At 40.7% G+C, this 489,176-nt stretch overlaps 4 protein-coding genes and 1 long non-coding RNA gene across 16 annotated transcripts in view; all 5 read right to left on the bottom strand.

The window, feature by feature from the left end:
- Nucleotides 1-7,434: 7,434 nt before the first annotated feature.
- Nucleotides 7,435-37,899, bottom strand: AKAP12 (A-kinase anchoring protein 12). 3 transcript variants are annotated; one of them, XM_048297386.1, is made up of 5 exons: nt 37,527-37,899; nt 28,087-28,273; nt 13,243-17,033; nt 10,624-12,473; nt 7,435-10,068 (listed from the first exon to the last, which is right to left on the bottom strand). In XM_048297386.1, exons 1-4 carry the CDS (start codon nt 37,662-37,664, stop codon nt 10,626-10,628), a joined length of 5,964 nt encoding a protein of 1,987 aa, XP_048153343.1. In that variant the 5' UTR covers nt 37,665-37,899; the 3' UTR covers nt 7,435-10,068; nt 10,624-10,625. The 3 variants fall into 3 exon arrangements, with proteins under 3 accessions (XP_048153343.1, XP_048153344.1, XP_048153345.1); XM_048297387.1 differs by lacking the exons at nt 28,087-28,273; nt 37,527-37,899 and adding exons at nt 24,590-24,635; nt 24,922-25,147; XM_048297388.1 differs by lacking the exons at nt 28,087-28,273; nt 37,527-37,899 and adding an exon at nt 24,922-25,147.
- A 35,448-nt stretch (nt 37,900-73,347) lies between these two features.
- MTHFD1L (methylenetetrahydrofolate dehydrogenase (NADP+ dependent) 1 like) lies at nt 73,348-222,148 on the bottom strand. 2 transcript variants are annotated; one of them, XM_048298471.1, is made up of 28 exons: nt 222,023-222,148; nt 220,789-220,873; nt 218,087-218,137; nt 217,956-218,009; nt 214,955-215,079; nt 213,734-213,834; nt 212,718-212,842; nt 204,056-204,167; nt 199,596-199,675; nt 198,807-198,904; nt 194,759-194,932; nt 186,875-187,011; nt 185,585-185,631; nt 184,617-184,724; nt 183,639-183,713; nt 182,204-182,306; nt 177,924-178,000; nt 173,578-173,718; nt 166,987-167,055; nt 159,075-159,186; nt 138,877-139,016; nt 137,060-137,101; nt 135,916-136,016; nt 135,321-135,498; nt 123,362-123,469; nt 121,536-121,688; nt 79,900-80,008; nt 73,348-76,304 (listed from the first exon to the last, which is right to left on the bottom strand). In XM_048298471.1, the coding sequence occupies exons 1-27, from the start codon at nt 222,136-222,138 to the stop codon at nt 79,919-79,921; spliced, it is 2,802 nt and encodes a 933-aa protein (XP_048154428.1). In that variant the 5' UTR covers nt 222,139-222,148; the 3' UTR covers nt 73,348-76,304; nt 79,900-79,918. The 2 variants fall into 2 exon arrangements, with proteins under 2 accessions (XP_048154428.1, XP_048154429.1); XM_048298472.1 differs by lacking the exons at nt 186,875-187,011; nt 194,759-194,932; nt 198,807-198,904; ... (7 more) ...; nt 220,789-220,873; nt 222,023-222,148 and adding an exon at nt 186,104-186,196.
- A 238-nt stretch (nt 222,149-222,386) lies between these two features.
- On the bottom strand, nt 222,387-350,209 carry PLEKHG1 (pleckstrin homology and RhoGEF domain containing G1). 8 transcript variants are annotated; one of them, XM_048297729.1, is made up of 20 exons: nt 349,795-350,209; nt 337,940-338,022; nt 312,481-312,555; nt 269,333-269,871; nt 252,280-252,380; nt 247,728-247,797; nt 240,149-240,195; nt 239,507-239,657; nt 238,388-238,519; nt 235,834-236,016; nt 235,650-235,745; nt 235,450-235,536; nt 233,641-233,674; nt 233,074-233,169; nt 231,809-231,847; nt 231,333-231,355; nt 230,229-230,447; nt 228,990-229,097; nt 226,528-228,196; nt 222,387-225,582 (listed from the first exon to the last, which is right to left on the bottom strand). In XM_048297729.1, the coding sequence occupies exons 3-20, from the start codon at nt 312,527-312,529 to the stop codon at nt 224,480-224,482; spliced, it is 4,746 nt and encodes a 1,581-aa protein (XP_048153686.1). In that variant the 5' UTR covers nt 312,530-312,555; nt 337,940-338,022; nt 349,795-350,209; the 3' UTR covers nt 222,387-224,479. The 8 variants fall into 8 exon arrangements, with proteins under 8 accessions (XP_048153686.1, XP_048153685.1, XP_048153693.1 ...); XM_048297728.1 differs by having other exon boundaries at nt 228,990-229,103; nt 349,795-350,206; XM_048297736.1 differs by having other exon boundaries at nt 228,990-229,103; nt 337,956-338,022; nt 349,795-349,880.
- A 63,698-nt stretch (nt 350,210-413,907) lies between these two features.
- On the bottom strand, nt 413,908-436,013 carry IYD (iodotyrosine deiodinase). 2 transcript variants are annotated; one of them, XM_048299917.1, is made up of 6 exons: nt 435,769-436,013; nt 426,358-426,597; nt 419,727-419,921; nt 417,550-417,709; nt 416,182-416,338; nt 413,908-414,482 (listed from the first exon to the last, which is right to left on the bottom strand). In XM_048299917.1, exons 2-6 carry the CDS (start codon nt 426,536-426,538, stop codon nt 414,300-414,302), a joined length of 876 nt encoding a protein of 291 aa, XP_048155874.1. In that variant the 5' UTR covers nt 426,539-426,597; nt 435,769-436,013; the 3' UTR covers nt 413,908-414,299. The 2 variants fall into 2 exon arrangements, with proteins under 2 accessions (XP_048155874.1, XP_048155873.1); XM_048299916.1 differs by lacking the exon at nt 435,769-436,013 and adding an exon at nt 428,481-428,593.
- Nucleotides 436,014-483,699: 47,686 nt separating this feature from the next.
- Nucleotides 483,700-489,176, bottom strand: part of LOC125323675 — a 10,702-nt gene continuing 5,225 nt past the window's right edge. The window contains exon 3 of the long non-coding RNA XR_007202605.1: nt 483,700-485,027. This is a non-coding gene — a long non-coding RNA (uncharacterized LOC125323675). The remainder of the gene's footprint in view (nt 485,028-489,176) is intronic.

The following is a 489,176-nucleotide window of genomic DNA, read 5'->3' as shown; positions in this document are numbered from 1 at the left end:
CACAATAGGAAAAGGGAGTAGGAGGGAGAGGAATCCTTCCTGCCTTCCATGAGGGGAGTGAGTTATCTTCCATGATCCTGGCTCTGTTGTGCAAACCTTGGCATGGAGCACACGTGCAGCTATACTGAGCATTAAAGGCATTGCTTTTTATGACCGTGACAAAAAGGTAATGTCTTCAAAGGGTAACCATCAGCACCCCTGAATCAAGCCTCATGGATAAAGCTCCTGACTCTGCCACAGCCTTGCCACTTGTTCTCTAAGACCGGCATCTGTCCAAAAGGCACATGAATGCTCAGTGTATCCAACAGAAAGAAGAGAATTATGAAAGTTTTATTAACGACAATATACTCTCTCAAGATTATCTTATTTTCCCAAGCAGTTCTTAGAGATGGAGAAAAAAAGGTCTCAGTTAAGCAAACGCATAAAATGGTCTCGGGAGAGGCTACACCTACCATCTTTCCTGATGCAGATTTCACTGACGTGTAAAAGGCTTTCGGAGTGAGGAGATAAACACTCATGCTCTTCGCTTTTCAAAAAGCTTTATTAGAGGGGAAGTGCATTTGCCTTCATGATGACCCTACTGCCCAGCTTCATGACCTTCCTCTAAAGTCATAGTCTCTGGTTTCCTATTCAAAATAATTTTTCTTTTTGTCATTATTTTATAGCAGTCTTATTGTTACATATGACTGCATTCTTACATTCTATTTGGACCCCAAAGTGACTTGATGTTGCATGGGTCCAGGTCTTGCTCTAATCCCCAGAAATATCCCTTCTCTCTCACGTGGATGTGTAGTGAGAGGGGCCACATAGGGCAGATGAATTCCCGTGACTGAAACACATTCATGGTTTTCTTTAATAGATCTAGGGGGTGTCTTATGTTGTGGGTTCATTTCCAGATTGCACTTTTCTTTATGGAGTAGTCAGATTATTATTCTTAATCCTGGAATATGTCCCCTCCAAGATCCTAAAGTCTCTAGCACGGCACATAACTAATTTCTTATTCTGGGGCAGTGATAATCTTTGGATTTCTTGTAGCACCTGTTTTTCTCCCACCTGTCCATCTGACTCCCCAAAAGATGAATTCATGACTGGGCTCTTGTTCCTGTTCTGCTGGTATCTCTACCCCAGCTGACTGTGGCTGTGTTGTCACGAGTGTCCATAGTCTGTACAGGTTTTGTGAAGCAGCCGCCTCTTCCATCACTGATGCACTGCCTCACAGTGACCTCTTGTGGAAATTTTAACATTTCCAGCTCTTCAGGCAATGAGCATGAGCTACACGTATGCTAGGACTACAGTTTAAACTTTGGAATAAAGTAAATGTACAGTGAAGTCCCTGCCAGATGAGAGCAAACCTCATCTGATCTGCCCCCGGTGCTGGGGGTCATGAAAAACATTTCTTTCACGTCGATAGTTGCCATCCATCATTACGAGGACTGACTGTATCAGCCATACTGGGAACAGATGCAGTGAGTGGTTTGGCAGCAGCTGTCGGGCCTCCATAATCTGCTGTTATTTGCTTCTTGCCATGTGGGTGCCTAAGAGACCACATCCTTAAAACCCTCTGCCATGGTCATTACTTTTTTTTGTACTGTGTCACCACCATCCCTGGGTATGGATCCCAGAAGATTATTATGAAGAGAGCAGCTCAGCTAATTGATGTAAAACAGGTGTTGTCTCTACATTTAGCTGACTTAGAGTTTGCTCTTTGTCTAAGTACATTTTCCACAACCGCTTTCCACAAAGCAAAACCCATTTTGCTTTCTCCTTTTCACACAGAGACAGGCTGGCTCTTCTTCTTTTCCATTACCTTTATTTTAGTTGAGGTTGTCCTCTGGTTTTTGCCATTTGTGGTATAAACTGGGTGTATCTGCCCCTGCCAGCCTCGGGACTTGGTGCCTTTGAGTGCTCTGCAGCCTGCTGCGGGACAGGGCTGCCAGAGTCCCTTCTGCCCCGTTCTCTGGCTTTCCAGTGCAGCCCCTGGGTATGGGGATGCTGCCAAGGGGATGCTCTTTGGGGTGCACAGTGGCTGCCCCTGTGGAGTCTTGGCCGTGGCCATATAAATGCTTCTTCTAGCACTTTCCCAGTCTCATGGCACCAAATACAGCAGCGATGTAGAACTGAGCCTGCATTTTCCCTTCAGAGCCCACTAAAGCAGCTCATCGTTTCACACGTCTGTTTTGTGCACATACATCACTAATGCAAGCTAACGCTCTGTTCTGCTTTTTGCTCTTTAACAGCTGCCAGGGCTGGATGGAATTTCAGCTAACCGGGAAGACAACAGCTAGAAGTTACTGCCTTTGCCACATCAATTTCTCCACCTTTGGGGTTATTACATGAAGCAGGAGATACGGTTCTACACACATTTAAGGCGCAGCCTGGGTCGGTTTTTCCTCTTGGTTTCTTTTTGCGAGAAGCCCCACCCAGATGAGCCCTCCGGGCGGTGTGCAGGGACAGCACTAGATGGTGCAGTCACACCAGTGCAAGCACCGGGGCCCTCCGCAAGGACAGCCCCTGCGCACCCCGGAGAGCATCCCGGCAGCACCCTCATACCCCGCGGCTGCCCTGGAAAGCCGAAGGAAGGGCAGAAGGGCAGCCCTGTCCCGCAGCAGAATTGTCCCGGAGAGCAGAGACCTTTGCACGGCGGACTGCGGAGCACTCAAAGGCACCAAGAGCCCAGGCTGGCAGGCGCAGGTACACCAGGGAAAATATGCCGCGAGAGGGTGTTTTGTGTCCCCAACACAGCAGCAGCACTGCCAGGAGAGACCCATGAGCTGATAAGCAGGTGGCAGAGGAATTTCAGCGCGGCGGAAACACCGGCACTTCCCTGCACACCATGTTCCAGCTGCGCCAGGGAAGTGCGAGGCCATGGAGAAGCAATTGTCTGAGCTTCAGTGCAGCTGCTGAAGTTCCCTGTCCCCAGGTCCAGAGAGGGGACAGAGCCTGAGCATGTCCTGCCAGAGGAGGGTGCACGTATGCACCCACATGTGTGTGCACACACGAAGCACACTAATGTCCAGCTGCTCCTCCAGCCCAGAGCGCTGCCTTAGGAAGGGCTGAAAAATACTAATTCTCCAAGCATCAGCAGTACTGCTCCCTCTGTTTAGCCTTCCTCCTCTCTGCTTAAAAACCAGAGTACCTTCTCACTTTAGGGTCACTCTGTTCTCATTGTTTGGTTGCATTTTGAGATCACAACAGAATTAGAAAGAGCTGTACATTTTTCCCGGGAACATTGAAACAGCCTAACCTCAGCACTGCTCTCTTGACAGTCTATTTTAAGGCTCTTCAGGCTGATGAATCATTAATACTTCAGGCTAGCCCATTTAAAATTCAAACATAACCTTCTAAACTTTGGTCTGTGTGCTGTATTTAGAGTAGGAGCTGGTAGAGGGTTTTGGTGTCTCCCTTAAGAAAATAGGTAATGAGCGGGAAAATTGAGCTTTACACTTCAAAGATCATTATTAGTTAACCATACACTTTCATGTTTCTGGTTTTTAGCAAATTTTTAAAAGCTCTCTTACTTGCCTTTCCTCTTGCAGAAAGGAGAGCAGTAGCTTCACACTATCTTTGGTTCACTGTTAAGTGTTATTTTAAAGCTATGAGCTTATCTTTAAAGTGAAGATACTCTTACTTCAAATGTTAATATAAATGTATGAACATATTCTTTAAAGAGCACTTCATCCTTGAGAAGCCACAGTGACCATACTATCTGCATTCCTGCAAACAGGTCACAAATTCACATTCAATAAAAGCACTCATTGCTTTTCAACTCATTTAAATCTTTTTCTGGTTTTGCAGATTGTGGAGCGTCTCTTGATTTTTTTCCTAATGCCAAGTCTGTCATAATGAACATTCTGTTTCCAGTAGCAGCAATCTTGTATCACTTGATGCATGTTGGTATCCACTCCTGCAGTGCTCCAGCTGTGCTCTTCTGCGTCCCTGCTTGTTGGCAGAGCCACCCACTGTCACTCTCCTGCTAATTTTACTTTGCTGCTCAATGGGGAAAATTAATCAATACCTTTCATAGTTTACAATTCAAAATTCAAGTATTATTTTTTCAGTGATATGCCAAGGTTCCTGGTTTCTATGGTATAACGTAGAACTACAGCAGGTTGGTTTTTCATAGCTCATCATCACTGTGCTCCTGTACATTAGTCAAAACTAAAAATAGGATTTTGAGGGGTTTTAGGTAAAATCATCTCTACTGCTTAGATTGTAAGATTTGATGCTACACACGTGATCCAAGCTCTCAATAGGAAAGAGAAAACAAAATGTGATGCCTCTTCTATTGGAAAAATAAGTAACTAATAACAGGAACATCCAGCGCCTTGAGACACATCAAGGAATATTTACAGAAAGAAGTATTGTATCTGTTCTCTTCATGAGCAACTATTGGCTATGAGTGAAAGAAAACAAAATAGGAATTTCAACATAGTCAATATACTGCCATGATTAATATGAGTCCATAATGAATATGAGCCTGCTTCTGCTGACTGGTGCCAATAATGGCTCAAGGGGCTTGTCTGTTTGTTTGGGGTTTTTAATTAAATATGCTTTTGTATGAGGAACTGTTAGCAATATGCCCAGCCTCTGCCACATCATTCATACTGGTGCAGGTTCCCCCCTTGCATCTGCGAGGCATTAACTGGCTCTGCTGTGGGGAAGAGAGAGGATGTATGAGCTGGAATCCAATTGCAGGATCAAGACAGATTATGCAAAAATCCAATAAAAGCATTTTCCCAGTAGGGAGACTTATGCCAAAGAAAATAATGCTATTTTCAAGATTATTCAGCAAATATTCTAGTTTAGAAGAGTTCTGTCAGCTCCAGAATAATGGACAGGTCCTATTTGCCCTTGTAATTCTTAATCATGCTCATGAAATGATAGTGAAAACATCATCTTGGAGATAAAAAAACCCTAATGTAATTGGGCTAAGAAAAGCTTCCTCTGAATAAATAATGTTTCCCCCTTGCCCCATCTTCACCAAGCAGACTTTCCTCAGAGCTGTAAGTAACACCGCAGCCTCCTCTGCATTAGTCAGCCAGTCTTGAAAACTGCTCATTTTTGGCCCTGGGCATGCAGTATCCTAGATACTGGCTGAGCATCACCCCTCTGTGTCTTTTTCTTACCCTCATGGCTACCCCAGAAGGGTGAAAGGGAGACACGTTAGTACAGGCACTTGTGTGCCAGGACTTCTGCTTCATACAGCTGCTTTTATGGGAAATGATAGGCACCACTGACTGTCATGCTGCCCCTGGGACTGTCCGGTGAAAATCTCCCAGAAATTCATTTAGAAGTTCACAAGGAACCTGCTTACAAAGCAGGGAGAGATAGGCAGGGGAGAGGAGGCCATAGTACTGCAAGGCTGAGGGGAAACAGAAGACCCCCCAGGGGAACAGCTGCACTGGGGAGAAGGCAGGGATTGCTCCCAGCCTGCTTCCTGAAGGCTTCCTGGGATGTCTGCCTTCCAGGAGAGCAACTGGCTTGCAAATGCCTAGGAATTTTCAACAATTCCCTCTTGTCTAGCTGCTTAGAGGAAAGGCATCACGTTGGTTATCCTTCCTAGTCTGGTGCCTTTGTAGGAGGGACAGAGGTGTATCTGTAGAACGAATGACGAGGACAGGGTCAAGCTGACACAGAGACCATCACCAGGGCACAGCTCCTGTGGCATATCAGACTTCTGCTTCCCTCATTTCATAATATCATCACTCCTTGTGCTGCCCATTGCAGGGGGTTTGGAACCAGATGATCTTCAAGGTCCCATCCAACCCAAATCATTCTGTGATTATACAAAGCCTTTTCAAGCTCTGGAAGTGGATGTCATTTTCAAGGGGGAATAGGAGATGCCTCCTAAAACTGTTCTTCCTATTTGAAGGAGTTGGTAGTATTTTTTTAAGAGGATGTTGAAGCAGGACTTTACTAGACTCCCGTCTCTAATTCTTACTTTTGTAAAGACTACATGTGGTGCCCAACGAGACATCAGCCCTGTATCAGGTGTTAGCACTGTGGTGGCTGTTTCCACCTTGTTAGGAGTATCTCAAAATGTTCACAGAGCTGTCACCCTCCTTTATCACATCATTCACCCCACCCATGAAATTAGAACTTCAAACCCTATGCTGCCAATTCCCCTGGCCTTCTACTCCACACTGCTCCTCGTTCCAAGCTACATCCTTCCTTGCCAGACCATCAGCCTCCTCAGGCCTACTACTCCCTTCCCATGTGGCAGCTGTGAATGACAAACATCCAGCGTTCAGCATCCAGACATGAACATCTCAGGAATCCTCTCTGCTTTTGGTAAGCCTCCTGCCCATCCCCAAGCACTTGCTGTATCCAAGCTGTGTAGGTTCCTCAATGAGCACAGCTGCCTCCCATATGCTCTGGACTGCACGGGAAAGCCAGACCAGCTTCCATAGCTTGAGCTAACAGGCAGGATACTTGAGCTATTGCCAATGAAACAGCCCTACAAGATGAATCCTCCTTGGGATACAAGAGGTTTGGACTCCAATCCCTAGTTAGATGCCTGTTTAGGGATTTCACTCACCAGTATGAATGCACAAATCTTACAAAAGGGCCACCAGAGGCTGTGTACACCTTGAGCATAAGGTCTGGCAGGAGATGCTGGCTCGATTTGTACCTCCAGATGCCGGAGGTGGACAGTAAGATCAGTCCCTGCAGTGTGAGCCCCTGACACCATGCCAAAGGAGGAAAAGGGACAGGCAACCTGCAGTGTTCCAATATCCCTGCACTTGCTGCAACCCCTACAGCGAAGTATTGGCAGACACTGGATTTAGCATTTTAGTTGAGGATGGGAAGGCACCAATTATTACAAAAGGAGTTCAGGTGTGAATCTATCTCAAGATACAAACACTGTTCATCATCCTCAGCCACAGAACATAAACAGCTGGAAAAATTTCATGTCTGAAGTCCAAGGTCTGCTAACATCAATCAGCAGCACACCCTGATTTTTGGTGCCATGATTATACTCCCCTAAGCAGAAGTGGGGAAGCCTAGAAGATACCAGTTATGGGCCTAAGACCCTTCCTCTACTAATCTATGACAAAGGTTTTGTGGACATTTATGTTGTTGCTTTGTTGGAGTTTTCTATACTTCAGTCACACCAGCAAGGCATATGATTTACTAATTTTTCATTCTGGCTCACTGAATACTGTTATCTATCTTGAATTTAATAAAGGTATTTCAGTCTTCTGGAGAACCTTATTCTTACTACTTCTTCTGAAGTATGCATATTTTATTGAAACTTAGAGCCAAACCATAGTTTAATTCTGTAATTATCTTCTTTAATTCACATCAAAAGCTGAACGTCAGTCAACAACAAATGAATTCTCAGGAGCAAACCTAACTCCCTGACGATGAAGCAACCATCAGAAAATAATTTACACTAAACAAGCTGAAAAAAAACCCACCACAATACACAGGTTAGAACAAATTTGTAGTTGCACTTTATTTATCAATGAAAATCTACCTTAAGAACACAAAATCAAATTTGGTAACCCAATACATTGGATTAGAGAAAGCTTCAAGCCTTTAAGCACAAGCCAGAAGTCACAGTCTCAAAGGAGAGTTTCAGAGGCCAAAGCAATACACTGGAACAAAGTAGTATCTTTTTGTGGAGACATGCTCCCTTGCACCATTAGCATGGTTTTGGGTGCAGCAGGTTTCTTTAGCTGTCAGTTATAAAAAGAAGCTTTTGTATTTGTTTTATAGTTAGGTTTGTTGCATTGCTTACATAGGCCCTGGATTAATGGAGAAAACAGGCAAGTTAAAAGCCCTTGCCTGCTCAGTTACTACCAACAGACAATTTACATTGTGGTAAAGCTAGCTTTATTTAAATGAGGTTCAGACAAGAAGTAACTTTACATATTATTAACAGCTTTGGAGCTACAAACGTAAGAATCAGATTACACAGGTCATGCTTTTGTTATTTTACCTGCTGCAGTTATTGCAATATGGCTTAAGGTACATAGGTATACAGTTTGTACAAATTCAGCCAAGTTTGCACTTGTGAGGTGGTGTTAAGAGCATCATTACCTTGCAAGCCAACCTAAACGTGTGGAAATCAACCTAGGTTTTTGGAATTGCCCAAAGCTATGGGGGAAAGCTGCCGCTAATGGTGGACAGAGACAGACTGGATTGTTTGAAACCACATTGTTTGGCTTTAAATATTTATATCATTCGCTCTGAGGTAAGGAAAAATCTTTTGATGCTTCCACACAGGGCAGCACCAGATGGTGCAATCACACCAGTGCAATCAGTCACATCGCTTGCTGGACATGCAGCCCCGAGGAGAGGCCAGCACCTGCCGTAACAAGAGCATTTGCACACTAAAGTTGACTTTAAAATAAATTACTATACAGGTATGAGCGTGAGCTATTGTTCAACTCGATGGGCATTGGCTTCACAACGTGCGATCTGTAACCTTCACTGCAGAAATCAGAGCTGAAAGTACTGACTTGTACCCCTTGTTTGATTTTAATGTAAACAACAAAGGAGAGGATCAATTCCTGTTGGGGACAGACATCCCAGGACTCTCAGTCTTGGGTCTTCTAAGCATCTTTTTATCACCCTGCTCATTCTAGTCTCAGGGGTTGTCAGTTCAATCCACCTTTCATGAAGGTTTTTAAGACCTCAGTACCCCAAAGATCTCATCAGCTTTTTGCAATTCAAGGCAGAACTCATTACCAAGTCCTCTTCCTCTTTCCTACTCCTGTCTCAGAAAAGACAGGGTTGTCTGGAGTGGGGAGAATTTCAGAGAATGGTGTGGTGGGAAAACAGTTCAGGCAGGGGTTGGAAAAGGAGGAAGTGTGTATGCAGGAAAGATGTCAGACAATGTAGAGCAGGGAAAGGCTTCGGGTTGGATGGGGCAGATGTGACCAGAAATGATCAGAGCTTGGAATGAGAGGGGCGAGGTACAAAGGCAGTGGCACAAGAACAAGGTGACAGTAAAATGGTGTCTGGAGGGTCCTCAGAAACCAGGAAGGGCTGCAAGTAAAAGTGAGCAGTGGGTCAGGTCAGGGCTCTCCTTTGGTCATTGGAAGTATCATTGTTCTACATTAAAATCAGAACTGGGTTTAGGATATACATATAAATATTCAAAGCAAGACAGCCAAATTTTATGAGAGATTTTACAGGGGGGAAAAAACCTGGAACAATAAATAGGAAACTACATGTTACCAATTTCCACTGCAATAGTATCAATTGCCTCTCCAGGCTACTCTACAATATTCATTTAAGGGAATGCCTAAACAGTACAGAAGTATCATTGCTCTACATTAAAATCAGAACTGGGTTTAAGACATACATATAAATATTCAATACATTACAGTCCAGTCCTGAGACCTGAAGTCTGGAACAACAGAGGAAGGGTATTTTCCATCTCCTTTCAAGCCACACTGTAGAAATAATTTCGGACTACATCAGGCCTGCACAAACACAACTGAAAGATGGACAGAGATACCTGAATGGGACTGAAAGGCAGCAAACTTGAGCACCTTGCTCAATAATTTGTGCGTGATCCAGTACCTGCTGTTTGACAGACATATCCAGAAGTCTCATGTGTTCTCATCAGTCAGCCCCTCTCTTCCCCCTCACACACAAGCTGAGTAGCACCTACAGCCACTCACAGGTCAGATCAAGGCAGCTAGAAAAGATGTGAGGGGTATGAGAGACTGCAGAAAGAAGGAAGGGGGGTTCAGGGACGAGTGAAGGGATTCAAGGAGATTGGACAGACAGAACACACATTAAATGAGGGGACAATAATAACTGTGGCAAAAATTCTAGCGGTCTGCCCAGTCACTCCGTGGTGCATCTCCAGTCTTAATGAATTGTTTTGGGCAGAGACAAATGACATTCAAATGGAACACAGATATGGACACAGCCAATATTAAAGGCATTGTTTTTTTAACACAAATGGCAAGGCGAGGTCTTCAAAAGAACAGATGTTAACATCCAAGAATAAAGGGTAGTGAATAAAGCTCCTGGTTCTGTGGCAGGATTGTCAGTTGTTCTCTAGGACTGGCATCTCTCCAAATGCCACACAGATGCTTAGCACATCTGAAAGAAAGATGACAATAAAAAAGATTTAGTAATGACAACTTACTTTCTCAAGAATATCTTTTCCCAAGCAGTTCTCAGAGATAAAGGTCTTATGACTTAGTGAAGAAAGTGCAGTATACACCCTAGGAAAAGATTATACTTAAAATTTCTGATTCAAATTCCTCTGAAGTGCGAAGAGCTTTGTACGTGAGGCACTCCAGGTTTACCATGGAAGGCAATACTCACATCCTTTAGGATTTTAAAAGGACCTTTGTTACAAAGTGTGTTTGCATATTAAATCCCATACATTAAATGTGTCATGTGAGTTCCTACCTAGGAAAACTGGTAAGTACATTTTCTACCTCCCAGAAATATCGCACCAAAATATAGGCCCAGTCCAAGGCCACTGAAGTGAGGGTAGCCCTTCAGCAAAATAATTAAAAACAAGGCAAACCACCACACATTAGAGAGAACAGCTTAGAGATCCTCAGAACTACCTTAGAAAAAGAAATAAATTACTTATAAATAAATAAATAAAATTAAATAAATAAATAAATAAAAAATGCTACTTACATTCAAGGCGTCAGAGCCACCGAGTTCTGACTTTGTCTATCACAAGACGTTCCTTCTTGGCAACTGTCATCCTCCCACATTTGTGTTTTCCCATCTTCCACTGGTGGGTGATACGGTTGTTCTTCACTTTCTCTGCACATTTGCGGTCCTGTATGTTGGTCTGAGATTTCTGTAATGTACCCAACCTCTTTTTCCCTTAATTTTGGTGCATGTATCTCTAGGGTGTCTTTGGTTGAATCTTCTGAAATACTTTGTTCTAGTGCTGGTTTCTGAAGTCTCACACTTCCCCTTGAAATGTCTTCAGGGCTTGTCACAACTGTTGAAGAATTCTGACTTTGTCCATCTTGCAGCATCTCAGAAGTTAAAGGCATGTCCTTTGTTTTTTCCACAGCTGCATGAATTTCTGCAGACTCAGTTAAGGTAGCAGTTTTCACTAGTTCTGGTTGCTTGAGCTCCTGTTCTTTACTTCTTATCTCTTCCTCTTTTACTGGAAGCTGTTGATCTACCTGCATACTTCCCAGAAGTTCAGGTACGATCGTATCTGATGGGCTTTTCCCTATGGAGTTAATGCTCTGCTCTGACTCAAGGGCAGCCAACTCTTCTGTTTCTGCAAGTTTGTGAACAGCTGACTGGATGGCATTCAATACAACTTTGGTACTCTGGGACTCTATAATCACAGACTGAACAACGTGCTTCTGAAATTCCGGATGGCTGGGAGACAGACTGTGACTGGAAGGAATACCATTGTGTTCGGCTTGCCCAGTGCTCTGGGGCATCTCTCCCTCCTCTGACACTCCGTTCATGGAAGCACAAGTTACTCTAGGCTTGGGTGCCTCCACACTACCAAGCTCTGCAGTCTCATAGCCTGAACAGTCAAGAGTAGAAACTGGGACCTCTTCAGAAGCCATTTGCTCTGGTGTGGTTGCCAAGGGCTGTACAGTTTTGGCTGTCATGTCTGCGGGTGTCGCAGTTTCTGCCATGACGTGCTCTCCACCTGCTGCAGCTGCTGGAGCCACAGGTGTTTTCAGAGCCCCCGAGCTTTCAGCCTGTGGGGAGGCTGAGTCAGAGCCTTCCTCTTGCTGGACAGCAGTTGAACATTCATCATGTCTCACAGCTTCCCGTTTTCCATCTTCAAATACTTCTTTGGCTCCTTCCATCAATTGCTCATTTTTCTTATCCTCTTTCTGGAAGCCTTGACAGTTCAAGGTTTCTACAAGTTCTTGTTGTTTTCCCACAGTCTCTTTTCCAGCCAAGTTGCTAAGTGTTTCATATTTCTTAGGATATGTATCAGCAATAACAGCACTTCCATTTTCAACAATCTCTGGGCATGCTGATGCTAAATCAGATGTCCCATCTGCTTCAATCTGCACAGGAGCCTCAGCAAAAGTGGAAGTGCTCTCCAGCCACATTTCAGATTTGAGCACAGCTCCTTCCACTTTGCCACCTTTGATTTCATCACTCTTGGAGCGGGTTTCAGTGCATTGTGGCTCTAGGATGGGCACAGAGTCCACAGCTGCTTCTGAGCCAACTGTTTTTGAAGGAAGGGCAGAGGTTTTTCCCTTGCTCTGCAGTGGAACCTCAGGAACAGTGACTTCTGTGCTTTTTACTCCATTGAGCACAGCATCTTCCTCTCTCAAGGCAGGTGTCCTGCTAGGAACTCCTTCAGTACAAACTGGCTCTTCTGAGTCAGGAACGCCATCTTGTTTTTCATTTTTAGCAGGGACCACAGTGACAACTGCTTCTGCGCACTCTTGTCCCACAGTGAGCATTCTGCCCTCTCCTTCAAGCTGCACAGCCTCTTCAGCTGTAAGCCCCAAGGATGAGATTTCATCCTCTGTCTTGTCCTGAACCTGTGGAGAATTGCAAGAGATCTGTGAAAAAGCATACAAGCAGGGAGTGACCAGCAATGTTCTAGGTGAAAAACCACAACACTCAAAAGGGCAAGAGTTGTAGGAAGAGCACAAGGTGATGTCACAGAGATTAGTGGCTCACCAAGACCCCAGCCTGTGTTGCTTCTGAGGACATGTAGCTCATTAAACACAGGGCAGCCTTAAAATTAATTAAAGGAAGGGACAGCTGGCAGCACGTGAAACAAAGATTAAGCCAGGAAGATGAGGAGGTAGGGAAGAAGGTAGGAATGTGCCAGCCGCAGTAACTGCGGCATTTAGAGCTGGAGGTAGTGGTGTTGTTTCATGTCCTCCCTTTGCAGAGCTACCTCAGCTTCACCTGTATTTCTGCCTACAACTGAAAACAACATCCACTGTGTATGGTGTCACATGGATCACATCTGTATCTTAGGTGCTCAGTGCTTCAGTCACTCTGTGAAGTGCAGGAGCCCTAATGGCAACCTTTTCAGTATCTCTGGATCCATGCACACCATCTCCTACTCCATTTCTGCAAGCATTGCATCCACCCCACCCTGCACACAAGCTTCAGTGCCTGCTGCTTCTAGGTATCTGTGTGTCTCTCACTGGAAATGAACTTCAGTTGTCTCATGCAGCACAAGGAAGGTCCTTGACAGTAATATACCCACAGCCTGGTTCTAAACTAGGTATAGTATCTAACACTTGCTGACTTTTTCTTTGACAAATCAACCTTTGTGTTATATGCAATACTTACTGCAGGTTTTACTTCTGGAGCACATTTATCTCTTGTCTCATCCAGTGTCAATTCTGTTATGGGCAGTTTCTCTTGTTCTGAAGGCTCCTGCTTTGCAAACAGCTCTTCCTTGGGAGTGATGGCTTTGATGCTGTGAAACTCTTTGTCATGTGATAAAGGTTCCTCTATTGTCCTCGGCACTTCATTTATTTCTTTATGGTCTTCTACAACTGCTTTTTCATATGCCTGACACTGGCTTTCATCTCTCAATACCTCTACATTTTCACGTCCTTCTGTGCTTTCTTCCATCGGAGAAGGTATTTCACTTTTCTCTGAGCCTTCAGGTAAAACACTCTCTTCAACTCTGTTTTGGCCCTGAATGGTCCCTGCACTTTGCTGGGGCTGGGGGCCATCCTCTTTGTGTTCTTTTTCCAAGGACTGCTCAAGCAAAACAGTTTCCTGGCCTACAATATTCCCATCTTTAGCATCGCCTTTCACTTCTGACTCCAGTCCCTGTACTGTTGTAATTATAGTTTCTGTCACGGCTCTTTCACTAACCAGCTGTGCTACATCTGATTTTACTCTTTCAGCAACTTCATGAAGAACTTTTTGTGTCTGCTTGTCCAAGTCTTTCAAATTTTGTTCAGTGGCCTCTACTTCTTGAACAGGTGTAGCTTCCTCTGTAGTATCTGGGGTTTCTAACAACTGTGAAACAGCAGAAACCATCTCAGTTGTCTCCTCGGCAAGGGACACTTCCATTGTTTCTTCAGCACAGGAAGCTTCTGCTGTCTCCAGAGCAGTCACTGCTTCTGAGGTTAGCTCCAGCTCACTTGCTGTGGTGTCATCACTTACATCCTTTCTAGTCTCTGGCACTGTCTTAGCAGCTACCACTGCATCCTCCACAGTAACACCCAGTTCAGCCGTTTTTCGAGTTTCTTTCTCTTCCTCTTCTCTTGCTTGCTCAATGCACTCTGTCAGAGCAGCAGATATCCACGACGGTGACCTTTCCTCAATGCTGCTCACTGCCCTTTCCTCTTCCACAACAGAAACAGCAACTGCATGCACCAGCCCTCCAGATCCTTGCTCCATTCTTAGGGTCTCCTCTAACTTTTCTGCTCTCTCTTCCTCTGAGGTGCCTTCTCTCATCGCTTCAGCATCCTTCACACGTTGGGCTTCCATTTTCTCCTGTTCTGCTGCTTCATATTCAGATAAAGGAACAACAGCTGGAATATCAGAATCTTCTTCAGCTGTTTCTGTCATGTCTTCTCTTGCTTGTTTAAGATGAGCTGGTTCTGGCTTTCCATCTGACTTTTTCTTCCTGCGTCCAGGCATCAGTTTTCTAAATGGAACCCACGATTCATCTTTTCCAGGCTCACCATCCGATGTTGAATGCTCCAGGCTAGATCCCACAACAGAGTCTTCGGTCTTCTCTTCCATTCTGGTTTTAGATCTCCGTCTTGGAGTAACTAACCTTTTAAATGATTCCCATGTTGAAATACCTTCACTTTCGGATGGGCTTCCAGCTTGTTCTGGGGAAGAATTCCCCTGTCCTTGATCACTCTCTTGAGAGCTGGTAAGAACTGCATCTGTTGCTGTCTCTTTGCTCTGTCCAGACTCTTCTACTTTTTGGCTTTCCTCATCAGATGATGATGACTTCCTGGCTCTCTTTTTTGAAGAGCCTACACATATAAAAGCTTCCCAGGACACAGAGGTGTCAACCTTTCTTTTAGGCTCTTCCGTAATTTTCTCTGGCTTCTGGTCAATCCCATTTTCTTTTATTTCTTCCTGATTTTCATCAACAACATTTTCAGTTGCAGATACTGCAACACTCTTTGTCTTATCAATTTCTTCTTCTTTATCGCTTTCAGAAGGCCGCCTGACACGTTTCTTGGGAGTCACCATCTTTTTAAATGATGCCCAAGGTGTAACAGTTTCTCTTTTTCGCTCCACATCTGGAATTGTGGCATCTTCATTTTCAGTGACCTGCATTCCATCTGCAGGTTTTTCTAAAGAGGGAATTTCATTCATCTCCTCAGGAGAAGAAGCAGAACTCTCCCCCTTTTGTTCCTCTGGGCTGTCTGGGGAATCTGATAAGTGCTGAATTGGTTCACCCTGTTCCCCTGACTTAGATTCTTCTCTTTTACCTTTCTGCTTCTTTCCAGACAGTTTCTTCAACCCAGTACCTGTAAAGAGTTTCTTTAAAGGGCTGCCTTGTAGTTTAGTCTTTTCTTGAGAAGACAGGAGTTCCGCTTCATTTGTGATACCTTCTGGAGGCCTCTTTTCAGCTGCCTCTTCAGAAGTTATTTCCATGGTTGTTTCATCTGGTTTGTCAGCATCAATTGTATCGGTGCCAGGTATTCCCTGTAGTCCTTCATCAGTGGGTTTAACTGACTGTTGATGATCCTCTGTGTCAACTGAATGTTCAGAAGTAGAAAAGGACTTCAATTCAGGAGCACTCAGAGTTGACTTTGTTTCATGTTCTTTGCTTTCTTTCTTCTCTGTGGTTCTATCCAGAGCTTCTCCCTGTGCAATATCTTCTGCTGTGGGTGACATTTTCAATTCTGCTTCCTCTGTTTTTTCATCCAATGCCTCTTTCCCGAGTAGAGCGGGTTTATTGCCTTCTCTTCCTTCCCATTTTTTAAGCTGTTCACTAGAAACTTCCATTGCCAGAGATCCTGTTTCAAGTGTCTCTTCAGAGGCTATTTCAGTTCTGTCATCTATTTCACACTTTTCCATGGACTCCAGTTTTTCTCCCACAGGCAGGACTTCTGAGGATGTTTTCAATTCTCCATTCACACTGTCAGTGACAAGAGGTACCACTGACTTTGTTTTTAGTGGTTTCTCTGTCACCTCATTTTCTTTCTCTCCTTCTTCAGTTTTTTCTTCCTCTTTACCAAGATCTTCTGAGACTTCCACCAGTTTTCTTTCTTGATCATCTTCATCTTTTTTTCCCTCTGCACTTTCTTTTACAGCCACTGCTGCTAGGTCCTCTTTTTGTCCCTGCTCATCATGCTTGACCACCTCTTCCTTTTCACTTCCTTCTACTCCTATGGCTGCCACAGTCTTTTCTGACTCCTGCATTTCACCTTCAGTTTGCTCCTTCTCCTGTGCTTCAGTAGTTACTGCTGTCACAGTCCTCACTTCATCTTGCTTCTCAGACTCAGGTTTCTCCTCCTTTTCACTGGTTTCAGTTGTTAATGTTGTCCCCTCTTTTTCTTGCTCCTCTTCTTTCACAGGAGACTGTTGTTCATCTTCTTTAGGCTTCCTAAAACTCTTCTTTTTTCTAAATCCAGTCCATCCTTGAGTAAAAAGTTTTCTTAATGGCGATGCAGTTTCAGTGGCTAAGGCAGCTGGCTGAGAACAAATCTCATTTGCTTCTGGTATTTTAGGAGATTCATCTTCTGTTTTTTCATTTTTCAGTGTATCTTTGGTATTGTCTTCTGCAGAGAGTACATCCTCAGGCACTGCTGTTTCTTCTGAGACGACTTCTTTTTGATCATCAGCTCCTTCAGGGGCCTGTGTTTCCTTTTTTACAGTAAGCAGCTGAACTGGTTCCGATTTTCCTGTCTTTTCCTTCTTCACAGTGAACCTGAACCCAACAAATCTAAAAACCTTTTTAAAACCTAAATCATAAGACTGTGGCTCTGACACCTGGTCGTCTGCAGCTTCTTCCAAAGCCGGCAACTGCTTAATTGAATGAGCATCCTCTTTCTCAGCATCTACACCATCCTTGGTGCTTGAGTCAGATGGAACTGTCTCCATAGTTTCAGAGTCTTCCTTCAAAGTTACACTGGAATGTTCTGTTTGTCCAACTGTTTAAACAACAACAAAACCCCAGTTAATTCCTTTCTCAATTTAATGTTATATTATACCTTTATATAACATAATACAAAAAAGATACTAGTACCTTTTTAAGAACTAGGTTTTGTTCTATCATTACTATAATTATTTTCTTTCTTTGTATCACTGTACAATTCTTCCCAACATTTATTTGCAAATGCACCTTTCAAGCTTATATTCTCTTATTCTATTCCCTGATTTTGCAGTTCTTTTTGTGTGGTTTGTTTGCTTTGTGGTTTTTTTTGGTTTTGTTTTTTTTTTTTTTTACTTTAAGGCAAACTTTAAGAAAAAAAAAATATTTCCATCACAGACTACACGGAATAATATATGCAATTATTCCTGAAGCAAAGCTCAATAAACATTTCCATGCAGACAGACACATCTGAGGAAACCCAACGAGCAAAAAAACCCTGCAAATAAACAAAACAAAAAAAAAAGCCTGTTGACCTAAAATGATGACAAAAAGAGACAGTTTATTTTACAGCTCTGTCCCTAAAGAATAATAAGATGTGAAAACGCCCACGGAAAATTACCTGTTTTTCTGAAAACCCCTACAAAACAGTTACACATCTACAGCAAGTCCACGCTGCTTAAAATGAATGAGGTTGTTACTATACAAGAAGGTAAAATCCTCCACTGCTCACATGTCAGTTTGCATTATCTTTCCTTTGAGGACAGTTCCTTCAGGTCACTGGCAATCCCCCTCTCAGTCTTGCTGGGACAATTTAAGTATTACTGCTCCCTCTGGCCATGAACTACTCAAGTTCACAGACTGGCATGTAAATTAAATCTATGGTATATTCAAGACACCAAATGACTCTTGGGCTTGGATGCTGCCAGGATTTCAGTTTAATATTATTCTTGACCCTTGATTTCGTGCAACAGGTTTAAGTGCAAGGCCATGAAGGAACGTACTCTTCTCTCTGACCAACCTTGTTGGAGTGCCAAGATTAAAAAATAAAATTATTTAAAAAGATTCAATGTTGAACAGCAACGCCCTAGAAGAAGGCATGGTCCCTTTCTTTTAAGCTGTATATGTGCTACTTCAATGCCCAGAGGCAGGAGGAGAATGCTTTAAAAAGTATGTGATCATCAAATTCCCTGAAGTGATTTGGTTTTTATTTGAACCACCTTTAAGTTGTCTCTGATTCTGCAGCTCGCGCTGCTTTGCTGGAACACCTGATCTCCAGAGGTCCCTCACAGCCTCTTGCCTGATTCCCCCTTTAGGAAGGGCTGCTTCTTCAGAAGCACACAGACAATGCGGTCTAGGTAAGGCTGGAACTAACTACACAATAAGCAAAACAAAATCTACAAGGATACTGGCTCCTAATTACTATGTAGAGGGCAAATCATGTTTCACTATCAGCAGCCTACTTCTTGTTATTTCTCAGTCAATATAAGCAAAGCTTTTTGTTTTTTCCTTTATCTAACAGTTTAATATTATTTGCCTCAATTGTTAACTCCTAATTCAATTAAAAGCCTGACCCCTGCTAGCATGCTAACTCCCTGAACATTTTAGACCAGAGATGTGTGAACTGAGCCATTTTAAGAGGGAGAATGGTAAGACAAAAGAGACATTTTTCTAAAGAAGCCAGAATTTTTAGTCCATTGGTAATATACCTCTTGCAAACACCAGAACACTCCACAAGCAAAACAACTCTTATCAACCAAACATTACATTTTGTTTATTTAGTTGTATGTTGAGACTGTGCAAGGATAAAGTCAGGGAACCACCTTCTGTATCTGTGTTCATTTATTCCTAGGTCTGGAAATAAAGTCCTTGTCATTTCCATAAAATTATGTAATTTAACAGAAAACTGTCTAAGGCTTAATGGGAATTCACAAAGTTAGAGGCACTTCTTCAAAGACTATCTTCAAAACATCACATATTTTGTAATTATTTAGTAACAGGTACTTTAATATACTCTTCAGCTTGTTTACACTATAAATGATTCTTCTGGCTTAACCAGCTATGAAGCTAAACACTGATCATTTAACATTGAATAAAAATTTGCTCATGAGCCAGGCTTCTTAGCACCTCTGAGGCAAACAAGGTCTCTATAGAGTCTTTCTGTTTGTCTCAGCCCTGCATTAATGCCAATGTGCTTACTCTTGTTAGTCACAGGAAGATCTCCATGAGTTAGATAAAGGTAGACTGAAATACAGGGCTGAGAGCAAGTGGGGAATGCTGGGTATAAGTGGGAAGGAGCAGAAGTGCAGGAAGGCAGAAGGGACTGGAGAAGTCAGAAGGCACTTGGGACTGCTGAGCAGCCAGAGACATAGATTTGTATGGGCTCACCTTTCATCTTGCAAACACTCCCTAGGAATGCATGCCCCTTCATTATCAAAAATCCTGAGTTTTAAAAAAAATTGTAAATAGATGACATGTCTTTTTTTTATTTATTCCTAAATTTGGTGTTTAGTGTAAATTCAGTGTTTAAAGTGAGTTTCAGGTATTAGAGATAAATGGGATTACTGTAAGAGAGGAATGATAAAGAATATTAATAAATGAGGCACTCCATTTCCAAAGAGAGATAAGATGTAAAACTAGTATATAAATGCATCTCTTAATATTTAAGATAGCATTCAAAGGGTTTTTGCTTATTGAGTTTATAAAATGATGTGTTTATAACACCCTAGGATAAAGACTATGTCTCTCTAAAATGTTCTGCAGGTGAAAAGAGCTGTGACTCTGCATGTAGGGGTATGCATTAAGATAGCAAATGCAAACATAAAAATAGAGAACAGAGAGTTTAGATGCAGTGATAAGCTTTCAAAACTATTACATCAAGCTGACAGTAATTAGGTCTTCCTTGTGAGTCCGTCCAGCAGACACCTTACCTTGCAACACTTCACTAAACACAGTGCAAAAGGAAGAACTAACAGAAATATTGACCTACTGACAGACACTAACACCAGTCTGAAGTGGCAGCTATGCTACAACCCATCACACTTCCATCTCTCCCTCATGGTGCACAGAGGATACACTTACAGACCTAGCTCAAGCACTACCCCTTCAATTTCACAAAAGGATTTAACCTGTCCAGAAGGTATTCCATCTGCAAGATAACATTCCAGTGTCACCTGTTAAGTGACCTTCTGCTGTTGTACCCAGTCTCTACTTTGTCTCCTCCTTTAGCATTTTAAAACCCTGGAAGATTCTTTAAAAATGAAATTCTGATGCCCTTCCTCAGCATTTGAGGAGAGAGGTGCCATTCAGGAAATTTGCGTCCATGTTGCCAGGAGTCTGCCACTGTTTTGTGACAAGACTCCAGTGCCACGAATATCCAAGCTGTACTTTTCACAACATATACACCCGGAACTTAATATTTAGCAGTTGGATTCTATATTGAAGTTTTTATTAATGACACTGCAGTGCCCAAACACTGTCAGTGCAATTCTGAACGCAAAGCAAACTGTGAGCAGCTCCACTTGGAAAGGTTTGGAAGTTACTTACACAAGGCATTGTCGGTCAGAGTTCTGTAGCATGTCACTACCACAGGTGTTCTGGCAAGACAACCAGCACTTTCTGAATTAATTCATTGATTTTGAAAGCACCTTTAAGAAACACCAGACAGACTCATCAAAACAGCTACCAGAAATCAAAACAAAACAAATAATAGTAAAATACTGATAGGAATAACATTTCCTTAGGTCTCTCGTGAGCAGGGCTGTACTTTACCAGCCATGTGCTAGCCAAGGAACAGAATACAACAAAAATATACCTAGAGGAGGCGATAAAGATCAGGGGTGATATCATAAAATTGATACACTTTGCTGTTTAAATCCACTGTGGCTAAGGACCAACACTGAAAGTCTATTTTAACTGCTTACACACCAGCTAACCTTTCAAACATTTTTAATTGACTCAAGGTGCTGCCTGTGTTTTAATAACCACAAGTGTTCTGTTTTATTCTGAAAGAAACTTTCAAAACTGACAGTCTAAAGGATTCAAAGGTGCTTGATTTCACAATTTCATAGGTACTTAGTCCATGGTAAGAATTTATTTCTATTTTATCAGGAGCATGCTGATCAGATGTTGGAAAATTAGTATTTTCAGAATGACTGAATTCCTGTCTCATCCCATTAAAAATAAAATGAATAAATAAAACTCTTCTTTTTGCAGTCTGACAGACATTGTTGGCAGTGCAACCTAACTGCTCCCAGCTCTCATCTCTCTTCAAAAGTGAAAATGTGTTTCTCCCCTGGTAGCTGCCAAAGAGTTTTAAAAAAGCACTCTGACTGCAAGAGTTAAATCCACAGCACTTCATGTGCTCGAAGTCAACCATCTCAACATCTGGAGTTGGTTGACTTTTCCCCCTAAGGATTTGCAGCACGGCGCTGGATTTTTTCCATGAATTCCCAACATTCTCAATCTCTCAGATGAATGTGACACACACACCCTGTGCCCACCTCACAAACTCCTCTGGCCGCTGCAAGGCTCCAGAGGACTTTGTGCTGTTTTCATTTATTCAGTGTTTAGGGCCAAATTGTGCTTTTGGTCACATACACAATTCTCTCACTACGTTCACATGAGCAAAAGCAAATGCTGCAGCCATGAGGCTGAAGGTGTATTTTACAAGAATTTGCCTCCATTGTGTCTAGATTTGCTACAAATACAACATACAAAAGAAAAAAAAAAAAACCACAAACAAACAACAAGCCACCAGCTACTGCTCTAAAATTCATATGACACAAAAAGAAGGCAGTTAAAAGAAAATTATCATTAGAAACATTGAATGACAATGTAAAGAAAGGATAAAAACTGATACAGGTGAGTAATTAAAAACCAAAGCACATCTTGAAATTACAGTATGAAAAACCTACTCTGAACAGATTTATTTAGAATGAAGTAGCTGTTTGGAATTACTTGTGAAATTGAGCACTTTAGCATTAAAAAAAAAAAAAAAGAAAACCTATCTGTGCTTTTAAGTTTCCATTGCAGAGTGTATGAACTGGGCATTATACCACAAATTCTGATTCTTTTAATCACAAGTTTCAGAAGGTTTGGTTTAATGAATCAAACACGCTACTCACTTCGCAGTAACAAAATAACACAGAAATATGATTGTGTTATCCTTCCAACAATTTAATTTTTTTTAACTACGACTGTGACATTGCTGCTTCTTAGCAATGTATTTTTCACAAATTCTTCCTTCCTTTCCCTACTATACACCATATTTATTTCCACGTCAATGTACAAACAGTTCTTCCATAGAAAACACATACTATGTCCTTCTCCCTTCTATTCACTGAATTATTTCTAAGGACTGACTTGCCATGTTCATCACAGGGAGCAAGTTCTTTCAGAATAATTAAATAATGGGAGAGGATTTACAGAGATTTTTGCATGCCAAATCTCACCGTGCATCCACACAATTCATGAGCTTTTCAAGCATGATGCTATTTCAAAGCTTTTGAAACAAGAACTATTTAGTCTTCAGTTCTCTGGTACTGCGGTGGCAACTGAAGAGTTATGTTTAAAAATCTCACATACTTTTGTGTTCATTTTTAAAAACGGAAAAAAAGGAAAAAGCTGCAAAATATCTATTATTTTCCATGGCTTAGAGCTCCTTTAGAAAGCAAAAGCAGCATCCCCAGAAAATGACATCATAGAAAAGTAACTGAAACAAACAAACAAACCCAAACGCACAATCATTTCCACTGTGTTGCTGTATCATTCTAATATTCCTCAAAAATCTTTATTCAGAAGATTTTGATTTAGCTGTACTTTTCTGCTCCAACCCAGAGCTTCTCAAATTCCAATTCTGAGCCCCAGCTTCTCAAATTCCAGCAGGAAAAGTTATGTATTTCATCTATTCAAGATTAAGATATTTCTTTTTTCATTTCAGTGTTTCAACAAACAGCACTAAAAATCAGAAAACAGTATAGTTCTTTAAAAACAAACAGAAGACTTTTAAAGACAGAACGGCCATTAGCTATGGCTTGGATACAGTTGCTGTAGTTAAAAATTCTTCATTAAATACGCTCACAATAATAAACTGCTCTCAGACCAGCACAGCTGCTCTGTTTGGGAACCAAACCAGCACGCTACAAATATTTATGAAATTTCATGGTTAGACATGCTGTCCACATCTCACATTCAGTGACTTGGTTCTGCTTCTTAAAATAAAGTTCATTCACCAAGCGTAAGATAGATGCAACCCTAGCACTTGGGTATTTGAGGGGAAAAAAAATTCATTGCTCCATTAGCAACAAGAATGGGATAAGCAATATGGGCCAGTAAAAGCTGGGACATTTTTGAGAACCCCTAATGATTAATGAACAATGAAAAGCAGATTGAAATTTTTTCTTTATCAACACGACCACAAAGGCTAATGTAAACATCACAAACTCACCACAAAGGAGATGAAGCTGCATCTGCACTAATTAGACACATGACAGCTTAATACACTTCTGCATACCAACAAGCAGAGGTACTCTGTCCCTTCCAAGAAATGGTAACATATACTACACGCTAAATGCGGTTCTTGCAAAATGCACTATAGAAGCAGCTGTGCTGCAGTGAAAATCCAAGGTTCTTCCACAGGAATTATTAAATAAGGAAAACCTCAAATGATCAAACTGTGCAAACCTATAAAGACATTGCTTTTGAAAAACAGTTTAACCTTTAATTGCTAAAAATAAAAGGAAATAAAAAAAATAGAGAACCCTTGAGGAAAAAGTCTCAGCATGTGATAAGCTCATTAAACATAGAGTTTAATGAAAACCCTATTGTAAACAGCAGTAGGATATCTCCTCCACTACTCACTGATTCAAATCACGTACAGTCCTCCCCAGAGCCCGCTCCAAATGGAGCCGCACTTCTACAGGCTTTGTTGTCGACATGTATTGTAAAGTTAAAGTATTTTGCATGAATAAACTCCCCCTATTTGTTGAACTCGTTCACTGGCTCTAGCAAACAATATACAAGAGAGTAATTATTAATACAATGACAAAGATTTCCTAGATAGCTAGAGCCATACATCATCTGAGAGAAATTCCGATGCAAATTAGCTATCTTTAGGAGAAAAACACAAAATAAACGGGTTTGTTTGAACTTCATAATGCCACTTTGTCTCCCAGAGAAAGACATACGTTTGTCCAAACCCAGCACTGCACGATAATGTTTTTTTCTTTTAATTCTTTGCTCCTCCAAAACTCATCTTTTCAGAAAGCCCAATTAGTTTACAGTATTAGCTCTCAGCTTCAGTGGCTTGTGTGCTAATTCCTCAAGTAAGATGTGTGGAGTTCAGCACACACAGCATGGAATTTTTGGTACTGCAGGCTGGGAACCCGCTGCTCCCCATACACACAGACACTCCCTTGCCACGGTGCTAATCCCCTCTGAATTTTGCTTCATTAAGATAAAACAGCAATGGAGTAACAGCTTCATTTCTCTCATGCAAGTATTTTTACAACATATAAACGATGCTAGTCCTCCAATTTCACCAAGTTTAGCTCTTAAGGTATTTTACTGCCTTACTGCTTGATTAATGTCAAATAGCATCATCAGTGCGATCACTACTTTTTTTTCTGTTCCTCAATTTCGGATACCAGGTCATAGCCCCGTCCTGCAGAAAAACACCCAGTTAGCACCTCCACATTCATAAAGCCTCGGATCACATCGAACGTCCGACTGAGGCGGTATGAGACTTCCTGAAGTCTCAGCAACCTTCGCTTGGAAGAGGTTCTCACTGAGAGAAAAATACTTAAGCCAGACCTTTTAACTCGTAACGCCCTGCCAGGAAATCCAGAGTCTGTAACCCTGGGGGCTCGGGGCCCCGGAGGCTCTCCGGCAGCGGAGCACCGCCGCAGCCCCGCGATGCTGCTGAGCCCAGAGAGAGCCAACCGCCTTACCCGCCATCGTCACTGTCCCCAGCATGGCTGAAGCCACACTGACACCACGAACCCCCTTCTCCGAGGTTCCTCCCAGGGGCGCGGGGCAGCCCCAGCCGACGGCAGCGAGGGAGGCGGACGGGCGGCAGCGGCGCTTCCACCCCCCGGCACCGGGCTGGCCGGACGAATGGACGGCTGACGGAGAGGCTGCCTGAGGGAACTCTGCCTGTCGGAGGGCTGGCTGGCTCTGCCCCGCGCCCCACGGCCGCTCCCCGCGGCCCGGACAGCCCTGGGCCCCGCCCGGGACCGCCCCCAGCCCGCCCGGCTCGTCCCACCGCTGGCCGGCACAAGCGTGGTGCCTCAAAGGCTCCGTCTCGGAACTGCCGCTTCGAGCCTTTATCTCCCTCTGTCCCGAAGGAAAGAGGCGCCGGCTGCCGCTTTCGAACCAGGCGCCCGCTTCAGTTCCCGCTGTCGTAATGCCTTCCCGATGCAGCTTCCCACAAAGCATCCAGACCCAGCCTCAAAAGATGCTGGTTAAAACCCCAAGGATTTTACCCCTCATAAACAAAACCATACAAAACACTTCAGTTTTTCCACACCGAAATATCTGTGCCTTTGCCTGTTACTGTGGGGTTGGTTTATTTTTTTTTGTTTTGTTTTCATTTGTTTGGAGGGGTTTTTAAATTGGCATTCTCTACAACCTAATTACTTATAAATTGAGTCAAATTCTGCTGTCAAGAGTTTCATAAACGTGTTACTCCAGATACTTGTAGTATATTAATTTAATGCTCCCACTGATAGTAAAAAAGGGATGCAATATGATAAAATGTAAAGGCTCAGTATCTAATACAGGTGTCCTCCTATTATAGCGACACTATTTCTATTTTGATTAGAATTGATTATGTTGAATACCTCCGAAGTTCTGATGATACTTGAGCCTTCATCTCTGACTCTCAGAACCAACTTCCCAGCCAATTTACCAGAATTTCTGGTTAATTTAATCTTACAGTGGCAACTAATAAGTCTAGGTCATCTCTCAAATGGTCTTCTGAATGCAAGATTCAAATAATGATGGTGAGAACCAACCCACCCAAAAACCCTTTAATCATAAATACTCCTTTAGTGTAGGCAAACACTTGTGTTGTTTCAGTGCTTGGTGTCACAATGCTTTACTCCTAAGTTTATAGACTTGCAAGCAAGGTGGAATAAACAATGACTGGAGAACATGAAGTGCAGCACTAAAATGGAACATTTTTCTATGTGGAAAGATTTCTCTGCATGGAGCAACTAAGAGATACCTCTTCTCCACCTTTATTCATCTGCCTAAGGACAGATGAGGTGGGCCAGGCTCTCTAAGGTCCAGACAAGTGGACACAAACAGTTACGAACACCTGAACATAGCCTTTACTTGAAGGACTCTTTTCAGTGCTTGACTGGGCAAGTTTTATTTGCCTCTATAGATGATGTCATTTTCAGCTATCGTTACCAGCAAATACATGCCGCATCACCTCCATTAATGGGTTTTTTACTTCAAGAGCAAACACACAGAACTGTTTTCCCTTTCACATAAATAATGCTACCATGTAGACTTGGCTCCACTGACAAGACTGACAAAATTACACGATTTTGTCTAACAAGACAAGATTACAATAGGAATATCACACAAGCAACATGAGAGATTATTCTCAAAACAAAGCCATGGCTTTTCAGGCTACTCAAATCCAAATTCCTAATGCTGTGTTATGTTCACATCATGCCATGCAACTGGTCACATGTAATTATCTGCACTCAGAGGGAGCTTCTCACCTCTTCATTACATATCCTAGTAATGTGATTTCTGTAACTGAAACTACAACCCAGGATGACAAAAAATAATTACAATCTTTGACTATTAACTTGAAACTCATGCCCTTTTAAAGGCCTTTTTTTTCACTTGATCCAGAAGCTAAATACCAACATGAAATCTTCTGACACTACTTCAAACATCAGGTATTTTCTCTTCCTTTATGACTCTGTTTCGTGAGTATCCTCCTCCCATCCCTGTCCGCTTAAGAGTAAAATTTTAGAGAAGCAGAGTTTCATGAAAGATAAAACAAGCTCCATCCCATTTTTATAATGTCAAAAGCCCCTACTGATATGATTTAAAAAAAAAAAAAAAAAAAAAAAGGCACAATAGCTTAGAATAAAATTGGTAGCCTTCTATTGGGATAATAGCATTATAGCAATTAATCTAAAGACATGAAAAAGAATTGCTTTTACCAGGATTCAAACCCTAGAATATACCAATGGTTACCCTGGAGTACACACATGCCTTAAGCTGCTCTACAGGCTGACACTGAAGATAGTGCCTCATTTACCCTGTCCCCATCCCTTCCCTGCTCTCCAACATTAGATGCCTGCTCTGACTGAAAACTATCCTTCCCTCTTGCCATCCTGCCAAAAAGTCAGCAGGCAGCAGGACTGCCGAAGCAGATCTCTCAACGCACACCTGTGAACAGGAACTGAGGGAAGCAAGAAGAGGCTGATGAGAGCAGGAAAGGTGGGCTGCCAGATCACACAGGAGAAAGAACAGCAGGTCCTGACCATGCAGCAAGGCAAGGGAGACATTCCCAGGAGAGAACACACAGGGATGCCTATGATGAGAAAGGTTTTGTGGTCAAAATGCAAATCCAATGAAAAGCTGTAGGAAGGGAAACTTTAATCAAGGTAAAACCAACAGATTAGCAGCCTGTCCCTTCCTATGCACTCAAAATATTTTATCATTAATATCACTAATGAATTAACATAAAAGGATTTCTGCCTTATGAAGGAACGGACAAGCCTATGCAGCAGGAACTCCTAACACGAGAAGTGGAAACTGAGCTGTTCCTACAGGTGGATGGTCAGGAGATGGGCAGCAGACAAGCAGAGGCACTCAGAGCTGAGAACTACCCCTAAGGGGGAACAGGTGAGCATCTCCACCACTGACACCAACAGCTTCAGTCCACAAGCCATCTGTCATCTGAACTCTCCTACAGAGAAAACGTCTCCCATGAAACAGTGCCCTAGAAGCACTTGAGCAACAACAGATCACTTGAGTAATACCTGTTCAGTAGCAGACAGCTAATCAAGCCCCATTTCTACTTCTCATCCCATTTAGCACACAGGCCTCTATGATATGTCCACTGAACACAGGTTTTTACTTACCATTTGTTCCAGGTGACTCTGTTTGCTCTCTGGGTGGTTCTTGGAGGGGTGAAGCCACCTCTGGCTGCTGCCCATCCAGTTCCGTAGATGCTGTAACAGCTTCCAGCTGCAGTGGCTCCTGTGGTGAGGCATCATGCTTCAAATTGTCTTCACTAACATCAGGTACTGGTAAACTTGCATTTAAAACCTGTGTGGTCAAGTATTGATTGAAGGATGGTAGTAGGGAAAGAAAGAAGGAAAGAAAAAGAAAACATCAGTATTAGGCTGGGTTCCCCTCCAACCCCCACAGAATATTGTTCTTTCATTCTCATTTTGAATATATACATGCAAACAATTTTAACTTGATTAAATAGAAGTACTTCTGTAAGGAAAAAAAACCCAAAACGCATAATCTGGAACTATTTATCTTTCTGTTCTTCCACATGAAATACATGGAAGAAGCAGTTCTTACAGACAATGGCCTATAACCTTGTGTAGAAATCTGTTTCTTCCATGAGGGAAAACTCCAGGATAAGGTGAATCTAGCTGATGGAAAGAAATTCTTCATTCAAAATATCTGGCACAACTGTTCTGATATAAGAATGAATCCTCTCTACAATATAGACTTTGGTATTGCTCCTCTACTTATGTGCTTATTATCATCAACAATACAACTACAAAGAAACTGAACTATTCAGGACAGAAAGCAGAATACATATGTATTTCCCATGAGGAAATGTAGTGAAACTGAAATTAAAACTAGAATTTTTGGACCTCTGTTATTAGGTGGCAACTACTCTTAAAGGAGGAAAGAGCTTTACAATCCTTTGGGACTCTGCCCTATATAATTTGAAGTATTTTTTCTAGATTTGCTAGTATGTGCAAAAAGAAGAATCTGTTTTTCAGCTTCCACACTTGATACATTTTAATTATTTTCAGAATTTGTACTGGCTTGCCCTGTAAGAAGAAATACACTTTCACAAGCAGATTTTTATTTTAAAAGTATGAAATGTGTTGTGGTCATTATAAGATACTTAATTACCCTTTAATTTATTGATTACCCTTTATTTAATGAACTAGCTCTCCAACCGATTCTATTACCTTCCAACAGAAGCCATTTCAACTAATTAACCATTATTCCTAAAGTGAAGGTTTGAAGTTCCTCTGGTGGAACAGCAAACCTTAATTATGTATCATTGTCTTATGACTCATCAGTACTCCCAAAATACTGCCATTGGAGCCCTGTTAATTAATCAAAGGTACCACAGATACATTACACTGAAAGATGGGATCTAACATCCACATGTCTGAAGCGCCAAACTGGGATCAGGAAGATGCCACATTCTTGATGATTCTCTTCCAAACTCCCCCTACATAAACCTTCTGAATGGGGATATCTATTTATTTATTTTTATTAGTAATTAGCCTGCTGCAACAGAATTTCAAGTCAACAGACAGTGCCAGGAAAAGGGCTTTCGTCTTCATCATCTGTCTCTTTTCACACGCTGAGTGAGATCTGGGAGAAGCGCTGTACTCCACTTCCACAGGCAATGAAGCGTGTGCATTCAGGTTCCTGATTTCCAGTTCAGAAGCCCTTAATTAAGCCAAATTGTTTCCACCAGGCGTTGTTGCACTCCTCAAAGCTGCCTTTCACAGCCACATAATCCACTTCACGAAAAAGGATCCCATTCTGCTCCACTGCCAATACCACAGATGGAATAATTTGGCTTCAGAGTTTTCACATGCTGAGACCAGATATTAAATAGAAGAAATACGGAATGGCTCAACACTCAGATTACATTCCCGCTTCTCACATCATCCTTCCCGTAAATCTAAAACACAGGAACTCAGGAGGGATAAAGACGCCACACCACCGAACAAAGGCACGTAAATCCTGTGGAGCTCCTCTGCAGTTGCACACAGCATCAATTGAATGGCAGTAACTGATTAAAAACAAGCAAGAGAATCAGACACAGGAAACAACAACCTAATTCTGAAAGGGCTTTAAGATTCTTCAGTACAAATTTAGTAGAGAACCATTACTTTTTTTTAAATAATAGTAAGTTCTACTGATTTATTCTTGAAAGACAACTGCTAGTCCTGCAAACACAAGAACAACCTTAACTTGACTGGCTCCCAGGGCACTAGGCTATCTGAAGAAAAAGCCATGGATGACTATTTCAAGACAACACCCTCAGAATTAGCACCAACTATTCTTTCAAGTCACAAGAAAGGCAACAGCACTGAATATCTTAGCACTCCTCAGGTTATTCAAAGATTTCTTTGCCTTTCTTTCCAAACCTCCCCAGGCAGCACACCATTTTAAAGCCAGTCACATGTATAGACACACATGTACAGACACAGTCAACCATTTGCCTAATAAGCACCAGTGGACTCTGCAAGGAACCAGGGCACAAAGGTATTTGGTAGCCCAATGCAGTACAACTTTTCTCCTTTTCAAATTGAGCACAGACTGTTACGATAAAATATTAACAATGGTAGCACTTACTATTCCCCCAGCTCTGAATTTATTCTACAGTTGTGACGCATTCAGGAAAACAGTGACTTTATATAATCCTCAAGATTTGTCATTTCAGACCAAAATTCAGAAGTCACTGGGTCTAGCAGATAACCGCTCGGATCTGTTAAATCTGCAATGCCTTCCAGTATGAAAAACAGAATTAAATATAAAACATTACTAAATGTAAGACTATAAGCAATTTTTACAACCAGCCAGTATAATTATAATCCTTGTTCACTCTGTACATAAATTCAGTTTTGGAAGCAGGATCCATCAGTCACGACCATGTAAAAATGTAAATACACGGAAGACCAGACCTGTGGTATTTTCAAATCTGACCAGACCTGTGGTATAACCCTACCTTTTTACCCCAGTCCCTCAGGAAAGAGTTTGATGTGATTCGTGGCCTTGGTAAGGCAAATTTAGATTTTCAAATCAAGTGCTCTGCTTTAAATAATTGAGTAATCAAAACTAATAAAACAATAGTATTTTTCCAAATTAAAACATGTGCAAAGGAGAAGAAACCTTTGGGGAGCTTGTAATGTGAAAGAAGACGTAACAGCATCATTAGTTTAAAAAAAAAAGAAAAAAAAAGTTTTGTGTTCTAAAAACATCACTCAGGCTCTTTATGAGGGTCAGTGCAGTCTGTCCCACTGCATTAGTCCTCAAAAGAAACTAATTTCAGTTTTCCTTCACATTAACTGCTTCATTTCTCTGAAGGGATCTAAACTGCAGTTTAGTCCAATTATATCTAATTTGATGAGCAGTGTTCTTAATTCCATTGAGAATAGTTGTAAAGCTTAGACAAATATAATGTCAGAGTTTAGAGAGATGGGTGAAAAAAAAATTTTAAAAGACAAAAATTAACAGTATTAGGAATCTCTTTGTTCACCTGTATGCATTTATCCACAAGTAATGAGACATTACATTTGGCAGGTTTATCAGTTTTTTGTGGCACACATTCATTACACTCCTTTGGTTATTAATTTATGAATGTGTTGTCTCATAAACAAGGGAGAAACCAAGGAGAACTGGTTATCCAGTTCACTGATCTTTCAGCTTCTTCATTCCCAAAACAAAGGGCCATTAGCAAAGCAACACTCCAGTTTCTGTCACACCATTACTATACATCATGCATCTATTTTTTTAATATTTGCCTCACATTCACCACAAAGATGGAAGCAAAGGGCAGACACACAGCTAATGAGACTAAAATGCACAGTCTTGCTGCCCACATCACTCTAACCAAGAGCAGCTTCTGCTCCATCTTGCATCCAGCAGTGAGTCCAACTGTTAGACCCCATTAAACGCACACAAAATTGAAAATGGATAAATTAACATGACAAATTGCACAAGATGTGGATGAACTGCAGGTCCCTCCCTGATCTCACTGTACATTAGTGGACGCTCCCTTAGGGCACTGTTCCTGAGGGGTTCGCAGCACCCAGCCTCTTCCCCCACCAGCAATCACCATCATTCCCAACATTCCTTGTACCAGACCCAAATCATTCCAGGGATTCCTCACACCAGGCCCAAACGTACCAGAGTTAATTTTGCCTCATTCTGTTAATCCTGCTACACTGATTCTACATCAGATTACTAAAATAGCAAGATCCAGCTGTCTGAACAACTGAGCAAACTAACATAATGGTCTCTTAATATTTTTCCTGAAGTTTGATTTTGAAACTGGTAAAGACTGTTGGCATGCTCAGGGGATCTGCTCTTAACACATGCTGCTTCATTAAAAAGAACTTCAAACACCAACATTTGGGAAAAGAAAAAAATTGGATCATTCCAACTCTTTGTTCACAGCAGTTTGTCTTGTTTTGCATTAGCTAAACATTAGAGGTTTGTGGGACACTCCAAGTTCCAGGTGAAGAAAACACAACGCCCTTCCTCTGTAAGGGATATAACAGCACATTTAATTTCAATACCTGATTTCAGTCTCCTGCAGACAAAGCCAAGAACTTTCTCTGCACCTCATCTCCTCATCTACCCTCTTCTCTCCCAACTCTCAGCCTGACTTCACAGTGACACCTCCTTATGGATGACTACCCTCAAAACCCAAATGGATAAAACAGCTTCTGCACCCAAATAATCTCTATGATCTTCTTCTGCAGCCTGTGAAAGAAGCACTACTCCCAATCTGTTATTCAAAGCCTGATCCAACCTGAGCTCCTTCCCGGTCTCATACCTTTCAGCTCTTTCAGACACCACCTTACGAAAGCATTTCACTTGTACAGCTCACCCAGGCTTTAAGGACCAGTCAGAACAGGGGCTGAGCACAAAGCACGTTCCTTTCCTCTCAGCAACTACAAGCAGGCTTGCATTTCCAACCTGGAGGACTTTCAAAGACCCGACGCTCCTCTTTGCATCTCTTTAGCTTCTACCACATCAAACACAAGCTAATTGCCTCGGCACTGAAAGTGCCCGGCCACCTCCCTCTTTATCTCCTACATGATTAGGGGGTTATTTCACGCTTTTGGTGCCACTATGACACCAATTTCTATTGTGCATTTTTTCAATTACACATTTTTATGCTTTCACCTCAGCCACCACACAGGTGTGGTCAGCCCTCCAAACCTTACCACTGAATTGTACCAGCCTCTTCCTCCCCAGTTGGAAGAGAAGTATCTAAAGTGAGTCAGACCCTATTGAGCCAGGGGAACCCTGCAGCCTCAGACCAAATGTCTCGAACTGGGGCTCCTGGAGACACAGTCTAGGGACTTTCCTTGAACAAGCTTTGTTTCACTATTGATAATGTAGTATTTTCAGGCTGACTCAGCTCCCTCACCAGAACGCAGTTGTTTAAACAGCAGATGTAAGCCTGCCCCAGCTGTTATTTGTCAGGCACTCGGACAATAAGACACTCTGACATCTCAGCTGGTAATCTCTTTAGAAGAGACAGTTCCAAATATTTACTGTCTAGCACACACTTGCTCTCATTACAACACAGGTAGCGTAATCAAGTTACTACTCAGAAATGGGAACCATCCCGAATAACTCTCTGCTCAAGTGAGGGCCCTTGCTGGCGCAAGCCAGGAATCCACCACACCACACTTTCAAGCCATCAATCTCCATTAAAATACTATCTCTGACAAAACTAGATTTTAGTGCAAGAATAGCTTATTAGCATTCCCCTATTTTTCCGAATTCTCTCTGGAAATTTCCCTACACTGTTTCAGGTAGCTGTTCCAACAGAGCTTGGCTCCTTCTACAGGTCCACAAAAGAAACCTCTATTAAAGCTGGTACCTTGAACTTCTAGATAAAATAGAAGTGGCACGTGTGTGATTGTCATTGTTAGCTGCAATGCTGGTAGGATGACAAAGCTATCCTGGCATTGCCCACATGGCTTGGAGTCACCTTCCACCCCATGGGAGGACACCGCACTGGCATTTTTTTCCAGATCTCTGATGCTTAGCATCAAAACTGGAAGTTGGGTGAGAGCCACATCACTGCTATGAACAGAGAGGGCGCTCACAAGATGAAGATGCCCAAACCAATCCAGCCATGTGCTGCCACCAACGAAGTGTCACCCAGCTTCCTGTCCCATTCCAGTCACAAGGTCCTGCCTGCTCCCCTGTACCTGCAGCTTCTGCTGAGTCCCAGAAGCCAACAAATCTTGCTCAATCAGCAGAGAATGACCTTGCCAAAGAACTGGAACAGTTTTTCAGGGGCTTAGCTCCTTCAACAAGCTCGCACAGTGCCAGGTGCAATACAGGAGAAGCTGCAGGTGCTCTGGGGAGGAGGCAGGAGCACATGAACCTCCTCATCAGACATCTCAAAGGTTTTTGTCAGTTCAGGACACCTAAGGTATGGCTGGTCTTCTTCAAGACCAAAAAGATCTTGTTCCTGCTTCTAGCACTACTGAGATCTGATAAATCCTTCTCAGGCCAAGCTTCAGGCCTCTGTGCTGCTCAGGACAATCTGCTCGTGAGGTTTCAGTGAGTTTTCACCAGCTTACTGCCACCATCAGGGAAAGTTTTTTCATTTCCCCTCCTGCAGATGCTTGCCTTGTCCTAGCTCTTGGTCTCACCTCCACGATGTAGGAGTCAAATGAACTCACAAGCAGATCAGGAAAATGCTCCAGCAAGAATAAATTTCCCTGTTTCCTGAAGGGTTAGTGAGTTTAACCCGCTTATAGAAAGGCAAGGTTAGGACATGATATGGCCAAGCGAGACTGCATCATGTGAGGCAAGACAGGGAAGAGGAACAGGGGAGAAAGGAGGGGGAAAAGATCATTGCTGTTCAAACAGCAAGAAGGTAACTCCATCACAAAAATCAGCCTTCTGTAGAACCACACCCTGCCCCTTGGTTTCAACAGGACCTTGGGTGTCAATTCACAAATCTGATTAATTCAATTCAGGCACCTGAATGGATTAGTACCACCAGTATCTGTCACACTCCCCTGCAGAGATAGTGGGGGGTGGCTACGCAAGATAAGGAGCAGCTCCTTCACTGACAGAGTTTAAGTCTTGTCTGCTACAGTAAAGAAATCCCCCATTTTGAGTCCTAGTACTGTAGTAGGCTAGAAACTCTGGAGCTGCTTTATGTGTAATTCACCACGAACTTTTGAGAAGATGGGACCAACAGCTGAGGTACTCACCACATGAGCCCACATTCAACCCACTGTGTTTGCAAGCCAGCACCCAAAGGCCCCTAAATACCCCTTGCTCTGTAGACCAAGTGCTTTCCAGGGTCCTTGGGCTGTAGAAGTGAGCAGCACTGAAACATACACCCTCCCATTTCAGTATGGACACCAGGACACCCAAAAGCTGGTATCTGGCCAAAGTGTCACACGTGAACAATGAAACAGCCTAAAGACTATAAATTTGTTGCTTGCTAGAAGAAAAGGCAAAGAGGTTTTCATCTTGTAAAAAATACAACTACGTCATGAAAGAAATTTCATTAAATATTTCAAGGATTTCAGATCACAAAAGAAAGCACAACTTCTCTGAGACTTTATAGCCTGTATAAGACTAGTTGCTTAGACAGTTTATTTGTAATTGCCTTGCCAAGACTCACTCAAGTTGGATTCCACTAAAGTCAGTTTCCAAAGTTTTTCTTCTAAAAGGGTTGTAATAAACATTTTAATTTGGATAATGCAAGAAAAAAGACCACCCTCCAAAAGATTCCCGTTGTATCTTCTGCAAACATATTAGCTATCTGACAGATTTCTCCAGGGGCACTGCAGGACTGGTAATTTTCAAATCCAAAGAGCTGGAAGGAATAATGATGAAAAACTGTGTCACAAATCTGCATGAAGTTACTTTAGTAAGACAGACTAAATGAGATACAAAAGAAGTATGACTAAACTTCATTAAAACTTATTTTTCTTTTTATGTCACGTAATGGAAGGCAAAACCAGCTGTTTTAGGAGAACAGCGTAATACAATTTCTTATAGCAGCAAAATGGCAACAGAACTTCCCCACTTTTAAACAGTTTTACTTGAATAACCAGGCGAAAATCTATTAGAAAACATTTTTCTAAAGCTTAGAAGACATAAACCACAGTAGTAATAATAATCTGTACTTGAGAACAGTATTAATGTTATTCCCTTTTTAGAAGGTCTTAGTTCCCATAACTGGATAAACATGGCTATGAATATTACATCCCTTCTTCAAAGTCCCATTATCTTAATTTTTAAACAACCACAATAGCCAAATGCTTGCCTGATATAAATTCCCTCTGAGTTCTAAAATTGCCCAACACAACTGCTAAATATTTTGTTAACCAACACCAATCCCCAACGCTTATTTGGTTAAAAAGAAAATAAAATAAATCTTAGTTAATTTAAAGTTCATTCGCAATGTGGTTTTCAAATCTGTCAAAACACGCACAAGGAGGTCTAGTGGCAGCCAGGAACTATGGGAAATTCAACTTGAAAGTTAAATCTGAACCACAAGGTCAAAGAAACAAAGTCATAACCAGTTCTCAAGCTCTAGCACACCCACGCACCAGTCACAGAAACTTCGGAGTCTCCCCGCTCTGAGCACCCGAACTCTGAAGAACCCAAAGAAGGGGACCTCGGTAGAACGTGGTATTATTTCTCCCCTCACAAACTCACGCCTACCCCAAAGCCACGCTATGTAAACACACAGATGCACATAACCTCCCTTTCAGTCCCAAAATCCCCTAAACGCGCCTATTCCAGAGGGATAAATGGGTTCATTCATGATCTATTTTTAAACACCAGACATGTTTTAAAAGAATTTCTTTCAATTCTTCAACGTCTTTATTTTAAATCACACATACCTAGAGCTCCTTCGCTCCCCACGGGCTGGGAGTTCGGGAGTCCCTCCCCCTTGTCCCCTATGCGGTACGACAGCGGGCCGCACCAAAGCCATGGCTCCAGCCCCCGCTGCCGACACCGCCGCCCCTTCCCCGCGGCGGCAGGGCGGGGGCTCAGGTGAGCCCGAGCCCAGGGGTGCGGGCCGGGGCGGGAAGGGGGGCACAGCGCGGCTGGCGCCCAGCCGAAGGCACTGCCGAGCCGCCCGCCCGGCCGCGCCCCGACGCGCCTCCCACCTGCTCCCTCGGGAGGGGAGAGGATGGAGTGGGGGGGCTGCGGAGAGCCGCGGGAGCCGCGTCGATCCGGCCGCAGGACCGCAGTCAGGAGGCTCCTTGGCGCAGAGCTCACCGCGGCTGGGTGCGGCTCTTCTCGCCCCGGCCCCGGCCGCACACAAAAGCGGCGGCGCCCCCGCGGTCACCCTCGCCCCCCGCCCCGCCGCTGCTGCCGCCGCCGGCGGGAGTTTTATGACTGCGGCGCCGGCCGTGGCGCAGTCCCGGCCCCGCCGCGCCCCCGCTCCGCGCCCGGCCCGGGGGTGCCCGGCGCTGCGGCAGGTGCCCGCAGCCGCGGCGGGAAAGTTTCCCCGGCCCGGGGGTGCGGCGGCAGCCGCCGCCCCGCGTCTCCCCCCGCCTCCCCGCCGCTCCTGCCTTACCTTGGCGGGCTCCGCTGGTGGCTGGGGCTCTGCCGCGTCTTCTGCCGGCAGCGGCTCCGGAGGGGTGCGAGGGGGCTCGGCGGCGGCCCCGGCCCCGTCCTGCGGGGCGGCCGGCTCGGCGGAGCTGCCGGCGCCCATGGCGCTGCCCCGCGGCCGTGCGGAGCCGCTGACGGGGGCTAGCGGTGGGCGGCGGCGGCACAGCCGGGAATGAAGGAGCCCGGCTCTTGCAAACTCCTTTAGGGCGAGAGGGGGAAAATTAAAAAAAAAAAAAAAAAAAAAAGGGAAAGGGAGGAGAAAAAAAAAGCGCGAGCGGGAGCAGCGAGGAAAATCACCTCCTCCCCTAGTCCCCCCGCCCGCCTGCCTCTTGCTCCATCACATGAGCAGATCCCCGGACACGCCTTGCAGCATCAAACCGGGCTGATAAGGAGCGGCCAAGGGGGGCAGCGCCCTGCCCGCCGCCGCCGCCGCCTCTCCCCGCCCCTCCCGGGCACCGCCGGGGCGGGGGCGCCTCCCGGCCCCCGGCCCTGCGCGGCGGCACCGCGGCGCTGACTCAGCGCTTCGGCCCCCTCGCCGTTCTCCCGGGGCCGGGACGAGCGCCCGCCCGCCGGCACCTTCGGGGCTCCGGCCCAGGGGCCGCGCCCCCCGCCCGGCCGCGCTGCCCCTCGCCCCCGTGGAGCTCCTGCCGCCTCCTGCCCCGGCCGCTCGGCTCGGCGGCCAGCAGCCCTCAGCGCCGGGCTCCGGACCTCAGCCAGGCTGGGCCTTCTGAGGGAAGGACGTCCAGGTTTCAGCTGATGCAGAAATGTAAGGTCCCATGTCTTAGGCAACTTCGAAGAAACAAAAAAATCAAGATGTCTTTTTTTTTTTTTTTTAATTGTCATGCAGGACAGGTTCCCTATTATTAATTCATGCCAGATCATGGCCTAGGTAAGCAAAGCCAAGAACAGTAGTTTCTCTCCTAGCCCAGAATACACAAAGCATCTTTCCCATGCCACAAAATCAGGACCAGCATGTGTGTAAGCACACTCTTACCTGGTGCTTTCAAAGGTATCAGCAGTGAAATAGCACACACATTAAAATGAACTAACCACAATGTGCCAAATGGGTAGCAAACGGATCTATTAACTGTCCTTCACCATAACTATACATTTTTTTTCTAAACGTGTGCACATACCTATCCTCTACAGAGTTCATGGTTAAAATCAGGAATGGTCTGAAGAAATTGTAGTACGTACACAATTTCCTTTTAACCAGTCCTCACCCACCAAAGCACTGTTTCATTCAGAAAAAAACCCATTCTCTTAAAATTCCATTCTACAAATCGCCTGATCGCCACATGCTGGTCAGTTTTTTGTTTTTTCCCTAAAAAAACGAACACACATCAAGTCAATGACTGAAAAAGCCTTTTCATCATCTCGCCTTAGCTGACAGAAGAACCAACTGGAATTGTTTGTGTTCAGCAGAACAAAACTGGTGTTGTGGATCAGAGTTGGGATCAGCATCTCACCCTGTCTGCTTAGTCTTCCTCATTTTCAGATGAGAGAGGAAACACAGATCTGAGCTTTAAGTAGTGCCTGAGTCCCTGTAGCAGAACTTACCCATAGCCACTCAGTGCTTCGGGATCACCCATCAGCCAGCACCCACAACAGGGGAGCAAGGAGTCTGTTCTCATCCTTTCCTGGCTGTCATCCTTTGATGCCTCTGTCTCTGGTGGGGAAAGAGCTGGCACCACCTCCATTCCCCACCAAATCTGCCTTTCTCCCTGCCTTCAGCTCCGCCTTTGCAGGCGCAGCTGAGAATGGAGGCCAGCCCAACTGCTGCAGGGCTGTCCTGGGTTCCCCTTCAGTCATGGACCCTGGGCACAGACACAGAGGATTCCTGGGCTTTGGAGAGGGGAGCGCCATCCATGGGGCTCAGTGGCACACAGAGAAGTTGGGAACGGCGTGTGCCATGGGGAGATCAGGGTTTTGCCAGGGAGTTTCTCAAGAAGGGAAATGTGACATAATTCAAGGTCTGGGCCACATCACTTGTCTTTTCACCGTTCATTGACCACAAAATGCTTTCTCTGCAAGCAGCTAGAGCACTGCCTCCTTCCTCCCATCCAAACTTGCTCTTTAGTCCTTTTGCTTGTGCCCGGCAGCACCGGCTCCGTGCCCAACAATCTCAGAGCAAAGATGCTGCAAGCACTGCAGCTGAGAGAGACACCCCTCAATGCCCATTCACCGGCCATTTTCTGAACACAAATTATTTTCTTTTAGCTGGAAGTCTTTGCCTACATCTATTCAGTGAAATAAAATGTGCTGGGGATGGCTTTCTGGTGATAAGGTCGAGCAGCATAGGATGGCTTGTGTGTACACTCATAACTTCTCCCCAGTCTGAACCACCACATTTCTGCAAACTTGTGATGCAGAGAGCCATGAGCTGTTGTCCCATCCCTGTATAATCCCTGACATGGGCACAGCTTCTGTCTCCTTTCCTCTTGCATTTATTTATTTGTTTTTGTTTTCTTTCCTAGAGTACATCTAGCATAGGAACCTGTAAGAGAGAAATCCAACATCTCCAGTCTTGTCCATTTTGCCATTCTTGATGGTCTGTACCCTGCCTGTACAGAAGGAATCATGAAGAATGACAGGTCTGACTCTGGCATTTGTCAGCCTGTGCTTCCTACCTTCTGCCTCTGTGCTGGGGTGGTTATTGCCCGGGCCTTTACCCTGAACGCTGCAACTGCCTCTTGCTGTATTGAAGTGTTGTTCAGGCACTACGTCTGTTTCTCTTGACAGCCTTTCCAGTGAAGTGGAGTCACATATGCTTCGGCCGGTCCTCTTCCAAAGTCACCAAGTGTTGGCACTGAGACGAGAATATTCACGCTATTGACAGAAGTATGCACACTTTTTAGGATGAACCCAAGGAATCAAGAAAGATAGTAAGTAAAGCTCTACTGGCATGTTGTGAAACATCTTTGAGGAAACTCCTACTAAGAGGTGCAAGCACAGACCTTCCAAATGGCAGGACAATCTTTCAGCATTGCAGCTAGCACATGACTGTTTTAAAACTCCCCTGAAACCTGGATAACTTTCATAATGATATTTGTAAAGCAGAGTCTGTGGACAAGGCTTAATTTACTTACTTTTAAAATTGCTCCTTTTCCAAAAGCATTTATGGTTGATGTAACTGCTGCTGATGCTTTTGTACAGAAGAGATGAACCACATGTCTTAGTCCATGAGTCTGTGTTGATGAAATATTTTCCTGCTGTCTTCTGCCCCATTCATGGTTTTCCCCATGCACTCCTTCCAGCCTTGCTCTGTTGGCCCCTGCAAGTGGCCACAAGCTTTGCTGCTGTTGGCCACTCTGGCTGGTCCTGAGGATCAGCAGGGCAGATGGGGAGTCAGCAGCAAGGTGGAGATGGGAGGGCTAGTCCCCAGCATCCATGATGGGGAACAGGGCTGCCTGCCCAGCCTGCATGCCGGGGGCTCCTCCATATCCAGTCCAGGCTGGCTGTTCACAGGTTTGTGTGGGACAGTGGCTGGGAGCACTGGCAGCTGCCTGGAGCCCTTGTTTACATCAAGACTCTTGTTTCCTTTATCAGTGGCGGAGCTGCATTGGGATATTTTTGGCATAAGAGCTAAGTGGAAACATATCATGTAAGTGTTCTCAAAATGGGAAGTTCTCAAGAACATACCTTAGATCTGGATAGAGAATATAGTGCTCTGACTTCACCTCAGCTCTATTTACTGCAATCTTCAGCTTTTCCCCCCTCTTTTGTCCAGTTGTGATAGGAAATTCTAGGATGCTGTTAGAAATATGTGGATGTGCCTAAGGAGCTCATATGTATCAGCCTCACAAAATAGTGATGAGTGTAAAAGGAAAAAAATTACAAAAATAGCTGTGTAAAAATAGTTTTCTTGCGAGCAGCATTGATAATGCCATAGTAAGAAATAATGAAAAAGGAATAAATTTTGCTGGTAGAAGACTGTTTCTTTACTTCCCAGGAGCTCACATATCCCCGAAAAATCACACTGGTAGATAAAATGAGGAGAAACTCTACATCTAATAGGTTCACATCACAGAGGTGACCTGTATCAGAAAAGACCTATTCATGGATAAAGACACACATCTGTGCAATTTAAAAATAATACTAGTAGCAGAAATTGACTTCAGTCTTGAATTTGATGGTTATTTCAGTAAAGGCCATACATTTGTATAGCAAATGTGTCATTCATTGAATAGCTGCACATTGCTGCAGCACCCAGAGACCCTTGTTGGACATCCCAGAGCTGTTTCAGGAGAGAGAGATGCAGCCTGTAGTTTTCTGTAGTACCAATCTGTCTCTATTACCTCTCTACTACTCTCTCTACTACTCAGACTGTGGTTTCTCTGTAGTTTCCCTGTGGTTTCTCTCCTCACCAGTTCTTCACTTGTCCTGTTCTTCCCAGGAGGTGTTGGACAGATATGTTAAGCTTCAGGAGTCTGACTGTTGTCATCTGCCCGTGGACAGTGCTTCACAGGGACATGGGACAGGGCAAGAGACTGCAAAGGTCCATCCCATGGGGAGGTTGGCCGAAAAGATTCACAGCATGGCCTGGGCATGGCCCAAATGGTGCTGTCTCAAACCTGTAAGAGCTCTGGTTGTTGGACAGGCTCTGATCTGTCTGTGTCAAAATATTGGTGTTTCCATGAGGCAATGTCGTGGTGTTCAAGCTTGAAGGTGACAGTGGATGAAAATTTTTTTCTTAAATGAGGAAAAAACCCTAAAATTTGGCTGTATAAAGAAGGAAAAGAAAGAAGTATTCTATATGAGTTTTCCTTTCATAAGAAAAGAAGGAATAAGCTCAAAGGACTGCATTTCATCATTCCCCTATAATGCCAAGCAGTCCACTTTCCTGCTAAGGAGGGGAAAGATACAGCCAGGCTGTAGTTTAGTTTCATGTTATCGGTATAGTAGTCGTGCAGTGTAATAAGAGAATAAATAATGTGGTGTGCAGGTGCAAGGGGACACCAGCTTACAGGCAAGCTTAGTCTCAGTGGCAAAGATGGAAGAATGTGACCTCCACGGCCGTGTTTTATCTTCTGCACAGATAAATGCATCTCACCCAAGAAGCCCTTCAGGCAGTGCTCTGAGGAAATTCCTCATCAAGGGAGGAATGCCCAGAGGAGAGAGATAAAGAGGCACAGAAGGTCCCCCTAATGCCATTACCCATTACCCCATTGTCCCAGCAGCAGGTGAGTGAGGCTCTTTTGTCTTCAGGAGGAAACCCCTGTGGCTTGGGACTGAGCGCAGTGACTGTTTAGAAATGCCTTGGCACTACTGATGCCATCAAGAATGGCAGGGTTCAAAGGCAGCAGGTGCTAAAACACCACCCTGAAAATTAAATTGGAATCTGGAGTGGATTTAGAGAATAATTTCGACGGGGGGGTGGGGGGGGGGGGGCGGTCCTCCAGAGGTCATCTAGTCCAATCTCTTGCCCAAAACAGGGTGAGCTTCAGGCTTAGATGAGCTTGCTTAGGGCTTTGTACAAGTGAGTTCTTGTTCCTGCTCCCCTACTGCCAGTGCCTGCCCTATATGTGCACATCAGTAGGTAAAGAAAACACTTTCTCTCTGTCACCAGCAGCAATATGCTTCCAGTCACTGCTGCTGAGGGATCCCCATCCTTCACAAGCTTGGCTGTCACCCTGAGATGCCCACCCTTTTCCAGTTGCCACTGCAGTCTCTGTCAAGCCTCTGTATCCCCATCTGCTCTCCCAAAGGCTTGGTGCCCCAAAAAGGCTGTACCTCCCCAAGGGGAGACAACCTCTGCCACCACAAAAGGCACCCAGCTCTACCCACCTGGATAGACACATCCCCCTCAGGAGCCCTGTCCCATAAATGGGAATCAGGATGTGAAGCTGCTCTGTGCACCCTTCTTACTCTCCAGACTACCTGTCCCTCTGGCAGTTTCTCATCATGTTTTGTGGCTCCTGGCTGACACATTTGCAGTGTGGGAGCTACATAAGCCATGAAATCCTACCTCCCTCCTTCTACCCTGAGCAGGGTCAGTCAACCTGGGAAACCTTTATAGCTGCAGGTAGGAAATGGCAAAATGTTTTCTGGATCACAACATTGGCAAACAGAACAGGAAAACGTATTTTAAAAGAAACAGAGACCACTGAGATTGTATGTTACTACTGTCACATTCTTCCTCTGGCCCAAGCAAGCACTGTCCTGCTCTGCTAGTACCCACACAGAATAATTTCCCTAGCCTATTACCTCATGACCTGTCTCTTTGCAGCGTATTTCTGGATCTCCACCAAGCATGATTTACTTGTCTTTGGCTTTCCCATCTAACCCCATCATATTTATAAGTTGTCTTTCAGTACTGGCAATGGTCACGGCTACCCACCTCCTTCATTTGCTTTTAAGATTTTCAAACAGGAGCATCTGCACTATGCCCTATGCGGCTCCTGATGTGTGGAGGCAACGTCCTTCAGAACCTGCATTAAATCATGCCTTTGACATGTCATCTACAGAAAATGGGACAGCAGATAGGTAGCAGTGTGGCTGACCTATGACTACTGATTACTCAGCAACATTATTTTCTTATTTCCCTGTATCCCTTCACGGGCCTGTCCCTATCTATTGCAGACACATCAGGTTTCACCTCTGAGAGTCAGCCCTTTTCCCTTAACCCCTCGCCTGCATGATGTCTGTCAGCCCAGGCTGGCAGGAGGTGTCCAGGCACAGAGTGGTCCAGTGTCCTTGCCTGCCGAGGGGTTTCATTGGTGAGCCCCCCATACTCAGGGGTGCAGAGCCATCGGGTGGTCCCCTGGTGGGCAATGCTGCCTTCCTTTCCTGGCCTGGTGAACGTGGCCACTGAATTGGGGGAAGCCACAAGATCTGCTGTTTATGCTGCTTTATAACGGGATTGTAAATTTTCAGACACAAGGAAAGTGCTTTTGTTCTGGCCAATATAATGCCAAATATAAGGGGGGTCTGCTGTGGCTCAAAAGGCCTGTTTCTTTAGTGATACAAACAATAAATACCCCTTAGTCATTCATAATTTATCATTTTTGTGGTGAGCAATCCGTAGAAATTCTAGTCTGATCACTTGACTGACAAAGTACAAAGCAGCACCCAAACTTTCAACCAGAAGTTTTTAACTTTCTGCCAGTGTGATCAAAAATAAGCTCACTCCTCAAAAAATAACCAGAAAAAAGATAGCCAGAAAGATAACCATCATCTTTCAGACTTCTAAATAATACCCAAATTGGGACTTGAGCTCAAGGCATTTTTAGCCCCTTTGTTGAGCAAGCATAGGTCATTTCTATTGTCCTTGGTTTTGTCTTAGTCATTGTAGAAGATGGCACAAACACAACTGACAGGCAGAAATCTTCAGCAGCAGTGAGAACAGATGAGAACCATCTCCAACCTCGGTGTGGGTCTGTGTCTTGGAAAACAAAAAGTAGAGAGCTTCTCGTGTGGAGACAGGAGTCTTTCGGTAAGGCACCACATACAGATGTAAAATTTAGATCAACTTTTCCAATTTTTACACACAAAAAGGTAAAATGCTCTTCTTGATGGGTCTCCACCTTTATGAATTTATGACAATAGTAGCACGTATTCAGCCCAGCCAGTAACTGCTCTCTGCACCTCTGCTGTAACAGGAGGGACAATGACCCAGCTTGTGTCATTTCTAGGTCTGGTCAGGCTGCCACTGCACTTGAAGTGATCCTTGATAAGATTTCAAGTGAAAGAAGGAGGGAAAGACAGAAAGAAAGAAGGCAAGGAAGCCTCCCCCACTTCAAATTCTTCAGGCTGACCTGTCAGCTTCTATGTTACTACATTTGGACTTGAGTTTCTTGCCAAGGTCAGAGCAGATTAGGAGCTGCTTTCATATCTGACAGAAATACTACTCCCCGGTGAACAAGGGGGTGTAGCTCTAGCATCTTTAAGTGGAAAGGAAAGTTCAGTCTTCTCCAGTCATCAGCATAGAGTGCACAGGGGCCTCCCAATATTAACTCTGGTCAGCACCAGTGGGTCATCTTCTCTCCGTAATCCCAAATCCTCCCCCCCTCTGCTTGGATCTGAGCTGCAGACTCAAAAAGCATGACTGAAAATACCAGAAAAACAGTGAGATTTGAAGGATCATATGATCGTCTCATGATCACCAGTATTTGTTTCTTTTTATGCTCTTTGTGGGAAATATATGCTACTTTTTTCTAAATCACCCTTAAAACACAACAGCAGAATTATGTGCAGCCAGGCAAGAGCTTGATTTCAGGAGTGACCTCAGGACTCACATTTCCTCTTCCTGAAGCTCAATTCACATTTGTAGGGAACTTGCTCAGTGGGAGACATGTTTTTCTTAAATGTTCAACAGCTGCATGGAAGCCAGGCAGCAGGAAAAACACAGGGGCAGGCAAAGGATAAAAATAATAATACTGTATTACCCCCATGTCTTTTAAAACGTCGGTTCCCTCAAATAAAACTTAAGAAAATCTGGAAGTCCTGATGTGATGAGACCAAGGCACACTGGATGAGCAGCTTGCCAGAGGTCATAAAGGAGCCTGAACAAAGAACAACATGCATCGTTCAGCCATGTTTACAAAAATGTCTAGCTCCACCAGAATTAGTAATTGGATGCCAGAATGCTAGAGGTTTTTTTCAGTACAGAACTAAAGAACACAGGGCTGAGAAAATGTGATGTGAAAACAAAAGGGAGACAATTTTGTAAAGTCTTTAGAGCAGACTGGCAAAGTAAGAGGGTTTGCTGAGGAAAACATCTGGAGAAGTTTTCACTACCAGAAAAGGAAGGAGACTGTAGTAGTCAGTAGGTGACCACAAATCAGTGAAAATCAGTTTTAACCAGAGTTTTCCATTGGCCCACTTGGCTTCCCATATGTCATTTTACATGCCACAGACTGAACTTGCACCCCTTTTTTTCTTTGCCTCAATGATAGTTTACAGCAGTGAGAGGGGCCACTCAGAATAATTCAGAAGAAAAATTTCCCTGGTTTACTTTGCCTGTGTGGGATGCCTCACTCAGCTGGAAATCAGTCTTTGAACATCTCAAAACAAGGAAGGAAGGGGAAGTTAAGAAGGAGAAGATAAAGAGAAAGAAAGGAGGAAAGAGAAGCAAGGAAGTTAGGAGTGGCAGAAATCTAAAGAGACACAGGGATGATAGTTATGGACTCCAAAGACAGATGAAGCAAAGGGCAGGTGGGAGGAAGCAATGAAAACCAGTGAGACCCAGAGGATAAAGGAATGAGGGGAAAGGAAGCAATTTTTTCAAAAATCTAGTGTTTCCTTGAAAAATGAATGCAAAATAGTCACAAGAGTTTTAACCTAAGCGGATAAAATATCAATAAATACTTTTTGGAACAAATCAGGAGTTATTGCCTCATCAGTGTGCCCGTAGCCCTTTGCTGGGTCAGTGGGCTGACCCCTCTCTCTGCGCCTGCCCATGTGTGGTGGTGGGGAGGGATGGAGATAATGCTGACGGAAATGACTCCCTCTTTATCTGGCCTGGCTCTGGCTGCAAGACTAAACAAGCTGAAAATACTCCTTAAAGGTGATAGGTCTTCAAAAAACACAATTAACAACTTCAAGATGCCCTTCTAGGAACCAGCAAGACAATTTGGAGCATGCAGGGTTGGTTTATCCTAAAAGGAGTCAAAGTCTCTCAAAACACGTAGACTCAAAAGCAGGCACATCTGTCAGGCCATGGAGAGAAGCATCAGCTGTGCTCCTCTGGCCTCATGGGGAGTGGGTGCTGGCAAAAGTCAAGACTGGGAGGCAGAAGGCGGCTTTGTCCTTCAAGTGGTTTGTAAGTAACTTCCATGAAGCTGCAGAGGCAATGACTTGGGGACCAGAGACATCTCAGAGAAATACTTCTGCAGAGAAGTTCCAGGCATGGCAGCAGCCCTCTGAAGAAAGCCAGACCTGGTACCAGCACAGTTGCTACCCTGTGGCTTGTTTCTCATTGTGTTAGTTATTGTAAAATCGCCACTGCAACTGTCAGTACGGGTTTGGGTCTCATCCTGTGATGGTAGCATAAAAAAAAATAAACTCTTGCCAGCAAAATATGAACCCTCTGGCAAAACTAAAAGCAGTCCTTCTGTATAATTCTCCTCCTTGTTTTCAGACCTGTCCTCAGATTTAAGTCCATCATGCAGTAGCTCAGTAAATCCCTTTGGCCACTTTATCCAACAGCTTGCAGACTGCTACATTAAGAGTATGCACGGTTAACATGGACACTACATAACAAAACTCCAGTGGACTTTACCAAAGTTTACTCTCAAAAGCAATCAGTCCTGACCTGAATTCCTTCCCAGAAAAGCTGAGTGTGGGACTGGAGCATTCCCAGAGGACTCTTAGCTGCATTAGAAACATGGTCTCTGCCTGGCAGGTGTTTCTTAGCATGAGCTCTTCACAAACAGGTGCACATATGGCATGGAAGCCCACCAGTGAGGCAGTGGGTCTCCTCAAGGCCATTCCCTGTGTGGACAGAGCTGTCTGTGTCACGTGGAAAAGTCCCCTCTCCACCAGGGCCAGCACAGGTCCAAGCTGTCCTTCTAGCTGCAGGCTGGGAGTTTAGTGCTTCCTTTATTCATTAGCAGTCTCTCCTCAGTACTAAAGTTACCCAACCTATATTGAAATAAGTTGTTATTATTAAAAGTTATAATTACTCTTTTCAGGTCTGAAGTGCTGGACACACCAGAAACTCAGAGACGATAAGTGGTGCTTCGCGTGGGGCTTTTTTTGTACATCTTTTCAGTGCCAAGCTGGGCCCCCACACCTTGCTACAGGGGCTGAGCCCTGCATTTAAATGATGGCTGTGAGCCTCAGTGTAGCTGTGTGCCACCCATGGAGCTATAGACAGGGATCAACCAGTGTGACGAAAATTACAGGTTAAAGCCAACCCCTCTGTCAGCTTGTGACTGTGAGGTCAGGAGTGATGGGAGCAGAGGCACTGTCCACTTGGATCAGACTAAAGTCTCTTCAGGTCCACAGTGTGACATTGATACTGTTCAATACCAGATTACTACAATCTCTTGATTGATCTCTTGATGAACGTTTCTGAAATCGCTTTCTGTTTTGTAGGGTATGGCTTTGCTAAGCTCTGTTATATATTGGCTGACAGATTTCTTGAGGAATAAAGTGTTGCTTTAATTTTTTGTCTCCCTTACTGTGTATTTTAAATCTGATTTCCAGAAACAACAAATATATTTGGAAACTACCCCACACTGTGTTTTTGTGCTGTCAGGAAATAAACCTGGCAGTGGAAAAAGTGATAATATTTTCTAAGGTTTTAACCACCTTCCATCTAACACTATGTTTTTTCATTTTAATCTCTATTTCAGTGACAGCTATGTCTGATTAAACTACTTCGAACACAACTTTAATTTCAAGTACATTAATCATTGCCCCAAAGCACTACCTGCCATATCCCAAAAGTAATGTGAAACAGGGGTGTAAGCTAGATGGTTGGTAATATTTTTTCTGTCTGAACATCCACACTGCAGTATCAAACAGATATTCAGATTACTCCTCTCTCCCAAGGGGTTTTCCCCATGATTATCTGATCCCTTTCAATCAAACAGGGTGTGTGCATCAGTCCCAAAGGCAATGTAAAGCTGACCAGAGCTATATTTCTGCAGATTCCCCAAAAGGCACAGGCAAGAGTTCTTTTCCCCTCTGAGGGACAGAAATGCTGCAGAAGTTAATTGACTTTATATGGATGTTGCGGGCTTCCCATCCATCAGCAATAAGAATATTTTTTCCAGGGACAGATGGTGGTGCAGAGGCAGAAATTCCCTGCAATTAGGGTAGTTCTGGCAAAAAGATTCCCTTCTCTCATGCTCCCATTCTCCATGACAGAAGTGGCACTTTAGTATATTATTCTTATATGAATGTGTTAATTCTTTTGCATTGTCCTTGTAAGGCTTGGAAGCATGATTTTTTAGTTCTGGGAATTTTTATGGGGGGGAAGCAGTGCCCCTAGCTTTTGTGAGAACTGATTTTTTTGACTATGAAGGAGAAGTTTGGTTATTTGATAGCTTTGTAGATGTAGGGTAATACTGCACGAAAGAGCAATTGCAAACCACCAGCTCAGAAATGCATACGATGGTTAACTGCATGTAGTGTTGATTGAGGAGATGTTAGTTAACTATGGTGCCCTGGAGAGCCACGGCCCTGCTTCCACCATGGAATCATAGGAGTGGAAAAAATCATATAAAATCACCAACTTTGCCTCTCTGGCCCAAGGGAGGATCAACTGTAACTGAGCTACTCTTGACTGCTGCTCATCCGTCCGGTTCTCAAAGACCTCCAGAGACAGAAACTTTTCAGTTTCATAAAATAATCTCTCCACACTCTGCAGTGGATCCTGGAACCTGCACAGCAGCCCATCCACTTCTGTGGGAGGCCAGGGATCTGCCCCAGACTCTGCAGAGAGCCTTAGGGAAAGGGAGAAGAAAGGTTTTCTGCTCCCTGGCTGTGCTTCAAGGCAGCACCACAACTCTTGTTCATAGCTTTCACTGTCCTCCTTCCCCTTATCTCTTCTGCCAGACCCCCAAAAGATGATGTATTGCTCCCCCTCAGCTTCTTGTCATGACTGTGATGTGAACTGGGTCCCTGAGAGCACCTGCATAAGGAAAAAACCTGCAATTCCTCTGGCCAGTGGCAAATGGGGGTCATGGACTGGAGCAGGGGAGGGGAATGGTGTTCACAGAAGGTTGGCTGGAGTAGTTTCACTGGGTTTACTGCCAGGGCAAATGGTCACAGAAGGGGACTCTAATGCACATTTCTCACTATTTAGCCAAGAGCAACTGGTCTTAATTGGAATTTTCCAGAGATGTTGTTACTCTTCATCCAGTCTTCCAAAGAGCACCCTCCATTTGTGCTTCAAGGACTCGTTTCCCATGCACGGGTACAAGGATCAGTCTGAGCCTCAGCCTCAATAAAACCACTTCAGATCCCTTTTACAAAAGATGCTAGTCTGTGTCATGAAGCAACCCATTACTAAAAATACCTTAAATTAACTTTGATAATTTCAACTCAAAATCATTGAGGTATTTTTGAGTATCCTAACTAGCTATTTTTTCTCTTTCTGTTGAACTTTCCATAACCTTACAAAAAGCAGAACTAACTTAGACAGTTTTAGGAAAGTGAGAAAAAAGTACTGCCCTGAAGCCCTGCCTGTGGTGCTTTCTGATGATGTTTTGTTCTGGAGGAGCATTTCACAGCAGAGATCTGATCCTCAGCATTGGTGTTTACAGTGGAAGAGCTGCCAGATCCATAAATACGGAGACTAACGAGCACAACTATGCTCAAAATGTTTCTTTGTGAATCACACATAATTTTCTTATCCAAACTGAGGGAACATCGTGTTGCTAATGCAGTACACAAGGTCACCTCAAATTGTGAAGTAAAACTTATTTTCTCTTTGCTGGTTTTGCTTTCAATGCCATCATGTTCCAAGTCCCAACGATGTTTTACAATGTCTCTCTTGCTAGTTTTCCAGGTATCCTGGAAGGGAGACATGTCTATCCCTGACCAGAAACAAATGGGTTTAGTCAGAGATTTTCAAAACAATAAAGATTTTTTTTAATACCACAAAATTTTCGGTTTGAAAGGAAATATTCCAAGATGCTCTACTATAAGGCATGTTCCTGCTCCTCTGAGTAACAACTGCAGCATAACTAGAGGAGTTGCATAGGTGAGAGATGCTAATGGGTGGGTTAATATAAAAAATGTTTATTTTTATATCCCTTCGTTTTTCAGCCACTGGGTTGTATGAGATGGAAGGCAGGGTGGATTCAGCAAATGTTTTCTCATTTTGCACCATTTTTCCAGCATGTCTAGACTCAGCAGGAGTATCCATGGCTCTGGACTTGAGCATATGAAGCAGATGAATAATTTAGTTGTTAGTTATTGAAACCTGATGCAAGATGCAAGTAAAATGGTGACAAACCAAACAGCTGAGTACCCTGTTTTTCATGGGACATCCTCAGTTGCAGTGTGATGTCCCAGTGTAATGTTCTGTGGTATCTATCCAGGGAGGAAATACTTTGGAGCATTTCATTACATAAAAATATGCAGCCAAGAAGAATTCCAGCAAATGGTAATGCTCTGCTACAGATATGTAATATGAATATAAGGCATTGTTCAGGAGGGGCTCTGCAAAAGCAATCTTAATCCTCTTAAATTTTTGGGCTTTTGATATCTATTCTTCCTGGTCATTATAAACTTAATAATTTTTTTTTTAGTATTTCCAGTGTTGTGGGGTAGGATCTCTGGAGACAGTAAAGACATGAGATAATGTGGGGTTACTACACTAGATACTGTTAGCCTTCAGCACAAGGATTTGTTTAGTGCCTCTAAGAGCTCTGATTTTATAATGCCATCTGTTTTTCAGAGAAATAACCTTTCATAAGCTCTGACCCAATTGTTACAGAAGCCAAAGTGAAAAATTAAACTCTAAATGCACAGAATAAATATGGTTCTGTGTAATTTTTCTTGAGTGACCATTCGTTTCTGGAGAATTTCTTACTAATTTTTCTGTCTTGTGTAAACAAACATGGTAAGGGAGTGCCACATAAAATTTAATGTCAGTATGATTTTTAAAAAAACCCCAAAGGTTTATTTCTTTCTTTTTTTTTTGTTTTGTTTTGTTTAATTTAATTCTATTTGTTTAGGTTTCAACAAGCTTTGTTATGCTTGCAAATGCTCACACTGAAATACTCTACTGGGGCAAGAGAGCCAGAATTGGCAGGAACTGCAAAAAGTTCAGCTACAAATAAAAATTAACCTGATGTCTGTTTACAGAATCTAGGCAAAATACAAAAAGTAAACACAGGCTATTATGAAATAGCAATTAAACTGTCAGATTAATTCACTTTTAATAGTCCAATAATGTAAAGTTTTTTAAAAGAGTCTTTAATCTGTCACCTTCTCTACTCAGGAATGTACTGCTGCAATCCAGAAACGCAGAAAAGCATTACATGTGTCAATAGTTTAACCAAATCAGAGATGATGTTTGAAGATATCTGAAGTATTAATTACATGAGATCAATCTGGCATTCCAGGCAAAGCATGACCATCTTGTGAAGCTGGAAATGTTATGTCTTACATCTTGGTCTGAGAGAGTTACCTTTTGCACAAACTTGAATATAATCACCTGTGGCTCACAAAAAATAAACTAAAAAAAAAAGTATCTTCTGAAAAGGTGAACAGAGGGACAACTATAGGGGCAGAAGGGGACGATGAGTGTTTCTACAGCTAGTTTCAGGCAACACTTTGAGATGTATGAGAAGGATTATTGGATGATTTTGCAGATATCCTTCAGCCCTGTCTTCCCATATCATAAGTATCTGTCTATGGGTCAGTTTACTTTTATTAGCTCGCCCAGATAAATATTAACCCTTACACTATTATTGTACATACATTGTTATACTCTTGTATGCAGTGTAGTGGTTGTTATATTATAGCTGTGATAGTTTTAAGAGTTTATGCAAACTGTGGTTTGAAGGGACAAAGTACAATTTCATTAGACTAACAAATGTTACAGGAGAAAAATAAGTAGGTCTTTCATCATATAAGCTCCTCTTCAGAGCTATGTGATTTTTTAAATTAAAATGCCATTTGCAGTTAAATGCTTCTCTTCAGCTCTAGGAATTGTTATATGACCCATGTTGAGAAGATAAAATATATACTTCTGTTACTTACATGTTTATGGTTATAATATTCTCATGCCTACCTTACCTCTTGCACTGATTCAATTGTCACTTTGACCTGAAACTACTTAATTAAGCCAGTGGAAAATTGTTGTGATCCCTCCTTTGATCTGGACCTACTTGATTTGGACAGGTTCAGGTAGATGTTGGTTTAAGCTGAACTGAAATAAGTCACTCTCATGTGATTCCACATGGGCTTCCTAACAATATAACTGATTTGGTTAGTGAGCCTTGGAGTTTGACTTCCGTTTTGCTAAGATAAACGGCTTGTTTGCTCTTTTCAAACAGGCTTTCTTGCAGATGTAAGCATGCCCACTGTGATGTGCTCGTGATGGTGCTGTGCTAACCCAACACTGCTCTACACTTGCAAACTCTATCCCTGGCACTGACCTGCTCTGACAGTGCAGATACAGTGGCCAGATCGGGATTTACTGACGCAAGAGAAGGTGAAGGGAGGTGCCACTGCCCCCAGCCCTCTTACCACGTGCTTTGCCCCTAGAACTGATAAAGGAGCAGCCTCATCCCCAGCATTCACTTTCAGTCGTATCCGCCCTGCAGACATGGGGGATGATGGCTGTGGCAGCCAAGGGGTGTGAGGAGCTGTGAACCCACATCAACATCCCTGTGTCAGCAGAAGCATTTCACACAGGCAAGCCACGGTGCCAGATCATCATATTTATTGGGGTAGTTTCTTCATCTTGGGGAAGGGCACATTGTTCTACCCACAATGTCCTGTATGATTTAAGAAAACGTTCAAAGCTAAAGCAGCTTTGGTGGTGAAGCTGCCAAGGATTTAAAACATTCCTGTGCTGGAAAAGCACTCCAATTGGAAACATGTCAGTATATGGAGGAGTCCTGTTCATGTGGTCACACAAGTTAACATTGATCTACTTAGATTGATTTAGCGTGTGATTTTAGCTCACTCATAGCTGTGTCACAGCTGAGACATCAGACCCATAATCACTCCCCTCCTAAAAGCATCACTGGCAGCATGAACTCTTAGCGAGGAGGAGTCTGGTCTCTCCAGGCTGGATGCAGTTCATTCCCAAAGCGAGACATACATGTTTGTTAGCTTACACTGTGATGCATTGCTGCTCCTGCTCTTTGCACGAAGCTTTTGCAGTCATCACAGTGTTCACTGCAGCAATGCCCAGGACGAAGGGGGCCCAGCTCAGAGGAGCAGTGTCCCTCCCAGCAGCTGCAAGGACTGCCTACCACATTAAAGAAATGAAATCTCACTCTTTATGCAAATAAGCAAGGTTAATTCTCTACCACGGGAAAAACGTGAAATTCCTGTGTGGCATCCCTTTCCCCTCCTCCCTTCTCACTGCAACCAAGTGGTGGAAAGGGACAGCCCATTTGGTACAGCGTCTAAGAGGAGGGGGAAAGGCGAGCACACCCTTGTTCTCCCACGGGAGCTTTCCCAAGGGCCTGCCCTGTTCCTGGCAGCATCCCAAAGACCCAGGCGCTGCAGACCAGAGTGTTTGCCTTTGATCTCTCCATCTTGACCTCAGAGCAACCCTGCTGCCACGCCAGCCAATACTCCCCACTGGAAATGAGAAAAAGAAGGAGAAGCTTTATAAAATATTTCTTCAGCTGAATTTTTGTTCATCTAGAGTAGGGGCCATGTGGTGTGTCTGCCTCCTGGTCTCTGGTCTCCTTTTGTCAGTAGAGCAGGTTCCTGGGCCACATCATAGCAAGAGGAGAGAGTGTCAGGAGAGTGCTGCAGAATCAGCAATCTGCCCAGTAGAGGACACAGAGATCCCCCTGACTGGGGAATGAAAGTCCAACCTAATGATACATCACTATTTTCACAACTGAAAGAGCAGTGGCATTTGACTTAAACATAATCTGCAGTTCAATTACAAAGAGTTTCAAAATGTCTGAATTCAGAAGGTGATACTTTCATAATGGAGCCACAAGGATCACAGCTGTATGAGAATATGGCCCTAGGGAGTACCACCATTTTCATTATTCATGTCGCCTGGCCTATTTTCTCCCCTCTTCTGGAAAGAACATGGGAGTGTATAAGCACATGTGTGTGTGCATGTGAGAGAGAGGATATAGGTAAGTTACATTTTTCAAATAAAGTAGCTGGAAAATATTGCTGATAATTAACCATGTATGTATTTGGCTTTTCCCACCACAGAGTGCAATACCCCCAAGCAGAGTTGTGGCTGCGTGACCTCATGCCATAGAGGCATGAATTTCTGGCAGTTCCATGATACCCACATGTGGATGCCCTAGCTGCCATGGAGCTGTTGCTGATGGGAAGATTACAGATTCCTCTGCTCATGGGACAGGAGGGCCACATCCACAGCTATTGTGGCCACTGGGGACTTCCAGTGACAAAGCCCTGAATCCAGACACGGGCAGGAGCACCCTCTGGGGCTTAGTGGGCTTGTCTGGGCAGACTCAAGGTCTGCTAGCAGAGGGAGGGTCCATCCAGATAAGTGTGAGTATGGGCCTCTCTTTTGCCTGGGGGCATGTTGGGCCCTTGGCAGGGCAACAGTGCTGTCACAGAAGGGATTGGCCTCTCAGCAGTGCCATATGTGAGTGGTAAAACCTGTAAACAGATAAGTTACTGCATCCTGAGGGAGTAGTGCTATTAAATCTGTTTAGCATCTTGTTCACAACTTTGAAATGTTTCACAGGTATGAGCTATGCTGAAACATTTCTACCTGCTATGCTCTGGGAGCCAATGTGTTGTCCTAATTCAAAGATTATTTTTTTTTCTCATTCTGCATTCATCATGGGGACTAAATTAGCAGAGATAAATGGGTGGCAAAGACTCCTCTCCTCCCCCCACCACACCACAGCTGTGGCTGTGGTTCTGCTGGATGCCAGCAGCTCATCCCTTCTGACAGCTCCAATGTCTTGCTCTTGACTAAACCATCCGCACATGAAATGGTGGCACTTAATGGTTCTCTGCACAACCCGCTTGGCTTTGACACGAAACTGCTTTATAATGCATGTAGTGGAGATGTCTAACATTTCTACATGAAAGCGTTATACTTTTATAGCATTTCAAAGTGACACGTACTTTTATATAAAAAAAATAAAATCCACAAAACTACAGTTCTGAGAGGAAAACAATTCAATTCCAAGCCATTATCATGCTTGTCAGTGGCAGCTTTTTATCTGCAGAGGCAGTGGGCACACACAGGTTCTGGTCAGTGGCTGCAGTGGCTCTGGGGTGCACCCATCCCTGCGCAAGTCCAGGGGGTCACCCTGTGCTAGCAGTGCTGGCAGCCGGAGAACTCTGTGTGTGTGTGTGTGAGAGAGAGAGAGAGGGAGAGACTCAGACCAGTAACTCAATCTGATGTGAGGAGTCACCTTTCTGTTCCTGAATCACACCTAAACCCTTTGGAGAAAGTAATCATTAGGCTACTTGCAAGGATAGGGGCCACTTAGCATGATGGTGAAACACAAAGCTGGAGAGATAAGAGGTAAAGATAGCGTTTACTCATCATTCAGCCCATCTGGATTTGGTTTATGGTACACGTTCCTCAGTATCTGTACTAGAGACCAGAGGATTTCCTTGTTTCCCTCAGCCTGTATCTCAGCCACCCACCACTGCAGATGCAGTATTGCTGTGTGAAAACTTTCTTTAAACTCTGTGTCCAGAGGAGTCACTTCCAAACACTGCTGGGTAAGGATTCATGTAAGAACTGAACACCATCCTGCCTTCTTCCCTGCTGTTGCTGTGCCTTTCCTGCCTTTATCCACATGTACACACATGCACATAGAGGGGGAACTAAATTCTAAAATAGTGAGGATGCATCCCCCAGTGCCCTCCCTGGTGGGAGGTTTGCCAAGGCTGGCCACCTCCAGGCACCCCTCCTCCTGCTTCTCTCTAAAGGTGGTGTAGCAGAGACCTCCTGCCGCAGCTTCATCAGGTGGCTCATCTGGTTTTAGGACAGCTGCTGCTGGGCCAAACACTGTCAGTGTCATGGTGCAGGGCCCTGAGCTGGTGCCTGTCAGTGCTGCCATCTCAGCCTTCTTCAAAAGCTTTCTCCAAGGGGTGGCGGGCAGGCTTTTTGTTGGATGGTGCATTGCCTCCAGGAGCTGACAGAGAGCCAAACCCAGCATAAACACCGTGTGCTCTGACTAATGTGACAGAAATATGATGCCAATAAAGTCTGTACCTCCAGCTGACCCGACGGTGCAGGGAGGTGATGACTGAACCACGGTGGACCCGTGTTCTGACCCGCTTCACAAACACAGGGCACAGATGTTGCTGGTCAGGGACCCCATCGAAATCCAGGAGCAGGGGAGAGGTGGTTAACACCTTCCTTCACTCAGCTATTGACAAAGCAGCATTGCATCCACAGCTTCCCTGGAAACGTTTATCCTGAGTAGGCAATATGCAGATTAAAGGGATGATAGCCATCACACTGAGTCCTTCACCCCTTGGGAATACTCTGAAGCAGTGACTGACACACCCACTCCCACTTACTGCCTGGGGTACTACGGGTCTGCAGCACCTTTATCAGCCTCCTTGTGTTTTTTACAACTATTTGAGGTTTGAAAATGCCCTGCTAAATGAAATACAGAGCCAAGCTGAGAAAATTCTAAATAGATTCCTATTCTGTAGCTGGCTGCATTTCTATGGAAATATTGATCATTACCCTAACCAAAACTTTTTCAATAATGAGATTAAAGAACACGTTTATTTTGACTTTTTACATTTAAAAGCAAGTACAAATAAACGTTGAAGGATATATGAAAGAACAAGTCTGTATCTCTGGCCAGAGATGAATGGTGAGAAGGCATTCAAAAGTGACATTACCACTCCTGCAGACCTAAGGCCTCTCTTATTGTGTTATTGAAACTTAAGGTGTCTGAGACCAGAGAGGCTCTGTAGGAGCTGTAGGCACCAAGTGTGGGGGTGGTTTGTCCCAGTAGCATAGCACAAGGTAGTCAAAATATGGCTCAGGATCAGCAGGTTAAGTGATAATCACATCTACACTTATTTAAAAATAGCAAAGTCTGAGGTCACTCTGCAGAAACTGGTGTTAGAAATGCCACAAAGAATAATAAAGACCTGCGAGTCTGGTTATAAAAAGAACAGTGGGAGGAAAGAAGGCAGCAGAAAGGTGAAGATTTATGAAGACTTCTTGTACGGCATTATGGTGAGAGCAGAGAAGAAAAGCAGGATATAGGTAGAGACAAAGAGGGTATTTTTAAATCTCATCTCTAAAGATGCATGTGCCTTACAGATAAGTGATTACTCCAGCATATTGGTAAGGTCACATGCAGACAGGTACATACATCTGCAGGCATCCCTTCCCATTCGGTGCTATGAAATACACGTGTACCTTGCCCTGTAAATGCAGTGTCCTGTGGCTTTTATTGGTACAAATCAAGATTGCTCCATTTTGCAGATATGGTCCTTTGTGTCTACTTACAGCTACGCCTGTGTTTTATTAGGCTATTGTGCGTATTTTACAGAGGTTGTGCTCCTGAGATCTGTGCCACTAGCAGCAGGAGATGGGGATGCTCTCAGTCTGTATGGCCAGCATAGCAACCTTAGGTAACTGAGCACTAAACTAATCATCTTTTTCATGTCCTGGCATGATGTAGAGCAGGCTCATCACATGATCCAGCGAGCAGGCAAGCGCTGCTGGCTTGAAAAGGAGGAAAAGAGATGACATGGTGGCAACTTTGCTCTCACTGAAGTGCAATGGTTGCCTACCTTTGCTGTGTTGAGGCAGAAGATTTGGTTATAAAGCTAAGTGGGAGAAGGTGATTGATTCTCAGCTAGTGAGGACTCGCTGTACAGCCTTAAGCAAAGCATTTACCCGTTTGTTCTTGCTTGTTGCCACAGCAAAAAGGGAATATGTGATTTTTTTTTTTAGTTTTAGATGCACTGTAAACAAAACTGTCTGGGAGATGGTCTGAGAGGATTGCTTCAGGATTGCCATTGTTGTTAAAGGATTGCCTAAGGACAGGGTCCTCCCAGCTGGGAGGATTTAAAACTGCATTGTGAATGCTTCAGCGGAAATAAAATACCATCAGAGCATTTGGGGTTTACCCCCTCTGCTTGAATGGTGAGCTCGGTCCTGCGGGCGTGTCGAGCATTAAAGCGCACTGGGGCTGGTGCCGAAAGCTCAAACAGAGCAGGAGACAGAGCTGCTGCCTGCTGACACACGCTCTCCTGCCATTCCTCCTAATGGGGCAAAGTGGAACAGCCTGATACCAAATTGCTGTTGGCCTGGAGAGAAATGGAGGGGGAAACTCTACTCGTTTCTGTCTGTTTTAAGGCAGGATGTGAGAGTGCTGCCTACGCTTTGTTCTCCCTCCCTGCCCGAGCATCTTTGCATAAAGTCTCTGTGATCAATACTGATTAACTGTCTTCAGAAAAAAGGTCCTTCCTTCCTTTGTTTCTCGTGAGATAAGAAGCATCCCGATCCTGCCAGCCCGCCCTGTGGGAATTGTTAGATACTTTGCAGCCTGTAAAACCAAGTGATAGCTTTTGCACTGGACAGTGCACAGATGAGGTGACTCAGTGCATAGCTCCTTAGACAGGAGCAAGGTTTGTTTTTCCAGTTGATACAGCTGAGGAAGAGGCCGAATTATTGAGCTGAGAATCTTTTTATTTCCAGATGCTGTAGCTGATCAGGTAAAAAATACCTTTGCTTTGAGTCTGGCTTTTCTTAGTCTTTAGGCTTTGTTTAAAACCAGTAGCACCCCTGGGATTAGTTAATATTTAATTTAAATGGGAAAAGAAACGAAAGGAAGGCCACAACAAATGGTTCTAGTGCACAAATCTCATCTAGTGACGCAGCAGCTGTGAAACAAAGCCAGTCACCCAAGAGCAGCAGTTAAATGGTAAGGGATGGAGCTGGAGTTCACTGTCTCAGTGAGATTTATTTCACCCTCCCAAGGAAAACTAACCTTGGAAAAAATAAAACAGTAAATACTGCTTCTTTTTTCTGGTTGACAGTTTACTGCTTCTGAGAAGCAGTGGTTTATGGACGACAAGAGCACCAGACACACTGCAGCAAGAGGTGAAGCAGAGAGAAAACAGGAGATGCTGTATGGAGAAGGGAGGGAGACAGAGTGGGCAGGGCCACCCTTTCCAGCAGAAGCAATCCTGCAGTGAGGGGAGAACATGATTTAGGTTAGATTTAACACAGCAAAAACGACTTCAGTTTGGAGGGCTGTGGCGAGGTAGACATGGAATGGGTGATATAATTCTCCCTTCTGCATCCCACCACTCTTGCATGCACACAGCTATCAGCACCAGCAAGGTTTTAATCTTGATTTTTGAACCCAAATTTTTCCTCATGGACTGTAATAATTTTTCATTTGGGCATGTACTTTGTTTTGTCTTTAAATGCTGTGTTTATTTGATTGACCATAATGGCTCCTCAAGTTAGACTGTTATTTTATGTATTGGTTGGGGTTTTTTAATATTACGGCTATAACGGGACCCTCGTGAATCTTGTGGATGATAATACAGAGGCACTCTTTACCAGTTTAAATGATACTGTAGCATCTTGGCACATTTGGAGGTCAGGCAGTGTGGCAACATGATGAAAACTCCGGTTAAATGAATCATTTGTCCTTTTGTAATTGGGCTTCTTGGCACATCTTGCTGAGAAAGTGAGTTGCTTCAGCCCCGAAAAACTCAAGTTCACAATGTTCACTCAAGTATCAAATCAGTACCCGTGCAAAAGGGGAACAAGCATTTGTGATATTAATTCCGTTCTGTCTAGGGACAACTGAGACATCTTCCTTTTTATTTGCCTTTTTCTTTCTCTGCAGCAATGTGCTCTCTGTTACCTGAGTAGGGCAGAATGAATGGGCAAGAAATTATAAATCTTTACCCAAACTTGCAAAAAGGCTCAAAACTATAACGTTTAACTGCTGTCATTTATTTGTGAGTCTTTGCATAAGTTTAATTTAAGGGAATTCAATGTGAGAGGTTGCTCATGGGATACTTTTGACAGAGTAAAAAATTGGAATGTGCTTAGAGTCCTCTGCTTTCAGAAGAAGTTTGTATAGGTATTTAAAAATTCATGTCCTCAGTCAACCTTCTGGGCCTTTAGAAGCTTGCCAGAACTGGAATATGGGCTGTCACTCTGTCAGAGAACATTAAGCCAAAGTGCAAGCTATTTTCAAGATAGACATAATAATTCACCCCCGGGATACAGCAACTTAAGCAGTGGCTCCACCAGCAGCTTGCCAATGGAGGCTGTGTACCACCACAGGTCCGAGGTCAGCTCTGGAGGATGCTGCAGCCACAGGTCCTGTGGATCGGCCGCCTTCCTTACATTGTTCTGAACAGTTTTTAGAGGTAGTAAAGAAATGGGTGGGGGAAAATATCAGAGAGAGAATAATGCTGAGTGACTCTTCACTTGAGATATTTACGGTGAGCAAGAATAATAACTTTTTTTCCCCCATTCAGTGATTGGAAAACCAAGTGGTGTTTCAGTTGTGATACCAGATGTTTGGAACCCCCTGTTCAGAAAGATTTCAGGGATTTTATTTCATATTTTTGAGACTCTCCTAAGGAAATATCTTTATAATATTAGGCTGGAATTTAGAGGTACTGCTCACAATGAGCTCAAGTTTGGCTTACTTACTTATACTCCCATTGACTTACATTTTCATACTCCCATTAGCTGCATTTTTCATACTCCCTTTTTTCAGTTGCATATTAAAATTGTGACCTTTAAATTCACTTTTCCATCACATATAGTACCTTTTTGTTACTTATGTTTTTAGGAAGCCCCACACTGACTTAAACCTCAAATCTGGTACTGCAGATACAGCTCAAACAGTGTCGGTGCACCTCACTGGGTAAATAATTATGTGGCCTTAGTTTCATATTACGTTAGACTAAAGCCATAATTGCTGGTAATTCAATATGACAAAGGAAAGGAAACATCATATTCAGCAAATTAGGCTTCATATGACGGCATTACTTACGAAATGAACAGTTGGTCAAGGACTTTACGGACTATAAATAGCAGGAACCTGTAAATTCAGAGTGGAGTTTTTAGTGATGGAAAGCAGAAGCATTGCAGCTATTGGCATAACAAAGCAGAAAGAACCCTTCTGTGGCCTTGAGGGCTGAAGGGAGAAGTAGGTGGATCACATTCATTAAACATCCCAAGGGATGGGCTTTCTTTTAAAAATTTCAGTACTTCTGATCAGTGAGCAGCAGTTCTTCGAGAGTTACTGGGGTTTGCTCTCAAATTAAAGTTCAATAATATTTCCAGGTGAAAAACTGCCTCTGCTGAGAGCAGCAGGAGACTTGCTATTGATTTGGCTGGGAACAAGGTCTCACCAAGCATGGCAGGGCAGGGAGGATCTTCACTTTTCTGTTTACAAGCTTTAAGGATGTAAAGAGTGCAGAACAGGTCTGCACCAAGACCCTTTCCAGGACTGCTGAGCTCAGTGAAAATTGCCTTGCCTTTGTTCAGGTTTCCTGTGCTGAGGTCTCACTGGGTGTCTGGAGGTGGCAAAGCAGCAGGATTTTAGCATCACTGGAGTCTCTGGCCTGAGCTGTGTTCCTCCAGAGAGCTGCCCTCACCCCCGTGTCCTGCTGCCCACTGCTGTTGATGGGAACTCTTGCCATGCCTTTTCTGAGGAAAAGAATTGGGTTTTGCTACATCATGGAGGTTTTACTCCTTTCTGATTTTGATGTAAGGATTAAAATCTAAATGTTTGAGTCCTGACAGAAAATTTGGTTTCATCGTGAATTTTAGTTTCTTTTTATCTTGTTCAATTATCTGTCCATTAATGTCAGGCAGGAAAATGTTTTTAAGAGTATTCAAAAAGTGATAGAAATCCAACCATTTCCTATAATTTCCCTGTGGAAAATATAAAAAGCTGAGAAAATAAATCCTCCCCTGTTCTGAAATGAACATTTGAAGATCTATTTATTTCTATTTTTCTTCTTGAAAAATAAATTTCTGAAATGTTTTGTCCTGTCTGCCAGATGCTTTTGCTTGAGTCATGCATTTTCTCGAAATAAAACCCCCTCAAACATTTGACACGTCCTGTCTAAGGGCCAGTGCTTCTTACATGCCGTTGATAGTGAAGACCTCTTACCTACCAGCAGTGACTGAGGAATCTCTTGGAAAGGAATCATTCCCATCTTTCAAGAACAATATATTTTTTATCTTATCTAAGAGTCTTGGATCAATAGGATAAAATTGACATAAGTCTTTTATCAAGCCTATACATTTTATCAAAGCACTGATCAAGAACTCAAAAGAGATTTGGGTCAAAATCTAAGCAGAAGAATGAAAGACTGTGAGTTGTGATATGTCTATCCCTGCCAACAAGCTCTATGTTCAAACAAAATACCTCATTCCTGGCAACCTTGCCATTGATTTTATCTTTAAGCACCTTGTCTGTAGTCTCACCTTCCTTTCTTCCCCTGATCCCAGCAGGGCTGGGTGGGTGTCAAGGGAAGGGCTCCAAACTGATCAATAGACTTTGGATCAGGCTATAGGCAATTACCGGGCAGTAATAAAAGATTTCAGGTAACATCTAGGGTGTGTTCAAGCCAGTTTTCCTACAAGACTAGGCAAATAGGGAAAAGATACACGTAATTTACCCTTTTGTATTTTTATTTCAGTCTGAAAATGTCAGCCAAAGCTCCAATTTACCTTTGCCTTTCAGTATTTGAAATCCTGTGTTTTATCCTACATGGTATGGTTTTGAAAAGTACTTTTTCAATTTAAAATATTTTAAAAAGTGCCTCATTTTCTCTCATCTCTTAAACTGTGTTCCAACGAAGACACAGAACCACTGAAAGGTGATTTACAAATTTCTCTTACTCTTAGCAATTTCAACAGGCAAATGAAATGAGCCATTCCTCTGCCTGGCATTGCTTGGTACACACTCGTATCACAAAGACACCAACCTGCCCCTGCTGTGCCTCTCACCTTCCCACCACACAGAAATACCTGCTGCCAAATACCCTGGGCCTAATTCTTTGCTCTTCTGTCTCCTCAGTCCCTCAATCCTGTGAACAATAAGTGTTTGTCAAGCTGGCTTCCACAGTCGCTAAATGGTTCTGCAATAAACATGAGGATCATAATTAAGATGAAAATATTTTCCCTCCTCTGTGTCCTCAGTAAACTAAAGGCAATGCTGTAGGTCAGCGTAGAGCTACACAGCACACCTGAACCAACCACAAACAGGATTTTCCAAGCTTAAAGTTGTGTGATGGATCTGCCTTTTCCTACCTTTCTCTGTATGTGGCTCATATATAGCAACACTTTTCTGTAGTAGCAGCAGTAGTAGCAGTAGCAGCAATGCAGATCTCGGGTGGTTTAAGTGAAAGACACAAACGCGCTGAAGAGTTGCCAGCGTTTGCACACCCACAGGTGCAGAAGCAATCTGGCCTCTCTAAAAAACAGCTTCTGAGCCTTTCACCTGAGGCAGCTGAGGCGCTTCTCGCCACTGCAGCTCTCGAACTGCCAGGCAGCATTTACCCAGAGCTCTAAGAAGCTATTGCATTATGCCCTAGTAGTGTCCATGTATTGATCAGGGGTGAAAGATTGCTAATTACGCACATTCCCATGATTAAAAAGCTCAGACTGAAATGCTGTTTATAAATTATTCTCTTACACAACGGAAACCCTTTCCTGTTGCATTAGATCAAGGTGCTCCCTTGCCAGAATAGAGGGATCCATGGGTCATGCTGGGGTATGTGCCCCTGGAGCTTCCCAGTTCCTCCAGGTGCACGGGGAATGCACAGGGCATGGCTGGGGCATTGCAGAGGCCAGCAAGTGTAGAGGCTGTTGGGCCTGTGGTACAAGGGACAAAGGGTATCCATTGGTGGGACAGTCCCTAGTACCAAGGAACCTCCTCACATTAGGGTGACAAAAGAAGCTTCTCCCAGGATGCTCTGTCCTGCTATGTTAATGTGCCCCAGTTCTGCTTCCCTGGTTGGCCCGTTGGCCTCCCCGCCCCTTGTTACCTAATATGTCCCTGCCCTAGAAGGTTCTCCACTCCAGGTTCCCCCATTGGTCCTTGTCCCATCGCCATTCCCCCAGAGTTTCCCCATTGGCTCCCTTACCCTAGTCCTGCCTGTGTACCGCCCCTGTGCCCTCAGACCATTGGTCCCTGATGGTCACCCCGCTCCCATACTTACACCTGGATCCTCCAAAGTTATTTGTCTTTGTCCCTGGATCTGTTCAGGAGCGTGGCTACATTAAACTCCCCCCGTGGAACCCCACACGAGGACCCTTCCTGCATCTTTGCCGTCAGCCCATGTTAAGGAGCTATCCATGTGCGTGTGAGTGTGTGGTGGTCCTGCCGAGCGGCTTTGCCTTGGAGACAGTTTTAGAAAGGTCGCGGCACCTCACCATCCGGCACCGCCAAGCTGGAGACCGCGACGAGCAAGCAATAGCATCAGCTTTGCTTTCCCAGGCACCACAGAGTGGATAAACATGGATGGATCTTACGTGCCAAGAGGAGGAATGTAATTATTAATCTCATTTCCTCAGAGAGGACAAGGGGTGATTTATTTGGTATTTTACTTCTATAACACATTCAACGTGAGAGCTATCCCTTTGATTTTATGCCTTTCCTGCTATAGCTGCTTGCACCACTGAAATACTGTGGAAGTCTCATCCTGGCCACAAAGAGAAGGGAGTGACCAGGAGTGAAAGTCTGGGTCTGATGATCACATCCTATGGAGTAAAGCATGTCCTAGTTGCCACATGCTCCTGGGGGAAGAAGAAACCATAGGGACAGAGAGAGGTCCCCTTGCTGGGGCATGAGAGAGGGATGAGCCCTGGGGACAGCACAAGGCCACAGGTCTGGGAAGGTGAGAGTCATATCTTGGTGGCTGGGCTTTGGCAGGCTCCCCACAGAGGTGGGGAAAATGGTAATTTGAAAAATGATGCAAAGATTAATATTTCTTATTGTTCCAGGAAACGAGAGTTTCTTAGTGTCTCTCCAAGGACTTGAAATAGAAGTCCTGAATTTCTCCTGCCAGTATGAATAGCTGGAAACTTAGACTTTTGCCATATGTTGCTGAAACTTTGATGGAGAACTTTCCTTCCTAAAATAAAGTTGATGTGATTTGAGTATTAAAGCAGCATTGAGGTCCTGAGCTTAAGTTTCTCCTCTAAACTCAATTTTTTGCTATCAGTCTGTACAGTTAAAAAAATTAGTGAAGACCGTTTGCCCTGTTTTGAGGATTTTTTATTGGTAAGATGCAATAGGGACCACCTGTTTTATCTCCTGTTCACGGACCCATTTTCAGGGCTGAGTAAGGCCCTCATATATGAGACTGTAGCAATTCAGGATTTTATGAACATCACATTACCTTGCAACAGATTTACAAACTTAAGTCAATTTATCTCCTGATTCTAAAATACAACAACTGAATTGCAACCAGAACTATGAGTTAGTTAAAATATTACATGTAATGAAAGTACAACCTGGCAAGAAGTGAAATTGGAAAGTTTGTTCCTCAGAAATTTCTGTATCACCATGGAAAAGATCTTGTCTCTCTCCTGTGTCCATTTCACTTCTTCATCTCCCCACTGTCTTCCTGCTTTCATGAAATACATAGTCATTTACTTGTCTGTCAATTTACTGCTTAGTAAATTGATTAGGGACTGATTCAGTATTAGGGGATGGACAAGCATGAGAAAATATCACAATCACATAAAATCAATTTCTTTGAGAAAGAACAAAAATAAGGCTGAGAAGCGCCCTTCACGACATAGTAAGACTTGGGATAATTTAATATATGCAAATGTATACAAAGTGCCATAGAGGATATAAATTTTACTGAACATTAATTGGAAGTGATCTATGGTATCACATAGAGGTTTGAGTGGGCAGGCCATTTCCAGTTTGCATTTATGTGTGTGAAATGTGTGTGTGTGCACAGATGCACACGTGCACACAGCTCCGGCAGTGATTACCGGTGCTGAAAGCAATCACACACTGCAGCTGACAAGTCAAAGATCAAGTAGAAGTTTTTTTGTAAAATGGGGGAAATCCTGCTTTGAATAACCAATGACTTGACCTTTGTCAGCTGTTAGTCTAGTTGGTAGCAATTATCCAAAGGAGATTAAATTATCAGTCTCAAGGGAAGGTACTTTGCATCTTGAACAAGACCAGGGATTAAACACAAGATACTTTCTGAATGCCAAGGGAGTTTCCAGCAGGATAACGATTTCAGAGGAAAAGCACACTACTGCGAGTTTTCTTCCCCCTTCCTTGCTCCTTTCCCTTAGCTTGAGAGCCCTGAGGAAAGCTTACCATGGGCTGGTGACAGCACTACTGGCTTATCCAGCAGGCTGCAGGTGGGACTGAAATAGCAGCACTCGCTGTGCTTGCAGATCAGGCAGCTGGTGTGTGAGTCCTGCTGTGGGAGCACCTTCACAAACACCTGTATGCCAGGTCACGGTATTTTGTGGTTGGATGCTGACTTTTAAGGCCTGACACCCATTCCTGAACACCATCCAGAGTCCCAGGTCCATCCACCTCCTCAGGAGTGCCAAGGTATCTCCCCAGAGACAGGACAGCTGTGCTCAGGCTGGGCTGGGTGATGATTTGCCTCAGGGGTACATATGGTGCTGTTACTCACAACACCATGGTGCCAGGTGGTGCCCGGACAGCTGGCACAGCAGGCAGAGCTGGCTGGAAGGCAGGATTCAGCCACACCAGCTATCCCCACCACCCACCTTGGCAATGGAGTGGTTGCTGCAGGCACTATCCCACCTGCTCCAGGGCAGGACTGCCTGCGTGGGCTGAGGCACCCAGAGCTGGTGGTTTAAACCCAGCCATCTGCTTTTACAGGAGGGGGCTGTGGAGGGGCTGTAGCTTTCCTGCTCCACTGGGGCACTGGGCCGCTGGTCCAACCATCTAAGTCCATCAAACACTGGGAGACCAAACCTCCCAGGTGAGGACATGGTATGCAGTAGGCAGCATCTGCACCTGCCAGACCTCGTTGTTACAGAGAAACTTAAAACACCTGAGGTCTGGGGGTGTGGAGCGAGAGTCGTTTCCTTTGGGTATTTAGGCTTTTTTCTTCTCATTTTTCCCCTCTAGTGCTTTGAAATAAGAGACTAGGCCAGTGCTCTGAAAGTCTGCAGAATGTGACTTGGACTGTGACAACTCATCCAAATGAATGAGCAGGTTAGTGGTCTTAATGTAGCCCCTTTGAGGGGTCCTAGAGAAATAGCTGTGCCATGCTTCCACAGTCCAGGGTACTGGCTGGTTCTGGCCATTCTACCTTTGCAGCAAGCCTTTGGTTTTTCAGCACATTGCCTGACTGAGCAAGCTCTCTAATTTACAGCTGGTAGGAAACCCTACAGCACATGACCTAGTCCCTAAATCTGTACATGAAAACAGAACTTGAAGAAATTTTGTTTTCTAATAAATACAACTTTGAGCATGTTGTATGCTGGTGAGACCTGGTGAGCTTCAGAGGTCCTTTCCATCCTGAGCAGTTCTGTGTAAACGGCGTGGATAGGGCCAGAATCTGTACCAGATCTGAGTGTATGGTTTAGGTGAATATTTGAATTCTAAAATATTTTTATTACAAAAAATATAGACTTAAAATGTGCTGATTCTATACTGGAGTCCTCACCTCTATTGAAGAAGTATTTTTTTAAAAAAAATCTATTTGCGGGGCTGGGCACTGGCATTTAAATAAATTATATAGAATTTAAAGCATATGCTTGAACTTTTGAGTCCAGCATTTAAGTTTATAAATCTTGGGAGAGGTTTTTTTGTTTTCTGGTTTTTTTTTTTTTTTTTACATCTGTCATGTACATCTTTCCACATAGTAAACACCTTCATCTTCAATTGGCAGTGGGCTGCGGGGAGCAGGATTTGCTCTGTTTGTATGGTGGGATGCTGTGGAGTGCTCTGGCCAGCCCTTGGCTTGATGGCATGATGGCAAATGTCTGCAGTGAGTCAAACTGGATCCAGTGCTGATCGTGTCTGAATGGTCCCCAGACGTTGGTTTCAAGATCCAGGCGAGGTTTTCTTCAATCCTGCTGCAGCAGATGGCTGTAAACATTTCTGTAGCTGTTCAGGCTCAAGTAAAGCTGGTTGAGGCAATGTGAAATTCTAGGTCAAAAGGTGAAATGCTGCTAAATTTAAGATTCAAGTTTATGTAGATGAGTAAATGGTTACTTGGACTGTTTCCATTTCAGTTGCACTAAGTAAGGTATGGCTCTTCCAGCATGTCTCCCTGCCACAGCCACTTCACAGGAGTTATGAAGAAGGTCCTCCCCAAACATGTTTTCCGAAGTATGCAAGCCTAATTGCTCCTGTGCATCCAGGCTTGTCTCTATAAATGTTTGGATTTGGCTCTGTAGGTTCACTTCATCATCCCTTATACAGGATTAAACAGTGTATTCTCCTGTCAGTTTGTTCCTACCACTTGTCTTCAAACAGTGGAAAAACCTGAGCATTAGAGATGTTTGGGGTAAGAATCCATTCGCAGATACACAAATATATTTGATGGGATCCTCTCACTGGGAGAGAGTGAGGTTTTGGGGCTTTCTTTTTTTTGTCAAAGCTTAAAGGGACAAAACTGGAATACCAGCAGAAAAGTGGTGGTTTAAATCATGTTTTAAGGAATCGTTTTTGCACACAAGTACTCCTTCCCCAAGCCTGGTGTTCGATGAAGATGCTGCTAGTCCTTTCTGAAGGGACAGAAAAACAGACTCTCTGTCTTTTAAACAGCTTGTGAAACTCTTGGTTTGATAATTGCAGCTTGTCTGCACAGCTCCCAGATGTGTTTAAATCATACTGGGTATAACCCTTCCATTTCTGCTTCCAGGCTGGTGTGTGGTTTGTTTGTTGCTGAGTAACTGCAGTTGTGGGATAGAGATGTCCAAATTTAGCAAAGGTGAGGTTATCTATTGCAGTGACCTGCTGCAGAGGAGGCACGTACGAGGAGGACTCAGTAAATACAGGAATGTGAACCTGGAGCCTCCCCCCTCTCTGGGCTCCGTGGCAATTGCTGCCACCCTGCTGATCCCCTGCAGTTGCTATAGGTGATGCCAGGCACAAGCTCAATGTAAGATCTTCTTCCTGTCTCTGGGGATCTGGTAATCCATACTGTGAGGAAGAATTGACGGCAAACAGTTTACAACATCTTGCTATGAACTGGCTCTTGGTCATCTCCAGTAGCATTAACTTTCCAAGTGCATTATTATCTCAGAAGCTATTTTAGACTTCTCTTTTTTTAAACTGATGACATTTTTCACTTGCTGGTCATCTCTTTATCTACTATTTCTTAGTAACACTTCAATGCACTGTGCTGATTTAGTGTATCTCTTTAATACCAAATTAGTATTAAAAGTTCCCTTTTCAGCAGCAATTTGCAGTTAAACATACTTTTGTTTCATATATAGCCTTCTTCAAAACTGTTGGTGCTAAGTTATATATCGTTCCACTTAAAGGAATTTTTTATGTGAGATTTAGTGAAATTATTTGTCAGACTCACCTTGATTTACAACTGCTTTCATACAGATCTGTCCCAAAAGAGCCAACTTGATTCCTATGCTTTGTTCCTTCATTTACCATCTTCATAGTTTTTCTTCTTTTATTATTTTTCATTTTCCACATACTATCGAGAATTAAATAACTTGGATGCTTGGTTATTACCAACAAACTGAGATTTAAAGTCTGCCAGACTTTCAGTAGTTCAAGATGCAGAATTAGATACAGGTTTCATCCTGGACAAACAAGCTTTTGCCAGGTATTAATGTCTGACACTGAATGATAGTGGTTGAACATTCTAAACACAGGGGAAAAATCAACCCCTGTATGGCACTGATGTGAAGGGCTTGGTTCATTAAACTGCCACCTCAGGCTAATGTAATAAAGAGCAGATTGGTGTTAGATGTTGGTTTTGTTGCTCTCCCCAGAAACCTCCCTCAGGGAGAGTTCATTTACCTCCAACACTTGAAAAAAAGCAACAGGTTGGCAAATATAACTTTTTCTGCCTGCAATGGAGACACCAAAGTGATCCAGATGAGCTGGAGCCATGTGGGAATAGGTGCAGCACACAAGCACAGAACCAGCAAATACAGGGACGTTGTCTCCTTGCAGAGATTCTGTCTGACTGAAGGCTGTGTAGGGGATGGGCTGCTGCCCCAAGTCAGACATTCTCCCCTCTCAGGTTTCCCCTTGAGCTTTTCCTCAAAAAAGAAACTGGAAGGAAATACCCTGGAGTTCTTATATAGTTCTTATAGTTCAGCATGTACATAATACATGTTTTGTACAAATACAGCCATAATTGTATTTTTCTGGAGAATAAACATAAACTCTGTGTATGATAAGAACATGCAGGGGCTGTGTTATATGGGCAACTAACAGGCTGTATCCTGAAAAGCTGAAACTCTTCTTTGGCATTAGGAATCTAACTTTGACCAGATGTTGATGGTAATTGAGTTGAAATAGCATGATGGAAATCACCCAGTGGGAAACAATTTAGCTTTTAACATGTCATAACTTAAACCTTGATTTAGTGTATTGCATAGAAGTGGGCATGACTTGTATTTGATACATCCTCTTTTTTATTAGTACTCTGCAAAGTGAAGCTCTTAAGGTGCCTGTGGTGTGTGTGTGGGGGGGTGTATTCCAGCTCTGGGCTTCCTCAGTGCTACTTTTTCTGCTAACCTCTCAGCTCATAGGAGCACAGAACAGTTTACCTTGGAAGGGACCTGGAGATCACCCTGTGCAGGGTTGATTTTAAAAAGGTTTGTCAGGCTCTTGCCTGGTTGAGCCTGTGCTGATACATTTAGCTCCTCACAAACATTACTCAAAGGGCTTAAGTTAAAAAGTTTACTGGGGAAGCAAATACTGAAGATTTTACATAAAAGCTGCATGCACAAATAGATTCGTACTTGTGCTTGTGTCTATGTAATACATTACACTCAACCACATGGAGTAGGGAGCTATTATTATGACCACACTTGTGAAAATATTTGAATTTAGTTTACTTTACGTAAACACTCTGGCCTTAAATCCGCAGTGAATGGTAACATGTATAGCACAGCAGTCCTGTTCTCAGGACAAATGCCTGAAGGGACTTTCAGTGTTTCCATCCCAACCCTCTCAAGCAGGGGGCCATACCTTGGCCTTAAAATTTTTTTCTGAAATATTTTCTCTGAAGAAAATTCTATGAAAACCTGTATGTTCAAAGGGGTAAAACTACTCACCCTCCCTCACTACCCTAGCAATTCAGTGGAGGGGAGAGTTTGCATATGCCTCCCACACTCACCGCTGGCTGATTGGGTGGCTGTCAGCAGGGTGGACCCAGGGGTCACTAAGAACAAACCTAGTGCTTGAGACCTGTTCCATATGGGTAACGTCCTGGCTGAAACATTTCAGAGAAGCTAAGAAGCTGTTTGGAAATCTAGCCATGAGAAGCATGTTAAAAACCCAGTACTAATGCAAGCCACATGGCTGAGACTTCATTTAGCTATTTAGAAAACAGGAGCACAGTACATGCCTGCAATGCTCGATTTCTTCCCCCACCTTCCCCATTTTATTAATTCCTGCCCCTGCAGGAAGGATGCTTTCTGCTGTGTTATGGCCTCATGATTTAACACCTTTAATTCCTGGAGCTTTTGCATTGCTTGTGTTTGAATCCTACCTTGAGAAGCCCACAGATAATATTCTTGTACCTGACACTACTTCACACAAATCCAGCTGACAACTGAGAATGGAAAGTGTCCAACTGACCCTTGCATCTGGTCCAGCCTTTCACGTCAAGGACCAAAGGCAACAGCAGTATATTTTGGGACCAAGACAGGATGTTAGCCTAGTGTGTCCTTCCCCAAGCACAAACCAACTTCAAAAGGACTGTACTGACAGAGAAGACCCATGGACAATGCTCCAGTGCATGGCCCTTTGTGGCAACAGCCACACACAAACACTTTCCTGGGTTCTGGGAAGGCAGGTAAGAGTCCCATGCTCTGCTCACGTTTGGCACTTCACCACAACATGGCTGAGCTCCTCTCCTTCCTTGGCACAGCTGTGTTTAGCTGGAGATATGGGCATGACAAGACTAAATGGCTTATGAGGAATTAAAAAAAAAAAAAAAAAAAAAGTCACCATTTAAGTAGACAAGATCAGAGAGAGAGAACAATATTAAATAATGGATGTATTTTATTAATGAATTCAGACAGGCACCACTTGTGCAAACTAAATGCTAGCACACAGACTTTATTTTCATGCTCATGGCAACTGAAATTCTGGAAACTTGACTTTTAAACTACAAATGAAGAAACTGTTGCATGTATTCTGAAGTATTTCAATGTCATTACAGAATTAGTTCAGCAGTACCAATAACAAAGTATTCAGTCACTACAAAAAGCAGATCTTCTGATAATAAACAACTGCATGGTGCTAAACACACTTCAGCAGACGCAGGGAGAAGCTTGGCAAGCTGCCTTATAAAGCTGTGGTTCTGCCATGTGACGACATTGCTCAGAGTAGATCCAAAGGCGGGAGTCCCACAGCCGCAGTCGCATCCATGTAACAAGTACACCTACCAGTAAGACTGAACTTAAAAGTTTTCATGTTAAACTCTTTGGGATGAAGGCCTCAGAATCAGGGTGGCCCCAGGGAAGATATTGTGGCAGTTTCTGCAGCTCAGCTGGTGGCCAATAGCTCAATCCCTTTGGATCATGACAAAGAACCAAAAATGCAGTAGCTTGAGAGATTTTGGAGCTAGTTAACTAGATGGGGTGCGGGAAAAGCTACAACAAAACACAAGTGGGCCATTTCAGCTTTCCTAAAGCTAGCTAAACAATATATCAAATCCTGTGCACATGACAGTAGAAAAATTACAGGATGTTTGTCAACTCTCAACTAAATGAGCTGGAATGGTGTTTTAGGGAGAGACTGATGGGTCAGATAAATGGTCCCAGTGCGTGTGGCCTGAAGGGATAATATGGAGACAACACTATAGAAGCTATCAAACAGCAGTTTGAGATGACTTATAAAACTTGTTGCTCAAACATCCACATCCATACAGAAGCTTCACAGGCAATCGGCTAGTGCCACATTTAGTATCCCACACTGCATAGGGACAATTCCAGTGCACCTGCAGGGGAACCACAGTGACTCCTAGAAAGGCACAATTATGTATTTTCTGAACTTCTCTGGACAAAATGGAGGGAAAAACGTCATTATTTTTCTTGTAAGGAAACTACTAGGAAAACTAGGTCTTGAAACGACACTTACTTTCTTCTAAAACTCTTTGGCTATTTCTCAACTAGATAGATCAGTGTGTGCAAGGCTAATTTACAACACTGTTGTGTGTATGAATAGCATTGAGTTGTATTTTGTGGCACAATTTAATAGAAAATATAAGAAATCTCTCTTCCCAGCAGCTCTGAGAGCTTGAGTCTTACTTTCTACTTACCATGTTTGTCATGCCCCAGTGTAATTAAAGCACCCACAGTCTGGGCTGTTATGAGCTCTATCATCTAGTAAGGATAAAATATTAAATTGCTCTAGTTTTTACGTTTAAATTTATCTTCACAGCAATCCCCACGGTGCTGGAGGACCATGCTATGAATAGCACTGAAATGGAGTCAGCAGACCTTTCCATGCTCCTCCAAGGAAGGCACAGACAATTAATTGTCCCCAGTTTGCTCTACTGTCCATAATTATAGTTTTTATAAATAACAAAGCATGATTTTAAAAACCAAAACAAACCCCTCAATTACTACAGAGTTCCTGAGATAATTAAGTCTCCAAATGTGGCTCTGTAGAAGGGAACCAAGGCTACACTGCAAAAGCCCATAACATGCAGATGTGCGTAAGCAGAGCAAAGCGACAGGATGGAAAACGTCATCAGGAAAATAAACTCTCTCATCATTATTTCACCGCTTTTTACCTAAAAAAAACAATGGCCTATTGTCTCGATTCACCCTATTGTTCTGTCGCATTTTTTGTTATTGAAGGAACCAACAGTCAGTCAGCGAGAGTTTCCTGAGGAGTAGCAGCTTGGAAAGTTAAAGGCAGTATCCTGTGCCTAAGGCTTGTTTTGCTACAGGTTTAGGAAAAACCAGGAAAATAAAGTTACTGAGACAAATTAAAGCACATGGTTTGCAATTCAATTTGTTTGAATACCCCCTTCAAATGGAAATGCCCTCCACGTTTACAAGTATGGTCGTTAAAACCTGTAAAACGAAGCAGAAACAAGCTGTGCCCTGTTGCATCCCTGCTTGATGGACATTACTCTGTTGTTACTGGGCCGTTGTGTACTGTCAGGGAAAAACTCTAGGTCGGGAGCCAGCACAGCAGGAGGCTTCATTAGCCATGAACGGGAGCAAAACAGTGCTTCAGAAGGAGCAATGCCCTGTCTGAACAACCAGCTTCGCCACAACAAGCACATAATCAACCGGACAGCCTGTAACACATGCTTCGGATAAAGACAGACCTATGGATACAAGACAGCTATGGCTTAAGTGTTTCAAAAGATCTTTGCCCAACAAGGAAACAAATTATACATTAAAAACCTTTTACAAAATACATGCTCTGTTCTTTCTCTGTTTAATATCTTCCTTGCTTGAAGCTTGGCTGTTGCCCAAATGCATCCAGAGCAACACTTGATGATAACTCAAAAATGTGCAGTTAATCTGTGTGTAGTTTCAGCTCTCGAATGCCAGGAGCAAAAGTGTACTTTTCAGAGAGAAATAGGCTTGGTCACACTGCATAATCATGTTTATGCAAGTTTTTAGATAGCCAAGATAAAGGAAATACTTCTGTACACTCCTCTGAGAAAAGACAAAAACTCTGAGTTGAAAAACTGCTCTTTTTCAATGTCATTTTATCCACAAACAAGCGTAAGCCCCAGTAGAGAGCTTCCTGCATGACAGCGAGTAAAACTTTAGCTTGCTGGGTTGGGGTTTTTTGGTTTTTTTAACCTTACAGCTATATTTCATCATAAAAACTAGTTTGAAGAAAGAGTAAACTTTTGCTCTTTGGTCTATCTTGACATTCCTCCAGAGACACATTACAGGAATATTTCAGATTCATTTTTTGTCTCTTACTTGCAGGAAACAGGAAAGTTGCAGTTCTTAATTTTCAGGCTTCTGAAATGACAAAGATAAGAAATTTATACATTGCAACAAGATATCTTTGCTTTCTTTAAAGAAACAAAAAAGGCATCACAACCTAAAATGAGTGCTTCAGTGAAATGGGATATTTTTGCCTTAACCATAATTAACAAAAACGTATAGTTATGCCATATGCACCTCCTGTTTATTATCTGTGTAGCCCTACTAGGTGAGAAACAAAAATCTGTACTCATATTCCAGCATGATACAGGCTTCAGACTGCACATTACTGTAGTAATTGCTGCTGACTGAAAGTCAATACTGTGGAATGAGACTGGAATGAGACTAAAAGAAGTAATTTTTTTGTTCATAGGATCAGTTTTGTGGATGCAAAGGAAAGGTCTTAAAACACTTTTTATTCATATCTGAATAAATTAAGATGAAAACATCTAACAAATAGTTTGTAATTTTAGAACATCAGTTTTGGTGTCCTGCCCTCATGGACTTCTTTATGGCCATGAAGATGCTCAAAGGCAGAGCTCTGGGGGCAGCAAAGTGTTCATGCTGTGTATTAAAATCATTCCAATGCTCTGCCAGTTTTGAAGAGGACAAGAGTGAGAGAATACATCAGACACCGTGGATAGTGGCAGTCCTACGAAATCACAACCAACTGAGCAGGACAATTTCCCCCATTACCATCAACCCAGATACTCAGAGAACCAAACTGGCACAGTAAGAGCAGGCACCTACTGCCACTGATTAAATTAGAGGGATCCTTAGAACTCACAAGGGTCCTTAACAGACTTTACTTGTGCAGGTCCAGTTTGTGACTTCCCCTCACTGTGCAAATATTACTTCTTTTTTTTTTTTTCTTTAAATTTCTTCCTTTTGGCAGACTTGTCTCCATGTAAGTCTTATTCTGACTGGTGCTTTCTACAGACAGCTCCTAAGGAAACAATTTCCACTTTCTCAGTGTATGAGTTGGGCAGTATAATTTAAATAGGACAGTGGCCAGTGATGAAGGACTAGCCAAATTCCTTTGGGTTAATTTCTGTGTACTAATGTTTCATTTTTTTGATAGATCGTGTGGCTCCTACAGAGAGACTGCAATATTGTGTGTCCATATGTTGGCTATTTGTCAACAGAGAAAAACAGAGTTGACTTTTATGATAAGGTTTTTGCTTCTATGACTTTTAGAGCATATTCAAATGACTGGTGTGAAGTGGTAGAGAAAAATCAGAGTGGCTAATGACACCCAGTGTTTCAGCTCAGCCAGAGCCTCACAGAGCATCCCGAGAAGCAGGAACTTCTGCCTGTATGTCTTGTGCAGGTCTGATGAAGATATGCATTGCAGAGGAGGATATTAACTGCACAATAAAACAACTGTTCTCAGCTCTGCAGGCATGTTTATAATGAAACATCTGCAGCTCTTCCACAAATCTCTAAATATTTTTCAATTAAAATGTCTTAAAGATCTGAATCAGTACTAATGAGCTGGCACAACACCATATTATTAGTAATATTACATCATACACTAAAATGCTGAAGAATTCAAATTAAATTAAAAAATCCCTCAATCTGCCATCACAGAAACAAACCCACAAAGATCTCAAAGTGTAGTATCACCTACAGTGTGGGTTCACTTCAGTGAATGTGTGAAAACAAAGGATGCTACAAAACTTCTCTACAGAAAGTTGGGAGTAAAGACTACATGGGAATATTATTTCTCTCTTTTTCCAAAATTAGCAATGTACAAATCTAGCACATGAACCAGATGAACTTTAGAGCTAATGAACACTTGACTACCTTGTGTGGTGCTCACTGGGTATTACCACAGTCTCAAGGCATTTATTTAGATTGTTAAAGGTAGGAACACAGGTATGTGCCTATATTGATGAAAAATATATATGATCAAGCTGGTTTTTTCTTTAAAGGCTTAAACTTAATGAATCATTGGATATGTGTGTTATTTCCTACCTGACTCTTATGCTTCCATGACTTCATTAGCATTTCTTTTTACATCTGACAAAAAACACCATCACTGACTAAAAGCCAAGTTTAACATTTTCATTTCATGCACAGCTTCCAATGAAAGGCCTTCACAGCTGGAATGGAGTATTTTGTCTGCTTAATTACTGTTGTTCTTCCAATCTCATCAGTCCCTGGTTTGGATGGATTTGTGTAAGACTAGGCAATAAACACCCAATTAAGCAGGCTATGTGAATCTGCATATAGATTTTACATTAGGATTCTACAGTAATTTCAAATGATTCAGAAGCAATTACATGGCTGACACATGATGAATCAATATGTATGCATGAAGCTGTCAGACATACCATGTGTATCAGTAACAAAAATGGGATATATGCCAAGGAGTGGTATGTGTAACACTACCCAGCCACAGAATATTCAGGCATGGTTTGCATACAGAGCAGTAATTACCTGTGCATGCAGGTTAACTTTCAAGCTAAGTGCTTTTTACTTGTCTTGACTGGCACACACAAACTGGCAGAATCTGCTCTCACCAGATGTGAATCTTGTGGCATTCACATGTGGGCAAGTGAACAGTTCACTTGGTCTGGTTGGGTTGTGCAAACCTCTCCCCTCCTCCAAACAATCCATCAAAACACAGAAACAGAAAATGAAAGCCCTTTCTCTCAATCCACGGTAGGCAAGGATTGCTAAAGCAAGGCTGAAGCACCTGGGCACATCTACCTCAAAGCTGTGGCTGATCTGGGGTCCCATCACAGTCCTGTTGGCTCACAGTAATAGTGTTGTTCTGTCTTAAAAAAGAAAAACCTTTTTGCTCTCCAGACCAATCTATTGGGGCAGAGAGCTAAGTGATGAAAGAAGAGAATCCCATCACAGGCACACATGGTTTGTTTCAGTCAGGGTTACATTCTCTCTTACTCCACTTATTATGTTAAAAGGTTAAAATGGAGTAGCATGAAATATTTTCATAACATCTTGTATTTTTAAGTGAGGAACATGTGCTGCACAAAATTAAAGCAGGACACCAAGAAGATTAAGTACTTAGAGAAGGGGAGGGGGTGGTGGGGGAACTGCAACCTTCGAGGAAAAGGGAGAGAGAGAATCCAGCATGAAAAAAAAAGGCTAAGAGGACAGCTTTGTATTCCTGAAATGCTTATTACCATTTGAGACAGACGACAGCAGTTATGAAAACAAAACATGAAAAAACAAAGCAGAGCTCATGAACAAACTGAGAAGTATCTTCCCTGATATCTACGTGATGACACACACACTGCCACGTGACTGTAGTATCAAAGAGTACTTCTTTTGAGGTGAGTAAGATGGCATGGTTTCTTCAGACTGGCTTTTTTCCACAGCCAAGAGTGGTACAGTTGCAGAGCTGGCTCCTCCTGATGCCAAACTGACAGTGCCAGGAAATCCAAAAGGCACCGTTAGTGGACACCAGCAAAGTGCCAGTCACCATTCAGCAAATGAGAAACCCATGTGATAAAGTGCACATTATGAAATATACCCCCAAAGTGTGTGAAATCCTTACTGAAACTAGAGCCTAGATAAACTCCTGACAACCTTTCTTATACACATACTAGGGACAAACATCCTCCCTCGAGCTGGAACAGGAAAATAAAGGCTGTTGACTGACCTGAATTTGGACGTCACTCTCAAAACAATCCTTTCACTTGCTCTGTGATGGGGTCAAGGTCAATGTCATAGAAGCATGGCCTTGTGGGCAGTCCTGGCATGGTGCTCATCTGTAGAAACAAACACATTCAGTTATACTCCTGCACCTGTAAGCAGATAATCAGTCTAGCCTTGCATGTAAACCTTAGATTAAGAGAAAGGCTGGATTGTTCAACACAGGCTCCACTACAGATGTGATCTTTACCACATTTTCTGTTAAAAAAGTCAAACTTGGTACTTCTTTGATGAATTTTTAAGTATGAGCTTCTAAGACAAGAAAGAGAAAACAAAAGCCACAAAATACAGGCTAGCACAGCAACCTAAGAATAAATTCTGTAACAAAATGAACACCCTTTGAGATTTGCTTGTTCCTCAAAATATTTATCCAGAACATTTATCCATTTTTATCTCCTGAAAAAAAAAAAAATCACATAGCAAAGGGCAAAGATGTAATTGTCTGAATTTACCTGGTGATATGAATGTACTGCACTCAGACCTCTCCCACAGAAAACCAGAATACAGAGGCAGAATTAATCACAACACTTACCTAATGTCAGGAGCAAATTGCAATAGTTCTACTAAACATACAGGAATTACAGTTGAATCCTAATTTAGTAGTTAGAATTAACAGGTTGAGATACAAAGCTAAAGCAACCCAATTATCTCAAACTGTGCATAATTAAGATCCTGATCTAGCATAAGACACTAGCATCTGCATACTTTTAAACATCTCAATAGTTTCATGGAGTTAAATTACACAGTTACCTACAGGTCTGCTCAGGCTACTTACACTATTATTTCAAACTGGCATTTTTAGCAGCAATTAAAGGCACATGACTGACATGGAAATCTTGAGGTGCTGGTCCAAAATAGCTTAAACCCCTTTAAAACAGAGGTTTGCCAATTTCCTAACTCCCTGCCTCAGGACTCCTTGCTTCTCCCTTGCAAAGGAGATGTCTGGAGAGCAGGTATGGCAGAATAATGTTGTTTTTTGATCTGCTTCATTTTCTCCTGTTTCAGCCCCTTAATCCAGGAAGGGCTTCCCCATTCCCAGAGCCACCACTGGCACAGGGTAAAGGCTGTGCCTGTGGGGCAGTTTTAAAACAGGGCCAGTTTGGATCAACTTGGGTCACTTTGGATTCACACCCTGAATATCTCACTGTATTTCCACTAATTCAAGGAACTCTAAAAATAGCATTTGGGCTTAATGACTCCTTAAACTCTTCTGATATCTTACCCTTGTAAGTGGAGAAAGTGGAGAATGGCCCTGCTATAATAGGCCCTATATTAATACTTAAATTGATGAAAGACCTTACCATCTCTGAAAACAAACCTGGAATTCAACTTAGCTTGACTGTTTGTTGGCTGGGAGTCTTTAAGCATTAAAACTTATTTGCTAGATTTTGAGGAACAAACTTTTCACTGGGGCAAGTCAGCAGAGTTCATTAAAACTGGTACTTAACCTGACCACAGGAGGTAACCTTCAAACATGGCTGTGTAGAAAAAAAAAATTACACTGGCTTGAGTACAAGAAACACTCCAAACACAATAACATACATAAAAGGTCAGATTTGGGTATGTCTTCATGCTGAAAAGGGACAGTTTCACCCGGGGAACCCCTAGGATGATTCCCCCTTGGAGCTGGCTCTGGCACTCATCTTACTGCAACCAACCTTATTCAACACACTGAACTGATGTCAATGCATGTTTTTGTGGCCAGGGTTGGTAGGTTAGGTAGGAACTAAATCTAGGTTAGGTAGGAACTAAATCTGCTTATCAGATGACCAGATCACCACCAGGCCCCAGGCTGCACCAGGGGAGCAGCCAGAGTACACTGTGGCCAGCCATCACCTCCAGCTCTCCAGCAGAGAGCTCAGAGCCAGTCAACTTCCTCCCTCTATCCACCCTAATTCCCCAAGAAGCACAGCTCAGCTACAGTGTTTTCTCTGGCCAAAGGCAAGCTCCAACAGGATAATTGTCCTGGAAAGAGGAAAAACTTATGACCACCATCCTAGCTGCTCCAGAGTGCCAGACTTACAGACTCCCCTCGCTCTGGGTCAGACTGTGTTTGATTCTGTCAACCTGATAAGCTGCACATTCATTGCGAGGGTCAGGATCTCCCTTATGCTTCAGCTTTGCTCCGAACACTCATGTAATGACTCAATCATGGGAATACAAGCAGAATGTAAGACCCCTCCAGCACAGTCCTGTTTACTCCAGAGAAAGAATGCTGCTGCCATTTCAGAGGTTAATCCCACACTGAGAAGGGGGAAAGGTGCCTGGGGGGCTCGGTACTGGTGCAGCCCTCATCTCCCTTGAGATCTAGCTCAGAGGAAAAACAATGCAACAAGCTCTTCTAGTGGCTCAGTACATTTCCTCTGTTTTTAAATATAGTCCTTCCTGATGTTTTGTTATCGTACGTAGTAGGATTAAAAGACAAAACTGTCAGTTTGCATTGACCGAACCCTGCCTCTGACTGCGTTACATCATTTATTGGCCGACACTGCCTTGTATGTAACTAAGTGCTAAAACACCTTGCTACTATCCTTTACCCATTGGCCACAGTAGTTGGACTACTACATCATTACGGTTACTTAATTATTTTCTGTCTCAGATTCCTTCCAGTTTCTAAGTTAATGTTTGACAAGGAACTGCCTTAAGGAATTACATCTCACTGGGAGGGGAATGAACAAATTGCCAAAGACAACTTTCTGGTTACTTTGTGTATGGCAGTTCAACATCTGAAAGTAAACTCCCAAATTCCAAGTTATTTTTTACTTTTTTTTTTTTTTTAAATATAGCTAATTGAGAGGAGTTTTTCTTTGTTTTTAATTTTTTTTTTTTTAAAGAAATATTAAATACAAGTCCTACATATGTATTTTGTATTTTGGACTTGTTTTTTTCTTTCACAGGCACAGTTCTACACCAGTATAACTCTACTGTATTAACTAATGAAAAACTATTACATTTAAAAAAATGCAAATATTGAACCAGTTTATTGCTGGTTTGGGAAATACAACTATTCTCATATTGAAAAATGAATTCAACAAAAGGGAATAGGCTCATTTGAATTAAAACCACTGCTGCATAAAATGAAGTACAAGGCAAAAAAAAAACCTCCAGAAGAAACACTTTGGGACAAATACTTAGGTGAATTGCAGACTGAAAATAAACTATGTACTGTCATTTTTCCTATGGCCCAGACTTTCAAACAGGCAAAGCTATGTAGATTTATGATCATTACTCTCTGGTCTCATTATCTGGACACACAGAGGTAACATGAAGAGGAATCTATCCCTTTTTCATTACTTCAAGGTCAATAGGAGGAGATGGCTGGCTGGCTGAGGAGATTACTACTGATTATACCCTCTCTAGCCCTCCACTTCTCTCCTTCAATCACAAAGGCAGGAAAGAAAAGAGGGCTCAGTCTGCTGCAAGGCTGCAGCGAGGCTTCACCTGACTGGCTTTCCACATGGTCACAGGCTCAGGATGATCCTCTTCCCCTCTCACCATTTTCCATGATGCTGAATGAAGGCATTAATGAGTGAGTTCACAGGCTGGTCTTTACTCCAGCAGGCATGATCCAGAGGCATTCCTCTCCCTGACCTCAGCCACCAGAGCCCAGATTTTTGTGCATGGAGGGGGAAAGCCAACCACCCTGTGGCTGTAGCACATACCGTACCGGCACAGTGCAGAGCAGACTATCTCCACCTCTCCAAGGCTTTCTGAGGTAACTACTCACTAAAAACTACTCCAGTTCTAAAACTTGAAAAAAGGAGAGTGAACAACGAAAGAGAAAATATGCTTAAAATGTAAATCACTTTGGTAATTGGCAGGTATGTACAGCACGAGAAAAACCCACAGAAATTTATAGCCATACAGCAGCTTGCTGGGCATCTCATAAAATATCCATCCTCTATATATTGCCCAGAGATCAGCACAACTCTCCACGCTAATGTAACAACGTTTGGGTTATAGATGGGTAGCTGTGCAACATTGCACAGCGTGGCTGTGAGAAAGAACAGCGTAGGAAGCAGAGAATGACAGCACATTATCCACTGAAAATCACAAACTGGATTTAGATAGCTGAAATAATCAGTACTTAATTCGAACAAAACTGCTACTATCAGACTTTTCCTGGGAGAAGGAAAATATAAAGCATAAGCTTGGTACCCCAAGGCTTAATGCAACTCATATGAATGCTTTATGCAGGGAAGAAAGGAAAAAGAAGTTATACAAGTAATTTAGGAATTAATAGGAACTAGTTTTGTGGGAACAGACCATTTTATCTACAAACTGTGCAACTGTCCCTACATCCATGAGAGCGAATCAACTGCAGAAAGATGATGTGATAAATACAGTGCTATTTGTTACTACGGCTCTCTGTGTTTAGGAGGCAAGAGCAGCAAGTCTTACAGTCAGCTTATCCTAAGGATCATTTATGCTCCTGGAAATGCACAGCTGGTGAGAGATAAAGTACAGTTTTAGTTAAGAATGCCTGAAGGCTACTGTTATATTAGGCATTTATGATCCTCCAGAAGTTTACTTACATGACTGAACAAAAAAACCATAATGAGCTTCCTTACAAATGGAGAATGCCAGTTATTTTCAAGGAAGTCATATGAAAGTGCTGCTCCACACCCTCTCCACAAACGCATCCACTGTTACTGGAAGAGTGACTGAGTTTCATTTAAATTACAGTTATGTGTTGACTTGTAATTTTAGTTCGCCATAAGAGCTACATAACAGTTGGACACAGTCAAGCACCAAGACTCTGCTAGCCAGGTTTGTTATGGTCCCAAGAGGAACTATGCTGCTTTGCTTCCTTTTTTTATCATACAAATACCTATCAGTGGTTGACACATCTTGCCTTCAAGTGTGTATCCATCCATATATGTATCTACATTTTTTAAAATTTATCTGTATGAAAAGATCCTAATAGAACATGAGATTGACTTGACAGGGTCAGCACAATGGCACGATTTGCAAAACAGATGGTCCTGAGGACCATGTTTAGTGTCTTTTTCACCTATAAGACAAGAAGTGTCTGTTTTACAGGCATAACATGGTTTCTGTTGAAGAGAGAAAGAAAACCAGAGGAATCTGTACTTACATAAAGTATGGCAAACAACTGATTAGAAAATACTGAAAAATCAGCAAATAGCTTATTGAGGAAACCTCCCTATTCTGTGTCTTATGGAGTTAATACTGTGTTTGACAAGAAATGCAAGTAACTTGCATTATTTAATTGTATCTTTTTGTTAATTAAACAAGCTATGACAACTCACAACCATTTCAAACTTGAAATACTGCAGAAAGCAGATGTTGTTTCTCAAGAGAATCCAGCATGCACATGACTGCGGATAACTCCTCAATAAAATCTGATGGGATGAATTGCACATCCCACACTCCCTCAGCAAGAAACAATACAAGAGGAAACTCAAGAGATTTATAAATAGTGCTGTAAACCTGTATGCATTATGGTCATCGTGCCAGAACTTGTTGGAATCCTGAGGCACGGCATGAAGGAGCTACACTTCAGGGTTTCAATAATGTTTCCTAGTGTGAGTTAGAGCTCTGGAAGACAGATCCACCACCAGAAATTTGCTCCCCTCCAGTGCATCTGTCAGTCTCAGGGCATGTAAAGGTGAATGGAAGAATTTTCTGAAGAAATCCTTGCAGGTCTCCAGTCCTGCCTGCCTTTAGGTGCGCTTTATCTTGAGTGCCAATTATTCCCACTTACACGTGTGGTGCTGGCCACAGACTGGAAGCTGGCACCTGGGGAATTGCATCCATGGAGCAGGAGAGAGAGATTAACAGTCACCTCACTGCACTGCATGGCTGGAGAAGCGTGTGCAGATCTTTTTACTGGATCCCTCATGGTCTCTGCACTCTCCATTTTAAACCTATACTTGGAAATATTTCATGAGACTATCCATGCAATGAAGGCAGTGGGTAGGACTACAGCACTCTGAAGCATGTGATTGTACAAACACTTCCAGTGAGCAGTCACTTATTTCAGCTTCAAAATGGAGTGTCCTACAGGACACAGAGGCACTCGGTGTGCACTGAAAAGGGTGCAGAAAAATTAGGCAGCGTATACTAAGTATCTCCAGGATCAGCTTGAAGTTTGTTCCACAGAACTGGAAAATTCCTCCAATCTGCAGAGCTCTATCACTTCAAAGGCAGCTCAGGTTTTGAATGATGGAAAAAAATAAAATTACATGAAAATAACAAAAGAGAATAGTTAAGAAAACAGCATTTTTTCCCCCCATAATTACAAGAAAAACATCAGAACAAAATGGCCAAAACAAAACATGCACAATATAGTTTTCATCTCATCCACCCGCCATGTATTACAGAGGGGAACAATACCATACCAAAGCCTGAACTGATGCTCAAGTGACCTTTCACCACCTCTTAAAAGCAAACAAACCTCCAAATCTCATATTAGGAAAAGGAGATACACAATGGAGGCAAGCTTGTGCTTCCTCCAAAAAATATCAACCTTTACAAACTAATAAATTCAGCTTTGGAAATGGCAATGTATTTTAAAAATTTACTTTAATAGCTACATAATGTTTAAGAAAATATTATCTCATTGTTTTTCGTTGCCTGAAGATAACAAGGGTTTCTAAAAGCAGCTAACCAATGATTTTTAGTCAGTGTTTCAATAATGGCTTACTTGTAAGTTTTAATGAAATTCTGCCAAACCTGATGATGACCACAGGAGTTAGGGAGAGTGAAGATCATATTTCCTTCTCAGGAAATCTTTAACAAAAAAGGATCTTGTTGCAATGTCTAAGAACAACCACAGCAAGAAACTCAACACATTAGCAACTTTCAAAATGGTTAAAATAATGTTTGAAAAGATGCTGATGCTATCCCGACATATGCTGTAGTATTCCTTGCAATAAACGGCACTTTTTCACTGGCATATTGACTGATATCAGGTGTAGAAGTCCATCTGGCATCAATTATTGTATTATAATTTCCTCTTACTTTGATGTTTTACACATTCTTGGCAATTGTTCAATTTTTGTGAAAGGATTTACAACAACAAAATGCATGGACATTGCTCCTCTGCTCTCAGCATCTGGATGAAGTTACAAAAGTACTGAATATTGATTATACAATCCTAGTTGGCCTTGCTGCCAGGTGCTCAAGTTAGGCAGAAGCAACTTGTGCCCTGCTACATGCTCTGAAGGATTACCAGGACCCAACAGATTAGTCATCTTGAGTGGAAATGATCTGAACCTAAAAGTGATCTCCTGGGCACCCTAGGGAAAAATCAAAACCCACATAATAGTCCACATCTGTCCAGTACAGCTTTTGGAGAGATCTGTGGGTGCATATCCCAAAGGAAGAAAGGGTTTTCTTGGTGAATCAGTCAGTGTAATACCACTGGAACTCAAATGCTGCTATTAGTGATGTGCTGAAGCACCAAAGACCCAAAAAAGAGATTTTCCTAGCTATTAAATAAAATATTTAGGAATAGATGTAATCTGTACAAGAATGAGCGATTTCCCCAATTAAGTAAAATATTTATGACTCACATATACGACTGCAGTTCCTCTTGGCAGAGTTCTCTCAATGCATTTTCATCTTAGAATTTATAAAACTACACTTGAAGCAGAAGAAAATGGTCCCCGTGATAACAGCATAGTGGAAACAATATATTAAATTTTAATTGAAAAATACACCTCTCTGAGGTAGCACGTTAGATGGTGTTAGTTGAGTGCACTATATTCTATACAATCCACAACACACCATGTTTCACAGAGTATTCTGCCCTACACAGGGTTATTGATAAACAAAATGCTACAAAAATGAAAGCTACGAAACCCAACTTAACCAAACAAACCCTCAAAAAAACAACCATTCATGAGGGAAATGAAGGGGGAGAGAAAAAAATGAGAACTACAAATTCCAGGTGACTTGTTCCATAACATTTCCTTCATCCCAGCCCACTCAAATCCATTTGTAGAAGTAATTGCTCCCTTGACCAAGGCCTACATCCTGATTTTCCTTTTCCCCCTGGGCTTTAAACAGAACCCCTGGCAGAGGACTGTTGCTCACTGCCTCTTGTACAAAATCACCTCCTCATGCAGAAGAAATCCTTCCCTGCAGCTCAGTCTTGATGTCAGATGCTCCCAGGGCTGTTCCCATTCTTGAAAAGTGTCCAGTATATCAGACAGTGCTGGAAACATGCCTCTGAAGGAATAAATCCAGAGGATAAAGGCATTTTTCTCAAGGGCTGTTTCAGCAACAGGAATATTTAAAGCATCTGATGTTCATGGGTACATAATTCTCCTGCTTTGTTCAGTGTTTGGGTCTCCTGGTAAAGAGGAGGTGTCCAAACTGTGCCAGCAGCTCAGTTTCTGCTGAAAACAGAGCAAGTTTTGTGGTATTTGGAGGGGAGAGGTCTTGGGTGACCCATCTCAGCTGCCTTGTATTTGCTCAGGGACAGGGCACCCTTCATTTCCTCTGAAACCTGTTTCTTTTGTAGCAAGTGTTTCTTTGGAAGTGCTGTTCTGCAAACCCTGGGAGCAAGTCCCACTTTGTGCTGCTGATCTTCACAATGACATTTTGGTTAAAAGCTTCATAGCTTTGAGAAAACCTCAATTACAGCCCAGGAACTGGAGATGGTGGCAGCAGTAGACTATGTGAAGCAAATGTGTGTGCTCAACATGCAAAAAACTTTACCCTTCTCAGCACACCATGCTAGAAGAACATCAGGAGCATCATCCAATCATTTCATGGCAAATTACAATGTGGAAAAATCCAAAAAGATTGTGTAACTGTGGTGAGTAAAAGCACATAAAAACTGCTGCCATACCAGCCGTCTTGGTTACAACTAACTGGATCCACTGATACTGAGTAAGTAAAGTTTCCTAGGAAATGTCGTATCAGGCAAAGATGATGTGTGTGTGTGTATAAATATGGGAAGAAGTGCTTCTAAAGAACATAAAGGTATTATAGCAAAGGACTCCTTAAAAATTAATTCTTTTTAACTGTTAAATTGCCAAACTGGCTTGGTCTCATTACTTGATTTAAACTAAGTGCCAGTGATGACCTTTATAATACCAAATAATACCAAAGGGTATCAGATTTTTGGAAACCACCTCAAAACAACAGAAGTGGAAAGAAGTGGAAGAGGAGGTGACTATACTTTGCTAATCCCATCTAAGCAGATACAAGCTAGTTTTCAGGACTGGGAAACAATAAAAGCTAGGATGTACACTTCACAGGTGCAGTTCAGCTTTCTGGTCTGTAGATATCATGGGAAGTGTCAGAAAGAAGAGCCTGGGAAGCTTGTCCCCAAAGAATGATCAACTGTGGTGGGCACCAACAGCATCAGTCACTATCACTGTACTGTCATCATGTACAAACCTTGACTTGTGAGCATCTCTAACCTCGTTAGTTCAAGTTTCTATATCTACTTTATCAAGTCACTCGTTTGGAGAAACAAATTATTTTCTCTTTGTATCACTTAATATACATTATTTTGTGACAGACTGAGGCAAACAAGAAATAGACAAATCAAAGAAGCACCTTATATTGTAATTTTGGATGTGGGTGCTTTCTAACCCTACAGAGTTTCACCCCATTGCTTTCCAGACAAATTACTGCTTTGATATGCGTGGTCAATGCCATCTTAGCTGCACTGAGGAATTCAAAAACTTTTCCTTTCTGTTTGGTCCTAACCCAGAAGTTCAGAATGGATCCAGCTTTGATGGATACAAGGACACCAAATTATTAAATTGTCTGTGTAAATCAGATATTCTGAGTCACAATTCCGTCACGGAACTCTGGCAATACACACTGTTCAATACAGTGTGTCCTCTAGAATCACACCAGAATGTACTGTGGTCCCCACTGACAAGGAACAAAATAGAAAAAAAGAAGGGTATTACTTAGATCAGCAATTTCCCTCCTCTAGTCTATCGAACCACTATTTTAAGAAGTCTTCACAAAGCTGCAAATAAAAGCAGGCCTTGAATAACCTGTGCTGGAGCTCACACTTCTCCTGGAAAATGGAGGAACATAGAAATGCTTTGGAAAAGGCTGAAAGCTACTGACTTGTGATGAACTCAAGCATTCAGAAGAGCCAGCTCCTTTGTAAGCCATCTTAACAGCACTAATAGCTGTAAGGAGAACAGAAAAAATTCTAGCCATGAATGTGGGACTTAAGTCTCTTATGGCAGTACTGATTTTCAAAGTTTCTCTAAGAAGATATTAAAACCCTAGTTTCTGTTCACTGATAGAGAACCACGCGTTAACAAGCTGTCAAGATAGATTTAGTTGTCAAAGGAAATCAAACAAAAGTTTGTTAACTGATAGAGAGCACAGTTTTTATCCTACAAACGTATATCCTTCCATAATATAATAAAGATTTATGTATTTTTCTTATAAATAAAATTATTATCAAAGTACTTACACACATGAATTAAATACTTCAAGTACACCTGGGAAATAAATAAAATAAGATCTCCCATTTAAATTGTTAGATAGGAAGCAGAGAAGGTTAAATGATTTGCCAAAAGGAGCTGAGGTGCTGCCAGGTTAATGGAACTTGAAATTGGTAACTGATTCTTGTCTTAGTCTCATATAACTGAAATTCAAAAAAAACACTGCATGAAACATCTTCTTCTATTACATAATGAATGTTGTATCAGCATTTTTATACAACTTTCCCCATTTCTCACAATTTGTTCTCTATGAACTTGCAGTAAGTCACTTCTCAAACCACAGTTTTTATAATAAAACAAGGGATAACAATATACTCACAAAAGCAACAGAAGTGTTGTTAAACCATCTAATTAAAATCAACTCTATTTGGAAACACATTTTTTCAGTCTGAAGAACAAACCAACCCCCAAACAGATGTTTTGTGGGTAGTTTTTTTCCCAAATGAAGCATATGAAAGGACAAAAAAAAAAAGGAAGGTAATGAACTTCTGCATCCCAACACAAGTTAGCACAACGCTTTTTTATCCTGACAAACATCTAGTACAGACACGGTCTATGGGAACTTCCTTTCAAGCACTAAAAAATTTGTAGAAGGGCCACCATCATGGAAAGTTTTTTGTGCACATACAGAGTAAATCCTAAAAAGACTAAAAAAAATAAAAAAGGTAACACAGAAATTAAAAACCAGTTCGAATATAATCTCTCTAATTCCAAAGTGAACAAACTAGCAGGCAAATCCATAAGCTTTATTTACTCTTATGGTATAGGCCCCCAGCTCTTCCTAATCAAAACAAAGCCAGTCTGTAATGAACTTTCATTTTTGTCAAAGAAATCATTTACAACTCCACTGCTCAGCCCAGGCATAACAAACACAACCCGTAACACATCCACTGATGTCCAGCCTTCTTCCTTTCCTCCTGGTGACCCCATGAATAAAGATGCCCCCAAGATGGCACACAAAACTCACCTGAAGAGCTGCAGTGCCCCAGCAGTGTGTTGATACCCACCTGCCTGGGCACTTTTCTTGAACAGAGGCTGCTGGTGAGCAAGAGTGCTCTCCCTTGAATGCAGCCATGGATCCTGCTGCAATCTCATCATCAGCATCCCCTCCAGCAACTGGAATTCATGTAGTCATTATCATTTGAAAATTATTTGTTTATTTGTAGGAAAAGGCTGCTTTATCTTAGCTTCCACATTGCATTTCTCAGACTGTGAGAATAAATACTGACTGTGAAGCTATTTTTAAATTGATTTTATTTCTGGGAAAGTTATCAAGAAATTTAGGTTTTTTCTTCCCCCCCCCCGCCCCTGAGAAAATTAAAGAGACAAAGAGCTTCACAAACTCAGAGGAAGCTTATTCGTGCTGTCACAAGCATGCCTTGATCCCATTCTGGACAGATTACCTGCAGAGTGCTTATTTTCCATGTCTACTCCCTGCATCACATCTTTACTACAGGTGCCAAATACAATGGCATTGATGTTCTTTCCTACAGTCTGGAGCAGAGCTCTACAGTCAGCACAGCTCATTCAGGGTCTCAGACACAAAGGAAATCTGACATGTGCAGTGCCAGCAGCATGACGGTTCTCTCTGGTGCATACAGAAAAGGCTTTACTCTGCTCCCTGTGCACCACTGCATGTTCTCTCGCCTTTGTTTTCCTGCTGCTTTGCTGCAACTGTGCATGACCCTGCAGGACAGTGCAGAGCACGTCCCTGGCCATGGCTCAAATACAGGAATGAGAAAGAGTTGTCAAACCTAGAAGAAGGTGGGAAATATCTGTATCTACTTTGCTTTATTTGTTCGTGAAGCATCATCTTTTATCTTCCTTTCATTCAGTCTAGTAATAAGAGCTCCTCATGCCCTGCTCCCTACACGCACGGAGCAGCAGGGCGTTGTGCAGGCACGGAGGGCTGGCGCAGTGTGATCAATGACTACAGAAGTTACACGCTTTAAATCAGCCAGAAGGCAGGCAGGGAGCGTGTTTGTCCCATGTCACAGCAAATGTGTGTGTCCCAGGGTTTTGTCTCGCGCACTGGCTGGTGCCAGATGCTGTACGGAGAAAACCTAAAACTATGGAGGTTGACAAAGCAGTCTCTGTCCAGCTGGGAGCTGATAGCTGAAGACCAACTGAATCCCTCAATGCTATGCTTAGCATTTTTTCCAAATTACTTACTTGTATTAATTACAACCCTGTATATTGTTGATGGCTATAACCTTTCAGAAGTCTTGTTAAATTCCTGGACTCAGTGGCTTTCCTGTGTTAATGACTTCCACATTTTAATCACATGTGAGAAAGTATTTCCTTCTTTTATAGAAGTATTAATATAAATGCCTGGCAGCATCTCTTCACAGACTGAAAAGTATTTTTAAAGAAAAACTAGTTTCCAGGAAGTACGGAGGGGCTTCAGATAACCTTTAAATTATGCATAACACCACAGGGACATAATACAGGTATAAATACAAGTCTGTGAAATTCACAAGACTTCAGATTTACAGATACAAATTCTATACGAACATGACAACATAAAAATTCTTGGCTTTCTCAGTAGTTCAAATATTAGAAACATGTTAACATGTCAAGAGTCTTAAAACTGTTTCTGTGAAGAATGATCCAAGACATTTTAATTAAATGGAGAGAAAGAAAGTGGTCAAGTTGCTAAAGAATATGAATCTTTTGCCAAATTGATTCAAGTATAACAGCAGAGCTCTGATAACATCCATTAGCTCTAAACACACATTTTATGTCAGCAAGCCTATGCAAAATATTATATGTCATACTGTGTGCAAGCAGCTATTTAAAACCCAGTTCAGTGTTTTGTTTTCAGAAGGGAATGGCCACATATTAATGTGCAGCTGTATCACAGTCTCTGTAGCGTTCTGCCTTCCAAGATTACTGTCTAGTTACCCACCAATTTAAATTTCAGCTGAAAAAGGTACTTTACATGAATTTAATTTTCGTGGGATCCAGGTTATAATGTAGAAGTAACCTGGGTTATGTATGCCTAACATACACGATAATCTTCACAACTGAAATATTTTCTCTTTCTTGTGAATAGGGTTCCGTTGCTCCTCCAGTTTTAACTTTTGAGTTTCAACAAGCCAGCTGAAGTGGCTGCAATGTCACATGAATAAGGATCTTTACTTTTTTGTGGACCTGCTGGGATTACTGGGGAAGGTGACGAAAAGCCTGGCAGACACTGAAAGAACCAGCACAGCTCAGGAAGTAATTTCTGGGAGCAAATGTTTGTTCTAAGTGCATTTACAGATAGATGCTATACAAGGGGAAGCTGGCATTTAACAGGTAATGCACTCATCCATTTCACTGTCATTAAGGCTAGTATTAAAAATATATATAAAAAAAGAGGATTCAGTGAGAGAGAAGGGAAAACGATGACATACCCAGGGCACAACTCCAAATAACATAGGAGATGGTCTGTGACGTCCTTGTTACTCATTTCCTCTCGTAAGATTTTGACCCTTGCCTAACTCATCCTGATGTTTAAGGCTTATGGTCTCTTTGCTAGTGAAGACCCCTTAACAAGGAAACAAAAGGCAGCCCATCACACTGCTGTTCCGTCAGAGAGGGCTGAGGCAGGCAGGGCTGAGAGCCCAGGCGCCTCCCCAAGGCAGCACAGATTGACAGCTTCCAGAGCACAGGCACCTACACCCAAATTGCTGCCAAGAGGGCACGTCTGCAGCCCGTTTGACCACTCCCTGGTTCACCAAAGGACTGCGCCAGTTTTAGGACTGACTACCAGCAAGAACAGCGGGATGTGGAGCAACTGCTGAGACAGACACTCTTGCCATCCCTTCCCTAGCTCTTGCTGCCCAAATACCTTGGTCACTTCTCAACCAGTTTCTGGACAACCACCTCTTTTTTTTGGAGTGATATACAAAACACTAAATATAGCAAACTGTAACCGCTGTGGAGCTGATTCACAAGTAAATCAGATGTTCACTCAGGGCATGGCCATCCTTCAGAGAGGCAGAGGCTGATACAGCTCCAGCAATATGATTTTCATTTGTAGACACATGTCTGTCAGAACCCTAAATCTCATACTGTATTACCTTTGTGACTGATACTATGTGGGTCTGGAAATAATCAAAGGGCAGTCAGTTGTCTTGAATTTGATAAAATGTAAGAATTTTTCTTACTCAAGTGTCAAAAAATATTAACATAACTTGTACTTTATAAAGTGGAAAGACTCCAAAACCAGGCAGTGTTCCATGTACCTGCAGTGATAAGTAGATGAATGGTTAGCTATAATACAGACCTATAAAAAACCAGAACTCCCTTGTAAGTTTCTTTTCCATCTGGGAGCACACTGCAATTCTCCATGAAAAATGCCAGCAGCAAACTGTCATGCTGAATTTTCCTCTACAGTATGTATTTGATTCTGAATCAATCCCACAGAGAACAGCAGACAACATCAAAACAAAAGTCTTTAATTGCCCCATAAAATGAAGATTACTTTAGACCCCTAAAAATGAACTTTTATGAGTATATCCCTGGAAAATGAAACCACTAGACATTACACTGCTGTTATCTGGGAATCATCTCATATACTACTATTTTTTTTTTTTAACTGTACTGGAAATAATATTGAAAGGCCTACAAGAAGACACATTTTTGGATTATCATGGCTTTTGTGTCTGGGAAACAGAGTTTAGAACATACCTTTAATGAAATGGTCCATTTGGCCTAAGCAACCCAAGGAAAGAAAAAAGTTGCTTTCCCTTTAGAAAAATGTGATTTTAAATGTTTTCCAGTTGCAAAAGTAAACGTAGGCTCAGCTAACATTCCAGAGCAGATTCAGTTTACCTAGAAAAAAAGCACTTCTATCCTGGAATATGACTGCTTGCAGCCATTCTGTTTAAATTTTGATGGTACCTCATTCCAGCATGATGTGCATCTGTGTGGTGGGTGTCTGTGTCTATATTCACCAGTTCTCCCATCATAGTCCTTCTTACCAGGGAGTAAAGCAAGTCTCTCAATTGTGCCCATTTTGTAAAGTGCATGTAAAGCATTAGGAAAAGGCATTTAAACAATCTGAAATGTTTGCTGACATTTCCTTCAGGAAAAGATGAAAGAAACTAAGAAAGTTCTTACTACAGAGTCTGCAGCAGCACATTCAGGAAGCATGGTCACTGACTGACACAGCTTGCTCAACTACCAGGTTTCTTTTGCAGATGGCCTTTCTACATTCAAATTAGGGTAACATGCTGAATAAGCCAAGGGATGTGAGCTCTTGAAGACAGGGCACATTCACTAAAAGGTATTTTTTAATGGTATTGTATCAGTGTATCCTACCAGGAAGTTATCCTAAAACAGATTCAAAAGGAAATAAAAGCGGCAACTCAGGAATAGCAACAACTCTTCAGCTCAGTGGAAAAACAGCTATGGGACTTGATCCTTATGCATATCCATAATGTGGGCATTTTGTGTAACTGAACAACTGGAGATATTAGGAAAACTTATTTTCTTGTGGTCCCCACTTTTTTATGCCCACCTCTTAGGGATTTGAGGGTTGTAATGCCACGTTGGCTCTTTCTCCTGAAGGATTCTTCTCTCTCTCTCTCTTCCAGAGCACAGGCATTAGGATAATTTTTATTTTATCTTTGATTGAGTGTCTGGGAGAGGGAAGAGGAGTCACTGCACTTTGGAGGCACTCGTGACTTCATGTGTCTGACTTTTTTTTCCCTTTTCTACTGGCTTTGACCACTTGAATAAGCTTCAGTATTGCTCTGAGTATCTTTCTCCCTCTTACACATAATCCTTTACAGACTACATGTCTTGTTCAACAGCAGGGGAATATTTGAAGCAATTGTATATTTGTATAGCTGTGCCAGACATTCTTCCTATGCTCTTCCTGTGCTGTGTTTGTAATTGTATCTGTCTTTCAAAAATTCAATTAAGGGACTGTTAATAAAAATTAATTAAATTGTTCCTCTGACTATACAGAGCAGCACCACATAGATGACATATTACCAGCTCATGATGGTGCAATGAGAAAGAAGCAGCAAAGTACCGGTAAGTCTCTTCTTCATCCCTCAAAATACTGAGGGAAGGATGCTCTAAAGTGGCTTGTTAGAAAGGATGTCATGTGATATAGAATGTGAAACAGCTGCTGCTTTCTAAATGAGGCACAAGGGAAGCTAAAAATAAAGCAAGCAGAAAGGTAAAATGGATGAATCCTGGATGTCTTCTCCTTATTCCTAATGAAAATAACATCTTGGCATTTTTTTGAAAAACAAGGGTGTAAAATATACAGAGTAGGGTTAAGAAAGACTGTGGATGAAGACACCCAAAGGAGAATCCAAATAATTAATAAACAAGCAAGCAGATAAATAAATCTGCAACATTTCATCAGAGAAATAATTCTCCAACTATCCAAAATGTTTTGTTTTCCAGCAAAGATGCAAAAATCCTAAAACGCATTACACTGTGTATCGATACCACTTTAACATTTGATTCTATTCCAGCATATCCAATATACTGGGGTGGGGAAAAGAGATGTAAGGAGAAGGAAGGATAAAAGATACTCTTATAATCAGGAAGGGAGCCACTGTGAAGGATGAATAACTTATTTGCCAATCAAAATGAATGTGAGGATACACAAAGGAGTTTTATTCCCATGAATGCTTACCAGTTGCTTCTTACTGTAGTCAAAGCATACAGATTCTTGACAATGTAACCTACTTGTGAGTGTTTCTGAAATTTGATTTAAATGACTTAATTTCTCCTGAATATGTAAATTCAGAGGTGGAAGCATCCTTAATTGTATACTACCACTAAGTCTATGTAGTGTGCAGGTAGGTAGGTATGTATGCCCATATGTGTGGGTAAGTATTCCCACTATTCTGAATGCCTATGAATGGAAAGTTTTCTTGTCAAAAGGAAGCTAGTTAAAAATAATTGTATTGCCATTTTTATTCAAAAATTTCTGTGAAGTTTTCCCATCTTGTTCACATAAGCTTTCAGTTTATGATTTTAATTTATATGAGACTTCTACTTTATTTCTTTCTTTTTGAAGAAAGAAATCTATCTTTGCTATCCCAAAGCAAAATGATGAGTGACAGGATGGATTGACAGGGTTGACTACGTTGAAATGCTCCTACCACTTCTGGCTTGCTGCACCTGTGGTTCACAGCACATTAGTCTCAGTGTGTGCTGCAGAGCCCATGCGTGCCCCACCTCTGGGTGCCAGCACTATTAATTGATTTTGGGGATGCAGCCAAACAGCTTGAAACTTTCCCTTTCATATACAATGCAGTACTTTGTCTTGTTAGGACAGGAACCTTGGGTGAGCTTGCTCAGGCGCTCTGCAGAGCATTAGCACTGGGAACAGTGCGTGGGCTGTTTGCCCCAGCCTGCCTTCCTGAGACTTACAGCATGACTATTTCAGCAGCCATATTTCCCTTTATGGCAGGGCCTTCCAGAGCATCCAACTGCAGTAATGTAACCTGTCTGTGAGGCAGGGCTGTGTCCAACACAGCCTTGCAGGGAAGTTGATCCACCCTTCTGGCACTTGTCCTCTCAATTGATGAAAATAACTTTATTTTAGAGTCCAGTGAAAAACAATACATTTTGATATTTCCATGCCACTCTTCATACAGTCTATACAAAAAAGAGGAAACTAATATGGAATATAAATGTGCCAAACCAATTACAGTTGATCACTCATTTCAGACAAGCACCATCCACCATTACCTACCACCTGAACTGTCAGCCAGGACGGGCATGATTCTGCTTAGCTCAAGAAGAGGACTGTGCCCAGCACAGCACCATTCACAGCTAACCCAAGGGATGTAAACAAGGAAGAAACACTGTGCTTTGAGCTGATGCTCTTAAAATGCTTCAGAGCAAAAGGAACTACATATCTGGGGTTGAGGAGTGAAGGGGGACTGAAAACCTCAGAAGTGGATATTTCAAGAAAATTATAATCAAATAATGCATTTAAACACAGTCCAGTGCAGTTATGTCATAAGAAACCAATTAACCTTCTTTCAAGTATAATAGGATCTAAGGACTCATTAAATCAATTAATAATATGATACTTCATGCTAGTTCATCAGGTGCTATTAGTAGCACACTGTGTTCTACCACAGCTCCTTTCCCACTTCACTACAGACCAGTATCAAGTATCAACATTTCTGCTGTTTGGGTTAAAAACAGGATTATATGAAATTGTAACCTAATGTTACTAACACTGACTAGAAGTTATGGACAATAGTAACTACAAAAAAACCCTATAAAACCACTATAAGCAAAGCAATTGTTACTAAAACGAGCACTTATTTTACAGCTGCTTTTTCCCTGATCCACTTTGGGTGTAAATGGGTAAGTTTATCTGAGCGCTAGTCACACAGTTGCAGCTTGTTGGTTTACTGTGGGTAACCAGCAATACATTTATATGATCAAACCCACTGAGACACAACTGAGATAATTTTGATCATGATGTAGGAAAACAGCTAACACAAATTTTATAGCTTTCAATAATCCTGTGTGTTTCACAGACCAGTCATATGAAACTAATAACTGATGATGAAACTTTTTATTAAGGAAAATCCTTGCCAAAGTAAAGGAAGATACACTAATTCAGGAAACAATCACAGGGGGAAAACCCTCCACTAAAAGCATATTACACCTGAGACTGAAAATAAATGGACTTCATAGCATGATGTGAAAGTAGAAATATCCATTCAGCAGACAGAAAGTGTGAGTTGCCTTCTCAACAGCACAGGTAATATTCCCCAAAACCAGAGGGAAGACTTGTCCCTGGCTGTATGTTGGTCCAGGACTGCCATCCTCCCTGTTTGTTCATTATACCCATGCTGACAACATCCAGCTCAACATAACATAAAGGTGGCAAAGCACACTCACAGTGTCTTTGGAAGCATAAGCTACCTATATATAGAGATACATTTATAAGTATATATAAGTAGATGAACGTGCCATTGAGCCAAAGGGTGTTCATTAGGCACAGTGCCCTGCTCATGGCCATCGTACCAACTTTGGAACCACAGGCAGTCCTTGCCATGCCCACTGTGCAATCCACTGTACAATCCCAGATCGCCATGCTGTACTGCACAGCATGCCATGGGCTCCTCCCACTCCACAGCCTAGAAAAGTACTGCCTTCAGTGCTTCTCAAAAGCATCAGAAAGTTAAACAAAGGGAAAAGTTAAAAAAGCATAAACACAGAGCTTTGGAGAAGTTTGCGCTTTAGTGATAAGATTTTGGTCATCTCCTTTCAAATCACTGATGTCTCTCACACTGAGTTACAATGATGCTAATTTGATGTAATTTTTCTTCAATTCTGCACGCCAAAATCAATATCATAGCAGTGGCTATAATTGTCTTTCTCACATCACATACTTTCAGTCCCACTCCATGAGCTGGGAAACCAAATAAGAAATCAAAGAAAAAACTGTTTCATTGCCAAATTGGAAGGACACTAGTAAACAAATTCTTGAAACCATCACCTTAAAAACAGATTTTCAAAACCCTTAAAAGCTTTGAGTCAGCTTCTGAAGCAACCAAAATATGTCCATGCCTATCAGGCTTCCAGGACCACACTCCTTCTTCCCCTATTCTCCCCATAAAGGCACATATGCATGCCCACTTCCATGTCTAATACCTTGGCCTCCTTCCCAGACCAGTGTGTGATATCCTCCTTCCACTCTTTAAAGACGTGACACAGAATCCAGCTGCAGCTACACTGAGATTTGGCTACAAATACCATGTGCAGCATATCAGTTGCTGGAACTTTCTTTGTGACATACAAAGCAGTGAGTTATGATAGCTAAATAAATAAAGGATTACACAATAGTAAAACCAACCTTCTTCCTTAAAGAATTTTGCAAGCTTCAAATGAATGCTGAAAAGTACTTTGTAAAAGACAATCATTGTAGGAGTCATAAAGAAAGAAAATGGACTGGGATTGTGATGATAGGACCACTTCCTTTGTCATACTGTCCATAGTTTTAAGAACTGAGAAATAAAAACGTCCATTCCAGGAATAAAACCCAGTGTTCAATAAGAAGAAGATTTTCCAAACTTTGTGACATTCAGATACCTAGCTATCCTTAAAAAGATATGAATTTTATAGTCATTAATTCCTACCTGGCTTTGTAAAACATGACTCTATGCTGCTCATTACAAGAATCAGTTCACCTGTATGCTACCAAATCAAATTTCAGTAACACCTACTTTAATTTCATCAGACTTTGAGGGGCTGTGAAAAATATTTTACCTGTGAAGAAGCCAGAGGAAATCTTGCTAAATCTTAATGTCAGCAACATCCCCAAACAAGATGCCAAAAGATTTGCTTCTTAATTGTGCTATGCAGTTCCTTTGACTGGCAGCCGTCTCCTTCCCTGCCATTTCAGCCCATCCCAAGGGAAAAATTCATACTTTTCCTGGATCAGTTGTCCCATGACACTCACTGGAGGTTCAGCAGCAGCAGTATGTGCACAGCTGTAAAACATCTGGCACGCAGGTGTATGAAATGGCATTTGCTTGCTGTCTGCTAGTCACCACACATTTTTTTGAAAGATAATGAACAGTTATTGTGCAGAAAGATAGATAGTACTGTTGTGCTCACTATTGTAAGTTACATTTATCTTCAATGGTGTAATCTCCAGAGCAAGGCAGAAGAATAAATGTTAAGAAAGAGAACTTTTATGGAAGTCAAGCATGGTCCTTCACATTGGTACAGATAATCTAGCTTAGATCCTGGTTTATTTACAAGGAGCAAGTGGTTGGGGCTGGAAGGCACACTTTAAATAAATCCTCTGACATTGAAATAGAATGGGAGCAAATGCTTTTCTTCACCAGCTTGAACTTATGAGTTAATGCCAGCAACATTACAAACATTAATCTTAAATATAGCACCAACAACAGACTAAACACAAAACTCTACAAAAGAAGTATGGCTGTATAAAAGCAAATTTGATATACAAAGGCAGCTTACATAGAGCAAAGAAGAAAATGAATTGCTTTCAGCATAAGACATTAGATATCTGGAAAAAAATACGTAAAAAAATTAAATTTAATCAATGTCACGTTTGCCAAAGGTGTTGATTAGACAAAATTACTAACTCTAGAGTTCTCCTTAAGATAGTACAAGACAGACCTACATGGCAAAACTGAGGAGGTAAGTCATGCCCAATGCCTACCATGAGCATGCAGGCACACATGTGAGCTTTAACACAACAGGTGCAACACTAGCAATGAAGATTTTAGCATGGACTGATAAGCCACGTTCAGAATCCCTCAACAGCTTGCACTACACCTGGAAGCTGCATCTTCATCAGTGCCACCACTTGGGTATGCGTTTGCTTACTCACAGTACAAACACCTTACATTTCTGCTCGTGTATCCGTAATGGACGTATGGTGGCTTGTGTTGTGGGCAAATGGAAGCAGTGTCTGCTATACACTTGTTCATTCCCCAGTAACTCCTACAGAAACTTGATGAAACTCTGGTGGCACTAGGACTTTTCCTACCTGAACCAAGTTTTCAAACAGCAGTCCAAGGAACAGATTGTCTGATTTACAGTCTATTGAATATATATGACCTGGTCTATATGACATGTCAACAACACAATTCAGCTTGCAAACTCCATGTCCTTACTATTGCAGAACTCTTGATTTTCCTCTGCTCTTACCCTCTTTCTGTTAAGAAAGAGTGTATTCTACAGCAATACAGCACCAAACTCTCAATGTGGGCAACACACAGGAAAAACAACTGGGTAATCCAATCAAATTATCCAAGCAATATTGAAACCAGAAAATACTCACTGGTCTTTTCCAAGCACTGTCATACCCAACAAAATGTTTGCTTTTTCTTTCTATGTTAACTTTTTTCACAAGGTTTTCTCCCCAAAAGAAAAAGCTTATCACATCTCTCAAAAGCCTATGGTTACTGAAATGAAATGGAACAAGAATGATTCTAGATGGGTAGTCTTGAAGACAGGAAACACAAGACAGGCATTTTAGAAGGAAGGGCAAGTCTACTATAAATCAAAGCTTTCCAAATGTTTCCAGCTCCAAAATGGATTGGCACCATGAGGTGATAGGTGCTTTGGCAGAGATTAAAACTGACAATGTGAAATGAAATATGTGTAGGTTATTAAAATAGCGAGCTTTGCTGGCAACTGGGGTTTGTTGAAATTCTAATCAAGTTTCCAAAAAGAATTCATATTTGGAATTAAAAGGGATTGCCTCATCTATTGGCAGAAGTTTTAAGGCTCATTTAATTAGTCCTGAAAACGAATGGGTGCAATATTTTTCTTTAACTGATATTATGCAAATGCACACACGTTTCAGTCTACCTGTACTTCTGCAGACTTCATACTTCTCTATCCTTGCTGTTAAGGCAGCTGGAGTCAGTTAGCAAATGTCTCTCATTTTGATAATTTGAAACAGCAATTCAATCGTATCCATAACTCTTTGCACCAGCTCTGTTCTCCCTTGAGTCATCAGTACAGGACCAAGCCCTCTGAGCATGTCATTGGCAACTTTTTGATTCAAAAGTAAATGCTAATGATTTACTTGGAGAAGTAGATTTACTACTTTGCCTCCTGCAAATACACTGTTGCTACGGTAGGAGAGGTGCCACTCCAAACACTTCCAAAACAGATGAAAAATAACAAACCCCTTTCTTTCTGCTTAAGACATATGAATAATATTCTGAGATATTACCTACAGTGCTGAATCATCAGCTACCTTTACCTTCTGATCATCCATAAAGGACAACCTTCAAAAGATTAATCAAAAACCTGAAAAAGAGCTAGTTTTTGCTAAATAAGTGGCAAAGAGTCAGAGCAATATTCCATGAGCATCATTATGCCATAATGTATCATCTAGACTGTAGCAACGTTTCATGAACTATTTCAAAAACAGGCCTTGCAGCTGCTTGGTCTGGAGGATGTGTCATGGGATCAGTACACAAAAGGAAAGCAAAACAAATACCTCAGATGCTACTGAAAATTTCTGCTGGAAAATACAAAGATTTTGATTCCAGTTTTGTTAAAAGATTGGTGGATCCCTCCAAAGGATTGCAGATAAGCAACTAAACTTTAAATTACAACATTTAAGGTGGATTTTTAAGCTGGTTTTTTTCTAGTTACCATAACTTTTTATCATTTTACTAAAAATAAGTGAAAACCCAAATCAACAACTTACACCATTCCTATGTTCAAGACCATGTGAACATCAGGTGGTGGGAAGGGTTAACCTGTGTGTATTAACATAAGCATGTTGGAAAGCAGTACTAAAGAATAGATATTCTGTGCAAAAATTAACACAACTCTGCATTCCTCACTTTGGTCTCTTTCCTACCCTGTACTTAAGTCTCCATTCTGCCCAGGGGCTCGATCTCCTCTCCAGAAGGAGAGGACTACAGCTGGAAGGGGATGAGGCTGCCCCTAGGCTCAGGTACATGTACTCACGTGCAGACTGCTGCCCTGCCCTTGCTCATCCACGGCCAAGAGGATGGTCCTGTGGGACTGCAGGAGCTTTGTCTTAGCTCTGTGTAAGCTAACTTGGGACTGGCCACCCTTCTCTGATGTGATAAGCTTGAATTTTTACACTTGCTCAGGTCAGCAGCTTTCTTATATCTGCTCATTTATGGCATCTGCCAGTTAACATGTGGGTCACTGAATGTGCCCTGCATATTAAGCGGCTCATCTGTAGTTCTGGAAATGCTTCGGAATAAATATAACAAGCTTCAACATCTCAAAGGATTTTAAGGCTGGGGTTGCACTGTCCTTCAAACAAGGCCTCAAGTGGCACATGCTACTGCTAGCAGTACTAGCTTGCTTTCCCCAAAGTTAGGTATTTTCCCAGTTTTGTTGCTTTTGATGGACAATTTGCTTCTCATTGGAGTACAAGGACTGTACCTAACTTGTGCCTCCTCTGCGACGCGTCAGAAAGTTACTGATGAAAAGCACAGTGCAAGACACAGCGTGTTCCTGCAAATATATTACATGATAGCCCATCAAATGGGAAGAATGGCACTGCAGATTGATTTTGAATAGCACATTTGGGATTTGCTAAGGATGTCCATTGCACAGCAAACATCTACTGCCTGACATCTTGCTTGTCTGCCACTGACAACACGTTTTCTATCAATTAATGAACAACTTCCAAAATACACTTTTTGCAGCCTTTATCTAAGGGTATGTGAAGTAACTTGTGATATAAGTTAAATAAACTCTTCAAAATATGCAGCCCCCCAAACCAGTCTCCTTAATGTAAGGTCATTTCTGACGTACCTTATTTATCTTTCATGAATGCCTCAGGGCATAAGTAGGTACACTAAGATATCAACAACCACTTTTACAATTAGGTAATTGAGTCTGCAAATTGCAGTAAATATCCCCGATTCCTGGCTATCAGCTGAAGGCATTATTCAGAGGAGACGCTTAATCCAAAGGCAATGCATGAGAAAGACTGAAAAATAGCTGAGTGTGCATGTGGCATTCAAATGAATACAAAAATTTCTGTCAGAACAGAAGTAAGACATGGCTTGGAAGATTATTACGTATTTTGATTACTGGAGAGGCAAAACAAAATTATTAAATAGAAAAACCAAAACTTTTGAAGTCTATCAGCTGGAAGGAAAAACAAACATTGAGAGCACGGCTTTGGAGACAAGATAGAAAGTAACGCACCACCTATGAAATGATACACAAAATGGGCAAGTAAGAAAGGGGCCCTTCACAGCAAGAGAAACAACGAGATGCTGTGAATCACAGCGACTCTCAGATGCCAACAGGGTGGAGAGCCAAAAGACTATTTGTTATCTGCTGCCAAAGGGTATAAATCAGCACATCTAGAACAAACACATGATGCCTACTCCGAGCACACCTGTCATGATACCTGGATGCTGGAGGTGACCTGCACAGGTGTGTCTTGGTGCTTGGGAGTACATAGCAATGACAGCCAGAGTGACTGAAAATTAAGTTTCTTCTCCCATCCTAATTTTGCCTCAAGATTTGCTGCACTGTTGCAACATTATTTTTTGATATCTCTAAAAGCTATTCTTTGAAGGGCACGTGGGAAAACAGTACAGAGAGAAGAAACAAGTGTGAGGAGAATGAGAGGGACTGGAAAAAAAAGGGGAAAATATGTCCTGTGCAAACAGGGATGGTACCAAAGCCATTTGGGAAAACGCAGAAGGAAGCAGAGAAAAACACTAGCTGAACTAACACTCAGAAGATCTCATCAGCAAAATGCAAAGAACGGAGGGACATGACTTCAGAAGATAATTGCTAAAAGATAGAAACAATGGAGCAGCAGTAATGATATTATAGAGTCCTTATACCTCTCTGAGGCCTGAGAACAACTACCATCTCTAATGAAGTACAAGCAACATCCATCTCAGTAGCCTTAACTTCAGGAACAATTCTGCCCTCATGCCTGTGAACTAGGTAAAATTCCTATTTTGAAGACCTTGAAGTAGCCAAAGCAAACAAGGAAAGGAATATAAAGATGTCGAGAGTTTCTGAGAAATGCATTTTTAAAGCAGCAGTAAAGAACTACTTACTAAGAATTTATCATAGGCATCTTAAAACCCATTCTCAATGGAATTAAGAATCAATATTCCATTGCATCCTAAGCCATATAATTTTAAATTTAATTAATCTTTTCTTCCATGGAAATTATATAGAGCTGTTAGAATTATGTAGGGCTGAAAATAACACTATTTAGAGGTTGTGAAAAGGCAGAAACACCCGATTTCCTTTTTTCCCTCTTTTTTGGAAATTGTTTTCTTTCATTATTTCTACATATGTAAAAAAAAAAAAAACAACAAAATTCAGCAGCTGGTTTCCTCTGAAAGTCTATACCTCCTATAGTTTCTTTCACACTGGGACTCAAGTGCATCACAGGATACACAAAACAGAAAAAGAATGGGTCCAAGATGCATTTACCTTAAACAGGCATGTCCTTTTCCCTTTTATCTTTAAATACAAAAAAGTCAATTAGTTCTTAACTTAGTTTTTTTCCATAAAAATACAAAAATCCTTTGAGTTTTGTTAGTTTTCTGTTGGTTTAAAACAGGTCCTGCAACTTCATCATTTGTAAGAACCTGCTGTCCCATAGCAGCTGCTTTTAACACTTCCTCAGTAGAGTAGATTTATCTTTTGAAGTCCTCACTGCAGTAAGTTGCATCAGACTTATTACACACATGGAACAAAACTAATACAAACTACCTGGCAATTCCTCCCCATGACCTGCACTAGTGATGAACACACTAACTCATCTATTTTAGAAAATCAGACCTAATCACAACATCAAAAAGAGAACAGATTTAGATTGTCTTCCTCTGAATGTCTGGAGGTTTCTCCTCAATTTACAAATGAGTATTGCACTTTCATTTTAATGTGGTCCTGTAGGTAATTTTACCTCATACAAAATGACATACAACCAGCAGCACTGGCCCAAATAAGAGAGATCTTTACACTTCAGTTAAAATGGATTTAGGTGAAGGTTTGAATTAATTTTACAGTTGAAGAAAATGTATTTTATGCACTTGGCAACTTTTCCTCCAAACTTTCCTTTAATTTGTCAACTTTTTCTAAAAATTTACCTGCAAGAAATTCCTTGAGGCTTCACATAAATTGACTTTCTACTTTCTGTTTGTTGGTTTTCACTAAACTACAGAATAAACTTTACTGGAGGGCAAAGTACAATTTACTAAAACAAATTTAAAAAGTGGAAGCTCATTCTGTGGCAAAGGCTAAATTATGTTTTCCAAGAATCGCATTTGGCAAGAGACTTAATACAGCAGACTGCCTTGGTTTCCAGAGGTTACGTCTGAGTTAAGGGAGAGCCAGCAACACCAGCCCATAAACAGTAACACAACATGTGAAGGAGAGCTTGAGCAGAGAGCTGAAGATCATGAAAAGTTCAGGACTTTCTGAGATTGAATTTAGGATGTAAAAGCTGCTTACTGCTCAAGCAAGTACCATTAAGAACACACCTTTCATTCAGTACATTCCCTGGCTCACGCACGCCTGGAAGAAGCCAGAAGTCTTCTAACTGACCTCCCTCCCCACCCTTTATCCTTTTTGGCAAGCCTGGAAGAACAAGACAGAGTGACACTAAAGGGATGTAACACTTCACAGTCAAGGAATAAAACGTGGATTTGCGTGGCACAGAGATGGGGCCAGCAAATCTCCCCTTTACAACTACACAGGCAGAAGAAAGGAGGTAACAACACACATTTTGAGGGTATTCATACTCCTGCTCTGCTGCACAGGTGTTGCTGGCACATGGAAACATGGTCATAATTCAGATGAACTCAGGACCATTGGCATGCATATTTTGAAATTCGGACCACACAGAAAAACCCCACATTTGAATACAGATGCTTTTCAGTCCAGGACTGATCCCCATAACAGCATGTATGTGGTTATTGGTTGGTTTTGGGGGTTTTTGTTGTTGTTTTTGTTTTTTTCTTTAATATACAACTTCCTCTTGGCTGTATCCCTAAAGTTGTAAATTACACACTCTGTGTTTAATGTATGCCAAAACCTCGTTTTCCATTTTGTTTCCATAAAATTTAAAGTTTTATGGTGCCAACAACATAGCTAAATTCTCTCCATTTAAATAAAGCCCTTTAATTGCAATTTATTCTCATGTATATCCTGAGCTGAAACCAAAAGCTATTTCCATTTGAAGGACTAGAAAGAATATTCTTCATTTCTGCAATGCAATGATTCAATTTTTTTTCCCTCCACTAGCTTTTCTGCTTCCCACACTGGACACATTCCATCCTTTATGTCAAACCTGTCAAAATAAAAACTGCCTCCAGATGCCAAAATAGCTCCCAGGAGGAAAAATAGAGAAAAAAGAAGGAGGACAAAAAAAAAAAAAAAAAAAAAAGAGAGAGAGAGAAGGAAGATGTGGAAAAGGTGGGAAAAAAGGAGGAAAAAGATTAGGCTTTTGACCACTATCATGAAGATATGATGGCATCTATGAAATAATATCAATTTTCTGCAATGAAATGTAGGAAAACTGAACACAATGAAGGCCTGCTTTAATGGGTAAAAAAATGCATTCATTTTCAATGCAGTCCACAATCCAAACAAAATGTGGATAAACAACCAAATGATGATTCCTAGTACTCTCGACTGTCAACAGAAATCTCTCCAATTATAGAGAAATTTTCCACAAATATCTGCTGATCAAACTAAAAGCATCCTTCTATCAATGAATTAATTCCCACAATTTACATTTTTCTGTACTTATAAGGAAATTCTTCTTGCATCACATGACAACTGCTCCATTCATTGCACTCCATCTCCAATAATAACATCATGAATTAAGTCAAACAAGTATAAACTGATGGGTGGAAAACTGCCTTTTCAACATAAATACACAGAAATCCTTAAAACACTTTCAACAAGAAAGAGATACCACTCAAAATTGGTCAATGGCAAAGCTGAATAGGAATTGAACTGTATAGCACATACATTTGCTCTGGATACTGATACAGTGCATACAAGAGCAGGAGTACTCCCTGTTAAGGCTGGGTTTGAACGGGTATTTACAGAAGGTTCAACAAGGCCAAGTGCCAGGTCCTACACTTGCATCACAACAACCCCAGGCAGTGCTATGGGCTGGGGGGACAGCAGCTGGAAAGCTGCCCAGCAGAGAAGGACCTGGGGTGCTGGTCGACAGCAGCTGACCATGAGCCCGCTGTGCCCAGGTGGCCAAGAAGGCCAAAGGCATCCTGGCCTCTGTCAGAAATAGTGTGGCCAGCAGGGCCAGGGCAGTGATTGTCCCTCCTGTACTCAGCCCTGGTGAGGCTGCACCTCAGGTGCTGTGTTCAGTTTTGGGCCCCTCACTACAAGAAAGACATTGAGGGTCTGGAGCACGTCCAGAGAAGGGCAACAGAGCTGGGGAAGGGTCTGGAGCACAAGTCTGATGAGGAGTGGCTGAGGCAGCTGGGGGTGTTTAATCTGGAGGAGGCTCAGGGGTGACCTTACTGCTCTCCGTAACTCCCTGAAAGGAGGGTGTAGCCAGGTAGGGAGTTGGCCTCTTCTCCCAGGCAACCAGCGACAGGATGAGAGGATATAGCCTTAAGCAGTGCATGGGGAGGCTCAGTTTGGTTATTAGGAGGAATTTCTTCACAGAAAAGGTGATTAGACATTGGATTGGGCTGCCCAGGGAGGTGGTGGAGTCACCATCCCTGGAGGGCTTTAAGAAAAGATGTATGTAGCACTCAGTGCCATGGTATAGTTGACAAGTTGATGTTTGGTCATAGGTTGAACTCCATGATCTCAGAGGTCTTCTCCAAACTAACTGATCCTGTGATTCTATGAAAAGAGTAAAATGGTAGGAGAACAGAAACAGTATCAAAGTCCTTTCAAACAGGCACATATCCTGCATAGTAGTAACACTCTTGGAAACCTGAAATTGGATCTGAGCCAAAACCATGAGCTGGATGATGAGAAAAATCTGCAGGACAGCCTTCTGAACAACCACTGGCTGAATGAAGCCTGAAGATGCTCATGAGGGAATTCCTCTGTGAGCAGGGAAATCAGGCATTTACAATCTCATAATATGAACAGTACTGCATGTAAGATACCAAACTCCACCAGCTTTTGTTTTCCAGCAAAATAACCAGACCCTTGTATTTTGGGCTATTTAATGAATCAAAGGAAGGTAAAAGTCACAGATTTTGTTGTACAGTTTCCTTGTACAAACCCTCAGTTCAGCAGTTCACTTCTGAGCCCCAGCAGTTTTTGAGAGCTGTGCAAATGCAGTAACTTCTGAGCAGCAAGGGCCAAGTGTTGCAAATGGAACTGAGCAAAAACAACTCAGTGATACCACCTATGTGACATTTACTACTTCCTTTTTGGGTGTGCATTTGTCATATTATGATATGGATAGCATTGCCTAAAAGAAAAAGGGTAATATAAATTAACACTACTGAGATTCAACAGTCTCAGGTGTCCCCAAGTACACTTCTCCAGCAGCACTTCTGCTCCTCATAGCAGACTGAAAACAAGGATCAAGGAGCCAAGCAGGAACTCTTAAGTGGTGCTGAATTTCATGCTGTTTTGTGAAAAAAATACAAGTGAAGAGTAAAATTAAGCCAGGAGATTTATTTTCCCTTATCTAAGTTAATCTTAAAAAATACTAGAAACAATACAACAGGTTTCTACAGGTGACAAATTGTCCTAGTTCTTCCAGCCTCAGTCTACTGGTTGTTTTTATTGAGTGAGCAAGTAACAAAACCAGATCATTTCAGTGTAAGAGTTTACTGATGATTTACTAAAAGGCAAACATATTACACACATTTCTCTGCTGCTTTCACTTATGGTATGCTCATTTGATTGCAACAGTGAAACCAGAAGGCTACCTCAAGACACACTTGATATTCAGTATTCGTAGGGTGTTAGCCTGGTAGGTGCCTTACAAGATACAAAAGATTTGCCACTTCAGTGAGAGGTATTATACAATCCCTTCCCTTTCAACAATGCAGCTTTCTCATCTACACATACCCAGTGTTCCTTCACAGACTGCTTTTGATTATAAAACCAGAATTTAAGGAGAATCAGAGCAAGATTTTCTGAAGATTGCAGGGGATATAAATGATATTTCTGTGACTATCACAAGCCTCCATGTGTTTAATAATTGATGTGTTGGTTGCTAAATGATTATTGAAACTTAGTAGCTTTATGCCATTTTGCATGTTTGTAAAAATGAGAAACAGTTGATTTGGACTCAACCACCCTTTTAAAATTGCTGTAGACATGTAGTCTCCAACTAAAAAAAGTGAAATAAAAACCTGTAAAAGTGACATTAAAAAATAGCCGCTGAGTGGCTGTGCAGAAAAGGAACCATGACCTGATTACCTAATTCTCACTACTTTTCCTGAAACTATGCATTCTGAGGTTAAGTTTAGACTCAAAGTCTTCAGAGCATTGCTGAGCTTGAAGTAGGACAGCTTGTGTAGAACTTTAACATTTCTAAAATACTTTCTTTCCAACTGCAGCATTCCTATATATGACTGAATAACTCATTCTGAACTTCTTCATGTCACTATCTTTTCTTATTAAGCCTACAGCCCAGCTCCTTATGTTGTCTAAAGAAACATAGTTATTAAAGAAAGATGCTGTGGTCAGGCACTCCAGCCTAAAATATCATGCAATTATAGAATTTTATCTTCTGAAAATATGGAGTCCCTAGAGAGAAACTGTTTAGCCTACTAGCTCCAAACTTTGACATGTTATTAAAAAACACTATTAAATATGTGAAACCATTTAAAAAGAATGTTCCATTTTTATCAGGCATTTTTACATGACTTCAAGAAAAGCTGAATGTCCAGCTGCCAGGCACTAACCTGTAAAATGTCAAGCACTGACACAGCTAGCTAGCATGGGATTATCATCCACTGGATGGTTATGGAGGTAAGAGTCAAAATTATTTCAAAGAAGCCAGACTTTCCTGTGAAAGTGAACACCCACCCATCTGGTGCCACATCTCAGATCTTTTGCAGCTGTCCCAGACTGCACCACTATCTAGCCTGTTTCATTGGGAATACTCTCCTGACACAGCTTTGTGCCATTCCCTTGGGTCCTGCTGACACTGGTCACCAGAGAGAGGAAGTTGTAGACTGCTATGAGGTCTCCCCTCAGTCTCTTCTTCTGTTCACTTCATAAACCGAGTGATTTCAGCTGCTCCTCATAAGGCTTCTGCTCCATACCCATCACCATCTTCATAGCTCTCCTCTGGATGCTCTGTAATAGCTTTATATCCTTTTTTTATTGTGGCTCCCAAAACTGCACACAGGACTTGAGGTGAGGCCAAGGTAGTGAAAAGGTAACTGTCTACTCATGACATTTCATAATCTCATAAGTAAAGAAAGATTGCTCTTTTCAAAGCAAAACCATTACCACTTATCAAAGGCAAAATTCAGTGTGCCAGCATTTGTACCTTTTGGGGTTTCTTTTAAATAGGGACACACGAGGAATATCTCAGGAAATGCTTTAGGATTTTTATGTGGGCGGGTGGGTGGAGTAGGGGAGGAGTAGCAGCATAACTTTATCTTTTAGCATTGTGCACTGAATGTAGGTCAGCCTACTCCAGTGGAAACACCCCATACTGATTCTTCACATTCTTAGACATAAACATGTAATGATTTTGCAGGCCAGGAAATCGTGAATTTGGTTCCTTGTCCTGTCCCAGACTTTTCAGGGCAACCTTACTGTTTGTATCTCTGTACTCCTTATTTAAAAAAACCCCAAACCATGTCAAAATTTTGCTTGTCTAGGAAATTACTAATACAAAGAGATAGCATGTAAATGTTGAGTATTATAGCTCCGGTGGTCCATGTCACAATGTAATTTTTAGAGAAGTTCAGTTTCTAATTTCTCAGTAAATACTATTTTGTGCATAACAAATGCAGGATGCATTTATTTCAATATAAAGCAATCTGGAAAATGCCCTTCCTTCCCTATAAAAGCTATTTTTAAACTAAAAATAGATATATATTTTACTATGTAAAAGTATAACCTATTTTTAACCTCACATTGTCATATGAAGTTTATGGAGAAAATACTTAAAAAAAGGAAATCAGAGTCCATTTCCTGTTTTAACAAGGATAATCCCTTGACCAGAAGGCACAAATATTCATTCCTCTTTAATGTTAATTAGCACACTATTTATTTTATATTTCAGAATTTAACAAAAGAAAGCAAGTTGCTGGGAACATTAAGTTCAAAACGTCTTTCACCTTATTTATCCAGAACTCAATAAAACTGTTCCGTCACAGACTTGCAGCCTCCAGCCAGGTTCCTGCTATCAGCCTTAAATCATTTTTAGAGTTGCAGTAAGTTGCCAAACTCAAATATACAGCTATCTACATCTGCTAGATAGTTTGTCTTACTGGACAGTCTGGAAAAATTTCAGTCACTTGATCCAAACTGTAAAGTTTTTTGCTGCTACCAAGGAATCAATGCTTTTAAAATCTGTGAATCACCATTTGAAAAATGCATCTACAAGAATGTTGAAAGGACAATGGTTTTTTTCCTTTAGGGGAGCATAAGATAACCTCTCAAAAAAATTGCATATAGACAGGAATTTTAAAAAGTAGCTACTCCTTCCTCAATGAATGGCTGAATCTCTAAATTTACCATTTGGGCCATAAAGAACCTTTGCAGAAACTGCAATTTCTTCAACTGAGGAGCTTATCAGGCTGAACAAACAAAAATAGGGAGCATGAAACATAATTTCAATTTCTCCCTATACAGAGGAACAGCAGAAAGCTGGAAGTGACAGGAGTATGGCTGCTGCTACCACACTGAACCATGACAGGCAGCAGCAATACCCACCCTGCCCCAAAGCAATCAGATTCAGTGACCCCCACGTCTGGCAGCATCAGCCTCTTCACACAGCAAGTCACGCAAAATATCATGAACGGGGGAAGAAACACCTGGATGCCCTCTCTAATGCTCAAGTCTGTACATCTTCTGTATGGATAGCACAATCAAACCCATAACACTGCTGTTTCTAGGCACTCCATAAACTGATTGCTGAGCTCTTCACATTTGATCAAAGTCCACACAAACCAGGCTGATTGAATGAGTTCTTAACCAAAGCCATTTACCTGCTCTGGACACACATCAGGTGTGCTAACCAGCACGGTCAGAGCAGTAGGGTAGGAGCAGGGTGGGCAGGCAAGACTGCTGCACCACAGAGAAGCTGCCATGATTCACCCACCCACTTCCCTCTCTGCCCTGCAGAACACCCAACAAGAGGCATTCACTAACTGCTCAAACTTGCACGTGCCTGCATTTCCACTGCAACATCCCTCTTTCTTGTCTGAAGTCATGCATAAAACCCAAGGGCAGTTGTCCAAAATTGGCGCTGGCTTCTGTCCAAATTGCACTTCCCACTTTTAACTGATACATATTTGTTAAAAGCAAGCCTCATGCAAATAGGGTAATGTACATCATTCAAAGAACCCTGCTCTCCATATGGAATATTAGTCTCTTGTTTTTTTCCTTTCTTAACTGATGCAGCCATATCCATTCTCGTCTGGGATTGTGCACTGTAAATCAGAGACAAGGAAATGAAACAGATAGAACACATAACCAAACTGGTTATGATCACAGGTAGGTCTCACGGGAACAGACAGCAGGGATCTTAATGACTCCCAGACTCTCTGAAGGTCTTGAGCAGAGGACCCTTTCCCAGAGGTGCCCCTTTGGCTCCATGCGCCCTACAGGTGATTCCCATTTGCCTACACTGATGGCATCTGCATGCCTCAGACAGCTGCACTGAGTTCATTACATACAACTTCTCAGGTCTGATTGATGAGGGCAAGGCATTCACAACCTCACTGAACAAAACTGTTCCAGAGCATAAGGAGTTCTCTTGGTTCAGCATTGCTCAAACTTGTCCCCACTAGCCAGGCACTACCCGTGATCAATGAGTCCATACTGCCTGAGCTGGTGTGTCGAGTCAGCTCATCTGAACTGAAAACATGTGCTCAAGCACTTGTGATCCTGGCATACCAGTCTGAGAAATTCCTCTGCAGCAGCTCTGATCCACCATACCTTCCATGCCCTTCTGCATGCAAAGCAAAGGAGGTTAGGTAAAATTCCCACAAGAGATGGGAGACAATCAAAATGCACTTTCAGGGGATCGGTGTGAAACTTTTTCTGGCTAAAGTGAAACATGAAAGTCACTTCTTGTACTTGTAAGTAAGTTTTAAGTTTACCTACTTTCAGATAAACTACTTCAGGTTAACACTGACATGTTTAAGAGCTTGAACATAATGTTACATTTCTATAGATGTATTTAATATAAATATACTTGGAAAAGATGACCAAGGAAACCTGATTGATACAACAAATACATTTGGTTGATTTTTGTCACTAAAGTTAATTTTGCTTGGAACCAAATTCAAACATTTGCATAGAAAAAATTCTCTGACAAGGCTTAAAATATGGTAAGAAGGGAAAATAATTCTGGAAAATAGTGGATACTCTGGATACAAAGAAATAATTTCACAAGAGTCATACCGAAATTCCTTATAATGGAGGTTGCAGTAAGAAAAAAATCTCATCTAAACTAAGCATGAAATAGCTTACCAAACCACAGGGTCTATTTTCTTCTTCGATTTGTTGTCTAATGATTTTATCCCACCCCAAAACACAGGTTTTCCTTCAACAATTCAATTCACTGAAATAACACACACACCTACAAAACTTCTTTTTTTTTCTCAGTAGAAAACAAAGCAAAACCACACATTAATTTCTCTAACTACAAGTGCTGGCCCTCAAGGAATGTAAGGTTAGGTGGAATAAGCAGTAAGAAGCTACAAATTTAATCTGGCCAGCAATGGAACGTGGTGTTTCATTCAGAAGAGGCAATATATGGTACATTATTACGATGTAGGTTAAATAATGCTTACTAGCAAACAACCAGCAGCCAAGAGAGACAGCACGAACTATACAGAATCTAAGTAAGTGTCTTGCCTCCATTATCTGTCAAGATATTTCTAAATGCCAGAGGAGGAAGAGAAGCTGTTTTGTGGGGTTTTTTGGGTGTTGTTTCAGGTTGAAAGAGAGTATTTTACCGTACGCCTGTGTCACAGCCATGGCATGGAGGTACAGTGATCCAAAGCAAAGTATATTTACTCTGTATTTCCAACAAACACTGGCTTATCCACATCAATTTAAAAGTAAATGCACAGACTCCATGGACAAAGTAAACAGTAAATGCACAGACTACATGGACATTTCTATCACTTAAAAACGTTCTTTTCTATGCACTTTCAAAAGTTGCAGAAATGATAATGATATCTTCAAGCCAGCTAAACTCTACTCTTTTCCTCTTCAATTAAAAAAAATCCTTAGTCATCAGCAAGGCATGTTCTGCTCTCCCGTAACTACATCCATTACTCACATGACTTCTTCCTGCCCAGATCTTACATCATGTCATTGTTTTAAGTAATGCTTTGGACCATCTTCAAATCTCTTTAACCCTTGTGGCTTTTACCTCAGTGTCCTCTTCCAGTTCTCCATGTACATCTTGAATGTGTCTTCAAAACATTTTACAGGTATCTCCTCCCACTGGAGGATACAACTCTCAGTTTTTGCCTTTCCAGCCAATCCCATCTTTCCAATCCTGCCCTTAATCTTCTATTCCCATCTTCTGATCACAAATGGCCATAGCGATCCTTGAATCTTAACTGCCTCATAGTCCACACACCTGGGATGTTTGCAAAGGCTGCCACATATCCCATTCCCTTATAATCTACAACTTTTTCCTCAGCCCTTCATCTAAATAATTCACTTAGGTCTACTTTTGCCTCATCTACAGAGACCCTCCCCTCTCCAGCCAACCCAATACCATCACAACCACGTCATGCAATCCACCAAGGGCCAGAAGTAGATCTCCTGTTGTTACAGTATCCTCAGCCTACTAATCTCTCAGCCTCTAGCTTTTAGACACAACAAACTGAAGTTGTTTGTCCCCACTCTCACTTCCAGCCATCAGTCATACCTATCTGGTCACCCCCAGCCCATCAACCCTACCCTGAATAATTTATCAGCCTCCACCAAGTGTACTATCATTCAGCATTTCCACGTGTGCATAGCTGGCCACTGTACAGGAATGATGCACCCTTTGTAACTCAGAAAACCTCTGTCCCTCGTTGGGATGACACCTACTATAATAGATACAAAGGCACATCATCTAACAGAGGACAGCTTTTCTTTCCCTCTTACCAATTTTCAATTTAGAACTAAACAATTGTTAACCTGCTTTCCTACATGAGTTGAACTTCATGGCTTTCCTTTACTCTTACTGCTCACACACTTATTGCAGTTATTTCAAAACCAGCCCACAGAGGCTGTGAGCACCTAGCTTTCACAACTAGCTGCTCTGACCACTGCTGCAGCACAGCAACTATACAACACCAAAGGCAGGTGTCAAATGCCACATCAGGGACATTTTTTGGACCAAGAGTGATCAGAATACCTAGCAGAGCTTAACTCCCTTGTAAACAATATAAAATTGAACTGTAAGCTAAATGTTTTACAAAGCAAATATAAACCTCACCATTGTTTATGTTTTTGAAACATACCCTGTGTTACACAGATCATCAGGATGAGTTGAGCAATCCAACAATAATTATTCATCTGTCCCATAAAAGCACCTGAGAGAAGTGACAAAATGACAGTTTGGAGACAACCTGGGCACCATGCACCACTGAAGAACTGCAATTTCACTTCAAGTAGCCTGCACTCCAGCTTATGTTCAATAGACACTCTCAAAACTTCTTAAGCTTTTAACCACTAAGAAAGAAGAAATTTATTCAACAGGGAACAATATTTTCCTACTGAAAGTATTAATAAAAATACTTATTTTCAAGGTCTTTTCCCTCTTACAATATCCAGGTAATACTTTGGCAGGACAATCCTGGCTCTCACCCACAAGGGAACTAGAGCTTTATTGCTCCCATACACTGATTTCAAACTACACTGGGTCACCCCAAGAGTTCCTTCCCAGAGGATATAGTTTCAGCACTAGTTCCAGAGACTTGAACTTCTTTCTTCATGAGGAGAAAAATGTTTCTGTAATAGGTTGACCTTTCTTCAGATATGTTGATATCTGAAGGATGTCAGTTCATTGTGAGAATTTGGAAACTGGCATGACTCCAAAGGCTCCACATATTTTCAGAGTGACCTTGCCTGTAACTTTAACCCATTAAAATGAAAGTGCATGGCTGGAGAGGAGTAGTACATACTTAAAAATCTCACTGTGATTCAAACACAGATTTATTACCTGCACCAGTGATTTGGTGGCATCAGTTCACAAAGGCAAAAGACAACACATTTTATTCCTATGACCTTCCTGCATTCTTGCAACTCACATGAAAGAGAACAATGGAAATGTGGCTGAATGTGAGAAAGCACCAAACTGCTAGGGCTTTTTGGGAGGGTGTGGAGAGAAACACACATACTAGAAAAAATCTAATAATTCCCCACCCAAGCATTGCTAGTGAATGACCTCACTGGTTTCCTACATATACTCCAGCAGCTTTCCTGCCATCACTCTGTTAAGCCAAGCAATGATGTCAACAGTCCACCTGTGAGAGTGATGTAGCCCTCTGGGTCATGGTCTCAGAGAACTTGGATAAAACCTGTGCCAGTGTTAATTAAATACACCTCTTGTTTCACTGCTGATTTCCTCTGATAAGGCCCAGCTCATTTTTCCTGGAAAGACTTCCATGCTGTATGGGAACCAGAGCCAACCATAACAGAAACCAAATATTGCTTAGAGAACATGAAGACAACATGCTAAATATTTAGTTTAAAAAAAAGTCACTGCATATCAGCGCTGGGATAAATACAAATCTCATTACTTTGCATGTGCTAGTGACAAGGCTAAACTACAAATGCTAGTTACTGCAGATAGTTTATTATCCTTCAGCAGTACTTATCTCTCTCATTTGTAATGCTCTTCCCAATTACATTGGAGCAGAACTCTAACAACCTGCTTTACTGATAAATTCTGACAGGCTAGAATACAAGAAGTTCGCCCAGTAAAAAATATGCTTGGAGAATGGAGTTTGACATTTAATTAGCATCAGAATTATCACTACAACTTTAATGAAAAATAGCATTTTTTCCTGCCATCAGAAAAGGTCTTAGCTGTAAGAAGGTTCTGAGCAGCTTAAGCATTAAGGAACCTCTCCATTAATACAATTAGCCAGCAAGCAATGGAAGGAAAAAAAAAATATGCTGCTCCTTCTTTTTTTCCTATATAAAGAAATGTAATCCACTGTCATGACTGGATGTCTCCACTATATGCTGTCACTGGGATTTCAGTAATCCCTCTACCCATAGCACTGGCTTCCAGCCACCTTAAGCCCTCAGGACATGCCCTTTTATACTTGCTTTATTCTTGCAGACATTTTCAGATAGCTTTATTAGTAAGAGCACTGTCAAAGGAAGGCTTTCAGTTTTGAAACCAGACATCAAAAATATTTCTTCTTGCACAACTTAAAAAGTAACACTAACCCTAAGACTTAGTTGCTGACAACAATGCACACAAATAATCTGAAAGGTGGCAAATCAGAAAAGTGATCTCCAAAGTAGTTGTACAATTATACTATGAGAGTTTGTTTCATGATGATCACAAGTCTCCACTCTGAAAGGCAGCAAGTTAGACCTCTTGCTATAAATTTAATTCTGAAGAAAGAACTGTGTGGTAACGATGTTAGGAATATATTCATATTCATTCATTCATTCTGATTTGGAGCAATTGTGATGGTTCCAAGAAGTGTTCTGTCCCACATTCCTGAGCATTACATTCCTGAGCATTAGCAATATTTTCCAAACAACCAGTGATCGATGTCCATGTATTTACATTTTTACCTCTTGGGGATCTTATGTTTATACAGTACCTCACCTACAAACTCTCTTGGAATACATAACACAGAGTATACTGCCTACCCAGCTTGGGATATGGGAGAAGTTCCATGACTAATACAACCTCTCACCAAAGTCAGGCTAACTAACTTAGATGTATTTTTTACACTCTCCTCCCATAAGAAATCCCATATATAAAAAGTCCTTCATAAGAACTTCATTTTTTGGTTCTAAATGGAAACAGAAAATGAGAGGTAATCCTTGAAATTGTTTGGTTTATACTGCTCCTATGGACAGTTTCTACGGATTTATGACACCGAACTGCAGCTAGTTTGTAGCAAAGCATGCAGGGTGTGACTCATTCACAAAGCTCAACCCAAGAATATTTCATTCTGACATCCAACAGAATAGCTCCCTCATGGATTTGAATTAGTTGCTGCCCATTACTCACATGCACTCCTTCTCATAACTTCATGACACACAACTTGCAGTGCAAACTTGAATCCAGGCCATGAAGGAGATACTAGAAGTTCTGACAAATTTTATCCTGTCACCAGTAATTGGAATTTGGTCTTACACAATTTAAATACACAGCTGCACTCTGCTTCTGGTGGATGTGCATAATGTGGTCATGCAGAAGGAAAGCATATCCCCAAGTCCAGTGACTTAAAGTGACACACTTTCCTGAACTCCAGGAACCCTCCTGGTCAGAAAGTACTTCCTTCCTTGTTTCAAACACTTGATTGTTTCAGAGGGAATTCAAAACAATAGATTAGAAATTTTCAACCTTTCCTAAGTGTACTGCTACACAAGGAAATCAGGCCGTGCTCTGGGAAGATGAGATAACATTGGGAGAGTACTCTTTCCGGAAATGCAATGGCTTTTGCATCCCTTCTCTAGCACCATCCCATGAATCAGCTACATGTAAGTAATAACTCTAGCTACGAGATGTCAGATGCAGTTCAGCTGCTGTTTGGATTAAGATGTGCGTGGTTGGCAGAAGGCATGAGCCAACTCACTTCTCAGCTATTTTGATAAGGCCTGTAAGGGAAGAAAGTATCAGGAGCTTCCGAATCCTAGTCTGTACTTGTAAGGACGGGTAGGAAGAAAGGATGACGATTGCCTCTTTTTAGCACCTCATAGTTTAAATCTCTAAAAAAGGAGAAGGAATGTGCTATTATTTCTTCAGTTAGTTTTACAGGACCAGTAGTGATGTTCACAAAGACTGGGAGCAGATCAGGCTCATCAGCTGAAGAGCACTTATTTTAAGCTTATTCCCCAGCACAAGTCCTTTAATCTAAATACATTAAAATTGTTTGTAACGATGGAGGAAAGATTTAAAATTTAGAATACAAATATCTAACTAGTTATTTATGGTCTGCAATTTGAATAAGAAAAGGCAATGGACAAGTAAATTCATTTTTCTGCAGCATTAGGGTGCCTAAATACCCTAGACTAACCTAAAAACAACAGCAACAGAAACAACAGCAAGAGCCATTCTCTCAGACCCAACAGTCAAAGCTCTTACATGACATGGCATTTTCTTGATTATCTTTTCCTATCAGCATAGAGCTATGAAAAGTTTGAGGATAAGATTATTATACAAAAACAAGAACTCACATGGTTCTACACATTATTTTTAGATACAAACAGGAAATGCACTTCCCTCTCAAGCTGGGTCAAAGGGGAGTTATCAAGTAGAATACTTTGCACTCACCGTTCCTACCAGAGGGTAGATGAATCCAGCTCCAATGCTGGCTCGCACATCGCTAATCGGCAAAATGAAACCAGTGGGAACACCCTTCCTCTCAGGCTGATGGGAGAGGGATAGGTGAGTTTTTGCCATACAAATGGGAAGGTTTCCAAATCCCTAACAAAAAAAGGAAAAAAAAAAAAATGTTTTTGAATTCACAGTAAAGACACATTATGTTTTTGTTTTGTTATCAGTATCTTCTGGAAACCCTAAAGCCCACGTAGCAATAGTTAATTTTGGTAACAGCTAATAACTCAGAAGTGGGCCGAATATGGTCTTATACATGTTATTCTCTCTCACCTCAGGCCTCTGTTGCCAGAGACTTGGCTGTAGTGATACCTAGCTTCTAGAGTGGGTTCTCAACCTACAGTTAGGTGCAAAAGTTGCCTATGCAACAGCTAAAGTGTGCTGTTTTCAGAAAGGGTCCACAACAGGTACCTCACTTCACATAAAACCTGTACCAACTTAATAAAAATCTAGCACAGCAGTTCCCTCTGGGCTCTTATGACCTAGTTTGACACCAATTTGAGACCAGGATTCAGAGTCCAAAATTTTCTAAGGGTAGTAATGGCTTCTTGGGGGTAAACGCAGATGGTAATCATGTTACTTTCCTTTGTTTTTAAACAAAACAAAAACTGCATGAGGTGATGGCACCCATTTCTCTAATGCCAGTGTACTAGTTACTGAAAATGTGGGAGAAAATCAGGAAAAGTGCCCCAGCAGCTCTCCCCCCATCATTTGTCTCCAAGTTATTGATTAATCTTGAGTCAGGCACCTTCTACTCTTCTGTTCAATTCCTTGACAAACAGGGCCAGTTCACAAGGCCAGGAGGAGAGGCAGTGCTTCAGGGAATTGTCTCTGCCACCCACTGCTGACAACCCTTTAATGACATTGTGAAAATATTTCCTAACACTACTAACATTTAGACTAAAAAATGGATTAAAGAATCACAGCAGGAAAAAATAAAGGCATGGATTATTTTTCTCCAAGCACACTAAGTAATCTTTTCCATTTAGAAAAATCAAATTAATTCTTAGGACATTTGCATTATAGGGAAGATGGCTACACTTCTGCCTGTCTGACCAAGTTGTTGAAGTTTATTCCGGGATTTTCCTTAATATATTGTCCATAGTTTCTACTTTCTGACAGAAAGTCTCCAGCCACATTTATATCCAGAAGCCATTCCACTACAAAAACCACATTCACCTCTCCACGTGGTCTCAAAACTTTTCAAACTGTAACATGCTCCCACATGCTTCAGGATAGGTGATCTATTTCATGTTCTAGTACTCACAACTCCTTGAAAATAATAGGAACAGAAAGAAATCAAAAGATTTTACAAATATTGGGACCTTTGTCATCAATGTGCATAGCTGTGCACAGGTCCTGCTGTGCTTGCAAACCCTTCTTTGCAGGCACAAATGAATACTCATATGCTAAAATTGGTTGTATCTGCTAGCTGCAACTTTTGCAGATATGCAGTTACCACGTTTAAGAGAGTAACCCAAAATTACCACACTACATAGAAAGTACAGTTTCATGGACAATCTCAGAAGTATTCTGAATGCTGTTCATATCTCACAGGAGATCGCTTTCAAGGTTAAAACCATTCTGTTCTATGGAATCTAAACCAATCCATACTGACCTCCACAGTTCAGCACCATGGGTAAGCTCATGCCTTTCAGCAAAGCCTGACTTAATGTTCTGGTCTGAGAACATTTTACACCCTGAGGTTTCCCAAGACTCGCATCCAGCAAGTGCCTGTCTTCGTAATTCTCTGGTGTTCTTACCTGCTGGGTGTAACGATCAACTTGTGACTGCGCAGTGGGAGACAACTCTATATCCTGAGCTCCATACACCTTCTGAGCAATGATCCTTATTTTTTCAACAATAGGAAGCTGCAGAGACAAGGAAATAATACAAGGATGAACATTAGCCAAGAGAAACTAGGATCTTGTTTGCTGAGTGAGATCTCTGAATCTCTCATTTAGATTCATCCTTGTCAAATGGGCTTGCTAAAGCATGAGACAAAGTAAAGAGCACTGGTGATGGATATGATATGCAGCTACAGGTACAGGAATTAACAGCTGTGATTTCAGCTACTCCATCATTTGGAAGCTGCACAATTTGTGGATTACAGAGTTGATAACATGAGCCTGAAGTGGGGGAAGAAAATTACTGCCATCTAGTTAAAAAAATCAAGAGCTAACTCACACTGCAGGTAGGAGGAAGCAAGCTCCACTGGGTTAACAGGGATCATTAGACAAAAAAGTTTCATTCCAGAATAAAGACAGCCGACACAACCAGTGGACAAGGCAAGGTAGGAGGTAGCCAGGGAATGATCCTCTGAGAAGCAAGGAATTCTAGGAGAAAATTCCTGACCCATCACTGCTCCTTTGATTGTGATTTTCTTTTATTTATTATTATTCTCACCTCCTCTCCTTTCTAACATGCATATTTTAATTGTAGCTTTGATATTGGACACTTTGGACACTTAAAAAAAAAAAAAAGTGAAAGCGTTCTAGAATTCATTTTGAAACCTCAAGTCACTAAGTTCAATCCCAGTCTCCAAGAGTATTCACATCACATTACTCAGCTTGAACTGGACAAGTTCTGCTTTCATGACTTCTATTTGAAGGCAGATGCAGACTCTCACATTCAGTCTGTCAGAAAACCCTTAACAGATTTTCAAGAAAGTTTTTTGTGGTCAGATCAGGCACTTACTTTTTGTGCCATCATTTCTGTGCATTTAAACAACCCTTTCCTATTTCCTTGTTCTCTTTCCTTTTGTTTTTAATGACCGAGGAGACAGCAAGTGTGACTCCTCCAGCCTACTTCAAACAAGTCGTTCTCTGACTTCTTTCAATAGGAACAGGATGATGGAGGAGGGATCTTACCACCAGTTCAGCTAATTCAGTGCTGACTACAGATGGCCAGAGATGTGTGCAATATTAAAGGGAATATTTCATCAGTAACTTGTAGCATATTTAATTAACAACACACATGGAAGAAGTGCTAAACAAAATCCAGAGATATCACTTAGGGAGGAAGACTTGGTAATCTCAAGCAATACAAAAAGCACCAGAACACAAAATAGAAGTGTTTCATTTTATTCTAACAAAGGCAAAAAATTAATTAATTTGTGAATAACGAACTCTATCTGGGGCATTTATAGGAAGTTCCACAGTTAACCACATTTTTGCAATGCCTGTCTGGAAGTAGTTCTTTTTCTGCAAAGATACATCAGCTGAAGGGTTTGTGTCAGATCAACCTTTTTTGTATTTATGACTGAATTTTAGAAAAATTAAGGCTTACATTAATAAAGAACTCCAGTAACAGAGGCATCACAAGAAAAGAATCTCACCAGACTTCCAAGTACCTTAAATATAAGGCAGTTAAAAGCTAAGGCTCAGATAAAATCCTCCCTCAGATCTGAAATTTCAGACAGGTTTAAAGAAGCTTCACAAGACACTCTCTGAACATGCTCACTATACAATTACTGCACCTTAATTGGGTGGAATAATATCACATTCCTAACATCAGGCTTTTTACAGGAATCCAAGCAGTGCAAAAAAATCTAATCAGGATTGGAGATAGCACATTGCAAATATCCTGGGTATAATTCCTGGCAGCAGTAAGCTGAATGGAATACTTAGTGCCATGGACAGCCATCACGAGATGAAACTTGTCTCAGGGTGATTATTAAACACGTTCATATCCATGGCAGTTTTCAACACAGTGGGAGAAATGCAAAACATGTCTGTTAATTTGCCTTTTGGGTGCTGTTTGCTTGCAGTCAAGGACTAACAGCAATGGCAAATGGAAAGGCAAAAGGCATTCCATTCCCTGTTGTCAGCAAGCCAACATCGAAACTAACAGCTTTCTGCTTAAACCTCAGTAAATTCATTGAGATGGAGATGGACATTTAGATTCAACTTGCATTTGTGTCAAAACATTTCAACCTAATTTGACAGCAGTATAATTACTGCACCTTCAGCCCCCTTCCAATGACCATAGCCGTATTTTCCAAAAGAAGCCCAGCAGGGCTCTGGCTAACATCACAGGAGAATGCTTTAATGACAGTGGTGGCACTCTGCTTCTCCTGGCATATGTGCAGTGTCTTGCATGACTGAGTCTGAGCTGGACAGTCAAACCATATCCCTGTTGATTTATGGTTTGGGGTTTTTTCCTGGTTTGTTTTTCCTTTTACTAGAATTTCAGATACTTCTTGGGTCGGTACCCACACCTCAGATTTTGCAAATGTAACCTCAGAAGAATCACGATTGGGGAAGGAATTGTGTGAGTGTGAATGGCAAAAAAAAGTGGTTTCCTGACACTGTCATGTTTTTGCCAGGCCTGTGCACACAAACAGGTGAGGCAATTTGTGCGTGGTGTTAGAGGAGAGTTTGAGCCTATTTAATCTCAGCAGAGGCAAGACAAGTCCTGGCTGAGCCAAATTCAGACAGAAACCAGCAGGAAGGCACAGATGTGCTATAGACATTAACACACTCTCAGATATGCTTCCTTCCTGAAGTTTCAGGAGTAGGGAAAGGAGTACACTACACCATGCTAAGGATCCACCTGTTTCCTAGTATTTAGTGGGACTTTTAAGGCATTATCTGTTTAGAATCACAGTGTAACAGGGCATTTCAAGCTAAAAAGTTTCCTGTGTTTCAGTTATCAAGTAATAGTGCCGGGAAACTTCACTTTAATTTAAAGAAATGTTTTCCACACTAAAAACACCTATTGCTTTACACGAGAAATAAAAATTCATTTTGCTTGGAAGTGTCATAATGGTATTTAACAGAAAAGAAGTTCTACTAATTCAAGAGACATTTTACACAGCAGAAGCCTGGATGTTTACAAGACCCTTGTTTAGCTTAAGGTTTTCAACAAAACTGTTGATTATTCAGCACTTCACTATCAAAATAGTATCACTGATGGGCAAAGACATACACCATATGTAGCAACAATGCTAATTCACATGGAGAAGTGGGCTAAAAAATAAGACTCATTGCACAAGTAACTAAATCATTAGGCTGTTTTAAGCTGGATTTTTGCTCCAGCTGATACCAGACTTATCCATAAAAAAAAAAAATCATGTCAACTACCTATTTGTGCCTTATATACTTTAGTCAAATGTCTGCCAGCAGAAAATACATATCTCAGATACTTTTAAAAAAAGAGTAATTTCGTATCTGTTGTGGTTTGGGAATGGTACTCTCCAGTTCAGTGTGCCCACAAAGATCCTCCAGGAATCCCTTCTCCCATGAAGCAACTCCTTTTCCCCAGCAGTGATGTGACACAGTATAGAATAACCTCCTGGCCATGCTCCCTTCCAACTACTGCAAAAATTAACCCCATCCTTGCCAGAAGCAGGAAAACATCTCTTTTTTTTTTGTCTGAGAATTTTTTACAATGGCCTAGGAAATTCCTGAACCAGTTGTTCATTCCTACTAGCAAACTCCAATGCAGCACCCTCAGCCATGCTGATGCAACCGTTGTCAGGCCATCAGCAAAACAGTCTTAAGGAAAGGAGGATGAAAAGCCACATCTGAATGGTGTGTGTTGATGCACCCCTATCAACAGAAACTTGATTCCGCAGCACCTCTGCCATCTGGACAGCTAGGGTGAGAAGGAAAGTTGTAAAATGTCCCGGGTGTCAAAAGCATGAAAGATTTAGGATCAACAATAAAAGCTATTCCTCTTCTCAGTTCCCTTAGGTAAAGTTGTGACTGTTGCACAACACTTAGGCGACAATTAGGTGACAGATAGACAATAGACAGTATGGATTTAGATAAAACCTGACTTTTACAGATATGCAACTATGTATTAGTACTAATGCTGAAGGAATTATGGCAGCTTCAGAGAATTCGTTCCAAATTCAATGTTAGCTTCCTGAGAAAAGGGTAACATAAAATACTTACTGTAAATTTACATTGAATATGAGAAGATGCTACTGGGCCACACAGTACAATCTGTGTGGCCCAGTATATCTGCTGACAATTCAGTAGGTTTCTCTCAGAAACAACCAATCTTGCCAGTCCTGCCAGAGAGAATGTGCACTTCTGAAATCTCACACATTTAGAGCTACCAAAGGCATATGCTGCTTCTGAGGCAAGCACAAACACACGTGCTTGCTGAGGCTGCCAGGCACCCACACCATAAACAGGATTATCTCCTAGGCTGAAGCATAACAAGTGCTAAAGCACAAACTGCTTTCACAAAAACAGTATCTGTGTAGCTGTACATTTCATTACTTGATAGAGAATGAATAAAGCATGAAATCAGCACTGATAAAGATGAGAGCCTGTCATCCCCAAGGCTGTATTGATTATCTAAGATGAAATCATACCAGTGTTATCATCCAGCCATACTGCCACTTCCAGTGGCATCTCACTTGCAAGACATGATACTAGTGCGAAGTGGTGCTGTTTATTACACAATCTTCTTTCTTCCCTTACTATTGAAGCAATGGTTTCACCAAAACATAATTTAATAGTGCTTAATTTATGCTAAACTCTTCTCACATTTCCTTCACTCTTCATATCTTCCTTCACTTCTAACAGCCGACTTCAGATTATCATTTTTTCATGTACTTGATAAGGATTTCCATGGACAGCAGACCAACTACAATAGATCCTCCTTTCATCCTCATTTCCTCTGCTGCTCACACTCACCCATGTGCCAGTGCAACTGAGGCAGCACCACTGTTTATGCAGCTGCACATACCAGAGAAAGTGATCCAGGCTAAAACATATCCCTATTGCAACCCATATCAGTTCACACATCCACCTTATCATAAAGGCAAAGCCCATGCGAAGCAGGAAGAATTGCTCAAACTGTTCAAATCTGAGCACTGAAATGTACCAGCAGAAAAAGCGAGTTGGGGCAGGGACACACACCTTGGCTGGGATTCCTGAAATCAGTCTTGCTGCCAAAAGTCAGTATTAAGTGAAACAAAGCATGCACATTACCAGGGATCTCATCTGAGACTATGCTCAAGATTTCCATCTTTTGCATCCTAATTTGGACACCTGACTTTTTTAAGCTCTTTAGCTACTGGAGAAAGGAGTTAATCTTTTTAACTCCCCACAGACAGTCCCTGAGACTGCTGAAAACAACCCCTGTTCCCTTCCTCCTTCATTTCTTCTGCTTTTAAACATCCTCCTGACTTCCTCACCAACAGAACACATCTCTGCAAAGCCAGAGACAACAGCACTAAGTCCCTAGTCATACTACATTCCACTAGGTTGCAGCTAAGCTACACTTCTAAGAGAAGCCCTGGTATTATCTAGTTCAAATTGAGTACCATAAGTGAGTGTCCATCAGTGCAGCACTGTTTGACAGGATCTTTTCACAGTTACACAACATAAATACTTAAAACTACTTCATTCTCCAACAAAACTAAGATTCTGTTGAAAAAACATGCATTTAACCAGAGAATACACAGAAGCACTATTCACTTGTAACTTACACATTTAATACTTCAAGTACTTTTAACATTCACTTTAGTCTCAATGCCTATTTTTAATTATGACATCACCAGTTTAATTATAAGGTGACAACCTCTGGTCTTACTGTTATCCAGCTGTTTGTGTTTTAGCAGAAATTCTTAATATAATTCAAAATTCTAGGCAGTGGCACTTTTTTTTTAACCTAACACATTCACTGAAAGCAATAAAGAAGAATCGCTGGTTGGCTAAGTGAAACAGTATGCAGACATCACTCATTCCTCTTCTTGGGAAGGCTGCCAAATGAAAACATGATGGGAGTATGGCTGAAGGTGCTGTGTGGGGTGACAGAGTGCAGTGCTAAAACAATAGCTGACGCTGCACATTCGAACTCCTAGCTTTTCCCTTGGATAAAATAAAAATGCATTTATTAAAGTATCTGTGTATTCTGTTTCCAGAAGTTCTGTGGCTGACAAAAGGATTTCCAAGTCTTTAGCACTCCTCTTCCTTTGCTGACACAGGACAAGAGTTTGTTTTTTAATTTGTGAAAAAGCATTTTCAGTGAAGTTAAACAGTTTGTGAATCAACACCTAAGCCTGTGGCCTTTAGAGATTTGGTTTGCATTTCCCCACCTTTGGAACCACAGCTGTGCCTAAGAAAATTGCTTCATGCAAAGAACAGGGAAATAATGAAAACAAACATAAAAGTACAGTGCTGTCAAGAGCCTACATCCACAAATAAAGAGATGGAGTGGCAGAAAGACAGTTTCCAACCCTAGAACACCCAATTCAGTGAAACAAGTGTCCAGACTCCACAGAAATCTCTTTGATGGGCGTGGGAGGAGTGGGTGGTACAGCCCTATGAAGCCCAAAGAATTCCTCTTTGATGTGGCTTCACTGCTAGATGTCTTACCAGCAGTAGAGGGGAGGGGGAAAATAGTTTAAAGCCTAGCATACGCTGCAGGGCAGCACAGCCTGCATTTCAAGGTGAGAAATGTTTGCCATCAATTATTAGGAAAAGTTTCAGTAAGGAGCATACATAATTTTATTTACTCCCAGCCCAGCAGTACTTAAGGACTTTCCATTAGGTCCACACGTGACTGAACTCCATGCTGTACAGAGAAGAACACAGAAGCTATGCTTCCAGACAAATGAGCAGAGGTATGCTGGGCTGGTGTGATGGCAGACACATGATGGATGGCTTTCACAGCTTAGTGACTCCATGGTATTAGCAGAGGAAACAGAAAATACCCCTGGCACCTCCTTCACCTCATCTTTTCAATAGATGAGAAGTTTACAAACCATAAGAAACACTCTGCCTTGGGACATTCCCCTGAAGCTTGGCATCCTCAAACCCAGGCCCCATGAGCCCTTCTTAACTGTGCCTTTCTCTTCGAGCTGCTCCTCCTCTCCCAGTACGTGCACCAAGGAGCCTTCTCCTCCACTGATGGGGCTCATCCTCCTTCCTTACTCACAGCCCATTCTCGCTTTTGGAGACCATGGCCAGAGGACGGAAGAGAAAATAATGCACAGAGAACTGCTGCTGGCAGAGTTTGCTCTGTTTTGATGCTACCCTTAGACCCCTCTGAGTGACCCATTGTCTGTGACAGCTGAAGCGAAGACTGGAAGAAATGAGATAAGTGACAGCCCACACCATACTGGCACAGCACAACAGAGGCAGGGGCAGACAAAACTCTGGACTCAGATGCTCCAGATTTGCCCAAATTATTATTATGCTCCCAGCAGGGGAAGAACAATACCAGTGCTGAGGCTGCTAACTGCTTGAATGCCTCCGTGAGAAGTGCTGCTACTCAACCTCGCTCCCAGTGGATCGTCCCAAGCTGAGAAAGCTCTCCTTTGTTCTGCAGGCTGGCCAGCCAATGCACTGCACTCTGCCAAAATATTTGTGCAATCAACTTTCACTGTATAACCTGGAAATATTTTCATTTGTCATGACATGCTAAAGGCATAGCACTGTCAAAAATGGTGTCATCTAACAAATTTGGAAGATTGGAACAACCCCTTCCCTCCCATTTTTGACCTTTACAGTTTTCACTTTAGCTTTCCAGTGCAGCATAAATCAGGTGATTTGAGGCTTTTCAATAATATTTGTCAGGTTACCATGCCATTCTTTCAAGAGGACAATGCTAACTCACAGACCAGCCAGATAGGCTGATCCTGCCTCATGCCAAATGCCTGTCCTTCTTTCTTGTATCTCCCAAGAGCCCACTCCACTCCAGCTGCTTGAAGGAAGGGGCACTGTATCTCTTAAAAACCTAATGCCTGCCTTCTTTCAGACCTATGCTTCCTGCCCCAGGTCGAGGAGGGCTGCTCTAAGTCAAGGGAGAGTTCACCATAGCAGAAGAGAGGAGACCATGGTAGTGAAGGCAGCTTATTCAACAGGCATGCTTAGTGAGGAATATAGCTTCCCCCCTTCTCCTGACCAAGAACAGGCACTGAAGCCAGAGAAATTTGGGAATGGGATGCGTTTCCATTCTCTCCTTTCCTCCCCCTAGTTATCTAAACTTACTTTTAATGGTTCAGTCAACTTTATTTTGAGTAATAGCTTTCTGCTGCAACTTAAAGACTCATACTTCAAGAAAACTGAACCCAGAAGGGAAGTCAACAGTGATAAGAGGATTGATATTTTGATATTTTCCATATGTAGCAAGAATATATATTAAAATAAACCGCCACAGATGATTTCACAAAGAGTTCAGGAGGCCTTTTAAACAAACCCATCCTTCAAATACTGAAGAGAAACACTCTGCAAGAAACCAACTCAACAGTTACTTAAGAGAGGTTATTGTGCAGAGGGGAAAGAAATCCATACTGAACCACACAATACTGTAGTATTTACTTCAATTACTGCCAATAATATTTTCAGCTACGTTAAAAACTCTGAAGTCTATGATATGAAGACTCATCCTTGCTCCTGAACCACCCCCCTGCCCTGTGCAATTCCTAATACTGTAAGCATTTCATAGTGCACTCTATCTGTTTACATCCTTTTCTTACAATATTACAGTGGCAATGGTGCAGTATTTACTTGTCAAAGGTCATGGATTTGATCCATGAAATTACTGCCACACATATGCACTCCCAAAACCATATATGACCTATTCTGTTCTCATTTCAACTCCCGCAAAATATTTGTTCACCTTATACCAAATGTCAAACACTATAATCAAGACTTAAAAAAATTCTAACTACAAGCATCAGCTACTAGGATAAATAAAAAGATTGCCTGCTTATAGAAATAAGTAAAGAGAACCCAAAAAGCTATCTAAAAGTGGGACTACAGAAGAGTGTGTCATGGAATGACACTCAAGGACATTTAAAGAGACCAAATGAGATGCTTCAAGGAATAAAATTAGCACAGTCTTCTAATTAGACTAGCTTGCTATGATACTGAACAGGAGCAGAGCCTGAGTCCTGAACTGACACAACCCTGTTGGGTCCAATGTCTAAAATTGCTCATTCGGCACATGCTCAGGTAACACTGGACAAGATGGTATAAATGCATAAACATACCTCAGGATTCAGGAAAAAAAAGCTGATTCTCAACTCTTAACCAGCATTTGTCAGATCTAGAAAATACCTTCTTCTAGTGTTCTTCTCACACTACACACATTTGTAAATATCCTTCAAGGAAGCTTTTGTTTTCAAAGATGCATTTGGAATTTATATAAAGCACTGCAGAGATCAATGCATTTGGAAAAAAAATGAAACAAAGAGAGCCCACTTGACCTGGACTATCATCTAATTATATGTCTGACTGCACACTAATAAAAAGTTTACTTCAAAGTTTGTTCTAACTAGAAAAAAGTATATAAACCCGTTTTACATGTAAGGGTTTGAAGCTTATTTTTTTTTAATAACCTGAGTGATGCTTTCTAACAAAAGATCAAAATATTGAATGAACCTGTTACAGCTACAGTGGTCTGTGCTGTTGGAAATTTTTCTAATTATAGCCAGTTCTGGAAGCAAATTCTGATGAAGTTTTCCAGACAGGAAAACAAGGTGCATAGACATCAAAGGATTAAATGGAGACATGGAGTAAAGGGAACAGTAGAGCAATTTCATGATGACAGATAGATATATGAATGAAGTGGTAGTGGTTTTATGCAGAGTATTTCCCCTCTTTGACCTTCCAAAAGGGAAAGAAAACAGAAAAAAAAAAAAGCCACAGCAAATCCCATGAAACTTGAGGCAACCAGGACTCAATATTATTCAAGTAACTGGACAAATCTGACAATCAGATGAGGTATGGAACTATGTCCTTTCACTTACATCCCCTTTAGGCACAATGAGGGGGAAAATAACCTGTCTGAATCCCATTTTACTGCTTTTTATCTTCCTTAAATTTCTTTATTTTGCCCCTTTGAACAGTAGAAACTGCACCTCAGAATTGCTACAACAACAAAAGAAATCAGGGCAGGCTTATTTGGGAGAGGTGGCTTTCCTTCACTTCTCTGTGAGCCTAGTAACCAATTGACCTACATACTGTAAAAGTGACAGCATTGCTGTTTCACTCTCCTACTTCCAACTGCTTCAGTCCCCATCCTTTGCACAGTAAGGATGAAACAGAAGCCTGAACTTCACACTTTACTGTTTTTGTTGGCCTGAAGGTACTTTTTTACAGTATTTAAAAATCTTTATATGTTTTTAAAAAATCCCTTCAACTTATTTTTGAGGCTTACAATACTTGTGTGAAGTTACGGGATATTAAGTTGATGTAAGGATGTGATTCATTCCCTTTGTGCTTAAGATCATGCTGCTTATGCAACACAGCACAAAACGATGTGTCTGGGAAAGACATTAAAGTGGAAATCAATCTGATTTTCTTTAGAGGCAGAGTCCACCCCTACCAATCCTTTTTACTCACTCATACCACCAAATTGTAAGCTACATAGTGTATAGTAACATCAGAGCTTAAATATGGGCCTTCTCAAAGGCTAATGTGCTATCCCTGTAACACAAGTGTCCAGCAGGGAAAACTATTACATGTATTTCTCAAAGAAATTTTTTCCCCATTTAATTACACAAGTCCCATAAGATGATAGCCTCAGTTTTCAGAGCATCTCAGTAGAGACAAACTTAGAAAGGCATATACATGGTCCATTTCTCAGCTGTAAAATTGTTGCACGGGCAAAATGCCTTGAATAGATGCTGCAGCAGTAATATTCCCAACATATGTCCATCCATTCTGTCAAGGCAGTGGTTAACACTGACAGGGGTTGGCTGGATTACTGACACTTTGTAAAACAGCGGGGGAGGTGGAAAGTAAAAATAAAATGGGTGCAACAGATACGGGGTGCATATCAAGGAGAAGAGAGAATGAAATTTGACAGTAGGGCATACCTACCTCAGACTGAACTTTTTGCTGGAGAGAAGAATCAAAACAGGAACTTCCAGCCATTTTAAAGAATGAAGCTGAGGTTCTGTTATTAAAAAATAGCATTCGAACATTTTCTAAAGAAACTTAAGTAGCATGGTCAACTGGGGCACAGGATCTGAAACTTGACAAGGGCTTCCTCAGAGCCAGAGAAGTCTGTTTGGCTGTTCAGATTTAAACCCACCCACATCTGGATAGCCAGGAAGGCCATGAGAAATCATTTATATAACCTTCTTGGCAATATGTCCCTCCAAATGTTCTGCCAGCACAGTGGTACCCTAGCACCTCCAATGCTCCCAGGGGTCCAAGCTCCTCTTGACAACTCACAATGCTGTGATGTTACCTTGCAGACAACTGCAGTAACAGCCTCCAACAGACACGGAAAAAGTCACTAACTCTGGCAGACATAGGATTGAAACTTGGACCACGCTTTCCTTTGTTGGGTTATCTAAGGGCTAAGCAAATTAGCCACAAAGCCCCAGCTTCAGGAAGCCACAACTATTGGTGCAACACCTGTGACTGTGAGACAGCAACTATAACTCATTTTAACCGACTGACAGGACAAATACCGTGACTGTGAGATCTTTGGAGAAGTCTTCCAAAACAGCAGGTGAGTGTTCCATCTGCATACATACTTTTAAGTTAAACATGAAAGTATCAGAAGTATCGTTCAATGCACTAAGTAATGATTATTACCAGTGAGTATCCTGCTCTCTGATTAGACAAGCCACAGATTGCTTGTTCTCCTCAGCTTTTGTGATCTTAAACCAAGGCAAGTTCCTTTCCAAGTATTTTGGATAACTTCGTTTCAATGTTCTCAATGTTCTTCTTGCTTTAAATCCAACTCTGATGCAGAATGCATTCATTAAAAAAAAAAAAGAAAGAAAAGAAATCTTACCTCCAAGCTGTAGAGATATTTGAAACTGTTTTTCTGATTGGCTGCCTTTTCCACAGCTTGAGCTAATTTTACTGCTCCTCTACCACCAGCCGACCAGTGATTGCAGGGCACAGCATCAAATGCTCCAGACTCCTTTGCAATCTTACACACCAGATCAACCTCAGCTGGAGAGTCAGTTCTGCCAACCAAACAGTCCTGTCTCATTATTTTGTTTCATTAGTTCTCTTCTATAACCTTATAAACTTAGCCTTATTTTACCATCAGTAGTGGCAAAGCAGATATATCTAGAAATCATACCATATACATAATGCATTTATATACAGCATATGTATTTATGGGTTTCAAGAAAACTTTGTAACTGTTATAGCTAATTAACACGGAAGATTATCAGTTCCATAATAGTATATACTTTTTTTGTTGGTTTTAACACCCTAAGAACAAGCTAAGGACTTAAATATCTTTATATTCATGATGAAGAAAGGAAATTCTATAATAGCTTCTTTGTTCATGCCAAATTGAATAATTTAAAAACCAAGAAAAGTGAGAAATTTGAACTGTGTATTCATTCACAAGAGTAATGAAAGAACAGACTTACTTGAAGACGTTTAGAGCAACCACAACAGGAACTCCAAAGAGCTGAGTAATTTGAATCTGCTTCTGCAGATTACAGCAGCCATCAGCTACCAGCTGGAGGTTCTGTGCAATTAAATAAAAATTAATGGAAATGGTAAGATACATAAAGTCTTCTCCAGCCAAAGAATTTTCCATAAATTTAAGAGAACATAAACAGTGCTGATCATGACAGTTGCAGGCAAGTGAAATGCTTCCAGATGAAAGTATTCTGGCACTTATTAATTCTCATTCCAATTAATAAACATCAGACATATTTAAGTAACTAAGCAGTGTCCAAAACTTGTACATGAAACCATTGCTCTCTTCTGAGACACAGGAAGATGGTGCAGCTGATGACTGGTTGCTTGTCGTGGTTGTGAAAGGTTTCAGTCTGCTGTTTGCAAGGTTTATAAACAGACTGCAGTAGTGGGGTGGGGTTTAATATACAGATGTGTTAGATGCAGAGTTCATATGTACACATACATAACCCAGATAAAAGCACATTACTGGATTTCCTTATTTACTCTTTTACGTCACACTTTGTAGGCCTTGTCTTAATTGTAACAAAACACATATGCTTAGCCTCATACAAGCAAAAAAATTTGTCTGAAGTGAAGTGACAAAGAAAACAAACCAGCAGAACTCACTCTTCGTTTGAAGAGTGGCATCCCACCCCAAATGTGAAGCATAAACATATTAAACTTGTTGTTTAATGAACAGGTTATGCTATCATTAATTTCAGGGAGTGTTCTTGACCCCTACACCACTCTGCTCTTTTGCTTCTATAAATGCTTGTGTGTTGAGCAGTCTGAAAACTTAGTGGTCTTGCAAAAACTACTGAAAAAAGGTTATTTTTCAGCTATTTCAGTTCCCCATTACAATCCATCATGCAATCACACACATAATACACACAAGAAGGGTAACAGAAAGAGGCTGAGGGAAGATGAGGTGGCAATGCCTGTTAGAGATGTTCACTTGAATGTCAGCATTAGAGCATGCTGCTGTCAAACCTGAAGCTGTGCACACTAACCAGCCAGGGCAAAGAGAAGTTCTGATTCTCTGTACACCATATTATTTTGTTCCTTTAAACAGAAACCTCTCTTAAGTTTTACAACAGTTCCTCTTACCTCTTCTGTGTATTCTTTCTTCAAGGGGGCACCAGCAGTTACCTGGGATCAGGTAATAATAAACAGTCAAAGTCATCAGAGATTGATACTTGTCATATAACCCTAAAGGGTCAGAAGTGCAATTTTGCTTGCTTTCTCTACTGCCAGTTGACACACACCAGTGCACACATCACAGCCTGACTGCAGCAACCAGACCCACTACCCCATAATAAGGAGAATAAATAACTACCTCCTAAGACAAAGCATAAGCTTATGAATAGTACAAAATTTATTTTATTTCCAGTTGCACCAGTACACAAAGAATAGCAACACTTCCTATTGTATTTGGGTAGCAAGATACGGGTCTTGCCTCGGCAATTAGTTGCAAAAGACTACCAGGGGAGGCAGCTGGATCTCATTCTACATGTTGTTACAACACACCAGCAGTGCAAAGACAATAGGCAGCAACTTCCAACAGCTGAAGAAATAACAGCAACACACAAGAACATCATCTCTGAGTGTCTGTAATTACTGCCCATGGCAAGGAACGGCATGCAAGTAATTTGCTGGAAAGCACAAAGGTATACATGCAAAGTGCATCACCAAGGTACTGGGGTACTATACTGAGTCTCCAAGGTCCACATAACATCAATCTCAGGCACCAGACTTACTCACTTTTGTCTCTAGCATTAGTCCATTTTATAGTTAACCTCCCAGTAAAAGTATCTGGTACTCTACATGCCTCAGTGATGAATGCATCACATTTGTAAACAAATGAAAGCTTTAAACTTCTAAGGACACAAGTGAGACAGAAATAGAGACAGTTATTAAAACATATTTAAGTCCTATTTTTGCCAGATTGAATGATAACACTTGTGAAAATATAAATGCCTTGACAGGGATGGAGAACTATAATTCAAAATAAAGAAAACATGCATTAGAAGTGGCCTAAAATGATAGATAGTGATATCATTATATCAACCTGAAAGACTGAAAAAGGGTAGCTCAGCTTTAACTCTTAGAGATGATTAGCTGTAAGGGAAACTATGCATTCTAAAATTTTGTGGCTGTGGAAACAGCTCTGGTATTTTCACCCAGTGTGACTGTTTCCCTGGCAGCATCACTCTCTAGCATGCTGGGCAGATGAAAGTGTTCCTAGGAGTTAAGTGTCTGTCTGCTCGGCTAGCAGAGTCTGATCTGATTACACGTTTGAGGAGCTCTTCTACAATCACTAATCTGTAAAGTCTCTCCATGGCTCAGACAACAGAAAATTATACACTGGTGACTCTTGGTACACCAGGAAAACACTTGCAAAATTTCATCAGTTACTTCAGCATCCCTGAGGGAATTAATCGGAGCAAAATAAAAGGACATAAGGGGTACCCATTAGTGGAGTGAAAGAAATCTCAAAACCTTCACTAACAATGTTCTCTACTTCCACTCACATGCTGCAACTCGAACTCGTCTCATTTCTCCTTGGCCGTCAAATTTCCCAACCTGTGATGACTTCAGTTCACTTACAACTACTATTTCAAAAGCTAGGGAAAGGAATATGTATATATACCTATATCTTGCAGCTTTTTTTTTCATGCAACAAACTTCCCTTGCTCTGCAAGATGCAGTACTACTTCAGAGCTCTTCCGTCCCTCTTCTTTCATTTGTGCCTTAGCTTTAGTGATAGCATTAACTTCAGAGACATCTATATAACGAGGTATCTCAGAAGGGTTATCTAAATACTGCCCCATAGACTACTCCAAATAGTTCTTAAATCAAGGTATTTTACTTATTTCAAATATTAGCAACAACTTGAGTTTTCCAAGAAAGGTGCAAAAGCTTACATTTGGCCCACCTCCATGCATCTTCAAAGCCCTCACTGTAGCAACAAGGACAACCACACTGGGAACCAAGCCAGACGCTCTGCATTTGATGTTGAAGAATTTCTCCATCCCAATGTCAGCACCAAAGCCAGCTTCAGTTACTGTTAAACATAAAAAAAACAGAACAAAACCACACATTAAACATGTTTTTGGTTAAACACTGGGGGATATTTCTACTTTAGCATACAGTGCTCTTAAATACACACTAGTACTCCGTTTTGAATGAACTTTCAAATAGAGGTCTATTTACATTACTGAGTCTGATTAAAAACCTATTCCCAACTCAGAAATAAATTGTCTTATTCTTGATATGTACAATATGCCATCAAAGGTAGTTACATGGGGGGAAAAAACCAAGCAATCTAAATTACTTTGAACCAAAGTACTTAAAAAATATCTAGTCCTCTAAAATCAATGCTTCTGTGCAATTATGGGTAAAATGATTGCAAATTCTGACAGATATAAGACTTTCCTATATTATTCCTCCTCCTATGATTTTACTCAAAATGTGCTTTCATCACAACTAATGGACCTAAATTCTTCTAGCTTTGCAGAACTTCTGGTGATCTCTTGCTTTTGTGGAGAGGATGTTTAGTTATAAACACAAACCAGCAATTACCATCATATCTCAGTGTTGAATATGCTCTTAAATAGCAAATTTAATAATGGGATTTTGCACCAAAGAAGTCAGACATGAATGTAACATGACTTAAGAGAAAAATCTGTGCAGAATTAGGATACACCTGGCAAAGTATTTTTAGTGGAGCTACAAATAAAAAGAAGATAATCCGTATTAAATGGTATCAGTCTCTTCAGAGCGAATTTGTCCTGATTTGTAGAAATTATTTCAATTGCTACTTTTAAAATCCAAGTTATTTCTTTATAATAGACAAAGACAAGCACACAGCAAATAAAAAATTTAAGGGATTAAATCTCCTGTTGGTTGAAAATTTGCTGATGCAACATTTTCCCACCAGAACACACTAAAGAGCTGGGCTCAATGAATGCCTCTGAAAGATGTGAAGAGACTTTCAGGCAGACAAGTCAGGGCAGGAAAATAGTTTGCTCCAGAGGCTTCTGGACCTGACTCCAAGCAGGGCTGGTAACATGTTCTCATAACCCAAAACAACTTGTAAAAACCTGTAAATTCCCTTTTCTTTCCCTCTTGCCAGCAGTTTTGTCTCTCATACTTAGGAGGGGAAGGGACCACAAACAGCTGATTGAACGTTTCAGGGTTGGCAACCTGCAGCAGGGTCAAGGAGGAGGTACAGATCTGCTCTGTTGCTGTGACAAAAAGTATCTCACTGTTGGCAGCCGATGCACTTTAGGAAGTCCCAGCCTTTGTGCATTTGTCCTAACCCCACTGGTCCTTTTCCACCTCTTCTTCGTTTTGCACAGGCTGAAACAATTGCTTGGATCTGCTCTGAGGGAGGAAATGGCTGCTGGGGCTGGGAGAGGCAGCAAGTAGTAGCAAACAAGAGGGTGGGCCTGCTGGGGGGAACAGGGACCTCCTGAAATAGTAACATGGCAAGTGTCATGATTAACATTCTCCTCAATCATTGTAATAAGTAAATCATCTTTTTCTAAATAGCCCTGAGAAAAACAGACACACCAAACATGGGGGAAAAAAAAAAAAAGAAAGGAAATATGTTTACACAAATGCAGTAATTCATAGGAGCAAAGCTAATGTCAGGATAAGTCACATTATAAGCAAAGCCAGGGATCACATTTCTGCTTTCCAGTAACCCTCATTCTTCTTCTTCAGTCTCTTATGTGGCATAGGGTGATTAATGAGAACCCTGAATTAGGAATATATAACCACGATCAATCTTTAATATAAACAACAGATAAACTACCAAGTGCTTGAGAGGGTGGGAAAATAATTTGTCTCTTACAGAGGTTGCCAGCACATATACATAGCAGTCTCCTAACATTTCCAAACAAAGTTTCCAGGGAGTTAATCCATTTCATGCCAAGCCTTTTCAAGGGTCAGTTTCCCTTTGAGAAAGGGGGGATTGCAAGTCTGCCTTTCAGTGGGAGAAAAGCAGAGACGTCAGCCTTCCACAGCAACTGCTTGCACAGCAAGCCACTCTTTGGGCAGTCCAAGCAGCCAGCACAGTGCATGTTCCTCTATTCTTTGCAATCTTTCCTTTGATATGGAGGGCAAAATTCGCATTTGCCTAAACAACCCAAAGAGTGTATCAGAGTTCACCAGAGTGACTGCTACAACACGGAGAACGGGATTTTTGGAAGTGGAGGAAAGGGAGACGAACATCAGTTCTCATCAGCTTTCTCCAGTGTGTGGAAGGAAACAGGATGCAGTAGAAAAGCTGCCTGGATGAAAGTTGCAACTCCATTTTATTTTCTCTAAGGAATAGTAAGAAGATAGAATAACATGCCAAGATCTTATACTTTAAAATCTTTGTGCTGAAACACTTAATACAATTACTTTCAGATTGTTTCCTGCTTTCAAATGAAAGCATCAATGAAAAGCACAGACTACGAATGGGAAGTTTCAAACTACTCTACATTTAGTGATCATGAGATAAACCAGCTAATCACTTTAAATGTAACAACAGAAATTGAAAGTAGTACGTGGTGAGCTAATCACTTTACATGTAACAACAGAAAATTAAAGTAAAACATGGGTCCATTTATTTTGATAATAATTTCTCATACATAGTTTGTTAATAGAAGAGAATTACAGACTACAGGTGAACTCACTTAAATTTTGGGCAACAAACATCTACTTTAGTGTGGTCTGATGTACTTCAACTGAAGAACAGTTTATGACACAAGCACTACTACCTGCCTATACATTTTTGCCCAGCTTCAGCTCCCCTCTCTGGATGCCTGTTTATCTCGTGCCCTGCTAAGTGACCATTTCCCAGCCCCATGAATCATGGCTATGTGGGATGCTGCCCTGAAAGCAGGTAGGCGGTTTGTAATAGGTACCAGCATGGTGTTAACTGCTTGCTTTGATTTCCAGGCCACAAACACAGTTCTAATGCAGTTTTAATGAAAGTGAAGAGGTAAATGATCTGCCTTCAGCAAGCTCACAGAAAACACACAGGTATTTGCACTTCCAGCCTGAGAACACAACTCCATGGCAAACATATACTGACCTAGATCAGTGTTATTACAGTCCCTGGCCTTGATCTGCATTCTGGATCCCCTCCTTGCATCGACAAGACTCAAGAAGTGCTAAAAGATTATCTCCTGGGTGCAATTTTCAGTCAGTACAGTTCTCTGGACTCTCACTGTGTGGTTGTATAAAGTGCAAAACCTAAAGTGCAAACCCGTTGTTTGATTTTATGCTTCAGTTTTAGAGCCTAAGCATAATAAAGAACATTGGAATGAGGACTAAAAATTTAAATTTCACGTATCAGAAGTGCACTACCATTACATTACTGTTAAGAGTGGGCTATAGGCCAAGTCTAGCAATTAATTCACACATATATATATCAGAACTAAACTGCATCAAAGTGCTCAAGTAAGGTCACATAGTCTGTTCTCCTAAAATATCCACATGAGCGTGACCAAGAGCAGCTCATTCTAACACATCAGGGTAACTGCAGTATCTTGGTTCAAAAAGCCAGTAGGCAAAACACAACACACAGGTCTTCCTAGAGATCATTTATGTAATACCTACTTCACTCACTACTGCTACCAAAATCATCCATAAACCATGGTTTTCATTCAGAGCAAGAATCCAAAATATCAAAATTAGGTACAAAAGGGGAAGGAGAAGCCTGTAGGGGTGAAACAAGGCAACAGAAATAAGTCTGTCAGATGGTGTAAAGTCAGAACAAACTCTTCACTGGGGTCTGTAATTCTACTTCAGGGTTCAGGCAAATGAACAAATCACTCTGATGGTTTTGTTTCTTGTTTATAATTATCATAACCTCCTTCATGTAATTACTGCCTTACCAAGGACATCTGGGAATCACCTACATGTGACAATAGATTAAATAGACAGTGTCGCGTGTTAAGCAGCTAATCAGATTTCACGGTCATTCTTAATAGAAAATGTAATTTTTCTCCATCTAAAAATACATCTATCTCACTAAAGCTGCATAAAGTGGTTCCACATTAGTCTTACATTGATATAGTGCTTAAAAGCCTTACAGAAAGTGATGTTTAGAATATTTTTTAAAAAGCTATTTCACCCACAACTGAACTTCATGCTTACTGAGGGTAATTTCTAGTGAAAGTAGCTTTTCCCTAGTCAGCCCTTTGTATCAACAAATCAATGTCAAAATAAAACATTTGTACTACAAAGGGCCAAGTCAGATGCACACATGAGGCGAAGCTTGAGGACGAATTGTGTGCCTGGATTCCTGAACAATGTAAAAGGAAATGGAAACTCTGAGCTGCAAGTTGCCATTTACTCCCCACATGTAAACATATCTGTTCTGGTGCAGCTGTCTGCTGGTAAACTCAGGAAAGGAAGAGTTCAAAGTCACAGAAGCACATGAACTGTGAACCTGGAACTGGAGATATGCTAGCTATAAAGTACTGATATGTTCTTTATTAAGTGAAAAATACCAAGGTGCACAATCGCCAAAATAAACCAGGATGATCAGTGATTTTTCTAACAGGATATCATATTTTTGTTAGTATAGCTAGGGATGAATAAGCCAGATGTTTGTCCATTTTGACTCTAGCAATTATTTGATGTGAACTTCCATTATTATGACTGATTCTGGAATGTAACAGATACTTTTTTCCCCGCTCCCCTCCCCTACCTACAGAGGGAGTTTTCCTGTTCATTTTTCTTTACACGCATTTTCAGATGTCATGGAACACAGGAACTGACTGCTACCACGGCTGAACACAAAGTCCAGCAGAAAATACACATGAATTTGTTAAGCCTGAACATTTTCTATGCCATGAAGAAAATACTTTGCACTGGTTGTCAAAATTTTATGTTGTTGTTGTGAGGTGTAGAAGAAAAGGTAATAGGAAAAATACTTGCCCCTAAGTTTAACAGACCATAAGCTAATTGGATGTAATGTGTACTTTCCACCCTTTGCTAAAGAAAGATGCCAGGGCAGTGTTTGCCACGCCAAGGTCTGGGCACTGGAGGTTTCTGATTGTTGACATACAATCCGTGCTTTTGACTGAACCAGCAGATATGGCAATTCATTCTGCCTTCCTTCAAAGGAGTCTTATTATCTCCTTTGGCTGAGTCGCAGGCCTCCACTAACAGTCACTGCGTCCTGGCAGCAAGGGCTGCACAGGAAACTTGGCTCCCAGGAATACATTTAATTTAAGTGCTGATTCCCTTGGGACTCCATAACAAGCTATTTCAATATTTTCCTTAGAAACAATTATTTTTCCATAAGAAAGTAATTTTACCATTGAAATGCAGAGCAGCTTTAAATGAGAAACTAAAGGTTACCTCATAACCTCTCAGAGTTACTCACTTTTAAGATCAATTGCTGCTAACTTTCCAAGAGCATCCCATACACTAAACAAAAGAATAGGCACAATGACTCATATAGACTATTCCCACACTATAGACAAAAAAGAATTGCAGAAAGTTCACTTATTTACTACAAGCCAGACAGGTAAAGAAAACCCTTAAATCTCAATCCTCTGACGATCAAGGACACAATTTCTCTTTGTGGGTGTTAAAGGCCTGTTTATGTATGTATGCTGCAGATGCTGGTTTTTAAATTCAGGGTGGGAATCAAACTTGAAACTCCAGGAGCTGACAGGGGTAGCACTGTGTGACAGAAAGCATGCTCTGCACATCTCCACAGCTCTGCTTGCCTCCCCGTCTTGAAAATATACAGAAATGCAACTGCAGTGATTCCTGCCTCCAAACCACCAATTTAGGGCATGGTTTTCCACTGTGGCTGAATCAAATGAGCACCCAGCCTTGCTGAAAGGGTAATCCCTGTTCATTTTTCTGTCTTCTATCTTTCTCTCCTGCTCTGTCCCTGCTGCCTTTTCTGGCATTCATTTAATTGGAAGGTAAATTGTTGGAATTTGCTGAACAGAAAGTGAAAACACACAAAAACAGAGAAAAAAAAAAACCAACAAAAACCTGTAATTTTTTCCACTGGGCTATATTTGAATTAGTTGAAGTAAGACCAGAGACGTGTCTGAACGTGTTCAAACAAGCAGCAGAAGCAAGGGAAGGAAGGAAGATACATTTCAGCAGTGGAAAACTTAATTCTTTCCTAGCCACCTTGTCAAACCATATTTGGATATTCAAATGTAAAATCTGACATTTTCTTGCAGTTCACTAGTAATGAGCTCATTATTTAGATTTATTACTAGAGATTAAAAAACAGAAGATGTCTTACAAGCCACAAACGATTCATTCTAATAGAAATTAAGTGAGCCGAATTTGGTTTCATGGGCTACACGTTTCTTTGAATCCCTCTGATAAACCTGCTGGGTTTTACAGTCACTCTCTCTTAATTTCTGTGTCCTATAATCATGTAAAGACTCGCAACTCATAGGCTAAGTGTTGGGCCCTGACATGAATTGTAATGAATAGCTGAATACACTAACCAAATATACACAGCCCCTCTTTTGTAACCTCCTTCTCTTATAACATTAACCAGAAAAATTCAAACAAAAGAGCTGTGAATTTTTGGTTGCATCCTTTCACCACTCATAGCACATTTTCTTTGAGGTAACAGAGTAACATTTGCTCATAAGACAGATGACCACGTTTGGAGCACAATTAATGGCACAGGAATAAGGCAATTACATTACATACTTTAAAGATCACCATGGCCTTTGGCAAAAGAATTATTAGTCTTCTGGTAATTACAAAATTAAAACCTCACCACTTTTTTATTTGGAGTTGCGTGGAAGGAATAATTAACAGCAGCACTGATGGATCTTCACTTAAGGCTATTCTTCTGCAGTTCTGCAAGGAGTGTATTAACTTACGGTACCCACAGTATCCCCCTAAGAGCTTAAAATAAATTTCATCACACTTAAACCATGTTTCTCAATGCATATCTCACTACCAAACTTCCATTTACCTTCACTTTTAAAAGATCCGGTTGGCTGACACTCCTGCCACCAATGCGTCTTTCATCAAAGGGAAACTGCCTTCTGTTGAGCTCTCAGGTTTTGGGTCCTTCTACACTCCCCTTGAAAAAGCTATTGAAAATGGACTTTGAACATGCTTTGAGAATTCATGTTACAAGCATCTGGAAAACACTAACTTCAAGGGGCAGGCAGAGAGCCTGAAAATTTCTTGCCTGGAAAAGTTCTAAGCATTTCATCAAACGGTCATGAAGCGATGCCTGCTTTAGCACCAATACTGCACTGTTCTGTGAAAAAGGAAAGAAGGGATGCAAAGAACCCTATTCTTGAGACAAACCACCACTGGGTGAAGACAAACCACCCTGGAAGAAGACAAACTTTCTGAAGAGCAGCAGAAATACAATCGGGCAATGAGTGATGATACAGGTAGTGAATGAGGAATACACAATTTTTGCAGCCAGACAAGCTACCATCAGAGCCTATCTCAACTCAGAGACAAAATCCATTTAAGCAGCACCTCTCACCACAAGCCGGCTTGTGGATGCTCTGGCATGCCTTCGGATGGTCATGGCTGGGAGAGCAGGAGAGCCCAGGGAATCACTCTGCCAGCCGCCCAAGCTCCTCCTCGTTCTCATCACAGAACAAAAGCATCTGTGCACAGACAGCAGAAGAGTGGTGTCGGCCGAGGCTGCGGCGAATGCCACACAACAAAGGGCCGCTGAATCACGATGATCAATGCTCCTGTCACTTGCGCAATCACCCGAGGCACGCCAGGCACGGAGTCATCCATCACTGCCGTGTGAGCCCACCCCACAGTGCATGCAGCTATTCGCCCTGGTACAGCTCCCCCCGACTCTGCACCAGGCACATGGAGAAGCATTCTCCACTCTGCCCTTCTAAAATTCCGGGGAGCACTTGCTTATTATGATAATGATTTTGTCCATGACTTAGGCACTGTCTTTTCCGTGTACACATGTAGGAAACCCTTCTCCTAGAAGGACAAACAGGTTCTGTTTTATTTCATTCCACTTAAGTCTTTGCTAGGAGACAGAATTCCTTCCTTTCATGATTGGCCTGGGAGAGGACACCAACACTATTCTTGACAGCACAACTACATGTCTTAGAAATTCATGTAAAAGGGCATTGCCTGCTATGTATCCCCAGGAAGAAGAGTATTCCCCTGCATTAGCAGTTTGTCTTGATGCAAAAATGGCCGAGTGAAACATCTGATGCAAACAAGACCATCCCAAGAGCTTTGCTGGAGAGCTCTGTGAGAGTGGAAATTACACAGCCTGCAATTCGTGTATCAAACGCACACAAAATTTAAGATATCAGTAAACAGAAAGACGTTCCATGGGGACAGAGAACGCCAGCTACTGTTAGTAGCATTTTAAGAGACAGGAAATAATGCCTAGGAGAGAGAACGTGCAGCATAAGCCACAGAAGAGCAGAGGAGGGTAAAAGAAGCAGGCAGGTAAAGCCCACTGTGCTGCAAGACTTCGTGAGATAGCCACATACACGGAGAAATGCAGCAGAAGCAACTTCGGAAATCATGGAAGATTTTCAGATGGAAGCTCTCCAATACCTTTTGCAGGTAGGCGTTAGTTTGGTTGTAATCACCTGTATTTTTAAAATAAAATATACAAAACTGTTATTTGAACGTCTACTCAAAGTGTAAGATTGGTGATCTGTGACAAACTTATTAATATGTATTTACTGTTTTCCCTATAGTTTTTTTGATAAGAAAAAAGAATTCAACTGGTTAAAATTGCTGTGGAAAATAACTGTGTCTGTTAAATGATATGATGTCACGTGTAATTTATCTTACAGAAAGAATTACAAGCTGCGGAGAGAGAAGGTACTAAGGTCACATGCCAACAAATCCTAAGTTCCTACATGGAATTCCCAATTAAAAATGCAGTCAAAACCAAAATCAAACCAAACCATACTTCAGCTGGTGTACAAGACAAATCCTTTCAACTACTCATGGCTAAACCAATTCTTTAATGCCTATTGTGAATTTATCCACTTAACCACAATTCATGTAATCAGGGTAAGACAATTGCCATTGCAAACTACCCATTACCATTTCTGAAATATTTCGACATTATTAGCTGATCCCTCCTTACTATGGGTTATAAATTATTAATTTTTTTTTTCAGTTCCTCTTCATAATTGCCCATCATCTTGTCATCTCAGCTACTCTATCATCCTTTAGCCCTCCCCCACATTTTTGTGCTTTCTTGCTCCTTGCGCAGTGAAGAACCCCAAAACGTATACCGAATTCCTAATTGGCTTCTGGAAAGGCTGAACCTGCAACCCTTGATTTATGAAGCTGTTACTCAGTCTCTTGGGAGCTCTGTTTGAGATGCAGTAGATGGAGGCAGCACAAAGATACCGTGTCCTCATGCATGTAAAGCATCTGCTTATCCCTGAAGCTTCATTCCCACTCAGAGCTTGCAGCCAGTGCCAAGCTGAAAATACATTAGAAGCATGTGCAGGTAGCAAAGTTGAAGAGCTTGATATTGTCAGCTTCAATAAAGCTGTCGGCACAGAAAGCCAAAGATAAAGGGACCAAAAAATAGGGCCACCATATAAAAAGACAGGCCACCCGAAATTTTAAAAAGGCTGTAACCTACATTTTTTCTTACTGTATCTGAATATAATCTGTTTTCTCAATCAAATCAGATTAATTAAACAGCAGATTTATAAAACTGCAAAAATTAAATTACAAGGTCAGAGCAGTAAACTGACCCTGAGATACCATTTAGGATATTAATCTTTTCTTTTAAAGTATTATTTTATAGAATCACAGAACACTTTCAAATATTATCAACATCTGACCTTCAAAAGCACTTTGGCTATTTTCCAATACACCACTCTTCTGATCATACTGGCCATACATAACCTAGCATTATTTGCAATCTCATTAAAACGTTTAAAAATGGTTTAGAAACAAATTTACATCCCTAGACATGAATTCTTGAACTTTTCTTTAAAGCTAATCCCATTACGTGTTAAGATCAGATATGTAAACAAACATACTTTCTGTTTTTGAAGAGAAATAACTATTTCTCTGTAATTATTTTCTGTTAAAGTACCCAACATACAATAATACATAGAGTTTGTTGCTTGAAAACTAAAAAACCCAAACAAAACAACAATTCAAAGTTAGCATATTTTCAGAGAAATCACACTAGTTTTCTTTTATATTGCACTACCACAGAGTACTTCATCTCTGAGGCAAAACAAACCATCTGTAAATAAAAATATTTGGAACCCTTATCATTTGCATTTTTCTTCCAGGAACATCTAAAGATACGATCTTAACCTTTTCCCCAAACCATGTTATTTTAATTGGGCTGGTAGAGAGTGCAGCACACGATGAGAAGAAAACATATCAGAGTTCTGATCCCGAATAAGAAAATGTAACTTTAAACAATATTTTTTGAAACACCTGTTAACAGAGCTCTCAGTGTGTGTGAGCTTATGGAATACTAGCAGAAAACAGAAAATCAATTCTGCAAAATGTAAACTTGTACTAGAGGATATTAAAACTTTGCCTACTATAATTACCATAATCAAAAATGGAAATACATGTATTTATGTCCTTTCCATATTCCACATTTGTATTGACTTCTCTGGAATCCTGACGAATTAAGTCAGCCATTCCAAAAGTAAATACACAAAGTAAATAAACAAACAAACATCACCCCCTCCGTATGTGTACATTATTAACAATTTTAATTATAAAAGCTTTCAGAAAACAAAGCACTTGCAGATTAGAATGAGTCAGAAAATAAAAAGCAAACACTGGTTTCTCCAACATGATGTAAATATCTGAAGAAACCTAATTCTTATACAAGTAGTCCATAAAAAGAACAGTAGGTTTCAGTATCAAAAGGTCAGTAAACCAACCAAACAAAAGTCTAATAAAGAGCTAACATTTTCAACTGATATTAAAAAGAAACCATCCATTAAAATTAAAATTGAGCCTTTGAAATGGGACTTGAACTCTTTATGCATACTCTGCCCTGCTGACCCTTGCTAAAGGGTGCAAGTCAATATGAAATACTCACAAATGGATAGGGGATGATGGATTTTCTGCCAAATAACCCTAAGCAAAAGTAACGCTGTTAGCTAGGGAGCCTGCTTTTATTTCCTTTGCCAAGTGATGAATTAAGAGAACTTCCTAGCATACACGATGTTTTACTGTTTGCAATTTTTTTAACCCCTGGTTCTTTTCCTCTTATAAATGAAAACAATACAACCAGTAGGTAACAAGAGAACAAAAGGAACTGCTTCTTATGCATTGGGAGTTTTAAAACTAGGTAAGATTGCAAACTTGAGGAGGGAAGGGAAATAAACAGAAGTTGCAATGTCATCAGTTTCTACTCAGTAGAATGGTATTTTATTTATCAGGAACTGGGCAGTGCCTTTACTTTCTGTATGAATGACAGATCCTTCCTATCTATTTTTACCTCTGGGTAACTATCCTGAGACTGAGAATAATGGATAGCCCTTAACAGTTGTACACTCCATTTAGTTTATGAATATCACTGCCAGAGGAAAGAGTTGTGTTCATCTCTAACATGTTGCAGAAGAGGTCAGCATACAGGACATTAAAATACCACATTAGATTGTAAGTAAATTCCTGATGCATGTTTAAGTACAGGCAGCTGCCATGGCTCTACAAAAGCCCTGTTACCTTAAAGTTCTTGTTATAGCAGTGCTTGTCATCTCCCCACTTGGCTATGGTGAGACAGTTTTTGCCCCTAAGAAAGTCTGTAAACTGAAAAAACACATCAGGAAGAATGGGATTATATGTGCAGGCATAGAGGCTGAAATTACTTGCTCAAGGCCAGAAAGCCAGTCAAGGATGGAGGTAGGAGTAAGATGTATGGCTCCTGTCAGGCACTGCAGCACCACAGCCACATGACAGACCAGGAGATCTCCATCAGAGACTGTGTGCTGCTGGTGGCAAGCAATGGGCTTGGCAGCTTTGTCTCCTTATCTTTCACTAGGCCAGAAAGAGGAGACAGGACAGGTTTCCTCACGGCACCAGCTCCTCAGGAGCCAGCCAGCTCTAGTTAACAGCCAACCAGAAGGAACACTCCCACTGCCCTTCCTGCCTCCCCATCATCATCACACACATTCCCCAGGCATTCAATACCATCCCAAACACCATCTCACTGCATCTCCGTTCTACTCTGAAAATCCATATGAAGGGAAGAAAACATGGATTTCTCAAACAAGCTATGAATGTCCAGTTCTCTGCTTGTTTGTCACCCAGCCAGCTCAGTCACCGTGTGACACTTCATTCAGCACACAACCAACACACACGTGCCCCTTCACAGCTCCTAGTCTGCGAAAAACCATTTAATTCCTTTTCTAGTGAGGCACAGAGCAGCATCCATCCACCCAGAAACAATAAAAACCCCACTGAAAATAACTGTGACAAGGCCATGCTATCTCTTAATTATTTTCTGTCATGTAACCATTAAAATTTCTTTCTTCATACTGAAATCACCAACTACTTCAAAATTCTCTAAATGTACAAATTAAAATGCCTGGTCTCTCACATGAAATCTGGCCTGAGAACCGTGGTAACTTCTGGTCACTAGGAGGAAAGGCAGTCAAATAAACAGCTTTGCTATCCTGCAAGGTGAACTTTTTGAATAGAAGATAACGTCACTATTAATTACACAAGCTCTAAAAGACAGGAAAAGACAGAGCGAGCTGGTATGCTAGAGAACAAGTGTCAGAGCCTGCAAAGGAAATGCAAACAAATTACAAGGGTCTTCAGCCTCACAAATTAAAAACCAGAAGCTAATAATGTGAGGTTACTGTAATATATTAAAAATGGAATTAAAGACCCAAAGTGCATAAGAGATGAATCCACTGCTCTTAATAAAGTGTGAAACAGAATTTTCAAAATCCTGGAAGAAGAAGAAAAAACAAACTGCAAAGCTTGTATCAACATCTTAAATAAGTTCCTTTTCTTTTGGTGCCTTGTACCTGAAAAGTATCAAAACCTATTTTCAAGTAATGTATGAGGAATGGGGGGAAATCTGAGTGACTACAGGCTTTATGGTTTCCAAACAGATTTTTAAGAGGAGTATAACTTTAAAAAAAATTGAAACAAGTAAGAAATATAACCTTTGTCTACCAGAGGCAGGCTATGCCAGATTAAAAGCTTTCTCCAGTGATGAAAATAGGACAACATCTCATCAGTGATGAGGAACAAAGGAAACTGCTATAGCAATACATTGGAGTCTGTCAGCAAGGCTGGAAGAACGTAACTACATGATTAAGGGAGAGAATAGGCAGCCACCACACAAGAACTGTGGGACAGGAAAGAGGACCAGCCCCAGGGCTCTCATTTACTATTTGTTAAACCACCTCAGCAGAAAGACTGAGGAACACTGATGGAGTTTATTGGCAACAACAAAGTTTGAAAGCATATCACACAGGAAAACATTCCTGTGGATTTATGAAGAAACGAAGAGAAGCAGAATGAAAGCTATTAGTAAAAAGTTACTGCCATTGGAGAAAAAATGACAAAAATCTGACCTATGATTTGGGAACTTCATACTTGCAAACAGCAAGGAGGAATCTGGGAGCCTAGCAGTATTAAGTCAATCACCGTGACATATGGAAAATGTGTGCTTGAATAGTTAGAGACAGTATTATAAAAAATTATCACTTGAGGAAGAGAGGACTAAACTGTAACACAGTATTACAAAAAAAAGAACAAATGAGTCCAAACTGGCCATGGCAACCCAGCCAGCTCACCAGTAGCAAGAGTTAAAAATCCTAGCTGGTTTCAAACTGGAGTTCAGTCGGCTGATGAAGGAGATCACTTGATATGCTTGTCAGATAAAGCAGAGAACTCAGCTAAATGGCTGATGATTTATAATCACATGTGATTTTATTCCTCTAAATTGCCCCTTGCAATTCTGGATATAAACAGCAGATTTGGGAACAAACATTTACAAATATGCTTTGAAGCAAGGAAAGACTTAGTAAATTTCTAACACGTTTTTTAGACGTATTTTTTTTTTTTTTAAAGGGAAGAAGGTAAAATCTCACTACAAGACAGTCCACAATTTAGGAGGTTTTGTCTTCAAAATAGCACCACCTCTCCTGACTGGGTAAAACATTACTTTTTTATGCCAAGTGTAATATTGGTTAGATATAATTCAATAGTTCATGATCAATACCAACTTTCAGTTTTGAGTTCAGCTTTGCATAATTAATATGATTTCAAATTAATTCAGCTCTGAAATATAAAGACATATGATACTGAAGTCAATGCTAGAATGCTTCCTTACACACAAAAACATTCAGGACAGCTCTCTTCTACTCAATCTTCCTTCTGCAAAGCTTTATTTTGAAATGTATGCTAAAGAGCAGAAGAAAAAATTTATAGCAATCTGCAGCGACAAGGTGGAGTCAGAAGTTTCTCAAGGACTCTGAATATAAGAAAAAAGTTTGATTCTCATTTCACATAATAATTCATAAATTATTTCAAGAGTGTTTTAAGCACTTCCTGCAATAGAAATAGATAGTAATTTAAATCATTGTCACCTGACTTCCAGTTGCAGCAAGCTATAAGCAAGCATGATCTGCACCCAGATTATTTGTGACAAGGCAGTAAGGAAACTCAGCTTTCAGGAACTCTGACTTCATGCCAGTGAAGAAAAACACATTGTACTACATCTTGTCTCTGAAGACTTTCCTGCTTACTGGTAAGAAAATTTGCTAAGATTTTAAAAGCATAAAGAAGAAGATGATTTTTTTGTTTCCACTTTACAACAAGTGAAAGAAATGGAATTTACTTTTACCTCAGCAGCTGTGAGGAAAGCAATAAAAACGGCAGCCTGGATGAGAATGGCACCACCACTCACAAGTGAACGGCACAGATTCATGGACCTTCTAGCAGTAATGGTACCTTATCTTGCAGTTTGTGGTACCACTGAGACTTGTATTATTAGACCACAACTTTAAGAGCCTCTCAGCAATACCAACTAACACAGTATCACCTTCCCTCCCCCTCCCCACCACTGTCACAGTTGTGCCCAGCACAGCTGCTTGGGCAGCTGCACTATGAATGGGGTCAGAGAAAACCACTGTAAAGTTCTGAACATCCTTTTTCTAGTTTGTAGGACACACAGATCAGGACTAGGCAAGTAACACCTATACTGATAATGCCGTCAACCATCCTATACTGCGAAACCTTAGCCTTGCTTTAACACTTTAACAAGAAAAGCCACATTGTTCAGACAGCAAAATATTGGAAAGCAATCACAGTACAACTTGGGGTTTCTTTGTGAAAATAAGAGTGAAGAAGTCAGAGATTAAATAAACACAAGCTAGAAAGATGCTGGGAAGACTCTTAAAAATTAAAGCTTTCTGGAGGGTCACTGCATGGAATCCCCTTCTAATGGTATCTGTTGCTGCCTGTAGTATCAAGCAAAAAATATTAAAAATAAATCCTTGAACTTGACATTTAAATGTAATAATATCACATGTACTAGTGGTGCCAAAAGAAGTTTAGCCAAAGTATTTGGGCTTTATTTCCTTTTTTGGAAAAAGAGTACACTAAAAAATGGATTGAAGTGTCTTATGACTTTAAAAAAAATCTACTGAAGATTATTCACTTAGTGTATTAAACACATACGATTTTTATAAGGCACTTTATAAACTTGTCAAACAATGTCTGCTCTGAGAGTATGTAAAATGGATACCCTTTGAAATACAACTTTGTATGTACTGAAGAGATACTTAGAACAGCTAGCATCATTAGCTTACTCTAACCAACAGAGTACCAACACAATAAAAAGAGTCAATTACTTAGCTTATAAAAATTTACTGCTTCTACAAATTCTTTCCAATTACATCAAAGAAAGTGAACTTTTCTTAAGTCAGCAACAGTTTGCAGTAATTCCCTTCTTGTCACCTGATAAAACACACCAGGACAAAGTTGCCCAGCACAGCATGCTCTCAGCATCAAATGTGACATGCTTATCAGGAGTAGCAAAGCAAGCAATTGACAAACATGAAGTCCAAACCTGAAAAACAAACTTGAGAAGAACTTTGCTTTAGGATTCCAAGGATCTACTCATGCTTCACTTGTCTTCTGATTTACAGTAACCCCTCTCTTCAGCTGAAACATCAAGGGATTAAAGAGATGGATGGGGTACTCTGTTGAGTTGTGTAGTGCAATAATTTCTGACACACTGACAGCTCAGGAAAGCCCTGAGTTCAGAGCGCCACAAAACCAACAGTTCCAGGGACACGGCAGCTGTGATGATGGGTACGTTCACTGTGCCACAGCGTTGGTGCTCCCCATGCAGGGGATGCCTGCAGCCATGCTCAGTAGGCCACTGTCGCTCGCAGCAGGGCCGGGGGGAATCTGCAGGGAAACACTAAAAAGCTGAGAGGACAGACAAGTGCAAACCAGCCAGTGGCAGCTGTGGCATTGCACTTAAAGTTCAGTGGCAAAACTCACATGAAGAACTCAAAATTAGAGCAAAAAGACTGAGTCATCAGTGCATAGTAACAAGGCTCAGGAAAGAGAGAAAGGAAAAGCTGAGCTAAAAGGCTTAAGCTATCTAAAACCTAATGAGGGCCTTTGATTCATTTGGATACCTGAAACTGAAGCAGGGAATGCCTTCAGTTAGGGAGGGTTCACAACAGGACTCAATGGTTAAACTTCATTTAGTTTTTTTTTAAAGCAGGCTGTCTACATCACTGTTACCTGACACTACTCAAAAGACACAGCACGATGCCATTCCAGCTGAAAAGCAAGCAGAGAAACAGGCAATGCAGGCCAGAGAGAGAAAGTAAGGTTTAAAAATAAATTTTAGAAGAACATTTTGAGAAGGTTTCTCTTTTTTTGCCTTGGCTGTGGCACATGGTCACACAAGCAATTGGATCTACACAACAGATTGGTTTCTCACTGCTGGCTGTTGCAGCTCACCCTCTCCTGCACCAGCTCTGGTGTTTTTGTGACTCTGGGCTGAACCGCTTCTGTGTTAAGTCAGCAGAAAACTAAGCCAACAAAAAGGGCAATAGGTTTCTGCTGGGATGTCATGCAAAAACAGTTGATCACAGTCTGAGAAAGAAGACAGGCTTCGCTGCTCTGGCAGTGCAGGCTCACTCTGATCAGCTCAGTCTAATCATCCACAGTAGCTTTACTGGCACTTGAAGGCTCCAAATGCGGCTATAATACTATAAATATTTATTTCAGCAAAAACACCATCTTACATGGCATTATCTCATCTTCCCCCTGTCACACAAAGCTGTTTGCCCAGACACTGTCTGTGAGGGGGAAAGAAAGGAATTTTTTTTGTTGTAGTTGTTTTCAATCGAGACCAAGGCTCCAGTTTAGCTTGTCACATGGCTTTGTGAACAGGTGTGCTGGTGAAACAGAGGGGTTGCAAAGGACTGGAAACAAGCAGCTGGAGGAAGGAGGGTGCTTAAACCAGGACAGAGAGTTTAAAAAGGTTGTATCTGCAAAACTGTGTTGCAAATTCAAGCCATGCTATTCTCCTTAGTACTGTCCACACACTTAACAGGAAATTCTGCTCTAAAATAAATACAGTGTAAGTGAAAAAAAAAAAAAGAATAAGAAATAGCTATAAACTCTAAATATATAAACCAGTAAATATATGAATTATATATCTTTTATATCATCATCCCATCTCAGCTCTGTGAGTGAGCTAACATATGTACATTAAGGTATTTATTCTACTATTCAGGAAAATAATTTAATAGCAGACTCTGTCACAGATTTTTGATGTTCCTGCTTTGGATGCAACTGAGAGCAATCTCATAGCCTGTGGTCCCTAAAATGCCTCTCCCAGCCACGTGGTTCTGCAAGACACCTTTCTCTATTCCTAGCACCTTTTGGATTTTTTCCTGAGCTTATGGAACTAACCTACATGGCAGAATGTGAACTGTAATCGCCCATACAAGATTTAATGAGTGCCAGATCTAATGCACAAGAACACTGACAAAAGGGAAATGTGGAACAGTGAAAACTTTTATTTTTAGCAAGAGTAACTAAACTTATTCAGCTACTTACCTAACTGCAGCATAGCTGTCCTGCACGCCGGCTGTCTGAATTAACTACTGGATCAGCTTTCTCCATGGAATTTCAATGGCCATGCAGGGTTCAGGCAAACTCCACAGTGAGCAGGAATGCAGTGGAGTTTTTTGCTACCTGCTTTGCTGCACAGATTCACAAGGCACTGGGTTCTCCATCGGTATGGATGTTACCTCAGTGTGGACTGGTGCACACTTTGTAGCTGTGATTTTAGACTTTGATTGTGTAGGGTAGGATAGAACAGTATTTAATAAATCAGTGAATGCTACATGTAGTCTCTGCCCACGTGCTCTGACTAGTTACCAAAAAAATTTATTTTTTTAAACCATAAAGCTTAGGGTAATTACAACCATTAGAACAAACATTTACTCTTGTGACTACCTGCAAAGTTTATTTAAGCAGGCCACTCTGTGAACTATTGCTTTTAATAATCTAACAAGGATCTACAAATCATGCTGAAGTTCCTGGCTCTGCAGAGCAAAGGCAGTCTTATTCTGAAGCCAGTTTCATGGGGATTTGTGTTCTGTGGAATAAAATCTGAACAAGCGCCTTTAGCTGGCAACGCACAAAGGTTTTCCTATATTGAAGCTATGCTGCTTTGCCTCCCAACAGAGAAACTGGAGCCAAAGACAAACAAAGCAGAAAAGAGCGTTAAAGACAAACAGGTGGATAAGACTGAAAAAAAAGCAAGAAATGCAAGGATATGCTCTCAGTGCCTGAGGGACACACTCAATGGAAGGGAATCCAAATACAAGGCAATACATTTTGGGCTCTGAAACCAGGATCAAGACTCAAGACTGTCGCCAACATACTTTCCCTCACTTGATACACAACTGATTCCTCAGCTGAAACGATTGCTCACTGCAGAAACAAAGTAATTTCACGCGGCTTATGAAAAATGTTAGCTACCCTAAATGCTTTTGCTCTTCATTCCACAAAGCCATGTAACAACAAACATGGCCCAGTGAAATACAAATTCAACTATCATTAAATAAATGTGTTCAGAATGCAAAATATTCTTTGAATGGATGTTTGATGAATAGAGGGATATAAACAGACCTTTAAGCTGTACAACACTGTAAAAAAAATCCTTTCCAATATGTAGGTATGACATAAGCATATACATTCATGTTTCTCTACTAGTTTTAAGGGTGCTAGCATAAGAAACCTCGCTACATTTTTCACATTGCTGCCTCTTTTCAAGAGCATTGTTCCACAGGTACTCAAACTCCAGCTTTAGGATTAACGTAATCCATCCTGGGTGTTCAGGACATAGAAGAGAATGGCTGCAGCATTACTACTGCAAAGCAGCAACACCCCTTTTATTTAATTAATTCTAAGGTTTAAACAGTCACTACGATTTTTATAAAAGCTAGTTCATTGTTCAGCCACAAGTTTATTTAGCCTGCAACTGTAAGCTCTGTGTGCGTCTATTGTTGTTTGTGCAGGCTGAATTCCTAATATAAAAAGAGTCTGTCCACTCAAATGCTTTCATGGGAACATAAGGGCCTCATGATGAGGTTTGACAATGCAGCTGGACGAACCTAATGGCTCACAGCCACCAAAATGAGGCTGTATTAATCTTTCTTCTACCATCTTGCCTCTGCTAGTCCTCTGCACTGGCTCAGGGACATCTGACCTCTGATTTGGCTGAGTTTACTGAACTGGTAGAGAAATAATTCAGCAGGAAAAAAGAATGGTTTCTGTTGGTTTATCAAGTGTGGCCAGATGGACACCAATAGATTGAACAACAGGACACCTCTTTCAATGCAGTCCAGTCATTTGACTGGTTCAGACTCCTTGTGGAGTCTCAAACATGGTGACAGGACCATGGTGACAGGACTTGAGACAAAAGGCAGGGTAAGAGAAGAAGTGCTTTTGGCTTATTATATACTCACTTTAAGATTATTTTATACTGATATTAATAACAAATTAGCATTCTTACCTTTAACTGCTAATTTTTCCATTCACTTGCATCACTGCCAATTTACCAACAGATCATAATACAATAAACTGAATATTTACTTACCTACAAATCCTTTCTCTCCAACTAATTTAAGGGCAATTTTATCTGCCAAAACAGAAGAATTTCCATGTGCAATGTTAGCAAAAGGTCCAGCGTGAACAAATACTGGTGTTCCCTGGATGATAAAGAAATATACGTAAGTAATTCGATGTATAGATGTCATGGTTTAACCCCAGCCAGGAACTAAGCCCCACACAGCTGATTACTCACTCCTCTACAGTAGGATGAAGGAGCAAATCAGAAGGGTTAAAGTAAGAAAACTCATAGGTTGAAATAAAGAAAATTCAATAGGTAAAGAAAAGACTGCACACACATAAGCAAAGCAAAACAAGGAATTAATTCCTGCTTTCCATGGGCAGGCAGGTGTTCAGCCCAGGAAAGCAGGGTTCCATCATGTGCAATGGTTACTTGGGAAGACAAATGCCATCACTCTAAATATCGCCCCTTCCTCCTTCCTCCCACAGCTTGGTATGCTCAGCATGATGCTATATGGTCTGGAATACCCCTTGTGCCAGTCGTGGTCAGCTGTCCTGACTGTGTCCCCTCTCAACATCTTGTGTAAGCCCCAGCCTGCTTGCTGGTGGGGTGAGAGACAGAAAAGGCCTTGACTCTGTGCGAGCCCTGCTCAGCATAACAGAAACATTCCTGTGTTATCAACACTGTCTCCAGTACAAATCCAAAACACAGCCCTGTACCAGCTGATGTGAAGAAAGTTAACCTTATTCCAGCCCAAACCTCAATAATTTTGCAGACTAATCAAAATTTTTTATTAATCAAAGCACGTACAGCAAGGAAGTGCCATTAGACAATTTAGGGGTTCTAGGTACATCTCAGGTGCTTGAGACCTCATTCACTGACTGGCCTTGATGTCAGAACTTGCTTAATTCCTAGAAAGGTAACAGACAGTAGTGCAACCTCTAGGTAACTTGCACAACTTCCCCACCCCACTTTGTACTAATTAATGTTTCGTATTTCCACAGCTCTAATACTGTGGTGTGCTATTCTGGCATACGAACTACAACAAGCACTAAATGCATTGCTGCAGATACACAAATAAGAGCCCAGCCCCAGCCCTAGTCCATCCCTGTGTGCTCCTGTTTTCCTCACTGGCTGCAACGGCCATTTCTGTGCAGGCAGAGGAGCCAGCAGAAGCCATGAGGGACCAGAGTCAAGGCTTAAGGAGCTGGAGAGGGAGATGGCAAGGGACAAGCTGGGGTACAGTGGGGATACTGACACAGTGGAAAACATTCGCTGCTGTTGGGAACCCAGGTGCAGAGCCAAATTCTCCTGCACCAGACACCATACAAATACACAGGAAAAGTTGACTCTGTAGCACAGACCAATCTAAACCAGGGAAATGAGAGGCAAGGAGTAAGCAAATTAACTAGGTATAGGGAATTTCTAAGGTAGGAAACAGTTCTCAGCTTCCCTCTCATTTTCGGAAGGCATCCCAAGGAAAGGAGAAATTAGAAAGTAAGCATCCACAGAAAGGGATTAGGATTAGGTAAAATGACATTAACTGCTACTGTTTCTCTAAATCAGAATACACAATCAGACAGAAGGCCGTCACTTCAGCTGTTTTGCTAGAAAATACTTAGGCAAACAAATGCCTGTAGTTGTGTTTATGCATCTTAAAGTGCCCAGCTGGTCAAAGAAAAGGTAAGCAGACAATTTCACATTATCTCCATGAATGTTCTTCTCACATTCCGTATTAGGAACTACTGTCAACCCTCAAAATCTCGGGCAAACTACAGGGCAACCTCCCCCAAGTTCTGACCAGAAACACCAGTTAAGGACGACAGTGTTCTAGGGATCAGCTGTAGGGCACATCCAATAGTCCTGAGCCACAACCTGGAAACTATTAACCATATAATACAAGCTGGTTCCTCCTCCTCCCCCCCCCCCCAGCCACCAGTGTCTTAAGGAAACAACCTACATAGGGAAATCTCTATTTCACTACTGTAATCTAAACGGTGTTTTACAGAAAACACAGACATTTTAGTAATGATGAATAGAAATTATATACAAAAATGATGTATCAACAAAAAGCACCTCTTCTTATTGTTTCCTTTAGAAGTAATAATATATAATTAATTGTTTTGCTCAGAAGAAAGACAAGTAACTTTTTAGCCATTGCCACGTGCACACACATGGGTGGGCTATTCTCCAGGAATGACACAATTAAGCTACAACTCAGGTAACTCTGCCTCGAACATGTTAGAGTAGAAACAGGAGCCAAAGAACTAAATAAAGAGAAATTGTGCCCTGTAATAAGAGAATCAATGTAGATCACTATAATTATAACACAGTGACTTCATAGCATTTACTTAAGATTAGGTTTCTTTTCTTGTTTTTTATCTGCTAATGGACACATACTGCAACATCAACTGGGACTTCACACAGGTACGCAAAAAATTAACATGAGCTATGTATGCTTTCAAAGTTTAACTGGGCATCCATTTAACAGGTGATGTGCAAAATATGTTATCCCTATTCCAAAGAGCTTGTAACATACAGAATAAAATGCAAACAACTTCCACCAAACCATGTTTAAGCTTTGCTTCTACTTTAATCCAGTATTTATGCTTCTGGCATTCAAATAAGTAAGATCACAAGTTTTCAGCTACCAGACTCAGATCCATACTGATGCCATGATGATTTTTTGCCTTTTCTTTTATACCCCTTTTATATACCTGTTTATAACTTCTGTATTCTTAGTGCTTTTTGCCTACATTCTTGGCCTTGTTTGTCAAGCTAGGAGATAAACATCATAGAAGCTTCGTAGTTAGGGATCAGTGTGCCCCAGACCCCAAGGTCCTCTCCAGAACAGATTCTGTAAACTAAGATAGAACCATCCAGGGGAAGGCTCCTTGGGGAGGGGGGGGGCTCATTCAAGCCTCTCATTGAGGAATCTTTGATAGATATGCTAATTAGTAAGACCTATAATGTTATACCAGATCAATTGTGGGCGTGCATTGCGGGGTGCATTGAGGTGCATTTGATCTGGATGTGTGCACCTAAGGATCCTTAAAATAAATACAGAGGTAAAAATCCCTTTTTCCCTTCTAACTGTGTTTGATTCTTTATTTTAAGACCAGGAAAAGGCATCAATACGATTTATTCCAATTTGTCTTTTATTACACAGTATGTCTAATTTTACTCTTCCAAGCCCTAATTTCGTGGCAAGCAATTAAAGGGCTGGTCTTGTTAGAGCCCAGTGCACACATGGGCAGATGAGATGCATGGACCCAGAACCGCAGCCAGTGACTGGGCAGCCCAGCACATACTACAGCAGCTATGCAAAGAGAGGTGCCAGAAGGGTCTCCTCCTACATTCCCTGTGCAACTGTGCTTCCAAGAGTTTGTCCACACAACATGGGTAGGAAGGAAATTTGGACTGCAGGATCCAAAATCCAGAATATTGGAAGTCAAGAGGCTCCCATGACTAACTTGAAATCCAAACATACTACTAAATCACTGGCATAGACAGGTGCCCCTCCCTGGAGCTCTGAAATCCACCAAAAGAAAAGGAAGAGCTACTGGAATGTTTTTTCACAAGAGCAATCCTGGCAGAAAAGTCAAGTCTAGATACTGAAGAGAGTGAACTCCAGCAGGGCCTTGGGAGCCTCAGGCACACACTGGAATAGGGACAACAATGTCTTCTCAGGCCAGCTTTAGTGACTGTGCCAGTCCATCTGTACCACTTGTTTTTGCCACTTATTTTTGCTACGCTCTTAATAAACTATATGGAGAACCAAACAGTGGCACAGAAATGCATTCTGCTGGCTGCTTTCAGTACAGAAAATTTTATTATCCAAGTTTCAGTAAAAGAAAATAAACCCAGAATGTCAATAAATATTTGAAGTTATCTGGCCGCTAGAAGGATATTTATAATACTTATTACCATCCTTCTCTCATCTTTACTGTGATTGGCACTTCAAAAGTAACACAACAAACCATCCCAGAGCAGCCAGCCTGCAACTACAAAGGGTTGTCCCATAGAGCAGCTGCTCTGTTACGCATGGTATAAATAAATGCTAACCATTAAGGGATCAGTTGACAAGAGAAGAAATCTGTCATGAGAAACATGGATAAACACTATGAAATCATTATGTACATTCCAAACAAAGTAATCTCAATTTTACAGCACTGGATATAAGTTCCACTGAAGTCTGTGGTTATTGTAAATGGAGTGCTCTGAGTCTCCCATTTTGAGATTTTTACTGTCACTCCTGCATATAAAACACTGTCAATCACTAACAGTTTCAGGTGGAATTTATGGTGTCAGAGTAGCAGGACTGTGACGGAAAGCAACCCACCATGAAACCTCTTTAAAAACCAGCAAATTAAAACACACATCAATTCACATATGAAAAAAAGCACTGACATAAGTTGCCAGTTCAGTTCCACACAGGACTGACATTCGGCCATTTTTGATTTATGACCTTCTAAGCCTCTTCCCCAGTGCATGCAGACATCCATAAAAAGTTGGTACAAATCTACCCAGCATGTTGTTCTTCTCCCTTTTCACAGGCCCTTAGAAGCAACTCCTCAGACTTCCACGGCTTAACACAATTCCCACCTTCAGGCTCGTGGCCAGATCACAGAGGAGTGCAGCTGCACTGGCTACTTCTATTTGGCTCCTATCTCTGCAATGGCTACTTCCAGCCACTGCTTACCCACAGACACTAGGACTTACATATTAAATCAGCCAAATCAACTGTCAGTCACCCAGATCTCCTGCCCTCCCTCATCAACAGCCTTTTTGCCATTCCCCAAAGTGATCTGGATGACCTTCTTTGGTGAACAGTTTCGTCCCTAATTGCCAGATGGGTCCATGGTGCCTTCTCAGCTGTATTTGTGTTCTCTATAATCATATTATTTTTCCACCACCTATGTGCTGTAGGATCATTTCTAATTTTACTGTTGTCAAATTGCAGTGCTGTTGCTAAAGGTCTTTACACTTTTATGAAGAACTTTTTCTCCCTGAAGGGATTAGGATTATGTTTCCCAATTATTTTTGGTAATGTCTTTGGAAACTTAAAATGCTAACTTTTGGGTGCTACTTACTAGGATTATTTCAAGTGTAATGCAGGCTTCAGTTATCCTTATTTCTGATTTGCAATTCACACATTCATCGAAAAATGACATTATGTATAGCAGAAGAAACATTATTGCATCTACCTACAACTATCTACATCTGCCTCAGGGTATATTAGGATTCTTTTGGCTTAAAATCTATCATGCTAGAGGGCTCTAAACTCACAAGCGGTTCACTAGAGTACACTCAAAAGTGTGCAGGGCACATGTTCCTTGTTCCCCTCCTTTTTCCTTTTTTTTTTTTTTTTTACTGAAGCTATTAAAAGTAGCACCTCTTGCTATTCAGATGAAGCATTATTCAGATGAAGCATTAAAAATAATGAAGAGAGCTCAACAGCATAGGCAGTACTAGAGCAGGCCATTGCATCCCCAGGAGGGCCAAGTGTGTCCTGGGGAACATCAGGCACAGCATTGCCAGCTGGGCAAGGAAGGGGATTGTCCCACTCTGCTCTGTGCTGGGGCAGCCTCACCTCAAGTGCTGGGGGCAGGTCTGGGTGCCACAACATAAAAAAGGACATGAAGCCATTAGGGAGCATCCAAAGGAAGGAAACAAAGATGGTGAAGGGCCTTGAGGAGAAGCCATATGAGGAGCGGCTGAGGTCACTTGGTCTGTCTGGCCTGAAAGAGACCAAGGGACCAAGGGGAGACCTCACTGCAGTTACAACTTCCTCGTGAGTGGAAGAGGAGGGGCAGACACCAATCTCTTCTCTGTGGTGACCACTGACAGGGCCCAAAGGAATGGCCTGAAGTTATGTCAGGGAGGTTTAGGTTGGATATCAGGAAAAGGTTTTTCACCCAGAGGGTGGCTGGGCATTGGAACAGGCTCCCCAGGGAAGTGGTCACAGCACCAAGCCTGACAGAGTTCAAGAAGTGTTTGGACAGTGCTCTCAGGCACATGGTGTGACTCTTGGGGATGGTACTGTGCAGGGCCAGGAGCTGGACTTGGTGATCCTCAGGGGTTCCTTCCAGCTCAGCAGGTTCTGTGATCCTACATGAGAGCAATGACACAGTCCAAAAGGACATCAGCCAAAGCAGAGCACTATCTTGGAAAACGTTTAGATAAACCGGGGATCTCCACTCTTCGATACATGACTTACATTAGCCTGCAAGCCAGCAAGTATCCAAAGGGTGACAAAAACTCATCTTTAAGACTCAAAGAGGAGGAGTGGAGCATGAAGCAGTCTTCCAAGCTGCTTAAGTTTGCTGTTTCAAAAATAACTTTGTGAGAAGAATTTAGGGGAAAAATGTATCTTTGGGTAATGTGGTCAGGGTCCTGCTAACAAGCAATAGTGTTTGATGAAAGTTGGCAGATGTTTCAGCCATAGCATAGATTAGACTAGAAAAGAATACCACATAAAAGGCAGGAATTTTATTGCATAGAAATGTGAATATAAAGAAATGCAGGGAAAAAAATATATGCATGCATGTCCCAGAACCAAATTCCTATCAATCAAAAGAAACTCTCCTGACATTTATAATTGTCTTTCCAAACACTGCAACAAAACCACAGTACTTTCCAACAGATATGCAATGTGCAAACAGAGTGACTACACAGTCAGAATCAAAGCTACCTTGTCACTGGAGCTTAACACACACAATGTTATCCAAGTGGTGACTTAATACTCAGTTCTGGCTGTGACATTCTTGATCCTATGTGACCTCCAGTTTCTGCTATTGGATGTTACATTAAAATTATCACACACTCATACAGCCACATGAAAGAACAGGTTTTCTTTGCAGGGGAAAATAATTAAGATGGCTATAATAAAATAACATAGACTTAAATTCTATTTTTCTAATATTCCCTGAGACAAGGAAGTTGTCCCAATCCAAAGACAAAAGCAAAAAATTAGTTATCACTTTGACATGCTGTAGAAAATGAGACATTTTTATCTGGTAATTTTATCAAACTGGAGATTGATTGCACTGGTATCTTTCTGCATTCTTCAACTTTTCACCATATCAAAAATTGTTGTGAAATATTCCAGCTGTGTAATTTTGATAGTCAAATGGAAAAAAAAAAAAAACCCCACTGATTTTTCTCCAAGTGCATTTGCTGTTTCATTATTTCCTTTTTTCTTTCTCCTTCTCCCATTGAATGTTGCTCATCATTCAGTTTCCTGTCAAAATATCAATACTAGACTGCCCAAGCACAAAGTTAGGTTGCACTAATTCTACATTATTTAAGCTTTTGGAAGCAAGCTCACTAGGGTAGGTGTAAAACATTCCTCTCATAGCCCATCAAAGCTTCATTTAGTCCATGATGGCACTATGGCAAGACAGGGTGGCTGGGAGCCATCTTTTGAAAATGCATAAACAGCTGAAAGGACCCTCCTGTGATTATGAATGGCACAAACTGTAATACAGGTTAGAATGGCCACAGCAAAGCTGCTTTTTTCCACACAAAATGCTGGGCTGTGGGAATCATGGGAACATCCCTATAAAAGAAGTCCATAAAAAGGAAACTTCCCCATAAGAACAAGGTGGGACACAGCAGCAAATCTGTGACTTGGATGACCAACCTGCCTCCCAGTGTGCTCAGAACCAGCTCAACAATGCACTGCAGCTTGTTTGCAACACTTGGTAAAATTATGACTATAGCCATATCTCAAAGAGGAAGAAAACCACCAAAAAGATATAAATGCAGATAGAGTCGAATAGTTAACATAAACAAATGAACATTTGCTAGAATCCCTTTATGGATCTGACTCTGGCTTGAACTTTGAAAGTCAAGAAGAGTTGCTGAAGAGAAGCATGATCAGAACACTATGGAATTTGAAAGTTGGAGAAGGGCTGGCATCATAAGCCATACTTACCTCTAATGTCTGCATTAGTGTGGGCTTAATTGCATCTTTCATCAAAACTGCCAAAGCACCAGTTACTCCCTAAAAAACAAGAGTCCACATTTTAACTGACTTAGAAGTCAATTCTAAGGAGCAACATTTCCAAGTTACACTTAAGCTTATAGTTAAAACAACCCTTACAGTTCAAAGCAGTGTTAAAGTCATGCATATTATTTAGATATTACCTCAAGACTTCTAAAATCCTGTACTTACAGTGTGTCAAAATCAAAAATTATTTTGTTCTGAATACACTTAAAAGGCACCAGGTAATTTCATTGTCCTATTTCATGGAGAGGTCAGAAACAGAATTAAGTGATCAGCATGAGGTTGTTCAAGGTAACAAAAGATGACGTGCCAAAGGCCACTGAGACCTGAGATAGCAGGAAGGCAATAACTTGCTAAGAATGCCTAAAGAAATGACAGATGTATTTCTTTTATGACAGAATCAATAGCATAAATCTATAGCTAGCAACAACCAGAAAGGGTACTTTTCAAGACTTGTACAAATATATACATAAGAGATACAGGATGAAGCAGCCACAGAGTTTACCAGTGGCAGATAACGAATACATCAGAAGACTAAAAGTTAGAGGTGCCTTACTGTGATGATGAAAGCACAAAAGGAGCTGAGCAAATTGCAGCCTTTTGGTTGTAAAAAACCTTAGTCCGCTCTAAAATTTTGCTGAAGTATAAATTTTACACTGACTGACCTTAAAAAAAATAAAAATCATGACATCCCTCTACACCAAATTTCAATGCTCATTTTAGAAAAAAAAAAGGCTACAGAGTGTGCACATGACTATCAGACTACATGAAGAGTGCTATCTAGAAACCACCAACATATGTTCAAATTCATTCTTGAATTACTTTGATTTTGAGATGATGTGTTTCGTTTTGAAAAAACTAGATAATGGTTCAAAAAAACCACAGTAGTGTTATAAAGAGTGGCTCATAGACTTGCCAGAGAATGCAAAACAAAATGAATTTAATATATTTTTGTATTGAAAAGAAACATGAAAACCAAACAAAAATCCTAGCTGCTGTAAATTGTTTAAAATGAAGATTGAAAAACATGGGTACAATATCCAAGCAGCCTATAAAGAGATGAACAATAATATCCAAATGAAGAAAAGCAATAAAAACAGTGCCAGTATAATTTTCAACACAGCTTTTGTCAACTAACGCCAAATTTGAGCAATCAAAGTCAGCATGAAAATTTTGATGGCAACAGATAAGAGACATAAAAGTATGTGGTGATTAAGTACAGTATTTTATAAAATTAAATTTTCCCCTTTCTGAGCATCACATCTGAGCATGGACTTCAGAGGAAAATGATGCAGAATACTTGGCCTTAGATAAAACTGAATTGAAACCAAAATATTAAAACTGGTGTCTACTAATGCATAGCAAGCGTTTCCTTGGAGGACAGTGAGGGAGAGAGAGAAGGAAAAGATTTTCCTTTGCACTCTGCATCTCCCACTATTTACAAAACCCAATGGATCCACAAAGATATGAGAAAATGATACCAAAACAGCCTAGTTTTTCATCTTCTGAATTAGCAAAGGAATAGATTGCTGTTTCTTAAGATGTTAATTTTAGAAGCTAGGATTAAAACGCAAAGAAACGTAAGCGCTTCAGCTCTTTCAAAACAGGTGAAGCTCTACCGCTTCTACAGAAACAGCCTGGTGCTATATGTTGCCTATATACCCAAATACTCTCATTTCTGGAGGGAAAAAAAAAAGCCAAATGCAAAACTTTACATCAGGTCTTCGAAGTGGTCAACAGTAAGAATAACTACCTGAGCTGCCACACATCAGCCCTACTGGAAAGAAGACTTGAGGGAAGAAGTGGTGAAAAATAAAATCAGGACACTTCTCCCTCAGCTTCCTCCCCTGCCCCTTCTAAAAAACAATGGCTCAAATCCTGTCTCCTATGCTTTCTGATATCTTCACCAATCTGATAAAAACAGTGAAGTAAAAAAATACTTCCTCTGCATTTTAACTTTTTGGGAGATATTACTTATGCATTATTTGAGAAATACTAGACATGCATTCTGGACACAACAATTCATTTTATCTGAAGCTGAAAGCAAAACCAAACCTAAATACTCCAATAGGCATATCTTGTGTCTATCTGCCTCCCATGGTTCTTAACCAGGTTTGGTGTCAACAGCAGTCCTTAAAAGCTACACAAAAAATAAAGCTTTCATACCTATCTGACAGGACTGGGAGAATAAGGTTTTCATTTGTTTGTATCCTCAATCCTCCAAGTATCTAGTAAACAATTCCTACAGCTCACTCCAAGTCCTGGATCCAATTCTCAGAGCTATTTAAGGAATCAGGTTCCTATTTCCAATTCAGAAAATGTAGACAAACTTTTTATAAAAGAATTAAGGGCTTAGACACACACCAATTAAATGTGTGAGAGCCCGAAGATCACTAGCTTTCCACTAACTCACTGTCAGAAGAAAGAAGCAGGGCTCTGAATCAACTGTATACAGACATCCAACTTTTCTGGGTTCCTTCCTGGAACTGATCACAAGTATTCCTGAAAATAATGCTCCTTCCATCTATCCACCAGCCGTCAGGGCAGGTATGCTCCCCAGGACAGCACAGATCACAGAGCACAAAATAAATTATACTCGTGACACAGGAAAGGCAAACTTAGATGAAAATCCAAAATACTTTCAAAGCAACTTCCAGTGGAGCAGTCTCTGAAGTCTACCAAGAGTGGAAATGAAAGCCAGCATCAGATGACAAGGAAAGTGATTGAAAGTAACTGCTATGAAATGAATAAAGGCTACACAGACTGAAGGGCAGAGAAAAACCCCTTTCTTTATAAGAAAAATAATGAAATACTTGTAACTTCCCTTCAATTGAAACTATAGTCTCTAACAAAATAATAACACTTTCTGCAATTTCAGTCCTGTAAAAAACTAAACCTTAAACCATAATCTGAGAACTGCAACTTCTTTTGTTTGAAATGAACAATGTACACAATGGTTCTGATGAACCAGAGAACAAAATCTCGCTAGCTGACAATCATTTATGTAAGTAAATATGAAGCTATTTATTTTTTTTTTGGTCCTGGAATTACTGAAATCTAACAGTATGGCGCAGAAAGTAAGATGAGAAGAAGCCTGATTTTAAAAAAAATAGTGACATATTTATTTAATATTTTTCATATCTGCTGAAATACTGATCTAGGGCATATATACCGATTTAGCTTCACATAAAAATATGGTATGTGTCCATCAGAATTCTACCTCACTATAAAAGCCAAAAAGCAATTAAGTCTTCAAAATACTGTACAATGAGCACCACATTTTGGCAAAGAGTTCAACATATTCCATTACAGAGGATAGACATTTAATCCATTACTCTTGTGGAAAGAGTCTTCTCAATTCATGAAATATTCAATTTATCTTTTTTCTATTACTTCTAGCCTGTCTCTGCATATGGTTTATATCTGCCAATGTGTATTTTAGGTTTTACTATTGTATTATTATAAATATATTGCATATAAAGTCAAAATTAAGAGCAATTGTATTTTTGTGAAATATTTTGTGTGTACATCTGGAAACAAATCACAGAGAAAGGTTTAGTGGTTTTGGTTCACATAGATTTCAAAGAACTAAAGATTACTGTCTAAACATTTAAACTTGCATAAATTCAATTTGTGTAGGATATAAACATGAACCCCAGAAATTTTTTCAATGATAGGTAGAATTGACCCATTATTCAGGTTGTGTGGTATTTCTCATGATAAAGTTGCCTTTAAAGTTTTTTAGAACTATATGCAATTGCAGTTCTTTTGGCTAAAATGTTCCATGTCAATGGACTATGACAGATTCAAGCTTTTAAACTGGATTTTGTTTTACAAAAATAAAAGTCAAAATTATTGAACCTGGATTGAGAGCATTCTAAAATCTTGTACAGTGTTTTTCCTTTGTTCAGCTGTCTTGAGATCCTTCCTTTCTGAACTACAGAGCTTTACCTCTTCCCTGACCCTGACTTGAAAGGAGGATGAAAATTCAGGAGGAGAATGGCTTCACATCGAACCTCTTGACGTGTGAGAAAATTTTCTCAAGATCTAATTCTTGGATTGTATCAACACAGGCAGCACAAGCTGCAGGGGAAGAGTAGAGACTGCATTTAAACTCTAGAAACAGTAGGTTTAGTTGCAGGCTGTTCAAACAGACTGACCACCTGTGGGAAGAAACCAGCCACAGAAATGAAATGCTACATGATAGAACAGAAATTTATCTTCTTTGTCCACATGAATTATGACTTGTTATTGTCTTTGGTTATACTTCTCCTGCTGTTGTTTCCAGAGGATTCAACTTTATACAGTACATTTTCACCAGTGCAGTATGGTTATTCATAAGCTCTCTCTCCTTCTACAAAGTAAGCAGCACTTAATTTGATACCCCACTAATTTCTTTTGACATTTTTAAAATCCCAACACCACAGCATCTGATTTCTTCACTGGTATTAGTAAGTCTTCAGAAATGAACAATTGCTCCCATTCTTCAGAAGAGAAACCTGTACACTGAATCTGTTCTGAATCAAAGATATTCACCAATTTTGGATGCTCAACCTGAGACAACAGAAAATAATTTCTCCTGGTTCAAAGTTCTTGATGGTGTTTCACTCTTTCCATAAATTTCAGTTGTTTAGCTCCTTAGTATTAAACCAGCTGAGGAATGCATAACTCCTTATGTGCTGTAAGAATCAGTTTGTGTGGACAGAGCACCACATGTAAGTTTTGCAAAACCATAGGAATAGAACGCTCCAAAGAGATGCTTTACATCCTTAACCACAAAATCATATTCTGCTTACTCCCATAGTTCCCATACTCATTTTTAACACACTGCACAACAAAAGAGGTAAGAGTTTCTGCACCTCCCAGTCATGACATGCACACAAGTCTTTCCTGTGCATGGTATGGAGAAACTCCAGAAGAAAAAGAATGCAGCAGCATAGCTGCAGATACTCATAACACATGTCCTTCAGACTGTGATGATTTTTTCTTTCTGGGCGGTTTTTCTTTTGTATAATACAAAACACTGCTTTAAAGAACAACTAGAAACATATGTTCAGTACAAGCAACACTATCAAATGATTGAGACACTAAGCATAGGAAGTTTGTTTTTAAAAAGGACAAAGAAAACTGAATTAGTAACAGACATTTTGCTGAGCACAACTTTCATTTTAGGAACACAGTGTCAAAGTTCTAAAATTCTTTTGCCCCTATGGAAAAGCCATTTCCTTCATTCATCAAGCTGATTAGCATTAAGTGGTTAGCAGGTCAAATATTTTGCAATGTTAATAAATTAAAGTACCTTCATACAAAAGTAGTGTCAAAATTAAAATCATGTATTTCAAATGCAGTTTTAATTCTAACACTAAATAATTTTAAAGATTTTGCATATGCCTTATAATGTAACTTATTCCACATTCCCCTCCATTTGGCCAAGACAAAGTTATACAATTGAAAAGCAAAAGCACAACTTCAACAGCTGGAATACTGAATGCAGTTTTTCATGTCTCTTGCATAATTGGGAGTAGATGACTTACTTTGAATTGTAATGATGACTGTATTAAGAAATTTTTAACCTTATCTTAATTTCATTCTTAAATCCAGGCACACTAGATATGTTTTCTTTTCTTTATTAAACTGGAATCCACTAAGCCTATGAAGGTGTCCCTGACTTGCAGATTTGCTATCTTTGCTGACAAGGCAGGACACTCATTGCTTTACTCATTCAATACTCAGTAAGTTTGAGCAGATGTTCACAGAACAGGGAGAAACAGGAGAAAACATACAGAGCCTCTGTGATACAGGCAGCCATCACCAGTGGGCTGGCATTAGACTACTCCTGGCATGCAGCTGATTACAAATGTCAACTGGTAGCTTCTGGCTGCACCAGAACCTGCCATACACAACCACATGTGACCTTCCAACCAGTATTCAACGACTCACAGCCTGGATACAAGGGATAGAATGGGATTTAAAGAAAAAACACACTAATTTTTTTTCAGAAGCTAAAGTAGGGAATAAGAAAACAGCAACTAGTTAAGGTAAAGAAAAAAAAAAAAAAAGACAGATAACCCTGTCCCAAGCACTATCAGCAACCTTTGAATTAAGAACAGCTTGTTTCCATTCTGACTCAGTGGAAGAGGCATTCATGTGGTAACTATCATAGTAACATCTGAGCAGACTCAGTACAGTAGCAAACATTACCAGCTCTCTCAAATAAGAGTCCGCACTTTGACTCCCTCCAGCACCGAATTTGTTTGCCTTAAGAACTGCAGAAAATGATCCAAGTAGGTTATGGAGACCAGAGGCTTCCTGAACCAGATGTTACCAGAGTTGAAGAAATGAGTTCTACATCTTGTTCTCATTCTCAAGCAGGTTTCGGCCCAGAAGATGATCTTTCTTTGATATCTGACTGTGCTGTTCAAAGCAAAATCCTTGGCATGCACCTGCCTTTCTAATGCTTCAAGAGGCAAAACAGACATGTCTGAGGTTATTCACAGGTCTCTACAGCACTGAACATACCAAATCCTCTGCTGTTACTGGTTCTCCTTTCTTGTCATTAGCCACCACCATTTTCCCCAGTCTTTCTTTCATATCTTGAAGGCTGGTGGTAAGTGCCAGGATGGCCATAATTTCACTCGCAACAGCAATATCAAACTGAGCCTGTAAAGTAGAAATGAGAATCATGAACCAAATCAAAGTCAGCTGAAATACTCATAGGTGATTATCAGGAATAAACACAGAAAAGATAAATTTCACACTGGAATTCAAACAAGTTCTAAATGGTAACCTACAGCTTTTGAGATTACGCAAAACTAGAGTAACTTGTACGTACAGATTGGGCAATGAGCTGCTGGAAAGCAGAGCTGTGGAGAGGGACCTGGGGCTCCTGGTCAATGGCAAGTTGAACATGAGCCAGCAGTGCCCTGGCAGCCAGGAGGGCCAAGCGTGTCCTGGGGAACATCAGGCACAGCATTCACAGGTGGGCAAGGGAGGGGATTGTCCCACTCTGCTCTGCACTGGGACAGCCTCGCCTCGAGTGCTGGGGGCAGTTTTGGGGCCATGATACAAGAAAGACATAAAAATAGTGGAAAGCATCCAAAGGAGGGCTATAAAAATGGGGATGGACCTTGAGGGGACACCATATGAGGAGTAGCTGAGGTCACTTGGTCTGTTTGGCCTGGAGGAGACTGAGAGGAGACCTCATTGCAGTCTACACTTCCTTGTGAGGGGAAGAGGAGGGGCATAAAATGATCTCTTCTCTGTGGTGAGAAGGGCCCAAGGGAATGGCCTGAAGTTCTGCCAGGGGAAGTTTAGGTTGGAAAAAGGTTTTTCACCCAGAGGGTGGCTGGACACTGGAACAGGCTCCCCAGGGAAGTGGTCACAGCACCAAGCCTGACAGAGTTCAAGAAGTGTTTGGACAATGCTCTCAGGCACATGGTGTGACTCGGGGGATGGTGCTGTGCAGGGCCAAGAGACAGACTTTGATGCATCCCTTTCAACTCAGGATATTGTATGATTCTGTGAACTTCAAACACCTTATATTCCCTCATTAATATTCTCCATTACACTACAGTTATTTGAGGACCAGCATTGCAGACTGCTTGGCCCCCCTTAGCTCACATTATCCTTAGAGATGCTCCCTGAAGGACCAAGAATTTTTTTTCTGTGGCAGAAACAGAAAATCACCAGATGTTTTTTGAGTTTTACTGGCCTGAGCAAAAGAACACAGCATTGTGGAGGGTTTTTTTTTTTAATTTTTTTTTTCTGTAATGATCTCCAACAGCTTTTTATTCTGGTTTCAAAAACATTCTTGCTACATTTGATCATTCTTTTTCTACTTAAGCTCAAAATTTAGAGTCTATGCTGTTAGGTCTTGTGCTTGACCTCTGAAAACGTAAAATATATCTCTGCCCCTTTTTTTTCCCTAAATGAACAAATATGTAAGTCAAAAAGCACCAAGAACTATATGTGGCATCAGTTCTATCATTCTTTTAGAAACAGCGTTTCAGCACAATGTAAGTAATAGTTTTTACTTCTCTTTAAGAGCTTGCTGTATGGATTAGTAGTATTTGTACTAATTCACTATTAGTAAAACTCAGGCCACATGCTGTCAGAACATAAACAGAGAAGAAAAGAAAAGCCCCTAATGTATTATGTGATAGGAATGCAATGTTGGCAGTGATCAAGAACTGCAATTTCTTTAGTAATCTCTCCATCTCCAGCAATTAATGTCTACATAAAGTTTAGTAACTACATCCTACTGCTATCCATGTAAGAAAAAAGCCCCAGGACTGTTTCTATCAGACCTCTAGCAGATGTATCCCATACTAATACCAGAGGAATCTGTTGAAATTGAGAGCTTTGTCTGTTTTTAAGAAGCATCTACATAGAACATACACCCCACCACTCTTGTGCATTTGCCTAGTACTTTTAAGAGCTTCTGCCCTTTTTTAACCCATGTTCCTGCTTTTAGATTTTGACAGCTACAGTCCAGAGCAGCCTTATTCAGGCTGACCTCTATGTACCCACATGTTTAGTCAAAACTTCTGAAGACACCTGAGCACTTTTCTGCTTTGGGTACAGGCAGGGAGTCATACATACCACCAAAAAGAAAAATTATTCTGTAACTGAGATTTTTGGCATAGGGATTCAAGTGAAATGCTGAAATTACAAAACAGATTTTCTGTATCCTTTGGAAGCAGTTCTATATGCAATGAACTTTGTTAGTGTTGTGATGACATGGATACCACTATCTTCTCTGAATTTGAGAATGTCCTCAGTAAGTCACTGCAGCATATGTAAGATGAGAAATAAGCCTGCGAAATCCATGTCCAATCCATATGGTGAAATACTTCTAATCTATCAGAATGCTTATCAGAAGACCCACAAAAGACATTTTCATTATCATTGCTTCTATACAAACCCAAAAGAACAGGAAAAATAATCCCAGGTAGATGCTCAAAGAGTGATATAAAATTTAATTGAAAAAACAGGCACAAAAGATTGTAGTAGCAGGTGCTATTTTAACTCTAATAACCTTTATACACCTATGAAGTGCTGACAGAAGTCTTAGCTGCAAAGTCAGTTTTCTATTGATGAAAGGATCCACCCACATGGATTCAATTGCAGGATCAAGAGCATCAGTCATGTAATACTCTTTAGAAACCACAGCATCCCTGTTCATTAAAATGCAGACTTTTGTGCCTGCTGTGCTCTGACATTTTACACAGGTGTCATTGATTTTAAGAGTGCTAGAACATCACTCCAAATATTTATAAAATGCATCTGTTAACTATGAAGTCCTGTTTTCTCTGGATCTCTGTCTAGGCTCTGAAATGAGTTTTCCTAACTGCTAACTCTATTTCTTGAGTCACTAAGTTCATGTTAAAATGTGAATGGATATGCATCAGTCCAACATCTCAATATTGAAAGCATTAATTTTAACTGGAAAAGTACAGAAGCAACATTTGATAGCCATATTGTCAACTGCTACTCTATAATAAAATAACCCACATTTAACTCAGCAGTACAATTACAGTGGTAAAATATTACACAGCAAGGCTGGCAGAACCCGGCTTAAAACCAATAATCACATTGAGTTGCTGAAAAAAATCTAAACATATGAAAAGGTCTCAAGTGTTGAAGGAACTCATACTAAGTATAATATTTTGTGGTCCTAGCCCATTATCAAAAATGACTATTAGCTAATACTGAATTTCCTGTAAGCTACAGACAGAAAAATTTCTATTTTGTGTGTTCAAAACCAAAACAAGTGAGCATTTCTAGTGGAAGGCATCCCTGTTTAGGGCAGAGGGGTTGGAACTAGATGATCTTTAAGATCCCTTCCAACTCAAACTGCTCTAGGATTTTATGATTTCTCTTTGAAGTTCTTCTCTCCAATCTGACTTAGCTTTACCTGCTGCAAAAAACATAGCACTATGTCTTGGTCTCTTTATTTAGGCATAAGGCCTAGAAGAGGTCTGAAACCATAAATAAAAATTCAAGATAGGATTCCCAAAATGTGTGAGAACCTTCTCTCTACCACAAGAACTGTTAACATCAAAATATAAAAACAGTCAGAACTTCATGATCCAGAATGTTATATTACAAGACCTTCATCAAATTAGGAGCAACACCACATCATCACAACGAGTTTGTTCCTCCTGATACTGCTGTTCCACTCTGCATTGCTTCAGAAATTGATTTACCTACGTTACACCAGGAACACTTGTTCGGGTGGTGTTGGAGAAGTCTGGCTTTCAATTTATCAGCCAGTTCTTTAATAAACTTCCAGAATCTTTCATATAGTAATGCAGGTTAGCTTTTTACACCACTGAAAAGAATGCACATACTTATTTGCTGAACTATCCCTTCAAGTCCACACAAAAAAAGCAAGTACATGCTCAGAGGTCTTATATTTCAGATTCTCAAATTTGAGATGCATTACAGGGAAATGAGAACTCTGAATAAAAAGCTTATTTAAAAAAAAAATTAAAATTAAATTTAAATGTAATTTGAATTACATGTATCCTACATAAATTGTTACAAAGATTTAAAAAAAAAATAAAAAGTCATACAAATTAACTTTATGAGGGCATAAAGGCACCCTGTCATAGGACAGTGTTAAACCTCTGATACATGCAATTTTTTAAGTGCTTTCAACACATTGTGGAATATGCATTGGTTTCTGTTTCTGAAACTTGAGATTCAGTTACTCATTAACACAATCAATTTCACTGCAAGATTACTATACAACAGCAACAGACTTCAATATTGCAAGTACACTGAAAGAACTGCAGAAATTCTCCCAGCCTCTCCAAAGCAAAGTCTGTCCAGAATATGATCTGTTAACTGCCTTTACATACCTGACGGACAAATCCTTTCTCTGTATTTGCCTGCCCAACTGTTACTTTGCGCAGGAATCTGTCATTTGTATCCACCACTGAAATAAGGGAATAGCAAAAGCAAAACATGTTAACAAGGTCTTGGGAAGATGGGTTTTTTGCAGACATACCTGTTTTTACACATGTAAGATTCAACTGCTCCAACAGTGTAACCAGATAACCACACTTCTCTCTGTTAGCACTGGCACGGACTTGGTTGCTCCATTCTAGTTGATACCATTTGATGACAGGTCAAAACAACTCAAATACAGTTTATTTGAACAGCATTTGAAGCTAACAGATTCTTAATACTCTAACGTACAACTTAGTATTTTACCTCCATGAGAAAGATCAGTCTTAGTAGATACAAAGCACCAGATCTACTTCAAATCATCTGCTTCATCACAGACTTGTTCAGAATTGATTTTAAGACTGCATGATGTTGGTTAGACTTGGTCAGTTCCTCTTTTAAAGGATGATTATGTTGTCAGGTTGCTTCTTCCAGACAAGTATCTTCCACACACATCACCGTAACTAACTCCACATTCAGCTGCACAGCATTTAAAGGAAGGTTGGTTCGGTTTTTTTCTTTCAACTGTCAAGATAAACCACCTGCTATTCAACACAACTTCAATCTCAGACAATCGTATTTCTAACCTGGAAACACTTTTGGTGTTGCAAGGGCACCAAACCAATGTGTGGAACTGCAGACTTCTAACAAACATCACAAGCCAAGTTCTCCAGTTCTGCACTTTCAACACTCAACTTCAAACATGCCGTTGTAGTAGCCAAAAGGAAGGACTGAGAATAATCAAAGAGCTCTCTCATCTGCTGAGAACTGATCAGGATGCTTCCTGGGAAGAAACATTAGGAGGACATCCTGCATGACATCATCAGCTCTAAAGTGAAGACATGGATTTGACAGATGGACCACTCGGTGAAAGTAACCGGCTGGACAGCTGCACTCAGAGTTGCAGTCAATGGCTCAGTGTCCAAGTGTGTTCCAGTGATGAGTGGTGTTTCTTGAGGCCTGGTATTGGGACTGGTCTGTTTAACATCTTTGTAAGAAACATGGACAGTGGGACTCAGTGCATCGTCAGCAAGTTTGCTGATGATGCCAAGTTGTGCACAGTGGTCAACATACTAGGTGGAAAGAAGGGATGCCATCCAGAAGAACCTGGACAGGCTTGAGAGGTGGGCCCACTCAAGTATCATGAAATTCAACAAGGCCAAGTGCAAGGTCCTGGTTTGGGGCAATCCCAAGCACAAGTACAGGCTGGGCAGAGAATGAATCAAAAGCAGCCCTGGGAAGAAGGACATGGGGCTCTTGGTTAATAAGAAGCTCAGTATGACTCGGCAATGTGCACTGGCACCCCAGAAGGTCAACTGTGTCCTGGGCTGCATCAAAAGCAGCATGGCCAGCAGGCTGAGGGAAGTGATTCTCACCCTCTACTCACTCTTGTGAAACCTCATCTGGAGTGCTGCATCCAGCTCTGAGGGCCCCAACATAGGTTGTGAACTTGCTGTCCGGAGGAGGGCCATGAGGATGATCAGAGGGCTGGAGCACCTCTGTTACAAAGACAGGCTGAGAGAGTTGGGGCTGCTCAGCCTGGAGAAGAGAAGGCTCCAGGGAGACCTTTTATAGCACCTTCCAGTACCTAAAGGGTCCAGAGAGGGACTTTTTACAAGGGCATGCAGTGATAGGACAAGGGGGCACATCAACCCCTACAGAAAGCAAAAATAGACTCTCTCTTTCTTATAGGCTCTGCAATCCTAGAAATGCTTAACTTTGCACCAACCCTAAAATAAAGGGTGCAAGGTACTCTTGATAAGTTCAGCCTGTAGCTTGGCAGTGAACTCAATCTTCTGGTAGATTTGAGTCCTGTTCATTTATAAGTGGAGAATCCAGGGACCTCTAGAGAAGTTGTCTGTACTCAAGGTTAGTGAAATCAGCTCCTTCCACTTCTCCTGCTGCTTTTGGAGATTAACAAAACTGTCTGCACAGAAAAGGATGACATAATTACCCAAGAACAAGAGGGAGTTTGAATCTTAATCTTACACAACTCCAGTTCAGGCTTGTGAGTGAGCTGGGACAAAACCAAGATTTAAGTCACTTCCTCCCTTCCTGGGCATTTCTCTTGGCGCTGTTATAAATACCACACATACCTTCTTCCCTCTACTTGGTCTTTAGGCCCCTAATTTCTTCAGGAATTCCATTTAAGGGATGTTGCAACACAGATTTGGCTAACTCTTTTTGGTTTCTATATATACACAGTCATACTCTAAAATTCTACACTCCTGGCAGAAATGGCAGGACAGAGCCTGGTACATGGAAGCTGTAGCCTTGCACCAAGCTGTGGTACCATATGGCACTGTGAAGCCATATGGCAAGCTGATCCCGCCAGCACAAACTTCTCCCTTCTCTTCCTGGGAAGCTCAGTCTCACAACACAGCTTAAGCAGACCTAAATGTCTTTCCAGTCTACTTCTGGCACCTGAGGGCAGGAACCAGCATTCCCACCAGTGTGGACAGTGAGCTGCTTTTTTATCTGGTCCTTCCTTACGAAATCATGTAACCTAAACACCCTAACCATGAAATTGTAACTGCCCCGGCAACTCCTGGTCACTGAGATATACTTACCTTCTCACTGTGGTCACTCATTCTCCAAGAAGATTCCAATAGCTGCACTAAGTAGTAATAAAATAAGGAATAACTGGTTTTGCCATAAAACCAATTTTTCCTTCTCCAAATCATCCCTCTTCCTTCACCCAAAGTAAACCTTTGACTAAGGTTTAGGTTCAAATAAGTGTTAGGTTTAATGTATCCGCTTCCTTATCCTCTAGAGATGTAAACAGAATCTGAATACCAGCGGAAGACTAAGAAGAGGGAAGCTTTCCCACTTTTCAGTATATTGTACGTTTTCAAGTTAGTTTAAGCTGACAATGAACTGAAAGTTTGTGGTACTTCTATGGAAACAGGTCCTGACTAAAATTAATTTTCAGAAAATCTGAGAGCTTAACTCTTCTTCCCTACAAATTCCCTGGTATGTAACAAGCTTCCTAGACATATGGACTGCAGAAACAGTCCTAAATAAAACATTCTCCAAGTTATCTAAACCATTCCTAAACTCAGGCTTTTTTCTGAAATGTTTAAGGTACGTACATCATATAGAGCTGTGTGGAATAGAAATTTCACTAACATTGTTTGAGATTAATTAAATAACTCCCTTGAGGTTAACAGCTGTTGAGCAATGTTGCCTCCTCCCAAACCCATGCTGATAAAAAAGAGGAGTCATATTACACTAAACATTTATATTACTTCTTCATCCTAATACAGGTCTCTTCCAGACACACTGTGTGACTAATAAAAAACATCTTCTGCCACATCCACAGAATTATCTTGAGAAAAATACCCCAAGTCTGAGATTACATGCACACAAAGGGCACAGTAAAGCATGGCCAAGACCCCTCCCTTCTCAATAGATTCACCCTTTTTTCTAAGCATCACAATACATTCCATGTAACAGTGATAACTTTAGTATTTGAGAACTAAGAAAGAAAATAAAATCCAGTGGTATTTAGTCCAAAACTTTATGCAGAGTTTACTTCCCTAAAGAAGAAAAAGATAGGTCTAGAAATTGAGGTGAACACTGAAATCTGACCCAGCACTAGAACTGGAAAAAGCAAAGGGGAGTTGTCTAAGGGTATCAGAGTGGATATCAGTTTGCTTGGCAACAGTACCACATCTTTCACCTCTTTTTCCAAATGAAGCAAACAACTCAAGAGACTTCAAAAATCAGAAAAACACATAATCCCTTAAGCCTATTAAGTCTCTTGAGCTACCCAGGCTGCTGAGCTTGGGAGGATGAGGGACCAAAATCAAGAAGAATAAATACAAATAATCTAGAGCCATAACAGACACAGTTAAGAAAAGAATGGCTAAGATTTGCAAAATGCACAGAAAATACACTTTCATATGTCTGAAGAGGTATTACCTAATGTGAGAGAGACCAGGGACATATTTAAACTGTCAAAGAAACCTATCTTTCAGAATTTTAGCAAAGTCTCGAGTTATTGCAGATACTTGACCAAGTTTAGAGCAACAGGCTGCACCTGCATTTGTTATGCACCCACACTTCCCACTTGCAAATTGGTTATTCTTACAGTCCAAGCAGAAACAGCTCTGATTCAGGTAAAATTAAGCAAATTAGGAAATAAAATATGATGAAATCCAAGGTGAAGTGAGCCTTTCTGACTACATACCTCTTTGCCATGTTATGGTTGATGGGTCAATGTCAAGGCGCACAAATTTGCTGATCTCCTCTTCTGTTAAAGTCTCAGGATCAGTCTTGTTTATTCCCAGCCTCTAAGCACAAACAAGTTCAAGAAGTGCAATGAAATGGCTTGTTTGTTTCAAATGGTGTAGCTGCTCTGGCCTATCAACCCCACACTTACAAATGTAAGTGAGGAGTTTCAATCTTAGTAATCCTGTTTTGAGAAAAATGTAACCTGATCCCATAATGATTCCTTTACAATTGACATCTTGTTAGATATAAGGAATCATTACACTGAGAATAATTCACAGCAAAATAATTCAAATATATTGGAAATTATGATTCATGTTATAAATGCTATAAATGTTATAAAGCCAAACTTCTCTTTACTCAGTTGCAGCTCATGTGAAGAGAGAAATCCATTTCAAATATAGACATAGTTGGTATGTCATGAATAAAGCAAACACTCCCCCTCTTTCCCTAACCTGTTATCTGTAACTGTAAACAAGAACAAAATGAAAATATTCCAGAATTCCAGTGGAACAATCTCCGAGCCTGACTCTGCCTTAGAGTCAAGCAGGCATCATCCCCATTGTAGTTTACTGACATTCAACTGAGTAGTGCAAAAGCTTAAAATGTTGTGAGAACTCTTTTTCCCCCTGCCAAAACAGAAGCTGGCACTACCTCTTATCCTTCTTTCTACCCCCCAATCCTGTTGCCATCTGATGACTGAAACATGACCAGTCAGGACTCATAAGCCAACAACAAATATGAAACTGGCCACAGAAGAGCTGGAGCTGTTCTCAAGGGTCATATTTAAGGGGTTCATATTATCTTTCTCCTACACTAATGGACTGTGTTCCTCTCTAGGTTTTTATCAGAGTGGCAATCTCAAATCCAGACATGTAATTCATATATGAATTGCACAGGAAGCTCTTCTGGAAGCATTCAGCAAGCAAGATGGGATGCAAAAATATACTGAACATACAAATGTACCCCTTGAAGGAAGAACACTGTCAAACTGATATCAATAAAACCCCAGAAATATATGCTATATTAAACTTTCAAAATCAGAAAATATTGCAAAACCGAAGAATGTGAGCTTTCAAGTGTGACTATACCATAATTGGAAAAGTATTTAAAAAACTTTAATATTTCATCAGAAAAGACACAGCATTTAAAAACATTACTGGTTTATTTCAGGAGAAAAGAATAGCAAAAATGTTAGTTATAAAAATAATATCAGACCCAGATCCTATTACTCCAAGGATGATGCTTTCAAAAAACAAGTCTAGACTTCATATATTCATGAGGGTTTATACAAACTCAGTCCCATACATCAAATCATTTTAAACAAGTTGTGTAAGAGAATACATTTCATGAAGAGACACTATAATTGAGGAGAGACTGAATTAACAACTTACTCTCAGACGGGCAAGCTGAATAGCAGAAAATCCTCTCACGCCATTAACTACTGGAACCAGCCTATTATACAAAGACTAGAAAAACCACACAAGAAGTTGAAAGAAAAAGTTATAAAAAGCCAATGCGTTTTAAATTTATTCCACCTAATTTCAGTAAGAATTTCCTAACCACCTAAGTTGTGGACTTCTGGTTAGAGATTTAAAAAACAATTCTGAGAAGGTGGCAGGCTTCTGAGCCATGTCTATGATTTAACAGCCTAAAATCCGGCTGCCAGAAATTACTGGTTTTCTCTGTTTCACCAAAACAATATATATTAATTTTGAAACTGGGAACCTTTTAAAACTTTAACCAAGATCCAAAGTATTTAAACTATAATTATAATTTCCAAACTTGCCTAAATGTACACTCATACATTGTGCACCAATGTACCAAGCAAAGGAAATATGTCAACCCTGCTCAGTTTTAATACTGCAGACAGAAAGAAGAGACTCCTTCCTCAATCTTCTCCCTTCTTTTTAAAGCCCCAAGTTAAGACTTGTTTTAAGGTCACAATATATTTAGCAGAGGGACAAGGATCTAGTTTATTTTCCCCATAACTCCTTCTTCTTAAGGTACATCATACCCAACTACACATCAGAAATACAATTTGTAACTTTAAAGTGAGTCTACAAATTATTGAAAAGAATAAGATTATATATAGGGAGAACATGCTTTATTACACTATTTAGTACAGTCTGAAAGAGTTGTCAATGTTCCAGGCATGAGATTGTTATCCTAAAACACTACCTTATGATAGCTATTTGCCAGAAAAATGTATTGTATAAGGAAAATTTCCCAGCAGAACATGGAATGGCTTCAGCAAGTTACTGTCCACATGGTGAAAATATAGAACGATAAATGTGTTTTTCTCTGAAATGCAGTTTATTGAAAAGCTGAAAAGAAAAAATGTCATCTGGATATGAGAAAGTAATTCTCACCTTATCAGACTGAGTATTCTCATGCAAGATCCTAGCATCAATAGCAGCAGCCAGCAAATTATTTGCAGCAGTTATAGCATGAATATCTCCAGTCAAATGAAGATTGAACTAGAAGGGGGAAACAAGAAGATCTTTTTATTAGAAAATATTTAATTAAATTCATTAAGACAAATTAGCAGCAGCAATCATTGCTATCTCAGACACTACAGCTCTGATTAGCCAGCTGTCAGGATAGGCTAAAGATTTCCAGGTGAAAATACACTGAGACATATGAAGGACTTGTTTTCAGCTGAGTACATGGTACACCACTCTTAAGTGTGGCCAAACGAAGCCAAGAACATCTTCATTCCATACTAAATGATTCAAGAATAAGAAGACAAGGGCTATAGTTCCACATCATTAATACTGAATCAGTTTAGTGTTAATAGTTACTAACTGACCTGGACTAGATGTGTGGATTACTGCTGAATCTGCCCCAGAGCACAGCATGTATGCTGGCTTTGGGGGTGTGTGCCAGCTTTCTGTTAACTGCAGGAGAACAGCCCCTAACCTAACAGGCACGAACTTTGCTGATACAAAGTCTGATGAACAAAGTTTTGTGAAAACTCTGAAATGAGCATCTTAAATTAAGACTTGTGTTACACAGATACCTCTATTTTTTATGTGTCTGACAGAAGGAGTTGGAAGAACAGTTTTAATGGCACTTCAGGGCTGACACTAGAACTCTGCTTGGACCAGCTGTGCATGGTCAAGGTGTTTCTTCACCAGTTCTGGCCAGAGAGGTTTTCCTGAGCTCTAAATTAGACTCTCTTGGGGTGAAACTGTCACACATTTCCAAACAAGCACTAGGAATATCATAGAATCATTAAGGTTGGAAAAGAACTCCAAGATCATCAAGTCCAATCTTCAGCTGAATACCATCATGCCCATTAAACCATATCACAGACTGCAAGTCGAGGCTGTCTCACCTCCTCCATGGGGATCACTTGAGCGTATCCACCACCAGCTGCTCCACCTGCACAGGGAAGCACATGGTCACATCAGTTGCATCAGCTTTGGAAAAAACCAACCATCTTCAAACACACAAGGTGAAACATACAGCAATGATGACACATTTTTGGCATTTTGATTTCTATTAGAAGATCAGTGATGCACCCAAATAAACATGATTTCCTTAATCTTGCTGGCTTTTTTTTCAGCAGGTACTAAAAAGGGAATTCTTGCTCTGAAATGAAAACCTGCACATGATGGGTGCTGCAGGCTTTGGCTGCATCAGGGCTGCCCTCTGCTCCTGCCCAGATTTAGGACACAGTCATGCACATGCAGCTGCTGGGTGAAAAGACAAAGCAGTCACAAGCAAGCACTGCTTCTGAATGAAACCTTCACACCCTTGCCTGAGCACTCCTTCCCCACTACCTCTCATGGTACGGGCAAAGGAACTTGCTGTTGCCTATGCACAAATTGAGTGAAGGGATTAAAGCACTCACACGCATCAGTCTTAGCTGAGAAGCACCAAGCACCAGGAGCCTTCCAGCTGAAACCAAACTTGTTAACTTAAACTTCAGCAAAGCAAAGCAGAGCAGATGGGGAGTGCTTGCCCAGTTAGGCACCAATTTCAGCTGAGAAATGGCAAAAAAAAGATTGCATTACTTCCTATCAGAATTGAAGATGGGCTTGAAATCTGGCTGGGTCTTACCTGGCTCTCAGGCTCTTATAAAGTTTCTAGGCAAAAAAGCAGCAGCCCATTATTAGAGGCAACAGCTCAGGAGAACAGAGAGGTTCAGACCTAGCCAAACGTTATGCTGCTGACACAGCTGAACCACAACTGCTAACTTCCTTGTATTGCCTGGAAATATCCAGTATGGACTCTTTCTCAAGGAATAATAAAATAGTAACATTTAGAAACACATTTAAAGAACCTCCAAGTAGAGGGGTGACTGGAAGGGTGTGTACCACACAAAATTCCTCCTGGCTAATACATCCCTCTGCCTTTCATTATGTCTAGGCTTTATCTGCATTATCAATATATGTTACATGCATGAACATAGGCAAGAACCTTGTACAGAAAGTCATGTGCAAGAAACCCTTATCTATTAATTACATATGTACTAAAACATCGAATATGCTACCACTGGGACAATCCACTGAGTGAAGTAATTAAGAAATTAAAAAAGAAGAAATGAAATAAAATAAAAAAAGCAAAATAGCAGTACTTCCTTTTAATCTGAAAAGTCATAGATTCTGCAAATATTATGTACCTTTAACTCCAAAAGTAGGTCCTTGAGAAGGTTGTCTCAGACAAGCAAAGGAATTAATGTTAAGGTGTGCAGTAAGTGCCTGAACAAGACCAACTGTGACTGTGCTTTTCCCCTCTCCTAGGGGTGTAGGGGTTATTCTAGCAAAACAAGAAAAAAGATTAATCAAATTTTTGCTGATGTCAGCCTGGCTAAGGATATCAGAACTTACAGCTTTTGATTTCAATGAAGAATATTTGTACAGCAAATTTCAATAAGATTACTTTATCTTCACAAAAATCCTGCCACAATGTTAGCCTCTAGCTCAAGCTGGAATGCTAATATACATGTGTCTTCTATTTAAGCAATTTACTATGATAGCAGAAAAAGAGAAGATTATATTGGCAAAAGTTCTAAAAAGAATATATTGAATTTAGACATTTTTATTACAGCACAAAAGTCTCACCAGTTTCATTAACAAACCATCCATCATGATACTCTAAGCATGTATTAATATTTTTCTGTAGTAATGCATGAGATCTTTTATTCCCACTGCTCAAACTTTGAATGAAATAATAGAATATTTTAAGTTAAATAACCAACACTTTTGTTTGTAGAGCTCAACTACCCCTCTCCACCTTCCACATCATCATAACCCTCAAAAATGACAGATCAACTGCTTTTTAAATAAAACAGGACACAAAATTCAGTATATTCAATTGAACATGATTTATTGTACACTTTTGTTTTGGAGATTTAAGGGCAATAAGGGACAGTGATAATCATAGTCCATACAAAAGCTCAAAAGCTTCATGCTACAGCTCCCATATTTAGACCATGACTGAAACAGGACAGAATTTTAGAAAGGCCTCCGAACTCAAATCAGAGAATCAAACCTCCACTCTATTCTTGTCCCTAGAGGAGACTCTATTCTTGCCCCTTTAATAAAGGGACAATGACAGCTGATTTTGCAAGTAGAAAACTTCATCAGCCTTCAGTGAATGAGAGACATCTCAGCTTAAATGATCTTCTGCCTACTTTCAACATCAGCACATTTGTTTATGATCCACATTAAAAGTGTGGGGGGGGTGCAAGGGTTTTTCTTCCTTGAGGTATGAACACATCTCATGTCTCCAAAATGCACTCAAATGATTCATTTGAGGCACATCATTTCTTTTTCTGATTGGCAAAAGAAGAAAGCCCCACTCACACCACTTTCACACAAATCCTCCTTTTTGGCAAAGTGTAGCCATTTGTATCTTTGCTGCCTTTTCTACCTGCAGAGAGGTACTTTAGTGAAGCTGATGTTAAGAACTATGTTCATTCCCATGGAAATACAAACATGCACATGGATCCTAGTCAAAGGGGAACCCTTATCCTGTGACCTCTTCAAAACTTGAGCTGAAACATCTAGCTCTAATTAGAAACACTTCCTTCCCTAACTAGTAATTTTTCCAAGATATTGCTATACTCAGATCACAATTCAAATGGCATAAAAACATTAGTGTAATTGTAGGATTCAGCTTAGTTCAGTCAGTTCACACATTGTCAAAAACCCTTCTTTGTCCCACAAAATAAAATAGATGAAAAAACATTAACTTTTCACAAATCTCTCTGTTACAGCATCATCAGTTCCTGGGCTTTTACTTTAAAAAAGATGTTTTGGGCAGATATGTCTGGAAAATTTGGGCAATAGGAGGCAAGCCAAATTAACATCTTTATATTGTTCTAGGAAAAAAAATTCCAATTCAGAAAAGTAGTCTTTTAACTAAAGTTTCAGTGAAATCAGTGGGGTTAAGCACATCTACAAGAGATTCCCTGAATTCTTCGCTTTGAACTACTCTTATGTGACCACAGGTCACTTACTTTGGGCACTTGGTTTTAGTAATTTTCTCCCACATTTTATAACATTGTGTTTACCAACCGTCAGATTCTAAAACATCCTCAATAACTTACTATTCCATTACCCTAGAATGGCACTTCTTTGACTTAAAAAGGAATTCACAGAATTCTAGCAAAATATCTGTGCAGAGCCAAAAAAAGGTGGGAGATTGGGAGATTTAGAGCATATCCTTTATTTACTCTCAAAGCAGTTTTGGTCCCTGTCGCCTTTTTATCCATACTAGGCCTTCTTATTTCCTTCTGATCTACTGCAGGAGCACAGAATGCTACTTCATTTCTTTTACTTTCAAGTTTGCAGTTCCCAGAAGAAAGGATACTTTTAATCTCTACATTGTTAGGACAGGGAGCCCTCAGGGTTTTACTGTTGCCACAAGGATAACTTCCCTTTTTCCCACCACTCTTTTTCTCATCTCCTTTTTGCCCCAGGATCCTCACTTCTGTACAAATGTGTTTTTTTCCTGAGCACCAGAGCCAGGTTAACTCACTTTTACTACCAGTTTCACCTTCTGACTACTGTTCTAACACTGGTTTCCCCAAACCCATTCAAATAATTCTTAGCATGCTTTCTCCTTACCCCTTGTTCTCCTACTATCTAATTCACTTTTGTCTATTGTCCTAATCTCATTTACTTGATCCTCTTATTCCTGTGCATTAAAACCAGATTTAAGGAATGTATGAGTAATCCTGAGGCATTACTGCATTCAAAGACTTAAAAAGGTAACAACTCTTGAAGCTATCAATTATTTACAATCAATAACAACAAAACAAAAAGAAAAAAACAGCAATAACAAAACACCAAAAAGAAAACTATTCCACCATGAAAAAACACCTATAATTGTTTACTGGAAGTTACCAGGAAAGAACTTTGAACAGACCCCAAAAACTCGGTGCACACAATGGCTGCACTACTAAAAGAAAAATTTCCATTTGCAGCGCATCCTGTGGGTGGCTACCTCTATTTTTGGGCATCAGACATATGAAGTTCAGGTTCAAGAGAATTCAGAGACACCATCCCTAGTTATTTACTCAGTTCAGCTCAAAACATGGCAGGTGGCTGATCTGGCATGCACAGCAACACAGGGACTCTTTACAACCCCTGTGAAACCAGCAAAATCAAAGATGCAGCCTCCTATCTGGCAAAGGAGAGGAAATTGGAATTGACAAATGCATAACCAGAAGGCATGTTGGTAGCATGAAGAATAATATCTACTTGTCACAGAAGGTAACAACACACAATCAAGTGTCCCATTACTAAAACACTCTGGTAACTCGACTGGCCTATTCTAAAATGACTATGTAAAATGAACCAGAAAGCACTGGGAGTTTTCCATGAGACAGGCCTTTCTCCAGAAAGCAAGAAGAGAAACACACCACTGCTCATTGATTAAACTGGCAGGAAACCTCAAGAGCTAAGCAGTTATTTATTAGTTTCAACAGTTACCAAAATCCCAGCTTCAAACATTCGTTAAAAGAAAAAAAAGCTCCTGAAATCAAAGGAAAATTCTATTCCAATAATTTCCTTTCAAAAGCTTATTTTAAGTATCGTCCCTCTTGTACCTGCTCTACTTTGATTGGGTTTTATAAATAAAATAATCCACTTAAACTGTTTTGTGGACACTGAGCTGTTTTTGCTGGCTACACTACTGAGCCTACACTCTTGTAGCTCAGGTCACTTGCTCACATGGGTATAAAATTACAAGTGCCAATGGATAACTTTAGCTCAATTGTGCAATGCTGTGTTTTAACCTTACGAAAATTGAGGAAAAACCTCCTTTAAAATGCAATAAATTTATATGAACTTCAAGAGACTTTTACAGCCATTTGCATTATTCTTCAAATTTCTTTAGTATGTTTTCAATCAAAACACAGAAACCCCACAACAATTTTCTGCCTTAAAACTTACTTTGCCACCTACCGAGCAGTCATCAGCTCCTTGGCAAAGTAAGTTTTCCATAACGTTGGAAAGCCTTCTCTCTTTATGTACATCAAAACAAAGATAAGAATATGCAGACTTTTTGTTTGTTTGTTATACATCACATTAGCTTACAGCAGAGCTGTTTCTCTGGGAAAGCTACATGAGGTCTCCCAAAGAGAAAATAAACAAACAGGGAGACACACACTGCACCAGCTGTAACCTCCTCACAGCTACGCCAGCCGCTGTGACTCCAGCAAGAACTTTACTGGATATGTGGCAATTCCCTTTCAAATTTCCTACCTTCAACTCATAGGTATCAGCAGATTCAAAGATTTTAATGAGTTCATAATTCCTGTGACCCACATGGAAACCTGTGAAGCCAGGCTATGGAGGCCATGGGCACCTGAGTTCCCACCCACGTACATCTCCCATCCTAGGTTACAACTGTCAGAAATGTAGTTCTGAGCACAGAAGTGTTGCAATTGCTGTCACCTCATCAAGATGAGGTTATGACAACGTTGCAGTGGCATCCTTTGGACGGGACTGGAGCTTCCAAATACAAAAGCACAGAGATTATGAAGCTAAAATGACTGAAGAACAGACTGAGGAATCCTCCACTACAAACTCTCATAACCCACTACAGACTCATACAAGACAATCCGAGTCAGGAGCTGTGCAATGACATGACCAATACATGACAAGTGTCTCAACTATGACTTTACATTGGATTGTCAGACAATTCAGGGCATCAACACAGGGGTATTTTCCCCTCTTATCCTTCCCTGTAGCTTTCCTCTAATTTTTGTTTTCCTTTTTTCTTAGTTTTTAAGCACCTTTTAGCCCAAGAGACACAGTAAAAAGAAATAGATTTTTGTTTTCCTCCATTTTTACCTTACTGAAAAAGTAGTTCATCACAGAACAATCAACTAATGTTAGGAGAAAAGTACTGATTTTAAATTTTCCAGCATTCAAAATCCAACACACTTCTTGCTAAAAGTGGCATTATATTTTATAATATTCCCAATTTTTATTCTTCCTCATCTTGCATTTTTGAAGTGAACAGATTTCCAGAATTATCTGCTAAAAGCCACAGCACTGGAGCATTTAGAAACAAGATGCTGAAACATATGCACACAGACAGATTCTAATAAACTTTAGCTGTAATTTCATATTGTGTTTGTGAATACGCCATCTACATGCTTGAATGAGTGATTAAGTTACCCTGGACACTAAACTTAGCTCCTAGGTCATGCTCAAGCTGCATTCACTTGCATGTTCTCAGCTGGCAATGAGTGGAGGCAGTTTGAGTTAACAGATCCTACGATATATTATTTGGCACACTAAAAGCCTGTTTACAGGCAGTTGATGCCCAAGAACCAATTACTCCATGATAACTTGTGGTTCTACCCCCACAGTGTCTTAACACGAGCCCTTTAGCAAGCCAAACACAGACAAAGAAAATAAAAAAGCAAGAATGAAGTAAAAAAAGAAAAGAATTGTCTCCATACAGAAGAAAATGGAAGTTACGAAGAAATAAAGTCTTCGTCCTATTTTTGGGTGTCATGATCTGTTAATCAAACTGCAATATTTCAGCATACAAAGTTTATATTGTATGAGGTACTTAGCCATATTTGTTTGCATTTAGAAAGAACAAAAAAGATTTTGCAGTTAGCAACTTTTTAAAGAGCCATAAATACAACTATCCTAAGAGATAAAAAGGTACATTTTAGCTGCATTTTGCTGTTCAGAATAAGAAGTTCGGTCTTTAGCATATCAGGAATGAACTAGACAAGCATTTGCAGCAAATATTTATAAATTCCTAGACACTGTGAAACATTTAAACCTGAATGTGCAATTAGAGGCACAAATGTTGCTGGCTGCATCACGGATGGAGGTTGGAGATTTTGCAGTTTGTTGAATACATACACACACACACTTTACACTCTTTTCACACACGAGAAGTTCCCATCATACATTATAAATATTTCCACCAGACCCTTAGGTATAAGCATATATCTTAAATGTTTCCTCTGAAGCACTGAAAATTTATTCTGAAGACCTGTACTGCATCATTCTAAAAGAATTTTTAAATATCTTTGGTTATTGTGAACAAACATAATAATCCAAATGGCAGGTTCTGGTTGACCTTGCCTTGGCAGGGAGAGAATGAAGGCAAATGACAATACTATTTCACTCACCAATTTCTACACTTCAGTGATACTCAATTTTCACCATACTGAACATTTCCTCATCAGACAAGAGCTCCCCACTTTTCTTAAAATGATTGTCATCTGCTACAGCCATCTCAGCAAATGAGAGCAGCTGAGAGCGTATAAACACACATTATATGTATACTTTATATGTATGATATTTCAAAGTCAAGCTTTGAACTCTCTAAGAAGAGAATGTTCCCACTACTGTAGCGACCTTGCCCAGGCACTCCTCCTGCAGCAGATGTGGCTTTGCACTAACCCCACAAGTTGAAATTACTTCAGAGATGCTACAAATGGCAACACGTTGCATCATCAGGTTGGGTAAGTACCAAACCTAGCCCTTTGTTTCTGAAATACCATTTGTATTTCTACATTTAACGTAGACTTAGAAGAGGATACAACTTTCTATTTTTTGCCAGCTTCTCATCTTGCTGGTCAAAACTTCTGCATTTCTTCCACATTTCTTCCACACTGCTTTCTGTGACAATTGCTTGAGATACCTTCTTTGAAGGAGACAGGAGACAAAGCAGTGTGAAGAAATGCAAGCACTGGTGCATGCAATCTGACACAACTAAAATCCATCTGAATGGGGCTTTGCAGCTTGCTATTTTTGTACCTCCAGACATTTTCAAATAACTTCTTCCTCTTCTGTGAGAGGTTTGTTGCTAGGGAAGCCTGTATCGGCCTGCAGCATGATGACCAACTGATGATATTGACACCATGAGCATGAAAATACACGGCAGCAACTTTCTTCAAACTCAGTCAAATGCCAAACCTGTTTTTGTTTCTCCAATGCCACAAAAAACCCCAAACCAAATAAAACTCTGCCAAAGGAAACCAATCTCAATCAGCTATTATTTCCTTCCCTTAACTGCTCCAGCATCCTCCAGGAATATCTTTAATGCTGGATTTCACATAGCTTTGAACAAAGCTTCATAACTTGCCTGCCTCATCTTTGTAACATCAAGTCTCTCAGTCTACAACAGCTCCATCTCAGACAGTGCCAGAAATCCAGGTTGATCCCGCAGGAAGGCAGTAAAGCAAACAGTTTGAGAAACACTAGCCAAGGTGAGGAATAGATCAAGGCAGTTACAGTAGATCAAGGCAGTTAACAGCCTTCTCCTTCTGAATCAGCCTAAAACTGTATTTTAAACCTGTATTTTACTTTAAAGGAAGCAACCAATAGATTAACTCAGAATATAAAGAACACACTGCAATTTAAATATTAATGAAAACCTTCACGTGTTTGTTCACAAGTAAAAGTTTCCACTTAGTAAACAAGGTGAATGAAAATGGTGGGTCACCCAATGCAAGAAAAACCTGAAGCTCTTCAGAAGAGAAGTGCATAATTCCTGCTGAGCATAGCATTTGCTATAATCGTGGGAAAAGCAAGCAGGATAAGCCCGCCTGGAGACATGTCTACATTTCAGAGAGAAAAACATGCCTTTTTAAACTTTGTAATCTGTTCTTCAATAAAAAACGTATTTATTGTTCATATCAACAGATTAGCATGTAGCTTCTGTTAATGTTTGTTTATAAACAGCTACAATACAAGCAGCTTTAAATATCCAAGCTAAACATTTAAAATTCTGATAAAACAGTAAGAAAACCTCTATGCACCAACAGCTAACATTTCACAGAATCATAGAACAAATTGTCTTTTATAAAATATACTTTACTTCAGTAATAACAGTTTGGAAGAAAAGCTGTGTTACTTCAAAAAAGTTCAAAACCTGCTTGCTTTCAGAAGAGAGCAACATACAGATGAAAACATTCAAGATTCTTGTTTGTGCAGAGTACAAAAAAGATGTAAGTTGCATGTTTATATTAATAAGAGTGGAAAGAGTGGACATTAATGACATTACATTGCATTCTTACCCAGCAACTAGAACATATTTTCCATCTGGTTGATCCTTTAACCTTTCCAGCAGGGACAAACGTACTTTGGCTTTGGTTTGGCCATAGATCTCAATTTCATCTGTAAGCAATCCTATCTCCTTGGCAAGCACATCAACAGCTTTTGGACTCTGTGCTCGGGAAATCTCAATATCACTGGAAAAGAAAACAAATAAGAGCCAGGAGATTTCTCTCAGCTTAGGTGGTCGACGACAGAGCACAAAACAACAGTAAATAATCCAACAATGGCGTTATTGTAATGAGTTTTTCAATTCTTTCTCATATTTTATTAACCAAACCTAAATATTAACTAACACCTAACATAACATTGAAAATCATGTGCAGTGTTTGTTAATTGTTACAATTTCACAGAGAGCTCTTGTTTAATCAGATTCCAAGTATTACGTAATGCTTTCATATCAAGCTAGAGACGTGGCTGCTGGATGCTCTGTCCCACTGGACATGGATGTTTCTGGGTTTGTTTTCCCTTTTGTTCTCCTCCCTCACAGCATATTTCAGCACATACAATTTACTAAAAAGTGCATGCATTCCTTGGCCAACAGTCACACAAACACATTTGCTAAACCCAAAAGCCTGTGCATGCAGTGCCTTTCATTCGAGGGCAGAGCCAACACAGCCACTCCCCCACAAGGGCACTAAAGGAAACAAGGCATTTGAAGACCAACTCATGCACTTCTAAAACACAGCTGAACTAAGAATGGCCACAGAGCAGGAGTCTAAAGCACAGGGCTCAGCCAAGACATCCAGAGAGCTTACGAACAACCTCCAGCAAAGGCTGGGAGCAGCAGCTGAGGCAAGCACACAGATTACCTGAGGGGATGTGGATGCAGGTTAGGGGACACTATTGTATCTGCAATTCCTGACCTAGACAACCCGAGGTCCTGGGGTTTAATACTCTGTCATGGATTTTTCATTTGTGAGCTTGACCTAGTTGCCCATTATGTCCACATAAGTGTTTAGCAGCTGTAAGCTCCTGCGGTAGGGAAGCCCAGGGTCTGGCACAAGAGATGTGAAGAGTTGTCTCCTTTGCCTTGGAATTCCTCACATTACCACAAAAACAACTTAAAAAATGACTTTCAGCTTCACCAGGCTAATTTCTTCCTTTAGTTTCAGTTGATCACAGTATTTTTAAGATAGAATCTGGCAATGGCATGAAAGCTCATGTCCTGAACTACCAGTCTGCAGGACCTTAAATATCCATCAGTGAACATAAAACTACTGCCAGATCTCAACTCTGTGTGTGGACTTTGGCTGCTCTGCATCCACCAGCAAATGATCAGTCTGTGCCAACTTAATTGCTTGCAATTCTTTGAGGAAATCCTAAACTGGCTCCATTATTCATTTATAGTTCTCAAGTATCCCCCTTTTACACCCTGCAGCAGCAAAGCGAAACCCAGAAACCATCCACCCAAACAATAACATAAGCCAGTACTACAGGTCAAGGAGTTACTCAGTCACAGGGCTGACCTGGAACCTGCTTTCTTTCAAAGACATACTAAGTGCATCCTCTTTCATGGAAGGATATACCTTTGGCTTCTTATGTGTGACTTCAAACACAACTAGTCATAAAATTGTAACAAGAACACAAGACAGAGGGGCTTACAAACATCACACAGCAAAAACTATCTGAAGTTTTCACTCAGAATTTACTACATACCAACAACTCAAGTCCCAGAAAATTCTCGCTAAGTCGATGGTAGTGTGGCCCCTTAAAGACCTAAGCAAGGAAAATTTTCAGGGTGACTATTCTCCTATTAAAGTAATTGATGCATTTAGCAAGAGGAGAAAGATGCAGACTAATATGACAAAGTTAATTTGCATTTTTTTCCTCCTACTAAATTTATTTTCCTAAAATACAGGAAATGAAAGATTTGGTTATACCTGTAATTTGGAAGTCTGTATTTGTAGCTGACTCTTTCAGTCTGACAATATATTGTCTATGTTGGAAATACCAGAATTACTCAATACGTTATGTTATTCAGTATTGCTGGAGATTTGCAACAGGGGTTCTTCTGCATGAATGAAAACTGTTAAGCAAGAAGTCCATCACTGACAATGCTAAGTGATAATTTACAAAATGCAGAAAAATTTAAAAGATGGAGGAAGGCTCTGCATCTACTCACCTGTGTGCTGACATTTTTTTTTACTGCATACTGTAAGAACTTTCCATGCCATTTCCAATATATTTGGAAATACTTCAACCCAGATCTCACAGAAATCAAAAAGCAGATGTTCTTAGTTTTAGTGCTTAAGCAGCTTTGCCTCATTTTCAATGAAAACTCCATCTGTTTCCACACAACGTGGTGTATTACTGCAAGATTACATTTTATTACAGGATACTTTCCATCTGAAGGGTTTCTTTACATTTAAAAGAAAAAAGACAAAGCTACAGAGTTAGCAGATAAATGCAAGCCCTATTGCTAATTATATAATATATATTATACTATATATATTATGGTGTATATACACCATTATTTATTAATTATGTAATTATTTATGTACTAAACACACAATGTCATAGAGAGGGTTGGGAATACTTTTTTTAAAGTTTTTTTTACCATCACACTCATGGCATTGCACACTTTAAATTTTAATTTTATTATTTAAGGACAGTTTTTTCAGGCTTCAGTTCTAGAAATGTTACATGATAGCCCAGAAAAAGCTCAAGCATTTCTGTCCCCTTGTGTCCCTGGTTACAAGGGAAAACTCATTCTTTTGGCATCTCTGGTTTCAATTACATTTGTGTCCATTCCCATTAAACTGTTTTAAGAGACAGTGAAAAGTAAATCAAAATGCTTAGAAAAGACAACATTTTCTCACAGCTTTCCAAATAGATAGCAGTAGGACTCAGAATTACAGAATCACAGTGTGTCTGAGGTTGGAAAGGACCTCTGGAAGTCATCTGGTCCAACCCCCCTGCTCATGCAGGGTCATCTAGAGCTAGATAGTTGCCTATGTCCAGGTGGCTTTTGAGTATCTCCTAGGATGGACACTCCACAACCACCCCGGACAATCTGTGTCAACGTTTGGTCATCCTCACAGTGAAAAAGTATTTCCCGATGTTCAGATGGAGCTTCCTGGGTTTCAGTTTGTGCTCAATGCCTATGGGTCTGTCACTGGGCTCCACTGAAAAGAGCCTGCCTTGGTCCTCTTTGTATTATTGTACACTGTATTTAGACACATTGGTAAGATCCTCCTATCCTCCAGACTAAGCAGTTCCAGATCTCTCTGAGTTTCTTCTGGTGTGAGGCTCCTTTAGCACCTGCAGAAGCAGGCGTACAAGTAAGCACAAAAAAATGTCAATGCTTTCCTGCATGGCAGAACCTCTGTTTCAGCCACCGGTTCCTCTCTCTGTCACTCAACACAACCAACACACAGCAAAGCACTTGAGCACAGTAGAGAGCTCAATCTGCTCTAAATGTCAGAGATGTCAGCAATCGTGCCAAGGCCAACCTGAAATCCCTGAGGCCCAGACACGGGCCTTGGGAAGTGAATGACAGGAACTGATTGAAAAGATTCTGGCTATGCGAATAAATATACTTCCTGATTTTCACACCCACACGGGAATTTAAAAGTCTAATGCAGAAGAAAGTACTTCTACTGAGGGAAGAAAATAATACAAACTAAAATGCCATTGAAATCACTGAGCCTTAACTAAACACCTTCCTACATTTAGCCATTAGAAACTTCTTGTCTTTTGTATTTCTGTTGGTTTTGCACAAGGCTTCTCCTCCCTTCCTCAGTGAAACCTTCCAGCTTTAGGTCTTCATTAAATACAGCTTGGCTCCAAGGCAGATCATCAAAGTAAAAATTGATAGCAAACAAAAGCACATGGTCATGATGAAGCATACCAGAGAATGTCCACATAAAGTTAAAAACTAATTAGGCACGGAACATTTTTAAGTTGTCACACTTGCTTACTCTTTTGTAAAATATTTTTAATTGTTTTTTCTCCTTCAAAAATTTTTCTGCTTCAAATTTTTTTTCCTCCTTCTTTCTTCCTTATTACCTGGGCACTGGGGAGAGGGGCTGCAGTTTCAAGCAGTGGAGGTCCCACTTCCTGTACTGCTGGGACTGGATCCATCGCTCCATGTTTTTTACCATGTTCTGGTTTTAAACAAGAAAACAGCACACAACAGCTGCATCATAAATGCTGAACACTAACTTCAAACAATCTCTAGAGTATGTTGAAATAACTTCTATGGCAAAGGCTAACAAAAAACCCCCAAGCTGAAAAATTTTTCCATTTCATGGTTTTAGGACAAAATAAGAGCCACTTTCCTATTGTTTGACCACATTTCAAAAAGAAACAGCTCCATTAACACATAAGTGGCAGAGAAAAGTCTCTAATTAGGCAGTTGGACATTTTATTCTCATTAGATGAATTACTATTCTTCTTTCACACCTTATAAACAACAGAAGATACTGATTGTTCATTGACTGAGTCATGCTTCTTCCACACTAAATAACAAACTTTTGGACTCTCTATCCATCATGATGCAAAAATGCAGATACAATTAATCTTCACAGACTTACCAGAGTGAGTGACATTAGCCTATTGACACAGGTGCTTCTGCCAAGCTTTACTGTGTTAACCAGAATTATGAGATGTCTGATTTTTAATTTCTTTATCTAATTAAATGTAATAGGTATCACTCTAACTGATTAAGAGTTGCTATTAAAACAGAAGTCAGGTAAGATGTTCGAAAGAGCAAAACAAAAGTTAAAATCTAAACTGTAGAAGCAATTTCTGCAACTTACAGAGCAACAAATCTACAACACTTGAAGGTACACTAACCTGCATTCTCATTGCTACTGCAAGAGAACCAACAGTCTTTTCAGCAGCAGGGTTGTTTTGCTGACCATAGTTGTGTTTCTCTGAAAAATATAAGCATTGCACTAATAAATCACAAAGCTTTTGTGAGTGGGAGAAGTATTTAAAAATTATGTTCAAATAAAAAATTTCTGAATGTTGAATTGAAATTTAACGATATTACTGACAAAATTATAGGTGGCTTCTCTTTAATACCTAAAATGAAATCACCCAGAGGGATGAATATACTGTGAAAATCAGAGAGTAACTGTATGCTCTGAAACATATTACACAAACCCACACACAAAAAAATTCACACAGCTGTAAGGATTTGAAAAGCTATATTTTGTCATTTTGCTGTAATCCTTCTTCTGGCTTGTTCTTCTGTTGTTGCTCATTGACTTTCATCTAGACACAATTTCTCCAAAATTCACATCCTAGTCTCTTTGGGCATATCAAGGCCCTAGCCACATTCTGAAGGGCACAGACATAGTTGTAATAAAAAATAACAACTGTACGCTGACAGCTTTAACTTTTCTCCCACACAGGAACTGAAGTGCAAACCCTGACCTGGTCAAGCTCTCGCACTGCTCACCCATTCTCTACTGGTCATAAAAGGCTCCCATTGCCTTGCACAGTTACCCCTCCCAACAAGGGTCCCAGCAGCAGCAGGGCACAGAACACTCAGACCGGAGGCAGCGTGGCAGGCAGAGCCATGCTGTGGAGCCAACACCCGCACCCAGCTATGGCCCACTCTCCCTCACCCATCAGTGAGAGCAAGAGACCCTCTCTGCAGACACCCTCAGCCTCATTCTGTATGTTTCCTGACCCTTTCTCAAACTTTCTTGCCAGCAGGCATCTACACATCAGTGCCAAAGCCAACCAAGCTGAAGGCAACAGTCCTCATATTAAACTCTAATTAAGAAAGTGTCCTTCTACTTGCATCAACACTTGCAGTTAAAACAAACAAACAAACAACAAAATCTTCTGGAGATGCTCAGCTTTAGATTTAGACAGAGGAATTTTACTGGAATAGTCTATTACAGTCATAAGCTGACTCTTGTTGCTTTGAGACCAGGCTGGGAGAGCTGCCAAACAGACAAATGGAGTAGGAAGAATGAAGTTTAAAACCCCCTTTCAGACAGCTGTGCTTTACAGAAACATTTTGACTTTTTATGTTATTTGGCTTAATATGACTTTTTTATCAGGGCAGAGCTAGCATGTGTGTAAATACATATTAGAATTAGACAATTCTCTTCAAAAAACTATTTCCCTCAGACTGCCTATGCTACACAGTCACCCCAAAAATGACTAACCAGGCTTTTACAGGGGTGAAGGTGAAACTAGAGGTGAAAGTCATGCACGCATGGAGTTAGCAAGACAGTCACAGGATTGCAACAGCTCTCTTAGGATAAATTTTCCAGATGGACGCTGGAATAGCACTCTCTGCTTTGGACTATGGTCACTACAGAACTACAGACCTTGTGCTCCCTCCTCTGACTCATACCCTACTGTGCAGATGAGTGAGAGCTGCTGCCAGATGCTACCTGTCTGCTCAGGCAGCTTAGAATAGAGAAGAGGTGGGGAAATGGTTGTATTTCCCACTAACATACTTAAAACCACATGGGCTTCGGCTTTCAAGTGACCCCAAAGGAGCTGGACATCAAATCCTAAATAATTCTGGCATCCTTAAGTTTTTTTCAGAAAGTTATTTTCATCTCCATACATTTACATATAAAGTATATTCCTGCAAGACACTACCAGCACTCACCTGATTCCAAGGTTGTCGGTGCAACAGAAGCAGATGTTGCACTGCTCGAAAATTGCAGAAAACTGTGATAATTTAAAAATCTTTGATTGGATTAAAAAAAAAAAAACCTTGAAAAAGAATTCTGTCACTTTGGAGTGAGCACTTTACTCTTCTGATTTACAACATTACATTTCCCCAATTCAGCTGTGCCCTTGCAACTTCTGCGTGCTTTGAAAACACACGAATGTAGATGACATGTACACCCACGCAAGTTGGAAACCTAGCCACCATCTAGCAAGAACAAAAGTTACTTGATGACTATTGCTTTCAGGCTTCATTAAGCTCCTGTGACCCCACAGATGTTAAGTCGGACATTTCTAAAGCATGAAGAAACCCAGAACAATTTCCAAGCACCTCAGCCAGATTCCATGGAAGTTAAGAGTCAGTTGTAAGATTCAGTTGTTTCTCCAAGGTCACAACTACTCCACAATGGGCTTTCCACAAACATCTTGCAACTAAACTAACTGCATTCTTCCTGTTAGACACCTGTGTTTCATGTACCTCTCAAGTAAGCCTTGAGACCAACATTTTTACAGCTGGTAAAATGCATTTCTGCTGTAATTTCAGAGTTTCTCCAAGGTTCTGACAACCTCAAAAGCATAACCATATAGACAGATAGACATTTGGTAGATAAGTTCTATTTAAATTATCTTCATCAAAATCTCATGCTGCCTTTCCAAAAAATCGCAGTACTCAACAGAGCGCACTGCTACAACTTGAGAAATGCAAGGAAACATACATGCTTATGCCAAATCTTACATTTCCTGCCTTAGGAATGAATGTTACTGTGATACGTAATGCAGCTTTTCCAACAGCACTCTTTCACAGCAGGGAAACATTAGTATTATCTATAGTTCTTTAGAGCAACTAAAGCATGAAGATTTTTAAGTCTTAAGACATAGCATGCAGTTATACTGCATAACTTCTAGGTCTGTGAAGGCTCAGACTCCCTTTTCAATGGAGAGAGTTAGGTGTGAGACTTGCACCACTGAAAGTGAGACTTGCACCAGTGCTGGGAAAGTCCAGTCACTCCTGGTGCCCACTCAGGCTGAAAGGACTGGCTTATCCCATGCTGTCAGAACAGTCCTGCACCTCCATCCCAAGTCTGTCACAGAGGAGGTTTCTACTTGCAAGATTAAAATGAGGAGGGGAGATTCCTTTTCATTTATTTATTTTTAGGTATGACCGCTGTACCACCACTCCCTCTCTTCTCTATTCCTTTCCATTTCTCCACCATTCCTTCTTCATGTCTGTGTCATGCTAGTAGTTTGGGTACCTGCTGAAGAGACCTGTGTGCCAAGCCCTGCCCCACAGATACTCAACAATTATATCCAAAAATCCCTATGGGAAATAAATGGGCATTAGAGATGCAAGGAGTCTCCTAGTCACCAGTCCAGGAAAAAGAAAAGATGTATTATTTTTGGACAACCTGTGCAGCATCAGGAAGGGATAAGGATGGTACCCACTCCTGAGATCCTCAGTAGGATCAGAGATCTGCTTTGGGAGGTGAAAGATGAACGTCCAAATGTCTTCAGACAATTGAGTGAATAATAACCCAGATCTCCCACACCTGCAGTGTCTGTTCCAGTCAAGAGGACATCATGAAAGACAAAGAAAGAAATCTACTGCTAAGGCCATGCTTTGCATGGTAACAGCAGCTGCTTTATTATGAGCCTGATCTTGCATTAGCTCTGCATAGAGTGTCTGCTTCATTTGTCCTTAGGGAATATCCCTAGTTTAAAACCCATGCAATTAGGTTTTCTGAGCTTTATGCCCATTTCCGCAGTTTTTATGCCCATTTCATCAACAGATGTCAATCTAGTACACTTGTGATAAGATGAACTTCCTCACCTATTAATTCACAGCATAATCTCACTGGGATGCTGACAGTCAAATTCATATACACACCAAAAATCTAGAAAATATCTAGAGATCTTCATGGAATTTTAAGAAATTTTACAGGAAATGTAAAATTACATATTATTATAATTACTGCATGTTATTCTAGCAGCAGAGTAACTTCTGGGAAGATTTCTTAATTTTATTCCAAATAAAATTCTGTAACGTGTTTCAATTGAGAAATTAATGAACGCATACATCCCCAACAACAAGTCAGGGGATAAGGAAGGAGGTGAATCCAAACTTTTTGTAGGAATAATTACTGCAGGAGATGCTCTGCATCTTCTTAGCTACACATTATTTCTGTACTCCTTCCTGCACCACTCTCTGCAGACACTTTCACAGCACTCTGAAGTTGATATTTCTTCCCTTCTTCTCTTTTTCCCATATTCCAGGCGAGTCCACAGAAGTCACAGGATAAGACACTGTACAAAACAGCACTATAATAATAGCTCATCTGATGACCCAAAAGTCTTCCCTCTGAATTCTCTGAATCCACTGGGTCATCGCATCCTGGTATGAAGAATCTGTTCCAACCTCTCTTCTCTCACCTAACATCTTTTTCCTATGAATACATCAGAGAAAGGTGTACACATGCCCTGTACACATACCTCTAAGGGCCCTCCCACAGAGATGCAACTTTTGACCACATTGCATTGTCGCCAAGATGCCACACACACCTCAAAGGTTTGCTGTACACCACCTGCAGGAGCTGTTACCTTTTATCACCTCTTACCTGACAGCAGATCACGAGCACAACTGATAATGGTGGCCCCAGGCTTTATCCAGCTCACAGGAACATCATCAGGTTTTGTACTGCCAAACACCACCACGTCTGCGTGACGGAGCTAGGGACAGACCAAAACACCCCCAGAAACAAAGCAAGCATTTAATCTTAGAAAAACATACTCGAATATTCATCTTAAAAATATTCAGACTTATATAGCAATGCCTTTTGAGCAAAGCATTTGCAGACAACAAGAACAAAAAAGAAAGATCCAAACTGATATTCTGATTCTTACCTGCCACGAAACTTAAGAATAGCATTTAAAATTAAGTTAGGTAAACAAATTGTGAGATTAGGCAAGTGAGACCAAAGTCAGTATCAATATTTAATGGGGATTACATCCTTCCGAATAAAAAGTTCTACCGTTGTCCTAAAGTCCAAGATAACTTGGAGCAACTTAGGAAAAAGAAGGGTTGAAAGACAGTAAATAGGCACTTATAAAGAATACAGTCAGGTTGTCTGACAGTAGAAAACCAGGCCAGCTGACAGGAATGCAAGATGACCCCTTCTGCGAAGATCGATGCCTTTGAAGAATACCAATTAAAGTACTTTTTTCCTTCTCAGTTCATGTTTGCTAATCACTGCTCCTGATTTAGCTCAACCTGGCAGATGTTGGAGCAAAAATGGTTGCTACAAAAATTCTTATAATCAAAGATATAAGTGCATTTCTTTCCCCACTTCCTCTGAAACAGGGCCCTGTACAAGTTATTAGAATCAGCATGAGATGAAGGACAGCACCAGAAGCAGATTTATAAAGATCCACTAAAATAGCAAAGCACAGACACAACACTGCCTCAAGACTGAATGTAAAAATTATTTCAGAGATACAGCAGTTTTGGTAATATTTTGGATAAATGCAAATTAATTCCAAGTGTCACAAGATCAGTGAGCTACTCTACGAATTGATTTGTGACTGACAAGTGTTCTAGCTTCTTTTTTGGCCAAAAGTGCTCTGACACAACCCTGCCCAACACTCTTGCCAAGAAAGAACAGCTACAAATCTTGTCAGGATAGCAGGTTTTTGGCACAGCTGAGCATCCAGGAGGGGAGAAGAACATAACTGCTGTGGAAAAGGCAGAAAACTAAAAAAAACTCCATCTTCCCCTCAGAGGACACAAGGATGGCCTAACCCTCCTTAGAGATCCCCATGTGGACACAAAGCCAAAAGTTTGGGAGAAGATTTCCTTGCTTGACAAATGACTAATGCAATGAGCTGATTCAGGCTTCAGTCACATGTCCAGCAACACTCCTGTGATTGCCTGTGCACAGTCATTCAGCCTTATTCGAATTGCTCACACTCCTGAGTCTCATGCAAGTATCAGTTTACACACCACTCCTAGAAGGCTACATAAGTCATAATGCTTGACCAGTGTCAGGTCAAATGATACTGAGAAATCTGGAAGGAAATTCAGATAAAAAGATGCTGTAATGACTTGTGTACCAAGAATACCAAGCTGAAGGCACGCTTCGCCCTACAGAAGAAGGAAATTTCTGTTGTAACAGTCAACATCAACACAGAGAAAAACAGTGATTTTTCTCAGTTACATGAGCACAGACTTTTTGTTCCAAAGAAAAAATAATTCCTATTCTAGCAGTTATAAATCATATACTGTAAGTCAAGATGCCTTCCCATGCAAAGCCTCTGGGACAAGGACTAAGAGCTTTGCACACCGCTTAGTATCGTGAATTGATGAACAAGTTGAGAGCTGTATGCAACAAGTAATAATTCTGATGAATGTTCAGCCAACATACTTATGACAGAATTGATTCCATGTAACTATAATGTCAGAAAACAACTGATGGAACCAAATATTCATCTCTATGACTACCGACCCTAATGTTGAAAAATGTTCTTAACAGCTGAACACAATTATTTTTGTAGCCAACATTAACACTGGTTCGGATAGCTAACATCACACATACCCATAAATTTTACCAGGAAACCAGCTGGACCTGTCATCTCATTGCCCTGCTCCACCTCCTCCATGAAAAAAAGCTGCATCACATGGCAGCAAAGAGTTGTACCACAGGTTAAAGACACACTGATTTCTCAGAGCCTCCCCTAGTGTGATTTCCTTTCCCTTATTTCACAAAGAAAACAATATTTTATGTGCAACTATTGTAAAAGTTCCTGCAGAGTCAATAAAATATATATCTCAAACATTTTAGAGAAATTTTTTTCCCCTATGAGTATTTTTAAAACTATATACAGAAACTGGGAGAGCAAGTCCACTGAAAGCAAAATACTTGTGTACAGAATTTGGGGTATCCTTGGAAGAGATTTATGTGATCTCCATCAGGGAATTTTAGTTTCACTTGCAAGAAGTTGTGCCCATGCCTCCTTTGCTTTTAGATTTTTCTCTCTTGCCATAATCTACCCTTTTGACTGCCTGTTATTCACTAAAGCAAGAAGCAAGCCTTGGGATACGTGTTCAGGGTCATCTCCTACATCACAAACTGGCCACAGACGTTAGAGATGGAAAAGTCCTATGAAATCATCACATTCAGCTTCCCTCAGCAAATGCACCACAGTCCCTCGACAGAGGACAGAGAGGACACAGAAGACACATTTGACAGGAACCAGATGCTACAGGCAGCCACAGCCAGAAGGTCAAGGAGATACCCACGAGGGAGAACATGTGGCCACCTGCCCCATGCTCCCTGGACAGCAAGGCTCCATTCCATCAAGCTGGCCAGAGGAAGGAATGACAAGCATCAGGCCAAACCCTCCGTAATGTACTACGGCAACAGGCTGCAGACAAAGTAAGCCATTAGTGCAGTAGTATCCTGCCTTCTCACCGGTAAATATTTTTTCAGTTGGGAAGAGCTGTGCCAATAAATAATCTGAAACCTTACCTCATAACAAAATATGATCTTCTCCACCAAGATCTAAATTGAAGCAGATTAAGAAGCACCACCCATTCCCAAGACAGAACACTAAATGTTAAAACAACAATACTGACTTTCGAGCCAAGTATTAAATGATAATGGCACAAAGTAGCTGTACATTACAGATAACTGAAACTTCATTTTGCTGTGGAGTCTGCATAAAATTTACATTTTCCCATAGTTAAAATGGACTGCTAAAAAAGCCATTTTTAAATGCATGATTAAACAAAATAAAAATTAAAATTAATAATTGAAATGTAAAAGCCCTCAGAGTCCTGGGTATGAAGCTAGGCAATACAAAATTGAAGAGATGGGATGAGGAATAGGAATCTGATTAAAAGATTTTTCACAAATCTCTTTATGAAAAAAGTCTTTATGCACATCAGTTTACAGATCAGGTTCTACTTCAATCACAGCAATTCTAATTAGTTTCTGAAATCTTGAAAATTTTTTAAGTCAATGACTAGTTTCAGGTACTTCTTCCACCAACGCAAGTACTAATTATGTTGTTTCTTCCAGCTTTCCCTGCCACATCATCCTGAATGCACTTGCCCTACACAGTGAAAATCAAGCCCACATCTCTGCTGTGGACTCAAGCCTGCCACTATGATCCATGCTTTAGCAACTGCTTCTCTAGCTTACAGACAGGGGGATACATTTCAAAATTACAAGGAACAGAGATGATGTACACAAAATGTTGAAGTGGAATTACTTTGTCTACATCATCATCATCATTAGAAACTCTCATGGAGCTTCCCTCTCCTCTCCCCTTATGGGATCCGTGTACCTGCTCTCTGTTCTTTCATGCTTACAACACAAAATGTATTTTTCTGCCTGTAACAAGACTCTTGGTCTTACCAAGACAACAAAACTAGGACAGCAAATGGTTAAGAGATGTCTAAGAGTTTGAAGCTCAAGTGTCAGCTCTAAGGAAAAGCACACTGTGGCCAAAAGTTCTTTTCCAAACTGAAAAGGAAACTCCCATTCAGCACTCCAGCTGAACCACTCTCACACTTCTTAACCTCGCTTTTGCAAACAACTTTTCTATTCCTAATTATACCTAGATAGACCAATTCTCACTTCTTTTACAATAAGATTGTAGGATAGCAGCTCTCTTAAAACAGGCATGATGTGGTTCACACACAGACTACATTAAAGATGATGTGCTGAAATAATGACTGACTGAATTTAGATGACTGAAACTAAATTCTGTTTTCTGACAGAATTAGGTATTACCCATGTTTTGGCAAGAAAATAATCTGTTTTTTTCAATACTAATCTACTTGACAACCTCCTTTCAAACTAGAAAGCATAATTCTGATGTAATACAGGATTAAACACATCAGCTCCCATTCTTCACATGCAATACTGAATTGACTTTTGGGGAGTCCCATTTTAAAATTACAAGGGAGATGTTCCTAAAAGTATGTCACTAGGTCATTCTTCAGGCACAATGCAGTGAATGTGCTTTGAAGAGTTATCTACACAAAGCTTAACAGAACGATAACATCATAAGTATTTCCTCCAAGATGCTTATGTCTTTATCTCTCACTTTGTAATTTCTTTTACATTGAACATATCATTGCAAAAAGAACAATGTTTCTTCATGGCAACTTTGCACAGATGTGCCAGAACCTTCTAAAATGCTTTCTTTTATTTGTGAATTATTTGAAAACCCAGAAAGCTCAAGAGTTCTGAAGGACGTGGCTCAGCTGTGCCGTGATGATTATTTGTAAGAAATGAAGTCAAGCAAATTCAAAATGGAACAAAAAGAAATATTAACAATCTACTCCACTTAACAAAACATGAAGTGGGGAGGGAAAAGAACATTGAAACTGTGTCCATTATCTCAGATCAAAGCAATGAAATAAAAATGTACCATTATTTATTTTATTCCCTTTCCCTGCCATAAGACAGAACAGACTTGCTTTAAAGGAGCACACTAAGTCAGATGGTAGATGTCATTATGCTGATTTTTAGGAGAGCTACCCCTGTATTAGACTTCTCCTAAGGTGGACTAAAACATGTCTTCCTCTTGATCATTTTCAAAATATTTTTGCAAAAGTGCATGAGTAAAAGAAGCAATAACAAGTCCATAGCAATACAAAACCTTACCCAAAAAAACCTACAACCTTAGTGTTGTGTAACTCATTTAAATTAAAAGAATTTCTAAAGAAAACACTTGTCGTTATGCTGTCCTTTTTAAAAAGGAGAATGAATCAGCAGAGCTAGTCTAAGGTAATGTAGTAACCACCTAAGAAAGGCATTACATCATTAACATCAGGGTTAGTGCTTCAATGCAAATAGGTCTGGCCATTGGCTTACGACAAGTAACATTCCCCTACCCTGTAGCGGGTTGGGTTTGTAACCAGGAGGAAACACCAATTTAGTGTAGTGGTTTGGTCCAAGATACTCGTTACTGTTTATCTTCTGTGAGGTAAGAATTAGGAGAAACGCAAAGCAGGCACCAATCTTGAAAGACTATAAAGAAGTTTATTAACAGACCTAAAAGAAGAAAAAAAAAACCATACCACATCTTCAGAACTCTCCTTCTCCCCTCACCTTCCTCCCTTCTCCCACTGACAATGTAAAAAGACAGCCCTTGAGATGTTCAGTCTGTTTATCACTTCCATAACAACCTTGTTCAGTCCATTTAGGAAGAGGAGTCTCTCTTGTTCATGCTATGAAAACATTATCACAACGAGACAGCCACCCACTTCCAAATAACTTTGTTCAGTTCATTTAGGAAGAGGAGTCTCTCTGCTCGCATGTGAGTCCCTTCCCCCCAGCTTGCAGCTTTTCCCACAACTGCTTTTGAGGGTCCACTCTTGAAGGTTTTTGGGGTACAATTTTAAGGTTGAGCTGTTCAGAAACAAATGTTCTCTTCACCCGTCTGTGGGAGCATTTCATCTCTAAGAACAGAGGCCCTTCTCCTTCCCTGGGAGCAAAGGGTCTCCCTCATCTTCGTCTTTAGGACTATCTCTGGGAGCATCTCTAGGAACTGAGGTTTTCTCCTTTCCCATTTGGAGCAAAAGTCCTCATCGCTTCCATCTCTCCCTGTCCAAACTTCTCATGAAATTACGGCTGCGTCAGCATCTGCCTATCTCAGCGCAGGTGCTTTTGCTCACAAGTTGAATGCTCCACCCCCCATACCTTAATGAAATTACAACAGGATACTCTGATATATCATAGCTTCACAACAGAATTTCAGCTTTAAGCACCTCCTCTTTCTCTTCCCTCAGGGTTTCAGCTCTTCACAGCACTAAAAGGGTTCATCTCACCTAGGCCTTGCAGCTGGACTGTCGCTTATCGCAGTGGGGAGGGGGGGAGCTGAGCTGCTCTGGCTGCCCACAGCAGGACTGTGGGGGGGTTCCACGGCTGGAACAGGGCCCATCGGCTCCAGGATGGCCATGGCCCAGCCCAGCCTGGCCCGAGCAGGGCCTGGTCCGGGCCCACGGGACCCCACATGGGGCCCGCAGCCACCTGTGCCAGTGCCGGAAATGAGAGAGAGCAGCTCTGCCTCGGAGTTTCTGTTCTTAAGAGTGTATCACAGAGGTGGTCACAACTTTAAGCAGCTTAAAGAGTTGTCCATATTCAAACTGGCCAGCTGATAGGTTCTGTCCGGTCATAGAGGAAGCTGTAAGCACCCCTTTGCAAGAACATCACTTCTGGGACTATGCTTGCTATCCCATTACAACCCTCAAGATAAAATTCTCCTTTCCTGTTATATATTGCAAAACAAATGCATCCCAGTGAAAAGATCATACTCTTCGTAAGTTTATCCCTCACTTCATAAGTGATTACGCTACCCCAGGTTATACTTCCAAACAACAGCACACAAACTGCCACTGTACAGCTGTCACATTCAGAGAAAGGAAAAGTTACTGTGTTGTGCAGGAAAAACAAAACATGAATTGATTCTTTCAAGCCTTTGAAAAACCTCAACATTGACTAACACATTTCCTTACTTGAAATTCAAATTTAAAAATCAAGAGAAGAAACCTGGTGAACGTTTAAGCTGTTTTTACTTAATCAGCATTTTAAACAAGCAGAAGAATATAAATTCTATAATCATGTTATCTAAAAACATTGTAGTTCAAATACAGACTGCCACAAGACAGCAGTACCTCGTTGCTTGGCAAGAAACTTGTGCTCAGTTTCTCACTCTCCAGCTTCTGGGAATATGAAACAGGATAGTTTTTCCTGCATGCATTAGATTTTATCAAGGAGCTAGAGTTAACTATCAGAGTGACATCCAGACAGGTTCAGCAGTGCTCTGGGATTATTGGAGACACGCGGCTCCAGGCTCACAGGTGAGGAAGAGGAAGGTAGGTTTCCACTGGGCTCTGCACATTAGTCCCGCAGGCAAAGTACAAACTCTTTTACTGCCAAAAGTTAAAACTGAGGTGCATAAAACCTCAAACTTAGGCCTCCCATTCTGTTTCCCATCAGTGACCTGCTCCAAGAAAGCTATGGGGAATGCCAAAAAGCAAAGCACGATTATGAGAAAGCACCTGGATGGAAGGAAACAGAATTCTCTCCAGCTATTGACAGCGCTGCACAAGCAGCTCTGGGCCCAACACAAATTTTTTGCTGTGAACCAGTGGAAACACCTCTGGCCACCCTGTCACCCAGCCCATCCAGCTGAGAGCAGTCCTCTAGCACAACCCCAAGCAATGAGAAATAACTGAGGAATGAGACATGGCAAGAATCAAGTTCACAGCACTCCATCTCCCAGAGAGCCATATGTTTCCTAAGTGCTGTCAGTCACTTAAAAGCCCAGAGCTGAGACAAGCCTGACAAAAACATCCGCAGCTGTGAAAACACGGGCCTGCCAGAGAGCTTTCTATCACAGCTGCTCGAATTTATTTCCTCCTCCTGTCCGCGCCTCCAAAGCCCGGAGGTTGGACACCATCATTTTGCCTTGGCTGCCACCCTGTGGCTGTCCAACACAAGAGCTGTCCCCGGCACCTCACCCTGACCGGCAGCCAGGCCCTGGAGCACAGTGAGCTCCTACAGCCAGAGTCTGGACCCTGCTGCACATGCCCCGAGGACAATGCAACCCCAGCTGGAGCAATGTGTGAAATTTGGGACTAAGGAATAAACTGCTACGTTTGACAGGAAGTTATACCAACTTCTAAGTTGTGTCTAAAAGCTCTGCAAAAAGCAGCCAGGGAGGCCGTGCAAATCCTTTGATTTAAGGCTCCTGAATTTCTTTGAATCCTTTTACAGTTCTCTTCAAAGATAAAGATTGGGAACTTCTTTGTCCCCAGAGCAGCAGCACTTGCAACCTTTAGGACATAAATCCAGTAAAAATAGTTTCATGCAGATGACAGTATCACAGGATGAGAAAAAAAGGGGGCATTTCTCTTGCACAGATAGAAAGCGAAAGCGAGAGCTGAAACATTTGTTTGTTGGATTCCTTCTCTCACAGCTCTTGGTGTAAAATAATGAAGTAAGAGCAGCTGCTGTTACATGTAATATTCTGGTAGAGACCAGTGTTTGCACCATTTCTGAGCAAGCAGGAAGGAGAAAAGACCCTGACCCACACTGGCTACCGGCAACCCCTGTAGCCACCTGTGACTGCAATGACAAGTCTCCGTCTTGGAAAGGTGGCCTCTTGGGAATAGCAGCCAGGGCAGGATTGTCAGGTGGACAGCTGACAGGGATGAGCAGATAGTGGGGATGCACAATGAGCCTGGGCAGACAGAAGAGTGCTCACCTCACTCTGCAGCTGTGGGGCTCTCCAGGGGCAGCTGAGGACGGCGGCTCCCTCGCGCTGCAGCACGCTCTGCAGGGCAGCACCCTGCGCCCCGCGCGCTCCCACCAGCAGCACCGTCTTCCCACCTGTGCGACACAAGGGAAGTCATTCAGCCGCCCCCAGTGCAGGGCACAAGCACCAGCAGCTACGCAGACCTCGCCCCAGGCCACCCACTGCTGCAGCACTCCAGAAGGGGCAGCAAAGGGGCTCACAGGGACAGCGCCGTGTGCTTGCACAGCCACAGCAGCTGTGCCAGCACGGGCAGCTCTTCTGGAGCCTGTGCAGTGACAACAACCACACGTCTTAAGTAGTTTCCTGGTGACTAATTTCTAGTAAGCAAATACTGTTCTTCTAGCTTTCTGGTATTTTGCACAAATCTTTTCATTCACATTTGTTACTAAGTACATTTAACCTTCTGTTTACAGTTCTGCAACAGAAATCCTTGTTTCAACAATTATTAATCACTGTAAGAGAGACAACTTCTGAAATGCTGCCTTAAACTAACAGTGTCTCCACACACAGTAAACCAACTTGTTTGAATCTGCCAGTGTCAGCATTGACACGACACAATCCAAACCAGAAGATCTGCTCAGCAGCAATTTACAGGCAAACCTGGGTTTCTCCAACTGCTCACACTAATCAAAACAGTCAAGTGAAATCCCCAAGTGATGTATGTATTTTTTGTTTGGAAGACTCACATGTCTTGTGTGTCTTCAGTGAAATTAAATCTGCTGATGGCAGCTAGCCCCTGCCTAATATCCAAAACCTGTAAGCCTGAGACCTGTTTCTGCAAATACAGCATTCAGATGTCACTGAGGTTCCTCAATAGCAGGAGACAAATATATGTCAGGTGGGAACGCAACGCAAAATAGAAAACAAAACAAGGTCAGATTATATTTGACTCCCAGTGAGGATTAAAACTGAGTAAAATAGTTAGGCTAAAATTAATGTAATGATTATGATATAGAAGGACTCACCTATATCTTCAAGAAGCTCCATCACAGCACACGCTGTAGGAGGAACTAGACAGTCATTGACATCACCATGTACCAAGCATCCCAGGTTTACACTGGATAATCTGCAGTGGAAAAATATGGCAATTTAACAAAAAAAAGAGTTTGTGTAACATAAATCCCCAGCAATGCTTGTAACATGGCTAAGAGGTAATCCCAAGAGCAAACATCTCTCACAAAAGCAAATCCTTTGATAGTCATGTACTGCAGCTAATTCGTACCATCCCACAACCCAGACAGACAAACACTGAGCCTCAAGAGAGGCCAGGAAAGGGACCTGTGAGTTAGAATGAGTAACACCATCCCACGATACACAGGCAGCTCTTTACTTATCATGACTGGGCACAGCACATTGGGCCAAAACACTTCATTGGCTGCAGTGAGACCAGGCCAGTGCTGCCAGAGCCAAGCCAGAGGCAACACATCCTGCTGGGCTCAGGCTGGTTTAGGAGGGGGTAACCCAGATATTTCCACACTGCACTCCATTCTCTCTCATACACAAGGATGCTCCAATTTTCCATTCTCCAGCAATCTCAGTACTCCACATAGTGGAAAGTTAACTAATTTGAAGGATTTTTAGATTTTTTTCCTGACATGAAAAAAAAAAAGAGAGAGAGTGGGATTAAAAAAAAAAAATGGTAATGGCCTGCAGGTAAGAGCAGGAAGGCTGCAAGAGCAGCAAAATGGTAACTCACAAACCTAAATTACACCAGTGGTCTCTTCAGAGAGCAGTACAACTCAACACTGATTGGAAATCTGTGCTAATGGGTCCAAACTATTATAGCCTACTCTCTCACCATGAGAGAGTGCTGTAAGGAAGTTAAAACCTTCTCTGCAATTTTTCCATCGATCCTTCTTGTGAAAATTCAGTACTTTGTGACTACCACTTATATTACTGAAGTACTGAAATACCTTAAGTATCACCAGTAAATCAAGTCTTCGTTTTTTACTTCTTTGAAAAGACTATGCCCTGAATATACATTACGTAAAAAATAAAAAGATAATGACCAAAACTACTTGAGTGAAAGACTTCTCATTGATTCAGAGGCATCTTTTATCACTGCTCAATAGCACAGCCAGACACATTGACTGAGGAATCCATTAATGAAAAGCACAGGGTCAAATTGATTTTACAGAGCCATCAGGCTTGTGTCTGCTAATATTTTTTCTCGGTACTCCACTTACCCATCCACATCCTTCTCTGGTTTCACAGCGTTTAATACCTTACTGCTATATAAGCTTTCTGGGAGGTCAAGAGCAAGGCCCTGCACGTTAGGATCCTCATTAAGTCTCAAGATTTCACTGACAATCTAGGAAGTTAATAAAAAGCATTAAAGATCAGAACAACAGATAAAAGGAGAATCTGATTAGAATGGGGTAAAACCTGTAATTTTTTTTCAATTACTTTATGGCCACCTTGGCTTCCCTTGCTTATTACTGCAAATTCTAAATGAAAAAGCAATAACCTGCTCTACGCAGTTTATATTTCCATGGCTTACCAAATTAAGCCACCCTGACTCCATGCTAAACATCTTGCAAAGTAAACAAGTATTATGTGACATTAAGCTGCCAAAAGCAGTTTGTGTTTCACCATTCCAAACCTCAGCAAAAGCTTGCCACTGCAATGGCTTCAGAAGATGCTTTTAGAAACAAGATGCCTGAGGTAATACATAGTTCAAAATAGGACCAGATCACGTCCCAACACAGAACATGAACAAAAAGCTGTAACACTTGAAAAAACAATTGTACAAGAAAAAACTCATTTTATTAAACCAGCATATATGGTTACCAATTTTCTTTCTCAAAACACCTGATCCTAAGAGCTGACAATTGTCTTGTGAAGAATTATTATGTTGAAAAGGCACTGCAGAAAAATTTATGAATTTCAAGTACTGAACCAGATGCAAGTTCAAGTGGTTTATAATTGGTCATATTCAACACCTGAGACTGTACTACGTACCCTTGATTACTTCCTCTCTAAAGTGTAATGCTGATCCATGCTATTCTGCTGTGACCAGAAAGAATACAATGGAACAAAACACGTTGAAGTTTTCTTAGGTGAGAAATGTCATGCAAGCATGTCTTCCCATCATGTAAATAAAATCCGTGTGCAAGCATCACAAAGCTTTATAATTGAATTGGATTAATATCTAACAGAAAAGGATTACAAGTAGGGTTTTTTTTCCTTAACTAATACCATGCCTTCTTAAAATGCTTTTCTTGTAAACTATTCAGTATAATTGTGAACTCTATTACCCACACATTTGATATCCAATCAACATTAAGCTAGGGGAATTAGGCAGGAGTTAGATTAGCTGCAACTCTGAGCCAAGAGAACGTACTACTTTCATGCTAAACACAGATTATACAAGCATGTCACTGGTACAGAAATGCCTCTTTAGTTTCCTGACTCCTGAGGCAAAAACAAGCATATCTACTAAGGTCCTGTGGCATTTGACAGCAACAGGACTGGTACACATTGCAATAGAAAGGATAACTGTACATACCACAATACGGACATGAAAACATGCACATTTTTCTTAAAAAAATCTTGATATGCTACAAAATGCTGGGGGCCTACAGAGCAATTAAAACTCAAAGCTGTATTTCTGCCTCCTGGGAAAATAATTCAGTTTTCCATTTTAATTGCATCCGACTTAAATTCAGCTTTCCATCATCACGGCATTTAAAATACTTATAACTCATGCAGGGTAAGGCAGTGTAGTATTAACTTGCCTTTATTGTACAGAGGAAGTTATGGCAAAACCCAAATGTACATGGTATTGAAATCCCTCCCACCTTCCCACACCAGGGAACACAACTGAGATGTGGATTTTAGCAGCTGTAAAAAACTTTGTCATAGTAAGCAAGAGAGTAAGCAAACCATGATGAATTTTATTGGAAGTAATTTCCTTCAAATAACAGAAATACCCCAATTTTCTCTTTAAATACACAGCTCAACCACTTTCTAAGATACTGCTTAAAGGTAACAGCAACTACTGCTGCATAGTCGCTGTATTTTACCTATTTTCTGCTGTGTTACTCAACAGATAAAACGCATTTACCAACAAGAAAGTGTATTTGTTTTTCATTTCAAAAGCCCACTCTTCTTCAATGGGTAGCTGACTATCCATAATCTACAAAACTTCACAGTAAGTTCCTTTCAATGTATCTGGAAGCAGTTCTTGAGATTACACTGCAAGGCAGCAACATTTTAAGAACAAAGTGTACTGGAAAACAAAGCAGTACACAGAACTCACAAGCCTGAAGGATTATCAAACTTGCCAAGCACAAGGAGGCCAGCTGGGAACAGTGTCATCTTTTACTATACATTCCTTCACTGGTTCAACTTTCACATGGTTTTCTATATTTAAAACACAATTGATATTAAGTGCTGTGGCTTCAACAAGGTAAAGAATTCAGGCCTCTAGTGATTTGGGGGTGGATATTTGTTTTTTAATACATAATTTAAACATTAAAAGATCAATAGACAAATTCAACATCCCCCTCTCCTTCCCCCCTCCCTTCCCCATATAATCATATAATCTTTAATTTTGCTGAATAACTTGGGCAAGAATCAGGTACAGTCACAAGAGCGACTGTGGGAAACAGGATACCTGAGCTGGTATGAGGTTAAACACCAAGCACAAAACCAAAACATTACTCTATTGATTCTGCCCCAGCTTGCCAGGGAACAGCAGACATGCCCATTAATTCTCTTTTTTCTCATTCTTGCCAGTAATGGGATAGTATTTGCTATTTAAACCAAGGCGATCCTAACCCTAATTTTGTTGGGGTCCCTCCCCTGCCGTGTAGCCCTGGGAGAGGGGCCCTGAGGGCACAGACACGGGGCTTCCCTGCCCCTGCTCAGCCTCGTTCCCATTGGTTGGTTTGTGTTCCCTGCACGGGCAGAAGGACCCTTGGTCCTGTGACTGGAACAGTTCCTGGGCAGAGCTCCGGCCATGCGGCTGGAGAAATAAACATCTCTGAAACAGCTATCAAGAATCTGTCTGTCCATATATATTTCCTTTCCACGGGACTCCTGGTTTGATATATGCGTGTTGCAGTATCCCCACTGCAACATAATTTGAGTTACGTGGTCAGTCAAAATATAATGAATGTCAGCAATAAATACAAGTTTTTGACAAAAGCTAAAAAGGAAGACTCCTTCAGGTACTTCAGTTACCTCATCCTTGGTGCTGCCTTCAGGAAGACAGACGTGAATAACACGCAGACCAACCTGTTCAAAGAAAAGACTTAAAATTATCAAAGGCAAGTAGCTCATGATTATTAACACATGCATCAGCTAAAGCTTACCTCTTTGGCAAAGTTCTTGTTTGCTTCTTGAATCAAATGGTCATTATGTGCCTTGGGGAACAAAACAGAAACTGAGTTTTAAAATAATACATTTAAAAATATGAGTACACTAATGCACGTCTATGCAAGAAACGTAGTGACAATGTCTGTGTCTAAAGGTATTCAAACTAATAAAAAGCAATTCTAAGAAAGAAACAGGCCATCCCTGTTAATCCCAGATAGTTCAAGATGCCTAACAGTGATAAAAAGAGCATTTAAAAGGACAGGCTTCACGGAGAGGGGCAACACCTGTTAGGGAAGGAGGGCTTGCCCTCTATCCTCCACCTCCCTCCCTGCATTGCCAGCATTCGGGCATCCCACTCCCCAAATCTGGCAGCTGGTGGTGAGTGGCAGCACAGAGGCTGCTGCACCGAGGACACCGTGCAGAGCTCACACTGTGCTGAGGGAAGAAGAGACAGGTCTAAGGACAGCTCAGCAGCTGCTCCCCTATGCCAGTAAATGTGGGACTGTACCCCCACACCAACTGCTTGAGAGGTTTAACTGGGATGGAGCAACTGGTGGTACCACACTGTCCCCTGTAGTGTCCCTGCTGCTGCAGCACTGGCAGGTGAACACTTACCTTGTATGAGTGCAGAAAGTCCCTGCCCTGAACCGGTTCCTATCAAAACCCACCGAGCAGCACAGGTGAGGCCAGAGCTCAGTACATGAGCTGGCAGGGTGCAAGGGCAGGACAGGAGGTGCAGGGGAGCCAGTGGTGCTTTGCTGAGCTTTGCAGGGCAACAGCTCCACTGCTAAGCACAATCCTGATGCCTTACTTTAGTTTTCAGCTTCAAAAAAATTAAGAAGCATCCACCACTCATTTTTTGCTGTTGCAAAGTTCTAACCAAGGCTCAACACAGATAATAAGCAACACAGGTATCAATTTCAGCATCATTTCAGGTTCAGTTGTCTCAAGAGGAAAAGGACAGTCCTAAAATCATTCCACTGCAGGTTCAGTCTGCAACTCCTCATTCCCACAGCTGCCCTGTCATGCTGCCCACTGTTACTCAAGAGTGGCTGGCAAAGGAGATAATTTCACTGCCCTCCCTCTGCTCCTCTGGGCAGATGTGGCACATGGGGAGCAGCACAAATCTTAAGGCTCTGCCCACACTACTGGTAGAGCAGTGCATCACATGAACATTTGTAGACCAAAGCAAGTTTTCTTTGTACCAAAAGATAAACATTTAAAGTGGGCTCTGCTTCACTCCTCACAACTAGACCAGAGCTAGAGTGACTGACAGCTGGAGAACACAGCTTGGGTGAATTTCACCCAGAAGGATCTAGGCCACATGTTCCTACAGCCACCTCCTGATGCAAAACAAACCAAGTGGGGTAAACAGGGACATCCCTTCCATCGTGCCAGCATAAAACACGCATTTGGTCATGCAGAAAACCAGACCCAGCAGACAAATATGGTTGAAAGAAAGCCTCTTTAGACCCCTTGGGCTGGGGTAGATCACAGTCCTAGTCCAGCTCATGGTGCAACTGGATGAAGAGAGGTCACTGCTTTTCTAGCAGTCCTTAAGCTTTAGCCTTAGAGGGCTTTGTGAAAACATTAAATGCAATTACTAGGGAGGGTAAGAGATGGGAGAGCCTGTTCAGACAGACTGACTAGAAGACCTACTGAAATAAAGCTGTTGCTGCATTACTTAGATTCACTATCGGTACTTCAAAAATATTTACAGCTGGTTTTAAACTTAAAACCTACTGAATCAGTTTCCATGTGTGCCCACTCAAAACCAATACCACCATTTGAAGGAACACAACAATAACATTTTTGCCTGCATGGCTCTGGGTCTACTCTGAATGACAAGCATCCCTAGTTTTGTGGCTTTGAAACCTTAAGAAATCTAAGGACAAACATCTTTCAGCTTTGCAGGGATAGCAATCCTCATCTCTGATTTTGATTGCCTATCAAAAATGGCACCATCAGTGAGATGGAAAGCTCTTCACAGCATTAGTAAAACAATGGTTCTCAATTACTACAAGATTCCTTCACATCAGAAAGTGCTGCTACTTCTACAGGATGCTGACACTTTACACAGGGCACTTATTTCACACTGACTCTTCTAAGCTGACTGGGACTTTTCAGTGTGGTTTTCCTCTTCTTATAAGAGCAGTAAGACAGTGATAAGCCACAGCTACCCAAAGGTAACATGGCTGACAGGAAGCAACAGGGTCTTTCATTAATCCTGGCATTGTTATTTCAGGGGTGGGAGGTGAAGGGAGGCCCACGTTTTCAGGCACGTAAGCACTTTGTTCAGGATTGCAAAAAAAGCTTCAAGCTAAATAAAGGTTTGAGAACACTACTTTAATTCAATTCTTAAGTTAATCAACTTAGACAAGCTGTGAGAAAAAGTGATCCATACTTACAATGGGGAAGACTACGTTAGCAAAAGGAAGAAGGGATAAAACTGTTCCCTTCCTTTGCAAAGCTCTCCCACAGTCTGAATTTTGCTGTGACTGTTTCAGGCCTGAAGAAGGGCAATCTACCATCTGGTGGAACTACCTCCTCCCATTGCTTTGTTTTATAATAAAGCAGATAATATTCTTTATAAAAAAAGGATTAAAATTACTTTCTGCATCGTGTGCTTCTGAAGTTTCAGACAAGTAATGGTACCAAAGGAGATCTCGCACAGTCAGTGAGCACAGACATGCTTTACCTGAATAATGGCAAGCGTTGGCTTAAGTCGAGGGTTTTCTCTCTTAAGAGAGGCCAAGGAATTCTTTGCGTTCTCGGTGACTCTGCTGCAACAGTAACAAGCAAATTCTTTAACAAAATAAACCCTCCCAACATTAGTCGGCAGAAACCAATGTTAGCCAACAACGTAACAGAAATGCTTAGGCACATACATTTTTAATCTCCAAAATTATGGTTGGATGTGAACTGTGAGGGCTGGTGTTCAGCAGGCAGCTACAGAAAACCTTAACAGGCCAAAGGTTTGGAGTTTTTTTATAGCTATGTGGGGCATTGCTCTGACATGCCCAAAGCTTTATAGCTAGGCTGTGCTAATTCATGAGAAGGCTTGTCCAGCCCCACCATGGGAAGCGCAGCAGAGAACCACCACCTTGTGCTCTTAGATCAGTTCTTGGGTCAGGTGGGTTCTTCGTTTCCATACCCTCGGCCAGGGCTGTGACAGATGCAGAAGCCTTTGCAGCTGCGGCTGCCATGGCTTAACATGGGCTAGACCAGCCCCAAGAGCAGCAGGCCAGCCAGTCTCATGGATGCCTTTCAAAACCACTGGCAGAAGGGAGACAAGGCACCTCTGTCTGCCACACTGCTTCTTGGAAAAACCAGTGACAGCCAGGCACTGGGAATGCTTTCTGGAAAAAATTTCTGGGTAAGTGGCGGCCAGCTCCCCCCTGTTCTTTGGCGTGTGCAGATGATACTTACCCAGCTGGGCAAAGAGGAGACCCCCTGAAATACATCTGTCTGCCCCCCACAGCAAGGAAGTCAAACGGAAGAAAACAGCCTGGAGTGGATTTTTGGTAGCTCGTACCCTTGGAGAAGCCAATAACCAGTTCAATTTAATGCCGTTGCAGACTACCCCGTCCAAGGCTGAATCGGGACGGGGAGGGGCAGGGGGCGACCAGGGACACATTTTTCCAGGCACACATCTGCGCACCTCCTCACCTGAGCCACCGCCACATGACGGCTGCTCTGCTCGCTCTCAAAATGCCACCACCAAAACCCAGAGCAAATCCCGCCAGTGGTTCTGGGAGAAGAGGGGCATTTTACTACGAGGTCCCCCAAAAAGCCCACCTCAAAAAACCAACCCGACGCCCCTAATGAGGGCGTATCGCCCAAATCCCCCTCACCCCTCCTCCCTCCATGCCCACACCATCGCACCCCCCGGTTGCATCAGCCGGCGCTGCCTCCCCACGTGCGCCTCTTACCGGGCGGCCGCCGCCGCGCCGCCGCCCCGGGGGTGCGGCCCGCTCAGCCCGCGGCTCGGCGGCGGCGCGGCGGGGAGCGCCGGGGCCAGGCAGCGCCGCAGCGCCGCGCTCCTCATCCCTCCGGTGCGCTCCGGCAGCCGCGGCGGCGGGCACGGGGCAGGGGCAGGGGCGGGAGCGGGGCCAGGGGGCGGGCGGGGATGGAGCGCCGCCCGCCCCCGCTCCCCGCCCCGGCGCTCCCCTGCTTTCGCTTCCGCTTTATTTGCCAGAAACAAGCCCCGTCCAAATCACCCCCAAACATCAGCTCCGACAGGTAGAAGCCAATAACTTCCTTCCGCCGCCCCCCGCAATGAAAAGCACCCAAAGCTTTTGCATACTCAACGTTTATTAAAAATAGTATGAAATGGTCCCTGGGAGAAGTTACAATACTAGTAGAAGTCCCTTTTTCTGATTGGTTGGTTGTTTTCCCCTCCCTCCCAACTCCATTGATTGCATGAGATGCGAGTTAAACATTCTCCTAAAGCCGTTTAAACAAATCTAGATGTGCGCCCACAGATTCACCTTCTATCCATATTTACAATACTTTACAAGCTATATTAAATAAATATGGGCTCTGCTACACCTCGGCGTCTTAAATATGTACAACATTATTTCTCAGTCGGATTTTACTAGATAGATAGGGGTCCTATCACAGGGGGTGTGCTGACTGTAACAAGTATCCCTGTGGTATGAGCTAGTAAGTACCGTGACCAACCAGCCCTCAAAATAACAACTCCTAGCCAATGCAAGATAGGTGTGGTAAATAATTTAGTCGGTTCTAATAAATTCAAGTCCTCAAATCTTAGTCTACAAGTAATTAGCTGTACACTGATGACTTCAGGTTTTCCTCATGGTAACCAGTGTTGTAAATAATCAGCTGTTCTGGAAGTACAGTGCTCTGTAACTGAGGGGAGTGATAAGTGGTTAGTAAAAATAGTATTTCAATGAAATTCCTTTGTTTATTGATATGTTTAACTCGGTACTGGCTTTATCCATGTAATCTGAAGAATGTAAGCACCAAAAAAGAACAACAGTGACACAAGATGATCAGTGTAGATGTATCTAGGCTTTCCTTTCGGTACAATGTTTTCAAGTAACAGAATCCAAAGCTGTGCAACAATGACGATGAAGGGGAGTACGTAGTATTGGAAAGCCTGTCCTTGCTCTAAATGGCAGCATTTATTCTATACATTATTTGCAAAAGAATGGAATGTATTCTCATTTTTAAGCTACTTTTTATTGTACATAAATTGGATTAGAGTCAGCCCTGACTGATCTACAAAATGTATCTTTTACTGCTCTCTGTCAGGAAGGGTCACTTCCTGCTACAGGAGATGCATGCCCTGGGGACTGCAGCTTGTCACTCAAACAGCACTATCACCAAACCACTCTATGGGCCAAACATGCCCCACAATTAGTATTTCACCCAAGAATCTGGCCAAGCCTCATTCTCTCGCAGGGTTACTGACACTGGGACTTGAATAAATGCCCAGCAGGTCACTGCATACAACACACAGCTTCTTCAACTCTGCACAGCAGCTTTTGACCGCTGGATGCTGATCTACAAGATACTCAGATTTTGCTTGCATGTCACAAACGCCACCATCACTGGAGGTACCAAAACTGGTCTAGCCCTCTTCACAAGCAGTGCAGCTCCCCTTCTAATGCCAAAACCACTCCCCAGGCAAGGACTGTGTCACACAAAAGACACCACTGCCCATCTTCTGCCTCCTACGCAGTTCCAGAAAGTAGAAGCGGCTTCAGACACAGAGCTATCAGCCTGGCACAAGTACTAGGACTAGGTTTTCTTTAAAATGTAAGAAGCTTGCTCTAAAATAATGTAGCATATGCATTGGTCCCACACACTTGGAATCTGTCTGACGCAAAAGTAACGTGCAAAAAGCATGTGCAATTGCACATGTAGCCTGTTGGGGTAATAACCAGAACCCTGCTCAGAAATCTGGACAGTCACAGGAGCAGCTGCCCAGCTAAATGCTCCTGTATGTAAGCAGAGTAATATCACGCAGGTATTTTGGATGCAGAACACTGGACACCAACTGGAAAGTCTAAATACCAGGGTTTCCATGTGATAAAATGGTTTAAGAATCAAATGGCATCACACCTGGTTCGATGGTAAGAATCAGGGGGTATCACACCTAACAAAGAAGAGATGTGAAGGTTCAGTAGGAGATGAGAAGTTCACATGTGCTACATAGAGACCCCAGACAGTGCGCATTTGGCCTTTTTCACATCCAGGATTCTAAACCATTTTTTAAACGATACATTTCACATCTATTTACAATATTATTGTGATACAATGCCTGATACTGTAATATTACGGAAATACATGATGCCAGTACTGATTGTCCTAGTATATACTCTGTCATGATAAGGCAGTACAGCTAGAAATTACTGAAAGCATCAAGCAAAGCTACTTGAACTGAGACACTGAAACTTTTCCCTTAAAGACTGGACAATATTCTGCTGATTAGGAGATGGTACTCTCCACAGGTAATCATTCAGTTTATCCGAATCACTGTATGCAGTCAGATATGGGGTAAGTGCACGTTTGCTGCTGGCAGACTTTGCAGGAGTACAGGAGACAGTTTTGCCACAGAATGTTTCAGAAGGAACAGCATCTGTGTTACGCAGTTTAGGATCTGATTTCCTTGTTTGGTTCTGAGAAGTCTCCAAGTCAGATCCCTCATCTTCAGACTTTATTTCAACGTAGTCATCATCATCCCCTTCTCCTTCTTCAGAATCTTTGAAATTCAAAAAATAGTTCTGAGTGGCCATCTGTGCTGTCAGAGGGGAGGCTCTGTTCACTCTCAGCACCTTTTGAGAATCCTGCAGAATCATATCTGAACAGTTTTCAGAGATCTGCTTTCTCATCTCCGGCCCTGTACATCCTGAAGCAATTCCTGGAGTTTGATGGCTGTTGAATCTAAAGTTCCTATTCAAATGGAGCCTTTTCTTATCAATTTCATTATTATATACAATTGATTCTCCAGACCGGTTGACCACAATTGAGGACGAGGACTGTGACCTGCCGTATGCCTGCGGTTTTACATTGCTTACTCTCCTCCCCAGTGAGTTATAGACACGATCTTGATGCAAGTTCTCTTTGTTTGGTTGGCTTATAATGGTGCTCCACCTCTGCGCTGGGACATGCAAACGGTTGGAAATCTGAAGGGAAGGCACTGAGCCAGCTGATGGCAACTGCTTCGAATTGCTTTTTGTACCAGCCTCTGTGTACGAGTTCTTGGACTTTGGGTCCTGGGATTCAGGCCATGGAGAGAAGTCAGCCAGCTCGCCATTACTGTACGTAGAATGCAAAAGCCAATCTTCTGCTCTTGAGCACTCACTGGCAGGCTGGGAATGGGGAGGAGATGTGGCCATGGGTGTGGAAAACCTCCCAGCTGATGGCTCCTGAGGAGTGGCCCCAGCTTCCTTTTGGACCTTAGGAGTACTCTCTCTGAAGACAATTTGGTCATAAAGCTGGGAATATTCAGCTATTCTGGCACCTAGAAAGAAGAGAGAATTAACTTAGCAGAGAGAAGGAATCAATTTCAATTAATCATGTTAAAATTTTAAAACCTCAAAACACTTAGTATTGGTAGAGAAGAGCTTTCAGTTGTGTCAATAAATTTGGCCTCTGCAAAGTAACATGAAACAATGGAGGCTGGAAAGGCCTTTGTGTCACATTTCAGTACACTTTGTTGAGGAAAAGAAGCATAAAATATCTTGCTACAGTGAGCAGTCATGCAGGACACAATGCAGCACATGGTTCCAATAATACGCTGCTTGTTTCATGTTAAAATAGAAAAGAACATTCTAAAAATGGCCTGGTAAATAAGATATTAAATAAGAGACTTTTAAAAATATCACAAGAAGGCAAGAATGACACCCTAGTGCATGGAGTCTGCTGCCTCGACTTCAATTTGTTTCAATTGATCATGGACAAAAATAGTCCCAGAGTTGTTGCATAGCCATGACTTTGCCATTCAACGCTATGAGCTCTTTCTTATCTGACCACATTCCTTATGCTCATGGGTATGATTCTGAATGGCACCTGAGCAGATGTATGTGACTTGTGAGAAGGCAAACCAACTTGAAAAAACACTTTAGTCAAACTCTGAAGATCACACTACTAAAGGAAATAACTGCTTTTCTGTAGAGAGTCCAATAGTGCTTCAGGCATGATTTCTACTTCCAGCCTCAGCTGAATTGCTCTTTCCTGAGACTGCCCCACTCCTCCCAAAGTTACCAAGTCACAACAAGAAATGAGATATAAAGGACTGTTCATGTTAAAGCTGTCTGAGAAAATTCATTTCAGTCGTAACACAGAAAATACAATCCTGATACTCAATGACTGATGTGAGGAAAATTCATAATCTTCCAGTTCAGAACACAAAGTTCACTGAAAGCTACTAAAGAAATGTATCTGTACAGAAAGGTTTTTAACATACCAATAGCAGGACCTCCTTGTTTCTTCTCCTCCAGAATAGCAGCAAGATCTTTGTGTTTCAGTTTCTGTTGTCTGTTAGCTGGCTGTTCCTGCTCTGGACTTTTAACTTTCAAAAGCTGGTTAGCCTTCTTAATTTTTTGACTGTACTGCCTTGCCATCATAAAAACTCTGTTCTTTGTTTTATCCATAACAGCCAAGTCATTTTCCACACCCTCTGCAGGTGCGCTGGACAGAACACTACTGGCAGGTTCATATGGACTATCTACAAAAGGCATCTCACTGGAGAAGGAAGATCTGTTCAAACTCATGAAAGAGTTCTCCTTGCATGGTGTAGTGTCTTCAAGCCTGAGATTAGCCTCACTTATGGTGGCAGCCCTGGGCTTCACAGTTTTAGGGAAAATAGGAGTTTCTGGCAGAGAGAGAGTAGACAGCGAGTACTCTACATCTTTACTCAGTTCAGGTGTGCTACCAGCATGCAGCCTTTCCTGCATGTCATCTTTACAAACAGGAAAGGCTGCAAGGACACGGTCTCTTGTCTTTTCCTCATTTTTCTTGATGTAGTTCTCCAGGTCATTCCAAATCTCATCTACTTCTTCTGAGAGTTTATCTGCGGCAGACTTATGCGACAGCGAGTCAGAGTTGGAGGAGCTATCTACTAAACTCAAATAGTCATTGTCAATGGGAACACGATGGTAAGGACTTTCATCTTCACTGAACTGGAGGCTCTCCTCAGAAACAAAATGTTGTAGATTGTCACAATATGCAAAGTCTTTTTCCAAAAAACTCCTCCTTTTAGAGGATTTTAAGGAGTCACATTTAAAATTCAATAGTGATGTTTCTGGAAGCAGTATGGTGTCATAGATGTTGTCTTCAACAATCCTGAGCTCATCCAAACTTGAAGTTGGTGCTTCTTTACTGAGTAGTATCTCCTCCTGACTAGCATGAATGGAGGTCCTCTTTTGATTTGATGTTCTCTTTTTGGAAGGTGAATCTGATCTGCTTTTGCTTTCAGCCTCATACAGGGAGTCTCTAGCAGATCTCTGGGGACCATGGGGTGTCTCCTCCCTTCTTGTCAGACCCATCAGCTTTAAGTCTTCATAGCTGATATTATCATAAACATGTTCAATATCATCGATGGTCAGCTCCTCTGAAGATTCGGGATATGCATTCCTACTGCTCCCCTCTGCTATCTTCACTTCCCTTCGAGAACCATGCTCCCCTGTTTTATACCTGGTGCTGGCTGGACGTGTGTTGCTTTCACCAGCACTACTGGCCCGTCTAACAATTTTGTGGCGAGTGGGGCTGGGAGTCTCGTTTTGATGCACTTGTCCCAAGTGCCAGCTGCATGGACGCCCAGAAGAACCCCTCCTTTCGCCACCAGGAGCTGAACTCGTGTTGGATGTAGATGCTGATGGTACAAACATCTGATAATCGTCTTCATCATCTTCGTTCTCATAAGGTGGGCGCCGGCTGGGAAACAATGCCTGCCTGATCTGGTGGTCTGTCCAAATGTTTCTGACAGAGGTACTTCCCCCCAGGATATTCATGATCAGAGAGTTGCTCTGGGGTGTGCTGAATTGTCTAGGAGACGGCGGCTGTCTAGCCGTGCAGGAAAATGGAAGATCAGTATTCAGCTGGGTGGACTCTTCATCTGAAGGGTCCTTGGAGTTCTGTGGAGATTTGAAATTTGCAGGTAACATTAGCATATCCCTGTAATCCCTGTAACAATACAGCAATTCCCTCTTTTTACAGGACTGCCATAGCACCAGTGTTTCCTGCAGCATGGAATTATGTAGAGATGGGCAGAGCAAGCGCTCTCTCTCAACAGAGAGCGAGGGAGCCAAGGTGGCAGTGCCAGACTACTTTGCTTCCTAATCCTTACCATGGCTCAGAGTTCACTCTTGGTGTTTAAAACATCTTACTTCAAATACAAGACAGTAGCTTATGTTAATGCATGAATAATTAAAGGCAAATTTGTTTGGCAGGAGTTAGATTAAACCTTTTATGCTAACTCTGCAGTTTCACAGTTGGATTAAGCTAATCTGACTCTGAGCTTGTGCCAAAAGTTTTGTTCTCCTCCCTTTCCTTGCCTATAACCCTAGCAGAAAGGAATCTTATGCTCTATAGCACATGCCACTGAAAATTTCTTTTTCTTTTTAGTGTAAGTTTTCATCCAGATCTAATTTACAGCAAGGCCACGTGCTCACTAATGCTGGCATAAAGGATGCTTTAGAGATTGCTGGCCAGAGTTTGGGAGAGAGAGGGAAAGATAATTCTTTTTGTCTTAAGTTAATGCTGATGGGTTTGGTTAGTTACTTGTTAGAAGAGTCTTTCATCATAGATATGAATATAAATACATGACATAAACAGAAGAGGATGTATCTGCCAACCTCAGGAAAACAGATTTCTTTGACATATCTTCGATGCATAGCAAAATAGAAGTAAAAAATAATAATTATATACCTGAATTTCACATTTATTGAGATTGAGACTTCTCCGTTTTTCAACATTTTCAGCAGCTTGACTATTAAGTCTTTTTCTTCCCCCTTTTGATTTCTGCAGTGAGTTTTGCTGTGACTTTAAAGAAAAAAAACAGGGGAAGGGCAATAAAATCTACAGCTCTTTGTATAGTCTAGTTCAGAGGAATTATTACAAGCTAGAATAGGTCAGAGATCTACACTGGGAGATGAAACAGCTTATGAGTTGTCAGAGCACTGCCACAAGAATTATTGAGAGCTTAGAAAACCTGTAGAAGTGTCCTTGCCACATCTAGTAGTAACCACTAAGCTAACAGTATACATTTTGTGGTGGTATTCTTTTATGCTTACTCATTCTTTCATTCTTACTTATGTCGGCAAGAGGGAGAATTACAAGACACTGCACTAAACTGGTACAAGACACTATTTTGTCAAATATTTATAATGCAAATAGTGTGATTTCAAAGAGGAAATGCACAGTCAGGTTCAAAAAGAATTTCAATAACTGGTTTTAGATCATTCACAAAATAAATGAACCACACAAGGATATGAGCTCAGTATCAACTAAACCAAATAAACTGAAAATCTAGATTCTTTAATACAGCCATATTTTGAAGTTGGACTTTTAGTCTTTCAAAGGTACTACAATGTATGGAAACATCATACTGAGTGGGAAAAACTACCATCTATGCTGTAGTAACAGATAAAGACTCTAATTTTCAGAAATCTTACTCAAAACTTCTCATATTCAAGTTCACATGTTCATAGCTACTGCCAGATGCTCGCAGATCAAGAAGCACCCCATCACACAGAGCAGTGCCTGAATCTTAACTTAATATTTAAGTCCTTGCTTTGAAGGCACTGTCTCTGCATATGGCCTAAAAAGGTTTTTTCATGGCATCAGCTAAAGAAGCAAGGAAAAGCCAGTTGTGTGCAACAGGTAAAACTTTTCTGTCAGAACTAGGTTTGACGACTGTGAAGGACTAAGTAAAATCTCATTCAAGCAGTGGGAATTTCTCCCTCTGTATAGGGGCTACTTTTACATCTTCTCTGTTAAAATGCAAGAGAGTATTGTGTGAAGCCTAAATAAAAATGTTTCTAAGGAGAGAAAGTTGTAAATGCTTGCAACGCATTCCTGCCTAATGGCTATTTTACATATAATTTTAATCCTTCTTCCATTCTTCCCAGGAAAAAATTACTTTATTTTTTCCCTTCCTTTTCCTACCTGTTCAGACTCTTCTTCGTCATCAGCATCAATCTGTTCTGTAGCAGAAGACTGAAGATTTTCATCCTGATCACTACTGTAGGCCGGTTCAATAGACTCTTGAAACTGGCTTTCCAGCCCACTGGATTCCAGTGAAACCTTTTTCCTAGAATTCAGCAAGGCTTCACTTGATCCTAGTTTGGTGGCTTGAGATAATAGGGCTCCTTCAATGCCCATCCGCTTAAAAAAGAAAATTGTGAAACTTTGATTAGAAGTTTATAGAGATTCTATATTTTAGTAAGATCCTGTTTTACATCAGACTCACAGGCAATGTTTAACCTACAGTCAGTTAGCTGCACTGAAATGAGATTTATAAAGAAGTACAACAATCAGTACTTTTCCGCATAATATTTAGAACTGAAAAAATATACGCAAAAAAACCCCACTCCCATCGAATCCTGAGTTTCAGTGTTATGGCATCACGGTGAATACACAAAGTACTCTGTTTATAACACACACACTTTTTAAATTCCCTCCTAAATAAAACCTTAAGACCTGAAATTCAACATGAGACTTTCAAACTACATAGGGAATTTCAATACATGTTCTTACAGAAAATGTAAAAATTAGAAATGCTCATTTCAATCTGCTTAAGCTGCATCTGCTCTGCTGCTCTGTTTGGTAATATATCTATATGTATCTATATATATCTATATATATCTATATATATCTATATATATCTCAGAGTAAGTTGAAACTTTCCAGTCTTATTTAATAAATGCAAAGATAATATGATCCAAAGAATAAACACTATTTTTATACACAACACTCCTTGATTCTAATGGTATTTTAAAGTATCCTATAGAGCTAGTAATTGATTGGACTGTATTATAAACCACAACAATATATGGATCAGTAATTTTTTTTAATTAAATATTCCCAAAATAGTAAGCTGTATTCCTACTGCTTTCATTCCAGTAATCTTATTTGAGATGCTAAATAACATTTATGGGTTTGTTTTCATTCTTAAGGTCAACATAACCAAGAAGATGCAAATTCTCCAGTAAATACTGTGCTCTAAGTCATATGAATGTGCTAAAACAAGAAATATAAGAAATGGCTTACCTTCTGCATATCTGGACTTACATCTGAAAACAGAAATACACACATCAGTGAATAATCAAACTATGCCCGTTTCAATGCTACACTAAAACCCCAATTATGAATTCCCCAAAGGGGATTGAATGCAGCAGCAATTGAGCAAACAGACTATAGGATCTCTGATAAAAAAGAGACAGTATGAGCTTTACCAGAATTCCACTTGAGGCCCTGATTTTGCAGCACTGCTGTGGTATGAGGAACTGTTCACAATGGCCAAGACTTGGTCTGACCAGTTCCTAGGATGTTTACAGGACCAAACCCGAAGTGTGGAAAAGCAGATATTAGATTTAAACACAAACATTTTGGGTTTGTTTTTTTTCAAAATTCTTCTTCCTCTCCCTAATGCATTTAGGGACAGTTACAAGAAAAAAGAATCTGTCTTTACTTGTTCTACAAGTACCGAAGCACCAGGTCAGTAAACAGTACAGAAAGTAGCTTACCATTTGACTTCAAAACTTTATGGACTCTAGATGAGGGTTCTGAAAAAGACAACAACATGTTTACCCACTGTGACATTCCAAAGAAAGCTGTGGGCATCCTGGACAACTTTTTATAACATAGATAAAAATTTAAGCTTCTGAGCCCATGCAGTGAAGCCAGATTTTAATTTCTTTATCACAAAATTTCCTCACAAAGAAGAAGTATTTGTTGAAGTGTCAAATCTATAGCTGTTACCAAAGAACAGATTTGTTTCTTAATGCAATAGCAGCTGCCCTCCATACATCAAGGCACGCAAGTTTTTATCCCATGCTAGGATTCCTGCTTTCAAAAGACCTGGTCACCTCTGTTATTGCTCTAGGGTGTTAGAGGTTTGCTGTTAGAAATACACATAAGGTACCAACATCTTAAAAGGGCTTAAAAAGTGTAAGTAGCTGAAAATTACACAGGAGGTCCTTTGATCAGTATTTTGTGTTGTTCCTTTCACAGGAAGAGCAGCACACATGCAACAAAGGTGTGCAAACACCTCAGAAACAAAGGAACACACCTCAACCTATTAGAACTTGACTGTTTTTCAGACACAAATGCTGCTGTATGTTAAATCATTACATCAGTATTCTCATGAGCTTTGTTTAAGTCATTCCCAATAGACAATGTTGCACACTTCAAACTGGAAAGGTCTTTAAGGAGACAAAGAGGGGACCACAGTGACTGCAATACAAAGTCACCCAACTACAAAGACAGTGGTAGTGTTTTTGAGAGTAATTATGGATGTATCTTTGAGCTAGGAGGGGGAAAAAAAAGCCCAAAGTCAGCATAACCACCTCTAAATTCTCTATTACCCATCAGGCAAACATTACACTAAGTAAAGATAGTAATCATGTTTTGAAATAATAAGCCTATCATAATCAGGATGGAACCACTTCTGAGACGATAATAACTGCGGTGGGGGGATGTCAGATTTAAGTAATGTGACTGGCTTTCCTGCATATGCATTCCTTAATCTGTTAGAGTACCAACTGTTCTTTATGCATCCACCATTACAAATGTATACTCCTTAAATTAAATGCAAACATTAGATAAAAAAATAAATCACAAAAACCCCAAATGATTAATAAGATACTTCATCCACATCTGAGAGATACCATGCTAAATCTGCCTGGAGTGCAGATTAAAAACCAATTCTATGTTCTCAGCCTAACCCACCCCCAAAACAACCCTGCTTGTTTTTCCTTTTGTCATCTAGGGGGTAAATGAGTTTATTCACCTGATTTCCTTCTCACTCTGTGAGGAGCAGTGCCTTCCTTAGGCTGGTAAGACGATTTCATTTCTCCCTCAGGGCTATAGTGGAAGCCTGGGTGATCTGTGGAACAAGCAGAGGCACAGAGAATAAGAGAGTGACAAGGATGGCACTTCACACACCTTGGCAGCTCCCTTTGGAGGCAGTGCCATGGTCCCTTTGTGACTAATACAGTTGCACCTTATCAGAGCCTGAAGCTACGCAAGCAAGATATGCCACTGTAGGGTAGCTGTTACCCAGGCTACCCAGGCAGCCATGGAAATTCTTTGCCCACATAGTTGTGCCCGGCTCCAGAGGACTAACCCAGCAACATTTATCCACTACCATCACGTTTGATTGCCAGTTTCTCAGTCAGAGCCTTCCCAACAAACTCTAAAGGATCTGCACTGAATTTTGCCTTTTCCAGCAGGGTCGTAATTCAAGGAACATAAGCCTGGCCTTCTTCCATCTCAGATGAAACCAACAGCTAAAGCCAAAATTTTGAAGATGGTTTTTATTAATTTTTAAAACAGAAGTGAAAAAGAGTGAACTTACGTATGGCATCCATTTCGAGAATTGCCTGCTTGGCCTGGAAGAGAAAAAATAACAAATGAAGAAGTTAAAACTGTTAGTAGGAGGGCAAGCTTTATTGCATATTACAGATAGTAGTGAGCTTATATGCAAATAACAACAACTTTAATTTGGGAACTAATAAATATGGTTAGCAGCATTACCAAATAGTTTAACTCCCATATTATATTTTTAACTCTAAAGTTGTTGGTGTATAAAATGCTATAAACCTTTCTTCCTTCAAGATTTTCCTTGTGGAACAGCTATTAAAAAAAAGGGCAAAATTTGGTTTAAGAAAGATTGATGCAGGACGGAGAGCATCCCCTGATTGCTTAAAATTTGTCCCTTTTTTAAATAGAAAAAAAAATCTGGAAGCTTTAGGAGGCATATCAGCTACTAAACAAGAAAATAATCTAAACTGAAATATCCCATCTCAGGTGCTTGCCCTTCTACAGGTGCAGTTCGGTAATTTTCCACCAGGCGTCACATGTGGACTATTATTAAATTCTCCAAAAGCTGGGCAGACAGAAGCCTCACAACAAGCAATTACTGGTTTGACAGAAAAAAAAAAATTAAAAATGCGCCGATAACCTCAGGGATTTATTTCATTAGACTTTTCCTTTCTCAAGTGAAATTGCTTCTCTGAGCAGACTATATTTTTGGTTTCACATTCTTTGCACAGATAAAATAAAAATCTAATAAGAAATTAAAAAAAATTGATACAAAGGCTGGGATCATGCTGTAATTCTTTTTCTTTTAACAACCTAATAAGCTGCACTGAGTATTTACAGTGTAAGTATGGATACCAGCATAAACATTATGCCTTTAATAGACTTTGTCAACAAAAGATAAGAGGAGAATTAGCAATAGGACCTGCTAGAGCTTTTTTCTCCCATAAGTCTCTTTTTGTCACACCGTTGAAAATGCGTGTTAGTACAGCATGGTGCATGTCAGTCACAGGTAACATTTTTTAGCTATTATAGCATAAAACTGAGTGAAAAAACAATCAGAGAAACTGAAAAACCAAGAGTAAACTCAGTGTGAAAAAAAAATCCTGTTTCCACACGAGTCAATGGCTGCTTTGTCTTGGCAAGAGCTGACCAGGGCTAACGCCCTTTGAGGGGTGCTGTATGTTACACTGGGAGGCATCACCTGAAGATCTAAGACTGGATTTCATAAATAAGAGGAGAAAATTTCCTTATTCTGAGATATTATAGCTATGAATATGATATCAGAGCCTCGTTTTTTCTGGCATAAAGCTTGCTAGCTATCTCACAAAAAAGAGTCAGATGTCCCAGCTAAGGATGCTGGGTTCAGGATGGGCATGTGTACTTGCAGTGAAGCGTGTGCTGCCAATGGCTTCACTGCTATGATACTTAACCAAGACAGATTAAAATTAAGAACATCTACAGTACTGCAATTAGTGCATCTCAGTGCTCTGCAGACAGGCAGCATCAAGCTAAGATGTGCTCCTGGAGCCAAGATTCCTGACATTGCACCTCTGTTACTTATGTCTTGGCAGACAAATGCTGCTAGCCCAGTTAAATTCTTCTACTCCCATACCAAGCCCTGCAGATAATTATAGTGGAACTTTCCCATTAATTGGGAGGAACTTTTAAAGATATACGGAAACAACATGTTAATTAACATCGTGGAGAGAGTCTAAACTCTCTGTATATTGCATGCATCTTGCAGCTAACAAGATTGTTTTAAGTTAGTAGGCATACGAGGAAGTGTCTTGTGATTTTGTTTGGGTTTTTTGGTTGGTTGGTTGGTTTTTTTGGGTTTTTTTACCTTGGCAGGAATTTTAGCAGGATGATTTTCTAGAATTAACCTCTTCAAGTGAAGAATCCAAAGGCGCTTGTCTTGCTGTGACTTTGCCTGATAAAAAAATTGGGCACCATGAGAAGAATGCATTCCTGCACTATGCAGGGTGATAAACAGCATATGGACATGAGCCAGGTTACCCAGGGCAAGGAGGTTTCTCTTCATACCTGGACAGTATGTTGCATCTTAGGATTTTTGTAGTGGAAGACACTAAAGCTAAGTGGTTCCTTTGGTATTACTTCAACAAGCATCAGGTTTCCACACTGCAATGAAGAGAGAAAACAATGTGAATCACAGAGGAGTATTGGGGAGACATGTAGACAGCACATTACCACCTGCTCTCTGACATACCAGTATGTGAGCTTTGTATGCAAACATTTCATCCCTCTTTTTTGTAATTAGCAGCATCTTGTCAAAGAGGAACAACGTGCGCTCATTTTTGGCTCGCTGAATGCGGAACGTTCCTTCTAACACCAGCTCCCCGTAACTCGTGAGGTCTGGCCCTTTCCAGTTAGTGAGCAAACTCTGTATTTCCTGCAACAGATCAAAGAACAACAACCAAAATTAATTTCAGAGGTCTTGTTGAAATGAAAGACCCAAACGATCTGCTGATGCCATTCCCACTCTCCCATATAATCTTTAGCATCCAACAGCGGATGGTCACCAGACACCAGTACTGAGGTTGGTAGGTTATGTGTAACACTGCAGCCAGGTGCTTGGAGGCTCATTGCAAAGCCCAGAGTAAAACATGCCCCGAGTCCTGGTTACTGTCTCTGCATGGATCCAGCAAAGAGCTCTGATCTCCCTTGGGCAGCCTGCAACGTAAGAGCACAACCTCTGCTCCCCTTGCTCCCAATGGAAAACCTTTTGTAATTCAGTCATCAGTCTCTCTCACGCTCTCCTGTATGTCCCCAACCAATCTCTCTTAACATTTCCCTCTCACCCTGGGTATCTTCCTGAAGTTGTGTGGTCTCCCACTGAATGAATTATAATGCCATGTCCATGTCCCATAGGCCCATCACAGAAGACACTTCTGTGAGGTGTTTGGATTGAAGAGATGATTCCCAGAAGACTAAAGGATGACAAGTGATATGGTCAACTGAACATCTCAATATTGGCTTGTATATTAATGATTTGTGTAGATACCACAGATATTTCTCACCTTATTTATTACTTAAGAAAAAAAAAGGTTGGAGAAACATCTAAGAACATCTTCACAAGACTGTGTCACTTAGCTATGGCTATTAGGTTTCCTTAAACTGCTTGTGTTTTCTGTCAATGGCAGTGACATAGGACTTAAGCATGGGACACCAAATTCTAAAAGCAGGCTAAACCTTTAACTAGGGAACTTTTTAAAAACATCCATCAGGCTTTAAACCTGGCAGCACTAGCAAAGCAGGGACAGATTGCCTCATCCTAGGTTGAGCCTTCTAGGACATTAGACTTTAATACAGCTTTCAGCTGGAGAACATCCCATTCCATTTGAAGCACCAATGCAGGCTAAAGCATTCACAGGAATAAAACCCCAAAGCAATCCACTTTGGACTATACAGGCAGCTGTTTAAAAAAAAAAGGAGAAAAAAAAAATTTAAAAGTTGCATTGTATCAGATCTCTCCAGGAACTTAAAAAGTCAGGATACAGCACAGGGAACAAGTCCACCACTGTCGAGGGACACTTTGTGCAGGAACTGCTGTTGCAATACTTGCAGCATTACAGACCCCACGGCAGTGTGAGAGCCCGCAGAAGGCCTATCCCTATGGCTGCAGAAACAGGTTTACTTTTTTAAAGGGCAACTATGAACATAAATACTTTCCACAACCCCACACATTTGCCAGCTGAGCTCAATAAATTAAAAAAAAGCTTTTTTTCCCAAAAGCATTTAACCCTTATTTATTGCCAAATATAATTACTCAGATTTACAGCAGATTGTTGTTAAAAGTCATTAGCAGGCACTTCCAGCAATATGTGGCAAAGATTACCCTGATGCAAGGAAGACATTGTCGAATCTTCCTTACAGATAAACAACAGCAACACAAAAAAAAAAAATCATAAAAAAACCCCAAACAAAAACAAACAAACCGAGAAACAGAAAAAAGAACAAAACCACAAAAAGGGTGAATGAATGAATGAATTTAATTGACATTAAAAAGAAAAAAAAAAGGGCAAATAATTACACGACATGGATTTCTGAAATGGGATAAGCTTATTACTCCCTTTTATAAACTAAAAAAATCCCCCCAATTTTCTTAAAGCAATATAAATATTGAAAATGTAACATAAAAGTATGGTTCACTGGGAACCTGGAAACAGAATGGGAGCAAAAATTCCACAAAAGAGCTTGCTCTTGATGCCAATATTTACTCAGGGTGTAGCTTTTGTTTCTTCTCCTCAAAAAAATCTTCATTTGAAGCAAAGTTAAGAGTTTTTCTGAGTATCATGTTTCTAGGTTTATGCTTTTCACAAAGCAACTGATAATGAGTCTTCTAAAACCCGAGAGGAAAGTACTTACACAAGAATCAGCAAAAGAAATGCCTCAAAACAAAATTAATCAGCACAAAGGGAAGAAATCGGAAACCACAGGATTTCTGAACAAAGCCATGCCCTAGGGTTGTACAGCAGTGCTGTACAATTGAGGGAAAGGAAGAAAGAAGAGTTATCTTAAGTTCCATATTACTGCAAAATAAATGCTTTACAGGATGCTGCTTGTAGGTTAGAGATGTCTGAGATTTTCCTGCAGCAGTTATGACCATGGTTTCCAAGATCAAACAGCCACAGGCATGCTCAACAGAAGTCTAAATTATGACTGACAAAGATTAAAAGAAAAGATAAACTAAAAAATGTTAATTGCATATATATTGACAAAACCAGCTCACAAACACCCATAAAATCTCTCTGGGAACTCACCTGGAGCCTGATGGCGTGTTCATGTTTCCTCTTCATGTCATTTATATGCCATGCCACTCTCTGCATGGTATCTATGGCATCCAGCACCACATCATAGCCTTCAGTGTCCTTGTCAAGGTGGTTTTCTATTTCCTACAACAGAGGGAAAAAACCTAAGTCCCCATATTCCTAAGTGAACTTTCCCAGCCAAACGCAATGCTATGTTTTTATCAGTACTGTTTTGTCTTTGCATCACAATCACTTGAAGGCAACGTTCCCGCCTTTGTTACTGATGCAATGATGATTGCTGCTATCAATTTGAGTAACACAAGATGACGAACAAAGTCAAGCCTTTGGGGCCAGTTTAGCAGCAGTACACTTGCAGCAGCCAATGTGAGCAGAGAGGCACATAAAGAGAGCACAGCACACTGACAGGAGACTTTTCAGACAGCATTTAATGGCCTTCCTACAACACAGAACATATCTACACACTTACAAAACCCTGATGGAATTGCACTAGGCATTACTTTACAGTTGGAGAGTAGAAAAGCACCAGGCATTTTAAATAAGGATCAGTGTCTTTACACTTCACTAGAACATGACTCTCTAATAGGAAACAGATGCGGAAAATGTTAACAATAAAGTATGAATTTCCAAAACTTGCTTAACTCAATTCACTGAATATTGAAAGAGTTCCCACTTCCTCCATCATTCCTCTCCACAAAATTCTTAGCAGTCAGGGTGTTTATGTGTATTTAGTCCTTCTTTCAACCACCCCCAGAATTGCAACATGTGGAAAAACACTGTTCTTCATTGGAACAATAAATTTGTGTACAAAAATGTTTAATCATGACAAGAATTTTCCAAACAACTTCAGAATTACAGCTTTCAAAAAAAAGTGCTAATTATTTGGATGCAAAGACTAATTCAATGTGTCTAAAATAATTACCATAAATTCCCCACTCCAAATAGATGCATATGGTATGAAGTGATGAAGACAGAAAGTCTCCACATGTAGAAATCAAATACCCACAAAAGGAAGAGCATTTAAGGAAAACCAGAACCTTTCTAACCACCAAGCCTTGTACCAGAGGCAGGAACTCCAATGTGCAGCAGCCCTAAACGAAATACATTTCTTACGTGCAAAAGCAGGTGGTACTTGAGGATGCGCTGGACAGGTTTCAAGAGGTAAGAGCCCAGAGGCAGAGAATGCTTCAGTGCTTCTTGCCGCTCTCTGAAGAACTTGGCCAGTGCCTTGTTCCTCATGCACTCTGTCAGCACAGCCACAGACCTGAAAACATCAATACACAGCTTTAAGACACTCTGTTTCCATAAGTCTGTAGGTAAAGTAAAGAATTGTTTCCTTTTTAGCTTGTAAAAAGGGGCAGCAGGTTCCCATTCTAATAACTGCTTTTTCTGTTGTTTGGTTTGGCTTTTTTTTTATTTATCTTGTGCATTCAGCTATGTTTCCCCTTGACATGCAACCAATCTCTCTTACTGGGAATTATAAAAGCAGCATTACAGAATAAGACCATCATTTTCTAAAGAAGGATAAAGCAATGAACCACAAGAATAGATAAAACAAAACTTCAGATAAACATTTCTTAAAAATTATTGTAATTTTTTTCTTTTTCACATAAAAGGTAAACTCTGTGACCATTCCTCCAATCTGGGAAAGGGAGAGGCTGATTTTTTTTTTTTTTTTTTTTTTGCATAGACTCTAATTTGCATTACATGAACCAGCTAAGGGAAAAAGGAAGAAAGGGAACCCATAATTCCTACCTTGGGTAGTTGGTGCAGTACTGTGTATATATATGGAAATCTTCACTCTGCACAGGGAGGAAAAGTTTGCATATATTGAGATTTTGTCAAACTAGCAGCAAAAATGTGCAAGATAAAGATGATGATGTCAAGACAACACCTCCTTCAGTTCCTGATCAATGAATCATTCACTAGTCCTAACATGACCAGAATTTAATTTCATCTTTTTGCAGAGGGGGGAGATTTTTCCTTTACTTAAAAGAAAAACCAAGGTCACCTACACAGAGAAAAAACAAGCGGCTTTGCAACAAAGCCTCCAAGGTACCTTATGAAAATCTATGCACCTCAAGAAAACCCCAAAAAACCAAAAACTCAACCAAAATACCATTACTACACATACCTTCTTCAAACAGCTGGCTGCACTTATCTAGGTTTTTTTGTGTGCTGAAGCACACCCATATCATAGAATCGTAGAATATCCTAAGTTGGAAGGGACCTACAACTATCATCAAAGCCAACTCCTGGCCCTGCACAGGACAAACCCAAGAATCACACCATGTACCTGCAGCATTTACTGGGAGAAATAAGTTTCGCAGGTTATGTTTGGTGTGCCATTTTCAAGCAATTATAAATACTTTCACATTTGAGCACAGTCTAAGCGTGAAATTAGAAGCCAGAAAAGTGATTTTTTTGAAAAGTAAATTATGCGAAAGCAGACAGCTATTACCCCAACAAGTTGTAACTAGATCTGGGTGGGTTTCCACACTTGCCTGTCACACTGAAATTGCTCAGACTTAATGCTGACAAGCTTCTCAGAGCTAAAGTCTGAGTTTCATTTCTTTCCTCCCTGATGCCATGAAGATTTTTGCCTTTTCTTTTATACCCCTGTTATACCCCTGTTATACCTTTTTACAGCTGCTGTATTCCTAGTGCTTTTTGCCTACATTCTTAGACTTGTTTGTTAAGCTAAGAGACTAAACATTTTAGAGGCTTCGTAGCCAGGGATCAGTGTGCCCCAGACCCCAAGGTCCTCTCCAGAACATATTCTGTAAACTAAGATAGAACCATCCAGGGGAAGGTTCCTTGGAGAGGGGGGGCTCACTTGAACCTCTCATTGGGGAATCTTTGATAGATAAGCTAATTAGAAAAGCCTATAATGTTATACCCAATGTTGGGGGGACACAGAAACACACGGGAGGAGAGAGACACAGAGACACAGGGAAAGACTCGGTGGGGTACATCTTGATGCATATGACCTGGACGTATACACGTAAGGATCCTTAAGAATAAATACCAAGGTAAAATCCCTTTTCCCCTTCTAACCGTGTATGCCTCTTGATTTTAAGACCAGGAAAAGGCATCATCCCCGGCCTAAGATTTTTTCTTAATAATCATCATTTAATTCCATGCAAGAACAGATTACCAGAAACATTCCCATGTGCTCTAAGTCTACATCTGCCTATTAACTTCTATCCCAAATAAGACACAATTTCTGCAGCTTACGGGAGTCTTAAAGGCTAAGAAAGCAATGCAGAAGGGCAAAGTGCTCCCCATATCAATCACTTTTTCTTTCCTACGCCCTAGACAGATAAAACACAATCCTCCAGCAGGAAATAAGACCCCAATTTCCACTCAAAGCATCTTCAGAACAGGCTCTGGCATTCTGCAGCACAATAGCTGTGCTCCAAGAGGGGCTGTCTCCCAGGGGTCATTGCTGGTGAATGGCAAGACCAAACATCTACATTCACAGGAGGCACAGTGCTCTGAGGAGCACCACCCCTGGGGAGAGGGCTGACACAGGCTGTGGCTTTTGTTTCTCACTGTTGGGGTTTGGTTGTTTATCATTCAGCCATTCATCAGAAAGAGCCTTCTCAGGCAGTGCCCTTTGCCAGTTCCAACAGCACTGCTCTTGTCCCCCTCTCCTGGGGGTAAAGCAGGTTGTGCCATCCATCTCTCCACTGAGCAGTGATCCATGAGGACCCCGTAAAAAGTAAGATGTTACTCTGCATGAGTACAAGTCATTGCAATTCATTTCAGTATGTCTTACTGGATTTCAGTATTCTCTGTTCTGAAGAAAATAACTCAAGCAAACTTCTAATAAATGTTTCCCCAGGGGATTGTGATCCCCATTCACTCACTGGTGGGCTGTAAGCTTATTAAACTGCTCTTCTCTTAGAAGCCAACAAACCAACTAAAAGTAGTTTTGATACAAATACAGTTAAATAATTTAGCTTGGTTTTTCACACTTGAACTGAATTTGTCATCACAGCTAGTTTTTGTGGCAGCGTACCTACACCCTGTGTCCACATGCAGAGAAAGTGAGCCTGTGTCACAGCCAGTTTATGTCCATGCTTGGAATCCAGCCACAGCTCCAAACCCTCTCCACTCAAAATGAAGAATTAACAAACCTCAAAGAGCTTCAGATATTACACTGTGTAACTTTCTTTGGCAATACCAAACTAGCCAGCACTCATAATAAGCCAGGGTGCTTAAGAGAGAACACAAAAGTGAAATTCAGTATGGTGGGAAAATGTAATTTATTTTATATATGCATATATTAATTCAAAGTTTTCATTTAGGGGATTTTGGTATAAATTTTAAGATATTCCCATGGCTATGGTAACAGAATAATACAATTTATAGAACTACTTCATAAGCAGAGTGAAGAACATTTTGAGCCAATTTATTTTTATGTATATATTCTGCTCATATCACATGATTATTCTACTTTTCAAACAAAAAGGAAAAGAGTATCTGTTGTGAAATTTTAACCAATGAAAGTACTATCTGTAAAACAAACAAGGCCAAACATTTCAGGGTTATAGAGTAGGCTGTGTGCACATTCCCCTCAAACTCAAAAGCACGTCTGAAATCCCCAGGAGCCTTTTCACACTCTCACTTTTTGGTTTGGTTTTTGGCTTTGGGTTTTTTTACACAAGGTCAGAACTACTTTTAATGGGGTTTTTTTGGTTTTTAAAGAATTTTAGTCTAGCTATTAAATGGAACAAATTTGTATTAAAAGAAAAAAAAAAAGAATTTCTTATGCCCTTGATACTTCTAAAGCTTAAGAATGGTTTTACAATCATCCCTGCTTTCTGAACAGACATAACACCAAATTCCGTACTGCACTTACATGTGTACTCGCTCCAGTGAGCCACAGCTCATTTCACCACACAGAACCATCAGAGAGCATTTACTTCTACTGAGCAATGTGAGCATAGTGCCAGGAGAAAGTCAAGGACATGTGTTTTGCCTCCAGGACGAGATTGTTGATATGCACTCAAACTTGCAGATCTCTTGTGAATCAACATCATACACCTTGCCCAGGCATTGGCTGGATTAATGTGAACATGTTGGGAAAGTGGCCAAGAGAGCCACGTCCAAGAGAAGTTCTTCCTCATCCGGACAAAAGTGCACTGCTCAGTACTGGAGCAACAGAAAAACCAGAACTAAGATGGATTTAATATCTTTCCAAATACTTTCACAATGTAAGGAAAACACCAGCTATGCTCATCAGTATTTCTTTGGACATTCTTAAACTTGGTCAGCTTGAAAACAGTTTTGTTCATGTCAACTGTCTTCAGACCAGGTTAAAACTGATCTCTGCATAGAGACTGGAATTGCTCCAGAAATCAGTTTAAATCTGGGGGCCCAAAGCTGTTGTGGTAGAAGCTGCAAAAACCTGAGACTCAAGCTGAGAGCTTGTCCACACTGACTGCAAGTCACCCTCAAGAGAAAAGCCAAGCATGAGCTCGAGACCTCAGCTATACTTATACTGGTGCCTCGCAGAGGAATCAATTCACTGCACATCTCTTCCACATACATTCCAAACCTTCCCTCAACTTTTGGTGCACTCTGCTTTTTTATAGCCATAAAAGGCACTTTAAAAGAAAATGGAGACTGAGAAAATGAGCGGTGTCAGTGTGCAAACTGAAGCCAATTGCCTGGATCGCCTCTTCACTAATGAGATGCTAAATTAAAGTAATTCTCCCTCTCCCCTTGGTTAAGCTGTTAGTGTGCCTTTCAGAAAACATATGTTCTGAATTTCTGGGGTGCTGAGTGAGAAGAGCGATGTGCCAGAATTCAGCTCTCCTTTAAAACAACTCACTTAAATGTAAACGTGTAGAATACTGAAGTCAATCTTCTAATTAACACTGGCATCGTTACTGTGAAAATGAAAGACCGAACTGGCAAAACCCCCTTATAAACAGTCTTCTGTGTGAATAATTAAGTCATAGCTAAGCTTGCACTGGAACCTTTTATCAGTCTCCAATTACAGTTTACCAGCAAAATGTCTCCAGGAACTTCTACGTACTAGAGTTAATCCAGTTCTTCTAGACAAAGAGGGAGGACCAGAATTGGTATAAACTAAACTAGTACAACACTACCCTCAGAGGCAGGTTACTTCCATGCAGCAGCCATCCCACACTGTTAAACAAATACCCATCCACACCATCTGCATCTTGAGGCAGAAAGAGAAAGACAGCAATTCATGACTGGATAGCAGGTTTTAAAATAAATGTGCTTTTCTGCATTTGTGCCTATCTGCCTGAGAGTTATTAATGTAGTAAAACATTGGGAAGCAGAGGGATTCAATACAATGTTGTAGGTTGCTATTAAATATTTACATTTCCATAAAGTCATAGCTTTGCATCGTTATTTTACTGGTTAATGAGTTTTACATTACTGGCTAGTTTAGACTAAAGACATTGCTGAAGTCTGTTAACAGATCGAAGCTGCCATTTTAGGGGCTATTTACTTTGGGCACTCAGCACAAAAGATGTTAAGATAATGATTCAAATCCACAATTATGTGTTTTTGTTCAAAGTACGCTAAAGTGTGTTTTGATAATCCTTTCCCTTAAAAGTGACAAGGCTTTTTACTACTCAAGCATGAAAGTTATACACAGGAAACACAGTCATGTATGATTGTGAGAGAGAAGTATAATATGCTATACAAGAAATTTTATTGAGCAAAACCAAATAACGAAGTCAAGTTCAAGGAGAATGATCCAAAACTTCAAAAATTAAGCTCCCCAGATGTCTTCAAAAATATAAAACATTTTAGTCCCAACAAGCTTCAGAGTTACTTTAACCATAACTGTTCTGCTATACATGCAAACCAACTTTGTGTGACTTCACATGAATCCTAAGGAAGAAACAACTTTTACTTCATGCAGTTACTGAGCTTCATAAGAGTGCAAAAAGCAAACACAGTACCTACAGTGAAAACTTGTTGTACCTTAAAATTCCCAACACCTAGAGTGTATTCACAGTAGGGTGAAAAAATGGCACTAGATCCAGAGCTCATGTAACCTAAGCACAGTTCCACTGGAAGCATTCAAGAAGCTCCAGCACAGCTACATCCATTAGCTAAGGCTGTGAGCTATGACTTCAGCATGAAAACATCCCTGTGCTTAACTCACAGTGAAGATCTAACGCACTCGAAGCAATGAAACAATAAATGGCCAAAGTCCCGTAAGATTGAAGGAGCACATGCTGCCAAAAAAGGCAGTTTTATTTCCACTTTTCAGTGCTGGGAAGACACAAGCAACCAAGAATGGACAACTGGAGTCTGTTAAGACAGTCAGCAGTTGCTGTAATGAAATCCTCATGGCCAAAATCAGAACTGTGGGGTATTTTGGTATTGTTTGATTTTGCTTTTAAGTGTTTGCACTTGTCTGGATGAACCTAAAAAATGCCTGTTAGTACTGCAATCTCCAGCAATTTCTGAGCCATCAGGCAGTTGCCTGCCAATAATACAAATGCTAAAAGCATTCAACAAGGGAACAAAAGGCACAAGCAATGATATGCAGATGGGTTTTGGAACTAATGGCCAGAAAGTCTACCAGACAAGCCCTTTCAGTTGGCCAATTTGGACAAGAACACAATTTTTTCCTGGACTTATTATCAGTTGCACCATCTCTGTTTTGCATCCCAGCAGGAGTAGTCCCAGCAGTCCCAGCTATAAGCAAGAAATACAGCAGAAATATTGACCAGCTCCGAACTGTTTTATCTGTAGATACAGTGAAGGCCTCCCAGTTGGCCTTTACTTGCACAGGCACTCTGTTGCAGAGTGCAGTAATTCACAACTTTTTGCCCACCAGGACCACAGATCTTTTCTGTTAAGCTGTTTCTTAGTCAGCCAGACCCAGCATGCACATGGGGTTATTCTGTTCCAGAAGCAGGACTTTGCACTCGCCCTTATCCCATTCTCTCTCTCCTTCAGTTCAATCCAGGCTATCTGTAGCAATAACAACATGCCATAAACCCCACTGCAATGGGGCAAAAATGCATCCTACTTCTGTAGTAGTGGTGCCAACACTAAGGTCTCTTAATGCTTACAAAAGACCAATTACTAGATAAATTGCAACTTTCTCAACTCAGCTGAAGCAAGTGATCTGATGAAACAGCAGCACTTAGCTGGTATCATCACTCGAATTTGCTATAAAACCCCTTATGTCACAACAGTGCCAAACAAATTCATGGACCGTAATGAGAGAGTGGTCCAGTTAATCCTAAATCCATGTGTTAGACTTATTACATTGAGTGCTTGGTGCTGGCAATGCTGAGTTCAGGACAAAGTATAAGACATGACAGACTTTGGCTTTTTGGTTTCTTTGGGGGTTTTTTTGTGTTTGTTTTTTCATTTCGGTTTTTTGTTGGGTTTTTTTTTAATACAAAAAGGCAAACACACCTATAGAGAGATTACCCACATTTAAACAACTACATGACCCCTCTTCCTCCAGAAATACCACAGAGATCGAATTATTTTTTAACACATTTGGGCTCTACAGATTCAAGGCATATGTCGATTCTCTGGTGAATTCTGCAGTGAACTAGCATCATCTATAGCTCAAATTATTTAATTTCTTGTAGTCCTACTCATTATAGCCATTCCTCTTCTCCCTGACTAGCTGTGTTTCCTACAATGAAGGCCGCCTCCTTCCCTGTATTTCTCCTGCACCTAACAATTTCCCTTACTCCATATTTTTTGCTTCAGTATCACCCAACACAATCAAGATATCAGATTAATGTTCAGAAAATTCAAAGCATTTCAGAGAGAATGAGATTTGAATCTTAAGGCTAGATTTTGGGCCATCCCATTTAAAAAGAAAATTAAAGGTATAGTTGTGGGTTTCAGGAAAAATTCTCAGGAAACAATATGGCCACATTTTGTATGTTAATGTTACTACCTTTTCTAGGAATGCAGCCAAGTTTTATTCTCTAGTTGTTTTTAAGCTGACATGGCATAACTGGAGAGTATCACGTGATCATGCACATTAACAGATGGAAGTAACAAAGAGAACCCCTGTAACAGCTAACAAAAAAAAAAAAAGCAACCCTAAAAATGAACTCAATAAACAGCTCCACCAGTTCAGATCCACTTAGTGAAGAAAACGGCACCTTTGTCTTGATTTTTTAGAAATGCAAATCAGAGGCATATCCCTCTCAATTACTAAGAGAAATTTTTTCCCTTTCCATAGATTTGCTGACTTTTCTTGGTTAACTTTACAAAAGCTATCAGAATTAGGTCTCAAAAGCTGATAAATCAATCTTATTTTCCCCACATCACTCTGCAGCTGGTGCTGCAGACTTACCTTGGAAACAAAACAATCTGCTATAGCCACAGGATCATTTTCACAGTTTTCCAAATCTTGCAGAAGTTCACTAAAACAAAGAACAGGAAACGGTAATTACGGCACACCTTGGAATAGACACACCTGTATATTCAGAACCAGCCAGTGCTGCACCATTCATGGCAGCACTTAATGATGCAGGGAGTACTAAAAAGGGAAAAAGAACCCCTTCGATGCCCCTCTTCCCCCCAGGTGCTGGGGTTTTTTTATTTGCAGGCAGAGGAGAACTATAAGGAAATGGTATTCCCACTATTTGAAAATTCAAGTTGCCAGGATAACCATGGTTGTTCTGCTAAGCTAAGCTGAGCCCCTTCCTTCAGGGAGATGTCCCATCCCTAGAAATATTCAAGGCCAGGTTGGATGGGGCTCTGAGTAACCTGATCTAATTGAAGATGTCCCTGCTTGTTGCAGGGAGGCTGGACCTAAGGGTCATCTGAACCTTAAAGGTGCCTTCCAACCCAAACTATTCTATGACTCTGTGACTGACAGCTCTTTTACAACAATCATAGTGGTGCAGTCAGACAGTTGTGTAGCTTGTATATCCACTAACGTGATGACTAAGAAAATTTACTGAAGCACGTGCACTGTCCTATAAAGACTTTTTATGTTCTACAAGTTTTACTTGACCAAGGGAGATGATGAACTGCTCTGAAAAATATTGGTGAGAACTAGGGATGTATTTTTCATACATGAAGAATGTTAAGAAGCTCATTCAGGAAAGTTAGTCTACTTTTAGCGTGTCTCTTCATTGAAGATAAATTGGTTAGCCTGAAAAAAGCTTTCTGGAAGGGAATACATATACATATACATGCATAAAAACAATACATGAGAGCATTTTATAATGTTGATATGCCAAAGAGAAAATTAATTCATTTGAACAAGAGCAAAGGAATAAGGGAGCCAGTTTGCTGTTGAATGAAACTCAGTTCTCAAAAGCAAATTCAGTGGAAGAAAAAGTTCAAGTAGAAGAAGAAAACCTCAAAGGTATCTCCTTGATCAAAAGAGTTTTCAGTCTTACTGAAAGATGTACTCAGAAAAACAAGAGAAGAAACTGAGTTTTCTGCTAAATTATTCTCTAATAGAATTTTCTTCTTCTCCTCACCCTCCTCCCCCCACCCTTCTCCCCCTGCCCCTACACACACACTCCCACAGATGATTTTTCATTTAGAGCTACCTTTCTCCCGATTCACAGCTGGTTCCCTGAACAAGTTTTGCCTAAGAGTTCCTATGCCTGTATCTAGGGAACTATCCTCTTCCCCTGTAAGCAGACACAGTTTCCCTCTGCATGTACAAAAACAGTAAACCAGAAGAGTTTCCTGGCTTGTTCTTTGCCTCTCTAATTACTGGAGGAAGGAAAGGTTGAAATCAATATGCAGTCACAAGGAACAAAGGCAAAGACCTCAGGTTCAGTGGTCACTAAGTCACTTTGTACAGTGACAATTTGACCTCTATACCTCAATTTCTCCCTTCATCAAAATGGGAATAAAAATATGACCTTTGCTTGATACTCCACATTCATGAAGCTCATTTACATCAGCAGAAGAAGCAAGCTGTAGCAATGGTGACCACAGCCATTTAGTTATACAGTCTGGCTGTGTCCCACAGATGAGTTTTGGAAATAACACCAAACATGTCAAACAGGCTGAGAGGATTCCTGCTGTCTGACAGCCAGACATTGTCCTGATGGCTTAGAGTATGTAGCACCTGGACTGTCATTTTATTCCTGCTGGTCTCTAGTAAAACCATGTTATTTCTCCTTCATGATACAGAAAAGGAACACTTAAAGATTTTATATATTCATGCAATGAGTCCATGTTTATGTGGTAAATAGACTAGTGGTTTGTGTCTTCAGCACCAATCCATAGTGTAAGGGTTGTTTTTGAAAGAGTTTGTTACCACTCTCTTCTGTCTCATCTGGCTGCTAAGAACACGACTGGTAAGAGCAGTCTGCCACTGTAAAAACACTAAAACTGTCATGCTCAGGCATCCTGAAAATCTTAAATAAATCCCTATAACACCAAGCTGACATGAGAAAAAACAGGGCTATTATTACAGGCTACATTTAAGTATGTGGCAGAAGGCAGGAAAAACAATAGAGAAAAATGTTGGTCCTGTTCACCTGAATATCCAGAGGTTTTCTGCTGGTCACAGCTCTTGGCCTCTGCAACAGGCTTGTGCCAGCCAGGCAGGCAGGGAGCACAAGCAAGCACTGGTGGAGGAACTCCATGCTCTTTCAGCTGAATCACTAACAAGATTCAGACTGAAGCATGACACAGGTGCCAGTGCCACTTAAGACCACGTACTGAGCTATATAGCTTGGGTTATTATGGGCTGGGAAAATCTGAATCTGTATGAACATCATCTGGAGCTAATGCTAACTCCGTTGGGATAAGAGAGGGAAGCATAAAGACTGACAATTTTGCATACAGTGCATTCATTGTATTTTCAAATGAATGAAAGTCTTATTACAATGCCTTTTAGGATGCTTTAATTTTTTGGTTTTATGATAGCTTCTCCTCAGAAGAAGCCAGACCTTACCACCATGAAACCCAGAAAGAAATAGTTTTTCAAAAAGAGATCATAATCACGGGACTCGCAGTTACCATGATGACCATCATTTTTGCCATTCAACACACCACCTGAAAATCCTAGGTAGTTTAGCTGAAATGAAATTTCTCAGATCAGCAAGTCTGAAAAAAACCCAAGACTGAAACCTTTGATTATTGATTAATGGTCAAATTCAAAGTTGAGAAAAACAAGGTAATTCTGAATCTATAAAATCATGCTCCCAAAAAACCCATCTGAAACTACTAACACAGAACTGCCAAGTGGACCTTTTTTCTGAAGCTAAGAATAAATAAAAAGGCTCCAGAGTATGTTTAGGACCCAGAATGCCAAATTTCACACAGGAGTAAACTTAATCCTTGAAGCTATACTGGGATCTACAGTGAGTGTTCAGTTTTAAGAACTCACAATTTCCAAGCAGAACTTCATATCAGAAGGCCTGAAATACATTAGCAATATACTAGAGGACAACTTCCCAGTGAGTTTTAACCATTTTAACACATCTATCTCTAAAATTGCCCCAAACTGCTTTTTTCTTTTTTTTTTTTCTTTTTAACTGCTGCAATTTTTTTTTTCCACAGCCCAGTAATTCTGTATAACAACTGATCCTACTTGAAAGTATTTTTAGTAGGTAATATCTGCAGTGAAGCTGGCATAAATGTATCCTAGCTCTCAAGTCTGTCATTTTTCTAGCTTTTGAAGGATCAGAGAATATAACAGCCAGGACTGTGTTTTTCCATTCTGTGACCACTGGGAATCTGTAAGCTCACAATCATTGTCTCATGGCTCTAAAACAGCCCATGAGCCTGTTTTAGCATGCTCCCACTATGTATTTTCCAGCTGTTAGACATTCAGTAAAGTCAGTTGTTGCAGCTCAAGCAGGACACAGCAGCTTTCTAGTTAAGCATATTTCCATTACCCTGCAGTAGCTATTTTAAGGTTCAGGAAAAGACTTAAGATTTCATCTTTGTCCATATATTCTGAATAGATCCATTCTCACTCTTTCCTTTGACACTAAACAGCAATCCCAGCAGTTAAAGCCCTTAAAAGTAACTACTCATGACAATGGAAAAACATTGAAGATGATCTTTGACACAAGTGCTCCAGTTCAGAATCCTCTTTTGAATCAATTAAATTATCTGTTGTTCTTCAAAGAACACAGTAGTTTGGGAGATGTCTTGTCAACTACAGCAAAGCTAAGACAGCTTTTACAGGAGTATTGGGATATAAAAGAAGTGAGAACTTCATGTAAATATATTTCCTGTATCTGTTGAATATTCAGGTTTTTCTTAAATGCTGAATAAGTTAATAATTTTTATAGTAACAGAGGATTCAGACAAAAGTAGCAGCAGCATGCTCTTAAAACTGCAGATACTGAGATCCCACACAATGTGGCACCAGCCATGCAAGCAAGAAATTCTACTTCAGGCTCCCAATATACAATAGAATCTCATCTGCAGAGTTTTAGAGAAGGCTGAACAGAAAACTTCAATGAAGGAAAGGTACTTGAATACAGTTCAGAGAAATTAATTCAGGGAGTACCTACTAGCATAAAACACTACAAAAGCCAGATCTAGGTGATGTACATAGGTACACAAAAGGAGCCAATATAGTAGAGACAAAACATCTCTTCATTAAGGCAAGAATTTCTTTTACAGTGGTCTAGCATTATGCTCAGTTGAGGCACAGAGCAGGTTAGGCTTACATTCATGTAAATACCCACCATAAAAGCAAAAAAAGGTAAATGGAGACCACACTTGATTCATCAAATAAACAGCTAAAAAAATCTGGTCTCAGCAAACCAACTTTGCTTAGAACTAAAATTAGACCATTTCTCAATTTATAGATCTTGGCCATTTTAAAGTGATAAAAGTGTACTTGGCTGGTTTGCTCCCTCTTGTTAACACAGGCTATTGAACTGTTTTCATTTAGTTATGTATGAATTTACCTGTTGAAATGGTAGATATCTCGTATGTTTCCAAACAGGGCCGATCGCTCCTCTGTTCCCAGGGAGAGCTTGGTCTGATCAGTGATACAGTCAAGGTAATCCTACAAGAGAAACGAGAGGGAGGTCTTCAGACATTTCCTCCTTTTCTAGATCAGTAAACAGAGCTATGTTTTATTGTACAAGATGAGTCTCTTCATATCAGTTTCACCTTATTATTACAATAAAGCCTTCAGCAGCCTCTCTGTGAACAGTCACTCTATTATGAACAGTAACAGTACTTACCTGTTCCCTGAAACCAAGAAAATAACAAAAGACTGAAAGCTAAGTTATACCTCTTAGACGGGACAGCCAACGTTTCTCTTGCTTAGTGATAAACAAATGTTTTCACATTTCATTCACAGTGGCAGTTTAATTGATCATTTGGCTGGCTCAAAGACAAAAAAATGTAAAAGAGATAAAGAATGTAATTTAATGCAGTCTTAGTAACAGAAAAGCTATATAATGAAGAACAGAACAGAAAGCACACAGCAACAGAGGCTCAGAAAAGCAACCAGTGAATAAATTGCTTTTTAAAAAATTCATGGTTACCAAAGAATGCAGAGTATGTAGAAGATCTCAATGTATCTGCGTCCATGCAATTTACCATGCATAGAGTTACACTGCAAATTACATTGCTATATACTCTAGCAAAGATTTCTTTTTGCACTTACAAGACTGATAGTCTCATCCAGGGACTTTATTTGAATAAGAACATAACAGCTAGAAAAGGCTCAGATCAGCAGTGTTCTGGGAGAACAATTTTCCCACCTCTTCCCTCACTTCGATAAGAGATCAATGTCACCTTTCATTCTGTTGCTGCTACAGTATTAAAATTCTCACATAAGGGCAAACAAATCCAGCAGGCTATTTAACTAACTACAACTCATAAAACAAGAAACCTGATGTGCTGCCACATTCATGAAGAAATTCTGCTGGAGTATGGAAATAAAAGTGAAAACAGCTGAAATAACGTGAAATAAAAATAAATAAAATCCTTTAGCCTGTGGCTAGACAATGTGGTGTGGCAATCTCCCAAAAGCAACACAGCATTCCAGCGTGCTGCAAGAAAGAAACCCTGCAAAATGCCAACAAGACCACGAAAACTTCTAAGATATAACTGTGTTCCAGAGTTGTAAAGAAAAAGGTATTATCCTCTGTGTAAATTCTGTGAAGACAAAGGGTTTGCATGAACCAAGGATCTGACTTTTGGTTTCTAGATGTCCTCATAAGGAAGGTTAAGAATTACAGTGTTTAAGCCTTGTTATGTGCCTCCATGCCCGTATCCTTCTGTTCAACTGAAATAGTGTCAGCAAAGTCAGAGGTGTAACCAAGAATCAGGTTTAGGTATCAGCAGAATTTCCTGTCCCTTCCCCCTATCAATAATCCACACTGATATCACCTCCAGTTAAAGACACCCCTCACCACCCCCAAAACTCAGTACTTTTTTGCCAGGGGAAAGCAAGTAAGTCTATTCCAAGGTAACCTCAGTGTATTTAAGTAGAGCACCGAGTGGCAGTAGGCAGGTCCCTGGAGAGCCATGTCATCTCTCCTGTGACAGCATCCAACCTTACTCTACCTTCCCTCCTGGCTGACAGCAGCCTCAGAGCCCACACCTGTCCTTGAAATGTATTTGTGCAGGAAGTCTTTGGAACCACATCCACGGGCTCCCTGAACTTGTCTTCAGCCTTTTATTTATACTCAGAAGCTGCAGAAGAGTAAAAAGGTTCAGGATGGTGCGGCAGACAGGACTGCAGGAAGCAGTACACTAGGTCAAAGGCAGAAGTAGGTGATATATTCAGGGCTACTCCAGTAATACTATTAAACAAATAACCTTTTCTGACCACAAACATCATCATATAAAAGCAAAGAACAGAAAAGCTCCAGTGGAACTGCAATCCTCTGAAAACATTTTTAGCACTGCAGGGACACTGCAGCACCCTGAGCTGATATGGCAAGGTTGGGCTGCAGAGGAATGGAAATCTTTTATTAAGTATCTCCATACAGCACATTTAATGAATAAAGAGGAGTTCCTTTCCAATTCATTCATCTCAGCATAGCTGGAGCTTGGGTTTCTTCAAAACAACAAACAGTCCACAGTTATTTCCAGTATTGTAGACAGTGTTATATGCATGACCTGGTTTTTGCTCCTTTTGTCCTCTTATCCTGATTTTCCTCCACATATACATACTTTTCTTAGTCTTTTAGCAATTATTAGTTAGAAAGAGGGAACCAGGTACCTTTCTAATGTTGCTGCCAAGCAGCAGCCTGCAGGTGCTTTGGCAGTTTTCCTGCACTCCTGTAACATATGCCAGTATCAGCCTATATACGCCACCTACCCACATTCTGTGCTCTCGCTTGCTAAAGTTCCTTCAGACTGTGCTTCAGGCCCCCTTCTTCACCCAGCCTCAGATCAGAAACAAACCAGAAACTACTGGGAGGATTTGTGCTTACCTAGGGTAAGGGGAGATGGTTATTTGCTCAAAACGCTTGGGATTCAGAGCTACCTTATACCTCACCTCATACTGCTAGGAAATGACACGATCTGGGAACTGCTTTACTGGTTTAGCTTTCTATGTTTGTCAATATTGCTGACTTGAGACTACAGACAAGTTTAGGTTGGTGTTATTGGTGTAAGCAAATACTCGTGGTAGACACAAACAGCCTGGTGTGGCACTGACAGTAGGGTAGTCACAGCAGCAAAAAGTGCCAGGTATCCATATTTTTGTAAAAAGGTGGACATTAGACAGTCTTAACATAGTGCTGTCAGGAACACCAGGCCCAGCACAGCAGCACACTGCTTGCACTGACTCAGCCAGTGGGACCTGTCTGATTACACTGCTTTATAGTCACGTGTGCTCTCATAAAGGCTTCATGAACTCACCCAGGAAACAGATGCAGTATTGGCATATAACGTCCTCTGCAAGGACAACACCACAGGCAGATCAAAGCTACCCACACGTGGAGGTTTTCCTAATTATTTCTTAGCAAATGGTACTTTACCCCCATGGTAGTCACTGCTGTATATCAACAGCTGTTACCATCTGCAGCCATAACGAAAGGTTTGGAGCTACAAGATAACAGGGCAGGCTGCAAATGTAATGACATGGTGCAGAAATCAATGAAATTTATCAGAACAGAGTACTGGCCTTATCCACTTTATTTGTTTCTTGTCAGCATCTATGAACCCTCTGTCGGCACCGAATGATTTGTTTATAACCTTTGCCTTTTATTGCTTCTCTGCAGTTATGGCATAAACATTTAGGTTACTTTATAGGAGAAAAAAACCCCTCACAAATGTCAGTCTCTTTAGATTGATTTATGGACCATGGTTTGGTCTCATGGTATTGCACAGTTTTCTCCTCCCTTTTCATTGAAATTCTCCAAAAACTAGGAGAGTCTTGCCAGACAGCCCTGCCTTCCTTGCTGGGTTTGATGTTCTCCCCATTTGTCTTTCATCATGCCAAATCCATCAGAAAGAATGTCTGCTAGAAGTTGCATATCTTGACTACTGTCTCCTCCTCCACAAAGAAAAAGATCTCTAGAGGAATAAAATGACGAAAACACTAACCTCAGAGGCTAAAAAAAGATATATTTATTATATGAATTAGAAATGAGAGAAAACTGTCAAGAAAAGCACAAAATAAACAAAATTATTTTCACATATTGATTAATGTTTTCCATGACTTTAGAAACCAAATGCGAATTAGTGGGACATTTTCATCTAGCCACCCAGCTTTTCCTTTGAACAGACACACACCATACTCATGGACATATTTTTGCCCAACTCCCCCCTACACAACAAAGATGTGTTTGGCCAAAATCACATGGCTGTGCAGAAGAGGAACCACTGAGACAGCTCAGCAGCCTTGGCCACCTAAGCACTACTTCCACACCACTTGGAGGAAAAGGCTGCAGGCCAGAAGGAAAACATGCCGCAGAATGGATCCTATTTGTACCCTGCTAGCTAGAGCCATGCTGCCCAAACTAGCCACACACTTGCAAACAAAGAAAGTTGGGCAACAGATGTACACTAAAATAGGCACTATAAAATGCTTTCCAGTACTTATTCTGCTAATTATATAGGTAACTATAATATGTACCAATTCACCTTTGGCCGGATTCTTTTCCTATTCTTTTTTCCCCCATTATTTATTTTATTTATTAATTTATCCAGCACGTATAGCAGCATACTCTGAATGCCTTGTGGTTCAAAAAATAGCATGCTTTCCATACAACAGGTGGCCAAAGATGATGAATTTTGGTCAGGGCAGCTCATGGCAGCTCTATTCAATTATTTAAAATACTGCTGTGCTCTACAAAGGCAGTGTGCGTTTGTAAACTAAACATACTTTTCCTTCTTGCTCTGGTTCTTTTGGCTATGAGTCCTAGGGCTGATTGAAACCTAAAAAAAATGCTTGCACTGTCCACCATACAGATTCACTACATGCAAACCCAGAAACGTAAATAAAGAAGAAAATTTCTGTGAGCATGTCTTTCTACTTTCTGCTTTTACTGGTATATGCTGGGGTTTTTTAAAAGACATCTGAAGCTGGAAAACCCTCACATAGGCCAAAGGCATGGACAGGTCTGAAAGCCCAGCACCTACCTGAGGCTATGCACAGTAAGGCACAGCACTGTCCTGCCACTGACCAACAGCCTAAGCCAGGGCCTTTCTGAGAACAACACAGACCTAGAGACACAGCCTCCTCTGCTCCCCTCAGCAGTGTGAGCAGAAAGCTCCTGCACTCCATGTGCTTCCTCCCCCGCTCTTCCATTTGCTTTATATCCCAAGGCACCTTGCATGTAAGACTGCCACTTGTCAGCAGCAGCAAAGCTCTGCCCTTGTGGGAAATGGATGCGTCAGGCCTTGCAGGTAGGCTTCAAAGGACACACACCCACATGTCGAAGGACATGGTTGGAGAGCACTCACTCTGCCATCAAGGGAAAAGGACATGGAAAAGACCTCCTGGTACTGACAGCCAGCCACCCTCCAAATGGGAGCAGCCAAAGTAACCCTTGCTTTACACAATCTGTCACGAGATGTAGTTTGTGATTGATTTCTTTCCTCTCCGATATCCCTGCAGAAGAGCAGAGTCTCCGAGCTGGCAGGAGGCCACCTAACCAGCACCAGTCCTCTCCCCAGGCCCTGGGTGGATGGTGGAAGATCCATATTGAGCTCACCTGTGCTTCCAGCCAGCTTCCTCAGAAGTGCCAATCTACACGTGCAGCTGGCTCACACGCGGCCCGCGGGTAGCGGCAATAAAGCGTGACACAGTAAGGTGATATGCTGCTGGCTGACTGCATGTGGAAAGGGCAAAGATTGACGGTGGGAGCACTCGTGAGAACATGGTATGAGGAAAGACTAAAAATAGAGAAGCACACGTAAGTTTTATTTCCACTGTTTAACATTGCAGAGTAAGGTGATCATGACCGAGATCTCCCCACACTTTCCACAGTTAGGGGTCTGTAAATAAGTTAAGTTAAAGTTAACAGTATTAACTTAAAGTTTACCCACAGAAAGGGATTTAAAAAAAACCAGTATTTTTTTTCTATGTAGCTATTCCTGAGGGACAGATTTTCAATAATCAACTTCCTCACCTATATTATAGATTATTTATATATTAAAGCACTGTCCCATTTGCAGCTACTAAGGCCTGGAAGCAGTGACCCCTAGTAGGTCCCTCTGGCTTCATCCACATGCATGGAAAGCCACAGGGGGAGTGATGTGTCAGCCAAAATTAGCAGTGAGGAATTCCTGAGTCCTAACACTATGCCTTGCACCTCAAAAACACATGCTTTCTTTGGTTTAGGCTGCCTTTGAACAGTTGTGCCCATGGAGACGTGGGCCCAGGCATAGTCATATACAAAGCTGGAAACTTCTAGGGCACATCAATGTCAACAACACAACGGTCAGGAGATCTTGTCACAGGACTTCAAGCTGTCAGAGCACAGCTAGTCTCAGGAAATGAACTAAAGAATTTGCCCTGGAAAACTTTGTCAGTGAGAGGTCCCTCAACACTCTGTTGCACTGAATCCATTCATTGGGGCCCTGAGCAAGGACAACTGTCTCACCAGCATGCATGGCTGGGAGATAGCAGAACAGCTTCCTGCAGCTGTGGGTTCCCCCTCACTGCTTTAGAGCCTGAGCCTTTAAAGCAAGCTCTGCATATCCTCCTGCCCCTGCTCCAGTGTCAGAGGATGCCCATATCAATTTCCAGCACTGCCCCACTGTTGGGGTCCCTCCCCTGCCGTGTAGCCCTGGGAGAGGGGCCCTGAGGGCACAGACACGGGGCTTCCCTGTCCCTGCTCAGCCTCGTTCCCATTGGTTGGTTTGTGTTCCCTGCGCGGGCAGAAGGACCCTTGGTCCTGTGACTGGAACAGTTCCTCAGCAGAGCCCCGGCCATGCGGCTGGAGAAATAAACATCTCTCTGAAACAGCTATCAAGAATCTGTCTGTCCGTATATATTTCCTTTCCACGGGACTCCTGGTTTGATATATGCGTGTTGCAGGATCCCCACTGCAACACCCCACAGCTCCCTTCTAGGACTGGGGTGGAAGGAGGCACATGTCCTACACTGCCTACTCCAACAGTCCAGGGTCTTATGTCGTTTCTTTTTGCCCAGTGCATGCTTTCTTCTTGTGTCCCATGAGCCATTTTAGCAGGAATGCTGTGCCTATTAAGGTTTCTGGGGCCATCAAAACCTGTCACCAGCTGATCCAGCATTGGACTGTCAGCCTGCCTGGATGGACTGTTCTCACGGATTTTTGCCTTCTTTGTTGTAGTAAATTTTTGCTCTAATGAAAAACAATCCAAGTTCAATAATATTCCTTTGTTCAACTGCAGGAATTCCATGCTAAAATCTCCCATCTTAAAAAGACACCTTGGAAGGCAGGCTGTCAACTAAATCAAACTGTAATTTGACAGAGAGGCATTAAAAGCACTCAAACTGAAACTGTGATTCATGGATTGTACACAGATGAGCCCTGTAAATGGTCCAGCATGTGTAAAGATGATTATGAGTAAATCACTTGGAACAGAAACTCACGTGAAACCCGACTTAGATACTTCAGCACACTAACTTATTGAAGTTGAAGCCCACTGATTAAAACCATGTCCAACATTTATCTTCAGTTATCAGCCAGCACCCACTGCCAAATCACATCAACAAGATTTTTTCCCAGAAGCTGTCACTCAAAACTGCTGCTCAGAGGTGCGGTAAGAAGCAAGTTTGGTGCACAGGTGGGATTACAAATGCTATCAGTAGTTTACTGATATGTCATTAAGGAGTTATGTAAGGCCCTCATCTAATGCCTTTCTAAAGTTAAGAGGAAACACAGAAGAAATAAGCTACAAATGAAAATAATTAACAGTAATTAGTATTTCAAATAGTTCGAGGCTGCTAGGCAGATGAAAGGCTCTAAAGATTTCTAGATCTACATCATTGGTGTCAATCATCATTCAATAATCTCAATCTTTTTCAAAAAAGTACCAGCTGAAAGTGTTTAGTAATTATAAATTTAAAAAAAATTAAAGTTCACCAGGACATCTATAAATTAATTATCACAACACAGTTTAGTTGGTCTGATTATAAGCTTACTGAACCATAATCAAACAAAATATTGAGAATCATTAAGGCATATTTGGCCTCCCAATGTATTAATTACTCAGGAAAAGAGCCTGAGCCTTCTGGTGTATACCCTTGCCCTGTTAAATAAACTTTCTCCAATTTGTAAGGCAAATGAATGTTAACTTTTTTTAAAAGAGATCTCAATATGCTTACAAGTAAAATGAGACATTCCAGAAGAGAAATGTTTATTTTAAAACACAAGAAAGGAAACTGAAAGAGTCTGTTTTCCAAAGAATGAAAATGCAAACCCAGCAAAATGGAGAAAATCTGCACATATCCCAAACACACATTTATCTTAACCTTAGTAACCACATGATTCCCAGAGGCTTTTGTTATTAATATACGAAGAGCAATGAAATGGAACTTTATAGTAGTGGGTGGTTTGCAAGGAACAACTTTTTAAAAGTGTCTTATTTGCAAAATGGTCTTCTCATGAAACCAGGAAAAACAGCAGCTACCTCCACACCTTAATTTGCAGGAGTGGTAAGAGAGGAAAAGAGAGAGACTACTATGTGGTTTGTTAAGCATTCAGGCTTAAAGGTCATTAATTACTAGAACACTGTTCACTGACAAGTAATATTTAATAACAATGATATAACAACTTTAAAAGTAGTCAAATATTTCCATGGACCAAAATGGAAATGATTATAACACACAAAGAAAATTCCAGAAACTATGGCCTGGCTGGAAATGCAGAAATGTCTTTGCCTTTAAGACATCACCTCCACATGTTGAAATTTCTTTACAGAAAATCCCAATCATTCTGCAAAAAATATATAATCTCATTAAAACATTGTAATGTTTACTGGAAATTTTGCAGCATAAGCTATACTTCCTCTTCCCGTCTCTCAGCTCTCAGACCTCTTCCTCACAGTTTTCCTGTCTACTCTATAAACTTTTGTAGAGCTGCTGCTGCTCTGTTCTGTGGAGCTCCTTATCCACTGCCAGTAAGCAACAACAAGATGGAGGGCAGAGGTGAACAGACCTCTCTTTTGTTACTTCCTGAATCCCAGAAGGGCTCCATACATCCCCCTAGGCAGGGATACAACCTCCCGCTCCAGCCTCAGTGCAGTCACAGGACTGACGTTTTAATCCTGGAGTCCCCTGCCCACCATCAGCACTCCTAAATGGCACACTCCATATTTAAATTACAACTTCCACTGGCCTCCCTGCTCCCAAAAGAATAAAGCTTTCTGGAACAGAAGATTAACTTTCATCCTTTTATCTATATTCATTCACATTCAGCAAGTGGGTAGGAGGTTGCAGACAGCATGGCCGAATGATTTACGCCCTGCTGCCAGAAAAGGGAGGACAAGAGCAACAGCAGCCAGGCTTTTCGGCAATTCTGTGGCTCCCTGGAAGAGCAGCAGCCCTCCCTGCTGCTTCTCTCCCACCCACAGCTTAAGAAAGGCTCACTGTACATTTATAGACAGCTCATTTATTACTGCAGTGTAACTCACCCTTCTGTGCTGTCCAAACACAGAGCTTGCCTTAAAACAAACCCAAAGCTGTGGCTATACATTTGTGCTGTCTTAACGTTTGCAGTCCCAGTCAACCAGTGAAACTCTGCAACCACCTGACAAAGACCATCTCTGTCCCAGCAAGTTTCTACAAGGTAGCTGTAAGAAAAGAACTGGATGCAAAGTACAGGTGAAGGAAACAGAAGGCAGCACTGACATTTTATTCAGTGTCTTTTAAGTACTTGGGAACATGCTGAATAAAAGAAATCTATGAATGCTGCCAGCAGAAATAAGACTGAAGTAGTGATGATGCAGATAAGAAAAACTATGCATCAGTATATTTAACCCTGGCTTTGCGTATTTCCTGTGAAGTTAGTTTACAAACAGCTCCCTTTCATGCTGCAGCATAAGCAGACGCTTACACCACACAAGTTGTTTATTAGGTTACTTCTGGTTGTCCACAACACATTATATTCCTACTGTACAGCTATAAACCTCTTTTTCCAAAACCCAGAACCATTCCCATCCTTCCCAGAAAAGCAAGGTTTGGGTTTTGCTTCTGCTTTTGTTAGGTATCATTAAAGGGCACATAGGATGAGGAGTTTACAGCACATGTAGCTGGCAAAACACTTTTGTTCAAGATCTTGGAGTTCCAGAAACAACCTCATCTAAAACCATTTAAGAGACAAAAACCAGTTTGTGTATACTTCTATTACTTTAGGTTGCTTAAGGATGTTTAATATTGCTCACATACAGGAAGGAAGAAGTCTGCAGAGAAAACTGAACTATCCCAGTGTATCAGAAGTAGTCTAATTTACTTTAGGTATTTCTTTAAGGGTAGCCAGAAGAGCTGTTTGCACCTGTTTGGTAGCTTACCTTGTGGTGTTCCTAACTACCTCACTTCTCAGCAGGCTGCACTAGTCCTGATTTGTAAACAGCAACACCAGAAACAAAACACAACACTGAAGTTCTCTAATAAAGCTACTTACAAATTAATTACAGACTTTTTAAGTGGAACATTTTTCTGCTCTGATTTATATTGCTGTAACTCTGTTTAAACTTCACAAACTTCAAGAAGGCCTTTTGGACATGTACTGAATGCTTCCGTTTCAGCTGTCATGTCTCCATATTACTGGAGAAAACTTCCCTTGCTTTTAAGCCAAGCTTTCCCTAAGGAGGTCAATCATAATTTGACACTGCTCTTTCTTCATGGATGAGAGAAAGCAGTGAGAAAGTTCAGCTCAAAAATTTAACAAATATTAATCACAGTTAAACTTATCACTGTTGCATAATCATACTACATTTATGCAAAACATAATTTTTTTTTTCAGGTAATTTAAATTGTTCATCCAAATTTTCACATGTAATTTATGTCAGCAATCCAAAGGTATCTTTCTCAGGTATGCAGATTAGCTGGCATAGAAAAAGAGGTCACATACAGAAATTAACTATAATGTGAGAACAAACATTACAGGATGCCTTAGCTATACTGGAATTCCCAGCTTTTGAATCTACAAAGAATGAATTTTCAGAGCTACACTATCCAGCAAACCCAGTGCACAAGCAGCTATGCTTTTACTTAACACATCACAGGTGACAATGTGCACACTGCAGTCTTCAGAGCTGTCTTTTTAACTAACTGCTTAAAACACAGAAGGAGACATCCTCTAGCAGCAGCACCGGGAGACAGGAAGCTGGGAACAATAACATTCCAACACTGACTTCCTCTCAGAAGGGTTTCCCTTAATCACTGGTGCCCCAACACGTATCTACCTCAAACATCCAACATTTCCCCTTGCAAGGCTTACCCCCACCCCACAACGGGTATATAGCTTCAACAGACCTGTTCACCTCAGATTAAGCTTTCCATGCCAGAAACCTGCCTCCCTGATGAGTTGTTCTAGGAGATTTTAGCAAAGCCATTCCCCCGAGGCTTTTTGAGAAAGAATACCCTTTTTTGCTCATGTTGAAAAATTTTGGTGACCTTTCCCCCAAGAAGACAAGCACCCCCAGGCTGACTAGCAGGGACATGAACCATATCCTCATGTCTCAGGGAAGGACAGCAGCAGATTCAAGCATAATGGAGACTTTGTTTCTGAGAGTATGCCTTTTTTGCTGCCTTAATGTAAATTCCCCTATATTTGACCATATTGGGGTGGGGGGAGGAGAAACACTCCAAATTCACATATCCTCAATAGGAACTTTTAGCAATGGTCCTTTGCAAGGTTCAGCTCAGGCTTCACAAGGTCTTAACCCACAACTGCTGTTCTCTCGTGCTGCTAGCAACATCTGGCTCAGATCTGATCCTCTGAGGCAAGAGGGAAAAGACTGTTCCTGTCTCTCAGTGGCTCTCTGCAAACCATACACAGCATAGAAAAGCATGCTGTACAATTTCAGGGCAGAGGGCACATAAAGGAATACTACAGAAAAATGGGAAGGAAAAAATGGGAAAAAGCATGGTGGACACTCCTCTTAATTTCACAGAACTTAAGATGGCAGAAAAATTAGGAATGGTGATGAAAATGTCAGGCCTGCTGAGAGAACTATGGAGAGAGCTCTGGAATCAGCAGAGATGAAGAGCATGAGAAAGAGAAATAGTAAAAAGTGAAAAATCACATAAGGAAATGAGGCAACATACTGACAGGATGCAGATGGGATTTACTGAGAGAAGACTTCAGACAGGCAGCAAGATCATGGGCAGGAGACTGTGTAGAGGGGAATGAGACTTTTTAAAAAGAGGAGACTTAAGTATAAAAAGAGTGGGCCAGGGACAAAATATCCTGGGAGGAGATAGGACAAAGACTTCCAGTAGTCCAGTGGGGATGGTTTTAAAAAAAAAAAAAAAAAAGACACATTTGGAATTAAAGGGTAGAGGAATTAATTCACATAAATGAAGTCTGCCAGATTTCAGACGGAGTTCAGGATTTCTGAAGCTCAGCCTCTGTTGGCATCAAATATATGTGAAACACACTGACAATGCACACTTTAGTCTCCTCTAGTTATTTTATAGATACTTATATTATTATACCAATAGGGATGAAGATGCAAGTATTGTAACAGTGCTTTTGCATTATTCCTCCATTGTGCAAGGGTAAAACACAAATGTGGATGTCTTTCTGCAGTTACAAGCACTTATACACATTATGAATGGGGGCTTCTGACTCCTATGAACTGCAAGGGCAAAACACAGATTTTTTTATAACTTCAGGGACAGCATTTTACTCAAGGGAAAAAAAATTTCACTTCAGTAAGTGACTCTAATTGAAGTTTGGGTCTATTCTAACTACATTACTACTTGAAAAAGTCAGGCTAGGTCCTGAAGAGGAAAAGGTCAGCGAGTTCTGTCCTGGCTAGTACACCTGTCAGCATGACACAAGCAGGAAACAAAGGTATCCAATTTCTCATCACAAACTTGCCCAAAACAAGCTTCAAGCTGCACTCGTTCAAAATTGTAATTATCCTTAACAGATCATCTGATAAAACATACCAAATGGTGGAAAAGTTCACTCTATCCTTGTTGCAAAGCTTGCCTGTGCAAGAATCACAGCAGCGCACCTCAAAACAATCCTAACCCAACTGTCCTTCCAGGTCACAGGCAAAATGGCTGTACTGCCTAGAAAAGCAGTTGTTTTTTAATGCTTATCCTGGAACAAAGGGTGCCAAATAACACCTGTACAGCCTCCTCACTCATCCTAAGCCTGCCAAATACTTCTTGTCAGCAGTTGAAAAGGAAACTTGAAAAGGAAAACCTCAGCAAGTCCCCAGGATCACTTAAAAATCACATTAACCACATCCCATGAACTCAATTTTAACTTCTCTCTAACAACTTGGCACTGTTAGGATCACCCAGATACTCAAAGGGCAACAGAAGCTATGACTTTTTACTTTATTTATTTACTTACCACTGACCTACCAGCATTAGGTCAATGCAAGCATAAAAAAGGACAAAATTCTATTTTGCCCCATTCCTCCATAGTATTTTACTTCAGGCATGACAACTCCATGTTCTAAGGGTAACATAGGTTGAAAGGACACTGCCCAAAATACTGTGCTAGGCTAGCTCTTAACGAGCTGACTTTTGATATTATGACTAGTACCTACATGCAATTTCACATCATCCATGTCAATGGGTCATTAGCTAGTCCTGGAAACCAGTTCCAGGCACACTAAAGACAAGAAGGTAATCAAGAACAGTCATCACGTATTCAGCAAGGGAAAGCTGACCAGTCTGTTAACATTTTAACTATGAAATGACTGGCTTGGTAGATGAATGCAAAGCAGTCAGTATTGCCTACCTTGACTTCAGGAAGACTTTTAACTCCCTTAAGATCCTCATACAAAAGCTGAAGTTTGACTGAGAACTGGCTGAACCAACAGGACCTGAGGGTGGTGATCACAGGCACAAAATCTAATTGGAGGCCAGTGGCTAGTGGCATACCCTAGGGGCTAATATTGGGTGCCATCCTGGTTTACGTATTCATTAATGATCTGGCTAATGGCAAAGAGCATGGATATATTAAAAAAAAAAGACCAAGAAAAATAAACAAAACCAACAACCCCCCCAATGAAACTAATAAAAAAAAAATGTTCCCACCCCCCAAATACCTAAAAGCCAAACAAATAGCACCCCTACCCAAAGAAAAAGGCAAATTTGCTTTGCTTTATACCAGAAATGCAGAATATAGATTCTGAAACCTCTTTCAAAGTCCTGGAAACAACAGTGAGAATATATTCTTTTTAAGTATGTTTCCACTGCCTACAGAGAATGTAACATCAGCAAATCCCCTCTACTAGAGGACAAAAAGCAATAGACTAGATCTCTACTGACAGTTCTCCTATGAGGGTAGAGGGTGATTAAAATAGCACCTATTAATTTCTCCCTTTTTGTTATGCTATCCTCAATCTGACACCTCTTCAGCTTTTAGCTCTTCGTATGTGGGTTGCCTCCCTTCTTTCTCCCTCCTTCTGCCAAAAAACCCCCATCCTGAAACAAAAAAACAGCCCTCCTTACTACTTTTAGACTGCGTACATAAGCTTCCAGGGGTCCTGGTGGACAACAAGCTGTCCATGAGCCAGCGCTGTGCCCTTGTGGCCAAGAATGCCATTGGTATCCTGGGGTGCCTTAGGAAGAGCATTGCCAGCAGGTTGGGAGGGGGAATCCTGTCCCTTTACTCAGCCCTGGCAAGGCCACATGTGAAGTGCTGTATCCAGTTCTAGGCTCCTCAGCACCAAGGAGACATGGAGCTCCTGGAGTGGGTCCAGTAGAGGGCAATGAATATCATTAGGGCACTGGGGCATCCCTCTTATGATGAAAGGCTGAGAGAGTCGTGCCTGTTCAGCCCTGAGAAGAGGTGACAGAAAGGAATCTTGTCAATGAAGCATCTGAAGGGAGAGTGTCAAGAGGATGCTTCCAGGCTCGTCTCTGTGGTGCCAAGCACTAGGGTGACAGACAACAGGCAGAAACTGATGCACAGGAAGTTCCACCTGAATATGAGGAAGAACTTCTTTACTGTGCAGGTGACTGAGCACTGGAACAGATTGCCCAGAGAGGTTGTGGAGCCTCCCTCACTGGAGGTATTCAAGGACCATCTGGACACAATCCTGTGCCATGTATTCTAGGTCGATCCTGCTTGAGCAAGGAGTTTGGACCAGATGACCCCATCTGTGGTTCTGTATTGACCGTCGGCTGAAAACTCACTAGAGAGCTCCAGTTCCAACCAATCTTGTACTTTAACTTTCCACTTCCTGGGTTTTCCCTCATTTCCTCACATTGTTTTCCCACTAGTTATTTTCTGTCTCTCCACTTAGCCCTGGTTCACTTGCTTATGCTTTACTCCACCAGCTCCCACCTTCACGTATCTCTTCAGTTCCCACACACTTCTTGGGCAGCCGTTGCCCTTTGACCTCTCTCCAGCTCCCCTTTTCCCATTCTCATTCCATTTCCTAACCAGCTGCCAAATCTGACCCATGTTTATCTGGAAAATAAGTCAAGTCAAGCTGCTTCCCTTCATCTTAGTTTGGCTCAGCACCAGTTATCTGCCTGCCAAACTAGACAGCTATCATAGAGGCCCAGATAATCAAGCTCTGTAAGGCTACGGCACTCCGACAGATCTCTGTGGAGTATTCCCAACCTTCTCACAGCCCCCACCCTTGCTTGGGTGAATTATTGCAGCATTGCTAAGGTAACTTGTGGAGAAAGGAATCTTGAGAAACATATAAAATGGGCCCTTCTGAAGAAGTTTGCTCCCAGTCACACCTCCCTCCCCTGAAACCAAGAGAACATTCTGCACAGGCTGAGGCAGCTGGTTCCCCACTCTCCTCACCATCTGGGATGCAGCTCCTTTGAAGTCCTTGGATCCTCAGCACCCAGCTAAGAAAAGCTCCACTGCCAACCACTCCATGTCTCAAATAAGCTGTCTAGTTTCACACAAAGCTTTCTAGATTCATTATTAGTTGCTGCAGGAAACAGGCTTGGGCATTTCACAGGTTCACAATTCCTTCAGTTCTTCCATAACTAAAAATACATTTGTCTTATTTACTCTACATCTACTGTAGTGATGCTTGAAGTATTTTCTAGAAAGCATTTACTAGTATTCCTGCTTGTAGTTGGAAAATTTGTTACTAGATATTAATTCTAGTTTTCAGTTTCTCAAGTTGTGCAGTTTACTCCATAGGAGGATGAGTGAGGGCTAAGGTTTCCAAAACCATGGAAGTCATGACTAGTTACTATGCACAGAAGCTGACTTGGTTCTGCAGCATCTGACGACCTTAAACACTCCAAAATGAAACTCGGGCTATGGTTGAATGTAGTGAAACAGCACCAGCTATGGAAACCAAGGGAAAAAAAAAAAGGTTGCCGAAAAAGCAACCTTTCTGAGAACTTTGCAGGGTGAGGTACTGGTCTTTAATCACAATGTGCATTTGAGTTATCAAAGCCTTCACATTTTTCCCCTGCTATTGGGGGACCAGGCAGGTTAGAGCTGCAGTTGGGGAGAGTGTCTCCAGCTGGCTGATATTTCCTATCTCAGATGACCTCATACACCTACCTGGAGCTCTAAGTTCTACAAACAGCATGAGCCTTCCTACATACCCCTTCTTTGTGGGTTAAGCATTAGGCTACAAATGATAGTCAAGGGACTCAATTGTCATCTTCAAAAATGCAAAGCAAAACAATGCTGATGGCACACATACAAGTGCAGAACGAAAAGAACAATCCACAGAAGGACTCATCCATATATTTTCCTGTACTAGAAAGAGGATATGAAAGGTACTGTTAGGCTAGGGATTGGACAAAAACTTTACTGCTGCTAATAAATGCTACACCCATTCAGAATTAGTATTAAAGAAAACATAATTCCTTCATCTTACAGCCAAACACAACAGTATTTTCCAGCAAATACATATGCCATATTCGATACTACAGGCCAAGGACAGAGAGAGAATAGACTGTAGCTGTGAGTTGTACGAAAGGGACAGGGGAAAAGGCAGGAAAGAACTTGCAGGACTACGACTTGGGGAGAGCAGGAAAAAGTCACTATATAAGACCCTTCAGGTAAAACACATAAAGAGGCAGTTAAAGCTGTCTGCCATTTGCTTCTTGCTATACATTCTAGGACACAGAGCAATGTAATTTTTTTTTTGTAAATATAAAAAGTTTTGTTACTGCAAAGAGTTTATCACTTTGATCCTACTGCTGCCAGCTGTAGGATCGTTTTTTCTGTTATTTATTCATGAACACATAGTAACAGCTTAGATTTATCTAATCAAAAAAAACTAGAAACACACTAGAACAATGATGTTACACTAATTTATAAAGACCAGCAAATGCCAGTTCCATTGTCAGATCCATCTGTCCCGCTGTGAAATCAAACAATGTAAAAAATAGCATTATGGAACAGTTAACACTGTCTTAACCAAGTCCCCTACCTTGACAATGCTTTTTAGATCCTGCACATACATCCTCTCTGTCTCCAGAATCTCTTGGACGACTCTGTCTACGTAGAGGAGCTTCGGACTGGTGGGCTCTGTGACCAGGGACATTGCACAGTTTTTGCTTGCTCCTTTTGGTTCTGCTTTCCTTGGCATGCTTGGCTTTTTCTCAAGGCTTTCTTCAGGATCCTCTTGCTCCACAGCAGAGTTTTTGCGTGTCTTGTTGCTGGAAAATCTCCTGGCTGGGACCAGTTCTAGCTTGATGGCACCCGTTTCTTTATCCTGGTTAAACAAACCCAAGTGGCTGTTTGAAACCAAGGTCATTCTGCTACCAAAGGAGCAGTGGCTGTCCCTGGAGGATGCAGAGGAGGAAGTGGAACTAAAGCTGACAGGACGGTCACTGTCTGACAGGTCCATGGTGTTTTTTTCACAGTAGCGGAAAGACCTGCTCTCCTTGTGCAAATCTTCCCCCTTCTTCTTGGAGTCAAGGGCCTCTGTCACAGCTGGTACAACATCAAGAGGTAAGTGGAAGTCATCTAAACAAACAAACAAACAGAAGAAGTGGGTTTATTGTTGCTGCTCCATATAACACAAAAGTTGACGGCAGCTACTTTTAAAGCTTTTTGCATAGAAAGCTGCCAAAACTCTATTTAAACCAAAAGACAACCAGAACAACATGGTTTGGAGGTCACTGTGCTTTTTAGGTTGTGGGGATCCAACAGGTTGAGGTTGAGGGCTACAACAGAAGCATCACACTCCTCCTGCTTACGCTTCTGTTTCTGGCACATCCTTCTTGTGCCAGTGTGCTGGGCTTGTTGCTAGCACATCCATGGCTCAGGCTCGGCACAGGAGAAAAACAGAACTCCAGAGATTTTCCCCACCGTTGAAAAAGACCCCCACAGCTTTACTGGGAGCAGTCCCCGCTATCTCCCAGCTAAGCACTGACCCTGGTCTGAGAGGTTTGGAAACCTCAAGAAACATACAGTGATACCGGAAGGTGTCTTTCATTTTGAATCCTGCAAAGACAACAGTCTCAAAAAAACTAAAAGCAGTTATCAATTACCAGCTCTGTGGCTTGTACAAAAATACTAAAAGCAGAATGATTTTCCAATGAAAAGAATGTAGTTTCTGAAGAAAGAGTCCCCACAGGAAAGAGTGCTGCCAAATAATTCAGTTTTCTACTGGGAAAATAAGTAATTCTAAAACTGTTCTGCTCCAGCCAGAATATTACCCCCTGCTGAACTGACCCAAAGCTGTTTTTCAGATCAGTGCAACAACAAAATAAGATGTCTGTCTTCCTGTTGGCATTTCAATGCTTTATTTTCCTTTCCAAAATGCCCTGCAGGACACTGTCCACGATGCAATGCAGATTTGTCTCTGGCCAAGTTGTGGGTGATGCAGCATGAGAATCTGCAAAAGCAGCTGCAGGTAAATTCAATACTTCAAAGCTTTGTTTCAGTAAGAAGTTTCCTCCCAAGAAAATCTTGCCACAAACTCACGGAATTTCATAATGTCTGTCCTGTGAAAAGGGGAAACTTGTGACAATTTAGGAAGAAAAGTGATACCAAAGCTACCCACAGAGCAGTTGCTTAGTCCTTATTTTAGTCCAGTGACAACTTTTCAAAAATTCATGCCAGTAATTACAGCTCTTGACAACAGTTTCAGTAAAGAAACCATAAAGCTGCAAATCAAACCCGCCCAACCTTTAAGGTGGCCCTTCTTGAACTGAGGCAGACTTGCTATGTAGTTACAAGCAGAAACCTCCTGGGGACACAGCTCCTGCAGCTCTCAGAGCAGGGGGAGAATTTCATTCAAAGCTGAAAGCAACTCTCCCATTTTTAAAAATAAATCCAAGGCAAACAGAAATAAAATCCCAGATAAGAATGTTTTGATTTATTTGGCCTACCTTGAATGCATAAGTTTCATTTGTATGTGAGTAATTACTAGTGTCATTTCAGTGATGATGGTATTAGCTTTCTGTTAAGAACAAGTATTGCCCTCAAGGTGATGCATAGAATTAACATTGAGAGTAATTTGCTCATTACACAGGTTAGAAATTGGCCATTAGATTAAAAACCTAATTTGGCACCTCTGTACCTCTGGTTTTACCTTGTAGTCTGAAAATCTATAGCCTTTCTTTGTGCCAGGTTCTTCTAGTTTTGAAGCACAGAAGCATGTTTTCTTACCCTTTCTGAATAAACCACATCAAGTACCAATTTCAAAATAAAATATAAAGTAATAAACCGGGAATAAAATAAAATAAAATAAAATTAAAACAGAAAAATGCAGTGAATTATTCTTGTTTCTATCTGGGCACAGAAAGTGATGTGTGCCTTCATATTACCTGTGATAAGAAAGTATACATTTTTGATAAGAAAGAACACATTTTTGTTATCAGCTTTGGACCATTTTTCACATTCAAGTTTGAAAGCACAACATTGCTGAATGAAAAATGCCCCCCTTGAAAAATGCACAGGATAAACAAGATAACAGGGTACACTTCCGCTAGCTTACTCCAAGGTATGTTACTAAAATTACGTGACAAAGAAACACCTGATTAGCTACATTTAGGAGGGAAATAAAGGATTCCCGCAAAATTCTGCTACCCCACACTCTTTTCTCCCTGTTTCACTGACTTGTGGTCTGCCTCTCAGATAATAACACAAAGGCATTAATATGTATTATTTGGTTCGCAAACATTTTCATTAATATAAAAAATAAAAACAAAACACAGATCATGTAAATGACATTGGAGTCAGAAAAAAATGTTAACAGTAGTTTTACATAAGACATACTTGTAGCCAGAAGCATTGGGAGATCTTAACATGTCTTAGAAAACCAAAGCAAACCCACTTATTTTTTTGTTTAATGACAGTGTCATTGCTCATTAAAAAAGCCAAGTGTTAGTTGTAAGAGTTAAAATGGGCTTGCTCTTTTGACACCTGTATTCCCAGTGACCTTGGCAAACTCCAGGCACCGGCAAGGCATGGCTAATTGCATGCAACATGGTTGACTCAAGTTCCTCCATTTTTTATACAAATTGCTATTCCTGTGTATTTCTATATAAATTACACCAAACTAAGTATTTGCTCCTTGGTCTGTTTTGTCCTCAAAGCCTCATCCTGACTATTAACCTCAAAAGTTACTTTTTACTTCATTTTTACTCCTTTCCCAGATGGATGTAAATTGTCATGTGGCTTCTCTGTGCAGTTTCTGTTACCATTTTGTCCATTATGTCTCCAACCACTAAAGTATGTTTCTCGGGTGCACTTTGATGGCACAGAAGCCCAGTGCTCCTGCAGAGCAGCAGGCAGGCACCTAGGCAGCTGGCACACCTGGAAGAAAGGCAGGGCACAGCGGACCGGGGATTTCAGCATGGCACAGAACCAGGAAGCAGCTCCATTTCCTCAGCTGGCAAATCCTGTACCAAACACCCTGCTCATGAAAATCAGGGGACATGCCCCGGCTCCACCCAGCTCTCAGTTCTTGCCTCAAGTACAGGTAACTGTGACAAACCTATAGCCCTTCCCAATAACACAGGATCTGTACATCTTCCAAGGCTTCACAAGTTTGTCTTCAGAAACTCATTTGAGCATTGTATTTGGCACTGGTGAGGCCACACCTCAAATCCTTTGCTCAGTTTTGGGCCCCTCACTGAAGGAAAGACATTGAGGTGCTGGAGTGTGTCAAGAGAAGGGCAACGGAACTGGTGAAGGGTCTGGAGCACGAGTCTTATGAGGAGCAGCTGAGGGAACTGAGGGTATTTAGGTTGGAGAAAAGAAGGCTCAGGGGAGACCTTATTGCTCTCTATAACTACCTGAAAGGAGGTTGTAGCCACGTGGGAGTTAGCCTCTTGTCCCAAATAACAAATGATAGGACAAGAGGAAACAGCCTCAAGTTGCACCAGGGGAGGTTTAAATTGGATATTAGGAAATATTTCTTTACCATAAGGGCTGTCAAGTGCTGGAACAGGCTACACAGGGAAATGGTAGAGTCACCATCCCTGAAGGTATTTAAAGGATGTGTAGATGTCACACTTGGTGACATGGTTTAGTGGTGGATTTGGCATAACCACTGGGTTAACAGTTGGACTTGATCATCTTGGAACACTTAAGTAGGAAAATAACCTCTACAATTACCCTTGCCTTTAAAATCAGGAACAGAGTTTTTAGTTGATTTCTGCAGTCGTAAGTGCATCAGGACAGGCAGCAGTTGAATGGAGTTCACTGCCACAGTCACATGCCCATCCTCTTGTCTCTTGTCAGGGTCTGTATTTGGCTTTTCAGAACTCTGAAGAGTGAGTAGTTTTGCTCTGCAGTCGTACCACAAAGTAACTTCACTCTTGCACCAGCTGCCTAAGGTCTGTACCAAATGCCTGGTGAAAAATTCACAACTGAATTAATGAGAGTGAGGAGAGAGTAAACAGCTTCCCTCAGGATTGCTCTCTATGAATCATAACTGACCCAGTGCCTTTGCAAACCCTGTAACCTCTTACAAATTTCTCTCTTTCATATGAACTTACTATAAAAAGCAAGTAATTTGTCCCATACCCTGTGGGACTGATTTACAAGCCCAGTCCACCCCATCCCCCAGTTTCAGCAGCAGCACCAGCGGGTAGAGGCATTCATCAAAACTCAGGCAGCAAACATGGTGTGAAATCGTAGGTACCCCCAGAGCCTGCAGAGGCACACGCTCTGAGCAAGTCTTGTATACCCTGACCCATGTCTGGCCTGGTTCACTGCTTTTTTTGTTAGGCTTTCTTTTGGTTACTGAACCTTTTCAAGGATGAACCAAAATAATATTGAGAACTTTTGTCAGTTGTGAATAACGGTATTTAACTCAGTCTGGGGAGGAAAAAAAAAAGAAATGTTCAATTTGCATACTTTAATTAAGGAATAACAGTAATTACTTGTTAGTTCAGCACTGAAAGGAGGATAATTACTACTTGTCCCTACTCACAAGGAAACACGCTCCCCAAACAAGGTCATTTCTTGTTTGTGCCTTCGCATTAATTCAGTTACTCTCCCCCTTCCCAGTCCCTGCAAAGCTCCCTGCTCCTGTGTCACACACACACACCGGCATGGCACAACCCCAGAGTGCTCCCCAGCAAGAACAATGACATCTCCCTACTCCACAGACATGCAAGGGCAAGAAATACTACTGTTTCATCCCAACAGGCAACTCTAATATTAGTTACAAGACTGAAGGCACATGCAAAACAACCATCTTGGCATGTCTCAGGTTTTCAGTGCACAGTCATAAACAAGTTCTCACCAAAAATGCATAATCTTCTTCTGTCACTTGCTTTTCTTTAACAAAAACCTCCTTCCTGTAATTATATTCATGGTAATGATAAATGATTTTCCATTATCTCTGCAGCTTTGGCTATCCTAGACCATTAGCATACAATGAGAGATAAAGTGCTTTGTCTTTAAATATGAAACTGACTTAAAGATCCCCAACTCCTATCTAAATATAGGTGTTTATTCCTCCAAGTTTTTTACTGCAAGTGAAATTTTATGACATACTGCATAACTAAAAACTCACAAGTCAATTTATATTCATGATTAGAATTGTTGTTGCCTTTCTCCTGGCAAGAAAAAGAGCACCTCAGGTGTTATCTGCAAAGTGAACATTACCAGAAATTACAGTCTTCACATCCTCTGGAGTTTAGCTACAAAAAAGTGATGAGACTACAAGAAATATCTTTCCTGTTTTTTTCCCTGAGATATCGTCATATTTAAAATAAAGCATTCATACTGTGGATACAATTAAGCAAGCTAGTTTAGAATGATTTCTACATTCAGTATCATATTCAACATGCAACACTGGAATTGAGAAACAAAAATGCTCTACAGCTTCCTGACTGAGAAAGATTAAAATCCATTCACTACCAATCCCAAATGATCTTAAATATACTCCCTATATCTTTTGCTCTGAATACTGTCCAAGTGAAGGTCAGCAGATTTTTAATCTCTAAATTTTTTATATGAACACATATCAGTTCTAAAACTAACACCCTCTGTGAACAAAATCACACTAGAGAGCTACAATATTTGCAGGATTAGATCTCTAGTTTCGACTGTTGCAAAGGATACTCTGCCAAGTATTTTAACTGAACTTTGAGGAACAGAAATCCCATTTATCAGAAATCTCACAACAAGGGAAAAGAGTCACCAACTACTGTGCTTGTATGAGTGCAATTACTGCCCCCCCCACCCCCACTCCCTGCAGTATTTAAAGCAGAATAGCCTCTGTCACAACCAAGCACGCTAATACCCGAGAACATTATTGCAAGGGAAAATCCTCTGCGACAGTATCTCACCACTGAGGAATGTCTCTGGCTCCTCGTACCCGGGCTGAACAAGTCCCCTCTATTTTCCAATCCTCTCCGAAGAGCCCACGACCTACCTGTGCGGCAGAGGAGAGGCGCGGGCTCTGACTTCAGCTGTTCCCGAATTAGCTCATTGGGCACTCAGGTAAAATGAGAAGCTCTTACTAGTCTGTACAGCTCCTTCGCCAGAAATATTGCATGAGTCAGCTTTTATCTATCAAACCCTAAACACAAAGGCTTTACAGAAACCTGATTCACAACTTTCTCATTGCCTTTTTCCCAGCGCACCGACAGTGTTCGGCATCACCACGAGCTTTAAAAGACATATGACATCATGCAATTCAGGGACAGGACAATGGGCATCACTGTGGGTAACTTTAAAATGCACACTTCACTGAGAAACACCCACTAACTTCCAGTTTTCCAGGCATAACACTGTGCAAACATCAAATAGAGCCCTCACTTCCACAGCATTTGTTATGCTTTGCTTCTAGATTTGCAGACAATATTGATAAGGATGTGAAGCAAATAAATCACTTGCTGGTACTGTGAAATTTCTGTGTTTATGTTAGAAACTTCCATGATCTTGCAATATAATAGGATGATCCCGGGAAATAGAGTCATTCTGGATCTTATTCTGCCCTAACATAAACAGGAACAGGCTTTTGCAGAGTGCTTTCAAAGCTTCAGTGGTTTGGGGTTCTTTTAAGGGCAAGAGAAATGAATTTGAGAAGAAAATGTGAAAACCAAACCATCAAGAGCTCTGTGTTAAATCACAATGAAGATAAGTAAAACGGGGGGTAAAAAAAAAGACGAAAAACAGAAAAGGAGGAAAAAGGATAGAGGCTGGTGCTAACCCATGAGAAAGCTGACATCTCCTTTGCCTGCAGAGGAGGTGTGGCATTTCCATCCTGGAGCTGGGAGGCAAAAGAAATCAGAAGAGTTCCCAGCTGCTGGCACCACTTTCCAGGTGTGCTCTCATAGCTGCATGCTCAAACCTAGCCCACAAAGAGGCATTCTATCTTTAAAATTATACTTGAAATTCACTAACTCTGTCCTTGTATGTGACATGGCCTCAGCTTCATTCAGAGTATTCCTAAAGAGCACAGTCCTTGAACAACGCCTTTCAGCAGGAAACTGGAGGTAGAAAAGGAAGCAAAGACAGCCTTGAGACCACTGGCAAAGCTGTGAAACACTTTGATCTAAACGTCACAGCTCTTGGGGTGAAAGTCCCTTTTACCCAGGCTAAAAGATCAGTTGTTTACCGCCTGCCACGCTGACACATCACAGATCGTTGAGATGTGCTCTCTTGTGTATTCCCTGGATTCTCCTGCAGCTTCCAAAGACTTTTTTAATACTTACATACTTACATTAAAAGATCTTTTTGCAAGATCTGTGCAAAATACTTTAGACAGAGCTACCACATATCTGTAAGTCCTGGACACACTCTAGAATAGAGTAGAGAAGCCAACACTGGCCCCAAATTTCTCAGTACATATGCAGTGCAGCACCCAGCTACTCAAATCACTTGAATATGGCATTTGCTATGCTCCACATGCACACATATTTCTGTCAGGAGCTAATTCACTCCTCTGGACTTCCGCTTCCTCACACCTTGTGCCCACCTTGCCTACAGAGCTTTTAGCACCTCCAAGTCAGATTTTAGCTAATTCCTGGACAGACCTGTAGAGGATCAACCAGACATAAGACAAAGCTTGGTCAATTCTGTGAAGTCCTAAGACATACAAGTAATATCAGCAGCTTCATCATTTAGTGATGACAAAGCTCCTGAACTCTGAAAATTCAGTGACAGAAAGTGTCCCACATCTGTTTCAGCAGGTTGGGTAAAAACAGGGGCTGCAGCACTGCAGTGTGAGCTTCTGCCACTGGTCTGAACTGGCACAGTGAGCTCTGATGAGCATTCCTGTGGGTGGAGGGAAGAGGGAAACAGAGCTGAGATCCTCTGCTTAGCTCTGTCTTGCTCTTTCCTCTCTGCACACCCACACCTGACCTTAGCTCTCCCTTCCATCCCCATGTATAAGTCAGCAGAAGTTTCCCCCACGCATAAGAATTTCCCCAAGAACAACCCCTCAACCTCCATCACTTTAAACATGCACAGCACTGAGAGCTGTCAGGGCAGAAGACTGGAAACCAAAAAGCCTCCTGTTTTACTAATGTGCATCACAAATGAAACAGTAAACAGTGTGCCAGAAAAATAATGGCTTGGCCCCACTTCTCATTTTCTGGTATTTTATGCATTTTGTTTATCTGCATTATATTTTAGGAGTTGCATAACTTTCTCTGCCCCATCTCCTGCTTCCTTCTAGTGAATGTACAGTGGCATAAGATCACCTTTTTAGTGTATCAGGATAAGATTTGAGAAGGGCGACCTGTTTTTATTTTGGAACAAGGCTTTGACTTTTCTAAACTTGAACAAAAAGTGAAGGTTATAGAGGTTAAGAATGATGTTGTTCTATAGTTTCCAGCTGGCTAAGGATTTACTGAAAAAGTAAGTTATTCTCGGCAAAATTGAAAAAAAATCACCCACAACTCAACCACAACGTACATTCAGGCTAAAGGACACACTGACATCTTCCCTGGAAGTGCAATGTATTAATAACTCTCTGCAATGCAGTAGCTATTTAATCTGCATACAATACTGCAGAGACACCTAACAAAAGGAACAAGGCATCGCATGCTGCTGGTGTACTGCAACACAAACAGAGCCCATGGGTCCAATCCTCCATTTATAGGCCTTTTAAAAGAATTGTTTTCCATCTCCTTGTGAATTTTGAAGGCTTTCTTCTCTCCTCTTTAAAAAGAATTTTAAAAAGGCACAGTTCAATTCTTTTCTAAATCAGAGCCAATGAAAATTCAGTGAAGACTTGCATATGAATGCATATGGAGGAGTAATACCCTAGATGACAAGCAATCAAAGCTTTTATATCCTTTTCTTCTCTGCCCATACTGGCATTTAGTGAAGAAGTGTAAAAAGCTAGTGTTCAACATGATGATGCTAGAATGTTTTAGTACTTTTACACTCAAACTTTAGTGCCAGAATGAAAATCCACATGTAATCTTCCTTCCACCCAGCAGCACACAGGATCAGGCCTTGCTGCTGGCACATTACTAGTGACTTTCTGTGCTACACGATGTCACTGTAACAGTGCCTGGTATGTCAGGCCTGGTTTCTACTTCCTCCTGGACTAATCTACTGCTCTGAGCAAATGTCCTGTCAGGCCAACATGTTTTCAATTTCATCTAAGCAACCTAAAGTTGCTGCTGAAGTTCGTAACTTTTCAAAGCCCACTCCAGCATGAGCTCGTGGGAGGTCTTGGCTAGGCAGCCAATATAGCACACAACATTTGTTGCTTTACCAAGAACATTAAGACTAAAAAATGTTGATTGTCTCCCACTGTAAAGTAGGCAAAATAAACTTGAGAGTGAGACAGTTTCAGAAGAAGGAAACGTAGCATCTGTAAATCATTCTTGCTAGTTCCAATGAAAAACTTAATTGTGTGACCATAAAGAAGACATCCTTTTACAACTCATCTCTTTCAATTTCACAAGAACTTGTAACTACAATATCTAGCACAAACAGATTAGTTCTTTTAAACTCATTTTAAGAGTCTGCTGTTTGCTTCCGCCACTGAATTTTCTGTTGACTTACAAATCTTTCCAGTGAAAATCCTGCATGAAACAAAACACATTTTGTAAAAGCCGGTTCTCTGAAATAGCTGATGCTGTTAGATGCCAAATAGAAGTGAGTTTCAGAAGCTTAAAATAATTGACATTTTTCTTGAAATACAGCTACATGATGTCTGCCATTTGGTTTTGAACTAAAGACACTTACTGGAACCTCCTCTGCCCCTCAAGAAGTTTAACAACCAGAATTTTGAAACAGAAAGAACTGAAATAGTAACAGCAGGATCCTCCTAACAGATGTTTACGTTTACAATAAAATGAAAACTTTCTTCTGTGTTTCCTCTCTTGAATAAAAATTTAAGTTGCAGAAAGCAGTATTCATGTTTACATCATGGGCAGAAGAATCCTTAAATTCTACACAGGTTGGAACTAAGACATGTTGGTGGTCTGGCTGCACCACAGACCGGCTCTGGCATTTCAAGTCAGTTGTTTTCTTATGCTCACCCTCCTAAAAGGGAACATTAGGTCTTATTTTTAAGGTGGCATTACAATAGTAAGCTAACAACTCTTTCAAAATCCCAGTTCAACAGGAACATATGCAATGGCAGTTAAAGGACTCCAGACTTAATAAATGACCAATGGATTTTTACAAAACACAATAATCAGTATTTTGACATCTCACAAACCTTTAAATGAAAATAAATTAAAAAAAAAAAACCAAGCTGACGTTCAAGTTTAAAGGAGTTTAACATAAACAATGTCTTCTCGCTGTATTGCTTCTACAGCTAAGTATGGAATTTTACATAAGTAAAGTCACAAAGACTAAGACTGCCAAATGGCAGTGAAATAACTGGCCACAGCGGAAAAATCAAAGGTGTCTTGTTGCTGCCACAAACAACAGATCCTTAAAAATGCACTCACCCCAAATCTTCATTTTTTATTTTCTACTGATGACCCTATCACATCAGGACTATTGTTTACCTTGATTTGGTCTTTCCAAATCGCCCCTTGGAGCCCCATGCTCCCATGGGGGGGGGGGAACTTCTGTACTTTTAAAGTATGGGCATCATGTTTTATGCCTTTCCTCTCAATGTCCTTAGCCTGTTGCAGTACAGAGAAAATACAGTGCCACATCAAAATGAAACTTCCCTTCCCTGCCTTGTCAGCTTTTCAGGCATGCCTGTGAAAGCCACTCCAATAGATCCATGTTTGTGATGAAGAAGTGTCTTCACAACGCTTTCAGAGTTGCTTTAAGGCTCTTCTGCAGCGTCTACAATACTTCCTTCTACTTCTTTCCTGTTATTTCATGAAGACAAACCATTGAGAGCAAAATTCCTATCCCAACAAGCAATACTTTCCTCAGAGTTTTTGTATGCATGAAGCAAAGCATGAATTGAGATTGTTATCTCTGCAATGTCAGTGTACAGAGCAGTGCAGCCTCTGCACCCATATGCAGATGGTGTTAATGCCTGCAACACTTATTGACATATCAGAATTCAAGATTAACAGTGACAACAATCACACTTCAGAAGCCATAGGGCAAGAAGCAAACAGATTAGAGGCCTAGACTTGGTTACAGAGAACATTTGGTGCATAATTCACAGTGGCTGACGTCCTGAGTCATAAGCCTTTCCCTGTACTTTCTTATCAGAGCAATAAAAAGCTTAATTTGAACCAGACAGTCATTTTATTAAAGCTACATATATTGCAGAGTCCCTGTGCCTTCTTTAACAACAGCTTCAGAAAAATAATCCTATAGACTTTAAAGTATTAAAATTCTCTAACATTCCTATTCAGAGGTATATTAACTGAATTTTAAGCACATCTAACACCATACAAAGAAAGTTAGTAAAAAAAAGGATCTTCAGATTTCTTCTGACCATTGATTTATTATGCAATTTTTTGTCAGTATGGAGGAAAAACCACCCTGACAAATGCAAACAAGAGAGGGGCACAAAACTTCTTAAAAATACACCATCTTGTGGTTCACAGCAAGGTAGCTGAAATTTAAAACATTCATGAAAAGATATCAGATAACAACTGTCTGCTACCATCCTTCCGCTTTTCTGACTTTTATAGTCAGTACCATTTTACTTCTCTTTTGCAGCCTTCAAGCACTTCTATACTGGCCAGTTTTCAGAGTTCTTGTTAACTACAATAAACATCTAAACCCGTTGATATTCAGTAAACAACTTAGATCAATCTTCCCAGTGTTTAGATCAGAGACAGGGAAAACAGACTCCTATTTAAATCCAGTTAGCACAGCTAAAGCAGTTATTTTTCTCAGATTTTTCCTTTGCACTTTATCTTCCTTCCAGATAAGGACATTCAATCCCACCATTTTCCTTGTTTGGGTTTTCCACTTGCTTGTTTTATATGAGGAAGAAATAGCAAATCCGTCCTTTAAAAAATATTAGAGCTAAAATCCAAATCAAATTCTCAAACCCAAAACACACAGCCTGGACTTGGAGAAACTTGTCCACAAAGGCCAATTTTGTGATCTAAAACAAGTGAGGGTGGGGGCTGAGGAGGGGAGGATGTATCCACTCTGTGGTGGAACTTCAGGGTTTTTCCAACAAGCCATACTAAAATACAATTCCTTTTGTTGTTCCTGTTTACAGAGAGAACATCAAAGCTTTCTCAACTCCGTACCTTATACACATGGGAACTTACAAGGTAATTCACTTAAGAGCCATTCTCATGACTTATCTAGAGTCTCATTTTATTTAAAAAACACCCAAACCCCCACACAGTTAAACATTTATTTTCTTCCAAAACCTGTGATCAAATTTAGACCATTAAGCTGTAAATCCTCAGTGAAATAACTTCTGCTATGCCCATGCTTTTCTTAAATTCAAATGTCGCCTTCTAACTTCCCTCAGGGAAAGCTTTCACTTAACATTTAACCATGAAACCCATCTCGAGGGAAAAAATCCTTCCCCTGTCTCTCGTCCTCTCCCACAGGCACACTGCTGAGCGGTAGATCCCTGCGGGGGACTCGCCACAGACAAGCACGGAGCTGGTAGAGCAGAGGAGCCGTGAGGAATGGTCAACTGCCCCCAGGCTTCTCTCAGCCCTCTGACAAGGAGGCTACAAGCTGAAAATCAGATTCCCTCGGTCTGCCCTGACATCCCAAGCGCTCCGAGACTTTTCACAGCCGAACAATGGTGCGCATTCACTATTGAGCTCCGAGGCGCAGAGACACACCGAGAGGCCACTGCATTGGTATTATTCCACGGCGTTCAGCCTGTTACCACAGCTATTAGCTGGCGTGCTCACTTTTCAAATCCTCATCTCTTTGGAAACCCTGACTACCATTATTTTATTACAAAGAGGCACAGGTTAAAAGAAGTTGAACTGGGCAATTCCCTACTCTTCCCCCTTTGGCGTTACCTATAATGTATGACTCACGTAGGCAGAATTTCATTAAGAAGCATTCACTTTTGCACTTTTGTAGAAAATCTGTCACTATTGAAGTGTTCCCTTAACAAAGATTTTGACAAAAGATTTGTGAAGGTTTTGTAATTAAATCAGTAAGAGAATACAAACAGATGACCAGCCATAATAATTTAGTAAGATGATGAAACTTTTTGCAAGCTGATTCAGTTCAAGCAACTTTATTCAGCAAAAGAGAAGGATGGTGGGTTTACTTCATTTTTTTCTTCTTTTGCATTAATTTCTATATACAGCCATGGATGAAATCAGCTTTACTTATTTCTGTACCCAAAGCCATTTATCTCTCAATACCACAGGCCATAAGAATGGCTATATTTGCCAGGCCAAGCAGCATGACAGTAAAAGAAGTCCCTTTTGCAATTGATCAACATCACTTAACAGAGCACCAAAAGATACTAGAATTTCCACTCCAATGATTTTTCAGTTAATACATGTTCTTTACAATTTAAAACTAATGGTCTTGAAACACTTCAAATCTTTAAACTATGCACAGGCTCTGCCAATTAGAAATCCATTGCAAAATATTTTGAAGGTTAGAAAAACAATCTGGGAGAAACATTCCCCTCCTGATGACAGCAAAGTTCTTTGAAAATAATGACAAAGGCATCTTGCACTGAAGGCCTGAATGCTTCATAACAAGAATAGTCAAACTGGCTGTGGTCATATTGCTGCCTTTTGAATGGCAATTGTTACAGCGAATCTCGACTCAGAAAAAAGCAACATCAAAAACTGAAGAGTGCCACAGCTAAACTGTGACATGAATGTGTACACTGATGGAGAGAAGCTGCCAGTAGATCACCATGGGTAAGAGAGATTCAACGGCAAAATTACCAGAGGCTGGTAAAAAGCATGTCCCAACAAGCACAGCACAGATTCACTGCCATTATCAAGAAGAGGCTTCAATATCCATAATGTCCTTTGTCCGTTAAGGTGTAATAATACAAAGTCATTTTTAGGATTCAATGAACAGCATTGACACAAACTGTTTCTCCAAGTATCTGCCAGAAGATTGTACAAAATCTAAGCCAGTTTGATCACTACATTTAACATACATTGATATATGTGATACATGTGATTTATTTAGAACTCATTCATGCCCAGGGAAAAAAGGATTTTCTGTTACAAGAATATGCAAGAAAAAATCCTGATACAGCTGATAATTTATTGATAATACTTTTGCATCTGCCAATAACTCTACAATGGAAGGATACTGCACGGGGAGAAATGTGAGAGGCTGAAAGCCTAGGAAAGCAAGAACGGAATGCCTAGCCACCCAATACTCTTAACCAGTCACCATTGCCAATTTGTAAGGTTCTGAGTTGTGGTATTCCATTTTATCGATTTTCTTAGCAGTCACACTAATATTGACATACAGGGATGGGAGCAAAATAAGTATCATAGGGATTTGCCAGGTTTGTTAGTGGAGAGACCATGAAGGTTTTTCATTATCAAGTTCTATTTACTATGAAAAGGACAGTTCAAACTCCGAGCCTCACTATGCCAGCACTGTCTCTCACATCCAGAGGTGGCAAGAAGCATATTTAAGATAAAAGACCTGATAATCACCATTAGCAAACAGGAAAAAATTATGCAGTATGCAGTGAGTGTGTTATACTGGAGCCCACCATTTTTCCCCTGTATTGACATTCCTTTCTCTTATGTTTGCTTTTCTCTTTTCAGACTAACACAGTTGGTTTAGGAACATATTGCTGATACCGGTGGTTCTGCTTTGAGCCTGTAATATTACTCCGCACATAGCGATGTAGCTAGGAATCTTCCTTAGCGCTCCCACTTGCCCCTTTCATTTATCCCCTTTGTTACAGAGATGAATGGGTGTGGGCAGTGACAGCTTATACTTTGTACAAATAAAGGTAATTCCCTATGCAACTCCACATTCTCATCTGAAACAGATTCATTTTAAGGAGAAAAAAAAAACGGAAAGAAAAGGAAAAAACCTTCAGACTTGTCAAAGTAGTACAAGAAGGGATGTGCATGCAGCATGTCAAGGTTTTCAGATTTCCGAAGTGCTTAGCCATGTGAGTTTTAAGGAAACATTTATTGTATTTAAATCAGAAGCTAAAATAGCCACCCTACTAAAATGGGGGGAAAAAAAAAAAAACATACTTTTCATTAGTAATTACTTATCAGTAGCCCATGAGAATAATGTTTTACGCACTTAAAAGACAAGCTGTTTTTGTCTGCATAACCCAGAGGTGATGCTGCAGTGTCTGCCATCAGCCCTGAGCTAGGGCACAGCTGGCTCTCTGCTACAGATGCCCAGTCCCACTGGCAACAGAAACCTCAGCTGGTGCATCTGTAGGGTCCAGAACAGGATTATGCCCATTCTGATATTTTGCTGCTGTAGATAGACCTTAACTGTACCTAAGTATAGTGCAGAAGCCATCTCACACGTGCTTATAGCACATGTAATTACTGTGGTGTCCTTTGACACTGCAACACATTCAGATATATTTTTTTATGACATAAGGAGAGGAAAAAACCTTTCAACTTCATATTATATATATATATAAGGCATAATAATAATCTGTTGCCAGATGATACAACTTATTCTGAGAAAGAAGGACAAAGCTTGATCTGTTGCCACTATTACCATCCTTCACTCTTACTGGAAAAATACAGGCAAGGTTAAGTAGTTTTGATATAATGGTTATGTGTTGTAACCACTGGACTCTGCCTAGCAGGCTGCAGCTCCCTGTGAGCACAGCGGGGTTTCCTAGGGCCGTGCGATTCGTCACATCCCGGAGTCCAGTTTGGACAGCCCTGCGATCTGGCTCTGGCAGCCAGCAGTGTTACAACTCAGTGGTGATGAAAGAGGTAGAGAAGAGTCTCCCATGAGGGTTTAAGATGGCTTTAATCACATCCTGTCCCAGCCCCCTTGGAGGCAGAGAGAGAGACCTCTTGGTCTGGGTACGAGGTGGTTTTGTCAGGGGCCCAGGGGCGGTCCCTGGGCGGGGTTGGGGTACAGGAGCCAATAGGGAGAAACCGAGGGAGTAGCCAAGGCTAGGGCAGGGAACAGGGGGAACATGGCATCACAGAGTCAGGGGGTTGACAGGCTACCACAGTTATGATTTCCACGTGTGATAAAAGTAGGAGAGTGAAGGTTTCATAGATTTAATACCCTGAGACAGAAGACAGATAGATCTACTTCTTTCTTCAGCAGCCACATGCACCAGTGACTTGGGACACTCCTGAGCCTGGGGTCAGCCATCAGAAAACACTCAGCATGCAGGTCCTGGAAACCGATTCCTCTCCAAATACTTCAAACTCCTGCATTTCCCTGCTTGTTACAATGGCAAGGGCATCTTAGCAACTTCACACAGGGCTCAGTGGTCTTGACTTTTCAGACCTGTCTCACCACATGAACAGAAAAAAAATACAGATGCAACTTTGCTGAGCCTGCTTTTACAGTGGAGAAATAGGTCTAACCTATTTGCAAGTCAATTTTACAATCATATTGTCTAAGAGATGCAAATAAAACTTTTAAAAATCCAGCTTTTATTACACCGCATGAAAATTCAACACAATCATGTGAAGGAAGAAGAGGGTCTCTTCTTTTTTTTTAGTGTGCAAAAATCTTGTGTAAGCTGACTCCCCTCTTGTTGCATTAGGCTCAGTTTACACTCTGATCATAACAAGAGATGTTTCCCTCTGTAGTTGTTACTCTATACTTCAATCCCCCATCACAAACAGCCGGGCTTGTAAAACAGACATGTCAAAAGGTTAAGAAATGAACAAATAGATTTTCTCCAGCTGTAGGAAAGTAGCTGACAAATTCAACGTTCTGGATCACAAGAGAAAAGTATTACTACACCAAATGCCTGGTATTGATTTAAAATGGAAATAAAGGAGTGGATTAAATTAATCTAGCAGAAAAAGTAAGCAACTGTGTGAATAAATACTTTCAGTTTGGGAAAACTAGATGATCTCTATGTAGGAAGAAAAGCATCATAAGAGATTCATGATCTGGTGTGTACATTATTAATCCGAACCAAAATCCATTATAAAAAATACCCACTTTAAATGAGAATTATTGAAATATTAACAAGAGTATATTAGTAATAATCATGTATCAGCATAAAGGTTGCTCAGCAAGGACTACAAGCATTTTGTAAATCTCATATACTCATCTACTACAGACGTTGTATCAAATTTGTAATGCTCCTAAATATTTGCTTTTCAACATTTGGCTTTTATGAAGGATGCAAAATGATGTGTACTTTCTCCTCTGCTTATAGCCTTTAAACCCAAACAAGACTTAAACAGAAAGTTACTTTCTTTTGCAGGGTGGGGAAAGGGATTTCCTAAAGCCTTTCTTTTCTCCTCTTTCCTCCCCACCCTCCAGTAAATGAAATTAAAGGTCAGCAAGTATTCAGTGCAGTGGAAAGCCCCAGGTTACAAAAATAAATTAATTACAAAAACCTATCCAAGATTACAGTAACTGGACATGTATTCTCTAGGCTATTCCCAAAACCCAGACACCGTTGTGGAAATGCACTAAGTACCCTGACATTGCTAGCAAACATGATTAAGGTATATTTATAGGCCTTGCAAAAAAATCCACACCATACACAGGAAAAACATACCTCCCCAAATTTTTGCTCTTGTCATTCAAGACATTCATCCCCGAAGGAAACAATAATATAATGCTATTTCCATCTGCTGTTTTTCTGTCTGTACTCTAAAGGCACAGGAAAAATGTATCTTCAAAAAATATTTTCTTAATAAATAGTCTTTAAATATTTTCTTACTCCTTTTGACAGGCTGTAATAAAACAGTTATCTGGTTTATATGCTAATTAAAATCCTTGCAAGAGGATTAAATGCTAACACAAGGATATAATAGTAAGAAAAATACATTTATGATCTTAATTTTCAGACAAGTTCAGTCTCAGAGCACTCTGAGGGAGTCGCTTTAAGCCCACTGGTGGGCTTGTCTCCCTCCTCTCACTCTGGATCCCATACCCTCAAGCCCACTAAGAGCTCACTCCACCAGCAGTGGTCCTGTGGGCACCCAGCTCCCTTTCCACCTGGCTCAGGCTTCTGCTCAAGCTGGGCAGCTGCACGACTGTTCCTGCCATAGGGACGGGCTGGCCAGTGTACATGGCCCAAGGGCTACAGGGGGAGGAGGGTCATCCCCTCTGTCACTGCTCCAGTGTTTGGAAACCTCTGGGAGAACAAAGGTACCTGCACTCTGGAGCTGCACAAATAACATCAGGCTGAGCTGTCCCAAAGACTGGACAGATGGTTCTTGCAGCTTCAACTAGAAGACATGCCCATGCCCTTACCTATCGAAGGACTCTGGGGAGGTGTTGTGGGTTATTAAAAAGCATAAGAACCTTATGACAGGCAGACTGACAGGCCATATCCTCTTTATATCCTCATTTAAATATAGACTTCAGTATGAGGCATGCAGTCTCATTGATTAAACTGGAATTAAGAAATCTAACAACACGTGTGTGTGTGTGTGAGAGAGAGAGAGAGAGAGAAGAAATGCACACACGGCACATTAGTTTCTGGAACGACGTCAGCTGATTCAAACAAAACTGAGTTGCAGTCAGCCTCAGTGACTTCAGGTGTACATTTTGGGATTTCCTATCTCATTTCGGCTAATTCCTTTGGGCAGTGTTAAATGTATCCTTTTCCTTTCTTCCCACACTCTCCCACAAGTACAACTTCACTTCAATCCATCCTCTGTAGAGCACTTTCAGGGAGGCCAAGACATACAAGTGACTTATTTTGAACCATAGAAAAGAAAGTGTTGAACTTGGTTTTCCCTGAAAGTCAGCAAGCTAAAGGGAAAAATGCTTCTGGAAAGGATTTAGTAAAATTAAGCAATAACCTTTTTTCTATAGCTATAACTTTTAAGAGAGCAAATCTTCCAATCACAAAAGGGAACTAGAATGATATGTCTTAGACCATTATCTGCTTGACCTTTAACTAACAACAACAGCTACTTGTGCTTTCACATGTGTCTGTGCATCACATTTCTGCAAATCAATCTCTAGAGATAAAACAACATTAGCAGTGACTGGAATAGGATATCATGCTGACACCCAAAATAAAAAAGACTTTGCACTTCAATGGTTTATGTATAAACACATCATGAAGCATCTCTAAAACACTCTGCAGCTTTTCTCTGTATCTTCTGCTTCTTTCCCCCCACCTCAAAGAGAAATGGCAAATGAAATATCCAGAAATAACATATTTAGTGTTGAACACAGCCTTTCATTCTTACACAGCTATGTCAACCCATATAAAATGCAATTACCAAGAGGATCAAATCAGCCCCACACATAATGACATTTCTCATTAACCTCATAAAGAAGTGAATTGAAGACAATAAAGCAGTGAATTAAAGACATTCAGGTACTTGACTGAGATGACAGAATACATGCATACAGAGATGGACAAGCTTCAATGGTCACAGTGACTGGTCATCCCAGTGATGCTCGACTCAATGACCAATTCAGGAAAGACTTTCCTCTGAAAATTTTGTCATGAAAATACAAAGTGTCACTATTTGCCACTTTCTTGCTACTTTATTCTTGGAAATTAAGTTACTTTAGAAATGAACTGAAACACCACAACAAATCTTCTATTTTAAATGAGTCAATACTCAGTGCTTACTGCATGACATTATACAGCTGGTACAGGAAAAAAAAAGATTAACAAAAAAAGCCATACATAGTTTTACAGACCAGCATTATCAGAATTTTTTGAAAAGATTCTGGTTTTAAGATCTTATAAGAACTCTAAATATTGGTGAAAACTTTTAGAGGACGCAGGCAAAAGAGGGAAAGATGGAAAAGGTGAAAAAAATAGGAAAAGCTTACCCCAAAAAACTCTTCCTACAGCAAATGCAGATTTATTTTCTCTGGAAGCATAATTCTATATACACCATACTGCTCAATTTAGCCAACAAATAGCAGATAATGAGGTATTGTGGTTCTCAAATATCCTAGAAATGTTATTGTCCAGAAACATATTTGCCGAGTGAGCCCCCCACCCCACCCTGCCATGATTACTTGTGCACTTGTGAAGCTGTGTAACTGGTTACTCTCCTGGAGACCTTCAGCACAGGATTAACGAGTGGCTAAGAGCCATCCTTTCATTCCAATTTTAAAACCGCAGTTTTGATACCGAGCTGGACACCTGCCACCACTGCAGGCCTCAAAGAGGAATAAGGTTATTAAAAAAAAAAAAAAAAAAAAAAGAGTCTTTTGGTCTTACAGGAAAGCTCTTTTTCCCTGTCTGCTGCTCTGCAGCATCTTCAGCCTCCTTGGGGAGTGCGTTTATTCCACTGCCAGTTTTACATTCCAATTCCAGAGAGCTGCAGGCACGGCAAGCAGTATCTTTCAGTTATTTAAGTTTGGGAGTCTTCCAGGATTGCTTTCCATAAGCTGTCTGGGAAATGCTGCTTGATAAATTCGCACTATGTTTAGGACTCAAACTCCTTGCACAGTCTGCAGAAAAGACTGACGAAAAAGGCCTTCTTAAAACAGTAACATCCCCACCACACACACATACCACATCACCAACCTAGACCTACCTAATCTGTCAAGAGAAACGGGAATAAAAATCCTATTCTCTGCCAAAAGAAAATAAATTAGTTGTATACTAAATTAATTATAATAACTTAAGAACAAACCCAAAACCTTCTCAAACTTCTGAAATGCACATATTTACATATACAACATCTCTTTATTCTCTCTTCTAGACACATGGTTAAATTACTGAAGCTACCAAGTAGCACCAAAGCCACAATGGACATCTCTTTACTGAAAACATAGTAAAATCTATCAGCCTAACTTCTTTTTCATGGTGTGCATGAATACTAAATTTTTCTTCTCTTCAAACACAGTTATGGGGAGATAGAGAGTTGTTGTCAATTTTGTTTGGTTTCGGGGGTTTAATTATTAATTTTTTTAAATACTATTTTTTCCTAATCCAAAACTGAAAGCTTGCAAATCTTTAGAAAGAGCGGAAACAACAGGAAAAGAGAAAAAACACTACTGCAGTGCAAGAAAGAGCATTTACCTTTTTCCAAGACTATTTTGAACAGAACACTTAAATGTGAGCCTAAATCTTGAGCCAAGAGTTAATACTGTAACAAGAGTGAGATCTAAATTAACTGAGGAGGTCCCGATGGTATATGGCACCACTTGCTAGCAAAGCCACACCCACACTAATTGCATGAGGTCAGTTTCACACATATATAATGTTAGTAGATAAGCAAAGAGTAGAGCACCGTGCATAATAAGGAACCAGCACCGACATTTAAACAGTCAACTCCAGCCCTTAAAGAGTACAAGAGTTTAGGTCCTAGAAGAATCAATTAGCTGTTCAAAGGGCAGGGCACACCAGATGTGCAATTACCGCATATTCTAAAACACCTATTATTGCTCACTATCACTGGCTGTGTTCACTATGGCTTATATTATCAGTAGTACAATGCATACCTCAGTAAAGTGCTCATAAAGAGTCAAAATATTACTTGAAAGTATCCTAGCATTAAGGGATAAGTTCTAGCTGTATTGGAGGGCAATGCATACACTGAAAGAGTGCTAAACTGAGTAACAACTACAACTGAATGCTCCATCAGTGTTTGTCAAACAGCTTGTGCATGCCAAGCAGTAAATTTAAAAGAAAGTTCACTGTATTTTCCAGAAGCTAACTTCAGCAGTTATCAATATCAGCAGGTACATGCTTCCAGCATTTATTAAAATACACCCCACAAACCTAAGTAAAATACTTCATGGGTGGGGGCCAGCACCCTGTTCATTTAAGCTTCAGGGAAACTACCTGTCCCTTCTTTCATGTGTTCAGACCAAATTTTGCAACAAGGAAGCTGCAAATGGAAAAAGACTAACTAATGAAGGTTTTTCATTAATTCTTTTTAAACTTCAGCTGTGTGAACTAAAGATAAAGTATGTTTACTCCCTAGAAATCATATTAAAGTATGAAGTGAGTCAGGGCCCCTAGAGATAAGAAAATAATGTCTTTAGATAGGCTTTACAAAGCTCAATTTTAAATTGAAAAGACTGACAAATCCTGAGATTTAATTAATACTGACAGGTCTGGACCGCTGGGAACATTTCCATAATTTCAATCATCAAAGTAATTACTGAAGGTTTTAGGGCTGGATGGGGGAGAAAGAAGATGGGATAGCAAAGAGGAAGGAGCAAAGGAAGCAGCTTGTTTCTCACCACCAGCATAGCAATTTTTAACTTTGCAGTTCTGCACCTAACTTTGATCAAAAAAGAAAAACTCAACCCAATGATAACACTTGAACACTGAACAAACAAACAGAAAACTAATTTAATCATCTTCCACCTTCCTCCCTCAGGCAGCACTAAGCAAATGAGCTACATCTTCCTGAACAAAAATTCACAAGTAAATACAGTGTTTGTCTTTTCAGGTCTTTTCTGTATGACCAGGAACAGATTTGTTCCTTTCATTACTGTAATCAGCATTCAAGGATTTGGAGATTTGTTCAAAAATGAAGTTATTTGACATACTTCATGCACCTTTGTAATATACATGAAGAATTTGGAGAAAGTAGAGTTTGATTTTCAGCTATATCTATCAAAAAGGAAGCCACCTCTGATAATAATAATAATCAGGTAATACCTCATCCAATTCCAAGTTTCCCATTTTTACATGCTTGGCTTTGGCCACCACATTCAAATATTAATAGTGGACCCAATTCACCAAACAGCAACGTGCACTTTTATCTTTATCACATATGCTTAACTTTATTCTTCTGAGCAAAGAATGAAGGTCAGAGCAATCTCACTTTTCTTCTTAAGCAGAGTTGTTCACTTAAATATTAAACATATCTCACAAGTTATATGTCCATGAGTTCACGCAAAGCATTTCTACTCTTTTTCATCACAATTACGCAACCTGCCTAGAGTGTGACAATATCACAGATCTGTTGTGGAGTGTATTATCCTAAAGAGAAATTTTAGTTCTTTTTGTAAATATGCATTTTTACAGAGTAATGTTAGAGTAAAAATACAAAAGGCATTCCCTAAAACAAACAGAAAGGCCAGAGACCAATACATTAAAGGCAGCACTTACAGACATACCAAGGAAAGGACAGATACAGTCATATGACCATCTTAGCTATAGATTTCTGAGCAGGCACTGACAACATCCTGGTGCAAATGTAGCAGCAGAAGGGCTACCAGCTCCCTTAACCCTTAACATTACTCAGCTAAATGCAGGAACAGCCACAGGACCACCAAGTCCCCACCATCATTGCTGGATTCTATTTAATGCTGAAGAAAACATATACTTTGAATATAGTCTAGATATAGGATATAAGCATACAATACAGATTATTTGCTGCCTTGATAGTATGATTTAGAAGTCTTTTCACAACAATAGGATCAAATGCTAAGCAAGGCTTTGCATTTTAGTTCACTAGCTATATTGATTAGAAGCACCTCATGTCACCTCACGATTTATTCCTACATAGACCTAGCCAGTATAAATATATGAAAAAGAGTCAGTGTTGTATAAGAACTATAGATACTGTCATTATATCAGGGTAATGTGCAGAGAAGCTCAATGATTTTGTGAAGAAAGAGGCAAGTGTTGGATTTTAAGCATTTACAACATTTTCAATTTTCAGTAAGTTAAGGATCTATTACTGTTTGCCTTACATAACCCAGAGGAGTAGAAACAAACAGAAACTGCAGTAGATATATCCTTATAAACAATGTCTTTGTAATTTTAGATTAAGAACTAGTTCAGACTAATGACAGTAACATAAAATACAACATATTCCCCGACTTCCTCATAGCTTTTATCTGCCAAAAGCAATTAAGAGTACTGCACCTTTGGGGAGTCATGAGGAAGGGAGGGAATGCTTGATGAGGTTATATCCCTTTCTCTGATAAAAAACAAAGATCCGACTCGATTCCACAAGAGACTGGATATCAAAAGCTATTTTGCTTTCGATTTTCCCCTGGCATTGGTTCACTCTTAAATCTTACCAGCAGGATCAGCATTACATTCAGATGTGCAGATTTTTACATTCTTAAAAAAAGTAAAAATAATAATAACAATAAAAAAAATTTTAGAAGTTCATCTCTCAAAGTCTGAATGAATCTTTTGGTTGAGTTCCCCCTTTGATCTGAACAAGTCAACCCTGAATTCTGAGTTAAATGCCTTTGAGCAGGCATATTCTGTACTATTGTTACACGTTAAACTTGCAGCAGAAACAACAATCATGAGCACTTGCTTTTATTGGGTCTCAAGCAGCATGTTTCTTGCACTCTTCTGCCAGCTGGAGCCTGGGTGATCATTTTCAGTTCAAACACCTGTGCCCACGGCCATGACACCTCCTTGAGAGTCCATTCCCACTAAATCCCCCTAAAGCTCAAAGAAGTCTTCAACTATGGGCAAACATAATCCTTCCTTCAGAGCCTAAATGCAGGGAGTATTAGAGAAAAAAGAGGCAAACACCCTCCATTGCACCAGGGAGATACACCATCTTAGTCTAGCCCAGTTTACTCCATTATAGACTAATAGCAATATTGCTATTGCTGCAGTACCTTGAATAAGAGTAACAAAACAAACTCAAAACAGATCAGAATTTATTTTCTTCTTGTAGGGAAGGCCTACACCTGAAATATAATCTGAAATGGCAAACTACCTGGCTCTTGGGTTAAAAAAAAGAATATGAAGACAGCTCTTTCAGGTATGATGTCTACAAGTTTCTTTTACCATGCAGACTACAGCTAAGACAGAATTATGATTTCTTTACTTCTATCTGATTCAACTTCTCTACACGACTACCTTTCTCTCAATATGGAATAGGAGAAAGCATTAACTTCTGCCATACTCCTTGTTCTCCTCCTATCATGGGATACTCTCAATTAACCAGTTGTCAGTGCAATCATACACTATTATAAAACCAGAAACCTGAGAAATGGAATACAATGGTTTTACAGATTTTCTTTTCTAGCCACCACTATCAGGATTCTCTAGGATTACCTTTAATCCTGTAATCAGAAAGACCATTTCACAATGGGGCTAAGAATTTACCAAAACCAAACTAAAATGATACCTTTTTTTGCTAAGGGAGTAAAGTTGATTTAGTTCCATCATGGTAAAATGGAAATAGGCTCCCATTTTGTTCATGCTGAATTGTAGAATATGCTGTTATATCAGCTTGCTTTAGACGAAGAGATCCAACTGCCCACTAGGATTTCACATTGCGATCACTATCACAAATTAGCCATTGTCATTGAACAATTCCCTCCTTTTGAGCACTGAAAACATAGCCTTGGACATTTGATTAACAAATTCTGTCCTCCCATGCATAAACACAAGAAAAAGATTCCTTTGTAAAATGGTACAACAAAAGGTAACAAACCATATCACAGGCGTAAGCACATCACTGGCACTCTTTCCGAGGTTAAATCACAGCCGTCCAATCTGCCACCAGAAGAAACTTACATTCATGTGTATTATTAATTTTCTTACCAGCAACCTCACTATTTACCTGACAACCTGTTCATTTCCCATGTATACTGGGAGAGGTTATGAAAAGGCATTTCAAGGGAAATTCCAAAGCTCAACATAAATAAAGGATTAGTTGGTGGACACTACTTTCAAGATAAGGAGGTATATCCCAGCAGTAAAGGCACCTGAACTAATTAAGCCCTTCTAACCACAGAATGTTTACTCTGTACAAAAATTGGCTTCAGATGTTTTCAATGTGACACTAGCTGCAGAACAGCCAACAAAAGTACTACCTGTTTGCACAAAACAAAATGAAAATGGGATGACAAAAAAACCTTGTCTGGGTTTGAAACTCCAACTTGTTTGATTTCAGTATTAAGTTACTCAGTTATGAATGAGGGATGAAACAATGGTAGCCAGACAGAACATGCCCAATAAGCAAAAAAACCCTTTTAAACAGGATTATACCAACCACTGAGCAAGTATTGTAAAAAAAATTAAAACCCACCAAAAACACACCTTAAAATCACAGCTCCTGTTTGCTCTCCTTCAGACAGATTAGAGATTTGGAGAGCACAGCTCATAATCACAGGCTATATTTAGATATCATTGTACAAAAAATAAGCTAGTCTGGGTACTGCATTCTAAATACAACCAAGTAATTATACCAAATCATTGGTAAATACAATCCCAGGACTTTGAAAATTAGCACTTACTCTTGGAAAGCCCACACATTTGTGGTGTATTTTACAGGCAAATTCGTTTTTCTACATCATTTTCCAATCCTTCAAGTAAGGATAAGGTCTCCTTTCATCCAGTCTTAAGGAATGCAGTTTCAGAGGAAATCCCTAAGAACTTTTTTATTCTTCTTGGTGTTTATGAGCACACTGACCCCTCCTAACTGTGACAGTTTAATCTGTCAGTAAAATTACACTTGCATTTCTCCTGCTCATGACATTGAGATTTTGAATTTTTTTTTTTTTTAAGAGTATATTTCATGCTTTTTGTTTTGGATTGTAATCTGCAGTTCAGCAGAGATCCTCCTGGATTCTAGAACCATGATGCTTCTTCCCTTTAATTCAAGTGGAAGAGACCTGTGGGATCTTGAGAGCTGTAGTATCCAACTATCACAGTAAAAATATTTTTAAGATTATATTTGTATACGATGACCATCTTCAGTAAATCCATAACCAAAGAGCAATGATCATTGTCATTTAATCTCTCAACCAAATTTGCCAACATTTTGACAAGCTCATTGTGTTACAATATGGGTGAAGCTTCATCTGAAAAAGAGCCAGCCACTATTCCTCAGTTTTCTGTCCTAGTCAGAACTTAACTCCTCCCAGTTGCAAGCAACTATCTTCAGTAACAAAACAAGCAGTAGGCATTAAAGAGCCTTACAGCAGTGGATAGTTACTGCTTTATAAAGATATGATTGTCAGCATCATCTTTTTTGCCTTAGGTTAAGATCTGGGACTATAGGAACAAAGAAGGGTGGTAGGCAGAGTGAAACATTATTAAGTACTAACCATGGAGGAGAAAAAGAAAAGAGAAAATTCCCCTGAGATGACAGGTTAAATTCTTCCCTTCGGGTTGCTTAGAACACTGTCAAGTTCCTATCAAGGTCCTTAGGCAAGTCAGGGACTTGTTTAAGTATTACAGGCAAGGAAATAAACAGACCCAGATTTCAAAGTCTCGTCTCAGAGCCAACAAAAACGCTGCTTTCCCTCTGCAAGCTGTGCCTGTTGCTCTGTGGAAAGCTATCAATTACATCCTTTCCAGCTTGGCATTAAAAGTATCAAATTGCCCTGGCTGGATGAGAAACAGCCCCTCATCTGCTTCAGAGACAAAGTATGTTTTTATTGCTTGAGTCCAGAAGTTCCATTATTTCATTAGCATAGAGTTAACACCAGAGAGAAGGGAAAATGAGTTACAGTCACTTTTTCAGCATGCATGAAGCAGAACATCTTACTAAGGCCTGAAAAATCTTGAATTAAGCCTTCACATTTAATAAAATTGGGCAAATCCACCATACAAAGTATGATTTGCCCTGCAAAGTATTTAAAACTAACAGCAAAGCCCAGTGGTAAGTGGGCTCAAGGATGCTAATCAGCTCACGTGCAAAAAAACCCTCAAATGGAAAAAAAATTACATTCCTGCTGGTCTTGCTCCTGAAATGTTATGGTTTGCATGCTGGGTGAGAGTAAGCAGAGGTAAGTGAATATGTAACCAGGCATAGGATGGGACTGTTCCTTCTTATGGTACTACTGATAAATGTGCTTAGCTTTATCATGAAATCATAGCTCTTTTCCTGCAAGCTGGAAACTTTAATGTGAGTACTTAGCAATGAGCATGCCAACCTCTCTATATCTATGAATCGTTCATTAATTTAAAGTTACTCATTTGCTTAAATGTCTTGTTCTGAGAACTTTGTAGTACTGACTCCAAATATGCTGATTTCTGATCAATAAGCACTTTAAAATTATGGGTTTTTTCCATGCTAATATTAAAATTTATGCTATTGGCAGTTTACAGGAGGTGTTTCAAAACTAACTTATTTTGGTTTTTAAGCAGAGGAATGGCATTCAAAGTACATGTAAGCTTTCTGACCATTCCATTCCCATTCCTGATTTAAACACAAAATATTGCTATAACATCTTGATGTGAAGATCTTAGAGTATCTTAAACACACTGTATAAACTTCAGAAGACTATTCTGTGATACTAATCACAATTATTCTGTAGTTACAAGGACACAGAACAGTAACTTGGACTGTGAGCCAACCACGTGTGACCCAAAATAGAAAACAAATAGATTTTGTCTGTGTCTGTGTATTTGCTTCAGGACACAGTTTCTTCAGGAATGTTTTTTGTTGTTCTCAAAGTTGGCAGTCCACAAATCAGCCTAAATTAGTCACCTCCCCAGAACATACTAGTGTTTCAAAAGGGACATATTTTAATCAGAAAATTAAATGCAGCATCCTTAGAACTTTTAACCATAACCTGTGCATCAGTTTATTTACCACAGTGGTAAGTAAAGCCAGTGAATCACTGCATATTTCAATTTCTATTGCATCAGGCTGTTTGAAACTATACTGTTTTCAGTATCCAATACTGAAAAAGAGGACCCTCGGCATTTTAGCAAGAGTAACTCTTGGGAGAATCTGAAGAGGTGACAAGGGATTTTTCAGTAATATAAGTCATAATTAGGACCAAGCCAAGAAGCAAATTTGTGAGTCATTATTTTGATCTTCAAGTCACATGCACAAGGTTAGTAGACATAATATGCAAAAACACATTCGAGTACTTTGCAGAAGCAGATAATTTTGTGTGCACATATGTAGATAACTAAGCAACTATTCAACATCACAGAAGAGGTTCTTTTGTGTTTCTGAAAACAGAGTTCTCTTACACGACTTTTAGGAAATACTTCACTAAAGACTTCTGAGCCTAAATTTCAAAATCCTACTAGGGTTTTCTCCTAAATTTGTCTCTAAACTGAGACAGTTTTAAACAAATCCATTTCACTTTTGAATGTTTCATAATGTTCTTCTAGTAGGAAAAAAAAAAGGAAAGAAAAAACCCACAAACCCCCAACATTCAGGGTTTTATTACACACAGGAGCTAAACATGTATTTCCCATTTGTTCGGTAAGTAGGCCACAGATTTCTTTTTTTTAATTCTGAAACCCATCCAAGTTAAAAACCTGAGCTCTTTTTCAAGCTTTGATTATTGTTTAGATTTCAGTGGCACATATACAAAACCACCCTAGAGCCCTCCCTTGCATTGTATTAATACTTGCAACACAACACACACAAAGAAAGAAAGGTAGGTGTCTCGGTAAGAGAGGGACCAGCCCCTAGCTTCCTTCCAGTCTACTTAAGCAACGACACCTCTCAATCAGGAGGTGCTTCTTTGGCAAGGAGCTGCAGAAAACAATTCAAATCCTTCTCTCCTTTCTAACTCTCAGCCAATCTGATTATCAGGGTTTTCAAGTACTCTGCCAAGGTACTGAGAAAAGATCACAGGATAAAGTCTAACAGCCACAACTGTGTGATTTAAGAATGAAAGTGACTTTAAGTCATCAGTTCAGTACTGTTTCCTCTAATTACTGGATCATTTCCTAGCTGGACATTTACGGTTTTTGATTATACAGCTGCTAAGATACCTGTGATCACAGATGACTGCTATATTCAACAGCATCCAAAGTTCAAGGCAACAAAATGAACTCAAAGTAGCTTTTATCTTCCTTTCCGCTTAACCCTTCCAACGCCCTGTGCTATTACATGGTAATGGAAGTTACTGCTTCTCTGCAAACTGACAAGACCAGGGTGGGCAGGGAAGAACATGACAAAAACCCCCCTCTGCGTTTAAAAATTACTTGTAAAAAAAGCTCTTTTATTTAGTAGTTTAGCACAGTTTTAATCTGTAACCTGCAATTCCATTCAAAACTTTCATAATCATTTTGGACTAGCTCAGAGATTTACACCAGGGATTGCTCCCTTTTCCCTACTAAAAAAAAAAAAAAAAAAAAAAAAAAAGAATAAAAAAGGAAGGAAAAAAAAAGGAAATAAATTAAAAGAGAGATTTAAAAAAAAAAAAATGAAAAAGAATGTGCATTAATTACAAGGTACTGACTGACCTGGATTAGCCTTTATTCCATGTCAGCAGAAAAGAATTCCTGACATCTGCATCAATTACAAGGACTGCTGTTCCAAGTGGATTTCTTGTGAGAAATAAATGAAGAAAATCAACTTTTGGCTTGTTTCTGTGCCTAAGTTTAACCCTGCGTAGTCTACTAATGAGACAGTACCTTTCTTATAAAGTCTTTCAAGTTATTTTAGGAACACAGCAATATTCCATCTCGTCAAGTTTCTGCCTGTACACTAATTCCAAATGGCTGGGAGACCAGTTTTCCCCTATTTATAAATAATCCTAAGCATCTTAATCAAATGGGAATAGGGAAAAAATGCCTTCTTCCAGACAAATAAAATGATGTGCAGGATTTCAATGCAGTCAAGCTCTAGCTCTTACATTTCAAAAAGAACATCCAAGCATTGTAAAGACTGCAAAATAAGTCATGAGAAACATACACTGTCAGAAATCCTACGTTATAACAACAGGCAAAAGAAGCTCAATCTGTTCAATTTACACAGTCAAGAGGTGCCTGTCTGAGGGTCACAACCATTTCTTCAAACAGAAGTTTAATGGTGTAAGTTAAACACACAGACATGTTTGGTCTAGAAACAGGTTGAACTGATGGAATAATTAGGGATAAAAATCTTTTTGCCATGGTTAATTCTACAATAGAAGTTTTTGCTTAAAAGTCTAAACCTCTTTCTAAACAGTATGAGATCCCAGAAATAAAACCTTTGCAATTCAGGTGTTCAGCTTCCAAAGACCACATTTTGCAGGGGATGGGCTCACACACCTCCTGCAGTACTTCCAGACTTTAAAAACTTCTAAACACCTCTCCAACAAGTGCAGATTTAGTGTTTATTCTTTTCATCAGGAAGTCCACATATTTTCCTCAGCTATACCAAAACTTATTTGAAGACAAAAATTCCCACTTTCCTTCATACACCAAATCCAATAGGTAATACGTGTACTGACAAGCAGAATTACTGCTGGACTCAGCACTGGACTTCAAAAAAAGATGATTAACATATACAATCAAACCATACAGTTTTGATTAGTTTTACTTCTATCATTTTAAATTTCAGCTTTATACAAGGGATGGAACTATCAAAGGCATTCAAATACAGAAGGTCTCAAATGTAATGGTTTTGCAGTTCTTCATAAACTCAAAGTTAAGACAACTAAGATGTCATCTCTGCAGGGACAGACTGTGCAGTAAAGCCAGATGAAATTTGAAGCTGAGACCTGGAAGACACTGCTAATTTGAAAAAAGGTGGAAAAAAGTTAGTGACTTGCCAAGTGTTACTATACCTTGTTCAGTAGAAAGACCAAATATTCTGTAGAACTATGAAGTGTGTCAGATAAAATACACAGTAGCTGAACTTGCTTAAGTGGAAAATGTACTTCCAAATACATAACGTACTGGTAGAAAAATTATATCTGATGTATAAAATGAAATATCAATTAGTTGTGCTTCTTGACAGATTGTAAAAACAACTATAGGGTGAAATGTTTGAACTGGGATTTTCATATATCTTTACAAAGTAACAAACTAAGTCAGCCAAATACAGTACTTGAATACATCCAGACTTGAGGAAGCTTGCCAGAATGTCTAACTTGGCAGAAAAAGATTAAGCAGGATCAAGTCTGGTCAACAGGCAGTATTTTCAGCTCTACGAGACTCTGGGGTTTTTTTGGTTGGTTGGTTGTTTTCTTAGTTTTCTGGTTCTTTTTTCCCCTTTCTAATACGAATTCAATTTTAGAGCAATTTTAAAGGCTTAAATATGGAACCAAGAAGCCTCCCTGTATATCAGTGCTTACAAACACATTTGTTGGCTTATGTCAAAAGCAACCTATATTTCTTTTCTTTAAATTTAAAAATTAAAAAAAGGAGTAGACATAAAACTAATATTTTTTTCCCCCCATACATTATCTTCAATGTGATTTTTCCTGCCCCGCAAGCTTCCCTCCTCCCCATGTTCTCTGTATTTCACATTAAAGATTTCCTGGTATGACATTATCAGTGTGGCCTTTCCAGCTCTTTTATTCACATGCAGAGAAGGGTGTGGGTAACTTATAAAAGTAGCTGTAAAGTAAATATGCCTATAAACTCTGACAATTTTATAAAAGGCAGTTATTTGTCTGAATTCAGAAGTGACAACAATGCAGTGACATTTTCCCACAATAGGTAAGTGCAAACCTGGTTTTGGGTATTGTACACTTCAGTCACAGCAGTAATTCCATTACTGAAATTTGTGAACTTAAAAAGCTTGTGCAATAATTTTTAGTCTTAACAAGACTTTGATTTCCCCACATCTCAAGAAAAGGCTCCACAGAAGCCAACTATCCAGATAGCCCACCTATCTTCCTAAAATGTGAAAATCTAAACACAGGCTCAGCACCCACAAAGAAGTGAAAAATATAAAACAAAAACCCCCAAAACAACCTCAAAAAATCTTCATTTAAAAACAACACATTCTTAAAACACCAAGGAAATGTATGAAGCTGAGTCAAATCCTGCCCATCAGGGCTCATAAAAAAATTTACCTCTATCCAAACAAAGTCTAAACCACTATCTTCAGGCTGTTCACAAAAAGGAGGGCTCAGTACTTAAAAATGTGTTGCAATTCTGGTGGTTTTGGCTCACTCTCCTGCACCCTGATTACACAAACACAGCCCCAGCTGGGGCCAATGCTAGCTCTGATAGGGTTGTACCATTCCTCTCCGGTGGCCAGGAGAGCTCAGTGTAGCACAGGGCACAGGAACACACTGGGACAGTTGGATTTAGACACAAAACTACTCCAAAGGCATGATCTGAATCATGTATCCATCTGTCTGAAATATGTGCGGCAAAATGGCCTGGAGCTGCTCTATTAATTATGTGGATTCCAGTCAGGCCTAAAGTGATGAGCAAGTTGTGGTCTGTGATGAATGCACAGCATCCATATATGTTACAGACGTTTAAGTCACAACAAAAGATTGCAGAGGCCCAGCTGTACATAGAATCAGTTGTTCTGATTCTAAATCAGAACAATTTAGAATCAGTTGTTCTGATTCTAAAGCAGAAAGTCTAGCTTTCTGACTTGACACACAAGTTTCTGGAAGCAGTGTACAGAGAAACTTCCCCAGAAGCATAAAGCACTGCGAGTTCCCATTGCTGCTTCTCCAAATTAAATGAAGCTTTTCATGTCATCATGAGCCCTTTAGCTTTGGGAGCTGGCCAAAAAACCAGTACTCTCAGTACACCTGAAGCCTTGTAGAGCAGATAAACTCTATTGTTAGAAAACCTTAGGCATAAACATAAGACCTGTTTAAAAGCCATCAGTCCCTGTTACCATGGCTGTAGCCATATCTTGCAGTAAGAGCTGAAGAACTGTGACAAACATAGGAACTCAGATTCTCAACAGCATTAGACTTCTTCACCATGTGAAATGCAGGCATTATTTTTCTTCAGCACTCCTCTTACGAAACACTTAAAATATTTCTGATCACTTCATTAAATGCACAACATTGACAGGAAATATGGAACAAGCCAAATATTTTTATTTGTAGATCCTAAAATTACCATTTCAAGATGTAACCTGAAACCTCAGTGCTGCAGCACAGTTCACCCATATAGCTCCTTGCAACCACCGATTACTCCATAATTACAAGAACCCATCTCCTTCCAGGAGGTGCTCTTTTAAGACCAAAGTCTCAAGAAGTGGGTCCAGGTATTTAAGAAGATGCAGGTGTGAGTTTTTTCCTTCAAGAGGTTGAAATGAGAGGGCGTGGCAAGCAGCAGAACGAACAAAAAACCTTTAAAAACGAATATACAATTAGGACATTCTTCATTAATATTTCTGAGGAGATAAATGAGCAACTAGTTCATGATAGACTTCACACTCAAGAAAGTCATCTTTCTGTCACGTCTCCTTTCTGTCACATGTCTCCTTTCTGTCACAAGGATTTCCTAGCTAGCAACTGTCAGTGGAAAGGATCTTTACATACTTTGCCTGTTTCAGCAGGTCACAAAATATCTGTGTAGTGGGCAGCTTTGGGGCTCCTTCAATTTCCTATTTGAAATTTGCCAAATGCTGTAAGATTAGACCAGTGCCTCCAGTTAATACTGTCACTTCTCTGAAGGTGGAAAGCCTATGATCCTCAAAAATTTTAGACAGTCTTTAAACAAAAAGAATGTATTTTATTACTACTCAGTTGTGAAAAAAAACCAAAACACTAAAGACATGAGAAAAACTCCATTTATACATATCATACTCAGAGTGTGAAGAAGGCTCTCTGTGTCTCATTTTGAGTGACTACAGAGCTCCTCGGGCTGGGATCTAATACCAAGACTCTCCATAGGGTAGGGATCCTAACTGAGGACAAACCTTAAATGCAGCCGTTTGCTTTTTGGAAGAATTGTAGCAGAGTCTTATCTTCCTAAAGGATTTCCTGTTGCCTACAAATTGTATTCATATGGAAAAACTACAAAACATTCAAGGCAGGACATCCCATCTTTAGAAACACTGGCTTTCTTTGGATATGAGCACACAGAACCATCTCCTGGCCAGATATCAGGCAAAATTCCCTAACAATTAGCCTCATACATAACTTGTTTCTTCCAGTATTGCTTTCCATGGTAAAACACATACCCTCTCATGAGATAAGATTTAACCATGAACATGAAATTTTTATGCAGTGAAAAGTACAAATACATAAACTGATAACCACCCTTCTTAACAAACAGACATTGAGAGGAAGCATGTGGTTTATAACTATCTCAACAGAAAGTAGACATAACAGAACCCAAATAATTTGGATTGCCTGGCTTTCCTGAGCCACGAGAGTCCAGATTTTCTAGGACAGAGGTTAAGCTCAAATTCTTACCACCTTAATCATTTTTTTGGTAATTCCACCATTGAAGCACAGGCTACATTGTGTGCGTAAGGGGAAACTAGTGTTTACTGCACCTGGAAGCTGTGTCCATTTTAAATTAATCTACAATATATATGTTGCAGGAACCACTGCCAAGATGTAATGGAATTTATTTTAAGACCCACTCCGCAAAATCCACAGCTAAGAACAGATATTTTTTTAAAAAGAATTTGGTAACTTTTTGTGTCTTGAACTGCACAATTGGTTTTGCAGCATATTCTGACCAAAGAGACAACCAGAAACTAATGTGGATATAATTTAAAGAATTAAAGTATCCTATGTGCTCTTTTGCCTGCACAGCTAATGGATCTGGACACAGTACAGAGGTAGCCTCCCACCTTCCCTTCCCTGCTCTCCTCAGCTTGCTGACTCTTCAAGAAGTTGACTTCAGGAGTTTGATATATCGCTTCAAAACCTTTTATTGCTCATAAAACATCAAAGCTACCTCCCCTTCTGCTTTATCAGCAAGTAGCATTTCCCCCCTTTTTTAGGCTAAATAAAACTACAGGGAGCCAATTAAAAAATCAAAACATAACAACTAAGTTTTCCTCTGTATATATTAATCTCTGAAGTTTAAATTTAGGATATCGAGGCCTCTCAGCCCACTTCTGATGTCAGTGGCATAGTTTGAAACTACTGCTAGACATATAACTGGGTAATTAAACAACAAAAAAATAGTGATACTTACTACTAGCATGCTTACATTTGCTAACTATATAGCACCTGTCAAAATACTTCAGAACTAAATGGTCAATAACAGGGAGGTACCTGTGCTGCTGCAACTCAAACAGCAAAATATCTTTGTATCTTTATTTTTACTACTTTGGATCTTTTGGTTTTAAGGATGTGATCAGCACAAGATGAAAGAATGTAACCTTGACATTCTCATTTATCTTAAGAGTTGCAGCTCACTTTAACTGGTAGCAAGTAATCCATTTTTGTCTCTTATCCTTCCATGTCCTTTAAGTTGCTTCGGAAGAAATATGGCTGGGGAGGTGGTGAAATCAATGAATCTGAAAACAGATTTCTGGCTTGTCACTTGAATAAAGCAGCAAGACAAAATATGGCAGAAATTCCAAAAGGGGGGGAAAAGCACAGTTGTCGGGATGAAAGCTGATTTACCTTTAAGAAACTGTTGAAAAATTAACTGTTATTATTACTTAGTTTCTGTATATTAACCCTGTGCAGTTGCCAGCAATCTGGTTTGTGTTTCCACACAATAACATGGAATATATGATAGTAAAGAAAAACACCTCAAACCACCACCACTAAAAAGAAACCAAAACAAGCCATGATGAAAGTGGCAAAGGAAACTACTTTAAATCGGCATTTCCAACAGGACAATTGCCATTATAACTGTGCCTTTTTAGGCTGTTCCAGTTATTGCAGAACAGCAATTTAACACATAGTAGTTGTTTTAACACCAATAACTGTTCTGTTTGGTGACAAAGTCTTCCCATAAAAAAATCTCAAGAGAGGCAATGGTATCATTCCCAATCTAGAAAGAGCAGATGCAAAGCATACTGCTAACATCTGTAATCACAGAATAGTACTTTTATATTTTTACTCCAGGTCACACACAGCTAAGACTGCAGTATTACAGAGTGTAACTTCTGGCTGGGGCCTTCTCCAAAAAACTATTATGATACTCAAATTATTTTTAAACAGAAAAAGATAATATAAACCTGCAATAGCTTTTTTAGGATCAGCAGCACATTTCTGAGGTGCTAAGCAAGACAGATGCTAAACATAACACAAAAATTTTAAAATGCTATTTATGAAGGAATGTTCAATCATTTTTTCAAGCATTTTATATACAGAGCTAAGCTCAAAATAATTAATACGTTCAATAATTAGACACTGTTTATCATTCCTTATAGGAAAAGGAATTTTTACACTTCAATACACAGAAAACTAGTATGCCACTTCTTTCTTTTCTTTAGCAAGGAACCTTGGCTCCTCCAGGAGTGTTTGAATCGTTTTAGAACAGTTTGGAAGAAATAAACAGTTTATTTAGAAATAAATTAGTACCATTAGGATTCAGAAGGGCTTTAAAGAAACTGTCTGTTTTTCATCAAGATGCATTACATTTGACTGCTTCATGCAAGCAACATTTAGCCTCCCTTATTTTGAACTACCCCAAACTGGTTATTTAGTATGTGCACATTATGTCTAAAACATGATACACATAATTTTATATCATGTGCAATTCATTGATACAAAAGCAAAAAAATGCATCAAACTCAAGTGCTACACTTCTTAATTACTTGAGAACTAAGAATTAGTTACCACTGAAACAGAAAAACAAAAGTAATTGTTTAAAAATGGGATCATTGATATAAAAAAGCCCTCCATAGTTTTCCAAACCTCAAGTTTAAGCTGTTCAGGCCACATAAACTTTTTATAATTTGTGGATGACTGCAATACTGATCTTTGGCAGGATACCAGCCAGTCAGGACACCAGGGAAAGTGCCTGGCATTTGAAGAACAAGTTATTCTACTTGTTAATAGCCCAACCTTTGTAATCAGCGACTTAATCACCATTACATTACAGCAACTGCATCTTCACTTCTGATGAGGAGCAGTCTTTACTATACTCAAACATTTCACAACGTCCAGAACAATCTACCTCTCGCTGCCCTTCACTGCCCTAGATCAAGACAGCCACCACCTCCTCCTCCTCTTCACTGAGCTGAGGAAGTTTGGAAGACCGTCCAGTTTCAGCTTGTTGGCGACTGAGAAAGAAAGTGGGACCCAGCCAGCATGGCTCAGTGACTAAGGCAGTTCATCACAGTGCTTTCACGAAAACAGCCAGTCGATTCAAGGTTGTGGTTTCATGCCTCATGCACTACCAGAGAACACGAGCTGTGCTGCACACCACAGGGGCTGCACACAGACTGGCTGTAGCAAAGCAGCCTGCTTCGGCTGTTGCTAGTGCTCAACTTCTGCGGAGCAGAGGCTCACCCAGATGTCAGGAGTTATGACAAGAGTCATTATGCATTATGACAAGAGCCTACATCCCCTTTTTCAAAGCAAGATGTGCCACCCTCTTGCAGTATGCATAGGGAGGCCAACAATTTAGTGAGGAGTCAGAAACAGAATATCCAATTTTATCACCCTTCCAGTTCTTATTTCTCCCATTTCCAATCAGATTTCAAATCTACTTAGGCTTCATCACCTCCTTTTATAAACACTAGGGTTAAGAATTTCAGATACTGTCTTTATACAGAGGCTTCCTCCTCCATCAAGATATGATTTTGGGGGCATTAAAAGCTGCTGCAAAATGAGGCTACGAACAGTAACTAAGGAATAATAACCTGGCAAAGGAAGATTAAATTACTGGGGACAGTGAGAATATAAGAAGCATGTAGTATGTTTTCCCCACCATTTTTCTAGCTTCCAACCATTTTCAGCTAAAGGCCTTTCCTTGGTTCACAGTGGCTTATTTATTTGGAGCTGTCTTCTCTGGTCTCCCCTTCAACTCATGTGGTTTTTTAAAATTCACAATATCCCTTTGCAGGGAAGTCCACAACACCCACCACCTTCTGTATAAATAGCCAAGGCCTTTTATGTTCCATCTTACCCACCCAGTGTCAGCACACAGATTTTTTTGGTGCCCATCTCAGCCTAGTGATGTACCATTAAGCCTAAAAGTGCACTATTACCACAGTTGCCTAAAACTTCATATGCACATAAGATCTGAAAAAGCTTTAGAAAGATGCTTCATTTTCCCATCTACTTCAGTGTTTCTTTAAAAGGGATGTAGTAATAATAAAGCATAACAACTTTTTCCATGAACATGACACACTGAAAGCCCACACAGCATTGGGACTAAAGGCAGCATGCAGCACTTAGTAACCTGTATGACCACACCCTGGCATTCCTGCCATGAAAGAATCAGCCTTAGCAAAATTTGGAGGTAGAAATACTGATGCTATTTTCTTCACTGCATTTGAAGGGTATGATCCATTGGGCTGTGCTTGCACGTTTTTCCTGTGCAGTGTTGTGTATTACAGCAGAAATAGCACGCAAATGTAAGTCAGAGGAGTTACAAAACGGAATGAGTCTTATCACAAGCAGCAACAGAAACAGCTGGTAGGCTCCCACTAGTGCCATCAGGTACACAATGCAAGGAAAACCACTGCTTGTTGCTGTAGGATATTTTACAATGACATAAACTTGCTGTCCACAGGGATTTGTCAGTAGCTGTTTATAAAGTCCAGGTGTAACACTCGTTTCCTTCAGGATGCAAGTGTGGACCATGAAGTCAGTAAGAGAGGATCCAGCTGTGGGAAGTCATGCCTCTTACTTCATGAAAAAGTTGGTGTGGGAAGAGGGAAAGGAAGAAGACTTTGTGGGAGTTTAACTTCCTCATATCTTCTTCAAATATGTCTACTTTTAAGGCACAGAAAAACAACCAGTCAAGCTGACTGGAGAAACTGAATAAAGGTTCCCACATCCATATACATTTTCTAAGTATTTTGCATAAAGCTACTGCTAAGGTAGCACTTTGATACCCCAAGAACTTTGAGTCTGGGAGTCTTCCAAATAGATACTAAGGCAGACCTCATCTGGTTTCTTTGACGCAAGCCTAGCTATCTTAAGAACAGCTGTTCATGGGTATCATGACAAAAAATTAATCCACTATCCACAGGATAAAACACTTGTGTTTCATGAAAAGTATTCACTATCATCAAAATTTTCTTAAGCTATAAAAAGTTTGAATCCTGTAAGACAGATAATTTGTAATGAAAAAAGTCAACAATCATTCCCCTAAATTTTTGCAAATAAGTAACTGCTCAGCTCCAGATACCATCATGAGCAGCCACTGTGAATCACAGCGGCCTCTCTAAAGGTGAGAGGAGGAATTTGTGCAGGGGGTGGGGTACTCCTGTCACAGCCTTATTTCCAGTGGTTAACCATACTACAAGTTTAAGAGCGACTTTTCAGCAAACACAAGCAGAACAAATGCTAATTCCTTTGCAAGCTAAAACAGAAATACACTCAATCCACTTCCTGGTATTGACATAGTACATTGTTCTAAATGCATCCATTGTAAATAGAATATAATAGCTTTGCTGAAGGTAAACAGTTAAGAAATAGTTATACGTTGGTCATGGTAGGAGTTTTTTGTTTTAATTTGTTTGTCTACCACTCCTTGATAGCTACACAAGCTTCTTGAAAAATATTTTTCCCGGTGTGATATGCACACACTTCCATCTTTGCAACAACCACATCTCCAGGTCCTGGGCTTTTTTCTCCCGAAAGCACAAAGCAAGCATTGACATTTATAAATGTAACTGTTGACTCTAAAAGGTTTGACAGAAGAGGTGGCAGAAAAGCAAATAGTCTGCCCACCCACTGGGGACCCTCGAGTCAAGGACTACGTTACAGTAACTTAATTACAGGAAACTCCTTTCTCAATTGTCTGCTCCTGTGTGCTCCGTGGCTTAACTGGAGTATATGGAGCAGTGGGTCAGGGGCAGGGAGGGGCACTGCTAGGTTAAAGCAACATTGGCCTTTTCAAAGTTTCCAGATAATCAGTTACTTGCCAACACTTTGCTTAACCCAACTTGACCCTGATAAACGAAAGAGGTTAATTGGTAGAAATTTGTAACAACAAATACAGCTTTTTCTTTTCTTTTAACCAATGGCTGCAAGAATATTTCTTTGGGAAAAAAATCAAATAGTAATAAGATGATAAGATTTCTGGAAATAATTACAAAAGTTCACATAAATGTTTATGCACATAAAGAGCATTGGTATTTTAATCATGAGAAATGAAACACCCACTTCTCAATTCTGACTCAGTCATACCAGTGAAACTTTTCTACATACCAGTTAGTTGTATAAATGCTAACTAAATAGAGATGCATATGATCAAAGACTGACTGTGGAAGTTTATCCTGTAAATCCATGCTGCAGCATATATGTCTGACAATTTTTTCCAGTAAACATTATCGTAACATCTTTGAATGTATTTATGACAATAAACCAACAAAAACTCTCGTTAACTGCCAGCACTAATGACTTCATATCATTAGAATGTTTTATGCATAGTAGAGTATTTTCATCACGACATAAAAACAGGCCTCTTAAGTGTAGATTCATTGTTATTCATTAGTTCACCCTTTTTTTTAACATCTAAAAATTAATTTTGAAACAGCAGTTAAAAACAAAGCATCCAGATTAAACCAAGTTTTGTTTAAGTAAACATTGCATTTGTTAAAGTGCACACACAGAATCACTCAGAATATTCTGAGTTGGAAGGGGCCCATAAGGATCACCAAGTCCAACTTTTATGTGAATGGCCCATACAGGGGTCAAAGCTGTGACCTTGGCATTATCAGCATCCTGCTCTAACCAGCTGAGGAAGGATATTTTATACAGACTCTGGAATAACTTCATGAGCTCTTATCACAACAAAATACGATAACTGCAATTTGAAAATGAAGATTCAGAATAATCTCATCATTTTAGTTAGCTATGTTTTGTCGTAGGCTTTCGCTTCAAGTGGACTCACTCCAATGCTTTTAGCATAAGTATTTATTTATAAGGGTGACACACAACATGTGAATCAGAGAGAGCTCAGTCTTAAAGACTAGCTGTAATTGCTTCTCCTCTTGTGTTGAGAGTTCTCCCAGTAACACGTGTTAAGCTTTACAGTAAGTTTTAGAAAGGCCTTCTGCAGTCAAGCGTAAAATTTTAATACCCTTTAAATGAAGAGAAATGCCTTTTTCTACTGCTATTGATGCACTTCTTGAAATTATTATTGCAGCATGTTTCTCCATGCCTTTCAAATGCCAAAACTGAGATTCAAAATCCAAGAAAATATTTAAAACTAAATTTTGAGATGTCTGTCTTGAGGCATAGAATAAACCAGCCTGAGCTGTAAGCTCTAATCAAACTAAAACACACATTTTAATTAATATAGCCCTTGTGTGAGGATCTAGAAAGCAAGGATATACAAGAGCTACTACAGTTTTTACACAATATTGTCAGAAACACCTCACAATCTTCACATGAAATAGCAAATTCTTATAAAATATTGTAATGACACATCCATCAGTGATTCTGAGGAAGGAATCAAATTAGCAGGATTACAATTTTTTCAAAGATTGGATTTTCCCTGAAACCAAGTACCAGATCTTCAGATGTGGGAATTTAAAATTAATAGACCTTGAAAAGAAACAAAATGGTCTGACTGAGCACTTCAAGATTCCACTGATTTAGTGAAAATCACACAGACAATTCCTCCTTCTATCAATCATCCCACATCTTAAATGTCAGCTTTGGTTTTGTGAGACTCAAGTATCCCAAATGAAAACCTGGCTTCAGTTAACAAGATCTCTTCAGCAAATGGGACAAAACATCTTCTCTAACACTGAAATCCTAGCAGTGCACTGGTCCTCCCCTCTATTATATATTTTAGTACTATCATGGATGATGGGTTAGAGAGGGATGGAGAGCTTACACAAAAATAAGTGAAAATTTCCTGCTATCTAGATAAATATGCACATATGATACTAATTCAGCTCTCCCCTTAAATTTAAGGCCAGTAAGAGAAACTCAGTTTTTAAGTTCAAAAAATTTTTCACAGAATCCCAATGCTTCTTTTTTTTTTTTAAACAGTCAAAAAAATGGAAGAAAACTACTAACCTTCACTTCTGGGCACAGGCTCTGTAGCACCCGGTGTTTTATCTGGCATCTCTGCAGACACAGGCTTAGTAAAACCTAATGGACACAAAGCAAACAAAGTTCTCCATCAAAACCAACACGTTTCAGTTAAGGCACTCCCCTGCTCCATGGCCCCTGTGAAGAATGGGTTTTCAGCTTTCATAGTTTCTGTGTTTGTGTGTAAGGAGTGTAAACAGGCAAAACTCCCTTGGGATTAACTGCAATACCATTCGGTAGACTCTCAATTGGATGTACTACCAGGTAGGCAGGCACAAAAGGACCCTCTCATACCTGAAAGTGCTAATTACATCTGGGGAACTTCTGCCTTTGATTTCATACATTTTTCTCCCTCAGTTAATTTCTAGTGAGAGGTCTATGAACTGGGATGGAAGAGCTGCTTACACTCAAGTACTGCTGAAGTTAACCATGGAGTGACCATCCAGAGGGTCACATCAGCCTGCACCAAACAGAAAATCCCACTAACTAAAAGCTTTACTACACAGTCGAGCACCAGTATTTTTTCCAGCACAGCAGTGGGCAGAGAAAAAAAGGCTTCTCAGGAAGGCACTGAACACGTCTCCTCTTACAGCAACCTTACGTACCCTCTGTGGTACTGGCTGATGGTCAACATGTGGCCACCACATACCGACTGGGATTTTGTATCCTCCTTTTTAGCACCTTTGAATATTTTCCCATCACCAGCAATGCTGACGCTCCATTTTACATAATGAAAGCCTCAAGACCAGACAGGATGCACCAAGAAAAGACAAATCAGAACAAAGAAGATCCTCTGCCTGAAGGAGTTTGTGTGCCAAGTGGGACAGGGACTTCACCTCAGCTGACAATTCACCCAGCTCAGTGCTGTGTATAGCACTGTACAGAGTGCACAGCATTGGAAGTATTCACAGTACAGCCTTAATTCCAAACAAAGGAATCATCTAGTTTCTATCAACACTGAGGCAAAGAGCGGATTTGGGATGCAGATTTCAAGACAGCCATCAGACCCAGAGTTATGGGAGACCTCCCCAGATAACCCTGCAGCAGAACTGAGACTGAACTCCAATAAATGGCCCTTTTTCCCTCCCTTCTTAAATTATTTTCCTTTCAAATTCATATAGCTTGTTTTGAATCCTATCCTCAGACATAAAATGAAAACATTTCTGCCCTGGTGTCCAATAAAAAGCTTAGGTTTACATTACAACCAAACTATACAAAATTTGTAGGATTTCTTAAGCCGTTTAAGTCACAAAATAGTATTTCATGTTTGTTTTCCAGGGCAAGTATATCTGTCATATTTAATTCACAAATATGTAAAATACTTAGAAATATTAGACACATATGAGCATACCTTAGGGTGGAAATTAATTTCTATTTAGCTGATGGAAATTCTACTACCTATGATTTCCTGGATCAGCCAATTCATCTCTTCTCAAGGTAAAATCCACCACATCTTACTCAGGAATTACTTTGTCCTTAACATAGATGTTTTATCCACACAACAGTATATATACTGAAGACTGTGAGCTAGCTAAACATCTTCTCTAACTCCCCCAAATTAGTAGCTACAACACTCACCCACCTGAAGGTCTGGGTTTATGAGTTCATAAACCACAGCTGGACAGTGCCACACACTGAACAAACAAATGTGCCCACAACAGAGATTTAAACAACTATAAACACCTAGGGGTCTCCAAATGCCTTTATAAATCTACTGTGAAACAGAACCCACTCTCCAGAAGACAATTTAAAAAATTAATTTGTTCTTCAAACAGATTACTCAAATTTAATTATCTATGCTTATCATCACTAAACAGTTGGCTAGAATAAATACACCAACTAATTCTAAAACTTGGCAAGCTCATGTCTAACCCTCTGCATTCAATGATGTACTACATATTCTCTCAACATTGCACCAGTTTATAAATCAAATTCCAGTTATCCAGTGATTTACTAGTAAAGTTGATAGGAACCAGTTAATCACAGAGTGTATTTGAAACAAGAAATTTCATTAATAAGTACTATATTTACTTTTTGTCATTAATTTTAACATACAATAAATGTTTCCTGTAAACTTTACATTTTAAATAAATCATTTCATATCATTTATTCAGAAAACAATATGTTTAAAATGGAAAAACATGGATATATGCATATCTGTTTTCTGGTTTTGGTTGGTTGGAGTTGCATAGACTTGAAATAAATATATAAGTAAACTTCATCATGAAAATGCTCACAGAGTCACTCACTGACATGTTAATGACAAAAAAAAAAAAAAATCAGTAGTCTCAGAAATAATTTTGGGCTTTTTTCTACTGACTTTTGTAGAGGTGCTAAATACAAGCAAGAAAAAGACTTCTTGCCTCTTCTGCCCTGATCTTTATTTACATAACTCCAATTTTTTCTTGTCTAAAGTAGGCCAGCCTTTTCTACTTGTCCTTCTGAGGAAGTGATAGCCTTGCTTTTCTGTTATTAAAACTCAATACCAGAAAGCAATTTTACTGCAAGTAAGACACGCCCCACCCAACAGCTATTTCTCCAAATTTAATAGAGTTCCTGTGCTTATCCCTCGCTATGGAGCATGACCTATCATTCCCAGCACAAAAGCAAGTAGGATTCAAATGGGCGTTGAATGACCTTGTCATTTTTAATAATGGAACAGTAACTTGAAAGCTCAATCATTCAATTACTGCTCACAAACCAAGGTATTTATTGAACAGGTTCAGACCTGCTACAGCTACAACAACTCTGTTTCAAGAGCTCATTTGGATAATTCACAGCAATTTTAAAAACTAAAGTCCCACTAATGGTTTTCTACAGACTTACCAGTTCAGCAGCTCTGCATTACAAAAAGTGACAGCAAGGGCAGCTTAATGTAGTTACAACAGGCTGAAAAAAGTCAGCCTCTGTGCCTAGAAAAGTGCATCTTCAGAACAGTGTTTGAAGCTCTCAGACCTCCAAGATCCCTGAGTCCAGCTGTTAAACTGACACTGACAAGTCCACTCCTAAACCATGTCCCTAAGTGCCACGTCTACATCCCTCTTAAATATCTCCAAGGATGGCGATTCCACTTCTTCTCTGGGCAGCCTGTTTCAATGCTTGAAAAACCCTTTCCATGAAGAAATTTTTCCCAGATATTCTTGTCACTATCTGTAATGGTTTTTGGTAATGAAACAGTCTGAAATTTGTTGCTGCTTTTTCTAAATCTTACAGGAGATTAGTTGTACCAGAATAGTACAACCAGGTGCAAACATGACAGAGTCTTCAACATTTTTGCAATTGACTGTCAATTAAAAACATTACATCTAAAAACTGAGGTCCAGTAACGTGGTGCAGAACAGTATTTTATGACTTCTTTTAGAAGTACACAAATACATATATTTTAAAATCTAAAAAGTATGCTTTCCCCCTTTCTGTCTCATTATTGCAAACTAGTTCCATGCTAATGCTAGAAATTGCAGGATATACTAAAAAACTTAAAAAAAAAGAAATGCCAAACTCTGCTGTTGTTTTCTGTAACACACCAAATTTTGAATTATTCAAAAAACAGAAGTCAATGTTGAGCATTCCTTTATTTATAAATAAAGTTCCTCCTTTTTTAATCTAGGAAGGAAATCTCTGACAAATACTATTCATAGACTAGGACACTAAATCTCCCTCTCTGCAGTAAGGCCAAGCTGATCTCATGTGAAATCCAGCAGAAAAACAGCATTTGGGGTACAAGCTTGCTAGTAAATGTAAAATGAAGTAATGCTTGCTCACTTTCAATACAGATAATTTCCACTTATCCAGATAATCTTATTAGTAATAGTATCCCAAAAATTTTGCATAATTTCAAGATGAATCCAATTAAGTACTTATAAAAACATTCCTGTTAGACCCTTCCAAATACTCTTGCAATATAATTATTGAAATAGTTTTAACTGTCTCTGAATCTCAGGCTCAGCTATTCTAGTAGTCCATGGGCTACATTGTATTTTTCAAATCATCAGTCAAAACTGCTACCTATTGCTTAGTCAGAGCACTTTTTCACAGAACATCCCAGTAAGAGAACTTGAAATACATATGCATTGATAATTTATGAATAAACACAGCTATACTGTTTACATTTCTCCATTAAGCAAAACTCTTTAACAGCAACTAAAAACAGTCAGATGTATGGCCACGCATTTTCATGGGCCATAATCAGCTAGGGCCACCCAAACAGGCATACTGGGAGGTCCTAGTTCAAGAAATTTGTTGTTCCTTCCAGTAGATTGATTTACCTTTAAAATCCTGAGCTGCTAAAAACTGCAAATCAGCTTTAACATTATGAAAAACATAAGATCCTTTAAACACAGCATCTAAACCAATAGTGTATCATAGGCGAATTAGTAAAATATTCAAATTTACAGCACATGGGTGGCTAAAAAATACCTTTTAAAAAGCATGCTCACAAAAATATGGATTACTTGTGTTTCATAGACAAATATTTTCCTTGTCTCTTTAATTAGCTGTACTTTGCAAAAAAAAAAAAAAAAAACAACCAAATAAAACAAAACCATCAGTAAGGGTTTCCAATTATTCGAAATCATTGTTAATCAAAGTATCACGATTTTCACTTTTAAAGTTTCATGGACAAATTTTCATTGGAGAGAAGACTTCTGTTCCAGTTTTGTTCTTTCAGCAATTTATTGCTGCATTCTCAAAAAAGCATCAAGCAGCTTGAAAGAGACTATTGTTTGTCATAGGACTGTTTGCAGTTGTAACTATGGAGTCCAACTATGTATTTATGTTGAACAATGATCATCACTAATCAAAATCTAACCTGAACCTCCTCCTTTGTGTCAAACCCCTGGCCCCTAGTCTACATCTGTTCCAAATAGCTGGAAGTGATCACATTTAAGAAAGTTGCTTGGATTTCTTCAAAACGTTGTCAAACACAGTCACTTGTCAATGACAGACACTGCATTTCTCCACCATCTTTTACAGGCACAATCAGCATTAATATTAAGATTCTGCTGTGGCCGCTTTATTCACAATGAAAATACATGTTCCCTTACAATACTATATTACAGTTTTAAATGCAGCCTTTTACAGATTAGACAGTCGGCGCTTTACACACACAGATCAGTACATGTAAAACAACTGAAGTCCTGAAATTCTACATTACATCTGTGCTGTTAACAGAAAGTCTATCTGCTGGTTTATTTTTAAAGAGTATTTGGATGAGGTCTTCCTGCTGCAATCAAAAAAAAAAAAAGGGCAAGAGGTAGAAAGATAAGAGATATTAGTAGGTTTTTTGACATTAAATATTTTGTAAATAAATAAGGACAACTGGATGCCCAGAAACAGCCAGCACAGATGGCCACCCTTCTTGGATAAATGGTATTGGATGCTGCATTTCTGAATGCAGAACAACTCACAGAACCCCAAAACCAGCATTCACATTCTCAGGTTTCAAGATGAACTCCACACTCCAAGGAAGGCTATGGTAAAATTCATACATCAACATACTCAGACTTCGACATTTGGCTGTTAAACATTGCTTATTATCTTTGCTAGAGAATAAGGACGCCTGTCCCTGATATAGTTTTTGCCATTTGTTTGCCTACAAAATCCCTTCTGGAGCAGATGCATTGCTGTCTGAACCCCATGAGAATAGCTTTGATCCCAGATCACATAAACCTTAAAAGCAAGTTTATATGCTAACACTAACACAGTTCTTTCACATGAACCAAGAAGTGACACTGAAAGAAACCCTAAATAACACTGACCTAAAGGATAGCAGTTACGAGGACATAAACCAAGCCTCATTTCTGCTCCTATTCACCACCACCCCTCAGCCTTCCTAAGTAATATGGCAGTACCTGTTTAAGATTCAAGAGTTATTTCAAGTTAACAGTTATTCCTTCAAAATTGCACAGAATTCTAATGGCTCCTTTCATGCCCTGCCAGCAGCACTCTGGATGTGGGTATGAATTACAGCTTCCCTTCTGCAAAAACCCTCTCCTTCAAAGTCCTACAAGAATCTTCCAGTCTTTTTCCCCCTGCACATCAACACATACCAAAATGTTCCAGCTTTGGGGGTTTTGTTGGAGTTTGGGGTTTGGTTTTTGTGGGTTTTTTTGGTAAGACACTACACATTTTGCTGATTTTCCCAAACCAGGTCACCCTTTCACTTTCTTTTCCACAGAAAGGCAGTAACAGTGGCACTTAAGATAAATGCAGCAAGAGATGAGATGATCCAAACAAGACCCTCTGATCTATATTGGCAAGAAGCAGCAAAACCCACTTTACACATTTGCCCATTGATGAAAGTCATATTAACATCACTCTCTCCTGCCTACTTCTTCAAAATATATTTGATCTACAGCATCCTCTGCCTAGGTTTCTGGAGCTAATCATCCATGCTGCGGCTGCAATCCAAAATAATAAGTTTTTGCCAGCAGGCAAAGACCAAATCACAGAATCCTTTTGTCACTTTCATTCTGGCTTGCAGTAATTCACCACGTTTGAATGTGAAAAACATCACAAATGTTCTAGTATCAGGAACAAGCTGTCTGGCTCCTCTGCGGTTTAACTGCTACGCGTATGTCTTCTCCCTCCTCCCGTCCCTCCAATAGTTCTGAATCCATTCCCAGTGCTATTCCAAGGTTTTGGTCATGGTTTTCCAAACCCACTAAAAGATCAAGCTCAGCAGCTAATCACCATGTTTCAGCCTGCAAGGCAAAACAGCGTATTTTTCACAAAATAACACCGGATATGAGGTCTAGGAGGGAATGTGACACAGTATTTTCTCCTTCAAACTTTGTATAGAACTTCTTAAAAAGATGAGCCATACTCAACCTTTGGTCTGTGTCCAACCACGTTGCAAGGCTCCTTACTTAAAACAGCATATGCTGCTTCTACGCCAAGTGAAACAAAGAGGAAAACTCCCCACAGGGTCTGGTGGGAGGAGGAAGACGGATCAAAACCTTGACTGACACTTCCCAAATACCCTTGTGAAGCATATGTTCAAAGCCTAAGCAGAAAGACATCAGCTTTAATTGTTGAAATGCATGTATTTCCTGCATGTATGTATTAACTCTGCTGATCACAGCAGTTTCTCAGCTCAGCAGAAGTGCTGTCTTTCAAGTCATTTCAGAGCAGTTTATAGGAAATTCCTTAGTATAATTAACCACTTCTCTTTCTGTAAAAATGAACCGTTAATGAGTATTTTTGTAAATACTTTTTAGCTTGTACACGCAGCTTTGCTCAAGATGGCATGTAATCACGCCGCGCTAGAGAAAGCTGACAGAAAAGAAGCCAACGCCTCCCTCTGTGGCGCTGGGAAATCGCGACAGCGCTTTCCCAGGGTTCTGCCTCTCGGAGCCCTAAGGCACCGGTTCCAGCAGAGCTCCCGCAGGTGGCACTCGCTGCTGCTCCGTGTGGTGCCACACGCTGCTCCACTGGCAGACAAAAATGAGTGCTTGCAGCAGAATCTGTCTCTCCCTCCTGGTCAGTGTGTCGGGCGAGGGCTAAAAATCCTTCTGAATTGTCGTGCTTATCACTCGAGTCTGGATTTGGGATTGGGTAGCCTGACAGCTAAGCTGCTATCCCCACCTTTTGCTTATTTCAAGACTCCCTATAACCAGAATGAAGAGAATTATTTTGAAAAGCACTGGGCATTTTATCAAATTACATACACCTATTGCTTCTCCCATGCCTTCGTACAGTGCAGTTAATCTCAGCAGCTCTTCCAGGCTTTCACTAAAGTTAAAAAACCCCACATGAACAAAGAAAAAAAAATCCATCAAAAGATCATGTTTCACTTACATACAGAAGGTCTGTCACTTCAGACACTTACCTTTGAATCTAAGCTTGAGAAAACAGACAGACTTAGGTAAGGGGGCTCAGCACAGGACATGCCTGATATACACTGATGAAAACCAAGGAAAAGCAGGATAAGCAGGTCAGTCCCAAGATATTTAGGGACTTAGAGGCAAGTCTCAGCACAGTCTGTTGTGAGTACAGCAGTAGCAAGTCATAGCTGCCAAGAACAACTATCGTTATCACAAAATACTGTTGTCATCTACTCAAAAGAAATCTGCTACTCAACAAGCATACAGTGAAGCACACAATGTATTCACACAAACCATTTTCTGAGCAAATTAAGAGCCCCATGTAATGCATTACATGTAGTTACTCTGCAAAAACCAACCAACAGCATAGTTTTCTTTACTGACATTTAGAAAGAGATAAAATCTTTTAACTGAGCTACCCTTACATTGTTTTCTGATTTCATTTTTTAGATAATACTACTTCTACCACTAAGTGCTAATTAGGGGCACACAAAGAAAACTGAATGTGAAACAAACCCATTTAAAAATAAAATCAAATGCCTCAACATAGACAAGAATGCACAGTTCAACATTTTCTATATCACAAGAGCTTATATCCAATACCATTAATTTGTGACTCTTCAGTAATGCGTATACCAAGTGCAGAAATAGCACTATGCACACACACACACCAGCTACAGCACTAAAGAGACTGCAGGATTTTAGGGTGCAAGTCCTTACAGTGTGGTAACAGTCAAACCCATGGCCAGAACCCTGACAGTTGCCAAAAAAAGAACACATTACTTTCCCCTCAACGAATTCTCTGATACTGCTAGAATTCACACAGTCATTTAACCATGTCACCCTAAATACAGTTTCTGAATGCTGTTTTTACAGCTGCACTTCTGCCTTGCTCACCATTCACCCTTCCAACTACATATTCCAGGTAAGTGTTCAGATTTCGTGGGGAAAAAAAATTTGAAGTACTTTTTTTTAAAATCTACATTAGGTAGACTGGTCACTAGCATCCCCTTTTCTTGGATCTTTCTCAAGAGAAAATACAACTACAGATGCATTAGGTCTTGTATTTTGTTGAAGAAAGTCTAGATGAGGGCCATCAAGTTGATTAGAGGGATGGAGCACCTCTCCCAGGAGGAAAGGCTGAGACAATTGGGGTTGTTCAGCCTGGAGAAGAGAAGGCTTCAGGGTGACCTGACTGTGGCCTTCCAGTACCTGAAGGGAGGCTATGAGAAAGCTGGAGATGCATTTTTTTACCAGAGCATGTAGTGACAGGACAAGAGAGAATGCCTTCAAACTGAAAGAGAATAGGTTTTGATGAAATATGAGGAAAAAATTCTTTACTGTGGGTGTTGAGGCACTGGAAGGAGTTGCCCTGAGAAGTGGTGAATGCCCCATCCCTGGAAGTGTTAAATGGAGCTCTGAGCAACCTGGTCTTGTGGAAGGTGTCTCTGCCCATGGCAGGGAGGTTGGAACCAGATGATCTCTAAGATCTCTTCCAACCGAAGCCATTCTATGATTTCCTTCTAGAGAGGTGCAGAGCTTAAACCTCACTACTGGGCCAAAAGTTCTGCCTTAAAAAATGAAGAAAACAAAAATTCCAAAACATTCCAGAGCTGGATGTGAACCTGTCAAATTTCTTCAACAGCAGAGATTGCTTTAGTGCACATGGTTAAGAAAAGGAAACTGAAGAAGAAAGAATTTCAGCATTGTTTATCTCAGAATTACTCAAATTCCTTTCAAAGCTCTGAACTTTGCTACAGTTAGGAAAGATGCTGCTTTGGCTAATTAACAATCAGAGAGATGCACACACAGAGTCCCTCTTTAGTCTTTTTCACATTCTGTCCCTCTTCAGTCTTTTTCACATTCAAGTCTCTGGTGCTCAGCAACTACAGTTTTAAGATTCCTGATTAAGGACAAAAGCTGCTGCTGCTGTTCCATGCTGCTCACAGATATTAAAAAAAAAAAACAAAACAAGCAAACAAGAGCAATAACCCAGCTAGCATCCTCACAGTCAACTTGTATTCCCATTTCTCTCTTATACATGAAAAAATAAGCAAAACAACCAACCAAAAACCCTCCAGACTTGCACCTGGCATATGCAGTAAAGAGCCCCTGGTCCCTGTTTTTACAGGCTGTAAGCCTACTCCAAATTGTTTTTCTATTAGAGAGGTTGTGTAGCATTTAAAAAGACACTTCTCCTTTTGCTTGAGGCCTGTGCTTGGGCTATCACTAAACGTCATCTTGGAAAAGACCACTGATGTGTAAATTCATCCTTTCACCATAGGCTCTAGTGGAAGAAATAAAATCAAAACAGGCTGCAAGGAAGCAAAGCTGTTGTTGGAGCACAGGGAATCCAATCACAGCAAACAAGTAAAATAACAGTGAAAATAAACTATAATATACAAATCCAGTCCTATGTGCTGAATAAATATTACAGTGATGGATAACATACCAATGAATTCCAATACGTCTGAAGAACTGGATCTGACGATGGTAGAAAAATCTTACCCTGTCTGCAGGCATTTCTCCCTCTGACACTTTCTTTTTGTATTTCCATTTCTGTTTCAGGAAATTTCTTGACACCCAACTAAAGTTCACTAACTTTGTCATGCTTAGTCATCAGAAGAAAGGAAACAACCTTGCCATCCGCTCAGTAAGGACATCAGGCTGTGTCTATTATGCAAGGTAGTTTCTCTTGGAATCACAGGACTGTGATAATAATGAAGGTTTTTCTGGGGCTTGTTTTGTTTTAAATTAAAACTTTATAGCCCTCTTACAGAGAAATTCTTGATATTTAAGGTCACTAAAAAGGTATTATCTATGTGAATAATGAAATTTGTATGTATTTTAACTCTGTGTAGGGGCCAAAGTCAAGGCACTGAGATAGGGAATGACATCTTCCTCAACTCACATAACCAGTATACAACGTAAATCCCGACAACTTGACAGAGATAAGGTGCATCCAAAAGCAAATACTCGAAGAGAACAGAACAGCCCAATGCTTTTCAAGAGTATAAATACAAATAAGTCCTATTCAAAGTCAGCTGTTTCAGGGGTATTTCTTCTCTGCACATAAACACATTTCTGAAAGCCCCCTTAAAAAAAAAAAACAAACCAAAAACCAATGAACCACAAAATGCTGCTTTGCACCAAATTAAAATCACAAATTTATTATCTCGTGTGCATATTTTTTCAAAGCACTGCTATTTTTCTTCCAGCTTGACTAACAGCAGAGAAATTAGTATGCATCAATTCCCATTAGGCTGATACACCTCTTCTGTAAAATACTTGTAATATGTTTGGGTTCACTGTGTATTTTCAAAGAAATAACTTCAGACCTTATTGTAGAAGAAAACCACAGAACTTTCAGAATAAGGTCATACTGATGAAAGACAAAAATGTCAGCACTGTCCAAAAAGTCCATTTACTTAAAAAAAATTTTTCATAAACAATGTTAATTCCAAGTAAAGAAGAGAGAATGGTATTTTCCCCCTCAACTGTAAACTCTTTTGGAGAGCTAAAGGGGTGGGGGGGGGATTGGGGGGAGAGGGGAGAGGGAAGATACAGACGAATGTTTGGTTTGGCATTGCTGACAAGGAGAATGTTCAAGAAGGGGAAGCCTACTTAAAACCAGAATAATGGATAATTATTGCTTTATATGTAGATCCTTCACTAGTTTTGTCTCCATAACACATGGTGACACTATTACATTTATAAGGAAAGACTCAGACACAGATTGACCATGAGGAGAATGGGCTCCTACAGAGCCCATTTGTGTGCTTCCTTCAACTGCAATTGCCTGTGTATGGCACTACTGCTGAAATGAGAGGTTTAGACATGGACTTTATAATTATTAGACAAGTAATACTCAGTTGGCTTTTCCAGAAACTGTCATTTGAGTGGCTAGCCAAAGCACAGCCATGCATAACAAAGCTACTTATGCATGCCCTCCGAAAGACATTTGTTGGGGCTTTTTTACCCACAGCCATCAGAAAAAATCCATCTAACTTTCTGACTACAGTACAGTATCACTAATGAAAATTTTGGGGTTTTGTTTCCATCACAGAGTATGTAACATTAGGAAACAACACAGCAAATCACATAAAAGAGTCAACAGTTAAAGCTTTCTGAGCCTTGACATGTTCCAGGCTCCGAACGCCGCCGAACCTGGCAGCCCCCCAGCCCTGGCTCACGCAGCTGACTGCAGGACCCCTTCATGTTCCTCCAGCTTTTCCTTCTCCCTACTTTGAGAGTACATACATCTATGTGTATATATGTATATATATTTATATACACGCTGTGCACACATGTTAAAAAAGAGGAAATTAATAACAGACAAGCTAACAGCACTGTGTACATTCCCTTGCAATTTATCCAAATGAATGGCCTCATGACTCAGATTGGGACATTTCCTGTAAAAACACTATTTATCAAGCCACTCCAGAGTGCAACTGTTGAAGTGTGGCTTGCAAACAACACTCTTTCTAGAGCCAAAGTTTGCACTTATCTACAGAACACTCTAACTAGTTGGGATGGAAAAGCCAGAGACCTCTTGCTATGTATCAGCTTTGAAAAGCATGTCCCCAGTTCAGAGTTCTGTAACTGCAAGCATAGTCCAATTGGCTTTTGTGGCACTGAACTGCATAGGCAGAGCACAGAGAAACTACAGCTTCAAATTACATTCATGCTTAATCTCTGACAGAACACATGCACACATATATTCATTAAATATATTGATTATAAAGAATAAGGAATATTAGATAAAATAGGACTAGAAATGGAAAGGAAATTATTTCATTCACCCATGATCAGCACAATCTTTAACCTGCCAGAATTTCCAAAGGAATCTGAATGACCATTTTGATGGAAGCAGGTGACAAGTTGTTGAATAAACATTTCTTTTGAGTTAAACTGCAGTATTCTCTAGACATGGAAACTCCTTCTGTATAAGCAGATAAAGCTTCTTATCTCCACTATTCTTTCTCAAAAGAGCTGGATTTCTTAGTAAACATTGAATCGCCAAATGCAGACCTTCACTTGCCCCTGACCAAAATACTACTTACATTCAGAAGAAACACATGGGGAAAAAATAACATGAGTTACAAATATTATAGCTGGAAAGGTGATTTCCTTCAGCTGAGTGTTTTTCTTCTTTCTACATCAGTCTAAGAGACATGGTTTGATCAATCAGTTGTTTAAAAGTAATTCTTGACAACCACATGGAGTCTGAGCCATTGTGCACTTTGATACTTCATTCACCTTCTAGAAAATAAAATAAATAACTCAGACATTTTTCAAACACAGAAACAAAAAATACCTATTTTGTACTAAAATAACACAAAATCCAGCTAAAGGAATATCACTGAAAACTCCAGAAGAACCTATTTTTAAGAAAACAGCTTTATATTTCATTGGTAATTTGATCTAGTACTGGAAACCAACAAAAATAAGGACAGGGTGTGAGCGGGAATCTCTAAATAGGTTTGATTAAAGTAAATATTCAAAGAGATATTACTCAAGTCAGTACCAAGAGCTTCAGCCAGTTTCCAAAGCCTTTTGAGTTTCAGAGCTAAGCCCAGTGAATTCAGATGAAAGTTCCTTTTCTTCCACTTTTAAGGGAAGAAATAACTTATGTGAACTTTCTGCAAAACAGCCTTTTGAGTTTAGTAATTGGGGAACAAACCTAAAGCACTGCCAAGACACACAACTAACCATTTATGAACCTTAATATTTCATTCAAATATTAAGTACTGAGTACTGAAACAACACAGAGGTATTCCAATAATGCTGTTCAAGTTATGTAATACCATCCTTAGTACACAAAAATCCCAGCTCCTCCATTCTTGCTGCCTAGCCCACATTTTGTCCTCTGAGGAACACAGGCACACAGAGTGCATACTAACAACACCAGGTTCCCACTGAAGCCAGCAAGAGGCACAGCAGAGCGAGGAAACCACCTGGCCCTGCCTCACTGAGATTATGCCAGCCTATTCAGTGGGGCAACAGGAAAAAAGTCCCTGCTGCATTTCAAACACACACAAAGAGCTATGTATATTACCACAAAAAGCAGGAAACCACTCTATCTGATCAGCAAATGAGATTCTATAGCCCTCTGAGTCTTACTGCATTTAGGCAAGAGGAGCAGGGGGATAAAGCATTTGCTCCCTTTAAATTTGATGACAGTTACTCCATCTCCTTCTCATCCTGTCACTGTTCCCATAACCTGTGCAGTATTCCCAGAGATATCACCAAGCTACTATCACTTTTTCCCCAATGGTCATCACTATGTGTTCACCCACAAGGGCATATCAATTTAACAAATTGCCAAGTCAGTTCCAAACTCTTCTGTTTCCTCTTTCCCAGTTTCAAATTCCTCCATTTCTCTCTACAAAACAAATAGTCCAGAAATTCACGTTGAAATAAACCATAGCAATTCTGTAGAGGAAACTTACCCATGCAAGGGGCTAAAAAAGTCTGCAGAGAAATGCTGACTGAGGAGAAGATGAGCTCACATCAAATAAAAAGTGACTCAGGCCAACACAGTGAAAACACTCAAGGGATTTCTGGAGCAACCTGCAGGTTCTCTGATGCTGAATAAATACTGAGGCCACATTGCACAGTTTCATCATCAGAAAAATGAAGGCTATTCTTAAATTAATGCATTACATGTGCCCAAAAAGTGCTCCTGGGTGCAAAAGCAAGCTGGGACAGACTAACACATCTGTGGTAATGAATAATCCTAGTCTCCAAAACAGGGTGCAGAAAAGTCATCTCTCAAGAGTGATGGCTGAAATGCACTAGGGATGGAGTCATGCCTGGAAACTGTCTGTGGAGAAGGCTAACTATCATTTCCCAACATCACACCAGCAAACACGACCATCACAGACCATCTTCTTCCAGGCCTGGGAACATTCCTAGGCCCATCTGAACTTTATACAGGTGTAACCTTACAGGACTCCTCTCAGGCCACCTATACTCATAAACCTTTGCTGACACATAGTTTCGAACAATTTTTTCCCTAATTGAGTATCATTACACACTTCAAAGATTTAAAGAACTCTAAATGGAAACAGAGACAGACAAACACACACTGATATAAAAAGCAGAACAGGGAGAGAAGAAAGGAAAAAAGACAACCATACTCTCTGCAGAGGAGAAAGTATAATTACATGCAATTGAACTACTCTTCCCTTATGCTTTTGCCACAGGCAGTGTCAGGGTTTGCTTCTACCTTTCAGTCCTGACCTTTAAAATAGACCAGATACAAACCTTTCAAAAAGAAGCATAACTTTCTGTCTCTGTACCTCCAGAAACTCTCAGCTCCTGTGTATGCAACAAATGGTGGATGCCTCCTTCCACTGTGTCAGAGCAAGAGATTTTTCCACAAGGAGAGCTCAGAGGCAGTCGCCCAGCTCTCCTGTAGCAAGAAAAGTCCTCTTTTGGCTGTTCCATAACAAGTCTTAAGTCTGGGCATCCCTGTGACACTACCAGGCTAATGCCAGCATGAAATGTAAAGCAAATCCTTAATGGAAGGGAATTTTTTGTGGTTTGAGTGCTTCAGGTTTTCTTTTTTAATCCAACTGTAATACAGTTTAAGCAAAAACTATTAAAGCTTGGGAAGAAGCTGCAATCAATCATAGTTATAAAACAAAGGCCAAACTTTTTAAAAACTGTTTAGTCATTTTAGCATCTACCCCAACTTGTGGAAAACAGGAACCCAGAATACTTAACAAAAGCAACTACAGTGAATGTTACGGCAACTACCAAACTTCAAAATTACCTTTATTTTTGACAGCTTTGAGATTTTACACTGAAATGTAAGAAAAGTTTGAACTATTTTAAAACATGTAAGCCATGTGGTATTTCTTTCAAACTGTTCTTACTAACAAACAAGCAAAAAACAAGCAAAAAACAAGCTAAAACAAAACTACAAAACTAAGGAACGAGGTTTGAATCACGTAAACTCTGATGGGTTAAATTAACATAACCTTTATAGTGTGCCTAGAATTATTTTGTATTTTTCCAAAGTTAACTGTCAGCAAAATTTGCACAGAAACTCAACTATTTGATTAATTAATCTGTTACAAAAGTTACTAGTTAAAACAGATTACCTGTAACTACCAGCCTTAGATCTCTGAAGCTGAAGATTCAGCCTATTTCTCTAAGGAAATAAGAGAACTGATGCAGTTCTCAGAGAAATAATTACAAAAATATATTTTTCCTTTACCAATGCAAGCATGTATTAAAACTGAAATAGATAATAAATTCCATTTTTACCACATACATGTTCCGTGGACTTTTTTTGCGGTTTTGCTCTTTTTTCCAGCCTGCAAGAACTCCATCAAAGACCTACTTCAACTGATGCATCAGAGTGCTTACTAGCAAGACTATAAGAAGATAGCAAATGAAAAAAAGATTTTCAACCTTTTAGCTGCAATAAAGACAAGGAAATGTATTAGGAAGAAAATTTGAATGCTCTGCAGATTCAGAACCTGAAGGAGATAGCACATGGGTTCCCCAGTGCCTGATTATTGGGCAGTGTTTTACATTCCACTTTTCCTCTGGGATACTGACACCTCCCCCAAGAAGGCTGCACTCCACCTATTCCCAAGTGTGAGCCTGGTGCTGTAGACTGCAGGGAAACCCTAAATCCAAACTAACACTTCATATAGAGTGTGAAATGCACTTCAGAAATATTCCACCCAATCATATCAGAACACCATGGACACTGTAATCTTCAAGATATCTACCATGAGCAGCATTTTTGGAAGTAGAGGTTTGCAATCCTAGATCAACACATAAGAATCATCAAGGAAAAATTTTTTTGTTTACTTTTAGTGATAAAGATCAATGGCAGGAAGTATGATACTATAGAGATATTAAGATATTTGTATGATGCCTACTTATAAATAGATGTGTGTTTACATTATGCATTCCACATATAGAGAAAGAAGCATGCATTTTTCTACCACAACTGCCAGTTCATTTTAAGGAAAATCCCCAGCTACTAATCTCATTTCCAGCAAGCATGCAGCGGCTTATGTCACTCACCTTGAAGACTAATATCCAAGAAAGCAGGGAAAGAAATTACTTGTGCAGGGGAATTTCATGCCTCCCTCAACTATACATGCCTCCCTCAACTATACAACTATATAGAATTTACTCAGGTATCTTTACCCTTATGTCTCATAAAGGTATGGGTAAGGCAAAATACGATTTGACAATCTCAAGAAACATACACCACTCTCAGTGCTGAAAGGCTGTTGAACAGCTTTATGAGAATTAGTGTTGCAGGCAGTTAAACTACATCTTGGATGCAATTTAGGTACATGCAATGAGTAGCAACAGGGGTGAAGAGCTGGGGACTCGTATGTTTATCATATATGCACTGTTGCACCACAGGAGATGAAACACAACAGCACTCGCGTGGGGCTCCTCCAGTCCCCAGAGTAAAAAGCAATTAGTTTTTTTGTCTCTTATCTCGCCTGGGGGGTGGAGGCAAATCAAGCTGTTCTCAGGAATGGAGAATAATAGCGAGCTTCAATCCCTGGAAGACAGTTCTCTCTCTCACACAAAAATTACCTAAATTTTGTAGTTTCACCCGTCTTTTGTTTCCTTGTTCTATGCATAGTAACAATACAAATAGTAAGATTTGCACAAGCATGTTACCACAGGCGTCAGTCTGTCTCTTGAAGCCTGCTGGACATCAACAACCCAGCAGATGGTCATTACTCCAAATTCCCCACCCTCCATCATCATTAATTCAGGAACAAACTCATTTCAATGGGCTAGCCCCAATTCATAAAGAACTCATTGTCCTGACCAAATTAATAGCTTTACATCTTGCATTACCAGATGTGCTTCAGAGACACAGTAATATTTTATATTATAATGTGCTGTTTAAAGTCCACTTCAAGGTCATTTCTCATAAATATTGCTGTAAAAGGCAAGTGTACAACTATGAACCTATTCCCAAAATAAACACAAAAACTCCATATTTTTGGTTTAGATACTACACAGATTTGGCACAAGCGTCCTCAGTTATCCTGCAACCTACTTGATTAAAAGCTGTCTACTCTGATAGCAGTCTTTTGAAAGGCTTTACTTCACCCTGAAGATTAATAAATCCTCAACACTGGCACATCCAATAAAGAGACAGGCACTTATGGTGCCTATTACATAAGCAACACAATTTAGACCAATAATAATAATAACAAATGGGGCAAATCAAATTTATAATAATTTGGAGCAGGTCTTAACTTCACAGATAAGTCACCAGTAGGTTTTTGATTCATGTCAAATGGGGAATGAAAAGGAACAGAGGGAATCATTTGTCATGACTTGAGTCATGTCATGTCTGCCATTTGTCAGCAAGTTTGCATTAAAACAATGGAAGAACCTTTTCCATAAGAACAATTTGCAAAAATGAACATCAGCAGACTAGAATCAACTAGCAAGCTATCTTACCCACTTATGGAAAAATAAAAAGTAGAATTTTGAAAATAGCCATGTTCCTTGTGAGAATGAGGTAGAGAGCATTGAAGGACTGTAATTAAAAAAAACAAAAACAAAACATTAAAAATAGAGACAGAACTTTCCAGGGAGATAGTATTCACTTGAGTTTTAAGTTACATTGTTATTTTTCCATGGAACTGACACAGGTTTTCTTACAATCCTATATCTGAAAAATGTCTCTTGCTGATAGTTTCGTTGAAAACTGCTTGTGTGAAATGTTCTGTTTTCAATAAATTGTTATTTTCCAACAAAATATTTTTGGCTGAAAAATTCCTAACTGCCTTTACTTGTAAAATCATTTCTCGAGTGCAACATTTCTTTAGTCCAATGCCTTTCCTTAGTTAAAAGGCTGCATTGTGTATTTTAAAAGATATTCACTCACTCTCATACTGGCACAAAACAAGCAACATTTGTGTTTAAACCTGTGATGCATGGAGGGCATTTTTCTTAAGTAACCTATTTCCACATAGAAGAAACAAATACAACAACTATGATATTAAGGTCTGTTCTATTCTAGCTCGAAAACAGGATTAGAAGCTACATCTCCAATAAACCTTAACCTCTATTTGATCATAGTCAGAACATACAACTATCTTTACTAAGTAACTTTACACATTTAAATTATGTGGTAAACAAATATAATCCAGGTGGAATTACCCTGGAAGTACAGTTTACAGCCATAGCTGAAGGAAAGGAGCGAGGGCTGAAATGTCTGTGGTTTGACATACTTCTGGGAGGGGACAAGGGAGGAAAAGAAATATTTTCTTATAAAAACAAAAACAAAGAAAAGGGAAAGTCATAGTTATGTCTCTTATCAAATTCCATACTGCCATGATTTTCAATATAATAGGAACTCATTAATCAAGAACGTAAAATCATTTGATGTATTGCACTTTGGTAATTGAAGCTAAATAAGCAAAGGTTGGGGGTTTTTTCATGTATTAAATATTTTTTCAAATTCCTACATAACATAACTAATAAAAATATTTACTTTTACAAAGGGTCAAGTGGACAGAACATAATTCTCTCAGAAGGAAACCAGATGTTCAGTTTCTTCAAAGCGATGTCTGTGCTGATAAAAGCAGTAGCTAATCTTTTCTTTAGAGGTTGAAGGTCTTGTTGAAGTTTCTTTTACTGAAGAGCTATTTATCAAGCTTTAATGAGCATCTGCCTCAATGGAAGAAGTATTTTTAATTTTTAATAGGATTTTGGCTTGTGAGTATAGTCATCAATGTGTATGTACTCAAAGAGCTGTCTTTGAAATTTTTGTAAAACCATTTATAGTCATGCTCTAAGTCACATATTGCATCTTTAACTCATGATAAAAGAAGTCACATATGTTCCCAAAGTCAGGATTCCATAATAAAAACATCTTAGCAAACTCCTATACAGTAACTTGAATACATTAAGCCACACTAATATCCAAGTGTTTCTCACAAGTAATTCAAGTGGTGCAGAATGATCTATCAATGTAGTGCTTAGAATTGCATAATATACCAATGTAGTGCTTAGAATTGCAAAAAGCTCAAATTAACAATTTACTATATTTCTTAAAAATTATAATGCACTCTTTATAAAGCTCAATCTAAGAGATCCATAAAATGGAATTTACAAAAACTTGAACAAATAAATTTTGAATGATTCTGTGGGTTTTTACTGTATTACTTGGCTTTTGCCACGACTAATATTTAGCTATAACATAATGCTTGCCAAGAGATGCAAGATAATTCTGAAATCCTGTGGGGATAGGCTAGATGTTTAAAAGGCTTTGGAGGCATGAACAGGGTCTCTGTGTATCTCACTCAGAAAGCAAAAGGATTACCTACTTGCTTAAATTACTCTTAGGTAAGTCTTTGGGGGAAAAAAACCACTAGGTTTTATCACTAGGTAGAAGGAAAAAAACCCCACCCAATTGAATTTTAAATTTGGGGTTATGTCACCTGCTTTTTCATTTTCTGGAGTTTGTTCTGATTAAGGAACAACTAAAGGTTAACCATATTTATGCTGGATAATTACACAGTTTAATATCCCACATGGTCTGCAAGTTGGGAGTACAGATGAAAGTCAAGCCAAAGGAAGGGTCACAGTTCTGATGCCCATTCTACCAACACCATAAGGGCATAGGTAGCTCTGGGACATTAACTGCAGCATGAACCACATATGGTATCACAAATTTTGTGTTCAGCCATGTTGGTGTTCACCTACAGCACAGAATGTTCTCGCTCACTTTTCTCATCTCTAGTGGCCAGGTGCATCTGCTCTTTGAAAAACCTGTTTAGCTTAAGGAAGGCTGTAAGCTTCCAGCTAAACAGCAGCATCTTATGGATAGAAAGTTGTACATCTCAACACACCCTTTGTTAAGGGACCCTCTCCTAAGAGAGCAGAGACAGAGCAGCTCTTGGGATTCCAAGTGACAAGAATGGGCTGAAAAAAACCCCAAGGAAGAGTGCAACACTACCCAGTCCAGAGACTTTGGTTAACCAGCTGCATCCAAGCCCAACATAAACCCTGTTACTTTAAGTACCAATGAATTTAGTCTGTGCAAAAGCAGAGTACTGGCATCTTGCTTACAAGATATGGTTCAATTAAACAGGATGAAAGCAAAAGGAAGGAACAAATAACAACTAAATAAGTGGTAAGAATTCAGACTTACAGAGCTCTTTCAATTAATGTTTTTTCAAGCATTTTGCATGACGAGAGAACAAAAAGGTCAAGACACACTCAGGGTTTACGTAGAGCGCATACCACTTTCACATCTTTATTATACAAGAGTTAAAAAGAAAAACTTGTGGAAAAATTGTGGCTGGTGTGATGGAAAAGGACAAGCTGTAGTATATTCTGCTACCATCACCTACTTCACCCAGCTGCTTTACTGGTCTCCCTCAATCACTTCTCCAGACCTTTGTCTGCCCCAGCATCAAGTCCTGTTCTTCTCTCAGGCCAGACACTTACCAATAGTTCACCGTTCATCTGTCCCCAAAACTTCTTTCCCTGTCATCTGTAAAGCCAGCTAAGGAGCTCCATATATGCCCAACCTCCTCTCTGAGGGAGCAGGCACATACCACAGAGCTCCCCAGTTTATTCCTCAGCACTTCTAAGAGCTGTGTTGCAACACATCCAGCAGTAGATGCTCAAGCAGGAGTTGGACAATGGTATCACAGACTTAGAAACATCATCTTAGTGAAAGCTATGTGAATGTTTCAGCTTTTGGGTCCTTGGTATGAATGCTCTCTTCTTTCTCCCCTTCCCCAAAGGAAGCCATTTCCAGCTTGATTTTGGAGTGTTAAATCTACAATGCAGTGACTCGATTAAAAAGACAGGACTCACATGCAACCAATACACAGCACATCCCTGAAGATTTTGTAAGATTGTGTGTGTGTTTGTGTGTAAATACAGTTATTTCAAAAGCAAGTTATTTTCTTCCAGTTTGCAATTTGTTTTTCTGCTCTGGCTACACCTGTGACAAAGGACTGTCACCTGTACCCCTTCTATTAACCAGTCCTGAAAAGGACAAAAAGCCAATCAAACAAAACAAAACAAAAAAAAGTCTTCAAGACAGTTTCATTGCTGTACAGGATGCTCACCAGAAAACAACAGATGTGCTATAATCACTACTGGCCATTCATTTCCTTTCTGTCAGAAAGCAGCAGTCATCAATTAAGAACCCCTATCTACAGGACACAAAAGGAAGTATACACTTTTCCTTGGTCATTTGACCGCAACAATAGGAGATGGCAGCGGGAAAGGACTGACCACTCTGAGCAAGTGTGGCAGGGAGGAAAGCAGATAGGGGTGAGTGAGCTTGTCTTTTTAGATTTTTTTAAAAATTAATATAAGATTTTTTATTCAACACTTTAATATACAAATGTTTAAAAAATACTTCGTCACTTAATCTACAAATTATACAAAATCCTAATTAAATTATTCCTGAATTTGTCCAGACAATTCATTGACTCTTTTTCACAGCAGAAAATCTCAAACATGTGAGCTGACAACAGATTTAAGCAGCATCTATCTAGAAAAGCTGTTTTATCAATTAACAAAGCCTTTTCTGAAACAGTTATCACAATTTTTATAAAAACATTAGTCTAAAGCTGTATAGAATTTCAATACATCGCTGGCATAAGTTATTTGGATTAATATTTTTAAGAAGTCTAGTCAGATCTGTGGATCCTTCCGTTAAAGATTACGTTCGCTGGTGAGCTTCATCACTCTGAAATAGAATGACAGCTCTCAAAAAGCTGCCAACAACAGAAAATCCTAGAGATGGGCTTTATATTATGTCTGTTACACGACTGTAGTCAGCCACAAAGGATTTGCAGGAAACTTATTAAAAATGTTAGCCTTAATTAAGGTATTAGGCATTAAGCTAGCATGCTAAATTAAACCCCAAATATTCCCATGAACACTAATGCACCTGCTCTAAGAGCTTGGTAGGCACTTCCCACAACAGGAAAACTTTAAATGCCTTCACATTGCAACTGAACCCCTATTTTCACTCTGCACCTCTGCTTCACTGCATAGCAAAAATAGACCCGACTTACAGAAAAGCTTACACGTGGGCATAGAGTCATTCCTCTCCACCCCCACACAGATTTGCAAGCCCTCATACCACTAAAGGCACGACCTAAACAAAGCATTCAGTGATGCACAGATGCTCAAGGAACCTTTTTAATGTATTGAATTTTAGCATAAACACACTGCATATTAAAACGCACGTGGAATTGTCAGAACAAAGTATATTGCTCTAATGTTTCCTTCTCTGCTACAACATGTTATGATTTAATAGATGCCACTTTAATCCTTCTAAAGATATTCTAACCACCAACTTATTGAAACAATTAAAAACAAACAATATTGTTTGTTTGTGAAATGGATAACAGCAAAATAGAAACACATTCCATAAAATGTTTCCCCCACCACCCCCAAGAAGTTTCTCGGAATGAAAATATTCTTAGAAGTTCCAGATTTAAGCCTGACATGTAAAGCAAATTTGGCAAAATTACTGGTGTTTATTTGGTAAGATTCAACATCCATCCCTCAAAGCTGTATCTGCCTAAACCATTAAGCTATTCTTTTTACAGAACACCAGTCCTCATATTTTGTGTTCCTTCCTTTTTCCCACAGAATTAATTCTTTACTATATGCACTTCATCTAGTCCTTGAATGCCTTATCCCCTTAGTTGATACATTCCCACACACTCCAGTTTTGTTGACACAACAATTTTTTGAAGCACTTCACAGTGAATGCTTGTCTGCCAGGGATCCAAAGAATCTTAGGAAATCCTCTGCATCTTAGGCCACAGGCACAATCCATGTTATCTCTGCTTTCAGAAGAGAGGTTATTTGAGTCTGGTGGTCTAGTTTAGCTTTTCTGTTCATCATGAAAATGCAATAAAACCACTGCAACTCAAAACCAAGGCCAAGAAGCACACTTGAAATGAAATGGAAATCAGGAAAGGGGGAGAGTTTGTGCAAATAATTTGCTCTAAGGTCACTAGGCAAATACTTTGCGTGCATTTGGATATGCACAAACTTCAAGCTAAATAAATAAAATTATTTCCTGTGTGGAAGCTGGGAATGTACAGCCCCTCCGCACTTGTGGATGAAAAAATATGCTAGTAATTAACTATCAGCAAATAACACAGAGAACTAGTGTACTGAATTTAGGTCATGTCAATTATTTTTCTCTGATGCATGTTAAAACATGCAACGTTATTCAAATCTTGCTATTTCTGGAAAACACTGAAGAGGAATTTCTGGTCTTTCCTCTTGCAGCCTCTGCAAAATGTTTTTCTACTTACAGAGACTGTTCTCCCTTCGATCCAAAGAAAAGTAAGATCTCACTAATGTTTGTCAGATGTAAGCTCTAATCTAATGCTATGCAGTCCTGCAAGTGTCTCTCTATTACAGTTATGCAATCTCAAAGCATTGGAGTCAAAATGAAGTTGCCATTCTCCTAAAATTTCATAAACATTTGAACACAATTGAATCATAAATACATACTACAAAATTATATTACAAGCCCTACTATCAGTAGGGTAAAAGAATAAATATTATTAATTAGTGGTCTAATATAGCATATTCATATTCCCTCTGCAGGTCACAGAAGCCAGAGTGGCAATTAACATAATGCACCCTTTTTTTTTTTTTAATTATAAAGTAATCCATGCTATACTGGTTTCAACATTAGCACTGGAAGGAGTGAAGTAGGTTACTCATAAGGCATCAAGTTTTTCCAAATAGCAGTGTCCAAGCTGTTAGTTACTGAATGTCTGCTTTTTTCAGAGAAAACAAAATATACATTCACATTGGCACCAGGAATCTTTCTCCTTGAGGAGGAAAGGAGGAAAAAGGGATCTTGCCTAAATCTCTCTTATCTAGTATTTTCTGTAGAGTCTCCTGCCAGCCCTATTGTGAAGTTTTCTGGAATGTCAATTTGTTTCAGATAATCAAATGAGTGAAATCAGTTATTACAATCAGGTTACATTTCTATGGCATCCAAACGTGCTTTTCCTATGTTCCCAAGTTCCCCAGATGCCCTAAGACTTCCAGGCAGTGAGGTTATATAAACAAAATTAAATCCCTAAAAAATAAACTAAAATGACATAGAGTAATATAGCAAATTTCAGGAGAACAAAGTCATCCTGGATCACCCCATCCCTATAGCGAGACCAGTGTTTCTCCAAAAAAGTGGCACTTTTACATCCAAAGGCAAAGAATCAAGCAACCAAACAAAATTTCAGCCACAGATCTTCAGCAAAGCTTCAGTTTCAGAAACAAGGGCTAAAACTGAAGACTTAACCTCCCCTAAGTGCTTAGGTGCCCCCCCCCCCCCCCCCCCCCCCCAAATTTGATTTAATTAGCATAAAAGGCCACTGTTGTGCACATGAGGAACACCCTCCCTCTTGGCTAACCCACACGGCAGGCCTGTTCAGCACAGTGACCTACTGTGGATTTGCATACTAAGCAGCCCCATGGTTAACCTGAGGCACGTTCACTGCACACCAATGGTAATCCTCGCAGTCAGAGGCACAGCAAACATCACCTCACATTTAAAATAAAGTAAAAAAAATGAAAGTTAAAATAATAGTAAAGAAATTTACCTGGTAGAGCACTCACCCAATATATCAGTTAGGGTGGGCAAAATGGAGTCACTTCTCCTCTCCTCCGTTGAAACTCTGGCATTCTGCAGAAAGGAGGATAGAAATTACAGAATTAGAGAAAGGATAAAAGGGAGCTCAGCTGTGCAGCTCAGCAGGGGTCAGGGCACACCTCAGTTTATACCCCCTAAGTCACGCTCGCTGTACGTACGCCTGCCCGTTCCGTCCTAAAGAGTAGCTGAATAAAACATAGCACAGGCTGAATCCAGTTCAGACAAGCTAGGGAGTCAGATTTTGAATAGGAATGAGACACTAATGTGATTCTGAAAATCCCATTAAGAGCCTTTACCACCTCTGCTTACCTCCACATCTTTAAAAATCTAGATCAGACAGCTCGCCTATGGTCGCGCTGTACAGCTGCACTGAAGCAAGGAAGTACTGCTGGGTTCCCAAGCTCTAAACCCCAAGGGCTTCAGGCCACACTCCTTCTGGAAATTGTTAGAGCTGACTTTCAACTTCATTATCTTTAATGCCTGGAAACCTCTATCCAAATGATCCCTCACTTTCCTGCAATATCACTGGCCTATAAAGTACATCAGAGACATGGGTCATTGAGATCTGCTTGGTACCTCCATCACACCTAGGTATTTTCACAAGGTCAAAAAAACATGATAAATATCTGAAGAAAAATAATGTTTCTCCTACCGCTTCACAAAAACCAGCTATTTAGGTAGAATTGTGGTGCAACTTTTTCTCACAAAATTTATTAGCCTGCCTTGAAGCCTAAAAACGGAGGATTTTTGATTTAACAAGGGAAAGAACTCATTTCCTCTGCTAAACTTGTAACCCCTCCCAGCCCCAACAGAATATCAACTGGAACTGAACAGGAATACCTTTTTTTATTATTTTCATTTCTCTAAGACATTGCTTTATGTTTCCCTTTTCTAGAGGACCCAAGATTAATTCACCTCTCCTTCTTTGCTATTTCTATGCCATGGACTGCGCCAAAGGTGACAGTGAAGAATCCACAGAAACTGAACATCAAATGCTCTTGTTCTGAACTTTCAAGAAAGTATTTAATTTCTTTCTTCTTTTCTTTATATCATCATAAGGCCTGTTTATATACATGGAGTGGAAACAGTGCACATTCAGCTGCAGTTGATTTCCCATATGGCAAAATACCTCAGGCATTCAGCTGACTGGGAACACTACGGAGGCCTCTTACCATCACCAGTTTTTTCGACCAGGAAGCTCTGCCCAACGCTTGTTCTTATGCCATAATAAATGAGAGTCCCTGCTAAGTGTCCGAGTTAATTTGGTCTAGATGAACCAAACCATAAACAGGCAAAATTTTATATTTCAAAAATCCATTTAAAAAATATTGGGCTACTTTCAACTTCAACAGTAATACCATCAATTCAATCTTGCTAATGCAGCACAATGTTCATCTACAGATGTTTTTTAAATACAAAAACCACTCCATCTGAAATTTTCTTTTAATGAAATATCAATGTATTTGCCCTCTCCATTCCATCTTTGCAGCATTAAATCAACACTACAGGCAATTTCACAGACTGAAAGAGTATATTTTTTTCTTTCGGTATCACTTAGTGACAACTACAGCAACAATTTTATTTACTTCGCTTAGTTTTTCCTGTTCATAACTGAAGACACAGAATAGTCTCCACTAACATTTCTATGAATCTGAAGAAGGAAATACATGAGTAGTCTCACCAGGTTCCTGTGATCAGACTGTAACAGCTGTAACACTCAAATGCCCAATCACCTGACTGTACTTCAGATTGTAAATTAAGCAAAACAGAAATGCAAAGTGATCTACAATTACCATCCTACTTTTGATTTATCATGCAAGTTTCCCTAGCCTCAAATCCTCCAGAGCCAAAGGACTCAATTTCAACTGCTTGAGAACCCAGTTTCTTTAAGAACCCTAGAAAAAGGCAGACTGGCAATATAACCACAACCATTTAAATATACACACATCTGTGTGTGTATATATATAATATACATTATATATAAATAAATGAAAACCAGAACCTAGATAACCCTGAAGAAGCCTGAACTTTTTACTGGGGCTCTCCTGTTTGCCAGTAGTTTCATCAATGATAGTTTCTTAGTTCTAGGGTAAAATTATTTGCCAAAAGCTGTGTCCTCTACCCACCAGAGGACACAATGGCCTTTCAAAACCTTTCAACTGATGATCTGAGACAGGGTCTTATAGTCACATCTAAATAGACTAAAATATAAGCTCTTGGATGCTACAGAATGTTCTACCAACCTTTAACTTTTCCAAGAAAGTTTTCTAGAGATTTTGCTATCATCGTACTTCTATGAAACAGGACAATCTGTAAGGAAAACTAATTTTTCATCCTGTGAATTTTTTTATCAGTTCAGTGGTTTATTTCTCAACCATCAGTGTAAGAATACTGAACACTTTTGTACTAGAAAAACTATAGTGAAGAAAAGATGTTGCATGTTTCTTTCATGAAAGTGATTAACAAATATACTGTCATTTGTCCTATAATTTCTATTTCATCTTTAAAAAATTTGCATGACTTAAAATACTCTTAGTCTAGAAATGTATCACAGTTGTTAATAAAAAGCTTTACTTCTTAATCACTTTTAGAAAATATATAAGGTAAAAGCATCAAGCAAGTAGCAACTTAAAAAGCAAAACCACCAAAGAAACCTGCATTCAGATATTTAAACTGACTTGAACCATAATGCCTGGCTGTCCTGTGAAAAACACTTTGGAATGTGGAATTCACACTATAATGTTAAATGAAAAGCCCAGAAACTTGAAAACTATCTTTCAAAATGCAGTAAAATTAAGGTGCTCCTTTCAGGTATACTCTGCATGGGAGGCAACCAAAATAATTTTCAGTAAGAGGATGGGTGCTTTACTTTATTCCTTAGGAGTCATTGAGATTACCTTCACCTCAGTTTTCCTAAAATGTGTAAATGACACACAACCCTTCTGTTCTACACACTCTCTCAGTGTGGCGAAAGCAAATATTTTCACTTTAGTCCAATAAACTGGTTCTCTCACACCATGGAGCTTTGACATCTCTGCATTTAAAGAATTTCCCTATCCTGTTTCAGCGAGGGTAAAAGTCCAAAGTAAGCCAGAGCCACCCAACTAGATGTAATTGTGTTCCACAAACTTACAGGTGGCAATTTGCTTCAATTCCAAGTAGGATATCAAGACACTCATTCCATTCATTGTCACCCCTGCTCTCAGCTAGTCCCCAACCACACCTCACATCCATACAACTCCATCCTTACACCTTGGATTATATGTGTCAACTTATACTGTAGCATTTTAAAACAAATACTCTTGCCAAACAATTCCACATACTGACCCTCAAAGGAAAGCTCAGAATAAAATTCTTTGGAGAAGTTCACATGTGCTAGACAGCAAACCACTGTGCAAGTTTAATCACCAGTGAGCAGAACTAAAGTAAAAATTTATTTGACATGACTTTTCCTGAGCTATGTTCCAGTTCCTAAAGCCCAGCTTTTCTGGCTGAGGAACGCAGCTTGCTTTTACAGGAAGGCCACATACTGTAGCACCTTCTCATTGCACGACATAACTGATTAACAGATGGAAAATGTGCCACATCCCAAGCAAAAGGATTTATTCCACATGCAATCAGCTGAGAGCTTTCCCAGACATATCAAGCTAATGTCATGGACTAAGTTCATGCAGTGCTCCTGGAGTTTCTTTCACTCTACCCATTCACAACAGTGAACAGCACAAAGGTGAGCTGCATGACAAGGTCAACAGCTGAGTGAGTTTTTGCCAGAAGTCCTCCAGCCCATCCCTGGTATGACCTCAAACTGTCCCCAGGAAAGAAGTCAGTACTGGGCAAGTATGAGCATAGACAAGTAACTGTGATCCGGGTACCAGAACTAATCACTTCCTGATATGACTCAATATTTATAATTAACAAATAAAAGAAACCAACCCAGTATATTTTCCTGAAATCATCAGAAGATGGGCATCACTGATCCTCTATTAAATATTGAAAGAACTCTTTGTGCACCACTGACATTGAGTAAAAGAGCAAAAGGGAAAAAAGCCCATAACATTTAGTGGGCAGACTCCTCATCACTACAAGACAGCGGCAATGAAGAAGTATCCAGATGGCCCCAGCATCCAGACCCCTCTGGAAGCTCAAATAGCTGCATGATGCACACAGCCAGGGTGGGCAGGTGCATCTGTCAGGTATGTGTGTCAGCACTGTCCCCTTGAAATGAAAGAGACTCACAAGCAACAGATCTTCAGTGACAAAGGCTGATGACCAGCTTTTCCTCTGGAGAGCAAATGAGATCATCTTGGTTTTGTTTTTTCAGAATTCTTCCTTGAGAAGCAGACACAGCTCCTATCCTATCCAAACAGCATGCAGTGATGTGTGAAAGAAAACCTTTCTCCTCCATACCCTACCTGTGCACATCACAGGCCCAAATCACACCAATGCTTCACCAAAACAGGGCAGAAAAAAAAAATCACCTATTCCCCTTGCTTTGAACTTGTTGGAGTCTGAGTCAGTGCCTATTCTGTGCTTTGGATGAACAAACTGCTTTGAAGGGGCCTGAGGAGTGCAAGAGCCAAATTTCTGTTTAATAACAGAGGTTGTTATCAGCAGGATCCTCTACTGCAGGGTTGCAGAAAGAACGTCTTCAGTGTGGTTCCTTTTGGATCTGCACTGTTCATGGCAGCAGCAGGACAGCCTGGCTCTAAGAATGAAGAACAGAAGTGACACTGTCAGCATGCACAGCCATGAGTGAGGAAGCACTCCTGTGTTGGTAACAGGCCACGCTGCCAAGGAGAGTGCTGCTGCAGGTGAAGAGGCAAAGGGCAAACTGCAGTAACTGAGATCACCAGGATGAGTCAGCATGCAGGAGATCAACTCTAAAATCTGCCCAGCACAATTTGTGCCTTGGCAAACCACTCTGTCCTTCACGCCAAGAGAAAAGTGGGGTTTTCTTAATGCTCTAGCCTGCATTTCCCTGCTGGCATGCTCTAAGAAAGTAGAAAACAATTCCTGAAGGGAAGGTCTGCAGAAAACCTGTCCTTTTCATCTGAAAAATTTGGCTAGCACTGACTGTCCTAGTACAGACATCTCCAATACCAATTTAGGAACCATGTCATCTAAAGCAATGGAGGAGCACAAGCATGCTGAGATACTGCCCTATATATCAGAAAGAAACCTTGGAGATTAAATAGTCATTAATGCCCTCAGAAATTACTTACTTTCACTTAATAACAGATTGCAGTATTCTAGAATGGCTTACCAAAACATCTACACTGTGCCTGATGCTTGGTATTGCAGGTGGAGGTTAAGAAAGTAAATTAGCATTTTTGCCCCAAAAATCTGGGAAAAACTCAGAAGATTAAATGAGTTCAAGCTCAGGAGAAGGAGATGCTGAAGATGATCTCCACAAGGCAGAAGAACCTTCACAGTATAACCAGCCCAGTAAGGCAAGGATTCTCAGAGGCTATATCCAGTGAGGAGTGGCCTAAGTGGTCCTGTCTGCCTGCAGGACAGAGACAGCAACCTCTTCAAAGCAGCAGGAGGAAATCGATGAAGATAAAGCAAATCAGAGATTTATGACTTCAGATTTATCCAACATGAGAGAGACCGACAATTATCAGAGAAGATTGACAGAAAAGAGATGTTACAAACCATATGCTGGTAAAGTATGAGGGAAGGCAATCTATCTCTCCAAATTCAATAATGATTTATTGTTAAATACATCTTTGTCTACCATTCAATAGGCTAAGACTGCTGATTCTTCCCAGAAATTAGTGTTTCTACAACCAATTGAAGTCTGTGATGACATCACTCAGACACTAAGGTGTGACAGCTCTCTGACCAACCTCATGAGGTATGTTAACAGGATAGTGAGAAGGAATTGGAAAGTAAACAGTGAGAAAGCTTCATAAGCACTTGAGTATGAAGCATGCTCATCATGGCAGCACCAATACTGCTTGTAAGCCAAACCCAGGTTTCTGCTGTTAACTTGGTTTCAGTTTAAAACAATAAGTGGAAACCTCTGTGCATACTGAAGTGATAAAGATTACTTACATGCATAATAAGTAGTTCTTCATCTCATCCATTTTCAAAATTATTTACAAAGAAGGAGCTATCATTTTTCTTCCGTATCAGACATCAAGGACACAAAGCACTATGCTACTTTATACTGAAGTACTGCAGATCAGTGGCAGCAGCAGAAAGCAAGTCATTCTGCCACTGCCTTCCTGAAATGTGTTGGGAGCTCATCTATGGATCTGGATTCACTGGGATAGGCAGTGCAAATACAGAAAAAGAAACAAAAACAAAAAGAAAACCCCCAAACAGCACATTGATTCTGGTATGTAGAAATCACAACGAAGCTGCAGCAGACAGTGTATCTAATCTTAGGGGACATGTATGAGGGCAAACATCAGTAAATACTTTAACAAACCGGAGTTTACAGGGCGTTTAGGGAGGAAAACTTGCCCATGTTTACAGATAACTTTGCATAACACAAGGGGAAGCATGGGAGAAAGTACAAGCACTAGAGCCTATGCACTAAATCTAGGAGATAGGGACTCCTTATGTGGGCTAACTAAAAGGCAGAAGCCGACCTTGAAGCCCACACTCAGATGACAATGCTGGAAGATGTCAGCCATGACCATGAAAAGAAACTGGCTGTTATGCTCCTTAGGACAACCCAAACAGCCATCTCCTTCCCAAGCTAGGTACCAAGGTTTTATCTACAATGGCTGTGAGTAAGCAGCTGAGCCGATGATTCAATCAATGACACACTAACTCTGCTCTATACTTCCAGTGAAAGGAAGCACACATCTTATCAGCAGAAAACAGTAGCTGAACGATACTAATGCTTGGAGCGTGATCCTGAAATGTCTGAATGGATACGAAGGTTCAAATGCTTCAATGTTAACATTCATTAAGTTAGGTTTTAAAACATCTGGGCAGGGCTCACATGCAAGTTCCTACAGAATGTATGCTTACAGGAAGAGGCTTGGCACCACTTGCAGTCTGAAACTCAATGACAGAGCAGGCAAGCAAGACTTATAGGATTCAAAGTTTCTTTAGCGCTGCTTCAGTCACAAGTTTACATGGGAAACTGCTGCCAGCCCAATTTATACCTGTTCACTACACTTATAAAACACACATGCAACCTCCACTAGCACAATCATCATGGTTCCACAGACCATTAGGAAACAGGACTAGTGGAGGTCATGCTGAGGAAGGAAGGAAGGAAAGAAGGAAGGAATCAAGTCAAATGCATGAAGTCACTCTTACAGAAAAAATTTTAAACTGTCACCTTGCTTTGTATTTTCACAGCAATGCTCTGCATTGTGATTAGTGAAAACATGGGTAGTGACCACCCCCACATGCAGGTACTTCAGAAGGCATCCCAGTCAACAGATGACAGACAGTGGGTTTAAGAGTTTGTAATGTGGCTTGGACAATTGCTTCTTGCAGGCCTTCTTGATAACTGTAAGTAGTTTTCCCCTCTATTTCCTTCCCAGTCCTCCCTGACTAGGCCCCTTTCTCTTCCTGCATTTGTAATCAAGTTCATGGCTAAACCTATTTTAGGCCAAGTTCATATAAACTCAACTTTTGGTGAATCAGGCTAGACTAACCTATTTGATACAACGACCATAACTAAAAAAAAAAAAATGTTTATATCCTTAAAGTGATTTGGGAAACTTTAAACACTAAGAGATAGTTTGTCACACACTTTTTTTGAACATTAATTAATACAAACAGGCTTTACTGATACTTTTAGTTATTATTCAATCTGTTCACATTCATCTCTTGTAGTCTTAGCCACTGACATAAAAGACTCCTGTACTTACAATTGTAACTGTTGCCATTGCACTAAGACTCACTTTACTTTTCACTCCCTTCACTCCTGTTCCCAGGTCGGTTTTGTGCTTCCACCACTCACTGTGGGGTGTGAGGCTTTTCTAAAGCGGAGAGGAAGTCTGGGCTCCACATCCTTTGCATTCTAAGTTTACAAGAATAACACTTTCTTCCACTTTTTTTTCTCATTGACAGTCCTACTAGCTAAAACTTTTTATGTGCAGTGACAGTAATGCAGGTTCTCAGAATTAATCATTCAGAAACAGCTCTGCAAGCCTTTCAGCCACTCCAGACTTTGCTGAGGGCTGCAAAAATTCTTTCCCTCCCACCTCTCCCTCTTAACTCTACAGAAACAGAATGTCATTTAGAGTAAGTAGTGGTAAGACATCCTCATTGTCCCCACCAGCAAAAATTCCAGATTATTATAAGAGGATCACCATCACTCCAAATGTCTTCAGTAGACATTACATTATTAACTTGCATTTTTTCATATTTCACTGTCCTATCTTCTATTCTAGCTAAATATCCGTGCACCACATTTGGCAATTAAGAAACTTATGGCAAAGTAACTTAAAGCCATAACTAATTTAACATGTCAATAAAACATGTTTCTTTAACACAGCAGCCTTCCTTCTCAACACGACTGAATACAAAAGGGAATGCACATCAGATTAATTCCTTTGTTCTAATTTATAACTGCCATAGCTTTATACATGTCTAATCTGAGAAACACTTCTAAATGGAGCCTGCAAATGGCCCCCTTTATCATCAGCTTGGATGGTTCCATTATTTCCTGATCTAGCACATCTAACCCTATGGATTTGGGGTACATGACATGGCCATGCTGCCACCCAGAAATGTGGTCCCTCTTCTTCATGACCCCATGCTCCCAAGACTAAGAGCTGCAGCTCTGGTTTGGCCAGTAGAGACTTAGTGGTGCCCAGCAATTGCTGGAATGGCAACCAAGCACAAAGAAAATTAATAAATAAATTAAAATCAACAGTTGAATAAGTCTTTGGCATACTTTAATAACTGTGCTAAGTATCTGTTAAAATATTGTTATTTGGGAGGTCTTAAAAAAATTGAGATAAAATAAAAAAGGTCCATCCATTCTGTAGTATCCTTCCCTAAGAATTGTTTTGGTTTAGAATTGGTCTTTTCTACTGACAATTTTAGAGATAACACCTCTGTACAGAAACTTTTTTTTCAATAGCAGTATCTCAGGCTAATCTGTGGATCCACTCTTCAAAATTAGTAACAGCAGATTTTGTAACTGTGTTCTTGATTTACCCATTTTTGGGTAGATCTCAAAAGTAACTCACCAGAGCCTACAAGTTGTATGGGTGATGCTAGCACAGAGCAAGGTAAAATGACAGAAGCCAATGCCAAATTACAGTTCTGTTAGTGTTCTATGGTTAGAGAAACAGACCAGCTTTGTACTGCTGAGTTTGCATTCAAAGATAATAGAGCACTACTTCAAGTAAATGCCTTTGTCAGTTGCTACAGCCCTATCTGGTTAGCAGAGCTTAAAAAGCCTGTTCTGAATGGGAGCCAAGAACTCACAAGAGTATGAAAGGCAGAGGACAACAGGTATACAGCAACCCAATCCAAATAAATGCACACAAGGAGGCTTTCAAACATGCATACTGCTCCAAATGACTTCACAAAAATACTATCACTGGTGCCACATGAAAGACTGCATCAGTGAAAGATTCCAACATACCAACCTACACAAATAACAGCAGCAAAAAGCATACAAACTCACTACTTGCCACTTACCAGAAAAGTATGCAGATATTCTCACTTCCCTTCTAGCTTGAACTTTTTAGGTCACAGCAAAGGTTTAAAATAAAATAACAAAACAAAACTACAAAGAAACCCAAAACACTACCCCCAAAAAAAACCTACCCAGACAAAAACACTCCACTTCCCCACAGGAAGGTACCAAGTGTTCAGTTAGTTAGCTTCAAACCCTTTCTACCTTTTTCCATCCCCTCACAATCAAACACTTTAGTCTCAAAGTATGCCTTTAGACAGTTAATTTGTAGTCTCACATCCTGCCTAAGGAAGAAGAACACATTAGCAGATGTTCTGAAATGATGACTGCTGCCAACAAACCAGGTTCACTGCTTAAAGATTTCCACTTAAAAATCAAGTAATGCTGTCTTTGCAATATGTTATCAAGTAAGACTATAAATTACAAACTGATTTGGCTACACACCTATTTTTTTTTCCTTTCTCTTTTCTGGAAAATCAAAAGTAAAACAACAAGAAAAATTACACCTTAACACCTAGTGTTAGAATCATAACATGCCTTTGCAGAGATGCACTCAGTAGCGTGGCCACAGGTCGACGTTGTTTGCTTAGGGCTCTCTAGGTCTGTGAGAAACAGCCAGCATTCCCGTAAATGAACACATTTAAAACTGAACCTTTCATCAGAGTGTTTTGCACCATTCCTAGTTTGCCAACTGAGAACACAGAGCAGAAAAAAGTTTAATAGCTAAGCATCTGCATGGACCCAAGAACAATACAATATTCATTAAGAGGCCGATCTCAAACTGCCTTCTCATATTTTCAAGACAAGCACTCTATTAATACATTTCTTAACCTTAGCATAACTCTTATGTTTTCATCCCAAAGCACCCGCACACACATCGGTGAAGAGTTCCCAAAATTACCACAACTATATGTCCCACACATACCAGGCAAAAAAACCCCCTAAAAATAAATCTCAAGGAAGCTATATATTGTGCCTTGCCAGCCACAGTGAATTGTACAGCCAGGAGTTGCTACAGCCAGATTTAGCTTCATACAAGCTAACAGGATTCCTTTATAAATTTAGCTAGAGGCACGGGCAACAAACGCTTGTGGAAATTTGAACTGCAATGCTCCAGCAGCAAAGACTGCTCCCTCCAAGAATGAAACAGTAGCAGAAGATGACTATTAGTAGGCTCCTATTACACAGCTTTCAAAACAGCTATAAGTCCTCAGGTTCTCTAGGCAGAGTTATTAAACTGCTGAATACCAGCAAACACTAAAAGAAAAAAGCAAGGCCACAGCTCTTTCTGTGTCTGCCAATTAATAATCAAAGGAGGAAAAAAGCCAACCAAAGAGAGACCGTGTTGGAAGCCAGCTGAACGTTCAGCTAAGCTTGTTTCAGGTCCTTTCCCCACATACTTGGAGCAGTGTGGCTTGTGAAGAAAGAAGGAAACGAGTGCCTCAGGTCTGTCAGTGCTAACTGAAGGATGAACTCTGAAGGGCTTCTCCTTCAACAAGAGGGACTGGGACACACGACCCGCAAAACAGGGAAAAGACGAGTGCGGGATATGGGGAAATGCATCCAGGATCCTATAGGGTAGCAGGACACTGCTCTGCCCCACTGCCTCTCCACAGAATCAAAGTTCCTACTACTTAACAACAGATCAATCATATTTTTAAACCTCTTTAGGACATACTTATCACAATCCCATTAACTTTAAAACATAAAAAGAAATAGAGGATAGGTTTGGGGGGTTTTTTTGAGTTTTCCAGAAGACACAGGTTTGCTAAAGCATCCCCACAAAACCCGAGGCCCTATGCAATTTTATCATATTTTAAAAGAAGTACCTTCCCCTTCGCCAAAGAAACTCGATGAAACCCCCAGGCTCGGGCTGAGCCGGTGGAGCTTGGCCGGGATAGCCCCGAGCTCCGGCGGAGCGACGGAGCACAAAGCGGTGCGGTGGCCGCGGCAGCCGCGATGGGAGCCCGGCGCACGGTACCTCCGGGGGCAGCGGCGGGGCTCGCACAAAGCCTGCGCTCACGGAACGCCCGCTCCCCTACGGAGTCACCAGCGCGGTTTCGGGGGGCTGCGGGACACCGGGCACCTCACCGCCCGCCCCGCACCGACCCCAGCCGCTCCGGCAGCCGCCGCCCCCTCCCCGGCGCGCCCCACCGAACAAAGCCCCTGGCAGCGCTCACCGGCAGCGTCTCGCCGTCTTCTGCCCTCGCCCACCGCTCCTCCTCCCGCTGAAAATCCAGGCGCACGGTGCGGGCCAGGAGTGCGGGAGGTTACCCCGCCCCGCATTCAGCGGCGCCGGCCGGGTGTCCCCCTCGCAGCGCCCGTGGCCGCGCCCCGGCTCCCTCCGTGCGCTCGAGCTCCGGGCAGCGGCTTAATCTCCAAACTTCCTCCTCCTCCTTCTCCTCCCGGCCGGGCAGAGGAGTCTGTGAAACTCCCCTCCTCCATGCAGCTCCCGCAGCCCAGCCGCTGCCTCAGCCCCTCCCCGGGGAGGCCTGGCCCGGCTCTGGGCTGGTGCTTGCTCCCTCCTCCGTCGCCCCCCAGCCCCCGAGGCTGGGAAAGGGGGGGAAGAGAGATTAACCACTCAGATTTGTCTCTGGAATGGAGCCAAAGAGAGCAGTCAGATTACAGCCCCGGGAAGAAGAAGGGAGGAAAAGGGAATGGGGGAGAAAAAAAAATGAAAGGAAAACAAAAAAATCCCGCTACTGTTTCCATGCAGGGGAGAGCGCTGGGCTCTCCTGCCCTCCCCCGTGTGTCAGGTCACAGCCTCTCCTCCCGGCTGCGAGCCCCATCCCAGCCTCGCCGAGCTGCCCATCGGCTCCTCTCTGCCACCACAGGTCTGAAATTCAATTCACAGGTCTGAGCTTCTGTAAATGAGTTGCCAAAATGCGAAGGGAGCAAGTCCACCCCGAAATACAGACCCGTAAAAAGCAAATTCCAAGAGGCTGTAGACAGAGACTACACCTGCCTAGTGGCAGGCTGCTGGGTCATCTTCTTTGAAAAGGTGAGCTTAAAGCTACACAAAATTTAAAAAGAATAAATTAAAAAGACAAACACAAAAGAGAAAAAATAGCTTAAATAAAGCCTGGATTCTTCATACATGTTCAGTGCTCCTTATTCCTCTGAGCCCTGACAAAATCCTTGGTTTCCTGTAAAATCTTGTTCCATATTTCACATTTAGTAAAGCTGTATTCCTTTTTTTCCATAACAGTTTCTGCATCTACTCATGCTAATATACAACATGTGGAATGCAAGGAAAATTGAGAGGTTAGAACAGCTCATACTCTTCAGATGTCAAAACAAGTAATTATAGCAGTAATTCAGAAAAGCAGGAAGTTTCAGTGTTTGCCCTCATCTTACCTGTTCTCACTGGAATCCTAAAAAAACAAACCAAAAAACCCCCCAAAAAACCACCAAAACACCTTGTTCAGGGTCTGTTTCTCTGTCATTGATTCAGAAGCCCAGAGCTCTTTCTTAACATGCATGCTGAATATTCTTCAGACCAGTGCTGAATTTTAAGATTACCACATTTATGAATTCATTTTGGCCACGTTTCAAAACAAAAGTTTGTTTTTAATAAGTGGGACTATATTAGCTTTTCAAGAAAAAAAAATACCTCAAATGTTTTAATGGCAGCCATTCTTGCACATAACATTTATTGACACTGCAGAATTACAGCATAGTTATCACAGAATCACAGAATATTCTGAGTTGGAAGGGACTCTCAAGGATCATCGAGTCCAAGTCCTGGTCCTGCAGAGCACAGCCCCTAAAATCACACCCTATGCCCAAGAGCATTGTCCAAATGCTCCTTGAGCTCTGTCAGGCTGGTGCTGTGACCACTTCCCTAGGGACCCTGTTCCAGTGCCCAACCACGTCTGCGTGAAAAAACTTATCACCAAGGGGTAAATCTCACTCCACTCCTATTTCCTTGTGAGCCATCACTGTACTATCAGTCAGGAAAGGCAGATCACAGAAGGCTGGACTCCACAGTTAATAGTCTAGAATGGTTGAAAAAGTTGCTTGACAGGGGGGCAAAAGGAAGAAGGGCGATTTCGGATAAGACTAGTAGGTCCACTAACACCAACTCACTGGTTGTGACCTCCTGCACCACATATTTACTCCATGTCTGAATTCAGCATCCAGCTGAGCACACATCCTTGCCTCAGCACACTACACTCTGGCCTTGTGCTGGGAACAAAAAATTAGCCTTCATTTGCAAGTCAATAGGAAAAAAAAGAAAAGAAATCCAGAAAAACACAAAAGCAGCAAAACTTCTCTGATGAAACTACTGAGAGAGAAGCATTTGTAACTCATTCCCATTTGGGGAATCAGGGAATGTTCTTCCTTTATGAATAGATCTTTGAAAGATGATAATAAAACAAACTACTGCTTGATGCATTTAACTCAGTCCAAATTAAAACAAATGAAAATGCACACGAGTCCCCAAATGGGAAATACAACAAAATCCCCAAATCACAGAGTATTCCAAGTTCCTTTAAGAAACTGTACAGTCTCTCCAAATATGTTTTAAAGGCCTTACATGATCTGTTCCATATGGAGTTTGTTTTTCCTCAGTGCTGTGACTAACAGGAAAAATCTTCAAGAGGAGGTCTCTTCCTCTCTCTTCATCCTTCTACCTCCGTTTCCCCAAAGGACTGATCATGAGTCTGTCTAGTTTCTGTTTGCTTGTGCTAAAAATAGCGTTACAGTGGACTGACAAAATACTCTCAGTTTTAAGGCGACTGACGGATAATGTAGGATCATTGTTGCAGAAAGAATGAGAGGGGTTTAAAGGTCAAACTTTACAACACTGTAACACAAAATAATGTATCTGAAGAACCACCCATTTTTAGAGGAATTAGATACATGGACAAATTGTGGGAACGCCTGTCTTTGAAGGTAATTCATCTGACTATTGGTAAAAGGGCATGAGTGACAAGGAAGCTGCAGGCAGGTGAACCTTTCTCCTGGATTTTGCCTGTGCACCAGAAAGTCGGTGGCACGGGAAGGAGCACCAGTTGTTGCGGAGGTTTCCAAACAGCTTCCTCAAGAAGCAAGCCTCTGTTCCCCTGAGCTCCACCTTTGTCAACACACATCTTTTCCTACTCACTCTCACAGCATCTCTCATACTCTTACGCAGCAGGATCCCTGCCTTCCCCCATACATAAGGTGAGATTCCGCTCCATCTGCCAGCTCTTCACCTCTGTCCCTCCTGCTGCCCTGGCAGTCAGAAACTTGCACCACTAATGAGCTGGTGTCTTTCACAATGGTGTCCAGGACTTACCTTCATGTACTACTTGAAACTGATTTGCTTACTATGTTGGGCATCTGTAACCTAGCATTATTTTCCTCTAGGAGGTCTGCTTGTATCAACTGGTCTACCAATAAGTTTGTACATATACATGTTCTCAAACATCACAGCATTTCTTTACATCACAAGCTCTGAATTGCATCAGTCATCATGTTAATGTTTTCCTCATTCTGGCTGTGACTCAGCAAAACTGTAACCAATGCCTTTAAATGTACAGAAATCACTGTCACTTCAGTTTTGCTGACTGATGATGAATTTCACCATTCACTTGAAGAGGAGCACAAGTTTATCTGTTCTGTGTTAGAATCTGGGGGAAAAAAAGCCTGTCCCTACAATAACAGAAGAAAGCTACTTGTAAAGACACCCCCCACACACACTTAAAGACAAAGACACATCCCAGAATTGATTGTTTGGTGAGGGGCAGGATCTGTAGAGGCAAACTGCTGCATCCATGCCATGCACAAGGGTGTAAAGCAGGAAAAATGAATATAATATTAACCTGGGCACTCCCCAGTCAGCTTAAAAAAAAAAAAAAAAATCTGCAATGTGCTCCTTGCCTTGTGTCCAAATTAATTATTCTACCCACTACACAATTTACTTGACAGGCATAGGTACACTCCTTCACTTTGAAAAGAAATGTTATTAAGTGTAGGGGGTTTTTAGAGCTATGCTTCTGTTTAATAGAACATATTCTTTCATGTACACTAATGCCAAGGAGTACACAACCATTCCAGTAATTATATGTTCCAGTAAAATCATTAATATCAAATAAAATACTATCATACCTACTTTATGCCTGTGTCCTGTAGGTATTCAGTTTCCTCCAAGTTGGTGAGATAACTCTGTGGAAAAAATTGGAAGCATATTTAAGTCTTTACAGCAACAGCTGCTAAAACATTAAATCACGAAGTTCAAAATATCTTACTCCCAATCTCACTGTAAAGTTTAAGTGGAAGTACTTTAAATACAAGATGACTTTGCATGCCACTTGCCTTGGGAAACAAATAGTGTGCATAAAGAATGGGAGTAAGAGGATGAAGTTTAGTGGTTACAAGTATGAAGACTGCCAACATAAGAAAAGAACAAAATACTGTGCAGAAGGAATGGACTGAATTTAATCTTTCTAGGGAGAGGATTGACTCCTTTGTCCATGCAGAAGTAAACATCTTTGGGATGATTTGCTTTTCCACATAGCAGCACTGCTTGGATCCTCCACAAATGCTACTGTATTTCATAAAAAAAGCACGCAGACCAGCTGCAGTTTTCATGAAATAGGCTTTGGTAAATTCAAAAGCTAGTGCAATTATGTTGTCAGCTCAGGTCTCAAATTCTTTACAAATCTTGGGTCTTAAGCACAACCTCCACCATGGTGCTTTTTTCATTGTGATAAATAATAGCTGTCTACATTTCCCATCTGTTCTTCTCCAGAAAGCTTTTCTTGTGTCTTATTCCTGAAAAAATTTGCATCTACACCCTTGCAAACAAAAACCCTGTTTCAGTCTTACAAGGGCTCATCTTCTCCCCAGTTAAAGTTTCTTTGAAGTATTTTAGGTTATAAGGCTGGAACTGAGTCGTTCATTTCAAAGTTTGGCCGTCAGCCATTTTGCTCTGGAAGAAAGTCACCACTAGTTCCATGCTCCTCATAACAAAGCCACCAGTTAAGGATGAACCATTGCAACCCCTCCAGGATGGAAGATGTTTACCCCTTTTCTCTGGACAGGACAGTCAAAAGCACTCAAAATAAAGCTGGAGCAGGATCCCAACCACTTCCTCTTCTCTGTTTTGTTGCTTGCACCGCAAAAGGCCTTACGGGACACACAGGAGGTGCTTGTTTCTCAAAATTCAGCTGCCTCCTTTTGGCTTAAATTGATTATTCACAAAAAGAGTATTAAGATGTCACAAGGAGGCCTTCGTCTTATGTGCTGTATTTAGGGGCTGCAAGATCATGCTCTTTAAAAGGGTTTTTTCTTGTTGTGTGCTTTGTGGTGAGTTTACATGTACAAAAAGGCAGGATCAAGTCCAAGGACTTCAGAGCACAACAAGGAGAATATTACACTTGCTTTAAGCAGCAGCTAAGAGTTACTTTTCAACACTGCTAATACAGGTTGCTAAGATGGTAGATGAGCTCATCTGATTACAGGACTCCAACTTCAAGGAAACTCCTTCAAACTTATAACCACTGGTTTCTTGTGACTCATCTAGGTTATTAAAAAAAACCTTTTACTACTTACATGAAAATCTTGTGGTTCCCTACTTTCAGCTGTAGCTTTTAAAGCACAATGCTCCACAATAATTAGACTAATTGTTTTAAACTACCCTCTGAGTAATAAGTAATAAACATGCTTTTTTTTAGGCAATAAACTAAATTCAGCCCCTAACTTCTCCAAGATCACCATCTAGTCCCTGGAATATTTTTCTCAAGCACAAGTGGCCCTGGACTCTTCCTTGCATTTAGTCTGGTTTGCTGCCCATCAGAGACTGACAACACCAGAGCAGGCAGATTGCATGGGCAGTTCTCTGGGCATGGATCAGAGAGCATCCCAAGGGGCAAATTTCCAAGAAGGAGCTAAGAGGACTGTAATCTCCTTTGCTGTATTGCTGTCTAATGCAACACGCAGTCCAAATCGCTTATCAGATAACTTTGGCCACTGTTCAGCCATTCCAATCCTCATCAAAGCTGCATCCCGTGCTGTCCTGAACTACTGCCACAGCAAAACGCTATCTTGAGGAAAGATTTTCCTCACTCTTAGTAAATTTTATGAGTGCCAAAAGCCAATCAGATCATGGGCAGCGAGCATAATTCATCACAACCCTCAGGAAGTTTGAGTAACACTCAAAAACTCACTCTCAGCCACTGCAGACTTGTCAAGGAAGGTGGTATTTCAGATCCTCTCAAGACAGAACAAAGATTTAATAAACTCACTGTGGTTTCATTCTGCATCTATCTACATGAATGCAGACAAGGCAGTGGAAAAGGAAGTCTAAACCTTTATCAGGACTTGTAACAGTGAAGGCTGTTAACCCCCAAATAGGAACTTGCATTGCCTTGGTCAGTGTCTGTCCAGAAGAGGGATGTAAGCCCTAAAATTAAGACCTGCCATTGACAAAAAGGCAGAGAATCTCTTATGGATTTTACAAATCCTGCTGCCTACAGTATGGATAGATGCTTTTGATTTTTAATAGTTACATATAGCAGTATAAAAATACAAAATACTTTAACCAGAAGAGAGAAAAAAGATGGTACCTCAACCTCAGACAAAAGGGATTAAGAGCAGAAGAGATACCTCAGTGAACTAATGAAATAAGGAAGAAAAACAGAAGAAAGTGAAAAAGAAAAGAAAAAAAGAAAACATAAAAATCCTAAGGTGTTACGGTCAGTGTTGTTAATTCCTTTTCTTTAATGCAGAAGATTAGCATAGAAGTCTAGTACAGGAGAACAACCCCAGATTAAAATCAGGGACAATATCATTTGGAAAAGGCAGTATGTTGCAGCATCTTGTAAATACTTGTTTATATGACATGACATGGCCTATACTTACTGGTTATTCTATCTCTGTTCACAAAGAAATTCTCTATATAAAAAGTATGAAATTTGATTGTTAATCTAACCAAAACAGTTCCAAATTATTGAGGCATGACTGTCAATTATCAGTGTTTTGAAAAAAATTCCACCAATCAAGCAGCTAGCCCACTGTATTATTATTATTACAGATGCAAGAGTTACCAAATAAGGTCACATCAAAAATGGAGTATTTGGAAATAGCAGATCAGAGAATCCCAGAGTTTTCAGGGTGTCTCAGAGACGACAGTGCCCAACTTTCACTGAATACTGTTACTAGATTGCTCTGCTATCTCAAGATTAGACAGATAAAATCAGTTTCATAGCATCTTTCTCACAGCCATTGACAAAGCAGCTGATGTAAGAAAGAGACAAAAGTCTGTTCTGTTTCCTCAAGCCTTCAACTTTATGGTACATCTGACCCAGGACAATGTCCCACTACATCACTTTGAACAAAAAAGCCAACAAACACTTAAGTCTGTTAACTGCCTGTAAATCTAAGCAGCTGTGTTGTGAGTCACTTCAGGACTGGCTAATAATTGAATAAGCAACTGTAATTGTGTTCCACGAAACTCCCATGTTTCCTTTCAGTCTTGGCTTCTCAAGAAAGCTGTACAAGTTAGGATGCAACCACAAAAACTCAGTCAGCTATGACAATGTTTACCTCATACCTCTAGTCTACCAACCATCATGAAACACGTCCTGGTTCTGAGAATGAGAGAGTAATAATTTCTAAATATTCCAAATCTAGTGATGAGAAACTTTCTTACAGAATGATGTTTCTGAGGACCCTCAGATAAAACTGCCATTTATTATCCGTACTGCAATAATGCTCACAGAGTACAGTGACCAATGAGCTGAATGCATAATTTGTAAAAAAAAAAAGGAAAAGGTCTCTATAAACAGGGAATTTACAATCTAAGTGATGTTGAAAGTGTTCTGAACCTTTGAGTAAACAGGGCTTAAATTTCATCTGGAAGGGAGGTCTTTTTTTCTAGATCAGTGGTGTTTCACATCTGGTCTCTACTAGGAGACCTGGAAAGATAACTGAGAGAGGAAAACTTGCTTCAGCAGACTTAGATTCACTTTACAGGGGTCCACAAATTTGAAACATATTGAAAATACCAATCTTCTTAAAGATTTGTAAACTATGCCACAGAATTGCTTTCTTGCTCAATTATAGTGGCTAAACAAGAGAAGCAGTCACTTTGAGAAGTTCTCTGAGAGACACACTGAAAGGGGGCAATATTCCTGAGCCACAGACTTCTGTTGCCTTCCAGCCAAGGCTCCAGACTCATCCGTGCATGCTGAACAGTTAGCAGCAGCAACTGGGAGAAAGCTAAGAGAGAAGAGCCTAAGAGCCAGAAGAACTCACCTTGGTTTTGCAGTGTTGGAAAGAGTAAAAACAAGCTCTAGGGTCTGTAAAAATCTATAGATTTTACTAGTATATAAAGCAATTCCTATTAAACCTCATGAGGTTTATACAAAAAGTTTGTAATATGAAGATTCCCTACTGGTGAGCAGATAGTTTTGCTGCTGTGACTAATTCAGCTTATGATGGCTTTGCCAAGGCTATAAACAAAGTTTCAGGCTGTTCTATTGACATAGATACTGCTGGAAAAAGCCCTGACACCCTCCAGCTGCATATTACTTTTCACCTCCAAGACACTGCTACAGCTTGCACAATATTGAGGCATAAAAAAAAGCAAGAAGCGCTTGTGTTTGACACCTAAATTTGCTTTGAGAGTTAGTAACTGTCTGGTTTGGCATTCCTGGAGGAAGGTCCTCACAGTTGTGCTTTCCATAAGACAACCCTGTCAGTGTTGCCCACTGCTGCACAGAGCTTCCTTTAATAAGAGCCTATGTTAATAAGGTTAAGAGAAATCCTGGTAGAGCAAGTCCAGAAGTGCAGGGTCAATCTGGGGCAAAACAGAGAAGCAAGAATAAAGAAGCAAAAAGCTAAAAAATGCTCACAAGCCTGTATATTTGGGTTTGGTCTGCAAAGTGAAGATCTGTTTTAATCATAACATGTTATTACAGCCAACAGATATTACAATTATTTTTCTGAATCTTATGGACTGGTATGACATAAAACTCTTTCACTGGAAAGCAATACCTATAAATGCAGACACTGTTATTTGCTTTTGTGTATAAAAACAAGAGAGTCACAAAGAATCTTTCCTTGTCTAGCAGGCAGCTGATATGCAGGATAGACAAAGAAAAACTTTTTTCAGCATGCTTCCCAGAATGAGGTTCCTTTTGACAGTAGTTAACAATCAAAGGAACGCCTTTATTTAAATCCACAGCAGAGGCAGAATATTTTTCTGTTCTACTCTGATCACTTGAACTATATAAATTAGTCCTTTTTACTACCTTCTTTCTTTTCATTAAAAAAACCTCCACACTTTTATGCTGCCTTTCTTTATGCCCAAGACCATGTGTTATGACCGGCTGGGTCTATGGGCCTATTGTATGCTTACCAAAAAAAAAAAAAAAAAAAAAAAAAAAAAAGCCAAATATTTGTTAAAATCAGTTGTTCTCGTCTGGGGCAAAAGATTTTGAAACTGGGAAAAAAAAGAGAATTTTCTCACAATACCAAATATCTTGATCAATCTCTCTGACTCTACAACCTTTCCTTTTGCTACTTTTCTCATTTTTTAAGTTCTTTGTGGGGATCTTGTACTAATCATGTCTGTTCTATCACTGCATTGATTGACACTCAGAGCCAAATTTTTTTGCATAGGAGAACATAATTTTGTAATTTCATAACCATGAAAATGGAATAAATATCCCTAGAAAGAAAGACACCTCAGATTTTCTCTTATATTATTACTCTTCTTGTTTCTTTTGCATATTAGCAAACATGTAACACCATATATTAAAAAGATAAAATACTGAGTCTAGAAAACACTGTGCTGCAAGCAGGTTTTCTGTGTAGAACACACTTAATGCATGAAGACAATTAAGTGTTATAGCAGGAGGGTAGGGACAGAAGAGAAATTTGTTAAGAAAAGGGAGAAAAAGCCCCATCATTTCTGACCTGCCCCTTCTCCCTTTCGGGAAGGCTGGGAAGTCTGGCCTCTCCACCTGGGACGATACTCCGAAGAAGAAAAAGTAGTGCAAAAAAATTACTCTCAGAAGGGCAATGTGAGAGCAAGCACATACACACATCCTTCCTTTTGAGTAGACTTTTCTGAAAATTGCCTCAGATGTCTGCTGAGCTCTCATGGAAGGATTTTTCCTTTTTGTTAAAAAAAAAAATCAAAACCTTCCTCTTCATGTTTTGGAACCAGCAATTCTCCTCAGTGGCAGCAGTTTCCAAACCTTTTATCGAACAAGCCTAAAAAACGTTTACACTGTAGACAAAGCACCTGCCTTGACAGGGACCTTGGAGACAACAGCTTAGGCAGCAATATCCTACCTAAAGCCCATCAGTAGTTAACATGCAGTCACTCATCACATCCATCTCTGCCTAAAGACAGTTCTCAGCAGCTTCAGGTTTAAAGGAAAATATATACTCCTTGTAGATGTTCTGCTTGTGTTTGCTATAGTAGACTAGTGCTGAGCTACAGGCATACACAGAATAAGGTGAATCAGAGGAAAAATTTGTATTCTTCCATTTGAAGAACACTTTGGGTTTGGATAAGGCTGTTAAAACAAGTAGTAAAAGGAAATTAAAATTAGCACTGGTATTTCTCTCAAGAAATTCCTTTCCAAAATTCCAGTGAAAATTGGCTTTGATCTGGCAGATATATGAGGCTTTGAAACTTTCAGTTGGAACCCGAGCAATAGTTTGTTTTGTGTTTGGATTAATAATACTCCTTAACTGAGGCAAAGAGTGGCGGTGACACCACTATTTATGGCTTGTTGTCCCTCTCAGTTTCTGCACAGGGAATGCAGCTGGACTGGTTATTGCTTTTACAATTACCACATGCTTTTTCTATTGGCAACCCTCACATATTGAAAAACCACGAACTGCTCCTCCAGAGCAGAGAATTTATTAAAAAGAAGAGGTTTAGGAAAGTGATGTCTTCAGTTGTTGCTGCTTGACTTATTTATGCCATTTGTGTGTGTTTGTTTCAAGTTTCCAAGTTTTTTCCCCAAAGAATGACTACTAGAAGCTGAGATCTTCAGACATTTTAGGGTTCTGTCATCCAAAGCCAGACAAAAAGCACTGAATATCATAGTACTAGCTATAAACTTGACAGTCACCAGCATAGAAACTTGACAGAGCTGTTTTGTCTTCTCATATTGCTTTCTACATGAAAGATAAAAACACCTCAAAAAGTTCACACAACATTTTTGACAGGTGGACATATAAATCTAGTTTAAAATTTCATGTTCTTGCCTTTCTTCTAGAGTTTTTATAACTCTAAGCTGAAGTTTTCTTACTGTGCTGGAATTACTTCTTTCTGTACCTCCTGTATAACCTTCTAAAACTTGGCTCAGTAATGTAGTTTGCCTTTTATAAGTGGAGGTACTGAATAAAATGAGATTTTTTTTTTCCCCTATTGAAAAGGCAAATACCATTGTTTTTACTTTTGTACAAGAATTTGAGAGCTGCAGAATCAATAGGCTGTTTCATATGCCATCATCTCCAGATACTGGGCTGAAAGCCAGTTTCTTCACGATGGCTTTGTTTAGCCTAGAGTTTTGTAATTCTAGTTAATTGATTGCTGGTTTGTTTGAGTTAGCACAATTGAAAATGGTAATGTAGACATCCAGGAAATATTTGGGGTAGAGCAGTTCATTAATCAGTTAGAGCATGCCCAAAACTTTGTAACAGACCAGGTTAGGCTGGGTATAACCTCTCTCATCTCTCTCCCACCTGACACTCAGGAGCTCCATCCACACCTCCCTGGGGTCTGCTGCACTGAAGGAAGACACCTCTCCTCAGGGCCTAGGGTGTGGTACATCAGCCTTTCGATTACAGGTGAAAGCACAGCGATTCTCTGCAGACAGAGTAAACCTTCCACCTAGTTCCCAGAACCAAAGGGAGACAGTATGAGGCACTCACTGCAAAACCAAAAGCAGTTTCCCTCAAGCACCTCATCCCCATTAGTGCAGACAGCTGAAGCAGCAAAGGTTACTGCAACTAGACCTTTCCTTTCATCTCTGCATTTGAGTGTGAAAGAAGCTGTTGTTTTCTTCCATTTTCATATGTAATATCCACAACATAATCATTGACAGTTCCTCATGCAGGACAGTACTGTGCAGAGCAGAACCATTCTTCTGCAAAGAAACACAAAAAATATGAATAGACACCTACAGTTACATTTATGCATCCAAATTGAGAAGGGTGTAGGTCATTCTGATGTGAATGTAATAAACCAAAGTACTAGATTTTTTAGCACTACCCTAAAAAACATGGCCGTTATGAAAAAGCATAACTGATCTGGACACTCACTACAGCAATTTGGGCTGATATAATAAATTAGATGATAAAATTATACTATTCTTTAGGATGTGTGTCCCTTGCCCTTAAATAAAAGGACTTGCAATTCAGGATCCCATGGTGCAGTTGCAGTCCCACTGATGGACACTGTAACACAGATGGGATTTGGATGTGTTTACTATTCCATTGTTTGACTTTATCCTGGCGTAGCATGGTTCATTCTGTGACACAATGGTTTGAGTCTTCACTGCTGTTCAGCTTTCACCACCCACTGAAGTGGTTTAATGACAGAAAATTATAACTTAGAATTTCATGGTGTAATAAGGCTGGAATTTGAGCACTGGTCTCAAATCTTAGCTATGTGTTTTAACACCAGAACTACGCTGTTCCCCACTGGTGATCTTGCTTGTATGGATGTTATGAGGCATGAAACTAATTAAATTACTTCAGACACCAGATAAGAGTATACATACCACTCCTGGAGAGTGTACATCAGACTTGACCCTCTGTTACTTATCTCTCTGGAGTGGCTGACAGCAGCTTGCCATTGGTTCTCCCAGTGATCTGGGAGAACTTACATTTCTATCTTTCCTCTTATACAGGCCAGTGAAAAGCTTTACTGTACTTATAATAAGCTGAAATAGAGCTGGTCCCTGCTGCCTAAGCATAAGCAAACTCATAAGCAGTTTCCAAAGTGCAGACTGATTAATGACAGCTCAGCATGGGGATGCTGAGAGACTTAGACTCATGACTGATGCATGTGAAAAGACTGATGAACAGAGGATGGTCAGGTCTGAGAAAACAAAACCCATCACTGAAATTGTTGAAAGCTGCTGACAATTGTTTTTGCACACAGAGGCTATTTCTAAACATGAGAAAACTTACTGCTACTAAATGTTCTTCTGTGTTTCCACTTCCTCTTGTCACAATCCCAGTCTTCCTGCCATGGTTAAAAAGGAAATCTGGAAGTAGGAAACAAGTCAAGAGGCAGCCCCACCTTCATATAAGGAGACATCTATGTTCCATGGAAGTGTCATTCTTAAAACAAGGAGAGTGATTCTAGTTTTAATAATTTTTATTAATTAATTGAACTTCTCCAGCCAACCATTATATTGATCAATGTATTATAGTTTATATATTTAACTTCCTTGTCCTAGGAGATTAACACCCCAGAACCAGATGACAGATGTGACCCCTAGGAGTTTATCTGACATGTGAGGAGAGAGAGAGAACAGATAGTTAGAGGTGAGATTAAATAAGCAATGATGTTCTAAAGCCAAAAGTTTTAGACTGTTTATCCATTATTCTACTGTTTTCTTAAGTTCTGTCACACAGGTTTCTCTCCTTGAAGTATAGCAAATATACCAAAATCAAAGAGACAAAGTCAATGCTGTAATAGAAGAAGACTGGTTAAATGAAGTTAATACTTCTTCCCTAGAATCCTCAGTCCCAAACTGATTGATGCATTCCTCTTTCTTTCTTTTTCACAGTCTAGTGTTAGAAGGAGTGCTCTGATTGGTACAGCTTCCTTAATAAATCAGGAACTCCAGAATAAGGAAAACTTGAAGGAACAACAGCTCCATGTCAGACACTATCACTCCATACTTTTAATGTATAATGACAAAAATGCATGAGATATACATTGTCCTTTAGAAAAGACCATGCGGAAAACCAAGACAGCACTATTTTTTTCCCAGAGTGGCAAGTAGGATAAATTTTACTCTCAGATTCACAGTTCATGTACCTTCAAGAAAGGTTCAGTCCAATTTTCAGTCACTGAGGGGCCTTCACATTTCTTGGTCCTGGAATATGCCAGGAATTTCCCCTGTATTCATGGAAGCCACAATGAGCCGGTGTCCCAGATATTGTGAGAAGAGCTTGTTCTGTAAATGTGACATCGAAAAAAATCACCTTGCGTGGGAGCCAGCACAGCGTATCACTTGAAACAATGGTCAGTGGCCCAGCCAAGTGTATGCAGCATGGATGGGAAATCCCAGCCCTGAGACACCGACCTTCCTGACTGTCCGTCACCCACGAGAGCAAATCTTCTATTCCACTGTGCTTGGCAGTGCCTTGTCCTTCGCCTTTAAATCACTCCAAGAAAAACAGATTAGTAAGAACATATGTTAAGCCTGTTTCAGAAAGACCCTCTCCTTATTACAAGATGCTACAGGGAGAGACCCACATTTTATATATTATGGAAATCTTCATCATTGCTTCAAAGTTTCAGTTAATAGCAGTGTTTCTGTTACAGAGTGGGAGAAGAGTTTTTTTATGTTGAAAGAACACAGAACTCGAAAGTGAAGTTAAATACAGTAGGGGGTCTGAAACATTTACCAAAGTGATTTTTATTTAGTGAAATCCATGAAATTTTGTGTATAAGCGGGGTTGAGCATAAGAATCTATTCTAAGAGAAAACATGCATGTCCTTCATAACATGTAAGTCATTAAACAGGTAGTGATTCAAAAAACATATAACAAGATGGGTGGAGTTTTCCTAGTGGAGGCTCTGAAATTGTTTCCTCCTAACAAAAGTTCAGAATCCATTTGTCAGCACATATAATTTCCTGTGCTCCTTGCTGCATTTCAAAAGCCAAAATATGCATCCTATTGTAACAAAACTCCTGGTTTACCAAGATAAACAAACAACAAGATCTGCATGGTGTCAGAACTGCAGGCAGCTCTTTGTATTTGTTGGAAGATCTTACTAGGTTAGGAAACAGTAATTATTTCTAGGCAGATTCAAACATTTTCAACAGAGACTGTGATGAAAAAAATGTAAGACTTTTTCCCCTGTAGCTGAAAAGTTGAAATCCTTGGTAGTAACCTTAAACCTGACCATTAGTTCAACTTTGTCTCATGTTATGCAGCTATGAAAAACGAAGTCTGTTGATTAAATGAGAACAGTTTCCTAGAATACCAAAACAGACTGCTCCCTCCCTACGGAAGACAGTCATCGCTCCAACAGTGAAGCATGTTTACTAATCTGTGTCATTATTAACAAAGATATATTGGGGACACAGCATTTGAATTAAAGCCTCTAGTAAATGAAGTAAGAGATCATACTGCATGAATTCAGAAAGAAATTGGGCCAGCCTAGATTTTTAGAATCTTCTAGGCTCAGGAGATACAACTGGAGACAATTTGATAGTTTTTTAAGCTGTAGCTCCATGGTCAACTGAGCAAACCTGGCAGTGAACAAAGAGGAAGAGTGGCTCCTCGCCTGGCCTCTCTTTTCCCCCGCCCTGCTCCCACACTACACACTTGACATCTGGACTCTTCTGGATGCTACCTTAACACAGTAGAAGACTGCCCAGCTTTTCTGCTGGGCCAGTACTTAGACTGCCCTCAGCCTGGAAATGAATCAACAGGAATGGACAGGGTGGCATGTGGATGGGCAAGAACAAGACTCTTGTATCTTGGAATCTGTGAGTCATTAGGTTGAGCAGCTGTGCAAAGAACCACTGCTCAGTTAGTAACAATATGACAAGACTCAAAGAGTAAGGACTAGCCTCTTCTGCTAAAAAAGACACTTCCTGCTGACTTCATCTAACTAATTCTTACTAATTTCATGAAATTACAAAGTGTGTAAAGATATTCTGCAGGAAAGATGAGGAAATCCCTGTGTTAGGTTTGCAGCAGGGAATCTGACTTGCAGACATCCGAGAGAGGAGGAGGACTGCATTGCGTTTGACTGCAAATATGTAGCAAAAATTGTCTTCTGCAAATATATTACAGCTGAGCAAACCAGATAAAATCAGAAGTGAATAATTACCATGTCTATAATACATCAGCAATATCAGAACTCAAATCCAGGTCCCTTGAGGCCATCCTGGATCATTGTCCAGTAGATCTCTCTTGTTTTCTCAATGCCTTGAACCTAGTAAGGGTTCTTACGTTGTAGAGTCTTTAACTGCTATTGGTCAAGAGTCAACTCCATCAAGCTGCAGAAAAAAAACATTCAAGAGAACTTAAAATGCATACTAGACACAGGGACTAAGAAAAAGGTTTGTTTCAATGACAGTTTTGATTCCAACGATAAGAGTGTTTTGTCATAAATGTCAATTGCTAGAAATACCTAGCATTTGGAGTTTGCCATTTAACTGTTCCATTACAGATTTGTGCAGGACTGAATGGACAACAGTTGTCTGCTACTGAGTTAAAACTGTGGACTATTCATGCTTCAACAGAGTGAGACTAGAAGGCAATTCATCTCTCAGCTCTGTCAAAATAGGACACACAGCAGTTAGTATCAATTCAGGTGCACTACTTCGGTGTTTATTGACCTGTGTATGTACAGTGCTAGATCAGATTGTATTCTACTAAAGCCTTTTGAACTCTTGCTTGTGCTTGTGGTTTGCAGACCACAAAAATTTCCCAGAATGAGGAGAACCTCCAACACAATTTATGAAACATGTGCAGCCCATATGAGAAATGTATCCCAAAGGAATGGGAAATTATAGTTCGCACAATGTGTGGATAAGAGTCAACTGGTGTGGAAGGTAATTAGATTTTGTCACTTATTAATTTCAACCAACAGTGTGCATTAATTAATCCAGACATTGCTCCTGTGAAAGAAATGAAGAAAGTTCTGAGACTGAGGATTTGTTGATGGATGAAAATTGATGTACAACAGGATAGGGAGAAATTTTTGAATGGATAGCAGCTTCAGATTGCCTCGATGAGTGAACATTCCTATTCTGGAGGACGTTCTAGCTTGCTTAGTCCAAGTGCAAAGCAGCTTGAACTAATTTAGAGAGATGAAAAAATCACCCTTTTATTCAAGATAAAACCAACCAAACTCCCAAACCAGTTACTCATTAGATCTATAGACAAGCCACAAATCCTATTATTTTATATCCTGGAGTCCTTCAATTGCTGCACATTTTTCACATCTGGCAAGTGTGTTGGTATAACTCTGATGATATTCCCTCTGAAAGGATACAGTAGAACTTGGAATATTCTGAAGGGGGACAAAGGTGGCTGCAAGTATGGCTCAGCACCTGCTCAAGCAAAGCAGGAAAGCTTTCTTCAGCTCAGAACAGCTTGTGTGTGTGGGGAGAGGTTTATAAAATCATAACTAGGACAGAGAAGATGAATAAGGAGCAATTGTTCATTATTCCTTACCATATAAACAAAGTAATTTATCCAATGACAGGTTTAAAAACAGTTAAAACCAAAGGGAGCAATTTTCCACACAACAAGATATTGACTCACTGCTAAATTAAGTTTGGATGTGAAAAATATTAGCAGGTTCAAAATGGGATTAGGAAAGTCAGTTGGAGAAAGGTCCATTGAGGATAACTAAACAATGGCCCTAATGTGATATCAAGAGGAGGAAATGCCTGCAGCACTGATCACGAGAAAAAAGGAAAGAGGAACGAATCATTCCTGTGTTTCTTAAGCTCTTTCCCCCGAGCTGTTGGTGCTGGCCATTGTCCGAGACAGGCTAGTGAGATGCTCAACCAGCGTGGGACTGCTTAAACTGGTGTTTTTATGAGTTTCCAGTGACAACGTCTGTGCTTAAATGGGTTTCAAAATTACATTTAAAAGAAGTAATGGTAACATATTACACAGAGAGTGCAGTCCACCAAAACTGGGTTTGGTTCTTGTTTTGGATCCAATCCTTTTGTGTTTCTCCTTTTTAGTAGCAATTTCTCCAAATTTAGTAGCAATTATGATGACTCAGTCTGTGTATTTCCTAGCTAAGGAGCTCTGCAGCTGTATGGGAGGGATGGCAAGCACTATCACTATGAAATAAGAAGAAACTATAAATAAGTAAATTCCTCCCATGCCCTAAATTTATCAGACTCAAAAAAGAAAAAAAAAAAACCAAACCTCTTTTTTATAATAACCCAGACGAGTGAAAGATTTCTTTATGAGGATCTTGACATTTTGGTCACATCTAATTCATTGAATGCTACGGTCATCATTACAGAGGCTGTATATTGAGAATGAATTTGCCTTGTAACTATCTGGCTCTAAAATTTGATTGAAAGACACAATGAAGTCTTTATGGCCTTTCTGGGCTCTGACAATTTTCCAGTTACCAAAAACTAATGACAAGAAACTCCTCTTGCTTTTCTGTTTATTTCCACATTTCACTGTGCTTGTTTTACTTGACAATGCACTTTAAGGATTAAAACTCTCTCCAACCCATTTTTTTTTCTCCCAGTGGTATTAGTGTAGGTATTTAAAAGAGGTTTTCAGTTAAGGACAGACAAGTTCTTTTTGCCTAATTTTGACCTCACAAAAAAAAACCCCAAAAAACAAAAAAACAAAAAACAAACAAAAAACCAAAACTAAAACCGGATGAGATGAAAAGTTCAGTTTGACCTTTTCCTGGTACTAATGAGAGAAAAGCCAATGAAAAATAGATTGCAGTGAAAATTAGAAAAGAATTCAGAAGAGAGAACATGTAATGAGGACATGAACCCTAAGATCTCCCACACATGCTGAGCCAATTTCTGTGGAATGGTGAACAGTCTGCCATCTCTACTGTAGCACACAAAGTTCAACCTACCAGAAAACCCCACAACCAACCAAATGAAAAAACCCCAACAAAAAAACCCCAATCAGTATAGCCCAGGGAAAATCATCAGTTGAAATTGCAAGAAAATATAATTCATGGTAATTATGTCAATAAGAAGAAGGGTGATAAGGAGTGAAATGGACCATACTTTTTGCCAAAGTTCAAGATTTTTAAAAAATCGAGCTTTATATAAATTAACCACCTGGTGGATGGTTTCCATATCTATTTTTACATTCAGAACAAATGTAGAAAAACAACAATATGAAACGGTGAAGGGATTAAAAATACACCTACCAAATGGACTTCTTAATTAAGAAAGATAGTAAGAAAAAAATTTAGTGCACAGAATGATAAGCTCTCAGGTAACATTTTAACTACATTGTATAAGTGTTATGTCATTTAGAATTAATGTTATACATATTAGAGGTCTTCCAGCATTCAAATTTTTTGGAAATGAAAATGCCAGATTCCATTGAAGCAGTCTCCATAAAGCACCTCTATTGAAATCCAAAGACATTTAACAAAGAGATGGTATTGATGAGTGGTTTCTAGTATAGTCTGCCAATCACCTGGGAAGTTTTCATCAATAGAAATTATCTTAGAATTGTACTGTAGTAGATCTTGTTCGAGAAAGCAAAATTTGTTTATTGACTAATAATAGACAAGGAAAAAAAGACTACCAAAATAGAGTGAGGATATAAATTTCATGAATTACATACCTAAGTGTCATGCATTTGTTGGAAGCCTGCCAAAAAAAAAGAAGATGCAAATAACGCTGAGGAATTCTGTCTTGCAGTGAAATAATCATCTTGTGATACTATTCACGAGTTCACATACTATATGGGCAATTTATAAATATCTTCTAAAAATAAGAAAGAAGCTTTTTTAAAAATTCTATGGACAGTAGAGCCAAATGAGTACTTTCCCCATGCCCGCTTCACTCCAAAAGTGCTCAAGGCTTGTTAAAAATAACAAGAGAGTTACAGCAACAAAAGTAGAAGAGGTAGAAGCAAGAGTTCTTGTTTGTTTTCAGAAAGCCAGGCATATTTCCCACTCCCAGATATTTGGGGCACTATAGAAACATTTCAGTCAAAGATGAACATAGGCTAAAAGTCTCCAAGATAATTATAAACCCACAAGCTTTCTTAAATTAGAGGTATGATACTCAAGAATAGCTTTCATGTGGTAAAGTCATGCAGGAAAAGAACTGTTCTAGATTCCCATTCCAGGTCTCCCACTTAACGCTTCTGTGGCTGCAGAGTGGCCAGGGAGTATCACAGGACCATATTACTGCGCATAACTTCTTTTTCCCCATTGACTTGAGGATGTCTCCCAGGTACTGGAAATCTCAGTTCAGTTCCCTCCTCTGCTTGAGACAACTTGAACATGTATTTGTAAATTTCAAGAGAGGGCTCAGACCACAGGTGTACATAGCAGAGTTATCTGGATTTTTGGACAAAACTCCATTGAAAGTAGGATGTGCAACATGGAACATGACAGTCCCACTTCCCAGGGGAGCAGGCAAAAGCTGAGGTCCCACTTGCTCAGTGCTGATGGGCAGTTCTGTAGGCAGGACCCAGGAATCTGCCAGAGCCTGGGAAGGACTCTGACCTCTGAAACATTAGGAGGGGATGGTATCTCTGAGGAGAATCCCCTCAGTAGGAGGGAAAACATGACTTCACATCCCAGGACAGTATTCCAACAGATGAGCTGTAAGAGGAAGAGGGAGTCCTTCTGATAGACTTTTCAAAGCCACACTTTCTATTCCTACCCCATTTTCCTCGTCTCTCTTCTACCACTTCCAAAAATAAAATGTTCCAACAGCAAAGAACTCACTCTATGTTGAACACAGCAGCTTTGGTTCATCATTCCCTCCCAGTCTGTACCACACAGTGCAATCTGAGATGGCTCTGCTGGGGGTTTTGTGTCTTCTAGACACAGCAATGAACACATTTACATACAAAGCTCTATGAATAACACTATTTTAACTAGAGATGCCAAAATCTCTTTTCCCACATTGTGTCTTCAGTCAATCATGAAATACAGAGAAGGCAGAGAGAAATGGCATTAATTTCTCTCTCTGACTGCTTTACATATCCCCACATATCTCAGCAGGATTTCTGGAAATAATGCAAAGCCTCTCCAGTGCTTGACATGCAGTGCCTCCAAATATGACAGAAGAGCTCTATAGCCAATAAGCAGGAAAATTTGCATAAAAATGGAAACTAATTTATCTCACCATAAAGAGAATATTTTGTGTCTGGCAAGCAGTATGAGCCTGAATTTGCATACATTTCTTGCAAACAGTACTACAGGCACTGTCACACCCATTCTGCTGCTACTATGATAAAAGCAAACAGCATTTAGCTCAACTGTTACATGTTGTTTGATGAACAGGTTGTTTTAGGACATAACTTAACAAAAGACACCTACCTTGTGCAAATGTTTTTAAGCATAAACATGTGCAAGTGTTTATAAGAAAAAATCTTTTTTTTCAACATATTTTTCCATTTGCTCACCAGCTTCTTGATTTTTTCTATGGAATAGCAAAACAAAGCCATGCTATGTTCTCAGCAGGGCTATTTTCATAGTAGAACAAGTTTCAGAGTTGTGACTTGGTAGTCTTCCACTATTAAAAACATAAAAATAAAAAACCTGATTCCTTGTCCTTCCTTCAAGGAAGGAACTGGAAGACAGAATTTCCAGTGGTATTCCTGGTATCTCTGTAAGCAAAAAAACAACAATAGCAAAAGTTTAGCATACTTAATGGAGGAAGGAAGAGACAATGAAAGCAATGTTTGTGTTTATTTTCTTAAGTGCATGCACTCAACTATCACTGACTTCAATGCAAATGCCATTTTCCATAACATCTAAAGTATGAGACTGATGCTGTAGGAGCCATACCCTGAAGTAGGAAGCACAGTATAAAATTAGGCAGGCAAACAATCAGCAGTCTGCTCTGAAGCTACCACAGTGCAGGGTGGCAATGTACAGACTCCTTTTGCCAAATCTGCCTTATTAGGAGTTTTCCCACATACTCGTCTGTTCTCATTTTGCTTTTAAATAAATAGAATCCAAATAGAAAGCAATAGGCCCCTAGCTACAGTAAACACAGGTGGAAAAAAACAGAATAAAAGTTAATTTCCTGTGATCTTACATACAAAGAAGATTAAAAGCTCATGCTGGGACTTGGTGTGGCCTTTTGGAACACAACCTGCTTTCCCAGCTTACTTGTCTGACCTCTGTACTGAATGACAAAACCTATCAATACAATATGCAGAAATGATGTCACCCCTTTGGTACTAAGGGTGAGAGATGGCTCATTTGGGATATTTGTTTTAATGATATCACAGTCACACATCGTTTGGTTTGAATCGAATAGATGCTTTTGAGCTTAAAAAACTCTATTCATCTATCTATTAAAATATTTTTTTGTTTTTGGTACTCCAGTATGCTCCCTAGTACTGTTGCCATTTAAATGACTTCATAACTGATGCAGTAAACATATTCAAACATAGAAATACTTCAGTTTTATTTAAAAATTGAAACAAATATAACTATCTATCTCAAAAAGCAACAAAGACTTAAAAATCAGTTTCCAGTAACTGCAATGGAAAGTCACAAGTGGCATGTGCAAATTCACTGAGAATCAAAATCGTCTGTCAGATCATCATCTGAACCAGATCTGTCAATAAGACTCATTTGCTTCACAAAAACTGCTCCTCCAAAAAATGATTGCCCAGTTTATGCTTATGACCATAATAATAAAAAAGGTGATGCAAACAGGATTAGTTCAGTTGATGGGAGCATAGTGCTAATGACACCAAGGTTTTGGGTTCAATCACCATAGGGACCATTCACTTAAGAGTTGGACTCTATGATCCTTGTAGGTCCCTTCCAAGTCAGAATATTCTGTGATTCTAGGATGTGTCTGTAGCTCGCATGTGTTGAACGGAACAGCATCGGTGCAAATTTCACTTTCCATAGGCTTTACAGGTTGATGGTGATGCTATAGGATCTCAGTATTATGTATAATTAATAAGAGCTAGACATGAAAATAAATCTGAATTAATACAAGAACTTAAAATATATTAGTCTAAATGATCATCTCTAAATTAAATTTTTCATTTTTATATGAAGTTTTCATTATACTTACCTGGTCTATCACCTCTATTTTCAAACTCAAAAAGATCTAAAATTCTCATGAAAGGCATTGCTGGAAATATATCAAAGATACTCGTAGCCCCCAAATTTTCCCAGCTTCCTTGCTTTACTCTCAATACCAGCCATCAATGTTTCAAATGAAGAGCATAAATTAGTTCAGGATATCCTTGTTCTGAAAAGCAGTAAAGAAAAAGATCAACACAGATCACTAGTACTTGTTGAATCAACACAAAAAGAAAGAAGAACTTCAGCTATTCCCCCACAATATGAAGTCAAACCAGTTTTCTTTTGTATGCAGTCTCTTCACGAAGGAAACCACAGGGATGTCTACAGTGGACGATACCTGCCATAGTTTTTATAACAAATGGACTGTTCTGACAGGGTATTTTTTCAGCATTTGCCCTATGCCCAGTTGGTATAGGTATGTGAGTTTATACATCCATTTTGGCTCCTCTAAGTGTGCTCACTGAGCTCTATGGGTTTAGATGGCGTAAGTTTCTGAAAGTAAAACTTATTTGTATCATATATACTTCTGCTGTATTTACTGTGATCTGTTAGCATTGCAATGATGCCTGCAGCATTCTGTCAAGTATTAGTCTACATCTAAAAGGTGTACTGAGAAATATTTTTCATAATACTTACCTTTAATTCATTTAACTGTAACTGTCATTTTGTTCCAAAAATTACACCCTGATAAGAGCAGTTCTTAATTTAAACCAACTGCTCTCTACATGTATGGATAAGACTGTCACTATGGTAGCAAAACACCTGGGATAAACTCCTAGGTCATTGAAAAAGCTAGTTCTGCCAGTAACTTCAGGAGACCAGCATTCAGTCTTCTGCTTTACAGAACAACAGATAATGAAGCTTTTGTTAAATGTTCTGGCCTACCTCTGCTCTCTGGCGGATGTTTTCCTTGGTGAATTTGCCACCCGTATCAGAAAAAAACCAACTTATTCTTTCCAAAATAAAAGACAAGACCCTATATCTTTACAACACATGTTTCCTTTAATAAAAGATAATGTGTTTACAGTCTCTATGCTTCCTCATCTTGCTTGGACTTCATCACCTTGGCTTATCTCCCATGCAACTTGTGTTTGCACATTCAGTAGTTTACACTGGAAACAGCGTAGTCGAAGAATATTCTTCATTGCACAGGCAGAATTTCATATGTACTCTGTATTGATGTCTTTTCCTGCAACCAGAAACAAGGACACATGAACTTAAGTCCTTTGGTGCTCCATTGGTATTAAAACTACAGCATCCCATTTTTGAAAAACAGTTCAGTCACTTTTCTGAATGAGATCCACACAAACAAGAGAGCATGTTTCTGATGTAAAACCCAGATGCACAAGCCATTCCTCACTGATGAGAATGCAACACTGGCCAAAGTCTAGTCCTTAGGGAGCAGAACAATGCTGTGTAAAACATGGACAAATAATACAGGATTACAGTAACTGTATTAATGGTAGAATACTACTTGCTTCCTATGCCAGACAGACACAGAAAACACTTGTAGAGGCTTAGGAGATTCCCAAACACTCAGCCTAAAATCTGAGCGTCTATTAAAGGTTCGGACTTATTTCTGCTGTTGGTAAACACACTGTTTCTAAGTCTGAAATCATTAAAGGAGTGTTCTCAGCAAAGTAGATGCAAAGAAGCAGAACCTTTTCACATTGCGTACCTGCTCTCTCTGTCAAGAGCTCCCATGCCCTCTCTAGGTGATCATTCCAAAAAGATGGACAATACAGCTAGGTTGCTGTTTCTCACACATCATCAAAATCTCAACCCTGCCTCATAGGTGTCAGAGATAAAACTCCCATTAATCCAAGATGGGATCAAATTTCTCAAATTCAGCAAGTCACTCCTAGGAAGATCGACTACAGGTGGAAGTAGTCAGGCTATTGATGAGGAGGTGAGTTAAGGCAGTCATGACATATGGTTAGGTGACTTAGAGTGGACAATTTGAAGATTATTAGCTGCCCCTGTGTCCCCCAGCGGGCATACTGTCCTGCAAAATGTGCCTTTCAAGATATGAAAGACCCCCACAGCTTTGGCTGTCTGCTCTCAGGCTTAATAGAGGATTGATAGTTTAAACACAATGCTCGCAGCAATATTATTAATAAAATAGGTGCTCAAGGTTAATAAGCACACCGAGCTATCTCACCCCATTGCAGTCCTCTTTGCAAGTGACTAATAGTTATTTCCACCTTTTGGCATTTTATAAGCAAATGGCACTCTCATTACAGCTGTCCCCTGAATTACTACTACTTCCATCATTACCAGGACAACAGTACAGGTTTCACAAAGCAGCTCCTGACTTACACTGCCTCCTGTTCAGGAGCAGGCATTTCCCATATCTGTTGCAAATTAAAACCTGAGTTCCAGGTACTCAATACATCTAAAATTCAGATCCCAGACGTTGGCTTATGTGAATTATCAGTAAATCCTATAGAAAACCACAGGCTTAAATGTTTTCTTCCAAAGAGGGTAAAAGGAGAGAAGGCAGAAAAAACGTCATTTTGATTACACTTTACTGTTGTGGCTGGATGGAAGTGAAAATTTTATAGTTGCCCTAACCGAGTTATTCTTACTTTTTTGTAGGGTGCTGAGTTTTTTGGGTAAAGTGTTCATAATTTTATCTCATTTCTGTGAGTTTTACACTAATGGCTGTTCTACAACACAGCATAGAACCTGAGGGAATCCATCCCATACATCCACTAACACTAACTTTTAACTGATGCAAGCATTTGGTATTTGCTGTTGCAGAGAATGCACAGAAGGCAGAAAATACCCAGGTAAGTGTGAGACACCAAGATGTCCAAGGAGTACAACACAAATTTTTAGAGTCAAATATTGCAAATTCTGCATAAACAACCTGCAGGCTCATTGAGAATCAGAAGAAAAAGAATGGCATTGAAATAGGAATGACAAGGGAGAGATCCCCATCTCACTGCTTTATAAAGAAAACTGAAATAGAATATTGCCCTGATGAGAATTTTCTTTTAAAGTGGCTGTAAATAAGCTGCAATTAGCACAGAACTAGTAAGATACAAAATACCCCTTCTTATGCTACTACTTTGGAAAAACTCCAACTACTTCACAATTAAAAAAAATATAAAAAACCAAACCACAAAATATATGCTAATCTTCATTTGCAGATTTATGAGTTTATGTATTTTCCCTGGAATACTAATCCTTATTTTATTTGTTCGCATTAGAATGATTTCAAAAATTCCTCCTCAGGCATGTCTCATCATGTCATAATTATTCATCATCATGAAGGCTTCTAACAGCCTCTGGTTACAAGACCACGATGTTTTCTAATAAATTATAAAGTGAAACGATAATTTAGTCTCCATAACAAATTAGTCCTTGGCTTCTTAGCAAAACTTAGTTCCAAAAAATAATGTGTCCCCTAGTCTAAGGAGAGATGGACTGCAATAATCAGTTCACCTCACTCTTTCCCTGGAAATAATCAACATATCTGAATGCTTTCCAGTTCCAACCAAACAGGACAAGCCTTAAAGAGCATATAGAAACAGAGTCTGAAGTAGCTTCTTTGAGCTCTCAGGTCTTCTTCAATGGGACAGCAAACCAATGAGTTAGCATCTCAAAATGGAGACAAAGGAAAGATTGTAATGAAATGCCTCAGGCTTGATTTGGAGCAGGATCTCATGCATTTTCGCAGACCTTTGGCTAACATTTCCTGAGATCAATGGAAATAGTCCATTAACTTCATGGCTACTGGTGTGCATACCAAGGAGGGGAGACACAATGTTATTAGATAAACAACAGGGGCAACCAACATAAACATTTGGACTTGCTACAGTAGGTAATCAAGTTGACAGCTGTTGAGTTGTGAGTATATGAGCCCCAGGAGTAAGTACTCTTAAGGAAAACCTTATTTTGTGGATACTAGTCTAATCTGGATCAACCCTTTACAGGAGTAAATAATGGGGTTTTGTTTATTTAAACTTAGGTGTCTGCAGTATCTACAAATGTATTCTACTGCATGCAGACAAGGCCAGTGAGATGTTTCAGGTGTCAAGGGGGAAGCGCTCATATTTCTGGAATGGTGGAGGGAAGATTTATAAAGTTTTTACTGGCCTGAAGGAAAGAAAGAAAGTAAAAACATCTGCCAGAGTCATGAGTGGATTGTTGGCTAAATTCATTCAGCGGAGGAGTCTGAAATAGATCATCTCTGTCTTCAGAAGTAAGCACTAGTGGAGTAATCAAAAATAATTACTACAGAGGAGTCCAGGACATACCTACAGGGAATAAAACTAACGTAAAAATGTAAATTAAATTCACAAAGTATGGATAGAAAAGCCAGCAGTTCTTACGCTCCTGTGCTCACACCATGTACTAACCTTGCTTGTACTCTTATAAAACAGTAACAGAAATACGTTTTATTTGAGTCTGGAATAGTACTTATGAACATGTCATTAAAAGAGGGACAGTTGCAGACAACAGAGGTTGCTACAAATACAGCTGTGATCACACTACCCAGATCTTCAATGTTATAAAACATCCATTGAAAGAGACAAGCATGGATTTCATAGAATCACAAAATACCCTGAGTTGGAAGGGACCCACAAGGATCATCAAAGTCCAACTCCTGGCCCTGTATAGGACAGCCTGAAGAGTCACACCATTGACCCGAGAGTATTGTCCAAACACTTTTTGAACTCTGGCAGGCTGCTGCTGTGATGACCTCCCTGGGGAACCTTTTCCAGTGTCTGACCACCCTTTGGGAGAAGAACCTTTTCCTAATATCCAACCTAATTTCCCCCCAGACAGCTTCCTGCCATTCTCTCAGGTCCTGTCACTGGTCACCAGAGAGGAGAGACTGGTGTCTGTGTCTCCACTTCCCCTCACAGGGAAGCTGTAGACCACCATGAGGTCTCCTGTCAAGTTTCCCCTTCTTCAGGCTGAACAAGTGACCTCAGCTGCTCAATTTCAAACTTTGGCATTGCTTGTGATGTTTCTAATGTGCTCTAGAAGCTCACCAATGCAGAGAGAAGTAAACATGAGTGGGTGGAAAAAAGGTTCAAACAGCTGAGCAGCAGTGACAGTAGTACAAATTTAAACAACTCTCTCCCTTTTTAGGTTTTGAAGAAGATCAAAAGGAGGCTCTGCAGTTCCTGAGGTGCTCTGTCATGAGTGTGTTTGTGCTTGCCACTTGGCACTATTGTATAAACAACATACAGTACACCACAAGGAACAGTGACGCGGCCATTTCCCACAGCAGCCCTTTCTCTCCCCTCGTAAACAAACCCAAGGCTGTGCGTATCCTTTACTGCCGCCCTGCCCTCTCCTCAGGAGCTCACATGAAAGCACTTTGACTGTGTTTTGCATTAGTTTGCTTCCAGTGCCAAACAGCCTCCGGACTCCCCAAGTGCATACCGTGAGCCCCTGCTCTGGGAGGGTAGCCAGCTGGGCTGGGTGAGGCCCACGGCCTGGGGCTCGCCCAGGTGCCGGCAGCGAAGGGAAAGACCCCTCTGTGACTGTGCAGTGGATGGCCAGACCTCTGGGTCTGCTGTTATCTGGAGGATACGCTCCGTACATCTGCCCTGGAGCAGCCGGAGCACAGGGGAATGGCGGTGCTTGCAGCCAGAGCTGCTTGTTTGACTCTGGATGCTAATGCCCAGCCTTCCCCTTGCACTGACGAGTTTCTTTGGTTAAACTGGTCAGGCCCCAGGCACATGATTTCTTCAGGGCTACTGAATATTGATTAATCCCATTTTGGCAATGGTCAACATCCTACAAAATGTTGTACAGAAATTATTTTAATTCCTTTCTTTCTGAGGGCCTGCTCCTCTACACTGCCCCTCCACTGCTTTGGCTACAGGTGTCTGACCCCAAAATAGCATGAACTGGGTTTGTGTAACTGGAGTGTGGAAGGAGTTCAAAACTACGTTTCTCAGTCCGGGCCTCCACAGGAGGCCAACTATAAATAGATGCAAAGGCAAGGATAATTGGCATGTAAAATGAGTAATGCCACAAGATCACCCTAGGAATCTTAGCAAAATAAAACTTTTGTGGCAATTCTACCAACTTGTGTTCTGGTTTTCCTCATCTGATTTGTTTCAGATGTCCCACTTTCCCTTTCTTCTTTAAACAGCAGTACCTTTCCCTGGGGTCCCAATACCATATTGTATAAATTATATGTATTCCAGCCTGTAATAACTTTCATAGATTAAGCAAAAAATGACCACATAAAAGATTAGTAACCCTAACAAGCCTGGTGCTTGTTTAGCTTTTTAGGGAAAATTAGGCATGTTGCGAACTCAAAAAACCTTCCTGTCTCATGGTCCGTAGTCTCCCAATTGAGTCTTCTACTATGGGGACTGCTTTACGTCACTGTGAAGAGATGCCTTGAGCCCAGGTAGTTTGGAAGGAAACTAGAGTTGTAAAAGCACACCTTTTATACTTTATTCACAGGTAATGATTTGACAAAACATGAACTTACAGGGCAGAGTAACTGCTAACCTATTGCCCATCCAGACTTTCTCCAGGAAAACAGCCATACAAGAAATATCGCATGTAGGACAACAGAGAGGAAACTGGAGAGAAAACAGTTGACATGACCTCTGTTTCTAACTCATATCATGTTTTGTTTTCTGACTCTTAACAGACACCCACCTCAGACTTGGATCCACTGGAAAACTTCCATGGATTTCATAAAAACAGGATTTGAAACTCTGTTGTGGCGAAAGTATGATATAAAAAATTTACAAATTTGTTTCTAAGAGCCATCAGAATAATTTCCCTTTTGGCTTGTGCTAAATCCTAGGGGTGGAGAACGAAAAAAAAATAGCTCCCATAACTGAGCTCTTCAGAGTAGAACTTGAAATTATGTCCTGACTACTCACAGCAACCAGGCAGGACCAGCTTTCATTGCCCTGCAGAAAAAGGAATAAACATTCTCCAGAAATCAGAATGCACACTGAATTATCACAAAAACTTGTTTTGGGTAGCGGCAGGGAAAACAGGGTAAGAAATGAAGTTTTTGGTCAGGTCAAGAGAAATGATCAGTATCTGAAGTATGGAAAACCACTGCCATCTGTCACCACAATTGGGTTTTTTTTTTTTTTTCAAAAGTAAAACCCAAGGATATGAAAAAGGAAAAGAGTTAAACCACAAAGGATAAACGCTCTAGCAGACAGAAGACCTCAAGGAGAAGTCTCTCAATCATATTACTAACAGATACACCCCATGGAGAATTAAGTGCCAGTAGATAGATGTTGAACGCAGACTAGATTGTGTAGTGTGTTTCAGAGACACAGACATCATCTTCGGGGTGGTGATGAAAAGAGCTAGTCAAAATTCAGAGAATGGAAAGTAGCCCTTAAATATCAGGAAAGAAAAGGTCAATTAATTTAGTTTATCTTAATCTATGCTGGTCACAGCTATGAAGTGACAGAGCCTCTTCACACTGATGTCACGTTCCAGGTCTCAGCCTTCTATCCCTCCTTCCTGGAGATTAGCTCCAAACAGAAAACTATTACAAAATAATCTATGTCTGATAAGAGCATCCAATATAAATGCACAAATCCTTCTGTGTTCATACACTAGCAAGGTGACATGAGAAGCTATTCTAATTATGCGTGTCTAATATGTGGAAAAAACACATCTGTTGTTAACTCTTTACATAAAGCTGGGAATCAAATGCCCTGTGTCTGACCTGGGTTTCCACCTAGAAGGAATGGCTGAAAGATTCCTCTGCAAGCTTAAACTGAAACCCTGTGGCATGGTTCAACTGGAGAACTGAATTTCTTCTTGGATGCACAATTCCAGGAGAACTTTCAGTAAATAGCGAGTAAAGGATGCTCTGAGCTCTTGCCCCTGAAAAATCAGGGGTAAAAAGACTGTGAAATGAATTCAAGGAACAGAGGGGCTTTTCTGCATTGCAAAAGGTAACTTCAGAAGGTTAGGTCAATAAACCTGTAGTATGTCAATAAGCCACTATACATTTTAACAGCCCCTACCCAAACAAGACTATTTCATTTGGATATTTTGCTATCAGAAGGTCAACAGTTTAATTGCATCACCTAAACAGCAACCCAATTAAAGTTACCTCAGCAATGCATAGATACAGTTCAAATAACTCTCCCAAGCAACATAAATGGTCTTAAAATGGCACCCTTTATAATCACAAAGGAGATCTTTGGGTGACCATCAGAGAGATGAAAGGTGAACGACACAGCCCTTTACCCACACAGTCTGCTTTTATTGCTTTTCAAAACACAATTGTATTGCTTTTAATGCTTTGGCATGTTCTCCAGGTTTTTTCTGCAGCAAGATCAGGCTACAGGCAGAAAAGCACTGCTAACACTACAGTGTCTTAAAGACTATTTTTACTGTTCCTGATTTACTTCTGACCTCCTGATTTTTTCTTTTGCTTGACCTTTTACATGAAGACAAGGAAAGAGTACATTTCATCTGCTGGTTGAGAGCATTTTCTTTTCTTCACTAGCAGAATTATAGGGTTTTAAGTGAATGTCAGCTATTCTGCCTGCAGGCTTTCACTTCACAGCAACTGTATACCTGGCCTTTTCTTTCCTCACTAGTAACAGCCTTTGTTAAGTAAGGCAATGTTTACCAAGCAAGACCTGCACAGCCTCTAAGAGTTGTGCTGAATGACAATGTTTTGGAAATCAGCTTCCCTTGGGAGTCAAAATTAGTGACACGTAGTCAGGTGCTTTCTTAGTGCTATTGGCTTGTTTACCAAACCTGCATATTTCCCATCAGGGTTCCTCTGAATCACGACAACGAACGTCACACAAGCCCCTTCCCAATTGTGGGTTGCCTCCCGACCAAAAACTGCTGCTTTCTGTTGTCTTCCTTCACCGCAAACTACAGCTCAAAGCATATGGTCCAAGCCAAGGTTAATGCAGATGCTTTTGTGCTGAAACTACCCATGTCCTGAGCTAGAGAGAGACAGAAAAGGTTTGAGAACCTCATCATTGCATTAGCACCAGGGCTATGTTAGCCACCTCGCATATAGGAAAGCTGAGAACAAGTCAACCCCTTCTCCTCCTTTCCCTTGCTCTCACAGTTCCCTAAATTGTCAGCCCTCAACTGTGTCCTGTTCCCAGTTGCCCTGGTTCTTACACTTGCATCCAGAGCCTTGGGAACAGCAGAAGCAGCAGGAGAGTCATAAGTAGGACACTGAACTGAGGTGGGTGTTGCACTGGACCAAATAGGTTCAGATCCCAGCCAAACAAGGCTGCTGCCTCAAAGACTTGGAGCTGAGCAGACCATGGTGCAGCCTTCGCCTTCCTGTGGCATTCCCATTCTAATGAGACACTTGAATACCCCATCTCAGTTGTCACTGCTGCATCCGTGGCCTTCTTCCTGACAGCTGTGTTTGTCCCTGCTGCCTACGCAGGTAAAAAAGGTGGAACCTTATTCCCACCATCCTGTTACAATGAGGGAGCAACAACAGCATTGGCCTGAGACAGGGAGCCTCTTCTGGTTAGAAGTTCCAGGATCTTGGCACTAAGGGACCTTGAAGCCATTTAGAGAAGGTGTTAAGAGAAAAGAGACCAAGATACTAGGGAAGGTGCTGGGTGCAGGTTTCCTGAATTTCCTCCTTAGGACTCCACGTCCTTGTTAGGACACAGGATACACTAGCACGGGGCAAGGGGGCAGCAAGGTGTTTGTGCAAGTCTTGGGCAGGAGTTATGAAGGGCTCTAGAGCCCATGAAAACTTACCTGGCTTCTTTCTCCTTAGCTGGCTTATAGCATGGACATAGATATTCAATTACCTATCTTAGAGATTTACTGTCTGTAGTGTGCACTTGTCCTGCTGACCAGCCTGAAGGCAGCTGTGGCCAGCAACTGACTCCACCACATGACCAAAAGCTTATCTGCCATTTTTCTTGCTTGCACCATAACAGTATCCAAGAAAGTTAGTCTGTGCAACTTCACTGTCTCCTTGTGCACAACAAATGGCCTGTAGCCCATAAACTATCAGAGAAAGGATATTATCTTACTTCATCCTAGTTACTCTGAAATTAAAATAACTGGAAAGCCTCCTCTTCTCCCTCTGCAAGAAGCTTCACCCAAGTTTCTTCCAGCCTGATGCCTGCAGTGTGTAAACCATTAGGATCTCCTGCCAAAATTATAAATTTCTAGTCAGTCTTTAGAAGCAGCAGCGTCATTTTCCTAATCGCACAACTGGGAAAACAGGATATGAAGTCCCAGTTAAATTAATTTAGCAGGTATCCACAGACTAATAAAAATTTCCTTATAAAAAATTTGAATGTCTCTGTTTTCCCCACTTTTCAAAATCCAAACAGTGTTTTTCTGTACTCAAAACAACAGAACTCTCAAAAAGGCAATTCTGCCTAAGAGGTATTCTTTGTCATATGGAATTTAAATGTCAGACTTTTATTTTTTTATTAAATATTGTATTCAAAAATACTTTCCATTACATTTCTGTCTTCAGAGCTTAGAAAAAGCTGTTGATTCAGCCCATTGCTCCATGTGTTGTTACTGAAATGCCTCTTGCTGCCTCATCCACACAGAAAGACTTGTTCCTTTTGACAATAGTTAAAGCAGTACAAGATATCCCCATCTTCTCCAAGTATAGATGCAGTAGTACTGGGACAACTGTGCCCTCTAACAGCATGGTTAAGAACATGAAAACATTCATGGTGGATCAAAAATGGCATCTAGCACAATGTACTGTGCTTGACAGTGGCCAGCAGCGGATATCAGGGAAGAATAAACTAGCATGGAAAGCTCAGACTGACATTCTGCAAGATTTCATACTTGGTTTCCAGGGATTTATGTATGGCAGACACCTTAAGCCATGGTGGGTATGTTTGTGCCTTTTAAATCTCAAGCCATCTTTCATCTATAGACCTTCAAAGCCAGTTTCTGAAGCTCTGAGAACTTCTGGACCCCAAGACATGCTGTGGCCAAGGATTGCATAACTTCAACATGCAGCAGCCTGTGAAGACGTTATCTCCTGTTTGTTTTGAACCTGACACCTGATGGTTTCATGGCACACTCACCTGCTTTGCTAATAGAGGCAACAGAGATAAACTCTTTCATAATGACTTTTTCCTTCCTACTCTGAGTTTTATGGACGTCTAATTTAAGCCTCCTCCCACATCCATCTTTCACACTGCAAAACCACACCCGGCTGCTTCTGGTAAAGAAGCCTCATAAGGAAGGGAAGAGACACCTTTCAACCAGAAGAGTAAGAATACAAAAAATACACTAAGTGATCGGAAAAGTCACTTTTTTCAGGTTGTAAGTAGTAGTGCATTTATGCCAGCTACTTTGCATTAACTGCTTATTTACATGCCACTTCTCTGTAATAAACACAAAGTACATTATCCTTCAGGGAGAGTGACTCATCACTGAAACAGAGATAAAATTTATCAGGTAGTAAGAACGCATACCCAGGCAGGTACCAAGGAGCAGCTGACACCCACGCTGTACTTATGTCTTACTTTAGCCTAGTCAGGCCTAGTCCAACTGAAGGGGCTGTGCTTGGAGATGCTGTGGTATTGCCTGGTCAAACAGCCCACTGACATCCCAACCATCAAAATCATTTCAGCCTCCACTGCCTCTTCTCCTTGAGCTGTAGCACCACTCTGCAGACTAGAAGGCAGCCCTTTCCTCACCTCCGCCCGTGCTCACACCCCCAACTCCCAACCCTCCTCTGCCAGAGCCTGGTATCCACACCCTCCCCCAAAACAGACCCTACTGAAAGACTCAGACCCCTGTCAGTTGCTGTAAACTCTATAGGAATGCCAGGGCCTAAGAAAATATCTTTACAGACAATGATATTTGTGGTTGGTTTGTGATCACATCAGCTGTCCTTAACCTGGACAGATGATCTGGTTCATGGTGAGAGACACAAAGAAAATTTCCATAGTTAGGATGGCAGGCTAACATGCTGACAATTCTCCAGTCAGAAGGAGGAAGGGAATATGATGAAGGCTGCTGGAGGAAAGGAGAAGCCAGATTTCTCAAATAACCAACATTTCTTAGGTATCTCACAGGCTGGTTTGCCAACAACCAAAGCTGTATACTGAAACCTTCACTGAGACAATATAAAACCTTTCCTCCTAATCACAGTCTTGATGCAATAATGGAGTAAACAGTTGCAAGATAAGTGCATCACAAACAAAATGCACTGTTCTACAGACTGCATCTCTTTCTATTGAAATACAGATCTTTGTACAAAGAAGTTAATTACCCATAGGGACTAATTAATTTATAACAAACCACTGGATCACTAGCCCTTCTAATATATCCTTTTTTAATTGATCATGGACACACCTGTCTCAAACCCGTCCTACCTTTTTTCTGTTTGCTACATAAGTGACTTGACTATTCAAATTTCCTTTCTACCTTCTCTCCTTCACAGGATGCTGAAGCAACCAATTTTAGAGTCATTCACAGCATTACAGAAGAAAGAGCATAACTGAATGAAGGCCCAGGTCAACTAGTGCCATGAAATTCCTAGCAGGAGATAAACCCATATGATTTTTAAGTATAATTCCTGCCCATTTCTTCAGAGTAAAGCACACACACACACCTGCCTCCTGTTTTCTGCCCTGATGAACAGAAACCTCTGCGATTTTATCAGTAACAGCCTTCAGAAAGCACTTCCCTCATTAATCCTAAATAAAGTGGACTTTACGAGTCATCTCAAAAGATAGGATTCTTCATGTCATTCTCACGTTTTTTGAGGTTATAAGACTCTCAACCAAGCAACTCCTTCCTTCTCACCCATGTTTCTGAAGGTTTATTTAAATGATTTACTGCAACAATTAAAAAGCTGAGATAGATCATCCAGCATTGTTTAACCATGTGGTCATAAGTCATTAGGTCATGTGGTAAATCAGGCCAAGCACTTCTTGTAGTAATATACCTGTGTGCTAATTTTAAAATGGATTCTCTGCCGTTCCCAGTTTACGAACTTTTGAGACTTTCCCCATTAATGCTTTGTTAGTACAGTTTATCCACTGGACTGCTCAGTCCAGATCAGTGCTGTGTAGCCATAAAGAAATGATGTGCAGAAGGCAACACAGAACCTTAAATATGATTATCAGTGCGCACCAGCAGCTAATTGAAGTTCTCCCACCTTTCTAATTCTTAGTGTTGATACAGGGTATCACCTGCCTAGCCACTTGAGTCATGTAGCTGTCACAAAAGTACAGCAAGGAAGGGACATGAGAGATAGTACCGATCAAGGCCATGCACCGAGGGGATCAATTTTATCTGGATTATCCCAATTGATAAAAAGCCTTCTGAGGATTTTGCCAAACTTGTTCCTGACCCCAAGGAGTCTAGATAAATTATGTCAATCTGATGTTCATCCTCATCTCATTTTATTATCAACTGAATCATACTTACATTACAGTACTTAAAATACTTTACTTTTGTTATTATTCAAATCCTCTGTAATCTATACAAGCTTGAAGAATGCTTCAGCCTTTTCTAGGAAATTCAATGTCAGTCTGTTCTACATTTCTTTCATGCAACTATATCAGCTCTTCAGAAATGCATCACTGCAAAGTGATTGATCAGAGATACTGGAATAAGGAGAGGCACTGAAGGAACTGGAAGAGGAATATCCTGCATTTGCCTTTGAGGCCACAAAAACAGCAGCGGGAAGGAAGAATGTCACGTGAAAGCATGTCTCCTCCAGACAGCATCTCCCCAGATGACAAAAGAAATTTAAAATAAATGTTTATGCCACAGGAAACAACAGAAAAACAGGAACTTTCCTGCATAGTGTCAGGGAAACAAATGCAAGTTTCAGAAGAAGGCTCTAATTACAACTTTTTAGCTATTTGAAGTCTCCTTAAGCTTGCAATGTTTCAGAAGTAGTAGAGGACAGATTTGTCACCAAAACATCCATTTTTCTTTTTCCTTTCTGTGCCTTCTTTACTTCTTCTTTATAGTCTGACAACAGCTGCCCAGGATGTCTACAAATGAAGCAGGGTTTCCTGGCGCTCTTATGCAAGTTAGGCCTTTTGAATGGCTTTCAGATGCACAGCTTAGAAGTGCATTAAATGCCAACAACCACAGCCCTACCCCAAACTTTTGCTGCTTCTTTAATGTTATCTTCTCACACAAGTTTTCACTCCCATTGTGCTGATGGCTAGAACCATACTCCTCTAGTATGAAATCCCCTAATGTATGCAACTGCATTTGCTGTATATTACTTTATCGAAGTCTATCTAGTTGGTTTTTTTTAATACTTTGTCAGCACAATATCTGAACAAACTATTTATTTTAGCAGCCCCCAAAAGATAATCATAGTACATTTTTTTGTGGCATTTTGGCACTTGGAAAGCACCCCTGGGCATAACTCCCATAAAATTAATTCAAAGTAGGCACCTATGTCTAGACAGCTTAAATGCCAATGTATTGCTACCTATAAATCAAGGTTTCTAAAGACCTACAGACAGAAAATGTTCCTGAGAGATCTCTCACCTTGTCTGTTCTCTTCAGCTTTAACCATTAGTTTCCACCAATAGGTCCGTCATTCCAACATGCAGTAACTGCTGCGAGTTGTGACAGCTTAGGGTGAAACAGTCTGGTAAGTGTGACCAGTGCTACTGGCTCCAAATTACTGAAAACCCCAAAGTCTTTTGGTACTAAAAAGTTGGCTGATAGTTGTAGGACTAGTTGAAACTGTTTGAATTACAACAGGAACAAAACAAAACAAAACAAAACAAAAAAACCAAAAAAAAAAAAAACCAAAAAAAAAAAAACCAACCAAAAAAAACCACCCAAACTTTTAGGCATATTATGCTGGCACAGTCAGGTCAGGTTTAGATTTTTTCCTTTAAAAGGTTTTTCGTATAGTCTCTCTAGAAAGAATACCAAAAGGAAGGAGACAGCAACAAATGAGCAGAAATGTAAAGAAAGTGACAGAAACCACTTTGAATTACTGCTGTTAAAGTTTAGCCACTGAGCCAACTTCTCTTCATCCAGACAGAAATGTACTGAAGCCTGGCAGGAGACAATGCTCCTTCTCCTGCAAGCACACTGGGTGTCACCTTCATACCACTGCCATCACAAGTCCATGACAACTTATGTTTTCCTCTAGTAAATCCCTCGGGATGTTAAACAGGATGCAAGAGTCTTGCTGTCTGTAGCCAGGGACATCCCGAGTGTGTACACCTGGAGTGTATACTGCTCTGAAAGTCAGACTGCTTCTGTCAGCACATATTCAAAATGAACAGATGAATTTGTGTGTGTCAGTATTTTATCCATCAAGACAGGAAGCAGGAAATTCTGCCTCAGAACTAGATCTGTCAATATTTCCTGAAATCGTTGGCTATAATGAAGTCTCGTACATGTTCTGGTTTTCAGAGGCTGCTGGTAATTTGTCCCTTTGAACTAAAAAAAAGGCAAGAATTATATTGTTAGACTCTAAATAGATTTTATTTTCTGTTTGTTCTTTGGAAGTTTTATTACAGAACCTCTCTCTTCTTTTTACCATCTGACTGATAGGAAATCAAAGGATTCTAAAATGGAAAACATCTGATTGTAGAAATGAAGCAATTAGCCAGCATCAATATCAACAGCTTATCATTACTGACGAAAGCATGTCTGCAACCTAGGATCTTTAAAAAAAACATTTAAAAAAAAGTGCAGCAACCAGGGCTAAGATCCCTGCCAGCTTAATGGGAGAAAGCAGTGGCAAGCTAACTGATACTAGCTTTACTTATTATACTAGATTAACATATTTGCTCTTTGCCCTTGGAGCATTTTATTGCATATGATAAATACATAACAAGTAATCACTTCAAAAGAGTTAATAAAAAAAAATTGGGTAAAGCAACTGCCATGTCTATTAGGCTTAATGCTCCTATATTCACTTAATGGTACTGCATAACCAAAAGGCTATCCTGTCTTGCATATAAAATACATAAAACCAGCAATTTTTGTTACTGAGCTTTAGAAGATACTAAATATATTTCAACAAATAAACTTTTAGAAGACATAAAAATGGATTCTGAGAAATACTGTTAGTGACACACTAAATGGAACAGTTTGAAATTATGTCTGGGAGTTTATCAGAATTAAGACTGTTTTAAAGACTCCTGTGGCAAGAGTCAGAGAGGAGGCTCTGGGCCTCGTTTCTACTCTCTGCATAAGGCTGCTGAACTCCTGTTTGAGAGTTAATGATGCAAAAAAAAATTAAGTCTTGCCATGCTGACTCTGAATAAGCCTTATGTGATCTTTGACATAGGAATTAGGCTACAATGCTCTCACAGATAAGCCAATAATCAAAATCATGTTTTGCTTGGAAGTGTTTTTCAGTTCCCAGGAATTTTTCAGGGTTTGTACACAACAGTAACAAAACAGCAATAAGAGCTCTGCCACTAAATCACTTTCCTTAGCAAACCAGGAAGAAATAACTGAATGGCCTTGGTCTTTGATGTTTGAATAAAAACACCAAGAGTCCCTGTAGCCATATAAAGTGGCCTTGGTATAATCAAAGCCCAACTATATCTGCTTGCTTCACCCACATTATGCAAGATCTCCATGTGACATACAAAAATGTGCAAGTCTGCTCGGCCGAATTACTGGAAATAAGTGCCAATAGACTTGAAGGCAATTTTTGAAACATACAGGGAAAGGGTAGGAAAAAAGGAGACAATTTTATTCTTTGCCTTGATACAGCACCACTTACTACATTATTTTTTTCTCTTCTAACAGAGCAACATCTCTGTTTTCCTAATGGAATAACTTAAGGCTCTCTCCTGCCACAAAATAGGTGGTTATGAGTTCCTGCTCTATCACCTATCCCTCTAGAATATATAATAAAGCAATACATATGTATAATTATAGATGATAATACAGAGTAGAAAATATTACACATATGATTGAAGTTTTAAGTCCTGTCTCATTAGGACTTCATGCAAATTACTGAAATTAGACCATCTCTCTGGGCACCATGGAAATCCCATCCTCTCCCCTGCCTAATAATTTCCTCCCAACTCGTCCTTGGTCTGTCTCTTCAAACTTGGCAGAAGCTGGCTGGCTCTTTTCCTTCAGACCAGCTTTCACCCTAGGCTCTCTTGCCCTTGGGAAGAGGAAGGGCTGAGAAAGTGACAGACAAAACTGGGCCAGACCCCTCCCATTGCCCCCGGTATCTGTAGGAGTGGCAACTGCTGCAAGAGAGGAAAAGGAAGAGAAAAGTGCTGAGGAAAGGGAGAGATAAGGAGAAGCTGCAATGGATCACAATACATGAACATGCAGGTGTGTAAACTACTAAGACAAAATGCTCAAAGGCAAGAGGATTAATAGGAGGCATCAAGGTAAAACTGGGCCAAGTGGAATGACATCTCTACACAAAGGGACCTAACTTAACAGCTGTGTATAAAAATAACAACCTGCCTTGCCAGCCACATTCTCCCTTTGGCCCCCAGCTGTTTCCACTTCCTTAACATATGTTGAACCAAATAAAGTGTTTACTAATTTCCCATCCAGCTTTTTCAAAAAAACACAAGAGCACACACTGCCAAGGCCGGAAGAAGGTGAAAAAGACCAGGCAAGAAGAACAGTAGAAGATAAAACTAAAGTGTTTAATCAGTGTGTTTCTCTGGGGTTTTCTGCAGGTCTCGCTTAACTGCTTCATTACCAGAGCTGGCACCAAGACGAACAGCCACAGTTACAGTTTTATGGGGGCCAAGTGGATGTCCAGGGCAAGAGACATCACAGTGGATCTGTTCTCTCCACAGGGGAGCCAGAAGTATGTTTTGAGTGGCTAGTAATGATCACAACAGAAAAATAGTATCTACAACACATCTGTCATTCATACTCCAGAGGAGGTGCCTGAATTGCAGCCCCCTGTACAGTCCAGAGGCAGACAGGAAAAGGAGTTTTTTCCAATTTTCTCCTTTTAGCAATTCTAATAATAATAAAACAGTAGTCAAAAACTGTTAGTATATTTGCTGTTTGTCTATCACTCTTTCATCAGCATGGCTCAAGGATAATTAATGCATGATTCCCTGGCAGCGGTCATTCTGCTTATTCATGAACCCAAGTTAATAACCCAAACCAGTAATTCCAAACTGCTAATTCTCACCCACTTGTATCACATAAACAGCAACGAAGCAGATTTATTCATTCAACAGGGAGAGAAGGAAAGGACTGAGACCAAAATGAGAGGCTTGTTCATATTCAAATGCTCTGCTGCTGAATGTGGTGCAGTTGTGCACAGCTGGTGTGCCTCTCTGCACTCTTCATATTGATGCAGCTAGCTGCAAGAAGACACTGTACCTGTAAGAGAACCTCCATATCTTCATAAAGATGTTCACAGCCTAATCTATTCAGATGTAACTGTTACAATCTGTTTCAGTCATGCTTTCACAAGATAGTTAAAAGCCAGTGAGAGAGCTCCAGGCAGCGACTGACCACAGAAACAAATTTCCCTTGGTTCCTTTTCTCATGCTTTTCCTTGTGAGCACAACTTTGATGGAGCAACAGGTAGCACAACAGATGAGTTAAAAACTGCAATTAAAAAGTAATCCTGGGATTAGCAGGTTTAATGAGTCCAAATCCCTGGAGTTTTAATGAAGTAAAAACCTGGAATAGTAGCATGCACCTCCAGTCTACAGAGAGGTTTGGGTTGAGTTTGAAGCTTCAGCATTTATTGTGCTTTGTTTCCTGCTATCTCCTGCACCTAAGATGATTCAGTTAATGAAGGAGAAGAGCCTTATAAAACTTTTTCAGCAGGTTTCGAATCAGCATGCAGCAACTACAAAGCAGAACAGGGAAGAATTCTTTTTCTGTTGTAAAATTTAGGATCTTTGTTGCTCCCACATTTGCCGAGCAAGAGGGGTAAACACCGTCATTCAAAATCTCAGTTGATAGCTCTTCACTCTAAATCTGCAGCGTCTGGGTAAGTTAAATCCATGGATGGAAGTACAAGGGCATACAATCCCATTTCTTTTCTATTGATTAGGGTGACTGCTGCTTGTGAAGAGCCCTGCCTCCCTGCCTTGTCATGCTGCTTAAGGTCAGATTCTCTGCAATCAGAGAAAACAGCATGAAAAAGCAGAGATACTGGACTTTTTCCTTCCTCGTTCTAGTTACCAATCTTTCAGTTGTCAGTGACTTCAGCACTGCAATCTAAGTGAGGACATGGGTAAAGGAAGTTGTCAGTGTCCTTATCCTTCTGTTTCCTGGTATCGTTCAGAGCCAACTTGACTTCCAGTGTCTTGCAAAGCAGTTTCATAGCTGCTCTGATCCATTCTCATGCACTATCATCCAGAGCACAATACATCCCAGCCATGACTCTTCCATCCTCCTCTTGGCACTGTGACTCTACAGGCACAGCAGAGAATCATTAAGCAGGGGATATCCCCTTGGGCTTTCTTCAGTACCTCTTGTTCCTTCTCAAGGGTGGTAAAGGAGTCTGGATAATGAGCCCCAAAGAACTAATTCACAGTAGCTTTCTACGGGAGGCAGAGTGATTAAAAAGGACTGAAAAGCTTACACAGCAGCTGCCAGCCCAGCAAATAGAAGTGTTCTCCATACTGAAAAATGTGGAGCACAGGTTTTGAGCTCCTTGACAACACACCCCTCTATGGAATAGAATGAAACAAGAAAAATACAAATAAAAGCTACTTCACTGCTGTAGTTAAGACACTTCCTGCAACAGATGCAAAGAGAAATTTAAATTAAAAAAAGAAAGAACACATGCTATAAATGAGTGAACTACATAGCAGCCGCTAGACATATATGTTCCCATTTAGCCCAGAAAAGTCCAGTCTTTATCCTTCTACTGAGGACAACAGCCTATTATACTGGACTTTCTTCCATTCTGTACCTGGTCAGAAAAATCTCTCCAAGAAGTGGTGCTAAAGAACCATATTCCCTACTTTATTTGACTCTGAATGATTAAGACTTTTACCAGTTGCACTTCTGATGTGGTTTATTCTTAATCAGTCTGACATTGCTTTGATTTTACTTCCACAACTCCCTGATCTTGCACTGACTTGTCCTCCTGTGCCATTGGGGTTAAAGCTCCAGCTTTCAATCCCTTTTTAATTTATGTGCTGTTAACACATTCTTAAAGCACTTTTAGTTAAGGAAAGGCAATCTCTCTAAATCACCTCAGCTTACACAGAGGAAATTCTCTTAGGGTCTGTCATGAATCTCAGGGACTACAGTTTAGGGCCATTTTTTAATTATCTTGTTTCTATTGGGTAAGTCAGAGAGGGAAAGCAGGATGAGTTTACAGAGGCAGGAAAACAAGTGCTGTTGCTTACTTGCTCCAGCTTGGTCACACTGGAACAGATTTGTGTCAAATTCACTGTGTTATAGGAGCAGCCTAAGGCTGTAAAACAATTTTTTTGTTTCAGGGCACATGAGCTGCATGTCAGCCATGGAGCACACGAGGTACCAGTAGGTGATAAACTTGGAGCCTCCTCTCTGTGACAAGGGCTGGCACCATGTCTGCATTCAGATGCAGCTTCACATTTGCATTTCAGCAGGGACAAGTAGACAGTACCACTGGGTGGGTACACCCCTTCCATTTGTACTGCCCTCCCTCACCCACTTCCAACTTCTTTTTCTCAGGCAGATGGCACTCACCCATGTTTTTCTTTATACCTTGCATACTTCCCTCTTCACCTCATCCATCTCTGCCATTATCTTCTTTCTTGATTTTGTCCAACTGCTGACATGAACCCCATTTTCTCTTAGAGACCTCGGTGCACTCTCCCAGGAACTGAATAGATGGTAACAGAACTGTACTATTTCCCAAACTGTCATTTATATTTCTACAGTGCCTTCTAGCTGTGCATCACAAAATGCTCTGAAAGGATGAGCTGAATAAATCAGCAACACTGCATTTCTAAAGATGGGAGTGCTAACCTCTTTCTAAGTGGGTGAAACTGGGCACAGAATTACAAATTGACATCTCAAAGATGGGTCATCTCAAGGCCAGCCTTGCTATGCAACCTACATTTCTTACATTTACCAGCCTTGCTGTGATCTTGTGCTCTGTTCAGAACTCTCCTTTCACTTCACTTTAATACTCCTTTGTGATTCTGTATTTTATTTTGTTTCTAAAATTCATATAGTTTTGGAGCTGTTGATATCTAATGCCTATGCAATTATCAGCCCAGAAGAGTTGCAACATTTCAGAAAAAAACCTAGGGATCTATAGAGGTATCTGAAAACATGAATTTTGTGGGAAAACTCTACTTGGAAAAACAATCTTGCAGGTAAAAGCTAGGAGAACTCACTAAGAGTATAAATCGCCCGACCTTGTAGCCACTGTAGTGGCTCTTCCAAAGGGAGGAGACACACTGAAGTTGTTGGGTTACACGGTGTCCTTGCTGTTCTCTTGCTGGGAAGACAGGTGACCCAAGTGTTTCATAGCAGTGACGTGCTAGTGCCCCTAGGGGAAGGAAATTATTCATTCCTCATTTGTCAGCTGACTTATGACTACCTTGGCTGTGACGTAAGTGAGGAAGCTTGTCAAGCAGAGGAGGGAGAAAAAAGATAAGGGGGTGGGGTGATTAAGGGGGTAAACGTGCAAAGAAGAAAAGAGTATTACAGATCCAAGCTGCTATCCCGACAGCACTCATGTCTTCTGCATATCTGTACGGTCACTAAAGACTTTTATTTCCCCGTGATACTAATCAAAGCTGCCACTGTACCATCAGATTGCTCTTATATCCCCAGAAGCTCTTCTGTAGTAATGATCCTATTTTCTCAACATCCCATATTCCATGTTCTAGCCCTGATTTTCATAACACTTCTATTTCCCTGACATACATATTACCTGTTTGACTGGGCAAGGGGCAGCACAGGTCATGGCTGATTTAGAGCACTGAGTGCTGACAGCAACACTTGCATATCACAGAAGTAAGATAAGGACTGAACTCAAACTTTTCTTTTGTCTTTTTCCTCCCAATGAATTTTCATGACGTTTTTTAGGGACTTATCATCTTAGAAGTTTCCACTTCTGCTGAATTTGGTTGAAATTTAGAATTTGTTGGTAAAATTATGGAGCTTGATTGGCAATACATAAGCCTCATATTCATGCAAGTTTTCCCATTTCTATATCTGTTTTGGATCTCACATTGCTCCTAGGTATGTGATTCTTTACCTGTTTCTTCCTATACCATAAACATGAAACAGCCAAACAGAAAACAGGAGATGGCAAAAAACGGGAAAATAAAGGGAAAATAACCAGCTCACATATGAGTCTTTAGCAACATGTCAGCCAATTAATTATAGTTTAGTGTCCTTCCCTGACACTTAGGAATGCTGCTGATGTCAACAGACAGTATGCAGTTATCTTAGGGCAGATGTAGATACCTCCTAAATAAGAAAACCAAAGCAAATCCTAAAATGAACCCTAAGAGCTGTTAAGTCATCAGTGGTATTTTGTCCACAGATTTGTCAAATTATTCAGTCTTGTAGCTAATAACATTGCATAAAGGGAAAAATCTTTAGTCTTGTTAGCTTTCAAACATGGAAAAACTCTTAACAGTGGGGGAGTCACTGTGAGACTTTATCACTTTTAAATTTTTATGCGGACAATAAAAATTGCTGTCACTTACTTTCTTATTGAGTGTCCTAAGCCCATAAACACACCTGTTGTCAAGGAGGTGATGAGTTACAACAGGAGAATTTTGAGACTGCTTCTTCAAGTAAAACCAAGGCCAGTTACGTTGTAATATGTTTTCATTTTCATTGCGAAGTTTGAAATACTACTTCTCAGGGTGTGGAACCACCTTTTTTTTCATTTAATGAATAATATTCTGGAAAAAATGACATCTTGCCTAAAAACAGTAAGGAAAAATAATTTCACCTGTCATTCCTTTTTAATCTATCCTGTTGTCTCACTCATTTGTGTCATGAAGTGCACTACACTGCAAGTAGCTGTCAGGCCAACAACCTGAGGTTTAATACTTCAAAAGCAAATGCTTTGTGTATGCAATGGATAATTTTTCCTGAAATATGAGGAAATATGCTAATATGTCCCATGTATTTCATAAGTGGAAATATGTCAAAGGTAAAGCAGGTGTATCAGTAAATATTGGCTGACATTGCTGGTCGGCAGACAAAAAATGGGTACATCTGTAGAACCACTAATGTAGTTTAAAGAAAAGAAAAGAAAAAAAAAATTGGATGAGCATATTTTGCATTTTTCAGCCTCATGTTAGTGATGTGTCTGGGAAGATGTAAAAGTGAGGAAGCTGAGATGTTTTGTCATGCAGCTCTTGAGGTCTATGACAGGTTACTGAAGGAAGGTTATTATATGTCACTGAAAAGGAAATTTTTTTTTTTAAAAGAGCTATTTTTATGTTTTGTTCTGTGCACGTGTAAATGATAATTTGTGATCAGCCTGCTTTGTTTGGCCAGTGCTGCCAAAGAACATCCCATGTAATAAGCTTGGAAAAATCCTCAATTAAATCAGGTCAAAGGAGGTCAGGGCCCAGCAACCCTTCCAAAAAGGCACGCCAGAATTTTTTTCCCTACCGAACTAGAGATAAATCACGTACTGCTTCTCCAAGAGGTGAAAAGCTCCCACCTTCCATATGCTCAAAGCTATAACCACCTCTGTGTACAACAGGAATTTCCATCTTTCAGGAGCAGAGAATGCCTGGAAGTCACAGCCATCTCCCTGAAGGCACAGCAGCTCCCATCTTTTGTCCCTGCCCAAATTTTGGTTGATGCCATTCAGAAGGGACTTGAGGTTTCTCATTTTGAAGTAAAGAATTACTTGGAGGGACAACTCCTCTTGCAAAAAATACATAGCTTCCATCTAGGGGTGGTTGCTTTCCTTGGCAGGTTCTGTAGTTTTGATTTCATGACTGTCTGACAGCAACATGGCGAAACCCCATTCAGGCCCATGCACTTGAGCTTATTTCTAGAAGTTTGAAAGCCTGAGCATGGAGAGAAAGATGTGGAAGCTGACTCATGAATGGAGTCAAAACAGAGTTTGAACAGAGCTCCTTACACAAGACTTGGGAATCACTCCCAGCTTCCAGTTGGTTTATCCCTAGCCTGTACCATCACAAAACCATTACCAGGAAAATCCATTGTACCATGCACTGAGCAGAGCAGTGACATGGGAGAAATCCACATTACGAAAAGTGTGAACTTTGTGACATGAGGTTCATTTTAGCCTTGGCATCCTTTTCAGATGGTGCAGCCATACGTGGAAATTCCTCAAATGTCACCATAGGAAACAAACAAAACACTGCCAAACCTTGGTTTAAAAAACAAGCAGACCAAATTATGATGTAGTTTGTTAATGTGGACTATAATAGTGATAATTAGATCTAAAGAAAACCTCTAGATATGGTCTAAACATGATAGGTTTCTGTCTCCTCATGCTATTTTCTAACACTCTTTAAAGCCTGCACAAAAGCTCAGTAAAGGTGGCGTTCAATTTGGTGGCACTACATAACTCTTCTCCCTTCTCTCCATTAAAAGCTGAGAAAGGCAAAGTAGGAAAGAAGCAGTCACTAGTCAGTGGGTAGACTTTCCTACCTCGTGCTGGTTATTCAGCAGGGGAGCATATACATGAATCACCAGATCCAAATAGGTGGCACTAAGAATGAATGACTCATTGGAAAAGAGAGTGGAAGAGGTAAAAGGACAGCAGATGGGGCTGAAAGAAAAACCTATGCTTGAAAAACTTGGGGGAGAAAGGGTCAAAACACAGAGAGAGAAAGTTCCTTTTCGCAAACAGGATAATTTGTGACTTCACGCTGAAGAAACCTGTGCTCATATACCACTTTCTTCAAAGAGTTATTTAGTTGAGAAGTACACAAGGAGACATAGCAGTCACGTCCACTGCAGACCATTCATGGAAACTAAAATATAAGCAAATGCTACTCTTAAATACTAGGAAGGGCACAGAATTTTACTAAAATTCACATTAAAGCTACGCATTCTCACTTGTCTTAATTTTACACTGCTCTCTTTAGCTTATTTTGCTACTTTTCTACTTTCTTTCTGCTGGGTGGATTTGGGAAGCAAATGAGCAGAATCATGACTTGCACAGGCTGAAAGAGAATTTAGCCTCCACGGTCCTATGCCAGGAAGGCAGGACTGAGTGGCAGTCATCTTACCTGAAGAGAGACAGTCAGTCCGTTTCTCTGCAGTGAGTTCCCAAGCAAGAGTAAAAGCAGGGATTCTGGCCAGCTCTTCTGTGCCCTGAGCAGCATATCCTCTGCTGAGTCAAAGCCCATCTTCAGAGGCCTCCTTCTGCACATCCCAGGTATGCTCAGATTCCTACAACTCTGCTATCATGTCCCCACACTCAAGTTTAAACCTACTGTGAGGAAGGGCATAACCCCTTAAGGCAAAACTGACGGAGATTAATTTGGTACAGCCAAAGAAGATGCTTTCAGGGAAGAAAACTACCCTTCTGTGAACATCTAGGTACAGAGCAAAGCAGTGAGCTCCAAGTTCCCTCAAGAAGCTTCTGTTTCAGAAGACAAAACTAACTCATTCATCTGCCTGGCACAGTGAAACCAGGTAAACTGAGACAAGTATAGTGAACATCAACATACAGTATTTTTCCAGAGTGATGAAGGAAAAAAAAAAGTCAGAAACATTATTCAGACAGAGAAGAAAAGAGGTGTAGCACCACTACTTATGAAAATTACACGAAGCAAGAAAACGAGAATTCTTGCTTACATTATGTGCAGTATTCAATGCTTTGAAACGGAATGCACCAGCTAAAATGTCAGATTCTGGTTTAGTTTACAGACTGGAACCACAGAAGAAATTGCATTGTGAATGATTTAAATTACAGTATATTGTGCTAGAAAAATACACCTTCATTTTCAAGCAAATGTTATCTCCTGACAATACCAACCTTAACTAAAATATACTTCCTTTCACTGTACTGGAGAAGAAGATTTCATCTCTACCATTCCATGCCAGAAAAGATACAGCTCAGACAGCAAAGGTGATGTCTGGTAGCCCAAAATTCTCTTACATTTGCTGAGATCCAATGGCTGCTTAAAACAAAGAACCACTCGAACTCCATCCATGGCACAATTCAGTCCCTCCACTTTAGAAGCAGCAAAACCTCAGGAGGTCAAAAATGGCAGCCTTCCTTAGAATGGGACAGTGCATATGCTGGGGAGTACCAATTTCCAATAATATTATGGGCAGATCCTGGTTATCTCCTAGTTCCTGATGCCTGTCAGCATGGACTGATGCTGATAGCAGCCATGCCACAATGCACTGAAGCCACAATCACTGGGGCAAGTCAGACTGATTCTTTAAAAAGCATTTTTTCTTAAAACCACTTCTCAGAATTTCAGAAATCATCTCCAGTGGTTCCAGCTAATGAAAGTGCCTGTAAATTGCTGCAGTGATTGGATTCAGTAACACAACTGGACAAATACCACAAGGACTGTTTCCACCAACAGACAGGGCAAATTTAAAGAAGTGTGTACTTTTCCTGTTTCTGCTTCACTGAAAGTCCAGTCAAATGCTGCCAGACTGATTGTTTGCCAAAGCTTGTTTTAAAGCTACACACATTATTTGCTGATATCACATTTAAAGTGTACATTAGAAAGCTTATACATGCCACCAAACAGGCCTACAACAGCACAGTTTACCTGGTCACTGCCACTGAAAAAGAGCTAAGCATTACGCTCACAAATTACTGTTTTAATTTCAAAGGAAGCAGAATTCCAGGAATCTGAGCATACCTGGGATGTTTAGAATTTCAAAGAGGACCCGCACTAATTTTTTTAATATATTCGTCTAACAATGAGATTCACGAAAATTAAATTGGTTTGCCAGAGTAGCTTCGTAATCATTATCAGGTTCATTAAGATGAATTTATCCTGTCCTGATCAGTCAGTCAGGATAAATTTTAAATATAAAAAATGAAAAAAAGGTTTTATGGAGAATATACCAGACAGTTGTGAAACATTGAAAAAGCCATTAGATTGGTCACAACAAAATCCTATGACACATTCCTGCAAGGAACACACAGTTAGCTGGTTTCACTACAGGGTGTTTTTATGCTTATCAAATATAAGAATGACAGAGACATCGTTTAAACTGACTACAGTTTTTAATGTAATTGTATCCCATGCAATTTGAATTTATTCAACAGGACCGTGTGGATAACCTTAACCCATTCAATTTGAAGCAGGTTTTTGGTTCACTGGTAACCAGTGGCCTTATAAATTACATAATGCAGAAAGTCTTCTTATTACTTTGTCAGAGACCTAATACGTTCTCCCCCTCTCCAAGAGGGCCAACCACTCAAACATAATCCCAGGAAATCCCATTGTTTACAAAAGATGCTGTCATCCCGACTCGCACTTTACAGCTCTCTCCAGGTGTGGCTGGACACTTCTAAATGAAGTCACTGGAAGCCCAGGCATGCGTGCAGTGTTGCAAAGTGCTTTTCTGATATCTAACACCCTAAAATAAAAACAATACATGGTCTTTGTGCTCTCACTTCATAGCAGGCAGCCAGCTGCCAGTATTACTGACCCCTACATTTGCCAGCCCTCCTGGAAAGCCCTTGTCTTGCACCCGGCAGAGCACAAAGCATGCAAGGCTGAGAGCTGTGGCAGCTACATGACACAGACTTGCCACGTTCTGTGCCCTGAGCAGAAGCTTCCCATACTGTGCTGCTTCATGCTACTGAGGAGTGGTTCAGATGGCCACACTGCTGGTTTCAGCTCCAAGATCCTCTGTGCCAAAAGCAGTGCATCTTTAAATCCAGAGGTTATCAGTGTCTGATGCCAGTGGGTAGAAAGGGGTGGAGGCTGTAGCTCTGCGGCCCATCCCAGAGTACTAGCCTAGATCTGTGATAAAGCCTGGGATCTGGGGGACTTGGTTTGCATGAAGACCTGGGAGGGAAGTCCTACTGAAACAGCAAATCTTTCCCACACAGCATCCCAGCTCCTGCCCACACACAGCGTTGGTCTCTTGAAGCCTAAGACCTGGAGGGATTTGCCTTTCTCTATCTCTTCAGGCCTCCAGAAGTTTTCCTCCTCCACTTTTGGCACTGAGCCCAAAATGCAGCTGTTCCACAGTAAAGCAACAGCTCCTCTCTCCCTGCTCCTCCCTTAGCTCAGACTGATATCAGACGTCAGTGTGTGGATCCCTTCCCAGAAGGAACAGCAGAGTAATTAAGTTCTAGTTCTGCTTGCAGGGATCCCAGCTCCAAAGGGAGATGGTTCAGCTATGCAGACACCAGAAGCCTACATGACTGAAGACATGTACTCCACCAGTGTGTGCTGAGTGATAATTAGAGTCCCCTTCTGCACTCTATGTATCCAAGCCAGACTACATGGTCTAAGTCTGGCTCAGTCTGATAATTCCCATATTTCTGAAAGCAACTAGCCTCTCCCCTTTCATCTCTCATCTTCTTCCTGTTTCTTCTATCTTTAAAAGCCAAAGCTTTCCCTTGAGCACACAAAACCCCAAGGACATCTGTGATGGATTTGAAGATGCCTGAAATTTTATATATAATCTTTTAAATGTTTCTTTGATTACTGGAAGGCAATTTTCTGTGTAAAAACACAGAGTAAAATTGAGAAACAAGCTGCCTACATCAGGCAGCAAAGAGCATAGTTCAGTTTCATACAGCTCAGCCACTTACCTACCACTTCTTGAAAGGGTTTTCACACTTAGGATCAACAGGCCCTTCACAGGCTATGGAGGGGGTCTCATTTCTCCTTTCAGATTATAAAATAGAGTGAAGGAATACTCTAGGACAAGACATAAAAATGTTTTCACGTGATGGTACAAGAGCTTCCCAAAGTCAGATTAACCGGCTATGTAAGAAGTAGTTAGAACTGTGGAGGACGGATCATCTGAGTAGGCTTAAAGGCACATTTCCTGAAGTATTCAGAAAGACGTATAAGAGACAGCCTTCAGTCCTACTTTCTCTCTATTCAAAGCTGGGAGTTCCAGTAGATTCCACTTTTAGGCAGAAAGACTTCTAAAAAGAACAGGTCTGTACATGAATTACCTGCTTATATATTTCTTTGATTCCTCTTCCCCAAAGTTTAGTTATTAGGAAATACATGGTTCTGTTTTATGTACAAGCCTCCTCTTCTAGACTCAAAGACCCTAAGGCAGAGGATCTGTAGGGCAATACAAAACTAGAGAATGATACCAGGACTGAAGAGTCACAGAAGTCTTCTGTGATGGACTTACCACCTAAAAGATGTTCTTCTGTAGAAGAAATGATCTAAAGAATTGAATAGAAAGGTAGAAGAGAAGAAAGGCTCAGATGGGGTTGTAGCATAACCTTTAGTCTCTGAAGGCACTTCACATATTCACACTCTTGCTCTAGATAAAAAAAACCAGCTTCTGCTGTCACAACACCTGGCTGAACCTCCAGGTGTCGTCCCAAATACCTTCTTTCTCTGGGGCAAACACACTCTCCCAGCCTTTCCTTCCTTCTGTCTGGGAGATAAGTCATGCAGCAGAACAAGGAAATTAGTAAAACCTAGCTGGCAAAGGGCAGCATTGAATAATACCCTGCCCTACCCAGTGTACCCATGCCATCCCACCGTGACCAGACTGCTCTGAACAATGTTCAAACACATGCTCCCAAAGGGAAGGCTAGACAGCACCTGGCCCAGCACGGATGAATGCCCAGCAGCTGCACAGCACCTTGTTTGCTGCAGCATGACAGCACTGCTTCTCACAGCCTCGGTGCCTGGGAGAAGCAGGGGGAAATAGAACAACGCTGAGCAAGAGTCACAGGCCCAGAGAGATTACAAAAATGAGAAAACATCCTCCCACTCTGTCCTCAGGCTCTTCTGGACACTTAGACACATCAGCAGCACTTCGTGCAGGAAAAAAAGAGTGGTGAGAGCAGGCTGGAATCATTTTGCCCCAGAATGATAAACAACTCTCAGAGGCTATCCTGGGGTTAACAGAAAGAAATCAGCATAAGAGAAGCTAATAGGGTAAAAGCAGTGACAGGAAATAACGATTCCATCACTAACTGCTACCACTTCAGCTCTCCCAAGTGCAGCTTTTCCCTCCTCCACATTCCCCCACCACCATGCACAGGCTTTTTATTTCACATCAGGATGCAGGTGTGGTGGAAAGGAAAGTGCTGCAGGAGAATCCTGCTCTGCTCCTAACAATGGTTTAATCTATTTGACAAGCCCTCCCCTTAGGCTCTCCCCCGCTAAAAATAATCAACGCTTCAGTCTTTCATAGGAGTTGATCTTTAAAGACTGTGGGATCAGTGCTTTATTTCCTCCTTCAGCCAAACACTTTTCTTTCTTCATGTGGGAGAACTTGTTCCTTCTGCCTTGCACCACCACAGGCTTTGATAGATGCCCAATACCCAGCATATGCAAGCTCAGCAAGAGTCACAGGCTAGTCTGGGTGAGGTGGTGGTCACCCCTGCAGTCTTCAGCACCACTCTGATTTCTACTCCTTAATTTTAAGCACATCAAGCAAAACCACACCACCCAAGGCAGGCTTGCTCCTCAGCTCCAGGTGCAGTCAGTAAGGGGATGCATGCAGGGGGGCTGCCAAGGGCATGTACAACTAATAATTTCCTATTGCTGTGATTTATGAAAATACCAAAGAATAGCTGGTAAAATTGCAGAATTTTATCTCTCAAGTAATGCAGTTCTGCAAAACAGTAACCACTCTCTACCACATATGCCATGAATTCGTAAGACCCTCTCATTGTTTAGTTCTCAGTGCTCCCTCTGCTTCAATTTTTCCCTTTAGCAACTCTTTCAAGGTCAAATTTAAAGGTATTTTGTCAAAGTCAGTTTCTCTATCAACTGTTCTGTATTGCCTCTAGTGAAAAAGTGCAAAGCAGTGTACATTAGGTTACACAGCAAGGAAGCACAAAAGAATCACATTAATTGGAGAAATTTCAGTCATATCTACATAATCATTATACAAACAACATAGCAAAGAGGCTTTCAAAAACTTGTATGAATCTATCTTAAAAAACCCAACACTGTATATTCCATCTAGTGCCTTGCCTTTGTAAGAAATTTTCTTCTTCTTCTTGTGAGCACAGGAACACAGAATATAGACAGAAACCCCTGCCTGGGAACTTTCTGTTTTCAACTAGACACCTGGAATCCTCCTCAAGAGTAACTGAAATGCTGAAAGCAGCATCCAAGACAGATTTGAAGTTCAAGCATAAAATCTTTTCTTCATGAAGTGCACAAAGTTCATTGCTGTCAGTCTGCCCAGAGTTAAAATATTTCTGCAGTGTTTATCTATTCTTTCTCGGTCTCCTACTTTCCTGGTACCCTTCAGCATCCACAACTATTACAGGAAGAATACATTAGTGATTAATGATCAAGTACAGATAAGGTTTAGTCACAGATAAGCTGAATATGAAATCTGGAAAACTTATGTAAGCAGCAAATTTGAGATTATCAGACCAAGATTATCATGGGCTGCTCGAGTAATTTTTCCCTTTCATTTCCTTTGTAGATTATCAGCACAAATCCCACCATTCATGCACTGACAGAAAAAATATGGGAAGTGATTTATCCAGTGTTACACAGGCAGGAGTTCCAGTCTTGTCTCTTAGACACATGACTGAATCTTCCATAAGGAGAACATTCCTTCACTTGATGTTGGCATCTGACTGACTCACTGCTTGGGCAACCAAGTAACTCCTCCACACCTGCAGGAAAATCCAAGCCTACCTTCCCCAGTACACAATTTTTGTTGTAACACAACAGATCTAGCCTGAACACAGCCTTACAGGCCTTCAAACCTGTGTTCCCCTCCCAAACGTTTTTACTTCTCTATGCTCCCATTAGTCTTCTAAGGTCACCACATTTCATATTAAGAGGTGACTTGTACTTACTTCACAAGTTATCTAAAATCCCAGGCTTAATTTTCCCACCACTCATGGAAATAGAGAGAGTTCTAGTTTTCATAGACAGGTCATTCCAAAATCCTTTAAATAGAAAGTAAATGAAGATTTATTTCAGAAATAAGTTGGGAAAAGAGGGAGGGAAAGCTTTTTATCCACTGCTTTCTCATTCTTATGTTACGTAATTCCATCATGCCTTACCCATATCTGAAGGGAAAGAAAGAAGGAATGATCTCCTTTTTGCTCTCAGGCAAATAGCAGAAATAAAAAAAGTCTACAAGCTTTCCTCAGAGGACACCCATATCTTGTGTTTCACATGAACAAGTAAGACACTTTGAGTAGACTGGAGTTGGACCTGCTTCTCAAGAGACAAGTGTCTGCATGTCATGCCTTAGCTGCTGGCCAGCCAGGATTGCAGAGGTCTGGAGTATGCAGACCCACAGGGGAGGAAGGGAAATACATGGGGAATTAATTCAATTAAAGGAAATGGCTGAAAATCAGTGACCATATTCTTATTTGAAGACACCTGTGAACCTGACAGTCTGCTTCATGATTAATGGGAAACTTTGCATCTGTGTCACTGCAAAGCAGATGCGACTAGGTAACTAGATAAAACTGGATCCCTTCTACAGCAAAGGAAAACCCCTCCTATACAAGCCTGTCAGAGCTTGGAGGAAGTGAGTTTCACACCCTTTGCATTTACAATCAGCTCTGTACTTAAGCTATCAAAGTGCACGACAAATTTAGTCTTTGTGTGCGGTCCTTTTTTGATCACACTCTAGCTTTTAACTGTCAGCTGCATATTCCTAAATCTGTGATTTGGGTAACAGAGTATGGTTAAAGGTAACTGGAGTAAGAGGACTTAAGGAGCCAATTTATTTCCAGGCGAAGGTTCTCTCTTCCTATATGGTGTTCTCGTGCCATCTAGTGGTAAAAAGGCAATGCTAGAAAATGTAATAGAGTACTTCATGTGTTTTCTTGCCAATTAGGAGCAGCTGGGAATAAAAAAAAAAAGATTGTATCTACAATAGGCGAGGGGAAAGCTCCTTCTGTATCAATAGACTTTCTCTGAGGAGCTAAACAATAGAATTGCATTTATGTATCCAGCCCTTAGAGACCAGAACAGGAGTGCCAGGTTAGTTGTGCAGTTCATAAACAAACTGAAGAAAAGCAAGATTATTTAAAATATCATTTACTTTTTTCTTACAAAAGGTATTTTAATTCTGGACAGGGATACTGGCCTGCAGGCAGCATTGTCTCCTATTACATCAGTTGACTCTGAATATGGTATGAAAAAATCATATCATGTAGAAAATGGTATATAATATCATATTCCCATATCCCCATAGTATTTCCCCATTTAGCTGCTCACAGAAGAACTCTGCTCTCCTGGATCTAAGGGGCAGAAAGGAAACACGGTCCTCCCACAATACAGGTCTGCTGCATGATTGTGTAGGTGAAAATACACAGCCTCCAGTCCAGAGGAACTCTCATGCTCTGTAGGAACACCCCACAGATAGTAGGCATTTATGCAGAGGATCTTTCACCGCCCATGACTCGTCTCCATGTGGGTTTTCATAAACCAGTCATATTTAGTCCATTCTGCCCTGAACCACCAGTGAGATGCAAAACCCACAGAGTGAGAACCCACAGACAGCTGACATCAGCAAAAATTAAAGGTAGTGAATTCTGAGGCAATTTTTGATTCAGACCTGGTTGTAAACCTTCTGTATTCAATTCCTACAGGTGAAAGTGTAGTCTTCTACAAAATGTTTGTCCAGTGTAAGTTAGTTAGCAGTCAAGCTGCTACTCTGTCCAAGCTGCTCTGTATTCTGGGTCTACCCAAATTTATAATACTGCAGTCTCATATGGAGTGAGCACTGTGCTGGCTAATTACAGCATCAATTACAAACTGTTTTCAGCTGCTAATCAAATGATCCACAGAATATCAATTACATGCTAAAGAAATTCTCTACTAATCCCAAATAATTACATTCTTGAACTTTGCAATTTGTTCATCAACAATTTACTAAATTAAATGGGAAGGTAATATTCACAGAGAGTTTATTCACTTTGATTTGCAGGAAAGGATGTGCCTGCCAGATTTCTCTTGACAGTTAAAATAGACAACAGTTGACAAGAGTTTGCTCTAACCTTTGTTTATTACCTCATTCATACTTCTGCTTGTGTTTTGCCATCTAATTAGGAACAGATAGTATAACAAATGCTGCTAAAAGGAAGACAAACTTTGGAGTCAGACCCACTTTTTGTTACATATCTAGTGGAGTTCAGGTGCTATACCCACATAGATAAAAATCACAGTAAAAATAAGCACAGAAAGATGGAGATCTTGCTATTGACCTGTGCTTGCTGTTTTCCTGACCCTTCTGCCAGCTCAACACACTTTGCATAGTACTCATGCTTGTTCTTTTAAAGAATAGGAACACCATGCTCAAAGCTCAAAAAGTACCTATGGCAAAAATATACTGTGAGGTGACAGATGTGAAATGAAGGACAGAAAAGAAATTGAGTTCAAAAACATAAGAAAATGGATAAACAAGAAGCTGATATTATTTTGCTGCTGTTCATTTATGATAAATGCACTCAAATTGTACCAGGTATCAGGGAGAAGAAATAGTTAGAGGTTATCCTGTATAAAACATTCCTATCTTCTGACAAGAACCAAGACAGTTTTTAAGAATCCTTCTGGCCTTAGAACTTTTTCCCAAGATTTAATTCTGTTCCTTCCAAAGCCAGCAACGTTTGGTGTTTGCCTAAGATTTCCTTCCTGGGAAAGTGGCAAAACTTCAGCCACTTTGGAAGAACCAATCTGTATCATGTGAGACAAGAGCAATTCTGCTGTGCCACAGTCCTCATCTGTGCTTTTTATGTATGCATACACCTCTTATCCATACTCATTCACACGTACTTGCACAGCCAGAGTTAGTGGTCATAAAAGGAAATCTCCCTGTCAGGTACCATCCATTGACCACCTCTGATTTACGATGCTATTGTAGCAAACTGAGACGTTTGAGCCGCAATGTATTTAAGGTTTGTGCATCAGGTTTGTCTCTCAGATCTCACTGAGCCACTGGAATGAACCACTATGCCCTGTTCAGTGCATAACATATCGTTAAGCTGGAACACAATCTGGAATCCCACACATAGATGATCAGTTTTTGCCTTGACATCCTGGCTAGTAGACAGTTTGGAAATAAAATGTCTCATTTCAAGGGCAGTCTGAAACACAATTCAGCGTGAAACAGATCCTAAATCTCTTTCAAGTGATTACACTTGCATATGCTGCTTTGGTCTCCAAAGCAGTGAAAGGAAATAATCACAATTCTTTTCATGCTTCTTGAAAGCTAATCAAAATGAGTCAGTATTTTCAGTGGCTTTTGATTTCTAAATAGATAATGTATTTATAAATATTTCAAATATTCATTTTGAATTTTGTTTTTCTTCCCTTTGCAGGCCCAGCTACTACTAAAGTTAATTGATAATTCACCCTAGTTTAAATTTGAGGATGCTCTTGCTTCATGCCATTATGCACAACTGTAAAATATGTGATTACTTAACATTTAAAAGTATAAAGCTACATATAGCTGTCCATCACTTTGTTTATTGATTACACCACCTTTTTGCTTTGACCAATATTTATACTTCACTGAATTTAAAATTATTCTTCTCCCATCATGTGCCTCATTTTCATTTTCCAGCAAAAAGGGAAACAGAGACCAATATTAAAGAATGAGCTGCTGTATTGTATTAAGTCTAAAACGTACCCTGAGAAATAAAAGGCCATGTACCAAAGAGGAGTGGTGCCACAACTGTCCTGCTTGACAGCAGCTAAGTCATCGTTCATTAGTGGCTGCTAACACATTATTCCAGGAGTGACACAGATTTTTCAAGGGTCGCTTAGTCTCCTGAAATTTAGTCAGCTCTAAATTTAATGCATACCAGCTCACACACAGGAACAAACAGAATGGCCAGCATAGGAAAGCTCTTTCTCTCCTCAGCTCTTTGACCCTTTGTGTGGACACTTACACATTGCCTGGTAGTTGTGGCTTGTCTTGCTCTGTTTCTTTTTTCCTCAGTCATAAACCACAAAGAACAAGTTTACTGGTGCACTAGTACTGAAAGCCGACTAAGATCTTCACACTGAAAAGGAGGTGACTTATATCACATCTCATATTTATTTGCCCCAGGAAGGCAAAGCCAGCTGGTCGTTGTTAGCCCTTCCACTTGGTAATGCTACTTGCATAGAGATATCTTTCACAGCAAGCTGCTAGGGAACATACCTCTCTTTACCCAAGAGTGGTACCGTGGCGTTGGTCCCACAGAGAATTGGCTGTGACAGCCTTCTGCAAGCTGAATTGCCATCCTATGAGTGAGCTAAAGGAATAGTTTGAAGATGTTAAAAGCATTCTGACATTTGGACCATTTGCACTACAGAAAAAATGACACAAAAGCTTCATTAAAATCCAGTGCATAATCTACAGACTCATGCCCCTACTGCATATTCAACTGAAAAGAAAAAAAAAAAGGCAGCCTGTTAAAGCAGATCCTCTCTTGGAAGCATATCTGTGAGTGTTGTGGGTCTACACAGGTGTGTTTTTGTCTATCTGACTCCCAATATTCACACCTTGAACTTGGTATGTGCAAGAGGTGCTCCTCAGGATAACTTCACCAACGCTGTCACATTGTAGGGCAAAACTGTTGGACTCTGGTCTCACCCTTTCAAGCTAAGTCTCTTCTGATCTCAGTTACAAGATCTTACCCTCAAGTAGTAGACAAGAACTTTACCATCAGGCACAGGGCACCTCCTCATAAAAAATTCCAAGTGTTCTCTTAAAAATCTTTCAAACACCTCATCTCTCAAATCTATGTCCCAAAAAACTTGGTAACTGATGCCTTGAGGTCATGGTCATTATCTATCTCGTTGATCAGCACTGTTTTCCCATGTCTTACACTGTGTTACCTGGGTCTTGGAATGCCTTTGTTGTTTCTACCAGGACTACTTCAACTCAGTTCCAATCTTGTAGCTAAGTTAATACACATACACAACCTGGAACAGGATGTGATATTTCACTGGTAACTTGCTGCTGCACTGATCAAGCTTCAGTGACTCTTTTCCATCTTAAATTTGAATGGACTTGTTGCCCAGCTCTCATGCCATTAAGTGCTCTCACTATCTACACTCCACAAGCACAGGAGAGTTCTATCTATATGGGCAAAGGCTTGGCTCCCGAAGATGCCTGATATAGGTAATGTTAGCAAAAAAATATTAAATTCCTTGAGAGTTCTAAGTGATGAGTACGATGTCTGTTCTACTTTTGCAGCTCTTACTTTGACTAAGCTCAGGTGGGAGAAAATCTTCAAAAAACAATACAGCAGCCCAATCTCTTCCTAATGATCTCCATGGATGTCTCATCAGTGACACAACACAATGCCAAAGCTGAGCCCTTCTGAAAACAAAAACTTCCTAGGACTTGCATGTGCTGGCAGAATTAGCATTTGCATTTTCATTTCTTTCAAGTCTTTTGCTGGGAGCAGTTTATTAGTGCTGTGGATTCATGTTTTGTCAGTACCTGGCAATCAAGTACAGCTGATCCTGCCTTGGAGTGCAAGCTGGATTATTTCTCAAGATTGATTTTTCATGGGCCCATGAGATCTATGTAGCAATTAAAGAAATAAATCAATCAGATGCTGACTGCACATCTACTTGCTTAAATGTCTTTGAAGTGCTGCAGCTTAATCAAAGCAAAACCACAACCTGAGGTAGGGACTTGCATACTTCTGTTCATCTGGAGTACACAGCACCAAGTTGACACTGCCTCACACCCAGAAGTTGCTTTACTTTTATTGTACTAGTGTGACTTTGTATGGTAAGAAATGCTCAAATACACAGCTGATAAACTATAGCCTGTTACATCGCTGTGCACCAGCTCAGACCCAGTAACTGTGCCTTGGAACGGTTATTTCTGTCAAATGCAAGATAATAGCACTTAGCTTTAAACTACTTGCAAAGAAGCTAAATACTGACAACCTGCTATTTTCATCAAGCAGAGAGCACTTATACGGGTACTACGGCCCAGCTAATTTATGGGAATCTTACACTCGATCACACAGCTATGGAGGAGATGGGCACATATACCCATCCTCAGTGGAGTCCTCAGACCTTGCACTCTGAATCACCAAGATTAAAGAAAAATTACTTCCTAGCAGCATCATTTGGGTTTTGGCTTACCTGTCTTGAAAGGGAGATGGTGGAGTGGGTAAGGTGGTGCTGCTCCGGGAGTAATGCTTCCCTGCCTCATGGCATGGCCAGCTGGATTGCTAATGAAGCACCAGCTGCAATACCTTCCAGCTCCTCAAGGTGTTCAAGGGCAGACTGAAACCGAAGCCAGTTCAGTCATCCATGCAGTGGGAGGAGATGGGCAGTTGGCCATGGTTCCTACAAATGTGATACTTTTTCCTTTAATTATCTGGATTGTCACGCAACCCACCGTGCTGCACGTGATTTCAAGAGCATTTGTCTGACAAATTTCAGACAGTGAGAGTCCTTGAAGGCACACAAATTTGTCCACACAGTTCAAAGAAGAGAGATCCCAGAAATGGGGAGAACTAGTTGCTGTCTGCAGCTACCTGATTGAAAGATACACAGAAGACAAAGCCAGACTTCTCTAGGAATTGGGTGGCCAACAGGCAATGGACACTAGTGGAAACACGGGAAATTCCATTTAGACAGCAGAAAAACATTTTTTACCTTGAAATTGAACAAATGCCAAACAGGGATCCCTAGTTAAATGTAAAACAAATGCCAGCCTTTGTTTTATTCAACAATATGCTGCATGAAAAGGCAAAATTTATTATTTAATTGTGTTTTAAGTAAAGACAGTGCACTTATTAAAGAACAGTGGCAATTCCAAGTAGGTTTGTCACTAAAAGAGCACTAACATGATTTACAAGAGACTGCAGCATCATCACCAGTTGTAATACTACTGAAGTATTACCATTTGAATAAGCATTTGTATGGGAGATTAAAAAAAGAAAAAAAAAAAGAAGCTTATTTTACTTACTTTTCATGATTTCAGACATGCTTTTTGGATAGAACCTTTCCCATTCAGTAGGTATGAGAGCTTGAGTTTCTCAACTACTATGTGTTTATTAGTTTCTCGAATTAGCACATGGGGAAAAAACCCAACCATTAATCTTCTTTGGTGTGAAGAGGTATATTGGTATATACCAGTGCTTGTTATTGTGACAATTTTTTGTATACTTTTAAAACTGCTTTAGTTCTTTGTTTTTTAGTTATGAAACCACACTAGAAATAGCCTTATATAAGCAAGTTCCTGCTGTTTGAAACTGAATTATTTGGTAAAGTTTCTCTGAGTGTCATCTATTTTTCAGACTGAGACCAGGAAGAAGCAATTTATTTCTGTAGCTGAGAGTTTATTTATGTAGGAAAGATTGCAACATGACAGGGATTCAGTTCTCCCTCTGTTGATGTGAACTCTGAATTAAAACATAGTAGTATCAGCAGGTACAAACTGCTTGTAAAGGGACATGGTGGAGCAGAGCAGCATCTGCACAGAAGGAAAACTTGCAACAGTGACTTTAATATGTATTCCTGAAAACTGGGCACCTGCCGCTGATCAGCCTTCACTTGAATAAGCTAATCCCTATCTCCCTTACTAGTTTTTAGAAACTGAAGTGTGTAAACCCAAGACTTCCTTTTTATAATTTTTTTTTTGACTGCAGTTACAAGAGCTCATTTCAGACTAGGCCTGCATAAGAAGCTTCCTGCCATAGCTGTACCACTGAGAATGTGAAACAGGGCTAGTACAACAGGTGAACACACAGCCATATCTGCTAAATACCAGCAAAATGGTCCGTCAATGAGGAAAATAGTTTTTCCTACTGGGTGACAGATGCATTGACGTGCCCAAAATCTGCACCTCTGCAAAACACGATCCCCTCCATTTTCTCAGCTGACAACAAGTGATGCTAAATGGGATTTGACGTATAGAATCATAGAATGGTTTTGATTGGAAGGAACCTTAAGGATCATGTAGTTCCAATCCCCCTGATGAGCCTTCCACTCGACCAGTTAAGGAGGAGTGAGTTAACTCAGAATCACAGAATCTGCTGAGTTGGAAGGGACTAACAAGGATCATCGAGTCCAGCTCCTGGCCATGCACAGCCAAGAGTCACACCATTTGCCCGAGAGCATTGTCCAAATGCTTCTTGAACTGTCAGGCTTGGTGCTGTGACCACTTCCCTGGGGAGCCTGTTCCAGTGTCCAACCACCCCGCTGGGTGAAAAACCTTTTCCTGATAGTCAACCTAAACCTCCCCTGACACAACTTCAGGTCATTCCCTTGGGTCCTGTCACTGGGCACCCCAGAGAAGAGATCAGTGCCTGCCCCTCCTCTTCCCCTCACGAGGAAGATGCAGACTGCTCAACCTCCTCTTCTCCAGGCAGAACAAGCGAAGTGACCTCAGCCACTCCTCATACATCTTCCCCTCAAGACTCTTCACCACTGCTAATGAAGCACCTGTTGCCCTCCTTTGGACGCTAATAGTTTAATGTTGTTACATTGTGGCTCCCAAAACTGCCCCCAGCACTCGAGGTGAGGCTGTCCCAGTGCAGAGCAGACTGGCACAATCCCCTCCCTTGCCTGGCTGGCGATGCTGTGCCTGATGTTCCCCAAGACACGCTTGGCCCTCCTGGCTGCCAAGGCACTGCTGGCTCGTGTTCAACTTGCCATTGACCAGGACGCGCAGGTCCCTTTCCGTGGCACTGCTCTCCAGCCTCTCATCCCTCAAGGACGGCTGAAGCCAGTTTGGCTGAACTTGCCTGCGTTAGATGCAGCAGAGGTCAGGGTGGGAAAGTGTTCCCCAGAACAGAGAGACCTGCAGGAAGGACGCGTCTGTTTCAGCGTTTCCCCTTTCGCTGCTGGCGGAGCCGGCGGGACCCGCGGCCCCACGAGGGGGCTCTGCCCGCCCGGCCATCGGCAGCGCCAGCCCTCCCAGCGCGCCGCTCCCAAATCCCTGGTCTCGGCTGACATGAAAGCACCTCTCACGTGTCAAGGTCTCTAAAGCAGTTTCAATTTCAGGGTGTTAAACTGGTATCGTTGCAGGTAAACAGGATAACCAGAATAGTAGCTCCCTCTGGACTGCTTCCAGTGGAAGCAGCAAGTACCAGGAATGCGATTGATAGCTACTACACGATATAATTTTGCCGGGAACATGTATAAATAAATGCTAACAAGCAAATTATATGCCTTGTTCCTACTAAATTTCCCCCAACCTAAGACACTCGTAGCCACAATAGTTTAAGAAAGCCTGGTATAGAGAAAGTTTTTGAGATCAATCAAGTAGAGAAATCCTACCATGTAAGAGGAAAATAGCATCTTTCTACACATAGCTGAACACAGTGGAGGGGAAGGGGCATTTAAACAGCACACACTGACCGAGATAGGACAGCTGAGTTTGACCTCTTTGTATCTTTTAGTACCACCTTCATTAAAATTCTTAAGTTAAAATAACTGTGTAATGGCAATCACAAAAGTAAAAGGAAAATACATATTCCAGTTCAAGGAGAGATTTGTCCCCACAATGCATGAGAAAAATCAAGCGATGAAGGTCATTTAAATGCCATTGTACATATCCCCTGGAACAATGCCCTGGTCAGATAGGTAACAGCACTGTCAAAGGCACAGTGCTTGACTGCTCACTGCTGTTGGTAGATTACTAACACTAAAAGAAATAGAAGAGTAAAGAGCCAGAGCAACAGTGACACAGGGGGACAATGCACAGAAACAGCAGTGACAACTTCAGCTGTCAGCAGGGATGCACTCCTTCTTCCAGGCATTGGGTTCACATGACCACCATGATGTCTTCTAGCGGCTTCCGAGTCAGCGCAGGCACAGTGGCATCTTTCTTGGGATAACCAACAGGGAGCAGCAAGAGAAGCTTCTCGTTTGCTGGGCGCTGGAGCAGCACCCGGAGCTGGGGGCCACAGTTGAGGGGTGTGGAGGTCACTGTGTACAGACCCACATTCTGCAGCAAGACAGACAGTGACAGAGTGAGACAGAGGTCTGTGCTCTGTATTTGTAGTGGTTGTTCCCACCACACCTGTACACACCCTTCTGTTGACTAGCCCAGAAACGCTACTTCGTTAGGCCTGCTGCAGGCTTGAGAACCCCTGATTTACTGACAGCCTCAATGGTACCATAAAAGACGCCTGCTCTGCTTACAGAGAAGTAGAGCGTTTCTCCACCACAGCAGCAGCCCAGTCTGCCTGCCATGTCTGTGTGCTGTACAGCCAGAGCCTGCCTGCTGTGCTCAGTGTGATGGGGGATCCATAGCCACAGGGAAGTTGAGAGGCAGTTGTGGGAATATGATTGGAATGTCATCCCATGGGGCTGGGGGTTGGACTAGATGACCTTGAAACATCCATTCCAAACCAAACTATTCCATGCTTCTGTGATCTGGCTCACACAGAGAAATGTTTTGGTTCTTGCCTCCATACAGCTGGCAGGAAGGTGCCTTACAGCATTGTGAACACTTGTTCCTCCTCAAGAGCTGTACCTCACAGGGTTAGGGGGCACAGGCCCTGCCTCAGAAGTTGTCACAGGAGTCTGTTGGCATCTCTCACAGTGGCCATTGTTACGGATTACATCAGAATCCCAAAATAAGTCTATGTATCATTCTTCCTCTTATACAAAATCTCACAAAACCCCTAAAAAATCTGACAAACAATAAAAAGCTGACATCATCCAAGATATGACCACACAGCTGAATCTTTTCCTGAGAGCTGCACATGTGGATTTCAGTCTCTATGTCTATGTAATGCAGGCATTTTGGGAGGCTTTGAGATACAAAAGTCAGCCAGGGAGAGGTGCCTAGGAAATGCACCTGTCATGTTAAGCAATCTCTATGATCTTCTCAAGAGGAGAAAAGCTAATAGTGGTGGTGCTGAATGGTGCCTGAGGAGCAGCAATGCATGAAAGGAAGTGTCATTCAAAACAGAATGGAGGAGAAATGCCAGTGCCTGGTAGGAAATTGGCCTAATATAAGAGGAAGCACCTTGCTGTTATCTTGCTGACAGGCCAGGTTAACTATCAGAATAGCTTCTCTATTTAACACTTGTGTGAGTACATCAGATACAGGAAGCAGAACTGAGTACTGAGAAACCACTGAGAAAATCTAACTGGCTGGTGTCAAACATGCTGAGCTTTAGAAATCAGTTCACTTTCAGAAATGCCTCAGAAAGACTGATTGAAATAGTACAGCCTGTCCTGTGGAATATGTTCCTGATTTTTTTTTTTTCAGCATTGTATACTAAAAGTGATTTGGTGTCAAGCTGTTTTATAGGGATTACCTAAAAGAAAGGGCCAGTGTGGCACTGCACAGCCATGCTTGGGTAGTCTGAAGAGCCTGTCAGCCTTGTTAGCATAAGGCAGAAACCACAGGGGCTGAAGCCTGTGCCGAGAGAAGAGTGACAACTCTGGAAGCTACATTATATTTTTCTTCCTGTTAACCAGTACTGAGGATAGGAATCACCTTCTCAGATGTAGATCTCAGTAGCATAACTTTAAAACTCCAAACTAAGACATATTGTCAGGAATTGGAGTAATCCGGGAGATTGAAAATGTTAAAATCTAAATTGGGTTCCACCCTCATTTGGGCAGAATAATCTTGGTATGTAATCCAAACTAATATATTGAGTCCCAATATGTCAGTTCTGTCAACATACCTGCAGTGCAGCAAGCAGGATACCACAGGCAATAGAAACACTGATTTCATTGTAATAGTGGGTCTTCTTTTTGCCATTTGGAAGCCGCCCATATACCTGCTTGAAAATGAGGATCAAATATGGAGCAGTGTCCAAGTACTCTTTGATCCAGTTTGTCCTGCAAAAGAATGTTTAAGACATTTATTTTGCAACCTTTTCACTTTCGTGTAAGTTACTGCAAAGGGGCACTAAAGGTACAGGCCAATTATAGCAGTAGACTAAACCTTAGAACATTTACTGCAAAGGATTAAGTATTATCATCTTAAATAGAAACATTTCAGAAAGAAAAAAAAAAAGCTTGAATAGAGTTCTCAATTTTAACAGATTTGGCTGAGGAGCTGACGTGCTCACTCTGAAGAGTGGAATTGCATACAAGTAAGAGATAGTTCTTGACCTCTTATCTATGACCTGGCCTCATAAGCATTTGCCTTTGAGATTATTTAATTCCTGGAATTTTGCAGATTTGCCTGTTACAAGCAGTGACAACTTTTTTGTCATTGCAGGGAAAACTGCTGTCAGAAAATTTCAAAACTTTATTGTCTAAGGTCTAAACCTAAATACATTCCAATGGCAAAAAACTATTATTCTGATCCTGGGTATTTCATCCCTGTTACAATTCATTTGGTTCCCTATTTCTTAAATGACATTCATGATATAGGATTTAGACAAGAAAATGAGTGCTTCTACTGTTCCCACTCAAAACATAAGAACCCCTGGCATTTGTTTCCATAGCACAAAAATTTGCATAGCACCTAAGCACCTGAAAAACAGTAACATTCTCAAACAAGTAGGCAAGGTCAAGGGCAGGTCAACTCTACCAAGCTTTGTGCATATGCTCCATTTGACAAGCCAAGGCTCAGTAGACATCTTCACATTGTGTGAAGTTAAGCAAGTCGGTCAGACTTCGGAGGGCATTTGGAACAATTAACTATTGCATAATTCAGCACTTGGATAGGGACAGGCCTTGGGGCTTCCTCAGTCAGTAGCAAAGCTTCCGATGACTTTGGGAGCTTCACTGTTTGGCAAACAACAGGAAAAATCTGGGACAAGAGTTTCAGCCACAGAGGTTACATAGGAAAAAATAATGATGGAGCCAAATGCTTGGAAAACTTTCAAAATGGAGAGCATGTAATTTTTTTTACTGGAAGCAATTTTGTGAACCAGCCACCAAGGCACAATTTTACACATATTTATAAGTTTTTTTTCCAAACATGAATCTTAGAAAAATATTAAAAGTGAGAGGGAGGAAGAAATGGAAAATTATACAAGTCTATCCTACACTGAAATAGCAGCTCTCTTCAAACCCCTCAGGTAATTGACTTTTCATACCTCAATCTTTTCAAGTCATTAACCCATCTGTCTCCCATCCTTTTTTTGTAGTTGATTTCCTCTTCTTCTTCTACAATTTCACGAATCTTATGTCTTAAATCTGGATCTTGCACTACCACAAAGGTCCAGGGCTCAGTGTGTGCTCCACTAGGTGAAGTACCTTCATAGAAAAACAGGAAAAGATGAAAACTCAGGAAGGAGGGTGGGCAGTGAGAGGTATCAGCTCTTCCTTGTGAGCTTTCAGGCTGACCAGTTGAGCAGTGGGAAAGCACGTGGATGAGATGGGAAGAAAAGGACTGAGATAAGTTCTGGCAGACAATCCTGTTCATTTCCTTCTCAAAGAATGTGAAATCCCATTGAAGAACAGAAGTTAGTCCTTTCATACTGCCATCTTACAGGAAGCCAGCATTAAGGATTTGTAAAAAATTCCTTTTTTGGTGGTTCTTATGATGAGGCAGTAATATGGTGCAATATATGAATGCAGTAAGGCTATTGCAAATTGTTGTACCAAGAGCAGAGCACTGTCTGAATACACCGCCAACTCTGACACGTGAATTTGCTAAAGGGTGAAAGTAATGGCTTTCAGGAAAACAAGGCTAAGTTACCACCTGCAGGAATCTGTCACTGACTGACAAAGATAAGGAGCTGTACAACACAGACATCTGCCATAGAGCGTACAGGTTTGAGTTCATTGTCCCACAGACAGCTGGTGTTTATAGGTGTGCACATATTAAATCTGTACTTGCTCACCCACCAACACCACTGGAGAATATTTTAACTGCATTGAGGTTAAAAGCCAGAAGCTGAAGAAAATATATATGCACAGGTTCACATATATATAGGTTAAGAAGACTGTGTAGATCTCTCTGATCCCTCATACACATTTAAAAATATTTGAAGATCTTGAATGCATACAATACTAAGGACTGATTTTAGTTCGAGAAACACTGAATAAGCAGTTTGAACTATCTTGATATATGAAAGTGTTTTTATATTGTGAACCTTAGCTCTCCTCCATTCAGTTTTGGGTAAAAACTGATGGCATTCATGCTTCCCTTTTTCTTTTGCTCTACACAGCCCAAAGCTTTCACCATTACTAAGTACTTCATCTACACGCCAGCCTTGTTTGCTTTGCTGCATTTGCCAAAACATGGTCAGTGTTTTAATGACTCCAAGTTAATTAGAGGGAGATGGACACTCATTACAGTGCAATAACAAAGCTGCTTACAGTTTTTAAAGGGAAAATAATGCACCTCAAATGTGGACAATCTTTAAATTATTAAGCCTGCTAAAGGCTACTGAACTTTAAGGCAGCTTGGGAATATTTTCTATAGTAGCAGCAGCTGGCTCATAGAATAATAGAAATAATGAGGGTGAAAACCACTCCCGGCTGAAGTCAATGTTACTAAAGCAGAGATAAGATTAGGCCAGGACATGATAGTAATGATTTGAAACACATAGATTCTCAACAACAACCACAACAAAAAGAGAATCAATTTCTGACATTCAGACAAATGAACTCTATGAAGGTCCTCAGCATAACACTCCAATCATATGCAACAGGGTTCTGGCACTGCTGTTGGAAGAACTGGAAAATGTTTTTTGTTCTAGACTGAAGTTCTTTCCCTTTATTAAGCACCAACCATTTATGTCAACTGAAATATTTTGCATGGCTGAGAATTTCATCTATTTGTTTGTGGGGGGACCCAAAAAAAAAAACCTCACACATGATAAATATCATCATAATGCATTAAATTTTAAAGCATGTGAAGTACATGTCTTGACATTTTTGAGAAAACATTCCAATATTTCTATTTGAAAGATGTGTCAATAAACCATACATCAATTTTATTTTAAGTAACATCTTTTAAAGTTTGAAAATTAAGTGATTCTTTTCATGCTGTTGAAATACTCTTCTTCCTTCATGGGTGAACTGCAAACACAAAGGAATTGGGACTGCTCCAAACCAGTCTCCAACATACAGTTGTTCAAACTGAGTAATTTCCAATCAATCAATGGGTGCTAATTCATTCCAGCTACAGGTGAATCTACGAAAACCATAAGCAAAATGCCAGTTCTCTTGGCTTTTCCACACCACCTTTTCACAGTTACACAGTTGAACAGCAATGCTGATCCTTTTTTTTTCCCCCCAAGACCTTGAACCACTCAGTACCTACCTGCTGTTCTGATGACATTATCGATAACCTCCCTGGGGACCGGCTCATCACTGAGAAACCTGACAGATCGACGCTTATTTAGAAGCTCGTAAAATGTCCGTGACCTTTTAATCATTTCGGCCTCAGAGTAGCGCTCACCAGTAAAGGGGACATGGGCAACATTTTCTTCAAGTCCTTGCCACTCTTCATCACCCTCTGCAAGAAAATACAAGCAGTTAGGGATTTTTTTGCTGGAGAATGATGTCAATATCCTTGGCATTCACACCATAAGGCACTTTGTCCTGCACTGGCATACACTGCACTTCTACACCACTGGTAATGCAAAGTCTGAGGTTCCAGTTGACACAACTCATTGATCCCCAGCTCCAGGTACTGAATAAACACCTTGTTTAAATACCAAGAGACAAGAGGGTCCTGGCTGGCTCTAGCAAGTGTGATCCACAAAGAAGTCATTGCCTTCTCCACTTCAGCCTGCAAAAATGGGTTACAAGCTGAAACAGCATTGAAAAAGTGGACAGTCTTCCAGCCCATTTTTCTCAGCAAATAAATGTGAACATGTGTGTTCCTTCTTGAGCAGTTTAATAAGAAAAAAAAAATCAATTAAATTACTGAATTTAAGGAGAGAGCTTAACTACCGATTTGTGTAAAATCTCCTTTGAAGAGGTGAATGTCAACTTCTTCCATATTCACATTTCATAGCAGAAGCATTGCAAGCCTTGGCTCTGCAGAAATGCGACTTTGTGGTCAAGCTCCTTGGTTTCCCGCTACTTTCAGCACAGGAGGAAATGGACGTTAGGCATCTATACTTAGGATAACAACATATCAAATGTAGGATATTGTGTTTCTTGTCTTTAATTTAAGAACTCAAAATGGTTCCCCATTTCACTGAAATCTGTCTGTTTATATCACAAAATGAGTCTTCTGTTGTCTCTGAGGTCTCTTTCTCCCCTGTATTCCTAGAATAAGCAGGGATAGCATTTTTTTTGCAACTATGATGTGGAACTTACAGCCATTTAAATGCTGCATTTTGACTAGTCAATAGTATTGAGCAATCTGCTACAGAGAGCTGAGTCAGGAAAAAATATTACAGTTCTTTTCTGTTGCTATTAGACTATTATTCCCAAATCATAGCAATCTCCAGCACAAATTCAAACAGCAATTACTTCTGTGTTTTAGTAGTAGGCAGTTGCCTTAGAGACCAGGCTGACTTTTTGTTCATTTTAAAAGCAGTGAAATATTCACAAGCGTGGCTCAGCCTATGCAAGGAGTGAAATAAATCCAGTTTCATACATGAACCTAAACGGAATGGTTCTGGTCCCCAAACAACACACACTTCATTTTGCAAACAAAGAATTCACCCTGAGAATATGTTAGGTTCAGCATTTCATGCCTGTGTTAAGCACTCTTGGTCATAGTCTGCAGGGACCTGGCTCCAGGTTAATGGAAAGCAGTGACCCCTTGTAAAAATCATTTTTTTTAATCATCTTGCACAATAAAAAGTAAAAGGGTGCCTCTTGACAATGTTTCCTTTGCAGTTTACACTCAGGAAAATAGTGATGAGTGCTTGGTTGTTTTGGGGGGAGGGGGCGTTTCCCATGTAAGTAGAAGAGAAGAAGGGAAGCTGCTGTTTGTTCAAGATAGCTCATCTTAATAATAAGCTGAAAAAAGAAATGTACTTTCAAAGATATTTGTACATGGGACAAAGGTGAGACAACTCGTGAGAATGGAAAATCTCAATACACTCAACATGGGAATACTGGCTGAAGCAGAAGAATCCAGAAATGTGGGAACTGACACACAAAACCAAAACTCTCCCGGCAATTTTTTTTTTTTAATAAATTCATCTATTATATATTCTCTTCCACCATGTGTCTACCATTCTTTCTTAGCAGTTAACATTATCCATATGCTAACTTAAAATCATTATCAGCACCATCTGTTTAGTGCACGCTCTCTATATCTTTAATTGCTGTGTTTAGACATACTCCTGTTGGTACGGTCACGTTATACAATACCACAAGTGTCTTGTTGATATCTCTGTGTATTCCACCACTTGATGGACAACAGACATCCTGCTAGTAAGTCTATTATCTTGTTAGCCACATTCTCAAGATTGCCATCAATTCTGTTGCCCATTTACAGTAGTCATCAAGCTTCCTGTTTTTTAAGCAAATCTGGAGTGGTTTTGGCTCAGACATCCCAAATGGAATCTCACTTTAAAAGTACTACTTTTCTATCTTGATCAGAAAATCCTCTCTGGATACATTTTAGGATGATGACTATGTTCTTCCCAGAGTCCATATGGGAGGTTATAATCAGCCTGCAAATCTGTAATAAATTTTACCTCAGTTTGAAGCATGGGTTCTTAATTACAAACTCACACTGAGAACAATAAGCTACCATTTCACTTCTGTTGGCCACTTATTTTACCTGCACTGACACTTCTCTGTGTTGCTGGCTTCATGTCAGGTTGTATGTCATTAAGAAATTTCACTTGTACCCTCCTTGGTTTTATGCAAAGACCACTAGATAGTATTAACAATTGGTCCTGAGACTGATCCTTGAGAAACCCCAATCAAGACCACTGCACTTTCTTTCCGAACAAGTTTCTTCTCTAGGGAATAGCTTCCTAAGCTTACAATTCCTCTCTAATTCTCTTTTCCAGTGTAAAGACATGATGCGTAGGAAAAAAATTAAAAGTGTATAAAGAAAGCTTTCAGATCTTTGGACTTAAATGCTGGGTAACTGACCCTGTTCTTTGTCTGATTAATGGCAGACTGCCACAAAAAGGGCCACTACAGGAATCCCAGTAGTGAATCCAACCCTGAACTGAGTGTGACTAATAGAGAACTAAAAGAGATTGATTATCCTTCTAGTGGGTTATAAATAGTGGTTAGCAGGCTGATCCTGAAAACTCTCAAGAGTGGGTCTGGGATCTTAAGCAAAAGAAGTAGTAAGTTGGAGAGGCGCAGACCCTGGAAGAAAGAAACCCAGCATCAAAATATTGTGAAAATTACCTCAACTGGAATACAGTTGCAGGTGGTTTCTTAAGATCTCAAGAGAAATGAGTGGCTGTTGTATAAAGAGAAAACCTAGGATAAGGAAAGCTGAGATGTAATCTGGTTGCTATCCATAAACCACAGGAGGGTGTATACCAGGGCTGGAAGAGAATCCTTTAAAATCAAGAGGATGGAACAGATTAAAAAGGTATACAGTGGTCTTAAATAAGTTTGGGCAGGTAGGAAAGTAGAGGAGGGTTTTTAACCCATAACATGAAATTCTGGACCAGCCTTTCAGCAAAGTTAAAGAAAAAAGGTCACAAAAGTCCAGTTTTCATGTTCATTCAGCTGATGACAAAGGCTGGATGTATCTGCAGCAGCAGGAAGATACACACAGTAAGGCATTGTGTCCCTCTAAGTCCTGTCTTCCTAAATGATACAAAACATGAACTGTCATTGAAAAGTAAATTTAAAATGCTACTGCCTCATTCATGTCAGTAGTAGTTTTATTAAGATATGGGAAGTCTTTGAAACTGGGGAGAGGAGAAATGCTTTTAAGTGGGACAGGTCTCTTACAAGGAGTATCACAAGCAACCAGCAGTGCATTTTCAGAAGAAATGGAACATTTGGTACTTTGTGCATTGCTTTGTAGTCCCTAAGTAGAGTGTATCATTAGTGCTCCCACAATTAAATATGTAGTAATAAAATGCCTTTGCTTTTAATCTCTGCAAGTGTTCCCCAGAATAACAAAGATGCAAATATAATTCAACCTCATCTTCCACACCACTATAAAATGGGTCTGTATTTACCTTATCATCAGTTGTATGGCTCTGATGGCATGACCAAAAAATGATCAATATATATGAAGCTCCCTGGGCTAGAGACTGAAGTTTTTTTTCTAACCGTCCAGATCTATTCTGAAGCAATGGGAGACAAGGTAGCACCACTTTGGGATAAGATGCCTGCTACTATAAGGAAGCCCTTGTGACTCAACATTCAAGGCAAGGCTGAAAAAACATATTTTTCATCTGTATCCAACTGGTCTAATTACACATGGCCTAATGCAAGACACAGCCAGATATACACATATACAGAGCATCCTTGCCAATCTACAGCACAACAATCTCTCATTCTGTATATTATAAATGAAGAAAAAAGTTACAGGATAGATGGGCATGCAAACAAATTTGAAGTACTGCCAGTTAAACCATTAAACAAATGGACTGAGTGTTTTGGACTTAACAAAAGAATGGGTCTCTGGCTGCTCCAAGAAACATCCATCTCTTTAGCTATGGAAAGCAGAACACAGACAAGCTCAGGAGCACTTGGCCCTCACCATTCTACCCTTCACTGCCAGTAAGTGACCCTACTGAGTCTGCCCAAGCAGTTCAGCTACTTACACTGAATGCTCTGCTGCTCAAAGGTATGTCCTTCTCATGGGAAACATCCCTGACGGTTCCACTTCAGGGAAGACTCGTGGGGCTGACATCTACAAGTAAGGTTGGTGCTTTTCCAGCAGAGTGCTTCACTCAGCAAATAGACCTTGCTTTGGTCAGGGACATGAATCAAAAGACTTGGTCTTCAGCTGCCCCTTCCTATTCAGGGGGCTGTTGAAAATTCAGCTTGTTCACCTAGGGCAGCCCTAGATTCTAGCTTTAGACAAGGCCTTAAGAATGCTTCATGTTATCTAACTCAAATTCTCTTCAGAGGAACTTTAAACACAAACCAGCTTGAGACATTTAAGCAGAACTGAGTTTGTCTGCTAAAGTAACATACATAAATAAAACAGCAGAATTTACACAGCAGGTAAAGTATTCTTTACTATTAAAAAAATCTCTTTTTACATCTATGTTTCCATTTCAGCATCTAGTGCAGTTAGTGAAAGTTTTAACACTGACCACAAGGTTAACATATTTTGATCCTTTATTAAGACTTTTATTACTAACTGTTCTACTCCTCCTTGCTACTCTTCTCACTTAGGCTGAGTTGCTGAAGAAAACTTCCCTACGAATGATAAAATTATTTTAATATTTCTAGAGATAAAAGACATGACTGTTCTGCAAAGACATTGGTTTGAATCACACACCATTAAGGGAAAGCAAAATAGCAAGAAAATTTAATATTGGATGCCATGGTATATTGAGAAAGGTTTTATTTAAAAGCAAATAAAACTTAGCAACAGTACTAACACGCCTACCTGTCAAAATTTTTTGCAAGCACTTTTAAACCAGTACAGTTTCGAATTTAGCACCTGAACAACAGGGAAAGCAACTAACACATAAAGACTAAAATTTGATATATGGAGCTGTGGCGGTGAGATTCCTTGTTAAGAGCTAATAGGTTTGCTTATGCAGGGGATCTAAATTTTTTGACTAACAGAAACAGCTATAGTCCAAGATGATAATTCATATATTATCATTTGAACTTGCAGCAATTTAACTGAACTAGTAAGCCATTAGCGACAAAGAAATTATGGGATAATTTTATACAGAATCTACTTTGCATTGAACAAAGGAGGATACATCACATAAACTAATTTGTAAAGAAATTTTATATATTTGGAAAATAGGCAACAGGGTTTAAACCCTTCCTGGTATCAACTATTTTCAGAAACTGATAAACAACACTAACTTGAAGTACACTGAACACTGAGAAAAGAGCTATAATCGTTCTTAGAAATAGGTCTATGTGCAACGTAAGTTTTAAGATTCCTAGAAGCAGACTGAGGGAAAATGTCATTATGGGAAAAAATAACCCAGACGCCTCAAAAAGCCTTTGAAACCAGCTTGAGGGAGAAAAAAGAAAAAAAAAGATCTGTATTAACTACAACTTTAAAACTTCATAGGAACAGAACTCTGTAGATTTTTACTTCACAAGGAAATAAAGTGAGTTTATGGAGGATAGTAGAACAGTAAGAAGAAGGAAGGGTACATTTTGTACTTAGACTTTTGTCCAAGCTGTGAATCAAAAAGAGCTACTGAAAATAAAGGGCATTCTGTACGGGTTCAAAATATGCAGCTGAGTGAACAGATTATCACCATCACCACATTTTGCTCTTAAATATTTGATCAACACAGCTCCCAACAAAGCTGCCACTGACATTCTCAGAAGCCACAAATGGAGGACCTTTGTAAAAACAGTAATAAACCCATTTCCAACTTTTTAGCAGTGCTGAGACCAAATGTGTAGCACTGGGTGACAAAGTGGGATGACTTGCAGATAGAAACACTCTGCTCAGGTCTTCCCTTTGCTCTCACTAACAAGGCCTGGGGAGGGACTGTGGGGAATTCAGCAGGATCTCCTTCCTTTCCTTACACTGTCCATAGAGTCCCCCATAGGTCTGAGATGTGCTGTACAAAGGAACAGACAGGAGTATCTGAGAATATATATTTATATATATATATATATTGCACTCTGATCTGTGGGGTCTGGAGGGAAAAGAGATTTAAACCAAGAGAGACATGACATGAGGACTGTCTCTTTCCTGGGAGCCGACAAGCTCAGGGCACAGCAGCAGTGGTGCGCTGAGCACTGCTGTTACTGTGGAGAAGTCCAGCAGATTGCACCTCCTTTATTTGTATCAGCAGATAAAATTCAAACAACAAAAGCATCTGGGATAAGATTTTTCTTACCTTCTTCTTCTAAGGGATGGTCAGTTCCATCTTTTAAATCTTCATCCACCCATGGGCGAGATGGATGCTTGCTTTTAGTGTCACATTTTTCCTTCTCTCCATTAGTCTTCTTCATTATTACCCCAATCAAAACACATATAATGGCTATAAAGACTGGGGTGAGGAAAGAAAAGAGTGCCATGGCTACGGAAATGTGGAGCCTTTGTTCCAAGTTCTGTAGTTTCTCATGAAAAGGAGAGGCTGAAGAGGGAAGAGCAGCAAGGCAGTAAGCAAAAAGGGGTGGAACTCAAGGTTCAGTCTTCCACCCGATCTTGCTTCTACTTTTCAGACACCGCCCCCACAATCTCATCTGTGATGGGCTCCTGCTGTTAATAAACACCTCCTGCAGTTAAAAAAACTCCAGAGCCAGGTTTATATATTTTCTGAGAAGAAACAGCTTATAAACAGCAACCAGAGGCAATGATCATACACATAAATGCTGTCCAGTGCAAAATAAATTTAAAAATCCCAAGGTCTTTCAAAATTCCTGATTGAGGCAAGACTTCTCCCCTCTTATTTTTATGGTCAGCTCAGTAATCTTCCTTGTAACAGTGATTATGAGAAGACCCAAGTAGGAATATGACTTTTAAAAACTAATGTCATCTCTTCAATGTTTAACTCATAAAATTAGCATTTTACATGTATCCCAGGAATTCAGGACATCACCAATTGAAAATCAGCTTGCAGCACCACCCTCAGCTCTGTCAACAGGTCAATAGAACAGATAAGTAAAGGGGCAGAATTGCCTCTGTATAAAACATGAGTGAGACAATTCACAGAGCCCTGTATTCATCCTGGATGTTCTGGGGGAACTGACAAGAAGAATTCAAGAAATCAAAGTAAAAAATATGTGAGGGCTGCAGTGAATTTTAAAGCCATGTTCCAGCATCCTATCAAAGATTAAAAACCGATAGGATCCTGGTATAATCCAATAATGGTCAATGTCTAAATGCTTAACCCACTTTTACCTCAGCCAGCTGCTTAGGAACTGAACCAACACAGCAGCATTGAATTGTTGTCTTTACCTGGGGCTATTGGGACATACTGGATAATAACACGTCAGACAGCAGTGGCTGCTGAGGGCTGTGCTGGAAAGCAGGGTGCAGGGTACTCTGTGCATGCAGTCACCAGTGCCCATCAGCCCTTCTTAGCACCTGCCAAGCCTTGTCTCATGCCATACAGGGCCATTTCTGATGTCCCAGCATCCACAGCAAGTTAATCTGCATTTTGAGTAAGCCCCCCCAAGATAAGTGGGAGCAGTTGTGAGTGTAGCCATGCCAGGAGACAGTGAGTCCCAGGGCAGGTCAGCACTGCAGCTGGCACCTGCAGGGGTCATTGCAGTCCCTCCCTAGGGCACCCCCAGTTTCCTCAACGTGAAAACCAGGATGCAAAGGGGAGAGAGAAGTTGGGGTATGCACAGGTTTCATCCTGACAGGTTCTCAGTCCATACCCTACCACTCACGCCTCTCACCTCACCAGTTTTGCAGCACTCAGCACACCCTTACTGGTCCCTTTTGACACTGTCACTCCAAGGGCTCCCTACCTTCCAGTGCTCCAGCAGATACTGCCAGCTGCCTTGAGGATTGGTCCATGTGTTGGGAAGCACAGATTAATGACCAGATTGCTGCACAAGAAGAGGAATGTGTGACCACACTGGTCAATGGAAATCTGGCTGACAGTCCAGATGTGTATCCTCTTTTACTAGAAGCTCCTTGTGTTAAAAGGGCAAGGACAAGCAAATTTCACAGCTGTGCACATATTGTCTAGATGTGCTTAGAGGCAAATTGAAACTGCCTGAAAGCTGGTACCCAAGCTGGACTTTCTCAGCTGCCCAGCTCAGATACAGAATAAACTTTACTGCTGTTGCACTGTATCCTACTCCAACACACAGGCCCCCAGTCCCTGTCGGCACTGGTCCTTACAGGCAATATTTGGGATCTGTGTAAGCAGAGTAGCCCCAGAACCAGCCAAGGGACTGCACAAATCCATCAGAAATGTAATAAAGAGGACATGCAAAAGTTGTACTTAGGTTCCTAATCTAACCTAATCTAATCCAGTAAAGTTGGCAATAAACATCCACCTACCTGTGGCTGAGAGGACAATTTGCTTGAAAATCCAAGCCATGAATCTTGTCTTCCCTACTCTTCAGTCAATTTGTGACCTGGGATATGTGCTTGGGTCATTGATTTGGACTGCACCTACAAAAAGCTCCAAAACTCATACACTCTACAGGAACATAAACAATTATCATGTGAAGGAAAAAAAAAAGTTGTACATTTATCTTCTCTCTCCTTGATTTAGAGTAGATATTTAAACTCATTTGTCCCACCTGCTGGCTGACTGGACAGAGGGAGAGCTACTTTACCTAATCTCAATTAGAAACCTTAAATTAATTCATGAGACTAGAGACGAAACCTGCAATTCCATCAGACACATTTTCAACAGCCTACTCTGTAGCAAAGGAGGAAAACAGAATGTGGTCTGAATGGCACTGACTGTTTCTCCCACGGGGAATATATTAACCTTGAATATTCACGTACACAAAAATTAGGATCTGGATGCTTTGCAGCTGAGAATCCATCCCATGAAGAGACAGGTCTGTGCTGAAAGTGAGAGAAGCTATATAGAAGGCTGAATGATGAGTTTAAAATAACTATGTCTACTTGCAATGCTGGAAACTTTGTAATAGCTCACTGCTCCAGAATAACTTTGACTTCCTTAGAGGTGATATTAATTTTCCTTTTGTTGAACAGAGAAACAAAGAAAGCAAGCTAAATAAAAGTCCATTTGGTATTAAGCAAAATCTACTTGGTGTTACATATTGAAAATTGTGAGGTTGAACTCCTTGTTTAATTAAAACCTGATATAGTATAAATAACTGTATATTGTAGAAATTCCAAACAGAAACATGGTGATGTCTTGAGGAACTGTGGGAAAGAGGAAGGAAGCAGTCAATTTTTGTATGGTAGATTTCAATCAGTTTTTCTGTTAGATTTTTTTTCAATCCAAGCTTTATAGAAACGTGATTATTATTATTATTATAATGACAAGTTCAAGAAAATTTATTACAATTATTTCTTCTGTTCTACAGTAAACTCTAAAGACTAGCAGCTGAATTTTGGGGGGTTTTTTAAGTCTCAAAAAAGTCAGAATTAACATTACAAATAACTCCACTCCTAGTAGTTAATGGAGCTTTTCTAAAAAACATGTAAAGAATTTAGAAAATGTTGATAGAAATGGAACTATTGAGAACATCAAAGTACTCCACTATTACTGCATGAAAATCATGTAAGCACTCCTGAAAAGTACAGACCATCATACTAAAAGCTCCTGGCCCCAAAATTCTTTCTTTAATATTTCCCATTAAATTTTGTGCGTAGTTGCTGTTCTTCTGAAGAAAAAATAAAAAGTGCTCTAGTATCAAATACAGCCCTTTATTTTTTTTCTCAAAGTAAAAACATGTGATGAGCAAATGCCAGTAGTGGACTGTCCCATGGTGGGGCAGTCACACAACGATCACGCAAACAATTGTGCGGTGGCTGGGCACGAGACCGTCACATGATGGACATACGCTGCAAGGAGGCCTGAAGCCAACAAATGACATCTGCTTATCACACATTTGTACTTTGAGAAGTCTCTTTATTGGAGAACTCTTAGCACTTCTTATTGGATGATACAGACAACTAGTAATATCTAGACATTCAAAAAGGGATCCAATACATCTATTCAGATTTGATTAACTATCAGAGGCAAAGTATGATAGTTAAAACACCTAATTTAGGAAGTCTCTAGGGCTTAGGAAGACATATGGAAGGAGGGGCCCTCTCGTGCAGTCCTTAGCCTTCTTGTTTTTCCTAATCATCTGCCTTTGGCCATATACACACACAGGCTATAGCACTTGATGTCTTCACATGGCTAGGATTTGGTATGAGAAGTTGTTGTAGTGTAGGAATGGAATTCCTTAATTTAGCGCTCTCACTAAAATGAAAACCATGAGCCACTCCCCTCCTTCCCTTCCCTCCAGTGAGACAGACAAAGGGCAGATATCCTGAGTTGAGATAGGAAAAATTTACTGGAAACAGCAATGAGATAAGAAAACTGTGTTTCCTTTTTGCCGGTTGGTGGGGACATAGCTGCTATTTTGCTGGGTTTTGAGAATGTGACAATGTTCATCTTGCCATTTTACTCCTAAAACCTGAATTTCTTGGGCAGGCCCCTTAATCTTATTTTGTTTATGGCAAAACCAGCCTTCTGGAGGATCTGGGTCATCTTCTCCCCTTTCTCAAAAACTTCCTCTGACATGTTGCCCCATACGATGATGTTGTCAAAGAACTGCAAGTGTTCTTGAGCTTCACCCTTTTCCAGGGCAGTCTGGATCAGCCCATGGCAGATGGTGGGACTGTGCTTCCACCCCTGGGGCAATTGATTCCAGGTGTATCGCATGTCCCTCCAGGTGAAAGTAAACTGTGGCTGCACTCTGCTCTAGAGGAATGGAGAAAAATGCATTGGCAATGTCAATAAGCCACATCATCCTCCCGGGAAGTGAGAAGCCCTTACTTCTGCCTCCCCCCTATGAAGTGCCCAGTATAGAGTAACAACCTAGACACACCCACATGTCTCCAGGCCCTGCCTCCTCATGGCTACTGCTAAAAATTAACCTGTCCTTGGCTGAAACTAGAACAGAAGCCTTACTGTAGTCAAAAACAGATCATTGTTAACAAGAACAGTAGCAGCAATAGAAGAATGCTCACAGTGAACATACAAAAGTGCAGAGTAAGATGAAGGAGGTGCTTGCAATAAATACAGCACGAGTCTGTGAGAGAAAACATGTTTTTGGGTGCTGGCTACAATTCCCATTGCAAGTGTCCCTTGCTGAACATTATCAGTTACATACCTACAAGGAACACGAAGCTGCTGTTCAGACCCTCAAGTGATGTACCCATATGTGGTGATGAAAGGGTTCACAAAAAAATCTCAGTGTTTATAGTTAGAAGCAAGAAAAAGTCACCACTGGGTATTGTCTAGAGACACAATAAAATACTACATTTGCTTCAGGAGTGAGTTTCAGGCTGAAGCTTGTATTTACCAAAAAAAAATTCCAAAGGTTATTTCAGTGCCATCCTTGGTCAGCTCCCAACTCAGTATATACCTGCTATGGGCAAGGCAGAACCATGCATGAACTACTTAATCCAATCTCGCAATCAACACATTGAGACAAATGTCTGGGATCAGCTGAAACTTATCTATGAGGTATTGGCATTACTAAAAATATCATTAGCCTAATAAGCGTCTCCATCTCTGTGGCATATCCAGCAATCCACTCCTGCCTCTGCCAGTGACCAGCACACAGTGCTTCTGAGCAAGGTGACCCTCACTTTTCTGCTGCCTCTTGCCTCTTCTTGTACTCATACATACAACCACCCCTTGCCCAGAGACAGCTCTATGATCCCTTTACGACCCCTGGAGATATCAAATATCTTGCCCTGTAGCATTAGATTTGATTATCTTTTTCATTAACTTAGCTCAGATTGCCACAAATGTTATTAGTGCTTATGAACTGCCCTTTTGAAATCTGACAGTACAGCGGGTAATAGAATTACATCCCATAGCAACGAAAGCACGAGGCAACAGAGCACCATGCAACAGAGCAATTCTTTCCATTTGTCCTCAGTATAGCGCCCTTCACTTGCAAACTCCCTGTGGTTATATATTACAGGCAGAAAAAGTAACCTAACTATAGACATGATTCATTAATATCTTTCTAAATAGAATAATCCATTTATTAGGATCTGTCTTATCAGATAAACCATTAGTTGTGTTCAACGGGACAATTAGCGCTCCTAAAAATATTTCTGATTTCAGAAAAAAATTTAAAATTTAACCCAGAGACTAACTTGCCCCCAGATTCATAGCAGAAGAAGCAATTTGTTGTTCCACCACGAAGGTGTAGGAGTGAGTTTACACACGGCAGGAATCTGGTAGACATTAATAGTGCTACTCACTGAAGTAAAGCTGCATGGGTGAGTTTTCAGAAACTCACTGAAATTATAAACAAAGATCCTGAAAACACCACTGAACTTAAATGGAAACCACCAAGGGTCTGCAGGTAACACACACCTTGGAAGATATTTGCCCCAAATATGGGGGCATGTAAATACATGAAGACAAAATATTATTTTTCCACAATCACTTTTAGGCACAGACTCACAATAGGCTGTGTTCAAATCTGTTTTATTCTGTAAGTTACCTTTGATACCAGCTGATGGGGAAAAGGACCATTTCTGAATAGGCCTATGGGAGCACACAGCCTAATAGAGACTGTTACAACCTCTTCAGAATGGGGGTTTTTAGAGAACAGGAAGGAGGGGGTAGCAATGGTTCCCTCCCAATGGCCAGCAAGCTGAGAATAGCCTCTTTCAGATAAAATATCATTGCAAACATTCTCTGCACATTGGGCCAAGGAGGGGAAGGCGGGGGCAGAATGCAGAGACAGAAATTCAAAAGGCAGATTGTGTATGACCATACTGGCCAAGGTGTGGGGCAGAAGCATATATATAAGTAGACCTAAACCAGCCCCATTATCAGAGCCAGCACAGTTATCACCATGCCAAAGGTTTACCCACAACCCTGGGCAAAGACTCTGCCAGCTCCTCATGCTGGCACCCCCGCAGCTGCAGCTCCTCAGCCTTCAACTGAGGGTCACAGAGCCCATACCTGCTCTGCCTGGGCTTCTGACTGCAGCACAGGCATCATCCCAGATCTCTCTTCCCTGTTAGCTCACAATGCAGGAAAATGAATGTTTATAGCAAATTCATAGTCGTGCCCCACATGATCAGACTTTTCAAATCATGATGTCAATTGAGGTAACAGCAGTAGAGAAATAAAAACTGGATGTCCTCTGTAGCTAATGTAAGAAACATTGCTATTGTCTTTTTGATGCTAAGAAGAAATACAGGGAGAAAAAAAAAAAGAATAAAAATATGAAGTAAAAGGTAAAAGAGTACAAAAATTATCCTCCCCCCCCCCCCCCCCCCCCCATTTTTTTAGAGCTGGATTTTTATCTCCAATTGCTAATATTTCCTTCTTTTTGTATGTTCACAGAGAGGAAAACTGTCTTTCGTTCCATACTGTTATGACAGGACAGCTGAATGGCAGCATGGAGCATTTTAAATCAGAATTTCAAAGCTTCAGCTGTTCCAGGAATAGCTATTCCTATTACTTCACTTCTTATTTGCACCAAATCAAAACACAGCTAAGCTTATTTGAAGAGTTCCTTAGCTGATTACATCTAAGCCTCTAAACTTTATCTAGGAAAACAGTTTCTAGCTATGAACATGAAGGAAGCCTTGAATTCCTATGTAATCATAAATAGCAGTGTTCAAAGGGTTTGGGTTTTTTGTGGGTTGCTTGTTTTGAATTTTTTTTTCTTCTTTACATGCTTTGAATGAGTTCATCTCCCAGCCCCCTGAAGAAATCTATCACAAGGCTGAAGCCGTGTCCTTAATGCCAAGGGCATCCACAGCCTCCTCTCATCATTAAGGTGGGTCTGTCCATCATTAGTTCTATCCCTCTCCAGCTGCTCTCCTTCACAGGAATCACACCTTGCTGTCTACAGGGTTGGCTTTGATGGTGGAGTTGCCACACAGGCTCCTCACCCTGCCTAACAGAGAGCATCTCCCTAAGGGGACTTTGCAGCCCCCTCCAAGAATTACCTCCAAGTGAAACCCTTCCTCCCTTCTCACAGTAGCACCTGTGGCCAACCGTTAGCTGCCACTGGGACTCTGGTTCACCTATATCAAGGGTGATGCTCTTCAGTATTTCCCTCTCCCTTGCTCCAGCACTTGTTGCTTATGAAGGGAAGCTGGGAAATAAATGCCCATGCAATGCACGAAGTCCGTATCAGCACATACGCTGACTCAGCTCTCAGGTAAACCACAGACATCAGACACCATGGGAGATATTTTTAGAGTGTCTGATAATGTCAAATAGTTTGGTATCCGGGGAGGGTGGGATAGCTGGGTGGTCAGGTCAGCATGCTCCACAGCAGTCCTGAGGCTGGAAAGTGAGCCAAGGAACCCAGAATTGCTAATCTTGTTCTCTTCTAGAATGATCTTTTTAAAGAGAAATTCCAAGCACACAGAGAATTTAAATTATCACCACAAAGAACCTGACAAAGTTATTTCCATCCTTTTCCCTAAGGCCAGAAAGGAAAATATTTTTTCTACCCAAATCATTGACCCAAGACTTCAGGAGATGCAGAACTCTTGCCCAACTTTACTGTTACTTTTACCCTATGTGTAAATATTTGTTTATTAACCTGTCACATCAGTTAATCAGCAAATCGCTTCTCCCGGGTTGCAATCCGCCGCCTGACAGGTTGCCAAGGGGTGATTAATATTCACCATCTTCCCTCCTAGAGAAAGAAGCTGCAGCTTTCCCTGGCTGGTCCAGAAAAAAAAAAAAAAAAAGCAGCCTTTCTCACAATGACAGTTCAAGATCCCAGCACTGTTCAAACAATTCACTTCACTCAGCTAACACTTCTTTACAGACAACTGCTCTCTGAAATTGAAACTGGATATTAGTGGACTGTTGGAAAAATATAACTGTGTGAGACAATTAAACTGTTTGAAGTTTGCTATTCTACAAGCCAGTGAACTTGGCATGTGGCTTCTCCAGTGGGTTTAGATCTGATTTAGGCATACAGAGCTTGGAAATGGGCTTATCTGAAATTTTTCCTCTGGGTCTTTGGGATATAAATTCGTTGAAAAGCTCAGACTAACTACGTAGGCAAAACCCACTGTGAAACTCTTGCCTTTTTTATCTCACTAAAAAAACCCAGAATCTCAGGTCATGACAGCCATTTGAGATCTACTTTCTGAATGACAAAAAATATTCTCTCCTTCCTTCTAAAATCAGAACATGGTCCTTGACACCAGAGGAAGAGTTCACAAAGGGAAATAATGGCGTTATCTGAAAGACTGGAGGATCTCATGCTGCCCCACAGATATATTATGACTGTAGTCACTGGTATGAGGAAGAAGAAACTCAGACTTCACAGAGGTTATTTTACTTAAAAACTTACAAATGGGTATTTCTAAAAAATACAATGTCCACCATAAATGAGTGAATGCAGAGATCCAGGCATTCTGCCAGCATCCTTGCCCTCGCCTTGCCACTAATACAGTGACAGAAAAGACTTCTGCCCTGCCTGATGCTCTCAGATTATCTTGCAGCAACAACAAAGTCCCTGTTCATTGCACGTGGAGTTCAGCTTGGGACAGCTCTGCATGCATGGCTGATACTCTTTTAAAGGTTGCAAAGGTGCTGCCCCAATACCAAGTGTCTTCCCAGCAGTGATCAATCATATCTTACCTTGCAATCAGTGCCCTGCAGTCCATTACATTTAATCAATGCTGGAGCATCTTCTGTGTCCAAAAAGATAAGTAAGCTCATTTTTCAATATTGACTGCAACTGTTTGCTTTTCAGCATGATTTCACTCCAAAATAAAAAATAATTAGGACCTTTATATTGCTTTCTCTCTGCTACAGATTCACCCTGCCACTGCTAACTGTGAGGTAGTCTGTCATCCTGTGCTTTGCCAGCAGGTACACACACACACAGAGGATCCTACTTTAGAGCTTTGTCAGTGGCTTTTTGCAGCATGAAAACCCAATTGCTCATTTTAGTCAGGTTCGTCTCAGTAAATGAAAAAGCAGCAGAGCTTTATCTATGAAACCAGGTGGGCCCCTGGCCAAGCCCTGATGTTAATTGAGGTGACCTCTGAGAAGCTTTACCTCCCACCCAGAATCAGCTGCCTTTGAGCTTGTGCTGATAGCAAAAATAGAGGTGGTATGTGACCAGGACTTGGTTATTTCACCTTCCTCAGCCAATGCCTTATTATGCAAGGCTCTGAGGGCTGTGGCTGTGCAACTAACAATCTGTGAAAGCATATTTCCCCAGCGGTTCCTTCCAAGCAGCATGAAAGTGTCAGATGAGGACAGAAGCTGGCATTATGCTACTGGCATGACTGAATCACAACAGAAATTCTGTTGTTAACCATTTAACTGTCTAAATACATTGCACAGCACTGTCCTGTCTGGTTTCTGCCCAGCATTATTTTTATTAGAGAAGGTTCAGGGAGCTAATTGTCCAGCAAAACTGTGTGATGAGCCTCTTAACAGACACCAAACTGACAGATGCAAGCATGTGTTCAGCTGTTCCAGCATCCTGGCATTGGTGGCAAAAAATAACTCAGATTATGCTAAATCTTCATCTCTTTCAAAACCAGGTCCTTTCATGGCAATGGTTCTGGCAGATCACTGTGATCTCTGAAAGTATGTCAGACTTCTCTTCAGAAGGCAGAGGCTTGAATTACCATGACCCTCTGGTTGATGAGCTTCTTGTGCTAGTAGGCAGCTTAAGAAAAGGTTTCCTTTCCACGCTCTTCACTTGTATCAAACAGTCTTGAGGACACTCTGGAAACATGCTGACACAGGCTGACAAGCACAGCCATAGCCTAGGGAGAGGCAGTTCAGGCCTCACAGAGACAAGTCTCTCTTCCCCAGTGTTGCCTTCTGGGAGCTTCTTGGCAGCAACAGCTCTGCTCATTTACCATCAGCCTGCTCCTCTGCTCCATCAACCCATGCTATCCTGCTTCATCTTCCTCTCACTTCCCCCACCTCTTCCCTCTCCTTTTATTTTCCAGTGTCCAACTTCATAACACGCTTCCATTTTCAGCCTCCATCACAGGTCCAAACACCCTTTAACAACACAAATATTGCCTTTCCTTTTTGGAAATTTGGACATAAGAGTCAGTGAAACCCTAACACAAGTTGTCTGGGTGCTGGCAGAGGAGCTCACCTTCAGCAGTCACCTCCCATACAATGATTGCCCTCCAGGAAGCACTGCAGGTTCCCCAGAGCAGAACCATCTGGCCTGAGCAAAAGAAAGAAGGCAGCACTAAAGAAATGCCTGTCCTGTCATCAGTCCTCCTTAAACCCATCCCCTAACTTGACAGGGTAAATTAAAGATGATGTTTGGGTTGAAATGAAACAAATTTATGGTGAATTCTCTTTTTGCTGTTAATTTGGGGACCTCTATTGGTTTCAGAAGGGATTATTCTATTACTATTCTAACAGTCTGCCAATAAATCTGATAAGAAATGAGTCAAGCTCTCCTTCTGCCAGCCCCCCATTTACAATTATAATTGGTCTCTTTATTTCCATAGTATTATTGCTTAGTGCACTGCAGTACCTCAAGCCTCAGCAAGATTAAAGGTAGAAAGAATCTTAACCTTACATTTCATTGCTCTTGTCAGTTCAAGTTAGCTACACAATATCATTATGCTTTTATATAATACAGAAAAACCAAGTTGTACTTCTAGTATTCCTTTTAACTAAATCCATTCCTTTTCTAGGCAGCAGATAGCAAAAATTAATGTCTGTTCTCATAATATTTTATGATCTTGAACATCAAATGTTCCCTGGTCACTGAATCAATTAGGATTCATTGACTCCTATTAGTGGTTAACAGGGCACTGTGTTCTTCAAGCAGACATTAATAATGAAGCTTTGACTCTGTGAAACCACACTAGATAGCCAGGAAGTCATTTAACTTACATGCAAGACTTGGTGTGCAGGAATCAAGAAACACGAATACATTTATTTTCTTCAACACATTGATGCCAGCCAAAGTCCCCACAGTGCAACTTTAAAATATGATGGCCTAGGTTCATCATTTTTACCTAATCCCTTTTATTATTTAGTTTTGTTTCAGGCAGACAGAAAGACAGACAATTTCTCTGATCGTTGTTGGACACAAGACATGAGGAAATTTAGGGTCTGTAAATTTTGAAAGCATATTTTTAGGAAATCCTATTCTCTAATATTAACATTCCCATTGGCAATTTAAATTGATACTGTAAGTGATAATAGAGACATCTTCATTTAGAATTATATATACACCTGCACATACAGTTATACAGACTGTCATGAAAAGGCTCTGAACAGTTTTGCTGTACACCTTAAAAAACAAAAAAACTTTGTACTGAAGCTCATATAACCATCCTTGAAACATGATGCTAATAAAGGAAATTTTATGTTGTTCTACTCATAAAGTTTAAGAAGAAAATTAATTTGTCTCACTTGTGAGAGCAGCATCACCAGCTCCAGCAGTTGTTAGCAGTGTAAAGCAAATAAGGTTAGGATCCCTGGACACACTGTGCTTCTCAGAAATAATTGCTCTCTTGAAAGAGTTAAGAGCCTCTGCCCTTTCTAAATGTGGCACAGTAAAAACATTGCTCTCGCTAACAAGTATGGTTCAGTAACTGGAAAGTAATTTTAAATTCTAATTCCAAGTAATTTGATTCGCAGGAAATGGCAGTTAATTACTCATGCAAATGCCTCTGTTAGGTGTGGCTGGACTAACGAACAATGCATGAAGCAGTGAGAGCACACAGTTCAATGTACCTCAGAGAGCCTGAGATATCTTTCATAAAACTGAGTAGAACAATGTATTTTTTCTGCAAATCACTACCTGCTGAAAGTAATTTACTCATGGAAGTTTAAATGAGAGGTGTAGTGCAACCTAAGGAGTAACTGTACTCTAGCCAGTGTTAACTACTCTTTGCAGACTTGTGGCCCTCTATGACAGTCCCTTTCTGTCGTTCTGGGTTTCAGAAGGCCTGGCCCTTTCTGCCATCCCAGTTTCATCTCCAGACCATGAAGAACTTCCAGCATGTCTGAAGGTATGAGCTTACAGTCCTAAGCAGGGCCCAAAAGCTCACACACAAGGGGTAAAATCAGACAAAAAATACCCTGTTTGAAAAGTTCTGCCTAAGACAAAGTTTTGACAAGGGAACCCAGCACCTTTTCCATAAGGAGAGGTTGATCCTACTGTGCTCAGCCAGGGCTTTCCCACTCCCTCTCCACAACACATTCGTAGTGTGCTAGCCCTCGGTCTGTCACACAAGGTTAGCAACGCTCCACTGGTGCTGTAAGCACATTCACCCACCTATTTTTGGCTCTACTATGGCACAGATTCCAGTAGTAAATAAGGTTCTTGCTGTCTGCAGTCTACTTATCCAACCTTAACCCTGTGAGCTAGGAAAATACCACTACACTCACAGCACACGCAGGGAGAGAGGCAGAAAGAGCCTAAGCTGTGGCACAGCAGGGCCTGAACACCCCCCTCCCGTGTGAGCACCCAGCCTATCTTACCTATCTATGCTTTAATACTTTTTTTCTCTCTGAGACCACAGTTTGTCACTTGAGAACAGTGTGATGTGTCCTGTGTACTGGCCAGAGATGGGGCAGGACACCAGCAGGGTGCTGAGCTCCTGGAGACCATCTCTTCAGCTCCAGGATGCATTGCAACATCCAGTCACGGCGGTGGGTCAAAGTGACACCAATTCCTAAAAAGTCACCAGAAGCGATATGGGAAAAGTAGCCTGACCTTTGAACCAAGACAGTTAGGAGGAATTGTAATAGTAAAAAACATTAGTGCTCAACTAGAGAAGCACAAGCTACTTGAGATGATCAGGGTACGAAGAGTTAGTAGGGCTTTTATAACGAGGTCCTTCTTGCTCTCCCTGGAGAACTGCAAAGGGATCCACAAATCTAAAGAGTAATTTGATTGACACTGACTGCCTTGATTTTCAGAAACATCTTCCAAAGCATTAGAAGAAACCGAGCATCCACAGAGGGTCTTTGCCCAGTTAGGAGCAACATTTTCTCAATGAAGAGTAAGCAACAGTTCAGGAGGGGTCTGTGCTGTTCAGTGTATTTATGGAAAATTTAGAAGAGGGTGAAGTGAGAAAGCTTATCAAGAATACGGTTATTCAGGATAGTAAGGACTAGCACCAACTGTGAAAAATTGCAGAGAAATCTTATGCAACTGAGCAATAAAATCCCTCAAAAGCTTTATAGCAGAACTGGCAAATGTTCAGAGAAAGGCAAAAGAGAAGATCAAAGGTACAGAAAGTTGCTGTACAAGGAACAAATGAGTGAGGTAGGACACATCACTCTGTGAAAGAGGTGACTTCTGGGTGTACAAAAAAAATCTGCAGGAAGACTGATTGTCTGCTTCTCTAACAGTACCAGCAAGAGGGCGCCATCAGTTGAAGCTTGAAGGAGCCAAGATAACAGCAAAAAGGGCAGCAGGAGCTCCTCAACAAAGGGCACTACAGGTGATACAAGTTTTTGTGGCTTCAAGGGAAGGCTGGACATATTCTCACAGAGGGCAACTGCCTTGGGACCACATCTAGCCATGAAGACTCTGAGTTCAAAAACGTGAAGGCTGGGAGAACATCAAGTATCACACATACCTGTCTTGCTCAGACTCTTCTATAGGTCTTCACCTACGGACGCTTTCAGGAACAGCACTCTGGGCTGGGTGAACCTTGGGTCAGGGTCGGCATCACCAATGTTATATTCTAAAAGAAGGAAATTCTCTCTCCTATAAGGAAATTTCAACATCTTTCTTTATGGATTGACTCACCTCTGGAGTTCTGTGTCAAATCTACCTTGGCTCCTTCCCCAAACATTTTATAGTTCTGTCTGAATTACATATTTTTTTAAAATTTCACACCAGAAGCAAGCTTGACTACGCCTCCCAAGCTCAGAAATAAGAGCACCAACACAAACGAGCACAAACATTATTTTAATTTAACTTACAACTTCTAGGCTACTCTCCTGATGATTTCAAGGTTTGCAAAAAGTTTTATTGCTACTGACAAAGTTCAGTTTAAATAAAGAAAGGCCTTGCAACCAGAATATCCTGGCACTGCAATATGCTGTCTCAAGAATGCAAAAATACTTCAGAAAGAACTGTGTGGCACACATAACAACAAGGAAGATCTCTGAGACATACATGAGATGATTTGGGAAATATATTTCAGTCATTCTCTTTTTTAAAGATTGAAAAAGATAGAAATTGTTGAAATGGGACACTATTTTACACATGAAGTACTTTGAGATCTGGAGGAAAAAAATATTATGTGCTAGTAGGAGTCCAGTCATGATATAGTGCTGAGCAAAGCCTGCATGTACTTAATCATTTTTTTTCTCCACCAAATTGCTGCCTGGATTCTCAAGTAAATCAGTATGCAGGCAGGAGAGAAAGCATACTGCAGGAAGAAAAGAAGGAAAGGAAAATAATGCTGTCATTTTCTATTTGCACATCTCTGATGCAAAAGGAGAGATATCATAGAGGTTATCCCTTAAAGCAGAGCTTGCTTGGTATTTTTGGTTCTCTTCTCACAATCTTCACAAGGAAGATAAACAAAACATCACCAGACAGAGCTTCTAGAAGAGCAGCTGTAACTGGAAGATATCTTGTTCTGCTCAGCAGCAGCATCCTACCTTCTTGCTCTGAAAAAAGCCAAACAAACCAACCCCCCCCCCCCCCCCCAAAAAAAAAACCCCAAACAAAACAAAGCAAAAACCCCAAAGACCACAAAAAAAGAGATTAAAAAAAAAAAAATCCTGATGTAGTTACAGGTCCTGATTGGGGCACCAGGTGATCCCCTGTGGAACCAGCTGACCAGTGGCAGCGATGGGGCCAGCACAGCGCAGGCAGTGTCCGAGGAGCATCACACTGAGCTGCAGTGCCCAGGCCTTCCTGGGTGCCTCCTGCATAGTCCCAGTTGTGCCTTCCCAGTCCTGCCTGCTCTGCTATAACGGCCCAGTTTCTTCCTGACATCTTACTTTATTGACAGAATCTGGGAAGGGGCTGAGGAGGGCTCAAGTAATGTTTTGCATTCTTGAGTGTCAAACTACACATGAAAATTGTTCATATAAATGCACAGAGATTCATTCCCCCTCTCCCTTCCTTCGCACAGCACCGACGAGTTGTTCCATTCCCAACAAGATTAATGAAGCTGTTTTCCTGGTGGTTGATGTTCCACAGCCCATGCACCCTCCTGGTCGCAGCACACCACCTCCAGGCTGTGGTCCCCTACCACAGTGGCAACCTGGAGCCACCCCAAATACACCTGGCTCTCTCCACATCCCCCCACCCTGTCCAGCTCCCTGCTGGCTGCTGAACTGAGGGCAGCACCTGCTGCAAGGGGTTTGAGCCCCATGTGCTGCATGGAGAAGCTTCTATACTCCTGCAGAGCCTCTTTATTCCTTCCCTCTGACTAACCACCTCCACAGAACTGGGAACAACTTCACATCTTCTGAAACCCCATGCTTCCATCAGATCTGCTCAAGAGACTGGTGGGTTCAAAAATTACACCTGGGGGAGGAGGGATAGGCTGCTTAGAAAGACAGCGTAGCTTAAGCTACATTTCGTTTGGGAAGTTTGACTAATCTTTCTGCATTCTAGGTCTGGAATTTTCATTCAGCTATTCATCCAATATTTAGCACTCTGTGAATTTTTTAAGGCTATTATTCCACAAACTTGAACACTTTCTGCTTCTGTAATGCTTGAATATACTGTGACTGCTGAGTTCAAACAAGGTGAGATTTTGGTGAGCAAGATGAAACACAGTAATTCTCCCTGTTTTCCCATTTATTTCCCTTTTTAAAATCCCAGTAAAAATGGAATTCCCTCAAGGAGGCTTCAAAAAAGTACTTGAGGTTCTTTATTATGAATTGAAAGGATCCACAGGAAAAAAGAAAAAAAAAAAGAAAGAAGACATTTTTCATTTAGAAAATGGCACTTATAGAAAGAAACATGCAAGGCTGTAAGCAATCAAGCCACATGCCCTGAGGGCCATGATTGCACTGCACCTAACTTCAGCTGAGGCCACTTTACTGGGGTATTTGATTTACTCTAATGACTACTACTTAGCTCAAGTTCTATTAGTAGAAGTCCCATGTTATAGGGAACACATTTATCTAGAGCCAATGGACTGTATAATGTTTAACCAAGTATTAAGCAATTGAGGAAGTTTAATCTCTTTTTGAATGATAGAGGAAGCAAAGATTCACAAAATAAGCACAGGCAGAATGCATTGAATTTCACTTTTAGAATTTTCTTAATTAATTTATTTCACTTTTACTCTTATATTTTTTTAAACTCATTTATATTCTTTTCATGACCTTCAGGTTTACTCTGTAGGAGTAAGCCTGAAGTATAGGAGGTCAGATTAGATGCTCACATCAAACCCATTGAAACTGAAGTCTGCATAATCCCAGAAGGCATGATTCTTTCAGCACCCAGGCAGTGATGAGAAGGATCTGCATGCATTTGCAACTCAGAAATTAGGCTGGAATGCCTACATTTCAACATGAAATGGAGAGCACCTGCCACCTTCACTGGAATCTGAGGGCTGGTTTTGAAAAGTCCAGAGTCCAGGTCAGTGTTTATGTCCCATAGAACCTCAGTTGTGACTAAGCAGATAACTGCCTCTTAAACCTCAAAAGTTCTGTCTATATCCTAAGGAAACTGGTTTGTAAACTAGGCTAGATCAAAGACAGAAGCAGGGACAGAGCCTTGAAGATAGGGGTAACAGGAGTCAAACCAGGCTGAGGTATGAACACATTATCTAATCATGGTAACAGTAAGTGCAACCAGTAACCGAGGGGAAAAAAAAACCCGAACAAAAATGGAACCTTTTTCCAGATTCACCACAAGTACTCAGAACATCACTGTGCTTTAAAGGCACAGCTTGCCTCAACCCAGTTCAATCCCTCTCTACTAGAATTGCTCCCTGCTTGTGCCGCAGACATCTCCAGTGGAGCCAGGCCCACAGCCATTCCTGCTGGCCGCGGGCAGGCAGCGGAGCCTGCGCCAACCTCCACAGCACAGCCTGCTGCAGGAAGATAGGCAACAACACTGACTTGGTGTGGAAACAGAGAACACAACAAGTGGTATCCAAGAAAGACAAAATTTACTGTGAAATAGAGAAGACTTGTGCATCATTTTCAGAGAGCACTTGTCTGTGCTGTCACAGTAAGTGTGAATGGGACAGGACTGCCCCAAGAGCTACAGGCATAAATAAGAACGGTGCTAAAAAGGCAGAATTACCCTGTTACTAGTCACTTAAGAGTTACCTTAAATTAATGATAGCTGCCTTCCTGTGGCCAGCAGGAATGGCCGTGGGCCCTGGTCTGCTGGAGAAGCCCACAGCAGCTGGGGGGAAAGAAAAAAAAAAAAAGAGAGAGGAAAAAAGTCTTAACAAAGTAACCATTAATATGCTGCACGTTTCCTCTGGAAAAGGCAATTGTAAATGCAGTGTTTGTAAGGAGCCAGTCTGGACTCTGAGACCCAAGAGAGATTTACCCAAGTGTACAGGCATATAGGACGGGTTTGCTCCTGCCGAGACATCTGTGGAGGTCTCTCCCTTGAGTTACAATTTACATGCTCCTGAATAATCACACTCATACGAGAGGTTTTGTTGGAATGAGCAAGGAAATGAAGTGGCATATTGATGCTGCAGAAAGATCATATGGACACTGAGGGAACACGTCATTTTATGTTTCTACCCTCTACAGCCAGAGGATGTGAAACATAATCCACAGGAGATGCTCACATTGCACTACAGGTTCTGAAGATGTGAATAGCTGATAAACAGCATATGTGTTAAGGTAAGATAAGGTAAGGTGGGCAAAGCTGGAATAGTTGCCAACATCAGAGTCCAGCCGGGACACACAAAATGAAGGAAACGCTGCGCTGATTCGAAACATGTATTTCCTTCTGTGTCTGCAATAATTATGAGCACTGAGGCAAATCCCCACAAGATGGATATAATCAAGGCCTTTGAGGCTCAATCAGATACATGCAGAACTAAACATCAATATTAAATTCAGCACTGAGATATCAGCTGGACTGATGAGAAGGGAGGTCAGGAAAAAGGTTTTTTTTATCTTTTCTAATCATTTATTTTTCATCCTGGCTTCAGGTCTTTCTTATTCCTCTACCAAGTGTGCATACATAGCTGCATATATACCAGCCTTGCTTTCCTCCAGTACTTCTCCAGCTTCTCTTCCACTTACAGACCATTTTTATTTCTCTTTCTGCTTTTCAGCTTCTTTCCTTCTTTATTCCCACTTTTTCCCTTGACTGATTATTATTCCCTTCTCTCCACTCACTGTGTTTTTCTCTTATAGCCTAGGATTCTAATTTGCTCTCCTTTGTTTCCTAACCTTTCCTGCCTTAATGTTTTCCACCTCCCACACCCAGTATCACACACAGAGCACCACAGGAACAGCTTTCACTCCTGATGGACTGCCTCTTGATAAAAGCTTGCAAGGTTTGGACTGATTCTATTTACAAAGTGTCTTTCAGATGCAAGTGAGAGGGACTTTTTCCTTAAAAATAAAAAAAAAATCCCTTGTTTCTTCATTCTCCTTAGCCTTATCATCCATCAAAGCAGTCAGCCCTTTATAAAACGAGCTGCCATGAGAGGAGTCTGTTGGCAGGGAACCTGCTCTGGCTGGGAAGCTGCCAAAGGCTGTAAAAGCACTAACAAACATCACGAGAGAAAGAGGAGAGAGCAAAGGAAGCCATAGCCAGTGTCTCATAAATAGGTTACAATTACAAAAGGGGGAAAAGGCACTGAGATGTTTCACAGTTAGTGTCTCTAATGCAAAGCTACCACGTTTTAGAAAAAGAGTGATTTAGAAATTATTGCTTTTCTCAGCAGTTATCAGTCTAGAGTTAACACTCTGGAGCTCCTCTCCCCCACTTCTAGCTTCAAATACAACCAGCAGCTGTTCTTCAAGTCCTATGATGTTGACAGAGCAATATCTTGTCATCAACCAAATTCTCCCCACTTGGAAAACCTCCTGTTAATAAGTGTTTGCGAAAACAGATGTGAAGAGTCTCCCAGATGTAACAAATAGGATATTTATTTTCCTCTAATTCCTTTTATACAAAATTCTACTTGAGTGCCCATCTGATGTGCCACATGCTGACATCTAGGGAGAAAGTGAGCAAAGCAAGTTAGAGAGGTGATGTTTGTATGCAAGTACTACAAATCATTCAAAGCCTCTTAATTACATTTGCTTCTGGCCTGCAAATGTACATCTGTTCCCACAGCTACTTTTTCCATTCATGTTTCTCCTTTCTTTTCAGCAGTTTGCTCTGTCCATTTATATTGTCTTGGCTTCACTAGGCTCTGAATGATTTGGCATTCACTGCCCAGCACCTGGCTAACTGGGACTCCAGCACAGACAAAAGCCTGGTGAGCTCTAACTGCATAGATAACCACTGAAACAGAGTGATATTTATTAATGAAAAGGATGTATCTAAAAGCTAGAACCTGAAAGAGGAACAGTATTTAACCTCACACCCATTTTTTCCCTTTCCCTTTACCAGTGGGAAGAAAGAGGTTTGAGTGAAGCACATTATTACCCTGCACCCTGGGAATTGTCTGTGCTCTTTACCCCAGCATCACAGAATCAGTGTGAAGTGCTCATCAGTCAAAATGGTCTGCTCATTACCACTAGCAGTACTGAGCCACTCTGCCCCAAAAGAAGGGGTTACAGAGGAATAGAAGCTGGAGACACTTCCTGGAAAGAAAACTCATAGTATATTTGGCATTTTCACTTCTCAGAAAGCTGGTTTGAACAAGCCCAGCATCCGCAGAGGCTACCCAAAGAGCTGTAAGACTGATCTGGCTTTAAATAGGAGAAACCTAAATGGTGATTTGGAAAGCATTAGGGTTTGAGCCCACTTTTCTCTCTACAAGTAAACTTAGGAATCCTTCACACATATGCAAAAGAGAACAGGAGAAAGCTCTAGGCCTTTTGCCTCCTCTGTGAGTTCACAGAGATAGTATCACCATATCACTCAGGTCTGGAGCCCTGAAAGAGAGCTCCAACTAGAGGGGAGCACCTCAGGCAGGGACCTCTGGATTTGCCTGGTGACTAATTAACAGGATATTCCTTCTAAATAGAGACATAAATATGATCTGTCAGTACACCTACATTCACGTGTCACATTCTTGTACTGCTAAATATTTTCCCTTTCAGATCTAAAGGACTGAAGTCAGGACTCAGTATGTCACCTCTGTCAGGTCTTCCTGTGGTTCTGGAGCCTGAGCAAAAGACAACAATGTGAAGAGCTGCAGAAGCTGAGTACTGAGCAGATGTCCTCAGGGCACTTGAATCCCAAACCTAGCAATTTAATTCAGCTAGCTGTGATGGAATATGCTTTCTGCCCTTTTATAAAATATGCTGAGCTTTTTTAAACATCTTCTAATGCAAGTTTCTGAACAAATAATTCATGTCACCCTCTAACAACCTTTCCTTTCTACAAAGACTAGCATCCACATTGATTTGTATAATATTTAGACTATTCTTTTCTTTCAAATTTAGTCTGTATTTAAAACAGATCATTGTGTTTCTACATATTTAATGACTATGACTCATAAAACCGATTTCATCTGAGGTTTTTTTTTTATTATTCTCATGTGATTTTGATGCTGTTATTTTTGGCTACCAAACAAGAATATTTTGGTGAAAAAAGAGACACTGAATCTTCTGGACCTCACAAATGTTTTAAGAAAAGATAGTGCTCATTCAGGTATACATGAATAATTCATAATGCACCCTCATTTTTAGCACCAAAAGTGCAACCTATTAATTTGCAATTCCATTTTTGCATTATTCATTTCCTTCTAATTGCAGAAAACCTTAAATAAAGTAGGGAAACACTTCAGTGCTAGGAATTGTTGGAAGCTAGAAGCAAATAATATTCTTCATTTAGAAGTAAACCAAGAACAGAGCCACATTTTCCAATGTGTGATATTTGACCTGAGGGCTAAACACAGCTTGACCTTCTTAGCCTAATTTTTTTGTGGAAATACAGCCAGTGCAAGCCCAGGGTGGGTGTGTGTGCATGTTACGGGTTTCTTAAACCCACAGGCCGAATTCCATGAAATTTCACAAAAGAGCAAAATGCCTTTATGCAGTCTCAGTAATTTTCATCTATTTCAAGTTGCTTGAAAATAGATAATCACAATAAATAGCCACAAAGAAAAGAGACTTTTTTCTTGCTCTAGCTTAACATGCAGTTAATGAAAAACTGTGGAAGCCCCATGGAAGGGAGGTAAAAAACACCCCCTTTACAAAAAAACCTCATTCAGCTCTCTTTTTAATTTCAAAGGCTGATGTCTAGATCAGAAAGAGCCATCTATGTTGGCAAGCATCAACTTTGAAACATTTTCAAACACATCTGGTTTTGCAGTGCAGTACATCCGTACCGTATTTTCCGGAACAAGGGCAGCTACTACAGGAAAAGGCCATGCCTATGACAGAGACTTATCCCAGTGATCCTCATCCTCTGATTTTAGTTGTAAGTGCTTCTGTCTAAAGAGCACAGAGACTAACCAGGCACTTCATGTATTTCCCCCAGTGTCCTGAACCACCAAAGCTGGATGTTTCAGGCCACTGCTGCTGAAGGGGAGGCCAGGCAAGCCAATGACCCCTGATAGGTCTCTCTTGTTTGCCATCTACCTGAACACCACATAGCGTCAATTTATTGAGGCAAAAAACCACCACCAACAACAAAAAGTAAACAAAACCAAAAAACAACAATGTGCAGCTTTGCAACCAACGCAGTGCTCCTTCTCTAAAACATTAGTGAAGATACTAGGCTCTCACAGCACTACCTCAGAATTACTGTGTACTGGTCTTCTGCCCCCTGCAAGAAGTCCTACAGGAAACCCACAAGCAGAGTGCTGGAAAGTTTTGAAAAACTCCAAGAACTGTTTTCAAGAGGGTGGACAAATACTAGTTTGACTCTTGCAACTGCTTGTGACTTATTTAACATCTCAGAGGATGCAAGACATGTGTCCAAATTCAAACTGGGCTGTGACTGTATTCAGCTACTTTGGCAACCAGCCAGTTACCAGGAAGCATTGATGTATGTGTATTTACATGCCAGCTGTGAAAACTTGTTGAAGGCATTGAGGTAGATATCAACTGCAATTTATATCTGACAGAAAAAGTAACAATAACTTTAACAGACACTCAGCCTTGCAACTTTGTCGTCACTGGTATAAATGGCAATTGCTGTGAGCCTGAACAGGACCTTACTTCGTGCCTCTCATGCGTAATTTTCCACACGCGTTGCACAGTGGGTTCCAAATCAGTATAACCCCTGCCTATGAGATGAGACCAGATTTCTCATAAGACCAAAACGTTCATTATTTGTACAGATTTTGGATATCATGCTAGTAATTAATATCTTGGATTTTGTATCAGTTCCTTAGTCAAGAATAACATATAAGGAGAGTGCCTGAAATGTAAATGATCCATATGGGTCTATATCTAACAAGAAGTGGTGCATAACTTGGAATCTGGACCTGTAGGTATCTGTTTTAAAGAAATATTTAGGCTGGGAGAACCCCAGGAGGTAATGAGGCTGGCACTGGCACTGTGTTGCTGCAATGGTACAAAGACAAAACAAATAAGTTGCCTTTCATTCACTTCAGGGAGGCTGGAGCCAAGAAGCAGCACTAAATGCTCATGGTCCTGGGTTACATGCCCCTTTCCTGCAGCCTGGTCTCTTCCAGTTAAAAATATCTCTGGTTTCCCTCCAAGCGAATATTAAGCTTAAGGTTTGAGAAGCCATTTGGAAGAAGATAAATGCAATTTCAGCATTAGGATTTTGAGGGTTAGCCACCACATTTCTTTAAAGAGTACTGTTAAAATTAATTCTCTCCCTCACTCTGCACAGCTCACACCAAGGGGCATTAAGCCTCAAGAGACACATCTGAGCACATGCCTAAAGCAGCCCTAAAATCCCAGTTTCACCTACTACAAGGTAGTATGAGGGCTGCAACTCTGGATATTTAAAAAAAAACTTTACAAGATATGCTGCAAACACAGAGCATACCATCCACTCTGTCCTGCTTCTTTTTTCCTCAAGAACATCAGCAGGAGTAACAAACTTTGAGCCCGACTCCGGCGCAAAGAAAACAGTCCACCAAAAATGACTTGTAGAGCATCCGGGACATTCTGTGTGCACATATGTGAGAAAAACTGGGTCACCACTACTTCTTCCTCCCTTTTTTCTTCTGCAGGTGCTCTGTAGCATGAGGTAAAATCCTGCAACTAGATCAGCAGGATAACAGCATTACAAAACCCGTCAATAGATCAAGTGCTCAGGGATACAGAGGTCTAAAACACATTGTGAGAGCCTTTTCTTAGCCAGCAGCTCCCCATTCATCTTATCTGCAGTTCAGTGAAGCAAAGTATTTAATCAGAATTAATTCTTACTATATAAAAAGTGAAAGACTGTGCATTTAGAAAACCTTGACAGAGCTTTATATCAATAACAGAGGCAGGCAACGGGAAGGTTCTCTATGGTAGACGCAATTAGAAAAAAAATAACAAAAAACCCCATAAACATTTCTCATAGTTCTCTTGAAACAGCCATTCAAACTAGCTTCTTTGGGCAGAGCTGGGGTTGTAAAAGTGCTCTTGGCTCAGGATATGTTCCATCACCACCCACACTGGAAAAACCCCACACGAGCATATTTTGTCCTCCTGCTATAAAAAGGGGCAAATGAAATATTTTAGAGATTTGGGATGACTTTCTTTGGACGCAAAGATTCTCTGGGCTGAACTGTAGTTGGAAGCATTCACTGAAGGATTGGGCAAGGGGGTCTGAGAGGCCTTAGGTGGAACCCCACAGAATAATTGAGGAGTGCATCAGTGCACACATCCTGCATCGGTGAACACATCCACAGCAGCCCCAGCTGCAAGCCCCCTGAAAAAGCAGGCAGATTAAGAACAGGGGTTTCCAGCCAGGAAACCCCGCCCTTCGTCATTCTGTCATCGTTCCCCACAGTGTCTAGCATGGGGGGCCTTGTTTTCACTAATTTCAATCTGTGTAACAGCATTTAGCACAACTTCTAACTTTTACTTCTGCCTTAGTCTGAGGGCGGAAAAAGCACTCCATGCTGGTGTAGCCATCTCCCTGTGATGTTAGTGACAGAAGGAGGCAGGACAAGGGTGAGGGATTCAAGGAGAATCCCTCAAAACATAAATGCCAACTTGGGAAAGGTCAGCTGGAAGAAATTCTATATAGAATTGAAACAGGGCTGAGCCAGTAAGGCATTTTCTGCTTTGCTGGAAAAGAACAGAGCTCTAAATCATATTTTTAGATATAGGTATTATACCAGGTATAAAAAAAAAAAAAGCTTTTAGCACAAATTCCTCCACTGCACCCTTTTTTCTCTGTATGTGTGTGTGTGTGTGTGTGTGCATGTGTGTATTTGGGGGTGCGGGGGACATGGAGATTTTTTAACCTTGTAAGTACCATTTACTGAATTTGGACCAGAAACCCACACCTAGGGCATCCTAAGGGCAAGCTGTCGATTGAACCAGAATACTTCAATGCCCTTTTCCTCCTCAACTCCCTCAGAATGCACCAAACCTGTATCATACCAAAATCAGTGCCTGAATAAACTTGGCACCAAAGACAGAGGGTGGACCTCACTGTGCCTCATGGCAGTGTGGCACAGGTCTGCAGAGGCAAGCTACAGAGCTGCATCCACTCCTCTTCAGCACATGACACAGGATGACCCAGCCAGTGGCTACCTGGAAGCCACACTCTTTAGCAGTTACCAGCAGCCCCAGCCAAATATCAAATCTTTGGTGCTGGGCTGTTCTGAAAATTTTCCTAGCAGCTTCTTCTCTCTGTCTAATTTGTCCTCTATAGGAAAGCCACCACCAAGGAGAAAAACTATATGCACTAACGAAAAGTTGAAATTTCACACTTGAAATATCTTTCAGTCATCTACAACTTTTACTTATAAAAAAAAAAGTCATTTCAGATTTCTGAACAGTTGCCTGGTGCCATTCAGCAAGCAGCCTACACATAAAAGCACTTGACCTCACATTCAAGGGGCTCATTGGGAATCTGCCTCTTGCCTCACCTCAGGTCAAATCAATTCATTGGTTAAGATCTGAGTATTCTTTCTCTTTGAAACTTCATAGAATTTGTCCATTATCCTAAAAATGCCAGTCACAGCTAATTGATATAGATGCGTTTTTCGAGCAAAATGCAATTTTATGAGAAACTGAGGAAAAATATGATTTCATAGAGAAATCCCTGTACTATATGGCACAGAGTACATGGAAGCAAAACTACTAGAACACTCTTTTATGATGTCAGATATATTGAAGGCAAGAACAACAGCCCCCTTAGATAGCATTTACAGGCTGTTCACACAATTGTCACTCATATATCTGTTCTTCAGGAACCTAGATATTCTGTGCATAACATGAACATAACATTGAAATGTTTTCATCTTTTGCTTGGGTAAATCACTGATTTTTCTCCTATTAGCAGTCCCCATGGTAACTAACGTTAGGGAAGGAGGGAGAAATCCAATGCCAGAGGAACCTGATGTTTTCACATAAACGGGCAAATAAGATGAAGAGGAGACAGAGAGGTTTCGTTCAGGGCTGTTTGGGAGAGACTGCACAGCCCACTGCCATTGAATATAAGTTTGTCAGGAGAATTTAGCAGGGGAAAAAGCCTGGTCACGTAGCTGCATAGCCAGTCAAGAAGTTTGCACAAGGTCACTTCCTGACCACACTTGGTGGAACTTTGCCTGAAGGAGCCTCCAGTTTCATTCCCACTCCCCAAGGTGCAGCACCTTGTTACAGTCAGGTTTTGTGGCTCTTGTATATTGCCTTAGGCCTAGTCTTGAAATGCAATAGATGACGTTATTTATCGATCATTTAAAAGTAGACCCATAATTATTGCTTTAGAGTAAAGGACACTTGTGTAATACGCTTCTACTACCAGTCCTACTGCGAAACCCAGTGTTGGTGATGGCCTTCACTGCAGAGCCTAGTTATTCCTACCAGAAAGCTAATCTCCATCTCAGGTCCTTGAAGCAAGCAAGGAAAAAGACTGTGCAGAAGCAGACAGGGTTTGACTGGGTTGCAATTGAGTGTAGGAGCGAGTGAATCCCAGGGCACAGGTCCATGAAAAAAGCCACATGCTCACTTTTGAATCAATGTATTTTTCAAGCACCAGCAGAGAGCACAAGACATCTCCAGGATGCTTCGTGCAAGTCTTGCTTCCTGACTGTTTCAGCCTCATGTTAACACACAGGGCATCTGATATGAATTGGCTGATAAAAAGAAAACAAAAATCTAACAGCCAAGCCAACTGAATAGCAGAGAATCTCCAAGTGCCCTGTCAGAGAACTGTGGCTCAGTAGCTGTGGAGGTCATCCTGTGATCCAGTCAATGGTTGTTTCCTGTGTTAAAACAGAAAATGCTAATAGGGACCTATAAATAAGGCATTTGAGCAGGGCTTTGCTGCAGGCATTTTCCTGCCTTGCTGTACTGACTTCAAGAACTGCAAGAAGTTGGAGAAGGTTATCACATAGACACTTCTATCCAAAACAACTCCCTGTTTTTTTAAGAGCAGCCAGCTACCATAATTAAGCTGACAGCCTATTGCTAACACTTAATTTATCTAATAACACTATTGTCTGTCAAACATATTCTGCACTAAGTTCAGCTAGAAGTCTGGAATACAGATGGTCTTGCAAAATCTGGAATAACTCACACTTACTGTGGAGGGAACTACAGCCTCATTTATTTAGTAGTCATTGACTCAATATACAGCTCACATTACTTCAGTGCAGATTTTTAAATCTAAAGCAATGTTCTTGTGCTGAAAAAAAAAGCACCGAACAGCACACTGAACATTTTCCAACATGTTTAGAAAATGCAGCACCACATTTAATACAGAAACAAGTAAGATACAGGAACTTAAACAGGAAAAGGTAAAAGCTACTAACAAGGTGACACAAGCACCGTATCATTTCTTGTGGACTAAGCTGGCAGAAGTTGCTGCAGAGGTTTGAGTCGTGCCTCACCCATACATGTATCTGAATGTGATGAAATATGTACAGAATGTATATCCTGTTCGTGTATTTGGCTATGTCTTCTGGAAGGGAAGCCTTCAGTGCATCCCAAGGTCAACATATGGCAAGTTCAGGATATGCAGCAGTCCACCTACAAAATCACTGTCTGTCCTTGTTTCCTACATATCCACCTGCATATGCACACACACCCTCTCCCCATCCCTCCTGGATCCCAGCAGTGGCTTGCTGCTCTGCACTCTTACAGAATGGGCTGAGCAGGAGCACCAGCCCCTTGCTCTCTCTATACTGAAATCCAAAGGCTTGCGCCTGGTGTTGCCTTCTCACATAGGCAGAAGCAAGCCCGGCATGGGAGCAGATCTGGTTAAAACACACAGGATGGCATTCTTAGAAGGAGGGATTATGCCTGGAATTGCAATGGGTCACCCAGAAGAGAGCATCACAAAGTGCCAGTCCAGTGGTTTTATGAATGCAATTCACGAAGTCCCACGACTTCTTGCTTTTTGTAAGGCATACTGTAAAACACTGCTGTATAGTTCAATGCACACACTGAAAGAAGAGGTCCATTTCTTTCCTACAGCACTGTCTGAGCAGCATGAGATCCTTGAGGACCAAATGAAGATATAATGCATTCATTCACAGAAGCATTGTAATGGGTGCTAATCAAAGCAAAACCCCAAAATGGAGACAACTTGCTTGTCTGAAATCATTGAATGAGCATCTTGTTATAACATATGAATGACCTTGGGTATTTTCCCTCTCAAAAAAAAACCCCCAAACCCTAAAAAAACCCCCAGGAGACTTCAGTGCTAAAGAGCTGATAGAACTGTTTCTCAAGTCAATTTAAATCATATTTAATAATTAATATTAGAGGGGGAAACACTTTGATATGTCTCTTGCATGGTAAAGCTAAAATAACATCTACAGAAGACCCTTCCATTGAGAAATAGGGTTGTGTAGAGGAAAATATTTTATGTTGAAATGATGCTGTTCAAAGCTGGGGGGAGGTCTTGCCTATTTTTAGAATATAAGGAACTAAACTCCCTGTCGCAAAGAACTAAGCAACATAAATAATTTTCATTTCCCCAAGCTCAGACATTTTGATGCCAGCTGTGATCTCTATAAGAGGCTCAGTCTTAGAATTCATGTCAAATGCTACTTTGCTATCCCAAGTTGCTGTAATTTAATTTCTGCTGCCTCGAATTCCCACCTCACCCCCCCATCTCACTCCCCAACACAGAAACAGTCAGAAGAGCTGACTCATGGAAAACAGGTGATCAAAAATCTCCCTCTCTCCACAGGAGTTCACACCAATTTGGCTTCTGTGCTCCCATCTTGCTGGCAATCAACATGCTCACTGCATCCTGGCCCCACACCACAATTCCCTGGTCCCACTAGGAGCAACCTGGGTGCTTGTGCTCTTTGTACAACCTGTTTTCAGCACACATTGGGGTGCAAGGATACGAGTCCTTTCCTTTGGTAGCTATCTGTTCAGTTTGCCTTTGGATAAGGAGTATGACTGATTTGCATTTATTAAAGAAACTAAAGGTCACTGCCCATCAAGGTCTATTATCTGTCTGTCATACTTTGCTCTGCTGAGGAATCTTAATGGATAAGCACTGATTACTCCTTTAGTACTGAAACCATTGATTGAACCTAGCAATATGTAAGGCATCAATGTTAACACTCAGTCAAAACAACAGCATCTGCTGAGCAGGTCACAGCCCCGATGAACATTACCACTGCAGCGTGAAGACTAAACAGATGCACCCATACATCCACAGCAAAGCCCTTTCTCCAGTCAAAGCCACCCTGCTGAGTCTTATGTGGGCCTGCCTTCAGTGTAGCTGTGCAACAAATGGACCGAGCAGAGAATTAAACCCCTTCCCAGCCCATGTGCACCTTCCTGAAAAGCTGCCTTACTGGGACAACAGTGGCCAGTCTGACCAGCCACTCCAGACCCAAGGGCAAAGGCTGCCTGCAGTAGCCCTTCAGGGAATTACTGGTGATCAGGCAACTTTCTGGTGAATTTAACATTCAGGACAGAGACAAAATTTTTCATGGCCTTCAGCAGTTAAAAATTTTTTTCTGGCTATTCTGTGCCCAGCTGTATTCTCATCCTCCCCTGAGCTGCTGCCCCTGTGCAGGATGCTGCAGAGAGCATGACACTCACATCCTCTTGCAAACAAGCCAAATCTCATAGGGATACCCCATTCACTTCCAGAAGTGAGAAATCCTGACAGAAGGGAAAAGCAAATATTTGAAGACTATAAGCTTTTCATTTGCCCTTCTGCAAGCTTGTTTTGTCTTCAATAGCTTTCATCAGCACAGAGGTGCAGCTGCAGCTGGCCATCCCCAAGTCTGCTGAGGTGACCAGCACCTCAGATCTTCTCATCCACACTGCAACACATCACAACCCATCCGGGCACATAGCTGGGGTGGCTGAGGCACAGATGTGATTCTCTGTCTGCTGCGGGGTACAGGCTGCCTGTGCTTCCTGCTCACGTAAGTCCCATTCCTGTTTCATCCTTTAATTGGAAACACCCCATCTGAGTGGTGAGGCACCCCCCTACGGCTTTTCGAGAGTCTGCTTAAAACAGGTGACTCCAAGACACGTTCCCTGTGTCTCACAGATGAAAAGGTGGGGGTTTTTTCAGAAGCAGAACTAAATGGCGGAACATATTTGGAAGCAATTTTTCCACAAAAATCTTCCAGGTCATGGTGACAGGAATAGATGCTTTGCCACGCTATCTCATAACATGAAGCCTTGTGGAAAGTTCAATACTTCCCAACAGAAGACAGAAACATGTTGACTCACTTCTCTGTCTTCTCCTAACAAGAGAGACAGAAAGAATGGGTGGGCACATGCTTGTCAACAAAGGTTAAAAATTGCCATGGGAGTAAAACAATGCACACAGGAGACCAGACGGCAGCCTTCTATTAGTTTAACTCCTTCTGCTCAGACAGACATACAGGAAACACCTAAATTAGTCCCAGTTACCAACAATGTAAATCTCTCTCCAAATTCACTAAGTAATTACGTGGGGTTCCTCCTTTACTTAGCCCAGGCAACACCGAGGGAAGCAGTGTGCTTAGAGGGAACAGGACTGTGCAAGCACAGGGAACAAGAAATGCCTTCCTAATAAACTTCCTGGCTTTGGAGAACAGAATAAACAGGTGTAGGTAGAAGAGATGATGAATAAAATATTTAAAGGGTAGAATCCCCCAAAAAGCCAAGGGGTACTCACAAAACAAACACTGAAAATTTCTAATTCCTTAACTATTTGCCAAGATTTTCATCGAAGCAATCATGCTCCTCAGTGATTACTGTGTCAAGTATCAGGTTGTCATTGCAGACGAGGAATAAAAACAATTTCATGAAACAATTTCTAAGATTTTGAATTGGGTAAAACAGATGAGCAGGAAAGTATCAGCAGTACTATTCAAAGAACATATCACATCAAAGAGAACACAAAATAGAGCACAGAGGAAGGGAATGCAGTTCAGAAAAGGTTTTTAATTTAAAAATACAAAGCCAGAACAACATAGGATAAGAAGAAAAGGAAGTCTCAGAATAATTTTGTGCCACAGCAGAATCACCCTGTACTTCCATCTTTTCCAGGACAGATTTGGCTAACCTGCCCTAACCACTTGTAGTGATGAGGCATCACCAACACTGCCACTCCAGAATCTATTCCAGTGCTTTGTTTTTGGAAAGATTTTCCTATGTCTTATTTGAATCATCTCTGCTTCACATCCTTTAGAGTCAAAACCACTACCTCTTGCCCCAGCTACCATAACTACGGAAATATTTTATTTTCCTCTTCCTCTCCTCAAGAGCCTTTCATGTACTCAAAGACTGCTTTCTTGTTCCCCTCCAACCCCTTGCTTCAGGTTAACCAATCCCATTATTTCACCCTGGGGGTGATGTCTGCTAGCCCTCTAATCATTCTCACAGTTTCTACACATTCATCCTTCCAGGCAGTCCTCATTTTTCTTCATTCTTACTGCCCAAAATGAGGTGCAAAGCTCCTACCCTGGGCTATTCAGAAATAGCAACAGCAGGTATCTGGTTGATTCCTGGTTTTTCACCTTTCTTCCCCCACCAGCTGCAACATTGGCCTTCTGCACATGGAGCCGCTGATCCAGTTCATCCTGTGCTTCTCTGTGAGGCCCAGATCCTCTTGTGGCAGGCTGCTGCCTTGGCACTCACCTCCCTTTGCACGGCCCCATCGACTGGTGCACATGCTGGCAGAATGCCTCAGGGCAAATATTGGCTGCTCCTGTTTATTAACTACCTACAGGTAGTACCTTGAGCTTGTTCCTATTGAACCGTCTCACTTTATTTCCCAGCAATTCCTTCAAGTTATCAAAATGCTTTGGGATCGAAAAAGGAGAAAAAACCCAATGTATACTACCCAAACCCCACTTGATCCATCCTATCACTTTGACTACATACCTTTGACACCACCCAAGAAAATGGGTACTGCATAAATTTTGATTCTACAGCTCAACAATTTCATTCTGAACACTTTTCTGTAGTTTACTTATAAGGACACGTGAAAGAGTGTATAATGCCAGCTCCTACTGATTCTTTCTTACCTGCCAATGGGTTGATGTTTTAGAAAAAATAAAGGACTGGTTTAACACTTTGTTCTTGACAAATTCATAATGGATACTGTTTATTTTGTTATCTCAAGGGTGCCTACAAAATATCACAAAATTATTTGTTTCAGAATTTATCAGAGAACTGAGGTGACAGGTTAAAAATAACTCACCTGCTTTCCCTTTTTAAATTATCAGTATCACACACTTGTAATTTTCTTGTTGTCCAGGACCCTGACTGTTCTGTCACCTCTTCTTCTCATCCAGAGGATCAGAGACTGTGTCATTTCATGATCACCATCATATTAATTGCTCTCTAGCATAAACTTTTCAACTCTTCCTTCTAGTAAGAAATAAATCTTTAAGTACTTTTCTTCCCAGTTGCTTTTTACCACCTGGTCTCACAACTCTCCACCAGTACACTAAAAATTGGGTGAACCATCTGTGTTCTGTCATGTTTGTCTTCAACAAATGCCTGGGATAATTAAACCCCCATTAACAACACATGCTTCTCTGAAGGATTCTGTAAGTTCATTTTTGCTGGGACATCTCTGCCAATCCTCAGCAGCAAGCAAATAACATGTGATGATTTGTCAGACTGGGGAAACTAGATATAAGTTTTCAGGGATCAGATCTAGTTTTTCCTCTGTCCAGTGTCCTGACAAAATCAGAGAAGTGAAGAATAAACTTTTATCTGCATTATGAGCAGGTAGACTCCAAGAGGAGAAAGACTGCCATGCCATAGCAGCAGCCCACAGCAGCCCTTCACTGCATCATAGAATTCATTCTGTTTGCAAAGACTTGCAAGAGTTTAAATCTTGTGTCTGAGAGCACAAGAAACACTCTGTTGGGTTAGAGCAATGGTCCATCTAGGTTGGCATTCTGAACATGAAAGATCCAAGCTACAGTGTGCCAGCTAGAACTTCTTTATCCATGTTCTTTGATGCGTGTACAAAACTTGAGCAGAGCAGCAAGGCAGGATCTCACTGCAGTGACGGAGACCTTCCGAGCCAGCTCTGTTCCTCCACATTTTCAGTGACCTTCTTTTTTCCAACACTTACTGGCCAAGTGTGGAAATCAGGCTCACTGTACATCCCTTGATCCTCTCCAGCCCCATAGGTAGGGGTCATAGGTAGGAATTACAAGGGAGATCCACCAGTTGGCTGCCACAGCAAGTCCTTGTACCAATGTGTCACACGGGCAGAAGAGCATTAACTCCACCTTGGAGATCCTTCAGAAGTCCAGGCTAGATGCCATCTAGTCCTAGGAACTCCTTAACTTACCTGCTTAGTCAAACCTAATCTGGGTCCTGTGACCTGCCTGCTGTGAAAAAAAATCATTGGGTGTAGGAATCTCCCCAGCAGCAAAGACACGTGCAAATACAGTGAGGTTCTTGGATATGATGCGCTGAGAGCATCTTTCACCACAAATGGTCCCACTGATCCCTTGTCTGGCTTCCCAGTTCCTATGCATTTGAAGAACTCATCACTAACAGCTCAAGCGTCTTTAGCAAGGGTCTCTTCAAGTTTTAGGGGTTTTATTTCTGTCCTCCTAATTGCCTATTTACTTGTCATAATTTATGGACTCTCTTCATTTGGGCAATTTTCCCATTTCTTTAATATCAATCCACTCTTTGTGACAGCCTCAACTTCTTTATTAAGCCTTGAAGGGATTTTACTGGATTTATGTTTTCTTTCTAATTGTAATGAAAAATTTACCTCAACTTCTAATACTGTAATTTTTAGAAGCCTCAATTTTCTCACTTCCTAGACTAGTGTTTTCAAGGTTGTTTTATTTTCTTTTTTGACAAATTGCCTCATTTCCACAGAGCACCCTGTCTTGAAATTGAATATTCATGTTCTGAATTCACTTGGCTTGCTTTTGCTGAAATCTAATCATGTTGAGACAGCTGACTCCTGAAGTACGTCTCACGCACCACTTGGGTCCAAACAGAGAGCAGCATCTTCTCCTGCAAGTTATTCTACACAGCAGGAAATGCTCCATGTCCAAATTTTTTACCTCCACACCTTGCCCTGACAAGGCATCGATCCAGTCTATAGAGGGACCACACAACTACCCCCTTTGCTGTCTGTTTTGCAGCTGCAGCTCCTCTCACCTCACATTGCCCAGTCCTGTTATGATGATCAGTCCCTGTCCTTAAGCAGGGGCTTGTCAGTACAGTCCCACTGTGCCACCATTAACTAGGGGTTCCACTGCATGCCTCTTTTCCTTGGAACATTTTTATGCCATTACACTTCATATTATCCCTGAAATACAATGTCACTCCCCCACCAATATGTCCTGCTTTCTTTTCCTGCAAGATTGGTAGCCTGGCAACACCATATCCCACTGATCCTACTCCTCCCACCATATCCCTGGGATGACTGCTCCATCAGGGTTGCCATTTGAGCCCAGGAATGCTCATTCTCCTATCCTCGCTTTTAAACACTAAGCGCTGCTGTAAAAGCATGGGTTTGTTTTTCCCTAGCTCTGTCACTGAGCATTGTTGGCCAAGAGGGACCACAGGCAGCCTCCTTTCTTTGTTCATTCCAATCTGTTTATTTCCCTCCCAGCCTTTTCAGAGGCACAGGCTGACCTCATTTTAACCATGGCATAGCCTGCACAGGTCCCTCTTGTCCCAGAAGTGTCCTTATTTCCTAAAACACTTTAATCCTAACCTTTCTGCCCCATCACCTCCTCTGTGAAGGCTCTTTGCCAATGAGAATTTCAAGGCAAGCATCCTGCTAGAAAGCCAAGAGTCATCCATCCACATGTCCTCATTTCAACACTGGCACAGATGGATACCACCAGGAGAGGGTGGGACAGTTCTCCTGTCTAAATATCATAGAATTGTAGAATGGTTTGAGGTGGAAGGGACCTTAAAAATCATGTATTTCCAAGCCCCCCACCGTAGGCAGGGACACCTTCCACTAGACCAGGTTGCTCAGAGGCCCATCCAACCTGGCCTTGACCACTCTTAGGGATAGGGCATCCACAACTTCTCCTCAGTCCCCCTAAGATACCCGAGTTCACAACACCCTGCTCATCCGTAGAGAATGGGCCGTGCACAGACTCTGTGTCACATCTGCTGATACTGCAAGGCACTTAAACAGCACTCGATGGCTGTTGTTTAGGCAACTGAACTGAGCTGCTTAAGAGTGTGAGATTTGCCCTGGAACGGCAGGGAAGGGATCCCAGACTGGAAACAGAGAGATGCACAGCTAGTTACAGTAGACAATAGATAGTACTTCCTCTGAGGAAAGTAAGGAGGAAAAAGGAAGAATTGAAGGCACTTTTTCCAGAGCAGAGATACTCAATCAAGCTGATTCTAGACACAACTGCTATTAAAAAAAAAAAAAAAAAGAAAAAAGTTGAAATTAAGAGTTCTACAGTAGCAGTGAAAATGGAAGTAGCAGGGCAAAAGCAGGGCCTGATGCTTTCTTTTGGGTTGTCCCGAGTGCACACCTCATGGCAGAATCAGCTTTTCTAAGCAGGGCAGCAGTGAAGGGCAGGGAAGCAGTTCCCAAAAATCTAGGTGAATCCTAGAATGCTCTGGGCCTTTACATCACAGTTCTGATGACCATTTTCCAGAAGTTTTTTATCCCTGAGATCAAGGATGTTACCTACTACATATTTTGTTATTAGCCACAAGTTCTCTGAAGTTAGATTTGTAGTGCTTTTGCACTGTATGCCATTTTAAGCATAAAATAAGGGATCTCAAAATATCAGAAATAACCATCTCTAATGTCATAATTAGGTGTTCTTCAAACCTGTAACTTTCAGTACACTGATTAAGGGCTTTGTAGGATAACTTCTCTGCTTTTGGAGGCATTCAACATCTACACAAAAGCATCAAAAGAAGGTAATATTGCTGTTGAACATGTAATCAAATTTCCTTTGCTTTTTCACACAGCTACAGTATCTGCAGCTCCCTTTCAAATACAATATAAATTTTAAAATGCAACATTTTCCCCCTGTACAAAAATGTTCTTTTGCATGACCAAGGACACTGTCTAGTGCCACAGTACATTGTGCCATGCCCTCTATATTGTGTAATTCCTTTTCCTTTAAACCACTGCACATGTGTTGTTCTTTGGAGCCTGGATCCAAGGCCAGCAAGAGCTGTGGACAGGTCATGCTGTGATTTTCCCCAGAATTTCACGGAGTATTCACTTTAGATTTCAGTGGTCTGAAACATCAGTCATTGAAGTCTTTTGTGCATGTCTTAACAAAAAGCATGTACTTACTGCTTGTGAAATAGCCCCTTTATGGGATACTCGGGGATAGACATTGCAAAATATAGGACAACTAAAAGTTTTCCTTTAAATGATGTAATGCCACAGAGTAAAAGGGCAATCCATACTTAACCTTGGATTAATGAAAACGAACTCAAATATGGACTAAATACGTAAGTATTTCTGATTTGGACATGACTGAGCTCACGGGTTCTCCGGGGGCAAAATACAAATTGCACAGCCACCCCTGGAAAGTTGATGGGGCTATGAAGCAGTGACTCACTGAATATTTTACTGACTCAAATTATATTCTTAGTTCTCAAGTCTATTAATAAAGTAATGCACAAGGAGACTTTTAGCCCTTGTGCATTACTTAGTCCTCTTTGGCACTGTTTTGCAGTGTCAGTCTTTTGCCTTCTGTGAATTATTCCTGGTCAACAGCAATTAAATAAGAAACCAGCCAAGGCTGAGCCCAGTACTGTGTGAGAATAAATGTAGCAGAGGGGAGTTACAACGAAAGAACTCTAGTTCCCCTCTCCTCTTGAGAGGAGGTTGCAGCAGTAGTTATCCAATTTAAACAATACATATTCAGTCATTGAACTGAAGTATTAGAGAATTCTAAGACAACACCCAAAGAAGGAATTGTGTATTTTTTCATTATTCCTTCATTTCACAGACATATTTTTAATTAGCAAGGAGAAAGAAATCTCAGATACTGCAAAAAACCCCAACAAATTAGTGCTAGTGTTCAGCAGCAACCTTCCCTCCACATCTGTGCTGAACTAAAACCATGACACTTGGCCAGGAATAGCTCTTGTTCATTGTCCTCCATCCTGAGAGAAGTTGAGCCCAGTGCCTTGGAAAAACTACAGTTTAAGTCATTAACATTCAGCCTACACAAATCCTCTCTGTCCTAATGCCTGGGCATTGTGCTCCCTTCACAGCATCCTGGCAGCTACTGCGCAGTGTTGCAGCTCAGTGCTCAGCACTGGCCACACCCTTGCAAAAGTAGCTCTGCTTCAAAGGCAGATAAAACAATTTAATATAAAATCTTCAGCACAAAAATGGATTCTCAATCTTTTCAGAGTAAAGATGCATGGGATAGAAGTAATCAAATGCAAAGCTGTCCAGCTGAAATTTGGAGGGGTTGGGTGGGGGTTTACTTTTGGTTACACAAACCAAAATAAGCCTATTTTAGCACATAGGAACATTTTCTTAACATTTTTAAATGCTGAAGAGCTTTGTTTCCAATCCAAAACCTAAATAAATTGTACTTCCAAGCCAAAGAGATTTTTTTTTAGATCAAAACCGCAAAGGAAAAAAAGAGTGTTGTGGGGTTTTTTTTCCAGCAAGTTACATGAAATGTGGTAACCAAGAGCTGCACAATGTGAGATTAGAAAACCATATGAAGTGATGAAATGATGTATATAAAACTTCATTTCACACAGCTCCACCAGGGATAAAAGTGCTACTTTAGTGAAAGATATTATTAGAATTTGTAATGCTCTTGCCATGGAAATAGCTGTCATGTCACCCGGCAGGATTATGGGTGGACAAATAAGAAAAGCAGATGATACATGAAAGCAGGAGAGATGGAAGCATTTTTCAGAATTAGACAGCAATGACAAGGGAAATGAAAATGACATGTAAGGTCTAATTGGAATTCCTTTACTCACTTGGAAAGGATATTAAAAAGCCTTTCTCAAAGCACTCTTATCAACATTTTCTTCAGGAATTAGTGTACAGCATAATTTAGTCAGTGCATAAGCAAATTAACTTTTCATTCTGTGAGCAGGTGACAGAAAGCTTGCATGTATTAAAGCCAGCCCGTGAGCCCTTGTTTGGGCCACAGAGAACACAGCTGGGGACAGCAGGCAGCTGGCTGCCCCCCGTGCCCAGCTCCTGGGACGCTGTTGTGCCACAGCCCTTGGCCTCAGGTCATCCACAGTCTTAACCTTGCCACACGGGCTCACCAGCAAGAAGCTGCAGGAACACATCTGGCAAGCTGAGCTAGGGGGCTGAGAAGGGACATGTACAACCAGGGTACTTGATTTAATTTGTGCTTCTTCATCCTGTTCAACAAACCATGCAGAAAGCAGTCAAAAGAAGTATTTAAGATACAATCACGTGTCTACTGTCTTTGATCACCACACCCAATCCCCATCCACGCTGACCCTCACTCCCAATACAAACCTACCTTGGAAGCAGTGGTCAACACAACAGTAATGGAGGCTGAAAATAAATGACCATAGGGAGCAAGAGCTGGTTTTTCCAACCCAGTAAGAAGTTTCACCTAAAGCCCACACACTGCTCAGCTTCTCTGGGAGACAGCAAGGCCCAGAGGTTATGTCTGTTGGGGGATAGGCTCAAGTGTCTGAAGTGCTCTGTTTGTAGCACATATTTGCCACTAACCCTCCCAGCCCAGGCTGGCAACTTAATTGTCCTTTTATCTCAACATTCTGCATAAACTGCCAACATCACAGCCCCAGCGAAAAACAGATAAGTGAATGGATGCAAGAAAAAAACCTGACCTTGCAAGATTCATTACTTCTTCATAAGCCTGGCCAAGACACAGTGATCCACATAGGACTCATTGCACTGGGACTGGCCCATGGCTGAGCACTGAAACTACTCAGCACAGTCACTGCACCACAAAGAGGCCCTGACCAAGCTATTTTGATGTTAGCATTAATGCTGGTTTTAGAAAGCAGTTAGATTAAATGACCTCCAAGTATTCCTTCCACTAATGCTATTCAACTGTATTCTTCCAAGAACTCCTTATTGCATCTTATTGGAGATTCCCACTTTTTTAAGATAATCCTGAGCTATAATCTCACCCCAGTGTCAGTTTCCACCTATATTGCCCTTACTGCATTTAACAGGGATCCTTCATGCAACCTTTGGGGTGAGATGAACCAGGGCAGGGGCTGTTGAGCAGCACAGCAGTTATTGGAGGGCTCATGCTGTTCCTCTGCACATTGCAAATTTGACTTCTTTTGACAGAGGAACAAGTCCGTGATATCAAAGGAAAATTGACATGACATACTAGGAGAAGAAACCCCTTCTTTATTAGCCCTCCCCATTCTCTTTCTCAGACAAAGGAATGACACAAAGGCTGTGAACACTCATCACCTGGTCTCCACTGGAAACCAGTCTAGTGAAGTCAGCAGAAAGTGTTGTTTTATCAAAACTAGTATGTTCTGGTTTGTTCCCTAACATTTCATATGTCAGTTTTATTTAACCATCACTGAGTACTGACCACTACCAGTGTTTTCAGGTGTTTGATGTAATCCCAGATCAAGTTCCTGAATTATATCTCCCTGCTCCCTCAGCTCTTCTCAGGGCTGTCATTTTATATGTAGAGTCATAACTGTTTTGCTCTTACATGCATCCCTGAACATTCATTTATGCTGAATGTCATATGCAATTTTTTTTTGTTTGCTCAGTCACCCACTATTACAAGGTCCTTCTTTCTACATGTCTTCACAGCTGGTCCTGCTTCTTACTAATTTAAACAATTTAATGCCATCAGCAAATTTTGGCAGCTCACAGCTAACCCCTTTTCCAGGTCACATAGAAATCTGATGAACTGCATAGACCCCACAAGCTCCTCTGGTGATTTTTCTCCAGTCCAAGAACCTCACATTTTCTTCTGTCCTGGTTCCTGACTTTAAACCTGCATAAGGATTTTCCCTTCAGTGGGTTGCCCAAGAGTGATATTCCAGAAGGCAGCAAGTGAATATTCTCTCTTCTGTGCTAACATTCAGATCTTTAACTTGTTCGGCTGGGCTCTGTTTCTGACACAACACATTGAAACCACATCTCTGAATTCCTGTAACTACATTGGTAACATTTCTGCCCCACAGACAGAAGATATACGTACATTTCCTGCTTACCATTCCTCACATGCCAAGGGCCTGCTAGGTTAAAAGGGGGTCTACAAATACCCAGTGTTAAAAACCAGTGCTGTTTTTACCAAGATGCTGTTCTCCTGGTTTCAGGGCAAATAAGAGCCTGGTGTGCAAGACTGCTGCAGAGATCTTTCCTGCTCAAGCCTGACTGCTGGGCACCAGCCACTACATGGGTAACTGAAATATGAGAAAAAAAGACTTACTTCTGTCAGTTGTTTTTGTTTACTGCACAGGTTTTATTATGTGACATCTTTTTTTTTCCACAGGACTCTTCCTTTTGTTTACTACACAGAATTGTTGGGTTTTACTTCGCAGTTATTTTGGTTTACCCCTTTATTTTTCTGCATGAGGCACAACTTAATCCCTGCTCCAGAGAAAGAATTAGTTGCTTCCTCCAGTGTTTTCAGAGACTGTCATCCTATCAGATCTCCAAGCATGTCAGAAGCATTCAGATGTCAAATGGGGAAAAATACGTGCAAACCCTGCCAGAGTTTAGACATGCAGCTGACTGCTGCCACTTGGAAGAAAAACACAACTTAGAGCCAAACCTGGTTTGCTTCTTTTACCATCTGCAGCACCAGGGAAGACGGGATATTTTGCCCAAGGCACATGCTTCCTGACAGCAGAGTAAGAGTCAAAGAGGAAAACCTCAGGTTGTCATCACAGAAGTAAAGGCTGCTTTGGTGAACAGTGTTTTGGGTCCTCTATCCCTGACCCAAAACCTGACCTCTTTTGCCTTTCAAAGCTAAAATACAGAGACACTAAAGCTTCTCAAATAAACAGTCACCTTACCTTTTTCCAGCATAGGCACAGCAACACTTTCCACCACAGCTTCAGAGCACCAAGGCGATGCTGGCTGGGAGGCCATCCAGTCCCCATTCACAGCAGGGCTATCAGCAAAGCCACATCAAGCCAGTCACAGCTTTATCTATCTCAGCCCCAAAAACCTTCAAAACCCCTGTGGGTAGCTTTTCCTATGCAGTACGCATCTCCTTTTACCTTGGGTCCAACCCAAGCACCCCAAGGTGCAGTCGGTGGGAATTTACCCTTGATATACTGGGGAGGGATTTGGGTCCTGCATTCTCTGTAACTATTTTTCAAGTACTTGAGCACTTCACCCTTTTCTGTGTCAAACATGGCTGCCTCCTCTTTCTATTAGCAGACCCATATCTACCCTGAATTTCTTTCAGGAGCTACCATAGCTGCAGGATTCCTTCTTTGTTACCCTTAAAAGCCTGCCTCAAGTTTTTGCTCCAGCTGGGCTTTTGTCTCCTTGATTTCATCCCTAGGCACACAAGGGATGCTTTTATAATCCTATTGTCTGTCCCCACTTCCATCTTCTTCATGATCCCAAGTCTTGTCCCGGTTCTCTTGAAATGTCCCAGTTGTCTCGAAATGCTGTTTTTCAGACACATTCAGCCTGGGGCAGACAGCTGGTATGAAAAATTACAGCCTAGCCCTACCTTCTTAGAGTTATAAGTAACCAAAATGAGCATCTTATAATGAGCAGGGTCAGGAAATTTCAATAATTAGTAACTCTAGCCCTTCCAATTGTAAGTATTTACTGTCAGCTATTGCAGCCAGCACTCACTATGCTCTGGCCATATAATCCTTTTAAGCAACCCTGAAGTGTTACTCAAATAAATATAGCACCGATGTATCCGAGTAAATGAGTCCTAGTGCTTGCTCTATTTAATGTTATTGTATTATCTTCCACTGTTTCTGCAGCCCTGGACAATTTTAATTTATTTCTAATATTTATATCTTCTTTTCCCTCAGCCACACCTCAGCTCTCCAGCCCTTGCCAAGATTTTTATTTGGATTTTTATTACATCTGATGTCATTTGCTTGTACCCTGTTCCACTTTTTTTCATTTCATCTCAAGTTGTTCCCTGCTGCTCACATGCTTCTCCCCTGCACCTCTCTCACACAATCAGTTCCTATCTTCTTCTCAGACACAGCTCTTCTGGCTTGACACAAGCTCTTGTCCATATAATTTTATTCCAGAGCAATCCAGTGTCACACATTATCTTCCCTCCTGCTGTGGGGAGAGATCAAGCTGAAGTGCAGTGTTTCCCTAGGACGGGTTCACTGTCTCCCTTGTCCTCTGTGCTAGCCTCATCCCTGACCCTTTATGGCTGGCAGCTGTCCTGGGCAGCCTGTGTTTGGCAGTCCACACCCAGGTGCAGATATGTCTTCAGTCCACCCACAGACCCAACAACCTTTTTTGACTCTGGTAGGGCTATTCCAGCCCCTTGGTTTCAGTGGACAGAGAGGAGATGCTCTAAACAGGGCTGTTCATGCATCCAGGCCTGAGCTGGGTGTTGAGTTTATTGTTTGGTTTTTCTCTACTTCTTAGAAGGGACCCAAGATCACTATTTTACATTCTACAAAAGTCATTGGCCTTTATTGGAGGATTGAAGTCAGTAAGTCATACTCACTCCTCCCACCCAGGTGCTGTAAAGCCACGCAGACGGCTGCCCCTTGCTGTTTCTGGATGCCACCAGCAAGAGTGGGAGGGATACTGCTGCAGCAGCAGCCAGGAAGAATAATACACCCAGCAAACTTGGAGGCAAAGCCCTCTGCCCTGTACTTTCTGCACTATCTTGGGCAAGTCCACTTGCTTCGCAATCCCTACTGAGAACAGAGCTTTCCTGAATCTACTTAGTCTCACGCTGGCCTATGAGATACCCGAGAATATAGAGAGCACCATGAATATTGATAATATAAACACAAACTTGGAATAAGAAATCAAGAAAGCTGCCAGGGAATATCTTCTATTTTCTTTGCCTGGGGGAAGCACGATCGCTATCCATTCACTTTGGCAACAGCCACCCACACAGAAGGGAAAATAGAGGGAAGCTGGCAGAGTGAGAGCTCCAGCATAGGTCTACAAGGACATACCACAGTGATATTTGCCCACAGCAGATGCATCTTTATAAAGGAAAGTGCCTGCTTCCCATTGTGGCTGACCAAAAGATAGATCCAGGAGCTGCCAAGCAGCTGAATCTACAGGATCATCATTTGAAGAGCACTGTCCATTGAACTGAGCAGTCAGCCCCACATAAAAATCCAGACCAGCCAGATGGTCCCTTGTCACTGTGCAGACCGCTTGGCATGAGGCAAATGGCCTTTGCACACTTCTCTTCTGAAGCGTTGCTTAATTTGTTTAAACTGTTTAAAAATTGAGTGCATCCTCAACACTTCAGCTACTCCTGTTTGCTTGCTTCATTCTGTTAGTAAGTACTAAATATTTAAGAAGGTCTTACAAGGTACCTTCTAACAGCAGGTTCAGCTGTTGCTGTGCTGTACATAAATAATTTAGCCCCCCATGGAATAAAAATGAAGCCTGGAATAGTGCATTGGTATAACCTTTATATTACACCTCTGCATGCTGGCAGATGGGAAACTACAGCAAGGGTCTTCTGAGGCTGCAGTGAGACTGCTCAACACATAAGGATCTCTCTGCTCCCACCTCCCTACTCTCCCTCTCACATCTTCTGCCCTTGAGACCCTAAAAATGAGCTGCCTCCTTTCCCCTTCAATTCTCCCCCTTCCCTATTTGCTCTGTGTGCCTGGGAAGGCTGCTTGTCACTATAGGAACACAGCAGCAGTCAGCAGCCCTGCTGCCTCCAGGTAAGTGATGCTTTAGCGCGGCACCAACAGGCTGACAGGCAAGGGATGTACAGGAATCTCCCTGTGCACAGAAGGGATGAGAAACAGCGTTACTGCAGAGGACAAGCTGTACTTTTGCTTTCCCCACACCTGTAGAAAATGTGCTTTCTTTCAGAGGGACTCTCACAAATGTTTCAGCTTTCATTGCTAATAGCAGCCTTGCTTGCTCCTCCAGCAGCTCTCCTTTCAGGGGCATCCTCACAGTGGTCAGTACGTATCACCAGAGCCTTTGCAAGGGAACCAGATTTCTCAGGCAGCTTCGCCAGCAGAGGAGAGGCTCCACCAAGCCCCACAGCAGCAGACCAAGCCTCCCTGGGAGCTTCCACTGGGGACCAGGGCAGGCATGTAAAAAGGTGCTTTGTACCTCTAATTATTTGACCCATCAGCTTGCCTGAACATGTTCAATGGTGTTTTCACATACGAGCTGACTAGGAAAGAACTGAGCCATCAAGGCAAAAAAATTCACAGAAATAATTTTGTGTACCCACAACTAAGGCCACAAATGCAGGTGAAGGGTGCTGGGACTCTGTAAATACAGCTCTGATTATTTGAACAAGACAACAAAATTGAATTTTGTCAAAGTCAAGTTTGGTTTTTTTATGTACAAGTGCATAAGACTATAATGGGGGGAAGGGAAACAAACAAAAAGCAAGAAAATTAATACACATTTAAGTGCAAACACCGACTTTGCCTGAAGTAACCTGGCATCAGGAGGCACTACTGGGTAACAATGCTACAAACAACGCAAGTAGAACTTTAAAAATAGTAACATGGGAATTATTAGCACACCAGGTTGCTATTCCCCTTCAGCTCTGTAACTCAAGAGGGCTCTGCTTCTGTTAAGCAAAATGCAAAGCACGTCCTGTGGGTAGCATTAGCCTTGTAAGTACAGCACTTCCCACACTGTTAAAAATAACCTTTCTTGTCTCTATACGCTGGACTTTGGGGTTGGTTGTGCTTTCTGCTTTAGAATATCAACACAATTTCCAGGCAAGCTAAGAAAATTTACTTCATCAAGGTGAAAGTGAGACATCCTGTGATGTGAGTTAGGTGACTTAGACATCCTGTTTATTGCATTCAATCAATCAAGACAGTGAAGTGGTTCATGTCATCATGATGCTTTGTGGCCTCAGCTGCATTTATCCTGACAATACCCCTGTGACAAAATCAGCCCTGGACCACTAGTACAAGGGGGGGTTGATGCACAGAAGCAACTTTCACAAGGCCACACAGAAGAGTGCTGGCAGAACAGCAAGCCTAAATCACAGTTCGAGGAGATAATATCCTTTATCAACCACATTTTTTATCTTTATTGCAGCCAAAGCTCATTTGTATTGTAACTGCCTCCCTGCCAAACAGGGGAAATCCCCAGAACACCACCCAGGTGCCTCAGAGCAGCAATAGCTTGGGAGATCCCTGTAATTTCTCACAGGAGGATGCTGTGCAGCTGCTTGGCTGTAAGCACCAGCCCTCAGCTCAGCCAGAGACCTGCGCATCTTCCTCGTAGTGTTGAACACCACTGAGATGCTACAGCTGAACAGAGCCCTGGGGACAGGAGGGGGGCAAGGCAGGAGGCAGTTCAATCACCCTCCCCTGTGGGCAAAGAAGAGCTGCCAAAGCAGGAGGGGTCAGGGTATGGGTAAGGGATAGCAAGGACAGCCACCAGAGCTTGAAGGCTAAAAGGACAAACAGTAGGGTGCCCCATAGGGGCAAGCACAGCAAGGAGCAATGTGGGGCTTTCTCTATAACAGGTCAGGAATATTTTATTTTACTTTTCTACTGAGCTGGATCAAGCCCTGGTCCAGTGCAGGCTACCAACGTCTGAAAGCAAGTATGTCAAGGAAGCATTACCTAACCAGAGCAGACGTTTAAAAAAAAAGAGCAATACATGAATCTGAAACCAAACTAAATCAAGAAACCTTGCATGTGCTGCTTCCTTCCCAGAGCATCTATAGTGCTTTAACAGTGCATTTGAATAACCCAGTTCTTTTCAGGCTACTCACTGGGCTAGAAACCTTGCAGTTACTCAGGTCTCTTCTTACCCCCCCAGCTGGGTCAGAAAGAGCTCCACAAGGTTTTCTGCCATGTCCCAGCCAGGAAAATACAGTGAGACTACAAAACCAAGAGATAATGGCTTCCTACATAAAACCTTTTAACAACACTCAGGGTCCAACGTTTCTTATTTCATTCAAGTCCATCAAAGCCAGCTCACACAGCAACTCATCTATTGCACTTGTCAGCAAACACTGCTTGAAGCTGACCTTCACTCAGACCACAGCATCCTGAGATCCAATAACAACTCAGCTTCCTACAAGCCTGTCCTGAGCTCAGAAATGCACCATTTGGCTTGAGGATTTCAAGCTCTTTTTGCTGTCAGTGAACATTGCATATCTGAGCCTGACTCTTTATTCTTAGCTAGTTACCAGTGACTGCCTTTGCTTGGTTCATTGATTTATTCCCTTCCTTAGGCTGCTCCAGATGACCTTGCTCTGCTCCACACACCAGGAAAACGATGCTCTGCAGCAAAAAATATTCATATGTCCTGAACTGAGGCAGACAACCACACCAAAATGCCTCTCCCCACTTCAAATAGCAGAAAGTGCTGCACACACACCAGGGACAAAGGAGGAAGCAGTGGTCAGTGTAAAATGTGTATTTTACATAATGCTACCTACTGAATTTTTAAGAGTTCTTGGGGTAACGGTGGTTTGAGAGGGTGTCTTTTTTTATTTAACCCAAGATTTTTATGAGGGGAAAAAACCTTTTGCCTGCCCTACAAATCAGATGCTAGCATTATCCTGTCAGAATACGGCAGCTTATTTAACCATAAAGCCTGTCTTCTTGTTTCTTCTCTTTTAATGCTATAGCACCAAGCAGTCACAGACCTTCTTGCCTATGTATAAGCTATTCATTCATCCATCAATATCCCGAAGGTTTTCAAGAATGGCCAGCAAGCTGGGAGCCTCAAATTCATAGTGCTCCAGGTATGAAACATTTTGAAGAGTATTACTTAAAAATAAAGGTCCATTTAAAGTGCCCCATGCTGGAACACCAATAAATCAAGGCACTTCAAATCAGTGGTTAATTATGAATGCCTCAGCCTGTGGCCTTAACAAGGTTGCAGCAGAATGAGCAATGTGTGTTGTTAGTAAGAGGAAATCTCCAGTCTGCATAAGCTTCAAGCTTGACTATTTAGACTACAAGAACCTTGTATTTGCCCATAGAGTATTCCTCTATGGCATAAAAAACCAGTGTATCTCTAATGTTCTGGAGGGATAAAGATTCTTTTCCCATTAATAATAACAAATACCTTAATCCTATTTAAACCTTTGAAATATACCCAAACAATAACTGTGCCTCAGCAGGATTCCCACTTGTTACATCTGCCACAGCTCTCCCTTCACAAGTGATCTTATACTACACAGTTCAATTTTTTCAGAGGAATTTTAAAAACACTACATTATTTATGACTCCTGCCAATGAGTCATAACTGAGAGGTGATGGAGGACAGAAAAGGATGGAGAAATGTGAGCAAAGCTCCTCAGCATTCATTTAGGTGTTTACCTTAAGCAGTAAAACCTCATTAATCCTCAGAAGTTAGAGGGTAGTGTGCTGTCTCTGATGTGTTCAGCCTAGACAGGGCCTTTGCTACCCGGAGGCAGGTCCAGCTGGAAGGGAAAGATGTTAGAAAGCCACTGGATCAGCCAAGAGATTCCCTGCAGATTTGCTTCATTTTTCCAAGTCACTGCCAGCTTCCTTGTAGTTTCCTCCTGAATGCTTTTGACATGTCAGCTGCTGAAAGGACCACCTCCACTCCTCTAGGAAACTAGAAATCAGGGAATAAGGAAGGAAAAATACTGATACACCATTAGATACTAGCAGCACCTTGTTTAGGAAACATCTGTCATGAGAAGCACTACTGTTAAATTTTACGAGGGGCACCGGGATTTCCCTTCCCTCTTCAAAAAGATTGATCACAACCTGTTTTGACAATGGGATCTAATACTAGATGCAGGAGAGTTCACATGTTTGTTTTCCTAGAGGCAACAGACTGTCTTACACCAAGCTTTTGGCACATCCACTGTCCAGAGCTCTGCGGAGAGGAAGCGCTGCTCCTTGCTCCTGACACTGCTGCTGACTGAGCACCGGTGACAGGCCCACCTGTGATCTGTAGGAGGGAGCATCACCCGTGCCTGGGCTTTCAGCCATGGGACTTGCTGACACCACTTTAGGCGTGAGCATGTGAGAATCTGTGTGTTTTACCTGAGTCCCAGCTGGAGCCAGCAGGCAGGTTGTGCTCACTGGAGTCTCTTTCTCTAAGCAGTGATGGACAGCACACTGTCATGATCCATGCAGGGATAATGCTAGTAGTAGGAATTAACATCCAGTTTTGTGGCAGTGGGTTCATGAAAAATGCTGTCTTATACCCTCTTGTGGAAAACACTTCTCCAAGACTTGCAGTGCACAAGACAGACAACAAAATGTCAGGCAGTAAGAGATTTTTGGGTTGGAACAGGATGGATGGGACAGAAATCTCAGGCTTGACCAGACGAGTGGTCACCAGAATAATTGATGAAGTAGAGAACTAAATTCTGTTTAATTAATGCCAACAAATAGGGGGGGAAGTATTTTGTGGTCTTTAAGTACAAGAGCTCAGTCATTTGTTATGTCTAAGTAAAGAACTTCAAGTCTTCCATGTGCTGTGGTGGCACTTACCTCTGGCTCAGTTACCTCTGAGTTGTCTGGCACATGACAAACCGGTGTCATCCAGCCCTGGTCTTTCTCTGGCAACCCGTTCAATTTCTTGCACTACCCTAACAGGGGGAGGGTTCCCATGAGCTGTTTAATTTGAGTAACTCCCAACAGCACTCACATGATTCTTGTAAGATTATCCAAGTCCAAAGATCTATATAGAAAGTAACCACTGGTTATCTCTTTCCTCTCAGCAGCATTGCAGTCCCAGATTGTGAGGGAAAGGTCTGTGCCTAACTAAACCCCACACCTAATCTGTCCTTTACAGAAAAATGATATAATGAAAAAGTTATTTCAGTTTTCTCCCCCTGTGGAGCTCCCCACAAACAGGTCACAGAAAGCTGCGCATCCATCTCCCAAATGCCATTACACAGCTCTGAAACCTTCCGCCAAGTTTTGAGCATCAACTACTATTCATTTATTAGTTGTTTGCTCTCAGTAAGAGACCCTTTTAAAAATGAAAATAACTCAAAAGACTTTTTTGATTTGCAGGGAGCCCAGCATTTGACAGCCTTTTTCTGTCCCCAGAGGGCAAAATTCGGAAGTATAATTGCTTGGGGTGTTATCTAGGCTCCACTGCAACTCACTTTCAATCTAAACACATATTAAAATGAGCTTGCTTCTCTCTGTCCTCAACTATTTATACCAAAAAGAGAGAGGTGGTTGTTTCTAGTACTCACCAAAGAACTGCTTTTTTCCATCAGGATCCCTGTGTACTGCAGTAAAGCATGGATGAAGTGATATATAAAAGCCCCCATCATCAACCTACTTTAAAGGAAGGTTGCTTTCCAGCTAATGAAATGAGTGGCCTGCATTGAAATGGATAAAGAGTAAAATACATCTAGTGCCAAGTGACACCAGCATATTTTAATTTTACCTAGCTTGTCTGCCTCATAGGGTTTTGTGCACGAGCAGGCCTGAGCTCCATGGGAGAGATCCATGGGCTACATGAGATGCATCAAGAAGAGCACTGTAGCAGATCAAGAGTAAGGTCAGCTCCAGCATCTACAAATGTGATTTCCCTGATTGTCTCTGACTTTAATGCTTTTATAACAAGCCCAGCATCCTTCCTAGGATTTCTGTTCCTGCAATTGCTGGAGATGGGACAGGAAGTTTCAGACCCCCATCAACAGTACGAACAAATTACAAGTGGTGCCTGAGAAAGCAACTCAAGAAACAACCAAAGCATTATAAAAGATTCAGGACTCCACAGCCTCAGAGTGCCTACATTATTTGTCTTATAATTCTTGAGTGTTTGAGACGAGCAAGGTTCAGACAGTGAGGAAACTTTGAAAGAAATGAAAGTTCAGCATATTCTATGCCTGCTGTTTCATCTGAGGTCCCTGCCCCCCTGCATATTTGACAGTTGTTCCACAATTTCTAACTAACGAGACTCAGTGGTTGGATACAAAGGACAAAACTTTTTTTTTTTTTTTTTAAAAAGCCAACCTCATAAATAAGTTCCATCTGAGATATTTGAACCAAATCCCAGAGTTTTAAGTGCTTTATTTTGGGTGCTTAAAACACCCAAAATAAACACACTCTCCTAGGGAAGAGTCTGCTTGTGTGAGAAGGAGATGATGTGAAACTCAGAAGTGGGATGAGCATGATAGCCTAACTTTCTCCAGCAAATAAAACACAGCAATAATGTGGGTTAATCTGATTTATTTGATCTCTCTTGAATCCCTGCCTAGTTATCTTTGCTGGTGCTGCAGATGTGGCATAATTTTGACATACCTGAATTTCTGTTGCAAAAGGGATGAGAGCACAGGAGAAGAATTCTGAGGGAGGGTGAACAGTTGTTAGAGCAGATACCAAATGCTACTAGAAATAAAAACTGTAAGAAATACAAGTACTACATTAATTAGTAAGCAGGTAGCAAGAATAGAACCGAAAAAAATCGTACTAATTTCAGGAAGCACTCAGATTTTTCAAATTTCAAAGGTAACCAAGAGAGGAAAATGTTAAACAATTATCTCTTCGCTCAACCCTGGCATTAAAACTTTTAATTTTGAAGAGCTGACATGTATTTTTAAACACACTGTCCTTGTGCCAAGCACAAAAAATCCAGCCTCAGAGTGATTAAGTGCTGAGCTGAATGTACAACTTCATAGGTGAAGAAATAATCAATACAATATGTTAAGTGTCAGCTCTTGGCCAGGGCACATCAGAGGACAAAAGAAAGAGCAGGCACTTGAGGTAAATGATTGAAATTCTAAGGATTTACCATTATAAAACAAGCACTACTGTGGTTCATTGTTGATACAGAAACAAATACCTTTGAGACAACTCTAAAGAGGAAAATCTTACAAACAAGTTATAGCCTTTTTCCAATATCAGATAATTTTGTGTCTGGTTCTAAGTCTAAATCAGCACCAGAAAAGGTCCCCAAAGGTGCTAAAGCTTTTCTGATAACTGTAAAACCTATATTAAAAGGTTAACTGGAGTTTAGGAGGCATGAATTAAATGAGTTCAGAGAAAAGAACATTGAACAGCTTCGTTTTCTCACAAAACCAGACATTGTCAGTTGGTAACAGCATATGTACAGCTATATCTATTTGAAAGGCCTGCTTTTTAGGTACATATATCAGAGGAACAAAGTTATTGGTATGTGTGGGTTGGTAACAAACTACTGTACCTCCCAAATGAAAAATATGCTCTTGCCTAATTTATTGCCTGAAAAGCTCCAGTATTCCTTAGTGGCAGTGGCAGCAGAGACTGTACACATCACAGTCACTGCAAAATTGAAAAGGTTGATGATACATCCTACCGATGCTCTGCCTCAAACACTGGCTTCTTAACAGCCCAAACACCAGATTCAGAATTAAGCAATTTGGCTGGTATGCAATTACACAAATGTGCTGATATCTGCATTATTCCTCCAGGACCAGTACTCACCTCTCCACAGGGCCACTGCCCAGACCCAGCACAAAGCCCAGTAGAGCCTAATCGAAGTAGGTTAGTCACTGACAAGCACTGAGCTCCAGAAACACGGATGTGGGGGTTTTTTTTTCTCAAAGGACACAGAGAATGTGTCCATTTGGCAAGTTTGTGTGTCTGCCACCATTTAGCCCTTGTTTCATTCCTTACACTACATCCTCAGGTTTCTAAACAAAAACATTTCTGTGGCACTGCAAATGCATCTTCCGGATACTTGGGGGAGAAAAATAAAAACCACATTTGTATTTCTTTCTCAGAATGTAAGGGAAATTGTTTGATTACTTCTAGGAGCTTTGTTCTCTCCTTATAGTATGTGGCTGAGTTGAATTCACACACTGATGAAAACTTACTCAAGGAAGTAAAGAAATAATGCAAAAAGTGAGTAAACTCCAGCAGTACGAGGCCATAAATTAGAAGACACTAAAATTTACAGCATCCTTTCTAGTCTTTTGGATTGCCTTGGTACTGACAGCAAAAACACTGTGGCAGAAATAGCACCATAACACATTTCCATTTAGTAGTAAAAGATGCCTAAGAGAAATAATCAATCTGATAAATTTGAAGGAATGGGGGAAAATAATGCAGACTGTAGGCAAACACACCATGAGGTACAGGAGACAATGGGCACCAAAACTGATTTAGTAACCGTTGCTTCAGTAGGCTTGAAATTAAGTCTGGAAAGACACAATAGAAAACATGAAGTTCATTGGGGATGGTTAGTGGCAGAAAGTAGGTACGAAACTGATGCTCAAAGTGCCATCCAACCTGATCTTGAACACTTCCAAGTCAGTTTTAGTGCCTTTGTCTCAAGCACCATCATGGCACACTCTTTGTAGTTTTGACAAGGCTTTGGCTCAGTACTGGTTGCTGGACAAGCCTGAAGCACCCATTGAAGCCTTTTCATTTGCTTTAATGAGGCTTCCTGATACTGCAGTAGTAGAGTCAGAACAAACAAATAGGAAGGCAGGCTCTGACCCAAAGCCAGGTTCAGGCAGAGCTGTAAGAAGACCTGCAGGGTCTGCACAGCCACCACTGTCACAAATTGGCTTCTCTTACTAGAAGACAGCAAGAATTGATGGGAGTTTCAACATACTATCCCTACTGGGATTCCTTCTTTACTGTAAATCAGTATATTAAATAAAGGCTATTCCCAGCTGGTTTTGCCTCAGGTCAAGCAACATGAAGGGAAACACAGATCCTGGATAAGCACAATCCTGTCACAGACCTGCATGACCTAGTTCTCCATGTATCTGATAGTACACGCTGCTCCAACTCCCACCAACCCCGGGATGACTGTGGGCTGCTTGAGGGGACATGAATTTATCCACAAAGCCTGGGCAAGAGCCAAAGCCTTGCTGACACTGATGCAGGATCTTCCTTTAAGGAGGCAGGAAAGCCTCTTGTGCTCTCATTCCCTTTGCCGCCTAGAAGGGGTAGTAAAACAAGTCTCTATCCTTGAAGAGGATCAGCTCCTACATTTTTTGCCAGATAATTATGGGCTTCAAGTCCAACCCAGTATCATAGAGTTAGGCAGACTGAAACCTCTGCTAAGGGCTACCAATTCAGTAAGACATCTGAGTTTACTACCAAACAAAACCTGTTAGCTGCACCTCCAAAAGAATTTTCAGTCTTACATACATTTTGAAAAATAATTTTTAAAATAGCTCAGTTTCTTTAAACAACTAATGTCAGTTTTTGTTGGAAAACAGAGAAGTCTGTAAACAGTGTAAGTTCATAGAATTTGGTCATTAGTTCTACCAAAAAAACCACAAAACAAATAAAACTGCATCAGCACTAGGTTAGATTATTATAAATAGCAATTTCAAAACTTTAGAAACACTCTATTTATACACTGATGACAGAATCCTTCAGTGGCAAAAATAAAATTTACTGCACTAAGCACTTTCAAGTCACATTTTCTCTTCTTCAATTTCTCTCTAGCTTTCAATAACAACTTTAATTACATTCACACTTACTATTTGCTTACTTCCAGAAAAAATAAAAGTACTAACATGAAAGTCAAGTAAAAAGTAGTAGAGTTATATATAAAATGTGTAGCTAGTATTAGTAATCTGATTTGACCACTACATAAGCATGTAGTTACATTGCCATAATACATGGAAATCAGTTTCCTATTAGTTTCCTCTGTTTTAACAAAAATCTAGAACCAACCAACCAAAAACCAACCAACCAACCAACCAAACAAACAAACCCAAAACAAAACCAATCACAGAAGAAAAATAACACCAAACAAAGAAAATCCCAAGAAGTAGAACTCTAGAGTTTTAAGGCCTTTGATTACCTTGATTGAAACTGAATAACTGATCCAATGACAACTTATATAGAAAAGCAGCCAATTTCAATTTGGAGATACTAACAGATGTCAATCTCACCTATTCCCACAGTAGCAAGCTCAAAGGGCTCATCACTATCAGGATGCTCTATTTTATTCCACACTTCAAGTTTCTTTCCTTTATCTTCCAGGTATTCCTCCTCTTCATGCTTTTCTCCAATACATGAAAGCACTGACATACCTCATTTTCTTTCCATACAGAAATATATGCAGTAACACAAGACTCTTCTGTTTTCCTAACGGGTAATTTTCTTAGTGATGTTTTTTCCTGAACTTCCCAACATCTGATTTATTTTCTGGCTTCCTCCCTAAATCTCAATACCTTTTAAAAACTATTGCATGCAGTTACTCAGTAACCTGTGCATGATGCTGGCAATGAGAAATCTTATGCAGCCAAGAAGCAATTTTTCCTTTTGTTACAGCACTTCACCAGTGTTTTAAGTTCAGCTGTTTGTTCAGAATAAGACCTGCACTTTCTTCTAGTTTCCACTCAAACAGATCTTCTGTTGGTGTGGCTGGCAATATTTTTATTTTAACCCTGGAGCTGCATGTTTACATTAAGACTGTCTTGAATCTGAAAAAAACATTTAGAAATAAATTGCTGAGTAATTTCAATTTCACATACACTATTATACCTACCGGCATAAAGTACTAGGAACTCTTACTAAGACTCTGTGTCAAAGGGTTTCAAGTGCACAAATGGAGCAGATATTTTGCTCCTGCTTTTCTTGGCCATATTCTCTGAGAATAGAGAAACTCTCCCTTCCACATTCCACCTTATGTTCCTTGCATGAATGGCAACTTCAGGAGTAAACCTCATCGCTGGGGGGAAGGAACAAAAATGAAGCTGGCAGACAAATGGCTCATGACCTTTCTTCTGTGCCATAGGAATACACTACCGTGTCACTGCAGCCTCATAAGGCACACTAAGTATGATTACACAAGCACTTTCCTTTTCTTTCTAAGCCAGCTGCCAGGTCCTGCTGTAAAACATGCAAAAGCTAATTATGTTAGGAAGCAGACTCCAGAAACACATGCTCTTGCAGACAATTTTTTTACACTGGAAAGGCACTTCAATTCCAAAACAAAAACCTCAGTTTCACTACACATTTGCAAGAAGGAACTTCCGTTTCTTTCATTAGCCACTTAAAAAGCCCAGAGGAAGCTCTCATTGCAGCAACTTGGCCCTTCTCATGAAAGCTGTCCAGGCAAGACAGCAAAGAGACTGGGCTGTAAGATTTAATTTCAAGTTATTTCAGTAACAGTGTGCTATTTATATGCCCCTTGAATATTGCCCCAGAGCCAAGAACACCCACACAGTATAAAGACATAAAGCCCAATTAAACCTTTAGTGAATGGGTCAATTCTGCCCTCTTACTTCCCTCCCACTTACACCAAGGCCAAGAGTAGCTCCCTTAAGTAAAAATTAGCAAGAATGAGACCCCTTAAGTCCCCAAGAAAATCAGGCCAACTGCAAAAAAAAGCTATATAGAGCTTGGTTTTGCTCACTGACACTTGTAAGGCAGCAAAACCTGTGGCACTGGAGGAGAGGAAATCCTTCTCAGAAGTGACTTATCCCATCTCCATGAGACAAGAAAACAGTAAGGACTATCCCAGTCTTCACCATTTCTAAGTGTACCACCAAACCTACTGGTTTTAGAAGGGGTACACTGCTACCTTCCACAGCTACTTCAGTGCAAGATGAATAGGATAAAAGACACAAATATGTCATGCATACAGTAGGGGGGGCAGCTTTTAGTCAAACAACACAAAAGAAAAAATATTTGTGGATAGTATTTTTTGCTGTAGGTAATAAGAGAATTGGTACAGTTGTCATTAATTGACATCTGATTTGGCACACCGTTACTATAAAGGAAAAAAAAAAAGTGATATTTGAAATCATTAGTGAAGTCACAAAATGCATCTCTGGATGTGAAAATTACTAGAAACCTTATTGTTCAAACCTTGGGTTGTTTCAGACTCCAGCTCAAGACTCTGAACATGAGAATTGCCAGCAAGTCTCCAATCAAAAGATTTTTCCCAATTTTGGACATACTAAACTGTTTTCAGCTTGAAAAAAGCTTCTCAGTGGTTTACAAACCAAAAAGCTTTTCAGAAAAAGTACCTGCCCGCTCAAGCATCAGGCTTGCTAGTGAGACTTCTTTACGTCACCACCAATTTTTGCCTCCAGAGTTGGGTGAAAAATCTAACAAAAGCCCCCTTACCTCAGCAGGTAACGGAGCTTTTCCTGTAACATTCTCTCCTTCAAAGGGTGATGTTGATTTAGATCTAGCTACATGAGATCCTCTGCAAGGAGCACAGACCATGGATTCTTGTGGCAAGACACATGGGCCTCTTTCAAAACCAAAGACATCCCACTGATAACGTTGACAACAAGAGTGGGAGATTTCAACACAAAAACAGAAGAATTCACTAGCTCCTCCCAATTTCTCTGAATTTTCATTTCAAAATTTAAAAAAAATCTCCTGGGTGGCTTCTTAGAAAACCAGAGCTAAATTGTAACTTTGGCAAGATACAAGATTTAAATTTAAAATGCTGCAGGTGAGTCTTTTCTGAGGGCTGCTGGCATTTCTTGAGGATCCAGAAAGGTGCATAAAGGAAGAAATGTAGAGTGTGTCTCCTTCTGAAAGATTCCCTTCTGCCACACCTTCACTAGGAAACTGAGAGCCACCCTGTGTAAGCCCTCTCCTACAGTCCCTCTCTGGTGGACAAAAAAAATTACCTGAATTTATCAGCATTTACCTGAAAGAATTTCCATGCTTTTTTTCCCCCACCCCTTTTTAAATTCCGTAGGGCACAGGGAAGGAAGGCCTCATCTGGAGGAGACTTTCAAAAGTGAAGCTGTGCACCAGGTTACAGGAGGTTGAGTGATACTGGGTACATTAAAAGCCAGTTAGGGTCAATACAGCCGGGTTCCCATGTACTTACCACTTCACAGGCTTCTCTTTTTGACAAGCAATTCCATTTACAAACCTACTCAGCAACAGTAGTCTTGTAAAGTGTACATGTAACAAGTCACAAGTTGTTCCATTTATTTGAGTAAATATCTGGTAAATAAAATCATCAGTAAACATTACAAAATTAAATACATTAAAAAAGCTTGCCAGTATACATAAAATTCACAAACATGTATTTCTTTTGAAAAATAAAATATGTTCAGAGCACCCTTGATATAAAATGCCTGACTAGTGTCACCTACCAGTAAATGGTAGCTTATCAAACATTCTAGTTAGGACATTTTCCAGAAGGGAGCAGGGATCTCTGTTCTTGCTCTTAGAAGTAAGAGAGCCCAAGTTAAGAAGTCTCCCCACTTCTCAGGGCAGAGCCATAAACAAAGGCTGTATTACTCTTTGCCTACCGTTACAGGAGAGGAATCTGCATCTGATTAAGACCACACCATTAAATGCAATACAGTACTTGCAATTCATTTTGGTATCCCTGCCTTTCCTCCAGTATGAACCAGCTTTTAAATGGTGATGGACATTTCTCTAGGTATCACTCCAGGCCCATATTCAGTATAGGTTAGCAAAGCTCCAAGACACCATGAGAGAGGAAGTGATCCTGGAGAGGAAGTGATCCTGGCAAAGCATCAAAGTCAATCAAATAACTTTTAAGTCTACAAATTAAGCCCTTAAAATTCCCAATTTTCATATGCTGCAGTCTAAACAAGGAGATATAATGAAATTCTTCACTGGGTTGCTTTAAGGGTATTTAGAAAAATGGCAGCATTCTTTTTAGTAATCTAAATTGGTACCTTCTGGTAGCAAATTTGCAACAATCACCATTTAAATAATTTACTATAACAAACTTCTCCTTCCATCCATGTGAAACAGTATTCACAACCCACTTTAAAATTTATGTACAGACAAGCACAAGAAACTTGACATCCATGAGTTAAATGTACAACCAACTTAAGAAACGTTTTGCAAGGAGAAGTCTCCTAGCTCTGTAAATTTACAAGATCTTCTGGTTCACCACATAGGCTTGCTTCCCCTCATCACTAACTCTTGGATTCTTCACTTGCTTCAGTAATCCTCAGGTGAAAGTTGAGAGCATCCAAATTGTTGGTATTTTTGATTAAAAAAAATTGACACTTAAAAAAGAACCCTTAAAACACACAAAAAAAATTCCTTGAGTCAAAACTGAATAAAATCAAAAAAGTTGTGGAGAAAGACAATTATTTTAATAAGGTCTTGTATTCAAAGTCCCATTTCCCTTGCCATGTCTTTTACAGAGTGCTATTACTTTGAGTTATTTATATACTCTTCTTTTGAGGGGGACTGAGTTTCCTCATTCCTCTTATCCGAGTTAGCAGCTCTTTGATAAATTCCTAGGGGAAAAAAAAGAAAATATGAGTAATTTTAATGATCCCATAATACCATAATCAAGTTTTGTTTCTAAAAAGCAAACTATACATTTTTATTTAAGCTTTTACTGCTAAGCTGGAATTTCTCTGGCCTGATCACCAGGAGCCTTATACACACCCTTCCCATCCAGCAGAGGTGTGAACAACGAGCTTTTCCTTGTGATTGTGCTGGCTCAGTTGTTAGCCATCTTTCAGGTTTTTACTACACAGGGCCTTCTACCAACTATTGAATGAAGCAACACCTATGGCTGGATACAATGCAAACAGTCAAAGCAGACTTCCACAGCTTAATCCTGCACAGAAATCAGCACTCTTGCCAAAAGAGGTGTTTCTCTTGCCAGTTTCCATGCTGGAATCAGTATTTTGGTTGGCTGCATACTCAGCTGTACAAGAAAGCTGATCTGGCTAAAAACTCGGGTGTTTTTCCTCCTGCCCTGCTACTTTACCAAGCTGGCTCAGCCCTCTGATCAGGCCCACCACTCAGCCCACACTAACACTTGTGTCAGCCCGAGGCAAGGCAGGAAGAAGGAACCAGAGGTAGCACCACTGGTTTATGATGGGTGAAACTGGTTGCAGAGCCAAGTGAATGACACTAGTAAAAAACAAAACAAAACAAAACAAAACAAAAAAACCCAGAACAAAAAACCCAGAACACAACAAACCAATTCATGGACCAGGCACAGTGATATTTTCCCCAGTTTCAGCAGATTTTCTCTTTTTTAAACTGTGTAAGAACAGAAGCCTACAGGTTTGCATAATTCAAAATTCTTTTGGCATAGAATTTCTTGCAGGTGCATTTAAAGCTAAATTACTTCCTTGCTGTCACATTGGGAAAATAATGTTTATCCACAGTACTATGTATACACCTACAAAAAGGTTCTTATGAAATCAGCTAGCTATAAACATGGAACATAATTATGGATTTAGTCAGTCAGATTGATGTGAAAAGCCAGGTTGGACAGGGCTTTGAGAACCTACTGGATGGTGTCCCTGCCCTTGGCAGGGGAGTCAAACTAGATGATATTTAAGGTCCCTTCCAACCCAAACCACTCTATGAAACAACTAAAAGCATTATTTCCTGGATGAATGCTTAAAAATTCCAGTGAACAAAGTCACCACCTAAATGACAAAGCAGTACCTTTCAAAACAGGTCATACTGAAACATGCATTACAAGGGGCTACACTTTGCACAAGGAAAGTCTCTGTAAATGTGTATTTTAACTTGAGAAATATGTCAGGTTTTTCTGGTGGGACCATGGTCCCACCAAACCAATTTCCTTTTCTGACAGATTATGCACATCTATAGTGAAGTGCATGTACTGTTGCACTGTGGTTATTGTTGCATCCACGCTACCTGTGGCTGCAAGGAACAGCAGCGAAGGCAGAGCAGCTACACGACAGTGGGGTCTCCATCCTGAACTAAGTTAAGGCCACTTAACTTACACACATAGATGTAAGGAATACATCTTATGCATATCAATATCACACTTCCCATCTGGACACACACACAGCCTAATGAGATAATCAGAAAAACAGGTTTCCTAAGACCCCCAAATCCTCTCCCTCCATCCTCTTGAAGCTGTCTTCTTCCACACAGGCACAAGCCACTGCAACAATATCAATTCTAAACTTGTCACAGCCCAGTACTTCTCCACTAAAAAACAGAAAAGGAGGAAGACATGCTTACGCTAAAAATTCACAGTTCTCAACAAACTTCGCAAACAGTTTTGTGTCATCCTATCATCACTGTAAGGACCTGTTAGATAATGCAAAACTGCAGGCATGGTGCTGCTTGAAACATATAAACACACTTTCGGATTTTTTTACTATCAAATTTACATAAAGCCCTGCTTTATATAAATCATTAGAGAAATTAACTCCCTGAAGTGATCTTAGAAGATTTTTACTTGGGATTAATGTCATTAGTATTGCCTTTCAGCAAGTAGTTGAAAGTTGACAAACCTGTAGTCCCATGCCAAAACATCAGATTAAGACAGCTTTGGAGAGGAGTGGGCTGAAGTGCAGTTCCTCCCTTAGAAAACTTTATTAATTGCCTGTTCAAGCCACAAATACTCTACAAGACACTACATCTGGAAACTCTGCAGCAGCTTCACACAAGTAAAAGCCTTACAGGAAGGGGCACCTGCAGAGGGGACAGGGACATCTATGGTACTCTGTAGTCATTTGGGACATCCCACCCTGCCATTTCTCTAACCATTCTCCCACAACTCCGTAGAGTTTGGAGCAAGTTTCCCTTAGATATGAAATGTAGCCGGGGTCAGTTGCTTTTTAATATGATATTATACCAAGAGAGAGGAATTCCTCCCCTTATACTTTGAAGAGTTACCATAAGCACCTTCTTTTGCAAAACAGGGTATTTGCTTGAAGTTTTCAGGCAAGTTTAACACCACCTGGAAACTTCTTAATGCTGCTAAAACAAACCAAACTCTTGGGTCAACCCCCTAAAGGAGGAGATCTGAGGTAACTGCAACTATTCTTAAGGCAGAGGAAGCATTCATTTGAAGAAGTACCTGTAATAATTTAAAATGCTTTATCCATCAGGAACTATTTCTTCTTGAAATAAGGGTCTGCAGTACCAAAGAGTAGAACCCAACAAGAGCATTTTGCATGTGGCAGACATTTTGCATAATGCAGTACTGCTGTTGTGCACATCCCGTGGACACCCAAACCACAACACTGGCTCAGCACATTTCTGATTTAAGTATCACTTTGCATCTGACACTTGCATGGAGCTGGCTGTCATTAACACAGTTGTGCTCCGGTGCTTGTGCCTTTCTTGCTTTGCAGTTTCCCATCAAGGAAAAGCAGTGTTCTAGAAAAGATGCACATTTTCCCTCATGGAGGCAGGAAAGAAACTTCACAGCATTTCAGTAACTAACCAACTCATCTTATGACAGTAATGACCAATTTTTTCTTAAGCCATTGCTCAAAAATTGCAGTGTTGCTCCTTGTGGCCATTTGAGTCAAGACTTAATATCCACATCTATCTCCACCGTGTACACAAAAATCATTTTACACAGAGCATTTTATTGAAATCCCCTCTAACAAGATACGCTGCAATTTAGCATCAGATGTTTGAAAGCTGATGGTGTACTAATCTATGTTAAAAACACTTCTGTAACACAGGTTGAATTATCTACCTATATATACTGATTTAATTCACAGAGTTAAAAACATAAGAATAATTCAGCTAAGGATTCAAGAATTTATTAATTATTCCTTGAAGGGTTATAGCCAGGAATATACAGGCTACATGCACTTCTAATAGAAGAAAAATCTCATACCAGCACTTTGTGCCTTGGTAAATGAAATAAAAAATAAAATTTTTTAAATGTGCAAAAATGTATGCAAACTTAGTTAAAATTCTTTTTTACAGATTTTGTGCAAGGAGGCACCCTTGCTACAAGTATTGAGAATCTTGTTAATTTATAATACTAAATCATTGTTTCTAGAAGACATCTTTCTAATTCCAAAGGCAAATTTTAAGGAGAGACAGACTAAATCTATAGTTCATTTGAACTCATCTATATTCAGCCTTAGGCAAAAAAATAATAAAGGCAAAAAACAAAGGTGAAATGCTAATTCAGGAAAGGGGAGGAAATCACTTCACCTCTCTGCTTTGGTGGTGTGACTCATTGTTTTAATGAGGTCATTTGACAGACAATGAATTCCAGGCTTCCTATTCAAGTCTTCCAATTAATTCTGGAGACTAATTAGACTCTGTCTCTCCAGATTTCTCTTTCTCAAACAGTACACATGTAGTAGGACTAGTTTTTAAACTAAAATTTAGGGTTTCTACTCCTCCTGCTTCACTAGAGCATGAAATGAATCCTAAGCCAGCTTCCCTTCACAGCTTTAGTTCCCTGTAGCCAGGTCAAAAACCAAGATTTCCTTAACTGTTTGCCCAAGGCTATTTCTCGGAGACAGCCCCATTGGTTGGATGTAAAAACTAAAGTCAGCCTGGAGAGCAATCCCACAGCTACTTGGGAAAGAAACTAAATAATAACTAAAAAGAAAAAAAATCGACCAACCAAAAAACCAAACCAACAAATAAAAAAAAAAAGAAAAAGAGGGCACCCTACTCATCTTACT

The sequence above is a fragment of the Corvus hawaiiensis genome, chromosome 3 (genome assembly GCF_020740725.1).
Source record: "Corvus hawaiiensis isolate bCorHaw1 chromosome 3, bCorHaw1.pri.cur, whole genome shotgun sequence".
NCBI classification, from domain to species: domain Eukaryota; kingdom Metazoa; phylum Chordata; class Aves; order Passeriformes; family Corvidae; genus Corvus; species Corvus hawaiiensis.
The sequence above is the reverse complement of the archived record's forward strand: the minus strand, read 5'-3'. Positions and strand labels throughout refer to the sequence as shown.

Excerpts from the sequence above, each read along its gene's own strand:
- PLEKHG1 (XM_048297728.1), bottom strand. The coding sequence starts at position 312,529 with ATGCCAGATAAAACACCGGGTGCTACAGAGCCTGTGCCCAGAAGTGAA. Across the intron at positions 247,798-252,279 it reads GATATCTACCATTTCAACAG|TGAACTTCTGCAAGATTTGG; the intron begins GTAAATTCATAC and ends TCTTTGTTTTAG. Across the intron at positions 225,583-226,527 it reads ACAAGGAGGTCCTGCTATTG|GTGCCAGAATAGCTGAATAT; the intron begins GTATGTTAAAAA and ends TCTTCTTTCTAG.
- AKAP12 (XM_048297386.1), bottom strand. The coding sequence starts at position 37,664 with ATGGGCGCCGGCAGCTCCGCCGAGCCGGCCGCCCCGCAGGACGGGGCC. Across the intron at positions 28,274-37,526 it reads CACCAGCGGAGCCCGCCAAG|GTTTTAAATGCAAGTTTACC; the intron begins GTAAGGCAGGAG and ends TTGACCACACAG. Across the intron at positions 17,034-28,086 it reads AGAGTCACCTGGAACAAATG|TTGGACAAACAGAACATTCC; the intron begins GTAAGTAAAAAC and ends TTGTTTAAACAG.
- IYD (XM_048299916.1), bottom strand. The coding sequence starts at position 428,520 with ATGGCTTGGATTTTCAAGCAAATTGTCCTCTCAGCCACAG. Across the intron at positions 426,598-428,480 it reads AATTGTCCTCTCAGCCACAG|CCTCTCCTTTTCATGAGAAA; the intron begins GTAGGTGGATGT and ends TTCCCTCTTCAG. Across the intron at positions 416,339-417,549 it reads AATGACTTGAAAAGATTGAG|GACAAACTGGATCAAAGAGT; the intron begins GTATGAAAAGTC and ends ATTCTTTTGCAG.
- MTHFD1L (XM_048298471.1), bottom strand. The coding sequence starts at position 222,138 with ATGAGGAGCGCGGCGCTGCGGCGCTGCCTGGCCCCGGCGCTCCCCGCC. Across the intron at positions 123,470-135,320 it reads AATATCTCTACAGCTTGGAG|CTTCCTATTGTTGAAAAAAT; the intron begins GTAAGATTTCTT and ends TTGTCTCTGCAG. Across the intron at positions 121,689-123,361 it reads TTGATCGTTACACCCAGCAG|GGATTTGGAAACCTTCCCAT; the intron begins GTAAGAACACCA and ends TTTTTTTGTTAG.